General features: G+C 45.3%; 5 protein-coding genes, 2 long non-coding RNA genes and 8 pseudogenes across 30 annotated transcripts, besides 46 other annotated features; 7 read left to right on the top strand and 8 right to left on the bottom strand.

Annotated features, from left to right (window-relative positions):
* Positions 11,391–12,415, top strand: OR7E129P (olfactory receptor family 7 subfamily E member 129 pseudogene; annotated as a pseudogene).
* VPS51P10 (VPS51 pseudogene 10) lies at positions 20,429–20,788 on the top strand (annotated as a pseudogene).
* Positions 30,447–64,717, top strand: LOC124906284 (collagen alpha-1(III) chain-like; annotated as a pseudogene).
* Positions 30,697–30,916: a silencer, noted in NCBI's record as "silent region_14730". NCBI's record gives its function as "represses an Ori minimal core promoter by ATAC-STARR-seq in GM12878 lymphoblastoid cells {active_cell/tissue: GM12878}" and the evidence as "EXISTENCE:reporter gene assay evidence [ECO:0000049][PMID:35858748]".
* Positions 31,476–32,322: an enhancer, noted in NCBI's record as "H3K27ac-H3K4me1 hESC enhancer chr3:129720491-129721337 (GRCh37/hg19 assembly coordinates)". NCBI's record gives its function as "activates a minimal SCP1, AML or CMV promoter by ChIP-STARR-seq in naive H9 embryonic stem cells {active_cell/tissue: H9 hESC(naive)}" and the evidence as "EXISTENCE:reporter gene assay evidence [ECO:0000049][PMID:30033119]".
* Positions 35,034–48,878, bottom strand: RPS17P9 (ribosomal protein S17 pseudogene 9; annotated as a pseudogene).
* Positions 56,035–59,250, bottom strand: TRH (thyrotropin releasing hormone). Its single transcript, NM_007117.5, has 3 exons — positions 59,147–59,250; positions 57,943–58,161; positions 56,035–57,271 (listed from the first exon to the last, which is right to left on the bottom strand). The coding sequence occupies exons 2-3, from the start codon at positions 58,151–58,153 to the stop codon at positions 56,754–56,756; spliced, it is 729 nt and encodes a 242-aa protein (NP_009048.1). The 5' UTR covers positions 58,154–58,161; positions 59,147–59,250; the 3' UTR covers positions 56,035–56,753.
* Positions 64,718–125,057: 60,340 nt separating the features above from the next.
* Positions 125,058–140,099, bottom strand: TMCC1-DT (TMCC1 divergent transcript). The gene is made up of 3 exons (NR_037893.1): positions 140,043–140,099; positions 132,110–132,263; positions 125,058–128,343 (listed from the first exon to the last, which is right to left on the bottom strand). It is a non-coding gene; the product is annotated as a TMCC1 divergent transcript (long non-coding RNA).
* Positions 126,877–127,077: a silencer, noted in NCBI's record as "peak4829 fragment used in MPRA reporter construct". NCBI's record gives its function as "represses an SCP1 promoter by STARR-seq MPRAs in K562 erythroleukemia cells {active_cell/tissue: K562}" and the evidence as "EXISTENCE:reporter gene assay evidence [ECO:0000049][PMID:32103011]".
* Positions 127,187–127,387: a silencer, noted in NCBI's record as "peak4828 fragment used in MPRA reporter construct". NCBI's record gives its function as "represses an SCP1 promoter by STARR-seq MPRAs in K562 erythroleukemia cells {active_cell/tissue: K562}" and the evidence as "EXISTENCE:reporter gene assay evidence [ECO:0000049][PMID:32103011]".
* Positions 140,002–140,731: a silencer, noted in NCBI's record as "silent region_14729". NCBI's record gives its function as "represses an Ori minimal core promoter by ATAC-STARR-seq in GM12878 lymphoblastoid cells {active_cell/tissue: GM12878}" and the evidence as "EXISTENCE:reporter gene assay evidence [ECO:0000049][PMID:35858748]".
* Positions 140,002–140,884: a biological region, named in NCBI's record as "H3K27ac hESC enhancer GRCh37_chr3:129611929-129612720".
* Positions 140,093–140,884: an enhancer, noted in NCBI's record as "H3K27ac hESC enhancer chr3:129611929-129612720 (GRCh37/hg19 assembly coordinates)". NCBI's record gives its function as "activates a minimal SCP1, AML or CMV promoter by ChIP-STARR-seq in naive H9 embryonic stem cells {active_cell/tissue: H9 hESC(naive)}" and the evidence as "EXISTENCE:reporter gene assay evidence [ECO:0000049][PMID:30033119]".
* Positions 140,259–386,178, top strand: TMCC1 (transmembrane and coiled-coil domain family 1). Of its 16 annotated transcripts, none has more exons than NM_001349269.2 (8): positions 140,259–140,476; positions 153,411–153,661; positions 194,910–195,072; positions 201,144–201,196; positions 205,893–206,167; positions 362,706–363,640; positions 378,867–379,002; positions 382,175–386,178. In NM_001349269.2, the coding sequence occupies exons 5-8, from the start codon at positions 205,934–205,936 to the stop codon at positions 382,487–382,489; spliced, it is 1,620 nt and encodes a 539-aa protein (NP_001336198.1). In that variant the 5' UTR covers positions 140,259–140,476; positions 153,411–153,661; positions 194,910–195,072; positions 201,144–201,196; positions 205,893–205,933; the 3' UTR covers positions 382,490–386,178. The 16 variants fall into 16 exon arrangements, with proteins under 16 accessions (NP_001336198.1, NP_001336195.1, NP_001336192.1 ...); NM_001349266.2 differs by having other exon boundaries at positions 205,466–206,167; NM_001349263.2 differs by having other exon boundaries at positions 205,462–206,167.
* Positions 140,885–141,677: an enhancer, noted in NCBI's record as "H3K27ac hESC enhancer chr3:129611136-129611928 (GRCh37/hg19 assembly coordinates)". NCBI's record gives its function as "activates a minimal SCP1, AML or CMV promoter by ChIP-STARR-seq in naive H9 embryonic stem cells {active_cell/tissue: H9 hESC(naive)}" and the evidence as "EXISTENCE:reporter gene assay evidence [ECO:0000049][PMID:30033119]".
* Positions 201,778–201,932: a silencer, noted in NCBI's record as "fragment chr3:129550881-129551035 (GRCh37/hg19 assembly coordinates)". NCBI's record gives its function as "represses an EF-1alpha promoter that drives an FKBP-Casp9 reporter gene in an ReSE screen in phorbol 12-myristate 13-acetate-treated (for megakaryocytic differentiation) K562 erythroleukemia cells {active_cell/tissue: K562(+PMA)}" and the evidence as "EXISTENCE:reporter gene assay evidence [ECO:0000049][PMID:32094911]".
* On the bottom strand, positions 214,094–214,193 carry LOC124906340 (uncharacterized; annotated as a pseudogene).
* On the bottom strand, positions 214,940–215,038 carry RNY3P13 (RNY3 pseudogene 13; annotated as a pseudogene).
* Positions 238,468–239,667: an enhancer, noted in NCBI's record as "CDK7 strongly-dependent group 2 enhancer chr3:129513146-129514345 (GRCh37/hg19 assembly coordinates)". NCBI's record gives its function as "activates an origin of replication core promoter dependent on BRD2, BRD4, P300/CBP, MED14 and CDK7 cofactors, with strong dependence on CDK7, by STARR-seq in HCT116 cells {active_cell/tissue: HCT116}" and the evidence as "EXISTENCE:reporter gene assay evidence [ECO:0000049][PMID:35650434]".
* Positions 298,481–298,981: an enhancer, noted in NCBI's record as "H3K4me1 hESC enhancer chr3:129453832-129454332 (GRCh37/hg19 assembly coordinates)". NCBI's record gives its function as "activates a minimal SCP1, AML or CMV promoter by ChIP-STARR-seq in naive H9 embryonic stem cells {active_cell/tissue: H9 hESC(naive)}" and the evidence as "EXISTENCE:reporter gene assay evidence [ECO:0000049][PMID:30033119]".
* Positions 337,506–338,117: an enhancer, noted in NCBI's record as "NANOG hESC enhancer chr3:129414696-129415307 (GRCh37/hg19 assembly coordinates)". NCBI's record gives its function as "activates a minimal SCP1, AML or CMV promoter by ChIP-STARR-seq in naive H9 embryonic stem cells {active_cell/tissue: H9 hESC(naive)}" and the evidence as "EXISTENCE:reporter gene assay evidence [ECO:0000049][PMID:30033119]".
* Positions 342,370–342,987: an enhancer, noted in NCBI's record as "H3K4me1 hESC enhancer chr3:129409826-129410443 (GRCh37/hg19 assembly coordinates)". NCBI's record gives its function as "activates a minimal SCP1, AML or CMV promoter by ChIP-STARR-seq in naive H9 embryonic stem cells {active_cell/tissue: H9 hESC(naive)}" and the evidence as "EXISTENCE:reporter gene assay evidence [ECO:0000049][PMID:30033119]".
* Positions 343,148–343,668: a transcriptional cis regulatory region, noted in NCBI's record as "genic|chr3:129409145-129409665 region (GRCh37/hg19 assembly coordinates) targeted for CRISPR interference". NCBI's record gives its function as "negatively regulates H1.10 gene expression in K562 cells {active_cell/tissue: K562}" and the evidence as "EXISTENCE:mutant phenotype evidence [ECO:0000015][PMID:31784727]".
* Positions 343,290–343,584: an enhancer, noted in NCBI's record as "tiled region #11052; HepG2 Activating DNase matched - State 8:EnhW, and K562 Activating DNase unmatched - State 9:DNaseU". NCBI's record gives its function as "activates a minimal TATA promoter and a strong SV40 promoter by Sharpr-MPRA in HepG2 and K562 cells {active_cell/tissue: HepG2 | K562}" and the evidence as "EXISTENCE:reporter gene assay evidence [ECO:0000049][PMID:27701403]".
* Positions 375,023–375,850: an enhancer, noted in NCBI's record as "H3K27ac-H3K4me1 hESC enhancer chr3:129376963-129377790 (GRCh37/hg19 assembly coordinates)". NCBI's record gives its function as "activates a minimal SCP1, AML or CMV promoter by ChIP-STARR-seq in primed H9 embryonic stem cells {active_cell/tissue: H9 hESC(primed)}" and the evidence as "EXISTENCE:reporter gene assay evidence [ECO:0000049][PMID:30033119]".
* Positions 382,070–382,364: a silencer, noted in NCBI's record as "tiled region #9069; K562 Repressive non-DNase unmatched - State 13:Ctcf". NCBI's record gives its function as "represses a minimal TATA promoter and a strong SV40 promoter by Sharpr-MPRA in K562 cells {active_cell/tissue: K562}" and the evidence as "EXISTENCE:reporter gene assay evidence [ECO:0000049][PMID:27701403]".
* Positions 392,175–392,784: an enhancer, noted in NCBI's record as "NANOG-H3K27ac hESC enhancer chr3:129360029-129360638 (GRCh37/hg19 assembly coordinates)". NCBI's record gives its function as "activates a minimal SCP1, AML or CMV promoter by ChIP-STARR-seq in naive H9 embryonic stem cells {active_cell/tissue: H9 hESC(naive)}" and the evidence as "EXISTENCE:reporter gene assay evidence [ECO:0000049][PMID:30033119]".
* Positions 393,397–394,006: an enhancer, noted in NCBI's record as "H3K27ac hESC enhancer chr3:129358807-129359416 (GRCh37/hg19 assembly coordinates)". NCBI's record gives its function as "activates a minimal SCP1, AML or CMV promoter by ChIP-STARR-seq in primed H9 embryonic stem cells {active_cell/tissue: H9 hESC(primed)}" and the evidence as "EXISTENCE:reporter gene assay evidence [ECO:0000049][PMID:30033119]".
* Positions 401,478–401,951, top strand: CARMIL2P1 (CARMIL2 pseudogene 1; annotated as a pseudogene).
* Positions 406,073–406,182: an enhancer, noted in NCBI's record as "active region_20518". NCBI's record gives its function as "activates an Ori minimal core promoter by ATAC-STARR-seq in GM12878 lymphoblastoid cells {active_cell/tissue: GM12878}" and the evidence as "EXISTENCE:reporter gene assay evidence [ECO:0000049][PMID:35858748]".
* Positions 406,833–407,162: a silencer, noted in NCBI's record as "silent region_14728". NCBI's record gives its function as "represses an Ori minimal core promoter by ATAC-STARR-seq in GM12878 lymphoblastoid cells {active_cell/tissue: GM12878}" and the evidence as "EXISTENCE:reporter gene assay evidence [ECO:0000049][PMID:35858748]".
* Positions 408,415–409,024: an enhancer, noted in NCBI's record as "H3K4me1 hESC enhancer chr3:129343789-129344398 (GRCh37/hg19 assembly coordinates)". NCBI's record gives its function as "activates a minimal SCP1, AML or CMV promoter by ChIP-STARR-seq in naive H9 embryonic stem cells {active_cell/tissue: H9 hESC(naive)}" and the evidence as "EXISTENCE:reporter gene assay evidence [ECO:0000049][PMID:30033119]".
* Positions 409,677–410,452: an enhancer, noted in NCBI's record as "H3K27ac-H3K4me1 hESC enhancer chr3:129342361-129343136 (GRCh37/hg19 assembly coordinates)". NCBI's record gives its function as "activates a minimal SCP1, AML or CMV promoter by ChIP-STARR-seq in naive H9 embryonic stem cells {active_cell/tissue: H9 hESC(naive)}" and the evidence as "EXISTENCE:reporter gene assay evidence [ECO:0000049][PMID:30033119]".
* Positions 410,090–410,384: an enhancer, noted in NCBI's record as "tiled region #14456; HepG2 Activating DNase unmatched - State 8:EnhW, and K562 Activating non-DNase unmatched - State 23:Low". NCBI's record gives its function as "activates a minimal TATA promoter and a strong SV40 promoter by Sharpr-MPRA in HepG2 and K562 cells {active_cell/tissue: HepG2 | K562}" and the evidence as "EXISTENCE:reporter gene assay evidence [ECO:0000049][PMID:27701403]".
* On the top strand, positions 418,169–424,092 carry LOC124909431 (uncharacterized). The gene is made up of 2 exons (XR_007096079.1): positions 418,169–418,270; positions 423,616–424,092. It is a non-coding gene; the product is annotated as an uncharacterized LOC124909431 (long non-coding RNA).
* Positions 418,750–419,044: an enhancer, noted in NCBI's record as "tiled region #12201; HepG2 Activating non-DNase unmatched - State 3:PromF, and K562 Activating DNase matched - State 5:Enh". NCBI's record gives its function as "activates a minimal TATA promoter and a strong SV40 promoter by Sharpr-MPRA in HepG2 and K562 cells {active_cell/tissue: HepG2 | K562}" and the evidence as "EXISTENCE:reporter gene assay evidence [ECO:0000049][PMID:27701403]".
* Positions 420,356–421,277: an enhancer, noted in NCBI's record as "H3K27ac-H3K4me1 hESC enhancer chr3:129331536-129332457 (GRCh37/hg19 assembly coordinates)". NCBI's record gives its function as "activates a minimal SCP1, AML or CMV promoter by ChIP-STARR-seq in naive H9 embryonic stem cells {active_cell/tissue: H9 hESC(naive)}" and the evidence as "EXISTENCE:reporter gene assay evidence [ECO:0000049][PMID:30033119]".
* Positions 421,278–422,200: an enhancer, noted in NCBI's record as "H3K27ac-H3K4me1 hESC enhancer chr3:129330613-129331535 (GRCh37/hg19 assembly coordinates)". NCBI's record gives its function as "activates a minimal SCP1, AML or CMV promoter by ChIP-STARR-seq in naive H9 embryonic stem cells {active_cell/tissue: H9 hESC(naive)}" and the evidence as "EXISTENCE:reporter gene assay evidence [ECO:0000049][PMID:30033119]".
* Positions 425,082–426,072: an enhancer, noted in NCBI's record as "H3K27ac-H3K4me1 hESC enhancer chr3:129326741-129327731 (GRCh37/hg19 assembly coordinates)". NCBI's record gives its function as "activates a minimal SCP1, AML or CMV promoter by ChIP-STARR-seq in naive H9 embryonic stem cells {active_cell/tissue: H9 hESC(naive)}" and the evidence as "EXISTENCE:reporter gene assay evidence [ECO:0000049][PMID:30033119]".
* Positions 426,073–427,065: an enhancer, noted in NCBI's record as "H3K27ac-H3K4me1 hESC enhancer chr3:129325748-129326740 (GRCh37/hg19 assembly coordinates)". NCBI's record gives its function as "activates a minimal SCP1, AML or CMV promoter by ChIP-STARR-seq in naive H9 embryonic stem cells {active_cell/tissue: H9 hESC(naive)}" and the evidence as "EXISTENCE:reporter gene assay evidence [ECO:0000049][PMID:30033119]".
* Positions 426,073–427,125: a biological region, named in NCBI's record as "H3K27ac-H3K4me1 hESC enhancer GRCh37_chr3:129325748-129326740".
* Positions 426,966–427,125: a silencer, noted in NCBI's record as "silent region_14727". NCBI's record gives its function as "represses an Ori minimal core promoter by ATAC-STARR-seq in GM12878 lymphoblastoid cells {active_cell/tissue: GM12878}" and the evidence as "EXISTENCE:reporter gene assay evidence [ECO:0000049][PMID:35858748]".
* Positions 427,276–427,335: a silencer, noted in NCBI's record as "silent region_14726". NCBI's record gives its function as "represses an Ori minimal core promoter by ATAC-STARR-seq in GM12878 lymphoblastoid cells {active_cell/tissue: GM12878}" and the evidence as "EXISTENCE:reporter gene assay evidence [ECO:0000049][PMID:35858748]".
* PLXND1 (plexin D1) lies at positions 427,294–478,756 on the top strand. 7 transcript variants are annotated; one of them, NM_015103.3, is made up of 36 exons: positions 427,294–428,641; positions 444,443–444,619; positions 447,251–447,382; positions 447,698–447,798; positions 447,889–448,018; positions 449,408–449,585; positions 449,737–449,845; positions 450,301–450,403; positions 455,537–455,641; positions 458,115–458,204; positions 458,408–458,501; positions 459,480–459,634; positions 460,225–460,376; positions 461,029–461,128; positions 461,222–461,361; positions 462,126–462,293; positions 462,371–462,461; positions 462,667–462,930; positions 463,035–463,184; positions 464,013–464,127; positions 466,165–466,272; positions 466,366–466,478; positions 467,339–467,443; positions 467,953–468,083; positions 468,432–468,630; positions 470,730–470,876; positions 471,027–471,183; positions 472,067–472,170; positions 472,261–472,324; positions 473,247–473,281; positions 473,536–473,640; positions 474,187–474,350; positions 475,395–475,542; positions 476,747–476,887; positions 477,279–477,353; positions 477,542–478,756. In NM_015103.3, exons 1-36 carry the CDS (start codon positions 427,331–427,333, stop codon positions 477,656–477,658), a joined length of 5,778 nt encoding a protein of 1,925 aa, NP_055918.3. In that variant the 5' UTR covers positions 427,294–427,330; the 3' UTR covers positions 477,659–478,756. The 7 variants fall into 7 exon arrangements, with proteins under 7 accessions (NP_055918.3, XP_011510890.1, XP_011510891.1 ...); XM_011512588.3 differs by having other exon boundaries at positions 477,500–478,756; XM_011512589.2 differs by lacking the exons at positions 449,408–449,585; positions 449,737–449,845; positions 450,301–450,403.
* Positions 428,058–429,050: an enhancer, noted in NCBI's record as "H3K27ac-H3K4me1 hESC enhancer chr3:129323763-129324755 (GRCh37/hg19 assembly coordinates)". NCBI's record gives its function as "activates a minimal SCP1, AML or CMV promoter by ChIP-STARR-seq in naive H9 embryonic stem cells {active_cell/tissue: H9 hESC(naive)}" and the evidence as "EXISTENCE:reporter gene assay evidence [ECO:0000049][PMID:30033119]".
* Positions 430,043–431,035: an enhancer, noted in NCBI's record as "H3K4me1 hESC enhancer chr3:129321778-129322770 (GRCh37/hg19 assembly coordinates)". NCBI's record gives its function as "activates a minimal SCP1, AML or CMV promoter by ChIP-STARR-seq in naive and primed H9 embryonic stem cells {active_cell/tissue: H9 hESC(naive and primed)}" and the evidence as "EXISTENCE:reporter gene assay evidence [ECO:0000049][PMID:30033119]".
* Positions 430,470–430,764: a silencer, noted in NCBI's record as "tiled region #6157; HepG2 Repressive DNase unmatched - State 2:TssF, and K562 Repressive DNase unmatched - State 8:EnhW". NCBI's record gives its function as "represses a minimal TATA promoter and a strong SV40 promoter by Sharpr-MPRA in HepG2 and K562 cells {active_cell/tissue: HepG2 | K562}" and the evidence as "EXISTENCE:reporter gene assay evidence [ECO:0000049][PMID:27701403]".
* Positions 437,021–437,752: an enhancer, noted in NCBI's record as "H3K27ac-H3K4me1 hESC enhancer chr3:129315061-129315792 (GRCh37/hg19 assembly coordinates)". NCBI's record gives its function as "activates a minimal SCP1, AML or CMV promoter by ChIP-STARR-seq in naive H9 embryonic stem cells {active_cell/tissue: H9 hESC(naive)}" and the evidence as "EXISTENCE:reporter gene assay evidence [ECO:0000049][PMID:30033119]".
* RN7SL752P (RNA, 7SL, cytoplasmic 752, pseudogene) lies at positions 442,392–442,621 on the bottom strand (annotated as a pseudogene).
* Positions 456,557–457,283: an enhancer, noted in NCBI's record as "H3K4me1 hESC enhancer chr3:129295530-129296256 (GRCh37/hg19 assembly coordinates)". NCBI's record gives its function as "activates a minimal SCP1, AML or CMV promoter by ChIP-STARR-seq in naive H9 embryonic stem cells {active_cell/tissue: H9 hESC(naive)}" and the evidence as "EXISTENCE:reporter gene assay evidence [ECO:0000049][PMID:30033119]".
* Positions 460,189–460,914: an enhancer, noted in NCBI's record as "H3K27ac-H3K4me1 hESC enhancer chr3:129291899-129292624 (GRCh37/hg19 assembly coordinates)". NCBI's record gives its function as "activates a minimal SCP1, AML or CMV promoter by ChIP-STARR-seq in primed H9 embryonic stem cells {active_cell/tissue: H9 hESC(primed)}" and the evidence as "EXISTENCE:reporter gene assay evidence [ECO:0000049][PMID:30033119]".
* Positions 474,770–475,659: an enhancer, noted in NCBI's record as "H3K27ac-H3K4me1 hESC enhancer chr3:129277154-129278043 (GRCh37/hg19 assembly coordinates)". NCBI's record gives its function as "activates a minimal SCP1, AML or CMV promoter by ChIP-STARR-seq in naive H9 embryonic stem cells {active_cell/tissue: H9 hESC(naive)}" and the evidence as "EXISTENCE:reporter gene assay evidence [ECO:0000049][PMID:30033119]".
* Positions 474,910–475,204: an enhancer, noted in NCBI's record as "tiled region #1469; HepG2 Activating DNase unmatched - State 14:Gen5', and K562 Activating non-DNase unmatched - State 7:EnhWF". NCBI's record gives its function as "activates a minimal TATA promoter and a strong SV40 promoter by Sharpr-MPRA in HepG2 and K562 cells {active_cell/tissue: HepG2 | K562}" and the evidence as "EXISTENCE:reporter gene assay evidence [ECO:0000049][PMID:27701403]".
* A 3,746-nt stretch (positions 478,757–482,502) lies between the features above and the next one.
* H1-8 (H1.8 linker histone) lies at positions 482,503–490,795 on the bottom strand. Of its 3 annotated transcripts, NM_153833.3 has the most exons (5): positions 490,664–490,795; positions 486,290–486,579; positions 484,606–484,969; positions 483,161–483,225; positions 482,503–482,863 (listed from the first exon to the last, which is right to left on the bottom strand). In NM_153833.3, exons 1-5 carry the CDS (start codon positions 490,749–490,751, stop codon positions 482,630–482,632), a joined length of 1,041 nt encoding a protein of 346 aa, NP_722575.1. In that variant the 5' UTR covers positions 490,752–490,795; the 3' UTR covers positions 482,503–482,629. The 3 variants fall into 3 exon arrangements, with proteins under 3 accessions (NP_722575.1, NP_001295191.1, XP_016861222.1); NM_001308262.2 differs by lacking the exons at positions 486,290–486,579; positions 490,664–490,795 and adding an exon at positions 485,494–485,585; XM_017005733.2 differs by lacking the exons at positions 486,290–486,579; positions 490,664–490,795 and adding an exon at positions 485,494–485,585 and having other exon boundaries at positions 484,606–484,965.
* Positions 487,070–487,364: a silencer, noted in NCBI's record as "tiled region #2951; K562 Repressive non-DNase unmatched - State 23:Low". NCBI's record gives its function as "represses a minimal TATA promoter and a strong SV40 promoter by Sharpr-MPRA in K562 cells {active_cell/tissue: K562}" and the evidence as "EXISTENCE:reporter gene assay evidence [ECO:0000049][PMID:27701403]".
* Positions 490,755–491,256: an enhancer, noted in NCBI's record as "H3K4me1 hESC enhancer chr3:129261557-129262058 (GRCh37/hg19 assembly coordinates)". NCBI's record gives its function as "activates a minimal SCP1, AML or CMV promoter by ChIP-STARR-seq in naive H9 embryonic stem cells {active_cell/tissue: H9 hESC(naive)}" and the evidence as "EXISTENCE:reporter gene assay evidence [ECO:0000049][PMID:30033119]".
* Positions 498,145–498,814: an enhancer, noted in NCBI's record as "H3K27ac hESC enhancer chr3:129253999-129254668 (GRCh37/hg19 assembly coordinates)". NCBI's record gives its function as "activates a minimal SCP1, AML or CMV promoter by ChIP-STARR-seq in naive H9 embryonic stem cells {active_cell/tissue: H9 hESC(naive)}" and the evidence as "EXISTENCE:reporter gene assay evidence [ECO:0000049][PMID:30033119]".
* On the bottom strand, positions 498,626–505,331 carry RHO (rhodopsin). Its single transcript, NM_000539.3, has 5 exons — positions 504,876–505,331; positions 502,926–503,094; positions 501,554–501,719; positions 501,198–501,437; positions 498,626–500,362 (listed from the first exon to the last, which is right to left on the bottom strand). Exons 1-5 carry the CDS (start codon positions 505,234–505,236, stop codon positions 500,252–500,254), a joined length of 1,047 nt encoding a protein of 348 aa, NP_000530.1. The 5' UTR covers positions 505,237–505,331; the 3' UTR covers positions 498,626–500,251.
* Positions 503,929–504,654: an enhancer, noted in NCBI's record as "H3K27ac-H3K4me1 hESC enhancer chr3:129248159-129248884 (GRCh37/hg19 assembly coordinates)". NCBI's record gives its function as "activates a minimal SCP1, AML or CMV promoter by ChIP-STARR-seq in naive H9 embryonic stem cells {active_cell/tissue: H9 hESC(naive)}" and the evidence as "EXISTENCE:reporter gene assay evidence [ECO:0000049][PMID:30033119]".
* Positions 504,655–505,380: an enhancer, noted in NCBI's record as "H3K4me1 hESC enhancer chr3:129247433-129248158 (GRCh37/hg19 assembly coordinates)". NCBI's record gives its function as "activates a minimal SCP1, AML or CMV promoter by ChIP-STARR-seq in primed H9 embryonic stem cells {active_cell/tissue: H9 hESC(primed)}" and the evidence as "EXISTENCE:reporter gene assay evidence [ECO:0000049][PMID:30033119]".
* Positions 507,137–507,162: part of a conserved region, noted in NCBI's record as "conserved region; well-conserved RER sequence with enhancer function for the orthologous bovine sequence", that runs on past the window's edge. NCBI's record gives the evidence for it as "EXISTENCE:sequence alignment evidence [ECO:0000200][PMID:8576239, PMID:24301678]".

Here is a 507,162-nt window from a genome sequence, read left to right as displayed (position 1 = left end):
AGGATATTACAAATAATGACACAGGCGGTTGACACACATGGTGTACATCTCCTGTGCCATCAGGAGTAATATTCCCCTAGGATATTACGAATAATATCACAGCAGGTGTACACATACGGTGTTCCCCACATGTGACATTAGGAGGAACATGCCCCTAGGATATTAGGAATAGGATCACAGGCGTTGAATACGCATGATATACACCCCCGGTGACATTGAAAGTAACATCCCCCTAGGATATTACGAATAATATCACAGGGAGTACACCCCGTGTGACATTAGGAGTAACATCCCCCGAGGATATAACGAATAACATCAGGGGGCGTACATACATTGTGACCTTAGTGGTAACATCCTTTAGGATATTACCAATAATATCACAGGGTGTACACTGACCGTGATATTAGGAGTCCCATTTTCCTAGGATATTATGGATAATATCACAGGAGGTGTTCACACACAATGTGTACACCATGTGTGTACACCCAATGTGATATTTGAAGTCATATGTCCCTAGGATCTTACGAATATTATCAAAGGGTGTACACCCCATGTGACATTAAAAGTAACATCCCTTTTGGATATTCCGAATGCTATCACAGGGTGTGATATTAGGAGTGTGATATTAGGAGTAACGTCTTCCTAGGATAACCCATGTGATATTAGGAGTAACCCCTTCCTAGGATATTACGAACAACATCACAGAGTGTACACCCCTGTGACTTTAAAAGTAACACCCCCCAGAATATTACAACAATATAACAGGGTGTACAACCCCTGTGACATTATGAGTGACATCTCCCTAGGATATTTCGAATGATGTCACTGGGGGCACACCCTCTGTGATATTAGCAGCAACATCTTTCTAGGAGATTACGAATGATATCACAGGGTGCACACTCACTGTGATATTAGAAGGAATATCTCCCTAGGATATAAGCTATCACATCACAGAGTGTACACACATGGTGTACACCCACTGTGTTATTAGAAGCAATATCTCCCTATGATATTATGAAAAATATCACAGGGTGTACCCTCTGTGGGATACTAGAAGTAATGTTTACCATGGATATTACAAATAATATCACAGGACGTACACACATGGGGTACACCCACTGTGATATTAGGAGTTATATCTCCCTCAGATATTACAAATAATATCCCAGTGGGTGTAGCCCATGTGTTTACACCCACTGTGATCATTAAAGTAATATCTCTCTATAAGATTACAAATAATATCGATGGCTGTACACCCCCTGTGACATTAGGAGTAACATCCCCCTACAATATCGGGAGCAATATCACACGGTGTACACCCCTGTAACGTTAGGGGTAACATCCGCACAGAATAGTACTAATAATATCACAAGGTGTACACGCATTGTGACATTAGTAGTAGTATCCAGCTAGCATATTTTCAATAATATCACAGAAGGAACACACCTGTGACATTAAGAGTGACATCCCCCTAGAATAATAAGAATACTATCAGAGGGTGTACACCCCCTGTGATATTAGGAGAATCATCTCATCAGAATATTACGAATAATGTCACAGGGTGTTATCTTCTGTGACATTAGGAGTATAGACCCCTGGGAAATTATGAATACTATCACAGGTGTACACCCCTGTGAAATTAGGAGTAACATCCTTCTAGAATATCATGAATAATCTCAGAATGTGTACACCGCCTGTGTCATTAACAGTACGATTGCCCTAGGATATTATGAAATAGAACACAGGAAGTACACGCCATGTGACATTAGAAGTCACATCCCCCGAGGATATAACGAATAATATCAGAGAATGTACATGCATTGGGACATCAGGAGTCACATCTCTTTAGGATAATACGAACAATATCAAAGGGTGTACACGCATTGTGAAATTAGTAGTGAACTCCCGCTTGGATATTGCGAATTTTATGACAGGGTCTCCACGCCCTGACACATTAGTAGTCACGTTTTCCTAGAATATGACGAAGAATATTAAAGGGTGTACAGGACCTGTGATTTACGAGTAACATTTCTATAGAAGATTCACGTAATATCCCTGTGTGTACACCCTGTGTGACGTTAGGAGTCACATCCCACAAAACTATAACGAAAAATTTCACAAGGTGAGCAACATCTGTGACATTAAAAGCAACATTTCCCTAGAATATGATGATAATATCACAGAGTGTATACCCTCGGTGATATGAGGAGTGATATCTCACAAGGGTAATACGAGTAATTTGAAAAGGCGTACAAACTCTGTGACATAAGGAGTGACATCCCTCCAGGATATTCTGAATCATACCACAGGGAAAATATTCCGTGTGACAATAAAATCAACCTCCCCTTAGGAGATTAAGAATCATAACACAACCTGTACACACATTGTGACATAATTATTAACGTCCCACTAGGGTATTGCGAATAATATCAGAGCGTGTAGAGAATTGTGACATCAGGATTCACATTTCGCTACAATAGCACGAATAATATCACAGGATGTATATCCCCTGGGACTTAAACAGTGACACCTTCCTAGAATATGGAAAATAATGTCCCAGGGTGTAGACCAAGTGTGGCAGTAGAGAAAACATGCTAGGACAAAGGGAGTAATATCACCCCCTCTCCCCACCTGGATATTACGAGCCACATCGCAGGGGGAACAGGGCGCCCCACGTGATGCGGGGAGTAATATCACCCGCCTCTCCACCCCCGGATATTACGATCCAAATGGCAGGCGGGCGAGGCGCCCCTCGCGATGCGGGGAGTAATACCACCCGCCTCTCCCCCCGCAGATATTAAGATCCAAATGGCAGGGGGGCGAGGCGCCCCCCGCGATTCGGGGAGTAATACCACCCGCCTCTCCCCCCGCATATATTAAGATCCAAATGGCAGGGAGGCGAGGCGCCCCCCGCGATGCGGGGAGTAAGAGCCAGCCCCTCTTGCCCCCCTGGCTCTTAGGATCCGCGGTGGACTCACAGCCTGTTTATCATATTGTGAGTAATATCATCTCCCCCTCTGGAGATTATGAACCGTTTCGCAGACCTGTGTACACCCTTTGTGTACAGAGGTTGTACATCCGTCTGTATTGGGAGTCATATCATCCTCTTCCTCCCTGAATATTATGAACAGTATCACAGGGGTGTTTCTGCTCCCTGGGATATCGGGTGTCATGTCCTCCTCTCACACGCTGCAATTAGAAATAATATCATTGGGGACGTGTCCACCTTCTGTGATGTTGAAAGTAACATTATCCTCTTCCTTCCAGGATCATGGGAACGATATCCTTGGGGGTGTCCACTTTCTGCCATACATGTAGTCATATCACCTCCTCGGCCTTGGAATATTTTTAAGGACCATCTCACACGGGGGTATACACTTCCTGTGATGTTGGGAGTAATGGCATTCTCTTCTTCCGTGAATATTAGGAGCAAATTCACCGGGTGGATGCACACTCAGTGCTATATTGGGAGTAACGTCATACTCCACCCCCTGGAGATTATATTCGGATCAATATCACCGGCTGTGTGTACACCTACTGCGATATTGAACGTAGTATCATGCTCTCTCCCTCCCTGGAGATTAGGAGCAATATCACAGGTGGGTGTACACCCCCTGAGGTGTTAGGGCGTAATATTAGTATGAATTATTCCTCATTTTTTATTATCAGGAATATGAATGACCGATATTAATATCAATATTAAGAAATAATTGCTAATAAAAGTTTCCCATTATTAATATTAATATTAATTATTAGGAGCTAATATTACTGTGTTCTAATGAATAAGATCAATATCAGTTATTAATATCAGGCGTCATTAATCATTAATATTAATCATTTATTTTTATCGTTTTTATAACTATTTAATAGTAATTATCATTATTATCGTTATTATCGTTATTGATTTTAAAAATTATATTATGGGTTATTGATATTGATAATTATTAGTGTCAATTAATAATTGAGATTATTAATTGCGGTAAGTCGCATTGCGCCATTCCACCCCTCCCTCGGCAGCTCGTTTACGACCCAAAACGGGGACACAAATGCCCCTGAGAGTGCAGCGTTATACTGGGATAGACGAGGATGGTCACGTGGTGGAGAGGCGTGTTTTTGGGTACCAGCACTTCACCTGCGTCCACCTTCTCAACTGGAAAAACAATACACCGCCCTATACCGAAAAGCCACAAGCACTAATTGATTTGCTCCAAGCTGTTATTCAGACCCACAACCCCACCTGGGCTGATTGGCACCAGTTGCTCATGTTCCTCTTTTAACAGTGAAGAAAGGCGGAGAGTCCTCCAAGCAGGAACTAAGTGGCTAGAGGAACATGCACTAGCTGATTATCAAAACCCCCAAGAATATGGAAGGACCCAGTTGCCAGGAACCGACCCCCAGTTGGACCCACATGAAAGAGAGGAGATGCAAAGGCTAAACCGAGACAGGGAAGCTCTCTTGGAAGGATTAATGAGGGGAGCTCAGAAGGCCACAAACGTTAACAAGCTCTCTGAGGTCATTCAGGGAAAAGAAGAAAGTCCAGCACAATTCTACGAGAGACTGTGTGAGGCCTATCGTATGTATACTCCCTTTGATCCCGATAGCCCTGAAAATCAGCACATGATTCACATGGCTTTAGTCCGTCAAAGCGCAGAAGACATGAGAAGAAAACTGCAGAAACAGGCTGGGCTTGCAGGGATGAATCCATCACAATTACTAGAAATAGCTAGCCAGGTGTTCATAAACAGGGATGCAGTAAGCCCTAAGGAAAATGGCAAAGAGAATGGAGGTCAGGCCTGGGGACACGCCGACCTGTTTGTCAGCTGCAGCAATCAGAGGGCCCCCCACAAAGAGGCAAGGGAAAGGGGGCCCTGGGAAAGAAACTCAGCTTGGCTGTCAGAGTTTGCAGCGCAACCAGTGTGCTCATTGTAAAGAAATAGGACAGTGGAAAAACAAACGCCCTCAGCTCAAAAGAAAACAAGGTGACTCAGAGCAGGAGGCCCTGGACAAGGAGGAAGGGGCCCTGCTCAACCTGGCGGAAGGGTTCTTGGACTGAGGGAGACCGGGCTCAAGCGTCCCCAAAGAGCCTCTGCTCAGAATGACAGTCGGGGGTGGAGACGTTGACTTTCTTGTAGATAGCGGTGCTGAACATTCGCTAGCAAGCGCCCCGGTCGCCCCCTTATCCAAAAAGACTATTGACATCATCGGAGCCACGGGGGTTTCAGCAAAGCAAGCTTTCTGCTTGTCTCAGACTTGTACTGTAGGAGGACATAAAGTCACTCATCAGTTTTGGTACATGCCTGACTGTCCCTTGACCTTTTTGGGAAGGGACTTGCTCAGCAAGCTGAGAGCCACTATGTCTTTGACAGAGCACGGCTCTTTGCTGCTAAAGTTACCCGGAACGGGGGTCATTATGACCCTTATGGTCCCCCGAGAGGAGGAATGGAGACTTTTCTTAACGGAGCCGGGCCAAGAGAGAAGACCAGCTCTGGCTAAGCGGTGGCCAAGAGTACGGGCAGAAGACAACCCTCCGGGATTGGCCAGTTAAGACTGGGGCCCAGCCAGTGAGACAAAAACAGGACCAGGTCCCCAGAGAAGCCCTTCAAGGTATCCAGGTCCGTCTCAAGCACCTGAGAACTTTTGGAATTATTGGTCCTCGTCAGTCTCCATGGAACACTCCCCTCCTGCCTGTTCCCAAGCCACGGACCAAGGACTACCGGCCGGCACAGGATTTGCACTTGCTTCATCAAGCTACACTGACTTTCCATCCAACAGTACCTAACCCGTCCACATTGTTGGGGTTGCTGCCAGCTGAGGACAGCTGGTTCACCTGCTTGGACCTGAAAGACGCTTTCTTTCCTATCAGATTAGCCCTTGAGAGGCAGAAGCTGTTTGCGTTTCAGTGGGAAGATCCGGAGTCAGATGTCACTACTCAGTACACTTGGACCGGGCTTCCCCAAGGGTTCAAGAACTCCCCCACCATCTTCGGGGAGGCGTTGGCTCGAGACCTGCAGAAGTTTCCCAGCAGAGACCTAGGCTGCATGTTGCTCCAGTAGGTTGATGACCTTCTGCTGGGACACCCCACGGCAGTCGGGTGTGCCAAGGGAACAGATGCCCTACACCGGCACCTGGAGGACTGTGGGTAGAAGGTGTCCAAGAAGAAAGCTCAGATCTGCTGATGGCAGGTACGTTACTTTGGATTGACTATCCGACAGGGGTCAGAAAGCAGCCCGGAATCAGAATGAAAGCAGGTCATTTGCAATCTAGCGAAGCCTAAGAGCAGGAGGCAGGTGAGAGAATTCTTAGGAGCTGTGGGGTTTTGTAGACTGTGGATCCCAAACTTTGCAGTATTAACCAAGCCTTTGTATGAGGTCACAAAGGGGGTGGGGACCGGGAACCTTTGGAATGCAGATCCCAACAACAGCAAGTCTTTCATGAGTTAAAGGAAAAACTTCTGGCAGCCCCAGCCCTGGGGCTACCCGATCTGACAAAGCCTTTTCCATTGTATGCATCAGAGAGAGAAAAGATGGCAGCTGGACTTTGAACCCAAACTGTAGGGCCCTGGCCGAGGCCGGTGGCCTACCTCTCTAAACAACTAGATGGGGTTTCTAAAGGATGGCCCCCCTGTTTGAGGGCCTTGGAAGCAACTGCCCTGCTAGTACAAGAAGCAAATAAGCTGACTCTTGGGCAAAACCTGAACATAAAGGCCTCCCGTGCTGTGGTGACTTTAATGAATACTAAAGGACATCATTGGCTAACGGATGCCAGACTCACCAAGTACCAAACTTTGCTCTGTGAAAATCCCCGTATAACCACTGAAGTTTGTAACACCCTACACCCCGCCACCTTGCTCCCGGTATCAGAGAGCCCTGTCGAGCCTGATTGTGTAGAAGTGTTGGACTCAGTTGATTCTAGCAAACCTGACCTCCGGGACCAGGCTTGGGCATCAGTAGACTGGGAACTATACGTGGATGGGAGCAGCTCCTTCAACCCCCAAGGAGAGAGAGGTGCAGGGTATGCAGTGGTAACCCTGGACACTGTTGTTGAAGCCAGATCGTTGCCCCAGGCCACTTCAGCCCAGAAAGCTGAACTCGTTGCTTTCATTCGGGCCTTAGAACTCAGTGAGGTTGAGACTGTCAACATTTACACTGATTCTCGGTATGTCTTTTCAACCCTTCAAGTGCATGGAGCATGATAGAAAGAAAAGGGCCTACTGAACTCTGGGGGAAAAGACAGAAAATAACAACAAGAAATCTTGCAATGATTAGAAACAGTATGGAAACCCCACGAGGTGGCAGTTATGCATTGCAGAGGACACCAGCGAGCTTCCACCTTGCTGGGTTTGGGGAATTCCCGCGCTGACTCAGAGGCTCGAAAAGCAGCATCTGCCCCCTTCTGGGCATCAGTGCTCCCTCAAGCACCTGATCTTGGACCTACTTCTTCTAAAGAAGAAAAGGACCTTCTCCAGGTAGAGGGAAGGACAAGTGATGGAGGAAGGATGGATTCGGTTACCAGATGGGAGACTAGCTGTGCCACAGCTGCTAGGAGCTGCAGTTGTACTGGCTGTGCAAGAAACCACCCATCGAGATCAGGAGTCACTGGAAAAGTTGTTAGGCTGGTATTTCTACATCTCACCTCTGTCAGCCCTTGCCAAAACGGTGAGGCAGTGGTGTGTTACCTGCCAACAGCATGATGCGAGGCAAGGTCCAGCCGTTCCGCCTGGCATACGAGCTTATGGAGCAGCCCCCTTTGAAGGTCTCCAGGTGGACTTCACAGAGATGCCAAAGTGTGGAGGTAACAAGTATGTACTAGTTCTTGGGCGTACCTACTCTGGGTGGGTGGAGGCCTATCCAACACGAACTGAGAAAGCTGGTGAAGAAACCCCTGTGCTTCTTCGAGATCTAATTCCTAGATTTTGACCGCCTTATGGATCGGCTCAGACAACGGGCCTGTGTTTTTGGCTGCCTTGGTACAGAAGACAGCAAAGGTATTGGGGATCACACGGAAACCGCATGCCGCCTCCTGGCCTCAGAGTTCCGGAAAGGTGGAGCGGATGAATCGGGCCATCAAAAATAGTACTATTGTCTTCCCCGCTGGATATTTAAAACAACACCACAAGGGGCGTCAAACCACCTCCTAAATTTGAGGGAATGTTATCCTCTCCCCCGCTCCCCCGGCCCCGGATATTAGAGACAATAACACACGGGTGATGTACACCCACTGCTTTATTGGCAGTAATATCATCCTCTCCCTTCTTGGATATTAGGAACAATATCACACTCTGCGTGTACGCCTGTCACGAAATTCTATGGAATGTCATCCTGCGCCTCCCTGGATATGACGAACAATATCACGGGGGATGTGCAACTTCTGAGATATTGGAAGTGATATCATCCTCTCCCCTCTGGAAGTTAGGGACAATATCACAGGGGTAGTGTACACCCTCTGGGATGTTGGGACTAATATCATCCTCCCGCCTACTGGATATTAAAAACCATATCACAAGGGGCGTGTACACACACTTCGATATTGGTATGAATACCATCCTCTCCCTCTTTGGATATTCGGTGCCATATTTCTGGTGGGGTATACACCACCTGCAATATTGGAGGTAATATGATTTTCTCCCCCCCTGGATATCACAAACAATATCACAGGGGTTGTGAACAACCCCTGCGATACTTGGAGCAATATCATCTTCTCCCCTCACGATTACTAAGAACAATATCGTAGGGGTGGGGGATGTACACCCCCTTTCATATTTGATATCATCCTCTTCCCCCCTGGATATTAGGAGCAATATCAGGAAGGGAGGTACAGACCCTGCGACCTTTGCTGTCATATAATTGTCTCTCCCTTAGATATTAGGAAAAAATGTCACTGGGGATGTGAACAGCCCTGCGATATTGAGAGTAGTATCATCCCCTCCCCCCTTGCATATTGGGAACAACATCACAGGTGGGGTGTACTGCCTCTGTGATATTGGGAGTGAAATTTTCCTCTTTTCCCCTGGACATTAGGAAGGGTATCAGAGGGGAAGGGTGTACATTCCCTGCGATATTCAACGTAACCTTATCCTCTGCCTCCCAGGGTATTCAGAACAATATTACAGGAGGGGTGTACACCCTCTGCGATATTGAGAGTCATGTCATCCTCTTTCACTCTGGATATTAGGAACAATATCACAGGGTTGTGTACACCCCCTGCGATATTGGGAGTGATATCATCCTCTCTCCCTGTGGATATTAGGAAGAGTATCACAGGGCTGTGGAAACCCCCTGCGGTAGTGGGAGTAATACCATCCTCTCTCCCTCCAGAAATAGGAAGATTTTCACAGGTGTGTGTACACCCCCTGCGATATTGGGAGTGAGATCATCCTCTCCACCTAGGAAATGACTAACAAGGTCACGGGGGGATGTACTCCCCCTGCGATATTGGGAGTAATGTCGTCCTCCCCAAACTTGGATGTTAGCAATGAGATCACAGAGGGGGTGTACACACCCTGCGACATTGGAAGTAATATGATCCTCTCCCCACCTGGATACTGGGAAAGATACCACAGCGCGGGTATACGTTTCCTACGTTGTTGGGAGTAATATCATTCTTTTCCTTTCTGGATATTAGGAAGAATATCACAGGGGTGCTGTACAATTACTTCGATATGGGAAGTAATATCATACTCTATTTTCCTGGATATTGGGCGCAAAAACACAAAAGGGTGTACAACCCGTGCGATATTCGGAGTAATAGCATACTCTCCTTCCCTGGATGTCAGAAAACAATATCATCAGGGCTGAACACCCCCCGCGATAATGGGAGTCATGTTTACTCTTTCACAGGCCATTTGGAACAATATCACAGGGGGTGTTTACAAACAGGGGTGGTGTACACCCCCTGTGATATTGGGAGTAACATCATTCTCTCCACCTCTGGATATTAAGAACAATATCCCGGCGGGAGGTGGTACACCCCCAGTGATATTGCGAATAATGTCATCCTCTCCTTCCCTGGATATTAGGAACAATATCACAGGGGGGTGTACACCTTCTGTGATATTGGAAGCAATATCATCCTCTCCCCCGCTGGATATTAGAAAAAAATATCATTCACGGTGTACACCCACTGAGATATGAGGAGTAATATCTTCCTAGGGTACTACGAATAATTTCACAGTCTGTACACACATGGTGTACACTCACTGTGATATTAGGAGTAATATCTACCTAGTAGATAACAAATAACATCGCAGGGTGTACACCCACTTTGATATTAGCTGTAATTTTTTTTAAGTTGTTACAAATAAGATCACAGGGTGTACAAACATGGTGTACACACACTGTGATATCAGGAGTCGTATCTCTGTAATATATTATGAATAATATCACAGGGTGTACACCCACTGTATTATTAGAAGTAATATCTCTGTAGGATATTACAATTAAGATCACAGGGTGTAGAGCCACCGTGATATTAGGAGCAATATCTTTCTAGGATATTACAAATAATATCACAGGGTGTATGGCCACTCTGCTGTCAGGAGCAATATCTCCCTAGGATACCAAAAATCCTATCACAGGGTGTCCAATCTCTGCCTTCCAGGTTCTAAGGGATTCTCCTGCTTCAGCCTCCCGATTAGCTAGGATTACCCGCCACCACGCTCTCCTGATTTTTTTTTTTTTTTCACTGGAGACGGGGTTTCACCACGTTGGCCAGGCTGGTCTGGAACTCCTGACCTCAGGTGACCCATCAGCCTCGGCCGCCCAAAGTGCTCGGATTACAGGTGTGAGCCATGGTGCTGGGCCAAGAGTTCTATATTCAATTCATTTGGAAACACAGCTCCCATCTTTGAGTGAGCATGTACTTTTATGAAGAAACGATGTCAGAAAACCGAAGCATGATAATAAATATGAAAAGTAACAGGCATGTGAAAAGGTCTTCCGATTGAGAACTATAAGGTTCAATGTCGTTTTCAGATAATGGGGTCCTAGCTCTTGTGTCGTCCTTTTACATATTCTACATCCATGCAAGTTGTAGCACAGTGTCAGAATAAAGTAGAGTGTGTTTCACGGCTTCTTAATTTCTTTCAATTAGACTGAGATCTTTTTCTTAAAGAGAGAAGGACATTGTCATTGCGTTGTATTTTTTCTGAAAAGAGTAGGCCATATTTTACTGAGATCACGGATTTGTTATATATGACGTTTTGGTCTTCTAATATTCTTCAGTGGATTTTCTCTAAAGTAGTATGTACAGAAAGCCTTGTACAGCAAAAAAGTAAATCACGTAATAATTCTGAGATTTTTGGAATTGTCACAGCTGAGAAACATTGCTGGCGGTGTATGCTCCGCAAGTGTGAAGATGTTCCTTGTGAATTGCTTGCATCCAGCATTAAGGGCTGGTTTTTATCTTTTATTTTTCCAATCCTCTTTCCTTCTCAAGGTGTCCAAGACACAGAGAGCCACGGAATCTCACAGGTGTCTGAGAATTCCTCCTCCTGGGACTCTCAGAGGATCCAGAACTGCAGCCGTCCTCGCTTTGCTGTCCCTGTCCCTGTCCATGTATCTGGTCACGGTGCTGAGGAACCTGCTCAGCATCCTGGCTGTCCGCTCTGACTCCCCCCTCCACACCCCCATATACTTCTTCCTCTCCAACCTGTGCTGGGCTGACATCGGTTTCACCTCGGCCACAGTTCCCAAGATGATTGTGGACATGCAGTCGCATAGCAGAGTCATCTCTCATGCAGGCTGCCTGACGCAGATGTCTTTCTTGGTCCTTTTTGCATGTATAGAAGGCATGCTCCTGACTGTGATGGCCTATGACTGCTTTGTAGCCATCTGTCACCCTCTGCACTACCCAGTCATCGTGAATCCTCACCTCTGTGTCTTCTTCGTTTTGGTGTCCTTTTTCCTTAGCCTGTTGGATTCCCAGCTGCACAGTTGGATTGTGTTACAATTCACCATCATCAAGAATGTGGAAATCTCTAATTTAGTCTGTGACCCCTCTCAACTTCTCAAATTTGCCTGTTCTGACAGCATCATCAATAGCATATTCATATATTTCCATAGTACTATGTTTGGTTTTCTTCCCATTTCAGGGATCCTTTTGTCTTACTATAAAATCATCCCCTCCATTCTAAGGATTTCATCATCAGATGGGAAGTATAAAGCCTTCTCCACCTGTGGCTCTCACCTAGCAGTTGTTTGCTGATTTTATGGAACAGGCATTGGCATGTACCTGACTTCAGCTGTGTCACCACCCCCCAGGAATGGTGTGGTGGCATCAGTGATGTACGCTGTGGTCACCCCCATGTTGAACCTTTTCATCTACAGCCTGAGAAACAGGGACATACAAAGTGCCCTGTGGGGGCTGCACAGCAGAACAGTCGAATCTCATGATCTGTTCCATCCTTTTTCTTGTGTGGGTGAGAAAGGGCAATCACATTAAATCTCTACATCTGCAAATCCTGCCCCTTAGTCACACTATTTTTGTGGCTTGATGGCTTTTATTCCTTTCCGCATTTCCTTTGTGAATATTGCTCTCTTCGTTATGCCTTTAACTGGAATGGGTGAGGATTCTGGGATCCTTTGTTTAGCAGAAACCTCATGACAGGATCCTCTCTACCTAGGCGGCCTCTTTTAGTTTCTGAGCAATAACCCTGTCATCCAGGTGGAATCACAACCATCTTTTTATATACACAAAGTCCTCACTTCGTTTTGGAATTCCCTGAAAACTGACTTTATGGAAACAATGTACAGGAGGTCCTCCAACACCATTGGTTGTTCAAAGTTGTGGTTATACTCTTGATGAAAAATAAGTGGTTTCACTATACATAATTTTGCTTCAAGGTGAAGTTTCCAAGAGACTTTCAAAGGTGTTAAGTGAGGACGTACTGTACATCAAATTCATATCCTCTTCCAGAGTTCATGTGGAATTTCTTTATAAACTGCTTCTAGAGAATCTATTTAGGCAGGTTATGTGTAGAGATCCATGTCGCCGTTCCTCAGTCTTGGCTTTGAGTCAAATCAGCTGGGGAGCTTACACATGATGAGGCCTGGGTCTCAATACCCGAGATTCTGATTTCCTTGTACCTGTGTGAGTATGTGGATTTTTTTTCTTTTAAAGCACCAGAGGTGGTTCCAATGACAAAGTTTTTAGAGGCATCAAGCTCCAATGAGTAAGAACAGAAATTAATTGTAATATGATTTCTTCAAATATTATCTTCAAATGCATTGTCCATCAACACCATACAAATGTTTATTATGCTGTTTTTTCTTACCATTTCGCATTTTCTATTTCTTTCTTCCTTTTCCTTTTTTTTTTTTTTTGAGTCAGAGTTTCACTCTTGTTGCCCAGGCTGGAGTTCAATGGCACGGTCTCGGCTCACTGCAACCTCTGCCTCCCATATTCAAGCAATTCTCCTGTCTCAGCCTTCCAAGTAGCTGGGATTACAGGCATGCGCTACCATGCCTGGCTAATTTTTTTTTTTTTTTTTTTTTTGTATTGTTAAGAGAGAGACAGTGTTTCTCCATTTTGGTGAGGCTGGTCTTGAACTCCCGACCTCAGGTGATCCGCCCGCTTCCGCCTCCCAAAGTGCTGGGATTACAGGCATGAACGACCGCGCCCAGACACCACTTAGCATTTACATTTTACATTTGTTAAAGTTATAGATTTATACACACATTGATTGCTGCTTTGTTATACACTTGCATATACATAAGATGGGAAATAGAAAAGAATAAAATGGGCACAGTATCCCTGAAGTTTCACATTCTGAGACATTTTAAAAATATTTGCTCTTCAGAAATTTGTTTCAATTAAGAAACTGTGGTATACACACCCGGTGAAGTATGATTCAGCCTAAAAAGGAAGAAACTCCTCTCCGCTGCGGACAAAATGGATGAGATTGCAAGTATGTATATTAAATGAAATAAGCCCAGCACTGAATGACAAATATTTCACATCCTCACTTCTATGTAGAAAGAAAAAAGGAAACCTTGGCCAGGTGTGGTGGCTCAGACCTGTAATCCCAGCACTGTGGGAGGCCGAGTCGCACGGATCACTTGAGTCCAGGAGTTCGAGACCCGCCTGGCCAACATGATGAAACTCCGTCTCTACGGAAAACACAAACAATGAGCCGGGCGTGGTGACGCGTGCCTGTAGTCTCAGCTACTCGGAGAGCTGAGGCCCAAGAAGCGCTTGAACTCGGGAGGCGGAGCTTGCAGTGAGCCCGGATTGTGCCTGTGTACTCCAACCTGGGCAACAGAAAGAGACTCCATCACACACCTACACACAAAAGGAATCTCAGGAAGGTGGAAACTATAAAGGTGATTAGCAGATGCTAGGAAGCAAAGGGGTGGAATCCGGAATGAAGACAAGTGGATAATTGGGTCCCAAAATACTGAAAGATGGAATAAGTGAGTTCTAGTGTTTGATAGTACAGTATGAAAATTTTAGTTCACAAAAATTGCTTGCATATTTCCAGATGCTTTGGTAAGAAGCTTCCTAACTTTCTCATTATACTGGTTTTTAAGCTCTTCTCTTTCTGCTACTGAAATGATGCTGGCTTTTTGATTTTGTTTTTTGTTTTGAGATGGAGTTTCGCTCTTGTTGCCCAGGCTGGAGTGTCACGGTGCAATCTTGGCTCATCGCAACCTCTGCCTCCTGGGTTCAAGCGATTCTCCTGCCTCCACCTCCCGAGTAGCTGGGATTACACGCATGCAGCAGCACGCCCAGCTAATGTTGTATTTCTAGTAGAGACGGGGGTTTCTCCCTGTTGGTCAGGCTGTTCTTCAACTCCTGACCTCAGGTGATCTGCCCGCCTCGGCCTCCCAAAGTGCTGGGATTACAGGCGTGAGTGACCGCGCCCGGCCCATGCTGTATCCTGATCTGTTGTCTCTTGCTGTTTGTTTGTTTTGGAGCCCGGAAATAACTTCTCACCTATATGTTCAAATGGTTTTTCACATGAGTGCTAAGAAAGCTCATTGGTGGAAAGCAGCCTTTTCAAGAAATGGTGTTGGAGAAACTTGATTTCCATAAGCACAAGACTGAAGGTGGACCCTATGTCACACCAGGTGCAAAAATTAACGCAAACTGGATCAAAGACCTCACCCTAAGCGCCAAAAGTATCATACGCCTAAAAGAAAAGATTGGCCACAATTTCATGACATCAGATTGGGCAATGTTCTCTGGGATATGACACCAAAAGCATAGGCAACAAAATTAGATTCCTTGGATTACATCTAAATGACAGACCCTTTTGTGCAGCAAAAAACACTGTGAACTGAGTGAAACGATAACCCAAGGATTAGGAACAATATTTGCAAAGCATATATCTGAAAAGAGGCTGATATCCATCGTATATGAAGAACAGCTAGAACTAAACCACAAGAAACCCAAAGCATCCCATCAACAATGGCCAGAAGACTCGAGTAGATGTGTCCCTAAAGAAGATATAGCAATGGCCAATAAGCATCTAAAATGATGTTCAAAATCACTCATCATAGGGAAGCGCAAATCAAACCAATCATGTGATACCACACATTAGAATGGATATGATAAACAAACAGGCATTGGTGAGACTAGAGGGAAGTAGGAATGCTCAAATGTGATTTGAGGGAATGTAAAACCGTGAAGGAACGGGGAAAATAGTATGGTGTGTGCTTGAAAAATTAGAAACAGAATGATCAGATGTTCCCGCAGTTGCATTTGTGGGTACCTACCAAAAAGAATTAGAAGCCAGGAGTGGAAGACAGATTTGTGTACACCCATATTCATAGCAGCATTATTCACAACAGCCAAAATGTGGAAGCAATTCAAGGGTTCGTGGACAGATGAATGAAAAAGCACACTGCAGTTCCTTCATACAATGGAAGACTATTCAGCCTTAAAAAAGCAGGCACTTCTGGCCGGTGCGGTGGCTCACACCTGTAATCGCAGCGTCTTGGAAGACCGAGGTGGGCGGATCACCTGAGGTCAGGAATTCAAGACCAGCCTGGCCATCTTGGTGAAACCCTGTCTCTACTCAAAATGCAAAAAATGAGACGAGCGTGGTGGCGTGTGCCTATAGTCCCAACTACTCAGGAGGCTGAGGCACAGGAATGGCTGGAACCCGGGAGGCGGAGGTTACAGTGAGCCCAGATTGTGCCACTGCACTCCAGCCTGTGCGACAGAGTGAGATTCCATGGAAACACAAAACAAAACAAAGTCAAACGAACAAAGAAAAAACTAACAAACAAAAAAAAAAAAAACAGAGAGGCACTTCTGACGCAGGCTGCAACATGGATGAACCTTGAAAACATTATCGTCAGTGAAATAAATAAATCCCAAAAGGATAAACACTCCCAGGCTCAGTGGCTCGCACCTGTAACCCCAGCACTTTGGGAGGCTGAGCCAGGCGGATCACTTCAGGTCAGGAGTTCGAGACCAGCCTGGCCAATATGGGCTCTATTAAAAATACAAAAATTAGCTGGGCGTGGTGGCGCACAGCTGTAATCCCAGCTACTCGGGAGACTGAGACACAAGAATCGCTTGAACCCATGATGTGGAGGCTGCAGTGAGGTGACATCACGCCACTGCACTCCAGCCGGGGTGACAGAGAAAGACTCTGTTTCCAAAACAAAAAAATTAAACACGGTATGATTCCACTTATCTATCAAGTGTCTAGAGTAGTTAAATTCATAGAGTTGCAAACTAGAAAGGTGGCCCCTAGGGGCGGGCGAGAGAGAGGAGTGGAGAGCTTGGTGAATGGGTGCAATTTCCATTTTGAAAGATAAAACTGTTCCAGAGACGATGATGGTGATGGTTGCTAAACAATGTGAACGTACTTCATGTCATGAAACTGTAAAGTGAAAAAGCATGGAAACTGTAAAGGTTTATACTGGCCATTCTATATGAACTAATATATATTTATAATTTTTAATATTTATACGAGGTATATTTTCCCATAATAAAAGATGAAAATTAAAGCAGTTGGATGTTTAAAAAGAAAAGAAAGAAGCGAAGAATACACACCAGCTTTCTCCTGATTAGAGGAAGAGCCCCAAAGCTTCTATGGACACTCACTTTTCTCTTCTTCTTCTTGCATTATTATGAGGAAATCCTTAGAGGTTGGGGAAGTTGGGTGACTTTGGCTAATAAGGAGCTCTGTGCCTTGAGCCCCCCAGGCCACAAAATAGTAAATAGTCAGTCTGTGCCTCCAGCCCTGTAGTGTGAGGTTCCAGTCCTGTGGGCTCCACTCCCGTCACCTGTATCAAGAGGCTCACGTCTCACCCTGTCTTCTTGCCAGCCTTGAGGATGGAGTCTGAGCCTCCATGTTGCACCACACAGGGAGGACAGTGGACCTGTTCTCCATGGTCATGGCCCAGCAGAGGGGAAGGGCAGTTCAGTGAGTGTAGGGAAAAGAAAGAGAGATCAGACTCTTACTGTGTCTATGTAGAAAGGAAAGACATAAGAGACTCCATTTTGAGAAAGACCTGTACTTTCAACAATTGCTTTGCTGAGATGTTGTTAATGTGTAGCTTTGCCCCAGCCACTTTGACCCAACCTGAAGCTCACAAAAACATGTGTTGTATGAAATCAAGGTTTAAGGGATCTAGGGCTGTGCAGGACGTGCCTTGTTAACAAGATGTTTCCAAGCAGTATACTTGGTAAAAGTCATCGCCATTGTCTAGTCTCAATAAACCAGGGGCACAATACACTGTGGAAAGCCGCAGAGACCACTTCCCTTGAAAGCGGCATATTGTCCAAGGTTTCTCCCCATGTGATAGTCTGAAAAGTGGCCTCATGGGAGGAGAAAGACCTGACCGTCCCCGAGCCCAACACCAGTAAAGGGTCTGTACTGAGGTGGATTAGTCAAAGAGGAAAGCCTCTTGCAGTTGAGAGAGGAAGGCCGCTGTCTTCTGCCTGCCCCTGGGAACTGAATGTCTCGGTATAAAACCCAATTGTACATTTGTTCAATTCTGAGATGGGGGAAAAACCGCCCTATGGTGGGAGGTGAGACATGTTGGCAGCAATGCTGCCTTGTTATTCTTTAGTCCGCTGAGATGTTTGGGTGGAGAGAAACATAAATCTGGCTTACGTACACGTCCAGTCATAGAACCTTCCCGTGAACTTCATGATGACATAGATTCTATTGCTCACATCTTCGTTGCTGACCTTCTCCTTATTATCACCCTGACTCCTACTACATTCCTTTTTGCTAAAATAATAAAAATAATAATCAATAAAAACTGAGGGAACTCAGAGGCCAGTGCCGGTGCAGGTCCTTGGTATGCTGAGCGCCGGTCCCCTAGGCCCACTGTTGTGTCTCTACACTTTGTCTCTGTGTCTTACTTTTTTTCTCAGTCTCTCATCCCACCTGACTAGAAATACCCACAGGTGTGGAGGGACAGGCCACCCCTTCAAGTGAGTGCTGAGGGACGGTCGGGAACCTTGTTTGTTTCCTCATCCTTAGGACGTACTGGAGACTGCGGTGGGCAGATGTGAGGAGAGCAATATGCAAACTCTGTGCTCAGCATACTGGAATTTCTGTTCTTGGTTGTGGTGGGGGTCTCAGAAATCTTATTCAAAATTTTGCTTTCCTCCCCCACTGGTTGTCCTTTTTATAGACATCTCACCCATGATAGCAGGGAATCAGTCCCTCTAAACTATTCCCTAAGAACAAAAAAGAGATTATGAAGGTGATGAGGATAAAGAGGATGACGACAGACACCATGGCATCATGAACCCTTACTGAGGGCTTACTGAAGGCCTGGCTCTGAGCTCTGTGCTCTATGCAGCTTGTTTCATTTCATCTGCATAGTCTCCATGTTATTAGTTCACATTTCATGATGATTTTACAGACTAGAAAAGGAGCAACGGATTTTCATGTAGCTTGTACCAGATCACGAAGTCAGAAAGGGTGAAGTCCAATTTGAACCAGGCAGTCTAAGTCCAGACACATGGCATTTGGCCAGTCCTCTCCCTGCATCCAACCTGCCCTCTCAAATCCTTGTCACTCAGGCCGATGCCCCTGCTCACTCTGCTCTTCCCTTTGGAGGTTCATTGTAGACCACAGCTAGACCAGTGGGTGCCACAATCACTGTGTCATGTTTAGAAGGGGCAGCTGAGATCACATCGAGGATTCCAGAAGGAATTGGCACAGGATCATTCGGGACGCATATCTCCCTTGTCCCTGTTCCTGGCTTTCCTTACAGTTCTTGACTTCCTCAAAGGAGTCATCAATTCAGCGTTTGGCTTCCATTCCTATTGAGGAATCTGGAAAGTGTTTCAAAAATGCTCCTCCGATGTGCCTGTGGTTAAGACCTCTGAGCTCTGCTTAAATCGTTTGGAAGCTGGGCGCGGTGGCTCACACGTGTAATCCCAGACTTTTGAGAGGCTGAGGCAGGCGAATCACAAGGTCAGGAATTCGAGACCAGCCTGGCCAACATGGTGAAACCCTGTCTCTACTAAAAATACAAAAAAAAGAAGAAAATTAGCCAGGCACGGTGGCGTATGCCTGTAATCCCAGCTACTGGGGAGGCTGAGGCAGGAGACTCCTTTGAAGCCGGGAGACAGAGGTTGCAGTGAACCGAGATCACGCCACTGCACTCCAGCCTGGGCAACACAGCAAGACTCTGTCTTAAAAAAATAAATAAATAAAAATTATGAAACAATGTGCTTGGATGGGCTTGGCAAACTTTAGCCATTAGCTCACGTACCACTTTGGAAGGGCATACCTTCAGTCACTTCGCCCTTTAATCCCTTTGCTCAAGACTAAAGTTCTGAGAGGAAGTCTAATCGGCTGAGTTGTGTCCATGTGGGCAGTGCAGGAAAGGGTGCAGCGGGAGGCGGCTCCAGGGATGTTTTTGGCTTCCATCATGGGGGAGCAGACGCCTGGATTATCCACCCTAACACATCTGGACAAAGGAAAATGAGGTTCTCTGAGGAAGGAGACATAGAGCCCAAGGAGCTAACTAAGAGACAAACAGTCATCCTGTCTTGTCACTTTCTTTTACACACGTGTGTACATTATCTTACACTTATCACTTTGTTTTCTTTCTCTCCTTTAATTGTACCCTGCTGCCAAAAGTTAAAATAAAATGAAAGTATTGAGATAGCTCGGTAACTGACTTTTGGTCAATTGCCTTTTCATATAGTGAACAGCTGCCCAAATCACACTGACAGAGACAGTGATTGTCTCTGTCTCTGTGCAAATTTGCAAGCGTTTGCATGATCACTCCCAATCCCCCAACACAGGGCTGTGTTACAGCACAATTTAGTTCAGTGTTTTGCTCTCTGCAACAGGGAGGTTCTCATCCATTACAGGTTGCAGTAAAAACAGGGGTACCATAAGCAACCACCTCTTTCCTCAACGATATGATGAAAGCAAAAGCCAAGTAGCTCCATGTATCCAACTTAAAAAAAAAAATTACGCCCGTGGGCTGCAGTTAGAGCTATGGCGGCGGCAGCTGTCACTGGGCCTAGCCCGGGGTGTGGACCTGGGGACTCCGCAGAAGGCCCCGGTGGGGAGGTTCACGGAGCGTCGGCGGAAGGCGCACAGGATGCTAAAGCTTTACAACGGCCTCTCAGAATGGGAGGCGGTGGGACTCCCCGCTGGGCCCGACCCCCTGGACCCCACTGATCTGAATGGGGCACACTTCGACCCGGAAGTTTAACTAGACAAGCTGCCTAGAGAGTGCCCTCTGGCCCAGCTGATGGACAGTGAGACGGACATGGTGCAGCAGATCCGGGCTCTAGACAGCGACATGCAAACCCTGGTCTATGAGAACTACGATAAGTTCATCCCAGCCACAGAAATTGACAAACAGCATAAAACTCTATGAGGAACTGCAGGAGACCCAGAATTTCCCAAATAACCTTGTAGAAGAGGAACAAAGTTGGAAGACTCACAAAAAAAAATATACATATATATATAAAGTTGTGTTTTCATTCAGTTGTAAATGTTTAGTAATTTCTATTGTAATTTTTCATTTAACTCATGAAAGGATATTTTTAATTTTCCAAATGTATGCTTGTGTTTAGCTATCTTCTTGCTGTTGACTTCTAATTTTGTTGCATTATGGTCAGGAAAATCTGGTCTGGACAATGTCAATAGTATAGTGGATTTTGTTGAGACTTCTTTATGGCCTAATATGTGGCCAGTTGTTTTTCTTTTTTTGGTTTTTTTTTTTTGTTTTTTTCTTTTTACAAATTTGCCACATGTGGTTAAAAGGAATGTGGATTATTTGTTTTTTTTAGGAGAGTTTTTATTTTTAAATAGATAAGGTTCTCAGTGTAATTGAAATCTAGCTTCAATTAACAATATGCTAGATCTCTCAAAGCTTAGGATGTTAGTCAGTGTAACAATAGACTGCTGCTGAGACGAATAAACCCTGAACTCTCAGTGGGTTGGCACCCATAGCATAGTCTGGTGCAGGGCAGGGGTTCTCCTTGGGGTCCCTTGTCCAACAGTGATTCAGAGATTCTGGAGGTTTCCATCTTTTAATTCTGCCATCTCAGAGTTTTTCACTTGTAGCCATATGGATAGGAAGAGAGGGAACATAGCTCACACTTGCCTTTGATAGCCTTGGCCCAGAAGGGATTTCTTACATTCCTATTCATGGAAATGCAGTCACATGGTTCCAAACTAACTGCAAGTGAGGCTGGGAAATGTAGTCTTTCTGCATGTCCAGGAAGAGGAATGGTGTGAACACAGCATTGTCTTTGACACTCTAAGCATGTGCTAAAGAGTTCTTACTCTTATAGGAGTTTTGTCTGTCCTGTGTAACTTTCTCAGTTTTTGCTTAGATAGTTTCAGGCAATGTTGTTTGGTGCACTCAGCTTGATGATTATTATGTCCTCTTGGCAAAGTAGGCAAGATTCCCACCAGTTTGAATGAAAGTGTTTTACAGATAGGTCAGGAAATGTTAATACTTTAAAAGGCTGTTCTATTCCTCCACTCTACAGATAAGAACAACAGAGTCCTAGAGAGAGGAGGTCATGGGTCTCACTCATGAGTGGCAGAATTGAAACCAACATGGCAGTAACTTTGCCTTTCCCCCATCATGTTTTTCTCCCTCTAACTTCACTCTGCTGATTTCTTCACTTGCTCCATACAGACTTCCTAGTGCCAAGTGTATAAGTGTGTCCGGAATTGGTGGGTTCTTGGTCTCATTGACTTCAAGAATGAAGCCACAGACCCTCCTGGTGAGTGTTACAGTTCTTAAAGGTGGCATGTCTGGAGTTTGTTCCTTCTGATGTTCAGATGTATTCGAAGCTTATTCCTTCTGGTGGGGTTCGTGGTCTCGCTGGCTCAGGAGTGAAGCCGCAGACCTTCACGGTGAGTTTTACAGCTCTTAAGACTGCACGTCTGGAGTTGTTCATTTCTCCCAGTGGGTTCATGGTCTCACTGGCTTCAGGAGTGAAGCTGCAGACCTTCTCAGTGAGTGTTACAGCTCATAAAGGCAGTGTGGACCCAAAGAGTGAGCAGCAACAAGATGTATTGCAAAGAACAAAAGAACAAAGCTTCCACAGTGTGGAAGGGGACCCCAGCAGGTTGCCACTGCTGGCTCGGGCAGCCTGCTTTTATTCTTTTACCTGGCCCCACCCACATCCTGCTGATTGGTCCATTTTACAGAGAGCCTGAGTGGTCTGTTTTGACAGGGTGCTGATTGGTGCATTTACAATCCCTGAGCTAGACACAAAGCCTCCCCACGTCCCCACTAGATTAGCTAGATATAGAGTCTCCACACAAAGGTTCTCCAAGTCCCCACCAGAGTAGCTAGATACAGAGTGTCAATTGTTGCATTCACAAACCCTGAGCTAGACAGAGGGTGCTGATTGGTGTGTTTACAAACCTTGAGCTAGATACAGAGTGCCGATTGGTGTATTTACAATCCCTTAGCCAGACTTAAAGGTTCTCCAAGTCCCCACCAGACTCAGGAGCCCAGCTGGCTTCACCCAGTGGATCCCACACAGGAGCCGCAGGTGGAGCTGCCTGCCAGTCCCTCTTCATGTGCCCGCATTCCTCAGCCCTTGGGTGGTTGATGGGACTGGGCGCTATGGAGCAGGAGGCAGTGCTCGTCGGGGAGGCTCAGGCTGCACAGGAGCCCACGGAGGGGGGAGGCTCAGGCATGGCGGGCTGCAGGTGCCAAGCCCTGCCCCACGGGGAGGCAGCTAAGGCCCAGTGAGAAGTCGAGCACAGCAGCTGCTGGCTCAGGTGCTAAGTCCCTCACTGCCCAGGCCGGCAAGGCCGGCCGGCAGCTCCTAGTGCGGGGCCACCAAGCCCACGCCCACTCGGAACTCCAGCCGGCAGGCAAGCAGCACGCATAGCCCCGGTTCCAGCTCACACCTCTCCCTCCACACCTCCCTTCAAGCTGAGGGAGCCAGCTCTGACCTTGGCCAGCCCAGAAAGGGGCTCCCACCGTGCACCCGCGGGCTGAAGGGCTCCTCAAGTGCCGCCAAAGTGGGAGCCCAGACAGAGGAGGTGCCGAGAGTGAGTGAGGGCTGTGAGGGCTGCCAGCACGCTGTCACCTCTCATAAGGAGTGATTAATCTGAGCTTCTCCAGAAAGTCCATTCCTGGTAGGCACTGGGAATAAGAAATCTCAGAGTATAAAAAAAATCAAGTGGTAGCACTTTTGTGAATGGCTCCCAAATTAGATCCTTTACCTTTTTTCTTTTCATGAAGCACAGTTGCACAAAACACGCTTAGCCTGAGATGAAGCACATATTAGAGAAAGGTTCTCTCTATAGCATTATGTATTACTCGAATGAGCATTAAAAAGAGGAGATGGGACATGCTCTCTCTAGCTATTATTACCTCCACTGTACAGTTGACATACACAAGCTCATTATTGCATTATGTTTTATTCAACAAAATAACTTTAATGTTGAAGTTTAAATTGAATTTGCTAAAACATCTTTGTCTCCAGCATAATGTGCCTCAAGTGTCTTCTTGGTGCCTGAATTTTCTCCAGAATTATAGTGCTGAAGCTATGGAAATGGTGAAATTATATGCAATCTGCAAAATAATGTGGCTATAACGTGGTAATTGGCCTTCTGCATAATTAAAGGAACATTTCCTCATCAGAGCTGTTCCATCAGAGACCCAAAGGCTATCGTTGTACAAATCACCCACTTAGGAAAACCTTTATTCCCAGTAGCCTATAAAAGTCTGGTTATGAAAACAGATTTGCTTATTCAGTAACAGTAATGGCTTCTCATAGTTAAAAAGTCATCAATGTGATTGACCTATAATCTGTTTCCTCTGTGACCAAGTGTCATTTTTATTTTGACAGTTGGGAGCCTTTTGGCTCTTTCACAGCTGGCATGAAGGCACAGGGAGGGAAATCTCAAAAACCAACAACCTGTGTATTCCCAGCCTCTTAATCAATAGAAAATCACTTCAACTGGATTAGGGTCTTGTACCTGGCAGAAAGGCTCTTATGGACATTGGAATTGGATTTTTACACTAGATATGACACCTCCTTGAGTCAGATCACATTGATTTTTGATAGACTCTTGCCGAAAAATTGCTCCAGGGTCTGTGCAGTAGCTAAAGCCTTTTTGTTGTTGTTGATGTTTTAAAAGCAGCATTAGATGTTTTCATGAAGACTTTCCCAGCAGTGATTTCATTGGGAATATGGTCTTTAGCTCTGGTCCTGAATAACTCACACTGAGGAAACCTCTAACAAGTGTTTTATTGGAAGATGTCTGATGGATGGTTGGTTTTAATAACAAATCTCTTCCCTTTTTCAAAATTTGTTTCAAAATAACAAATCTTTCCCTTGTGTTCTATTCTCCTTTCTCTACACATTATTCAGGGAGGATTCACCTATTCCCAAAGTCCTTTCCTCTTTATTTCCATTCCAGAGCTCTCTGTATAACTCCAGGCTGATGAATCCAACTGCCCAGTTGTTATCTCCACTTGGCTGTCTGTCTTGCATTGACCTCATCTTACCTTGCCTCTCCTGATTTCCTCTTCTGCCTGGGCTCACCACATCAGATTCACACCACCATCCACCCAGCTTCCAAAACACCTGGGCCTCATCCTGCATTCCTCCCTCTTTCTCAGTCAAGTTAGTCTACTGTCTCCTCTCCATCCTCACTGCCACAGCCTTGGTCCAGCCAACCATCTTGTCTCACTTGTTGTATTGCAGCCTCCTACCTGGTCTACTCACCTCCCACTCTCCTCCAGCCAGACTGCTCTTTTTATAGCACAAAGTGGATCATTACTCCCCTGCCTAAAAACATCTACTGTCTCCCTTTGTCTACAGGATAAACACGACAAAGAGCCTTTAAGATGTGGCTCCAACTTACCTCTATATTAGTCACTTTTTATAATTATATGAACATCTCTCAGCTCCTCACCCTCTCACGTCTCGATTTTTGCACATGCTCTTCCCTCTGCTGGGAATGATCTTCCACACCTCTCCTATCGACCTGGCTAATTCCTACCATTTTCTAGTCTTCAACTGAGGAGTCCTGTGGTGGAGAAGGATTTCTGACCACCTGATAGAGATTGAATGCCCACCCATCTCCTGGCTTTTTTTTTTTTTTTTTTTTTTTTTTTTTTTTTTTTTTTTGACGGAGTCTCGCTCTGGCCATCCAGGCTGGAGTGCAGTGGCGTGATCTTGGCTCACTGCAATCTCCACCTCCCGGGTTCAAGCAATTCTCCCACCTCAGCCTTCTGAGTATCTGGAATTACAGGTGCCCGCCACCACACCCGGCTAATTTTTTTGTATTTTTAGTAAAGACAGGATTTCACCATGTTGGCCAGGCTGTTTTCAAACTCCTGGCCTCAAGTGATCCACCCACCTTGGCCTCCCAATGTGCTGGGTTTACAGGCATGAACAACTGCACCTGGCCGATTGGGTGCCCCTTCTTTGTGCTCCCACTGCCCCAGGCATACTGTCACCATAACTCTTACCATTCTGAGTTGAAAATGATTTTTTTTTTTGCTTTTTATTTCTCTCATTAAGTGCAAAGCTCATTGAAAAGAGGATGGTGGTTGTTCACTGTTGCACTCCTAACCTTGGACTCAGTGTCCTGAGTTCGGCTCTAGAGCTGTGCACACATGTTCAGACATTGGAGCACATCTTGTCTAGTGCCTCTTTTGAGGTGGCTTGGAGAAAAGTCAGTAGGTACTTCCCCAAGGATGAAACAGAAGCTTCACCTAAATCAGGAGTTCTTCAACTTCAGCCTGCATTAGAATCCTCTGAGAGCTTGTTAAAAATACAGTCTCCTAGAGCCCACTCTTCAAGAGTCAGTGAGTTGCTTCATCATCAAAATGTATACAGAATCCAGCCGGTCTTCAGCACCAGCCTCGTCTGAGCCACTGTGGACTCCCACCTGCAGAATCTCACTGCTGGTCTCCTTGCTTCTGCTCTTACCTTCTTATCATCCATTCAAGTAGCCAGGGTGATCCTTTTTAAAAATTTTTTAAAAATTTTTTGAGATGAAGTCTCACTCTATTACCCAGGCTGGAGTGCAGTGGTGCTATCTCAGTTCACTGCAGTCTCTAACTCCTGGGCTCAAGCCATCCTCCCACCTCAGCCTCCTGGGTAGCTGGGACCACAGGCATACACCACCACACCTGGCTGATTTTTGTATTTTTTTAAAGACAGGGTCTTGCTATGTTGCCCAGGCTAGTCTTGAACTTCTGTGTGCGCCCACCTCAGCCTCCTGCATTTTTAGGAGGCCCCTCTTGTAGGGATTTTGATGCAGATGCCTGGGTGCCTCATGTCTCCTCCCATCTCTCTCTGTCTTTCTGTCTCTGTCTCTGTCTCTCTCTCTTTCTGTTTGCCTTATAGCTGCCCTGGGGACTAGACTCTGCCTTAGGCATCCCTCTGACTCCTGTTTGCTTTTACACTGAAGCTGCTTTAAGTCGCACCTTGATCTGAAGCCTTGGGCTTCTGCTCCTATTGCTTGCTTTTGTTGGAAGGGCCGTGCAGCTTCTTGACAAATTGCAAAGGTGCTCACAAGTTTCCAAGTCCCCAACAACCAAACCAGATGACAAACAAGGATGCAGCCCACAGCTGGGGAGACAGATTTCATGTCCACACAGAGACTCCAAGATGCTGAACTGAAATCCACCCCGAAACCTGTTTTCTCTCTCATTTAAGTTCAATGTCACCTGGGGGCTTGCAGGGTAGGGCTGGTGACCATTCACAGGGGAAAGATGCTTTGAAATGTCAACTGAGAATTGTGTGGTGGTTGACAGATGGCACGTCAGGGCATAGATTAACATGGAAAGAGAAACTCACCCCTTGGGGGGAGTGTGTGAGGCTGGCAGCCACACAGAGGGCTTTTTCTGCGAGCTCTCGCATACATGCAAACAGCCGGGAGGTTTTGCTTTCTGAGCCTGAGTGGAACCATGTTCCTCCCTGCACATTGCCGCTCTGCAGCAAATGTTTATTCCTGTTGCATTGATTAAAAGTGCTTACCAGGCCAGGCGCGGTGGCTCAAGCCTGTAATCCCAGCACTTTGGGAGGCCGAGGTGGGCGGATCACAAGGTCAGGAAATTGAGACCATCCTGGCTAAAACGGTGAAACCCCGTCTCTACTAAAAATACAAAAAATTAGCCGGGCATGGTGGCGGGCACCTGTAGTCCCAGCTACTTGGGAGGCTGAGGCAGGAGAACGGCATGAACCTGGGAGGCGGAGCTTGCAGTGAGCCGAGATTGCACCACCGCACTCCAGCCTGGATGACGGAGCAAGACTCCATCTCAAAAAAAAAAAAATAAAGTGCTTACTGAAAGGGTTTGAGGGGAGTGGTGACAGTGTGAGTTATGGCTCTGCCGGCTGCCAGTGGAGCCAGCCGCTCTGCACAGCTGTGCAAGGGTGTTTTGAAAAGTGGCTCAGCCAGCCAGGAGTGACTGGGTGTAAGTGTTGCTGCCACAACATCTTGTAGCCTGATTAGAGCCGTATTTGCAGAACCCCTAAACCACTACACTTGTTCAGGCTTAAAAATAAGCTTGCTTTTTTGTTTGTTTGTTTGTTTTGGTTTGTTTTATGAGACGGAGTCTTGTTCTGTCGCCGGGTTGGAATGCAGTGGCATGATCTCAGCCCACTGCAACCTCTGCCTCCTGGGTTCAAGTGATTCTCCTGCCTCAGGCTCCCGAGTAGCTGGGACTACAGGCATGTGCCATCACGGCCAGCTAATTTTTGAACTTTTAGTAGAGATGAGGCTTCACCACGTTGGCCAGGATGGTCCAATCTCTTGACCTCGTGATCTGCCCACCTCGGCCTCCCAAAGTCCTGGGATTACAGGTGTGAGCCACCATGCCTGGCCAAACATAAACTTACTTTCTTACCTCTTCTGCTGAACTCTATTTGCTTCTTTTCCCAAACGTCTTTATCCAAAAGAGCTTTTAGCAACAAAGTTACCCAATGCCCTTCCCTAGTCTCTCCTTGCAACTGGCTCTCAGCAGGGCGTAGGAGGAAATCCTTGACAGAACCAATTTACGTGACTGTTTGGAGGACTCTGGCTAGCCCCAGGAGGTGTTTGCATTTTTAAATAGGTTACTAGTGTCAGAATGTTTCATGAGTAAGAGCCCAGCCTCTATGTTGGAGGCCCTGAATTTGAATCTCAGCATTGCCGCTTTGTATATAACCAGAGGATGGATTTGGGGACCCAATGGATCTACCATGACATGAACTTGCACCAACATTCATCTGACCTCCAAAATGCCTATTCTGACTGGTTGACCCTAGTCTCACCCTAGTGCCAGTTCAGAGCCTGTGTCCAGTGATCCTGCACAGGTCTCATTAGTTCCTTTTCCCCTGTTCAGTCATCCTGGTAAAAGGCTGTGTATTCCTTCAGGGGCAGGCTGGGAGAAAAATTGACAGTATAAATTTTTGGCAGTGGAGCAGAGTCCTTTCTGGAGGGGACCTGGCTTCCCATTCAGACAAGGGACTTCGGGTCTGTGAACTGGCTTATGTCTGGGAATTGACTGGGGACTGTGACTGTTTTTATGATTCAGATTAGACTTCTACTCACCTGACCTAGAACTCTTCTGCAAACACAGATCCAGTAAAAGTGTGGCAGGCTTCTTTTCTATTTCACTTCTAGGAATGCCACGATCAGCTGGCACCATAGGTCTCTGAGAGTCAGGCTATTCTGGTTGCAGCTTTGACTCTGCTGTCTTTTATGGTAACTGCGTCCACCTTGCCTTTGGGGATTGAGTGCTCTGATCACTTGGCCCCAGCCCCTGTAGTGTGCCTATGTCACTTCCCCTCTTTATACCTCAGTCTCCTCCTCTGTAAAATGGGCATCCTAATAGCACCCACCCCCAGGGCTGCTGTGAGGTATAGATGGATTAGCATATGGAAAGTAATAGAAGAGGGTCTCAAAGCCCATGTGTGGTTATCAGAATTATTTCATGACAGGGGAGAGCTGGAGGAGAGAGGAAGGTGCTGAGCAGACCCATGTGCTCCCCCACCAGTGTTTCCTGAGCACCTTCTATGTGCTGCCCACTGTGAGAGCTGTTAGGGTTGAAATAGGGAGCACAGCAGGGTAGGGGCTGCCATCAGGAGCTTAATGGAGAGACCATTGTGCAACATGGTTCCAGCGCTTGGGGTGGGGAAGCTCAGGGAGTACAGGGGCCTAGGATCCTGGGCAGAATCATGGGAAGGACACAGCCTCCCCAGCCTCTCCTGCCTCCACTGCCTCCCGGGCCTCCTCTGCTTCCCTGGCCTCTCCTGCCTTCCTCGCTTCCCCTTCTCCCCCGGGCTCCCCAGTCTCCCCTGTCTCTCCTGCTTTTGAGGTAGGCCAGGAGCTGCTGGTGCTCACTTAGCCTGTCCTGGACTCTTGGTGTAGCACCTCAGTGTCCAGAAAATACCCCCGGGTTCAGCTGATCACACAACCAAAGAAGAAGCTCCACACTGACACTAAGGGTGCATCCTGGGCTCATTCATCAGGGCATGCCTCCAAAATATTTCTCCACCTCTCCTCTCTTTGCCCACCTGCATTGTCTCTGTGCCTGAGCCCTGGCTGGGGGCCTGCAAGGATCCCCTATCTCCTCTGTCCCTGCACGGCTGGGTCCCAGGCAATCTGTCTGCCCACCACACCTCTCTCCCCTCGCCCACCACGCTCCAGCCCCACAGTCCTCCTTCTGCTTCTTTCCCAGCCTCTGGGCTTTTGCACACGCTGTTCCCTCTGCCCGAACATGCTCCACTGGGCTGAGAACAACTCTCTGAGAAGTCTCTCAGCTGTTGCTTCCTTTGGAACAGCCGCTGCTGCTGTCCCTCTCCCAGCTCCAAGACCTGCTGAGCCTCCTGTCTTTTTCAGTTCCCATGCACCCAGCACTTCTCCTTGGCCTCCTTTTGCCCAATTGACAATGTCCGTTCTCAATGCCTCCTCACCCAGCGCCGAGCCCCACTGGGTGAAGGCAATGCCTGTCATGTCCACCACAATATCCCCTCCCCCATCACCACGCCCGGTCCACAGAGATGCTCAAAAAAGATCTGTTGGTAGGCAATGCGAAGGTGCATTCATGTCATCCTGCAGGCGGAATTCTCCACGAGTTTTGAGCAGCCTCGGTTTTCCCACCACCTCCAAATCATGGAAGACACAGGGTAAGAGCAAAGACAAGGTGGCTGTGGCCGATGTCCACCCTCTCGGGGCGTCCCTTCTCTTCTCTCCTCCTTGGGCAGGGAGACCATCGGGGTGCAACCTGGCTGGGGCGGGGTGGAGGTGGAGGGCCTGGCCGGAGCGGGCCTGGCTACGGGCAGGGGACAGCGACCGCCTAGGCCAGGGCAGGTGAGGGCGGCGCAGGCCCCGGCCCGGCGTGTCCGCGGTGCGCGTGAGCGGCCAGCAGAGGGCGCCAGAGAGCCGGGAGCGGCCCGCGGAGGAGCCCGCGCCGGCCCCGATGCCCAGCTCCGCGCCGCGCGGACCCACCGAGCCCGCGCTCAGACGCCCCAGCTCCGCCGAGAGGCCGCTCTCGCCGGGTCCTTCCTCTTCCCCAAGTGCAGGCAGAGCCCCCGGAGCCATGGCCAGCCCTTCCGGCAGCTCCGAAGCCACTGGCAAGCCCCGAGGCAGGGATGGCCGGCCCAGGAGGGAGGAGGACGACGTCCCTCCCGGGGAGAAGAGGCTGCGGCTGTTGCTGGAGGGGGGAAGAGCACAGCCCTAGGACTGCGAGGACGGGGAGGACGCGCCGCGGCCGGGCAGGGAGGAGACCGGCACCCAGACAGGTGGCGACGGCAGAGGAGTAAGTGACGCGGACGCGGGGGTCCGGGGGTGCCGGGGACGCGGGGTAGGGGCGGCGGGAGGCTCCGTGGCCGGCCCCGGGTTGAAGTTGGTAACTGAGCGGCAACTCCGGCGGGCGCGGAGTGACAGCTCGTGACGGCCTCCGAGACGCCAGCTGCCCCTTCTCGGCTGTGTGGCTTCGACTTCCTGATTCTCCCACGACGTCCCTGGCCGGGAGACCCGCTGGACTCTGCGGCTAGCCAAAAGGGGAGGGGGAGCCCCGCGTCCTGGGGGCCCCCAGCAGGGGAAGGGGCGGGGGTTGCGCTGGGCATCCTGTCTGGGGCATCTGTCTGGGACTCTGCCAGTGCCTCTCACCTGGCGAGGGGCTTGTGGCGGGGGTAGGGGGGAAGTCCCTGGCGCCAGGCTTGGCCAAGCCCTGCTCTGCTGGGCTGCGGGCTGGCGGCGCTCACCCAGCTCCTCACCTGCCCCGCATCTTCCTGTTTTTCTTCCCTTTCTGGTTGGGCAGCGGGAGTTGAGAGGAGGCAGATGGCTTCCATCCCAGAAATCGCTCTCCTCTTTCCATTCCTACAGAGAGGGACAGAGAGGGAAAGTTCCTTGCATCCCCCGGGGCGCTGTCCCTGTGAGCTCCCGGTGTCCTGCACACGTGGGCCCCTGAGTCACCGGGCCTGTGTGTGTGCGATGGGGTTCCGTGGCCAGCCTGGCCTCCTGGGGTTCACTTTCTGCTTTCCTACCCCAACTCTTCCTGTGTGGCTTTGCTGGCCTTCCACTGGGGAGGCACGTGGGTTTGGAGGGCAGATGAGGGCCCGCTGGAGAGCTGTACCCCTCAGTGAGGGCCGCCACCTTGACGGTTTTTGATGGATAATGCGGTTGACCTCTTTGTTCCTTCCATATGTTTTTATGTTTGACCATTTGCTCAGCTGAGCTTGTCTTAATCATTTGATTCGTGGTGAATGAGCCCCACATGGGAGAGAGGGCGGCCTTCATTCTGAACCCATTTAAGCAGCACAGGCAGCCCTCTTCGCCATGGGCTGCATCAGAGCCCCCCCTGCCCAGTCTTGGGGTTGCTCCCGAATGCTGTCTGGGAGACTTGCTCATGGTGACATCCTCATCTCCCCCTGCACTTTACTGCATTCAGAGCTTGGGTCACCTGGACACTGAACTCAGGTGAATTTTCTCTGAGATCCCGGGAGAAGGAGGACAGTTCTCTGGAAGGTTTTCCAGGGCCGATCACGGAAAGGATGAGAAGGGAGAGGTCCTGGTCGGGACACAATTACGGTGGCAGTGTAACGCCGGGACACTTTATTGCGTGAAGTCCCTCTCACTCCCTCTACCTCCCTCTTTTACGTGGACTCTGCCAAAGACCAGGATACCAGAATGCAGTGGAGTGACCAAGTGTAGTGGGACCTTGGGAACGCGAGTCTGGAGCCAGGCGGCTGGGGTTTGCATCCTGGTTCTGCCCCTCCTTAGCTGGCTGACATGGCACAAGCCACTTACCCTCTCTCAGCCTTACTGTCTTCAGTGGCAAATGGATCGGTCAACAGGCCCCATTGCCTGGGATTGTTACTGCTAAGATTAAGGGAAGCTTGTCCATAGAAGCACTTAGCGTTGTGCCTGGCACATAGTGTATGGTGGATAAATGGGACTTAGGACTGAAACTCATGCCTTGGTGTGTTTTTGCAGTGATGTTTTGTTCTGGGGTGCATCACAAGAGACAAGGTTCTTGGCCGGGCGTGGTGGCTCAAGCCAATAATCCCAGCACTTTGAGAGGCCGAAGGGGGAGGATCGCTTGAGCCCAGGAGTTTAAGACCAGCCTGGGCAACGTGGTGAAGCCTCATATCTACCAAAAAAAAAAGAAAGCCAGGTATGGTGGTGTGTGCCTGTAGTCCCAAGTACTTTGGAGGCTGAGGTGGGAGGATTGCTAGAGCCTAGAAGGTCGGGCTGCAGTGAGCTGGGATCATGCCACTGCACTCCAGTGTAGGTGACAAAGTGAGACCCTGTTTCAAGGAAAAGAGAGAGAGAGAGACAGACCCACAAGTGTTTTAAGCCAGAATCTCCATGTTAAAATGCTTTCTGGAGGCTAAAAGGATGACATATTGATAATGAAATATTTAAAAGGCAGAAACCCCACTGAATTTCTTGGTCCACCGAGGGAAATGGGAATCGCATGACCTGAAGGATGATGCAGGAACTGAACAGAAACCATCCTTGTTTCCTGAATCTGAATGTGGCACCCTCTTTTCACGGTGTCTGTATCTGCTCAGTCTGGCAGCCCCTCGAAAAGAGGGAATCTTGATTTTCAAACTTAAAATTTGTCCCAAAGCCCACTGCTGCCCACAATGCCCGCCACACCCATTCCTCTTCCCTTTTAGTTTCTATGGGAATACTCTCTTTGAAGAACCCAAGAAGCAGTGTCAGGCTGGTGTGAGGACCAGCAGTGATTTCTTTGAGGAGGAGAGCCCGTTTCTTCACTCACAGGCCATGTCTGAGTGGATCAAGAAGAACAGAGTGCCCTTTTATGAGATTTTGTCTGCGTAGACCATTAGCTTGGTAAAAATGTCAAAACCATCCTCGTTCTTTAATAGCAGATTATTTTGGACTTTTCTCTGCAAGAAGCAGCATGGGCATTCAGATGCTTTTAAGGATAAAATGTTCTTTCTCATCACCAGGCCTGGTGCTCTGGATGGCTGAGGTTTTAATGTGACTGGATGTCCCTTGGAGTGGCTCCCAGGCTGTGCTCTTGTGGTTGGGTGGCAAGGGGTGGCTTTATTCGGTGGTGGCTAGAGGATGTTTTAGCAGGTAAATCGGGCCCCCAGGAGCCCCTGAGTGCCAAGTCCTGCTGCAGGGCATGTGTTTATGGTGGGGAGGTTGGGGGGGTGGAGGGTGGAGGGTGGGGGGCATTGATTTCCTGCCAATATCAGAAGTTTCACAGGCTTCTTGTGTATCCACAAACACCCACCCCATTGAGAAGGCCTAGAAAACCTGGCCCTCCCCAAACCTTTATTGACCGCTTGTGAATGATCCCAGGGTGTGTCTGACCCACAGCTCCTCCTGGAGGGAGAGAAAAGTCTCTCCTAGGTATTTGGTTATCAACCTCAACCACTTGCTGAGCCTTCCTCAAGACCAGGCACCTTGGCAGAGATTTCTGGGTTGTCAGGCGGAACCGAGCATTCAAGGGTAATAACTCTTTGGAGTCCCTGAAATCCCTGATGGACGCACCAGGTAAAAGCATCCAGGGTTGAAACCAGATCAGGAAGGTTATTGTCAGCCTGGGGCTCCTGTAGAGGTGCATCCACGTTGCAGGTATTTTCCCTTCTTGCTGAGGAGAAACTTGGGTTTCTCAGCTTTGGCACAGTCACAACACTTGGGGTCAGACCATTCGTGGTGGTGGTGAGCGGGGGGCGTCCTGTGTATTGTAGGATGGTTAGCAGCATCTCTGGTCTCCATCCTCTAGGTGCCATTCTACCCTCCCAGCTATGGCTACCCCAGATGTCTCCAGATGCTTTCAAATGCTGTGGGGCAAGGGAGTGGTACGTGAGCAAAACCACCCCAGTTGAGAGCCATTGGTCTACACTTGTGGAAATGTTTGAGGGTGAGAGTGTTGAGCTTGGGTCCCTGCTGTACCCTTTATGAGCAATGCGGTCTTGGAAAATTAATACAACTCCAGGGGCCTCAGTTTTCTCATCTATAAAATGGAGATAAATGAGATACACTTTCATAGGAAGGTAATTTGAGCCCAAGTAGTCTGATTGTAGAGTCCAAACGATTTAATCTCAATTCTAGACTGCTTCCTTTTTTTTTTTTTCCTGTTGTCCCAGGTTTATTGGAAATTTTAATTATGCCAGAATAGAAATATTCAAACAGCTCCATGAGGCGTTTTGAAATTCATCCCAACTGCAGGCTGAGTGACCTGCAGGTTGGATAGACTGCTGAAGCCCAGAAGCTTCAGCATGTCCTTAGTGTCAGGATCTGCTTCAGTGATCTCTCCACCCAGGCTGAGACCTCACAAACAGAATTCTCTCTTCTTTCTCCCTCCTCCAGCAAACTCATGGAGCTGGCTCTCCCTGGGCCTCTTGAATCTGCTTCATCGGGTACATAGCATAGCCTGCTGTCTGGCTGCAGAGCTTCCTGCCAGGAATGATGGTGATCTCCTTGCACTCATGCTTGTGTGTGTGTGTGGAAGTTGCTGCCCAGGTGAATGTAGTACTTCTTGGTGATGACCAGGATGCCTTCTTCATGGTTTGAGGGCAGACATGGCCTATGTTGGCAGATCCTTGCAAAAGAGGAACTTCAGGTATTTTTTTTGAGTAAAAACTGCTTCAAGCCATTTTTGGAATCAAATAGAGTGGCTACCAGAAATAGGCTGATTTCATAGTTAGGCATAGTGGTGCGTGCCTGTAGTCCCAGCTACTTGGGAGGCTGAGGCAGGAGAATGGCTTGAACCTGAGATTGGCTTGAGCCAAGATCGTGCCAGCCACTCCAGCCTGGGCAACAGAGCAAGAGAAGGAAAAGAAAGAAAGAAAAGAAGGAAGGAGAAAGAAAAAGAGAGAAAGAGAGAGAGAAAAAGAGAGAAAGAAGGAAGGAAAGTCAGAAAGAAAGAGAAAGAAGGAAGGAAGGAAAGTCAGAAAGAAAGAAAAAGAAAGGAAAGAGAAGGAAAGAAAGAAAGGAAGAAAAAGAAAGAAAGAAAGAAAAAGAAAAGAAAGAAAGGGAGAAAGGAGGGAGGGAAGGAAGGAAAGAAGAAGGAAGGAAGGAAGTTGATTTCATTTCAGCCAGGCGTGGTGGCTCACACCTGTAATCCCAGCACTTTGGGAGGCTGAGGCAAGCTATATCACTTGAGGTCAGGAGTTTGTGACCAGCCTGGCCAACAATGGTGAAACCCTGTCTTTACTAAAAATACAAAAATTAAGGCCAGGTGCAGTGGCTCATGCCTGTAATCCCAGCACTTTGGGAGGCCGAGGTGGGTGGATCACCTGAGGTCAGGAGTTCAAGACCAGCCTGACCAACATGGAGAAACCTCGTCTCTACTAAAAATACAAAATTAGCTGGGCATGGTGGCGCATGCCTGTAATCCCAGCTGCTCAAGAGGCTGAGGCAGGAGAATCATTAGAACCCAAAAGGTGGAGGTTGCAGTGAGCCAAGATCACGCCATCACACTCCAGCCTGGGCAACAAGAGCAAAACTCCGTCTCAAAAAAAAAAAAATTAGCCGGGCGTGGTGGGTGCACCTGTAATCCCAGCTACTCGGGAGGCTGAGGCAGGAGAATCGCTTGAACCCAGGAGGTGGAGGCTACGGTGAGCTGAGATCTCACCACTGCACTCCAGCCTGGGTGACAGAGTGAGACTCCACCTCTAAAAAGAAAAAGAAAAAGAAAAAATAGATTGATTTCAAAAAGATTAATCACTGAAAATAGCTGTTGTTGGAAATGGTGTGGAGCAATGAGTTCTCTGAAACCTCACTCACTATGGGTGGGTGTATAAATTGGGAGCGGCTTTCTATGGAGCAGTTGGCAGTATTTGTGAAAATGTTAACTACCCATGCCCATTGTCCTAGCAATTTTGCTTGTAGGTGTTCTATCCCACAGAAACTCGCATGTCTATACAAAGACAGGAGCAAGACTGCTTATGATGGCGTTGTTTATAATCAGGAAGTGCTGAAAATAACCTAAATATCCATCCATAGGGGTGTGCATAAGTGACTTTTGATGCACCCATGCGTCAACCATTATAGTGATTAAAAAGAACAAGGGAAATATCTAACGACTGACATGAGGACAGCTCTAAGATGTGCGGTGGTATCAGAAAAGTCTTGAGACAATAGTGTGCAAATATATGTGCATGTGGCTGTGTACAAATGTAGAGAAAATGATCTGGAAAGTTACAGCCCTGGTCCCTGTTGCCTGGCATGTTCCAGAAACAGCAAGGAGGCTAAGGAGGATGGTGTGAATGAGGGGAGAGTAGGAGGAGCTGGGTCAAAGAAGTCGCAATAGGCAGAGGACATTGTCCCTGCTGGGTGTGCAGGACCCTCCCCCTTGGCCACCACAGTGCAGCTAGATCCACCAGCTCATGCCCAGAGTTTCTGGTTCTTCCCTGTATTAATGATACCTTTCTATCTTCTATGTTTCTGATGCTTTGACATCTGGGGTCTTGGTAACCCTGGAGGGATTGCTCCTCCCAGGGATGGCCAAGAGATAGTAAAGGACTGGCCTGTAAGTGTGCATTTAACATGCAAACTAATCAATGCACAGCCCCCACCCGCACCACCCCCTTTATCTCTGGGCTCTTTCACTCCAGGCCACTATTCTCCTGCCCTAATCACTCCAGGGCCAGGTACCAAGCATCTAGGGTCAGCCGCTATGCCCCAAAGCCTGCTGAAATTATTCAATCTAGCCAATCCTAAGCCTGTTTACCCTGCCTCACCTGGAAACTAAAGTAAAGGATCTTGCCCCATTTGCCCCTCACACCCTCTGCCTCCTGATTGACCCTCATGCCTCTCCTTGTGGCTCTTCCTGGCATGGCATGCCCCCTCCTCTTGGGACCTGTGAGTAACAAACTCTTTTCTGTGGCAGTCGTCTCCTGAGCTGTTGGTCTCACTGTACTTGAGTAATAATAAGACTTACATCCGTATTTGAAACACACCCCACAGGGTGTGGGATGGAAAGACCTCAGAGCCCCCAAAATGACCAAATGATGCCAGAAGTACAAAAGAATTTATCGTTCATTGGCCACAGAACCAAGGTTGACTAATGAGACCCAGGAGACAGGAGGGATCCAGGTAGATAAACCCCCTCTCCTTCCATCTTTCTCTGGACTATCTGAGACTGGATTTCTCCTTGCAGTCCTCCTGGAGGTGTTCTGTGTAAGGTGGGTGTACCTCCAGAGCAGCCACGAGGGTGATTGTGGAGTGATGGCCTCATGGTACCACCCTTCCCATGGCTTCCCTGCTCCCTTTCTCGGCCTGTGATCATCCTGGGCTCATATCTGGGCTTGCACCACCCAAAGGAAGCAGCCACACATTCATCCTTGCCCTGAGCCCCATTTCTAGAGAAAGCAGGCTAACCAACTTCAACTGTGAACTGTGGCAACATCTTCGAGCTGGGAGGTGGGGAGTTATACAAGGAAGCTCTAATTTTGGCTCTACATATCTGTATATTATATATGTTTTAAGGTGATAATGTATTTATTACCTGAGTAAATTTAAAATATTAAAAATGATGATAAGCTTAAGGGTTAAAAAAAGAAGGAAAGAGGGGTGTTAAGAAAATGCGTGTTTTGGCAGCAGGAGCAGGCTAGCACTGTCTTTTGCTGGCTTGTCATTGGTTTTGAAGCTTTGCTCTAATAGAAACCCCAGCCCAGTGACAGAGAAGGGGCCTCTTACTCACAGACCTGTCAGCACTTGTTGCCTTTGACGCCACATCTCTGTCTCCTCTGGTGTGCCCAGCTTCTGTCCGCCTCCTCCTCCTCCTCTCCAGCTGTCTTCAGGAGCTTTTCATCAAAGGAAAAGTGTGGGGCTCATTTGTCTCTGCCTGGCCCTCACTCACACTGAACCTCCAGGAGCTAGATAGAGGCTTCCTACGACAGCTGTGCCCCTCAGATAATTAACACTCAAGGGATAATCTAGGAAGTGATCTTTCAATTATATAATTAGTTCAGCTGGGTTCAATTACTAGTTATGTCATGACACTGCTGTGTGTCCTTAGGCAAATTGCTTAATGTCTCTGAGCTTCAGTTTTCCCCTATGTAAAACAGGGATAAAATAGTATCTACCTCATAAGGTTGTTGGGTGTTTGAACATATCTGAGACACTTAACATAATCCTCAGAGTAAATGTTCACTTTTTTAAAAAGTTTTTAGATACAGGGTCTTGCTCTATCACCCAGGCTGGAGTGCAGTGGCGTGATCATAGCTCACTGCAGCCTTGACCTCCTGGGCTCAAACCATTCCCTCACCTCAGCCTAAATGTTCATTTTCATCAGCAGCACTTGTTATTATTAATCTCCCCATTCATTCATTCACTTATTTTCTAAACTAACATCGAGTGCCTACTGTGTGCCATGTCCTTTGCTAGTTTCCAGATCCGAAAAACAGAGATAAAAATACTTTTCCTCTATATGTGACAGGCTGGTTTGGAGCCAGCAATAGCAAGAAAGAGTTATATTAGACACCAAGAAGAACTTCCAAGTATGACAGGTTAGCAATTCCTAAAGTGGCAAAAGGGGAATTGAGGGAACCTGGACTCTTCTAATGGAAAGAGAACTTGGTTCAGAAACCATTTGAACTACTGAGACCTTTACAACTACAACCCTCTGAACCACACTGGCAGGTTGCTGAGCAGGAGAAGAGGAGAAAAGATGTATTTTTCCAGGTAACATTTGGTGCGTCTGAGATGAGCCCCATGAAATTTACAGCATTTTCCTTAAAAGGCAGATGACCAGTATTTCGATTCTTAAGCACAGCAGGCCCCAGCCTGGCAAGATTGGGATGAAGAGAAGCTGATGAGAAATATATGAAACAGGTGCCAAAATTTCTTCTTTGCCAATAAAAGAAAGTTACGATTTAAAATTGGCCATGTGTCTGTAGGAAGGGGGAGAATGGGATGTGATGGAGAGAACTCTCCTCTGTAACAACTCTGTTAGCTAGAGGCCCCTGGAAGGAGGGTGGCTGGGCACACAGGGGCACCAATAGCCCAGCTGGGGCCTCTTTCTCCTGTAGCAGATGCAGGAGCCCAGACCATGTGGTAGTCGATTTCTTGGGGGCACCACAAATGCAGAACTCCAGCATGGTTGCAAAAGACCGCATTAGACCAGTGGTTCTGAAATTTGGGCATCAGAATTCCCTGGAGGGCTTTGTTACAACACAGATTGCTGTGTCCCACTCCCAGAGTTTCTGATTCAGTAGTTCTGGGGGTGGGACCCAAGAATGTACGTTTCTCACAAGTTTGCAGATGTTGCTGGGCCACACTTGGAGATGCACTGCTTTCAATGAACTTTTAAGGCTCTTTCTAATGCCAGGATTCTAGCACAAAGTCCACTCAGCTCTGGGAGGTGGAAGCCAGGAGGAGGCACCTGAGGCAATGTGGAAAGAGGGAGTAGGAGGTCACGGAAGGCTTCCTGGAGGAGGAAGTACCTGCATTGAGCTTGAAGCAGGGATTCTCCTGGTGATTTTAAAAGACAGGCAGAAAGAATTCCTGGTAAAGGAAACAGAATTGAGTGGGCTGAGGAGAGAAGCGGTTTGATTTGTGACTGGTTGGAATGTGCGGTAGGGGCTGTGGCCAGGGCAATGGGCAGCATCCAGATTACAAAGTGCCTTGAATGGCAGGCCGAGAAACTTGACCTTCATCCTGAGGGCCAGGGAGTGTTGCTGAGGGCTGTGAGCAGGAGGGCGACATAATCAGGTTTGACTTTTAGAACGATTTCTCTGCAAGGCAGGGGAGGAGGGGGTTCAGTTGTGACTATTTATCTGCTTCCTACAGATGAAGAAACTGGAGCTCAGAAAATAGAAACGGCTGGCCCAACACCATGGCTTGAGAGTGGCACGGCCAGGACCCACCCTGGTTTGCCTGATACTAAGTGTGCACTTCTGCCCGCCACTCCGCAAGAGCTTGGAGCAGGGGGACCTGAATCCCAAACCTGGCTCTGCCCAGTCTATTGGGGCCTCAGGGTTCTGACAGGGATCACAGTCTACCCTCTCTTGGCCACTGGGAGGACCAGTGAGTAAAAGGACAGTTTATTACGGATGCAGCTTTAACGCTGGTGCAGTCATAGGAAAGGGGGCTGAGCAATCAAGGGGGCTGGGGGAGGCAGGACAGTGCCAGTCCAGAGGAGCCTGGGCTCTGTCATCAGAGCCGCAGCTTTGTGCTGACAATGATGTCCTCAGAAGTGCAATGTTCCCTGAGTCATCAGGCCTAGACACAAAGGGGCCCTGCCCCTGCCCAGCCCCTGTCAGAGCTGCTGCTTCTCTCTGCTGTAATGAGGGATGTTCTCTGCAGAGGCAACAGCAGCCCCACTTCCTAGCTGTGCTCTCAGCCAGTGCTAATGAGGTATTTGGAGAGCCCTGGAGGTCACAGGGACCCAGGGGCTTGGGAGGGGGAATTCATCACGGGCAAGATCACACCCTGACCCACAGAGGAACACTTACGCGGTACCCCCCAGTGGACGCCACAAAGCCGCTATGTGAGCACTCATGGCAGTGTACTCATCACAGCCAGCAGACCCACTGGGGGCTCCTTTTACTCTCCAAACCAGTGGTTCTTGACCTTCCTGGATCATAGACCCATTGGAGAATTTGGCAAAAGCTCAAAACTCTTCCCCCAACAAAAATTAAATGCAAACCAATAAAGTAATAATCCCAAGAGCTGGCATGTATGAATAATTTGCTACGTGCCAGGCACAAAGTTAAGTAGTTAACATATCTTATCTAATCTTCATCACGCCCTGGTAAGTCAGGTTTACCATCTCTACTTTGCAGGTAGGTGGATTGAGACACAGAAAGGTTGTTAGCACCTAGAGGTGCTGTAGCTCGTTAGTGTAGTAGTCAGACTTAGCTAGTTGAACTCACACCTAGGTCTGTTTAACTCCAAAGCCTGTACTTTTAACAAACTCACTCTGCCACACATATTCATATAGACAGGCATAACTTTGGAGACTGTTTCAGGACATGATAAACCCATGAAAGCCGTGAGCAGCATCCTTCCTGAGTGCCAGGGACATAATTCCCTCTTTTCCTCCTGAAAGATCTCACAGGTCAGTGGGGGACAGACAGGTCCCTTGGTGGTCAGTGCTGTGAAGGAGGAGCTGGAACCACAGAGGAGGGTCATCCATCCCAGCCACGGGTGTCAGGAAGGACTTCCCAGATACAGTAATGTCATTGAGTCGCTGGCTATTAAGGGATAGGTGGGCAAGGGCATTCCTGGCAGGCAGAATGGTGGGGGCAAAGATGTGGGAGCAGGAGAGGGCATGATATGTTTGGGGACAGTGAGAAGCTAAGGAGAGTGACAGTAGATGGTGGGGAGCATGAGAACTGGAAAGTAGCAAATGACGAGGCTGAAAATGTCAGATTCTGTAGCAATCAGGCTGATTTTTTTTTTTTTTCTTTTTTTGAGACGGAGTCTTGCTCTGTCACCCAGGCTGGAGTGCAGCCTCCACGTCCCAGGGTCAATCAATTCTCCTGCCTCAGCCACCTGAGTAGCTGGGACTACAGACGTGTGCCACCACACCTGGCTAATTTTTGTATTTTTAGTAGAGACGGGCTTTCACCATGTTGGCCAGCTTGGTCTCGAACTCCTGACCTCAGGTGATCTGCCCACCTCAGCCTCCCAAAGTGCTGGGATTACAGGTGTAAGCCACCGTGCCCGGCCAATCAGGCTGTTCTGGCCACAAGTAACAGAAACCCCAACCAGCAGTTGTATAAACAATTAGCCGATTTTATTATCCTGTGTAACAGCATGTCCAGACAGTGGGGCGGCCTCAGAGTTGGTGAAGTCTTTGTGGTATGACTCAGTGACATTGTCAAGAACTCATATGTATCCATCTTTCTGCTCTGCCATTCCCTGTCAGTTGACTTCCATCTCAGGCTTGTGCCCTCATGGTCACAAAATAGCTGCCAAAGTGCCAGTCATCACTTAAAACCATGATGACATAAGCAGAAGAAGGGGACTTATTTTTTTTTGGCCATGGTGCCTCTGTTTTATCAGCAAGGAAACCTATTCCCAAAGCCCCCATTGACATCCCATCATATATCACTGAATGACACAAACACCCCTAAACAGAATACCAGAAAAAAAAATTGAATTTCTGTGATTGTTTTAGACCCATCAACATTCACTTCTTCAGAGATGCACAACTGCTTGCTCCGGAGAAGAGAGAAGCATCCAGACTGTTTTTCAAAGTGAGCTTGAGAGTTATTAACACTGATATTAACCCCAGTATCTGACCCTCCCCACACACAGAGTCCTTTATATAGAAGACCTTGAACCCACCAGGAGACTTCATGAGCCACACAAAGAGAAACAGCCTAGTCTTACTGACTGTACCTCTAGAAACTGCTCCCTTGGCTGTAACTCATTAGGAAACTGTCGACACAGTTGTAGCATGTCTTAAAAGTTAAGCACATGGAGTCAAAATGACTGGAATCTTGAGTTTTTGCCTGACCCACTTAATGTCTCTGAGCCTCAGTTTCCTCATCTGTCAAGTGGGATAGCTGTAGTACCTACATTGCAAAGCTGTATGTGAGAATAAAATGAGACAGTGCATATGATGTGCTTAGTGTGGGCACAGGGCATTGCAGGTAATTGATAAATGTAAGCTATTCCTATTATTGGGGTTAATATTAAACCATCAGTCTCTCAGGATGAGCCTCAGTGAGAAGGCGAGTCAGGTCCTCTGCCTGGGTCTTGGTTAACAGCTGGGGCCCTGAGAGGAACAATGGGGCATGAGAAGGAGACCTCTCTCTCCCAGAGGTCATCCTGTGTTTGGGTTGGAGAGGCTCACCCAGGTGCAGGAGCTGGTGCTATGTAGGAGGGATACTACCTCAGCAATGCCAAGTGATAGCAGAGGAGGTTGTCAGAAGGGCAAGGCAGAGACAGAATTGAAATCTCAAGTCGAAATTTGATTCTGGACTCTGCCACACAATCTACAGGGTGGTAGTTAAGAGACTCCAGCTGCTGACTGGCCTGGCTTTGGGGATGTCCTCCATTTGCCCTCCAGACCCATTTTTGGCCCTGTATGTGTCCAGGCGGCAGATCTCTATGGACTGCCCCATGCAGGTTCCCTCTCCTTCAGATTCTGGTGTGGTTTAGAAGATCAGAGAGGAGAGGAAAGTCGGGGCATTTCCACTCCCCTCCCTGTATGACCCTGGCTTTTGGGGTCATACAGAATTAGGTTTCCATCTTGGCTTAGTGTCTTAGTCCATTTAGTGTTGCTATAAAGCAGTATCTGAGGTTGGGTAATTTAGAAAGGAAAATGGTTTATTTGGCTCATGATTCTGATGTCTAGAAAGTTCAAACTGGGCATCTGCATCTGGTAAGAGCCTCAGGCTGCTCCCTCTCATGGTGGAAGGTGAAGGGGAGCCTGTGTGTGCAGAGATCACATGGCCAGAGAGAAAACGACAGCGAGAGCGAGAGAGAGCTAAAGGGAGAGAGAGAGAGAGACAAAGACAGAGCGAGCGAGCACAGAGTGCTGGGCTCTTTTTAACAACCAGCTCTCAAAAGAACTCACAGAGCGAGAACTCACTCACCCCTGAGGGAAGGCATTAATCTGTTCATGGCTGAATCTGTCCCCATGACCCAAACATTGAAGATCAAATTTCAACATGAGGTTTGGAGGGACAGACATCCAAACTATAGCACTTAGCAATTCACTAGCTGTATGATCCTAGGCAAGCAGCTTCCCTTCTCTGAAAGTCAGTATCGTAATCGGGAAAATGAGAATAATAGCAATATTTACCTGTGAAAGTCATTGTGGGTATCAAATGTGATAACATAAATAAGGTTCTTAGTTCAGTGCCCAGGACATAGTGAATGCTCAGAAGATCTCACTGTTATAATAACAATAATAATATTTACCCTTGGTGTTAATGGGCATAAGGAGGCTATTAAAGTCTCCCATAAGGGCCGGGCATGGTGGCTCATGCCTGTAATCCTAGCACTTTAGAAGGCCGAGGCGGGAGGATTGCTTGAGCCCAGAAGTTCAAGACCAGCCTGAGCAACATGGCAAAAACCTGTCTCTATAAAAACAAAAGCAAAAATTAGCTGGATGTGGTGATGCACACCTATAGTCCCAGCTGTCAGGAGACTGAGGTGGGAGGATCACCTGAGCCTGAGAAGGTCAAGGCCGCAGTGAGCCATGCCGTGCAGTGGAGTGCCACTGCACTCCAGCCTGGGCGAGAGAGTGAGACTTTATCTCAAAAAACAAAAAAAGCCTCCCATGATTCTATAAGCCAGAGTGTCCTGTCTTCACTGTATTACTATTTTATGTCTTCTACTAAGGCTGTGTCCACTGGGACCCTGGCAGGAAACCCCCACTGAAAGGGGGCATCTGAGGACAGCTCAGTGATGAGATGGACAGGGTCAGGAGAAGAGCCGGAGACACAGTGGGGAGAAACGAGCACCCTGAGGCCGGGTGGGGCAAGGGAGGGGTGGTGTTGCCGGAACCCCGAGAGAGCTGGAGCCGTCAGGGAGGGCTGCCCGCAGGAGCTGTGGCTGTAGGAGGAAGAATGGAGTGAAACTGCAGCAGGCAGGGAGGGGAGTGGACATGCCTCTTTCCTCTCCTCTCTCCGTTTGATCTGAACCATACCAGAATCTGAAGGAGAGGGAACCCGCATGGGGCAGTCCATAGAGATCCACCGCCCAGACACAGGCAGGGCTGAGAATGGGTCTGGAGGGCAAATGGAAGACATCCCCAAAGCCAAGCCAGTCAGCAGCTGAGGGCACCAAGCAATAAGCCAGGAGTAGAATAGTGCCCTGCACACAGCAGGGTCTTAATAAATGTTTGTTATTGACAAGAGCTATCATGGTTTTGGAGAAATAAGTGGCAGGGAAACTATACTAGACAGTGACTGGAGCCCTCCCCAGCATAGCTCTCTCACCTGGGTAGGGGCCAGGGAGGTGGTCGGCAGGCGGTATGGGTGAGAGAAAGGAAGAAGCACTCCTCTCTCAGAAACATGCTAAAATTAGTTTGATGTTTATAGATTGTATCGGTCAGAACTCGTTTTGTTATATTTGAAAAAAACGCAAATGACTTAAGTAAAAATGAGATTTATTGGCTCATGTAACTGAAAAGGCCAAGGGTATTAGGCGTGGATGGACCCAGGTGCTCAAATAAAATCAGCAGATGTCAGTCTCTCTCCATCTCTTGACTGTCTTCTCTTGGTTGTCTTCATTCTCAATGAATGGGTTTCTTCTTTGCACTGGTAAGACAGCCTCTAGCGGAGCAAGGGTAAATCTCATCAGTTTAGTAACTGAGGGGAAATAGAGGGCCTCTCACCAAATATTCCAGTAAAGGCCCGGGAGTTGACTCTCATTCTGACTTGGCTTCACCCACCCTTGAGCCAATCACTGTGGCTGTGGTTGAGGAGGTGGGAGGTGGGGTGATTGGTCAGATCTGGATCTGGCTCAGAGCTCAGAATTAAGGATCCCCGCACCTGGTTCCTGGCTGTGTGACTTCAGACAAAGTATGCATCTCTCTGTGCAGAAATTTCCTTACCATGGGCAACTTAGGATGATACAATTAAAACAGGCAAATCCTTAGCTCGGTCCAAGTGCTCTCCATAAGTGTAAGCAATGCTGCCTGAGGATGTGGTGTAGAGGTGTGTAAAGGCCCAGACTCTGGAGCCTGCAGGCCTGGGTTCACATTGGGGCTCTGTCATGTCCCAGCCCAGCACAAGACTTAAGCCCAAGGAAACTGTGCCTCAGTTGCCTCATGGGGATAATTGTAAGTGTTACTTCCTGGATGTGAAGATTAAATAAGTCAAAACAGGCTAGGCGTGGTGGCTCACGCCTGTAATCCCAGCACTTTGGGAGGTTGAGGTGGGCAGATCACTTCAGGTGAGGAGTTCAAGACCACCCTGGGCAACATGGCAAAACCCTGTCTCTACAAAAAATACAAAGATCAATCAGACGTGGTGGTGTGCGGCAGGAGGATCGCTTGAACCTGGGAGGTGGAGGATGCAATGAGCCAAGATCGCACCACTGTACTCCAGCCTGGGCAACAGAGTGAGACTCTTCTCAAAAACAAAAACAAACAAATAATAAATAAGTCAAAATACATCATATACTTAGGACAATGCCTAGCACAGATAAATGCCAAGTATTAGCTCTTCTTATTTAGTGTTGCTATAAAGCGATAACTGAGGCTGGGTAATTTATAAAGGAAAAAGGTTTATTTGGCTCATGATTCTGATGGCTGGAAAATTCAAACTAGGCATCTGCATCTGGTGAAGGCCTCAGGCTGCTTCCTCTCATGGTGGAAGGTGAAGGGGAGCCTGTGTGTGCAGCAATCACATGGCCAGAGAGACAGCGAGAGAGAGAGATTCAGACAGCGGGTGCGGGGAGGTGCCAGGCTCTTTTTAACAACCAGCTTTCAAAAGAACTCACAGGCTGGCTGTGGTGGCTCATACCTGTAATCCCAACAATTTGGGAGGCCAAGGCGGGTGGAACATCTGAGATCAGGAGTCTGTGGGACCCTGGCCAACATGGTGAAACCTGTTTCTACTAAAAATACAAAATTAGCCGGGTGTGGTGGCACAGGCCTGTAATTCCAGTTAATCAGGAGGCTGAGGCTGGAGAATCACTTGAACCTGGGAAACTGAGGTTGCAGTGAGCCGAGATCGTGCCATTGCACTCCAGCCTGGGCGACAAAAACAAAAGCTCAGTCTCAAAAAAAACAAAAACAAGACTCACAGAATGATAACTCACTCATCCCTGAGGGAGGGCATTAATTATCAACTGCTGATATATAATATGCTGAATATATCAGTGGTTCACAATCTTTTGGTCTCAAAACTTCTTTATGCTCTTAAATATTATTGAGGACCCCAGGGAACTTTGTATTCTGTGGATTATATCTACTGATATTTCCCATACTACGAATTAAAACGAGAGCTTTAAAAATGCTTATTTACTAATTTTGAAATAGCAATAATAAATCCACTATCTAATGCATTATCTAATTATCTATTAACATAAATAACATATTTTTATGAAAAATAAGCTATTTTCCAAAATGAAAAGACAATTTAATGAGAAGAGTGGCATTGCTTTACATTCTTGCATATTTAAAAAAATATCTGACTTAATAGGTTCTGGCTTCCCTTATCTGCTTCGCATTTAGTCTGTTTTTTTGGTTGAAGTATATGAAGAAAACCTGGCCTCACACAGACATGTAGTTGGGAAAGTGAAGACCGCAAAGATTCCCTGAAAGGATAATGGGACAACTTCAAGAACGGCTGCGATACATCAAGCACGAGAGCCAACATGCTGTTCACCTGTAGCTGTTCAATTCGGAAGCAGACTGACTGGATTTAAATTTCAGATGTGTGGGCAAGTCACCTAAACACCCTGTGCCTCAGTTTCCCCCTAGAGAGGGTCAAATGACTTGTTTTCTGTGGCGAGGCGAGAGCAATGCTTGGCACATACTAAGTGCTCAATAAGTACTGACTGTTAGAATCATTGGCTCTGTGCCTGGCACTAGTAGGGGCTCCCTTTTCTTCCCAGGGCAGGCATCCATCCCCTCAGAGATCATCTTTAACCTGCCAGGAATGGCCTGGGTTCCATGATCTCCAGGGCTGCCCTGAGACCTTGAGCTTCTTCAAGGGAAACCCAGCTAAGCCCAGTGTGTGCCTTGTGCCATCTCTTTGGCCACAGCCCAAAGCAGCCTTGCAGTGTGTGCGTGCCAGCCTCTGGCATGTCGGATGGGGTGTACCTGCGTCGGAGCTGAGACATTTTCCTCCCCAGCAGCTGGCGATTAGGAAGTCACTCTCTATAATGGACGAGGCCTAATCAGCCTGCTGATAATTACCAGGCCCAGAACGTGGCCGCGATTCAGGAAAGATGATCCCCGAAGACAAGAGCCACTTAAATCCTGGCATTGACCACGGGTCCCCTTGGTAACCGATAACTCTCAGCACAATTTAGCCACTGAGCTAATTGATGTTCTCTGAGGCAGTCGGCTCATACCCCGGCAGTCAAAATGGGCTCTAATTGCCGACATCCTTCAGGTAAGAAGCCCCACATGTTCTCATGCCACCCGAGAGGCCCCAAGCAGGAACTGAGTCTCTCATCAAACCAGTCCTGTGATTGCATCCAATTAATCAAACTTAGGTTTGCAGAAATAATTAATTAAAGAACATATCAGAGGAAGTCATGACATTGAGGTGTTTCACAGCAAAGCAGGACAGGCACCTTCCCTGAATGTGAGAGGCGGCTCCTTGAAGAAATGTTCCCCAGCTATCAAAGCTGCCCAGGTGAGGCACAGCAGGTGTAGATGAAAGACCAGTGGACTTGGAGCCTTCCAGAACCAGGCACAGTTCTGGTGAGCCTCGGGCACATCACTTCACCTTGCTGAGCCAGGCCTTTCTCGCCATAAACTGAGGGTATTTATTAATGGTGCTGGAATTTCCTCGTGCAGGGCCTAGCACATGGTGGCTTCTTAGTGACACAGTGCAGAGTGAGAAACTGACAGCCAGTGGAGGGCCATTTGATGTCTTCCAAGGTGTTTTAAAAGGTAGGGTACTTGGACAGATGTTACATTGGGTTGCACATGAGCTCTCAGCTTGGCAGCCATCCTTGGAGCTGGCTTCCCAGGTTATACTAACTGCACAGCACCCCACAGTATTTGGTTTGCCCCACCATCTCCCTCTAGGGCCCTAGAATCTGGCAAGCCTGGTCTCAAATCCCAGCTCTACCTTCATTCATGCAGCCTTCCTTTGCATTTGGCAGATGTTTACTGAGCACTTGCTCTGTGCCAGGCGCTGTCCCAGGTGCTGGTCCTGCAGGAGTATGTGGAGCCTAGAGTTTGATGAGGGAGGAGCCATTGATGAAATGCCACCCAAGAAGACTGCAACAGACGCTGTTGAAGCCTGCAGCAGATGCTGTGGGAACCTCACTCAACCCCTCAGCTCTCACCTTTGAGGTGAATGCCAATGGTATCCTGAGATTCTTCACCTAAGGGCATTCTCGAGGTTGGCACAGAGGGCAAGCTGGAATTTTGAACCTCTCAACCCCCATCCATGGGAACTGGAAGACAAAAATATCCAGCTTCCTTATCTAATCAAGTGGGATAGCTCTGAGGCCTGTTCTACAATCTCCCAAGGACCCCTAACAGGATGGAGCCCCAGCTGCCCACAGCAATAACTGGCTCGCGAATGCACTCCACATCATGCCCTTCCCGTCCCTGAATCACTCCCTCGCTCCCAGACCTGGGCTCACTCTCCAAGTAAACTACTGACACTCAAATCTTTGTCTCAGAGTGTGGTGCTGGGAAACTCAGCCTGAGACAGATGTAATTACAAACTGTGATAGCTGCAAGCAAGGAGAGGGATGCCGGGCCGCATTCTGACAAGGTGTTGTCTGAAATGACAGCTAAGGAAGCATAGGCATTATCTAATGTAGATCGTCAGGATGCAGCACAGCAAACAGAAACCGTTTTAGGAACATTAACAGGAGGCAGGAAGGGTTGACCCAGCAGGGCTGGCTGTCAGCTCCTTGCACTGCTGCTATGGCTTCACAGGTATGTCAAGCCAGAATCTGTCCATCCAGCTGGGGCACATGTACTGATTGGCTAATGCCTGTCTTGGACCGGCTGATGAATGTTTTGAATATTGCTCTGGAATTAGGTGCTTATAAAATTGTTGCCGGGCTTAGAGAGTAGGCTTGCAGAACGCTGTTTTCTCTGTTTCCAATCAGGAAGGTGAGAAATCTGGAGGCCACCATCAGGATTATTAATATTCTAAAACTCATTTATGGTACCCCTTGGTAAGATTACTAAAGAAATCACTAGGCCAGGTGCGGTGGCTCACACCTGTAATCCCAGCACTTTGGGAGGCTGAGGCGGGCAGATCACAAGGTTAGGAGTTCGAGACCAGCCTGACCAACATGGTGAAACCCTACCTCTACTAAAAATACAAAACTTAGCCGGGCGTGGTGGCACGTGCCTATAATCACAGCTGCCCGGGAGGCTGAGGCAGGAGAATCGTTTGAGCCTGGGAGGCGGAGGTTGCAGTGAGCCAAGATTGCACCACTGCACTCCAGCCTGGGCGACAGAGCAAGACTCCGTCTCAAAAAACAAAACAAAAATTATACTAAGTGAAACCAGACACAAAGGTCATATATTATATAATTCAATTTTTATGAAATGTACACAACAAGCAAATTCATAGAGAAAGAAAATCGACTAGTTGTCGGGCTGAGGGAGGACGTGGGAAGATTGGGGGAGAGATAGCTAAAGTGTACAGGGTTTCTTTTGGGGGTGAATAAAATATTTTCAAATTGATTGTAGTGATGGTTGCACAATCTGAGAATTTACTAAAAATGATTGAATTGTACACTTTAGATGGGCGAATTGTACAGTATGTCACATATCTCAGTAAAGCTGTTAGTGTGTGTGTGTGTGCACGTGTGTGTGTGTGCACGTGTGTGTGTATGCATATGTAGCCCAACAAAGTTGTTTAAAAAGAAAAAAAGAACACACCCTGTAGCTGTGAAACTGGACGGGAAGCTGCCATTGAGGACCCTAGAAACCCCAAAGCTGGGGGTTGGACACTGGGAAACTACCGCAGAAACACCACCCGTCACCATCATCTTGCTTTCCAGCACGAATCGTCAAAGAGCCTTCTAAATCTCACATGACAGCATCCACGTGGAGAACTTACTGTGCATCCAAAAAAAAAAAAAATCTAGCTGCACGGGAGCTACAAATGTAGTTTCTGCTTTCCAACCTCCACAGTACAGGAAGACACACTAGGAGGTAAAGCAGAAATAATGAGGAGAAAAGAGGGAATAACAGCACAAAGACCCTGAGGCATGTTCAGGAAACAAAAAGGAGGCAAATTGAGCAGGCCACTTGGCTATGGTCAGGAGGTTGGATTTTTCTCCTAGGTGAAATGGAAGCCACTGGTGGGCTCCAAGCACGCTGGGTGCTGTGATCAGATTTGTACTTCAGAAAGGTCCCTCTGGCTCCTGTGTGGAGAGTAGGTTTGGGAGACCAGAGTAGAAGCCAGAGACCAGCAAGGGGGGGCTCTGCAATCTCACGATGAGGGGTGATGGTGGCCGGGATGGTAGCTGAAGAGTTGGAAGGAAGTAGGTGGACTTGAGACATGTTTAGGAGGTGTAATCTACAGGACATAGAAAGAATTGAATGTGGGTAATAAGGGAAGGAGGGTATAGAGACAACTCCAAGGTTTCAGGCTAATGAACTTAGAAAAGTCACCTCATTTCTCTTTTTCCTTTTCTCTACACTGGAAATGACTATGATGAGTAATTTATTCATTCAACATATATTTACAGATCACCCACTGTATGCTGGGGAGTGGATGCGAAAGTGTTTTTTCCAATGTCTGGCCCCAGAGTAAGGGTTCAGAAAGAAAAAATTATTTTTCTTTTATCCTTCAAAGCTCAACTCAAATACCCTTCCCCCAGGGAGGCTTCCTTCATTCCACCCCAATCCGCACTGCTCTCGCGCTTCTAAGCTGTGGGAATCGGAGTCCCAGTGTGGAGCATGGCCTGAACCAGGAAGCATGGGGAACACGGCTCGCCCCCTTAGAGCTAGGAGATAGGGTAGAAGATTTCAGATGTTAGCAACTCCAAGAATTCGTTATGTCTCCCACCAAGCCCTTTGCTGATCTTCTTTCTTCTGCCTTAAATGTTTTTTTCTCTTATTTATCACTTACTTGGATGTTACCTCTTTCAGGAAGCCTTCTTTCCTCAACCAGACCAAGTTGCTCTCTCATCTCTGTTCTTCTTGCATCCTTTATTCCCCATGGAAAATTAAAAAAAAATCTTAAGCCCCAAAATTGACTGAATGGACTCTCTCTGTTAAGGAGACCCCAGGGTAACCTTAAAAACTGACTTCCTAATGGGAGGTCAGACTGCCCTGTTACATCCCCTCCCTCCATAACTACCACTAGCCTTTCTTCCCTAAGGGTTAAGCAGAGACCAGCCCTTTTGAAAGACTCGTTCCAATGCTGACATCAACCAACTGCCCAATGCTGCCCCTCCATTTCTGTGGTTTTGACACAGCCACTGACAAGCAGTCCTTCCTGATAGAAGACCACCAACCACAGAGTGGTTCTGGCCAGTATACAAAGGCTGGGCACAGAAGGCCTTTGTGTCCTCAGCATCACCTTTTGATGTATAGGGCCTAACTGTAATACATTTAACTGTTGTCTCCACCCCAAAGTGAACATGAGATGTATGTTGCATGCGTGTTAGCCTACTACTATGTCCAGGCCTCCCCTTCATGAATAATCACAGCTCCTCCTATAACCTGTTAACTATCTCGGCATAAATTCCAGTTCCCTTTTCCCCTCCCTCGAAGTGTTTCTGGCTTCTGGCCGGAAGCTGCCCTTCCCAGACTGTCAGAATGGCCTCCTGCAGGTTGCAACCCTTTATAAGAAATAAAAATCTCCTTTCCAAATTTGTGAACCTCATGGTTCTTCAGTTGACACCCCACACTCCTCACACTAAGTTGTCATCATCTGTTTGCCTGTCGGTTTCCCCACTGGATGGAAGCCCCTCAAGGGTAGGGACCCCCTGGAAGTCAGGCTGGGGGACTAAGATAGAAGTGACCTGCAGCTTTCAACATCTATTCAGCAAATATTTGTTGAGCACCTACTTCATGCCATGCCCTGATCTAGGCAGCATTGATGAAAGCAGACACATGTGAGAAGGAAAAGATGGGAAAGATTTCCGTGAGAAGAGAATGGAGTGGGCATCTGTGTTTATCAGAATTGAAATCTCTGTGACTTAACACACACATGTTTGTTTCTTGCACATGAAAAGTCTGATGTCGTGAGTAGTGCCTAACTTCCATCTAGTGAAGCCAGGGCTCAGAATCCATCCATCATGTGCTCTGCCATCTCTACATGTGGGTTTTCATCCACCATGACAGCAAGAAAAAGATGAATGAGGCACACTGGCTCTAACTGCCTAAACTGGAAAGTGTCATCTACTGCTCACAGCCCACTGGCCAGGACTAGTCACTTGACTCCACCCCAACTGCAAGGGAGGCTGGGAAATGTAGAAGTGTACAGAGAGCATCACAGGCACAGCATCCTGGGCAGAGCAGAGGCCGTGTGTGTGTTGGGGAGAAGGGCGAGGAGGAGGAGAGGGGCGTTTGGAGAGCAGCAAGCACACCATTTTGCCCTAATGCCTCGCATGGACTTGTAATAAAGCCCCATCAACTTTTTGTTTTGTTTTTGTTCGCTTTTGTGATTGGAGAATGAAACAAGGGAGGAACAGTTGGTCTCCAAATTTCAGTTTTAAGTCTCTTCTATCCTGGAGCACTAGAACTAAAAATGCCTTTTATCAAGAATCAACTCAGTGCCTAGCACCATGCCAGGAGCTGTACACATACATTTGATCTCAGTTAATCTTAAAACAATCCTGAGGGGAATGGGACTGCCAAGATTATTGTGCCCATATTACAGATGAGAAGACTGAGACTCAAACTGTCTAAAGCATTTGTCCAGGCTGTGGCAAAAGCCCAAACCCTTTTTATTATAGTGCACGGGTATGATCGTTCATAGGGGCAAAGGGGAAAACATTAAAGAGCTGGAGGGAGCGGGCTTCTTACTCTTCAAACGGTCTCATTTCTGAGGAAGAGTCCACACCTCACAAATCAATGAAGTTTGACAGCAGGAGAGGGTGGGATGTATCCCTGGGCTTAATTTCTCCACACTCAGCTGCAACTCAGCTTTCCTCAACTGCAAATTGACATGGCAGCCTGGCCTCCGGGGCAGTCACAAGGAGCCAGTGAGAAAGCGTGTGTGAACACTGAGCACCCAGAGAGCACTCCATGAGCGGCCTCTATTCTCTTTAGAGGGCCTGCCTTCAGAGGCGGTCTATGGTCAGAGGGAATCTTGCCAGGGCCCACTTGCCCTGATGGTGACAGTGAGGTGGTTAAAGGCTTCCAGAAGGCAGCTGAGGGGTGTGGAGAGTCAAGCCCAGGGGGAAGGCCCGATCTACATGCTTGACCTTGGGGCAGGACTCTTGTCTCTGTGTTGGTTCCCTCATCTGAAAAGGAGGAGGTGTTGGTTTCTCATACATCAAATGCTCAGTACGTCAGAGGGCTTTTAAGAGCATTATGGGGAAAATGGTGTGAATGCATCTTGTCAACCCTAGATTTTCCAGTCTCCCCATTCCCCACCCCACCTGAACCATGAGCTCCAAAGGAAGAGGAGCTGGGTCTTGGACGCCCTTCTTGCTCCTGCCTCCCTCTGCCCCAAAAGGTGACCAAAAGCTGTTCGTAGCAAAGTTGAAAAGTCCATCCATCCACCAAACAGAGGATCATCTAACTAACTCAAAGTCTAAGACTAAGGAGATGTGGGGGTTTAGTTTCAGTCAGAGGTTGCAAACTGGCCATGAGTGGGCCAAATTCAACTCAGACAAGTTACTTAACTTTGCTGTACCCTGGCTTCCTCATTAGTAAAATGGGCATATTAATATCTGGAAGCACTGTCAAGGATTAGAATAATTAATATACGGAAAGTGCTGAGGACAGTGTCTGACACATAAAGTGTTGTGTATTTGTGTTATTATTATTAGAGTCACATGACATTTCTTAAAGTTTTTGAATTCAAATGTCTTCACATGACTTCTTCAGTTAACTCTAGTTCACACCACTCCCTCCTGTCCTGCACCGAGCCCCAGAAGACCCCTGGTTTGTGTCTCCTGACTGCAGCCTGGTCCTCTGCCCTCCTTGTTCCTGTTCATTAACAGGCTGTTTGGTGACACAAGCTGTCAACAGAACCATGAAGATTACAGACCTGAGCCAGACTAGTCCTCCCCTCAAACCTCCCCTCTCACCACCACCCCCGCCTCCCAAATCAGGCAAACTCAAGGCAAATCCCTGAGCTGGCCTCTCAGACCCATGGCTCCACCTCAGCCAGCTGTGTGTCTTTGGGCAAGCCCTTCCTTCTCTCCAGGCCTTAGTCTCCCCAGGAGTCAAATGGGCTCCAGAACCCCATCCACCTCCCAAGTGTGTTCTGAAATGGGGACAGTAGAGAGGACTTGTCATCCTCCCAGGGTCCCTGATTCCCTCTGCAGCAGAGCTGAGAACTCTAGTCCCATCCCCTTTTAAATATCCCTCTCAATGCGAAAGAAGAATCCCATGCCAGCTGCGACAGAACAGCAACCACAGAGCTCCGTGATTATCTGGATGCAGGTTTTATTATCATTAGGATGACTGTCATCGACAAGGGATAGGGGCTTAGAGGGTTATATACAAACCACAATTCCTAGGCGATGTTTCAATATTCCCACACACATTTATCCCACAGCCAGACACAGCACAACACCACAGGGTATGCCCCTACATATGCTTCTCCAAGCAGTAACACAGCTGTGGGTCAGGGCTCTGCCCACCCACAAAGGGATGCCCAGAAAGGAGAAGATCCTGGGTCCTGGGGGTGAAGTTTACACATGGAGAATCCTGCCAGGTTGGGGAGGGGATGGAAGCTGGATTTGCACACAACGCTTCAGTCCCACCCCACCCTCACTGGCTGCCCTCCCAGGGGCTCCCTGTCCCACTTGGGGAGTCTTTGCAAGACACAGAAGGACCATCTTAGCCAAGGCTAAGGAAGGAGCAGGCCTGTGGTGGGGGGGGTGAGAGGGGCTCTGGGATCTGCCCCCTTGCCTATGGTGCTAAGTGGAGGAAAGTGGGGTTTAAACTGCTAGGCTGATTTTCTCACATGCCTAAAGGAAGAGGGCAAGGCCAGGGGCTGGGATGTGTGTGAATATGGGGCTGGGAGGGAGGGGCTCAGGCTTATGGTCAGGGATCTAACTAGAGAATACAGAGGTCATGAATGGTGGGGCACACAGGGCTCAAGACATCCTTAGACCACAAACTCGACTTCAGGGAAAACTGGGTTCACTCCTCCAGGGGCTCTCTGACCCAGGCTGCCCGCCGACCAGGGTGCTGCCGCTTTTCCTCAGCTCCCTGGCTCCTACTCAGGTCATCCAGGAGCCCCAGCAGAAGGCCCGCTTGACCATAGGCTCCCTGGGGCCCACAGGGGCCTCCCAGGGCCCTCTTGCCCGGATGCTGGCGTTTTTCAGGCATCAGGTCTTCCTCTCTCTCTTCCTCCTCCTCCTCTTCTTCCCAGCTCCTTTGAGCCTTGGGATCTGCCAGCCTTCTGCCTGGGTGCTGCCGCTTCGGGACAGCATATGCAAGCCAGGGGGAGCGCCGGCCAGGATGCTGCCGCTTGTGCTGGGTTACATCGACTGACCATGAAGCCTCATCTTCTCGTCGGCCAGGGTGCTGCCGTTTGTGGGGTCCCACAGCCCCCCCTTCTTCCTCTTCCTCTTCTTCAACTCCCTCTTCCTCCTCCTCCTCTCTTTTGCCTGGATGCTGACGTTTGGAGAGCCAGTCAGATTGAAAGATCTGGGACGCTGGGGAAGGAAAGAGGTCAGTGAGGGGCCCCTGACCCATGTAATAGGCAGGCGCCTGAGTGCCCACTCCTGCTTTTCTCCCAGGCAGGGTACATTTCCTGCAGCTCCCACTCAGAGGCATGGTCTTGCACCTGCCCCTCAGGCCTCACAGATACACACATTCACACAATAGTCAAAGGCATTGCCTCTGGGTTCCAATCCCAGCTCTGGCGCTCCCTAGTTGTCTGACCATAAGCGACTCAATTGATCTCTGGGAGCCTCAGTTTTCTTCTGTGTAAAATCGTAATAACAGTACCTAACTAAGAGGTTGTTAGGAAGATCAAACAGTGTGATAAGGTGTTTGAAGTGCTTGGAATAGTGTCTGGCACAGAAGTGCCTAGACAGTAGTAATTCAAACTGTCACACACAAAGAAACTCTCTCCCTAGCACACAGAAGCTTCCCCACCCAGGGCCTGCTCTCTGTGAAATATTCCCAGCATTGAGACAGGGGAGGAATCTGACCCCGAGGAATGGTCAACTCCAGATCCCGCCTAGGCGCAGCCAGGGAGGGTTTCTGAGCTTCCGAAAGGCAGAAGGCTAGCTGACCAAGCCTCCCCTCCCCTTTGCCGGCAGGTTTCCACGGCTCTCCCAATAGCCTAGCCCCACAGCCCCCAACAGCCCCATCCACTCACCGGAGTGCTCACCCTGGTCCCCTTGCAGCCGCTGGATGTTTTCCCGGAGGAAGAGGAGGCGCTCCACCTGGCGCAGGAAGTCATCCAGGCCCGGATGCTCCGCGGCCGTCACTGCCTCCTGCTGGGCCGCCTCTGGCTGAGCACGGCCGCCGGGGACACCGGTCAGGTTCAGGGTCAAAGCCAGAGCGAGCAGCAACCAAGGGCCGGGCATCGCGGCGTCTGGGTTAGGGGACAGAGGGAGCCTGAGCGCACCGAATCACAGCACATCCCGCTCCATCTCCCCCGACGCCCGCCAGAAACAAACCACGCACAGTTCAACCGCCCTCCCAGAAGCAGGACCACTGCCCCTCGTGCAGGGGCGGGAGCAGCGGCGGGTTCGCCCCGGCTCTGCGTCCACACCTGTCACCTCTAGGCGTCCTCGCCCCCACGGGTGCCTGTAGTGCCTGCGCCCAGTTCTGCTTGCGCAAGGCAGGAGGCCGTAGGAACCCCATCGCCAGCGCCACCGCCACCCTTCAATGTGACGCGGAACTGGGGAAGCCAACGCTGGGACTGCCTCGCCGGGAGTGCAACCATTGAGATTGCAGCGCCAGGCACAGCCGCGACGCTAACGGTTGCGTCCCCGCCAAGACTCCCCCAAAGGTCCCCATCGCCACGTTCTAACTCCAAGCTCCGTGGCCGACGTCCTCATTCCAACGCGAAGATCCCATTTCTATCGCTAAGATTCAGGTTCTAAAGCTCAAAGTCTATTTGCAAAGCTAAGATTCTATTTCTAATGCTAAGCTTTCATGACTAAGCCAGGAATCTGATTCTAACGCTAAAATCCTAACTTCAACGCTAAAATTCTATTTCTAGCGTTGAGATTGGGATTCGAACTCCCAGGTTCTCAGGCCGACGCCCTGAATACCCAGCTCTGTCCGGCGGCACCCAGGCAGGGGGTGCCGCGGAGCTCCCACCCCGCGCTGCGGACTCTGGCGACCTGAGTGCCCAGCAGCGAGAGCCTCCGATGTGCCCGCGCCGTGCCTCCCGTCGGGTCCCCGGCCTGCGCTCGGGGAGGACCCGGGGGTGCGAGCACAGCGCCCGCCTGTGCACCGGCCCTGTTCTCCAGGAAGCTCTCAGAGAACCGAAGGTGAGGGCGGGCCGAGAGGGCTCCCTTTCCAGTGCTCCCGGACACCGTCTGCGGAAGGAGAGGGGTTGGGGCGGTTACCTGCCAGGAGTGGGCTCCACAGGATGGGTCCGGGATCCGGGGACTCGGGATCCGCAGTCGGCAGGTCAGGAGTCTGCAGCGCTGAGGACCCCGGGCGCCTGCCGAGCCCTCTTCAGATGGGCCGCCGCTTATATCTGCGCCAGGCGGCGGCTCGAGTGAGGTCAGCGGGGAGGGGTCGCGGCCGCCGGGAAGGGGCGCTGACGGCAGCCGGCCCCGCGGGACCCCGCCCGCCTGCTCCTCCGGAAATCTGGGGCGGGGACGGTGGGGACCGGAGCCGGGGCGCGGAGGCACTGGCCGCAGGATGGGGCGCCGGCGCGGGGTCGTTTCTGCACCACCTCTGGAGATCTGTTGACGAGAACACGCGTGTAGGGGGCAAAGGGAGGGACAGAGAGATTGAGAGAAGCGCACGATTAAACACAGGCGCACGAGAGAGCTAGAGGGCGAGACAAAGACCGAGATCCACACGGAGACGACGGAGAAACACAGGGCAGACACACACGAAAGGGACACGGCCGCAGAACCAATGTAGAACGCAGACGGGCGAGAGTAGAGCAAGAGAGAGAGAGAGAGAAAGAGAGAGAGAGAGAGAATGGGGGGCAAGTGGGAGCGGAGCTCTACTTTTTTTTTTTTTTTTTTTAAAGAGATGGGATCTCGCTTTGTCCCCCAGACTGGAGTGCGGTGGCGCGATCACGGCTCACTGCAGCCTTGAACTCCTGGGCTCAAGTCATCCTCCTGCCTCAGACTCCTGCGTCTCTGGGATTACAGGCGTGAGCCACCCCGCAGGCTCCAGGGTGCTAATCTTAACTGTGTCATTCCTGGCTAGTGCCTCCGTTTCTCTGGGCCTCAGTTTTCTCCTCTGTGTAATAGGAGCCAGAGGAAAGCTTTCAGAATTCCAAAAGTGGCGGCCTGTAGGCTACAACCAGTTCATGGACAATTTTGATTGACTTCCACAGTGTTTTGAAAAAAATCTGAATAACCAACATTTTAAAACCAAGATAACTTAGAAAATTTTGGATTTATGGCTTCTCTTGAAAAAGAATGGGCCCCCATTTCCTCCTGTCAACAGCCAGGTGGAGCTGAGCCTGGCTGCTCTCGGCCACCACAGTCTCCACCACTCCCTAATGTCTTCCAATGTGTTGCCCCTGTCACTGAGGAGGGACATTCGAGTCTGCAGCCCCTGCACAGGAATCTATTGGAGTTCACCCAACTCTAGCAAAGGAGGGGAGGGGAAGCAGGGAGGAGAAACACATGGGTGCCAAGGAGCTTGCCCCCCGAGTCAGTTCCCAAAGTCCCAGATGTGGGACTGCCACATCTAGCCCTGGGGACTGCCTCCATCTTGAAACTTTTTTTTTAAAACAGGGTCTCATTCTGTCACCCAGGCTGGAGTGCAGTGGTGCAATCTGACCTCACTGTAGCCTTGACCTCCCCAGTTCAAGGGATCCTCCCACCTCAGCCTCCGAAGTAGCTGGGACTACAGCCAGGCACCATAATTTTTATGGCTATTTTTTATTATTATTTCTTGTAGAGATGGAGTCTTCTTATGCTGCCCAGGCTGGTCTCGAACTCCTAGACTCTAGCAATCCTCCTCCTTGGCCTCCCAAAGTCCTGGGATTACAGGCATGAGCCGCCACACCCGGCCCATCTCTAAACATTTAACAAGCACCCACTATGGTGTCAGACTCCTTGGTAGGTCCTGAAGGCCTAGAAGTGAATGAGGCTCAGCCCCAGCCCTCAAAAAGTTCAGAGGCAGTGAGGGAGACACTGCAAACATGAAACCTCAGGCTTGGTCTCCCAACTAGACTCCAGGATTTGAAGAAATGCCACCCTAGCTAAGATGAAATCAGATAGACCTGTTGTCTTTTGTACACAATGACGAGGGTATAAATTGATCCAATCTTTTGGGTGGCAATCTGAAAATTTAACACATATGTACCTTCCATGAGACAATTCTGTTTTTCAGAATTCATAATACAGATACTCCCACCTATATACATGAGAATGTATACCTCAGGGTATTCAGTGCAGCATGGTTTATACAAGCCAGAATTGGAACCAGCCTGGATGTCTGTCCATCAGGAGGGGGACACTTAAGTCAACTAAGACCCATCTAAAACTGTGGGGTACTATGCAGCCTTTAAAAGAATAAGGCAGTTCCATATGCACTCATGTGGAATAAGCTCCCAGAAGCAGAGTAGAGAACTATGTGTATATGATGCTGCCATTTGTGGAGTGTGAGGAAGATGGGCTGCCAGGCTCTTATGTTCTTTTTGTTTTGTTTTGTTATTGTTTGGAGATGGGGTCTTGCACTGTTGCCCAGGTTGGAGTGCAGCAGCACAATCACTAGCTCACTGCAGCCTCAAACTCCTGGGCTCAAGCAATCCTCTTGCCTCAGCCTCCTAAAGCACTGGGATTACAGGCACGCACCAGTACCACACCAGGCTAGATTTTTGTTTTTGTTTTTGTTTTGTAAAAACAGGGTTTCACTATATTGCCCAGGCTAGTCTCGGACTCCTGGCCTCAAGCAATCCTCCAGCCTTGGCCTCCCAAGTGCTGGGATTACAGACCTGAGCCACCACACATATCCTTCTTATGTTCTTAGACAAGACCCATGAAGAAGGAAACCTAGAAGCCAGGGAAAGAGAGGACAGAGAGGGTTGTGGAGAGGCTTGCTTTTCACTGTCAGCTCTTAGCCCTGTTTGAATTTTCTCTCTGCAGGATTACTGTCCACAAACAAACAAACAGCACCAAAACTCCCAACAATAAGAACAACAGAAATCCCACCTAAGGCACCAAAGGCTTGGTGAGCATGGATGCATGGCAAAACTGCCTCCTGAAGGGTAAGATGGCTGGAACACTGCTCCCTGGTGAGCCCATTAGGTGCCTTTCTATCATCAGGGATTTGAGTGGCCTGTTTGGAGGATAGGTCCTGGTTGGATCGGGAGGAGTCAGGAGAGCTCCCCTGCAGCCCATGGAACCAGAGAGGATGGTAGAGGCCTCTGCGGTGTCCTTAGCAAGCCAACTCCCTCCCTCCCTCCCTCCCTTCCTTCCTTCCCTCCTCCCTCCCTTCCTCCCTTCCATCCTTTCTTCTCTCCCTCACTAAACAAATATTTACTGAGCCCTTCCTAAGTACCAGGACCTGTTCTGGACCTTGGGGATTGTATTTACCATGTGTTTTTTCTGATGCTTTGACATCTGAGGTCTTGCTGACCTTGGAGAGACTTCTAGGGTTAGCCACCTCCCAGAAAGTAAACAACTCTCCTAGGGGCGCCCCTTTCATGTGCAAACCAACCAATCCAGAGCTTTCTCTCCCCACCACCTTCTCTATGGAGTTCTCACACTCAGGGCCACTATCCCCCTCCCTAGTCACCTCAGGGCCACGTACCAGACAACTAGGGGACAGCCCCGATGACCCAGAGCCCATTGAAATTATCCAAACTAGCCAATCGTAAACCTGCTCACACTGTCTCGTCCGTTCCTCCCTGAGGAAGCCAGAAGAAAGGATTTCTCTCCTGTTTTCACCCACTCCCTGTGCCTCCTGACTGACCCCGGTGCTTCCCCCATGGCTCTGCAGATCTTGGTGTGCCCACTCCTCTTGGGAACTGTAAGTAACGAAGATCTGTTGGCCTCGCCATATCTGAATAATAATGACACCTACACTTTAAAGCAGGGGCCCAGCAGGGCAAGAAGTCAGGACCCTGTTCCCTCTCTCACAGAGCTTAGAATCTAGTCAGTGTGTTGCATATATTTTTCTAGCGTGCAATTTTTTTCTCTGATAAGGCAAATGGGCTTGAATCTCAAGACTGTAGTTGCTTATCAGATTAATACAGCTATGCTTTTGAAAATGAATAATGGGATAATTTAATGGTGAGTATGTACACTATTTCTAACTCCCAGTGCCACCCACAATACACACATACACACACACACACTCATACACTCACACATACTCACACACACTCATATACATACATTCACTGTCTCACACACACACACTCACACAGTCTCACGAACTCACACACTGACACACACACTCACACACTCACTCTGACACACGACACTCCTTGTAGGAGGTGTATTGAGTCTCAGGGTAGGTAGGCTCTGATTTCCTAATTCCTGCCTCCGTGAATTCTTTTTCCCTCTCAAAGCCTCTCTGCTCCCTATTCCTATCCATAGATGTCCTGCAGATGGTTAAGAGTCTTTAACAACCCTAAGCTGCAGACAGGCCTAAAGCAGTTTCACTGAGTTTACTTTTGAATTTTGTTTATGGTGGGTTTTTTTAATTTAAACTTTTTTTTTTTTTAAGAGACAGCCTCGCTCTGCCACCCAGGCTGGTGTGCAGTGGCGCAATCTCGGCTCATTGCAACCTCCGCCTCCTGGGTTCAAGCGATTATCCTGCCTCAGCCTCCCAACTAGCTAGAATTACAGGCGTGTAATTTTACCACCATGCGCAGCTAATTTTTTTTTGTATTTTTAGTAAAGACAGGGTTTCACTATATTGGCCAGGCTGGGCTTAAACTCCTGACCTCAGGTGACCCGCCGGCCTTAGCCTCCCGAAGTGCTGGGATTATAGGCGTGAGCCACTGCGCCTGGCCTAATTTAAACTTTTAATTTTGAGACCATTGTAGATTTGCATGCAGTGGTAAGAAATAACACCAAGAGATCATGGGTACAGTTCACCCAGCTCCTCCTAATGGTACAATGTCACAACCTGCACAGTGACATTGACAGAAGCCACTGATCTTACTCAGGTTCCCTCAGTTTTACTTTTGTGTGTGTGTGTGTGTGTGTGTGTGTGTATAGTTAGTTCTATGTAACTTTATCACGTGTAGTTTTGTGTATAGCCTGTATGGTGGCTTTTTAATTATAGTTATGTAGTTATTGTTATATATTCAATTCTTTCCTTTATATTCTGCTTTTGTTGTCAAAATAATGAAGATCTTCTCTTCCCCAGGATCACAAAAATTATCTCAGGAATTCCAGGAAGAAGAGTCCATTTATTGACTCTTTCTGCCTTTTATCCATAGAAATTCCATGTGGAAATCTCTCTAATCCAGATTCCCCCTTACCTTTTCCACTGGAGATTTTTTACCAAATTGAACAATAACTGTTGGTGCTAAATCCACCAGAAATACTTTTCAGTTCTCATTTCATTCACTGATTTCTTTATTCAACAAATATTTCCAGTGTGTGCTTAGGTCTCCGGCATGGTTCTAGGCCTGGGCACGCAGTACGGCAGAGGGAGATGCAAGAGAAAGATGGATGGGATCAGACCTCATGGGAACCTTGCTGGCTGTGCAGAATAAGAAGTTTGGATTTTATTCTCAAGGCAATGGGAAACTAGAAGATTTAAAGGAGGGGAGAGATCCAATCTGATTTCTTTTTTTTTTTTTTTCTGAGATGGGGTCTTGCTCTATTGCCCAGGTTGCAGCCTCAACCTCCTGGGCTCAAGTGATTCTCCCACCTCAGCCTCCCAAGTACCTGGGACCACAGGTGTGCACCACCAAGCCCGGCTAATTAGTTTTTATTTTTGTAGAGACAAAAATAAACTGTGTTGCTCAGGCCAGTCTCAAACTCCTGAGCTTAAGTGATCCTTCTGCCTCGACTTCCCAAAGTGTTGGGATTACAGGTATGAGCCCCCATGCCCAACCTTGATTTATTCTTTCAGATCATCCATCTGGTTGCCTGGTGAATTATAAGTGTACAGTTGCTCCTTTGTGATACTCTCCTGCCTTAGTTTACCCCCTATTCTATTCACTCTCTCCTCTCAGGTTCTGTCTCTCTCTGCTCAGCCAACTTCTGAATTATATGTGCTCCACTGGGCTCAGCTTGTGTCTACTGTCACCCCATACACTTTACCAGGCCTTCTTGCCCACCTCACTGAGCCTGGTCACATGCTAGTACCTCACAAATCAGCTTAGCCAGAGAAAACTACACAGTCATCAGAATACAGAGACCCCTCCCTGAGGTAATCCCCCTTGCCACCTGCAAGTGAGAGAAACTCACCCCAAATTGGCTTAAGCAAAATAAAAGGAGCATGTATTGGTCCATATAACCACAAATATAAAGACTTGAACTAGCTTCAAGCATGGCAGAATCCAGGGGCCCGACTGGTGTTACTATAGGAATCTGTCTCTTTTCTCCACTTGTGATCTCTACTTTCCTCTAGATGGCTTCATTCTCAGGCTTACTGTCCTCAAAGATGGAGAAGTGGTCATAGGCAACCCCAGGATCCCATTTTCCCAGCTGAGTTACCCTGAGAATAAAAGAGTCCTTTCCCAAAAGTCCAGTTCTCATTGTCCCAGCTGAGGTCACATACTCATTACTAAACCAATCATCATGATTCAGATTAGCCAAGCCTGGGGCTGGAGGTTGGAGTCAGCCCCATCTGAGCATGGACTGAGAGGGTTCTCCAAAGCCATACTGGGGTGCACCTTCCAGAAAAGGACGAGTTGAATGCTGAGCAGGTAAAACAACACAGGTCCCCTACAGCCTCATTGCAGGAATGAAGAAACCAAGGCTCCGAGGGGGAGAAAGGCTGCCTGAGTCCCTTAGCGAATTAGCAACAACCTAAGTCCGGTGCTCTACCCTGTGTCTTTCCTTCACACCAGCCAGGTCAGGGTTTGCTCTAAAGGACCTGGAAGTGACCGAACTCCAGTTGCCAGGCTGGGCTCTATCTTCCACTCCACATCCCACCCCCACCCCCTGGATCTCGTTCTGGTCTCATTGGCAGTAAATCACCATTAAGAGAGTATTGTCTTCTGGAGACTTTGGGGAGCTCCATTTCCAAAGCGCCTAATAAATGACTCACTAACAGAGTGATTTCCGACGCTGTGATGGGAAAGGAGTGCTATTTGGATGCCAGGAGGACTCTTGGCAGCTGACCACTCTGACTCCACTTAGACCACCCTTGGTCACTGCCCAGCTGCTGACACAGAACTATCTCAGTCCTTTTCCTCCAGTGCCCTTCAATCCCATATGCATTTATTGATCACCTTCTCCATGTAGGGAATGTGACGGGTGCCAGGGGATGGAGGGGAATGAACCTGTATGGTTCCCTGCTGCTGTTAAGACTGAGTCCATATAGCATACCCTGGCATTCAAGACACTTCATAATTGGGGCACAATCAGGCTCTTCTCCTGCCAATTCTCCCCTCCCTCCATATTCAGGTCTTCTCCACATCAACCAGTGAAACCCATTTGACAAACATGTTGTGCAATTTTACACCTCCATGGTTTTGCCCCTCTCTTTACCTCTGACACCTGCAGGCCAGTTACTTATTCTTCAGAGCCTGCTGCAAATGTCCTTCACTCTTGAGTTTTAGGGACAACAAGAGGATTCGGAGAGAAACACTCTTCTGAAGGTGTTAACAGTCTGGCAGGGGAGACATATGTGTCCACATAAATTACATTATAGCCATGTGCTTAAAGGCCATGAGGAGGGATCACAGATCCAGCCTGAGGGGCCAGGGATGGCTTGTTGGGTGAGTCTTGCAGTGAACTTGGACAAAGGAGCATGCCAGCAAGCCTTCTATGACCTCTTTTGCTGAAATAAATACCCATCACACTCTCTTCCTTCCCAGCCTTTATCACTGGGTGTGATTGGATATTTATTTATTTCCTTTTGCTTTTGCTTATTTTCTGCCTTTCCCACCAGAGCGTCAGCTCTATGAGGACAAAGACTTGGTCTGTCTGTTCCCTGCGGTTTGCCATCTCCTGGCACACAGCTGACACTCATTAAAGATTTGTCAAATGAATGAATGCATGCATGAATGAACTCAGCCTGGAGTGAGTGAGCATAAGCTGCCCAGGCCTGTCTTTTGTGCTGAGAGGGGTACAAGGGCAGCCCCACTTCATGATCTCTGGACAGACACCAGAAAAACGACATATTTGTGTGAGAGAGAAACAACGTGGGGAGCAGACTGGGAGGTGCACAAGGAGACCTGAAGGCCAGAGCAATCAGAGAGGGCTTCTTGAAGGTGGTTGTGGGGGAGTGGGGCTGCAAAAACCAGGCCCTGAAGGATGAGGACAGTTAGGACAAGAGGATGAGGCCAAGTTGTTCGAGTACCTTCCTGAGCAGAGGTGCCTCATCCCTACCTCCGCAGAGCAGCATGGTCCAGTGATGCATAATGTCCAAGGACTGTTGAGGTAGCTTATCACTGTGAGACACTGGGCAGAGTTGGCCCCGTCTGGGCTCAGGGCCCGAGACAGGCTCCCAAACCGAGTCCTGGCCGACAAGTAGAAGCCATGAGCCCCTACCAACGCAGCCCCTGTGCCCCTTATGAGGTCTTACATTCATGTTGAGCAGCCAATTGCAGGTCTATATGAGCCAGGTTTTTTCCAAGGAACAATTTTCTGCCCAGCTGGAGCTTGCTAAGTGGAGCTCATGCTCAGGAAGGGCACTGGGGGCTGTGGGGCTGGCGTGGAGCTGGATGCACAGGAGCGACTTCTGGGAGCATTGTCTGAGGCCTTTAGCTGACACAGAGCATGTACACATCTGTGTGGGTGCCTGTGATTGTGTACGTGTATTTGCACCTTCACATGATGTACCTGTGTGCATGTGTATACACGTGCAGGTCCATGTCTGTATGGTGTGCACATGTACATGTGTCTAGTGTGTGTACATGCATATGTATGTGTATGCACATGCATGGGTCCATGTCTATAAGGAGCACACATGTGCTTGCACACCTATGCTTTGTGTGTGCATGTGCATATGTGTATATGCATGTGTATGGGTTCATGTTTGTTGCACACATGTGCATGTGTGTTTGTGCCTAAGTATACAGGTCATTGCATACATGTGGGCAGATGTATCCATTGCTTAGTTTAAGGCAGGGTTTAGAGGCTGGAGTAGGGTCCAGTTGGTTACTGGTGACCTCATCTGATGAGAGAACATAGCTCTAGATCAAATGTTCTATCCATGAATAGGACAACCTCACTGTTCCCTTCAAAACTACCTGTCAGCACTTCCCTTCTTCATTTTCTGCTAGCTAATCTGGTAAATTAACATGTGTTCACAGAACAGAGGGAATTTCCTGGAAGGCAGGGTCTGTGTTCATCTCCCACAGAGCATAGAGCACAGTGGATGCTGAGGAAATGGTGAATGCTGGAAAGGAGCAACAGGTAAGGTTTGGGAAAACGGGCCCAACACCTGGGTGGCCTGAACACGTTTTCTCATTTAATTCACACAGCCCTGTGAAGTCAGAATTACTCTCCCTGTTTAAAGAAATCAAGGCTTAGAAAGAGCAGCCGGGCGAGGTGGCTCACGCCTGTAATCCCAGCACTCTGGGAGGCCGAGGCGGGCGGATCATCTGAGGTCAGGAGTTCGAGACCAGCCTGGCCAACATGGCAAAACCCCGTCTCTAGTAAAAATACAAAAATTAGCTGGGTGTGGTGGCGTGCACCTGTAATCCCAGCTACTCAGGAGGCTGAGGCAGGAGAATTGCTTGAGCCTGGGAGGCGGAGGTTGCAGTGAGCCGAGGTTGTGCCATTGCATTCCAGCCTGAGCAACAGAGTGAGACTCTGTCTCACAAAAAAAAAAAAAAAAAAAAAAAAAAGGGAATGACTTGTTCAAATTCACAAAGCCAGGAAATAGAGGCGCTCAAATTTGAACTCAAATCTATGTTACAGCAAAGCTTGTCCCACTCTACCCCACTAGATGAAAATAGCTAATGCGTTAGGATGGTGATGAATGTGGGGAATTTTATTTTCCTTTTACAAAATTCTCTTTGGTTAAATCTTCTTCTCACTAAATTATAGAAACTTTTTATTAGAAAGTATTTTGAAGGAATAAATACCCAAAGCCATCCTTTAACCCAGAATCTGATGTCTCAAATGCCCAAGATGGAGAAGGAGTGAGACTCTGACTGTAGAAATATGTATCATGAAGCTTGTCTTTAGATCATCTCGAAAGAATATACGCTAATTCTGATGAGGACGGAAATGGTTTGGTGGACCAGGGTGGTAGTAGGGGTGGGAGTGGGCAATAAATGTCTTGCCGCCAGGAAGCCGACAGATGCGGCGGATCGGACACCTCATCATCCATCAGGCCCGCCAGAGATAACAAGCCCCCACCCCTGCCATCGCTTCTCTTATTACGGGAGAAAAATGAAAACCGACTTCAAATTACGTTGGCAATTTAGGTATATTTATTTTGCTGTCAGCCACAGGCAGGCTCTATCCCAGTGTTCTGGGCTAATTAAGAGCTTGTCCTCAGAATACCTGGAGCCTGCACCCTGAATATTGCAAATGGGGGAGCAAGTATTAATATGCCAGTAACACTGGTCTTGAGTCAGGGTGACAACAGATGGAGGAGGAGGGGCCCAGCGGGTGCTGACGGAGACCTTCGATATGGCCCAACAAGAGGCCTGCATCCCTCTATCTAAGGGTTCTCTTCCACTGCCCCCTGAGAACCCACGTGTGCATCTGGAGTGGACACTGTGGTGCTCTGGTCACCTGTGTTCACCTTTGACTTCCAGGAAGCAGAAGGACAGCTCTTTCCTTCTTTGCCTTTTCCTTCCTCGCATTACATGTAGCCTTGGTAGGATACCCGCCATGCTGTCCAACCTCTCAGGGCCAAGCAGTGGTCCTGTGGCTCCCACTGTTTCCTGGGACCTAGACTCTCCAGCAGAGAGATGGCAGATTTGCTGCAGGGACATTTGCAGCACAGCAGCAGCTGCACAGGAACAAGACGGTTGAGAAGTCCTTGCTGCCCAGCTGGACCCTGCAGGGGCCTCCTTTTGCTCTCAAGCCTGACCTTTTGGTCTTCCTGATGAGCAACAAATCCCCCTTTTCAGCTAAGCTCGCTGGAGTTGGGTTCTGTTGTCACCAATCCTGACTGATAAGGCCTCCTCCTCTGTACTGGGGCCTCAGGGGAGTCATGGACTCAAATCCTGGCTGTGATTTCAGGAAAGAGAGATTGAGACGGGGAAGAGGTTGGAAGAAGGATCTGAGGACGGGGAAGGGCAAGGGGATACAATTGGGTCAAATGAACATCAAGGACGATAAGAAAAAAAAGAGTCCCACTTAGAGGCCCAAAGATGAAAGAAATGCTCTCCACATGATCACAAATAATTCTCACAAGAAATGTGAAAGTCTTATTCCCATTTGTATAGGTAACTATTATTTTTGTCTGTTCAGCCTCCAGGCCCCTTCCTTCTTATAACAGGACCCCGGGTTTCCAAGGGGTCCTTACCTTCCCCTGCTCTCTAGCCTGTTGGTTTATGTGGAGTTAGCACCACCCTGGGATCCTTGTGCCCCAGGCCTAGCCAATCAGAGTGTGAATCTCCCATCTACAGGGACTGGTTCAAGGACAGATGTATGGCCAAGCCAGGCCAATGAAACTCAAACTTGAGATTTTTGCTGAAACGGTGTGGGAAGAGGTGTTCTTTCATGCTTGGGGTGTAGGGGTACAAGCCAAGCACTACTGGGCACTATTTCTGCTACCTCATGGAAAGATTCTGCTTACGAATGATGCCACCACAAAGTTAATTGAACCAGAAAGTGTAACTGGCTTTCCATGACACTGTTTGAACATATCACTGGACTCTTCAGTTACAGAAGCTGATACATTACTTTTTTGTTCTACTCAGTTTGAGCTACCCCTTCTGTCACTTGCAACCTAATGACTAACAGATGAAACTCAAAGATGTGAAGGGATCCCATGGCTGGGCCATGGCTTATTCCATGCCAGGGCAGGAAAAGGGAGCCACATTCCCTGGCCTTAGCCTCTGCCTCAAACTCTGAAGGCCTGTGCTTGAGTACCAGCTCTGCTACTGATTCACTGCAGGCCTTAGGTACATCACTTAACATCTCTAGGGCTCAGTTTTCTCTTCTGTAAAATGAGGATGATAATAATATTTACATACTGGTAATAATAACCTAAAATTTTCAGCAAACACTAATTGGTTACTACATTCTGGTCCTTATGCAAAGTGTTTTACATGTATTATTACATTAAATCTTCATAAAATTGAATGATGTGAGTATTGCAGTTAATCCCATTTTACAGATGAGAAAGCTGAGACCCAGAAGGTTGGGCAACTTGCCCGAGGTCATCAGGTGGAAGACCAAGTCTTTGACTCTAAATCACCATGTTATACACTCTCTCAGATGTTGAAAGTACAGCTGGCAGGGAAGGGGCAGGGTTCAGGGAGCTTTGTCCTGCCTGCTGGCTCACCAAGGCCCAGCTACTTTAAAAAATAATAATAATGGCCGGGAACGGTGGCTCAAGCCTGTAATCCCAGCACTTTGGGAGGCTGAGGCGGGCGGATCTTGAGGTCAGGAGTTTGAGACCAGCCTGGCCAATATGGTGAAACCCTGTCTCTACTAAAAATACAAAAATAGCCGGGCGTGGTGGCAGGCGCCTGTAATCCCAGCTACTCGGGAGGCTGAGGCAGAATTGCTTGAACCCGGGAGGCAGAGGTTGCATTGAGCCAGAGATTGTGCCATTGCACTCCAGCCTGAGTGACAGAGTGAGACTCCGACTCAAAAAATAATAATAATAATAATAATAAATAATAATAATAATAAACCTATTCTGCACCTTACAGAAGGAGCTCCAGTTCTCCCTGAGAAGTGTCCCCATTGGGGAAGTGACCCAAAGTCTCATGTGTCTCTGGGAGATAAATCAAGATCAAGGCTAGGGCCTTGGGACTCAGCCTAGCCCTGTGAACAATATCTCACCTGGACTTTCAAAAGATGGGTAATTTCTCTGGTCTCATTCATATGTGGTCATCAAGGGGAGGCCAAAACACTTTTAAGGATAATACGCTTTAGGTGACTGAGTGGAAGAGTGAGTAGGGAGTGAATAAATGCATGAGTAAATCTATGAATGAGTGAGTGAGTGAGACAGAAGTGAACTGGTTTCCTGCCCCAAGGAGCTCATAGGGAAGCTGCGAGACAAGAAAAACAAACAAACAGACAAACAAAAAACAGCAGAAACAATTAAAGAGCAATTATGTGTCAAGACACATAGCACTGATCATGTGCTATGGGGGAAGCAGTCTCCACGGACAGGAGATGCCCAGTCAAGCCTGAACTATGAGGTGAGGCTAATCAGGAGCCTGGAAGGTGATTAATATTGGAAAGGCCAGCGAAGAGCAGGTAGGGCACTCAGCCAGGAGCACTATGGGCAGGTAGAGGTGTGGGGCTGGCTGAGGGTAAAAGACTCCCTTTTTTTCCTGCAGACCCACCCAGCCCTCACCATTTCTAATACCTTCATCGGCACTTGGCCAAGAGTTACCTGTGGATGTAGATCTAGGTCATGGATACTGTGGGGAGAAATCAGAAGACAGGGCTGTTCTTAGCTCTGGCTCATAGCTAGGGCAGAGAGGTGGGGCAGGAGCCATCTGTCACAAGCATCCTGGGTCTAGACATGCCAAAGGTTGAGGCTGGATGCATCAGCAGGGCTACTCTGAGAGCCCGGCTGGCTACAGCCAGTGGATTTTCTTTTAGTGGTTTTGCAGCCAGGGGGCAATTCAGGATCGTCATGACTGATGCTCAGGCAAGCAAGGGCTTCTGAGGAGGAGCCCAGCACTTGATGGCCCTCCCCATAAACCTGCTCTCAAGCCCTCCTCCTCCACAATCTAGGCCCGGCCAATTGCAATTACAGCCAATGTTGCACAACGCAGAGAGGAATGTGGTCATGACAAAGTTCTGATGAAGGAAAAGCTTGATCGTATCAGGGATTCAGCATGAAGCAGGGACAGGACACTTGGGCACTGTCTGCTCTTGGGGGACAGGCGTGGGCCGGATGTCACACGGCAGTGCTGAGGATGTACCTTACACAGCAGGCATCCCATGATTGATGAGCCACTCAAGCCCAATAGGTAGGGAAATTAAAAGAAATTTAAAAAGGGAAATTAAAAGAAATTAAAAAAAGAAAGCTTAATAAATTCTGGCTGGAGCCATGCAGACAGATCAGCCCTCCACACCCTATTACTGAGAGCTATTTTTTAATGGGTATCCAGAGAAGTCACAGATAGATTCACTGCAGCTGTTGGGATGATGGGAGCTTGGGCTTCGATTGCTCAACAAATTTGTGATACTTTCACCTGGGCTTGGTGTAGAACGCTGAGTGTTGAGCTGTCCTTGCCAGGTCACAGCCACCAGGCTGGTTCATGCTGGAGACAGAGCCCAGGAGGCTGGTGGGGGTGGAGAAGATGTCACTCATTTGGCATCGCAGCTCCTAATACAGGGACTCTGACACATACAAGGGTGCACAGACACAAGACACACAGGACACATAACAAGGATACACATGGACACACAAAGTTACAGATACCAAGAGAAACACCTTTAGAGACACATATGGGGACCCAGACACACATAGGACTTATACAAGGAGACAGTGACACACACACAGACCCACAGGGACACACAATAGACACACACAGTCATTCATACAAAAAGAAACACACAGGGACACGAAGAGAACCCCAGATATGCCCAAATGTACAAAGACACAGCCTCACAGGCACAAGCACAACACACACACACACACACACCCCTCAGGAGAGACTCCAAGCGAAGACAAAGAACCCCTTTGCTGGAACAGGTAGGCACTGTGTGACCTCAGACAAGACTTCAGTCTAACCTCTAAGCTTCAGTGGCCTCATCTAAGAAGTGAGAATCAAGGCCAGTCACAGGGGCTCACACCTGTTATTCCAGCACTTTGAGAGGCTGAGGCAGGAGAATGGCTTGAGCCCAGGAATTTGAGACCAGCCTGGGCACATAGTGAGACCCCATCTCTATACAAAAATGCTTAAAAATTAGCTGGGCATAGTGGCACGTGCCTAAAGTCCCAACTACTCCAGGAGGCTGAGGAAGGAGGATCACTTGAGCCCTGGAGGTCAAGGCTGTAGTGAGCTGTGATTAACCTACTGCACTCCAGCCTGGATGACAGAGCAAGACCCTGTCTCAAAATAAAAAAGCCAGACGTGGTGGCTCACACCGGTAATCCCAGCACTTTGGGAGGCTGAGGTGAGAGGATTGCTTGAATCCAGAAGTTTGAGGCCAGCCTGGACAACATGGTGACACCTTGTCTCTACAAAAAATTAGCTGGGCATGGTGGCATGTGCCTGTTACTCCCAGCTTCCTGGGACGCTGACGAGTGAGGATCACCTGAGCCTGGGCGGTCAAGGCGGCAGTGAGCCATGATCATGCCACTGTACTCCAACTTGGGTGACAGAGTGAGACCCTGTCCAAAAAAGAAAAGGAAAAAAGAAAGAAAGAAAAAAAAAGGAACAGAAAAGAAAAGGGAAGAAGCCAGCCCGGTGGCTCACGCCTTTAATCCCAGCATTTTAGGAGGCTGAGGTGGGAGGGTTGCTTGAGCCTGGGGGTTCAAGACCAGCCTGGGCAGCATACTGAGACCTGTCTCTACGAAAATTTAAAACTTTTTTTGAGATGGAGTCTTGCTCTGTTGCCCAGGCTGGAGTGCAGTAGTGCGATCTCAGCTCACTGCAAGCTCTGCCTCCCGGGTTCACGCCATTCTCCTGCGTCAGCCTCCCGAGTAGCTGGGACTACAGGCGCCCACTACCATGCCAGGCTAATTATTCTTTTTGTATTTTTAGTAGAGACAGGGTTTCACTGTGTTAGCCAGGATGGTCTCGATCTCCTGACCTCGTGATCCACCTGCCTCAGCCTCCCAAAGTGCAAGGATTACAGGCGTGAGCCATCGTGCCTGGCCCTAAAACTTTTTAATTAAAAAAAAAAAAAAGAGGAAGAAATGGGAATCATGATCCCCACCATGTGGGCTGCTGTGAGGGCTGAATGGGACAATGACATCAAGTGCCAAGTGAAGGGTTTCACAGGCAGGGAACCCAACGCCTGTTGGTTCTCTAAAACCAAAAAGAGAAGGAAGTTCATTAACAACATAATGGACTATATTTTACAAATAAGAATGTCTAGCGGTCCAAAAGGGACTATCCCAGAACAAGAAGTCGCTTGTTGCATCACAGCCCATGAAGCAAAGGTCAAGCCCAAATCAGGGCCGCACCTACACTCACTGATCCCACCCCACAGTGCTCTGTCTGGAGGCCCAGCACTCATGGTCTTTTGCGGTCAGGCCCTTCAACCCCATCCTACCTCATATCCACTGCTCCTCTTCCACCTCAGTTCCAATCCTACAGTTTCCTCACTCCCTCAGACGTGCCACGTTGTTCCTGCCACCAGCACCTTTGGACGCATGTCCCTCCCATCTGGGGCGCCTACCTTCTCCATCTGCCTCTCCAAGTCATATCCCTCCTTCCCCAGCTTGACTCCCACTTGTCTAGGAAGCCTGTTCTAATGCCAGTGAACTTTTTCTGTCCTCCTCTACAAAGTCGTGACTTTTCCTTCCTCCACACCTGAGGCTCAGAGAGGTGAGGTGATTTTCTCAGGGTCACACGTCTCAAAAGCAATAGAGCTGGGATTCAAACTCAGGTCTATCTGACTCCACAGTCCAGTCTCCTCTCCCTCTTTCTTTCTTTCTTCTTTCTTTCTTTCATTCTTTCTTTCTCTTTTTATTTCTTTCTTCTCTCTCTTTCTTTTCAGATAGGGTCTCACTCTGTCACCCAGGCTAGAGTGCAGTGGTACAATTATAGCTCACTATAACCTCAAACTCCTGGGCTCAAGTGATCTTCTTGCTTCAGCCTCCCGAGTAGCTGGGACTACAGGTACACATCACCACACTTGGCTAATTTTTTTATTTTTTGCAGAGACAGGTCTTGCTGTGTTGCCCAGGCTGGTCTCAAACTCCTGTCCTCAAGTGATCCTCCTGCCTCAGCCTCCCAAAGTGCTGGGATTACCGGTGTAAGCCACCACGCCAGTCCAAAGCAGTCTCTTTCTATTACATTTTCTAAGATGCTAGAATTTAGGAGTTACATTTCATGCACATTTAAGTTGTATCCATATTTTATTATTATAAGCAATGCTGTAATGAACATCTTCACAGTTTAGTTTATGTTATTAGCATGAATTCCTAGGAGTGGAATTAAGGGTCAAGGTGGAATTAAGGGTCTGAGCATTCATTCAGTCAACAGATATTTCTCATCACTGCCACTGCTGCCAGTCTGGTCCATCCTCACTCACCTGGATGTCTATGGGGGCCTCTTAAGTAGACATACTTCTTCCTCACCTCCTCCTGTGGTATATTGAAAATTAGTCCCAATTCTTCACCTCTTCCTGCAGCCACACCTCTGCCAATGGGATGGATAGATTTCCGTCTCCCTTAACCTTGGCCTTGGCTATTGAATGGCACTGGTCAACAGGATGGAGCATAAGTGGGCCCCCACCTGGGATTTAAGAGCATTTTCACTCGCCCTCTTGTGCTTCTGCCATGGCCACTGGAACATGCCTTGGCTCACCCGCTGCTGCTGGGAGGAGAATCAGATACAGTTGGAGCAGAGCCACTCCAACTTGTCTGCAGGCCTATGAGATGAGATGATCATTGTTTGAAACCACTGGGTTTTGGGGTGGCTTGTTATGTGGCATTATTGTGAAATAGCTGACAGATATGCCCCCCACCTCCAATCTATTCTCCACACACCACAATTATCTCTTTAATATTTTTTAAATAATTTGTGCTTTATGTGCTGTAGAACTTTGCCACTCCATGCCCAAGGACCCTAGGAGCAAGCTGATGAGATACAGGAAGCAGAGGTGGCTGATCAGGCCACAGTACACTCAGATCTCTTCCACATTCATGAGGGTTGACTGAGGCCAAGGTTGCTCACAGAGGAGGTGGAAGAAGCCTGCAACCCTCCCTGGAAGGAGAAAGGGAAGGCCAGTCCCCAACATTTACCAGGGCCTGTTTCATCCTCTCAGGGCCTGTTTCAACCATGGTTCTAACTATCCCCATTCCACCCACAAGAAAACAGGCTCAAAAAAGCAAAGTGGTTTTCCCAGAGTTGCATGATGAGGACATAGCAGTAGTGGGATTGGAACCCTGGCCAGCCTGTTGCCAAGGTATGTCCTGCCCTCCATGCCTTGGCTGGCCTGATCCTAGGGAGTCAGATCAGACCTCTCCCTATGATCACCCCTTCTGCCTCTGGTTATGGCTACTTTCTGGCTGTTTGACCTGAGGCAAGTGATGTCACCTCTCTGGGCCACTAGATTGGAAACTCTGGGAGCAGGGAATTTCTTTTGGTGACTGCTCTATCCCTTCATCTAGAACAGAGCCTACCACTTAATAGATGCTGAAGTAAAGAATGAATGAAAGAATAAATTAATAGTTCTATTTGCCTATCTCTTCATCAAAACCCCAGGATTTCTTCTGTTGAGCACCAGACAAAAGGGTGCTTGAATTTGGAGACTATTTTGATAGCCTCCGAGTGCAGAGAGCCCTGGGAATAAGGCCAGCCTGACTCTAGCCCAACTATTCTCCAGGAGAAGTGACTTATTTGCTCCTCAGTTTCTTCTCTATCAAGTTGACCTCATTGTAGTTCCTACCACAGAGATTGGGTGAGGTTGATTGAGATGTAAGCCACCTGCCACACAATTAGTACCTAATAGACAGGTGGTTGCCATCTGGACTAATGGTAGATGTTTAGGCTAAGTGACCAGCTGAGGATATGACTGGGCAGAACCGTCAAGATGCCCTAGAGGGGAATGTTGAGGTCTCCAGGCAGGAGACCTTAACTATCTCCTGAGAACAGTATGAGCAGTAAGGTCTCTGGCTCTGGGCAGATGGGGGCATGGACAGGAAGGGGGTGAGAGAAGCAGACTCCTGGCTGTTTCATTCCTTCTCTGAATTAGGTCCCCACCAAGCTGTCCTTGGATAGGAGGGACGCGGAGGTGGCAGGCACTTGTAATGAGCAGAGAGCTCGCCCAGGCAAGGCCGGCCATTGATCGCCTGGCTCCTGACTTGTTTCAGCAGCAAGGGAGGAGGGAGAGGGAGTATGTGTGTCCCCAGGAGCAGCATGCAAGTGTCCAGGCATCAGCGTGACCCTGAAGTAGAGATGGCGGGGGGTGGCAAGGGGGATGGCCAGAGGCCCCCAACCCATCTGTGCTCAGCACACATGAGTGTGCCAGGTGAGTTCCAGGTACTTGGCATTCGTGATCTCCTGTAATCCTCACAAAACAATCTCACAAGGAGGAATGCTTACCTTATGGAGATCAGAGCTCGAGAAGCTCAGAAAGGGAAAGTGATTTGCACAAGGTCACATAACAGTCACCTGTGACTTCCAGTCTAAAAGCCAAATATGCAAAAATTGTGACTTTCTAGGTTGGAATTTTGTTTCTACCTCAAGCCCCCTTTCTACCAAGAAGTGGAAACCTAGTCTTGGTCATTTCAGAACCCCCCACTTCAGAATATCCCTGCCCCCCGACCCAGTCAGTCCTAGGCATCCCCATCTGTTCTGATTTTCTATTATTGCATAAGGAATCACCCCAAAATTTACAATTACAAACCATTATTCTCTTAACAGTTCTGGGGTAAACTAGGCTCCGGCAGGTGATTCTTGCTCAGAGTCCCTTGTGCTGTTGCAGTTGGACACTGGCTGAGGCTGGAGCTATCTCAAAGATTTCTCAGTCACACGTCTGACAGCTGATGCTGGCTATTGGTTAGAGCCTTAGTGAGGACTGTGGTGTCTCCCAGTCACCTGGGCTCCCTCACAGCATGGCAGCTGGGGTTCAATAGCAAGCAACCCAAGAGAACCAGACTGAAGTTGTCTCACCTTTTACAACCTAGCCTCAGAAGTCACAGAGAATCTTTGTGCTGTAGGCACATGCCACATTCAAGGGAAGAGAACATAAGTCCCACCTCTCTATGAAAGGAGCAGCAACATCTCAACAGGAGCCCATGGGATGGGAAGCTGTGGCCATCTTGAAAATACAACCTGCTGCACCATCTTTCCCCTGAGCTGGCCTCGTCCCTGACTGCTCTGCAGTCAGCGGTCCACATTCTGCAACCCCTGGGTCCTCACTGCAAGCTCCCCTTGCCTGGGCCTCCTGGGCCGCATCCATGCCTCTTGAAATAAGGGGATTGTTTTGCTGCTTCTCACACCAAACTGGAGAACACAGGGACCTCATGAAACCATCTTAGAATGCTTTCTCCTTTCTTCCCCTTTCTCTCCTTCAGACAGGAAACAGAGGCCAGGGCCTGTAGTAAGTGCTCAGTAACTGTTAGCTGCTGTTTGTATGGTTGTTGTAAGGCACTGTGGGAGTGCAGGGGAGGGAGAGATCCTTGTGCCAGAGGTGTGGAAATAGTCAGGGCAGGTCTCACAGAGGAGGTGACATGGGCTGGAGTTTATTAGGCGGGGAAATGAGAGGAGGGACAGTCAAAGGACAGGGGACAAAAAGTGCCAAGGTGTGGGGAGTGAAGGGCACATGTAACATTCAGGACAGGGAGGGGCCCCACCTGCAGGGCTGGGAAAGGCCCCCCATGCCAAACCATTGTGGGGTATGCATGCTTAAAGCAGAGAAAGGAAGGTGGTTCAGGACTCAGAGAGGCTGGCAAGGCTACCGAAGGGGCTCTCTGTGGAGGTCCACTCTAAAAGCCACAGTTCCAGATCTCCTTCAACCACCACCCCAGCCCTCCCAGGGCAGTATGCCCAGCTTTAGGATCTTGGAGAAATGAAGCAGTTCAAGCTTCCTTCCAGCTTCATAGCCCCTTTCCTTCTGACAGGGTGAAGGTGGACCACACCGGGTGTTCTCAGTGGCTTCCCAGGGCAGCTGCCTCAATTAGAGGATTTGCTAGTACGTAGCAGAGTGTGCAATAAATCTTATTGTTTCATTAGGAGCACTGTGTTTAATTCAGATAACTCTACTGCTTGGCAAGGGAGAAAACTGCAGCCCTAGGGGCTGAGGAGAGACATGTCTATTCTTGACTTCTGACAGAGCCCCTTTATCCAAGTCTTGACAAATCCCCTACCTGTCACCACCTCCTCCCTCTCCCCCAGCACTATCCGTAGACTGGGATCCTCAGACTCCCTGAGATTCTGATTCCGCAGGTCTGGGATGGGGCCCCAGATTATTCTGATGCAGGTGGCCCACAAACATACTTGAGAAACCCTATTGAGGAGGGAGATTAAGTTGAGATCATGAAGCACCTCGAATGTCAGTTAAAGAAGTTCAAACAGCTACCATCTGCTTGCTTTGCACCAGCTGGACATGGGGCAAGATTTTGTTTGAAAGAAGGAGTTTGAGGCAGGTGTCGTGGCGTGTGCCTGTAATCCCAGCCTGAGATAGGAGGATTGTTTCAGCCCATGAGTTCAAGACTAGCTTGTGCAACATAGCAAAATAGAAAGAAAGAAAGAAAGAAAGAAAGAAAGAAAGAAAGAAAGAAAGAAAGAAAGAAAGAAAAAGAAGGGAGGGAGGGAGGGAAGGAGGGAAAGAAAAAGGAAGGAAGGAAGAGAGGGAGGGACAGAAAGAAAAAGAAAGGAAAGCAAAGCAAAGGAAACGAAAGAAAGAAAAAAGTTTGAAACCAGAGCTGGCCAGCACCAGGGTTTGTATTAACAAAAATAATTGGTTCTTCTGACAAATGTTCACCAACACCTGCTCAGGGCCAGGCCTTGTCCTGAGGACCCTGAGGTGGGAAAAGTTAATTTAGTCTGGGTTAGTCTGGTTGCGGGGGCTGAGGGGGGACAGACATGGGAATAATGGCCTGAAATAACTATGTGACCCAGAAGCTGAATTCAGAGCAGTTCACAGTTCTGCCACAGCTCAGGGAATGCAAGGATTAACTCTGCTTCTCAGAGATGGGGGCTTTTGTGTTGGGCCTTGAAGAATGAATAGGAGTTCACCAGGGGAAAAAGTCAGGAGGGTGAGGATGGAGTGGAGAGGGGTGGTTTGAACTTTCTTCTTTTCCCAGAGGGTCCCATTTTCCCAGAGGGCCCTTGTGGCCCTCCTTACGGAGTCTGCTGGTAGTCCACGTGACCCAGGTTGCTCCTGGCTCCCTGGGCTCCCCACCCCCATGTCACCCTGCCACACATCCCAAGGCCTGCTGCCTTGAGTCACCTGGCAGAGTGGGAATCTCAGGGTAACAGCCTTCCTTATTGTGACATAATGAAGAATTCCGGCTACTGCAGGGCCCTTTGAAAGGACTTCTTTTCTTCCTTGGGCTTTACAATATTTTTGGACTCTGGGTCTATTATTCTCACATTTAATTAATGTTCCACTTGACTAATAAGATATAACAGAAGCAGCTGGGATCGCCTGGAGGCTGGGGGCTGGGAGAATTGCATGTCTTGGGAAGAAGAGAGGCTTCAGGGGCTAGCAGCCTTGGGAGGGGGCAGACACGAACTAGGTTAGGCATGTACTGGGGCTCAGCTACACCACTGGCAAGAAATCCAACAAAGCGCCATCCTAGCTCTGTGCTTTGCCCTGACTCTCCTCCTCATGAAGGCTTCAGCCCCTTTGAAGTCCCACCATTTCCATAGTCCCTTCATTCTTCTACCTCCCACCACAGCTTGGGCAGTGGTTCTCAAAATTTAGTGGGAGGCCAGGTGTGGCGGCTTATGCCTGTAATCCCAGCACTTCGGGAGGCTGAGGAGGGTGGATCACTTGAGGTCAGGGGTTTGAGACCAGCTTGGCCAACATGGCGAAACTCTGTCTCTACTAAAAATACAAAAATTAGCAGGGTATGGTGGTGCACGCCGATAATCCCAGCTACTCAGGAGGCTGAGGCATGAGAATCGCTTGAACTGGGGAGATGGAGGTTGCAGTGAGCCGAAACGCGCCACTGCACTCCAGCCTGGGCGAGAGAGTGAGACTCTGTCTCAAAAAAAAAAAAAAAAAAAATTAATGGGGGTCAGAAAATGTGTAGGTAGAAATGGGGCATGTGCATAAAAATGCAGCCTCCTACCTCCGCTCTAGGAAATTGGCAGGTTGAAGCCCAGGAATCTGCATTCTGCATGGCAGGCTCAAGTGTTTCTGATGCAGGTTGAACTGGGACAACTTTGGAAAATCATGATTTCGATAATAAACTCCATTCTCGTCTATAAAAGGAGAAAAATCGTAGGACCGCCTGTGACACCACTGTAAGCATGGGGAAGTAGGTAGGATGGGCCTGGCCACAGTAAGCACTCCATACACATCAACTGCCATGGTCGGGGCGAGGGACTGCATCTGTCTAGTCCCCTGCTGTCCCAGGCTCCAAGGGGGTGATCAATGAGCATTTGGCAAGTGGTTTTCTTTGGACAGTTCCAGGAGACAGTGGGAGGGAGAAAAACCAAAAGTTACTACTTCATCCTCCTATACTGTTTGAATGTTTTAACATGAACACATGTTATCTTCATAATTTTTAAAACTTGTTTAATTTTGAATTAGTTTGTTAAATGACGAAAATCACCTTCTTGATTCTTTGTATTCTCTTTGTAAGACTTTTTAATTAAGAGGAGAGTCGGGCAGAATCTGAATCCATGGGGCCTGTGGAGGCTGTGTATCAGCATCCCCTGGCATGCTTCTTTAAATGCAGGTTCCTAGGCCCCAACCTAGGCCTCCTGAATCAGAATTTCTAGGGCTGGCACCGGCCTTACTAACAAGCACTCCAGGCATCATGCTGCAGGTGGCTTGTGCCCCACCAGTAAGAGGCACTGGGAGAAATGCCGCCTTGGGGATGGAGGCAGGCATCTGACAACCCGAGGGCAGAGACCCCGGCCTCCCCTCCCTCCTTTGTACCTGCCCCAGCCCTCAACTCCAGTCTAGGCACTTAGGAATTCAGAAAGACACACTGGTGGATGAAAAGTGCACTGAGGGGCCGGGCACAGTGGCTCACGCCTGTAATCCCAACACTCTGGGAGGCCGAGACAGGAGGATCACTTGAGCCCAGGAGTTCAAGATCAGCCTGGGCAATATAGTGAAACTCTCATCTCTCTTAAAAATTAAAATTATAAAATAGAGCAAATCTCTACATTAAAAAAAAAGGTGCACTGAAGCCCAGAGATGGGCAGTGACCTCTCGAAGAAGTCAAACAGAAAGAGAATGTGAGGCAGCAGAGGAAGTCGGTTAAGAGCCTAGGCTTTGAGCAGGACCTGCCTGGAGTAAAAAACAAAACAGCTGTTTCCTCAATGAGCTGTGTGGCCTTGAGCAAGTGCCTTCACCCTCCCCCACCAACTGCCCACATGGCTCATTTATAAAATGGGGCTGTTCACCCTTATCTCAGAGCTGGGGTGGAATAAAGTTTGTACGTAGAGGTACATGGTGCTATGCCTGACTCCTGCTAACTCATAGTAAATGGAAGCTGCTATGTTATTGTTGACATCACACTTTTCAACACCACCAACACTGAGGCAGCACAGGGCAGGGGTTGAACACCCAGGCTCTAGAGCCCTTGGCTGCACTTGTTATCTGAGTGACCTTGACCAAGTCACTTCACTCCTCAGAGCCTCGGTTGTCCCACCTGTAAAATGGGGATGAGGATAATAACCATAATACTAACTTCACAGGGCTGCTGTGAGTTAATATTTGTAATGCCTTTAGGATGGCGTTTGGCACACAGTAAGCCCTAAGTGAATGTTGGCTGTTATTATCAGCAGCCTGGACTAGACGCCTGGCTGCACCCTGGGGAGGAAGCGTGCCTGCTTGCTTCACTCCTCATCCCCAGGCCCTCTAGAAGTCCCAATAAAAGCTGACTCTATAATGAATGTACCTCTCAACCAAGCACGGCTGTGGCCCACACAGCTCTGATGAAAACGAGGCCATGGCAGCAGCACCACATCCATACAATTAAGCAGCTCAAAGGTGCTGGGGAGGTGGGTGTCAGCCTCAGGATATCGATTTCCTGGGAGGACCACAGCCTGGGCCAGACAGGGGCCTCTGCTGAGATGGGAGACAGCACAGCAGGACTAGAGCCAGGGTGAGGGACCTGGAGCCAAAACCTCTCAGGCCAGGGTGTCCTGGGAGCTGAAAATGTCCCCTTCCCTCCAGAATGGCCACATATGTGCCCATGCTTCACAATAACATCGGTATGACACAGGAGCTAATACAGAATGAACATTTAGAGAGCATCACGGAATGTTCAACCATAGGTACGATCATGACCCATTTTATACACAAGGAAACTGAGTCCCAGAGAGGCAGAGGTACTGGCCCAAGGTCACTCAGCTGGGATTCAAGCCCCCAAGTCTGTCTGAGTCCAAAGTCTTTCACTTAACCACCACCATATTGCCTGTCATTTATTACTTGAGAAATTCATTGCTTGTCCTCAGTTTTCCCATCTGTGAAATAGTCATGGAGGACTGCGTTCGATGGTCTTGAAGGGCTTGTCTCGTGTTTTTGTTTGTAGTGAATTAACACTTCTCGGGGATGTTTTGGAGTCAGTCAGGAAGGATGAGCAGAGGCCAGACCATGAGCTGAGAATGAATCCTGCTACTTCCCAGAGGGCCTCTCACACCCACCATGGCCCAAATTGTCATTAATAATAGCTAACATTTCCAAGGGCTTACCATGTGTCAGGCACTGTTCTAAGAATATGAATTATTTCCATCCTAACCTATCCCTGAGGCAGCCACTCTACAACTATTTTCCACCTGAAGAAACTGAGGCATAGAGAGGTTAAACAATTTGCCCATCTAGATCCAATGGGTGCTGGGCCCATATCCCCTTTACTTGCTGACACACCCATTCCCCAGCTGCTGTGAGTGTTGGCTGCTGAAGAGCATAGCTGCCCCCTTCTCCTGAGACCTGTCCTTGGCATATGGGTGCCACCTTACCCCAAATGTCTTCCCACAGGGGACAATTCTTGGGCAATGGCTGTCTGAAGTGTGAGTACAAACAACTGGACCATGGCCCCAAGAAACCTGTTACAGGTTGAACTGTGTCCCCCCAACAGAAGATATGTCAAAGTCCTAACTCCTCATATCTCAGAAAGTTACCTTATTAGGGTCATTGCAGTTGTATGTTAAGATGAGGTCATACCTGAGTAGGTATACTCTCATTCCAGTATGACTGGTGTCCTCATAAGAAGAGGAGAAAAGACACAGAGAGATGACCATGTGACAATATAGACAGAGACTGGAGAGATTCATCTACAGGGCAAGGAATGCCAAGGACTGCCAGCCACCACCAGAAGCTAGGAGAGCTTCCAACGGGCTCCAATCTTAGGACTACTGTTGGACCTGCTGGAAACAAGTTTCTTCCCTCCTTTTGAGGTTGCAGAGTGGCCAGCAGTGTGCCTGGAGAAGCTAGTGGCCTTGGCCGGGCATGGTGGCTCACGCCTGTAATCCCAGCACTTTGGGAGGCCGAAGCGGGTGGATCACGAAGTCAGGAGATTGAGACCATCCTGGCTAACACGGTGAAACCCCGTCTCTACTAAAAATACAAAAAATTAGCCGGGCGTGGTGGTGGGCGCCTGTAGTCCCAGCTACTCAGGAGGCAGAGGCAGGAGAATGGCGTGAACCCAGGAGGCAGAGCTTGCACTGAGCCGAGATCGTGCCACTGCACTCCAGCCTGGGCAACAGAGAGAGACTCCGTCTCAAAAAAAAAAAAAAAAAGAAGAAGAAGAAGCTAGTGGCCTCCATACCACAGGGAGAAAGGAAGCGTTGAGTGGCAGAGTCAGGGATTCCTGGTGATGTCCACAGTGGCCGTTTGGAAGCTTAGGCTACCCTCTTCCTCCACCTGCCTTTAGCAGCTCCCCATCTTACCCAGACTAAAAGGCAGGCCCACCCAGTCCACCCCCATTGGTCTGACCTTGTCTCCTCTGCTGTCATCCACACTTGCTCCTCACCAGCATCCGGCCTCCCAGTCCCACCTTGGCACCATTGCACCTGCTATTCCCTCCATCCAGATACTCCCTAGAGAGCTCCATGGCTCGCTCCCTCCGTCCAGCCTCAGCTCAGATTTCACCGCCTTAGAGAGGCCTCCGTTGGCCACCCACACTAAAACAGCAGTTCCTATCACTCACTATCCTCTTACCTAGCTTTATTTTTCGTCACTGCACTTGTCACTACATTGTTTATTGCTGTGGAAAAGACTTCTTGATTCTAGCTCAAATGTTGTCTTCACCCTGAATAGTAAGCATGCATTGAGCACTACTGGATACAAGGTCCCACTGTGGCTAGGGATATAATCAGAATCACAATACTTATGTCCTTGGTTTACTTTCACAACTCCATGGGTGTCCAGCAGCCCACTGGAATACACAGCAGGGGCTTATACGTGTTCTTCATGGAACATGAGACTCCATGTTGCTGTGGTTAGCTGAGTTCCTTCCTCTTCAAAAGTTCTTTTATTTTAGCCATTTCTCTTCACTGTCTGTTTCCCTAAATGAAACGGTAGATACAACAACTGCCAGATAAGTGGATTATGTGAGTTCTGGAAAGTCCTGGAAATGGACAGTCCTGGATTCAATTTCTAACTCTGCCCTTTTTTGGCCATAGTAAAGGAGTGTATTGCTGAGTAACAAATAACCCTGCAATTTACTGGCTAAAAGCAACAGCAGTCATTATAGTCTCCTGGGGGTTGACTGGGTATGGTAACGTGGATCTTGCTTGGAGGTATTTTTATGTAGCCGCAATCCAAGAGCTTGAGTTATTTTAAAGGCTTCCTTACTCACATACCTGGTGGTTGCTGCTGGCTATTTGAAACATCAGCCGAAGGTGTTGGCTGAAAATCTACACCTGGCCTCTCCATGTAGCTTGAGCTTCCTCACAGCATGGCAGCTAGGTTCCAAGAGCAAGTGTCCCGACAGAACCAGGTAGAAACTGTGTTGCCTTACATGACCTAGCCTTGGAAGCCACATAGCATTCTTTGTGCTGTACTCACATATCTGATTCTTGAGGAGAAAACATAGACCCCACCTCTCGATGGGAGGGCTATCAGTGTCACATTGCATGAAGAGTATGTGGAATGGGAGATGTAGTTGTGGCCACCTTGGAAAATACAATCTGCCACAAATGCTTTTAGGGCTAAGCAGTGAACAGATATGTGGGAGCTATCTGGTATTTTTTGAAATATGAGGGGTGGTGGGGTCCCTGTCCTCCTGGAAATGTGTGCCGCTTCTAAAAACATCCAAATTCAGATTAGAGAAGCCACAATGTGAGCCAAATAAAACAAGTCCTTGGCTGGTTGCAACTATGAGTTGCAACTCCTGCCCAGGTAACCAACTGTAGGGAAGGGAATTCTTACTTACTGAGCAACCTCCAAGTGCTGTGGGCTGCACTGGCCCTTCACATGTGCCACAATGATTGTGATGCCTATTTTACGTCTGAGGAAACTGAGGCACCAAATGGTGTTAACCAGTGTAATGCCTACATGATCTAGCTGAATTTCTGCCCTGCCTTAACTCTGCTTATCTTTAAAAAACAGGATGCCAAGGCCAGAAGTTCACCTTTGTGACCAAACTGGCTGAAACTGGTGAGATGCAAGACGGCAGCTCACTTGACCTCCAAAGAACCTCTAACTTCATTATAATATAATTTCCTTGCTAAATGACACTCCCATCAGTGTCATGACAGTTGACATTGCCATGACAATGGCCAGAAGAAACCATAAAGGGACAAAAAGGAAGGTAGTAACTCTGGTTCCAAGGAGTTCTCCCATTTCCAGAAAAGACATGGATATTCCTCCCCTTGCTTTTAATGCCCAACTTTTTCATTAAAGATGAAGCCTGTATCTATGGTTTCCCAGCTCTCAGGAGCTGAGAAGTTGATTTGTGAGCCAAACTCCCACTTCTCAATAAAGGCCGTCGAATAAAGCATGCACTGTTTCATGCTTACTTTTGGGTTCGTGTATTGGCTTCACAGCACAGAACAGGAAAAGGCTCCATCTTCTGGGGGACAGGCTTTGTTGGTAACAAAAGGACTGGCCCAGAGTCAGAGTTAGGAAGTGATAAAGCCAGGTGTCTGCCACAGCTGGTTCTTTCCCCTCAAGGGCCCACCTTCCCGGGCTGTGAAATGGGAGGGTGAATGGTGCTAACTGTAAAGTGCTGAGCACACACTTGGTTGTGATTTAACACTGATACTTAGAAAGAAGTGTTGAGATGGCCAGGAGTGTTTTTGCAGATGGAGAGGTGAAAAGCAGAAATGGGGCTGCAGGGTATAGTAAGGGTGGGAGCCCCACCCTGCAACCCCAGGAGAAGCTTTGGAAAGGCATCACCAGAGAGGAGGGCGTACTGGTGGGCAAGGGTTCTGGAACAACAGGATATGAGCCATAGTGGAGCAGCTCTGAGGAAATGAAGAAAATCCAGAGATGGAGTTGATTATAGGGAAACAAAAAGGTGATGAAGGGATCCGTGAGGATGCGACAGTCACCGAGGAAGTGGCAGAGACTGGGGAGTTGAGACTCCCGGGGCAAAGGCACCTGTCCAAGCCCCTGGAAGGGGGACAGTGATGCCACTATGCTCCTAAAATGCCTCTCACAGAGAACAGGAGTCGGTTTCCTACCCCTGTTCGTCTGCTAGAGGTCTTTGACGGCAGTGCCACTATCTCCCACCTTCAGGCCTCGGCAGCCTCCTCACCAGCTTCCCCACGGGTCTCCCTGTCTCATCTTGCCCCCAACAGTCTATTCCAGAGTGGTCTTCTAAAGGGTACAGCAGATTCTGTCTCTGCTGCAAACCCTCCCACAGTTCCTGGCTGCTCTTTGAATAAAATGCAGACTCCCATCACCCTGTTCTGTTGCTCTAAGTGGCCCTTCTTACCAGCTGGTATTTTCTCCTCTACCTACTTGTTCAGTGGTTCTTGTCTGTCTCTCTTGCCAAGCTCCAAGACAAGGTTGCCATGCTTCTAGGTGTAACCTCGGCACATAGTATGTTCTCAAATATTTGCCGACTGCTTCTGTTGTAATCTTTCTGTCTCTGGAAAAGGCAACTCTAACCTAACAGTTGCTCAGGCAAAAAAACTTTTGGATCATTCTTGATTCCTCTCTTTTTATCATGCCCCACCCCCAACCATCAGCAAATTGTATTGGCTCATCCTGCAAAATACATTTGGAGTTCCACCCACCCGTGCACCTCCAGAGCAGCCACCCTGGTCCAGCCGCCTTCACCGCTCACCCAGACAACTGCAGCAGCCTCCACTCCAGCCGCCCTGCTTGTGCCCTGGCCCCTGTGATCTACTTTCTACACAGCTGCCAGGCAGTTTTCTCAAAACCGAAGTCAGATCACGTCCCTTCACTTCTCAGAACCATCCTAGGGCTCCCTGTTTTGGGGAGAGTAAAAGCCAAAGTCCCTACAGTGGCCCGCAAGGCCCTGCACCACCACCTGCCTCCTGTACTCCTCTGTCCTCCCTCCCGCCACTCTCCCCTTAGCTCAGTGTCAGAGGACTTTTGTTGATACCTGAAAACACCATGCCCATTCCTGCCTCAGGGCCTTCGTACTTGCTGTTCCTTCCACCTGGACTGCTGGGCCCAGATCTTTGCTTGGCTCACTACCCACCTCTTTTGGACCCCTGCTTAAATGTTCCTCCTCCTGGCCATCCTGCACAGGACATCACATATGCATGCATGCACACACACGACACACATGGGTATATGGGCACGCACACATACACACACCTGTGCACATACCGACCAACCTTCTCTTAGTTGTTACCTAACACATTGTGTATTTAATGGTCTCTGTTTTTATCCGTCTCTCCCGCCAGAATGTAAATTCAGGAAGGCAAGGACTTTATCTTTTTTGCTCATTGCAGTGCTCTCGGCTTCCAGCACTGTTCCTGGTACCTGGTAGCTGCCATGAATTACTTTTTAAGTGAGTTCAGGCTGCAGCCATCGAGGCAAGGCACACTGGAAGACACACACATTCACACACACATTCACACACACATTCACCCAGACATACTCACACACATACACACACACACACACTCACACACATTCACATTTAAAAGCTAAACCAACTGGCCGGACATGGTGGTTTATGCCTGTAATCCCAGCACTTTGGGAGGCCAAGGTAGGCAGATCTCTTGAGCCCAGGAGTTTGAGACCAGCCTGGCCAACACGGTAAAACCCCATCTCTACTAAAAATCCAAAAATTAGCTGGGCATGGTGATGTGCGCCTGTGGTCCCAGCTATTCAGGAGGCTAAGGCGGGAGGATCCCTTGAGCCTGGAAGGCGGAGATTGCAGTGAGCTGCGATCGCACCGCTACACTCCAGCCTGGGCGACAGAGTGAGACTCTGTCTCAAAATTAATTAATTAAAAATTAAAAACAAATAAATAAAAGCTAAACAAACAAATGAACAGACAGACAGCTAGAATAAACTCCATGCCCCACTCCGCCCTGCTCCACAGTTACTGACTCATCATTCCTCGGGTGAAAACCTGGTTGGGACCGCTCTTCTTTTTGTCTGCCCAGCACTCACTGTCCCATCTTCTGAGACCACCCTGCCTTTCCTTTGGAGACCACCCCCAACCCCAATATCAGTCCAGGGGCATTGAGTGGACAGATCTATCTGCATACCAGAGGTGGCCTGTGACTGAGACCATATCCATGAGAGTTGCAGCAACTAGCTTCTGGATAGGCATATGACACAGTCTAGGCCAATCAGTGATCCCCAGGATGTCTGTGGAGTCACTGTGAATGAGGTCGTCTCTTGCTGGTGGTGGCTAAGTTGTTTTAGGGAGTCTGCCTGGAGCTGTGGGCAGCCACATTGCCACTGGGAGAAGGAAGGTGGCCTGGAACAGAATCACTACAGAGAGAGGCAGAGCTGAGAGATAAAGAGAGGCAGATGCATGATGACATCATTTGATGGACTTTTTAGTTACATGAGGGAATAACTTTTCATTTTTTCTTTTTTTTCTTTATTGTTTTAACTGTTAGGGCCTCACTCTGCTGCCCAGTCTGGAGTGCAGTGGTGTGATCACAGCTCACTGCAGCCTTGAACTCCCAGGCTCAAGCAATCCCCCGCTCTCAGCCTCCCGAGTAGCTGGAATTACAGGTGCATGCCACCACACCCAGTTAATTTTTTTTTAAAAGTGTTGTACAGATAAGGTGTCACCTTATTGCCCAGGCTGACCTCAAACTCCTGAGCTCAAGTGATCCTCTTGCTTCGGCCTCTCAAAATGTAAGGTTTACAGGCACGGGCCACTGCACCGGGCCCTCTTTTTTTCTTAACTCAATTTGAGGTGGGTTTCTGTTACTTGATCATGACTAAAACAATGTCTTGAGACGTGTTTCAGAATTTCAGACACTGTCACCCTGCCTCAGGCAAGGACACACTTCCCATGAAGCTCATTCCTTCTGCAAACCTTTGCTCAAGCCATGCCTCCCTCCCAGAGGGCCCTCCCGTTTCTATCCAAATCTTGCCAGTCTTTAAGGCCTGTCCTTTTCTTGAAGCCTGCCCTGATTGCACCCACTAGGACCTTTCCCTCCTCTGGCCTCCCTCAGCTGTTGGACACTGGGTCAGGCACAGTCCCCAGCTCCTCCCTCCTCCATCTCCTTTCAGCTTCCCACCACTCCTCAGTTCCAGGCAGCCCCGGGCACTCCTGGCCCCCGAGGTCCTGGCAGAGGAACCCAACCGGACCACTCAGGTCAACTTTGTGGCTCTGCTTCCCCATGGTGGTACAATTCGGAATTGCACTGAACTGTGCGGCCCTCCCTGAAACCCAGCTCCTCAAGTCCCCACCGAGAGCTGCCACACTGAGAGTTCTGTATTTTTACTTGCTTTGTCTGGCAATCTATCCCCTACCTCTTGGAATCCTTTTCATCAACACTTAGTGGGGTTTTGTTTGTTTGTTTATTTGTTTTTTGAGACAGTCTTGTCTCTGTCGCCAAGGCTGGAGTGCAGTGGTGCAATCATAGCTCGCTGCAGCCTCGCCTTCCTGGGCTCAAGCAATCCTTCCATTTCAGCCTCCTGAGTACCTGGGACTACAGGAGCATGCCACTCCATCCGACTTGAAGCTTAGATTTTTTTTTTTTGTGGGGGGGATGTATTCTCCCTCTGTCTCCCAGGCTGAAGTGCAGTGGCACAATCTCGGCTCACTGCAACCTCTGCCTCCTGGGTTCAAGCAGTTCTCCTGCCTCAGCGCCCCAAGTAGCTGGGATTACAGGCGTCCGCCACCACACCTGGTTAATTTTTGTGTCTTTGGTAGAGACGGGGTTTCACCATGTTGGTCAGGCTGGTCTTGAACTCCTGATCTCAGGTGATCCGCCTGCCTCAGCCTCCCAAAGTGCTGTGATTATAGGCATGAGCCACTGTGCCCAGCCAAAGCTTCGATTTTTTAAGACAGGCCTTTGGAGCCCTGTAAAAGGGGCTGCCACAACTTTACCCAGCCAATCGCAGCCATAAGAGAAAAAGGGCTCATTTCTCAAAAGAGGCCAGAAATTTGGGTTTTAGATGAAATTTCTTGATTTTTACAGGTTGGCAACCAATTCAAAGTTTATACATCACTATGTAGGTCAAACAAAACATATCTGGGGGCTGGGCATGGTGGCTCACGCCTATAATCTCAGCACTTTGGGAGGCCGAGGTGAGCAGATCAACTTGAGTCGAGGAGTTTGAGACCAGCCTGACCAACATGGTAAAACCCCATCACTACTAAAAATAGAAAAAATTAGCTGGGTGTGGTGGAGCATGCCTGTAATCCCAGCTACTTAGGAGATGGAGGCACAAGAATCGTTTGAGCCTGGGAGGCGGAGGTTGCAGTGAGCCAAGATCGCACCACTGCACTCCACCCTAGGTGACAGAGTAAGATCCTGTCTCAAACAAACAAACAAAACACATATGGAGGAAATTTGACAGGAAGACAACAATCCGTTTTTTTTATCTTGAGCTAAGTTTCCCATTTTGCAGACAAACTGAGACCCAGAGAGGACAATGAGGCCGTTTGGTCACAAGGCCCGCAGGTGACACTGTAGGACTGAACACCTGGTCTCTCCTTGCTCCTGGTGGTTTGCTGGACTCATGGGTGTTTGGTGGAACAGATCCTTCCCTCACATCCCTTGGAAAGAACCGACTCTGCTGACACCTCGATTTTGAGCTTCTGATCCCAGGTGAAGAGAATACATTTTGCTGCTTCAGGCACTCAGTGTGTGGCACTTTGTTATAGAAGTCCAAGGTGCATAATAGCCTGGAAGCTAGGTAGAAATCTGGGATTACTAGACTCTCGGAAGTTTCACATGTGAGAGTGTGGGGAAAGTCGCCCCAGCTTGCAGCCCACCCGCTTTCTCTTCCTGACCCCAGGCTTCATCCTCTACAGCTAAGGTCTTCACACACTTGCAGATGAACACCCCAACCTGCAGCTGTCCTTGGCCAACCTTCAGATTTAGTAGTACACACGCCAGAGTGATGCAGGTGAACCCCAAAGTTAGGGCTTAGCCTTGGTAGGTTCTTGGCTTCACTCAGGAAAGAATTCAAGAGCCAGCATCAGTGAAAGAAAGCAAGTTTATTAGAGCAGCAGTGTACAGCAAAACGCTGCCCTATAGACAGAGCAGAGCTCTGCCACAGGCAGAGGGGCCCAGAGTAGCACTCGTGCATTGCTGCCTAGCTCTTTTTAGACCCTCTCTTAATTATACGCTAAATAAAGGGTAGGTTATTCATGAACTTTCTGGAAAATGGGTGAGGAGTTCCAGGAATCATATAAGGTAACTTCCTGGGTGTTGCCATGCATTTGAAAACTGTCATGGGGCTGGTGGGAGTATCTTATGCAAATGTATTATAATTAGCATATAATGACTAATGAGGGCAACTAGAGGTTGCTTTCATCACCATCCTGGTCCTAGCTGGTTTGCACCAGTTTCTTTGCTATATCCTGCCTTGATTAGCAGGTCTGTAACTGAGGCTTGGAAAACAAGTCCTGCTGCTCTCCCATCTCGAGAGGATGGTCTGCCCTTAGGAGCGTGGGCTGGGAAAGAGGCCCACACAGGCCCTGGAAATGGGCTTCAGGACACTGGGACATGGGAACAGAGAATCTTCAGGTACTGAATACTCATGGCCTGGTCTAGAAGGGGATGGGGTGTGGTCCAAGAAGGGGTGTCCCCTGGGTCCTGCAAATTCCTTGCCCCATGGGAAGAGAAACAGCTGGAGGGGCTGCCTAAAGCACAGGGGCATTTCTAGGAGCAGGAAAGCAAGAGGTCATCAGGTCAGACTGGCTGAAGGAAGACTGAGGCGGGAGCTGAGAGCAGAGACTTCAACCATGACCATGCCTGGACTCTCCAGATAAAGCACTGGTGAAATCAAAGACCAACAATGTCAAGTATTGGCAAGACTGTGGAGCAACTGGAACTCTCATTCCCTGATGGAGGGAATGCAAAGTACAAGCTATAGCCACTTTTCCTCGTCATTTTACATGAAGGGCAGACATGCACTTAAGGTAGGACCCAGAAATTCTGCTTCTAGGCAGACTTATGTCCACAAAAGGCTGCCACAGGGAAGTTCATGCAGACATCCTCATAATTGCCAAAAGCCAGAAACAGCCCAATAGCCATCAATGGGTGTCTGAATAAACAAATTGTGATCAATTTACACAATGGCGCATCCATACAATAAAAAGAACAAACTACCTGTGCACACCACAGCATAGATGAATCTCAGAATCATTATACTGAGCAAAAAAAAAAAAAAAAAAAAAAAGAGTCCAGACATAAAATTCTACTAACTGGACGATCCTATTCATGTGAAATTCTAGGAGGGGTTTCATTGGTTTGCAGTAATAAAGGTCAGAACCGTGTTGGGGGAGCGGAAGGACAGTGCTCACCGAGAAGGGGCATGAGGGAGCCTGCTGGGAAACTGGAAGTGTTCTACTTCTTGGTGCAGGAGGGTAGATGCTATTTAAAAACCCTGATGTGGGTGGCACAGGAGGGTAGATGCTATACACTTCAGATTTTTACACTTTGACTTATATATACATATTTGATATATATGTTTTTGTATATGTATATGTATATACGTGTGTGTGTGTGTGTGTGTGTGTGTGTGTGTGTGTATAATCCCTCTACCCCAAGGCCGGATCAAGACCTCTGCAGGACCTGAGCTGACCAGATTGTGGAGTGCTCCACCCACTCCCCCAGTTATACCTTAAAGTGAAGCCGCCAACTCAGTGAAGAGACGATGAGAACAGGCACCCAGTGAGATGATGGCCTGAGCCTGGGCAAGGGCCTTGGGAACAGGGCAGGCAGCAGGGGCAGGCTGGGAAATATTGATTTAGGAGACAAGATGTGGGGGTGAGTGAGAGAAGAGGGCTGGGGGTGTCACTGAGATGAGGAGCTCGGAGATTCTGGTTGACAGTAAGGGAGGATGAATTCAGGGTGGAACCTGTTGATTCTGAAAGTCTGGGAGGCCACCCAGGTGGAGGTGCTCAGGAGGCAGCTGGTTAGATGGATGGTCTGAAGCCCAGGAGAGGAGGCAGGGATGGGGAGAAAAATCTGAACACCCTGCACCCACCGTTTGCCACCACCATTTGCCACCACCAGGTGTCCATGGGCCAAACTTGGCACACAGATAGGTATCATTTGGTCCTCAAGATGTTTTATAAACCTACACTAGTTCTCAGTGCTTGAAACATTGGAGAATTTCACTAAAAATCCAGATTTCTGGCTTCTCTTAAATAGTCAATTGGGCAGTAATGACATGCTTTCCCACGAGACAAAAACCAGCTGGAGAGCATTAGCCGGGACTTGAGCTCCCAGTAATCCCCAGTCCCCGTACTCTCTGTTGTCTCACAGCCTGCCCACTCCCAACTGTAGGCATTCATTCATACATTCATTCATTCAACAAATCACTGTCGAGTGTCTACTATGTGCCAGTGAACTGGACAGGGACAATGATCCCTGCCTTCCTAAAGCTCAAATTACGTGAAAGGAGACAAGACAATAAGCAGATAAATAACTAAAATACGCACGTAGCTGAGGGCAGCCAGAGAAAAATCAAGCAGGGGAGGGGCTGGGGTGCCAGGGTGGAGATGAGTATACGGGTTTCAATAGGTGGCCAGGGAAGGCCTCACCAAATAGGGACATTGAGCAAAGGCCTGAAGGAGGGGAGCAGGCGGACTGTGTGGATATTGGGAGGAGAAAGTTCCCAGCAGAGGGAGCAGCCATGCAAGGCCGCAGGGGCACAAGCGCTCACCGGTCAGAGGGGCAGCGAGGAGGCAGCGTCCGTCCGGTGAGTGAGGCCCAGATGAAACTGGGAGGACACATGGGCCAGGTGTTGAGGGGCTTTGAGGGCTACCTGGCCTTTACTCTGAGGGAGTGAGAGACACAGTTCTGAGCAGAGGCTGGAGGTGACAGAGTTTCACAGGACCTCTCTGGCTACTGTGTGGGGAGTGCAGATAGGGAGACCAGGGAGGAGCATTTTCCCCTTGCTTTAAAAAGAAAAAAACTGGCCAGGCGCAGTGGGTCATGCCTATAATCCCAGCACATTGGGAGGCCAAGGCGGGCGGATCACGAGGTCAAGAGATCGAGACCATCATGGCCAACACGGTGAAACCCCGTCTCTACTAAAAATACAAAAATTAGCCAGGCGTGGTGGCATGTGCCTGTAGTCCCAGCTACTCGGGAGGCTGAGGCAGGAGAATCACTTGAACCTGGGAAGCGGAGGTTGCAGTGAGCCGAGATTGTGCCACTGCACTCCAGCCTGGAGACAGAACAAGACTCGTCTCAAAAAAAAAAAAAAAAAAAAGAAAGAAAAAGAAAAAAACTGCAGTAAAACATAGGAGGCAGGAGAATAGAGTCTGCAGGCAGGGAACCTAAGGCAGGCAGCCTTATGCCTCACTCCGACTTCCTTGAACTAACTTGAAAGGAAAATCCTAACTTTCCATGCCTAAGTAAAAAACGACCAGAGGCTACTCCCTTTGCAAACCCCCAGCCTTTTCTGGACAGCAGATGGGAAATTGGCTGTCCACAACCAATCAGACTGATTGCCTGTTGAGTCTTCCTTCGCAACTTTGTAACTTCACTCCAGCCTCTGAATGGTTGCTGTCCACAACCAATCAGACTGATTGCAGCTGAGTCTTCTTTTGCATAGAAGTATAACTTTGTAACTTCACCCTAGCCTCTGATTGGTTGCAAAAACCACCTGACTGATCACGGGCTACCACTTCATTTACATGAGGTAAGCATGAAGTGCCCAGTGGGAAACTTCTAGAGGGTATTTTGACCCAAGAAGATTCTGTATGGCTGGCCCTTGAGCCGCTGCTCTTGCCGCTCCCACGCTGTGGAGTGTACTTTCGTTTTCAATAAATCCCTGCTTTTGTTCTTTTGTTGCTTCATTTTCTCTGCTTTGCTGGGCGTTTTGTTCAATTCTTTGTTCAAAACACCAAGAACCTGGACAATTGGCAGTCACGACCCTTTACCAGTGACACATATATAACATAAAATGTATTGTTTTAGCCATTTTAAGTGTTCAATTCAGCGGCGTTAAGTACATCCACAATGTCATATAGTCATCACTACTCTATATTTCCATAATGTTTCATCACCCCAAACAAAAACTCTGAACCCATTAAGCAATAACGCCCCATTCTCCCTTCCCCCCTGCAGTCCTTGGTAACCTGTAATTTACTTCCTGTACTGATGAATTTGCCTGTTCAAGACGTTTGATATAGGCTGGGCATGGTGGCTCACGCCTGTAATCCCAGCACTTTGGGAGGCTGAGGTGGGCGGATCACTTGAGGTCACGAGTTCGAGACCAGCCTGGCCAACATGGCGAAACCTCGTCTCTACTAAAAATATAAAGATTAGCCGGGCGATTAGCTGGCCATGGTGGCAGGCACCTGTAATCCCAGCTACTCGGGAGGCTGAGGCAGGAGAATCACTTGAACCCGGGAGGCAGAGGTTGCAGTGAGCCAAGATCACGTCATTGCACTCCAGCCTGGGTTGCAAGAGTGAAACTCCACCTCCAAAAAAAAAAAAAAAAAAGATGTTTGATATAAGTGGGATCATGCAACATTTGGCCTTTTGTATCTGGCTTATTCCACTAAACACAATGTTTTCAAGGTTCCTCCATGTTGATGGATGTATCAGTACTCATTCCTTTATTCCTTCTGATGGCTGAATAGTATTTCATTACATAGATATATTGCATTTCATCATCAGGTTCTCATGGTGAACCACTCATCTGTTGATAGCCATTTGGGTTATATCTAACTTTTGACTATTGTGAATACTGATATGAACATGGTTGTATAAGTATGTGTTTGATTCTCTACTTTCAGTTCTTTTGGGTATATACCCAGAAGTAGAATTCCTGGATCATATGGTAATTCTATGTTTAACTTTTCTTTCTTTCTTTTTTTTAGATACAGGGTCTCACTCTGTCACCCAGGCTGGAGTACAGTGGCACAATCACGGCTCACTGCAGCCTCAACCTCACAGGCTCAAGTGATACACTCACCTCAGCCTCCTGAGTAGCTGAGACTGCAGGCATGCACCACCATGCCCAGCTAATTTTTTCAATTTTTTATAGAGGTGGGGCCTCTCCGTGTTGCCCAGGCTGGTCTCAAACTCATAGGCTTAAGTGACCTTCCTGTCTTGGCCTCCTAAAATGCTGGGAATACGGGCATAAGCCGCTGCACCCAGCCTATGTTTAACTTTTTCAGAAATCACCATACTGTTTTCACAGCAGCTGCACCATTTTATCTTCCTACCAACAATGTATAAGCGTTCCAATTTCTCCACATCCTTACCACCACTTGTTATGTTTCATTTTTTAAATAAAAGCTGTGCTAATGGGTGTGAAAGGGTATCTCACTGCAGTTCTGATTCACATGGCCCTAATGACTAATGATGTTGAGCATCTTTTCCTGTGTTTGTTGTCCATTTGTGTATCTTCTTTGGAGAAATGTCTAGGGAGGAATCTTTTCCAATTGAGAGATGATGTTGGCTCACACCAGAGTAAGAGCAGAGAAAGTAGTGTGAAGTGGTCAGGCTCTAGGCATGTCTTTGGAGGATGGAGCAGACAGGGTTTGCTGATGGACTAAACGTAGGGTATAGGATAAATAAAGATGACTCTAGCATTTCAGGACTGAGAAATCACTGAGATGGAAGGCTTCAGGGTAAGCACGCTTGTGGGGAGGAAGAGGAGTTAGGTAGGATTCTGAGACCCCTGCAACTTGAGGATTGGAACCCTAGGAGGAATTTAATGCTTCGAGAAAGTGAACAGTGGGAGAAGAGAGGTTTCCTATCATTTACCACCAAGCTGTCTATGAGAACCTTCTAGGGTCACTTTTTCACTTTAGCAATTCCTGGTCACCTGGAGTCATTGGCCCGGCTAGACTCCCCAGTCTCATTCCTAGTTTGAGACCTTAGAGGTGGGAAATGTTCCTCAGGCTGCAGATCTAATTATGGCCTGCAGGTGGCACTGCAGAGCCAGAAATAACCAGGGCCCTGCGACGGTGGGCTACGGACCCGGGACCAAAAATTGGAGTTGAATTGTAGAAAAGCACAGTTCTCAAATCTTTGCACCAGCGGATTTGAGGACTCAAAGCAGTAAATGTCGAACCCAAGTTTTCAACGGGAAGGTCCCAGCGGGTAGCTGATTCCAAGAGACACATGCACGAGTTCATTTACCGCCGGTGAATAGTTACTGGGTATCTGTCGAGCACCTACTAAGGGCCACGCGGTGTGTTAGGTGCTGTGGATTCAGCCGTGACCAGGAAAGACTCAGTGCCTGCCTCAGAGTTGTATGGAGGCTGAAACAACAAGAAACACACCAACAAACAGATAAAATAATAAGATAACTACAGATTGCATTATAGGGGAAAGAAACGGGATTATGTGATGGAGAATAAGGGAGGAAGGGAATTATGTGAGGAGATGAAGCTTGGGTTGAGACCTGAAAGGTGAGAAGAACCCTGCAGCCTCTCCAGCGGCCCTTGCCAGATAAGTAAACTGGAGTTGAGAGGGAATCTCTCAGTTTCTGTGGTCGCACAGCCAATCACACCCAGCATCACTATTTGAAGTCAGGCCCTGCAGACTCTGAAAGGGGCTTGCTAATGGCTGTCGGGAAGACTGGGTGAAGTAATGAGGGCAAAGCCCTTAGGACAAAGCATGGCAGCTAATCGGTGATTTCTCAAATGGAAGCAGAGTTCTCAAAGAAACCTCCAGAACACACCCAGCCTTTCCTGCCTTTGCTGTGAGGCCAGTGGGAAAAAATGTAATGATGCCAGGTAAGACTTGCACCACTGACATTATAATGATGCAAACGTGTGTGCAAAGGTGAGGTGGAGACTCCTGGCTTCTTCAACTCTGAGAGAAAGACAGGGCCCCAGCCAGGAGACGTGTGCCCGGGAGCTCTGCCCTGACCCCCAGGAGTGGGCTGGGAGCAGGAGGCCAAGGACCCCAAGGGCGCAATCCAGGTGCTGGCCCTGAGCAGGTGAACTTCCCATGTGTGGGGACCTAGTACTCCCTGCCTGGAGGTACCTGACCTCCACATCCCACATTCCAGGGAGAACCAGGGCTTTCTCTCCAGCTGTGGTGGGCCACTCACTTGCCCCACTAAAGCTACAGAGACCCTCCTCACACACACTCACATGCTTACACATAAACACTCATTCACCCCATTTCCATTCACATGTCCACACACTCAGATGTGTGAACTCACACACACATACATGTGCTCATACCTTAATACTCAAACATTTATATCCACATGTTCATACACTCACACTCAGTCACTCACCCACGTACAGTTGCAGATACACTCAAATGTTCACAGGTTCACTCATACACTTAAACCCATGCTCAGTAATACACACATTTGTATAATCATAATTCAAACATATATATTCAATCTGCTCACACACATTTGCTCTCAAGCATTTACCTACAGTTACACACTCTCATGAACTCACACTCATCCACACACATAGTTACACACACAGATTCAAACATTCACAGGCTGATATATTTGTACATGCTGACTCACATCCAATGAACACACGCTCACAGACACTTGGCTATTCACACACATTCACACAACACACACATGCACACACCCACACTTCACTCACTTACTATTTATATTTCACAGTCATACATGTACTCATTTATATGCACATTCACACATGCTTGCAAAGATGTTGACTTACCCACTCAGCCATACCCGTATACACACAACATTCACACCTGCTCATACTCAGATTTGACTTACATACACACACTTATACTCAAGTGCTCAGACATTTACACTGATATACTCACATAGACTCACATATTCACACACATATGAATATTCATGCCCACACACTCAAACATTTACACACATTCACTCATCAGGGAGATGTGCCCAATCGTCTGACCAATCAGTAGCATCAGGAAGGCATTTCCTTTGTGTTCACATCTGCACCCTCTGTGGGTTAGTGTGCTGATTGAATGATGAGAGATTGCCCAAGAAAGGATCCTCGACTCTGCCAGGAGGTTCTTGTAGCATCTCCCCAAGAACACCTTTCTCCTTGGGGAGTAGCCCCTCACTGCTTGCCTTGGGGTCCCTGAGAATAATCGTGGGCTGAGAGTCAATGGAGCAAGGGCCAGGCGTGTGGTCTGAGAGGTAAGAAGGAATGAGAAGAAAGGGAATCACAGCCAGACATCTCAGGAAATCTCAGAACATACTCTATGAAATCATCATTCATTGGCCCCTTCCTCCCCCAAGTGTCAGAACCTTGTAGTACAAATAAATGAATATTTTTAGAGTGCTTACTCTGGGGGCCAAAGACCATAAGTCTAATCATCCACAGACCATCTCAGTCTACAGACCCTTTTCTTTGAGCTGCACATTTTTAAAATTTGAATTTCAAAAAATTAGCCAGGTGCAGTTGTGCACACCTGCGTTCCCAGCTACTTGGGAGGCTGAGATGGGAGAATTGCTTGAGCCCGGGAGTTTGAGACTGCAGTGAGCCATGATGGCACCACTGCACTCCAGTCTGGGGGATAGAGCGAGACCCTGTCTTTAAAAAAAAAAAAAAATGAATTCCAACGTCTTTGGCAGAAGAGAGGGCACTTCTGGAATGATCAAGTCAGGACCTCTGAAAATCCACTCCTCCGTAAGAGCAATGAGAACACTAGCAAAAATTGTCAAAATTGATGTTTTCAGTACTCCGGGAGTTAATCAAAGGCTTACAACAATGCAGGAGCATTTTTTTCAAGACAATCTCAGTAAGAACAGTGAGATTTGTGACATTTTAACTTGTCCTATTTCCATCTCCCTCTCCTAGTTCTGCAGTATTCTTGAAAACTGACAGCCTTACAATAATGATAGCCATGAGAACCAGCACCTTAGCAGCTGCTGGAGGGGAAAGAAGGGTTTGGAGCTTGCTAACAAGTCCCATCCCCAGAAAGTTGTCATCATTTGACCTGTCTGGAAGTTCCTTGGAAGTCCCTACTCTCAGAGCTTGCCTTTATTTGACCTGAGAGTTCAGTCAATGTGAACAGCCTTTACCCTGGGGACATTTGTCAAAAACCATCAACAGCAGTTGTTTAATATTGTAGCTGCCAGAGGCAGTGATAACAGATGGGGCAAACAAGAAGCTGACCAAAAAATTTAAAAGAAAAGTTAGGAATGAGATGTCCATTGGGGGCTTTGAAAAACTCCCACATATTTTTGGGGATCTAGACGGCTGTGCACATGTACAAGACTGTGCACTTTCCCAGGAAATACCTGATAAAACCATAATCCCTCACTGCTGGCTCACCTTGAGGCTCTGCTCAAGCAGGAAGTGAAGACTAAGGTAGTGTGGTAATGCTGGAATGTTGAAAGCATATCCTAACAACACACACAGAGTCCCTTGTCAAAGGCTGGTAGACTTACTGGTCCAGAGCATTCAAAGAAATCTCTGTCTGATATGGTTTGGCTCTGTGTCCCCACCTAAATCACATCTCAAACTATAATCCCCATGTGTCGTGGGAGGGAACTTGTGGGAGGTGATTAGATCATGGGGGCAGTTTTACCCCATGCTGTTCTCATGATAGTGAGTTCTCATGAGATCTGATTTTATGTGACAATTTTTCCTGCTCACACTCTTGCCTGCTGCCATGTAAGACATGCCTGCTTCCCCTTCCACTATGACTGTAAGATTCCTGAGGCCTCCCCAGCCACATGGAACTGTAAGCCGATTAAACTTATTTCCTTCAAAAAATTACCCAGTCTCAGATATTCTTTATAGTAGTGTGAAAACAGACTAATACACTGTCCAATCATTAGCTGACCACTAAGTTAACCAAGCAGAGACTTTAGTAAAACATGGCAAAGAATACAGACTTTACAGAATTAGTCCAGGAAAGACATTAAACAAACAGAGGCAGCAACAACAATGAACAGCAACAACAACAAACCCTGGGGAGGGAGACATCTGATTTCCAGAATTTTCACACTATATTATTCAAAATTTTGAATTTTTAACAACTTTCAAGGCACATAAAGAAACAGAAAAGTATGACCAATACCCAGGGGAAAAAAACAGGCAGTAGAAACTGTTCCTGAGGAAGGCCAGAACTTTGACTTAATAGAAAAATATTTAAATCAGCTATTTTAAATATATTCAAAGAAATTAAGGAAACTATGCCAAAAAAAGTGAAGGAAAGTGTGAGAACAGTGTCTCACCAATCAGAGAATACCAATAAAGAGATGTAAATTACTTTTGTAAAGAACCAAATAGAGGCCAGGCATGGTGGCTCATGCCTCTAATCCCAGCACTTTGGGAAGCCAAGGCGGGCAGATCACGAGGTCAGGAGATCGAGACCATCCTGGCCAACATGGTGAAACCCCTTCTCTACTAAAAATACAAAAAAAAAATTTAGCTGGGTGTCGTGGCGTGTACCTGTAATCCCAGCTGCTTGGGAGGCTGAGGCAGGAGAATCGCTTGAACCCAGGAGGTGGAGATTGCAGTGACCCGAGATCATGCCACTGCACTCCAGCCTGGGCAACAAGAGCAAGACTGTCAAACAAAACAAAACAAAACAAAACGAAAAAAAACAAATAGAAACTTTAAAATTGAAAAATATATAACAAGTTAACAATTCACTGGAGGGTTCAGCAGCAGATTTAAGCTGGCAGAAGAAAGAATCAGCTAATGTGAAGACTGGTCATTTGCAGTGATCTAGCCTGAGCAACAGAAAGAAAAAAAAATGAACAGAGCCTCAGATAACTGTGGGATACCGTAAAGTACACTAAAATACATATAATAGAGGCCTCAGGAGGAAATGAGAGGATAGTGAGAAAAAGGCAGAAGGAATATTTGAGACATGATGGCCAAAGACTTCCTAAATTTGATTTCTTTTCAAAACAGTAATCTACAAAATCAAGAAGCTCAACAGGTCCTCAAGTAGGATACATTCAAAAGATCCACTCCTAGACACATCATAATGAAACTATTGAAAGCCAAAGGCAATGAATGTAGGAAGTAGCAAGACAGAAAAAGACTCATCATATACAAGGGATCCTCAATAAGCTTAACAGCTGATTTCTCATCAGAAACCGTGGAGACAAGAAGGCAAAGGGATGGCATGTTCAAGGTGCTGAAAGACTCACCAAGGCTTGGTGCAGTGCCTCACACCTATAATCCCAGCACCTTAGGAGGCTGAGACAAGAGGATCACCTGAAGCCAGGGATTCAAGACAAGCCTGGGCAACAAAGCAAGATGATGTCTCTACAAAAAAAGTGAAATATTAGCCAGGCATGGTGGCACACACCTGTAGTCTTAGCTGTTTAGGAGGCTGAGGCAGGAGGATCACTTGAAACTGAAAGAAAGACTCAATCAAAAATTCTGTCTCTAGGAAAACTATCTCTCTCTTTTTCTTTCTTTCTTTTTGTGACAGGATTTCACTCTGTTGCCCAGGCTGGAGTGCAGTGGTGTGATCACAGCTCACTGCAACCTCAAACTTCTGAGCTCAGATGATCCTCCCACCTCAGCCTCCTAGGTAGCTGGGACTACAGGCATGTGCCACCATGCCTCACTAATTTTCATATATAATTTTTTTTTTAGAGATGAGGGTTTCACCATGTTGCCCAGGCTGGTCTCTAACTCCTGGGCTCAAGCGATCTGCCCACCTCAGCCTCCCAAAGTGCTGGGATTACAGGCATGAGCCACCACACCCGGCAGGCAGATGGATTTTAATCCAGTTATATACTGTTTACAAGAGATACACTTCAGATTCAAATATTCAAATAGATTGAAAGTAAAAGAATGAAAAAAATATACTATGCAAACAGTAATTAAAATACAGCTAGAGTGGCTATATACGATATCAGACAAAATAGGCTAAGACAAAAATTGTTGCTACAGACAAGGACATTTTATGATGATTAAAGTTTCAGTCCAGCAAGAAGACACAATAATTATTAACATATTATGCACCTAACAACAGAACTCAAAATGCATGAAGCAAAGTCTTGGTGGGGGTGGCGGATGGGCACAAGTTTCTTTATTTTTACTCAACCCCCTAGCTAGGATTGTCAGATAAATACAAGACACCCAATTACATTTAAATTTTTAATAAACAACAAATAATATTTTCAGTGTAAGTATGTCTCACATAGTATTTGTAACCTAATTATACTAGAAATTTATTCGTTGTTTATCTGAAATTTGAATTTAAAAGAGCATCCTGTGTTTTAATTTGCAATACCTGGCAACGCTATACCTATCACATTTCTATTATTTGCCATCCCCTGAAGACATTTGAGTTTGCAACCACCACTGAGGGCACATTTTTAAGCAAAGGACTAGGTCTTCCTTCCTTATGTAATTCAAAGCTGGTCAAATGAGAATTTGGACTCTTGGTCACCAGGGGAAGCGGTTCTTAAATGTACTGATTCTTGTTTTAATGACAAAGGTCTCCCTTCCTCCCTCCTGACTTCTTCCTTCCCTTCCTCCCTCTTTTCCTTTCTTCTCTCTTTTTTTTTCTTCTTCTTCCTCCATTCTTCCTTCTCTCCCTTCCTTCCTTCCACAAGCATTCTTTGAATACCTACTATGTGTGGAGTCCTGCCGTAGTTACCAGAGTGGCACAATGAGGCATAAAGCACATTTCTTTTCTCTCTGGCACTCAAACCTGCACCCCCAGAGACATCAATCTAGAACTCTGCACCAGCATCACCCGGAAGCTTGTTACAACTACAGATCCCAGTCTCACCTTAACCTCATAGCAAATAGAAGACTAGAGGTTTGGCCTAGGAATCTGAATTTTCCACAAATGCCAAATCAGATCTGTATAGTCCACCAGGCTCTGGAGGTGCATCAGAAGACTCTAATCTAGGTGAGCTTCCCACCCATCCTGCGAGTCTCCTCTGTCGTGTCCTGGCGGGCCATCTCCTAGCTCCTGCTCGCACATCTCCAGGGCCATCTCTCCCTCGAGGGACCTAACCATGAGAAAGTGTTCCCCCACGGGAGCTGGAATCCAAGGCTGGGTCACCAGAGCTACCCAGAGTCTTCCTTTTACCCAGAGGTATCCTTTTTCCATACCAGACACCAGTGTCCCTTCAGTTCTTTCTGAAGTTTTCCTCAGGGCAAGCTGTCCAGGTGTCTCACTCTTGAGCTGGGGGAGAGAGACAAACAAGGAGGACAGGTCCCTCATTAAATGAGCAAGCAAGGACATTGGCCCTGTGGGTGGCAGGAGGACATCTTCGGGGTGTGCTGGCTATTTAGGTTGGTCATTCCAGCCAACCCAAGAGCCTGATCACAGCCCTGGCTCCCTGGTCAGTCATCTGAGCTCTATCAGTCACCCACTCCGAAGGAGTCCGGTGGTGGCCAAGACAAACCCAGCTGTCCGCTCCCTTTGCAGAACCCCCATCCCACAGAAGGGATGAGATAGTGTGACTCAGCATCTGCTGCAGGGGAGGAGCTGGCCCCTGGTTGAATTTTAACAGGATTCGAGGGTAGGGAAATAGTTTGAAAGTGTCAGGCCATCTTTCACCATCTTCTATGCTGCACTCCCCTCCTTACTTCTGTTCTCCCTCCCCTACCATTGCCCTCCCAATTCTTTCTTCATTATGCAAAGCAGCCTGGGAGCTCGGGGGAGTGGGGAAAAGGAGGGCACCAAAAGAAGAGAGTCCAGAGCCCGCAGCTTCTACCCGCAAGCCACCTCTCCAGTCTGCTCCCTGTCCAGACACACACAGAGCCCCCCGCCAAATTCAGTGGCACAAACTGTTCCCCATTTTTTTGCACACGTAAATGTGTGTGTGTATGTGCTGGTGTTTATAACAGGGTGTTACACTGGAACTACTAAGTCACCAAGGTGAAATAGATAAGACACCCAGACCAAGATGCAAATGTTCAAAGGAAATAAACAACAGTCGTTTTATTTTTAGACGGACTCTCGCCCTGTCACCCAGGCTGGGGTGCAATGGCGCGATCTCGGCTTACTGCAACCTCTGCCTTCCAGGTTCAAGTGATTCTCCTGCCTCAGCCTCCTAAGTAGCTGAGATTACAGGCGCGTGCCACCACGTCTGGCTAATTTTTTTTCTTTTTTTTGTATTTTTAATAGAGATGGGGATTCACCATGTTGGTCTTAAACTCCTGACCTCGTGATCCGCCCGCCTTGGCTTCCCAAAGTGCTGGGATTACAGGTGTGAGCCACCGCACCTGGCCAACAAAAGCCATTTGTAAGACCCTAAAACATCTCACCTGCATTGAGGTTATATAATGATCTAGTTGTTGGAGATCAGAGGAATTAGTGAGGAGGACTTTGGAGAGCGGGTCTTTCAATCTCCCCACCCCAGCCCTACCCCACCGAGGGGCAGAGCTGAGGATGCCTCTACCTGAGCCAGTTGAGGGCACTGAAGCAGGACCATTGGAAAGCTGCATCTGGGCTCCTTGCAGGATGGAGGAGCTGGGCCTGTCTCTGACTCCCACCTCAGCAAACTGAAAGACAGGAGAAAAAGGAGCCTCGGAGAGGCGGTTGAGCAGGCAGCTTCAGTCCCCTAATGATCTCCAAGGTGATCAGAGCTAGAACATGTGAAGATTTTCTGTAGATCAGATGTGGGCCCCTGCAGGAGCTGGCCTGATCATGCCCCAGGGGACGATCTGGAGCAATGTTCATGCCAACTCGGTGGGAAGGGAAAAAATAGGAGCCGAGAAGAGAGCCACCAGCGGGAGGTGAGTGTGTCCCCCACAGCAAAAGGCAGGATGAGAGGCTCTCAGCTGGGAGTGGGGATGTCTCCAGAATCCATGAAAGCAGCCGGGGAGATTATAAGATGGATCACCTTGACACATAGGTCAGCACAAAACCACCCTGGACCCATATCACTCAAGTAAAAAATCTCCAGCTCGCTGAGAGCTCCTCCCTCCCTTGCCCCCTCCCCGCCCCATGCCAGGGGTTAGAAACTACCTTAGAAAGATTGAGGGCAGGGGAGACTTTATGATGGAGACAGAGAAAAAGAGATCCACCCGTACTCTAGTAAACTTTAAGTTGGAAATTTGGCTGTTCCCAGACTGGACATTCTAAGACTATATTTAAAAACCTAAAATGAATATAAAACTTAAAAAAAAAACCTAGTGAATTAGGGTTCTCTAGAGAAGCAGAATCAATAGGATATGAATATTTAGAGGAAGAGGTTTATTGTGAGAAACTTGTTCATGCAATTATGGTGGCTGGAGACCTAGGAGAGCTGATGGTGTCCTTCCAGTCCAAAGGCCATCTTCTGTAGAACCAGAAGGAGCCAATGTTGCAGGTGAAGTCTGAAGGCCACCTGCTGGAGAATTCTCTCTTGTTAGAGAAGGGGTTGCATAGGCTGGTCTTTTAAGGCCACTCAAGCCTTCAACTGATTTGGTGAGGCTCACTCACATCGTGGTGGGCAATGTGCTTCACTCAAAGTCTGCTGATTTAAATGTTAATCCCATTCAAAAAACACCCACACTGTCCAGGCGTGGTGGCTCATGCCTGTAATCGCAGCACTTTGGGAGGCCAAGGCCGGCAGATCATTTGAGGTCAGAGGTTTGAGACCAGCCTGGCCAACATGGTGAAACCCCATCTCTACTAAAGATACAAAAATTATCTGGGCGTGGTGGTGGACGCCTGTAGTCCCAGCTACTTGGGAAGCTGAGGCAGGAGAATCACTTGAACCCAAGAAGTGGAGGTTGCAGTGAGCCAAGATCGTGCCACTGTGCTCCAGTGTGGGCGACAGAGTGAGACTCTGTCTCAAAAAATAATAATAATAAAAAAGGAGATAGACATGGAAGTCAGGTGTGGCAAGCAAACATGTAGACCTGGGCTGTGGGACCCTCGGAAGGGATGTGGGGCCAAGCTCTTGGAGGGCCTGAGGAATCAGCCCAAGGAGCTCTGGCTTTCAGTAGCTACTCTTGTGTGTAGCAGAGCAGGCTGGAGTAGAGTGAAGGGAGCCTGGGGTAAGGAAATAAATCAGGAGTCAAGAAGTAATGATGCTAATGCTGCTGGCTGGGTGCGGTGGCTCACACATTTAATCCTGGCACTTTGGGAGACTGAGCAGGCGGACCCCTTTGAGTTCAGGAGTTCAAGACCACCCCAGGCAGCATGGTGAAACCTCGTCTCTATAAAAAATTAGCTGGGTGTGGTGGTTCACACCTGTAGTCCTAGCTACTTGGGAGGCTGAGGTGGGAGGATGGTTGGAACCTGGGAAGTGGAGGTTGCAGTGAGCCAAGATTACACCACTGCACTCCAGCCTGGGTGACAGAGCAAGACTCTGTCTTTAAAAAAAAAAAAAAAAAAGCATTTTTCTAAACTCAAATATCTAATAAATCATAATGAAAATTAGATAATACTAATAAATGATTAAAAGTATGCAAATTAAAAATTGTGAGATGCCACACAAAGCATCGAGAGCAATCTGTAGCTTTATTTACATTAGAAAAGCAGAAAAGATGAAAATGAAGCTAATACCCAGCATATGTTAGAAAATATAATGAGAATAAACTCAAATAACATAAATGGAAGGATAAACAGGTAAATGAATGAAACAGAAAATAAAGATAATGATAGAGAGAAGTAACAGAGCTAACAGTTGGTTCTTTGAGAAAAGTATCATATACAAATCTTCAATGAGACTAAGAAAAAAATCATAAAAACTCATATTTGAAATTAACAGGAAGACATAACTATAGAGGTAGAAAATATTTTAAAAGATAATAGTGCATATTGTGAAAAACTGATGCCAATATATTTGAAAATGTGTACCAAGTAGACAATACCCTAAAAATATAACTTTAAGAAATTGATTTATGAGGAAATGGAAATCCTAAGTAGCTCAATAGCTACTATATAAATTTGATCAATAGTTAAGAAGTGCCTCTGTGCCTCTGTCTCTCTGTGTCTCTGACACACATACACACACGCACACACACAAACACACACACACACACACACACACGGCCCTAATGGTATTATTGACTAAATGCCAAACTCATTCTAATTTTTAAGAAATACTCCCATAAAATTGACATAAGGGGCTACTTTGACATAAGGGGCTGTTTTCCAATAAATTCTATGAGAACACTAGGATCTTAATACCAAAACCAAACAAATATTAGGAATAATAAAAATTATAAGCCAGTCTTACACAGGAACACTGATATAAACAATCCTAAGGAATAGCAAGCATTGACCATGCCTCCAAATTGAAGAATTAATACAAACATAACAATTTAGCTCAAGTGCTAAAACAGACCTACTATTTAAAAGTACTGAGTATACACAGAGCCATGGGAGTTGCTGTTGGAGAAATCTTCATGAAGGAAGGAAGGCTGAAACAGTTTTAAAATCCTAGGTTTCTCTCTTTTTTCTTTTTTTGTCTTGGAGAATAGGTACAAATAGGAGTAAAAACAGGAAGCTTGGGGAAGTAAATAAACCTGCATGGATGGATTGTGGGTGCACTGGGGAGAACAGTAACAAATAAGGTTGGGGGGGAAATTGGAGATAAATGCATCATCACAATCAAGAATGATTTGCTGGCGGGGTGCAGTGGCTCACACCTCTAATCCCAGCACTTTGGGAGGCCCAGGCAGGCGGATCACCTGAGGTCAGGAGTTCGAGACCAGCCTGGCCAACATGGCGAAACCCTGTCTCTACTAAAAATACAAAAATTAGCTGGGCGTGGTGGGGTAAACCTGTAATCGCAGCTACTTGGGAGGCTGAGGCAGGAGAATTGCTTGAACCTGAGAGGTGGAGATTGCAGTGAGCCAAGATCGCACCACTGCACTCTATCCTGGGCGACAGAGCAAGACTCCATCTCAAAAAAAAAAAAAAAAAGAATGATTTGCTGAACACTTAGTATATAACTGGGAACAGTGAAGTTATGGAATTGATTGTCAGCTCAGTAGACGGCACTCAAATCCATTAATTGGGGGACAGACCGATGGGCAGGCAGGTGAACGGATACATTTGACAGGAAACAAGTAGAACTGGCTTTTGAGAAGACACATTTTAAAGTTTCATTTGGCCATAAATTGAATTGCTTTTCAAAAGCTGCACTTAGTGACACTGAAAAATCAGGAAACCAAGCTAGACAGAGTTCCCACGTGAAAACCCGATGTAAAGCATCTGTTACCTACTTGCATGGTATCACTGGAAGTCAGAAGCAGAGCTCTTTTGTGATGTTTAAAACCTGCACGATATCCAGTGCACTATTATTTGTGTATCTATTTGTCTGATGATGGAAATTTGGTTTGTCCCTACTTTCCTTTTTTTTTTTTTCTTGAGATGGAGTCTCGCTCTGTCGCCCTGGCTGGAGTTTAGTGGCGCGATCTCGGCTCACTGCAAGCTCCACCTCTGCGCCAGGCCGGTTTGTCCCTACTTTGTATTCTATTAGAAACATTGCTACAGGCTGAGCGCAGTGGCTCACGCTTGTAATCCCAGCACTTTGGGAGGCCAAGGCGGGTGGATCACTTGAGGTCAGGAGTTCGAGACCAGCCTGGCCAATATGGCGAAACTCCATTTCTACAAAAAATACAAAAAATTAGCCGGGCATTGTGGTGGGTGCATGTAATCCCAGCTACTCGGGAGGCTGAGGCAGGAGAATGGCTTGAACCTGGGAGGCAGAGATTGCAGTGAGCCAAGATCCGGCCATTGCACTCCAGCCTGGGTGACAAGAGTGAAACTCCATCTCAAAAAAAAAAAAAAAAAGAGGAACATTGCTATATAGACAATCTGTGCTTATATTTCCTCTAATTGTGCAAGTATTTTACATAACAAACTACTAGAAATGGAGATTCATGAAATATGAAATTTTTATACTAGATAGATACTGCCCAATTCCCTCTGAGAAATTACGCTAATCCATATGCTCACGAAGAGTTTTGGGGAGTGGGTATTACCCCACAGGCTTACATCCTCACTGATGCTGGAAATTATTCATGAAGTTTGAGTACCCCTTATCTATAAAATGATTGACACCATAAGTGTTTTGAATTTTTTTTTTTTTGGAATATTCGTATTATATATAATTACCAGTTGAGCATCCCAAATCTAAATATACAAAATCCCAAATGCTCAAATAGAGCATTTCCTCTGAGTGTTATGTAGGTGCTCAAAAAGTTTTAAATTTTGGCACATTTTGGATTTCACACTTCTCAGATTTAGGATGCTAACCTGTATTTAACATGTATGCCAATCTGAAAGAACCTGTCTCAGCTCACTGCAGCCTCCACCTCCAGGGCTCAAGTGATCCTCCTGTCTCACAGCCTTCTGAGTAGCCAGGACTACAGGCGTGCACCACCACACCCAGCTAATTTTTTGTATTTTTAGTAGAGGCGGGTTTTGCCATGTTACCCAGGCTGATCTTGGACTCTTGGCTCAAGCAATCCTCCTGCCTCGGCCTCCGAGAGCGCTGGGATTACAGGCGTGAGCCACTGCACCCAGCCGTCTTCTCCTTGTTCTGCCATCAGCAGCCACATCCTGTGACTCCCCAGCCCACTCAGCTTCCCTTGTTTTCCATCACATGCAGAATAAAACCCAAAAGCTGGCCCCCAGCCGCTCTCCTAACCTTGTTTCTTATTGCTCTCCCGCTGGCTCCTCCTAGACCAACCTCACTCCTTGCTGACCTGAAACACACCCTGCACTTGGCTGTGGGACGAAAGTGGCCCTCACTGTTCCCAGAGCGCGCCACGGGGCTAACTCCCACGCTTCCTGCAGGGCTCTGCTCCAACACCACCTCCCCAGGAGGACTCATCCAGCACCCGTATGAAGCACCCATTCCGTGAAACACGCTAAATATTTTTATTTTATTATTATTTTTTTTGAGACAGGGTCTCACTCTGTTGTCCAGGCTGGAATGCAGTGGCACTATCTCAGCTCACTGAAACCACCACCTCATGGGTTGAAGCCATTCTCCTGCCTCAGCCTCCCGAGTAGCTGGGACTACAGGCGCATGCTGCTACGCCCAGCTAATTATTTGTATTTTAGTAGAGACGAGGTTTCACCATGTTGCCCAGGCTGGTCTCGAACTCCTGAGCTTAGGCAATCCACCCGTCTCAGCCTCCCAAAATGCTAGGATTACAGATGTGAGCCACCACGCCTGGCTGAAACACACTAAATATTTTCAATCATTTCTGTTTTTAATTTTTCTGGCAGTTATTCAAAACTCTAAATGTGAGTAAGCCCCCTACTTCTAGATTTGTAATTTCATAAAAGTTGAGCAATTAGCTCACTTGTACCATGCCCTGGCTACACTCATTGTAACTGTTTCTCATCTCCTGTAGCAAACTTCATTTAGAGGTCACCTTTATAACTCTGTACCTGTCTTCTCAGCTCTATTTCGGGAGCTATCACGGGGAAATGACATCTGCGTACCACTCCTAAGTCCCATAGCCTCTGACAGCTGTATCCGACAAGATCGGGTGCGTTCAGGCTGGTATGAGCGAAGACCCCGCTGATAACTTTACATGGCCTTTTCCCACCTATTGTCCAAATTCTGTCAACTCTAGCTTGTTTAAATGGTTTTATTTTTATATTTTCTGTAAATACAATTAAGCTTTTCATGCTTTGTGTGCTGATTCAGAAAAGTAAAATAAATAAGAAAAGTAAAATAAATAACTAGCATTTAGGTTAATATGATTACGTAACTTTCCCCCTATGGATCCAAGACATAAAACTGGACACAATGACTCCATACCAGCCCTGCATCAAACTGTTTCCTGTGAAAATGGGTTTTTAGATTTATCATCCATTATATGTTTAAAGTCATGCCTCATCTTAATTGGTCTCATGTTTGGTCTGACTTTCTAGCACAGATCTATTGTACTAGAATATGTAATTGGCTTACTTACATTTTTGACATAACAAGCATATGGATTCCCCCTCATTACTAAGAGTCCTAATTGTAGCCTCTTAGCTTAATTATAACCTGTTTAATACTAAATTCACTTTCTCTGTGAAATCTCTCTTCGTGGCGCTCCCCTTGAATTCTTGTTCTAAGAGAGAGGGAGAGAGAGAAAGAGAAGGAGAGAGAGAGAGAGAGAGAGAAGGAAGGAAGGAGAGAAGGGAGGGAGGGAGGAAGAAAGGAAAGAAAGAAGGAAAGAGAAAGATCAGCTTCTTTTCTGCCTTTCCTCCTTACCCCCTTTCCCTTTTCCTTACCTTCCTTTCCTTCTTTTTCCTTTTCCTTTCTTTTATTTTCTTTCTCTCTCTCTGTTTCTTTCCCTCCCTCCCTCCCACCCTCCGTCCCTCCCTCCTTCCCTCCTTTCCCTCCCTCCCTCTCTCTCTTTCTCTCTTTCTTTCTTTCTTTCTTTTTTTCTTTCTTCTTTCTTCAGTATTCACACCTGGGGGACCCTTAACCCCAAAGTGGATTTTATGGACAACAGCACACTGGGGAGACAAGGAGCCCCACAGCACTCCCACCCTCTCCCCAGGTCACTTCTTGCTTCCTGGTCCTGCTCTTTATTGGGGAAGGAGAATCGTATTTGACCAGTGGAACTCCAGGACAGTCCCTGGCCACCATCAGTAGTGGGCAGGGTCACAGCATGTTCTAGGCTGTGCACACTGAGCCACCGGCCATGCACAAGGGCAGGGCCTTCTGGACCTCCCTCAAACTTCTTAATAACACATGAGGAAGCTCCCTGATGGGAGCCACTCTGACCCCATGCCACTCTAACCCCAGCACAGTCTGGTTCCCAGGACTTCAGGATCCTCCTGGAGACCTCTCAGCATGATTAACACAGTCAGACGAGACCTGAAGGGGCCGCTGGTCCTTCTGAAAATGCTCACTGGGCAGTGTGAGTGTGGGGAGGCCATGCACAATGTGTGGGACTCTGCCTTGCACCTGCTCAGAGCCTCAGCCCTTCAGAGCCACTGGTAATGATTTTCTGTGGGTGGGGTCATCCTGATACTTCTCTGAGGTCTCTTTTCCTTTCAGTTTTTCTGAGTAACTGAGAGGATCACATGACTGCATACTGCCTAAACTAGGGTGTGCACAGCCCCCATTCTGTGCAGGGAGGGCGCAAAGCAGCAGATTGCCTGTGACTCATCTGCCACCTTTCCAATGCTACTACAAAATTTGCAAGAAACGGTAGTGTTATCAGGAATCACCTTTATTTAAAAAGATAAAGCAGGATTGCTGGGCACACGGAAGCGTGAGCATATCGCCCGGCTTCTCTCCACAGCTGTCGCCCGGCTTCTCTCCACAGCTGTTGGCGTCCACTGTCAGGTTTCCATGTTCTTGGACCTCAGGGCCTTCATCCTCTCCAATCTAAATGCAGAGAGACATTTGATACGGACTCTCTCAGTTGTTTTGCAAAATGCAACACACTCTCATTGACTCTGGTCACCCTGCTGTGCGCTAGATGTCAAAACCTCTTCCTCCTGTCCGGACTTTGGTCCTTTAACCGACAACCCTGATGGTCTGCAGGTCAGTGCTGGGTGGGGGATGAAGCAAGGCTTTCTGGAGGCCAGTGTGCTGAGCCCTGCAGTGTGAGGAGAGGTCGCCTAAGTAAGTAGGGACAAGGGCAGGAGGGTAGCCTCTGCAAAAGCTCAGGGATGACCGAGGGTGTCTTGCTGGAGTGATGTGCTAGTCTGAAGGTAGGACTGGGGCCAGGTTGGGAGAGCTCGAGTCCCAGGACAGAAGCTGAGCCTGTATTCTGAGGGCCGTGGGCACTGTGGAATAGTTCTGAGCCCCCTTGCTGGGCCACAGCCTTCAAACCCTGACTCTGCTCCTGACGTGGGAGTGGGCTCAACTGAACTTTACCACCACACCAGCCTCACTGCCTCCAGTCTCCCCCACCCACACCCCTCCATTCAGGCTCCCAAAGGGATCCAAGGGAAAGCCACCTCTGGGCTCCACCACCCAGCTGGTGGCCCTGAGAGCTTCAGAGGGAAGCCCTTCTCCTTGTCCACCAGGGCTCACCTGGGCAGCCCCACAGCCCTGCCTTTCAGACCACCCCATGTGCCCAGGTGGGTCACGTGATTCTTGAAAACAAAATGCTTGTTCCTTGGTGCCACAAGGAAAAATTAGCATTCAGACAAAAAGTTTTCTCAGCAAGGCAATTTTACTTTCTGCAGAAAGGATGCTGCCCATCAGCAATTTTGCCACAAGAGCACGATGAATAAAGAAAGGCAGGAATATTTATCCCTTACACACTGGGTCCTTACTGCTGTGTCCTCTCTTCGTTGCTTGGAGACGGACCTCACAATCTAAGCTAAACTCAATTGGCTAACAACTTAAAACTTTCCTAAATAGGTAAAGGCAATGGAGAACAAAAGGAAAAGAGGAAGTTGCTTGCAAAAGGTCTTAGAAAAGTAATAACATTTCCAAATAAGGAAGGAAGAGGAAGTTAGTCTTTAAAAGAAACTATTACTTTTAACATTTATTATTTATTCTTTAACAAGAAGGGAAACTTTGAAGAGGAACTTTTTATTTTCCACACCGTCATGTTTCCTACACACCGTCCCCACTGCCTAGAGTTCCCCCCTTACTCTCCTGCACTGAGTGACTTCCTGTCCCTTCAGTCCTAGCTGAGATATCCGGTACTCTGGGGAGCATCCCTGAGCCCTGGACACAGAGGAGCCCCTTCTGCCCTGGATCCCAGAACCACTTGTGCTTTCCTCCTATCACAGTGCAGAAACTCCCACCACACACACACACAAACACAAACAGACACACACACACACACACACACACACACACACACAGACACCGGCACACATATTCACACACACTTGCCACCATTTGGGGACATTGATTACTGCCTGCTGGACCACCCCTCTCCCACCCCAGCCTCTCAGGGAGCCCCAGGCAGAGGTGCTGCTATTAATAGTAGGGGCCCTGTAGGTGCATTGGAGGTAGGGAAGGGAAGGGCTCCCCAGGAATACCCCTGCCTGGATGACAGCCACCCCATGGGGGGCACGGCCACCAGGAAACTTAGGTCTTGAATAAGCGGAGGCAGCAGGTACAGGCTGGAAGGATAAGGTGGGGCCAGATTCCCAGGGTCCCTAAATGCCAGGATGAGGTGCTTCTATTGTCTCCTGGGGTGCAAGCTTTGGAAGAGGCGGGGCCCATGGGGGCAGCACTGGGGAGGCCGGCCTGGAGGGACATGGCCACTGAAGGGGTGCACCTGTCCCTGTCCCTGATGGCTCAGCCCTCACTGGCACCAGGAATCCCTTGGTGGGGAATGGGGGGTGTCATGGCCTCCTGCCTGGTGCCTGAATACCCCGACATGTTCCACCCAGGATCCTGCACTTCTTCCTTCTTTTGTTTTTTTTTTTGTTGTTGTTGTTGTTTTCAAGACAGAGTCTCACTCTGTCATGCAGGCTGGAGTGCAATGGTGTGATCTTGGCTCACTGCAACTTCCACTTCCTGGGGCCAAGCTATTCTCCTGCCTCAGACTCCTGAGTAGCTGGAATTACAGGCGTGCACCACCACGCCCAGCTCATTTTTTGTATTTTTAGTAGAGATGGGGTTTCACCATGTTGGCCAGGCTGGTCTCGAACTTTTGACTTCAAGTCATCTGCCTGCCTCAGCCTCCCAAAGTGCTGGGATTACAGGCGTGAGCCACCGCACCCGGCCTGTACTTCCTCCCTCTGCCCTAATGTCCCCCAATGATTGCTGAGTCACTCAGGCTTCCTCCCCTTGAAGTCTCTGCTCCCCTCAAGCTGCTCCCCCTTGCAGACTCCCCCCTTGTTTTTGTCACCCACACTGCACACCTTCTTGTCATTGACTCACCCTTGCTTTCCTTTTTTTTTTTTTTTTTTTTTTGTGAGACAGGATCTTGCTCTGTCACCCAGGCTGGAATGCAGTGGCACGATCATAGCTAACTGCAGCTTCAACCTCCCAGGCTCCAGTGATTCTCCCACCTCAGCCTCCTGAGAAGCTGGGACTACAGGCTCATGCCACCACACCTGGCTAATGTTTTGTATTTTTTATAGAGACAGGGTTTTGCCATGTTGCCCAGGCTGGTCTTAAACCCGTGGGCTCAAGTGATCCTCCCGTCTTGGCCTCCCAAAGTGCTGGGATTCCAGGCGGGAACCACCTACTGACTGTCTTCACATAGGCCATCACCAAATTAACTTCCTCTGGGGCAGGACAGGTGTGAAGTCGGTGAGGGGAAGCAGCAGGGTGTGAGGAACACAGATGGAAGTGCTGTGCTAAACGGACCTGGCCCCTAGGTGCAGTGTCGGGGAGTAACAGGGCATGGTGGAGACTGTGGCAAACGAGTGCACGGGCCAGGTCTAAGGGCAGCCACCATGCACCTCTAGCTGATTTCTGTTGTTGTTTTTAACACACACGTGTGCGCGTGTGTGCGCTCTGTCCCAGGTTTGAGCAACCACTGATCTACTTTGTGTCTTTATGGATTTGGCTGTTCTGAACATCTTATGTAAATGGAATCATACAACGTGTGGTCTTCTGTGATTGGCTCTCTGCACTTCACACGTTTTCCAGTTTCATCCACATTGCAGCTTGTGTCAGTATTTCAGTCCTTTCTATGGCCAAATAGTAATCCATTGTATGGCTATGCCACATTTTGTTCATTCACTCATCATTGTTGGAGATTTAGGTAGTTTTCACCTTTTGACTATTATCAATAATGCTGCTGTGAACATTTGTACACAAGTTTTTGTGTGGACATGTTTTCATTTCGGTTGGGTATATACCCAGGAGTGGAATTGCTGGAGTCATGTGGAAACTCTGTATTTACCTTTTTGAGGAACGGTCAGACTATTTTCCCAAGTAGCCACACCATTTCACATTCCCACCAACAGTGTATGAGCATTCCAATATCATGACATGACAACTCAATGCAGTCATTGATCCTGGCCTGGATCCAGTATTGGAGGGGAAAAAAAAAAAGCTGGAGGGTTGCCAAGACAACTGGCCACATTTGGAATATGAACTGTCAATGAGAAGGTATCATTATCAATAATAAATCTACTGAATTTAATAACTGCACTGCAGTTATGTAAGAGAAAGTCCCTGCTCTTAGGAAATACACTGAACTGTGAAGGGTAAAGGGACATGATATATGCAATGTACTCTCAAATGGCTCAGAAAAAAAAGAGAGAAAGAATGACTAAATAAGTGCGGCAACATGGTAGAAATTGCAGATTCTGGGTTAAGGGTATACAGGAGTTATTTGGCTTACTCCTGAAAATATCCTGTAAATTTAAAATTCTTTTCAAAATAACAAGTAAAAATTTATTTTATTTTATTTTATTTTTTGAGACAGAGTCTTGCTCTGTTGCTAGGCTGGAGTGTAGTGGCAAGATCTCGGCTCACTGCAACCTCCAACTCCCTGGTTCAAGGGGTTCTCTTGCCTCAGCCTCCCGAGTATCTGGGATTACAGGCATGTGCCACCAAGCCCAGCTAATTTTTGTATTTTTAGTAGAGACGGGATTTCACCATGTTGGCCAGGATGGTCTCAATCTCCTGACCTCATGATCTGCCCACCTCAGTCTCCCAAAGTGCTGGGATTACAGGCGTGAGCCACCGCCCCCGGCCAATAACAAGTAAAAATTTTTTAAAAGTTTCTAAAACCACAGAGCTGCTAAGGGTAGAGCTAAGATTGATGAATTGATAGAGTTTTGAGACAGGGTCTCTCTGTTGCCCAGACTGGAGTGCACACTGCAGCCTCAACCTCCTGGGCTCAAATGGTCCTCCCATCTCAGCCTGCTGAGTAGCTGAGACTACAGGTGCACGTCACCATGACTGGCTAATTTTTTGGTATTTTTTGTAGAGGTGGGATTTTGCCATGTTGCCTAGGCTGCTCTCAAACTTTTGGGCTCAAGCCATCCACCCGCCTCGTCCTCCCAAAGTGCTAGGATTACAAGTGTGAGGCACCATGCCAGGCCTAGAGCTGAGATTTAAATCCAAGCTGTTTGGCATTCAGGAACTCAATGTTATCTCTCTAATCAGGTAGCTCAACAGCTCTCATTTTACAGAGGAGGACACTGAGGCCCAGCCTGTTAGTTGTGGCATCAGGACTGGTTTGTGGGGGCCCAGCCTGGTGAGCTTCCACCACTCTCTTGGACTGTCCTGTTGACAGGGCTGAAGGTCCTGGCTTGAGACAGGACCTGATGTTTCTCTGGTGCCCCTCCCACCACTTGCTGAGTTAGTTGGATCTCAAAGGTAGGATCCTGCTGACCTTGTCTCTGGATTACTGGACAACAGGGACTGAGAAAGTTATGTTTAATTAGAAGAGACACAGGCCAGCCTTCATGGACTTAGTTGTATCCCTCTCTGTCCCACCACTGTGACATCTGTGATATTGTCTTCCCTGCCCAGCACCCCCTTTTCTTCTGGGAACAACACCTTCTTTTGGGGACCTGTTCCTTTCTGCTTTCTAATCACTATGTAATTTCAGTGGGTGTTATTGGTCATACGCTCATGGCCACAGTTGATCGGTCTAGGGATGGGCATTGTACTCAAAATGGGCCAATCAGAGCCTTTCCCTCAGATTTGCTGGACTGGACTGACGCAGGATACAGGTTTTCTAGCATGAGGCTCAGGAACTAATGGCAGCCACATCCCCCATTATGGGGAGAAAGCTGATCTGATAAAACTAGGAAAAGCAGAGAGGGGAGAAAGTGTCCAAGGGCCCACTTGTCTCTGAGGCCCTCCCTGCACTTCCCAAGGCTATGTTCCATAAGCACACCAGCATTCTCCCAATAAATGGCTCTGATTTTGCATATGCCTATTTGCTTTGGATTTCTATCACTTGAAGACAAACTAGATCAATAAGCCTGAGATCCCAATCACTAGCAATCCTGACCGTGAGGCCCCGGCAGGGAGGATGTCGGAGTTCTGTTCCCCTGGAGCTGACTGGCTCACTGAGTGGTCTCGAACTCCTGAACTCATGTGATCCACCCACCTCGGGCTCCCAAAGTGCTGGGAGTACAAGCGTGAGCCACCGTGCCCAGCCACAAATCTTAAGAATACATTTCTGGCTGGGTGCGGTGGCTCACGCTTGTACTCCCAGCACTTTGGGAGGCTGAGGTGGGCAGATTACCTGAGGTCACGAGTTCGAGACCAGCCTGGCCAACATGGCGAAACCCTGTATCTACTGAAAATACAAAAATTAGAATTAGCCAGGTATGGTGGCATATGCCTGTAATCCCAGCTCCTTGGGAGGCTAAGGCACGAGAATTGCTTGAATCTTGGAGGCGGAGGTTGCAGTGAGCTGAGATGGTGCCATTGTACTCCAGCCTGTGCAACAGAGCGAGACTCCATCTCAAAAAAAAAAAAAAAAATTTCTGTAGACATACTTACCTGTGTAACCACCACCCAGATCAAGACACAAAACATTTCCAGCACCCAAGAAGACTACTGTGTACTTCCCAGTCAGTGTGCTTGCCCCCGCCCACTACTGTTCTAGCCTACCTCTGTCATCATAGGCTAGTTTTGCCTATCCTTGAACTTCATGTAATGGAAATGCACAGTGTGTGCTGTTTTGTGTCCAGCTTCTTCTACTCAGCACAATATTGGGGATGCCTAATCTGTAATACTGGCCCCTATACTCTTCATCTTCATGCTGCTCCTGGAATGATAGCTAGCATTTGTTAGGTATCTGGCACTGTTCAAGATCTTTACATTATATATTCATTTGCTCCTCATAGTACACCTATGAGGTAAGCACAAACGAAGACACTGGGGCACAAAGAGGTGAGGGAATTTGCCCAAGACACAGATCTGAAGTGGCATAATTAGGATGGGAAGGCAGGCCATCCACCTCCAGTCCATGCTCACACCTAACAGCTAGGGGATCTCATATGCACTTTAAGGACTGAGAGAGACTCTCCAGGTAGAGCTGAGTTTTTGGAGGGTCAAATGGGAAAACAGAAGTAAAAATGTACTAAAAAGAGAAAAGAGTTATACAAATATAAGTCAGGATTATACTTCATTTAATATGACTAGGACCACCATTCACTCATTTGTAAATCTTAATAAATATTAATTAAATAAATATTTAATTAATATTTATCAATATTTATTGATTTAATTAATATTTAATTTAATATTTATTAATTTAATTAATATTTATTGAGCTCCTAAAGATACATGGAGGTCAGTGGGTTCAGAATGACAGAGACAAAGTCCCTGCACTGGTGGAGCTTACAGTCCAGAGAGGAAGGCAGAAATGTAAGGGGAAGTTATGGGTATGTTGAGCTAAGAGGAAATTCAGAGTGTTTTGAGAGAATGTCATAAGAGCAGCTGACTTTGTGGGGTCAGGGAAGGCCACCCTGAGGAAATGACATTCAAGCTGAGACCTGAACCATTTAAGCCAACTCTGTTGGAGAGGAAGGAGTATCAGGAACAGGGAATAGCATAAGCAAAGGCCCTGAAGTAAGAAAAACTAGCACAATCATTAGAAATTTTAAGTCATATCACTTCTTGGCCTTTTGGCTAAGATGAAGTGTCGAAATTTTTTTTTTTTTTTTTTTTTGAGATGGAGTTTGTGGCCCAGGCTGGAGTGCAGTGGCATGATCTCTGCTCACTGCAACCTCCGCCTCCCAGGTTCAAGCGATTCTCGTGCCTCAGCATCCCAAGTAGCTGGGATTACAGGTGCAAACCACCACACCTGGCTAATTTTTCTATTTTTAGTAGAGGCAGGGTTTTACCATGTCGGTCAGGCTGGTCTTGAACTCCTGACCTCAAGTGATATGCCCATCCCGGCCTCCCAAAGTGCTGGGATTACAGGCATGAGCCACTGGGCCCAGCCGAGAAATTCAAAGTCACTAGTATATGATAGTTTTCTATACAACAGTTGTTTGTCTTACTTTCATGGAAATAAAATTCTTTATGGCAGTTTCAATGCTTCCTTGCTCCCACATATGATGATTACTAGATGTAACAGTCTTTTTTGGTCACTCTAGACCTTAATTCGTTTCTACTAACTTTTATTTGGTGAAGCTACATTCTTTCCTGGTTACCCATATTAGCAAAGTGAAATACACACTGAGAGACACAAAGTATTTGGAAATGTGATAAATTATTGCTGCAGGCCTGCTGCAGTGGCTCACACCTATAATCCCAGCATTTTGGAAGGTTGAGGCAGGAGGATTGCTTGAGTCCAGGAGTTTGAGACCAGCCTGGGCAACATAGTAAGACTCTGTCTCTATGAAAATAAATAAATAGGGTGGGCGCGGTGGCTCACGCATGTAATCCCAGCACTTTGGGAGGCCGAGATGGGCGGATCACGAGGTCAGGAGATTGAGACCATCCTGTCTAACGTGGTGAAACTCCGTCTCTACTAAAAATACAAAAAAAAAAAAAATTTAGCCGGGCGTGGTGGCGGGCGCCTGTAGTCCCAGCTACTCAGGAGGCTGAGGCAGGAGAATGGTGTGAACCCAGGAGGTGCAGGTTGCAGTGAGCCGAGATGGCGCCACTGCACTCCAGCCTGGGTGACAGAGAGAGACTCTGTCTCAAAAAAATAAATAAATAAATAAATAAATAAATAAATATACAATTATTGCTGCAAAGACATTGCAATACTTCAGCAGAAGTTACTCCAGATCTTAACAAACAACGTTTTTAGTTTCTCTCTGTTCATTTCCCATCAATATCATCATTAACTGAAATTAGTCAATTTCAGTTATAAATTTTTAATAGCTGTTGAAGTTCATATTTCCTGTAATTCTTCAAGTTACATATGTCATCTAGTCCAGTGATTTTCAAACTGTGATATGCAAATGAATTGCCTGGGGGTCATGTCAAAATGAAGACTCTGACTGAGCTGATCTGGAGTGGGGCTGAGATTCTGCACACCTAAAGAGCTCCCAGGTGATGCTGATGCTGCTGTTCCAGGAGCACATTTTAAATAGTAAGGATCTTGATTAGAAGACTGAAAAGGGCATTATTTTCTTTCAGTATTGTAAACTTTTATTTTTAGGGTGATATTGCACTTTCTGGCCAGGCGCGGTGGCTCACGCCTGTAATCCCAGCACTTTGTGAGGCCAAGGCAGGCGGATCACCTGAGGTCGGGAGTTTGAGACCATCCTGGCTAACATGGTGAAACCCCATCTCTACTAAAAGCACAAAAATTAGCTGGGCGTGGTGGTGGGCCCCTGCAGTCCCAGCGACTCGGGAGGCTGAGGCAGGAGAATTGCTTGAATCTGGGAGGTGGAGGTTGCAGTGAGCCGAGATCACACCACTGTACTCCAGCCTGGGTGACAGAGAGAGACTCCATCCAAAAAAAAAAAAGAAAAAGAAAAAACAATGACATTGCAGTTTCCAATGTAGAATAAAAAAGAAATTGATTTTAAAATTTAGTTTTGGAACATAGATGGGCTGAGGGATTTGCAATTGAAATCCCCTTTTTCTAATATTCTCTATGCAGGAGAAATTGAAAGGAATGTCAAGAGACTCTGCAATTTATTTTAAACTCAGTAATCTATCTTTTTGTAAGCATTATCACTTAGCTTTCCTTTGAAGAATTTCTTAGGCCAGGCGCAATGGCTCATGCCTGTAGTCCCAGCACTTTTAGGAGGACAAGGCAGGAGGATTGCTTGAGGCCAAGAGCTTGAGATCTTGTCCCCAAAAATATATATTTTTTAAGAAAGGTAAAAAATGAATTTCTTAATCCCTCTGAGGTTTTTGAGAGCATTATGTACATTAAAATTTTTTGACATTGCATTTTGATTTTTCTCTGTCATTTTGTTTAAACCATCAGTTTTACTTAAAGCATCATACCAGGTCAGTACTTAGCTAATAAATTTAGACATATGTTTGAAAGTAGAACTTTTGCTGGTATTTTAGAATGTGTATTCTTTATTAACCATCATCACAAAAAAGAGCATTGCATGCTGTTTGTAATTGTGTTTTTACTGGTGAGACACAGTAGAGACAGAGCCTGGCTTTGGTTCACCCCCATTAGAGCATTCCCACACATCACAAAACCCACACCATTACCTCGCTGCTAATAGTCTTTTTACTTAAAGAATTCCAGGAACTGGCTTTAGGAGCTAACCAAGGTTGCAGAGTGTCCCACCTCAGAAAGGAATGCTGCTGGACAATTGATTTATAGTCTTGTTGTCACAGGCCAGACTACCAGGTGGCCCATTACTCAAGATAACCATCACAACTGGATATGCTGACCTGCTACCCTACCCCTCACATTGTTTGCCTTGCCCAGCCTGTGTACACTCTACTTCTGATGTCAGTTCTGTACTTTGCCTAATAAAAAAGTCCTACCTGTTCTTTTATAGGTGGAGTCTGTCAGGGAATACTCTCTCTCTCTCTCTCTCTGTCTCTCTCTATCTCTCTTTCTCTCTCGTTCTGCCTCCCTTATGGCTGGACAAAAGCTCCAGTGAAGCTTTGAGAAAACTCTTTTGGCCTCATGTCAATGTTCTATTGCATTGAGAGCCCAAGAACCCATGGTCAGTTGACACGGGCATGGCAGTCTCAACTCGATTTTCCTGTCACACGTTTAACAGTGGTTTCAAATTTATATCCAGTGTGTTTTCAATATACCCAAACATTTAACTGAAGCTTTTGGTAGATGTATAGTTCTTTTTTTTTTTCTTTCTTTCCCCAAGATGGAGTCTGCTCTGTTGCTCAGGCTGGAGTGTTGCAGTGAGCTGAGATCGTGCCACTTCACTCCAACCTGAGCAACAGAGCAAGATCCTGTCTCAAAAAAAAAAAAAAAAAAAAGCAAGCAAGCAAGCAAGCAAGCTTTAAGGTGGGCATAGTGGTATGTGTCTGTAATCCCAACTACTCAGGAGGCTGAGGAAGGAAGATTGCTTGAGGACAGGGGTTCAAGACCAGCCCAGGCAACATGGTTAGATCTCCCCCTCATCTCAAATAATAATAATGATGCTTTAGAAAAGGAATATAGAATGATACAGAATATACCATTCTATATTTTATGGTGTATATATACATATATATATTTTTTATTCAAGGATTTCCTATTGCACCATGTTGTCATATTTCTAGCTTCTTGAATTATTTTTGTCTGGTTCAGTTTTTGTAAGTAGTTTACTAAAATTTAAAAATAATCTTTCTCCAGTTGTGACAAAAATCTCCCAAAAATGTTCACATATAGAAGTATTTGAGTTTAGAAAATCACAACTCTAACCATAATCATCTGCACTATATGCCTCGCATCAGGTAATGTGTCTAAAATAATAAGTAACATTTAGCATTTCTGACCTTATCCCAAAGTATTTTAATAGTATCTGTTAATGTTTTAATTAATGGGTTTTGTATTGCATCTCCTGGATAACAAAGTAGAGTAGATTTTTGGTGATAACATTTGATTTCTGATAAATATTCTGCATTGATATTACCAAATGTTGCCAAATTAATATTCTGATTTTTATACTGCTGAGACTAGCTCAGTCGTGGAGACCCTAACCCAGCAGCACTAGAGGAATTAAAGAAACACACACACACACACACACACACACACACACACAGAACTATAGAGTGTGGAGTGGGAAATCCAGGGGGCTGACAGCCTTCAGATCTGAGAGCCCCAAACAGAGTTTAACCCACATATTTACTGACAGCAAGCCAGTGATAACCATTGTTTCTATAGATTACAGATTAACTAAAAGCATTCCTTACAGGAAACAAAGGGATGGGCCAAAACAAAAGGATGGGTTGGGCTAGTTATCTGCAGCAGGAACATGTCCTTAATGCATAGATCACTCATGCTATTGTCTGTGGCTTAGGAACGCCTTAAGCAGTTTTCTGCCCTGGGTGGGCCAGGTGTTCCTTGCCCTCATTACAGTAAACCCACAACCTTCAGGGTGGGTGTCATAGCCATCACGAACATGTCACAGTGCTGCAGAGATTTTGTTTATGGTCAGTTTTGGGGCCAGTTTATGGCCAGATTTGGGGGCCTGTTCCCAACATGTTCCCCCTTTTTGTTTTTGCAAGATGATAAATGCAAAGGTGGCTTTATCATGGTGAGCTACTTCTTGCAGGAGTCGGGAGCTGCAGACTATACAAAGACAAACAACACAGATTAAAAGCACCATCATCATTGAAATCACAGAGCTTCCAAGTGTTTTTATCTATTTTAATGGGTTACTACCTGCTAATCTGTCTACACTCCTTCAAGCACTCCTATTTCTGGCATTAAGGTCAGGTGTGCCTGGGATGCTTTAAATATTTGTTCTTTTAATTTTGCAATATCCAAAGACAAGTTTGTAGAGTGTCCTTCTAGATGCTTTTTTACTCTCTCCCAAATTTTGATCTTATTAAGAGCCATTAATAGTTTCCACAAATCCTTATGTTAAGCTCCTAGAGCGGGCCATATCATTTGAGGTTGAGGTGCCACTATACCACCATGTTTTCAAATAATAGGAACTCTTGCCATACTTCTTACCATTTCTACCATTTGACCATTTTGTTCAGACCAGCTGAACATAGTGTGGCTGTGGCACACAGACTGACAGGTGCAATTCAAGCTAAACATCCCCTTAGGGGACCAATCAATAATGATTCCACGGGAATTGTTGCACAGCACCTCTGCCTGTTTTGCAATGCAATCTTCCCAAACAAATACATTCATTATTTCTAGCCAGGTCCAATTCTGTTTACAAATAGGTTTTTGAGGGCAGTATACCTCAATTACAGGAGCAGATTTATTATGGTAAATACGGAGACCAGAAAGCATGTGTAACTGTGTCATAGAGTGATTACATCCAGGCATTATTGCCAGCCAAGATTGATAAATACGCCCAATAAGTATAATTGTCCTCTGTGCCAGCCCTTGTTGAAGGAATACTCATGGCAATGGTGATCACCACTATCATAGCTATCATTAAATTACTCATTGTGACTGGTTGTCCCACTTTCCTTAGGTTTTCTTCTGCCATCTGTGACAGCTTCTTGATCTGTCCCCAGGTAGGTGGCTGCGTTCGATGGGTGTTGCTCGTGACAGTTGGGGTCCCCCTCAGCGTCAGTCTCAACATGGCTGCAACCAGGGGATCCTCGGGATCCTCCCAGAATCTATTCCTCAGCATCAGGCTCATGATAAGGTTTCAGGTGCCTCGATGATATCCAAATTGGCAGTTGATTTGGTCCTGGAGAAACACAAGGATAACCTCTACCCCAAGTTATTATTCTACCCATTTCCCAACTTTTTATCATTGGCTCTCTCCACCAAACCAGTTGTTCTGCTTCTGTCTTTGCAGCTGGTTTCTGTAGATGCTATTCAGCTGCTGATAGCATCTGGCCTTTAGGCAGTCTCAAAAAATTTAAAGTCAATAATACTAGATTCAATTGCATATGGGGTATCCCATAGTCCCTGTTTCCCCCTTTTTGCTTTTGCAACTGCTGTTTCAGGGAGGGATTCATTCTTTCCACTATGGCTTGTCCTTGAGAATTATACGGAATGCCAGTAATGTGTTTAGTATTCCATATAGAGAAAAATGTAGCTAGAGCTTGGCTAGTATAGCCTGGGACGTTATCTGTTTTAATAGAAGCTGGAATGCCCATCACCACAAAACACTGCAAAAGGTGATGTTTAACTCAGGCAGAAGACTCTCCTGATTGGCATGTAGCCCAGACAAAGTGAGAAAAGGTGTCCACACATACATGTACATAAGCTAGTCTCCCAAACGAGGGAACGTGGGTGACATCCATTTGCCAAAGAGAATTACGTTCCAATCCTCGAGGATTAACTCCCCCTGTAAAAGACGAGGAATGCACCATTTGACAAGTTGGGCATCACTGGATAATAGCTTTAGCTTCTGTCCAGGTAATGCTGTATCTGCGTTTGAGACCAGAGGCATTAACATGGGTTAAATTGTGAAAGTGTCTGGCATTAGATATTGCAGTAGCAACTAGGCGATCAGCCATTTGATTCCCTGGAGTCAAAGGTCCTGGAAGAGGTGTATGAGCCCGAATATGAGTAATGTAGAAAGGGTGCATTCTACTCCTAATTGCTGTTTGCAGTTGGGTAAATAAAGTCATCAGTTGTTCATCTGTATGAAATCGTAACTGAGCATTTTCAATTAATTGTGTGGAATGAACCACATATGAAGAATCAGAAATCACATTAATAGGTATATCAAAAGCAGTCAATACCTCAATTATAGCTACAAGCTCTGCTTTTTGAGCCGAAGTATAGGGCGTCTGGAAAACTTTACCTTTCGATCCAGAATAAGAAGCTTTACCATTACTAGACCCATCTGTGAAGACATTTTCAGCACTTTCAATTGGTTTAAATTTAGTTATTTTAGGGAGAATCCAATTAGTTAATTTCAAAAATTGAAATAATTTTGTTTTAGGAAAATGGTTATTGAAAATACCCACAAAGTCAGCTACGTGGGTTTGCCAAGTAAGACTATTTATAAAAGTTGCTGTATTTGTGCCTTTGTAAGAGGAACAATAATTTTTCCAGGATCATATCCATGTAATTTAACAATCCGAGTTCTCCCATTTCCTATCATAGTAGCAATTCGATCCAAATAAGGGGTCAAAGTCTGTGAATTAGCATGTGGAAGAAAAAGCCATTCTACTAAGTCCTGCTCTTGGACAATAACACAGTAGGTGAATACTGAGTTGAAAAAATTAGCAAATCTAGAGTCTTCTCTTGATCTATTCTATTCATTTGAGCTTTACAGACTTGCTTTTCAATCAGCTGTAACTCTGCCTCAGCCTCATTTGTTAATTGCCAAGGGCTAGTGAGACTAGGATCTCCTCTAAGGATAGAAAATAGATTACTCATGGCATAGGTAGGAATGCCTAGAGCAGGTCATATGCAATTAATGTCCCCTAGTAATTTTTTAAAGTCATTTAATGTTTTCAATTGATCCCGACGTATATGGTTACTATATGGTTACTTTCTGTGGCACAATGGTAGTGTCATTTACTAAGTTCCCCAAGTAGGAGTAAGGAGTAGTAGTCTGAATTTTTTAAGTAGCTATAATTAAACTGGCACGAGAAATCGAGTTTTGCAAGTGATCATAACATTGGAGTAATATTTCTCGAGGGGCGGCAGCACAAAGTATATCGTCCACATAATGAATAATGTAACACTGTGAAAATTTTTACAAGTAGGTTCAATTGCTTGCCCTACATAAGTCTGGCAAATTGTTGGACTATTTAACATGCCTTCTGGCAACACTTTCCAATGCAAATGCTTAGCAGGCTGCAGGTTGTTTACTGCAGGAATTGTAAATGCAAACTGTTCACAGTCTTGCTCAGCTAAGGGGATAGTAAAGAAACAGTCTTTTAAATCTATGGCTATTAAAGGCTGATTTTTCAGAATCATAGCAGGAAAAGACAATCCTGGCTGTAATGCCCCTGTAGGTTGTATAACGGAATTAACGGCTCTTAAGTCAGTTAATATTCTCCATTTACCTGATTTTTTCTTAATAATAAAGACTGAAGAATTCCAAGGGGAAAATGTTGGAGCTATGTGTTCTTTTTCTAATTATTCAGTAACTAAGTCCTCTAAAGCCTCCAGTTTCTCTTTATTTAGTGGCCATTATTCTATCCAAATTGGCTTATCTGTCAACCATTTTAAAGGTATAGGTTCTGGAGGCTTAACAATGGCCACGATCAAAAATGATACCCTAAACCTTGGTGGGAACTTTGTCTTCCTGCTTGAAGTGGTTCCTTCAAACATTGCAAATTTTTTCCTAGTCCCATACCAGGGACATACCCCATTCCATGCATCATATGTTGACTTTGAGGGCTATATAATTGTTCTGGAATTAGAACTTGTGCTCCCCATTGTTGTAATAAATCTCTCCTCCATAAATTTATAGGTACAGAAGTTACAATTGGTTGAATAGTCCCAGGTTGTCCATCGGGCCCTTCACAGTGCAAAATATAACTACTTTGATATACTTCAGGGGCTTTACCAACTCCAACTATGTTAAATTGAGCGAGTTGAATTGGCCAGGAGGATGACCAGTGCTGTAGAGAAATAACTGAAATGTCTGCTCCTGTATCTACCAAACCTTTAAATTTCTTTCCCTGAATAGTTATTTCACAGGTAGGACATTTATCAGTAATTTGATTCACCCAATAAGCTGCTTCACCTTGTTTATTTGTGCTTCCAAATCCTCCTGTTCGTTTAATTTCACTTTTCCCCATTTCCACATATGGCACAATCAGGAGCTGTGCTATGCGCTCTCCTGGCTCTGCTTTCCAGGCAACAGAAGTAGATAAAACAATTTGAATTTCCCCATTGTAATCTGAATCAATGACTCCTGTATATACTTGCAGTCCTTTTAAATTTAAACTAGATCTACCTAGAAGTAATCCTATAAGCCCCACTGGCAACATCTGACTGGAGACAGGAACATTCTTTAACAGTCCCATTACAAAAGGATAACCTTGTCCATACTGATTAATAGCTTGTTTAAATTCTTTGAGTAATTTAAAAGGAAAAGGCTCAAATGTAGCTATAATATTTCCCTGTTGATCTGGGGGGTGTATTCCAACAGGGACTGCCAAACCTCTAAATCACCCTCTCTTCTAGCTTGCTGGATTCCTGCTTGAATAGAACTGAGAGCGGTCACTCGAGGCACTGCTCGGTCACTGGGGCAACTACTTTTCACCCAGTGTCCTCTGGAAAAGAAAGATCTGGAGGGTCAGGCTACTCTTTTTCTTCAAAATAATGAGGGGGTGCAGAAGGGTAGGGAGGAACCTCTTCCTCCTTTGCCGCTTTAGCTTTAGCTGGCAAACAAACCTGCTCTGTCATGTCTTCTGTTAGTTCATTATACTTTCCTTCCTCCTCATCATTAGGGTGAAAAGGTTCCAAGGTGGAATGAACCAGAGCCCACACTTGTCCCATTGATACCCTGATGCTTCCGAGCTCCCCTTCTTACTCACCACGGGGATTGCTTAAGAGTACTCAGGTGTCCTCCAGCTTAGTTCCACGTTCTCCAACCGTCGCTCTGGCGACCCTTCAACCCAGGTTCGAGCCCCATGTATGGACACCACTTGCTGAGACCAGCTCGGTTGTGGAGACCCTAACCCAGTGGCACTAGAGGAATTAAAGACACACACACACAGAAATATAGAGTGTGGAGTGGGAAATCAGGGAGCTGACAGCCTTCAGAGCTGAAAGCCCTGAACAGTTTTACCCACATATTTATTGACAGCAAGCCAGTGATAAGCATTGTTTCTATAGATTATAGATTAACTGAAAGTATTCCTTATGGGAAACAAAGGGATGGGCTGAAACAAAGGGATGGGCTCTGGCTAGTTATCTGCAGCAGGAACATGTCCTTAAGACACAGATCGCTCATGCTATTGTTTGTGGTTCAGGAATGCCTTTAAGCGGTTTTCCGCCCTGGGTGGGCCAGGTGCTCCTTGCCCTCATTATGGTAAACCCACAACCTTCAGCGTGGGTGTCATAGCCATCACAAACATGTCACAGTGCTGCAGAAATTTTGTTTATGGCCAGATTTGGGGGCCTGTTCCCAACACTATCCTTTTTTTTTTTTTTTTTTTTTTTGAGACAGAGTCTCACTCTTTTGCCCAGGCTGGAGTGCAGTGGCATGATCTCAGCTCACTGCAACCTCTGCTGCCCAGGTTCAAGCGATTCTCCTGCCTCAGCCTCCCAGGTAGCTGGGATCACAGGTGCCTACCACAGAGCCCAGCTAATTTTTGTAGTTTTTAGTAGAGACAGGGTTTCACCATCTTGGCCAGGCTTGTCTTGAACTTCTGACCTCGTGATCCACCCACCGCAGCCTCCCAAAGTGCTGGGATTACAGGCGTGAGCCACTGCACCTGGCCCTGATTTCTATACTCTTAATATTAATTGGTTAAGTGCCTGAATGCTAGACATTGCCTCACCAAAACCAGAATTATTTATATATATATATATATATATATATATATATTTTTTTTTTTTTTTTTTTTTTTGAGACAGAGTTTCACTCTTTCGCCCAGGCTGGAGTGCAGTGGCATGATCTTGGCTCACTGCAATCTCCACCCTCTGGGTTCGAGTGATTCTCCTGCCTCAGCCTCCCCAGTAGGTGGGATTATAGGTGCGCACCACCACACCCAGCTAATTTTTGTACTTTTAGTAGAGACGGGGTTTCGCCAGGTTGGCCAGTCTGGTCTTGAACTCCTGACCTCAGGTGATCTGCCTGCCTCAGCCTCCCAAAGTGCTAGGATTACAGGCATGAGCCACCACACCCAGCCTTATATAATGTTTTCAGCAACAGCACAGCAGCATTTCTCCCACATTATAGTTTTGCAGCAGTACCTATCACTGTGCCTCCTTTCTCTCTAATGCTCTTTTCTGAGTTTTCTTTCCTTTCTTTTCTTTCTGTACTTTCATCTGAATACTTACTGCTGCCTGTTTTCCCATTCATAAATCCACTATTTTGCTGCTTCTAATCTGCTCTAAATCTCATCTAATGATTTTTTTAATAACAACTTTAGTAGGGTATGCTGTATATCTATTCATACAATCAACTGTACCTATTTAAAATGTACAGTTTGATGAGTTTTAAGTTATGTATACACCCATACAACCACAACCATAACCAAGATGCAGATCATTCTTGTGGTGCCTAATGTCTGTAATTCCAGCACTTTGGAAGGCTGAGGAGGGAGGATCACTTGAGCCCAGGAGTAGTTCAAGACCAGCCTGGGCAACACGGCAAGACCCAACACAAGAAATTTAAAAATTAGTTGGACGTGGTGGCGCATGCCTGTAATTCTAGCTACATAGGAGGCTGAGGTGGGAGGATTGCTTGAACCTGGGAGGTTGAGGCTGCAGTGAGCTGTGATAGTGCCACCACACTCCAGCCTGAGCAACAGAGTGAGACCCTGTTGCAAACAAACCAATAAAAAAACATGCAGACCACTGTTATCATCCCCAGAAGTTTCTTTGTGCCCCTTTTTCTCACATTTCTCCCTCCACATCTGGTCCCAGGCAACCATTGGTTTGCTGTCACTATAGATTAGCTAGCATTTTTCTAGAATGTTATGTAAATGGGATTGCACATTATGTATTCTTTTGTTTTTGGCTTCTGCTGCTATTAGGTTGGTGCAAAAGTAATTTTGGTTTTTGCCAAAGTAATGCAGTGAGTAATGGCAAAAACCGAAATTACTTTTGCACCAACCTAGTATAATGATTTTGAGATTCATGCACTCTACTGAGTGATTGACAGTTCATTTCTTTTCATTGCCAAGTAATATTCATTTAATTGAATATTTTGTTGCTGAGTAAATTGAATGTATTTTGTTCATCTATTCACCTGTTGATGTGTATTTGAGACATTTCAGGTTTTGCGATCCTGTGAATAGATACTGCCAATATTCTTGTACAAATTTTGGTGTACCCAGGCACAGTGGCTCACACCTGTAAACCCAGCACTTAGGGAGGCAAAGGTGGCCAGATAGCTTGAGCTCAGGAATTCAAGACCTGCTTGGGCAACATAGCAAGACTCCTTTCTCAATTACAAAAAAATTTTTTAACTTTATTTTAAAACCCCCCAAATCTTAGTATAGATGTATATTTTCGTTTCTCTTGGGTAAATACGTGATAGCCTTTTTTAGGCATCAACTTGGCTGAACTATAGTCCCCAGTTATTTAATCAAATACAAATCTGAGAGTTGCTATGAAGGTAGTTTTTGTTTTGAAACAGGGTCTCACTTTGTTACCCAGGCTGAATGCAGTGGTGCCAGCATGGCTCACTGAAGCCTCGACCTTGTGGGCTCAAGCAATCCTCCCACCTCAGCCTCCTGAGTATCTGGGATTATAGGCACACCATCATGCCCTGCTAATTTTTAAAAAAACTTTTGTAGAGATGAGGTCTCACTATGTTGCCCAGGCTTGTCCCAAACTCCTGGGCTCAAGTGAACCTCCTGCCTCAGCCTCTCAAAGTGTTGGGATTACAGGCATGAGCCACTATGCTGGGCCTGAAGGTGTTTTTGTGGATATAACTAAAATTCATAAATTGTTTTTAAGTAAGAAAGATTATCCTAGATAATCTGGTTGGTCTGGATTCAATCAGTAGAAAGTCTTTAAAAGCAGAGTTGAAGAAGAAGAAATTCTGAAGAAGAAATTCTGCCTGTGGACTGTGACTTCAGCCCTTGCCTGAAATTTCCAGCCTATTCTCCTGCCTGCATTATAGATTTCCAACTTGCCTAATCAGCCCCCCTCCCCCCACATAAGTCAATTCCTTGAAGTAAATCTCACTGTGTATCTCCTACTGGTTCTGCTTCTCTGTTGGAACCCTGACTGATACCGATTTGGTACTGAAAGTGGCTCTAGAGGAATGGAATCTTGAGGATGAGTTTTCTGAATTTGTTCTGCGTTTTCTTGAATTTCTTGAATTTCATGAATTCTTATATGATTACATTTAAAGGCACTAGTGACTCTATTTCCAGTGGTGAAGAGGGCACTGGGAGTCCATGGCATGATAAAGCATCGAATACGCCTAATGAAACACCTATAGAAAGCAAGGTTATGCGTGACTGTGTATTTGTTACCTTAGAATATTTTAGTTAAACCAAGGAACAGAATGGCATTGGCCATAACTGCACTGAAGAAAGCAGGCAAAGAAAAGGATGAGCTCAGGGTTTCAGATTCCCACCTTTCAGTGTTTAAAGCTTTAAGCTATGCATAGATGACCTGGAAGCTTCCATATCTGTCCTGAAAGGAACCCTTAGGGCCACAATTTCTGAAAACCAACCCAGAGTCTCATTCTGCAAGGGGCTGATACAGATGCTGTTTAGAGCCTTTGGCAGGCCACTGTAGGTGAATCACGCTGCAGACCCTTAAGATTTTGGAGCAAAGCCCTGCAGAAGAGTACTGTCCTCTTGAGAAACAACGTTTGGCTTGCTGGGCCTAAGCAGAGACTGAACAGTTAACCGTGGGTCATCAAGTTACCATGTGACCTGAGCTGCTCATCATGAACTAAGTGTTATCTGATCCACCAAGCTATAAAGTTGTGCACTCACAGCAACACTCCATTATCAAATTGAAGTGGTATATATGAGATTGGGCTCAAATGGGCCCTGAAGGCATAGGTAAGTTGCACGAGGAAGTGGCCCAAATATCCATGGCCCCAACTCCTGCTACATTACCTTCTCTCTCCCAGCCTGCACCTATGGCGCCATGGGGCATTCCTTATGACCAGTTGACTGAAGAAGGGAAAACTCAGTTGTGGTTCATAGCCCAGGTTTATGATGGTTCTGCACAATATGCAGGCACCAGTGAAAATAAAACTAGTGTCCCTTTCTGGGACATCCCTGAAGAATAATGGTGAAAAAAAAATCCCCCAGTTGGCAGAACTTTGAAGAGTGTACTTGGTTGTTCATTTTTCCTGAAAGTAGAAACGTCCAGAGGCTCTTCTGACCAAGAGGTCTTAGTTCCAAAAGAAGGAATGCTTCCACCAGGAGACCCAACAACATTTCCATTGAATTGGGAGTTGAGGTGGTCACCTGGCCACCTTGGGTCTTTCATGCCTCTGAATCAACAGGTAAAGTGGGAAGTTCCTCTACTGGCTGAGGTGACTAATCCTGATTACTAAGCAGGAAATTCGGTTGCTACTACAAGATGGAGACGTATTAATGATAGGTAACTTTATATTGCAGTATTAAGTTATAAGACATCAAAGGTGGAGAAGAAACATCACTCAAGGACTTTGCATCCCCTTGGGAAAAGTGTTGTTATGTTTTCAATAGTATGCAGGATAGTTATATCATGTTAAGTGAAAGTATGACTTTGTTATTGTCTTTAAATTTTTTTTTTTTTTGAGACATAGTCTCACTCTGTCACCCAGGCTTGAATGCAATGGCATGATCTTGGCTCACTGCAACCGCCGCCTCCCAAGTTCAAGCGATTCTCCTGCCTCAGCCTCCTGAGTAGCTGGGATTAGAGGCATACGCTGCCACATCCGGCTAATTTTTGTATTTTTAGTAGAGATGGGGTTTCACCATGTTGGCCAAGCTGGTCTCAAACTCCTGACCTCATGATCTGCCCACATTGGCCTCCCAAAGTGCTGGGATTACAGGCGTGAGCCACTGCGCCCAGCCAAAGACTTTTTTTTTTTAAGAGATATGGTCTTGCTGTGGTACCCAGGCCGGAGTACAGTGGTGCGATCATAGGTCACTGCAACCTTGAACTCCTGGGCTCAAGGGATCCTCCTGCCTCAGGCTCCCCAGTAGCTAGGACTACAGGTGTACACTCCCACACTGGCTAATTAAAAAAAATTTTTTTTGTAGAAATGGGGTCTCATTAGGTTGCCCAGGCTGGTCTTGAACTCCTGGGCTGAAGCGATCCTCTTGCCTTGGCCTCCCAAAGTGCTGGGATTACAGGGTCCCTGGTGTGTTATTGTCAGCCTTTAGAGATCAAGTATGGTTAAGGAGATGTGTAGGAGTGTGATTGCTGGGTCATCGGTCTTAATTTTAGCTATCCTAATGAGAGTGTTGTGGTTTTAAATGGAAAAATCCCTAGTTGACTAAAGATGTTGGTAATCTCTTCATTGCTTATAGGCCATTTTTGTATCTTGTGAACTATCTACAAGATATAAAAAAAGCCTTTGCCCATTGGTTTATTGGGCTGGCTTATTACTCATTTATAACAGTTCTTTATGTATTCTGGATACAAGACTTTTGTCTAATGCTTTCTATTGCAAACTCTCCACCTGTGGCTTGCCTTTTCATTTTCTTAATGTTGTCTCTCAAAGAGTACCAGTTTTTAATTTTGATAGAGTTCAACTTATCAATTGCTTTCTTTTTTTTTTTTTTTTTTTTGAGACAGGGTCTCACCCTGTCACTCAGGCTGGAGTGCAGTGGCGCCATCTCAGCTCACTGCAACCTCCGCCTCCCAGGTTCAAGTGATCCTCCTTCCTCAGCCCCACAAGTTAGCTGAGACTGCAGGTACGTGCCAACAAGCCCAGCTAACTTTTGTATTTTTTGTAGAGATAGCATTTTGCCATGTTGCCCAGGCTGGTCTTGAACTCCTGAGCTCAAGTGATCTGCCTGCCTTGGCCTCCCAAAGTGCTGGGATTACAGGTGTGAGCCAGGCCATGAATCACTTTTTATGGTTCATATTTTTTGTGTCCTAAGAAGTCTTTGCCTATCCCAAGGTCACAAATACTTTTTCTATGTTTTCTTCTAAAATTTTCTTTTATAGGTTTAGCTTTTAAATTTAGGTTTATCATCCATTTTGAGTTACCTCAGGTGGCTCCTTCAGTGCTTCTGAAATCTATAAATGCATCCTCCACCAACCTCAAATCTAAGTAAACCTTGCCACCTCCTTCTCCTTCACTCCTCATTCAATTTATTGCCAAGTCCTGTCCATTTTACCACTACATTAGCACTCTTCTCTGTCACTACCCTCCTACTTTGCCTTGACTATGTGGCCAGTGGCCTCCTAACTGGCTTCCCGGCCCCAGCTTTGAGACTCCCATCAGACCACTCTTCACGTTGCTATCTAAGTAACTTAAAAACAGACATAATGGGCTGGGGGCAAGGTGGCTCACACCTGTAATCCCAGCACTTTGGGAGGCCGAGGTGGGTGGATCATGAAGTCAGGAGATTCAGACCATCCTGGCCAACATGGTGAAACCCCGTTTCTACTAAAAATACTAAAAAAATTAGCTGGGTGCAGTGGCGTGCACCTGTAGTCCCAGGTACTAGGGAGGCTGAGGCAGGAAAATCACTTGAACCCGGGAGGCAGAGATTGCAGGGAGCCGAGATCGCGCCACTGCACTCCAGTCTGCCTCTCAAAAACAAAAAACAGACATAATGATCAAGTTATTTCCCCTGCAACCCTGCTGAAAAAAACCTGAATAGCTTCTACCAAGCACTCAGATTAAAGTCCCAAATCCGGCCGGGTGTGGTGGCTCATGCCTGCAATCCCAGCACTTTGGGAGGCCGAGGCGGGCAGATCACAAGGTCAGGAGTTCCAGACCAGCCTGGCCAAGATGGCGAAACCCCATCTCTACTAAAAATACAAAAATTAGCCAGGTGCGCTGGCGTGCGCTGGTAGTCCAGCTACTCCGGAGGCTGAGACAGGAGAATCGCTTGAACCCAGGAGGCGGAGGTTGCAGTGAGCTGAGATCGAGCCATTGCACTCCAGCCTGGGTGACCTGGGTGACAGAGTGAGACTCTGTCTCAATAAATAAATAAATAAATAGGTCCCCAATCCTCACCTGTTCTCGCCTACCTCTTCCCACACTCGCAGTCTACTCCACATTCAATATTCTTTAGCGCTCCCCATTCTGGCCATGCCAAGACCTCACCCCTTGGAGCAACTAACTCCTCCCAACTCAATTCCTCAGATTCTACCCTCTTCATCCTCAACTAAATCAATTCCCCCATAAAGATTCTCTTAGTACCATATACCTCTCAGAAGATTTTTACTAATTGAAAACTTAATTTTGTCTGATTCTCCCATGAATGTTTTCCTTCTCCACCAGATCTCAAACTTCATGAGACCAGGGACTCCGTTGACCCCATATGGTACTCCCAGCTCCTTGAACACGGAAGAAGCCTCATTACATAAGTAATAAAAATAAAATAAATTAGGAAAATGGGAATTATAAAGGGATGGGCTGGTGGCTGCTTACAATCCCTTCAGTGGTAATACCTGGTGCAAAGTAATGAGTCTCTGCCCTTTTCCAAGCAGCCTGCTAGGTGGAATGAAGGAAGGCCTTGCGACTCAAATAGGGAGAACAAACGTGTGATCCAGAGCGGCGGGCAGAAATCCGACGAAACCCCATATTACTCAGGGGCGTTGCTCCTAGGGCGAGGGTGGCTCGGTTCCTAGAGCTTTTTGAGAGGAGGAGCTTACCTGGAGCAACTCAGCACTACCTGCAGCGGCGCAGCTCAACCAGCCCAGAGACCGCGTGGGAAGGCGGGCTAGGGGAGGGGCCACGCCTTCCAGGGCCCATCCCCGCCCCTGCGGCGTGCGCGCGCCCGTCCGCCCGCTCCCTTGCGCGTGCGCCGCCGGCCGGGGGCGGAGGTTGTGGGCGGTGGCGGCTGTGGCGGGGGCGCGCGCGCGCTCGCTCTCTCGCGCCGGTTCGCCCTCCCGCGCCGGGGCTGAGGCGGCGGCGGCGGTGGCGGTGACTGAGGCGGCGGCGGCTGAGGCGGCGCGGGGGGAGGGTCGGGAGGGGGGGGTGGTTGTGGGGGATGGACCGGGTGCGGCGGCCGCAGTGGAAGGAGCAGGCGCTTGAGCTCGAGCGACGGCGCTGGCGGAGACGCCGGCTGCTCCTCCCCTCCCCGCCGGTGAGTGAGCGCCCCCGCCCCGGACGCTGGCGGCGGTCGCGGCCCCCTCACGGCCCTCCGCGGTGGGTGGGGACAGTCGTGAGGGAGCGTGGCCTGGCGGCGCAGCGGACGCGGGCCTGGCCTCCCGCTCGCGGCCTGTCGGGGCTGGGACCTGCCGTCGCCCCCGTTCGAGGTTGAAGCCCCGGGCCTAGGACTCGACCCCCAGCATCCCACGGGGCCTCTTTCCTTTCCCGGCTCATTCCGCTGTCATTTTGACCTGGGGTTCCCCTCCAGCCCCTCGCCTCGTTCCCTTCCCAGCATCCCAGGGCCGAGGTGAGGGAGGGGCGTGTGAGAAGTCGGGCCGAGGCCCGAGGGACTGTTTAGGAGCCGGTTCCCGTCGGAATCTGGGGTTTTAGGAGCCCTCGATCGCCATGGCGTCCCAGAAGTTAGCCACCAGGACTCAGCCATTTCCACCTGAAACCAGTTTTGCACCTATTGTTTTGATTTTGAACTGTCTTTCGAGGGGAGGAGGGAGCCCGGCGTACTGGGGAGAATATGTAGTGGGAGGTGGGATGTGAGGAGGAGCTGGCTGGGCTTGGTCTCGGCCTCAGGATGCCCCCTGTTAACCCCTGTAGGATAGGGGAAAGAGGTGCAGCGAGTTGCACCTTCCCTAAAGGGCCAGAGATTCGTTTATAGCTTGCGAATCTCTGCTTTTTCAGCCTCGGTAAAGGGGTATCATTTGTGGTTGGTTTGGTTCGTCCCTTAACAACATTCTTGGTGAGGAATCCCCAGGTGAATCTGCCACGGAGTGAAGCAGCCCACTTGAGCTGTTGGCTACCCCCGGCCCCCGCAACGCCCGTTGGCTTTTGTGACACGTTACACGTTAGTGTTGGTAGAGCCTAGCCGTCAGAGGTACCTGTACCATAAGCATCTCTACGAAAGGTGTGAATTCCTAAATTAGCTTATTCTGTTCTTAAAAAAAAAAAATCCAGGGCATAAATATCAGATAGCTGCTTTAAAATAAAACAAAACTTTGATTTGTTCCAGGAGGTAGATACATTTTTTTCTCTGTATATTAGGAGATTGAAACTCAAATTGTGAGTAGGTGGTAGTTTTACTAGTGTCATGTGACAAAACGATGCTTATAGATGGGATTTTAACTTAATAACCCTGTCCTCTACCAACAGAGTTGGCTTGTATTTTTTTGCAATCACCCACTCTCTGGCTAGTGTAGAAAGATTAAAAAGCTGCTTCTGGTCTGTGGGTGGTAACCTTTTAATTTCTGAAGAGTTTTGAGCTGCTTATAGATTGCTGATCAGCAGCATAGGAAAATTTTAGACGTTAAAAATTCATTAGCATGTGATGTAGAACTGTTATAATTATGAGCATTGATTAAGATTTGGTATGGTGTAGGTGCTGTGTACTGTGTATAAGAATGAGATTTCTCAGAGCATTTGCATCTTAAGATAAACAGAAGCACAGACCGCTGACAGTGTTGGGACACCTTGCAGAAGGACTCTTTTATGAGCACAAAAGACCTGTAGTCTACAATTTGATGAAGAACCCCAGTGCCCTAGACTAGTTGGTGACCAACCACCATTACTTTAAACTGGGCCTTCTTGATAGTAGAATATTTCCCCTTTTCTGCAAGACTGCTTATGCCTCTCATAAATGTGCAGAACATATAATGGCTCAGGGCTTAGGTTTAAGCTCCTCAGAGTGGCATTTATGGATCATTCATTAATTCATCAAATGTTTATTGAGCCCTTACTTTGTTCCAGGATGTTTTCTAAGTACTGGGCTACATTGTTGGGACAAAACAGACAAGGCCTCTTCCCTAATTAAGCTTTATTCTGTATGTATGGGAATGAGGAATATACAACAAACAAGCAAATAGGATCATTTCAGATAATGATATAAATCAGTGGTTAGTAAGCTTTTTTTGGTAAAGGACCAGGAAGTACAGTACATACCAGGGTTTTTGGGCCATATGATCTCTTTTGCAACTACTCAATTCTGTTTTAGTACAAAAGCAGCCACAGACAGTACGTGAACAAATATGTTTATATTCCAGTTAAACTTGGGACACTGAAATTTGAATTTCATAAAATTTTCACATGTCACAGAATATTAATGAGTTTTTAAAAATATTTTCCCCTAGCCATTTAAAAATGTAAAACCATTCTTAGCCATATAAAACGGGGCAAGGTGGATTTGGCCTATAGATTATAGTCTGGCCTTTTATAGAAAATGTTTGCTGACCCCTAATATGAATTATGAAGAAAATAAAACAAGCTGATGTGACAAGTGAATGACTGAAAGGTGGGTGGAGGGTTACTTAGTGAGAGGAGGCCTCATTAAGGAGAAGGTATTTGAGTTGTGACCTGAAAAATGGTAGCGCTTTCCTGGTAAATGAAACAGTGAGTGCAAAGGTCTGCAGGTGCAGATGAGCTGCTCTTGTTTTCCAGTGTTGAACTTCCCCACATAACATGTCATTCTTACATTTTATGTAAATACATTTTATGTCTTTGTTAGAATGTTGTTCTTCATGTAATAGGATGGTACCTTTCCGTTTCCTCTTCCTGATCCTGCCTTACAGTACCCATGGAGTAAGACTGCAGTGGAGTTGCACCTCATCCCAGGGTTAGGTCCTCAAGTTAGTGCATGAGGCAAAAATCATGTAAGATGAAAACTCTTCTGGAAAATTCCATAAATTGCTCAAAAAGTATGGTCTGCATGTTTTTGTATGTATAGTTGTATAAAATTCTTACGAATATGAAAGGCTGAGAGCCACAGAGCTTGACTGAGGGAAAGAGCAAGAGGAAATAAATTGTTATATAGGTATCTGGGCCTTCAGACTGTTTGGCTTTTTAAAACTGCTCTGGAGTCCCTATCAGAGAGTGGGGGATGGTATAGAATTTTGACATGTTCCTGTTTCCATGCAGGGTTTAATTCTATTTTTATGTTAAGCCTCTATTACATTAATACATGCTCATAGATGTGTTGCGAATATTAAACAAGATAATGTATTTGAAAGAGCCCGGCACTTAAGATAGTCAGTAAACATTTGCAGAATTAGAATCTGATTTTTACTTCTTTGGGCTCACATACATACTGTCCTTTGAAAAGTTGTAGAGAACTTAGCCACCTGCTTCCTGTCTATCCATATTGGCATTTCCTGTTGTGGCTCCACTGAACAGCTGTCACTCTCTTTGTCCTTGAGCATTGGTCACATTTTGCCAGAGGTTGGCTTGTAAGTTAAATGGGTATAGGTGTAACTCTGTTAGTTCTGCCACATGACCCTTAAAGTGTTTGAGCACTGCTATTATGTCTCCTATTTAAGTCTTCACTTTTCAGAGCTGAATGTTTTTATTTTTCTTTTTTTTAAAGATATTATGGAGAGAGATGGGGTCTCATATGTTGCCTAGGCAAACTCCTGGCCTCAAGTGATCCCCCTTGCCTTGGCCTCCAAAAGTGCTGGGTTTATAAGCATGAGCCACCATGCCCCAGCCATTTTAATTTCTGTTAGCTTTTTCTTATTTCTTCACCCTTCTGGTTGTTGTGAGCTTAGTTTATTCTTTTTTTTTTTTTTTAACTTTGCTACTCTGAAGTATATTTTAAGGTACAAATTCAAGTTTTATCTCCTTGACCAAATCTTTCCTGATAATTCTAGACCTTCTTTATATTCTTAATATAGTTTTATCTTTACTCTTCAATTTAATTTTTTCTTATTTTTGTATTTTATACTAGTTTCATGAGCATTTGTCTTCACTCTGCGACAACAAGCTTCTTGAAGGCAAAGACCATATTTTAAGTATCTTTTGTGTCCTAGATGCACTGAGTAAAATTCCAGGGATGCCGTTGATCATAAATTTGTTATAATTTTTAAAAATAGACTTTAAAATTTAGATTTACAGAAACATTGCAAAGATACTGCAGAGTTCCTGCCTATCCTACACTGTTTCCCATATTATTAACGTCTTACATCCCTGTGATCATTTGTCTGTATTAATAAACCAGTATTGATACATTATCACAGAGACCATACTTTATCAGGTTTCCACAGGTTTTTTCCTTAATGTTCTTTCACTATCCCAGGATCCCATCCACAATACCACATTACATTTAGTAATTATGTCTCCTTAGCTCCTCTTGGTTGTGACAATTTCTCAGACTTTCCCTGTATTTAGTGACCTTGGCAGTTTTGAACATTACTGGTCAGGTTTTGTTTGTTTGTTTTTTTGAGACAGGATCTCCCTCTGTCACCAAGACTGGAGTGCAGTGGAACGATCTCATCTCACTGCAGCCTCAACACTCTGGGGTCAAGTGATCCTCTGACCTCAATGTCCGGAGTAGCTGGGCCCAGAGATGTGTGCCATCATGCTCTGCTAATTTTTGTACTTTTTGTAGAGATGGGGTTTCACCATGGTGCCCAGGCTGGTCTCGAACTCCTAGAACCAAGCAATCCACCCTCCTCAGCTTCCTAAAGTGCTGGGATTACAGGCGTGAGTCACTGTGTCCAGCCGTGGTCAGGTATTTTTATAGAACGTTCTTTGGGATTTATCTGATGTTTTCATTGTGGTTAGGCCAAGAATGTAATATGCTTTTGGAAGGAAGACCACAGGGCTAAAGTGTCATTCTCATCACATATTAGGGATGTATACTACCAGTATGACTTATCAGTGTTGATGTTAACCCTGCTCATCTGGCTTGAGGCAGAGTTTGTTTTCTGCAAAGTTACTCTTTCCTCCTCTCTTTCCTACTGTACTCTGGAAAATTGTCACTATGTACAGCCCACACTTAGTGGTGATGAGTTATGTTCTACCTCCTTAAGGGTGGTGTATCTACTTAAATTTCATTGCTAAATTATTTCAGCTTTGGCCATTGGGAGCTCTTTAAGTTGGCTCCTGTATCCTTTCTCTTTGACATATCTCCATCATTGTGTGTGTACTTTCTTCCTTTCTGGCAACATAAGATGCTCTTAAGGTTCATCTTGTATATTTTCTGCTCCAGTCCTGTAATCAGTCATTTCTCAAGGAGCCCTGGTACCTTTTATTGAAGAATGGTGTTACAAACCAAGATCTGGGTGATAGGTGTGCTTGTTGGTACTGAAGTGTTGTATCTTCTAGGCCCTCTCAAGGGACGGAGGAAGGAGATATATGTGTACATATTAACCTGTGTATATACACATATCTATATATGTTTCTATATGTAACTGTGTCTTTATTAAGCTAAACATGACTTCGTGATGTCTCCAACTCTAATTCATTACCACATGTATCATTCTAACCTTACCTTGCTTATATGTAACCTCCTGCTTCATCAGTGAAAAACCTGCCTCCCACCATCTGCCAGAATTAATTATTCCATTCCAGCATACACGTATAGTGGTTTCAGAACTGTTAATCTGTATACCTGTGGGAAACTAGTTTATCAACTAGAGACTTACAGATAGTTCTTTTTGCCTTTAGTTTTATAGACAGCACTCATTTCTAATGTTTTTTAGGTCAGCAGCTTTCCCTACTTACTTCCTGAAGTCGTCTCGTGTATTTGTGATAGATTTAGATTTTGTCACATTCTGCATTTTTTGCTGAGCTACCTTTATCTCCTAATTACTTAAGAATTTGCACACATTAAAGTTTATTCTTTGTGATATAAATTTCTATGGGTTTTGACAGCTTCTAGTATTTTATGTTTAACATTACAGTATCATACAGATTAGTTCCACAGCTCTAGAAAGTTTGTCTCTCACTGATTTACTTCCCTCACACCAGCCTCTGGCAACCTCACTGATCTTTTAACTGTCTCTATAGTTTTGCCTTTTTTAGAATGTCAATATATTATATTTTAAAAAGTGTTTTTGAGTGGTCTTTTTTTTAATGCTCACAGTATTTTGTTAAGGAGTGGAGGAGATACAGGTACAAGATAAATAACATTTAGAAGTTCTTTTTTGTTGTTTTTTTTTTTTTTTTGAGAGACGGAGTCTTGCTCTGTCGCCAGGTTGGAGTGCAGTGGCGCGATCTTGGCTCACTGCAGCCTCCACCTCCCGGGTTCAAGTGATTCTTCTGCCTCAGCCTCCTGAGTAGCTGGGACTACAGGCTCATGCCACCATGCCCAGCTAATTTTTGTATTTTTAATAGAGACGGGATTCCCCCATGTTGGCCAGGGTGGTCTCGATCTCTTGACCTCATGATCCGCCCTCCTTGGCCTCCCAAAGTGCTGGGATTACAGGCATGAGCCAGTGCACCTAGCCCAGTATTTTTTTTTTTCTTAAGGTAAAATTCCTATAAAATACAATTTATGATTTGAAATATGTAGTTAACCATTTTAAATCTACGGTTAAGTGGCTTTTAGTTCATTCACAGTGTAACATGTGCAGCCACCACCGCTGCCAAACTCTAGAACATTTTCATCACCCCAAAAAGAAACCCCATACCTATTAAGCAGTCCCTCTCTTTGTTCCCTGGCAACCACAGTCTGATTTTTGTCCTATGGGTTTGCCTATTCTAAACATGTCACATAAATGGAATCATAATACCTGGCCTTTTGGGGTTTTTTTTGTTTATTTTATTTTATTTGAGACGGAGTCTCACTCTGTCTCCCAGGCTGGAGTGCAGTGGTGTGATCTCGGCTCACTGCAACCTCCGCCTCCCGGGTTCCAGGGATTCTCCTGCCTCAGCCTCCCGAGTAGCTGGGATTACAGGTGCACACACCACACCTGGCTAATTTTTTTTTTTTTTGTAGAAACGGTTTCACCATGTTGGCCAGGCTGGTCTTGAACTCCTGACCTCAAGTGATTGGTCCGCCTCAGCCTCCCAAAGTGCTGGGATTACAGGTGTGAGCCATTGCACCCGGCTTGCCCTTTTGTTTTTAGCTTCTTTCACTTAACAGTGTTTTTATTCATCCATGTTGTAGCAAGTATCAGTACTTCATTCCTTTCTTATGGCATAGTAATATTCCATTGTATGGATACACCACGTTTTGTGTACCTGTTCATCAGTAGGCTGTTCTGAATAATGCCGCTTTTTTGCTATTATGAATAATGCTGCCTTGAATATTCTTGTATAAGCTTTTGTTTGAACATACATTTTCAGTTCTCTTGAGTATGTAACCACTGTATTTCTTTTGATAAGTTTATTATCATATAAAGTAGAAAGTTTTCCAATGGCTTGACTTTGGATAAAGTGCTGAAAGAATGCTACTTTCTCCTGGAATATGGTATTCCTTAGTGAATACTGAAATCACATAATTTTCTTGTTGTCTTTATAGAATAAAGAATTTTGGTCCAGATAGGGTAACAGTAGGTAGCCTTCCTCTAGAATTCTGTCAGAAGAACATCCTGAGTTATGTGAACCATTCAGTTATCTATCTGAGAGCAGCAAGTGGTCTCTCACTGTGCAGTTGGGTTATGAGGTCTGCTAGTGGTCTCAAGCAGTCTCTGAGTGTATGAATTGCATTTAACATTATGTATTCAAGCCGGGCACAGTGGCTCACGCCTGTAATCCCAGCACTTTGGGAGGCTGAGGTGGGTGGATCATGAGGTCAAGAGATCGAGACCATCCTGGCCAACATGGTGAAACCCTGTCTCTACTAAAAATACAAAAATTAGCTGGGCGTGGTCGTGGGCGCCTGTAATCCCAGCTACTCGGGAGGCTGAGGCAGGAGAATTGCTTGAACCCAGGAGGCGGAGGTTGCAGTGAGCCGAGATTGCGCCACTGCACTCCAACCTGGTGACAGAGTGAGACTCTGTCTCAAAAAACAAACAAACAAAAAAACCTATTATGTATTCAGAGGGATAGTAGGCAGGATTCCCATTCTGTAATCTATTTGGCATCAGTGATGTTACAGAGATTTTATTCTAACCACATTCCCTCAGGTTTGAACTATAATAGAATAGCATCAAATATTGTTTTCCTTTTTTCTATTTTTTGAGATGAAGTCTCTCTGTCTCACCCAAGCTGGAGTGCAGTGGCACGATCTCAGCTCACTGCAACCTCTGCTTCCTGGGTTCAAGCAATTCTCCTGCCTCAGCCTCCCGAGTAGCTGGGATTACAGGCACCCGCCATCATGCCTGGCTAATTTTTGTGTTTTTGTAGAGACGGTTTCACCATGTTGGTCAGGCCGGTCTTGAACTCCTGACCTCAGGTGATCCTTTTTCTACTTCAACACCTGACCCCAAAGCTTTGTTCTGCAGTGATTGCTTTGACACCTTTGCTTTGACAAATTCATTTTCCTCAGGAAGACTTGGCAAAAGTTTTCTTCTTTTGCCAGTTTGGGACAACCTGACCAATTCATTGAAACCTATTGTTGTTTTTCAGATTTCTTGAAAACAAGGAACATTCTTTGCTGTAGCTTATTTATTTACTTATTTATGTAGAAACAGGGTCTCACTTTGTCACCCAGGCTGGAGTGCAGTGGTGCAATCAAAGCTCACTGCAGCCTGGACCTCCCGGGTTCAAGCAATCCTCCTGCCTCAGCTCCCCGAGTAGCTGGGACTGCAGGTGTGTCCCACCGTCTCTGGCTAATTTTTGCATTTTTTGTAGAGATGAGGTTTCACCATGTTGCCCAGGCTGGTTTTGAATCCTGCGCTCAAGCAACCTGCCTGCCTCAGCCTCCCAAAATGCTAGGATTACAGGTATGAGCCACTACGCCCTGCCTGCTGTAGCTCATTTGTAAATGACTTTCGAGTTCCATTGAGACAGTGAAAAAAATCGATAAATTATATATTGACCACCATTTTTTTTTATCTCAAAGAATTTCTCTGTAGGCAAGCCCTTCAAAGATTTTGAAAACCACTGTTTATGTAGTAGAATACTAAGCTGGAAACAAGGAGGTTTTAGTTTTAATTTTATTTCTTCAAAAGACTCTGTTATCAGACAAATAGCTTGTACTTTAGAGCTTCATTTTATAAAGAAGAAATAATATTGACTGTGATTTGTAGGAAAGTGTGATGGGAACTGAGTTCTAATTCTAATAATCAGGGTACTTTGAAGTTTGTGGAAGACAAGCATGTTGGAAGATATGTATAAATTCTTTTTTTATTTTATTTTGTAGAAATGGGGTTGCACTATGTTGCCCAGGCTGGTCTCCAATTCCTGGGCTCAAGTGATCCTCCCGTCTCAGCCTCCCAAAGTACTGGGATTACAGGTGTGAGCCACCATGCCCAGCCTGAAAATTCTTGATATTGCTTTTTTCTTTATTTTAATAATGTAAATGATTCTGCTCATACTATTATAAAAGTCTTTGTCCAGTATGCGTGTATATTTTGTTTATTCATATATTTTACCTTTTTTTGGTGCTCTTTGTTCTTTTGTATAGTTCTAGATTTCTGTGTGGTATGATTTTCCTTCTGATTGAAGGATTTCTAATGTTTCTTGTAGTGCACATTTGCTGACAATGAATCCTTTTAGTATTTGGACATCTGAAGACTTTAATTTGTTTTTAGTTTTCGAAACTGTTTTCACAGGATATGTAATTACTGTTGACGTTTCTTTATGATGCTGTTTCACCATCTTCTGGCCTGCATTGTATCCAATGAGAAATCTGCTTTCATTGGGTTTATTTTTCTGTATGTAATGTGTGGTTGTTTCCTTCTGGCTGCTTTTATTTTTCTTTCAAAAATATATTTTTTCTTTTTTTAATTTAATTTTTTTATTTCTAAAATAAAATAAAATAGACGCGAGGTTTCACCATCTTGTTTCACCATGTTGGTGAAACCAAGTTGGTCAGGCTAGTCTTGAACTCCTGGCCTCAAGTGATTGATCCCTCTTGGCTTCCCAAAGTGTTGGGATTACAAGTGTGAGCCACTGCTCCCAGCCCAAAAAATATATTTTTTTTATTGTGGTAAAATACATATAATTAAAAATTTACCATTTTAACCATTTTTTGTTTGTGTGTTTTTGAGACAGCGTCTCGCTCTGTCACCCAGGGTGGAGTGCAGTGGTGTAAACATGAATTACTGCAGCCTTGACCTCCTAGGTTCAAGTGATCCTTCCACTTCAGCCTCCTGAATAGCTGGGACCACAGGTGCCTGTCACCATTCCTGGCAAATTTTTACAGTTTTTTGTAGAAATGGGGCCTCACCATGTTGCCCGGACTGATCTCAAACTCCTGGGGTCAAATAATCCTCCCATGTTGGTCTCCCAAAGTGCTGGGATTACAGGCATGAGTCAACACACCCGGCCCATTTTAACCTTATTGATTGATTGATTGTCTCGCTCTGTCACCCAGAGTAGAGTGCAGTGGTGCGATCTCAGCTCACTGCAACCTCCGCCTCCCGGGTTCAAGCGATTCTCCTGCCTCAGCCTCCCAAGTAGCTGGGATTACAGGCATGTGCCACCATACCTGGCTAATTTTGTGTGTGTGTGTGTGTGTGTGTGTGTGTTTTTAGTAGAGGCAGGGTTTCACCACGTTGGCCAGGCTGGTCTCGAACTCCTGACCTCAGGTGATCTGCCCACTTTGGCCTCCCAAAGTGCTGGGATTACAGGCATAAACCACCACGCCTGGCTGATTTTAACCATTTTTAAGTGTGGTGTTCAGTAATGTTAAATACATTCATAATGTTGTGCAACCATCACTATCATCCATCTCCATTACTCCTTTCATCTTGCAAACTGAAAGTCTTTTAAACACTAACTCCCCAGACCCCCTCCTCTGGCCTCTGGAAGCCACTATTCTACTGTCTTTGAATTTGACTACCCTAGGTACCTCATATAAGTGGAATCATACAGTACTTGTCTTTTTGTGACTGTCTCCTGTCACTTAATATAATGTCCTGAAGGTTCATCCATGTTGTAGTATTTTTCAGAATGTTCTTTCTTTTTAAGACTGCATAGTATTCCATTGTATATGATATACCACATTTTGCTTATCTATGCATCTGTTCATGGACATATGACACTTGAGTTGCTTCCACTTTTTGGCTATCATGAATAATGCTGCTGTGAACATGACTGTACAGATATCTCTTACAGACCACACTTTAAATCTTTTTTGCTATAAACCCAGAAGTGGAATTGCTGGATCATATGGTAATTCTATTTTCATTTTTTTAGGACTTCCATACTGTTTTCCCCAGTGGCTGTAGCATCGTACATTCCTATCAGCAGTGCACAAGGGTTCCACTTTCTCCATATCCTTGCCAGCACTTGTTGTTTTCTGTTTTTTTTTTTTAATCATAGCTATCCCTAATGGGTATGAGTGGTATCTGATTGTAGTTTTGATTTGCATTTCCCTAATTATTTGTGATATTGAGCATCTTTTTATGTGTTTATCAGCCATTCATGTATCTCCTTCGTAGAAATATCCTTTGCCCATTTTTATCAGGTTGTTTTTGTTTTGAGTTTTAAGAGTTCTCTGTATATTCTGGATGATAGATGATCTGTAAATATTTTCTCTCATTCCATATTCCTCTGGCTCCTTTTAAGATTTTTCTTTATGTCTGGTTTCAAGGAATTTGATTTTGTTGTGCCCTGGTGGAGTATAAGCTTTCTTTTGAGTTTTTTGCTCTTGTTGTTAAGCTTTTGGAGTTTGTGGGTTTATACTTTTCATCAGATTTGGAACATCTTTGGCTATTATTTCTCCAAATAGTCACACATCGCTCCTCGGATTCCAGTTACATATATATTATTAGGTTCTTGAAGTTGTCCCATACCTTACTGATGCTCTGCTCTTTTTCTTTGGTCTTATATTTTGGGTTTCATTTTGGATAGTTTTTATTTCTGTGTCTTTACATTCACTCGTCTTTCCTTCTGCTGTGTCTTGACTGCTGCTAGTTCCATCCAATGTATTTCATTTTATATATTCTATAATTTGTGGTTTGATAGAAATGCAGTGATGTAGCAGGTATCAATAAATACTGCCTTAATTTGTTGCGAAAATATAACAGATTTCTTGTTCTGTATGTTAGCTAAAAAGGTATGCAAACCACCCTGTATGTCATATTAACATTTATGTCCCTTTGTTTTCATGTCAACTTTTAGTTTCTCTGCCAAAACCTACATATGTTTTTTTTATATGATTATTCTACATTTTCTGCTGAGAGTGGACATCTGCATTAGTAGTTCTATGATATTTGTTTTATAAGTTGCCAGAATGGTTGCTCTGTTTGGCAGACTGCAGACAAATATTTATCTATGATTCGTTGCATGATATGACCATGATTTTGCTACAAAAAACTTGAAATAGATTTTAATATTTTCTTTACTATTATCAGAGAGAGAGCTGGATTACCTGCAAAAGTGTACTTTTGCTTATTGCTGTCATTGATAACTCAGTGCCAGCTGGGCGTGGTCACTGGTATTACCTCCATGTGATCACTTTTTGTTCACTAATGTTAATTTAAAAAATTTTAGGCTGGGCGCAGGTGGCTCACACCTGTAATCCCAGCACTTTGGGAGGCCGAGGCAGGGGGATCATGAGGTCAGGAGATCAAGACCAGCCTGGCCAACATGGTGAAACCCAGTCTCTACTGAAAATACAAAAATTAGCCTGGCATGGTGGTAAGCGCCTGTTATGCCAGCTACTTGGGAGGATGAGGCAGGAGAATCGCTTGAACCTGGGAGGTGGAGGTTGCAGTGAGCCAAGATTGCACCATTGCACTCCAGCCTGGGCAACAAGAGCAAAACTCTGTCTCAAAAAAAAAAAAAAAAGAAAAAAAATTTGCAGCCTGAGAACTGATATACTTCAGACCAGAAGTATTTCAGATTTTTTTTAGATTTTGGAATATTTGTATTATACTTATCAGTTGAGCATCCCTAGTTGGAAAGTCTGAACTCTGAAATGCTCCAATGAGTGTGTCTTTTGAGCATCATGTTGGGACTCAAAAGTTTTCAGATTTTGGGGCATTTTGGGTTTTGGCCTTTCAAAGTTGGGATGCTCAGCCTGTCATTGCTTGTCAGACAGTCATTTGCATTCAGTAGTTCTTTCTCCTTTTCTTGCTTCTCTGTCCCAGCAGGTATTAATCTCTGGAGAAGACACATCCACAGTTAGCACTTTCTTCAGATGCTGACGCTCGGTGAACAGTTGCCTTTGGTCACAAGATTTAGAAGACACAGTGTCCATCCTCCCAGATTGGATCTCTTTTTCATATGGATCTTCTGTTTCTATGTCTTTTTAAAAAATAACTTTTTGGGAAACCTTTTGGATTACAACTGTTCATCCTCACCTATGCAAAGAAAGGGAAGCTATTGCTGGGATTTTGAGGAGGTATGTCGTTTTTTCTTCTACTGCAAAATCACATCACCCAGGCACTCAGAACAGTATAAAATAATTATACTTTCCTCTCTATAACTCAGTTCTCATTCATTTACTTGTTCCATCTTCCTTTCTCCCATTTTCTCTTTTTTTCTAGCACCTGTAGCTCAACAAGAACTTTCTTAATGTATATAATGAAACAGCTCATTTCCTACATTCTTCCTGAATGTTATTAGACACGGGATTAGACTTACAAGTAACGGGGAGCAGCTTGAATTTTTTTCTTTTAAATTAAATCTTTATTTTTTATAATAGAGACAGAGTCTTGCTGTATTGCCCAGGCTGGTCTCAAACTCCTGGGCTCAAGTGATCCCCCACCTCAGCTTCCCAAAGTGCTGGGATTACAGGTGTGAGCCACTGTGCCCAGCTGTAGCTTGCATTCTTATTTCTCAAATTGAAATTGTGACTTGGGTAAACTGAATTTGTTCTCATTCTGCATAGACACTGGATGGTTTAGGAAAGCTTAGTAACGTTAGCATAATATTATGGCTGTATGATTTCATAGTCTGGTTCAGTTTCATTGGCAAGAGGAGGTGTGATATTGTAGAGTTTTGAACTAAAAATTGAGACTTCAGTCCCAGGTTTGACATTATTACTTCCATGCTTTGAGAGTTAAAGTATGTTTGTTTTCTCACCTTTAAAATGGGCTTATCATTACTTGCTTTACACAGCTCATGGGGTTATTGAGAATCAGATAAGAAAATTTGCATGAAAGATTTTTATCAATGTAAAGGATTGTTATTGCGTTGTAGACAGTTATAGGTATATCTGTTGTTTTCACTCAAAGACTCAATTTTTCTTTCTGAAAACCTTTTTTTTTAAGACAACGTCTTGTTCTGTTGCCCAGGCTGGAGTGCAAGGGTGCAGTCGTAGCTCACAGCAATCTCACATTCCTGGGCACAAACAGTCCCCTGCATCAGTGTCTCAGGTAGCTGGGACTGCAGGCATATGCCACTGTGATCAGCTAATATTTTTATTTTTTGTAGAGATGAGGGTCTCGCTATGTTGCCCATGCTGGTCTCGAACTCTTGGGCTCAAGTGATCCTTCCACCTCGGCCTCCCAAAATCCAGGGATTACAGGCATGAGCCACCATCCCTGGCCTGAAATAAATAAATAATGCATAAATGTCATTTTTAAATTTATGATGACAAATTCTAAAGAGAAAAGTAAAAGGAAAGCAGGAATAGAATGTATTGAGGGGAAGGGGTTGAGTGTTCACAGATGGCTTCATACAGAAGGTGACATTTGAGTAAGGGCTTGAAAGAAGTGAAGGAGTGAGCCATACACATATATGAGAAGAGCATTCTAGGCATAGTGAATCACAGTGTACATGTCCTGAGACAGAAGCTTGCCTGAGGAATGGTGAGGGTGGGTCCTTATTTTGTGGTGCTTTATGGAAGTGCTTTTCAAACTTCAATGTGCACATGAATTACCTTGGGGGTTTCTATTAAAATTTAGACTCTAATTTCATAGGTCTGGGGTAGGGCCTAATTCTAATAAGCTCCCAGGTGCTGCTGCTGCTGCTGGTCTTTGTAGGACTTCAGCATTTACACTGAGCAAAATAGGAAGTCTTTGGAGCGTTTGGGCAGGGTGACATGATCTGATTTATATTTTGACATTTTCATTTCTTTGGCTGCTGAGTAGATAGTGGTGGATTGGGCAAGGACAAAAGCAGAAATACTAGTTTGGAGCCTATTACTGTAATCAAGGTGAGAGAAAATGTGGTTTGTGCTAGAGAGTAGCAGTGACTGTGGTAACATGATCTGATTCTGGATATATTTTTCAAGTAGAGTCAGCAGGTTTTGCTGATAGATTGGATATGTGCTGTGAAAGAAAGGAAAGAGTTAAGGTTTTTGTATTGAGTTTCTGGAAGAATGCAGTTGTCATTTATTGAGATGGAGAAGACTGAAAGAAAGAGAAACAAGTTTGCAGGAGAAGTAACAGAAGCTCAGTTTTAGACATAAATTAAACATGCCTATTAAGACTTAGAGATGTTGGCCAGGCGCAGTGGCTCACGCCTGTAATCCCAGTGCTTTGGGAGGCCGAGGCGGGCAGATCACCTGAGGTCAGGAGTTCAAGACCAGCCTGGCGAATGTCGTGAAACCCCATCTCTACTAAAAAAAAAAGTAAAAAATTACCTAGGCATGGTGGTAGGCGCCCGTAATCCCAGCTACTTGGGAGGCTGAGGCAGGAGAATCACTTGAACTTGGGAGGTAGAGGTTGCAGTGAGCCGAGATTGCGCCATTATACTCCAGCCTGGGCTAAAAGAGCGAAACTCTGTCTCAAAAAAAAAATAAAAATAAAAATAAAAACATTAAAAAAAAAGCTGGTCACGGTGGCTCACGCCTGTAATCCCAGCACTTTGGGAGGCCGAGGCGGGTGGATCATGAGATCAGGAGATCAGGAGATCAAGATCACCCTGGCTAACATGGTGAAACCGCATGTCTATTAAAAATACAAAAAATTAGTTGTGCGTGGTGGCACATTCCTGTATTTCCAGCTACTTGGGAGGCTGAGGCAGGAAAATTGCTTGAACCTGGGAGGTGGAGGTTGCAATGAGCCAAGATTGCGCCACTGCACTCCAGCCTGGGTCATAGAGTGAGACTCTCTGTCTCAAAAAAAAAAAAAAAAAAAAGACTTAGGGATGTTGAGTAAACAGTTGGGTTTATGAATCTGGAATTCAGGAGAGAAGGATCTGCTGGACATATACCTCTGGGTATTGTTAAAATAGATTATATTTAAATCCAGAAAGCTGGATGAGATCTCCAATTAAGTGAGTAGAGATGGAAGTAAGAAGCAGTTGAAGAACTTAATTTCCAGAGTTTAGAGTTGGGGAAGATGAGAAGGAAACATCAAGGAAGACTTAGTAGCAGTGGCTGGAGAGTTAAGATGAGAACTAGGTTAGAGGGTATCCTGGAGTCTAATGAGGAAAGTGTTTCAAGGAATAGGGAGTGATCAACTGTGTCAAATACTACAATTGAGATGAGGGCTGAGAATTAACTATTTGATTTAACAATGTGGCAGTTATTGGTAACCTTGATAAAGGGTAGTTTTAGTGGAGCGGTTGGAGGTTAAAGACTGATTGGAGATGTTGTCTTTCCAAATGCAAAACATTTCCTAAACCCTGATGAGACTGGGTATTCAGATAAAAATCTGTAACTCTGGGTAGATGTTCTTGGCAGGAGAAGATTTAAGATATGTAAGTAATATTATTAACAACTGTCTTTATTAATTATTCATTTAAAGTAATATTGGAAAATTTACTTTGAGGAGATCTTCAGGGTTTATTTATTTATTTATTTTGAGATGGAGTCTCGCTCTGTTGTCCAGGCTGGAGTGCAGTGGCACGATCTCAGCTCACTGCAAGCTCCGCCTCCCAGTTTCACACCATTCTCCTGCCTCAGCCTCCCGAGTAGCTGGGACTACAGGCGCCTGCCACCATGCTTGGCTAATTTTTTTTTGTATTTTTAGTAGAGACGGAGTTTCACCATGTTAGCCAGGATGGTCTCGATCTCTTGACCTTGTGATCCTCCCGCCTCAGCCTCCAAAAGTGCTGGGATTACAGGCGTGAGCCACCGCGCCCAGCCCTTCAGGGTTTATTTTTTTTAATTTTATTTATTTATTTTTCTGTAGAGATGAGGTCTGCATATGTTGCCCAGGCTGGTCTCAAACTCTTGGCTTCAAGCAATCCTCCTGCCTCAGCCTTCTAAAATGCTGAGATTATAGGCATGAGCCACTGAACCTGGCTCCTTTATTTTTGATTCATGTCTTCAGGATTTTAAAAATTGTCCTTAGCAATTATTATGAAAAAGAAAAAATGTAAGGATTGGCTAGGAGCTAATTGGCTGTCAGCTACTCTTCTTTCTTAGGTTATAGGGCTGAAAGGCACTTTAAATATAGTCTTTGTTCTGTCAGTGGGGCTTGTGAGAACCTCTTCACACTTATATTTATTCTTTTTTTTTTTTTTTTTTTTGAGCCAGGCATTAAACCTGGGTTCAAATCACTAGTGCTTACTTAAGTCATTGTAAAGCAGTTAGCAGGTTGTGTTCAACATAGCAATTATCAAAAGAATGAAGGTATAACTTTAAGGACCAATGATATTTTAAACTTTTTTTTTTTTTTTTTGAGATGAAATCTTGCTCTTGTTCCCCAGGCTGGAGTGCAGTGGTGTGATCTCGGCTCACTGCAACCCCGTCTCCCAGGTTCAAGCAATTCTCCTGCCTCAGCCTCCCAGGTAGCTGGGATTACAGGCATGTGCCATCACACCCAGCTAGTTTTTTGTATTTTTAATAGAGACGGGGTTTCTCCGTGTTGGTCAGGCTGGTTTTAAACTCCCAATCTCAGGTGATCCGCCCGCCTTGGCCTCCCAAAGTGCTGGGATTACGGGCGTGAGCCACGGCACCGGCCCTATTTTATTATTCTTTGGTAAAAGTATCCAGTCTATGTAGCATACTCAGCCAGATGAGCTTATGTAAATAACCAAAGTGGGTGGGTGTGGTTAGACATAACTTATTCTTGGCTTTTATGGAAGACCTCTTTTTCTTCATTTGTTTATTAAAAAAAATATGTATTGCTTACTTTCATATTTGTTGGCCCTGTTGTAGGTGTTGGAGATACAGTGGATAAAAGTTTCTACCCTAATGGAGTTTATGTTTTAGTGGAAATGAAATAACAGATTGGGGCCAAGACTTGTTAGTGGTCTCACACTGGTATGAGTAATCTTTTTTGGGTGTGTTTGTGTTGTTTTTTTTTTTTTTTTTTTTTTTTTTGAGATGGAGTCCTCCTCTGTCCCCTAGGCTGAAGTGCAGTGGTGCGATCTTGGCTGACTGCAACCTCTGCCTCCAGGGTTCAAGCGATTCTCCTGCCTCAGCTGCCAAGTAGCTGGGATTACAGGCGCCGGCTACCTCACCCAGCTAATTCTTTTTCGTATTTTTAGTAGAGACAGGGTTTCGCCATGTTGGCCAGGCTGGTTTCGAACTCCTGACCTTAGGTGATCACCTGCCTCAGCCTCCCACAGTGCTGGGATTACAGGTGTGAGCCACCGCACCTGGCCATTTTTTTTTTTTTTAAATAGCAATGGAATCTTGCTGTATTGCTCAGGCTAGATGAACTACTGGGCTCAAGTGATCCGCCTACCTTAGATCCTGAGTAGCTGCGACTACAGATGTGCCACCATGCCTGCTTCTGGTATTGGTCATCTTAATGCAGTGTGGGCATATGGAAAACCCAGAGAAGGTTGTTATGAGCTGATTTTCCTTTCCGACAACTTAAGACAGTACTCAAATATTGTGGAGAATAAGGAAAACAGAGTTAAGTAATTATCTGACAGACTTTGATTATGAAGAGAAAGGTTCAAATATATGAAGTTTATTTTCTACTTTTCATTTTATTTTATTTATTTTTTTAGAGATAGGGTCTTGCTCTTGCTCAGCTGGAGTGCAGTGGTGCAATCATAGCTCACTGCAACTTCAAACTGCTGGGCTCAAGCCATCCTCCCACCTCACCCTCCCAAGTAGCTAGGACTACAGGTGTGCGCCACCATACCCAGCTAATTTTTGTATTTTTTGTAGAGATGGGGTCTTGCTATGTTGCCCAGGCTGGTCTTGAACTCCTAGTCTCAAGCAGTCATTCCACCTCAGCCTTGCAAAGTGTTGGGATTATGGACATGAGCCACTGCACCTGCCCTGTATGTTTTATTTATTTAATTTGTTTTTTGCAGAGATAGGGTGTTGCTATGTTGACAACGCTGATCTTGAACTCCTGGGCTTAAGCAGTCCTCCCACCTCAGCCTCTCAAAGTGCTGGGATTACAGGTGTGAACCACTGCGCTCAGTTCTAGCCGCTATTTTTTAGATTCTTAGATGCCGTAAGTGGCAGCTTGTGGAATTGATTCCATAGTAAATTGAGTCAGAAGACATTTGAGAATCTATTATAGGCAAGGCATTATGCCAGGTGCTGGTAGGCAAACAATAATTTTTAGGTACTTTGTAGAAATAACAGCTTTGAGTCACTTTGAGAATTCTCTTATGTGTAATATGAGTCTAAAAGAAGTTTTTAACATTTTTATTTCAAACTCATTTTGAATAGGAATATGCAGATGTTGAAACCATAGAAATGAAAGTCTCACTTTAATCCCTGATTCCTGGTCCTTACTTCTCCTCCTTAGTAACAACCATTTTTACCTCTTTTTGTGTCTCCTTCCAGATATTTTATGTACATATTTGTGTATATATGTACATATATATTTATATTACCTTTAAAAAACTCAAATAGAGGTCTACTGTTCAAACAGTTCTATACCTTGCTTTTTTCCCTCATACAATATAGTTTGAGCATCCCAAATTTGAAAATCCAAAATCTGAAATCTTTTGGGTACCAACATAACACTCAAAGAAATGCTGCTTGGATTTGGGATGCTTGCCTGGTAGGTATAATGCAAATATTTCAAAATGTGAAAAAATCTGAAATCTAAAACACTTCTGGTTCCAAGCATTTTGGACCAGGGATTAACCGTATGCTACTTATAGCCCATGTCATTAAAAAACAGTATTTTTAAACTTATTATTTTTATTTTTTAGAGACATGGTGGCACTCTGTCACCTATGCTGGTGTGTAGTGGTGCGTGTGATCGTAGCTAACTGCAGCCTTGACCTCCTGGGCTCAAGGGATCCTCTTGCCTTATCCTCCCGACTAGCTGGGACTAGAGGCGTGCACCACCACGCCTGGGTAGTTTAAAAAATTTTTCGAGACAGGGTCTTGCTATGTTGCCCAGGTTGATCTCAGACTCCTGGCCTTAAGCAATCCTCCCATTTCCACCTCCCAAAGTGCTGGGATTATGAGTGTGAGTCACCACACCTGGCCAACTTGTGTCCGTTTTTTTTTTTTTTCAGCTGCATAGTGTTTCATGTTATGTATTTCCTGTGATTTTTTTTCTTTTGGGTTTTTCGTATGTCCACACTGCATTAAGACAACCAGTGTTAGTCTTGAGACCACTAACAAGTCTTATCCCCAATCTGTGTCATTTCCACTAGAATTAAAGCTCCATTAATTTCCAAGGATAGGCTGGGCGCGGTGGCTCATGCCTGTTATCCCAGCACTTTGGGAGACTGAGGTGGATGGATCACCTGAGATCAGGAGTTTGAGACCAGCCTGGCCAACATGGCAAAACCCCATCTCTACTAAAAATACAAAAACTAGCCAAGCGTGGTGGGGGGTGCCTGTAATCCCAGCTGCTCGGGAGGCTTGAACCCGGGAAGTGGAGGTTGCAGTGAGCCGAGATTGTGCCACTGCACTCCTGCCTGGGCAACAGAGCAAGACTCCGGATCTCAAAAAAAAAAAAAAAAATTCCATGCGTAGACAAAATATATATCATTAGGATACATTCAATTGTAAATAATGGAAGTAATAATTTAAAAAACCCCAGGAAATCTAATAGTGACTTAAGCTGTAAAAATATTTTATTGTCTTATATAAACAGAAGCAACGAGATAGGTAATTCAGCACTAGTTTGGTAGCTCAGCAATATTTAGGACCCACATTTTTCCCCTCACCTTTATTTTCCTCATTATGTTGGCTTTTCAGCCTCCCTGTGTCACCTTTTGGTTGCATCATGGCGCCTCATCTCCAACCAGCACAACCAACTGCATTCAAAAACAGGATATGGAGGGCAAAACATTTTTTTACTGGGAAGATGCTGTCATTTTACATGGGAAGGAAAGAAATTCCCAGAAGTCTCCTAAACAGTGCTTCGTGAACTTTAGTGTGCATAGAATTACATGGGGAGCTTGTTAAAATACAATTCATATTGCATATTTGTGGGATATACTTCCAGAGATTCTGAAATGCATAGGTTTGGAGTAGGGCCTGAGAATTTGTATATCTATTAAGCTCCCATGTAATGCTGATGCTGTGGGGTCAGCAGACCATGCTTTTGAGTGCACTTCCTGTGTAATGTCTCATTACATTTCACTGGGATTTATAGTGCTGCCCCTCACTCCAAGTGTGTCTAGGAAAGAGAATATGATAGCCATATTGCCTGAAACCAGTCATTACTATCTTGAACAAAATGTGAATTCTGGTTAATGAGGAAGAAGGGAGAAATGGCTGTTGGAATAACAACTGTGGCTAGCACTTTTGCTGTTACAAATAATGCTGCGTGAATACTGGTGCTCTGAAGAAAAGGTAGATATAATTAAATTTTTAACAGATATTTTCAAAATTTTCTCTAAAGACCTTAGTTGGAATTATTTTACAATCAGCAGTCTATGAGAGTGCTTGTTTCTCCATTATCTTTACAACTTAGATGTGTTATCAAACATTTTGGTCTTTGCCAATCTGATAGGTAAAAAAAATGGTATCACTTCGTAGATTCATTTGCATTGCTCTCATGCATGAGGTTGAAGAACTTTTCATCTATATGAAAATCATGTATCTTTTTTTGTGAGCTGGCTGTCCATGTTAGACTTTGATTCTTTTTTCATTGATTACACATTTTTTCTTTTTTCAAATTTTAATTCCTGTTTAACAACATCCTAACAGTTTTTTTTCTTATGAATTTGTAGGAGCCGTTTATGTAATGGAATTAGCTTATGTGTTGCAAATTTATTTTCCCAGTTTGTTAGTCATTTGACTTGGTTTGCTTATTTTGATGTAGAGCTTAGTTGTGGTTACACGGGATTGTAAATTCTGTTGCTAAGTTGTGTGGATTGAGATCTCGAATAATGGTATAAGTATGCTTACCAAAAAATTTATAAATGATACTAAAACTGGGAGGTTTATCTAATATGTTGCATCAAAGAAAATCAAGATGATTTAAGTACGTATGAGGTATGAAAGTGTCAAGGTGGGTGTAATAGAAATGTAAGATCCTATTCTTTTTTTTTTTTTTTTTTTTTTGAGACAGCGTCTCACTCTGTTGCCTAGGCCCAGTTTGGAGTGCGGTGGCCATGATCTCTGCTCACTGCAACCTCCACTTCCTGGGTTCAAGCAATTCTCCTGCCTCACCCTCCCAAGTAACTGGGATTACAGGCACATGCCACCACAACTGGCTAATTTTTGCATTTTTGGTAGAGATGGGGTTTTACTATGTTGGCAAGGCTGGTCTCGAACTCCTGACCTCAGGCTCTCCACCTGTCTCAGCTTTCCAAAGTGCTGGGATTACAGGTGTGAGCCACCGCGCCCAGGCAAGATCCTACTCTTAAACAGAAATTATCTGGCTCAAAAGTTTTGTTTTCATTTGATGAGTCCCATAATCTAAGGTAAGTTGTATGATTTGGCTGTTAAAAAAAAAGCTAACATTGGTGAACACTTACAGAGGTACAGTGCTAGATTAAAAGAAGTAATAGTCCCTTTGTTCTTGGACTGTCAGATTATATCTATGTTGTATCCATTCTTGGATGTTACATTTTAAAAGGACAGGGATAATCTAAATTTTCTAGATGAATGAGACCAGAATAGTGAGAGCTTTAGCTACCATATCTTTTTTTTTTTTTTTTTTTTTTTGAGATGGAGTCTTGCTCTGTCGCCCCCCCCCCCCCCCCCCCGCCAACCCGCGGAGTGCAGTGGCACGATCTGGGCTCACTGCAACCTCCGCCTCCTGGGTTCATGCCATTCTCCTGCCTCAGCCTCCTGAGTAGCTGGGACTACAGGCGCCAGCCACCACGCCTGGCTAATTTTTTGTATTTTTAGTGGAGATGGGGTTTCACCATGTTAGCCAGGATGATCTCGATCTCCTGACCTCATGATCTGCCCGCCTCGGCCTCCCAAAGTGCTAGGATTACAGGCGTGAGCTTCCACGCTGTCCAGCCTCATTAGCCACCATATCTAATGAAAAACAATTGAAGAATTAGGATTTTGGTACTGAAGATAATACTTGGAAATATAACTATCCAAATATATTCAGAAGTTGTAAGATTTCCTGATTTCTAGTGACCTCTTTCCTCATTGCTGATATTGGTACTGAAGAGAAAGTAGTGTCTTGATGACTTTAGTTTCTTATTAACTGGAGGAGAAAAAAATGAAATGTTTGTCAGTCAGCAAGAGTATAATGCTGAAAAAGGCAGTTCTTAAAAAAATGTGTAGACAAGTAGAATACTAGATAGGTACATGTGATTTCTTTATATTTTATTTTTATTATTTGAGAGAATTTTTCAAGACTAGTCTTTCAAGAACATATTTTGAGGATGCTGTCCTCAAGGATTGTTAAAGTTTATAATTTTACACTACATGATAAAAAGTAAAGGTTGCTGTAATGTAGAAGTTGGCAGGGATTTATGTGTTAAAACTAGCTTTAGTTCATAACTCTGCTACTTGCTGTGTATAGTGGGACATTTATGAGATTTAATTGTCTCTTCTGCTGTTGAGGACAGTATCTGCATCTCAGAGTTTTGTACACTGCAAATAATTTATGCTGAGCTTAATGCCTGGCATGTAGATGGCATAAAATTAATGCCAGGTATTTTTAGTGGCAACTGTTCTTGACAGCATTGCTTACATTTTTGGGTTTTCTATTTGTACATGTGCATCAAGGTAAGTTGGGAGGTTATATCAACAAATACATTTGTATCATCAAGCTTTACAAATATATCCCAAGAATTACTACCTATGGGGGTTTTTCCATACCACACCTAATTCACCTTCAGTTCTATGACACTGAGTGTTCAACAATTCCATTCAATTCTGACACTGTCTACCTGGAGTTAGTGTCAGATCTCAAGTTAAAGGGCTCAGTCCCAAAAGACTGCTGCTGCTTGAGATGCTAGTCACAAGTCTTGGGCCACCCACACTTCTGTCTGGCTTGGCTGCAAATTCAGGGGTTCTCGTGACCCCTTCCTCAGGTTCGTTAATTCACTGGAAAGACTCATAGAACTCAGGAAAACACTTATGTTTATCAATTTATTATAAAGGGTACAACTCAGGAACAGCTAAATGAAATAAATACATAGGGCAAGCTATGGGGGAGGGGTGTGAGGCTTTCATGTCCTCTCTGGGCACAAAACCCTCCCAGCACCTCCATGTATTCACTACCTGGGAATCTTTCCAAACCCCATCATTTAGTCAGTCCCCAGTTCCTCTCTCTTCCCCAAAGGTTGAGGAGTGGAGGACTAAAAGTTCCAATACTCTAATCGCTTGGTTGGTTCCCCTGGCAACCAGCCCTATCCTGAAGCTATCTAGAGGCCCACCAAGAGTCACCTAATTAGTATAAACTCAGGTGTGGTTGAAAGGAATACATTATGAATAACAAAAAGCGCTTCTGTTATTGAGGAAAACCTAAGGGTTTTAGGAGCTCTGCCAGGAATCAAGGACAAAGACCAAATATGTATGTTTCTTATAGCACACTACTATACATAAAACTAGATTTTGTTTTTAGAACAGAGGGCTGGGTTTCAGAATATCAGTATTGAATTCCTTAGGTCATTGATATATTTCTTTCTGTAGCCATAGGGTCACCAATTTGATTATTGGTAATGTCAGTAACATTTGTTTTGAGATCCTTTGATGAAAGGTTCCATTGAAACAGCTAGGCTGGGCGCAGTGGCTCACGCCTGTAATCCTAGCACTTTGGAAGGCCAAGGTGGGTGGATCACTTGAGGTCAGGAGTCCGAGGACCAGCCTGGCCAACATGGTGAAACCCCGTCACTACTAAAAATACAAAAATTAGCTGGGCATGATGGTGTGCACCTGTGATCCCAGCTCCTTGGGAGACTAAGGCAGGAGAATCACTTGAACCCAGGAGGTGGAGGTTGCAGTGAGCCAAGATTGCGCCACTGCACTCAAGCCTGGGCAACAGAGCAAGACTCTATCTCAAAAAAGAAAAGAAAAGAAACAGCTAAATGCCATATTCCTGAGGAGTCTTTATCAAATTCCAGTATTGTTTCTTTTTTTGCTTAGACATTTATTCTCAGATGGCTCTGCATGTGATGTGACAAAAACAGATAATTTTTTTCTGCCAGGAATAATGTTCATTTTTTCCAAACTGTTGGGTCATGAAATTTGGGTAGAAATGCCTTTTGGTGGTCTTAATCTCTTTATTGGTAAACAATAGTATGCGAATTTTCATAGCCAGAAAAGGAAGAGTAAATTGTTTGGAATTCCAAATTCTTTCCTGCTTGTATGGTTTTTCCCCCCTCTGCCTGCCTGTTTTAATGTATTTGTTAGAGATGTGGGCGTTGTCTTCTTGTAACACAGGGATTTCCTTAGAATGTGAGCCTTAAATTAATATTTTAAATGTTTTAGAACATCTATGGGAAGTATCTTGATGTACAAGAATGGGTACTAGTCTAACGTAGTGCCTAGCAGAGTTCTTGGCACGTATTAGGCACACAATAAATATGTTACTCTTCTAGAAGTTAGAAGCCTCTGTTCTAGCGTTTGTATGCCACAAACTATCTGTGTGACCTAGAGTCTTCATCTGTCGTCATCTTTAGAATCACTTGTCTTGTAGCTCTGACTCAGTGACTCAGTTTATTCTGGTCTTATTTTTTAAAAACTTATTTCTACTATGGCCTTAAAGTCAGTTTCTTGAAAATAAGCCAATGCAGTCACCAGATAGGATGAACTGGGAAGTGTTGTGAAATAAGCCACCTTCTGTGGCTTCAGTTATTTGCTTGGCTATATGTTCTTTCTTTACTCTGGTAGAGTTACATTAGATTTTCTACCCACACCAGGTTAGGACTAGATAATTTTTTAATTTAGAGACAGATTTAAACCTATCACTGAATTAGCATTTATTGAATACTAATGGTATTGTTAAGGAATTTAGATTTGATATGGCACTTCAAGAAGCCAGTGTGGAAAGAGGAAAACAGGAAAACTAGCTATTGAAGGCCATATGGTTTGTATTATGGAAATATAAAGAAGGAAGAGAATAGGTGACTGTTGAAGCGATTACAGGAGGATTTGATCTGTGTTCTCTATTTGTAATGTTGAAGAAGAAGGCTATCATTGCAAGTATGAAAAATAACATGGATGAAAGCATGGAGATACTTGAATCGTACATTTGTGTTTCTGTGTTTGTGAGACTAGCCCGCCCTACCCATTTGCTGACCTTTTGGAGACAAGCTTAGTTTTGAGTAAGGTCATTTTAAGATATGAAGAGTGGACTTTGAGAGGTAGAATTGAAACAAAGGAAATGAAGAAGTGTTTTTTTTTTTTTAACTCATAGGTAGGATGAATTGGACAAGGATGAGACTCGTGTAGGTGAGGACAGTTGGAAGGATCATGATGTCGTAATCTTGGAGTTAGGTGAAACAGGTATCAAAAAATAACTTTTCCTGTCCTATAGTGAGAATAAACATTTATAAAAATATTGTTGATAAAGAATTTGTTTTTCTTTAGTATTTGTTTTTCAAAAGTATTTCATTTGTTTTTCAAAAGTATTTCAAGTTTCAAACAGGAACTTTAAAAAATCTGTAGCATGTGACAAACCATTATTTTGTGATAATTTGCCTGTTTTTAGTGAATAAAACCAGTATATACATTTTGTATCTTTATGGTAAATAATGCCAAATGTATTGAATTTCTTATCTGTCCTGGATCTATGAGCCAAGATTTCTGTCTGTAGCAAATAGTGAAAATATAAAATATGGTCAGAAGTGGTGGCTCACACCTGTAATCCCAGCACTTTGGGAGGCCAAGGTGGGTGGATCACCTGAGGTTGGGAGTTCGAGACCAGCCTGACCAACATGGAAAAACGCTGTCTCTACTAAAAATAAAAAATTAGCCGGGCGTGGTGGCGCATGCCTGTAATCCCAGCTACTCGGGAGGCTGAGGCAGGAGAATTGCTTGAACCCGGGAGGCAGAGGTTGCGGTGAGCTGAGATCGAGCCATTGCACTCCAGCCTGGGCAACAAGAGCGAAACTCTGTCTCAAAAAAAAAAAAAAAACATATATATATATAAAATATATATTATGTATATATAATATATATTATGTATATATGTATATATAATATATGTATATATTATATATTATGTATATATGTATATATATTATATATGTATAATATATATTATATATATGTATGTATGTATATAGCTGTGGGTCTTTGTACACCATTAGGAAACAAATGAGAGATGAAGTCTCTAAAGCATAATGTGTATTTATTTCATAATCGTAAGTTTAGAAATCAGTAGGATAAAGGTCAGATTGGGTGTCAGGGCATCCAGAATAGTGGGTGTATTCCATTTTGATCTGCATATCTTATTCTGTTGTTGATTAAGAGCAGTGAGAGTCCATAAACTATGGTATATGATAGCTGTGATCTCTGATACAAGCTTCATGTAGATGACACTCAAATCTGCACATTCAGCTTGCACTTCCCTACTGCCTGCTGGACATCTGCATTTTGAGATCCCGCTGGTTCCTGAAACCTAGTGTGTCTTCTACCAAAGTCATTGGCATTTTGCAGTGATATTTTTTTGCATTCCCATAAACCTATACCTCCTCTAGTTTTACTTATCTTGATTAATGGCCCATCATTCATTTAGCCAACCAGTCTACAAAACTTGGGGTTTTCTTTAATTTCTTTCTTTTTTACTTCTGAAACATGTCTTCCCTGTTGAACCTTAAGAGTGTTCATTTATTCACTCATTCACTCGTTTATTCTGACATTTATTAAGCATCTATTATGTGCCAGACATTATGCAAGGAATTAAGGATATAGTGGAAAATAAGATCAATTTTCTGCTCTTACAGACCTTATAGTTCAAGCTTTCATCATTTTCTCCCTATCCTCTTTGGGCTATTTTGATAGCCATCCATATTTTTTCTGGTTATAAACATAATACATCCTTATTTTAAGAAGTGCAAGGATGCCAGGAGTGGTGGCTCACGCCTGTAATCCCAGCACTTTGGGAGTCTGAGGCAGGTGGGTCACTTGAGCCCACGAGTTTGAAACAAGCCTGGGCAACATGGCAAAACCCCGTCTCTATAAAAAAAAAAAAAAATGATGTGGTGTCATGTACCTGTACTTCCAGTGGGAGCTGAGGTGGGAAGATCTCTTGAGCCTGGGAGGTGGAGGTTGCAGTGAGCCCGGATTGCGCCTTGCACCACTACAGGGAAAAAAAAATGAATGAGAAGCCTGAGCTTTCTGGAGCAAATCTTACTGTTTGGGAGTGTAAGAGGCTAGTCTGACTTCTTGACCCTCCAGATTAAGATAGATGCTGTTCCTCTGGGCTTCCTCAGCACCCCAGGTTTCCCATCATGGCTCTTACCACTTTGTGGTGTTTCCCTACCTAGAACAAAGTCTCCTGTATCTTTTGTGTTTGTTGGGTCCAATGTAGTGCCTGGACGCCTAGTAGGCATTTCAAAGTTTGCCAAATGGATAAATGACTGTATTAATGTTTTTGGTTGCCAAACATATTCTTTAAAACCATTCACCTCTGTTTGCCTTCAGTTTTTATTTACCAAATAACCTTTTGGCATTAAATCAGTTTACCAAGGGGATTTTACTACAGGAAAAAAAAGAAGGTACTGACCATAACCTAATTGACAGTTAAAATTCTTTTTTGTTTGTTTTGTGAGACAGCATCTGACTCCCATCACCCAGGCTAGAATGCAGGGTGTGATCTCAGCTCTTTGCAGCCTTGATTTCCTGGGCTTAGATGATTCTCCTACAGGCTGATTTTTTGTATTTTCACTAGAGATGGGGTCTTGCCCTGTGGCCCAGGCTAGTCTCGAACCTGGGTTCAAGTGATCTGGCTGCCTCAGCCTCCCAGAGTGCTGGGATTATAGGTATGAGCCACCGTGCCCAGCCAGTAGTTATAATTCTTATAAATTTATTAAAAGACTGATGCTGTGGAACAGATGGGTATGAGAATTTGGATAATATAAACTATTTTTTTCCTGAGTGCAGTTATCACTTTGGATAAGTTACTGTCTAGTTTCTAATTGGGCATAGGTATAAATGTGGTGTGGTGAATAGAAGGCTAGATTCAACTTTGATTTGACTCTGCCACTTGCTAAGCTGTGAGATCTTAGGCAAGTCTCTTAGGATTATTGACTGCTCAGACCTAGTCCAACTTTAAAATTTTATGACTGAAATAAGAGCCATACTTCGTATCAATCTGTTGAGGCCTATGTGGGCTCCCAACCTTCTCTCTACAGATATGTGGACATGTGAAAAAAAGGGAAAATATAGTAAAAAGTATAGTGCCTTAGAACTCTTTTACAGAACTGCACAAGGATGCAAGAGGTGGTAGCACTGTGATGGTTTTTAGAGAGAGCATGAACCCGATAACTTCTTTTGCATTCTTTGCATTATTTCACAACTAGTTCTAGATAAAATAATTTTTTCTTTTGAGAACAAGGACATGGCATTTGGGGGTGTGTTGGGGATGGGGATGGAGAGGATGTTGATTTGGTTCTTACTTTTTTTTTAGCCTTATTCTTTTTTTTTCTTGAGATAAGAGTCTCGCTCTGTCACCCAGGGTGGAGTACAGTGGCACGATCTTGGCTCACTGCAACCTCCACCTCCCGGGTTCAAGCGATTCTCCTGCCTCAGCCTCCTGAGTAGCTGAGATTACAGGTGCGCGCCACCACGCCTGGCTAATTTTTGTATTTTTAGTAGAGACGGGGTTTCACCATGTTGGTTAGGCTGGTCTTGAACTCCTGACCTCAGGTGATCCGTCTGCCTCGGCCTCCCAAAGTGCTGGGATTACAGGCGTGAGCCACTGCGCCTGGCCTCTCTGGGTGACTTATTGAGTGAGGATTGGTTCTGTTCTTTTTCCCCTTATTCTTTTATTCTGCCCTTTTCCCCTTTTTCTTTTCACCTTCTCAGTAGAATCTCAGGATTCAATCTCTGTGAGGCATGAAGTTTAGATTATAGAACAGAGTTGGGAGACTTGTTTTTCTTCTTGATTTTTGAGGTACCAAGGCAAACTGCTTTACTTCTCCATGCCTGATTCCTTTTATTAAAAGAAAACAAAATCTTATTCTTACATCACATGCTTTGGGATAATAAGGTAATTTGTTGGAACACTTAAAAAATTCATTATTTAAAATTGAGGTATAATTTCCAGATCTTTTGATCCACAGATCAAAGATGTATATATAGCTTAATGAATTTTTACGTATGCATACAACAGTGTATGGGTACAGTATAACCAAGAATAAAGTAAAGGTATAGGACATTTTTATCCCCCTAGTAATTCCCTATGTCCCTTTCCAGTCAGTATCTTCTTTTTGAACACTTTGAGTGCTTTATTATTCATATGGAGAAGACAATGAAAACGAATCTTGACATCTTTTAGGTTTCACCTGAATTGAATCTTAAATTCTATGATAATAACATCTTAGCTATAGAAAATAAGGTCTTTAGACTTTTAGAAATGGATATGGCAAAATTGTGTTAAAATGCTTTCCTAATAAAATCCTAATCCAAGGTGCAGAGGGACTAGATTTACATTGATAAAGTGACACTGTTGTTTACCAGCATGTGTATATTTTTCCACGTAGACATTTCTGAAAGTTTTTGGGTTGTGAGAAAGTAAATTTATTTGGAAAGTTTATGTAAGTAAGAAAATGGAAATTGTTTAGTCAGATGAGTGATGAGCTTGTTTCAGGTCTTTGAATTCTATTTTTCCTTCTATCTGTGCTGTGTGTGACCCTGTGGATGAGGCCTAACCTCATTTGTTTCCATCTAATATTTATTCAGCACTTATTTTAAAATCTGAAACACTGTGCGTGAATCTTTTCAAAGTTCTGTGGTGCTATTTGAGCTCATCCCTTACTTTAGCTATTTATTATATGTCTTGTTTCCTAATTTGTATATACACCTTTTATTTTAGAAGTTTCGGATTTACAGGAATATTACAGATAGTACAGAGTATCTGTATGTCATGCACCCATTTCTCCTATTAACATTTTGCTTTACAGCTTTTTTGAGATATATTTTATATACCTTAAACTTCATTTTTCTTAGTGTACTTTTCAGTGGTTTTTAGTATATTCACAGAGCGGTACAACCATCACCACAACCTAATTCCAAAACATTTTCATCACCCCCAAAAGAAACTCTGTACCCATTGAGCAGTCATTCCACATTTCCACCCCACCTGCTCTATCCCTGTATAACTTCTAATCTATGTTCTTTTCCTAAGGATTTGCCTATTCTGGATGCTTCATATAAATGGAATTATACCATATGTGGTCCTTTGTGACTGGCTTCTTTTACTTAGCATAATTTCAACATTTATACATTTTGTTGTAGCATGTATCAGTATTTTGTTCTTTTTTATTGCCAAGTAAGATTCCATGGTATGGAGAATATAGCATGTTTTGTTTATCTTTTCATCAGTTGATGAACATTTACATTGGTTCCATTTTTTGGCCATTTTGAATAATGCTGTTAGGAACGTTTATGTACAAGGTTTTGTGTGAACTATACATATATGCCTAGAAATGGAATTGCTAGGAAATATGGTAACTCTTTTATGTTTAACATTTTGAGGAACCGTAAGGCTGTTTTCCAAAAACAAACTGCTTGGGCCATTTTACATTCCCACCAGCAGTGTATGAGGGTTCTAATTTCTACTTCTCTTTAACACTTGTTATACTTTGATTTTAACCACCCTAGTGGGTGTGAAATGGTACCTCATTGTGGTTTTATTTGTATTTCCTTAATGACTAACAAGGTGAGCATCTTTTAATGTGTCTTTTGGCCATTTGGATATTTTCTTTGGAGAAATGTTTATTTGAATTCTTTCTCTGTTTTTTAATAGGGTTATCTTAATTATATTTAAAGTCTTGTTTTAACAATGAGATTATAAATCACTTGAAAGGTTCTTGCCATAAGTAATAATTCTTTTTTTGTTGTTGTTTTTTTGAGATGGAGTCTTGCTCTGTCGCCAGGCTGGAGTGCAGTGGTGCGATCTCGGCTCACTGAAACCTCTGCCTCCTAGGTTCGAGCGATTCTCCTGCCTCAGCCTCCCAAGTAGCTGGGACTACAGGTGCACGCCACCACACCCAGCTAAATTTTTGTATTTTTAGTAGAGATGGGGTTCCACCATGTTGGCCAGGATGGTCTTGATCTCCTGACCTCATGATCCGCCCGCCTCGGCCTCCCAAAGTGCTGGAATTACAGGTGTGAGCCACTGCGCCCGGCCACCGTAAGTAATAATTCTTTAATAATTATTTTGTGTTTCTGCTTACCTTCACTCCCCTTCCAACTTCTCAGAGCACCAAAGGAATATCATGCAGGTCTTAGTCCCATAGTAACCACATTTGTTTTATTTTGTCCCCCTTATGTTAGTTACTTCATGTGAAAACAAAGATGGTTGGAAGAGCATGCTTGTTCAAATCCTGAATAGTCCACACATTCCTAGGTTAGTGGAGTAAATGTTTTATTGTCTTTGGATTGTAAAAGTGGCTGGGCATGGTGGCTCACGCCTGTAATCCCAGTACTTTGGAAGGTCAAGGTGGGCAGATCACAAAGTCAGGAATCCGAGACCAGGCTGGCCAACGTGGTGAAACGCCATCTCTACTAAAAATACAAGAATTAGCTGGGTGTGGTGGCGGGCACCTGTAATTCCAGCTACTCTGGAGGCTGAGGCAGGAGAATCCTTTGAACAGGGGAGGCAGAGGTAGCAGTGAGCTGAGATCGCACCATTGCACTCCAGCCTGGGTGACAGGGCGAGACTCCATCTCAAAAAAAAAAAAATAATAATGTGTTTGTTATAGAAAATGCTTAGATAAGTATAATTCAGAAAGTTATAATTTCTCTGATAATTTTCAGTGGTAATCAATGTTAACATTTTGATGTACACTGTAGACTCAGGTGCAAACATATACACATATTTGTATCTTGATAGTAATGTATGTACTATTACCCGTTTCCCCCCACCGCATCTCCCCCGTACACGTCATAATATATTGTGGACAAATTTCCACTCACGGGCTGGGCGCAGTGGCTCATGCCTGTAATCCCAGCACTTTGGGAGGCTGAGGTGGGAGGACTGCTGGAGCTCAGGAGTTTGAGACCAGCCTGGGCAATAGAGACCTCATCTCTATTAAAAAAAAAAATTCCACTCACTTAATATTTTATTGAGTTCAATTTTGACACTGAGGTATGAAACATCTATTTTTATATGTAGGTGGTTCTTAGTAAGGAGTAGTTGATTCCTGAGGGTAGAGGGTGGAAAATATTGAACGCTTTAACATATGTATTTTTAAAGTTTTTGAATATTTGTGTTAGATTAAATAAACTATCAGTAATTATTTTCTTCTTTGCTTTATGTCCTGAAACCCTTGCTTTGGTGCCCAAAACAGGTTTTTTCAGTTATCATTGGCGATTGATAGATCAAAAATTATCTGATGTAGTGAGATAAGTTGCCATGTAGCTTCCTAGTCATGGAGGCTGGATTATGGTATGCTAGTGATTAGTGGGAAATTTTTAAGTTTAAACATATATTTATTGAGCACCATGTCAGGCACTATGAAGAGGGAAAAATTAAATTGAGCAGAGTCCTAGATATGTTTATTTTTTAGGCAGAGAACAGAAGGGAAGCAGTATCAAATTAGAACAAAAAAGTCAAAAGGTAAATTTCCTAGACCATGAATTCATGTATATACGTGTGTATGTGTGTGTGTGTGTGTGTGTGTGTGTGTGTGTGTATGTGTGTGTGTTTTGAGACAGGGTTTCTCTCTGTTGCTGAGGCTGGAGTGCAGTGGTGAGATCATGGCTCACTGCAGCCTCGGCTTGCCAGGCTCAAGCAATCCTCCCACCTCAGCCTCCCAAGTACCTGGGACTATAGGGTCATGCCACCATGCCCACCTAATTGTTGTATTCTTCATAGAGATGGGGTCTTGCTATGTTGCCCAGGCTGTTCTCAAACTCCTGGCCTCAAGTGATCCTCCTGCCTCAGCCTCCCAAAACAAAGTGCTGGGATAACGCGTGAGCTATCACACCCAGCCTGAATTCATTTTTTATGGTTTATCTCATACTTAAATCATTTGTTTCTATATTTGCTTCATAGTGACTTACGTGCTTAAATAAGTTTAAGCAATAAAAACCTGTACATATTTAAAAAATGTTTCTATAGTGAAAAGGAATGTGACTTTGAGATACCACCTTTTTCTCCTTGAGTAAGATTTACATGTGGTTATTGGACTAGATTGAGAATTTTGCAATGTTTATGTCAAAATGAAGGAAATTATACTATGAGCAGTCAAAATCTTGAAAATTTTTAGCTATGGCCTACAAGATTCTTTTTGTTCCTTCATGTTATTTTTCTATTAGTTTACCATATACTATGTTTATATTAATTGCTTCAACAGTTTGAGAAGCAATAACAGAAAACACGTTTTGTAGATAATCTAAGGTAATCACTTATTTAAAATGAAAAGTTATTAAAGCTATCAGAAGAAATCTTAAATTTGACCTATGCCTATGAATAAGAAAGTGTTTTTTCCAACAAATATGTTGGGGACCAAGGGGAAGTCAGGCAAAACATATTCAGGTTTTGTATGTTTTAATCCTTTTATTTTCTCAGCTTCTTGATCTTCCTACATGCTTGCAGATGTTAAATGTGAGGACCCTGAAAAAAATTTTTTTTGATCCTGAGTATAGAAAACATTTTATAAGAAAAAATAATGGCCATGTGTGGTGGCTCATGCCTGTAATTCCAGCACTTTGGGAGGCTGAGGTGGGTGGATTGCTTGAGCTCACGAGCTTGAGACCAGCCTGGGCAACCTGACAAAACCCTGTCTCTACCAAAAATACAAAAAATTAGCTGGACGTGGTGGCATGCACCTGTGGTTCTAGCTACTCAGGAGGCTGAGGTGGGAGGATGACTAGAGTCCAGGAGGCAGAGGTTGCAGTGAGCTGAGATTGTGCCAGTGCACTCCAGCCTGAGTGACAGAGTGACACTGTCTCAAAAAAAACCAAAAATGTAAAATGGGAAATTATAGTAGAAATGATCCTTAAGGTTCCTGTAATTCTGTGACTGATTCTAATTTTTTCGTGTGTCTTGAAGCTGTTTAGTAGTGTGCTGCGATATGGAGGATGGTGTTCAGAAAGTTGTGTTAGCATTGTAAAACTTCCCTTCATTTAGAGGGACACATGTGGTAGAATAGTCAAGAGTGTAAGTTCCAGTTTTTCTGCCTGCTGGCTGTGTGACCTTGAGCATGCCATTTAGGCTCATTTTTCTTATCTGTAAAATGTGAAAAGGATGGTGTTCAGAAAGTTGTGTTAGCATTGTAAAACTTCCCTTTGTTTAGAGGGACACCTGTGGTAGAGTAGTCAAGAGTGTAAGTTCCAGCTTTTCTGCCTGCTGGCTGTGTGACCTTCAGCATGCCATTTAGGGTCATTTTTCTCATCTGTAAAATGTGAAATAACATCAAGTACCTCACAGGATTATTGTGAGGATCAATTGAGATAATGTGTTAACAGTTACTTGGACATGGCTGGGCGCAGTGGCTCACGCCTGTAATCCCAGCACTTTGGGAGGCTGAGGCGGGCGGCTCATGACATCAGGAGATCGAGACCATCCTGGCTAACAAGGTGAAACCCTGTCTCTACTAAAAAAATACAAAAAATTAGCCAGGCTTAGTGGCGGGTGCCTGTAGTCCCAGCTACTCAGGAGGCTGAGGCAGGAGAATGGTGTGAACCCGGGAGGCGGAGCTTGCAGTGAGCTGAGATCGCACCACTGCACTCCAGCCTGTGTGACAGAGCGAGACTCCGTCTCAAAAAGAAAAAAAAATATTAAAAAAAAAGTACTTGGACATTACAAAGTACTATACAAATACAAGGTGGTATATAAAAAGAGGTATCTAAATCTATGAAGAACAGTAGTTTCATAGTAGCTTTTCTCTTTAATTATTGATTCTTTCTGCTTCCTGTATGTTTTGTTCACAATTAGGCAGTCCGTTGCCACTGGGCAGTATAGATATGTTGTCCAGCCTGCCATCACTGGACTGTAGTTAAGGTGGATGTCTTGTCCAGTCTGCTGCCACTGGGCTGTATGTAAGGAGGTTCTTCTGTCCACCCCACCGCTACTGGACTCTCTTCCCTGTAGGTAAGCCCCTAATAAAATCCCATGTTTTGTCTGGGCGTGGTGGCTCATGCCTGTAATCCCAGCATTTTGGGAGGCTGAGGTGGGTGGATCACTTGAGGTCAGGAGTTCGAGACCAGCCCGACCAACATAGTGAAATCCCCCCTCTACTAAAAATACAAAAAAAATTAACCGGGTTTGGTGGTGTATGCCTGTAGTCCCAGCTACTTGGGAGGGTGAGGCAGGGGGATTGCCTGAACCTGGGAGGCAGAGGTTGCAGTGAGCTGAGATCATGCCATTACACCCCAGTGTGGGTGAGGGAGCAAGATTACGTCTCAAAAAAAAAAATCCCATGTCTCGTTTGCTGGTTCTGGGTCTCTTCTTTGGCCTCTTGAACCTGGTGCCATCCCTATTGAGGTTAATAGGGGTTAGGCACAACATATTTACTCTTCTTTTTAGACTCCCTAAAAGAATTTCTTGACTTAGAGACAGAAGTACCTCATCTACATGTTTTGCTAATTTAGTGAATCAGCTAGTTGAGGAGGAAAGTTAGATAATTTCACTGGAGATTGGACCAGAGTTAAAACTTGAAAGCCCAAGGCCACTTAATCTTTATTGGAGAAATTCATGACGTTGTATAACATTGTTTTATTTTGAGAACCAATTCTTAACTTTCTTAGCTGTTGTTTTTCGTTGCTCATACATGTTTGAAATACTGTTTGACATTTAATGCATTATTCGTTGATTCATAGTTTTGAATTTGGGACTTAGAAAACCTGAATTGTAGATCCTAGAGCAGTGTTTTTGAAAAAAGAAATACTGATAGTAGATTACCTAGAAGTTGTTGCAATGGAATTCTGACACTACTGGGAGTTAACATAGACTTCATAGGTTAAGGTCACAGTCCCCAGAAGACTATCCTCACTTAAGACACCAGCCACAAATTTGGAGGTCCCTTCGCTACCTGTGCTCCTGACCACTGGCTACCTATCCAGGAGTTCTCACGATCCATTCAGGTTCAGAAATTCACTAGAATGACTCAGTGCTTGGGAAAGTGCCACACGCTACTTAAAATTACAGTTGTATTATCCTGAATATTCCCCACTAATATTTTTTTAAAACTTTATTTTGAAATGATTGTAGATTCACGGAAAGTTGCAAAAATAGCATAGAGTCCCTTGAATCCTTCCCCTAGCTTCCCCCAGTGGTGGCATCTTATGTAACTGTAGTATAATATCGAAACCAGGAAATTGACATTGGTATAGTATTACTAAACTTTCTTGCTGAGTCATTTGGCCATTTTGGAATCTGAAGGACCAGTGTTTTCTTTAACTCTCATTACTTCTCTAGAAATGTTTGTCTTTTCCTAAATCTCTAATTTCTGATACTGCAGCTTCTGTTTAAAACAGGATCTTACATTTTCCATTCATTTACCTTTTTAAAAATGAATTATAATATCTACTATTTTTATGACTTAAGAAAAATTTTTGAAACATCACTGAGAACTGTTTGCTTACCATCGAAATGGGCAATATTCCTAGGCAACCATATCCATACTCAGGCTTTAGAATAGTCACTGTGAAGTCATGTGGGGTTTTTGTTGTTGTTGTTGTTTTTAGGCCAAGGAAGCTATCCAAGAATTTTGTGAATGAGGCTGAGAGTTGACCTTGCCAGAATTCATGGGGAAGATGTGTTTCTTGTTTTGTGTGGTCAAAGAGAGTTTTTCATCCAAACATTGCCCTCATTTCTTCTCCTTTTTCTGCTGAGTTTTTTTTTTCTTTTGATTTTTTAAGTGTCTAGAGACTTTAACTTCTTTAAATGTTATTTTTTGGTAGAGTTTTATTTTCAGTGGTTTATCTTGGGATAAGTTGAGTAAGAGGTTCAGATTTCAAGACAAACAAGGAATGATTTGTCTTTGCTTTGGGACTTGACATGAAGTATTAAGAAAACGAGGTATTAAGAAAAACTCAATGAGGTGTTAAGAAAAACTCAAAAAACTAATTTATAGTTTTGTTATGAAAGCTACAATCAGACATTCTTAGATTGCTTTATTTTATTCAATGGAGTTTGAGTTTTTGATGGTTTCTTCATGTAAATAGGAAGCCACCAGAAGAAGGCCTGTCATAAGTAAACTTCATTATCTTAGCTAAAAGGACCTTGCCAAAGAAAATTTAGTATAGTGAAGATCATGGTGATAGGAGTTTGACCTAGTGGTGAATGTTTTGTGATTGCTGGCAACTGAACTTTGACTTAGGCAGTCTGGACCATATCTCATGATTTTTGAGCATGGTTCATGCATTTGTTCATTCATGCAACACATTTTTATTGGGCCACCTAGGCAACAGGATATTATGTGGGGCAAAAACTGATGTGATACCCTTCCCCCATGGAACTTAGGGTCTGGTGGAGAAGACAGAAATGTCAAATTAAGTGTTTAAATTGCACCTGTGACAGTGGCATAAGAGTAGGTATTGGGTAACACTTACATTAGTGAGATTTGACCAGATTAGAGAAGGCATCCTCAAGAAATGATACTTGTGCTATGATCTGAAGGAGGAGTAGATGTTAACTTGGCAAAGAAAGGATAGATGGGAGATGGTTGTCCAGACAGAAGAAATAGCAAGTGCAGAGGCCCTGTGGTAGAAGGGAGAATGGTGAAATGAAGGACCTAATTAAGGCTAGCATGGCTTGAACAGTGAGAGTTAGAGAGAAAAAGATCATGGTTTGAGGTGAAGAGAGAGGCCTGTCCTTATTAGGTTTTTATAGGTCATGTTAAGAAGTTTTTGCCGTTTTTCTAAGTATACTAAGAGGAGTAAGTAGCCATTAAAGGGTTTTTAAGCAAGAAAGGACATAGTCAGATTTTCTTTTTTTTTTTCTTTTTTTTTTGACACAGAGTCTCACTGTGTTGCCCACGCTGAAGTGTGGTGGCGTGATCTTGCCTCACCCTTCCGCCTCCCAGGTTTGAGCGATTCTGCTGTCTTAGCCTCCTAAGTAGCTGGGATTACAGTTGTGTGCCACGACACCAGGCTAATTTTTGTATTTTGGGTAGAGACAGGGTTTCACCATGTTGGCCAGGCTGGTCTCGAACTCAGGACCTCAAGTGATCCACCTACCTCAGCCTCCCAAAGTGCTGGGATGTGAGCCACCACACCCAGCAGATGTGCTTTTTTGATAAGAACACTCGACTGAAATGCAAAGAATGGCTTGAAGGGGTACCAGAGTGGATGTAGGGGTATTGGTTAGGAATTTAGTTGTCCATGTGATAGGTAATGGTGGCTCATTTAGACAGAGTTGTGCTGGTAAAGAGGATAGAAAGGCATTCATTCAAGAATATTTAGGAGATATAGTCAGCAGAACTTGATGATGGGTAGAATATGAAGTGGAGAAGAGAGGAGTCCTACATTTCTGATTTAACTTAGTGCTCTTCACTGACAAAAGGAATACTGAAGGAAGACAGGTTTTGTTTTGTTTTGTTTTGTTTTTTTGGGGGAAGATCATGATTTAGGTTTTAGATGTATCAATCTTCAGGTATGTTTTGATGACAGCCAAAAAGAGGAGATAATGGATTGCTTAGATTTAGATATATCCTCTTATTTTGTTTAGTTTGATATTATTTTATTGATTTTTTTTTTTTTTTTGAGGTGGGGTGTGCATATTCACTCTGTTGCCCAGGCTGGAATGCAGTGGCTCAATCATAGCTCACTGCAGCCTAGACCTCCTGGGCTCAAGCAATCCTCCTGCCTTAGCCTCCTGAGTAACTAGGACTACAGGTATGTGCCACCATGGCTGGCTAATTTTTTAAGTTTATTTTTTTGTGGAGGCAGGGCCTCACTGTTCCGTAGGCTGGTCTTGAACTCCTGGGCTCAAGCAATCCTCTTGCCTTTACCTTCTAAAGGGCTGGAATTACAGGTATGAGCCATCATCCCCAGCCATTTTATTCTTAAGATACAAGTAAATACATATGTAGGAACTGATTTGTCATAGGGGTATGCTTACAGGTACTATCCCTATCCTTTAGATTTTTGTATTTGTTTATGTACTGCAGTGTATACTACAGTTTTTTGGTGTTTCTTTTTTTTCTTTTCTTTTTTGAGCAACAAGGTCTTGCTCTGTTGCCCAGGCTAGAGTGCAGTGGCACAATCATAGCTCACTATACCCCAGTTTTAACCAAAGAATAGGTACTGAAAAATACTTCATGAATGATTGAATCAGTAGTTGTAGTGCTTCCCAGAAATGCTGTTTCCTTGCCCATGTTTCTTGTGTGTTGGCAAATAATTAAGGATGCATTATTAATTGACACTTGGAGTGGTTAATAATATACTCCTCCTACCCAACAATCTCCTCTCTTCCCATAAGCCTTCTATTTTTATTCTAGAATTTTATAAAATGTTAAGACCAAAATTACCTCACTACTCAGAAATACATCATTTAATAGAGTCAACATCGACAGAAAGTTAAAAATTATAAACAAAATAGGCATTGTTTGGCCTTGAGCTGTATTGTTCTTTATGCTAGCCGGTTTATGATTTTTTAAAAAACTCTTTTCTTCAGTTTTTAAAATTGTGGTAACACGTAACAGAAAATTTACCATCTCAACCATTTTTAAGGGTACGGTTGAATGGTATTAAATACATTCATAATGTGTAACCATCAGGACCAGCCATCTCTATAGCTCTTTTTGTCTTGTAAAACCAAAACTATTTATCTCTTTGTGATTGGCTTATTTTATGTCTGTCCTCAAGGTTCATCTAAAGGTTCATCTTCGTTGTTGTATACTGCAGAATTTTCTTCCTTTTTTTTTTTTTTTTTTTTTTTTTGAGACGGTGTCTCGTTCTGTCACCCAGGCTGGAGTGCAGTGGCATGAGCTTGGCTCACTGCAACCTCTGCCTCCCGGGTTCAAGCAATTCTCCTACCTTGGACTCCTGAGTAGCTGGGATTACAGGCACATGCCACCACATCCAACTAATTTTTGTATTTTGAGTAGAGACAATGTCTCACCATTTAGGCCAGGCTGGTCTCAAATTCCTGACCTCAAATGATCCACCTACCTCAGCCTCCCAAAGTGTTGAGGTTACAGGCATGAGCCACTGCACCTGGTCACCACTTTGTTTTTTCTTTTTTCAGACAGGGTCTCACGCTGTTGCCCAGGTTGGAGTACAGTGGCACAATCAGGGCTCACTGCAGCCTTGACTTTCCAGGTTCAAACAATCCTCCTGCCTCAGCCTCACAAGTAGCTGGGACTACAGGCATGTGCAACCACACCCGGCTAATTTTTTTTGAATTTTTAGTGGAGACAAGGTCTCATTATGTTGCCCAGGCTGGTCTTGAACTCCTTAGCTTAAGCAATCCTCCTGCCTCAGCCTCCCAAAGTGCTGGGATTATGGGCGTGAGCCACCACGCCTGGCAATTTTTTTCCTTTTGAAGGCTGAATAACATTCCATGGTATGTATATGCTGCATTTTGCCTATTCATCTATACTGCTGTGAGGGTGTATAGGTATCTCTTCGAGGCCTTGCTTTGAACTCTTTTGTATATGTACCCAGAAGTAGAATTGCTAGATTAGGTGATAATTCTAATTTTAATTTTCTGGGAACCACCATACTGTTTTCCACAGTGGCTGTACCATTTTACATTCCCATCAACAATGCACAAAGATTCCAATTTCTGCACATCATTACCAACACTAAACTTTCTGCTTTCCTGATAGTAGCCGTCCTAATGTTTGTGGTTTATAATTTGATTAAGATAGCATATCTGAATATTTTCTTATTTTTTCCATCTTTGAAAATTAAAATAGACTGAATTTTTGTTACATTGTCTTTAATAACTAAGTTGCTTGCCTTTTTACTAAGCAGATTTTTTTTGAAGGGATTTATGTGATAGTCTTTGTCTTTTTATCTTGCTGGAAGTTTGATCCACTCAACTGACAGCTTTATTTTTCTTTCCTCAAAAGCTAGAACTAAGCCTACAGGAAGGAAAGGAGTATACACTGGAGCCAAAGGCTGGTGCTACATAGGCCTGTAGGGTGTGCATATTCAGAAGCTTTGCAATTGGTTGGCCTGGATCTGTCAAAACATGTTTGGATGACTCTGGCTGTGTACTGATTTATTTATGTGCTTCTGAGTAGTGATCCTGGGAATGAATGCATTATGACTATTTGTTGGGAATAGGCCCCCCAAAATCTGGCCATAAACTGGCCCCAAAACTGGCCATAAACAAAATCTCTGCAGCACTGTGACATGTTCATGATGGCCATAATGCCCACGCTGGAAGGTTGTGGGTTTACTGGAATGAGGGCAAGGAACACCTGGCCCACCCAAGGCAGAAAACCGCTTAAAGGCATTCTTAAACCACAAACAATAGCATGAGCGATCTGTGTCTTAAGGACATGCTCCTGCTGCAGATAACTAGCCCAACCCATCCCTTTATTTCGGCCCATCCCTTCGTTTCCCATAAGGGATACTTTTAGTTAGTCTAGTATCTGTGGAAACAATGCTAATGACTGGTTTGCTGTTAATAAATACATGGCTAAATCTCTGTTCGGGGCTCTCGGCTCTGAAGGCTGTGAGACCCCTGATTTTCCACTTCACACCTCTCTATTTCTGTGTGTGTGTGTCTTTAATTCCTCTAGCTCCACTGGGTTAGGGTCTCCCCCACCGAGCTGGTCTCGGCAACTATTGTTTGGAAAACTGTTGTATAGCTTGCTTGGGGAGAAAAACTCAGAGAAGCCCCACTGTTGAACAGGTTGTAAATTCACTGGTTTAATCTTCTATGAATGCTTTTCAGAGATTAAGCCTTTGCCTGATCTCAGCAGCAAATTCTAATATTTTGGATGCAAGTTATTTCACAGAAGGGACTCTGATAGGAAGACAGAATGTGAAATTAAACATCTATGTCTTAGGTCTGGCAGAAATAGATACTGTTAACATCAGTGTGTTGGGTATAAAATAATCTCTCTTCTGGTTTCAGGAAAGCATAGAGAAAAAAACTAAGATTCTTTTCTAATTTTTATTGACCCAGCTGAAATAGTATAATGTCTTGCCTTTTTAAGGCACTTAAACATTTGTTTAGTTGAATTGTTTGAAAGGACAGAGGAGAATAGGACATTCCATATTTGAACAGTATAAGTAGAAGAACATGAATTGATGGAGGTGGTAGTATCCTTCCACATTTTTTTTTCTATCAGGAATTAGACTCCTACAGACTTTGTATCTTAAGAAAGAAATGCAGAATGTTGGTAAAATACTAACAGTTTTCAAATGATACCTAATCTAAATGTTAATTGAAATAGAATTCACAACAAATCTGCTCATGTAATCCTGAATCTAAAATAAAAGTTTTTAAAAAATTATGCACAAAAAGTAAAAAAAAAAAGAAATATAATTTATAATCTTGAATTAAATGTAATCCCCTTCAGTGGATGCACACACATACATATATATACATGGGTGTATATATGTATGTGTGTGTGTATGTAGAGATACTTTTTTTATTTTTTATTTTTTTTTGAGATGGAGTCTCGCTCTGTTGCCCAAGCTGTAGTGCGGTGGTGTGATCTTGGCTCACTGCAAGCTCTGCCTCCCAGCTTCGTGCCATTCTCCTGCCTCAGCCTCCTGAGTAGCTGGGACTACAGGTGCCCGCCACCACCCCCGGCTAATTTTTTGTATTTTTTTAGTTGAGAGGGGGTTTCACTGTGTTAGCCAGGATGGTCTCGATCTCCTGACCTCATGATCCTCCCTCCTCAGCCTCCCGAAGTGCTGGGGTTACAGGCGTGAGCCACCGTGCCTGGCCGAGATACTTTTTTTTTTTTTTGAGATGGAGTCTCGCTCTGTTGCCCAGGTTGGAGTGCAGTGGCATGCAATCTCAGCTCACTGCAACATCCGCCTCCTGGGTTCAAGCGATTCTCATGCCTCAGCCTCCCAAGTAGCTGGGATTACAGGCATGAGTCACCAGGCCCAGCTTTTTGTATTTTTAGTAGAGGTGGAGTTTCACCATGTTGGCCAGGCTGGTCTCGAACTCCTGACCTCAGGTGATCTGCCCACCTTGGCCTCCCAAAGTGTTGGGATTACAGGTGTGAGCCTCTGCACCCAGCCGATATAGAGATACTTACAAATAAATGCACTAGTCTAATCCTTATTAAATCTTGCTCTGTTAAATTTATGATCATGATGTGGTACATGTTTAATAGTAGTAGTAGCAGTAAGAAAAAGTTATAGTAGCTCTTAGTATTCTTTTGTGCCAGGCTGTATATTAAGTGTTTTCCATGTGCATATTGTGTCATTTATTCTTTACAATAAGACTGTAGAATGGGCAATATTTTTATCTCCATTTTGGAAATCAAGTAATTTGCTCAAGGACCAACAATTAGTAGAGGAGCGAGCCATAGTAGCAGAATGTTTCAATGATGTAGGAAGTCAGGTCATAAGAGGAATGAAGGTGGGGGAGGGAGTATTAGATTTGAAGAGTTAAGTGTGAAATAGTCCTTCATGAGAATATGGGAGTGAATAGACTAGAGAAACATAGTCAGATTACAGAATAGAATCAAATGCTCATTTGAGGTTAGTGGACATGAATTTAAAGTTTCATTGGTTGGCACGGATTTGTGTATTTTCTTGTACTTTCAACTGCACAGTGTACTTTCAACTATAAGGGTTCAGGTATGGAATCAGAGTTAGATTGGCAGGATTGGGGTTTTGCCAGTTGTTTGAGGAAAGGAGGCCAAGGAAGCTAAGGGTGTGCAAGGGAATGTTTATAATGATGGCTCATATAATCTAAGCTAGGGGACTTATTATAGGAGAAGGGGTTAAATAGAATGGAAGTGGAGTTATTTTTATCCTGTGTATATTCACTCTTTTCAACAGATGGTCCTAGAACAATTGGAGATTCATACGCACACAAAGAACCTCAACCCTTACCTCACACCAGACACAAAAGCTACCTTCAAATAAATCATAGGCCTAACTTGAAGAGCTAAAACCATGCAACTCCAGAAAGTTTTTGTCAGAAAGAAAATACAGGAGAAAATCTTAGTGACCTTGGGGTAGGCAAAGATTTCTTAAGACACAAAAAGCATGAAGTATAAAGGGGAAAAAATCGCTAAATTGGATTTCATCCAAGTTAAAAACTTTTAATCTTTGAAAGATACCTTTAAGAAAATGAAAAAGTACGCCTTGGGCTGGGAGAAAATATTTGCAGAACGTGTGTCTGACAGAGGATGTGTATCTAGAAGATATAAAGAATTGTAACTCAAGAATTGAAAGACAACCCCATAAGAAAAGGGGGAAACAATTTGAATAAAGTTCATCAAAGAATATAAATGGCAAATAAGCACATGAAAAGATGCCCAAAGTCGTAAGTCATTAGGGAAATATAAATTTAAACCATAATGAGATACCACTGCATACTCCCTAGAATGGCTGTAATGAATAGGATTAGTCACATGGTGACAAGAATGGAGGATCATCTGGAACTCTCATACACTGACGATAGGAATGTGAAATGGATCAACTACTTTGGAAGACAATTGGGCAGTTTCTTTCAAAGTAAATGTGAAGATGCCATACGATTCATCCATTCCATTTCTAATTATTCAAGAGAAATGAAACTGTATATCCACAAAAAAGACTTGTACACAAACATTCACAGCAGCTATTATTTATTGGTAATAGCTAAAAACTGTAAACAGCTCCCATATCCATCAAGTGTATGGATAAACAAATTTGGTGTATTTATACAATGGAATACTACTCGGCAATAAAAAGAACAGTTGATACTCTCAACAACCTAGATGGACCTCAAAATAATTCGGTTTAATGAATGAAGCCAAACTTAAGAAGAGTACATTGTATGTACTTGGAGAACTAACTTCTTGCAATAGATTTTTAAGCACTATTAGGAGCATATGACTTAAACAGTTTTTAAAAGTCAGGGAGTAAGTATGCTTAAATAAAATACAATCTGTGAAACAAATCTCTGAATTATTATCACTTCACTGGACACTCTAACTTGACCATATTTCTGACTTTAATGTAACTCACTCTTATTCCGTAGTCACATGTTTGCTTGCTCATTGGTTCACATTACATTTATTCAGCATCTGCTTGAGCCAAGGCACTGTAACTACATGTTTTTTTTAGTTACCTACTTTTGTAAGGTCCTGTTTCTTTGGCTACATCTGATTACAGTAAACATAGGAAGTTTAATAAAACAATTTTCATGACCGAGGAGACAGCATTCTTTTTTCAAAATTATGTATGTATGTATGTATGTATGAATGAATGAATGACAGGATCTTGCTCTGTTACCCAGGATGAGGTACAGTGGTGTGATCATAGCTCACTGCAGGCCAGAACTCCTGGGCTCAAGCAATCCTCCTGCCCTTTTTTTTTTTTTTTTTTTTTTTTTTTAGTAGAGATTGAGGTCTTGCTATGTTGCACAGACTGGTCTTGAACTTCTGGGCTCAAGTGATCCTCCTGCCTCAGCATCCCAAAGTGCTGGGATTATGGGCTTGAGCCACTATGCCTGGCCAGCATTCTTCAAAGTCATAAATGTCTACTGAACTTGATTATATTTTTCTTATTTTTGTTTTAACTCTTGGATTTCCTATTACTGGGTTAGTAATGTGTTATAAAACCAGGAGGTCAAGAGAAAGATTTGTTTTGAGTGTGAATGACTGGTTGGTAAAAGATGTTGCTAAATCACAAATTCCCTTAGTAGGTGGTTGGAAAAATGTTGCTCCTTATAAAATAGAAGCACAAGAAAGAAATAACTTTAAGAATAGAACTGTTGAATAAATTTTCAGTGTAGCAAAGCATAAAGTATGTGTTACCTTCGAAACCATTTCAAATGACCTGCAGTGAAGGAGAAAGCATAAATGGGAGATGTTTTTAAAATCTGAAAAACATGGCTAAGGTTTCACTTCTATAAGTAGTGTGATAATAGCTCCCTGCAGCCTCTATCTCTTGGGTTCAGTGGATCCTCCCACCTCAGCCTCCTGAGAAGCTGGGACTATAGGCATGTGCCACTATGCCCAGCTAAAGTGATCTGCCTGCCTTGGCCTCCCAAAGTGCTGGGATTACAGTAGTGAGTCACCATGCCCAGCCCAAAAGAGAATTTTTCCCCCAACGCCTTTTGGCTGCCAAATACTAAAGTATTTGTGAGACACTGACCTTTTTTTTTTGCCCCCACATATGTCACATGATGTTTGATGTTTTTCTTTTGTTTTTTCTTTTTATTTTTTTGAGACAGAGTCTCACTCTGTTGCCCAGGTTGAAGTGCAGTGATGTGAACACGGCTCACTGCAGCCTGTACCTCTCCAGCTCAAACAATCCTCGCACCTCAGCCTCTTGAGCAGCTGGGACCACAGGTGCATGCCACCACATCTGGCCACTTAAAAATTTTTTTTTGTAGAGACAGGGTCTCCCTGTGTTGCCCAGACTTGTCTCGACATGATATTTTTCTATTGGGGGTGAGATTAGATGGAATTTCAGGGTATTTTACCTGATATTTCATGACTTGCCATCACAGACACTTAGGCTCTTTGGGGACATTCTATTATCAACTCCTGAAGTTGTCACAACCCTTTTCTCAGGTACTTCTACATCAGTGAGGGTTAACTGAATTGTCTAATGCAGTGTGTTTCAGTTTCATGGGGCCTCTTTCCTTCTCGCCAATGGTTATTAACTATTTGTTTTGATAGTATATATCTGATTTATATACTTCAATGATAGTATTTATTTATGTATCTTTATTTCAAAAAGCATTTGAAAATTATAGACTTCTGAGGAAAGCTGGATGCCTTTCCTCACCTTCATTTTGAGATAAGTATACTCATGGGAGTAAAAAAGTAATATTTAGGGTAGTTGGGAATGTCTGTAGACATGGAGATATTTATAGATTATTTGTACTTTTCCCTCAGAATATCTCACCCCTTTCCTCCTTTTTTTCTTCTATTGATTGCTCAGTTGGCTTGCTTATTGGTTCATATTTAAAATCCTCATCTATATTAATTATGAGACTTCAGGCCTGGCCCATTATGGAAGTAGTTCTAGCATTGTGTGTGTGTGTGTGTGTGTGTGTGTGTGAGTGTGACAGGGACTTGCTCTGTTGCCGAGGCCAGAGTGCAGTGGTGTGATCTCAGCCAACTGCAGCTTCCATCGCCTGGGATCTAGTGATCCTCCTCCTCAGCCTCCTGAGTAGCTGGGACTACAGGGATACACCACCACACCCACCTAATTTTTGTGTTTTGTAGAGACAGGGTTTCACCATGTTGCCCTGGCTGAACATTCTTAATAGGCTAGGATTCATAATCTAGATGTGCTTTTCAGACAGATTGTCCTCTAGATATACTGACCCTTATAGACATCCTTTCCCTCTTTCACCTTTTAAATTTTATTTTCAAAAAGGAACAGGATATTTCTTTGGAATAACAAAGGAGTCTAATTTTTGGGTCACAGGTAGCATCAAAGAAGGAAGTATTTTGAGAGTAAAGAGTTTTCATTCTTACTAGTCCAGCAGTTAAGTTAGAAAACTAAAATAAAGGATTCAGTTCTCCATCAGCTGCCTGCCTAGACCAGATTTTGGATTTCAGATGAAAAGATGCAGAAATAGTGTTAGAATCAAGGCAGAATGACCTAGCACCTTTCTTGCGGTTACCGTTCAGGAATGGTGAGAGAAGATGGGAGAGGCAGGGAAGACAAGGCAAAAACTACCAATGCAAACTCTGGATTTAATTTGTACGTTCCTGAAAACAAAGGTAAGAAAAAAAACACCGAATGTTGGGCATTGTTAGAATTTATTCTTGCATATGTATCATATACCTAGGATTTGTAGGTTTCAAACATTTAATTATTTTTCCCAGTTTTACCCAAAAGATCCCTGTCTGTGTGGATGCCAGATGAAGACTAGTCCATACTTTGTATGTTTCTTTCTGTAATTCCATTCACTCCTGAAATCATGGCAGTGTTTTTCCACCTATAATATTATTCCTTCTCGATTTTTTAGCTTTTTATACATTACTAGATTTTGTAGATTTTTGGTAGATATCCTTATTAAACTAAGGGAGTTCCCATCTGTCTTTGTTGGGAGTATTTATCGTAAATAGATATTGGAATAGTCTAATGTGTTTTCTGCGTTTTTTGTTATGATCACATGGTTTTCTTATTTAGTTTCTTAGTATGGTGAACTACATTGATTTTTGAATGTGAACCAGCCCTACATCCCTGGGATAAACCCTACTTAGCCTAGATGCATTGTCTTTTTATATAATGCTGTATTTGATTTGCTAATATTTTGTTAAAGGTTTTTGCATATATGTTCATTAGAGATACTGGTCTGCATGCAGAGTTGTTTTTTTTTTTTTTTGGTAGTGTCTGTTTTGTTTTGGTATTAGAGTAATGTTAGTCTCATAAAATGAGTTGGGAAATGTTCCCTTCTCTTTTTTGCAAGAGAGAGTAGAATTGTTATTATTTCTTATTTAAATGGTTGGTCGAATTAACCATTAAAACCATCTGGGTCTGGAGTTTTCTTTTTTGGGAAGTTTCAAACTACAAATTCACTTTCTTCAATAGAGTTATTTAGGTATCTGTTTTTCCTTCTATATTTTTTGTAGTTCATGTCATATTTCAAGGAATTGGTTTATTTTATCTAAGCTATCAAATTTAGGGTCATAGAGGTGTTCGTAATATCTTTTATTATTCTTTTTTAACATCTATTGGATCAGTATTGATGTCCTTTCTCCTTCATTCCTGATATTGGTAATTTATGTCTTTGTTTATTTCTTGGATAGCCTGGCTATAAGTTTATCAATTTTATCAATCTTTTCAAAGAACCAGCTTTTGCTTTCATTGGTTTTTCTACATTGTGTTTCTTTTGTCAGTTTTGTTGATTTCTGCTCTAATTTTTATTATTTTTTCCTTCTTTTTTTTTTGAGACGGTGTCTTGCTGTGTCTCCTAGGCTGGAGTGCAGTGGTGCGATCTCGGCTCACTGCAAGCTCCGCCTCCCAGGTTCATGGCATTCTCCTGCCTCAGCCTCCTGAGTAGCTGGGACTACAGGCACCTGCCACCACGCCCGGCTAATTTTTTTGTATTTTCAGTACAAATGGGGTTTCACTGTGTTAGCTGGGATGGTCTCGATCTCCTGACCTCGTGATCTGCCCACCTCAGCCTCCCAAAGTGCTGGGATTATAGGCGTGAGCCACCACACCTGGCCTCCTTCTGTTTTAGTTATAATTTGTTCTTTTTTTACTGTGCCAAGGTAGAAGCCTAGGTTGTTGGTTTTAGGTCTTCTTTTATAAGATATAATTAAGACTATACATTTTCCTCTAAGTACTGTTTTAGCTGCATTTCATAAATTTTGATAATGTTGTATTTTTGTTTACTTTGCAAGTATTTTTTAAGGTAGATAAACTTCCCTTCTGTTTCCTGCTATACTTGCAAATATTTTTAAAATTTCCTTATGACTTCATCTTTTAATCATGGGTTATTTAGAAGTGTATTGTTTAATATCCACATATTTGGAGGCACTTTCCTAATATATTTTGTTATTGATTTTAGTTTTATTCTATTATGGTCTGAGAATGTACTTTGTATTTTTATTTATCTTGAAGATTTCTTTTATGGCACAGAATATGGTATATCTTTGTGAATGTCCTATGTGTACTTGAAAAGAATGTATATTCAGCTGTTGTTCAGTGGAGTGCCCTACAAATGTCACTCAGGTCAAATTAGGTGATAGTACTGAACTGTTGAGGTCACATCTATCTGCTTACGTGTGTGTGTGTGTGTGTGTGTGTGTGTTTTGTTTTTTTTTAGACAAAGTCTCGCTGTATCACCCAGGCTGGAATACAGTGGCACGATCTCTGCTCACTGCAACTTCTACCTCCCAAGTTGCAGTGATTCCCGTGCCTCAGTCTCCTGAGTAGCTGGGACTACAGGTGCATGTCACCAAGCCCAGCTAATTTTGGTAGTTTTGGTAGAAACAGGGTTTTGCCATGTAGGCCAGGCTGGTCTTGAACTCCTAGCCTCAAGTGATCTGCCCACCCCAGCCTCCTAAAGTGCTGAGATTACCACGGTGAGCCACTATGCCTGGCCAATCTGCTTACTTGGTTTATCAATTACTAAGGGTTAACTGTTAATAAAAGTCTACTATAATTGTAATTTGTCTTTATTTTCTGTCATACCTATCAGTTTTGCCTCATGTATTTTGAAGCTTTGTTTTAAGGTACATACACATTTAGAATTGTTATGTCTTCTTAGGAACTGACCCTATTATAATACCCCTTGTATTAGTTTGTTTTCACAATGCTATAAAGAACTACCTGAGACTGGGTAATCTATAAAGAAAAGAGGTTTAATTGACTCACAGTGCCGCATGGCTGGGGAGGCCTCAGGAAACTTATAATCATGGCAGAAGGGAAAGTAAGTCACGTCTTACATGGTGGCAGGAGTGGGGGCAGAACTGCCACACACTGTAAAACCATCAGATCTTGTGAGAACTCACTATCACAAGAACAGCAGCTTGAATTTCTCCCCCAGAAAATGGGTTTTTCTTTTCTACTACATGGTAAGGCTGCAAATTTTCCAAACTTTTATGCTCTGCTTCCCTTTTAAACATAAGTTCCAATTTCAGACTATCTCTTTGTGAACACATATGACATACAATGAACATTTTCATTATTATTATTATTATTTTGAGAGGGAGTCTCACTCTGTTGCCCAGGCTGGAGTGCAATGACACGATCTTGGCTCACTGCAACCTCTGCCTCCCAGTTCAAGTGATTCTCCTGCCTCAGCCTCCCAAGCTGGGACTACAGGTGTATGCCACCATGCCCAGCTAATTTTTGTATTTTTAGTGGAAACGGAGTTTCACCATATTGGCCAGATTGGTCTCGAACTTCTGACGTCAGGTGATCCACCTGCCTTGGCCTCCCAAAGTGCCGGGATTACAGGCATGAGCCACTGTCCCCGGCTGACAGTACGCTTTCAGAAAAAGCCAGGTCACATCTTGAATGCTTTGCTGCTTAGAAATTTCTCCTGCCAGATACTCTAAATCATGTCTTTCAAGTTCAAAGTTCCGCAGATCTCTAGGGCAGGGACAAAATGCCACCAGTCTGTTTGCTAAGGCATAGCAAGAGTGACCTTTGCTCCAGTTCACAATAAGTTTCTCATCTCCATCTTGGGCCACTTCAGCCTGGATTCATTGTCCATATCACAATCAGCACTTTGGTAAAAATCTTCTAACAAGTCTCTAGGAAGTTCCAAACTTTCCCACATCTTCCTGCCTTCTTCTGAGCCCTCCAAACTTTTCCAGCCTCTGTCTGTTACCCAGTTCCAAAGTCACTCCACATTTTCTGGTATCTATAGTAGTACCCCATTCCTGGTACCAATTTTCTGGGTTAGTCCATTTTCACACTGCTATAAAAAACTACCTGAGACTGGGTAGTTTATAAAGAAAAGAGGTTTAATTTGACTCTCAGCCCCACATGGCTGGGAAGGCCTCAGGAAACTTAAAATCATCGCAGAAGGTGAAGGGGAAGAAAGGCATGTCTTACATGGCAGCAGGAGTGGGGTGGGGAACTGTCACATACTTTTAAACAATCAGATTTCATGAGAACTCATTATCACAAGAACAGGGGGAAACCACCCCCGTGATCCAGTCGCCTCCCACCAAGTCCCTCCCTTGACATGTGTGGATTACAATTCAAGATGAGATTTGGGTAGGGACACAGAGCCAAACCAGATCACTCCTCTTTATCCTTGACAATCTTTCTTGTTCTGAAATCTACTTTGTCTGCAATTCATTTGGCTACAGTAGCTTTCTTTTGATTAATTAGTGTTTGTATGGTATATTTTTCTCCATTGTTTTATTTTTTTCCTCTTTAAATCTTTGCTTAGCAGGCTTCTTGTGGACCGAATATAGCTTGATCTTGCTTTTTTTTTTTTTTTTTTGAGACAGGTTCTCACTCTGTCACCCTGGTTGGAGTACAGTAGCATGATCATGGCTCATTGCAGCCTTGACCTCCTGGGTTCAATCAATCCTCCCACCTCAATGTCCTAAGTAGCTGGACTTACAGGCATATGCCACCATGCCCAGCTATATTTTGTATTTTTGTAGAGAAAGGGTTTCACCATGTTGCCCAGGGTAGTCTTGGGCTCCTGGGCTCAAGCGATCCTTCTGCCTCAGCCTCCCAAAGTGCTGGGATTACAGGTGTGAGCCATTACACCCGGCCTGGTCTTGCTTTTTTTTTTCTCCCCCAGTCTGACAATCTGTTTTTTAACTGGTAAGACTATTTACATTTAAAGTGATTATTAGTATAATTAGATGAAAACCTACCATCTTGCTAGCTCTTCTCTATTTGTTGCATTTGTTGTTTGTTTCTTTTTTTATTTTTTGAGACAAGGTCTCTCTCTCACCCAGGCTGGAGTACAGTGGCATAATTATGGTTCACTGTAGCCTGGACCTCCTGGGCTCAAGTGATTCTCTCACCTCGGTCTCCCCAGTAGCTGGTACTACAGGTGCACACCACCATGCCTGGTGAATTTTTAAATTTTTCGTAGATATGGGGTCTCACTATGTTGCCCAGGCTGGTCTCAAACTCTTGGGCTCAAGCGATCCTCCTACCTCTTGAGTAGCTGGGACTATAGGTGTGTGCCACCATGCCTAGCTAATTTTTCTATTTTTTTGTAGAGAAGAGGTCTTGCCGTGTTGCCTAGGCTGGTCTTAAACTTCTGAACTGAAATAATTCTGCTGCCTCAGCCTCCTGAGTAGCTGGGACTATAGGCATGCGCCTGTGTGGTTTTTTTCCTACTGCCTTCTTTGGTGTGATTTTTTTTTTAATTCCATTTTACTTTATTGACTTATCACTTAGATTTCTTTAAAAAGGTTTTTAGTGGTTGCTTTTTTGTTTACATTATACATTTTAAAATAACCTGAGTTTTTCAGGTGTTTTGCCACTTCGCATTTAGTTAAAGTATGGTTATAGTGTGTTCCCAGTTCTTCCCTCTTTTCCCTTTTGCCATTGTTGTTAAGCGTTTTACTTTTACCTGTGGGGTACTTATCCAATACATTGTTACTGCTTTAAGCAATTATCTTTTAGAGCAATGAAAAATAAAAAAATTATACTTTACCTTCATTTATTCTTCATTTTGTAGATTCAAGCTTCTCACTTTTATATATTTTTCTACCTGAAGGACTTCTGTTAATATTTCTTATAGGATGGGTCTCCTGGCAGTGAATTCTCTATTTTTGCTTGTCTGGAGGAAAGCCTTTATTTTGTACGTATGAAGGATATTTTCACTGGATGTAGAATACTGGATGGGCAGTTTTCTTTTCAGCACTTTAAAGTTGTCACTCCACTGTCTTACGAAGTTTCTGATGGTAAGTTTATTATAATCTTATATCTTTATTCCTCTGTATGTAACATATTTTCCCCTCTTTGACTGCCTTCAAGAGCCTTTGGCTTTCAGCAGTTTGAATATGATATGCCTAGATATCCTTTTTTTTTTTTTTTTTTTTTTTTTTTGAGACAGAGTCTTGCTCTGTCACCCAGGCTAGAGTGCATTGGCGCGATCTCGGCTCACTGCAACCTCCACCTCCCAGGTTCAAGTGATTCTCCTGCCTCAGCCTCCTGAGTAGCTGGGATTACAGGCACGCACCACCACACCTGGCTAATTTTTGTATTTTTAGTAGAGACGGGGTTTCACCCTGTTGGTCAGGCTGGTCTCAAACTCCTGACCTTGTGATCTGCCCGTCTCGGCCTCCCAAAGTGTTGGATTACAGGCATGAGCCACCGTGCCCAGCCCCCTTTTTTGGTATTGTTTGGCATTTTCAGTTTCTTTTTCTTTTTTTCTTTTTCTTTTATTTTTTGAGACAGGGTCTTGCCCTGTCATCCAGGCTGGAATGCAGTGGGACGCTCACGGCTCTTTGCAGCCTCGACCTCCAGGGCCCAAGCAGTCCTCCCAGGGCCCAGGCTTCTCAAGTAGCTGGGACCACAGGCATGTGCCATCATTCCCGGCTGATTTTTTTGTTTATTTTTAGGGATGAGGTCTCCCTATGCTGCCCAGGCTGGTCTCCTGGGCTCAAGCCATCCTCCCGCCTCAGCCTTCCAAAGTGCTGGGATTATAGGCATGAGGCACCATGCCCAGCCTGTTTTCAGAGTTTCTTATTGTTACTCTGTAGTTTAGTGTCTTATCACTAATTTCGGTAAGTTCTTGGCCATTCAAATGTTTCTTCTCTGTTGTCTCTTCTTCTGGACTTCTGCCACAGCTGTTGTATGTTCTCCAGGTGGGAAAATCTCTTTTCTCTTTATATTTCAGTTTGGGTAGTTTCTACTAGCCTATTTTCAAGTTTACTGATTCTTTTTTCAGCTGTTTCAAGTCTACTTGATAAGCCTCTCAAAGGCATTTGTCATTACTATGTCTTTATTTCTAATTTGGTTTCCACTTGATTTTTTATAATTTTCATTTATCTCTGAAATTACCTGTCTGATCTCATATGTTGTCTACCTCTTTCATTAGAGTTTTTACTGTATTAATCACGTTCTAATTTACTGTCTTGTAGTTCCAAAATTTATGTCATACGTGGGTCTGGCTCTGATAATTGCTTTGTCCCTTTGAGCTGTGTTTTTATTACTGCCTTTGCCATGCTTCATAATTTTTGTTTAAAGCTGAATGTGCTGTATATGACAGGAGATACTGAGGTATATGCTTGATATGCTTACTGAAGACTGCTAGTTTCCTGCAAGTCCTTTAGGGTGGAGATTTGTGTTAATCTGTTCAGGCATTGGGCTGTGTTTGATGTTTATTATTGCAATGGTTACTGGAGTTGACATTTATTGTTGCCATGGGAACTAGAGGCTTCAAATTTTCCCAGTAATACCTTGTTCTTGTCTTCCTGCTTGGCTTTGGGTTTTCCCTTTGTGCTGTTTCTCCGTGAGAGTCTGAGTCTTGCAGCTTTCTCAGGTGTATTCCATTGTTTTTACTCAAAGCCTGTCAGTTAGTGGAGGGTGAGGGGAGTTCTGTGATGTTCTGGTTAAGCCTCAGATTTATGCAGATAGTAGAACCTGGGTCTTGGGGGTGTGGCCTTCAGAAGACTATTCCCTTCTTTTTCCCAACTGCTATGGGGATTCAATAGTATCCTCAAGCTAAGGTTTTTTTCAGCTCTTTCCGCCTGCATTTAAGGCTATTGCTGTTTTAGAGAAACAGTGAAGATGGATAAGGGTGAAAATTGGGTGTCAGCTTCCTTTCCTTCCTCCAGCTGTAGTGGGATTCCACCAGAAATTGCTCCTTGCTGATTAAGCCTTTTGTTCCACAGGGAGATAAGGGAAATAGGCTGGTTTGGTATTGTTGCTTGCTCTTCCCTCATTAGCTCCACGGGGGTGGAGATGGAGGAGCTTTCTCTACTTCCTCTCTGCTTCCCCCTGCATTAGAGAGCCTTTTGAGGTTCCTGGAGGAAAAGCCCACAAGAGGATGGGAACTCTCCTATGATTGCAGCCCTCGAGGACTTCACACTCTGATTCTAACCTACATTCAGTCTTCAGCAGTTTGTCAGAATTTTTGGTTTAATCTTCCTATCTGCACTGGGATTCTTCCATGCTCTTGGGACTGTTTCCTTTGGTCAGAGACAAGGCTTTTAGGTGCCTGTCTAGCCTTAGCTGTTGCTCCATAAATGTTGTATTGCCTGGAGGCTGGGATAGCAGTAAACAAAAAAGGAAAAAGTGATTTCCTCCCAGCTCTTTTTGAACCTCAGGAATCCACATTGTGGTCAGAGAATATACTGTGTATTATTTCAGTTTTTTTAAAATTTGTGAGACTTGCCTTAGGGTTCAACATATGGTCAATTTTTGTAAATGATCTCTTTCTGCTTGAAAGAGTATATTTTGCAATTATTGGATGCTGTGTCATATTAATGTCTTATTTAGGTCCAGTTTGTTCATGCTATTCAAATCTATATTTCTACCCTCTCCCTTTATTTGAGTCATTTGTTCTATCACCTACTGAGAAGAATACAAAATTTATTATGATTATGGATTTTTTCTCCCACTTCTCTTTATAATTCTGCTGTTTTGCTTTATATATTTGGAGGCTATGTTATTACATGCATACAAATTTAAAATTGTTGCATCTTCCTGATAAATTATACCTTTATAGGTATTAATGGCTTTTGTGCATTGAAGTCTACTTTGAATACAATTAATACAGCTAGAGCAGCTGTGTTTCAGTTTGTTAGTATGACTTTTTCCCATACTTTGAACTATTTTCTGTAATTTTAAGTGTGATTCTTGATTAATTTTTTTTTAAAAATTGATTTTTGTCATCTGGTCCAATTACATTTAATGTAATTACTGAGTTATTTGAATTTATGTTTGACATCTTATATTTTGCTGCTTAAATATGTTTTATTTGTTCTGTAATCTTGTTCTCTCTTCTTTTTTGGATTTGAGTATTTTAATTCTTTCTCCTTTCTATTTAGTGTGTTTGTTTTCCCTCTGGAGTAACATTAGTTACCAGTTACCTGTCCACCATTCCAGAATGAAATAGTCTGTGCATATGCAGTATGTACTCACTCCTTTAAAAGTAGTAGCATGATATATACATGGTTCTGCACTTTGGATTTTTTAAATAAATACACTTTTTAAAAACATATTGCAGATTGCTTGCCGCTTTTACACTCTTGGACAGTACAAGAACCTTGGAACCCTGTGACTCCCAAGTATATGCTCTTGATTATGTATTTTTGTTCTTTATAGAAACCTCATCACACGTTATTATTGCTTTAATAATTAAATGTTGTTTGATATATCTCTCTTTCTGGATTCTAAAACAGAGTATCTGTCTCCTTGGTGATGGGTTGCTAGGTGGGGCTGGTTCAGCTAGATAATTAGGAAAAACTAAGCATATGCTAACAGATGGGAAAAGCCTGTCATTAAAATATATATATATATATATGAAAGAGTGAGAGAAACCGTGACTGAATTTTTTTTATGTTTGGAAAAGAAAAACTTATTCACAGCATGAAAACACAGCCATGAATAGGAAACAGTGGTCATAATAAGATCTTCACTAAGGACCTTAGGAAAAAGGATTTCAAGAGGATCAAAGGAAAGAGGGAGAAGCTTTCTTGGGTAGTTAAAACGTTTCCATTTTATTGTGGCATAAATGAGGTGCAAAAGAAAGGAAAACTGAAATTTCATAGTTGTAACATCTTCGGCCAGGGTGGTGAGAGAGTAGAGAAATATTTAAGCAGGTCTAAAGGAATAAGAGACATCTTACCAAGGCTGGATGCAAGGAAATAGCTCTCACAACCGTCTAGAGGGAGCCCATAGGATTTGCTAAAAGGCAATCAATTTCTTTGGGGCTAAATGAAGTATGGATGACATTTAATTGTTGAAATAAGATGCAGGAGGATGAATTGGATGATTGTACTCGTAATACGTTTCCAGCTGAGAACTATAAATACTCATTTTATCAGATGCTTTTTTAGCATCTGTCGCAATGGTATGAGGAATTCCTGTTGACTCTTCAGTACTTTGTGCGCTCATTCCTTTCCATTAACTTTTTTATTCCATTCCCAGCCATACTAATGGGCTCAGCTCTTCCTTGTCATCTTTTTCTAAATTATAAGTTCCTTACCTAATTTCTCTGATTATCATCTTTCCCTCCTCTCATGCATCTTACATGATCATTAGGCCTAAAACATGTCTTATATCCTGGAAATCCTATAGTGGATCTTTATTTTCTGTTATATCAAGTCAAAATTTTAGTCAGTAGACCTGTTTTGGCCTTTAGGTTTTTCAACTGTAAATTGGTTGGTTTCAACAACCCCCTTGTCTTGTGGGTTGTTGTGAGGATTAGAGATAATGTTCACCTAAGTGCAGTTTAATGCAATTTAATATAAATACTCAATAATTACCTAACATTTGAAGCCCTCTTTAACTTCCCAGCCTTACCCATTTAATCTTATTTCCCCTATTCAGAAATGTGTATCCACCAGTATGGTCCATCTGACCTCTTTACAGTATGCCCAAACATACTGTGATTACTGCCTGCTGGCCGAAGGTATTGGCCCACATCTTTCTGCTTATTTATCCATTGTCTCATCCTTCAGAGCTCAGTAAAAGCTGCTGCTTTTTTCATCAGGCTTTCCCAAACAAATCCAATTCTAACTGATCTTCCTGACTTTTAATGGTAATTGCAGTCTTTCTTACACACTTCACCACTTGTTTAGTTTTGTGCTGTTTTCTGTATGTTTCATGTATGGACATCTTATTTTCTGTCCTAGATTAATTCCTCGAGGGCAGGGTCATATGCTTTATTTGGTCTGTATAATGCTAGGTACATGGCAGATGTCTCAAAAATACTTGTCTAATTAAATTGCTTCTCTGGTAATACCCATCAGAAGCAAGTTTTCCAGGAAAAATTTAATTTTGGTGCTTCCAATTCTCAGTTGTACATGGTGGCTCTGGTTTGTAATTTAAAAAAATTTAATGAATACTGAAGATTAGCCAAAAAATAAATAGAAATAATAAAAACATTTTTTTTTGGTAGAGACATGGGGTCTTGCTGTGTTGCCCAAGCTGGTCTTAGAACTCTTGGCCTCAAATGAGCCTTCTTGCCTTGGCCTCCCAAAGTGCTGGGATTACAGGTGTGAGTCACTCCACATTGCCAAGATATGTTTTGTTCTTCTTGTTGTTGTTGTTTTAAAATTGAGACAGGGTCTCGCTTTTGCTCCCAGGCTAGAGGGCAGTGGTGCAGCCATAGCTCGCTGTAATCTCCAGCTCCGGGGCTCAAGACATCCTCTTGCCTCAATCTCCCAAGTAGCTGGGACTACAGGTGTGCACTACCATGCCTGGCTAATCTTTAAAAATTGTTTTAGAGATGGGGTGTCACTGTTGCCCAGGCTGATCTCAAATTCCTGGGCTCAGATGATCTTCCTGCCTCGGAGTGCTGGGATTACAGGCATGAGCCATCATGCCTGGCCTAAGATAGGATTTTTAGAATTGCCTTTGAATAGAGAATGGCAGATACAGATTAGGAAACTACTTGAAAAAAAATTTTACTTATAAAATTGTGGTGTTTTCATGTACCTGTTTTATATTTCATGTTACTTTAAGATTAGAATTAATGGAATATCCATTCCTTATTCAGTATGATAATGTTAAAATATTTATTGCTTCTTAAAATATTTGCCACTTTATCTTTTTCAAGTGCTAAGTTAATATTTTTTCCAGAATACTTTCTTTCTTGATTATAATTATTCTTGATTATACTTTAAAAAATTAGAAAATACTGAAAAGTACTAGAAAAAAACAAACCCTACTTCTACCAGTGAGAGATGAGGGCTATTAACATTTTGTTGGATATACTTTCAGTCGTTTTCTGCATATCTGTAAAAGGTAAGTTTCCCCATCTAAGTTTCTCACCTTGTAATTCTTAATATTTGCTTTTCAGCTTTTCCTAAAAGGATTGTACACCTTAGAAGTGCTTAAGGAAGAGTGATGAAGGCAAGTATCCAACTCTTTGTAGTCAGTGAAATTTAACTTGGTTCATGTCCAAACCAAAAAAGCTTTGGTCACCATATTTATCAAAAAACTAAAAAATTGGAAAGAAAAACTTAAGGGAAAAAAAGACAAAGCAATTTGTATATAATTTGCTGTGATTTTGTGGAATACCCTCCTAAATGGTTGATAGATTTTAAAAACATAATTTTTTCACTTATTTCTGATACTAATTTAGAACAACTTGTTTTCTGAGTGTGAGCTAATGGCATATTAGGTCTTCAGTAAAATTGTGCTAGAAAAGTTAATTGTTGAAAATTCTGAGAACTTACCAAATTATTTGAAATGCCTGACTGGTAGGTGGCTGCGTTTTTTGTCCCCCTTCCTCACCTTTTGCTCCTTCTACCTCTCCCCTTTCACTCCTTCGACCTCTCCCCTTTTTCCTGTGTCCTTTTGCTCCTTTTTCTCTTTCTCCCTCTGGTTTACTTATAATAACTTTACTTTTCAGAGAAGCTGAGTGAATAAAAGAGTAGCCAGCATTTCCTTCTTACCAAAAAGCATTTGATAGGCTTATGCAGTTAAACTCGTTTGTGTTAAACCAGGGATCTAAAATTAGTTAGTTGGGTGGGGCGCGGTGACTCATGCCTATAATCCTAGCACTTTGGGAGGCTGAGGAGGGTGGATCACTTGAGGTCAGGAGTTCGAGACCAGCCTGGTCAACATGGCGAAACCCCATGTTTTTACTAAAAATACAAAAATTAGCCAGCTGTGGTGGTGGGCGCCTGTAATCCCAGCTACTTGAGAGGCAGAGGTAGGAGAATTGCTTGAACCCAGAAGGCAGAGGTTGCAGTGAGCTGAGATTGTGCCACTGCACTCCAGCCTGGGTGGCAGGGGGAGACCCTGTCTCTAAATAAATAAATAGTTAATTGGGGAATTTTATAAACTGAGCAACAGTTGTTCATATTCATTTGAGCCTCTGTAAGACATACAGAAGAAAAGAAGGGTGTCCCTGTACAACTTTGAGACTATTGAATTTCTTTTGTGCTTGCATTCTTACTGTCAGCAATTTTATAGAGTTAATTATTGCAACATCACTATTGTTGGTATTTTTGCCACAGCATTTGACTTTGGTGGCCTTAAAGATTTTCTATTGGCCTACAGAAAATTTTAGTAGCCTTCAAAACCTTAACTAGTTTCTTAGTGCTGCTATTATGCAGATGATAGCTACAAGTGTAAGTACCATATTACGTTTTATAATCAGTACAGTAGATTGTTTTTCAAAATTATTACCTTAAAACTTGATGTTTAAAGCTCAATTTAGGTTTCTTTAGGGCTGCATGCTAAGTGAGGCTATGTGCTGGTATGATTAAGGTAAGTTTTGCCTTTGAAAATCCGATAATTTATTACTGTTTTGTTGCTTATTCTTCGTAGCTGCGAAGATAGTCTTGGCATGGAAATTAACACCTTACTCCCAGCTTTTCCCAGGAAATGCTAACATTTCCTTGTAATCAATCATCATTTTGAATTATTTGAAAATAAATGATTTGGCCGGGTGCAGTGGCTCACACCTGTAATCTCAGCACTTTGGGAGGCTGAGGCGGTTGGATCACTTGAGGTCAGGAATTTGAGACCAGCCTGGCCAACATGGTGAAACCGTATCTCTCTAAAAATACAAAAATTAGCTGTGCATGGTGGCACGTGCCTGTAATCCTAGCTACTCTGGAGGCTGAGGCAGGAGAATTGCCTGAACCCAGGAGGCAGAGGCTGCAGTGAGCTGAGATTGTGCCACTGCGCTCCAGCCTGGGTGAAAGAGCAAGACTCCGTCTCAAAAAAACAAAAACAAAAATAAATTGTTTTACAAATGCTTGTGAAATCTCAAATGAATTTACTGATATTCAAAATGTACCACATTCTCTATTTTTTAAATAGGCAGCAACCAGATGACCAGTTGATTAGTTTATAATAGTGCCCAAATAAGTAGATTTGCTGAGTAATAAATTCCTAGTACCTTTGCATATGAGACAAGTAGAATGATCCTCAGCTAACCTTGACATCATTCCTTTATTCTTGCTGTCTTTTAATCTCATGGGATAAACATATTTTATACATTTTACTTCCAACAACAACAACAAAAATCAGTTGTATTAGCTAATAATGTGCAAATAGAGGAAAAAGTAAACTACTTTTTCAGTACTGTTCTGCTGCTTTCACACCCTCCCATCTTCTCAGGATCTAAATAGCCCAGTGCAAGAAGAGATGAGTTGATACACACTGATAGGGGATTATTTTGGTTACATTAGCCCTTTTCCTCTGAGAAACTCAATTCTTTCAGTAACTATTAGCCAGCAAGACAAACTCATGAGGAATGGTGAGATAATTACTATTTTTTTTAAAAATCAGAGTAACATTGTATTATGTGTTTATTTCATATTTGGTTAGAAGGGGATAATTAAATATATAAACTATTGGCAAAATTTTTGCCCACAAGGAGCACCAGAAAACCACACCAGAGGCCAAGACAGTCATTGATCTAATAAGGGCAAGGGTTTCTTTCTTGGTTCTCCCAAAGGGAAAGATATGAACAAAACCAATGCACAATCAGGAAAAGGGTAACAGGCCATAGTGGGATGGCTAGATTTCAGTGGAGCCACAAAGAATTTGGGTGAAAGGCAATGAAACTTCCATTCTCATGGTTGTTATTCATTTGCCTAATTTAGGAACAAACAATTTTGTGGCATTTAGAAAGTAGGAAGGTACTAGAGAGAGACAAATGTCTTTATCCCTGTCTCCCTGTTTATGCTCCTCTGTTATGAAGAGATTAGGTAATGGAATCACAGGCATGAAAGAATATGGACAGTGGAGCCACAATGACAGTGCCCATAAAATATTTGAAAAAAGTCTTCTGAGAGTAGTCATCAGGAACAAAACTTTAGTGAGTTTGCATTCCTGTTCCACTAAACTCTAGTAGCCTTGAGTTCACAGGGAACTCTTTTATTCAGCTAATTTATGGCTTTCTAGATTGCCACTTGGTGGCAGCAAGTCCACATATTCCCAGAACAGGAGCACCATGGTGCTTCATTGGTAGTGGCTTAAATTGTTGAAGTACTTGGTAGTGTAGGGAGTTTTAAAGTCCTTTAAACAAAAATTTAAAGAAAAATATGGAAATAACCTCCTACATCATATTTTGCATTCTGTAGCAGCTTCTGTGCATGTATATAATTTTGTCTTATATATTTGCACAAATACAGTACAAAAATAAACACTTTCTATTAGGAAAAATCTCATCATCTCCCATCCCCCCCTCCCTTTTTTTTTTTTTTTTTTTTTGCATGTGATTTTAGTAACCATGGCAGTTGCGTTGATTTTACATCTCTTAGTTTCAGCTTCCTTTTAATTTCTTGCATTTAATACTGGTATATGTTTGCTGTTTGACCTTTCTTTTTCTCTACTTTTCTATCCTACCCAGTTACTTTGCTTTTGAGTTTGTATGGATATATGGGAAGCTTCTGTCAGGGATGACACTATAGAGAAAGGGATTTCTTTGAATCTCCTTTCTTGATAGCTGGTACTGAGCAAAGCTCTAGTCTCTGATTCTGATTCTGTCTGAACCATTCACTCATATGGTGCCAGAAAGGTCATTTGTGCTTCAGCAGAGAATTCAACTTACAGGATTTTTATTTCCATTCTCTTCTCAAAAGAGCAAACCTGTCATCTCTAGTTACCAGTGAACTTGATGAATATGAATGGTAACACACTTTTCCATTAAAATCCACATATAGTTAGATTGGGATATCCATTTCTCACTGTTGTTCTTTGATTATACTGAGTTTCAGCCTGTGAATAATTAACTGTGGTTATGAATGAGAGGGATTAAATTGCCTCAGCTAGAGTAAACCTATTGGATGGTCTCTTCTCTTGATTTCCCAAGCAATGGCTGTTCTGTCAACTACCATTATAGTGTCCATTCCAAGATGGCTCCTCTAATATCTAATTCTGTATATATTGAATCTTGTAGGGATTTTTGCTTTTGAACATTGCTGTTTTAATTTCCTATGGACTTGTTCTGGGCTTTTTCTCTCATTCTAAAAAATAATCATTACCCACTATCTAGAAAACTGTCTTTTAATCTTCTGATTAAAGATTGCTTAATGATAGTGCCTATTTGTTTGGCCAGTAGCATGTTTTTCTTTGTTTTAACACTGGAGTTTCTGCATGGATTTATAATATAAGGTTTTTTTTTTGTTTTTTTGTTTTTTTGTTTTTAACATTAGATAGGCATGAAGCCTTCGTCTCACAGCTGCATGCGTAGTCACTGTTGAAGCAAATGCCTACCTAATTTGACACTCTTGGTGTGTTTAAAAAATTTTTTTGAGTTTGCAAATAAGCATATTAAGTCTACTGATGGAGCCTTCGGGCAGTGAACAGTTATTTGAGGACCCTGATCCTGGAGGCAAATCCCAAGATGCAGAGGCCAGAAAGCAGACAGAATCAGAACAAAAATTGTCTAAAATGACCCACAATGCTTTGGAGAACATTAACGTGATTGGCCAAGGCTTGAAGCATCTCTTCCAGCACCAGCGCAGGAGGTCATCAGTGTCTCCACATGATGTGCAGCAAATTCAGGCAGATCCAGAACCTGAAATGGATCTGGAAAGCCAGAACGCATGTGCTGAGATTGATGGTGTCCCCACCCACCCCACAGCTCTGAATCGTGTCCTGCAGCAGATTCGAGTGCCACCCAAGATGAAGAGAGGGACAAGCTTGCATAGTAGGCGGGGCAAGCCAGAGGCCCCAAAGGGAAGTCCCCAAATCAACAGGAAGTCTGGTCAGGAGATGACAGCTGTTATGCAGTCAGGCCGACCCAGGTCTTCATCCACAACTGATGCACCTACCAGCTCTGCTATGATGGAAATAGCTTGTGCTGCTGCTGCTGCTGCTGCTGCATGTCTACCAGGAGAGGAGGGAACTGCGGAGCGGGTAAGTTTGTAAGATTTTGTTTTTCTGTTAACTTACTGTTTTTCATACCTAGGACTCTCCAGACTTTCCTTTGGTAACTAAAAAGATATCTCAGCAAATACCTTAAAGTTGTGGTAAAAGAATTTTTCCCCTTTTCAAATGGGTAAATAATAATTATAGCTAATGAATGAATGCTTAGAATTATATTCCTATTTCCTTCCTAACATAGTGCTATATTTTATTTTATCCTTTCGTTAAAACCTTAAGTATATTTCATGTATTCTTTCTGTATATTTGAGGGTCAGTTTTATGGTAGAGCAATAAAGATGCTTTGTTTCTTATTGTTTTGATTTTGCACATGGAGATGGCTTTCTTACATTAATGAATGTAGTGAATAAAGTTCTAGAATCTGAGTTTGTGCTTACCATGGAAGTACACTAAGTTGGTTATAATTTTCATATACTTTGTAGTACATCAGCAGCATTCATTTTACATTTTGCATGCCACAGTAGAGCATATACATTATTATAGTGTACTATTAATAAACAGATTGTTTTGGGTTTACCCAAAACCAGGCATATTAAATCTAGGAGAAACTTTTTCCATATAACTCTCAGTTATGGTTAGTTGAGGCACATAGAAGAAATAGTCCTGCTAGGGTTTGAAAACTCAGGTACGCGTAGCCATGCAGGTAGTGACAATGAGTGAACTTAGGTGTTATGGAGCTTGGACAAACTGAGGAGTTCCTGCTTTGTTTAACAGAGGCAATGTCTTAGCTTTAGCTGATGGTTGAAATTTAGTACTGTGGGCACAGTCTTGCCAGAGCTTCTGATTTTTTTCAAGAGAAACTGGAAATCTAGATGGGAAATCTCTTGATTTTTAACAGATATGCAAGCCACACTGAACACATTTGTGGGCTAGGTCTGCCTTGTAAGTTACCATTCAACTATCTTTCAGCATTACTTTTGTGTATTCCTTAAGGTTTTTGTTTGATCGTTTTCATTCTGTGTCTGCTTGCGGTACAGTTAGGTTTTTTTTTATTGGATATTAAGTTACCTGGAAATATAAATACTGAGTCTAGTACCTTAAACTTTTCCTAAGGTTTTTTTTTTATTGGATATTAAGTTACCTGGAAATATAAATATTGAGTCTAGAACTTTAAACCTTTCCTACCTAAATATGATATTTAAAACATATAGATAATGGACAGTAAATCACTTTAAACCTGTCAAAATAATGATGTGAATTAAAATTCAAAAAATTTAAATGGGGAAAAGTACCACATATTTATGTGTATATTCATTTTATTTTTTTTGGAGACAGGGTCTTACCCTGTCACCTAGGCTGGGGTGCAGTGGTGTGATCGTGGCTCACTGCAGCCTTAACCTCCCCAGACTCAGGTGATCATCCCACCTCAGCCTCCTGAGTAGCTGGTACTACAGGCGCATGCCAGCATGTCTGGCCAATTTTTTTTTTTTTTTTTTTGTAGAGAGGAGATTTTGCCTTGTTGCCCAGGCCAGTCTCAAACTCCTGAGTTCAAGTGATCCATCCACCTCAGCCTCCCAAAGTGCTGAGGTTACAGGCATGAGCCACCGTGTCCAGCCTATATTAGTTATCTTTGAAATAAAAAGAATATTTGGTCACTGATTACCCAAACTAGTTGGCAGTAAAGATTGACAGTGCAGCTATGTACCTTGTCTTAATCTTCAGCCTTTACCAGAGAACATTAAGGAATTTACAGCTAGTGATTCTGGGATTATAGACTTTTATGTTAAAAAGAAAAAGTGTAAGTAAAGCAGATTTTATTGGAAAACTTCAAGAGAAAGAGGGCAAAGTGAGAACTTTTTTCATAACATTGTTTCTTTAATGCTTTGTCAACTTTATTAGCATATGCTTACAGTAAAATCCACCAGTTTTAAGTGTACATCTTGACTAGTTTTGAAAAATGTGTAGTTTTATAGTAACACAGTCATTATATAGAACATTCCCATTACCCCCAAATAATGATTTCTCATGCCCCTTGGCTGCAGTCAGTCCCTCTTACCCAACCGGTGGCCTCTGGTAGCCGCTGATCTGCTTTCTATTGCTATAGTTTTGCCTTTTCTAGAATTTCCTAAAAAATTAGATCATGCAGTCTTTTGTGTTTGACTTCTTTCATTTAGTGTAATACTTTTCAACTGTTGTTGATTCAACTGTTGTTGAATGTGTTGATAGTTTGTTCCTTTTTATTGCTGCACTCCAGGCTGGGCAACAAAGCAAGACCCTGTCTCAACCCCCTACCACCCACCCCCACCAAAAAAGATAGATGTAAACTTCGGAGCTTCTAAAGGGAAAGTTTGGAAGTTATGGATTCAGGTTCTCTATTAAGGTTAATATCACTTCAGAGCTCACTATATCATCTTCTTATTTATAGCCAGATTTAGGAAAAGCAGTGTATATTAGGCTGCAATGAGGGAAGCTTTTTGGATTACTTATAGGCAGAAGGAAAGGGAAATTTTTGTAATGCCTGGCTGTACCTGGAAGATAGAGAAAAGTGGAAGAAGTTTGAGGGAGATGTATGTGTTCAAATAAAAAGATTTCTAAGTTTGAATTAGTTGAACTGTAAGCAAAACTAGTAATGCAGGTGTACTGTTCTCCCAGTGGGGAAGAAATGAAGCGGGGAAAAGGATAATTCATTTTGTTGACCACCAGGTGGTGCCCTAGGTGAGGATTGGTAGGTGGAAGTGAGGGGATGGATGCCTGACAGGACATTGATTAACCCCGGGGTGATAATTTAATTAGTACAGGAAGTCATTAGGATGTGGGCTAGCTTGAGCACAGTGACTATTAAATAGTGATAGTGCTCTTATAAATATTGAGCTGAATTGATAACTGTGGAAGTGGAATGGACAATAGAAGAACAGGTAGGATTTGATAACAATGTTAGAATAAAAAATTTTAAAATCTGAAGTTTGCTTGGGAGAATCAGAAAATATTTTCCATTTCCACTAAACAGTTGAAAAATTGTATTTTTTAAGGAAAACCATTTAGTTTCAGTTGGGTGGCTGACACCTACTATGAAGAGAATGTCTTATAGGCCTTTAATAATACGGAACTGGAACAGTGGGCATAAGTTAGAAATGAAGATGTATTTTGGCTTTCTCATTGTTCTCCCTTAAAGATACTTTACGTAGCAAAACTTGATTGCCAAAGCAAGTAACTTACAGGTTTATTGACCCTACCTCTGAAAGCCAGAATGTTTATGGCTATGTCCTTTCCCCCAATACTGAGTTTCCTTTAATATAAATATGTATTCATTGGCCCCAAAGATATTTTGATTATCCTTAATGATCTCATGTGGGCATCAAATATAGTTCTTGTAAGAGTAGAAGTGAAGGTACAGATAAGCTAACTGTTCCTAACCTTGGTAAATTTGTTATGCAAAGTGTAATATCATAGGGATGCTTCTTAAAGTTTGTTTCTGTTTGTTTGGTTGGTTGGTTTTTTTTGACACAGAGTCACGCTCTGTCACCCAGGCTGGAGTGCAGCGGCATGATCTCTGCTCACTGCAACCTCCACCTCCCAGTTTCAAGCAATTCTCCTGCCTCAGCCTCCAGAATAGCTGGGATTACAGGCACACACCACCATACCCAGCTAATTTTTGTATTTTTAGTAGAGACAGGGTTTTACCATTTTGGCCACGCTGGTCTCAAACTCCTGACCTCAAGTGATCCACCTGCCTCAGCCTCTCAAAGTGCTGGGATTACAGGCATGAGCCACCGCGCCCAGCCAAAGTTCATTTGTTTGTTTTTTAAGTCTGAGTTACTTTCTTTCTGTTCAGAGCCTTTTATGATGAAGGCTCAACGTAATGGAAAGTAGAGTTCACTCTTTAACCTCTTTTTCCTTTATACAACAAAATGGTCCAGGCTTTAGGGTAATCAGACTCCTAAACATATATAGTATGTGACCTAATTTCTGCTTTTCTCTTTTATTCATCAGAGATTTGGGTACTTTATCAATAGCTTTGAATCTTAGGAGTAGAGGAGGAGAATTTTAGTATCCAAAGTCCACTACTCTTTGGTTTATCCAGAACGCTAATATAAGGTCTTGCTTCCAAAGAGTCATAGATAGATAGACGGAGGGATAGGCCAAGATTGTGTTTTGTGTAAGGTAATTACTATTGCAGACTGTTTTTTTGTTTGTTTGTTTGTTTGTTTTTCAGGGATCTCAGTACAGCATTTTTTCTCAAGAAAGACAACTTTGGCAAGTTAGCCCAATGTTGAACTAAGTCGGTGTTTGTTAAAAATTGACTTATTTTGATGTTATCATAGCCTATGATCCTGTTGGTCAATGTGAGCAGGCTAGATTTTATTTTTGAACTTTTGTACTTCAGGGTCACAATTAATATACATTATGCGTTAATAGGTGTCTCTCACTTTGTATATATATCAACTTTGGGAATATGTTCCTAAACAAAATTTTAAATATATAAAATGTTATTTTTGTTTTGTTTTGTTTGAGATGGAATTTCGCTCTTGTTGCCCAGGCTGGAGTGCGGTGGCGTGATCTCGGCTCACTTCAACCTCCACCTCCTGGGTTCAAGCGATTCTCCTGCCTCAGCCTCCCAAGTAGCTGAGATTACAGGCGCACATCACCACGCCTGTATAATTTTTATATTTTTAGTAGAGATGGGGTTTCACCATGTTTGTCAGGCTGGTCTTGAACTCGTGACCTCAAATGATCCACCTGCCTCAGCCTCTCAAAGTGCTGAGATTACAGGCCTGAGCCACTGCGCTGGCCTAAAATGTTTTATTTTAAAAATTAAAGTTATGGCAAATCTTTTTATTTTGTCATAGTAACATCTTACTGGGATAAGAAACCCTGACTCAGATTTCAAAACTGTAATAATGAGGAAGCTAAGAATTCAAAAGTCTTGAGTTGCAAAATGAGTCCCTTGCACCACAAATGATTTCTAGTCAGAAGATCACTGGCTGCTGCCAAGTGACTACCAGACTCATAGACTGTTAGGCCTATTAAGCTACTTTGATTAATTCTAATCAAACTCCTGATTTTACAGGTCCAGAGATGTTAAAAACCTGCCTGAAGTTATACAGTTAATTATGAGTGATACCAGGACCAGATCCCTGGGTTCCCTCTTGTTTTGTGTTCAGCATTCTTGCCTCTTTACCTGGTTGAGCATGCCAGAGAATTGAAGAATGCCAGAGAATTGAAGAACACCAGTTCTTTCAAGCAGGAAATAAGAAAAGGGGAAAGGAAAGTTTTTCCTTTTTTCAAAGATTGGTTGCTAGATCAGCTTGTTTGAAGGCAGAAATCTAAGAGCAGTGACAAAGACTGATTTCATCACTACCTCTGGTTTCTTATGTTATTATGTATTTTTTGAGATGGGGTTGGGGTCTTGCTCTAATGCCCAGGCTAGAGTGCAGTGGTGCAATCATGGCTCATTGCATCCTCAAACTTCTGGGCTCAAGGGATTTTCCCACCTCAGTCTCTTGAGTAGCTAGGACTATAGGCATGTGCCACCATGCCTGGTTCTTATGTTATTACTTTTAAACAACTTTTGCCATCATTTTCAGACGGGTAACAGTAGATATCAAATACTGAAATGATTCCCTAAAGTTATTTTAATCCCATTCATCATTAAAATATGAACAGTGACATCCTGGATTCTCAGATGTCTAAACAAAATAATAACAAAATAGTTATTTACAATGCCTAAAAAATAAGGCCTCATAAATATATATAAATATATGTATTTATATTTGAGACAGGGTCTCACTCTGTCACCCAGGCTGGAGTGTAGTGGTGTGATCACAGCTAACTGCAGCCTCGACTTCCCAGGCTCAAGTGACCACCCACCTTAGCCTCTTCAAGTAGCTGGGACCACAGGTGAGTGCCACTGCACCCGGCTAATTTTTGTATTTTTTTGTAGAGGAGTTTTGCGGTGTTGCCCAGGCTGGTCTTGAACTCCTGGGCTCAAGTCATCCACCCGCCTCAGCCTCCCAAAGTGCTGGGATTACAGGTGTGAGCCACTGCATGTGGCCACGGACTCTTATATTTAGTGAGATGGCTGGTTAAATAGTCTTCATGGAGTTATTTCTGCATTGTGAGTTTGAGGGTGGGATGGAAAACAGGGCCCATAATTAAAGTTTCTTACTAACCACATAAAATGTTGCAGAGTTATAGTAAGAAAGAGTGATGACGATGAGAATCATCCCTCTGTTATCTTATTGCCTTAAGACACCAAGAAACCTGCCCTGGAAATGCTGAATTTTAATGAACTCATAAAATGAACTTTAATTGGGAATCTTTTCCATGTAGTTGATAGTATTCTTTGCAAGAATTTTGTTGAAGTGAATTTGTTTTTATATCATTATATCAGATCATTCTTAACAAATATTTGAGTGTCTAATGTATGTAAGATCCTTTCCATGTATACTTTGCAGTTTAATTTGCATGTGAGTATTTTGGGGCAGGTCAATACCTTTAAAAAAAAATGAAGTAATTAGTGCTTAGGGAAAATTTTAAAACTTGTCTAAGACCAGAGAGCTAGTTCATGGCTGAGTCTAAGCTCTTTGCACATGTACACATCTACATCTACATCTACACATCTACAGCACAGATGCCTCAATATTGATAGCTTTTATCATGTACTTAGTGTGGGGAGTGTAATATAAAGGCAGAGAATATAGATCTTAGAATGATACAGGCTGTCAAAAAGTCGGTAATCTGCCAAGTAATTTTCCTAAAACACATAAGAAAAAAACTTGAACAGTTGGTCTTAGTTAAAATTGAAGCAAGATTTGAGGCTTCATAATTAACTCTTGAAGTAGAAACTTAGATGAAAGAAAAAAGTAAGTTTCCCACTGCTTTCCTTATGTACTATCAAAAGGCCACAATGAAATTGCTGGAAGTCGCCACCTCTTACTAACCTCTGAACAGTGCTTAAAAGTAGGAAGTGAGAGGTAATTGGCTGGTTTATCTTTGCTTCCATGCAGTTTTACTGGCCTATAATCTGGTGGTTAATAGCATCGATTGTTTTTAATTCTGTTGTTTTTTTCCTGCCAAGTTGCTATAACCATCTGGGAAGGGTAAGATAAGAGTGCTGGAGCATTGTCCTAAGAAAGTTCCACTTCTCCTTTTGAGCCTTTCTTTAACACAAATCTCATATTGGGAGAGATTTCTACAGTCGTTTTCATTTATAGCTCTCTAACATTCTCCCTAAACGGTTGTCTGGCCTCTCAGAATCTCCCAAAGCAGCCTATTCTACTTGTGCCTCTGTTAGACAAATCTAATATATTAATCTGAATCTGGTACCCTGTATTTCTCCAGTTAGGGCCAATCAGAATATGTAATGCCTCTGCAGGCATGAATTGCCTTCACATTGTGTCTCTTCCTGAATAATCCCTTCTCCAGACTAATAATCCTTAGTCCTTGGGATATATATATATATTTTTTTAATTTAACATTTTTTGATCCAGGCATTTTAAGTGTTTGGGATACAGTAGTGAATTCTCACTACAAACAACTGTACTGTGAAGTATTACTATCTCTATTTTTATAAGTGAAGAAACAAGATGAAGTTGGAATGACTTACCATGTTTACACAATTGGTAAGAAGTTTGTAATGGATGTCAGAACCAAGTCTTTTTAGCTCTAGAAGTCATGCTTTTGACCACTGCTCTTTGCTACTGTAGGTCTTGCCAAGAATAATCTAGTAGGCGTCTTCAAGGCCTGAAATAGATAGTTCAAGGAGAAGGCTCATCTAAGGAATGGCATAAACACCTTCTAGATAAGAAATTCTGAGGTTCCTTGGGATATTAAATGAATCCGTAGCCTTCCTGGGTTCCACTGGGAAACTTGACGTCAAGTAGATTCTTAGCTGGGTTTGGTGGCACACACCATTAAATTTGTGGTTTCAACAATTCACTAAGGACCCCAACGTCCATAAAAAATATGGAGTGTTTCACGAGTTTTTGTGTCATCTTCTTCAGAAGCCATGATAATCTTTGTATTCCAATTTTAGTATATGGGTTGCTGAAGCAAGCCCCGGGTTATTCATTCACATCATAATTTTGAGTACTTAGTCATACTGGTCCATCAACTCTAACTGTTCCCGTTCTTCAGTATTCCGCTTAAATTCTAGTCTCCAGAACAGAACACAATGCCCAGATCTGATTACAGTAGTGAATAGACCTTTCCTAATTCTGAAGTATTATATGCTTATGGTCAGCACAACTCCAGTTTGAAATTGTTTTTCCTTTTTGTGATCTGACTTACCTTTCATCTTTAATTTTTATTTGGCAAAAGTTGTAGAGTTTAATTCAGAGTAATTGAAATTTTTACAGGCAGTAAAATAATACAGATGTTTAGTCATTTTGAGACTGTTAGTAAAAAGACTTTTTGTAGAGAACTTAACTTCTAATTTCTAATATATTTACTTTTAAGAATGAGAACCCTTCACACCTGTAATCCCAGCACTTTGGGAGGCCGAGGCGGGCGGATCACCTGAGGTCAGGAGTTCGAGACCAGCCTGGCCAACATGGTGAAACCCTGTCTCTACTAAAAATAAAAAAATTAGCCTGGCATGGTGGTGCACACCTGTAATCCCAGCTACTCAGGAGGCTGAGGCAGGAGAATCACTTGAACCCGGGAGGTGGAGGTTACAGTGAGCCGAGATCGGGCCATTGCACTCCAGCCTGGGTGACAGAGTGAGACTCCGTCTCAAAAGAAAAAAAGAAAGAAAGAAAAAGAATGAGAACCTTTCACATTCTACATTTTATTTCATTTCGTCTTAGGCTAGTCAAGTGAACTGTTTGGCCTGGAGAAGGAACAAAGAAATCTGTAACTGGTTGTGATCAATTAGTTGTAAGCATTACTGCACTTGGACCAGCCTCAACTTCTACCTTTTTAAATTGGTGTTAGAGATTAACCAAATGTCACCTACATCATTTCCCAACACTGATACCATGTGCTTCAGCACCTCATTTTTCTTACTTTGTATTTATAGTATTATTTATTTAATGTATAGCCATATTCTTCAGAATAATTAAGAATTGTGGCATGTTGAAGAATTCAGTCATTTATTAGCCCTTCAGATATCTTTGTTTTTTAAATCAGTGCTCAATTTGTTTTGCAAAAAGTTTTCTTTAAAACTTTTCTTTAAAAGTTTCTTTAAAACTTTTCTTTAAAAGTTTCTTTAAAACTTTTCTTTAAAAGTTTCTTTAAAACTTTTCTTTAAAAGTTTCTTTAAAACTTTTCTTTAAAAGTTTCTTTAAAACTTTTCTTTAAAAGTTTCTTTAAAACTTTTCTTTAAAAGTTTCTTTAAAACTTTTCTTTAAAAGTTTCTTTAAAACTTTTCTTTAAAAGTTTCTTTAAAACTTTTCTTTAAAAGTTTCTTTAAAACTTTTCTTTAAAAGTTTCTTAGAAACTTTTAAAGAAAATTTAAAAAGTTTCTTTGAAACTGTTCTTTAAAAGTTTCTTTAAAACTTTTCTTTAAAAATTTCTTTAAAACTGATGTCTGCTGATCACAGAAATTTAAAGAAGTTTTGTATTTTTCTTTTTTTTCTTAAAAAATAATTCCCAGCCAGGTGCTGGGGCTCATACCTGTGATCCCAGCACTTTGGGATGCTGAGGTGGGTGGATCACTTGAGGTTGGGAGTTCGAGACCAGCTTACCAACATGGTGAAACCCCATCTCCACTAACAATACAAAAAAGGCCTGGCACGGTGGCTCACGACTGTAATCCCAGCACTTTGGGAGGCCGAGGTGGGTGGATCACCTGAGGTCAGGAGTTTGAGACCAGCCTGGCCAACATGGTGAGACCCCGTCTCTACTAAAAATACAAAAATTAACCGGGCGTGGCACATGTCTGTGGTCCCAGCTAGTCCAGTGGCTACAGCAGGAGAATTGCTTGAACTTGGGAGGCAGAGGTTGCAGTGAGCTGAGATCGCGCCATTGCACTCTAGCCTGGGTGACAGACCAAGACTCCATCTCAAAAAAGAAAAAAAAATTAGCTGGGTGTGGTGGTGCACACCTGTAATTCCAGCTCCTTGGGAGGATGAGGCATGAGAATCACTTGAACCCAGGAGGTGGAGGTTGCAGTGAGCAGAGATCTCACCACTGCACTCCAGTCTGGGTGACAGAGTGAGACTCCATCTAAAAAAGAAAAAAAAAATTCCCAGCTTAATAGAAACTTCAGCCACTCTGAAAATCAAAATATGAAGATGTGGGATAGTCTCTAAGGGCCTAGAAGGAAGAAATTCTTGTTAGCAATTTATTTCCCTTTGGATAATAAGATAGTAAATATTCTTTTCTGTCAGATTTTTTGATTTGGTAATTTCATGATCTTAAAGTTCACAGATATTATTAATTGATTAAGACAGGGTCTTTCTTTGTTGCTCAGGCTGGAGTGCAGTAGTTTGATCACGGCTCACTGCAGCCTTGATCTCCTGGGCTCAAGCGATCCTCCCACCTCAGCCTCCCAAAATGCTAGTGTTAGAGACATGGGCCACCACACCCGGCCGACTCTTATGGGTGAAAAACAAAGATTTTTACTTTGGTCAATAAGGTTGTTTTGGTTTTAAATAACAGTTGACACTGTGCCCCAGAAACCTGATTCAAATGTGCTTGCCTTTTTTTTAATTTAAATTTTATCTTTTAAAATTGATATATAATTTACGTATTTTGGGGGTTCATGTGATCATTTAATACATTTATATAACTCATAAACATCAAATCAATGTAACTGGGATATCTATCACCTTAAATATTTGTCTTGTCTTTTTCTTTTTTCTTTTTAGACAGGCTCTCGCTCTGTCACCCAGGTTGGAGTGCAGTGGTACAGTCATAGCTCATTGCCACCTCAAATTCCTGGCTCAAGCAATCCTCCTGCCTCACCCTCCCTAGTAGCTGGGACTACAGGTGTGCACCGTCACACCTGGCTTATTTTTTATTTTTATTTTTTCTAGAAATGGGGTCTTGATATGTTGACCAGGCTGATCTCAAACTCCTGGGCTCAAGTAATCCTCCCATCTCAGCCTCCTAAAGTGTTAGGATTACAAGCATGAGCCATTATGCCTGGCCTTGTCTTTTCTTTATGCTAGAAACATTTGAATTATTATCTTCTATAATCACCCTACTGATCTATCAAACATTAGGTCTTATTTCTTCTATTTCTTCTATCAGACCCCGTTTATTTGTACCCATTAATCAACCTCTCTCCTTCCCTCCCTCTCCCTTGCCTTTCCCAAGCCTCTGGTAACCACTAGTCTACTCTTTATTTTCATGAGATCCACTATTTTTTAGCTCCCACATGTGAGTGATAACATGTGATGTTTATCTTGCTTGGCTTATTTCACTTAACAAAATGAGTTCCATTTCCATCCATGTTGCTGCAAATGAAAGGATTTCATTCTTCTTTATGGCTTTATAATATTTCATTGTGTTTGTATACCACATTTTCTTTATTCATTTGTCCACTGATGGGCAGTTACATTGATCCCATGTTTTGGCTATTGTGAATAGCACTTGCAAATAAACATGGCAATGCAGATGTCTGTTTGATATCTTGATTTCTTTTCTTTTGGCTATATACCCAGTAGTAGAATTCCTGGGTCATATGGTAGTTCTATTTTTAATTTTTAAAGGAACCTCCGTAAAGTTTTCCATAGTGGCTGTACTAATTTACATTTCTACCAACAGTATACATCCCCTTTCTCCACATCCTCCCCAGCATGTTATTCCCTGTCTTTTTGATAAAAGCCATTCTAACTGGGGTGATGTGATGTCTCATTGTGGTTTTGATTTGCATTTCTCTGATGATTAGTGATATTGAGCATTTTTTCATATACTTGTTGGCCATTTGTGTGCCATCTTTTGAGAAATGACTATTCAGATCTTTTGCCCATTATAAAATTGAATTTGTTTTGCTATTGTTTTGAGTTCCTTATGTATTCTGGTTATTAATCCCTTGTCAGATGGATAGTTTGTAAATATTTTCTCCCATTCTGTGGATTGTCTTTTCACTTTGTTGATTGTTTCCTTTGCTGTGCAGAAGCTTTTTAGCATGATGTGATCCCATTTGTCTGTTTTTGCTTTGGTTGCCTGTGCTTTTGAGGTCTTACACTGAAAATCCTTGTCCAGACCAATGTCCTGTAGCATTTCCCCAATGATTTCTTCTAGTAGTTTCATAGTTTCCAGTCTTAGATTTAAGTTGTTAATCCCTTTTGATTTGATTTTTGTATATGTTCAGAGATAGGGGTGTAGTTCCATTCTGCAGGTGGTTGTCCATTTTCCCCAGCACCATTTATTAAAGAGACTGTTCTTACCCCATTGTATGTTCTTGGTGCCTTTGTTGAAAATGGGTTGGCTATAAATGTGTTGATTTATATCTGGGTTTTCCATTCTGTTCCATTGGTCTGTGTGTTTTTATGCCAGTACTGTGCTAATATGTTTACTATTGCTTTATAGTATGTTTTGAAGTCAGGTAGTGTGATACCTCCCATTTTGTTCTTTTTGCTCAGGATTGCTTTGGCTATTCAGTGTCTTCTGTGGTTCCATATAAATTTAAGAGTTTTTCCTGTTGCTGTGAATGTTACTTATTTCTAGCTTTATTCCATTGTGGTCAGAAAAGTTAATATGATTTATTTTTTTTTAATCGTTGAGATTTGTTTAAGATATGGTCTCTTCTGGAGAATGTTCCCTTGTGGTGATGAAAAGAATGAGTATTCTGCAGCAATTGGGTGAAGTGTTCTATAAATGTCAGGTCTATTAAGTATGGTGTCTACTTTAACTTTTGTGTCTCTGTTGATTTTCTGTCTGGATGATCTGTCCATTATTGAGAATGAGGTGCTGACTTTCTCTACTAGTATTGTATTACAGTCTATCAGTCTATCTCTCCCTTTAGATCTACTAATGTTTGCCTCATGTACTTGGGAGCTCTGATGTTGGGTACATAGATACTTATAATTGTTACATCGGCTTCCTGAATTAACCAGTTTATCTTTATATAGTGACCTACTTTGTCTCTTCCTATAGTCTTCGATTTGTAATCTATTTTATATGATGTAAGTATAGCTACTTCTACTCTTTTTTGTTTTCCAGTTGCATAGACTATATTTTCCCCACCCCTTCACTTTCAGTCTATGTGTATCTTTGTAGGAGAAGTGGGTTCCTTGTAGGCAGCATATAGTTGGGTCTTATTTCTTTGTCCATTCAGCCACTTTATGCCTTTTAATTGGAGAATTGAGTCCATTTACATTCAGTGTTATTTTTGATAAGTAAGGGCTTAATACTGCCATTTTATTGCATATTCTGGTTGTTTTGTAACTCCTCTTTTCATCCCTTTTTTACTATTGTCTTTGTGGTTAAGTGATTTTCTCTGGTAGTATGTTAATTCATTGCTTTTTATTTTTAGTGAATCTGTTATAGGTTTTTGTATTTTGGTTACCATGAGGCTTACAACAAACATAACAAGTTATTTTAAAGAGATGGCAACTTATGTTAGATCACAAAGAAAAGATTAGAAACAAAGATTCTGCCACTTTAAATAGGAATTCACAGGATGAATACTTAAAATTAAAACACTGCAGGAAAATTAGCCTGTGAGTGAAGATCTGGTTCAGGAGTACACTGGGAAATTGTCTGGCATCTTATCTAAACCTTACGCTCAGGTCTTCTCCTAATGTCTTTAGAAATTTCATGGTTTCTGATTGTCAAGCCATTTCCACATAGGAAATGCAAGCCTATAACTCAACTCTTTGGGAGAATAAATGTATAAATAGTTATTCCAACAGTGGACTTTTATCACTTACCCTGCTTTATTATACAAAAAAAAAAAATAAGGAAAAAGAACTTAAGGACAAGTTTAGAATGGATGAACAATTAAAGTGTTTATTATCACAGATGACTTAGTAAATACATTTTCAAATTGTTAAATTTCCTTTAACATATATAAGTACTATTTCCTTAAGAATAATCTCTTCTTCAGTAGAAATGGAATAGCTTCATCTTTTTTTTTTTTAACTTTTATTTTAGGTTCAGGAGTGCATGGGTAGGTTTGTTAAATAGGTAAACTGCATGTTGCGGGGGTTTGTTGTACAAATTATTTCATTACCCAGGTAATAAGCATAGTACCCAATAGGTAGTTTTTCGATCCTCACCCTCCTCCCACTCTCCACCCTCAAGTAGGCCCTGGTGTCTGTTGTTCCCTTCTTTGTGTCCATACTAAATGTTTAACTCCCTCTTGTTAAGTGAGAACATGAGGTATATGGTTTTCTGTTCCTGTGTTAGTTTGTGTAGGATAATGGCCTCCAGCTCCGTAAGGACATGATCTCATTATTTTTTTATTGCTGTGTAGTATTCTGTGGTGTACATGTACCACATTTTCTTTATCCAGTCTACCATTGATGGGCATTTAGGATGATTCCATGTCTTTGCTATTGTGAATAGTGCTGCAGTGAACATACATGTGCATGTGTCTTTGTGGAATAATTATTTATATTCCTTTGGGAAAATACATAATAGGATTGCTGGGTTAAATGGTAATTCTGTTTTAAGTTATTTGAGAAATCGCCAGACTGCTTTCCATAATGGCTGGACTAATTTACATTCCTACTGGCAGTGTGTAAGTGTTCTCTTTTCTCCACAACCTCACCAGCATCTGTTATTTTTTGACTTTTTAATAATAGACATTCTGACTGGTGTGAGATGGTATCTTATTGTGGTTTAGATTTGCATTTCTCTAATGATTAGTGATGTTGAGTATTTTTTCATAAGCCTGTTGCTGCATGCATGTTATCTTTTGAAAAGTGTTCGTTCATGTCGTTTGCCCACTTTTTAATGAGGGTTGTCTGATTTAAGTTCCTTATAGATTCTGAATATTAGACCTTTATCTGATGTATAGTTTGCAAGTATTTTCAAGTATTTTCTCCCCTTCTGTAGGCTGTTTACTCTTTGATAGTTTCTTCTGTTGTGCAGAAGCTCTTTAGTTTCATTGGGTCCCATTTGTTTATTTTTGGTTTTGTTGCAATCGCTTTTGGCATCTTTGTTATGAAGTCTTTGCCAGGTCCTATGTCCAGATGGTATTTCCTAGGTTATCTTCAAAGGTTTTTATAGTTTTTCATTTTAGATTTAAGTCTTAAATATGCCTCATCTTTTTAAGCTTAAAATTATCTCACCTTAAAAACAATAACCTTAGTGTCTCTACCTTTTCTTTTTTTGGGGCGAGGTCGGGTATTTGTTTTGTGAAATCCAGCCAGTGAAGATAAACCAGCAATAAATTTATAGCTTCTTCAATAAAATATCTTGAACAGGGGTATTAAAAGTGAAATCTCAGTACCAGAGATTTGATTTGAGTATTGTGGATGTGATTGTAGTCCTACAGAGTACCAGCTTAAGTTTCTTTGTTATAGTTGTGGTGTTCTTCTTTCCTCTTTTACATAATGCCCTGTTTTTTTCTCATTGGCTTTTTTTTTTTTTTTTTTTTTTTGAGACAGAGTCTTGCTCTGTTGCCTAGGCTGGAGTGCAGTGGCGTGATCTCACTGCACCCTCCACCTCCCAGATTCAAGTGATTCTTCTGCCTCAGCTTCCCAAGAAGCTGGGATTACAGGTGCGTGCCACCACATCTAGCTAATTTTTGCATATTTAGCAGAGATGGAGTTTCACTGTGTTGGCCAGGCTGATCTTGATTTCCTGATCTCAGGTGATTTGCCCACCTTGGCCTCCCAAAGTGCTGGGATTATAGGCATGAGCCACCACGCCCAGCCATTTCTCATTGTTAACACAAAGGTAAAAGCCCTTCTGTACTAATGAATCTAAGAGTATTGAATAGTAAGAATCACCAAAACTTGATTTCTTTCTTTCTTTTTTTTTTTTTTAAATTGAGGCAGAGTCTTGCTCTGTCACCCAGGCTGGAGTGCAGTGGCACAACCTGGGCTCACTGCAACCTCCGCCTACTGGGTTCAAGTGATTCTCCTTCCTGAGCCTCCTGAGTAGCTGGGATTACAGGCGCATGCCACCACGCCCAGCTAAGTTTTGTATTTTTAGTAGAGACAGGGTTTCGCCATGTTGGCCAGGCTGGGCTCGAACCCCTGACCTCAGGTGATCTGCCCACCTCAGCCTCCCAAAGTGCTGGGATTACAGGTATGAGCCACTGCACCTGGCCCAAAACTTGATTTCTTTTTTAAAAAAATGCATAGTCTTGCATTTATTGAAGATTTGCTGAGAAAATTCCCATCTCAGGATCACTTTTCTCAAATGGTTGGACACAGTGGCTCATGCCCCTAATCCCAGCACTTTGGGAGGCTGATGTGGGAGGATCACTGGAGCCAGGAGTTCAAGACCAGCCTGGGCAACACAGTGAGACCCCTGTCTCTACAAGAAATTTTAAAAAAAACAGCCAGGTGTGGTGGCACACACCTGTAGTCCAAGCTACTTGGGAGGCTGAGGCAGGAGGATCACTTGAGGCCAAGAGTTGAGGTTACAGGGAGCTGTTGACTGTGCCACTGCAGTCCAGTCTGGGCAACAGAGTGATATCCTATCTCTAAAAAATTAAAAATAATATATAAAATGAATGGCCATGAAAGTGAGCATCCTAATTCTGATCTATTTGTTTCTGAGCATTTCTTTGTAAGCTTAACAATGGAGTAGTGCATCAGAGTAACTGATCAATATAACCTTCCCCATGTGGATGCTCTGAGGAATACGCTTTAGAATTTTAGTGATATAGAAGCTTATTTAGAAGAACATACACAGTCTTAGGGAGCATACTCTTGGTTTATTAATTAAAAAAACTCATATGTTAAGCAGCTGTGCAAATGCACATTTAAATAACCATTTTACCATAGGATAGGACTAGAATACCTTAAACATTGTTTTCTGCCTTAAGCTCACCACAGGCTTTCCAATAACATTAAACTTGTTTCAACAGTTGTAGATGTTCAAGACACAGCTATACATTCTTCTAGGTGAAAGAACAGTATCCAGGTTTTCTGCTCCATAGAATTGTTATTTTCTATAAAAATGCAAAACACCTGAAGGAAACAATTTACCTAATTTTGTTGTTGTAAATGTGATTGCTTATGAATTGAAACATTGCTTTGATAAGCTTCCTTCCATATTCGTTGATGTCATACATTGTCTTTATATTATATAATTTGTGATGAGTTATACCATAGAATCAAGTTCAGTTTAAGCAGATAAATGCTTGTGAGATTAACATATTCTTCTTAGGAATGTTTGCCCATTGAGCCTTAAGATATAGGGTGAACTTGCTTAAGTTTCTGTACATAAAGATAAAATGCAAGCTGTTTTCTATTGTCAGGAGTTTAGCTTTATGAGAATGAGTATAAAGGTTTTGTGATCCGATTATAGTTCAGGAGGATTTAGGCCACAGTATAAATTACCTGTTTTGGTTCTGCGTACTAGTATGTGATATATGTCTCTTGATTTTTGCTTAGTTTTGTTTTGTTTTTTTTGGGAGACAGTGTCTCTCACTCTGTTGCCCAGTGGTGCAATCTTGGCTCACTGCAACCCCTGCCTCCTGGGTTTAAGTGATTCTCCCACCTCAGCCTCCCTAGTAGCTGGGACTACACGTGCCCGCCACCATGCCCAGCTAATTTTTGTATGTTTTTGTAGAAATGGGGTTTTACCATGTTGCCCAGGCTGGTCTTGAACTTGTGAGCTCAAGCCATCCACCCACCTTGGCCTCCCAAAGTGCTGGGATTACAGGTGTGAGCTACCGCATCCAGCCTGATTTTTGCTCATAGTTCTGTATCAGTATCTTTTGTTGCCTTAGGGTGCAGAGATGTGTGGATTAGTACAGAAATTCAAGACAAGTTTGACTTTCACATGTTGTTTTCATTGTTATGAGGATTTGTAGCTCTAATGTTTTTCTACATAAAATCAGTAAAACTAAATAAAATCAGGGTCCTTATTTAGATGAGTAACTTGCTTTGTCACATCAAGATTAAATGTACTGTTTTAGTGGGATTTACCTAAAAAGAGGTAAAAAAAGAATTGGCTACTACTGAAACCGGGAAAATTGTTTGCAAAATGCATTAATGTTCAGTATGGAAAATACCAAAAGCTATTCTTTTTTGCAGGATTTCAGTACTTTAACTAAATGTTTTTCTATAAATACTGTCTTTACCTCTCTCTCTCTTCTTTTGCACCCTGGAGATTTTTTTTTTCTTCCTGTCAGTTTGTATCTCTTATCATTTACTGTCTGTGGCTTCACAATACTGTATTGTTACAGTACCATTTAAAAAATTACAGCTGGAAGCTCTGAAATGCATCCTGACAAAGGAAGGCTGAATTGTGTGGCTTTAGGCCAACAGTAAGCTACAGGAACAAATGAAATTAAGAAGTTAATATTATTTCAGATATGTGTTTGTGTCCTTAGTCTTACAGAGAATTATTAAAACCAGGAATTTAAAAGTCATATCTGCTTTCCAACACTAGGAGTATGAAACATTTTACTTGCTTGTGAATCTTCTATTTTAAATGTTATTTTTTGTGAACAACTTTCTGTAGATTTATTTAATATAATCTTCCAGAATTTTTTTTTTTTTTTTTTTTTGAGATGGAATCTTGGTCTGTCGCCTAGGCTGGAGTGCAGTGGCGCGATCTCAGCTCACTGCAAGCTCCACCTCCTGGGTTCACACCACTCTCCTGCCTCAGCCTCCCAAGTAGCTGGGACTACAGGTGCCTGCCACCACACCCAGCTAACTTTTTGTATTTTTAGTAGAGATGCGGTTTCACTGTGTTAGCCAGGATGGTTAGCCAGGTCAGGATCTCCTGACCTCGTGATCTGGGATTACAGGTGTGAGCCACTGCTCCTGGCCTAATCTTCCAGGTTTGTTAAGCTCTCAGAAACAAGTTTCTTTGTTTTTTTTTTTTTTTTTCCAGCATATCTAACCCAAGTAAAATTTATTTTAACTTTTTGATCTTTTAATTTTTTATTCTGAAATTTATCTAAATATTTTCTAAATAACATGCTTATGCTGCTATTTTTTTTTCTGTTTTGGATATCTTGACTTCCTTTAATGAAAATGATCATGTAGCTTTCTTATTATCTTTTTCCTATCCATATCTTATTAAAATTTTAGTTATATTTCAATATGCTGTTTACATTATGCCAATGTAAATATATTTACAACTTGAGCTTTGTAGTATAATATGATTACACTTCCCTTTTTATACACCTTTTTGCTGTCTCTGGAGTTAATTGCTTTAATTTTTGTTGTTTATAACTGTCATTGGGTTCTCTCCAAATTCTCAAAGAACTGTAAATCTTTCATTATTTTCTTTTTTTTAAATTTTATTATTATTATTATTATTATTTGAGATGGAGTCTTGCTCTGTTGCACAGGCTGGAGTTCAGTGGTGTGATCTTGGCTCATTGCAACCTCCACCTCCTGGGTTCAAGCTATTCTCTTGCCTCAGCCTCCCGAGTAGCTAGGATTACAGGTGCACACCACCATACCCACTAAATTTTGCATTTTTAGTGGAGACGAGGTTTCACCATGTTGGCCAGGCTGGTCTCAAACTCCTGACCTCAGGTGATCTGCCTGCATTGGCCTCCCAAAGTGCTGGGATTACAGGCGTGAGCCATCATGCCCAGCCTTATTTATATATATATTTTTAGACAGGGTCTTGCTCTGTCACCCAGGCTGGAGTGCCATAGCACAGTCGCAGCTCACTACAGCCTTGACCCCCCACCCCCGACCCCAGTTTCAAGCGATCCTCCCAAAATCTCTCAATATTTTCAAAACAGCATTTACTCTTCTCAGTTTCAGCTTTTCTTGGAGATACACTTCTGGAAGCTCTCACTTTTCCTCTAGTCTGAATTGACTACTCTCCAAGAGTGTTGCACATCTTTTGTTCTGGGACTCCTTAATCTATTAATAAATAACATTCTTTGGTTCCTTGATTTCATATCCTCTTTTTGGTTTATTCCTTTCTTTTCTTGAAATGTACACTCTATGAGCCTTATAGAATAAGGGTGCATGGAAGATAATTTTTCAGAAATTATGCCCATTCCAAAATTTATTTTACCTTTATACTTTAATGGTAGTTTGGCTGAGTACTGAATTTTAGGTTGTAAATAAATTGCCCATGTATTCTTGTATTGTTAGCTTTTAGCTTCCAGTATTGACAAAAAATCTGGTGCCATTCTGATTCTTGACCCTCTGGGTATCACCTGTTTTTCTCTCTAGAATTTCAAAAAAAGCTCTTCTCTTTGTCTCTGTTGTCCTGAAGTTGTACAATGATGGGCCTTGGTGTGGGTCATCTTGGCAGCCCAAGGCATAGGACTCAGAAGTACTCAGCAGACTCAGTACTATGCAGCCTTAGGAGTCTTTCAATCTGGAAAATTTATGAGTCCTTTCAATCTGGAAAACTCAAAGACTGGATCTGGAAACACTGGTTTTAAAAAACTTCTTTCAATATTTTTATATTCTGTATTTTATATTTTATTGTGTAATATTTTATTCATATAAAATAAACATATAAGCTATGACACATAGTAATACACTACCTGTGAACCAGCCATACAACATAAGAATGGGAACATTACCATTGCCATGCTTTTGTAACTCTTTACAGTTCTCCTCCTGTCCTAAATTATATATTTCAGTACCTGGACTTCTAAAAGAAGAATTACTACAAATGTTTGTTGACACTAAACAACTATTGTTTAGTTTTGCCTGCTTGGGGGCTTTGTAAAATGATACCATAGCTTATGTAGTCTTTTAGGGCTTGCTTTTTAGGCAAAAATAGGTTTCTAAGATTGATCCATGTTATCACATATAGCTGTATTCATATTATTTATTTAATTTCCTCCTCCACCTATATATATCTTTTTCTTAGCAGTTAGCTCTCCTGACTTACCGTTTAGTGGTTTTTTTTCCTTTGTTCTTTCTTATTTTCTCTCTGTCTTTTGTTCTAATTTCTGGTAGATTTCCTTAAAGTTTATTTTCCAATCCTTTCACTAAATATTTTATTTCTGGTATTATGTTTTTAATTTCCTGAGTGCTTCTTTTTCTTGTCTATGAATGCTTCTTTTTTGTAGCATGCTTTTCTTGTTTTATATATTTGTTTTCTTTTGTCTCTGAGGGTATTTTCTTTTGCTTCTTGTAATATGTCTGTCTTCTGAGTTTCTTCTCCACTAAGTGTTTTAGTTTCTGTCTTTTATGTTAAAGACTTTTCTCAAGTGTCTGGTTAACCATGGCTTCCTTCTCCTATTTGAGAGAGGCATTAAAATGGTATGGGAAACCCTGTGAGGACAGAGACTAGTTTATTGCAAGGCCCTTCAGTTATCAGTATCTATAGGTCTTTTCTCCAGTTTTCCCTGAGAAATTGTTCAAACCTTTGCCTTTGGAAATGGGTGGATGATGGTGGTGGTAATTAGTCTGGGTGCCTGTGTTCCATAAGACGAGGTGGAAGAGGACTGAAATTCTCATCTGTTGGCTTAGTCTATCTGTCCTCAGAATGATGATCTGTTTTTCATCTTTCATAATTTTATTGGAATCTTTTATCTATTGCTGTCTCCTCTCCAGTTCTCTGCCTGTGTAGGTTTATGCCTTTTATTATTCAATTTTAGTAGAGAGCCAAGATAAGTCTGTTCAACCCTCCGCGTTTAATCCATGCTTCCCAAACTTGTATTAGAATAGAACTTCAAGGGGCTTCGATACAGGCTTGCCCACTAAACTCTTCTTTGTCCCTAAATAAATCACTAGGAATCTCACTTCTGTGACACTGTAGGCCAATTAAAAGAAAATGACACTTACATTACTTACGTTTTGTTATTGAGTAAACAGAATTTGAGACAGAAAGTAGCTACCAAAGTGATTTTGCTATATAATTGTTTTTTGTTTTTTTGTTTTTTTTTGAAGAGACAGGGTCTTACTCTGTGGCCCAGGCTGGAGTGCAGTGGTGAGATCATAGCTCACTACAGTCTTAAACTCCTGGGCTCAAGCAGTTCTCACCTCAGCCTCCCAAATGGCTGGGACTACAGGGTGCCACCACACCCAGCTATTATTTTTATTGTTTTTTTGTAGAGATGGAGTCTCGCTATGTGGCCCAGTCTGGTCTCAAACTCCTAACCTCAAGCAATCCTCCTGCCTCAGCCTCCCAAAGTATTGGGATTACAGGAGTGGGCCACCCAGTCCAGCCAGAAATGTTCTTTTAATTGTTATGATTAGAAACAAACGGATTCTAGTCTTTGTCTTCTCTACTTCAAAACAGTAGTTCCCTATATTTCAACAGACTGTGTATGTGCTAGACAAAATGAGTAATCCTGGATTAAAATCTTTCCTTTTCATTGGCCTACAGTGTCATAGACAGAATAATCTTTTAAATGTGACCAGGTGCAATGGCTCACACCTGTAATCCCGGCACTTTAGGAGGCCAAGGTAGGCAGATTATTTGAGCCCAGGAGTTCGAGAACAGCCTGGGCAACAAGGCAAAACCCTATCTCTACAAAAATACAAAACAATAGCCAGGCGTGGTGGCCTGTGCCCACAATCTCAGCTACTTGGGAGGCTGAAGTGGGAGGATTTCCTGAGCCCAGGAGGTTGAGGCTGCAGAGAACTGAGATTGTATCACTGTACTCCAACCTGGGTGACAGAGCAACACCCTGTCTCCAAAATAAATAAATAAATAAATAAATAAAAAGGTGACTTTCGATATTAAGGCTTAGTCTTCTTAATTTTAATATGGTGAAGGAAACCTGGCTTAAGGTATATAACTCCAGCCTGGTTTTTAGCATGTCTTATATTTAAATATTACTTTGAACCATGTGAAATTGCCAATACTGGAGCAGTTTTTGGCTCACAAAAGTGGTGATTTTATATGATGCACCATAATGAAGTACCATAACAGCTTAGTTAAAAGATTCTTCTGTCCAATATAGGAATTCATTCCGTAGCATTCTTGGAAACATTCTGGTAGGAGAAAAGGATGAGGTAAAATGGGGATTTTTCATATCAAGTAAGGGGGAGAGTTGAGGTCCCCATTGAGTACAACTAGTAGGTCCTAGAGCTGCATTAGGGTTCCTGTGGTGTGCTATAAGCTCTATGCTACTGAGGCTGAAGGCTGTAAATTCATTGATGTGACAATTAGATATACCGTGCCCACAAATCTGAATACTACCACATACTCTCCAAATACCTGGCTGACAAGCTATGGACCTGTATAGGATTTCAGCAAATTTCAATTTAGCCAAAATAGTATTACTTAATTTAGTTTACTCTGTGTATAATTTTCCTATGTGTTTCCTTAGGTTAGTAGTTGAACTTCAAAATGATAATAAAACTGTCCTGGGGTTTAAAACATTGTAAAAATAAAATATGCAACAACAATAGCCAAAGGGGTCAGGGGAGGCCTAATGGAGGTAAAAGGCCTTGTATTATTTGGATTTGGCTAAGGTAGACTGTAAGTTAAGAACATATGATATAATTTGCAGGGTAACCACTCAAAGAATAGCACAAAAAAATGTAGCTATGTTATATCATCTTTCTTTTGGTTAGTATTTGCATGGCATTATATTTTCCATCAGGCGAGTTAGACTTTAAGGCAAGAAGTATTACCAAAGATAAAGAATGACATTTTATAAGGCTAAAGTGGTCTCTTAATAGGAAGACTTAACAATTCTAAACAACTTTCCCTTATTGCTTGGTTTGCTAACCATTCATGTGGTCTTTGGGGCTTTTATTTTTACCAGTGTTCTCATTTTTCACTGCTACAGATGTTTTTGTAGTCTATAAGAGAAGAGTTGTTTGTTTCTCTGACTAAGGTAATGTTCATGTTCAACGTGCTCTGGGCATTGCAAACGATTGCAAGGAATACCACCTGAGAACAAAACCTTAGACATATAATTATTTCATTTAGTGTTCTAATTATTTTAATGTAATTATTGTCCTTTTTAAGATGCTAAGTATGAGAGATGGAATTTAGACGAGGACTAAGAAATTGATTATATTTTAAAATAATTATTTTTTTTAATTACACACAATGTATAATCACACATTGTGTGATTATGAGTAATAAGGTATTAAAAAGAAATCAAAAGAGTAGATATTTGTTCATTTATAAGGATTCTTGGCAGTAAGCCTTTTGTGTTTGTGTGTGCTCTGGGTCTTTAAAGCCTTGTATTGAGGTGTCAAAACTTTTCTGGATAAAGTCATCTGTTGAATTCCATGCCTAAAGGCAAGAAAAGGAAAGTGAGGTTTAAGGAAACAAAATTAAAAGTGCTGAATCAAAGGGCATACATGAAAATAGAAATGCAATTAGTATCGCTTTTTTTATTGTGGTAAAAACACATAACAAATGTACCATCTGAACCATATTGAAGTATACAGTGCTGTAGTGTTAAGTGTATTCATATTATTGTGAAACAGATTTCCAAAATTTTTTCATCTTTCAAGCCTGAAACTCTAAACCCATTAAATAGTAACTCTTCCTTTCCTTCTACCCTCCCCTCACTCTCTGTTCTGCTTTCATTTCTTGGAGTTTCACTAGATATCTCATATAAGTGGAATCATAAGGTATTTGTCTTTTTGTGATTGGCTTATTTCATTTAGCATAATGTCCTCAAGGTTCATTCATGTTGTTGCATGTAATAGAATTTCCTTTCTTTTTAAGGGTGAATAATATTTCATTTTGTGTGTTGAGAGGTAGGACCTTTAAAATGATTATGTCATGAGGGCTCTGCCCTCGTGAATGAATTAATGACATTACCATGGGAGTGGGTTCCTGATAAAAGAATTTGGCTCCTTTCTCTCACTCTTGTGCATGCTCTCTTGCCCTTATGTCTTTTGCCATGGGATGTTGGAGCAAGAAGTCCCTCATCAGTGGTGAGCCCATCAACCTTGGATTTCCCAACCTCCAGAACTGTAAATAAATTTCTTTTTAAATTACCCAGTCTTTGGTATTCTGTTATAGCAACACAAAATGGACTAAAACAGAAGATTAGAGAGACTTTCCTCTTTGTACAGTTTTCTCAAATGCCAAGGTGGCATAAATTGGAATAGTGTGTCCTGAATCTCATTAGAGATTCCTCATGGTTGCTCTATGCTATGCCATGTAGGGAGAGAGGGGCACAAACAGGTGTGCGACATGCCACAAGTTTTCCTCCTCCTTTCACAGGAATACTGTCTTGGTTACAATGGCCTAGGTGCTATTGCTTCACAGCTAGTCTCTATAGTTTTGTTTTTTAAGAGATGAGGTTTCACTCTGTCACCCAGGCTGGAGTGCAGTGGCACTATCATAGCTCACTGTAACCCCAAATTTCTGGGATCAAGCGATCCTCCTGCCTCAGCCTTCCAAGTAGCTGGGACTACAGTGGTCTCTGTAGTTCTTACAGTGGTATTGTAGTTTACATATTGTTTTAAACTCAATATCTCTGGGGGAAAGAAGGCCTATGTTTCCTAGTTCACCATCTTGATGATAGTATACTCTCAAGTATCACTTTTTGAAGTATAAATGTTGCCAGGTAATTTATTTCTTTTTGTACAATGTGTAAATAAAAGGGAATCATAGGTGTAATATTTTGGACTTGAGTAAGACATTTGGTTTTGTCCTTTGTGAGGCCCATGTCTACAAACAGAAAAATTCAAAGCATTGATAACCCAACTTTACAGTTTATGCAATCTTATGTTGGAGTGTAGAAATAAGGTAATAGAATAGTTACATATTAATCCCAAGACAAGACTATATAGTGTCTTAAGGTTTTCCTGGCATTCACAAATATTTATTAAATGTCTGCTCTATGTAAGGTAGTGTACAGTTGAGATACATAAAGTATAAGATGCAATCCTTCAAAGTGCTAATTTTTAACTTGAAAGCTCTGATGCCGGAAACACTAAATAACACTATTTGGTACAGGAGCCATATAGAACATATAAATGTACAAGAACTGTCACTGTACATGATCAATTGTCCAGAAACTGTTGTGAGTTAAAAAGTAGAAATGACATGAAGTGGACTGATCTTACTTCTATAGAAAATGAATTTAGGCCGAATCTTGAGTGTAGGATCATATGTTAGCATCTACCCTAGAGAACAACTCACAAATGCAAAAACAGGCATGGGCCGGGCGCGGTGGTTCACGCCTGAAATCCCAGCAACTTTTGGAGGCCGAGGTGGGTGGGTCACAAAGTCAGGAGTTTGAGGCCAGCCTGGCCAACAAAATACAAAAATTAGGCAGGTGTGTTGTGTGCCTGTAATCCCAGCTACTCAGGAGGCTGAAGCAGGAGAATTGCTTTAACCTGGGGGGCAGAGGGTGCAGTGACCCGAGATCGTGCCACTGCATTCCAGCCTGGGTGACAGGACAAGACTCCGTCTCGGGAAAACAAAAACAAACAAACAAAACAAAAACAGGCGTGTATTGGCAGAAATGTGAAAGTAACCTAAATGGTCATCAAGAGAATGGCTAAGTAAATTGTTCTGTTTATACTGTAGAGTACTGTGTGGCAGTTAAAATAATGTAGGATATATGTACTGACAAATTTCTGAGTAAATTGTTGAATTTAAAAAAAAAAGGAGGTCATAGATAATATGGGTAGTATGATACTGGTTGGATTAAAAAAACCAAACTAGGCTGGCCATGGTGGCTCACGCCTGTAATCCTAGCAAGCACTTTGGGAGGCCGAGGCAGGCAGATCAAAAGGTCAGGAGATTGAGACCATCCTGGCTAACATGGTAAAACCCTGTCTCTACTAAAAATACAAAAAATCAGCTGGGCGTGGTGGCGGGCGCCTGTTGTCCCTGCTGCTCCGGAGGCTGAGGCAGGAGAATGGCGTGAACCTGGGAGGCGGAGCTTGCAGTGAGCCAAGATCGCGCCACTGCATTCCAGCCTGGGCAAGCGAGATTCCATCTCAAAAAAAAAAAAAAAAAAAATAGTGTGAGATGTGCAGAGAGGGAAAACGTATCAGCACATGAAATACCTTGTAACTATTTCATTTATATAATTTGCTACGTGTTCTTTGCAACATAGTGAAAAATAATCATGTCTGATGTTTAGTAGGCACATAATAAATAGTAATGGAATGAATGGTTGTATATTTAGAGAGCCATGCTGAAAGGTTAAATAGCAAAATATGACTACTTGGAGAATAATGTTAAATTGTCAAGGAGAGTAGTGTTATATGAATACTCAGATGGATGGATATATAGAAAATGAGAAAAGCGACAGAAGGAACTTAAAGAGATTTTAAAAATAGCTTTGTCTAAAGATTAAAAATTAAAGTTCTAAGTAACTTCCTAGGAAGATATACAAGACCACAATGAGATGCCATGACACCTCTACCAGAATGGATCCAATTAAAAAAAAAAAATCAAGAGTTGGCAAGGATGTAGAGCAACTGGAACTTCCATACATTATTGTAAGAGTGTAAATTAGTACAACCACAGGGAAAACCGTTTAATAATACCTGCTAAAATGTAAATCTTACTCTGTCCTTTAGGATTTCCATTTTTAGGCTACATATACCCAAGAAAAATATGCTATATGAGCTCCAAAACAATCTGATAATTTTATAGCAGATTTATAATAGAGAAAAAATAGATACAGCATAGATTCAAAAGTAGAATGGATAAATTGTGGCATTATTCATACACTGGCATATACTATAAAGTAATAATAAAGAACTGTTACACACAACTGCATGGATGGATTGCAAAGATATGATGAGCAAAAGAAACCACACACAAGATTCCTTTATATGAAATACAAGAACAAGCAAAGTTAATTTATGATAGAAGTCAGTTACAGTTACCTATTGGGGAAACAGCAGTGAAGACATTAGGAACCTTCTGGGGCAGCAAATATTCTATATCTTGATATGGACATAGATGTTTTATATCTTTATATGTTTATGGCTGTGAGTGTGTGTATATATATATAACAGTGAATGTGTTTATGTGCATACATACACATATACACAAAATAAATTTGTGTATAGGTATGATATTTCAAGACATCTTCAAAGGGAATCTAATAGAAAATGTTTCTGAGACAGAGTCTCGCTCTGTCGCCCAGGCTGGAGTGCAGTGGCATGATCTCGGCTCACTGCAAGCTCCGCCTCCCGGGTTCATGCCATTCTCTTGCCTCAGCCTCCCGAGCAGCTGGGACCACAGGTGCCCACCACCACGCCCAGCCAATTTTTTTTGTATTTTTAGTAGAGATGAGGTTTCACCGTTTTAGCCAGGATGGTCTCGATCTCCTGATCTCGTGATCCACCCGCCTCGGCCTCCCAAAGCGCTGGGACTACAAGCGTGAGCCACCGTGCCCGGCCCCAGAAAATGTTTTTAAAGTAAGGACATGTTAGGAAAATTAACATCTCGATCATAACCTTGCTAAGAGAGGATAGAGGAGCATATGGAAATGCCATCTCTGAAAAATACCATTACAGAATAGGCAACAACCTTGAGTTAGTTGGATACAAGGAACTGGGCCAAATAGCCTCTTGAAACTACTTTCTGCTCCTCCCTTCTTACCGTCCTTTCTTCCTTTCATGCATTTACTGCAGGTAACGCATGATACAAGTTTTTTTAGGAGAAAGAAATGTGGAGCCCAAAACATTGCTAATATAGAAGGAATCAGGCTTAATTTAGCATGTTTCAAAGAGCCGTGTCCAAGTCATCCAAATAAAGACCTTATTTGGCAAGGTCAGCTGCCCTTTAAATCAACCCTCACAAGTTAAGGTATTGTATATGGTACTCAAATTTTTGATCACCAACATCTTTTAACTTCTTACTACTTAACAAATTCCTCTACTTTCATGGTTATTTATATTGGCAGTTGCATGGGCTTTTGTAAATAACTACATAAATTACTTAATCTGTTCTTATATAATAAAATATGCTATCTGTATTGTTATTTATTGTGGGATTGCCAAAAGAATCTCATTTAAGGGGCCTAAAATGCCACAGAAAACCCTAAAACTGGCAGCATTGTTGACTAAACATTTTGAAAATAGATTTCTTCACTCCTTGCTTTAAATGTAGACAGTAACTAAAAGAATAATAATTTCTGAAAGAGACTATTACTTTGTTATTTGTTAATGAGCTATTCCCATTTGGGCAGTTTGTAGGAAAATAGTTAACAAGTCTGTGCAATTTAGAATGGAGAAATTACTGAATTTTGTTACTATTTATGTTTCCATTTCATTAGTAGAAAACATTCTGAGCACTTCTTTAGGCTGAAAGCAGGTTGCCTTGTTAGTGAGGGAAATTAAGTTTCACTTACCACTTGTTTCACACCCCTGTCTCCTTTCCTTTTTTTTTTTTTTTTTTTTTTGGATAGGAAGAATCTTTTAGCAATGATTTAGGATTCTAGTTGCTTATATCAATCAGAAACACTGTGTGTTTAAGACAGTGTGTCTTTCTGTAAGGCACTTCATTATTTCCGCATCAGTATTTCATGAATCCTTCTTACATTCCTAGGAGATAATTTCAGAATACTGTTTCACTATCTCTGCGAGAAAAATGGAGGTACTGGTACTCTTACCACTCAAAAACCAGAAAGGCGGCTGGGCATGGTGGCTCATGCCTGTGATCCCAGCACTTTGGGAGGCTGAGCGGGCGGATCACCTGAGGTCAGGAGTTCGAGACCAGCCTGACCAACATGGTGAAACCCCATGTCTACTAAAAATACAAAAATTAGCCGGGCATGGTGGCAGGCGCCTGTAATCCCAGCTACTTGGGAGGCTGAGGCAGGAGAATTGCTTGAACCTGGGAGGCAGAGGTTGCAATGAGCTGAGACCATGCCATTGCACTCCAGCCTGGGGGACAAGAGCGAGACTTCGTCTCAAAAAAAAAAAGAAAAAAAAAAAAAAGGCACACAACTCGGGTGCTCTGTCAACCTACTTTCCACTTGGAATTAAATTTTAAACAGCTTAAATGTTAGGTTATATTGTGTTCTCTGAACCTTGGTATGAAGGAGTCTTTACTTTTGGTTATAGGTGTTCATCTAAAAGCTTTTTAGCTTTGGAAGTTTACAAAAAATACACTTAGATATGTTCAACCTTCTTTCTGCTTAAAGTTTTTAAGAGTAAAAGATTTGTTTGTTTGTTTTGTTTTGAGACAGGGTCTCTCTGTCGCCCAGGCTGGAGTGCAGTGGCATGATCTTGGCTCACTGCAGCTCCCACCTCCCATACTCGAGTGATCCTCCCACTCCAGCCTCCTGAGTAGCTGGGACCACCTACTCATGCCACCATGCCCAGCTAATTTTTTGTGTGTTTTTTGTAGAGATGGTGTTTCACCGTGTTGCCCAGGCTACTCTCGAATTTCTGAGCTCAAGCAATCTGCCTGCCTTGGCCTCCCAAAGTGCAGGGATCACAGGCATAAGCACACATGCCCAGCCTAAACGTTTTATATATACATTTTGGTTAGGTAATTTTTTTTTGGAGACTTGGCAGCCTATTATTTGTTTGAATTTGATGCATCTTCTCTGCTCTTCCCGAGATATTATGAAATACGTGTTTTTTTTTTTTGTTTGAGATGGAGTGTCGCTCTGTCGCCCAGGCTGGAGTGCAGTGGCGTGATCTCGGCTCACTGCAAGCTCCGCTTCCCGGATTCATGCCATTCTCCTGCCTCAGCCTCCTGAGTAGCTGGGACTACAGGTGCCTGCCAGCACACCCAGCTAATTTTTTGTATTTTTAGTAGAGATGGGGTTTACACCGTGTTAGCCAGGATGGTCTCGATCTCCTGACCTCGTGATCCACCTGCCTCAGCCTCCCAAAGTGCTGGGATTACAGGCGTGAGCCACCGCGCCTGGCCTATGTGTGTTATTTTTTAGGTAAAATTTTAGATCCTATTTGGTGATAATTGGATACTGGTAGTATATGATACGAGCATAGTTGAGAATAATCATTGCATAGAAACCTGTCTTTTCAAATTCATTTTTTTGTGTTTCTTACCTGAAGAAAAAAGTTACAAACACTACATGATTTTCTCACAATAATATTGATGTTTTATTTAGTTTTTATTTTTAGAGATAAGGTCTCACTCTGTTGCGCAGACTGGAGCATCATGCCTCACTGCAGCGTCAAATTCCTGAACTCAGGCAATCCTGCCACCTCAGTCTCCCAAGTAGTTAGGACTCCTGAGTAGTAGTTAGGTAGCACATGCTACCAAACCTAGCTAATTTTCTTATTCTTATTTTTTGTAGAGACAGGGTCTAGCTTTGTTGCCTAGGCTGGTCTTGAACTCCTGGTGTCAAGTGATCCTCCTGTCTTAGCCTCCCAAAGCATTGGGATTACAGGTATGAGCCACTGAACCTGGCCATATTGAGGTTTTAGAGCGAGAAATTACTACTTATTTGAAGAGTTGGGATACTACAGTAGTCTTCCCTTATCCACAGGAGATATGTTCCATGACCCCCAGTGGATGCCTGAAACTGAAGATAGTACTGAACCCTATATATACAGTCACGTGTCATTTAACACTGGGATAACTTCTGAGAAATGCATTGTTAGGTGATTTCATCATTGTGAGAACATCGTAGAGTGTCCTTACATAAACCTAGATAGCATAACCTACTACACACCTCGGCTATATGGTATAGCCTGTTGCTCCTAGGCTACAAACCTATATAGCATGTTACTGTACTAAATACTGTAGGCAGTTTTAATACAGTGGTATGTATTAGTGTATCTAAACATAGCTAAACATAGAAAAGGTACAATAAAAATACAGTATTATAATCTTATGGGACCACTGTCATATATGTGGCTAGTTGTTAACTGAAATGTCATGTGGGTTACGACTGTACTGTGTTTTTTCCTATACACATATCTGTGATAAAGTTTAATTCAGAAATTAGGCATAGTAAGATGTTAACAGTAACAATAAAATAGAACAATTATAACAGTAGGCCAGCACCACTCCTCTTGTGCTTTGTGACCATTATTAAGTAAAATAAGGGTTATTTGAATACAACATTACCATACTGCAACAGTCGATCTGATGACCAAATCGCTTACTCAGTGACTAGCGGGTGGGAGCCAGGGCTGGATAGGCTGGACAAAGGGATGATTCACATCCCAGGTAGGATGGCATGAGGTTTTATCATGCTACTCAGAACGGCATGCAGTTTACAACTTCTGAATGGTTTGTTTCTGGAATTTTCCATTTAAATATTTTTGGATTGCAGTTGACTGTGGGAACAAACTGTAGGTAAGGGAGGACTATTGTAATACAAATTTTATAAGGTTGTTTTGATAAATCAATAGGATAATAAATGTGAACTGCCTAACATAGTGACTGCACATAGTAGGTTCATTCCAACAAAGGCTTTAAATGTAGCATATGACATAACTTTGCTCACAGGAAATTGAGAGACACTGGAACAGGGAAAAAAAATATACGAATGAGTTCTGCCCTAAACAGTACTAAATTCATTCAGAAGTAATGAACAATTCCAAGAGGAGCACATAGACTGGAAAGTTTCATTAAATGAAACGTTATCCTCACAGTGGTTGTCTGGAAGCAGACCCAAACAGAGGAAGAGTGGCAAAGATAGGAATATTTTTATCTTTGGAACTGCTCTTACAGTTATTTTTCATACCTCTTTACCTGCATTGATTCACTCTGAGCTGTTCCTTTTGTTTTGTGTGTAGATTTTAAAAAATTACTTCATTCCAACAAGAGAGGGCAATTACCTCAGGAGGCCACTTTAATGTGTTTAACTTTGGCACAAGTTGAAGTCACCGTCGGAGTATGCCTCTCTGCACCTGACATTCCTTCCTGAGGCAGGACCCCTCCCTGTGAATAAGAGGAAAGGCTTGGCCAATTATGCTAGACAAAGCCGCACAGCTGCCGAGCCCAGCTGGGAGGAGTTTCCTTCTTGAGCAGGGAGCTGGTACAGCCAGGGGCTTGCTTTTCACCACCTCCTTTTTTTTCACACTGCCTCACCTTAAAGGATTACCTAAGGTGGAGGTAGAGAAGGGTGCGTTGCTGTCTGCAGTGGACACTCTCTGCTGCTGGGACGGCTGAAGAGGGGAGGAATTGGTGCAGTTGCCTGTCTCCTACTTGGAGCAGATGCTGTCTGACCCCAGCACACCACTCCTCCTCCCACAGAGACCGGAACATCAGGTCTGTCCTCTGGAGTTTCAGGTAGCACCACAGCGGCATCCTCGCCTACTGGTCTGGTGGAAAGGGAAGGGGTGGTCCTTGTGTTTGGACCCCTCACAGCTGACTCACAGGAAGTGCTAGAAGAGCTTGGCACTGGGCACAGCGGCTTCAGGATTACTGCCCCACCCACCCTGCCCTCTCCCACGTAGGTTTTCCAGTATCTCTTGATAGAACAATGAAGGCTTTCCAAGTTTGCTAAGACTCCCAGGGAAATTCTTTGCACTTCTCTGGCAGTCTTCAAAATGTTCTGCCACCGACTTTCCCAAGAAGCTGTTATTTAAAAAACCCTTCGTGGATTGCTTTGTCTGAAGATCCTCTGGGTGATCATGGTTCAGCGCTTTAGCCTCAGGAGGCAGCTATCCAAGGTGGGTTGGTAGTTTTCTATGTTTGTGGAGGGGAAACTCTCACTTGCTTCAGCATGGTTCCTTTTTCTCTGGAACTGTTCTGTCAAGCCTGCCGTCCTCCAGCGCTAAGGAGGGGCTGAGGGAGGAAGCACTGCCTTTTGTTCTTTTATCTGACAGGCACAAAGCTTGAAGGCTGACTGCACTGGCAGCCCCAGATTGTGTTCCCCTAAAACTGCAGCTGTCATCTGAATTTGGGCAAAGTTGTAGTTTGCTCCTGAGATAGAATTTCCAGAAGGGTGTGTGTGAAAGAGATAATTGTGGGTTGAAAGTGTATATTTAATAAGCAATTAATCTGTCAGCTTGTGGACCAAGAGGAGAAAGCCTTCTTCTCTGTGGAATCAGTGCTTTCATACATTTCACTATTAAACTGAGAAAAACTACCACAAAATAGTTTAATGAGCAAGACTGGCATTAAAATGTTAAAATGAGTGGTTGTGTTGAGAAACTTGAATACTTAATGAAGTATATGAAAAGCAGTTACAGAGAGGCTCACAAAGCAGTTTTTACAGAGTTCTGATGAAAAGCAGGTTCCATGTGTGCAGCTTTTGGGGAAAAGTTTTTTTAACCTGAGAAAATCATACTTAAAATAGTAAAAAGGTGAAGCACGCATTTAAGAGGGGATGGTGATTTATGAAATCCACTCTGCCTGTAGCCAGCCCTCCTTGACCCAGTCATTTAGTGCAGAAACTAATATGGAAAGAGGTGTGGTAAGAGTTGAGCTTTATTTCAAAACCCATTGTGTTCTTTAAAAGCTCCATTTAAAAAATGTAGCAGTTGGTGGCTCAGTTGTGTCACAGTTCATTCCCTGAATACAGAAGCTTAAACAAATAGTAAGTCTGTAGGCATTCTTCACTGCCTTGGCTGTTAATCAGAATTGTTAGATCCTGAAATGTATTGTGATCTTAAGGGAAAACCTTTAGTTCCCTCACAGGTGACCCCAGTGTAGAGTGTGTGCACTGATGCAGAAATGAGCAAAGTGCTTGCTTCCATCCCTGTGTCACATATGCATAGTTTTTCTTGGGACTTCTAAGCCTAACGGGATTTTTAGGAGTATTAAAATATATTTAACTTGCTCCCTTCCCCCCTGCTCCATGGTGTGTGTGTGTGTGTGTGTGTGTTTGAAGGCCTCCACATTTCTCTTACACAATAAAAAGAATCATTTTTGTTGCTCTTTCAATGTCCTCCAGTGCTTGTATTTTCATATATATAGTACATTTAAAAAGCAGATGGGTAGATATCAGGGCAGTGACGTTCCTGCACAAGAGTGTCTGATAGTTGAGAGCCAGGTGATAATTTTCTAATTAGAAGGTAACTATATTATGGGTATTTTGCTGCCAGTACTTCTCTCCCAATTATTTTTTAAACTTTACCCTCTTCACTCTATACTATGTATATGACTGATTTACAAAAAGTACACTTTTGAAGGAATGGGATGCATCCTCTCTTTAGGTACATTACATAAAAACACTCAAAGATGTAGCCTTTTTTCATTCCTTTTCCTGGTACCCTTATTGCTCATTTGAATGTGATTTATGGATCCTATAATGGATGATCTAGACCAAAGCTAAGGAAATTTGTTGTCTATCAGATTTACTGTTCTATCAGAGTAATGAACTGAAAAAATATTTTTAATTATTTCAGTCTGTAAGGCACTTAAATATGAAGGAGAAACCGAATAGTTATGTTAGTGAGTTTAAAAAACAAACTCAGCAAATGGATCAGCGTGGCCAACATAGTGAAACCTCATCTCTACTAAAAATATAAAAATAAACCGGGCATGGTGGTGCGTGCCTGTGGTCCCAGCTACTTGGGAGGCTGACGACGCAGGAGAATCGCTTGAACCCAGGAGGCAGAGGCTGCAGTGAGCTGAGATCATGCCACTGCACTCCAGCCTGGGTGACAGAGCGAGACTCCGTCTTAAAAAAAAATATATCAGCAAATGCATCGTGCCTCTATTTGTCTTTTCAGCTAAATCCATAGGTTACCTGAGAGCCAGGGACCTGCCATACCCCAGTTTATGGTATTTCTGGCACATATTGAACACTCAAAATGAAATCGTTTTTTCATAGATATATATATGTGTATATATATATATGTATATATATATATACAGTTGAACAGCAATTTCAGATGTTTCCGACTTCAGTAACAAGCATTTTTGCTAATAAGTAATTTTCCACAGGAGTAGAGTTGTCTTAAGATCTGAGTTTTAAAAACAATTTCCTGTTTTAACAAAAAGAAAGTACTGATGTGACCATCTTTAAATTTCTTTAATTTCTCTTGGAAATTTTCTGAAAGAAGATATAAACGTTTGCAGTAATTTTAAGCCTAATACCCACTTTAGATGCTTTTTATGTTAAGGTTGATAGTCATGCTTACTTACACTGGATATTTTCCTTAAAATATTCAAGTGATTGTTGTAGGCTGGTAGATGTTCACATCTGAGTTAAAAAAGGAAGTAAATTAAGATTTAGGTGAAGTAAAAAACATTCCATTTTAAGAAAGATGCTCACCTGTTCTCTTTGACTGGATCTCAGTTATGTGATTCACAGAAAAGTTCTCAATTTTCCTTGCCATTTTAGATCATTTTCTTCCTTTATAGTTATCTTACATGTGACTTCAAAAATACTTATTAAGGAAACCTTTTTCTTCCTGCCCCATGTCTCCTGCGTGAGCCATCCAAAATAGTCTAGAACCTGTCAATGTGGATATTTCATTTAATTCTTGAGTTAGATAGTATCAGCTTGTTTTTTATCATTAAAAGAAACTGAGTTTCAGAGAAGTTAAGTCATTTGGACAAGATCAATAGGAAGCCGAGTCAAACGTAGGTCTAACAAGCAAACCCATTCTGTTTCCCCATACCAACTGCCTCCCTAAATTTCTGGTGTGTCTGGCCGGGTGCGGTGACTCATATCTGTAATCCCAGCACTTTGGGAGGCCAAGGTGGGTAGATCACGAAGTCAGGAGATCGAGACCATCCTGGCTAACATGGTGAAACCCCATCTCTACTAAAAATACAAAAAATTAGCCGGACGTGGTGGCGGGTGCCTGTAGTCCCACCTACTCAGGAGGCTGAGGCAGGAGAATGGCATGAACCTGGGAGGCGGAGCTTGCAGTGAGCCAAGATTGCACCACTGCACTCCAGCCTGGGCGACAGAGGGAGACTCCGTCTCAAAAAAAAAAAAAAAAAAAAAAATTATGGAGTGTCAATCATTCTCTCTATCATGATCTCTGATGTTTTTCTATGTTTATCTACGATAGAAAACAATAAATAAACTTGTGTAACTTGGGTAACTTCCTTAGAGCAGCCCTTTCCTATAGAGCTGAAGTATGTGTCCAATAGAGTTTGAACTTAGCAGTCAAACTTGATAAAATATTTCCCATAATTAAATTTGTTTTCGTTGGCCAGAGAGGTATTGATTTGAATAAGATCATTGATTTAATAAAGCCATATTAAACATGGAATAATTAGATGTAAGTTGAAACTTACCTACATGCAGTTGTGAAACTTTAAATTGCACTGTCTTTTAAAGAACTTCTATTAAGGAGAAAAATTTACTCTTGAGTTTCTATAATAATGTTTAAGGATGAAATACAGTGAGTTAGACATTCTTTAGAAAGTCCTTCTTAAATTACTCTGGCCTGCACTCTGATCAGAGGAAACTATTTCCCAAAATCTTTTATGGGTAGCAGAAAATCAGTTTTTTCTAAAGTATGATAAAGGGTAGGGGAACTTTGAGAAAAATTGTAAATATTATCTCAGTAAAATATTATACCCTTTTATTTTACTTTTGAATGGTAATTATTTTCACAGTTCAAAATTTTAAATTACATAACTGAAATCTCAGCTTCTGGCTGTGTCATTTCGTGTAGTTCATACCCCTATCTCTGTAGGTAACCAGTTTCTTATTTATCCCACTGTTTGTACATACGTAAACAAATATGAACATTTATTTTCTGACCATTCTAACATGAAAGATAAATGCCATACAGATTGTTCTAAGATAGTAACTCAAACTTTAATTTTCCAGATATGGATCTTTGAATAGTTAGCTCAGTTTGGAGTTCACATTTATTTTCACGTTTTCATGTGAGACTTACTTTAGGGTAGAGGTAGCCTCACAGCAGCCACTTTCTATATTAAAAATCATTGAAATAACAGTAAATCAGTGATGATTCTTTTTCAATCATACCTTATTTTCTTCCTGTTCTATTTGAGAGCTTTCTTTTGCTGTCTTTACATTTTTCATATGGTGAAAAAACATGAAGGTAAAAATCCTACCAATATGTCTTGGGTTGGCCTGTGAAGAGATTAATGGCTGAGAAATAAGTTTGTGGCATCTTTTCCTAGTTCTGTTGATTTTATTGAAATTATTTAATCCAGACTTATAAAGCAGTTGGAAATATTTTAGTCTAAAAATGCTACCCTTGCCATTTCCACATCTCATAGTGTCCTGTCACTTGGTATCAGTTTGTTATCAATAAAAGAAAATTAAGAAGTGGAGAGCCGGGCACGGTGGCTCACGCCTGTAATCCCAGCACTTTGGGAGGCCGAGGTGGGTAGATCATGAGGTCAGGAGATCGAGACCATCCTGGCTAACACGGTGAAACCCCGTCTCTACTAAAAATACAAAAAATTAGCCGGGCATGGTTGCAGGCGCCTGTAGTCCAAGCTACTTGGGAGGCTGAGGCAGGAGAATGGCGTGAACCCAGGAGGCGGAGCTTGCAGTGAGCCGAGATCGCGCCACTGCACTCTAGCCTGGGCGACAGAGCGAGACTCCGTCTCAAAAAAAAAGAAGTGGAGAAATGTTGGTCAGAATTTGAATTTTTAATAAAACCTGTTGTTTTTTTCAGAAGTAGTTTCCTTTGAATTTCTACCTGATTTCTTTTGGGTTTATGGCCTATGATACATGACTGACTTAATCTTTCTGTGATATCTTTTTAAAAGTAAATAGAGATCTCTTATTTCCATCTTGAGTAGGTTAATTAGGGTTGTTTAAAAGTATTTTGATGACTAAAATGGTAAATTTTATGTATATTTTACTACAGTTTTTAAAAGGCATGTTGAACCCTCTTAATGATAAGCACTAGGTGGGTACAGTGAAGTAGTATAATATTATATGTAATTAACAGTCCTGAATGCATAGGTAGAGTCAGTACTGGATGCACGTTTTCAAATAATGGAAGGACATACCTTTCCTTCTTATGCTTTTATGTAATTAATTTTCTCTAAGTTACTCTAGACATTGACAAACTTCATACTTGGAAATGTAATGTTTTGCATTTCTATTTTACTAACAGTTAAATGTAATATCTTCTTGTTAATCATTAACCCACTTCTAGGAGGCTTAAATCAGGTAACATTCTAATTGCTACTATGCATATGTCTATCTGCTTTCTAGAACTTGAATACTCAAATATCCAACATTATAGGAGATCAAACATTTTGGTATTTTACAAAACCAGAATAGGAAGATTGATGATGTTCTTCTGTTACATGAAATAAGACCCCAGTAAGGCCAGGTGTGGTGGCTCACGCCTGTAATCCCAGCACTTTGGAAGGCCAAGACGGGCGGATCACGAGGTCAGGAGATCGAGACCATCCTGGCTAACACGGTGAAACCCCGTCTCTACTAAAAATACAAAAAAAAAAAATTAGCCGGGCGTGGTGGCGGGCGCCTGTAGTCCCAGCTACTGGGGAGGCTGAGGCAGGAGAATGGCGTCAACCCGGGAGGCAGAGCTTGCAGTGAGCAGACATCCTGCCACTGCACTCCACTCTGGGCGACAGAGCAACACTCTGTCTAAAAAAATAAAAAATAAAAAATAAGACCCCAGTAAGATCAATGTCATGTATTGTTGATGTAGTGGGAATGGATAAGGAATAGAGAATGACCTCCCTATAGGAAATAATAGGCTAAAAATAGAGAAACTAATTTAGAAATATGTATAATTCTGAAATGCTTTCATGATATTGATGCCATTTAAATTTAAAAAATAACAACAGTAATAAATTGTTGACCATGTAGACCTGAGAGAGCAAAATATGCTACCCAGAGAAGATAGCATGTCCTTGGAAGTGTGCTAGTTTTTTATTTTTTAAGTACACAGCTATCTGTTGGTTTGATTTGAGTATTATTTTAAAAAGAGATGTGACTGTTCTTTAAAATTACTTTAGAATATATGCACATATACTCTTCCCCTTCCTTTTGTGTATATATAGGTAACAGTGACTGCCTTTGTGAGGAGGAGTTGGAGACATAGGTGGATAGGAGGGAGACTTGCTTTTTAAAACTCTTTACCAGGTACATTCACTTCCTTAAATAGTAGCCCTAGTTCAAATGTGTTACAAGTTCATAATGTGAAAGTAAATTTTAGACTTGTTATTCTTCAATGAAAACCATTGCCAATAGTTTTCTTAAAGTTTAGTAGCTGAAAAATAATCTCCTGGGTTGGAACTTTCTCCCAACCATCTGTGTTAATCACAGGTTGAAGATAAACTTTGTAAGTAACACATAAGTTTGTAGTATAGAATCATTAACACTTTAAAAACTTGTTTAAATGCATCTCTTTTTGGATAAATTAAGCATACTATTCTGAAAGCATATTTTGGGAATCATTGATAAAGGCAGGAACACATTTTACTCATTATGCCAAATTGCTTGTAATAATAATGTGAAATATTCTTTTTTTTATCATTTTGGCTTACATTAGACTATGAAAAGAAGAATTTGTTCTCTTGGACACCCTGAGGTTAGGGCTTAACCTCTGCATTCATTATATACAAGGAATTGTAACAAAATCCTACTGAAAAATATGTTTAATAAGAAGAAAACAATGGACATGCAACTTCCCTTGTGGTAGCACAGGAAATCTCTCTTAAATTTCAGTCTGTTCCATCATATAGGTTGTAAGAAACAGATCACGTTTCCCTTATTTACTGGAAATTTAGTGTGAGAAGAATCCATCTTAAACCCAAAGGTAGCATGTATAATAAAAAAAATTTCATAGCTTTCCTTTTCACTTAATAAAATTTATTCCAAAGGTTTTTGTCATTGAAATTAAGTAAATCATGGCTATGTGACTTTGGTAAGTCATTTCACCTCTCTGAAGGTTTCTCCTTATGTGAAAAGAATTATCTAATATCCCTTTGTGATATAAAACATATGGTGATTTCTTATGTGCTGCCAGAGTATATTTCCAAGAAAAATGACTTTTGATAGCAAATATCTAAGAAAACACCCAATTTTATACCAGGAGGAATCTAATTTTATATAGCTGTTCTTGGCAAAAGTAAATAAATTCAAGACTTTAATGAATGGGCTTAGACTTTAGTTTCTAGCCAGGTCTGGATAATTCCGATTTGAGAATAGCAAGAAAACTCATCGAGTTAATCATAAGCTCACTTGAGAAGATGTAGATTTCTTCTACCTCATACTATTAGGAGAAAATACAAAATTTTGTGAAAACAGACATTCCTTGAAATGGAAATTTACCTCATACAAAACAGATTTCTCTTCATTTTATGATATATTGGAACTCGAGTACCTTTTCTTAGACAAAGCATGCTGCTATGACTCTTATGGGAAAGTTCATCATAACTGGGGAGATAAGACAGTTAAAATGCTAACGTGAGCTTTTAATTTTTGTGAAATTAATGGTGAATAAATATATATTTAGAAGAGGGAAGGAGCTCTTCCTTTGAACCTGAGGTAGACTTGAAAAGTCCCACAGAGGAAATAGGATTTTAGCTGGACCTAGAGGATTTGGATCAGTGGTTCCCAAGACTCCTTCCCCTGTCACCCCCAGCATATCTCAAGAATATGACTTAGGCTCAAAGTAGAGATCATTTGGTAGGGGTTTTGAAAAGCCCCTCACCAGTCTGGTGCATACTCCTGGAGGAATTCCTTCGTATGCAAATCACTGATAATAGATGAAGGACAGGAGGAAAATATTGCAGGAAGGGAGCAACATCACTAGATAATATTTTGTTGAGAGGGAAAGGCATGCCATGTTTAGTATCTGTTCCTTTTAAGGAGTTCTGACATGGCTGGGTACGGCAGCTCACACTTGTAATCCCAGCACTTTGGGAGGCCGAGGCAGGTGAATCACTTGAGGCCAGGAATTCGAGACCAGCCTGGCCAACGTGGCAAAACCCCATCTCTACTAAAAATACAAAAATTAGCCAGGCATGGTGGCACACACCTGTAATGTAATCCCAGCTGTTCAGGTGGTTGTGGCACGAGAATCACTTGAACCTAGAAGGCGAAGATTGCAGTGAGCCAACATCGCGCCACTATACTCCATCCTGGGTGACAAAGCAAGACTCTGTCTTAAAAAAAAAAAAAAAAAAAGGGGGTGAGGGTAAGTTCTAACATGAACGTCCTTTCAAAATCTAATCTTCTAAGAGTAAATTTACATTTTCTCTGGGATATTTAAGGTAATGGGGTTGCTAAACTAAATGTCTTAACTTCTGTGGAGGGAATAGAGGGGTAAATCTAGGAAACTCTCTTCTAAGTAATATATGTAAGTTGCCTAATATTATCAATTAATATATGGAACTGTAGCTGGAAAGCCTTAATAAACTTGTCTGACATTCTTTCACTGTCTTCTAATTATTTGAAGATCATAGATCTACATGGTATAAACAACACCTGAGTGTAACTACTCCTTCTGTGTGTGTGTATGTGTGTGTGTGTGTTTGTGTGTGTGTGTGTGTGTGTGTGTATGTATATTGAGACTTAGGAAACTAGACATAAAGGCTGATCTCAATTAACACATTCTCTTTGGGCACCATTGGAATCTGACCCAGTCTATTCAGTATCTAGTGGTGAATGATTACTTGAGTTTGAGCCTTATGAAATGCTATTGATCACTGTATTTAGATAACACCCAACCTTTGGGACTTCAAGAAATTTTAAAGCATACAATGTAAATTCTATGTATATTCTAACTTGGAGAAAACTTGGAACATGGTAATTGGGGGTCATGAGTTAGGTATAAAGATGAACATTCACTTTGTTTATTACTGTTTTTCACTGACACTACTCTAGCTACATCCAATTTCTTGCTGTATTTCAGACATACCACAGCTCTGCTGCACGTCCTTTGCATGAACATCCTTGTTCATCTTGAAGCCCCAATGGTTGGGTGTTATCTAAATACAGTTATCAACTTGTTCTCTCCTCTACCTGGAAAACTTTTCCTCCAAATATTTGTATTGGATTACTTTCCCACTTTCTTGAGGTCTCAGCTGAAATGTCACCTTTTCTGGAGGCTTACACTGACTGTTTTGTTTTTTTTAAAAGAGATGAGGGTCTCGCTCTGTCACCCAGGCTGGAGTGCAGTGGTGTGATCAGAGCTTACTGCAGCCTCAAACTCCTGGGCTGAAGGGGATTACTAAAGGTTCAGGTGATCTCCCTCAGCCTCTCAAGTAGCTGGGACTACAGGCATGCACCACCATGCCTGGCTAATTTTGAAATTTTCTGTAGAGATAGGATCTCACTATGTTGCCCAGGATGGTCTCAAACTCATGGCCTCAAGTTCCTACCTCATCCTCCCAAAGTGCTGGGATTACAAGTGCGAACCACCGTGTCTAGCTGACTGTCCTTTTTTATTATGAAATAGCGAAACCACTCCCTCCACACACTCTTCTCCCCACCCCCCACCATGTATTTATCATTATCTTACATACTATATATTTTTATAATTTTTTTTTTTTTGAGACGGAGTCTCGCTCTGTCACCCAGGCTGGAGTGCAGTGGCGCGATCTTGGCTCACTGCAAGCTCCGTCTCCCAGGTTCAAGCCATTCTCCTGCCACAGCCTCCCAAGTAGCTGGAACTACAGGCGCCCGCCACTGCACCGGGCTAATTTTTTGTATTTTTAGTAGAGACGGGGTTTCACTGTGGTCTCGATTTCCTGACCTCGTGATCCGCCCGCCTTGGCCTCCCAAAGTGCTGGGATTACAGGCGCGAGCCACCATGCCCAGCCTATTACTTTTTTTTTGCCTGTAACTTACCCCGATATAAACCTTATGACAAGGACTTTTTTCTGTTTTAATTCACTTCTATATCCAGGAACATAGAATAATGTCTGGTACTTGGTAGCTGCTAAAAAAAAAAGTTTCATGAATGAATTTGAGTATAAGGAATAATCAAAACTTTGCTTGTCTTCTTGTCTTCTTTTTCCCATCCCTTCCCATACTACCACTGCCGTCTTCACCCCAGGCTACGTCTAATCCAGTTTTCATTCTACTGCAGAGTGATACCATGTTTGATAAGGCTTGACACATTGAAGATACCAAATATTTGTTGAATCTTCAGAAAGATATGCAAATATTGTAGTCTCTGCCAATATTCTTTCCGAGCTATCAGACAAGTCTGAATATCAGAAATGGCAATAAATTATCAGCCTACTTCTTGAATAATAGGTATCCACATTTCTAACTTCATCTTTTTGGTGTGACGAAAAGATTTCAAGGTAGAGGAGTTCTTCTATTCTAATTTTAGACAGACCATTTAATTTCTCTGTGCTTCAGTTCCTGAATTTTACAATGGCATAATGATTATTTACCCTCCTACCTCATAGAAGCAAATGAAACAATGGATGTGAATATGCTTGGAATGGTATTTAAAATTCCTAAGTATAAAGTAATATTCCAGACCACATTTTGCAACTATCAAATACTTAAAACAGGCCCTGAAGGCAACTTTCAGTCCTTTTTTTTTTCTATTTTGGTGCTTGTTGGAAAATAGATCTCCCTACTTTATTGATGAAAGTCTTTGTCAGGAGGTGATAATCTACCACATTTAATAAGGGGTATATCATGTGGGAAAAAAAATGATCATAAAATAAATGCTAGAGCTGTACTGACTATTGGAAAGTTTTCTGTGTTCTAACTACATGTTTCCTTGACCTTGAGATTTAGGAAATTGTATCTCTATGGATTTTTATCATTTAGACTCCTGCATAAACATCAGTATTTAGAAATACCCTAATGAGATTTCCCGTTTCTATTCAATGAGCAAGTACATTTAGATATTTAGATATATAGAGACTAATAAGGATCTGATACCTTTCTGAATCTAGCTAAAGAGAGTAAAAGGAATCATATGTCATTCATCTGAAGAGAGTAGTGACACAATACTTGAGCTGTCCCTGGGTCTGACATACCTAACCCAACTAACTGTTATAGTAACAATAAAAACATATATCTGTTTGGCTTTGTAAAGTTTTGAATTTATATTTTGTGACTTCAGGAATCACGTTGCCTGTTACTCAAATTAAGTCAAAAGGCTACTGTAAAATAGCTTTTCTTAAGGGATGCAGTCTATATGAAAGTCTCCATTCTGGTTTCTAAATTCGCTGAGTGTTTAAACAATATTTCATCTTCTGCCATTAAAGTTGTCAGAAATAGTACTTTTGCTGATAAATGGAAGATTCTATTAGCTTCCAAATATTTTCTGTGTCTATCTCCAAATAAAACAAAAAAGGAAATAACACACCGCAGTTCATACGGTAATCAAATGGTACTCAGCAACCACCTGAAAAGTCATAGAAAAGATGATGGCACACATTCCCAGGAGATGCCCCTCTCTCTTTCCTCCAACCCCTTCTACTCCAGTAAAAGTAGTTCCCTGTAAGAGTCAAAAAAGGAGTAAGCATTGAGAAAGATTGTTCTATCCGTTAGTACCATTCTAATTCTATAGCTTTGAAGACCGTAAAATATATATTAATATCACTTTGGTTCTGTTGTTGGTCATTTCACCCATACTACTCTCCCAAATATACTTTTGCCAAGGTGTTCAGTATTTCAGAATCCAGTTTTCAATTCTTAGTTCTCATCTTAGTTTTCAGCAACCTTTTACATCTTGATCTTTCCCTCCTCAGTGAAACACTTTATTCACTTGCCTTCCAGGATACTATACACCTCACTATCACTAGTCACTCAATCTCAGTCTCCTTTCCTGGTTCCTCATTATCATCCTGTCCTTTGAATTAATATTGCTGTGGCCTAGGCTCAGTTCAATTTACGGCTTTCTTGGTGATTTTATCCAGTCTGTTGGTGTTAAATACCACCTATATGTGAAAATTCTCAAATGTATATTTCCAGCCGTGATCATTCCCTTGTACTCTGGACCTACAGAACTCAGCTGCCTGTTTGACATCTCAGTTAGAATGTCTGACAGACATTTCAAACTCAAAGTATCCAAAACTAAGCTTTTGGTATCATTTCTCCTCCCTGGTTCTCTTGGTCTTCCCCATCTCAGTTAATGGCACCTTGATCCTTCAACTCCGAGATCTTTGAGTTATCTGCGATGCCTCTTTCTTATTCCCAGTATATCAGCAAATTATCTTGGCTCCACTTTTTAAATATACCTAAAATTTGGGTATTAACTACTCATCTCTGCTACCATCTTTTTTCTTCTGTTTTATTGTATTAACCTCCTAGCTAGTCTCCCAGCATCCGTTCTTGCTTAACACATTTTATTAGCCAAAGTGATACTAATAAAACTTAATCCAAATGACGTTATTCCCGTGATCAAAACCCTCCAGTGCCTTCCTTTCTCACTCACTCTTACATGGTATTTAGGGCCCCACATAGTCTGCTCTCCATTAACTCTTTGACATCATATTCTATTTTCTCTTTACTCATTTTATTCTAGCCACACTGGCCCCCTTGCTGTTCTTTGCTAGCTTCCTTAAGTAGCTTAAATTCTAGTTGGGAAGACAAAGCATGAAAGAAGATAAAACTAAGTTGTATTTAATTGTGTCTAAATGTAGGCTATATACAACCGTTCTGAGAGCTGAAAGAGGGGGAAGGTAACCTAAGAAAGCTTGAAGGAGATGAGGTTTGAAAGGTAGATAGGCAGAGAGCCAGTGCTAGAAGAGGAAAAAAAGAATGTCCAGTACTATTTGCTTTATTCTCTGCAGTATTCCTAGAACCTAGAAATGTCTCCACATAGTTCATTTATTGAGTGAATTAATGTGGTAATGAAAGCATAGTACCCTACATGATCAGTGAAAACAACTTGACCAACAGAGTATTTGTCGGCAAAGAAAATGAATGGAGGTGTTTGATGGGGCCAAATCTGGAGAGTTTGGATGCCAGGAGAAAGATTTTAGACTGGTTTAGATAAGTGTTAGAAAACCAGCCCGTGTTCTTTAATAGAAGAAAACCCATGGTGTAAATAGTGTGGTAAGAGGTTTTGCCTAAGATTACAGAGCCATCCAATAGAACTTTCTGTGAGGATGAAACTGTATCTGTATCTGTGATGGCCAGTGTTATAGTCACTAGCCTCATGTGACTTGAAATGCAGCTTATGTGGTAGAGGAACTAAATTTTTAATTTTGCTTAATTTTTATTTTAATTTAACTAGCAACCTGTAGTTAGTGGCTATCATACTGGACAATGCAAGAGAATACTGAATGTTATGGAAAGTGAAGGGATTAGGTTTGAGAGAACAGGTAGTAGGCTTTTAGAGTAAATGATCCATGAATGATGAAATTTAAAAGAGGAAGATACTAGTTATTTAGAAGGAAGGATTAATAGAATTTAATGAAAATAAGATGTAGGAAGGACATGAAGGAAGACTCAGGGTTTTCATTTTAAGCCAAGACTCTGGGTATTGAGGAATCTAAGGAAATAGGAGATTTGGGGCAAGCTGAGGAGTGATTTGTTGGATTGGGTGTAAATTCAAGTTTGGGTATATTATGTTTTTTGATGAAGGTAGAATGGCTAAGTAAAAAGATTTTGTATTTGGAAGTAGAGAATTTAGAGTTAGGTAATGGTGATATTAACTTAGAGGTAATAGTGGAAAAACGGATGGGTGGAAATAGTGGAAAAATAGAGGGGTGGAGGGGTGGAGGTGGTGCTTAGTGTCAAATGCCAAAGAGAAATTAGAGATGAAGATGAATTTGGTTATACAACTATAGGTTCAGTAGAGGAAGAGACCCTGGAGATCATCATCTAACCTGTTCACTTTACAAATAAGGAAAGTGATGTGCAAAGATGTGAAATGGTATGCTTAAATATACAAATCTTGTAATTATCAAATTGAGGGCTTGAACCTAAATTTCCTGCAGACCCCTTCAGTTTACTGCTTTTCTCATTATGTTGGTAAAGTAGTAAAATTTGAGAAATATAATTTTAGTTTAGTAGGATGGACGTTAGATGACAGGGTGATAAGGTAAAAAGATGGGGAAATGGAGTTAGTATGGGCAGCTTCTTTGAGAAGTTTAACAGTGAAAAAAGGGGATCAGAATGGCTTGTAATGGGATGAGGCAGTAAAGTCAAATGAAAGCTTTTTCAATATCAGAAATATGATTGAATAAACTCTGCTGGCATGGCAGCTAAGGATTAAAGTGACAAAGTGGTGTTATCTGTCTCTTGTACTGCTGCCTAGGAAGATGAAGTAATTGATAACTCAAGATTGAAGAGTATAGCAGTAGTGAAGCCAGAAATAGTCTTTAGATCTGTTGAAACTATTCAGTGACCAAACCTCCTTATTGTGTATATACTGAAAAAGAGTAATGCTTTACTGCACATTGTTCCATTTTCATTTAGGATGTAGATGTTGGCGTGATGGGCAGTTTACTTGGAAAGATATGTCTTCATAATATTTCCTTTTCTTGAGGCCTCTTGATCTGCTAAGGTCTGAAAAGAATTCAAAGAGGTAAATCTTTAGCATAAAGACTCTCAGTATGTTTTTAAAACAACTTTTAATTATATAACTACTGCTTTGAGGATATTTACCCATAATATCAAAGGACTAACTACCACATAAATGTATCACGCATACTTATTTGCATCTCTAAAATTTGATGTCATATTGGAAAGAATTTTTAGTGAAATAGTAAATACAGATGATGAGAATGCCACCTGGAGAAAGAGATAATGTGATTGTTAAGAACTCAAGGATTGTTTTATTATATGGCTGTTATTAGAAAAAATGATCTTAAGAAATTACCTTGGCTTTAGCCTGTGTAGAAAATTAAGTATTAAAATATAAGAGATATTTTAATTTTGCAATGCTGACTAGAAGTAAAATCTAAGAAGAAAATTTAACTTTCCTTGGAAGTTACATTTTAGTGTTTAATTTCTGCTACCAATTCATTTCTGAAAGCACATGACCATTCTTAGCTGATTTGCTGCTGCTAGGAAGTCTCTGTATACTGTATTATGATAGAGAATGTTGTGCTGTAATTCATGGAATTCTGAATGAATTGCCAAATCAAGATACGGTTGTTTGATGTGAGGTTCTGGGAAGAAAAAAAGATCCACAAAAAAAAACAAACTACAAAACAAAACCCCTGTTAGGGTGCAGTTAGGTTACTCCATCTGTATTAGTCTGTTCTCATGCTACTATAAAGAACTGCCCGAGACTGGATAATTTATAAAGGAAAAAGGTTTAATTGACTCACAGATCCACAGGGCTGGGAGGCCTCAGGAAACTTACAATCACGGCAGAAGGGGCAGTAAACACATCCTTCTTCACATGATGGCAGGAAGGAGAAGTGCTGAGCAAAAGGGGGAAAAGCCTCATATAAAACCATCAGATTTTGTGAGAACTCACTATCATGAGAACAGCATGGGGAGACTGCCCCCCCCCCACCATGATCTAATCACCTTCCATGAGGTCCCTCCCCTAACATGTGGGGATTACAATTTGGATGACAATTCAAGATGAGATTGGATTGGGGACACACAGCCAGACCATATCACCATTCTTTCTTCCTTTAAAGGGAGTACATTGCCTTGAGAAAATAGTACACTTTTTGTAATTATTCTGGACTATAGGAATTATGAAATTCAACCTGTGCTGAAAGCAGAAAAGGGAAAAGTATCATTACCCTTATTTCATCAGTGATGGAACAAAGGCACCAGTGAAATTGCATAGTGATAAAATAATAACTAGAATTCCTGTCTTTTCTAATTTCATGCTCTTTTGACCTTAGTGTTGAAAAGAAATACTGCTGTATGCCTAAATTGTTTTTTATTGCAGACCCTTGTCTATTAATATACTCTACTAAATGGATTATGAATATTTAGAATCGTGAATACTGTATTTTGCATTTAGAACATTTCAGCTTAGAAGAATATGTCTTGTTTAAGTTTTGCTTGCTAAGCATGTATGACTGGCAGAAGGTCTTTAGCCCTACTGCCCACGTGGTCTGGACAAAAGAACTAGCAGTCTGTTAGAGAAGAACAAAAGAGAAGCAAGGAAAATAATTTTCCTTTGGCCGGAAGATATCACTGGAGCCTTGATCACTAGAGTTTAGGCAACAACCGAAGCAGAGGGAAATCAATAGAAAGTAGTGTGTGCTTGTAGGAAGGAGGCATTTTGGTTGGGGGTTGGATTGCATGGCATGCAAGATAAGGGTTCCCATTGGCCAGTGGCATTTCACCCTCATGTTCCCCAGTGGAATTTAAGTGAGAAATATTCTGGCATTTTTCGTTTGTTTGTTTAATATTTCTGAGGAATCTGTTTATTCTGCACAGATTGCTTTTGTTCTTTATTTTAAAACAGGCAAACCTCTTGACTCTGGGCATAACCAAAGGGTATAATTAATAAAATAAAAGCACACAAAAGAGAACTAATTGGGCTGTGATACTGTACTTCTAATCTGTCTAGTTTTAGAAAAGTCAAGAGGTCTTGGTCTAGAATAAGATAGGCCTAAGGATTTTGTATTTTGAGGGGTGGGCAAATATGTTGTCTTTCTCTGGGATTGGGAGTCACATTACCTTGCACTGAAGTGAGTCTGGTGATGTACTTTTAAGTCATTTAAATGCTTTTGTGCCTTTGCTGAAATCAAACTGGAATCTTGGAAGAGACCTTGAGATGTTACCTCTAAGTAGTTTTCCCCATAAACAATCCCATTCTTTTGTGAATTTAGTATTCTCCAGAATAGATACGGATTTTCAAATCAGATTATTCCACTAGGATGATTACTCTAAATTGCTCTAGTATGCTTGTGTTTTTATACTGTGTTTTTGATCAGTCAAAGGAAGATTTTCTTTATAGTAGTGGCTGTAATTTATTGACGGCCTATCGTATTGCAGATATTGTATTTAGCACTTTATAAACAAGATCTTGTTTAATCCTCCCAGCACTTGTGATACTTAAGATTCAGATTGAGACTTCTCTCCAAATCACACTTAGAGAAGATTATACCACTCTTTGAACAGTTATTAGATAGTGTTTGGCCTATTTTATTGATTAATTTGATAGCCCAACTCCTGGCATAGTTCCTGGTACATGGCAAACAATACGTTCGTTGAATGTATACCTGACTCGATTGACCACAAGCTTTTCCTTAATGCCAAGCTGCCTTTTTAATGAAGAATACTCAGGTTGGGTACAGTAGCTTATGCCTATAGTCCCAACATTTTAGGAGGCTGAGGTGAGAGGATTGCTTGAGGCCAAGAGTTTGAGACCAGCCTGGGCAATATAGTGAGAACCCATCTCTACAAAAAAATATAAATAAAAATTAGCTAGGCATGGTGACTACTACACCTGTAGTCCCAGCTACTTGGGAGACTGAGGCAGTAGCATCCCTTGAGCCTTAAAGGTTGAGGCCACAGTGACCTGTGATGACACTACCATACTCCAACCTGGGTGATAGAGCGAGACCCTGCCTCCAAAAATAAATAAGTAATAAAGGAATATTCTTGTATACCATCTAGCACTTTGGGAAACTTTTCTGATTTTCCTTTTTTTCTCTGGCCCTTCCTATTTGGGTGCCCCTCTTCTGCTCATCTTTTGAATGTTCACATTCCTCTGGGCTTTGTCTTAGGCCCTCTTTTATTCTCTCTATATACTTCCCATGGGTAATACCTATTTTCTTTGGCATTATTTGTCTTTACATGTGGAAGATGCCCAAATCAATATCTCCAGTTAAGATCTTCCTTCTGAGCTGAGCTTTAGTTTCATACATTTTATTCACTTATTTATTTAATTCAGCAAACATTTATTGAAAACCAACTCTATGCTATTTACATAAAGTGTAGCAGTGAAAAAGATAAACAAGATTTCTCTTCTCATAGAACTTACATGGTAGGGAATAAATAAGTTTACAAATTCTGGTAAGTCCTAGAAAGACAAATCAAGGTAATGTGATAGAAAGTGGTTAGAGAAAGATTCTGTGACGAGGTGATATTTGAGATGAGATCTAAAGGCAAAGAGGCAAGACTGTGTGTCTTGGGAGAGAGGAGGAGTAAAAGGGAAGTGGGGCAGTTCCTTAGTGCAAAGGCCCTAACAACGGGAGAACTTGACCAGTGTAGATGAGGCTTAATGTGAGAGTAATTGATAAAGATGAAGGGTATGTGTCATCCAGGGATTTCTTTGGCTATGATAAGGAGTTTGATTTCATTCTGAAATTCAATAGGAAACCTTTAATGGGTTTAAATAGGGAATCTGATGATCTGATTTATATTTTTAAAAGATCTGTCTGGCTACAGTATGGAGCACATGGAGGGAGATAATGATGCCTTGCATTAGGGTGGTAACAGTATTCCTGAGATGAAGAGAGGTGGATAGATTTCGGCTATATTTTAAAGGTAGATTTGATAGGATTTGGTAATGGATTGAATGTGGGAAATGAGGAAAAGAACCAGTTGCCTACTTGACAGCTTTTCTTAGATATTTCATGTTTATCCAATATTTAACGTGGTTGAACCTGCTCACCTTTCCCTCCTCTTTCTTTTCCCAACCCCAGTTCTTTTCCAGTGTTTATCTTATTAAATGTTACCCACGATGTGTACCCAGTGGCTTAAGACAGAATCCTGGCTATTATGTTTAATTTCTTTTTCTTTTTTTTCGAGACAGGGTCTTGCCCTGTCACCCAGGTTGGAGTGCAGTGGCATGATCATAGCTCACTGCAGCCTTGAACTCTTGGGCTCAGACAGTCCTCCCACCTCAGGCTCCTCCCAAGTAGCTGAAACTGCAGGCATGTACCACCACACCTGGCTAATTAAAACATTTTTGTTGTTGTGGTTAAGATGTGGTGGTGGGGTTGTCATGCTTTGTTGCCCAGGCAGGTCTCGAACTTGCGGGCTCAAGTGATCCTCCTGCCTCAGCCTCCCAAAGTGCTGGAATTACAAATGTGAGCCACCACACCCAGCCTTCAATTTCTTATCTGCATACACCCCCACCAAGCCAGCAAATGTCATTGATTCTACTTTCTAAATATTCTCGAGTAGCAGGTATTGTTCAGTGAGTACTCTTGTCTCTGTCCCCAGCATAGTACCTGGATCCCTGCAGCAGTCTTCTAGTGGTCTCCTTGCCTTCTATATTATCCCCCCTGTCTAATTCATTCTGGATGCTGCAGACAGGTTTAATTATGGCATTTTTCTGCTGAAAATTCTTCATTACCTCCCTTAGGATAAAGTTCAAACTTCCTAACATGATCTGTAGAGATTCTTTATGACCTGGCCTCTGCTCTTCAGCCTCACATTTTACCATTCACACCCTTGCTCCCCACAGCCACACAAAACTACTATTTATTTCTTAGTAGTCTAGCTGTTTTACACTCGTTCCCTTTTCCTGGTCTTCCCATTGCCTATTCTCACTTCCATTTCCCCACAAAACAAGCACACATTAAAAAAGAAACTCCTAAGGTCCCTTGGGTCTTAGCCTAGGTGTCATTTCTCCAAAGAGGTTTCTGATCTGCCAGCTCTAGGTTAGTTGCCCCTCTTTTGTATTCTCTTAGTACCCTGTATTAGTTCCAACCATGATACTGTCTCACTGTTTTGAATTGTGTCTGTTTTCCACTAGACTGAAAGCTTCATGAGGGCAGGGACAGTATCTTCCATGTTCACCATTTTATTTCCAGCTTCTAGATTCTTAACATACATTTATTGAAGGTGAGCTGTGGGAAGAAAGGTAGTATATTAATAGAATATTCATAGCATTTTTTTAGGTATGATAATTTATACAGCCTATTGATACTTTTCTAGAAAGAATATTAAACATATTTAGTTCATAAGGAAACTGATACCTCTGTACTATATAATAAACTGGTCAGTGCCCTAAATATTATTCTCAGAAGTGGCCCATAAGTCTTTTCCACATGACCCAGCAGTGTATATGTAATCACAAAAGCCAAGAAACAAAGGTGTTTCAGCTTGATATCTTTCCTCCTCCAGACCTAGAATTGGCTACATTTCTCCAAGGAGCCCTGGTTTCTTTCAGTGGAAAATAATATTTAGAGACCATTTAAAGCATGAGGTATGCTCATTACTGTTATGTTGTGCCAATATGACAACTGAAAACAGTTAATTTTTTTTGTATTTCATTTGTCTTTAAGGTATACAATATAATAATTTTTTAAATTTTAGTTTTTTTAGAGATAGTGTATCTCTATTGCCCAGGCTGGAGTGCAGTAGCACAATCATGGCTCACTGCCACCTCCAACTCCTGAGCTCAAGTGATCTCCCACCTCAGCCTTCCAAGTAGGTGGGACTACAGGCAAGTGTTACCATGCCTGGCTAATTTTAAATTTTTGGTAGAGACAGGGTCTCACTATATTGCCCTGGCTGGTCTCAAACTCCTGGGCTGAAGTGATTCTCCCATCCCAGACTCCCAAATTGCTGGGATTACAGACATGAGCCACCTCGCCCAGCCGGTAAAAATATTTTTTAAAGTAACTTGAAATAATTCTGTCTGTGTTGTTAATTTATGAACTTGATATTGTTGGGCTTATTTGTTCTCTTTCACTTTTTGCATTTAGGGATTTTTTTTCCATTTTGCTTAAATTTGGCTTTATAAATTAAATAGAGCATTTACATGGCTTCAAATTCAAATCTACAAAACAAAGTACGTTCAGAGAAGTCTAGCTCTTTCCTTGTCCTTCTGGTTTATTTTCTGAATTGACAGCTTTTTTTCCCCCTAGCTTTGCTTTCTATTAAAGAAAAGTACAAACAAATGTGTAAATATATTTATCCTCTACCCCCCTTCGCCTTCCCACACAAACACCCACACATGTGCAAGAATTTTTGAAGAAAAATGGCACTATACTTTTATAGTACACTTGTTTCTTTTTAGCTTGATATATTCTGGAGATCTCACTTTAGCAACATAGAGAAGTAATCCTTATTCCTTTTTAAAGTTGCATGGTATTCCATTGTGGGATTAGACGATAGTTTATTCAACCAGACCCCTCTTTTTGGACATTTGTGTTGTTTCTGGGCTTTTATGTTTACAAATACTATTACAGTGAATAGGCTTGTTTATGTACATTTTTATAGTCTTTGCCAGTATGTCTTTGGGTTAAGTTGCTAGAGTGAGGGTAACTTTGCTGGATTCTAAGATATTTCCATCGAAAGAGGTTATACTATTTTGCATTCCTACCAACAGTTTCTGAGAGTGTTATTTTCTCACTATTTTACCAACAGAGTAGGTTGTAACTTTCACATTTTTGTCAATCGGTTAGGTGAGAAGTGGTATCTCAGTGTAATTTTAATTTATATCTCTCTTATTGTGAGCAATGTCTAGTATCTTTTCATATGTTTAAAGGCCGTTTATTTTTTTTCTGTGAATCAGTTTTTTTTTTTTTTTTTTTTTTGAGGCGGAGTCTTGCTCTGTCACCCAGGCTGGAGTGCAGTGGCACGATCTCGGCTCACTGCAAGCTCTGCCTCCTGGGTTCACCCCATTCTCCTGCCTCAGCCTCCTGAGTAGCTGGGACTACAGGTGCCCGCCACCACACCCAGCTAATTTTTTTGAATTTTTTTTTTTTAGTAGAGACGGGGTTTCACCGTGTTAGCCAGGATGGTCTTGATCTCCTGACCTTGTGATCTGCCTGCCTCAGCTTCCCAAAGTGCTGGGATTACAGGCGTGAGCCACCATGCCTGGTATGAATCAGTTGTTTTAATCTCTATAGCATTATGGATCTTTTTCTTTGTATAGAAAAATATATAAAGAAAAATAATTTTCTTTTCTTTTTTTTGAGACACACTCTCCACTCTATCGCCCAGACTGGAGGGCAGTGGCACGACCTCGACTCACTTCAGCCTCCTGGCTTTAAGCAATCCTCCCACCTCAGCCTGGGACCACAGGCATCCACTACCATGCTCAGTTAACTTTGTTTATTTTTTGTAGAGAAGAGGTCTCTATGTTGCCCAGGATGATCTCAAACTCCTGGGCTTAAGCTATCCTCCCACATTGGCCTTCCAAAGTGGTGGGATTACAGGTGTGGACTGCCACACCTGGCCAAAGTTTTTTATTTTAGTAAATTGCAAATATCTTTTGCATTAACATTTTTGTCTTCTTGTCCTCCACACTTGAGGAGTTCTTCTATTTTGTAATTAAAATGTCTTGTATATCTGTACTTTCTTGCCTGTTTCCATTGCCACTAATGTAATTCAAACCAACATCACTTCCGACAAGACAATTAAGGTAGCTTTCTAACTAGTTTCTCCATCTTCAGCTTTCCCAAATTCCAAATTCGTTTTGCCAGTACACCACATCAATTGTTTTTTCTTCTTCTTCTTTTTTTTTTTTTTTTTTTTTTTTTGAGACAGTGTCTTGCTCTGACGCCCAGGCCGAAGTACAGTGGCATGATCATGGCTCACTGCAGCCTTGACCTCCTGGGGCCAAGTGATCCTCTCACCTTAGCCTCTCTAGTAGCTGGGACCACAGATGCGTGCCACCACACCCAGCTTATTTTTGTATTTTTTGTAGAGACAGGGTCTCACCATGTTGTCCAGGCTGGTCTCAAACTCCTGGACTCAAGCAATCCACCTACCTCCGCCTCCCAGGGTGCTGGGATTACATGTGTGAGCAACCGTGCCCAGCCCACATAAATCTTTCTAAACTGTGTCTGTGATAGTCTTTTCTCCTGCCATACACTTTTTAGTGGTTCTCTTTGTACTCAGAATGTAATTCATATATTTGAACTTACAAGCCCCTTCAAAACTTAGCACCATTTAGCCCAACTTTGCAACCTTATTTTTCAAATATGGGCCAAATATTCAGCCAAACTGAATTGTTCATTGTTTCTTTTTGCTCCTCATTTGTTCACTTTGTTTTTCACTCAGGTTTTCCTTTAAGCCAGGATCATTTTATTCTTCTTTTCCCTTCCCAGCCCATCCCCAATCTCCTTATCCAAATTGTACCCACTCTTTATGCCAAGACCAGATGCTACCAAATCTCACTAGGGTCACATTGATTTCTGAGAGTATTCTAGCTGGGGACCATTAGAAATAAGGAAGTATTAGAGGGATAGCTGTCAGGGATTCAGGGATTTTGATGCTTAATTGGATTCTGGTGGTATCACATTGACAGAAAAATATTAACACGTATTTTCTTAATTGATTTGACCAGTCTCTCGAGATATTTCTGTTGTCCACATCTCTTCAATTTTTATTAGAATTTTAATTATGACTGTTTAGGGAACCAGAAATTTAATTTCATTTTAACCTAACTGTACTCAGTCTTTTTCTTCAGTTGTACGAATTGCATTTGCAAATGTAAATTTGTGCAGTATCCCTGAATCCAAAGTCAGATTATGCATCCTATGGGTATGAGGAAATTTCCACACTCTCCAGATTCTCTAAATGGATGATGTTTTAGAATTAAAATCTATGGTTTAGGAGTGTTTTTGTAGTCTTCCAAGTGCTAATCATTTTATCTATTTTATTTTATTTTATTTTATTTCATTTCATTTCATTTCATTTCATTTCATTTATTTTATTTTATTTTATTTTATCTTAAGACAGGGTCTTGCTCTGTCACCCAGGCTGGAGTACAGTGGTGTGATCACAGCTCACTGCAGCCTCCGCCTCCTAGGCTCAAGCAATCCTCCTGTCTCAGACTCCTGAGTAACTGGGACTGCAACCTCTACCTCCTGGGCTCAAGCAATCTTCCTATCTCAGCCTCCTGAGTAACTGGGACTACAGGTGTGCAACACCATGCCCAGCTAATTTTTGTATTTTTGGTAGAGATGGGGTCTCACTATGTTGGCCAGGCTGCTCTCCAGCTCCTGGCCTGAAGTGATCCTCCTGCCTCAGCCTCCCAAAGTGCTGGGATTACAGGTGTGAGCCACTGCATCCAGCTGAAACATTTTTTCTTAATGCCTCAATAAATACGTATAGTTAGAATTTTTTTGCTCTTTAATTGGACCTGAGATAAATACAAGATCCCTTGAAGCCCCAGATAGTTATCAACCTTAGAGTTGCTTCCCAAGGACAGTGTTCTCCTTTAATAACATATAAGAAACAAAAGTTCAATTTTGCTTCAGAAATGCAAGGTAGGCCATTTGAATTTGTGACACGTGACAAAATGAGTTAACAGTATGGTGGCTGAAATAATCCTTTGGTAATCATCACTTTATAGAAATATCTTTAATTGCTAAAGGAAAGGGTAGACAAATTCTTCTCCGTTGCTTTTGGTCCAAGTAGGGCTTCTGATTAATACTGAAGAGCATTTAAAAAGTACTTTTGCCGTTTCGCTCTTTAAATCAGTATAGCTTATGTCCCCTGAGGAGTGTGGTTTAATTATTCTTGGTTCATTTTTACCCCAGGCCAAAAGTAGAAATGTAAAACATACAAGTTTTATGTTATTTCCAGATGTTAGTGTAAGAACATTAAGTGGATGGGGTCTAATGTGGATTTGCTTTAGATTAGGGGTGTCCAATCTTTTGACTTCCCTACACCACATTGGAAGAAGAAGAATTGTCTTGGGCCACATATAAAATACACTAACGATAGCTAATGAGCTTGAAAAAAAATTGCAAAAAAAAAAAAAAAAATCTCATAATGGGCTGGGCGCAGGGGCTCACGCTTGTAATCCCAGCACTTTAGGAGGCTGAGGCAGGCAGATCACCTGAGGTCATGAGTTCGAGACCAGCCTGGCCAACATGGTGAAACCCCGTCTCTACTAAAAATACAAAAATTAGCCAGGTGTGGTGTCGTGCCCCTGTAATCCCAGCTATTCAGGAGGCCGAGGCATGAGAATCGCTTGAACCCGAGAGGCAGAGGTTGCAGTGAGCCGAGTTCGCACCACTGCACTCCAGTCTGGGTGACAGAGCGAGACTCCGTCTCAAAACAAACAAAATCCTATAATGTTTTAAGAAACTTTATGAATTTGTGTTTGGCTGCATTCAAAGCCATCCTGGGCCACGTGCGGCCCGCTGGCAATGGGTTGGACAAGCTTGCTTTAGATGATCAGATTTGGCAGGGAGGTGTGAAGGGCTTGAAAGAAGAAATTATAAAGTTCCTGTTACTCCCTTACCTTCTCCTGGCTCTGTATCTAAAGTATGCTGTCAAGTTCTTTACCCCTCACTTTCTTCCCTTACGATATTGTGAACTCTGTGAGGTCAGGGTTGAGGCTGATTTATCTGCCTATCTCCAGTGAGTGCAGGGATAAATCAGGAGCCTAACCCTAGTCATTGTTGACAAGCTTCTGTTTAGCCTTAGGGAGGTCATACTACAGCTCTTTTTGTCTGTTTTCAAAAGGATTAAATAGAAAAATCATAGTTTCTAGAGACAGAGGAGACCTTGAAGATTACATAATCCACCTTTATTTTACAGATGAAGAAACTGTGCCTGTCTGGCTCTTCTAAATATAAGAATACATATACTTTGAATTAAATAAATAGCAGTGTTATATTTTATCCTCATTTTCTCTTGTGGGATGTATTTCATTCGGGACTATGTGCACAGTCCTAAACCAGATCCATGTTTTTCTTTGCAATTTAGTGCTCAAACTGTATTCATGAGAAAAAGAATGGATGGTTTAAGTTTCTCAGGGCAGAGGACAATAGAGAGGGGAACAAACAGAATCTAATCAGTGGGACTTACAATAAATGAAAACAGGATACCTTAGATCTAGTTGCTTAAATCAGTTCTCACTAGGTACTTCTCACTAAACTTGTTTTTGTATAAACTTGCAGACATATTAAGATCTTTATTTCTAAATATATGGGCATTTAAAAAATGATTTTCAGAAGTTGTTTGGATTTAGGGACTCCTTAAATTTTATTTTGTAATGAAACATCTTCATACTCGATTGTGAGGGATACCTATGTCCTGGCATCTATTATAACATACCGAAAGCAAACTGAAATATGTTTTTTGTTTGTTTGTTGAGACGATATTGCTCTGTCACTCATGCTGGAGTACAGTGGTGCAGTCATACAGTGGTGCAGTCATGGCTCACTGCAGCCTCCACCTCCCGGGCTCAGGCAATCCTCCCACCTCAGCCTTGCAAGTAACTGAGACTACAGATGCATACCACCATGCCCAGCTATTTGCATTTTTTTGTAGAGATGAGGTTTCACCATGTTGACCAGGCTGGTCTCAAACTCCTGGGCTCAGGTGATCCTCTGGCCTCAACCTTCCAAAGTGCTAAGATTACAGGCGTGAGCCTCTGGGCCTGGCCTGAAATATGTATTTATTTTTTAAGTTGGGGGTGATTATTTACTTTGCAAAAGAATGTTTCCCTTTAGTAAAGCATTCAAATGAAGTACCGATACATGCTATAACAAGGATGAACTTTAAAAACATAAGTGAAAGAATCCAGACACAGAAAGTCACATATTGTAAAATTACATTTTCATGAAATATCCAGAATAGGCAAATCTAGAGAGACAGAAAGTAGATTATTGGTTGTTTAGGGCCAGGGGAATGGAGGAATAAGAGGATGATTGCCAAGGATCAAAAGGTTTCTTTGAGGGGATGTAAATATTCTAAAATTAACCGTAGCCTGGGCAGTATAGAAAGATCCTGTCTCTACAAAAAAATTTAAAAATTAGCAAAGTGTGGTGATGTGCACCTGTAGTCCTAGCTACTCAAGAGGGTGAGGCAAGAGCTTTGCTTGAACCCTGGAGTTCAAAACTGCAGCAAGCTATCACTGCACTACTGCACTCCAACCTGGGCAACAGAGCAATACCGTCTCCAATTTAAAAAAAAAAAATTGACTGTGGTAATGGTTGCACACTTCTGTGAATGTGCTGAAAGTTGTTGAATTGTATACTTTAAATGGATAAATTATACAATGCATGCCTTGTATCTTTTTTTTTTTTTTTTTTAAAGACAGCGTCTCACTGTCGCCCAGGCTGGAGTACAATGGCACCATCTCGGCTCAGTGCAACCTGTGCCTCCCGGGTTCAAGCGATTCTGTTGCCTCAGCCTCCTGAGGAGCTGGGATTACAGGCCCCAACCATTATGCCCTGCTAATCTTTGTATTTTTGTAGAGACAGGGTTTCACCTTGTTGGGCAGTCTGTTCTCGAACTCCTGGCCTCAGGTGATCTGCCCACCTCGGCCTCCCAAAGTGCTGGGATTACAGGTATAAGCCACTGTGCCCGGCCATGAATTGTATCTCAGTAAAGCTATTTTAGAAACAATTTATCATAAGATTTATTTAAATAGCGCTGGGCACGGTGGCTCACACCTGTAATCCCAGCACTTTGGGAGGCTAAGGCGGGCAGATCACTTGAACCCAGGAGTTTGAGACCAGCCTGGGCAACATGGCAAAACCTTATCTCCACTAAAAATACAAAAATTAGCCAGGTGTGGTGTTGCACGCCTGTAGTCCCAGCTACTAGAGAGGCTGAGGTGGGAGGATCACTTGAGCCCAGGGGGTAGGCTGCAGTGAGCGGAGATTGTGCTGCTACACTCCAGCCTGGGCGATAGAGTGAGGCCCTGTCTCAATAAAAAACAAAAAAACAAAACAAAACCCATAAGATTTGTTTAAATAGTGAGCATTGTCATACAATCTAAATAACCATTTGATTTTTAATAATAGCTAACATTTGTTAATTGCTTATCATGTGCTAGGCATTGTGCTAAATACTTTAAAGCCTACATTTGCTTGCATTAGGGTTTAGTTTATATACAGCAATGTTTCAGCAACACAGTCATCTTTGTATTCTCTGTGCATGCTAGCTCAGAGCCTTACAAATGCAATAAACTCAAAATGTTTGCATGAGTGAAAGAATGAATGAATGAATGAATGAATGAAATGCTCAGAAACAGATGTCCTGGCATGGCATCTCAACACATCAGGGCGTTGCTGTCTCCTTATCTTTGTGTCAGTCTTCTCTCAGGCCTACTAAACAATTCTGGCTCATACAGGGATTAGGGGAGAAATTATTCTGACTTGCTTTTGCCATTTACACACAAGTTAGGAAAGACGAAGGGATTATTGCATTGCCTTCTTTTCCTTTGCTCCTTATTTCAAGTAATCAGCACAACCCATCTTTAGGTTTCAACCTTTGCATTTTATTCTTGGTAGTAGTTTAATCTTTCTACAGATCTTCTCAGGAGAACACAGTCCCAAACAAATTGGGCTTCGAGTATATCCAAATCAGAGTCTGAGAAAATTTCTCCCAAAATATTGTATGTAGGTGATCTATCTTCCTCCCTCCTTCACTCCCTGTGTACCTCCCTCCCTCCCTCCGCCACCCTCCTCTTCCCAGTTTTAGAGTAGAAATAAGAAATCTTCAAACTCTTAAAGTGAGGGTCTGATTTCTTATTTTTAGACAATAGAATTAGGATAATTAGTTGGATACTGACTAAAGTCAGGAAGAATATAGTTGAGCTCCATAACCCAGAACCCCCTGGAATCCTGATGACCATGACCTGTGTAGAGGTTGCTCTACCACTGAGACCATCTATTTTCCTTCAAATTCTGGGTAAGCTAGGAGATACTTCTCTTATATCTGTGTTGCTAATTACTAAATTATAAGAAATTAGTTTTATCTACCACTCATAGTTAATCCAAATTTGCCAGTCCTTTTATACATAATTTATAAAAGTGATTAGAGTCAAATTAAGCTGCTTTTTCTATAATTCTAATAAGCTTGGAAACTATGGTAAAGACTATAAAGCTACCTCTCTTCAGGGCCCTGATTATTATTGTTATGAGTATATTTACTGATAAATAATGGATGTTATATTTAAAAATATCAATATTAAAAGCATTTTTCTACTCATTCTGTCTTTTTCTATTTTTTAGGGTTTTAAAGACAGCTATTTTTCATAACAGGGTCATAGCCATTTCCTCTACTATTACCAAATTTGTGCCTGTTTTCTTAAGTTACTAATTAATGGAATTCTTAAAACCCTTGCTCAATATCATATATATAATTTTTCTCTGAAAATTTCTCTGTTTTTAAGTATGGGGCAGGTGACTTTTGGGGTTTTTTTTTGAGTATTTGAAACTTTGGAATAGAATCAATAATACAAGCTAGGTGCAGTGGCTCATGCCTGTAATCCCAATGCTTTGGGAGGTGGAGGAGGGAGGATCGCTTTTGGCCAGGAGTTCAAGACTAGCCTGGGCAATATAGTAAGACCCTCTTTCTACAAAAACATTAAAAATTAGCTGGGTATGGTGGCGTGTGCCTGTGGTCCCAGCTACTTGGGAGGCTGAGGAAGGAGGATCACTTGAGCCCAGGAATTTGAGGGCTGCATTAGCTATTATTGCACCACTACACTCTAGCCTGGGTGACAGAGTGAGACCCCATCTCAAAAAAAAAAAAAAAAAAAAAAAAAAAAAATATATATATATATATATATATATATATATATACACACACACACACACACACACACAATATTATAGGATGTAGCTTAACCATTTTGGCTTTCACCTAAAACAGACCAAACCAACGAGATGATTTGACAGTTAGGAATATCTGAAAAGGGTGATTTTCTTTGCCCAGGTGTTGATGAATGCTTTATCATTTCATTTAAATAAAGTTTTCACACTCACCATATTGATTACAGTTCTGCTTGACAGGAACTGCATCAGCCTTCTTTCTCTGTAGCATCTAATGTATTGCCATTATTATTATTAGGATGTGAGAAGTTCTTGTTATCCTAACCAAACCAAAGGGAAGCACTTAACCTTGTGATAGCAGTGGAGAAATTGTTATGGCCTTGTATGGACTATCAATGAATGGCTAAAGGGAAACTTTGATTTCCATTGAATTTACTGTGGCAGAGTGTCCTGTTTAAAGTCTGAAAATAGCAAGCATGTTCTCTAATTTTTATCTTGAGGCCTAGTAAATCATTAAGTCTTCTTGCTATCCACTGATCATTAGTAGAGGCTGAATAATGCTGCTGTCCTTCTATGTATGGCAAAACAGTGGAGACAGTAAACATTACAAAAGAGAGAAAAACATTCCAGTTTTGAAAGAATTAATTTTTTAATTTGTGAGATGAGATCAGTAGCTCATCATATTTTACTTTTAATTTTGTCTACCAGGAAGATTTTGGTTTAAACTTTAGATCCAATTTCAGTAAGCACTGTAATATCTATAGTCTTAAGTTTATGAATTATTTCTCTACTTCATATTACATAATACATATATTCTTACCCTTGTTTTAATGGTCTTATTTTTATGTCTTCCTGTAAACCATCTTTAAAACTTTTTTTTTTTTTAAGTAAGTAGACTGGTTAATATTAAATAAAAACTAAGACAGGTATTTTGTTTTGTTTATTTATTTATTTATTTATTTGAGACAGAGTCTCACTCTGTCTCCCAGGCTGGAGTGCTGTGACACTATCTTAGCTCACTACAACCCCTGCCTCCTGGGTTCAAGCGATTCTCCTTACTTAGAGGTAGCCATAGCTAAAATGGGAGAATTCCAGGGATGGTTATGAACAATAAATTAAATCTGTAACTGGTACCTACCACAGTATCTGGCTTTTATTAAGTTCTGAATATAATTTGTTAAATATTAAATAATCAGGGTAAGTATAATTTTTTCTTTTTCTTTTTTTTTTTTTTTTTTTTTTTTTGAGACAGGGTCTCACTCTGTCATCCAGGCTGGAGTGCAGTGGTGTGATCTTAGCTCACTGCAACCACCTCCTGGGTTCAGGCGATTCTCCCACCTCAGCCTCCCAAGTAGTTGGGACTACAGGTGCAGTCCACCACACCTGGCTAATTTTTTTTATTTTTTTAGTAGAGACAGGGTTTTACCATGTTGCCCAGACTGGTCTCAAACTCCTGAGCTCAAGTGATCCGTCCCCTTCGGCTCCCCAAAGTACAGGAATTACTGGCCTGAGCTCCACACCTGGCTATATAATGATATTTATTTATTTATTTATTTATTTATTTATTTATTTATTTATTTTTTATTTTTTGAGACAGAGTCTTGCTCTGTCACCCAGGCTGGAGTGCAGTGGCGCGATCTCGGCTCACTGCAAGCTCCGCCTCCCGGGTTCACGCCATTCTCCTGCCTCAGCCTCCCAAGTAGCTGGGACTACAGGCACCTGCTACTACGCCCGGCTAATTTTTTGTATTTTTAGTAGAGACGGGGTTTCACCATGTTAGCCAGGGTGGTCTCGATCTCCTGACCTCATGATCCACCCACCTCAGCCTCCCAAAGTGCTGGGATTACAGGCGTGAGCCACCGCGCCCGGCCTATAATGGTATTTTTATAAACATGTTTCTGAGTGTTTCAGGTTGAGCACTTGAACCCACTCAGAATGTGGACATCATGCTCTTTAACAAAACATTTTTTATATTTCTAATATATTTATATTTAGAAACTTTTTTTGAGACATAGCCTTACTCTGTCACCCAGGGTGCAAAGCAGTGGTATGATCATGACTCACAGCAACCTCTAACTCCCAGACTCAAGAGATCTTCCCACCTCAGACTCCCAAGTAGCTGGGACCATAGGTGTGCACCACCAAGCCCAGCTAATTTTTTTTGGAGAGATGACGTTTCAATATGTTGCTTAGGCTGGTCTTGAACTCCTGGCCTCAAGCAGTTCTCCCGCCTTGACCTACCAAAGTGCTGGGATTACAGGCATGAGCCATCATGGCCAGCCTAGATATTTTTTTGTCAGAGAAAAAGTGAGAAGAGGAAATAACCAAAAGAATGCACTAGCTGACTAGTCAAGTACAGGGTTCATGTGATCAGGCAGTATCATTAAATCCTTGAATGTATTAGTTGATGAGGTTGGGGTAGTCACATAAAAACATTTGTCTATATATGGCCAGGCAAAATAGCTCACACCTGTACCCCCAGCACTTTGGGAAACCGAGGCGGGTAGATTGATTGAGCCCAGGAGTTCAAGACCAGCCTGGGCAACATGATGAAACCCTGTCTCTACAAAAAATTATAACAAACTAGCTGAGTGTAGTGGTGCACACCTGCAGTCCCAGCTACTCGGGACACTGAAGTGGGAGGATCTCTTGAGCCCCAAGTGACAGAGGCTGCAGTGAGCCAAGATCACACCACTATACTTTAGCCTGGGTGACAGAGCAAGACTCTGTCTCAAAAAAAAAAAAAAAAGTTAGAAATCTAATCTCATTCTACTAGTACTTTTTTTTTTTTTTTTTTGAGACAGAGTCTTGCTCTGTCACCCAGGCTGGAGTGCAATGGCACGATCTCGGCTTACTGCAACCTCTGCCTCCCAGGTTCAAGAGATTCTCCTGCCTCAGCCGCCCAAGTAGCTGGGATTACAGACACACACCATCATGCCTAGCTAATTTTTGTATTTTTAGTAGAGATGGGGTTTCACCACGTTGGCGAGGCTGCTCTCAAACTCCTGACCTCAGATGATCCGCCTGCCTCAGCGTCCCAAAGTGCAGGGATTACAGGTGTGAGCCACTGCATCCAGCTCTGCTAGTACTCTTTTCCCATTTCTATTCTTGGAGTCTCTTGTTAATCTAAGAATAAAGTAATGAAATTCAGTGGGAAATAGGAAGCACAGGGATTTTATCTCTGAAGTCCTCAAGGTACATTAGGGCTGACCCAAAAAGACAAGAAATTATAACATCTGCAGAAATTGTTGGGAAAGTATACTAATTTTAAAACTAAATCGAGCCCAGAAAGTTGAGGCTGCAGTGAGCTGTGATTGCATCAGTGCACTCCAGCCTGGGCGACAAGGCAAGACCCTGTGTGAGGGGAGAAAAAAATCAGGGTTGACATGGCTTAGCAGGGAAGAGGAGGAGGGATCAACAGGTGAAGCACAGGGGATTTTTTTTTTTTTTTTTTTTTTTTGAGACGGAGTCTCGCTCTGTCGCCCAGGCTGGAGTGCAGTGGCGCCATCTCGGCTCACTGCAAGCTCCGCCTCCCAGGTTCACGCCATTCTCCCGCCTCACCCTCCCGAGTAGCTGGGACCACAGGCGCCTGCCACTACGCCCGGCCAATTTTCTTTTGTATTTTTAGTAGAGACGGGGTTTCACCGTGTTAGCCAGGATGGTCTCGATCCCCCGACCTCGTGATCCGCCCGCCTCGACCTCCCAAAGTGCTGGGATTACAGGCGTGAGCCACCGCGCCCGGCCAGCACAGGGGATTTTTAGGGCAGTGGAAGTATTCTGTCTGATACATGGATGCGTGTGCATGCATCAAAACCCGTAGAACTGTACAACACAAAGAATGAACTCTAAAGTATGAATTTAGTAAATAGTAACGTGGGCTGGGTGCAGTGGCTCACACCTGTAATTCTAGCACTTTGGGAGGCTGAGGTGGGTAGACTGCTTGAGCCCAGGAGTTCAAGACCAGCCTGGGCAACATGGCGAAACCCCTTCTCTACAAAAAATACAAAAATTAGCCGGGTGCGGTGGCTCACACCTGTAATCCCAGCACTTTGGAAGCCCGAGGCGGGCAGATCACAAGGTCAGGAGATCGAGACCATCCTGGCTAACACGGTGAAACCCCGTCTCTACTAAAAATACAAAAAATTAGCCGGGCATGGTGGCGGGCGCCTGTAGTCCCAGCTACTTAGGAGGCTGAGGCAGGAGAATGGCGTGAACCCGGGAGGCGGAGCTTGTAGTGAGCGGAGATCGCGCCACTACTCCAGCCTGGGCAACAGAGCGAGACTGTCTCAAAAACACACACACACACACACACACACACACACACACACACACAGAGCGAGACTGTCTCAAAAACACACACACACACACACACACACACACACACACTAGCCTGGCGTGGTAGCACGCTGCTGTGTTCCCAGCTGTTCAGGAGGCTGAGGTGGGAGGATTGCTTGAGCTGAGGAAGTGAGAGGATGGCTTGAGCCCAGAAGCTCGAGGCTGCGGTAAGCTGTGATTATGCCACTGCACTGAAGCCTGGGCGACAGAACAAGACCCTGTCTCAAAAAAAGAAAAAACAAAGAATTAATATGTCAGTTTTGATTTATCTCTTGTAACAAATGTACCACACCATTGGAAGATGTTAATGATATTAGGAAACAGTGCAGGGAAGAGGGGTTATAAGGGAACTCTGCATTATCTCTCCAGTTTTTCTGTAAACCTTAAACTATTCTAAAAAATAAAATCTATTAATTAAAAAAAATTTTTTTGGGCCGGGTGCGGTGGCTCACTCCTGTAATCCTAGCACTTTGGGAGGCCGAGGCGGGTGGATCACGAGGTCAGGAGATCGAGACCATCCTGGCTAACATGGTGAAACCCCGTCTCTACTAAAAATACAAAAAATTAGCCGGGCGTGGTGGCGGGCGCCTATAGTCCCAGCTACTCAGGAGGCTGAGGCAGGAGAATGGCGTGAACCCGGGAGGCGGAGCTTGCAGTGAGCCGAGATGGCGCCACTGCACTCCAGCCTGGGTGACAGAACGACACTCCGTCTCAAAAAAAAAAAAAAAAAAAAAAAAAAAAAGTTTGGCTGGCTGCAGTGGCTCATGCCTGTAGACGGGGGGCTTTGGGAGGCTGAGGCAGGAGGATCACTTGAGGCCAGGAGTTTGAGACCAGCCTGGGCAACATGTCTCTTAAAAAAAAAAAAAACTCTCAAAAATGGTCATAGGCCTGGCATGGTGGCTCATGCCTATAATCCTAGTACTTGGGGAGGCTCAGGTAGGTGGATCATCTGAGGTAAGGAGTTCGAGACCAGCCTGGCTAACATGGTGAAACCCCATCTCTACTAAAAACACAAAAATTAGCTGGACGTTGTGACACATGCCTGTAGTCCCAGCTGCTTGGGAGGATGAGGCAGGAGAATCGCTTGAAACCAGGAGGCCCAGGTTGCAGTGAGCCGAGATTGTGCCACTGCACTCCAGCCTGGGCAACAGAGCAAGGCTCTGTCTCAAAAAAAAAAAAAAAAAGTCATGAATTACACAAGTGTAAGAATTAAAGTAGTGGTTGATATGTAAGGTCACTTGGAGTTTGGAGGCAGTTATGGAAGAATAGTAGGGCTTGCTTTGAGATATCTGGTGGTTTATCTAACCACTTAAAACCCACAAACCTTCCATGTTCACACTAGCACTAATCACAATAGCTGACAGGTGGAAGCCATCCAGATATCTGCTGGTAGACAAATGGATAAACAAAATGTGGTCCGTACATACAATGGACTATTACTCAGCCTTAAAAAGGAAGGAAGTTTTGACACATGCTACATACATACTGCAATATAGATGGACCTTGAAGACATGCTAAATGAAATAGTCACAAAAAGATACCATATGATTTCACTTGTATAAGCAGTCAAATTCATAGAAAAATAAAGTAGAATGGTGGTTGCCAGGGGCTGGGAAGAGAGGGAAATGGGGAATTGTTTATTGGGTATAGAGTTTCAGTTTTGTAAGATGAGAAAATTCCAGAACTCTGTTTGCACAATGTGAATATATTTGACACTACTGAACTATATACTTAGAAACGGTTAGGATGGTAAATTCTAACCACAATTCAAAAAGCACTTATACAAAAACCCATACAAATCTGTTCATTTGGGAAGACATAAAAGGAAATAATTTGGAAACTAACTTTATGATACTAACATAAAGATACTCCAGACTCATCTTGTATTTTCCCTGCCCCAGCCCTACAATCAGCTATTTCTCAAAGGAGTCTTGGTTCCTTTTATTGGATTTAGCAACCAAGATTTGGGTTCTGGATTTAGCAACCAAGATTGCTACGGGAGTGTCATTGCTTCTTTTAGCTTACAGAACTAGAAAATGTATGTATGTAGGTATACCAACTCACATATGCGCACATCTGTAATTATGTATCCACCTGTACAATTATTAACCTAAACATGAATTCCATTAGATATCTGTTAGATGTCTCCAACTGTAATCTAGTACCACAAAGTTCATTCTTGCCTTTTCTTTTTGCTTATCTGTAAATTCCCTCACCAACAGTAAGACATCTGATCCACCACCCATCATCCATTTACTTATTGTTTATCCACAGTATACATGTAAAGCAGTTTCAGGACTGTGGATCTGGGAGAAACAAATTTACCAACTAGCATACAGTGTTTATGTATAGTTCCTTTTGTTTTCAGTCTTACAGTTTCCAGCCAAAACACTATTTTCCAATGTTATATCAGGTATTTGTATTAAAGGTAGATTCATTTTTCACAATCTTTATCTCATTCAGAGATCCCCATTGCATGGTTGATTTTTTTTTCCATTTTCTAAGTTCACATACATCAAAGTTTACTCTTTGTGATGTCCAGTTGTGGGTTTGGACAAATGCATGGAGTCATGTTGTGATTTTGAGTGTTATGATTTCTTTTTTTTTTAATTTATTTATTTTTAAGATGGAATTTCTCTCTGTCACCCAGGCTGGACTGCAGTGGCACAATCTGGGTTTACTGCAACCTTCAACCTCCTGGGTTCAAGCGATTCTCGTGCCTCAGCCTCCCAAGTAGCTGGGACTACAGGGGTGCACCACCACACCTGGCTAATTTTTTTGTTTGTTTGTTTTTAGTAGAGACGGGGTTTCAACATGTTGGCCAGGCTGGTCTCAAACTCCAGACCTCAAATGATCCCCCCACCTTGGCCTCCCAAAGTGCTGGGATTACAGGCATGAGCAACCATGCCCAGCCGATTCCTTTTTATTTTGGTCTTTGTCTTTCTGTTGAGAGGGGTCATAAGCCAGGATAGCCACTCTTTAGGAGAGCCCTGGTTGGCAGGGAAGGGTTATATTCAGGTGTGTCAGGTGAGACACAGTAAGAAAGTTAAACCAAAATGCATGAGAGAGAAGAAATTTGTAATTTGCAGAGTGCAGAAAGGTTGCTGAGGGGTGGCAGTGGGAAGACTGGAGGTGGCAGGGAGCTCAACCAGAGGATAGGGGAGTAAGAGAGAAGGAAAGAAAAAGGGAGGAAGGACCTGTGGGACTGTGCCTTTATTAAGGTTCATGGGCATTATCTTTCCCTTGGGGGTTGTAGATTGTAGATTGGCTAAGTTAAAGAAAACAGGAGTGAAAGGGGAAACTTATTTGTATGACTCTGGTGTTGACTGTTAGGTTTTATTATGATCTGCAGTTTGGAATGTTGTGGGCTTTGGGTCAATGAGATGAGGAAGAAGCAGGCCATATGGCAAACAGCCACACAGCAAGGAGAAGTTTTAACTATGCCAAGGGTGAGAGGCATTTCAGAAACTTATGTCAAGCCTAAGGATGAATGCTGAGGCAGCAACTATATTAAACAAATTTATGACACATGTATCCTATAGTACCATACACAACAACTCCTTTACCCTAAAAATTTCGCTTTGCTTCCACTTTATAATCAACAACTCCCCTCACTACCAACTGCTGGCAATCTAATCATTTTCCATCACTATAGTTTTGCCATTTCCAGAAGTCATGTGAATGGAATCATACAACATGTAACACTTTGAGTCTGGCTTTTTTCACTTAACAGAATGCATTAAGATTCATCCATCTGGCCGGGTGCGGTGGCTCACGCCTGTAATCCCAGCACTTTGGGAGGCCGAGGTGGGTGGATCACGATGTCAAGAGATCGAGACCATCTGGCCAACATGGTGAAACCCCGTCTCTACTAAAAGATACAAAAATCAGCCAGGCTTGGTGGTGGGCGCCTGTAGTCCCAGCTACTCGGGAGGCTGAGGCAGGAGAATCTCTTGAACCTGGGAGGCGAAGGTTGCAACCACTGCACTCCAGCCTGGCAACAGAGCGAAATTCTGTCTCAAAAAAAAAGCAAAACAAATAAAGATTCATCTGTCTTGTTGAATCAATAGAAACAATAGCATTTTCCTTTTTATTGCTAAGTAGTATTCCATTGTATGAATGTAATTACAGTTCAGTTACCTATTCTGTCATTCAAGGATATCTTGATTGCTTCCAGTATTTAGTGATGATGAAGAAAGCTACTATAAACATTCACATACAGGTTTTTCAGTTCACTTGGATAAATATATAGGAGCTTGATGGCTAGATCATATGATAAATCTATGTTTAACTTTGGAAGACAGTATGTCAGTTTCTTTTTTCTTTCTTTTTTTTTCTTTTTTTTTTTTTTTCTTGAGATGGAGTCTTGCTCTGTGGCCCAGGCTGGAGTGCAGTGGCATGATCTGGGCTCACTGCAACCTCTGCCTCCCATGTTCAAGCAATTCTCCTGCATCAGCCTCCTGCGTAGCAGGGATTAAAGGTGCCCACCACCACGCCCAGCTGAGTTTTGTATTTTTAGGAGAGACAGGGTTTCACCATGCCAGGTGGTCTCAAACTCTTGACCTCAAGGGATCCACTCACCTCAGCCTCCCAAAGTGTTGAGATTACGGGCGTGAGCCACCGCCCCAGCCTTGGCAGTTTCTTATAAACTGAATGTGCCATTTTGTATTCCCACTAGTAACAAATGAGATTTCTTGTTCCACATTACCAGGATTTGTTGTCTGTTTCTGGATTTTGGGTATTCTAATGTGTGTGTAATGCTATCTAGGGGTTTTAATTTCCACTTTCCTGTTAGTTTTGATGATGAATATCTTTTCACGTGTTTGTTCGCCATCTGTATATCTACTATGACGAAGTGTCTTCAGATCTTTTGCCCATTTTAAATTATATTGTTTTCTCATTATTGAGGTTTTAGAGTTCTTTACATATTCTGGATTAGATCTTTTATCAGAATTTCTGATTTGCAAATATTTTCTCCCACACAAATATTTATGGCTTATCTTTTCATTCTCTTAGCACTTTCTCCTTTCTCTTACAAATCAATAGTTTTCACTTTTAATGAAATCTAACTCACCAATTTTTTTCTTTTTTAAATAATTTCAACTTTTATTTTAGATTCAGGGTACATGTACAATTTATTACTTGGGTATATTGCATGATGCTGAGGTTTGGGGTATGATTGATACTGTCACCCAGGTAATGAGCATAGTACCCAATAATTACTTTTTCAACCCTTATTCCCCTCCCCCCTCTATCTTCTACTAGTCCCCAGTGTCTATTGTTGACATCTTTCTGTCATTTTTTTCTTTATCATATGTTTTTGGTGCTATATCTAAAACCTTATTGCCAAACCCAAGGTCAGGTAGACTTTTTTTTAGACAGAGTCTCACTCTGTCGCCCTAGCTGGAGTGCAGTGGTGCGATCTCGGCTCACTGCAACCTCCGCCTCCCGGGTTCAAGTGATTCTCCTGCCTCAGCCTCCCGAGTAGCTGGGATTGCAGGCGCCCGCCACCACACCTGGCTAATTTTGGTATTTTTAGTAGAGACGAGGTTTCACCATGTTGGCCAGGCTGGTCTCAAACTCCTGACCTCAGGTGATCCACCCACCTCAGCCTCCCAAAGTGCTGGGATTACAGGTGTGAGCCACTGCACCCAGCCTTTTTTCTGTTTTTTAAAAGATTTTTTATAATGTTGCATTTAATGTTTAGGCTTATGGGCTATTTTAAATTAATTATTTTGTATAAGTTGTAATAAGATGTAAATATGCTGAGATTCCTTTTTGGCAGGGATACATATTGACATACAAATTTTCCATCACCATTTGCTTAAAAGACTATCTTTTCTCCATTGAATTACCTTTGCACCTTTGTAAAAATGCAGTTGGCTATATTTGTGAAGGTCTTTTTTAAGACTCTCTATTGTATTCCATTGATCTGTGGACCGTATCCTTCCTCCGGTATTACCCTGTATTGATTGTTGTAGTAAGTCTTAAAATCAGGTCATATGACTCCCCTAATTTTGTTCTTCTTTTCCAGAATGGTTTGTCTATTCTAATTCCTTGTCTTTTCATGTAAATTTTAGAATAACTTTATATATGTATAAAAAGACCTGGCTAGCATTTTGATTGGGATTATGTTGATCAAACTGGGGAGAATTGAGTCTTAGCAATATTGAGTCTTCCAGTAAATGACATGGTGTCCCTTTCCATTTATTTGACTCTTCTTTGGTTTCTTTTATCAGTGTTTTGTAGTTTTTCACATACAGATCCTGCATATATTTTGTCACGTTTATAGCTAAGTGCTCCTTTAATGGGAGGGGGCTGTGATAAATGGTATTGCTTTTTAATTTGGGATTTCAGTTGCTCATTGCTGGTACATAGGAATACCATTGACTTTTGTATATTGACCTTGTGTCCTGTGACCTTACTGAAGCAACTTATTTTTTAGTTCAAGAAGGTTGAGTTTTTTTGTTAGTGGGTCTTTTGTTTGGGGGATTTTTTTTTTTTTGTAGATTCTTAGCATTTTCTAGACAGTTATATTACTTATGAATAGAGTTTTATTTCTTTCTTTGTCATCTGTATGCTTTCTATTTATTTTTCCTGCCTTATTGCACCAGTTAGTACTTCGTGTTGTTAAATAGGGCTTGTGAGAAAATATATCCTTACTTTGTTCCAGATCTCAAGGGAAAGCATTCATTCTCTCACCATTAAATGTGATGTCAGCTATAGGTTTTTCATAGATACCCTTCGTTAGTTTAAGGAAGTTTCCTTCTATTCTTACTTTGAGAGTCTTTATCATGAATGAATGTTTCATTTTAGTAAAAACTTTCTCTGCATCTATTGATATAACATCTGGTTTTTAAAAAATTTATTTAGACTTTTGATATGGTAAAATACACTGATTTTCACATGTGTAACTAGTCTAGCATTCCTAGGATGAATCCCACTTGGTTGTGATGTATTAATTATCCGTTTTATATATTGCTAAATTTGATTTGCTAATGACTTTTTGCATTTATGTATTGCTTTTTAAAAGGAAAAACAATACATAATTAACTTGCTGAATATTACGATGTCGAGTGTGAAAAACATCTGCTTTGGAAAGCTTGATTTCTTTATTACTGCCTTCCTAAAATTCACTCTTTTTCCACATTTCATACTCTGGAAGATTGGATATATATAAAGTTAGGACTTCAGATAAAAATCTGAGTCATTTGGAAAATTGTACATTTTTAGGTAAACATTGGACAAAAAATGTGAGATGATTCTCTATTCAGACATATATTTGGCTACTTATTTTATATGTGTGTTTTAGATCCTGATGTGGTTTGGCTCTGTGTCCCCACCTAAATCTCATGTCACATTCCCAGAGTTGGAGGAAGGGCCTAGTAGGAGGTGACTGAATCAAGGGGGCAGACTTTCCCTTTGCTGTTTTCATAATAGAGTTCTCATGAGATCCAGTTGTTTCAAAGTGTGTGGCACCTCCCCCTTCTCTCTTTCTGTCTCTCTCCCGCTGGCCATGTGAAGATGTGCCTGCTTCCCCTTTTGTGTTCTGCCATGATTGTAAGTTTTCTAAGGCCTCCCCAGCCATGCTTCCTGTACAGCCTGCAGAACTGTGAGTCAATTTAAACCTCTTTTCTTCGTAAATTACTGAGTCTCAGGTGTGTCTTTATAGCAGTGTGAGAACGGGCTAATACAGGTGCCTTATTCTTTGAAATTGATTTTTTTTATCATTTAGACATTTGGTACTTACTGTTTTAATGTATTAGTTTTTGTGTGTGTGTGTGTGTGTGTGACAGTCTTGCTCTGTCACCAAGGCTAGAGTGCAGTGGCGTGATCTTGGCTCACTGCAACCTCTGCCTCCCAGGTTCAAGCGATTCTTCTGCCTCAGCCTCCCTAGTAGCTGGGATTACAGGTGCCCACCACCACACCTGGCTAAATTAGATTATTTAATATACCTTTTGATCATTCATTAGTCATTTTCAAGTGGCTGGGGAATTGGGATATATTTAATCCAGAATAGAAGCTTTAAAGAATGACCTCCCAGGGTGAGTATAGTTCTGGTTTTGATTCTGATGATGACTATTTAGATTTTGGTTTTTTTAAAATCCCCTGCAGGGATACATGTAATCAATCATCAAAAATTCCGTTCTAGTGAATATATGGATGTTAATATCATGAGTGATAGGTTTAACCCAGATCCATAAAGGGAAGAGATAAGGTCACAGCTCGCTCATTCAGAGAGTGAGGGAAAACATTCTGCTGATGCCATTTCTCCTTCCAGAATGCTACCTAGAGAACTGTTGTAAGTTTATGCTGACAGCTGGGTAATAGAGGATTGCTGTGTTGGGAGGTCAGGATTAAGGTGGTCCTTTCATAGTATAAGCATTCACTTCTATCTAAGTTAGTGCAAACTTTTAGATTATGCATAAATTAAATAAATATCTTCTAACCCATCCCATACATTTAAAGCAATTAGGTTCCAGGAACAAGGGGTTCTAAGGCCTCACCATCCTAACAGTAAATAGAAGATAGGCAGCTTGAAGTCCTACAGATAATTCAGTATGAATGTTGAAGATAGAAAAGATATTATAGTGTGCTGGGCATGGTGGCTCACACCCATAATCCCAGCACTTTGGGAGGCTGAGGTGAGCGGATTATGAGGTCAGGAGTTTGAGACCAGCCTGGCCAACATGGTGAAACCCTGTGTCTCCTAAAAATACAAAAATTAGCTGGGCGTAGTGGCATGCACCTGTAATCCCAGCTACTCAGGAGGCTGAGGCAGGACAATCACTTGAACACAGGGCCGGAGGTTGCAGGAGCCAAGATTGCACCACTGCACTCCAGCCTGGGTGACAGAGCAAGACTCTGTCTCGGAGGGGAAAAAAAGATACTATTGTGTTTAGGGTTGGTTGGTTGGTTTGAAGAGACAGGGTCTTGCTCTGTCAGAAAGGCTGGAGTGCAGTGGTGCAATCATGGCTCACTGCAGCCTCAAACTCCTGGGCTCAAGGGATCCTCCCATCTCAGCCTCCCAAGTAGCTGGGACTAGAGGCACTTGCCACCATGCCCAGCTAATTTTTAAATTTTTTTTAGAGATGAGGTCTTACTATGTTGCCCAGGCTTGTCCTGAATTCCTGGCCTCAGGTGGTCCTCCTGCCTCAGCCACTCAAAGTGCTGGGATTATAGATGTGAGTCACTGTACCCAGCCTGGAGTTTTGTCTTTTTTTTCCCGAATTTTTGTTTTGTTTTGTTTTTTGAGACAGGTCTCCCTCTGTCACTCAGGCTGGAGTGCAGTGGCAGGATCTCAGCTCACTGCAACCTGCACCTCCTGGGTCCGAGTGATCCTCTCACCTCAGCTTCCTGAGTAGCTGAGACTACAGGCGTGTGCCACCACATCTGGCTAATTTTTGTATTTTTTTGTAAAGATGGAGTTTTACCATGTTGCCCACACTGGTCTCGAACTCTTGGGCTCAAGCGATCTGCCTGCCTCGGCCTCCCAAAGTGCTGGGATTACAGGTGTGAGCCACTGTGCCAGACCTTTTTTCTTAATTCTTATGTAAAATTTAAAAATATTTAGATCTGGCTGGGCGCAGTGGCTCACACCTGTAATCCCAGCACTTTGGGAGGCTGTGGCGGGTGGATCACAAGGTCAGGAGATCGAGACCAGCCTGGCTAACATAGTGAAACCCCATCTCTACTAAAAATACAAAAAAATTAGCCGGGCATGGTGGCAGGCCCCTGTAGTCCCAGCTACTCGGGAGGCTGAGGCAGGAGAATGGCGTGAACCCGGGAGGTGGAGTTTGCAGTGAGCCGAGATTGCACCACTGCACTCCAACCTGGGTGACAGACAAGACTCTGTCTCAAAAAAAAAAAAAAAAAAAAAAATTTAGATCTATTTCCGTAGGATAGCCTCTGAAAAGTGGACTCTGATTCAAAGGATATGAATATATTTAAAGATTTTGAAGGCTGAGCACGGTGGCTCATGCCCGTAATCCCAGCACTTTGGGAGGGTGAGGCAGGTGGATTGCCTGAGGTCAGGAGTTCAAGACCAGCCTGGCCAACATGGTGAAACCCCATCTCTACTAAAAATAGAAAAAATTAGCCAGGCGTGGTGGCAGATGCCTGTAATCCCAGCTACTCAGGAGGCTGAGGCAGGAGAATTGCTTGAACCCAGGAGGCAGAGGTTGCAGTGAACCAAGATCACGCCACTGCACTCCAGCCTGGGCAACAAGAGCAAAACTTTGTCTCAAAATAAGTAAATAAATAAATAATAATAAAATAAAGATTTTGAGACAAGATTTTGAAACATTCTTTTACCTAAGAGAAACAACTCCTTTATGTTAATGATGACTTATCCAAGAAACACTATTACTGTGAATGAAACTATAATTTGGAACAAAGTGTATTTTCTTAAAAATGCATAATAATGCATCATATGCATATAATTTCATTATAATGCAGTACATGTGTTCTGCTGAAGGTGTAAATTGACAGAGAAGAACTTAACCATTTAGAGGTCTACTGCAAGATTCAAAACAGGAGCCCAGTAGGTACTCAGGATATTTGAGTCATAGATTCAATTTGAATCATAGATTCAAATATTGGAAAGCTGAGACAGGTCTCAACAGGATTCAGTCTGTCCCCATATTTAGATTTCTGTATTTGTGTGTTTCTGGAACATTGATTTGCCTCACAATAAAGTATTTTATGTATAAAGAGAAACATGGTTCATGCTGCATATTAAATATTCCCTTTTCCTATTATCCTGTTTTATCTAGAATCTAGATATCAAACTTTTATAATGATAGTTATAACTTAGTCTTGGCAAATCAAATTCAGAATTAACCAAAATTCCTTTTTGACCTGAAATCAAAAACAAATTAGTTTACTAATTTGTAAAAACATCTTTGTTTTTACTTCTCTGAAACAAATGAAGATAGCTGGATTTTTTTTTCTTTTAAGAGATCAAAGCAAGATTAAGCATCTCATACCTATCTTAAGCTGCTCAGAACCCCATATCTTTTCTTTCCATTTTGTTTCCTCTGTTAACATTTGGCAAGAAGGATTTTATAAGTTTAATATGTATACATGACTACAGTCATTTATTCTCATTAATATCACTAGCTATAAGTAGTGGACTGGTTCTGTGGGAGTTTTTTATATGATATCAGAGTTTAAATGATTCGTAATTGGTATCTGAGAATCTCATTCCATAGGTCTTTTACTCGTGTACAGTGTTGTCAGATTGGGGATATTTGCTTGATTTTTACCCAGATTCCTTACTAATATATTTTAAACAAGTAGGGTAATTATTATTATTATTTTTTTTGGTGGGGGGTGGTTGAGGGGGCGGTAACTTTTGTCAAGTATTTGTTTCCTTATTGACAACTCATTGGGTTGTTGTGGAAATTCAATTTTTAATTATTTTTTTTTAGCGGAGTCTCACTCTGTCACTCAGGCTGGTGTGCAGTGGTGCAATCTCATCTCACTGTAACCTCCACATCCCAGCTTCAAAGGATTCTTGTGCCTCCTTCTCCCGGGTTCAAGCACTTAGCCTCCTGAGTAGCTGGGATTACAGGTATAAGTCACCAGGCCCAGCTAATTTTTGTAGTTTTAGTAGAGACAGTGTTTTGCCACGTTGGCCAGGCTGGTCTTCAACTCCCGGGCTTAAGAGATCTGTCCGCCTCAGCCTCCCAAAGTGCTGGGATTACAGACGTGAGCTACCCCAGCTGGCCCGAAATTGAAATTAAGTAGCACCTAGTACAGATCTTGGGTATGTAGTAGCTACTATAATGATTTATGAAACATTTTATGAAGTTGTACCTAAAAGTTAATTAGCTTCCTGGTTGGCACTTTAAAAAACAACAAGGCCAAGCGCAGTGGCTCACACCTGTAATCCCAGCACTTTGGGAGGCTGAGGCAGGTGGATTGCCTGAGGTCAGGAGTTCGAGACCAGCCTGGCCAACATGGTAAAACCCTGTCTCTCCTAAAAATACAAAAATTAGCCGGGCATGATGGCAGGCGCCTGTAATCCCCGCTACTTGGGAGGCTGAGCCAGGAGAATCGCTTGAGCCTGGGAGGCAGAGGTTGCAGTGAGCCGAGATTATGCCACTCCAGCCTTGGCTACAGAGCGAGACTCCCTCTCAAAACAACAACAACAACAAAAACCCAAATCTCATCCATTTACCCATATGTAGCAGGCAAGAACTGAATGGCAAGATACCAGGGAAGTGGCATGATGACATGGCTGTTTATTTCAATACAGTTTTGAGACACAGGAAGTGTTGAACCTGGCTTTGGGTTTGCCACAGAATACTGAGTCTCTATAGATAATATGGGTAAAATTTCTTTAGGTGTATGTAACATGACCTACTTGCTCAGCTAAGAGTGCTGATTAAGTCCATGTTTTCCTAGTTATTCAAAATAATATATTTCTAAGTCTTATCCTGTGTGAAAATGGTTTAAAGTTCTTTTTTCTTCAAGTTCTCTTCATAGATATTTCCAAGGAGTTTCCTGGATTGTATTCAGTTTACAGGGTTCTTTCTTAGTTATTACTATAGGAGAAAAGTGTGTTTCTGCTACTGCAGGACATGGGTGGGAAGGAGTGAGTACGGACAGGTGACACATCAGAGCCCAGGGGATGTGAGGGGGAAGGAATGGGTCTGTGCAGCTGTACAGCGTGATGATAAGGGGTCGGATTCATGTTGGGTGAGAAGGGAATCCATGGTGCAGTGAAGTTCCTTAGTGTGGAGTTTCAGAGCCCAAGTGGGATGAGGTTGACATCTACACCAGGGAGGTGGTAGCTGCAGAGATAGAAGATTGGTTACATATGGAAGGAGAGGGATTGATAAATACAGTGAGGGTGATGAGAGCAGGTTTCTCATAGTAATAAGAGAGTTCCAAATATGGAAAGGAAGAAAACTACAATAAACCTTGTGGTATTAGATAGGAATATTGTGGTTGTTTCAATTTTAAAATATTTTAAATTATCGAAGTAATTTATAAATAATTTTGAAACAATATAGCTTAAAATGAAGGTATATAAGTTTATAAATGGAGCCAAATATTATGTATATACTCCTGAAGTGTTGCCAGACTTTGCTGAGCTTTGAAAAGAACCATATGGTCCATGGATTTCCTCGGATTATATGTAAATTTGCATGTGTGTGAATTTTTTTTCGGGAGAAAGAATGCATAGTTTTCATTAAATTCTCAGAGGGGTTTGTGATGCAAAAAATGTTGAACTTTTTTTTATATATATGTAACTGAGGGGACTCTGAGTTTATTTTTAGAAATCCTCCTGCAGCTTACGTTAATAGAGCATGTGTGGCCTAATTAAATGTAGGTTTTAAATCAGTCTTCATATATATGAGGAATTAACATTTTATTGAATACCTTTTAATGCCTAGAAGAAAAAGTACTATTATACATTGATTCATTTTCACAGCAATGATTTATTCTCCCAACAATGATACAAAGTAATTATTATCCTGTTGTGCTGATGAGGAAACTGAGATTGGGATTAAAAAGGTTGCCCAATGTTAAAAAACTAGCAAGAGGCCAAGTAAGGTAGTAGGTGTTCTTTCTGCTCCTCCACACTCTTATCTCCAGTGGAGTGCCTGCTGTGTTCAGGGCATTGCACAGGGTGCTGGTGATGTAATACTGAACACAACAGACTCTTACCCCAACCTTGTAAAGAATATAGGGGAATTAGGTATAGGGAATTTTAAACTATTGAGAATGCATTTATTTCAGATATTCCTTATATTGCTCCATTTGCTCTTTTAAGAATGCTAGCAATGTTTATTGTATTTCCTTAAGCCACCCAATACCTTTAGGGGAAAACACCTATTATTCAAATGCACAAGTGAGGCAGAGTATAAATGTGACTTGGCTCATTATCACCAAGTTTACTTGCAGGATCAAATTTAGAACCATGGTTTGTAATACTTTATATTACACAGTAGTCATCAGTCTGCATAGTTAAAAAAAACTAAACCTGTAATCCTAGCACTTTGGGAGGCCGAGGCGGGCGGATCACGAGGTCAAGAGATCAAGACCATCCTGGCCAACATGGTGAAACCCCGTCTGTACTTAAAAAAAAAAAAAATACAAAAATGAATTGGGCGTGGTGGCGCACGCCTGTAGTCCCAACTACTCAGGAGGCTGAGGCAGGAGAATCACTTGAAGCTGGGGGGTGGAGGTTGCAGTGAGCTGAGATCACGCCACTGCACTCCAGCCTGGGCAACAAGAGCAGGACTCCATCTCAGGAAAAAAAAAATTAAACCAGTTTTTAAAGCTATATGCATATTTATTAATTTCTCTCTAAGGGTACTTAGTTGTTTTTTTTACCCCCCTCCTTGCAAGGATTTAAAAAGAGAAAAAGGAAAGAGGTTCAGGGCTGGGTGCAGTGGCTCATGTCTGTAATCCCAGCACTTTGGGAGGCTGAGGCGGGAGGATCACTTAAGGCCAGGTGTTTGAGACCAGCGTGGGCAACAAAGAAAGACCCCATCTGGCTTTTTTTCTTTCCTTTTTTTTTTTTAGGGAGAGTCTCACTGTGTTGCCCAGGCTGGAGTGCAGTGGCACAATCTCGGCTCCCGAGTAGCTGGGATTATATGCAGGTGCCACCACACTCAGCTAATTTTTTTATATTTTTAGTAGAGACGGGGTTTTACCATGTTGGCCAGGCTGGTCTCGAACTCCTGACTTCAGGTGATCCACCCGCCTCGGCCTCCCAAAGTGCTGGGATTTACAGGTGTGAGCCACCATGCCTGGTCCCATCTTACTTTTTTAAAATGAGAAAAGATTCAGCTGTGTCTATTTAAAGGCTTCTCTCTCTCTCTCCTTTGGGAAGGACATGCTTTGTGCAGCTAAAATGGAGAAAGAGTGGCTAAGATCCTTAGGATCCAGAATGTCTGGCAACAAGCCCTAGTGGCTGCAATCACAACTATAAACATACAGCATTTCCCATCAGGGCATTTGCTCTGAAGAGGAGGATTCTTGTGGAAACAAGTAGGCTTAGAGAAATGCAAAACTACTCTTGGCACAGGCTGAGCTGCGGAGTGAAGCGCTCAGTTTAGCACTGTGGCTGAGAAGCTGTTGGTGTTATTCTCTGTGCTCACAAGAGAAGGTGTACAGTTGGTGTAGGATATGACAACAAAATGTTTTATAATCTCATCATACAAGCCCAAGAGAAGAGTGAATTTCAAGAAGTGTGAGTGCATGTTTAAAATTGTAACGAAGTTTTTTTCTCTTTGTTTTTGTACTTTTGAATAAAAATCTTCCTAGTAGATAGCAGTGCCTCCAGAAATGGTAGCTGATACCTTGAAATCTAGTTTAATTTCATTTAGCACATGACAGTGCAGTGCATGTCTTACAAGAAATTTTTATTCTCTCCATTATTACTCAATATGTCTACATCTCCCCTTGAAATTGCTCTATTATTGTGTGATAATGGAGAAATCTCTTAAACTTTCTGAACTGTGAATTTTTCCTTCTGTGGAGCAGTGAGGAAGATTCTTGATGTACTCTAAATGATTAACAAAAAGCATCATAATAGTTCAAGGCACAGATAGGCTTTGTAAGCTGAAAACCGTGGATTTGAAATCCTTCTTTATTACCTCTCAGCTTTGTTACCTTGAGTAAGTTTCTCATCCTCTCAGTTTCATCTTTGAGTGAAGGGTGGTAGTAATTATAACTGCCTCCTGGAGCTGTTCTGAGGATTATATCAAATATATGTGAAACTCTTTGTATATCATACCATACTAACATTATATATTAAATATGTATGATTGGAAACCTTGGTGATGATAAGGAAGGTGATATATGTGTGTGTATGCATGCTATTTTCTTTAGAAAGTGGTGACGTTATGCTGGGCACAGGTGTGTGTGCTTGTAGTTCCAGCTGCTTGAGAGGCTGAGGTGGGAGGATCACTTGAGCCTAGGAGTTTGAGACCAGCCTGGGCAACATAGCAAGACCTCATCTCTTAAAAAATAATAAAGAGGCTGGGTGCGGTGCCTCACGCCTGTAATCCCAGTGCTTTCGGACGCTGAGTTAGGAGGATTGCTTGAGCCCAGGAGTTCAAGACCAGCCTGGGCAACATAGTGAGACCCTGTCTGTTTATATTAAAAATAAAACTAGAAAAGGAAAAAGAAAGTGGTGAAGTTAAATGGGTTGTATTGAGGTTTCTAAAAACTACGACAACCAATCTTTTTGACATCCTCCTGTGTCCTCCCTTGAAATTGCTACCAGAGCTCCTTGACCTCTAACTTGGTGCCAGTATTAAAGTTAAAAGGTGAAATTGTAAGGTTCAGATATCTTATCAGCTATGTAAGCATCTATTTTGCATCTAACTTGGTACATGGAACACAATATCAGTCAGAATTAATCCAGAAACTTACATAATTTCAAAGAAAGTATTTTAAAATCATACTCTTAGGTGTCACTGAAATTAAAGAGGCTTTTCACTGTGGACAGCTTCATTAGATACTATTATGACTGTACTCTTTTTTTTTTTTTTAAACAAGTGCACTTGGCAAATGACACCTACCAGAATGAAAAGAAATCTGATTTTTTTAAAAAACAGTGAAGTTATTTTTAAAAACTTGATTGGAAAATGAGTTAATAAATATCAAGCACGTTGTGACTTCAGTTAACTTTATTTTTGAAGTTCTGGGTCAAGAATTTTTTCTTTAGCAGGAATGGGCATTTTGCAGATAGGTTAGCTTATTTGCCAGCTATCGTAGCCTTTTTAGTAAAATAAGTCATAAATTGTTTAGAATGAAGAGACTTTTTTTAATCCAAAAGAATCCATGGTTCATTGTAATATAACAATTTTATCAGTATTTCTAATTCTGGTATCAGTCATGCATATTCCATGGTGCCATTTGTATAATGTTACTACAACCCTATCTTGTCACTTTGTGATTTAATTTTTTGCTCTGAATACTTCACATAAACATATAGAGGGGTAGCTGCTTAATTCCACAGATTTACCATAGGCGATACCATGGAGTACAGATGACACTTTTCTACAAAAGTAGTCTTTTATGGAATGTTTAATTCCTTCCTTATCCCAATCCCTCTAGAATTCTTAGTTGATCATTAAGTTCAGATGTACAAACTACAAGCAAATCATCCTCAGAGACTTGGTTCAACCAAGAATTTTTTCTTAAGAAGCTTCAAAGATGAGGAAACTGACAAGTGAGACTCGTCTGTGGAAATATTTCATGGAGGAGTGACTTTTTAGAAAGAGCTTTTTGAAATATAATTCTTATACCATACACCTCACCCATTGAAAGTATACAGTCCATGGCTTTTAGTAGATTCACAGAGTGCAACCATTACTACAATTTTAGAACATTTTTATTATCTCAAAAGGAAGCCCCATACCTCTTAGGCATCACTGCCCAATCTCCCCATTCTCCCCCGGCACTAGGCAATTACTAATCTATTTTCTATCCCTATAGATTTGCCTATTCTGGACATCTTCTATAAAGGGAATCATACAATATGTCGTCCTTTGGGGCTGGCTTCTTTCCAGAAACATGTAATACATGGTCCTTCAGATCTGGCTACTTTTATTTAGCACATTGTTTTGAAGGTTTATCCATGTCATAATGCATTTCTTACTGCAAAATCATATTCTATTATGTGGATATGTCACATTTTATCCATTTATCAGTTGATGGACATTTATGTTGTTTCTACTTTTTGGACAGTATGAATAACGCTGCTGTGAATATCTGTGGAAACATTTATTCATTTCTCCTGGGTGTATACATGTAGGAGTAGATTAATCATTTAGGGAATTGCCAGACTATTTTCCAAACATGCCATACCTTTTACCACTAGCAATATATGAGGGTTTCAATTTCTGCACATTCTTACCAATTGTTATTATTATCTGTCTTTATAGCCATCCTAGTGGGTATGAAGTAGTATCACATTTTTATTTACACTTCCTTGGTGGTTAATGATGAGCTGAGCATCTTTTTATGTGCTTATTGGCCATTTGTAATCATCTTGGAAGAACTGTCTGTTCAGGTCCTCTGTCCATTTTGTAATTGGATTGTCTTTTCAATTTTGACTTATAATTTTTTATATATTCTGTGTACAAGTTCCTTATCAGATGTATGATTTGCAAGATTCTTTCCTCTGTGGTTTTTATCTTTTCACTTTGTTAATGGTGTCCTTTGAAGCATAACAGTTTTTAATTTTGATCATATCTATTTTTTTTCTTTTGTTGTTTATGTTTTTGGTGTCATATCTGAGAAACCACTGCCTATCCTAAATCAAGGACCAGGAAAAAAACACAAACAGACTCATTGACTATTCAAGGTCACAAAGATTTACATCCATGTTTTCTTACGAGAGTTTTAGATTTAGGTCTTTCATCCAAAAGATCAAGACTATTCATCTTTTCCCTGTGAGTTATCTTGACAGAGGAAATGATTCTTCAGCATTGTCTTTAAAGGAGGAATTTAAATAGCAGAAATGATAGCATTCCAGTCTGGTTTCTAGATAAATTATGTGAATTATATGAGATTAAGATAAGATATTTGAATCAGAGAGGTGTTTGCCTGTGTTGTATATAAGTAAGAGTTAAAATACGGAATTAGAGAATGAAGTTGTAGTGGTAGAAGTCTGTTAAGATATAACTGATGATCTCAACCTCTTCTGTTTAATAAGTTGTGGAATCTTCAGTGATTATAATAAGTGTGTGGAGAAATGGAGACAAGTTTAAGTATATGAGAGCTGCTCTAAATTTATAAGATAAAGCCAACAGAAAGCAGTTAAAGCAGAGATCGAGCATAAAAAATGTAATTTATAATTTTATTTCCTTCAAATAAATATAGCAGCACAGAATTAGAGACAATTAACTCAGTGGCAAAGTAGTAGAAAGATTGTTAGTGAAGAGTCAGAAGTCCTTAGTTCTAATTATAATCTATATTAGGTGTGTGACCTTGAATAAATCATGGCCTTCTGAATGGTAGCTTGCCTTTACTGAGGCTCTAACATATGCAGGACTTTTGCAAGCCTCAATCTTCTCTTTTATAAAATGGAGATAATGTCAAATTACTTTGGAAACTTTTTAAACAGCCATACAGGTAGAAGGGATTATTATATTTGAAATTTGGAAATTATTCAGTGCAGTACTACTAGTAGCAGCTGATAGTACATGTGTCTTTATTCAAAACAATTATGTAAGGGATGCTGTATCCTCCTTTTGATGATGAAGAAACCAGTTTTCAGTAATTATGAAAGTTATACTGTCATAGTCAACACAGCAGTGATTCTAATCCAGTTCTTCCTGATTTCTTTATATCACCATGATTTTTGCTTGAAAGATAATAGATCCTGGTGGGTGGGTATGGAAAGGGAATAGGATACTAGCAATGAGACTAAAATTATTAGACATATTAGACATATGAAAGCTTAAGGTATAATTCCAAAGGGGCAATGAGTCCTGAGATTGGTGATCTCAGATGTGAAGTGGAAGAGTGCCATATGTTAATAAGGTTAAAGGTATATGCTATCTGATTAACTTATAAGTACCAGAACTAGATGTTGTAAAGCCCAGTCAAATAATAGTTTATCTGTACGTGTGCTAGAATCTTTGAAATTTTTGTTCAGGAGTCAAAGAAAGAAGACCAGTGAGGTAATGAAGTCACAATGGGGAACAGTGGTAAGTACAAGAGGCCAAAATAAATTACAGCTTGTAGAGATAGGTAGACTTTGCTTTGAACTATGAAAAAATCATTTCTTAGAATTGGTTCTCATATTTATACTCTTCTCACCCCACCGATAAAGGGCCTGTGGTTACTTTCCCAATGTCATGGAACTAAGCATCTCTTGAGTACTTTATAGCTCTGATCTCAGCTTTTTGCATACTTCTCACCCTTCCCGTGGTTGAGTTGAGAACTCCCATGAGTTAGGAAACATTATTTGGGAATATATTAAGAGTCATACCAGAAAGGAAGTACAGAAAAGAGCAGAACAATTTTTATTCCTTGATTTATCCTATGCCATTGCCTTTTTAATGACGAGTACAAAGTTTAAGCTTTACTTGTGCTACTAAGTTATCAAGCAGTGGACATGCTTCTCTTGGATAGAACTGAGGTGTGGAGATGTCATCAGCTGGCACAGGGGAAGCAAAGAACTTTGAACTCTAATTCTGACTAGCAGACTTGCAATTTCTGCATAGAAATTCATAGTGATTGGTATCTAGGAGAATACATCTGAGATGGAAGTATGGAACAGGAAAGGTAACTAGTATATATTGGGCCCAGGCTCCATGCAAGGCAGTCTGAAACACGTGCAGACTAGGACGTCTTCAGAGATTGCAAAGACCTGAGCTGTTCTCACTTACACCGCTCTGTTTCTCTGAAATGGCAGGACTGGGATTCAGAAGGAACAATTGAGTTGAGAAACATTATTTGAGAGAAAACTAATGCTGTATGCTAACCTTGCACGTAAGTGCTTGTGTGCTTAATAAATGACGAGGAATAGCAAAAGAGGGAACCAAAAGTAAGAATCTTAAATCTAGTTTACCCTTTTCCTATGTAGTATTTAAGATCAGGGAATCTGAAATCAGACTCCTCAGGTTTTCGCAATATTTCTTTCTTCCATTAACTTATGCAACAGGACATTGAACCTGTTTGGTGTAAAGGAAACTAATAGTGGGGAAAAAAATTTTTAGGCTGTTTTACTTGGAGATTATATGCTAATTGCCAGACTGCTTGCCAGTGAGTTCAGTCTTCTGTGCTGACCAACTTGTGACAAAAATGGAGATTAGATACTTAATATTTGGTAATAATATGCTAAGGGACCTGTTCCTTACTAGACTATCTCTCTTCCAGTATCAAGTCAGGTTACCAGAAAGCTACAGACTTAAACTGTGTTCCTTCAGCTCATGTAGAAACTCATTCACTGAACTATGATCTTATAAGCCCTTGGTTATTGTTGTAGATGGTTATAAGAATCATCTGTGGGCCAGGCGCAGTGGCTCACGCAATCTCAGCACTTTGGGAGGCCGAGGCGGGTGGATCACTTGAGGTCAGGAGTTTGAGACAGCCTGGCCAACATGGTAGAATTCCGTCTCTACTGAAAATACAAAAATTAGCCAGGTGTGTTGGTGCATGCCTGTAATCCCAGCTAGTCAGGAGGCTGAGGCATGAGAATTTCTTGAATCTGGGAGGCAGAGGCTGCAGTGAGCCCAGATGGTGCCACTGCACTCCAGCCTGGGAGACAGAGTGAGATTCTGTCTCAAAAAAAGAATCATCTGTGAAGGATATCTTTTAATCTTTAAAAAAGATAATTCTTAAAGATTTTAGTTAGGCTGGGCATGGTGGCTCCTGCCTTTAATCCCAGCAGTTTGGGAGACCAAGGTAGGTGTGTCTCTTGAGCCCAGGAGTTTGAGACCAGCCTGGGCAACATGGCAAAACCCCATCTCTACAAAAAATACAAAAATTAGCTGGGCGTGGTGGCGCGTGCCTGTAGTCCCAGGTAGTCAGGAGGCTGAGGTGGGAGGATCACTTACCCAGGTGGCGGAGGTTGCTGGGAGCTGAGATTTCACCATTGCACTCCAGGCTGGGTGACAGAGTGAGACCCTGTCTCAAACAAAAACAAAAAAAAGATTTTAATTATTAGTTCTTCTTATATAAAAGTCCATGTGTAAATTTCTCCTCCAGTTAAGTGGAGATAAATTCTATTCTTAAACACTTTTTTTAATCGCCAATGAAAAAAATTACAATGAAACCACGCTATCTCCATTTTTGCTTTGGTTGCTAGAAAACTCAAAAGTGTTCACTTGCAGTAGCTAGCCTTGGTTTATGTTTCTAGTTCAATTGTCTGCTTCCCTGTCTCCTATTATAACTTTTATTCTTTAATTGTAGTTTTTATTGAAACAGTAGTTGTTATTAAAAGTTTTTTAAAAACAAATAAATTTTACAAGTCATTTTAAATTCCTGTTTGGAAGTAAAGTAGGTTATGGATTAGTAACTGGTACTGCAACAGAATTGTGTAATATATGAAGATCTATTCCAGGAATACTGCTTCCTAATTAACGTGACGCCTGAGTAGAGTGCCTTTTGAAACATACAGTGTTAGAACTGAAAAGCCAAAAGTGAAAATTGAAAGCTCTCTTTCTTTTTTCTTCTTCTCTTTTTTTTTTTTTTTTTGTTTAGGCGGAGTCTCACTCTGTTGCCCAGGCCGGAGTACAATGGCACAATCTCGGCTCACTGCAACCTCTGCCTCCCAGGTTCAAGTGATTACCCTGCCTCAGCTTCCTGAGTAGCTGGGGTTACAGGTGCCCACCACCACGCTTGGCTAATTTTTGTATTTTTAGTAGAGATGGGGTTTTGCCGTGTTGGCCAGGCTGGTCTTGAACTCCTGATCTCAGGTGGTCTGCCCACGTCAGCCTCCCAAAGTGCTGGGATTACAGGCGTGAAACACTGCGCCTGGCTGAGCTCTCTTTCTTTTAAGAAAGAAGTATAGTTCTGGAGTTTATATATATTATTTCTGCCCTAAGACATGTGACTCATAGGCCAATGGTTTCTAGCCTGTGCACTTAGATCCTTGGTTACAGTGGAACTATTTTAAGTGGTCAACTTTTTAATATCATTGAATATTAGATGATATCAAGAAATTATGGTAAATTTAGTAGGTGTGAGAATGGCATTGTAGTTATTTAGGAGAATGGCTTTAAATTTTGGAGATATGTGCTGAAGTATTTTGGGGTGTGTGTCTTAGTTTGTAGGGCTACTATAACAAAATGCGCTAGACTGGGTAGTTTAAAAACAACAGAAATTTATTTCTCACAGTTCTGGAAACTGGGAAGTCCAAGTTCAAGGTGCCAGCAGATTTGGTGTCTGGTGAAGGCCTATTTCTCATAGATAGATGTCACCTTCTTGCTGCATCATCACATGGTGAAAGGGGCAAGAGAATTCCGTCAAGCCTCTTTTTTTTTTTTTCTGAGATGGAGGCTTGCTGTGTTGCCCAGGCTGGAGTGCAGCGGCGTGATCTCGGCTCACTACAACCTCCGCTTCCTGGGTTCAAGCAATTCTCTGTTTCAGTCTCCTGAGTAGCTGCGATTACAGGTGTGTGCCACCACGCCCAGCTAATCTTTGTATTTTTTTCGTAGAGATGGGGTTTTGCCATGTTGGCCAGACCAGACTGGTCTCTGGTCTTGAACTCCTGACCTCAGGTGATTCGCCCACCTCAGCCTCCCAAAGTGCTGGGATTACAGGTGTGAGCCACCACGCCCGGCCCCCCTCTAGCCTCTTTTATAAGGCAGCAGTCACATTCATGAGGGTGAAGCCCTTATGACTTAATCACTTTCCAAAAGCCCCACCTTTTAACACTATCACATTGGGTATTAGGTTCCAACATATGAATTTTGGGGAGACATGCAGATCATAGCAGTGTGGAGGATCATATGTAATTTACTTTAAGTGGTTTAGGTTTGCATATGTGTGAAAGTGAAGCAAATATGGCAAAAGGTTAACAGTTGTTGAGTATGGGTGGTAGGTATATGGCTGTTTATTATAACATCTTTTCTGGTTTTTTTTCCAGTATATTTGAAATTTTTTATAATTAAAAGTTAGAGAAAGGGTACTCATACTTGAATAATTGCGGCCGGGCGCAGTGGCTCACGCTTGTAATCCCAGCACTTTGGGAGGCTGAGCCAGGTGGATCATGAGGTCAGGAGTTCGAGACCAGCCTGACCAACACAGTGAAACCCTGTCTCTACTAAAATTACAAAAATTAGCTGGGCGTGGTGGCGGGCGCCTGTGATCCCAGCTACTCAGGAGGCTGAGACAGGAGAATCACTTGAACCTGGGAGGTGGGGGTGGCAGTGAGCCGAGATTGTGCCATTGCATTCCAGCCTGGGCAGCAGAGCTAGACTCCATCTCAAAAAAAAAAAAAAAGAAAAGAAAATAATAATTGTCATTACTAGTCCAGCCTTCATTTTTTTAAAGGAGAAGTTTCATCACAATTATTAAATGGCCTAGACTTGTTTTTGCCTAACATTGTACAACTAACATAAAGGGATAAGTAACTAAAGTATTAAACAATTGTGTGATAAAATTATTGCCACAGTTTTCACTATCCTGAGTGACTCTACAGTGTAGCATTCTGGCAGGCTCTGCACGGGATACAGGTATGTCCTGCCAGTTGCAGATGCAGATGAGTCAGTAGAATTGATAGTTTGGCATTTGTGCCAGTAGATACCAAGTGAACATGGTGATCACTTGCTCATCCTCCTCACAATCCCTGCACGAGATCCACAGCCTTAACTCAGGTGACCCAGCAGATTTTTGGGTCATTTGTAAGATCAAAAAAACAAATTCTCTACTTTCTTACCCAGCAAGTCATATGAGAGCCAGAAGAGGGTATAGAATGAGTAAAACTCCCCTTTCTACTCTGGCCAAAGTACATTACTTAAGGTCTACAGATAAGAGCAGGTCTTTCGGCTCTACTCCATGTAGACTTTTCTTTCTCTGATGTTCCAGGAGTCCCCCCAGAAGGTCAGCAGGCTTCTACCATGTTCGCAGCTTTGAACGAAATCACTGCCAGGCTGCAAGATGTGCCAAATAACCTGCTGTACTGTATTGTAGCAGATGATGGTGGGGAAAGCAAGAGAGCTCATAGAGGCTGCTCCTCTCCTTACTGTCTTGAGTCATGAGACCTTTACTTAGGATATAACAGAAGCTAACCTGTTTTTCACTTGCTCTCTTACATGCACTTTTGAAACGTATTAAATCTTCATAATCCCTGGTTCTCTTTGCTTTTTTTTTTTTTTTTAAGAGAGTCTTGGCTCTGTCGCCCAGGCTGGAGTGCAGTGGCACAATCATAGTTCACAGCAGCCTTGAACTCCTGGGCTCAAGAGATCCTCCCGCCTCAGCCTCCCAAGTAGCTAGGACTACAGGTGCGTGCCACAACACCTGGCTATTTTTTTCTTTTTCCTTTTTTGTGGAGACAGGATCTCACTGTGTTGCCAAGGCTGGTCTCAAACTCTTGCCTCAAGCAATCCTCCTGCCTCAGCTCCCAAAGTGCTGGGATTACAGGAGTGAGCCATCACACCTGGCCCCTTTTAGCTTGCTTAAACACACTTTTTTGGCGAAGTGTGTTTAGCTAACATATTGTTAGAATATTCTTTCATTAAACATTTGAATGTTAACAATGTAATGTATATATGTTCTCATAGTTTTTTTCTTTCTGATTTTTGTGTTATAAAATATTTCAAACAGAGGCTGGGTGCAGTGGCTCACGCCTGTAATCCCAACACTTTGGGAGGCCAAGGCGGGCGGGTCATGAGGTCAGGAGATAGAGACCAGCCTGGCTAACACAGTGAAACCCCATCTCTGCTAAAAATGTAAAAAATTAGCCGGGCGTGGTGGCGGGCGCCTGTAGTCCCAGCTGCTTGGGAGGCTGAGGCAGGAGAACAGCATGAACCCGGAGACGGAGCTTGCAGTGAGCCGAGATCACGCCACTGCACTCCAGCCTGGGTGACAGGGCGAGACTCCATCTCAAAAAAAAAAAAAAAATTTCGAACAGAAAAATAAAGAGATTAATGGGTGGCTGTATGCAAGAAAAATGAAAAAGAGAATAACAACAAACACTCAAGCACAATTACCAAGCTTTTCAAACTTGGTACTTTCATTTTTTTGTGTACCATTCCTCAATCCATTCCGCTTCTTCAGAGACAAGTACTATCCTGAATTTAGTGTTTTTCATTAACATATGTGTTTTATTCTTTTGTGTTTTTTGAGACAGAATCTCCCTCTGTCACCCATGCTGGAGTGCAGTGATGCAATCACAGCTCACTGCAGCCTCTGCCTTCTGGGCTCAAGCAATCCTCCCACCTCAGCCTCAAGTAGCTGGGACTACAGGCACCAGCACCAAGCCCAGCTAATTTTTATATTGTTTGTAGTGACGGGGTTTCTCCATGTTGCCCAGGCTGATGTCAAACTCCTGAGCTTAAGCAGTCTGCCCACCTCAGCCTCTCAAATAACAAATATGTCTATGTACTTGTATTGCATGTACATCTGTCCATAAAAAAACATATAGTTTTGTTTTACATGATTTTAAATTTTATGTAAATGATTCTCTTCTACATGTTATGCAAGTCTGTATACGCAAAATTTCTTTACTCTTTTCACTTGATATCATGCTTTTGAAATTATTTACACTGATAACATATAGTTCTGATCTACTTGTTGTATAGTATTCTGTTTTATGAATATACCAGTTTGTAAGTTGATTCTCCTGTTAATGGACATACAGTTTTCAATATTTCATTGTTTCATAAACAGTGCTACAGTGAATACTCTTGAACATGTCTTCTTATGCAAATATATGGAGTTTCTCTAGTATATACTAATTTATCTAGTAATTCCTAGGAATGGATTTACTGGGTTATACAGTATATTCATCTTCTGTTTAACTAGATATTGCTAAATTGCTATCCAGAGTGATTATGCTAACTTATTCCTATCAGTAGTGTGTGAAAGTTCCCATTGACCTGCATCTTCACAAACACTTAAAATTTTTGCCTGTTCGTGGATGTGAAATGGTGCTATCTACACAGTTTCTTTCTGTGTAGTGATTTGTTTATGTTGGGCAAAGCTTATGATAGCTAGTGGAGCTGATTGACATCCTAGATATTTTAATTCAGGAAATATTAGTGCTTAATTATACAAACAGGTTGGTAGGCTATTCTGAATGAAATGCTGCTTGCTGGTGAAATACTCTGTTTTCAAGACCGCAAAACTAAAACCTTGTTTTAGGAATTCTATACAAGAATAACTTTGGGGAAAATTTTTTCCCTTAGGGCATTTCCACTTTCCAAATTTTTCCTCGTTGTTCCCTTTTCCTCCAATGATTCTCTTAATTCTGACTGATACCAGTCAGGGCATGAAAGAATGAAATGTCCAAACCCTTACTGACAAATTATACCTGACAGCAGAATAAACCCACATCTACTAAGAGGCTTCCATGGTTTTTACTGCTATCACTTTGATTACTCCAATAATGAAACTATTGAATCTGTTTCTTAGAAGCCAAGGTAAGAAAGCAGAGAATAGTCTGCCATTGAACTGATAGCATCTGTTTTATAATTATCTGGTGACTTTTCTAGAGAAGATGCATAAAGGCTGTGTTGTTTCATGTACACCACACTTGAATGATTGCTTCTTGAGTTGGATTGTACTCCAGTTATCTATTTCTGTGTAACAGTTCACCTCAGAACTTCGTGGCTTAAGATGCCTGTTATGGGTAAGATGGAGCAAACACATTTCACCTGTCTTTTCTACTGAACTCAGCTAAAACACCTGGCCTAGAGCAACTATTTGAGGACTCCAAAAGACGTATCTTAAAAGTTGCACTAAGAAGGAGCAGATTTTGAAGTACTGTTGAACCAGGGTTTAATTTATCATTCTCACCTCTCTCATATCCTCAGGCTTCAAATCAACACAGCCTAAAACCCCTAAGTGGACATTAATGTGGATAAGAGAACTCTAGGAGAAGCCTTCAGTTCTGGTTCAAAGAATGGGAAGGCGATATTGTAATACTAATAGAAAGTACAGAAACTTTTTCTTTTTTCCTTTTTCTTTCCTCTGTTCTCTTGCACCATGAACCTCAAGCAGTCCTGCAGTGACAGCAGATTGGGGTCTAGCAAGAGCTTAAAACTCTGATTTTAGGGAACCATTCTCAGATCAGTGGAGCTGTGGTTACAAGAGGGTGGAATGAGTCTCAATTGCTTTTTTTCTCTCTCCTTCATCTGCTTGCTTCCAAACAAAGGCACTATTATGGAAATTGTATGGCTGAGCAGAGTAAATAACATACCAGCTTTCTGACTAGGTAATGAGAAAGGGGAATCCCATTGACCTAGAAAGTACTGGGAGATTATAAGATATTTGAAAATAAACTCTTTAAATTTTATTATGAATTTTTGAGCTTATTCATGCAGTCTGCATGCAGAAATCTGACCCCAAACAGTATACCTAGACTTTGAGAAATGAAGTAGGGGTTAGACCATTGCCAAGTCCCAGACTGGCAACAGGGTGGGTGGTGCATCTGTGGGACAGATCCAAAAAGCACTGCAAAGACTTTGAAAACTTAACTGACATTGGAGTTCTGGCTGGGGAACAGTGCAAGGATGTCCTCTCTGGCAATTTCTATTGGTATTGAAGTTCTCGCCAGTAAAATAAATCAAGAAAAGGAAATAAAAGACATACAAATTGGAAAGAAAGAAGTAAAACAATTTCTATTCACTGGCTACATCACTGTATATGTAGAAAACCAAGGAATCCACAGAATACTCCTAGAACTAAGTGAGGTTAGCAAGGTTGCAACATACTATGCCAGTCTACACAAAATATTTAGAAAAAAAATTTCAAAAAGTTCCAAAAAGCAAAATTTGAATTTGCCACACATGAAATACTATGTTGAATCCATGTGAATGAAGTGATGTGTAGGCATTGCATTGGGTATTATAAATCTAGAGATTCTTTAAAACATATGGGAAGCCAGGCACAGTGGCTCACACCTGTAATCCCAGACCTTTGGGAGGCTGAGGCAGGTGAATCGTTTAAGCTCAGGAGTTCAAGACCAGCCTGGGCAGCATGGCAAAACCCTGTCTCTACCAAAAAAAATACGAAAAACTAGCCGGGCTTGGGGGCTGACACCTGTAGTCTCAGCTCCTTGGGAGGCTGAGGTGGGAGGATGGCTTGAGCCAGTAAGTATGAAATTAGCTGCTGTGTAAAAAAATTTTGGGCCAGGCACGGTGGCTCACGCCTGTTTAAAAAAAAAAAAATGATGAAGTTCCCCTCTATTCCTAATTTGCTAAGAGTTCTTATTTATTTATTTATTTAGAGACGGAGTCTCACTCTGTCACCCAGACTGGAGTGCAGTGGCACGATGTCGGTTAACTGCAACCTCTGCCTCCTGGGTTCAAGTGATTCTTGTGCCTCAGTCTCCCAAGTAGCTGGGATTACAGGCATGCATCACGATGTCTAGCTAATTTTTGTATTTTTAGTAGAGACAGGGTTTCACCATGTTGGCTAGACTGGTCTCAAACTCCTGGCCTCATGTGATCTCTCCACCTTGGCCTCCCAAAGTGCTGAGATTACAGGTGTGAGCCACCGCGTCCAGCCTAATTGGCTAAGAGTTTAATAATGAGTGGCTGTTGACTTTTCTCAAATGCTTTTCCTGTATAAATTGATATCATGTGGTTTTGCTTCTCTGGGCTAATGTTGCTTACCTTGCTTGGTTTTCAAATATTGAACCAGCATTGCATTCCTGATACAAACCCTGCTTGGTTATGGTATATTATTCTTCATATACATTGCTAGGTTTGATTTGCTAGTATGAGGGCTATTGGTCTGCTGTCTTGTTTTGTTTTAACAGATCTTCTCCGGGTTTAATTCCTGGATAATGCTGGCTTCATAAAATGAGTTCCTCCTTCTGCTTTCTGGAACAGATTGTATAGAATTGATTTATTTGTAATGAATGTTTGGTAGAATTTAGTGAAACCACAGGGAGATTTCTTTTTCAGAATATGTTTAATTACAAAATTTCATTTTAAAAACTGTTATATAACCATTCAGTTTATCTATTTCATCTTAGGTGATTCTGGTAGTTTGTTGTTTGAGAATTTGGTCCGCTTCATGTAAACTGTTGATTTATGTACACACAGTTCTTTGTAGGCATTCCCTATTATCCTTTTAACACAATTCCAATCAGAAATCTCAGCAGGACCTTTTTGTAGAGATAGACAAGCTTATTCTTAAATATATATCGAAAGGCAAAAGAACTAGAAGAGTCAACCATACTGGAAAAGAAAAATAAAGTTACGTGAATTATTCTGCCCAGCTTTCAGACTTACCATAAAGCTACAGTAACCAAGATGAGGCCATATTAGTAAAAGGGTACACATGTAGATTAATGGAATAGAATAGAAAGTTCAGAAATAGACCCACGTAAATATTGCCAGTTCATATTTCACAAAAATACAAAGGCAATTCAATGGAGAAAGGATAGTGTTTTCAAAAAGAGGTGTTGGAAAAAGTAGAAATCTGTAGGCAAAAACTTGAACTTCTCACACCTTATATAAAAATTAACACAAAATAAATCATAAATTAATATATAAAATAAACTATGAAACTTTTAGAACAACACAGGAAATTTTTAATCTGTGAAAGATGCTATCGAGAGAATTAAAGGGCATGCTGCATATTGGGAGAAAAATTTGTAAATCACATATCTGACAAAGGACTTATATTCAGAATACAGATGGTTCCTGACTTAAAATGGTTCAACTTAACAATTTTTTTGACTTTACAATGGTGCAAAAGCAATATATGTCTAGCAGAAACCATATTTCGAGTACCTGTACAACTATTCTGTTATTCACTATCAGTACAATAGTCAATAAATTATTTTTCTATTTTTTTATTTTATTTATTTAAAAATTTTTTTAAAAGCAGAGACAAGGTCTCACTCGTTGGCCAGGCTGGTCTTGAACTCCTGGGCTCAATTATTCCTCCCATCTCCGCTCAATATTCCTCCCATCTCAGCCTCCTAAAGTGCTGGGATTACAGGCATGAGCCACTGTGCCTGGCCTCATTCCTTTTTATGAAATAGGCTTTGCGTTAGGTGATTTTGCCAACTGTGGGCTAATGTAAGCGTTCTGAGCAATTTAAGGTAGGTTAGGCTAAGCCATGATGTTCAGTAAGTTAGGTATATTAAATACACTTTCAACTTGCAATATTTTCATTTTATTATTTTTTTACGATGGGATTCTTGCTGTGTTGACTAGACTGGTCTCAACCTCCTGGCCTCAAGTGACCTCCCATCTTGGCCTCCCAAAGTGCTGGGATTATACATGTGAGCTACTGTGCCTGGCCAATATTTTCATCTCACAGTTCATTTATTGAGACAAAAGTCAAGGAACAGCTGTATATAAAAAATTGTCAAAGCTCAATAGTTTTATTTTTAAACCCTATATAATACATGGTCAAATGTCTTAAACAGATTCTTTACAAAAGATTCTTTAATGTCTTAAACAGATTCTTTAAAACAGACAACAAAAGTTGTCATATACAATGACAACTAAATACATAAAAAGATATTTAGCCTTAGTATCCATTAAGAAAATGCATTTAAAATCTTGATGAGGTACCACTCTTAAAATGACTAAAATAAAAAACTGACAGTTGCAAATGCTGACAAGGATGCAGAGAACAATTGGAACTCTCATACACTGCTGGTAGGAAAGGAAAATGGCAAAACTACTCTGGAAAAATTTGGTGATTTTTTTTTTTAAGTTAAACATACTCTGAACATGTGACCCAGTAAATCCATGCCTAGGTATTTAACCTAGAAACATGAAAACTTACATTTCTATGAAATCCTCTACACTGATGTTTATGGCATCTCTACTCACAATTGCTAAAAAATGGAAACCATCCAAATGTCCTTCAACAGGTGAATGGATAAACTGTGGTATATACATACAATGAACTACTACTCAGCAATGAAAAGGAATGAACTATGATACATGCATCATCCTTTATGCATCTCAAAGACATTGTGTTGATAAATCAGTCTCAGAAAGTTATATACTGTATGATTCTGTTTATGTGACACTCTCAGAAAGATAGGACTATAGTGAAAAAGAATAAGTTAAGGGTTAGTGGTGGGGTTAGGTGTGACTATATAAGGAAGTCTTTTGGAACTTCTCTGTATCCTGATTATACTGCTGGTGGTTTCATGAGTCTATGCATGTTTTAAAATTCATAGAACTGTACACATACGTAAAAAGTAAATTCTGTGGTGTTAAGAAATTTTTTAAAAACTTTGTAGCTTGCTGGGCACGGTGGCTCACACCTGTAATCCCAGTGCTTTGGGAGGCCGAGATGGGCAGATCACAAGGTCAGGAGTTCAAAACCAGCCTGGCCAACATGGTGAAACCCCATCTCTACTAAAATTACAAAAATTAGCTGGGCGTGGTGGCCGGCGCCTGTAATCCCAGCTACTTGGGAGACTGAGGCACAAGAATCGCTTGAACCCTGGAGGCGGAGGTTGCAGTGAGTCAAGATCGCACCATTGCACTCCAGTCTAGGCGACAGAGCAAGACTCCATCTCAGAACAACAACAACAAAAAAAACTTTGTAGCTTAAAGTGACAATTTATTTGTCTTGATTCTGTGGGTTGAACAGGCACTTCTGGTTTGTATCAAGTTCCCTATATTAATAAACTTTGCTTTAGGTTAAACCTGTTTATCTTACTCATTTTTATATCCCTAAATGTCCCATATAGTGTGCCTGTCACATAATAAGAATTATTCAATAAATTAGTACAGAGCCCTTCTGCTTTAGGTCAAAGCAAAGTTTATTAAGTTTGCTGAGGTATTGGGATGATCAGAAAGTCCAAATAGCCTCACTCACATGCTAGCTGTTTATGTTAGCTGCTGACTCTGAGTTCAGCTGTGGCTTTTGGCCAGGGACCTTGATTACACTAGTTGGGCTTTTTTGTAGCATGGCAGCTGAGTTCGAATAATCCCCAATTTGCAAGAACTTAACAAGTCTCTGTTTGCATAGTTGTTGATAGTATGCCATTTGCTATAGCTAGTCACAGCTAGTCACCAAGCCCAAAGTCAGTATGGGAAGAAGACTACGTGGGGCATCAGTACCAAGAGGGCTGGCTCATTAGGGACCTCCAAATTACTGTCAGTTGCAGATAGTGAGGGCTTTTGTTTTATTTTTGTTGTAACAGCTTTCTCAGCTTTCCTTCAGACCTTCAGGACTACCTATATTACTTTAGCAAGAAACATTAAGAGACTCCATTATCTAAGAAGGAATAATTGAAGATTGCCTGTTATTTATAAAGATGTAAAATGTGATTATTTTAAACATGTTGAAAATGTATTATTTTTCTGTAAGCTTTGATGATTATAGACTTACATCTTTATAAAGATTTAAAATTCATATTTATAAAAATGAAGCCCACCAACTTCATTCTTTGTGTACCTAATCAGTTTTCCCCAGAATTTTTCTACCATTTATTGATCCTCAGTAAGGTTCCAAAAAACCTCACATAGCACTATAGACAATCTCAGAATTAATTCTGGGGCTAGAAAGGAACCTTCATTGATCATGCAGTCAAACAGCATTCCAAAGAAATAATTTGTCCAAAAAAAGCCTCCACAGAGGATTTATATAGTGAAGCTATAAGGCAGGAATACCAAACCATGAACATCTCTGCAAAGTGAGTACATTGCAGAAATTGAAGAGTTTTTGTTTTTTGTTCATTTGTTTGTTCCATTGTTTTCATACAATGGTGACATAAAAAAACAGATTGGTATGACAGTGCATGAAGTAGGAACAAGATTGTAGGAGGGTACACCATGGTTTAGTAGAAAGAACAGAAATGGAGAATCAGTACATGTGGATTCTAGATCTGATAGGGCCACAACTACATCATTCAATTCTCCTTTCAAAGACTAGGGTTTTGTACTACAGAATAAGATGTTTGGTTTGAACAGTGGTTCTTTTTTTTTTTTTTTTTTTTTTTTTTTTTTGAGACAGAGTCTTGCTCTGTTACCCAGGCTGAAGTGCAGTGGCACCATCTCAGCTCACTGCAACCTCTGGGTTCAAGCAGTTCTGCCTCAGCCTCCCAAGTAGCCGAGATTACAGGTGTGCGCCACCTCACCCAGCTAATTTTTGTATTTTTAATAGAGACAGGGTTTTACCATGTTGGCCAGGCTGGTCTCGAACTCTTGACCTCAGGTGATCCTCCCACCTCGCCTTCCTAAAGTGCTGGGATTACAGGTGTGAGCCATCATGCCCGGCCTTCACATCCCTAGGAGACTTGAGATATTAGAATCTCTAATGGAGAGGTATACTTTTTAAAAAGTAGAGTCCGTATAATTCTTGTTTTAAAACTATAAACTACAGATAGTAAAGCACAATAAAATAATCCAGAGTGGCAGGAATGCATAGCTAGACTGTAGAGCGAGACCGTATTGTAGAGGATGTAAAGTTTTTATTTGTTTGTTTTGTTTTAATGTTGAGAAATAGTAGCCTAGAGAACACAGATGATCTCAAAAGTCAGTAGAGGGCAAGAACCTGTTCATCTTATTCATTTTTGTATCCCTAAATGTCCCATATAGTGTGCCTGGCACATAGTAAGAATTATTGAATAAATACGAAGCCCTTCTAGTTAGAAAATTTTGTCTCCGACATTGAGGATAGTAATTTAGAGCTGCAAAAGTTTCACTCTGTTGTTAGTCCTACTTCTCCTCTACAGATAAGGTATGACTGACTCTTTTTGTTCCATATTAATGCCTATTCCCTTTTGGCCCAAAGTCTGTACCTGTACATACAGGTAGATACAGGTACCTGTCTGTACCTATACAGATTTACATAATTTATCAGATGTTCCCTTCTATTCCTATCCTGGTTCATAGAATGATTATCTTTAGGTTTTTGGGTACAAATGTAGAAATCAAAACATTAGTTGTATCTCCTACCTTTGGCAGTAGACTAAAACCCATACTCCAAAGGACTGTTTACTGCTTTCCCAGACTTTTCTCTTGGCCTTGTGTTAAGATATTGCTAAGAAAGAAGCTCAGAACTAAAAAATTTAGTACGGTTGTTTCTTTTCAATTGGTAATAACCACCATTCTGGGCACTGTTTCTTGTGCATCTTAAAACTAGGGAATCAAAATTTCCTTTGATAGTGTAAGTATAACAAAAAAAAAAATCAATGTTCAAAGTAGATTACTCTTTCAGAGGTTCTTATAAAATGACCTAAAGAAAAGTTTATTAATACAGGAAACTTGCCTATCCAGTCTTTCAAAATTACCTGCTTTGAAACAATCCAGTAATGATTTTTTTCTATTTTCTTTTTTCTATTTCTATAATGACTTTTTTCTATTTCTTTTTTCTATTTACTTAAAAAAATAAGATGCTATGTTTCGTTTTTATTGAAGTAAAATTCTTAAAGAATGAAAAAATTATATTAGAAATTGTACGATTAGGCCGCGCACAGTGGCTCACATCTGTAATCCCAACACTCTAGGAGGCCAAGGCAGGAGGATCACTTGTCAGGAGTTTGAGACCAGCCTGGCCAACATGGTGAAACCCCATCTCTACTAAAAATACAAAATTAGTGGGTGTGGTGGCACATACTTGTAATTCCAGCTACCTGGGAGGCTGAGGCAGGAGAATCACCTGAGCCCAGGAGGCGGAGGTTGCGGTGAGCTGAAATCACACCATTGCACTTCAGCCTGGATGGCAGAGCAAGACCCTGTCTCAAAAAGAAAAAGAAAATGAAATTGTATGATTATCTTTAGGTTTTTGGGTACAAATGTAGATCCTCAAAAACTTTATCAGAAATTTGGAAATCTGTAAATAAGTTATATGTATCTCCTTTTAAAATCCAATATTAGTAAGCTATATGTATAAAAACAAAGCTAGTGTATCTTGAAAAGTTTTTATTTCTTTATTCCTTATCCCTCCTTATCCCACTGAACTATTGAAGAACTTCTTATAGATTTACCTTCCCATTAGTGCTGTAGTACAGTTTTCTTTTATCTCCATTGTCTTGTGTTTCCTGGCTAAATTTTACTTGTTATAAAACTATTGGGTCACTTTTGGTCTAGAATAGAACTTTCATAGTATAAGGGACACCATAAAATGTAAAGGAATGTCTGCATTGCCCTGTTTTCTCTTGGTAGAAAATTCATGTTCTGGCTCCTTTTTTAGTGCCCCTCTTCTTTGGAGGAAGAATTTCTAAAGGCACACATTCTTGAACTAAAAAGAAATGATGATGTATATTAGGTTTGCCTTTTGGGCACATATGAAAAATGAGGTTATTCACACCTTCAGTTCTGGCATATATCCATTACCAAAAATGTATTTCCAGAATATTCTCCCTGTTCCATAGTAAAGTCACAGAGGTGGTTTGGGGTTCTTCAGCTAGGTCGTAGTGCCCAGGAACAGATCAGATCAGAATCAGTATGTTGTTTATGATACAGATCAAATTAACTAATGATTCTTCCAGTTTTCTTCTTCCTGATTATTTCCTCCAGACACAAAATAGGGTCAAGGAGAAAAGTTCTTTTCTACCATTAAACTTTTGAGCTGCCTGTGTTTGGGATTCAAAGTATTTTGGGTGCTTATTGCTTAACTGGGCTGAAGATTATCTCATGTGACACCATAGATCTCTTGTTTTGGAATTGCCATTACTTTCTAGAACAGGCATTCTGTACAGCTGCCAACATGCCCTGAATCCTCTTGCTTCATATTACAGTGATACTGCTTTGTCAGGGTAGAATTCAGCCTCACAGGGCTGGAGTAAGTCTCTGCTGACCTCATGCCACAGTACAACATGTTCAAATCTGGGAGAAACCTGAGGGTTATTCGGCATATTCCTCCTCCTCCTCTCTCACAAGCATGGAGCCCTCACTCTCCTCGGAAACCGTATGTTGTATATGTGTGTGTATCTGTCTTTTAAAAAAAAAAAAAAAAAAATCTCATCCTGAATCCTATAGTTAGTTAGTCCTGCAGCTTTAAGTGGGGGCTGGTTGAATAGACAGACAAAGGAAATAGCCTGAGCTGCTGAAACTTAGCGTTTTTCAGCAGTAGATCTCAGCCAGGGGCATTTGCTATTTTAGGACTGACTTGTGTAAGGTTGTAATAATGGAGAAGCATAATATGTGTTTCCTAGTTGTTCATTTTACCCAAAGCTATTTGGACAGAATGTAGAGGGTGCTCTGTAGCTGTATGGACATGCTCAGATCATCCTGGAGTGTCCCGTCTCTTGTGTGTAATGGGCTGCTTCATTGCAGAGTAAGTGTCATCCTCACTTTCTCAAGCGAAATAGTTACTGGAAAATCAGTGTTTCTTTCAATGAACAAGAGTTTCATTTGCCTTGGACTGCTTGGGAAAAACATGGGTTAAATTCGAAGATGCCAGGCATGCATAACAAATAGGAATTTGATTTAGAGCCACCTGGAATACTTATTAAATTAAAAAAAAAAAATTCTTGATGGATCTAGGTGGCCAAAAAAAAAAAAAAAAAAAGAAAAAGATTTCTTAGTGCTCAGCTACTTATTTTCAAAGTATTTTTCCCAAGGACTTGGAAATTTTCTGAATTGTAAAGCAATATACACATATCTCAGTGTGAAACTTGTATCTCCAGATCAGCAGAACAAATCTCTGAGATAAAACTGGATTGGAGGATGATCCAGCTTTATTCAACACAACCACCATTTTCACATTTCATCCATAGTCCTGAGTACAAACTTAGCCTATAGTTTGATTTTACCATTTTTTTTAGTTGACCTTGCCATTTTTTAGTTGATCTTATAAATGATACATATTTTCTAAGAGATAAATACTAAAGCAAAGGAGATTCTTTATAGTTTTGCCTGATTCTGAAGTTAATGTACATTCATATTGTTTGCTATTGAGCAGTTGGATTTAAGATCCAAACAGATTTTTCACTGTGAAGTTTGATATTGAATTACCCTCTTATGCCTTATGGTTGATAATTTAAATGCCAACTTTTTAAGCAGATTTGTGCCTCTGGTCTGTACCCTCTTTTTCTGTTGTTTGCTATATATCTTGGATTCAAAACCCCTGACACATCTCTGTTTGTTCTGAGGTTATAAAAGGTCAGTTTACTTATCTATTTTATTAAGAATGCTAGCCCAGGGTGAGTGGGGTGATCAGAAGGAAAGGATTCATAGGAGAGCCCTAAAGGAATAGTGGGTGGAGACTAACAGTAAAAGAGAAGTTAACTCCTTTTTTTCCATTATTGATAGTCAGGTGGGGGAGGGCATAAAACATAATTTAAATATTTTTAATTGATTTTATTTGCTGATTGCATTAACTTATAAGAGTAGAGACAGTATGATCAAAACAATATAGTTAGTACCTGAGTGAGTGAGTGTAGATTAAACCAGCAGTCCCCAACCTTTTTGGCACCAGGGACCGGTTTTGTGGAAGACAATTTTTCCACAGATGGGGTCGGGGTGTCTGTGGGCAAGGTTGGAGTGGGATGGTTTGGGGATGAAACTGTTCACCTCAGGTCATCAGGCATTAGTTAGATTATCATAAGGAGCATGCAACCTAGATCCCTCGCAAGCGCAGTTCATAATAGGGTTTGTGCTCCTATGAGAAGCTGATGCCACCACTGATCTGACAGGAGGTGGAGCTCAGGTGGTAATACTCGCTTGCTGCTCACCTCCTACTGTGTGGCCTGGTTCCTAACAGGCCACTGACCTGTACTGGTCTGCGGCCCAGGGGTTGGGGATCCCTGGATTAAACTATTTCCTTGCTTCCCTACCTTTGTCTCTCTCTTACCTGAACTATTTATTGATTGGTAAACTAAAATATTCTCATTGAAACAATGATTAAAATGTTCACAAATGAGGTACTTGCCCCTAGTATCTAAAACTTTTAATATAACAATCTAGATACATAAAACTGCTATAGATAGGGTTTCATATATGACCTCCTTGCATGAGATTGCACACGCTTTGTGTTTTTTGTTTGTTTGTTTTTGAGACGGAGTCTCGCTCTGTCGCCCAGGCTGGAGTGCAGTGGCGCCATCTCGGCTCACTGCAAGCTCTGCCTCCTGGGTTCACGCGATTCTCCTGCCTCAGCCTCACGAGTAGCTGGGACTACAGGTGCCTGCCACCACGCCCAGCTAATTTTTTTTTTTTTTTTTTTTTTGTATTTTTAGTAGAGTTGGGGTTTCACGGTGTTAGCCAGGATAGTCCCAATCTCCTGACCTCGTGATCTGCCTGCCTCGGCCTCCCAAAGTGCTGGGATTATAGACATGAGCCACTACACCCGGCCTGCACATGCTTTGTGAAGAGTTCATTCCAAATTACAGAATGAACATTTTGAAGGCAGGATTTGAGAAGAAAAAATGTAGCTGACTCTGTGGTCCCAGCTACTTGGAAGGCTGAAATGGGAGGATCACTTGAATCCCGGGGCAGGGTAGGGCAGTGGAGGTTGCAGTGAGCTAAATTACCACTGCGCTCCAGCCTGGGTGACAGAGCAAGATCCTTTCTCAAAATAAATAAATACAATAAAGCAGGGTAAGAGGAATTGGAAGTGCTGGACATTGAGGGTAGACTGCCATTTTTAATAGAACAGTAAGCATAAGCTTCATTTAAAACAAGACATTTGAAGGAAGGCTTGAAAGAGGAGAGCAGGTTAGCCGTTCAGCTGAGGAATGAGCATTCCAGGCAGGGGTACAGCCAGAATAACTGCAGGAGTTTTCACAGTGTTTACAAGGAATTAAAAAGAGGTTAGTTGGTATGATTAGAGCAATAATTAAGAGAGGGAAGAGTGGCAGGAATTGGGAGTGTGAGAGATTTAATACAGTGTATCAGTTATCTATTGCTGTGTAACACCCCACCTTAAAACTTAGTGGCTTAGCCAGGCACAGTGGCTTGCACCTGTAATCCCAGGTACTCAGGAGGCTGAGGCAAGAGGATCACTTGAGGTCAGGAGTTCAAGACCAGCGTGAGCAACATAGTGAGAGCTTGTCTTTAAAAAAAATAAAAATTAGCCAGGCATGGTGGTGTGTGCCTGTAGTCCCAGCTACTCAGGAGGTTGAGGTGAGAGAATCGCTTGAGCCCAGGAGTTTGGGACTGCAGTGAGCTATGATCAGGCTACTGCACTGCAGCCTGGGTGACAGAGTGAGACTGTCTTAAAAAAATAATAAAAATATTAGCTTAATATAACTGTTTTATTTGCTCACAATTTTGAGTCAGCCATTTGGGCTGGGCTCCACTAGGTGGTTCTTAGGCTGGTCTTGCCTCGTGTCATTATAGTTGTTGGGGGGCTCAGGTGGACCTAGATGGTCTAAGATGGCCTCCCTTCCTCATGTGTCTGGTAGTAGGTACTGGCTGTTGGCTGGACCTCTCAAGGTTTTATTTTATTTTTTCTTTTTAACACTCATCCACGTAGACAACCTACAAGGATTTTAGCCTGAATAGCTATTATAAGGATGAGGTTGTCAATAACTGAGATGTAAAGTGTGCTGGAGATCTCAGTGCAACAAGAAAGGACAGACTCCAATGCACAAATACTTTTTAAGCCTCTGCTTGTGTCACATTTGCTAACATTTCACTGTTCATGTCACATTTGCTGACACTTCACTTGGCCAAAGCAAGACCATGACCAAACCCAGTTTCACTGGATGGAGAAATACATTCCATCTCTTTTTTTTTTTTTTTTTTTTTGAGACAGGGTCTTACTCTGTTGCCCAGGCTAGAGTGCACTGGCACAAACACAGGTCACTGCAGCCTGGATCTCCTGGGCTCAAGCCATCCTCCTGGCTCAGCCTCCTGAGTAGCTGGGACCACAAAAATGTGCCACCACGCTTTGCTAATTTATTTCTTTTTTGTAGAGGTAGGGTCTCACCATGTTGCTGAGGCTTGGTCTCAAACTCCTGGGCTCAAGTGATCCTCCTGCCTTTTGGCCTCCCAAAATGTTGAGATTACAGGCATGAGACACCGTGCCTGGCCAGAAGCCACCTCTTGACAGGAGTGGGAAATCCAAATTATAAAGGGAAGGGTATACGAGATTGGATGAATGTGGCTATTAATCTACCATAAAGAAGGCCAAATCAGATGTGCCTTTGAAGGCCATTTGAGTGTAAAGGAAATTGAGTGGATAAAACATACTCAGTTTCTCCCACTATCCTCTCAACAACACAATTCTGATGCCAGGTCTGTGGAGATTTCTTCCCACCAGCAAGCAATTCTGCAGCAGACACCAGCTGGGTATCCTTTAATTCAATTCAATTCTGACTCTGTCTACCTGGAGATAGTATTAGATTACACTAGTTGAGGACTGGGTCCCACAAGACTGCATCCCATTTCCAATGCCCATTGAAAGCCCCAGGTTATTTTGCTTGTGCTTCTGACCAACTGGCTGTAAATTGGGGTTTCCACAGCCCCCTCCTTGGATTCAGTTAATTTGCTAGAGTGGCTTACAGAATTCAAGAAAACGTGTATACTGGCCTATTATAAAGGATGCAGATGAAAAGATGCATAGGCAAGGCATATGGGAAGGGATGCAGTGCTTCCATTAAGCCCCCACCCTCCAGGAAACTCCACATGTTCAGCTATCCAGAAGCTCCCTAACCCTGTCCTTTTGGGTTTTTATGGAAACTTCATTATGTGGGTGTGATTGATTAAATTGCTTGCCATTGGTGATCATTTAACCTTCACTCTCCTTCCTTTACCCTCCCAGAGGTTGGGGGGTGGGGCTGAAATGCCAATTCTCTAATTATGCCTTGGTCTTTCTGATGACCAGCCTCACCCTGAAGCTGCCAACCATCAGCCGTCTTATTAGCATACAAAAAGACACATCACTTTGGAGATTCCAAGGATTTTAGTAGTTGTATGCCAGGAAAAGGAGAAGACGACCAAATACAGTTAACTCTTGATCAAAGTGGGGATTAGGGGTGCTGGACCCTCACACACAATCAAAGATCCGTGTATAACTTCTGACTCCCCCAAAGCTTAACTAACAGTCTATTGCTGACCAGAGCCTTATCAATAACATAAACTGTTAACACATATTTTATATATTATATGTATTATATACTCTATTCTTACAATACAGTAAGCTAGAGAAAATAAAATGTTAAGAAAATCATAAGGAAAATGTTATTTTAATTTTAAAATGTTACTAAAATCATAAGGAAGAGAAAATACATTTACAGTACTGTATTTACATATGTTTACAAGACAAATCATCTGTATGAAATGGCAGGCAACCGCAGCAGCAGACCTTAACCTATGGTACATATCAAGCAATCAACTTTTTCTTGTAATGTCATGACATTTTCTCTGCTTCTTGGGAGCACTTCAGTGTCACTAGTCTCACTTCTTACGCATCTCATGGTATTATTCGAGGTTTACAGTATTGTACTAAACACAGTGAAAAATAATAGAGAAGTCTCAAGAGATCGCTTTTTACTGAGATATGCAGTTTACTGGAGAGAGGAACTGGTCACTCAGGTGATTAGTGTCACATGCACTTTAAGTGGATACTTGCAATACTTCACTCACTGCTAGCAACTGGAGGTGGCTGTGAAAATTGTACAGTAGCACAGTATATACTACAGTTAATTTTATGCAGTTTATGCAGTTACGATTTAATACTGCATCTTTGTTTACATTTCTCTTGACTGCAAATGGCACCATGTAAGTGTTTGTATAAATTTTGATAGAATTAACTTCAGATTTGTACATACTTTATGGTGTTAAATGATAAAATAAACTTAGTGTCTGCATATGTTTTATGCATTCATTCACGAATCTTAATTTTTTGGTATTCCTAGGTTATGCAATTTGCCATTTTTTCCCAAATTGTTTCAAATCTCCAAAATATTTTCCAATATATTGGAAAAAATATGCATATAAGTGGATCCATGTAGTTCAGACCTTTGTTGTTCAAGGGTCAACTATGTATTTCATAGTATCACAGGAATTCATTGAAGAATTTTAAGCAGAGGACTGATGTGATTTGACTTAGGTTTTTAAAGGATCATTCTGGTTGTAGTATTAAGAACAGATATGTGGGCAAGATAGACCAGTTGGGAAATCATTTTAGTAACTCAGACAATATATGATCATGGTTCAGACTAAAGTACAAGTGAAGATTATAAGATGTAGTTGGATTTTAGATGTATTTTGAAGGCGATGCTAACAGAATTTTCTGGCAGGTTGGATGTAAGGTATGAAAGAAATCAGTAACTATGAGGATTTTAACCTAAACAGCTGGAAGAATAGATTTGTCATTAACTGAGATGTAAATGCTGCTGGAGGGCAGGTTTTGTGGGAAAGTGCTGGAGTTCAGTTTCAGGTGTCCATCAGCCATCTAAGTGGGAATGTTGAATAGGTAAGTGACATTTTTGAGTCTAGAGACTCTTAGAGTCATAGGATACTAAGGAGAAAGTTCTAGGCAGAAAATGTAATTAGGGAGAAGAAGAAAAGGAAGAAGATTGACCTATGAGAGAAGAGGAAAATCTAGAGAGGATGGTGTACTGGAAAACCAAGTATGGAAATTCTTCATAGGAGAAAGGAAACATCAAGTATGTCAAATGCTGCAGATAGGTCAATAAGAAGAGGACTAAGAACTTCTCTTTGGATTTAGTAATTTGGAGATGATTGGTCACCTCAACAGAAACTTTTTAGTAGACCGATGAGATAAAAGCCAGTTGAGTGGGTTTGTGAATGGGAAGAAAATAATTTGTAGACAGTGAGTTTGAATAATCTTTATGAGTTACACTGCAGTAGGAAGAAGTAACTGGGGAAGTAACTGGTGAAGGGAATGGAGTCAAGAAGTTTATTTAAGACAGGAGAAATAAGATTTACATGCTGAAGGGGAAAATTCATTAGAAAAAATTTGTCAGTTTCTTATTTAATAAATAGCATTTGTTATGTGCCAGCACTATTCGAAATGTCACTGAAACACAGACTCAGCCACTCACCACTTGTAGAGTCCGATAACAATAGTGAGGTCTGGTATAAAGAGAGTGACTTTTTATTCCAAAGCTAGCTTTGGGGAAGAAATACAGGCCTCCTGCCTTAAGGGTACCACTTCAGCTTTGGAGCAGAAAGCAGCTGCTTTTAAAAGGGAGCTTGGCATGAATGGCACGCAGTGGAGAAAGCAAACAGGTGAGGGTGCTTTATCTGCCGGGCAGTTGAGGTGGCAATCACTGGCACCTTCATGGGCAGAACTAGGTTGTAAAAGTGGCTGAGGCCAGGCACAGTGGCTCATGCCTGTAATCCCAGCACTTTGGGAGGCCGAGGCGGGCAGATCACCTGAGGTAGGGAGTTTGAGACCAGCCTGACCAACATGGAGAAACCCTGTCTCTACTAAAAGTACAAAAAAAAAAAAAAAAAAATTAGCTGGGTGTGGTGGCAGGCACCTGTAGTCCCAGCTACTCGGGAGGCTGAGGCAGGAGAATGGCGTGAACCTGGGAGACAGAGCTTGCAGTGAGCTGAGATCGCGCCACTGCACTCCAGCCTGAGTGACAGAGCGAGACTCCAACTCAAAAAAAAAAAAAAAAAAAAAAATTTGCCAGGTGTAGTGGTTCATGCTTATAATCCCAGCTACTCAGGAGGCTGAGGCAGGAGACTCGCTTGAACCCGGGAGGCAGAGGTTACAGTTAGCCGAGATTGTGCCATTGCACTCCAACCTGGGCAACAAAAGCTAAACTCCATCTCAAAAAAAAAAAAACAAAGAAAAAAGAAAAAAAGTGGCTGAAACTCTCCAGGTCAGAGAGAGTTTCATTGCCAGTGTCCTTTTTGTTGTAAATAGACTGTTGTCTCTCGAGGCAGTCTCCTGGTGGGAGAGTTCCACTCTGGAGCTTCTAAGCACATGTCTGGTGAAGGGGAGGTAGCAGGTTATAATTGCATTTCTAAAGAGCTAAGTAGGAAGTGGGGTATAGGGGAAAAGGAGGAATGAGAAGAGAGAAAAAATAATTTAAAAATAACTCATTCTGTCTCTTAGATGGAGGTACTCAGTTACAGAAACACTTTATAAATATAAACTCATTTAATATAATAAGAATGAAACAGTGACTGGCCACTCAATATAAAGTAATATGGTGGGTGCTGTAAGGAGTTCAAGAATGTATAAGATATAAGACACAGTCTCAGACTTAAGCACTCACAATGTCAAGTAAAAAATATATATATACCATAAAAATTAGAAAGTTTAGAAGTACAGAGAACTAGAAGGAGATTACTTTTAACAGGAAAATAAGGAATGTCAATATAAAGGTAGGCTTACTTGGACTTAAATTTATGTACGTTTCACTTCAAGCACAGAGCAGATAGAGAGTGTTTGTTTGTTTGTTTGTTTGAGATGGAGTCTCTGTTGCCCAGGCTAGAGTGCAATGGCACAACTTCTGCCTCCCAGGTTCAAGCGATTCTCCTGCCTCAGCCTCCCAAGTAGCTGGGACTGCAGGTGCACAACACCACACCCAGCCAGTGTTTTTTGTATTTTTAGTAGAGACAGGGTTTTGCCATGTTGACCAGGCTGGTCGTGAACACCTGACCTCATGATTCCCCTGCCTCGGCCTCCCAAAGTGCTGGGATTACAGGCGTGAGCCACCGCGCCTGGCCAGAGAGTGCATTTTAAGGTAGGATGGGGACAGGGTTGGATATAGAAAGGAAAACATTTGTCTTCAGAAAAGACAAAGAACTTCAGAGATACTTTCTCTGTTACTGTAATTGTCATCTTCATGTTTGTAGTCCTAGCTCCTGTGTAAGAGTGAGAAAAAAAAGGAAGAGTGGGAGGGTGGGTGTGTATGTGTTAACTGTATGTGTGCATCTTCAATACCTAAAATACAGGGAGTCCTCTACTGGGCAGATATACTTAGGACCCTATCTCTGATTTAAAATCAGTTTGCTGAGCCATCCAGTATTATTTTTCAGATAAGTAAAATGGAAAATTTTGAGCTCTGTAAGCCCAGGAAATAGGATTACAGTGTGCCCTTTAATTCTCATTTCCTCTTAATGAAATGTGAACTGGTTGTTTGAAGTCTAAGGATATGTGGAGAATACAGACTGTTTAGATTGATAGATGGGTGGAAGAATGTATTTTATGTTCAGTGGAAACTTGTGAAGAAAAGTTTATAGGGAATCATTTCTAAGGAGTGTAGAAGCCTAATTAAAGTTGGCTTTTTTATCCCCATTGGTGCCTCATGCACATTATCTGTTTGAAAAATCTAGGTATCTTTTTAATTATACCCTGATTGCAACTTCAAGGAAAAGATCTTTTCTGGGCTCCAAAAGTTCTAACAGAAAAGGGAATATGTGTGGGTTGTTACATATGTATGTATGGTTGTCATATTATATACCAAATGGGCCTACCTTTATATTGGCATTCCTTATTGTCCAGTTAAAAGTTCGAGTTTCCAGGTGGTCAAGTTTACCCATAATCAAAAAAATACAAATGATAAGTGAAAATATGATCTCATTTTAATTATCAGATTAATCAAAATACAAAAGTTTGATACCTGGAGCTGGCACAGTCATTCACCTACACTGTTGGCAGTAGTGTAAATTGCTGCAGTCTTTCAGGAAAGCAATGTGTAATCTCTATCAAAGTGCAAAATATATACACTGATAAACTGCTAGGAATTTACACTATCAGTCTACCCAAAGAAGTTCACCAAGATACATACAAATATGTTTGTAATTTTAAAATGGAAAGAATTTGTTTTCATGCCCAGTTGAAGTTTAATGACAAATATCTTTGACGTTCCCTCACCCCCTCCCCAAAGGTGATGTCGCTTTCTTCCTTATTGAAGAACTGTATCCCATATTGTCCTATTTTACAATTATCAGTTGGGTTTACAGTAAGTTTTTTTTTCCCTAGAAACAGGGGCTTTTCATTTATTCTGTTAATAGTTGTCACTAGAGATGAGGTGTTCAGAATGAAAGATCGAGTATTCTGAGATGATTCTCACACAAGAGCTATTAGGAACATAATGGGCAACAGTAGGAATCTGTTAATTAAAAACAAATCTTTAAGAAGTAAGGACTGTTAAGAATTAGTATGTGAGAATGAAATGGGGGAAGTAGGTGGTCTAGAAGAAGCTTATTGTAACTGCATCTTGAGATAATTCTTTTAATTTCTAGAAACTCCATTTTCTTTTCCTTTTTTTTTTCTTTTTTTTTTTTTTGAGATGGGGGTCTCACTGTGTTGTCAGTGGCTATTTAAAGGCACAATCATAGTTCATTACAGCCTTGAACTCCTGGGCTCAAGCTGTTCTCCTCCAGCCTTCCAAGTATCTGGGATTACAGGATTGTGCTATTGTGCTTCCATTTTCATCTTTGAAGAATAGAACCAGGTCACAGAATTTGAGAGAGCAGCAGAGGAAGACAACTTTTATTACATATTTCCTAAACGAATGCTGCCTTTCCATTTTATATCATTGCATTTACATTTATCATTTATATGTTTTATCATACATATTTTACCAAATGTCATAGGTTATTTAATGAAACAGTTCCAGTTTTTGCCTGTTAATCTTCTGTTTTCTCTAGTGCAAGAGGTGGCAAATTGCTGGCATCATTTGACTCAATACTGTTATCCACTAAATTAATTATATGCCAGATTACCTACGAGTTTTAGAGTTGGATGGAGGAAAAAAGCCCAGGCTAAAGTGCAGTGGCATGATCACTGCTCACTACAGCCTCCTTCTCCTGAGTTCAAGCCATCCTCCCACCTTGGCCTCCTGAGGAGCTGGGACTGCAGGTGTGCACCGCTACAACTAGCAATTTTTTTTATTTTTTGTAGAGTCAGGGTCTCACTATGTTGCCCAGTCTGCTCTCGAACTCCTGGGCTCAAGCAATCCTCCCGCCTTGGCACCCCAAAGTGCTGGGATTACTGGTGTGAGCCACCACGCCCAGCCTTCAGTTGTCTCTTAAATGAAGATTCATATTGGAGAGAGTTGAACCTCGAGAGGCTCTAGTTTCAGTCCTACACAATTAGATATGTTCAGTTAACCTACCAGAGGTTTTATTTCTCATCTATAAAACAAGAATGTTTTGCTTGAGATAACCTCTCAAGATTTTTAGATTTCACAATACTCAGATGATACCCATACAGACATATAAAGATTGGTTTTAAAAATAAAATGGCCAGGCGTGGTGGCTCACACCTGTAACCCCAGCATTTTGAGAGGCTAAGGTGGGAGGATCACTTGAGCCCAGGGGTTCAAGACCAGCCTGGGCCACAGAGTGAGTCTCTGTCTCTACAAAAAAAAAATTTTTTTAATTAGCTGGGCATGGTAGTATGTGCCTGTAGTTCCAGCTCCTCGGGAGGCTGAGGTGGGAGGATTGCTTGAGCCCAGAGGGTCGAAGCTGCAATGAGTGGTGATTGTGCCACTGCACTTCAGCCTGGGCAACAAACCAAGACCCTGTCTCAAAAATAATAATAAAATAATGTTTTCTTTCAGAAAGAGACTTGCGTCTTTAACTCCTCATGCATTACTCATTTGTAGTCAGTTATATTTGATTTTAAAAGCAATTTCTTATCTGATTATAATTCATAAATTACAAACTACAGACAGTAAATGAGGGATTTTGCATAAACTGGAACAGCTCATGTATTGCAAAATCTAAATTTAAACAAAAGCCTTATAACTTTGGGTAGAGTGATTATTTGTTTTCAAATGCATTCGATCTAGGATTTCTTTATTTATTTGTTTATTTTGAGAAAGAGTCTCGCTCTGTTGCACAGCCTGGAGTGCAGTGGTGTGATCTTGACTCACTGCATCCTTCACCTCCCGGGTTCAAGTGATTCTCCTGCCTCAGCCTCCTGAGTAGCTGGGATTACAGGTGTCTGCCACCATCCCTGGCTAATTTTTTTTTTTTTTTTTTTTTTTTTTGAGACAGAGTCTCACTCTGTCGCCCAGGCTGGAATGCAGTGGCACCATCTCGGCTCACTACAACCTCTGCCTCCTGGATTCAAGCGATTCTCCTGCCTCAGCCTCCTTAGTAGCTGGGATTATAGATGTGTGCCACCATGCCCAGCTGATTTTTGTATTTTTTTTTTTTTTTTTTAGTAGAGACGGGGTTTCACCATGTTGGTCAGGCTGGTCTCGAACTCCTGACCTCGTGATCCGCCCGCCTCACCCTCCCAAAGTGCTGGGATTACAGGTGTGAGCCACCGCACCTGGCCTAATTTTTTATTATTATTATCTTATTAGTAGAGTTAGGGTTTCATCATGTTGGCCAGGCTGGTCTCAAACTCCTGACCTGAAGTAATCCACCCACCTCGGCCTTCCAAAGTGTTGGGATTACAGGCGTGAGCCACTGCACGTGGCCTAGGATTTCTTTAAATGACTATTTTCAAGTCCAATGTAATAAGTATTATTTCATATGTAAGTTATTAATTTGCATATTATTTTACAGAAACAAAATCTTCCTTAAGTGGGAGTAGCATATCTTATTACATGATATTAATCTCTGGTTGTACTAATTAGTAAGTTGTAATATGAAATTAATAAAAATTTATAGTGAAATTGGTGTTACCATATGATGTATATGTATACTTTTAAATGATGATGTTCACATAGACTGTATCTGTCAAAACTGATTATTTTCTTACAGACATGAGAATTAAATAAACTTTGGACATAGACTGAATGCTTATTAAGCGGCAAGTGATTCTGGAGTGCATCAGTCTGCATTCATGAAACTAAGCATGGATATAAAATTGAACATGGCTTGGTGCAGTGGCTCACACCTGTAATCCTAGTACTTTGGGAGGCTGAGGCGGGCGGATCACCTGAGGTGAGGAGTTCAAGACCAGCCTGGCCAACATGGTAAAACGTTGTCTCTACTAAAAATACAAAAATTAGCCGGGCATGGTGGCAGGCGCCTGTAATCCCAGCTACTCTGGAGGCTGAGGCAGGAGAATCGCTTGAACTGGGAGGCGGAGGTTGCAGTGAGCTGAGATTGTGCCACTGCACTCCAGCCTGGGCAACAGAGCGAGACTCCATCTCAAGAAAATAAAATAAAATGGAACATGGCTGAGAATATAGATTTCTTGAAATTTTGGTGGGAGAAAGACTTGGGCCACAAATATCCTGGACTTAGTGTCTTTTACAGAGAGAGTTTCCCATTAGATTCAATATCTTCTTTCTGTAGTTGCTGACCTGTATATAATTGCTGCCTCTGTAAAGCCTGTTACTTTTAAGTAGAGTTGTTTTTTGCGTTTAGCATAAATAGGCTGAGAGTTGTTACTGTTGACTGACCACTTAGGATTGGCCATGGGAGAAGACATAGTATAGTCATAAAAACCGTGAACTTGGATTTAGAATATCTGAGCTCCAGATTTAGCTTAACTTCTCACTAGTCCTCAGTCTTTAAAGAATTCCAACTTCTCATGAGCCTCACTTTCCTCGTATTTAAAATGGAATGATAGCTGGGCACACTTGCTTGCACCTGTAGTCCCAGGTACTTGGGAGTCCGAGGCAGAATCACTTGAGCCCAGGAGTTCAAGACTAGCCTGGCCAACATAATGAGACCGTCCCTATTCCCCCATCTCAAAAAACTTAAAAATTTGGAAAAATAAAATGGAATAATTGCTGCCTTACAAACCTCACAAGATAGTTCAAAAGCAGAGACCTTTAACCTGGAAGCAGATCTTTTTAGTACTTACACAGTTTTTGTTTGTTTGTTTGTTTGTTTGTTTGTTTTGAGATGGAATCTCGCTCTGTCGCCCAGGCTGGAAAGCAGTGGCGCGATCTCAGCCCACCACAACCTCCACCTCCCGGGTTCAAGAGATTCTCCTGCCTCAGCCTCCCGAGTAGCTGGGACTACAGGCACATGCCACCATGCCCAGCTAATTTTTTGTATTTTTAGTAGAGACGGAGTTTCACCATGTTAGCCAGGATGGTCTCCATTTCCTGACCTTGTGATCTGCCTGCCTCAGCCCCCCAAAGTGCTGGGATTACAGGTGTGAGCCACCGCGCCTGGCTACTGACACAGTTTTTTAATATCCACTGGGAATTTTGGTCACCATGAAAGCCTATTGCTAGATAGACATCGTCCTCAATTCTGACTCTCTGCCATTATCAGTGTGCATTATTGTTCTTATGCTGCTTTGTCCTCCCACTTGAGAGTGTCAGTCTTCTGAGGATAAAGAGCCTGAAGCCCAAAAATACAAGCAGAAGTCAGTATGTATTCGTTGACACTTCAGATGGTATCTAAACAGAATGTTCTTCATTTCTAGTTATTTTTATTTTACCTACCTAGTATAGATTTATGGTGTAAAATAAATTTTTATTGTGTAGCAACAAAAAACTTGGACCTCAGGATCATGGACTAACCAGAGAAAAGTAAATGGTGTTAGCCTTGATGATTTAAAGTTTCTCTCTCTCTCTCTTTTTTTTTTTTTTTTTTTTTTTTGAGGCAAGTCTCGCTCTGTCGCTCAGGCTGGAGTACAGTGGCACAATCTCAGCTCACCACAGCCTGGGCCTCCTGGGCTCAGGTGATCCTCCCACCTCAGCCTCCCAAGTAGGTGGGACTGTAGGCATACAAGCCCACCATGCCATGCCCAGCTATTTTTTTTCTTTAAGTTTTTGTAGAGATGGGGTCTCACCATGTTGCCCAGGCTAGTCTCAAACTCCTGGGCTCAAGCATTCTGCCCACCTCAGCCTTCCAAAGTGCTAGGATTGCAGGCATGAGCCACTACACCGGACAATCTAAAGTTTATTAAAACATCACGAGTCTTATGGTAAAACTGTAATGCTCAAGTTTAGTTATTTAATCTTAAAATTAGATATGCAAAGGTATTTTCTGAGTACTCTTAATTATTTGAAAAATAGACAAATTTCAGCCTCCTTAGCATTTAGTTATTACCAGTAAAGACCAGTGGTTAAGAGTACATAAATAAGTACTTTATTATAAAAGAAGCCCTAATTACTAGGATATTAAACAGATTTTCTAAATTTAAATTATCCGAGATTAAACCCATTTCCTTTTTTGATAGGATTACTGTAGTAGTAGGTTAGAGATGCTCTGAAGACATAGGGTATGCCGGATTTCAGCAGTCATTTAACAGAGACTTTTGTGATATCTTTGGGGGAAAGTAATAAGTGATTATTTGTAACTGAATAAGTGAATGAATGAGTGAAGATTACTAATTTAGATAAATGTCAGCCTGGAACAAGGTCTCTAATGGCTTGCTTCAGGATACTCCCTGTCCAGTTCAACCTCTTCATTAATTCCTGGGCTAAAAATATTGACATGCTTAGTCAGTTGAAGATGTCAAACAGCTGAAAAGAATAATTAAAATTTTGAGCAACAGAGTTGGAATCTAGATAAATGAAAAGCAGAGGTCATCACATTATGTGATTCAGCTGTACCACATTTATGTGATTTATGGAAAGGGCAATTATTTTTAACAGTTTTCAGTTAAAGAAAAAGCAAACAGGATGCAAACTACATGCAACTAGGTTCACTAGCAAATCTGAGTTAGATACAAAAAAATCTTAGATTTTAATCTAAATCAGACAAAGCTCTTGTTACATTGCAGTACATTTTAAGAATTAGGATGTCTTAGGCATTCTTTGAAATTAAAATTCAAGGAAGGAAGCATTAATATTACCCTATATTAGAATATTATATCAGAAATGTTAATATAATTACAACATAAAACACCCCAAGAGGAAACAAAGCTCCTAATAGTTGGAAAGAATGAATGAAATTCCTGATAATATCCCAATGTTTGTTTTGTTTATAAAAAGATACTAAAGAACATTTGTTATCAATTAATCATGAATAGTTTTGTCTTACTAAAATTTTCCTCTCAACGTGCAAGACAAAGCACTAAATTACTAGTAATTTTAATTAGGACTTTTTTTTTCTCATCCTCTACCTTAGTGCTTTACAAATTCTATAATATCCTGTAAAGCTTTAGCAGTCGTCTCAATTTTAACTTTTTTTTTTTTGAGACTGAGTCTTGCTCTGTCGCCAGGCTGGAGTGCAGTGGTGTGATCTCGGCTCGCTGCAACCTCCGTCTCCTGGGTTCAAGCAGTTCTCCTGCCTCAGCCTCCCGAGTAGCTGGGATTACAGGCACATGCCACCACGCCCAGCTAATTTTTGTATTTTTAGTAGAGACGGGGTTTCACCGTGTTAGCCAGGATGGTCTCGATCTCCTGACCTCACGATCCGCCCGCCTCGGCCTCCCAAAGTGCTGGGATTACAGGCGTGAGCCACCACGTCTGACCAATTTTAACTTTAAAATGTTTGCAATAAAATTTTAATCAAATTATAAGAAAGTAAAAGTAATTTTGTTGGAATATATTAATGGAAAGATGGACAATGTTTATTTCCCAAGTGACTGCCAAAGTCAGTAGCAAACTAAAGACTATTCCATGTTGATTTTCTAAATAATGGCTTGAAAACAGAGGTCTTCCACATTTATTGCTTCTTAGTCGTATGTGATAAATTTGTCTCCTAATTTTAATTTTGAATGATTTTTCCCCTTTGACATTTCTAATAAATTTAACCATGGGTAGACCATCTTTTAAGGTCCCTTTCAATTCTCATTTGGGATTTTGAATTTTTTAAATATATCTCCACTTTTTAATATAAGCATGTATTTGAGGTGATATGATTTATGCTTTTATTTCTTACTCATCCAACAGATATTTATTGAGCCCATACTGTCCACCTATTACTGGAGAACTAGAAGTGAATATAGGGCCATGAGCTCCCTGAAGGAGTTCACTGTCTAGTAGGGGAGCTGAGATGTAAACAGATGGCAACAGTATATGAGGGGTATTTTCTCATCACCAACTTCTAAATCTGGTTTTGCCCTATTTCTACGCTGCCCAGTCATTCATATCTATCCCCCTCAAACACTGCCTTTTTTTTTTCCCCTCCAGTTAAAAATGACTTTGTCTTGCTAGGTGTGGTGTCTTGTGCCAGTAATCCCAGCCACTCAAGAGGCTGAGGCAGGAGGATTGCTTGAGCCCAGGAGTTTGAGGCTGCAGTGAGCTATGATCACACCTGTGAATAGCCATTGCACTCCAGCCTGTGCAACAGTGCAAGACCTCGTCTCTAAAAAAATAATGAAATAAATGAAATAAAAACAAGGAAATGACTTTGTCTTGTATAGACTTTAGGAAGCCTTATTTTATGAACAATTTCAATCATTGTTGACCATTAAATAGGTGGTTGAACTGTGGCTCTTGGTCCTAATTTCACTTCTAAAAGTTTAGGAGTTTCCTGTGTTAATGTATCCACTTGAATGCTAGTAGGAAGTCTGTACTCAGATGGAGTACAGAAAGCTCAGTACAGGGTTTCTTCTCTTCCTTTTTGGAGTGAGTCACTTTATTGTTATATTTTTTATTTTTTAATAAAATGTTTCAAGCCAAGTGCAGTGGCTCACACCTGTAATCCCAGCACTTTGGGAGGCTGAGGTGGGAGCATCACCTGAGGTCAAGAGTTCCAGACCAGCCTGGCCAACATGGTGAAACCCTGTCTCTACTAAAAATACAAAAATTAGCAGGGCATGGTGGTGCACGTTTGTAGTCCCAGCTACTCAGGAGGCTGAGGCAGGCGAATCACTTGAGAACCCAGGAGGCGGAGGTTGCAGTAAGCCGAGATCGCGCACTGCACTCCAATTTGGGTGACAGAGCAAGACTCCATCTCAAAAAATAAAAATAAAAAATAAAAAAGTGTTTTGGCCAGGCGCGGTGGCTCACGCCTGTATCCCAATACTTTGGGAGGCCGAGGTGGGTGGATCACTTGAGGTCAAGAGTTCAAGACCAGCCTGGCCAACATGGTGAAACCCCGTCTCTACTAAAAATGCAAAAATTAGCCAGGCATGGTGGCGCACGCTTGTAATCCCAGCTACTTGGGAGGCTGAGGCAGGAGAATCGCTTGAACCTGGGAGGCAAAGGTGGCAGTGAGCTGAGATGGTGCCACTGCACTCCAGCCTGGGTGACAGAGTGAGACTTTGTCTCAAAAAAAAAGAAAAAAAGGCCGGGCGCGGTGGCTCACACCTGTAATCCCAGCACTTTGGGAGGCTGAGGCAGGCAGATCATGAGGTCAGGAGATCGAGACCATCCTGGCTAAAATGGTGAAACCCCGTCTCTACTAAAAATACAAAAAATTAGGTGGGCGTGGTGGCGGGCGCCTGTAGTCCCAGCTACTCAAGAGGAGAATGGCGTGAACCCAGGAGGCGGAGCTTGCAGTGAGCCGAGATGGCGCCACTGCACAGCCTGGGTGACGGAGCAAGACTCCATCTCAAAAAAAAAAAAAAAAAAGTGTTTCAAATAGGTTAAGTATAAAGAAGTCAGGCCAATGAGCATGACATCTGTTGTCAAATTCTGATAAATAAAATCAAGATTTGAAGGCTTACAGGTATTCAAAGAATGAGTCATGTTTTGTGAAAACTCTTGAATCATAAAATGCAGTCAGCAGCACTTCAGATCTCCAGGAAATTATCAACTCCTCTTCCTCCCCACACTACTCCCCTGCCTCACCCCCAGACCCCTACTGGTTTTGGAAATATAAGAGAACATTATTTGTCACAAAGACTTGAGAGGAGGATGCTGGAACCCATGGATGCCATAGTGGCCAAAATGTCAAGAGTAACTGGTTAAGACCAGAGTCTCCAGGCATATTCCACCTCTCTCTGCTCTTTCCTCTCCTCCTTTTCGTTCCTCACTAGAGAGTGAGAACCCCAGCTGTATAGATATCAAGGGTAGGAATAATGCCTCTAGTACCCTGATGCCATTTGCACAGCACTCGTTTGATCCCATTCTTTTATAGCTTGGAATTTTTTTAAGTAGACATTGACATCTAAATTAGGATCTAAAGGGACATTAATTTTCTGTACTTTCTCTATTAGAATTGTCTGTTGACCCCAGTAGAAGGTATTATGTCTTCTTCCTTTTCCCCTTTGTGATTAGAATAATTACTGTCCCTGGTATATGCCTATTGTGTATACATTGAATCAGCTCAATCAAGGTCTGGGAATAAGTTGTCTTCTGGCTCCAACTTGTGACAGTGAACATCTGCTTGTGCTAATTTTCAGGTCAGTACAGATTCTTATTCAGCTGTTGTGATTAATATAAGCCTGATATGAGGTTGGAGTCCTTAAAAGCTGTTTTGGCCTCAGCAGAATTGTTCCCTTAAAAATGTTCTGCCCGGGCCGAGTGTAGTGGCTCACACCTGTAATCCAGCACTTTGGGAGGCCGAGGTGGGAGGATCACCTGAGGTCAGGAGTTCAAGACCAGCCTGGCCAACATGGTGAAACCCCATCTCTACTAAAAATACAAAAATTAGCCGGGCGTCGTGGCATGTGCCTGTAATCCCAGCTACTCAGGAGGCTGAGGCAGGAGAATCACTTGAACCTGGGAGGCGGAGGTTGCAGTGAGCTGAGATTACACCACTGCACTCCAGCCTGGGCAATAGAGTGAGACTCTGTCTCAAAAAATAAACAAATAAAAAATGCTCTTCCCATCTGATGTAGACACAAGCACTGGGCCAAAGAGCATATGAATACTGTATATGGCTTCATATTTGTCATCTTATGTTAAGTGTTGATACCAGGTTATAGAACTGTCTCTGGAAGATCCTTTTCTTTGGATCAAAATTCCAGCTTCTTTCCAATCATTCCTAAGTGACTGTTTTCCCCTTACTGCAGTTCAAAATATCTAAATTCGAAATCATAATTTTCTTTCCCAAAACAAAGCTGTTTTTCATCTTCCCTGTTTGAATTGCATCATCATTCTCTTAGGATGGAAACATAGGCCTTATCTTTCATTCATTCTTCTCCATCTCCAGTGTACAATCAACAAATCTTACTGGTTTCTCCTTCAGAAGTACTGCTAAGCCTTTTCTTTTACATTTCTTCTGCCACTACTCTACTTCTCCCTATCATGTTTTAGTAATCTCCCCTCTGGTCTCACGTCTCTTCTTTAAGCCTTTGACCTCTCAGGTTAAAACTACCAAAGAAGGCAAAATGCCTTAAAACATAATGTCTCAGGAAGAAATGAAAGGCAAGTTAATAGCAACTATGAGATCATCTAATCTACAGCAGAGTAAAATGTCTTTATCATTTTCTTTACCCTAAACTTCAGCTAATTCCCCAAATTCTCCTCCTCATTTATTCATTCACTCATTCAACAGTATTTTTAAGTATATGCTCTATACTGGTGTTAATAGCCGAATATTATTATTATTTCACTATCCTTTGGCAATTCTTCTTGTCTCTTCAGCTATCGTAGTTACGCTTTCTCTAGTTTTTCATCTCCAGCCTCAACCTTGCAAACTCAATTCCTATTTATTAGGTACTAAATCTTGATTCATTTTAAGCCCCATAAATCATACAAGTCCCACAGCTGATGACTGGCAGAGCAATGACTCAAGTCTGTCTCCTGTGCAGACTAGCACTCTCCCAACCCCATCTTACTGTACTTACTTATAAGGCCTGTTGTCTGAGCTTAATGATGTCAAACAGCAGAATACTGTAGTTGTAGTTGTATTTTAAGAGAAAAGGTATAGCAATGAGAAATTGGCCATTTGGATGCTTTTTGTTAACACATTTTAAGAAGCTTGGAAAGAGTTGGATTTCCGTAAGTAGCCAGTTAATATCTATCATATCTGTTTTCACCTTCCTATTCTTTCTTGGTTACATCTCTTCGAGTCAGATGGCTATTCTTAAACAATTTTTGGAACCACAAGCTCTATGCAATTTAGTGGAAAATTAAGTAACAAAGAATGAAGCCTTTGTATGTGGGTTTTTGTATGTGGGTTTATCCCCGCTCCCAAGCCATCTATGGCTAGTAATACTGTGAAAAGAACAAATTGAGATAAATCCTTGTGGTTTTTCTTTTATTTTGTTTTTTTGAGACAAAGTCTCGCTCTGTTGCTCAGGCTGGAGTGCAGCGATGCAATCTCGGCCCACTGCAACCTCAACCTCCCGGGTTCAAGCGATTCTCCTGCCTCAGCCTTCCAAGTAGCTGAGATTACAGGCGCACGCTATCACGCCCAGCTAATTTTTGTATTTTTAGTGGAGACGGGGTTTCACCATGTTAGCCAGGCGGGTGTCGAACTCCTGATATCCAGTGATCTACCCGCCTCAAATCCTTGTTTTTACATGGACTTGAAATAGCCCATCAAATGCCATTTTTCTTTTTTAACAATCTTCATATTTTCTGATAATATAGAAAATGTTTATTTTTCATAACTGAGACAACATACTTGGTATGTTGTTCACCTGGGATTTGGAAATGATAAAAGAGCTATCAACTAAGGATTTCAAGAAATGGTTTATGTACCTCTGACATTCATGGCATTCAGCCTGAAATAGCTCTTCACTATGGTAAACAGCATTTTTAAAAGCAACATGGTTTACCTATATATTACTTTCAAGTGGTAGTTTTCCAGCAATACAGAACTGAATTGTGATGCTTGGGGAAATTTTAATGATTTACTTTACACTTTTGAAATTTCTCAATATATATTTTTTAAGATTGAAGGTATGGCCTCACTTGGAAAATAAAACTTAAATCAACTGGTCCCCACCAGAGATTCTTTTTTTCTTTCTCATAAACCTATTATTATGAAAATGTTACAGCAACATGTATTATTTTCTCTTAAAAAAAAAAAAAAACAATTGGGGACCAGTAGTCAGTTGGCATTTCTAAACGGCACTGGTAGAATGATACCACCTGGAGAAGTTATAATTCCGGACAAAGTTACATATTATTTAAATCTGCCTATCCAACTTTATTAAAGGTAAACATACATTTTCTGTTGGGCCTTTGCAAATCCTGAAAACAATTGATTCTTTATGGACCTCAGGTTTGGAGACCACTATTCTATACTATTTCTCAGGACATTGAAAATATTATTTTATTATACCATTTTATTTTTAAAAAATTTTTTTCTATTTTTTAAAAAACAAGAATCAGGTGAATCATTTTATTTTATGAAATAAGTTTTGGTGTGCCTGTCCAGTTGCTTTGTAAGTAGTACTTGGAAATTACCTGGCCCATCTTTGAGTCTGGAGGTGGTACTACCATCATGGCTTTATATGATGTTTTGCAATTTCAAAACAGCTCTCTGCAGCACCTTTGAGTCCCCTGGGTGGTACATGATTCCATTGAGGTAGGCAGTACCTAAATAAGCAGTCTTTGTTACTTACTGTATTTCTTGGAAAGCAAGACATAATTTAGTGTCTGAAGGTCAGTGCCTGTATTCTTTCCTGAAATTTCATAATTCTGGCACTAAACAAAAGCCTCTCTTGCCCTCCTTTCTGAACTAATTGGTTCTAAGCAATGAAATAAAGTACTTGCCTTATTTATATATTCATATGACCACAGTAATTTCAAAAGATTTTAAACTTCTTTCCATTTCCTTGCTTTCTCATTTTTCCGTTCCTCCACCCACTGGCTGGTTATGGGGGTTCGCTTTTACATAAAGAGAGCTGCTGAAGTCAAACAAAATCTACCTCTTACTGAATCCCAGCAGGAGGTTAATGCAATTAGGGACTTTCTAGCTGAAGTGTGATTGCCAGGTGAGAGAGAACAGAAGAGACTTCTTGAGTAATGCACAGCCAACTGATTTGCCACATTTTATTCTTAATGCCTTCTTTGTAGATCTGTTCTCTGTTTTCAGTGACTGCGGATGTTAATTGATTATTAGATTTATCTTTTTTCCTTGACTCAACTTTTATTTTCCCATCTTTTGCCACTTTCGGAAAAACTTATTCACTCAGTCATCAGATATCAGCATCAAGAAAGCCAGTCTGTGGGAACAGATAAAATTCCCTGGCCTTTGGACAGTTTTCCCCACTGGATCCTTCATGAATAAAATAGAGTGGAAAGAGAAGTAAGGAGAGCATTAGAGCATTAAGAATTTTATCCAGAAAGTAAAGTCATATTGATGACATCTGACAGTAGAGGTAGATTTTAATGATATGAAAGCCTCTGGAACTAGTATTGGCTTTTATTAAGAACATCTTTTGTCAAGGATTTGCTTCCGAATAATGGGGGAGGGTATACCATTGTATGGGCCATGAGTTAATCAAAGCTGCTTTTCCAGTGTTTAAAATGTGGTATAATAAAGAGATTTTTTTTTTTTTTTGGCTGGGCGCAGTGGCTCACGCCTGTAATCCCAGCACTTTGAGAGGCTGAGGCAGGCAGATCACGAGGTCAGGAGTTCGAGACCAGCCTGACCAACCTGATGAAACCCCATCTCTACTAAAAGTACAAAAATTAGCCAGGCATGGTGGCGTGCACCTGCAATCCCAGCTACTCCGGAGGATGAGGCAAGAGAAGCACTTGAACCCAGGAGGTAGAGGTTGCAGTGAGCCGAGATTGCACCATTGCACTCCAGCCTGGCAACAGAGCGAGACTCCGTCTCAAAAAAAAAAGATTTTTAAAAGACATCTTTTTCCCAGAAATTTTGGAAGGGTAAAATCTATTTCCCTGTGAAATTTTCAGCATCTCCCAATATTCAACAGTGTCTAACACAGTAAAGATGACTAGTATTAGGTTTGTATTACTGAGGAAAAAATATTTTGACAGAGATGATTTTGAACTTAATAGGTTTTTTTGTCTTTTTTATTACCCAGATTTATTTAGCAATATGCCGATTTATTTAATACATTAGATTTTTTTTTTAATTTTCTTTTTAAAAAATAAAGATTAGAGACAAGGTCTCACTATGTTCCTAAGCTAGTCTGGAACTCCTGAGCTCAAGTGATCATCCTGCCTCAGCCTCCCAAAGTGCTAGGATTACAGGCATGAGCCACAGTACCCGACCATAAATTAGATTCCAATGAAATTTGTGTTCAGTTTTGTTTTTGTCTTAAGGGTATATTAAGTAAACTTCCATCAATGATGAGAAGTGTGAAAATACTCAGTGAAAAAAATAGTAATGGACAGCTCCTTTATAAAGTAATACCTAAGGTTTTTTTGTTTTGTTTCATTTATTTGTTTTAGGGACAGGATTTCACTCTGTCTCCCAGGCTGGAGTGCAGTTGCAGTCTCAACCTCCTGGGCCCAAGCTGTTTTTCTACCTTAAGCCTCCCCAAGTAGCTGAGACTACAAGGCATGCCCCACACCATACCCTGCTAATTTTTGCTGTTGTTAGTTTTGATAGAGATGGATTCTCTTTATGTTGCCCAGCCTGGTCTGGAAGTCCTGGCTTCAAGCAGTCCTCTGGTTACCCAGGAAAGGGGTCCCAATCCAGACCCCAAGAGAGGGTTCTTGCATCTTGTCAGGAAAGAGTTCAAGGCGAATCCATAAAGTGAAAGCAAGTTTATTAAGAAAGTAAAGGAATAAAAGAATAGCCGCTCCATAGACAGCAGTGGCTTGAGCTATTCAACTAAGGATATGTATTGTTACTTCTTGATTATATGTGAAACAAGGGGTGGAATACTAATGAGTTTTCTGAGAAAGGGGTGGGCAATTCCCTGAACTCAAGGTTCCTCCCACTTTTAGACCATATAGGGTAACTTCTGGACGTTGCCATGGCATTTGTAAACTGTCATGGCACTTGTGGAAGTGTCTGTTAGCATGCTAATGCATTGTAATTAGCATATAATGAACTTTTCGCTGGCGTCTTTACTGCAGCCTATTTTATCAGCAAGGTCTTGATGACCTGTATCTTGTTCTGACCTCCTATCTCATCCTGTGACTTAAAATGCCTAACTTTCTGGAAGTGCAGCCCAGTAAGTCTCAGTGTTATTTTACCCAGCCCCTATTCAAAAGCCTCTGATACTCTGCCTTGGCCTCCCAAAATGCTGCAGTTACAGACATGAGCCGTTGTGCCTGGCCTAAAAGTTTCTTTCCTTTTTTTCAAAGGAAATCTTCCATGTAATCAAATAAAATATCCCTGCTACATATCTGGATAGTTTTTTAGTTAAAGAACAGATTTTCTCAGTCTGGGTCCTAACTTGACTTTGCTACTGAAATGTTGATTTAATTCTCACCTTCTTCTATATTGTCAAGTTGATTGCTTATATTAAAATAAAGCAGGGATTTGCAGATAACTTGTTTTATAAAGGGCCAGATACTAGATATCTTAAGCTTTGAGGCCCTTGTATGTTCTCTGTAATGTATTCTTTATTGTTGTTTACAACTCCTTAAAAACGTAAAAATATTTTGTAGCTCTTTTGTACAGGCCTTAAGAAAATAGGCAGAGGGCTTTAGCTTGCTAACTCTAACTAAACAATTACTTTTTAATTAGTTGCTTTAAAAAAGAAAAAGTACAGACCCAAATGTGAAAGGTTATTTTCTTAAGGTAAAATTATAACTCATGTACAAATTGAGCACACAGAGAATTTTAGCTCACTAATTAATGAAAGAACCAATAAAATGTTAAAATCAGTCCAAATGAGAATTGGACTCAAAGAGATTTATATTCTCTCCCAGACAGAATTCATTTACATTGTGATATGGTTTGGCTATGTCCCCACCCAAATCTCATCTTGAATTGTAGTTCCCATAATCCCCATGTGTCGTGGGACCCAGTGGGAAGTAATTTAATCATGAGGGAGTTACCCTCATGCTGTTCCCATGATAGTGAGTTCTCATGAGATCTGATGGTTTTATAAAGAGCAGTTCCCCTGTACATGCTGTCTTGCCTGCCGCCAAGTAAGACGTGCCTTTGCTCCTCCTTCGCCTTCCACCATGATTGTGAGGCCTCCCCAGCCATGTGGAACTATGAGTCCATTAAACCTCTTTTTCTTTATAAATGACCCAGTCTTGGGTATTTCTTCATAGCAGTATGAAAATTGACTAATATAGTAAATTGGTACCAGTAGAGTGGGGTACTGCTATTAAGATACCCAAAAATGTGGAAGCAGTTTTGAAACTGGGTAACAGAGGTTGGAACAGTTTGGAGGGCTCAGAAGAAGATAGGAAAATGTGGAAAAGTTTGGAACTTCCTAGAGACTTGGAGGGCTCAGGAGACAGGAAGATGCAGGAAAGTTTGGAACTTCCTAGAGTCTTGTTGAATGGCTTTGACCAAAATGCTGATAGTGATATGGACAATAAAGTCCGGGCTGCGATGGTCTCAGATGAAGATGAGGAACTTGTTGACAACGAGAGCAAAGGTGACTCTTGTTATGTGTTAGCAAAGAGACTGGCGGCACTTTGCCCCTGCCCTAAGGATCTGTGGAACTTTGAACTTGAGAGAGATTATTTACAGTATCTGGCAGAAGAAATTTCTAAGTGGCAAAGTGTTTGAGAGGAAGCAGAGCATAAAAGTTTGGAAAATTTGCAGCCTGGTGATGCAGAAGAAAAGAAAAACCTGTTTTCTGCTGAGAAATTGAAGCCTGCTGCAGAAATTTGCATAAGTAACAAGGAACTGAATGTTAATCACCAAGACAATGGGGAAAATGTCTCCAGGGCATGTCACAGACCTTTGCAACAGCCCCTCCCATCACAGGCCTAGAGGTCTAGGAGGAGAAAATGGCTTCGTGGGCCAGGCCGAGGACCCCCCTGCTGTGTACAGCCCACAGGTTTGGTGGTCTGCATCCCAGCTGCTCCACCCTTAACTAAAAAGGGCCAAGATACAGTTCAGGCCATGGCTTTGGAGGGTGAAGGCCCTATACCTTGGTAGCTTCCATGTGGTGTTGAGCCTGTAGGTACACAAAAGTCAAGAATTGAGGTTTGGGAACCTCCACCTAGATTTCAAAGGATGTATGGAAACGCCTGGATGTCCAGGCAAAAGTTTGCTGCAGGGGCAGAGCCCTCATGGAGAACCTCTGCTAGGGCAGTGCGGAAGGAAAATGTGGGGTTGGAGCCCCCACACAGAGTCCCCACTGGGGCACTGCATAGTGGAGCTGCTAGAAGAGGGCCACCATTCTCCAGACCCCAGGATGGTAGATCCACTGACAGCTTCCACTGTGCACCTGGAAAAGCTGCAGACACCTAACGCCACCCCATGAAAGCACCCAGGAGCAGGGCTGTACCCTGCAAAGCCACAGGGGTAGAGCTGCCCAAGGCCATGGGAGCTCACCTTTTGCATCAGTGTGACCTGGATGTGAGACATAGAGTCAAAGGAGATCATTTTGGAGCTTTAAGATTTGACTGCCCTGCTGGATTTTTGGACTTGTATGGGGCCTGTAGCCCCTTCATTTTAGCCAGTTTCTCCCATGTGGAATGGGTGTATTTACCCAATGCCTGTACCCCCATTGTATCTAGGAAGTAACTAACTTGCTTTTTATTTTACAGGCTCATAGGCGGAAAAGACTTTGCCTTGTCTCACATGAGACTTTGGACTATGGACTTTTGAGTTAATGCTGAAATGAGCTAAGACTTTCGGGGACTGTTGGGAAGGTGTCAACAAAAAGAGTCATACTTTGTAAAATATTTGAATAGATTTATTCTGAGCCAAATATGAGTGACCATGGCCCATGACACAGCCCTCAGGAGGTTTTGAGAACATGTGCCCAAGATAGTTGGGTTGTAGCTTGGTTTTGTACATTTTAGGGAAGCATGAGACATCAATCAAATACATTTGAGAAATACATTGGTTTGGTCCACAAAGACGGGAGAGTTCGAAGCAGGGGCTTCCAGGCTATAGGCAGATTTAAACATTTTCTGGTTTACAATTGGTTGAGTTTGTCTAAAGACCTGGGATTAATAGAAAGGAAATGTTCAGGTTAAGATAAAAGATGGTGGAGACCAAGGTTCTTTTGAAGTCTCATAGTAGCTGCCCTTAGAGACAATAGGTGACAAATGTTTCCTATTCAGACCTCTAAAAGGTGCTAGACTCTCAGTTAATCTCTTCAGGATTGGGAGGGCCTGGAAGAAAAAGATCTAGCTGTTTAATAGAGATTCTTTACAGATGCAGATTTTACCCCTACAAAGCATGGCCTTGCAAGGCCATTTCAAAATATGGCAGAGAAATATGTTTTGGGGTAAAATATTTTGATTTTCTTCTTTGTCACATAACGTTATGCCAGAGTCAGATTGGAAAGTAAGTCATGATACATAGGGTTAAATAAAACCCAGCTGATGAGAATTTATGGTTTGTAGGGCATGACTCCTGAAACTCCTTAGATAGGAATTTGGGCAAGATTTACAAAAATCAGAGCTTAGTCCTCAAAGGCATGATTGGTTTTGAAATGTGAGGACATGAGATTTGGGAGGGGTCAGGGGCAGAATGATATGATTTGGCTGTGTCCCTACCCAAATCTCGAATTGTAGTTCCCATAATCCCCATGTGTTGTTGGAGGGACCTGGTGGGAGGTAATTTAATCACGGGGCCAGTTACCCTCATGCTGTTCTCATGCTAGTGAGTTCTCATGAGATCTGATAGTTTTAAAAGGGGCTTTCCCCCTTTTGCTTGGCACTTCTTGTTGCCACCATGTGAGAAATGATGTGTTTGCTTCCCCTTCCGCCATGATTGTAAGTTTCCCAAGGCTTCCCCAGCCCTGTGGAACTGTGAGTCAGTTAAACCTCTTTCCTTTATAAATTACCCAGTCTTCGGTATGTCTTTATTAGCAGCATGAGAACAGACTAATACACATTGCATCACAAACACTGTCCATGAGGCAATTTCTGTCTCTAAAGACTTGGAAAACAACCTAGCCAAAGACAAAGATTCACATCTTTATTCAATCAGATAACTTCAAAGGGTCCAATAGACAACACCCAGCATTCCCTTGAAAGGACATTCAAAATCTTTTACCATTTTGGTCTTCCATAAATTTTGCTGACAGTCTCCCATCTCTCTTGTGATCAAGAATAATTTTCAAAGGTTATTATTAATTATGATTTTTTTTTTTTTTTTTTTTTTTTTTTTTTGAGACAGAGTCTCGCTCTGTCGCCCAGGCTGGAGTGCAGTGGTACAATCACAACTCAAAGCAAATTTCAACTCCTGGGCTTAAGTGATTCTCCCATCTCAGCCTCCCAAATATCTCCAAATGTTATTCTTGATCACAAAATAGTTAGTCTTGTTACCAGAAAGCCATCCCAATCCAAACCCCAAGAGAGGGTTCTTGGATCTCGCACAAGAAATAATTCAGGGCGAGTCCATAGAGTAAAGTAAAAACAAGTTTATTAGGAAAGTAAAAGAATAAAAGAATGGCCTCCATAGGCAGAGCAGCCCCAGGGGCTGCCCATTCTTATGGTTATTTCTTGATTATATGCTAAACAAGGGGTAGATTATTCATGCCTCCCCTTTTTAGACCAATATAGGGTAACTTCCTGACATTGCCTTGGCATTTGTACACTGCCTTGGAGCTAATGGTGGGAGTGTAGCAGTGGGGAGGAACAGAGGTCACTCTCATCGCCATCTTGGTTTCAGTGGGTTTTAGCTGGCTTCTTTACTGCAACCTGTTTTATCAGCAAGGTCTTTATGACCTGTATCTCATGGTGACCTCCTATCTCATCTTGTGACTAAGAATACCTGAAGTTGCTGGGAATGCAGCCTAGCAGGTCTTAACCTGACTTTACCTAGCCCATAGGCACGCTGAAGTTACTCAGGTGTAAACGTTTCTGACAGTCTCATTAGGTTTGGCCTGATTATTCACATAGGTGTAGCCACAGTGCTAGTTAGTCATACAGGGGCATCCTTGAACTATCTTTGCAAATCCAGAGCCATACAGTTTTGAGCAATTACTAAGACAACACAGTTAACTTCTGTGTGGACGTTTTCGTAAGGATTCAGATTGGACTTTTAAACACTCTTTATTATTTACTATACTAAGGTTAGGAAAATACACCTGAGAAACTCTCTCACCAGATTTCACCTGTGGTACCTATAAATTTGGGTGAATTAATCTCATCTTCAAGTCCCCAGTATTTTCTAAGGCTTGCCAGGAAGTGACTTTCCTTACCACCTCAGGAATCAGGCCAGTGTTCCTGGGAGTACTTTCTTTTAGGCATTGGCTCCCTATATCAAGTCAACTATTGTTTCTTAAAGTAGTTTGTCAATGAGAATTATTCTCAAATGTGATGTTCTCATTTATGAGATTCCAGTATATACAGTTACAAAATCCAATTATATCTTGATAAAAAGGAGATGAGATTGGTATTGATCCTATGCAAATAACAGTATTGCCATAAGTTAAGGAAAACTCAGTATGTTTCTGAATGCTCAGTATTCCATGAAAATCAGATACTACTTAATGTTTTATTCAGATCACAGAGGCAGAATCAATCTACTAAAATGTGGGTTAGAAGTAGTTTAAGGAGAAAGTGAAAGGGCTTCCTCATATAGCCACAAAAAATAGAACAATAAGATAACATGGGATGGGCACAGTGTTTCATGCCTATAATCCCAGCACTTTGGGAGACTGAGGTGGGAGGATCACTTGAGCCCGGAAGGTTGAGGCACTGCACTCCAGCCTAGATGACACAGAGAGACCCTGTCTCAAAAAAAAAAAAAAAAAAAAATTCAATCTTGGGGAAGGCAAGATCAAAAGAGTTAACAAAGGACATTTGGGCCCCTGATTAAGATAGTATCATGGATAAGAAACAATACTTGATTATTTAATCAAAATGAGAATAAAAGATAAGGTACTACAATTGTAAAGAACCTAAGCTCTTTCACAAGTAAAGAACCTTTGTTCTTTCCGGTTTGGTTTGTTTTGTATTTAATCATCTAGAACATAATCCAACATAAAGCCAGAGAATTATTGTGCTCTCTAAGAAAATTATACACAAATAAGAATCATCTTTCATATTATAGATGAAGGCATTAATCAGTAAACCAAAGACGCAAACCCATCAAAGCTGATTAAATGTTGCCAAAATTTTAACATGTTTCATGGCTTCTTTTCACATCCCAGTAGTATATTTTACAAGGCAAATCAAATTCACTTTTTAAGATTTGTCTTTCTAGCCTGGGAAACATGCTGAAACCCCATCTCCACAAAAAAATACAAAAATTAGCTGGGCATGGTGGTGTGCACCTGCAGTCCCAGTTACTTGAGAGGCTGAGGTAGGAGGATCACTTGAGCCCGGGAGATGGACATTGCAGTCAGCCGAGATGGTACCTCTGCACTCCAGCCTGGGCAACAGAGCAAGACCCCATCTTAAATAAATAAATAAATAAATAAATGATTTGTCTTTTACATTCTTTAACAAACTGTTACTTTAGTTTGGGACAAAAAAATGCTCCTTTTCCTTTAAAAACAAAAAGACTTACACCTTATATTTCTCTGTTACTATTGTTCCTAGTGTAGTTATAACCACCTGTATCAATTATGACTTCTGTTTCAGAGAGAAAACTGGGTAGAGAGAATGGATAATAAGAACTACGTCATACACAAGCATCTTAGCAGACTAGTAAAGCTCACAAATACACATAGCAGACTTTCTATAGTCACACACATCTCTTTAACACCTTCTTAACAAGGCAAAAATGAAGCCATTTGTTAACATTACTCAAAGATATAACCACTCTAATAGCATATACAAAACAAGCAAAAGTATGTAAGCTTAAAACTATGTTTAAACAATGTTTTACTCTTCTAATTAGAAATTCATCTGGGCATCCAAAAATTACTATTAATTAGCTCCATTTAACATTAGTCTGTGATTTTTAAATTACCATAAGATCCTGGAGATATTTAAGCTGACACATAATTGCTATTGATATAAAAAGCTTGTCAGCATTGTGATTCAATTTAGATTAACACAAACTTTCGTTTTTAAAATACTAAACATTACAAAAGAAGAGTAATATTAATTTTATCACTAAACCTGTATAAGTAAGTTTACAAAGTTCAGATTAAATTTTTTCTACATGAAAAAACAAACCCCAAGTGAAATAAACTGTATATAGTATTATAGTTAACTCTGATACTAGCCTCAGTTTGCCAAATATTTACCTTAAGTATGTGAATTTGGATTCTTAAAATGTTTCCAAACTGATAGAATCTGTAAGAAGAATCTTTTGTTCTTTGTCTAGCATATTTAAAGTGTCAGATGTTCACTTTTTTCTTTTCTTAGATTTGTAGGGATGTTTGACATATATATATGTGCTTATTTAGCTCTGTAAAACGAATGAGATCCGAGGTCCTTTAATTTAGGAGACATTATAATCTAATTTATTAATACTCTCTAAAGGTAGGAAAATGTTTTATACTTACAAACAAGAGGCCATGGTCTTTCTGTTTTGTTTTTTAAAGATAGAGTCTCACTCAAACCCAGGCTGAAATCATAGCTCACTGCAGCTCAAACTCCTAGGCTCAAATGATCCCTTTACCTCAGCCTTCCAAGTAGCTGGGACTACAGGCATGTACCACCATGCCCGGCTAATTTTATTTATCATTTTTGTAGAGACAGGGTCTTGTTATGTTGCCCAGGCTGGTCTCAAACTCCTGGCCTTAAGTGATCCTCCCACCTCAGCCTCCCAAAATGTTGGGATTACAGGCATGAGCCACCACGCCTGGCTGTTGTGGTGTTTCTGAATTACAGGACACATAAAGACCTATGGCTTTAGTTCTACAACTTTTTAGCCACGGGTCAAAAGTAAACACAGAATCACAAAACCTCACTGGTCCAGATCTCAAAGAGCTGTTCCCTTTCATTGCCCAGGCTGGTCTCAATCTCCTGGCTTCAAGTGATCTGCCCACCTCAGCCTTCCTAAAGTGCTGGGATTATAAGTATGAGCCACCACGCAGAGCCAGAATTCTTAATTGAATTACACTCGACATAGACAAATGGACAGAAAAGTCTGACAAGCTGGATAATGTTTTGATATCTCATTCAACAGAGAATAGATATCTATCACTCTTCTGTAGAGACCTCAAATGGTCAAACCATAAAACCAAATTATCAATTAGTGCTGCCATCAGTGAGGAGTAACTTACTGACCATGCATAAACCAGAAACAAAAAGTCAGCAAGAGAAGAAACAAATGAGAACAAGGAAATCAGCAAAACTAAAGTCCTACTGCCACTTAGGATTTCCTTTGGGAGCTAAGAAGAGATGTACCCAGGCTAAAACAGTCAATGAGGAGGTACATTTATCTAGTAACTCAGTTTACTTGGTTCTGTCAGATAAATTCATTGCCATCTTGGCGGAACCTCTAAAAATGTGAAAAGGTAATTTTTTTCAAAAAGATAAAATCATTACTTTTATATAATGATTTAAAAGCAGACACAAAGTCTGCTTTAGGCCCAGACAACTCTCCAGGGCAGCTGTCCTCCATTTAGTGGTTTATCCAATCAAAGCAGATTTGATCCATGGCACCATGTCTCAACATATGCTTCAGTGATCTCAGTGGTAGGGTAAGAGAGGATAAAAGAGCTTCACATTAGCAATTAAATGCTTTGACTTAGGTTACACACTCACTTCCTTTTTTTCACAACCCATTGGTCAGAACTAGTCACATGGCCTTGCAAAGGGAACTGGGAAATGTAGTCTTCCATGTGTGTTCAGAAAGAGAAGCAGCACTGGAAATATCAGTGAGTGCCAACAATTGTACTTAAAATTATACAATTGTAACAAACATTAATCTTACAAAAGATTAAATACTGTACCTACCCAGGGAAGAATATGCAGTCCCCAACATTCAGCTGTATAATTGTGAAGAAAATAATAACTTACTAGATTTTATTTTAGACTGCACACAATCTAGTAGCTCGGTATATTTAAAAGCCCACATCAGATATATTACTATGGGAATACAGTTACAATAAGTGATTTTTGAGAGAAGGAAGGCAAAAAATATGGATTCTCTTATAGAGTCCTTCAAATTGAAATCACAACTGATTTGAAATAACAAAATACTTGTACATATATTTTTTTAAAACTGAAGGGATGGAAATCACAGTGGTAATAGCGGTTTGTTTGGTCTTCTAAGTGGTGAGATTACAGATAGTTTTTGCTTTCTTTTCTGCTCATTTGTGGTTTTCTACAATAAGGATGATTGTCTTAGAAGATACTGAAAATGCTAGTAAACAGAATTAAGCAAACAGCAGCTAGTGTTGATGCTAGTGGTACAGGATTAGGGTTTTTGTTGTTTTTGTAGAAACGTATTTACTCAGTTGAAACCTTACCACCTAATTTTTAAGTGAAAACAAAACTTCTATTAAATCAAATTCTTTATTAATTTGTTGTGGAAAGTCAGGGTCAGAGTTCTGTGTCTCTAGAGATGGAAAAGGAATTTCTGGAGCCATGGTTTCAACCCAGCATTTTCTTTATATTCATTCAAGGTGCTTTGGATTCCGTTCAGAGGGCTTTGTATGGTTTAAGTGAAAGATGTTAAACGCAGCTGGTGAATACTGATAGACCTTCTTTGACCTGTTAGTACTGTGCTGGCCTGAGCTTCCAGACCCATACTTAACTAGAAGTAAAGAAATTATCACACCTCCAGGCTCATAGAAAGGCTCATATCACACCCCCAGGCTCATAGGCTTTACTGTATTAAATTGTCTTCATGTCTGATTCCTTTCTGCATGTTAACCTCAGAGAAATATTAGTAGATATACTTTATACATGCCACACTATATTTTGTAATCATTTAAATTCCTCCTATGTGTGTTCCCCACAACTGCTTTTACAAATAAAGGAATAAGGTTCAGATCTGATAACTTGCCTAAATCCCAAAGTGACTTTTTCAAGTCAGAAACAGTCTTAATAAGATATTCAGTTCTGTCACGTAGTGTCTTGGGTGTTCAGTAAATAGTGTGTGTGATGATACAGGGGCTGAGCCTGGGCTTATGATTGTGATGTTTTAATCTCTTGCTTAGATTTCAGAGTGTTTTTCTCTCTGTCCATAGTGAATACGATTTTAGAGTGTCGTGCTCAGTTTTCTTTTTCTAGTTGTTCTCTCACTCATGTTCTATTTTCATTTTAAATGATTTTGCCAACCTAAAATGAAAAATAAGAGAAGAAACATTACAAAAGCATGGAAATCTGTTCTGGCAGTCTTCTGGGCCTTTATTGAAACATAGGTAGATTGCTTTTTCTTTGTATTTATTGAACCAAGCTACCTAAACAGTGTTATTTTATTTAGAATGTTTTTAATCTTCTTTAAGCGATTCTTTCAACCTTATCTGATTTAAATGAGAAGACAAATGTGAATGTTGAATTAATACCCTGTAGCTTTAAATCCAACCAGTGTGGTGCTTTTGTCTTTTATAAAAGATGCTCACAGCTGGAGAAGAGAGGCAGATACTGTCTGTGATCTCCATTCTCAGAGTCAAACTATTCATTTGCATTAGCTGCTCTAGCAAACTGCGTGCGCGCGCACACACACGGATGCTTGTTTGGCAGAAGCTTTCTGTTTATTCAGCACAGAGTTCTCCTAGGCTCCCAGATATAGAAAGCTCTAAGAGTTGCTACAGGAGATAGAATTGAAACTATACATAGGCTGAGGTGGGCACTGCGGAGGATTGGCTATGCGAGGGTATTAATGTGGTGCGGCTGTACCTGCCTGTTTTGTGAAAGTCACTTCTCTGAGACTGTGAAGGTGAGAAGCCCAGGGATCCACTAGAAGCTTCACTGCGGCTCTTTGGTGGGGGAAAGCATTCCCAGTGGTAGCTGTCCTCATTTGCAGCGTTATTCTCGGAAACCAAGTATGTGCAGCAGTGACAGACTATGCCACAGCTCCTCTGCAGTTTGGAAGCTGGAACAAATGGAAAGAGCTTATAGCCAAGAGAGGTTGTGATTTTTTTTTTTTTACCATCCAAGCTTTCTCTGGCAGTGCACAAATGAAGGATGAGCTTTGTGGCAAGCAAAATCAGCAGACTGCCTGACAGGGGGTTTTGGTAAGATAAATGTGTTGTGATTTTTTTCTTATTTTTTGACTTTTCTATATCAGCTGTATGGAATTGCTTCTTAGCAATAACTAAAACATTTTGCAAAATCATGTTTGATGGAAAAGGATGACCAAGGGAACCAGAAGGAGAAACATAACTTGTGGTCATTCAGTTGTGACCTTCAGAGATAATCCAAGTTTTCTCATGTGTCTCTCAACAGACAGAAGCCAGAAATTTCCAGAGCAAAGAATGCAGACTAACAAACCTCTTTTCTTTTCTTTGAATAGTCATAATTATGCTTTTTTTTCCCTGCTTTTTCTATAGTCTGAAGCGGGAGAAGGAAAAATAAAGCCTTCCTCCTGTTATAGAGTTGTTGCCACTGGAACAGTAATAGGCTGAGAACATAAGTATGGAGGTGGAGGAAGGCAGGATAAGGAGTCTGCTATTTTCATAGCTGTGCGTTGGTGGGTATTTGTCTTGGGTTCATTGTCATTGCTGTTTGATATCAAGTGGTTGTGAATGCTGTATCTCTTTGCCTCTACTATGACTGAATCTCTTTTATGTTCTCTTTTGTATATTTTCTTTGCCAGACTCAATTCTATTGATATGAAGCCTTTTTCTGTTACTGTTTATACATATTAGCCGTTATTAGAGAAAAAATAGTTGTAGAGAGTAGCCCTCCAATATTTATGGACCTCAAAAAAGATAAGGATGTTGTTTTTCTCTTTAAAATGTATGTTTTACTTTTAGCAGATTTTGGAGTCTTGCTTCTGGATTCTTTAATAAGTGTTTTATTACAAATTAGAGAAATGAGTTGCATTAGATTTGCAAAATCCTACCAGAATCACCTTGCTTTAAGTTGGATCTTATTTCTTATGTTTTTTTTCTAAACATTAAAGTTTACTTTTCCTCATCCTAACTTAGGCAGGTGTTACTGGAAGGTATATTCCTATCTCGGAGAGCCAAGTTTCCTAGCTGCTTAGAGTGGCCACAGAAGAGATCCATTGACACCTGACTTTTTGCTGACTCATTGGTTATGTAAGCCTTGTAAATACAACTCTCCATATACTCCATTAGGTTACTGGCAGGTGCCCTCCTCCCTGTTTACTGACCTTTTCCTCTCAGCATCCTTCTGTTCCTTCCGTAAGCCTTTTTGGTAAGATGATCAAAACCTTTCAACCAAGTCAATTCTAAGAAGCAGTGAATAGATAAATCCTTTTTATTTTTCTCTTTTTGAATTGCTACTTTCTTTAACTCTGTTTTCATCTCAATTATGATAAAATTCCAAATTCTCTATTTTCTTGGCATGTGAAACCTACTGTAATAGTGCTTTTCCTCATTTATGGCCTGATTAAAGTAGCAATCTCCTTTTCTATCTTTGAGGACTCAGTTCAAATGTGTTCTTGTTAAAAGAAGCTTTCTGTGACCTCCCAGACTAAAATAGATTTTCCTCCCTTACACTATTCCTTTTCTCATAATATTCTGTTCTTTTTCTTTGTAGCACTTTACACAATTTATATTGTTTGGTTACTGGTTTTTCTCTCTCTACCACTTTTCCCCACTCAGCCATAAACCTCCTGAAAGCAGACACTGTTTGTTCATCATTACATACCCAGCATTTAGCAAAATGGCAGGCTGAGAGTTGAAGAAAGGCAGCTAAGTAGGCAATATTGCAAATGCACTATGGTGAGAAAAAATAGGATAAGCACTGGGCACTGAAACAAGGCCAGTGTGACTAGAGTGGGGTACGTGGGAAAGGAAACATACTGTAAAATGAAGATCTAGGTCAGGCATGGTGGCTCACACCTGTAATCCCAGCACTTTGGGAGGCCGAGGCGGGCGAATCACCTGAGATTGGGAGTTCGAGACCAGCCTGACCAACATGGAGAAACCCCATCTCTACTAAAAAATGCAAATATTTTGTATTTGTATCTAGAGAGGTAGATCCAGGGCCTAACCACATAGGACTTTATAGACTGTTCAGATTCTTGTTTATTCTAAAATTGTAGGAAGCTACTAAAAGAATTTAAGTATTGAGTGATTTAGGCCTTTTAAAAAAAATAATTTCTTCAGCTTAAATGAGAACCTACGTGAATGCAGGTAGATCAATCAGGATGAGTGGTCCAGGAGAGAGATGATAAGAGTTCATCATAAGGTGGTAGCAGTAGAGGTAGATGGAGAGTGTTGTGTATTATGATGGAAATTTGGAAAGTAAAATTGATTGGCCTTATTGTTGGATCGGATATAGGTAGAAGGCAGAAGATGTCAAGAATGGCTCCTAGGCTTTGATTTGGTTTGGTTTTGGCTTGTGTAGCTTGATAGACAGATGCTTTTCCTGAGATATGGAACAGTGTAAGAAGATCTGATTTAGAAGAGGATTATGATGTTTGGTTTTGGACATGTAGATTTTGATATAGTCAAGTAGCCTTTTGGCTCTATAAGTCTAAATCCCAAAGGAGATCGTACTGCTCTTATCATTGGGAAACCTTTAGTGATATCCTTGGCATAAAATTTAGAACAGTAGTTTAGACCTACCTTGGCAGCCCATTTCTCACTACAGCCCTCTCCTGTGCCATTATTTTACAGCCTCGTCAGCCATTCAGTTATCATGAAGGTGCTATTACACTTTCTTCTTCTGGACTGTTCTGCATACTAGGCTGTTAACCTGAAATGCTTTTCCTTACCCTTTCTGTATCAGATACTAATTTCTTCAAGGCTCATTTTTATTGTTACCTCCTCCAATGAGCCTTATCTGTCCCCTTCTCATCTTTTTTTTTTTTTTAAATTTAATTTTTAAGTTTCTTTTAGAGACAGGGTCTCACTCTGTTGCGCAGGCTGGAGTGCCGTGGCATGATCATAGTTCAGTGCAGCCTTAGACTCCTGGGCTTAAGTGATTTTCTCACTTAGCCTCCTGAGTAGCTGGGACTACAGACTCACCCCACCAAACCTGGCTAATTTTTTTCTTTTTTGTAAAGACATGGTCTTTCTGTGTTAACCAGGCTGGTCTTAAACTCCTGTCCTCAAGCTAATCCTCCTGTGTCTGCCTTCCAAAGTGCTGGGATTACAGGTGTGAGCCACTGCACCCAGCTAGCCCCTTTCCCTTCTTTTAATACATGCTTCCCTCCTGTGTTCAAAGAGTACTTTGCTGTCATACCTGTGTCATTTATTTAATTGGACCTGCATTTCAGTTGATCATTTCCATGTTTCACCAACTAGATTGTGTGTTCCTTGAGAGCAGGGATTCCACCTTTATTCAGTGTTTTACATAAAGAAAAAATAATTGCAAAATGAATTAAATTGTAAAGCCTCAGTCTTTTTCACAACCTGTATCCATAATCTCATAGCACCATAATGTGCTTTCCCCATCTATCTGCTCCTAATTTTCTCTAAGCTATCCTACCCCGCAGATACCTAGATACAAAGCAGAAAATGTTTTTCCTTTCATATGCAGAATTCCTGAATCCGTCCCTTTTATCATATACTTTTCTACTTTACTTTATTTGTAATTTATCAGAAAAACTGAAATCTTTCCATTGCTCATCACATGTGAAAGAATTGGCCAAGGCAGGAAAGGACATCCACAACTCGCCTTGTTCTCTGTGTCTCCTCTTTTCCCATTCTTCTGGAGTAAGTCCAGAATCCATCTAGTATTTTTCAGTGAGGTCATTGTTGGCATTTAAGATCAGGTAATTTTTGAGACTACACTGCAGGAGAAATGCCCCCAGGCCTAGTGCCACCTGGAGGGATGGTACTGCCCGTAGTCTCTCCCACTCTCCCCGACTCCTACATCAACAGAGTATAGAAATGCATAAACAAATTATGAAAATTGGATCCTTACCATTTAAGTAATTCCCTCACAGAGGCTTAAGCATTCAATTTGCCTTTTCAGAAGTCTTTGAATAGCTGAATGTTCTTCTTATCTCAGTTAACACTGGTGTGCATTGATTCTCAGTCTTTTGGAATCCAAGTTTTATTGATTTATTAGCCCTTTTAGGAGTTACAGATACCTCTATTTAAAAACCTGGAACAACTAGACAAGTCTCTGAAGTCCATACCATTTACATATTTAAGCAATTTTTTACAATTTGTCATAGATATCCTTAATTTATTTCCAGGATCTTTAAACATTGATGACATTCTTAAGACGTTAGAGACAGTATATACAGCAGGCATTTACACCAACTTTATCAGTGTATCTGCTTTATTCTGTTGTACAAAAAGCAACTGTGTTCTCAAAATTAAGTACAGATTTTAGGAAAGATAACACCCTGGAGTATCCCTTGCCGAAGATTTTATATTTTTTAAAGGACAGAAACTTGATCTGTTGAGATTGTATCAGGAGTCTGAACAATAAGCTGTCCTGTCTGTTTAAATAAATTTCTCTTAAAATAATTTTTATTCAGGGCAGTAATAGACACTGGGGACTCCAAAAGGTAGGAGGATGGATGGTGGTGGGGCGGTGGGGGTTGAAAAATTAACTATTGGGCACAATGTTCACTATTCAGGTGATAGGTATACTAAAAGCCCAGAGTTCACCTCTGTACAATATGTCCATGTAACAAAACTGCATTTGTACCCCCTAAATCTATGAAAAACAAAACAAAGAATTAAAAACCTATTGACATGTAGAAAAATAATTTTTATTCGGTTACAGGTAACCAAGTAATGCTAGAACTACAGTCTGTCAAAGATCAGACATGGGTGTACTATACAACAGAGAGCTCACAATTTGGAATCAAAGGCTTGAGTTAGCCTCTGAGCCAGATTTTTCATGTAGAAAATTAGAATAGTGCCTGCCTCACTGGATTAATAAGATAATACGGTTGGGTGCCAAACATGCCCAGCTACTAGACACTAGGGAAAGCAAGTTAGAAAAAGATAAATCTAGTCTTGGAATACTCATAGACCAGTGGTGTACAAGGTAGAATGGAAAAAAGGAGACTGTTTAAATAATACTCTGATCACCTATGGTTGGCATGAAAAGGATTGGCATGCAGTGTTATAAAAGCAAAAACAGTAGAACTTAGAAGCTGCTTAAAAACTTTGGCAAGGGCCGGGCGTAGTGGCTCATGCCTGTAATCCCAGCACTTTGGGAGGCCAAGGCGGGCGGATCACCTGAGGTCCAGAGTTCGAGACCAGCCTGACCAACGTAGAGAAACCCTGTCTCTACTAAAAATACAAAATTAGCCGGGCATGGTGGCGCATGCCTGTAATCCCAGCTACTCAGGAGTCTGAGGCAGGAGAATCAGTTGAACCCGGGAGGCGGAGATTGCGGTGAGCCGAGATCGCGCCATTGCACTCCAGTCTAGGCAACAAGAGCGAAACTCTGTCTCAAAAATAAAAATAAAAAAACTTTGGCAAGAAGGGGAAAAGATCAGAAACATGCTTTTACTCTTGATTACTGGAAAAAGGATGAAAACAGGTTTATAAGGAGACAGGTATTTTTGAAAGAGAGGCGAGGACATTGAATGCTTAGTTTGAGACAGATTTTGATTTGTCAGGGGAAACACAGAAGGATATTCATGTAGAAATAGCCATTAGGCAATTGAGAATTTAAACCTAGAGACAGAGAGAGTCATCTATGTAGCAGAGAGTCTGAAGCTTGGAGAGGGTATCACAGTTAAATCTACAGAACTGCTATATCCAGCAGGCACTGTAGGCTCAGGGAGGCAGGGGACTGAGCTTTTTAAGGGCCTACAGAAACCCTATTATCTAAAATATAAACAGGAGAAGTTTTAAATCTTAATAAATATTTAATGACAGTTGCAAAATGCAACTGTCAGTTTTAATTGTTATATTTAACATTATTTGAGTATTTCATTTGAAAACAATTTGTAGTTTATATTTTCTTCTTCATGATACGTGTCAAGAATATTTAAAGTTATTTGTAGCTGGGCATAGTGACGTGGGTCTGTAGTCCCACCTACTCTGGAGGCTGATGTGGGAGACTTGCTTGAGGCCAGGAGTTTGAATCTACAGTGCACAATGATCACGCCCATGAATAGCCACTGCACTTGAGCCTTGGCAACATAGCAAGACCCTATCTCTAAAAATAAGGTAGTTGTTTCCAGATAATTTGTCAGATAATTTCAGTGCAAAATAACAGAAAAACTTAAGTTTTCAGTTAAAAATTATATTTAATATGAGGATATTTTATGTGTTTTATATGTGCATGGAACCTCTAAAAGTAGGAACACTTAGGGCTTTTCTGGCCTCTCCCTTTCTCATTTCTTTATTTTTATTTTATTTATTTTTTAATTAAAAATTTTTTTTTTTTTTTGAGACGAAGTCTCACTGTTGTCCAGGCTGGAGTGCAGTGGTATGATCTCAGCTCACTACACCCTCCACCTCCCAGGTTCAAGCGATCCTCCTGCCTCAGCCTCCCAAGTAGCTGGGATTACAGGTGTGCACCACCATGCCTGGCTAATTTTTGTATTTTTAGTAAAGACGGGGTTTTACCATGTTGGCCAGGCTGGTCTCAAACTCCTGACCTCAGGTGATCCGCTTGTCTCGGCCTCCCAAAGTTCTGGGATTACAGACGTGAGCCACTGCACCTGGTCTCCTCTTCCTCATTTCTATTGGCACTGTGTTCTAGTGGCTTATGATTATTATAGCTTCCTACCTGGCCTCCTACCCACCAGCCTCTGTATACTCTATTTCATTTACTCATGGATACCAGATTAAGCTTCTAAGTACATAGCTCTGGTAATGTTAGTTCCCTACTGAAAAAAAAAAACGTTGACTACTTATCATTCTTTACCTCCTAGCGAGTTAGATAGTAAAGGAAGGTTATTTAAATTAAAATAAATTCAAACCGTGAGTATTCCTATACTTTCCCTAAATATTGACCAAACTATATTATTTACTGCTTTATAAAATATGTAGAATTTTTCTGCCCTCTTGGAAATGACCCTTTTTATAAGTCTGTCAGAATTCCATTTTGAAGTGCAGCAAAAATACCATCTGCTTTGTAAAACTTCTTAGTCACCCCATCTCAAACCAGGTATTTCTTTTTTCTGAATCCCCATAGATGTTTGGAAAATGCCATAAATATTATAATATACACATTTTACATATTAAAACAAATTATTTGACCTTCTGTCTCCACCCCCCATCATATAAGCTGCTTTTGAACAGTGCCGTATCACTACCATCATCATATCTCCTATAGCACCTTGCTTCATACTTTGCATATACATAGTTAATAAATTTTAGGAGAAAGGATGTAATCACATATGTGGGATTCCCATTCAGAGTCTAACTTTTTCTTCCTTTTTTTTTTTTTTGAGACAGAGTCTTGCTCTATCACCCAGGCTGGAGTGCAGTGGTTCCATCTCAGCTCACTGCAACCTCCACCCCCCGGTTCAAGCAATTCTCATGCCTCAGTCTCCCAAGTAGCTCGGATTACAGGCGTGCACCACCATGCCTGGCTAGTTTTTGTATTTTTAGTAGAGACAGGGTTTCGCCATGTTGGCCAGGCTGGTCTCGAACTCCTGACCTCAAATGATCCACTCGCCTCAGCCTCCCAAAGTGCTGGGATTAGAGGCGTGAGCCACCAGGCCTGGCCCAGAGTCTAACTTTGTAAAAATCATCAGTGCCTCCCTATTCTGCTGCTCAAGTGGTAGTGGTTATGACTTATGACAAGCGACGCAGTGAATAGCAAGGACTCTAAAGCCAAGTCCTCTGAGTTCAAATCCTGACTCTGCTGCTTATTGGCTATGTGACCTTCGACAAGTCACCTAACTTCTCCTGATTCAATTTCTTCGGCTATAAAATGGAGATTAAAATAGTATATATCTCCTAGGTTTGTTTTGAGGATTAACCAAGTTAATATAAGCAAAGCATTTAGATTTGTACCAGGTTCATAGTAAGCACTCAGTTACTACTATTACCTTTGCTACTATCATCTTCGTATTTACACATAAACCAGATTGAGTCTTCCACTTTCGTAGTCTCAGAAAATGTCTGTCTATCTAAGGAGTAGAAATATTCATGTAGTTCACAAAGAAGAAAAATAATTTTGGGCATTTAACACATGTTTTTAATAAAACGAGAATACTAAAGTATTTTAGGGCAATTCATGCAAGAGTATAAATGAACTCTAAGCTTTTTAAAAAATTATAAAATGTCTGATTTTAATGTATGAAGATAAGGTACTTTGGGAAGCTTTTAAAAGTCAATCTCTGATGCAATAAGATCCTGTTATAACACAGATGAAGAAGTTATAAATAAGCTTGTTAAGATTTCTTGGTGATACAATAAATGGAAACACTTCAGATTCTAATGAAAGAGTGGAACATAGCACACCCAAAAAATACTCTGAATAAATAAGAGAATAGGAAATTGTATTCATTCAACAAATATTTGAGCAGCTGCTAAGTGCCATGCACAATTTTAGTTGTTAGAGAAACAAAAGTGGACAAAACACAAAAATATCTACCTTCATGGGCCTTATATTCTAGTTTTTTATGAAATATAAAAATACATGTCAAAAGGTAAAGAGTTCTATGTAGAAAAATGAAGTCAAGAAAGAAAATAGGAAGTTCATAATGGAACCAAAATTTGCAATTTTAAATAAGGCAGGCCAGGCGTGATGGCTCATACCTGTAATCCCAGCACTTTGGGAGGCCAAGGTGGGCGGATCACGAGGTCAGGAGTTCAAGACCATCCTGGCCAATATGGGGAAACCCCATCTCTACTAAAAATAGAAAAATTAGCCAGGCGTGGTGGTGCGCACCTGTAGTCCCAGCTACTCGGAAGGCTGAGGCAGAAGAATCACTTAAACCCTGGAGGCGGAGGTTGCAGTGAGCCGAGATTGTGCCACTGCACTCCAGCCTGGATGACAGAGCACGACTCCATCAATAAATAAATAAATAAATAAATAAGGCAGTCAGAGAAGTCCTCGCTGCTAAGGTGACATTGAAGCAAAGACTTAAAGGAGGTGACGGAGCAAGCCGTGCAGGTGTCTGAGGGAAGAGCACTCCAGAAAGAAGGAACACTCACTGCGTGAAAAGCCCTGACATGGGTGCCTGTCTCTCATGTTCCAGGAACAACAGGGGAGGCCACTGTAGCTGATGCCAGTGGAGTAAAGGGATGACTAGTAAGAGATGAAGTCACGGAGTTTATGGGATGTAGTGGTGCAGGTGTAGATCATGGCCATTGTAAGAACTTTGGCTTTTACCCTGACTGACCTAGAGAGCCACTGGAAAGTTACAGGTATAAAAAGAGTGTCGTAATCTGACTTATGTTTTAAAAGAACTACTCTGGCTGCTCTGCAGATAATTATAAAAATATTATTGCAGTTATAGGAGACTGTTGCATTGCTAGGACAATATGGTGTATACATAGTGGTTAATAACACATACTCTGTAGCTAGACTATCTGGGTTCAGACATTGAGTCTGGTACTTCTTTAATTTGTGATCTTGAACAACTTAAATTCCCTATGCTTTGGTTTTCTTAGCCATAAAATTAGGATAAATAATAATACCCATTCCATAGTGTTACTATAAAGAATTAAACAATGAGGCCGGGCACGGTGGCTCACACCTGTAATCCCAGCACTTTGGGAGGCTGAGGCGGGTGGATCATGAGGTCGGGAGTTTAAGACCAGCCTGGCCAAGATGGTGAAACTCCGTCTCTACTAAAAATACAAAAAATTAGCCGGGCATGGTGGCACACGCCTGTAATCCCAGCTACTCGGGAGGCTGAGGCAGAAGAATTGCTTGAACTCAGAGGGTGGAGGTTGCAGTGAGCCGAGATTATGCCACTGCACTCCAGCCTGGGCAACAGAGTGAGACGCCATCTCAAAAAAAAAAAAAAAAAAAGAATTAAACAATGTACATGCCAAGGGTTTAGAACAGTGCTTAGCACATAGCAAGTATACTATATGTATTAGCAACTATGATTATTAATGTTGTTATTAAGTGGATATGGATATAAGGTATATGAGAAAAAAAAAAGAATTGGCCAGGCGTGGTGGCTCATGCCTGTAATCCCAGCACTTTGGGAGTCCAAGGAGGGTGGATCACTTGAGGCCAGGAGTTCGAGACCAGCCTGGCCAACATGGCAAAACCCCGCCTCCACTAAAAATTAGCCAGGTGTGGTGGCATACACCTATAATCCCATGTAATTTGGGAGGCTGAGGCATGAGAATCGCTTGAACCCAGGAGGCAGAGGTTGCAGTGAGCCAAGATCATGCTACTGCACCCCAGCCTGGGCGACAGAGCGAGACTCTGTCTCAAAAACAAATAAAAAATGAACCGACTGTTGGACATGCAAGTAGAGATACTAAGTAGGTAGTTGGATATCTGAGTCTAGTATTAAGGGAAGTGTGAGCTAGTGGTGTACATTTAGAATTCATCAGCAAATAAATGATTTTTAAGAGTAAGAAGAGTAATTAGTCCTAACGTGGGATTAGGGGTATATCATTCGAACAGCTCTTCCTTGGACCCTCTACTCTTCACAAGCTTCCTAACAAGCCATGACAACCAGCTCAGGGAGAGCCAGATTATCATAGACCCTATTGAGCATTTTGGATCCCTTCATTACTTTAGAATTTCATCTTATCACAATTGCTTGAAATAAATAGAATTAAGCTAAGGCTGAGAAATATTCTGTTTTAATGACACTGTATCATTGAAGTATTTGTAGCAGGAATTAACTTGTAAAGGAGAACTTATTGAGCAGTTCTATAGTCACATTGGCTTGTCTGCACATGAATATTATATGTATTTTTTAATTCTCAGTAATAAAAGCACCTTTTTTGTTACCGTCTCCTTTTCCTGGTTAGCACATGCTCAGAAAATAGAAAATTTTTAACATTTTCCCACATTAACAGACTTCAGACTAATTGTATATAATATACTTCATTCTAAAGTCTTGTGAGAATGATTCTTGAATATTATAGCCTGAGTCACTATTCTTTTTTGGGGGACCCTGTCACCCAGGCTGGAATGCAGTGACACAATCTCAGCTCACTGAAGCCTTGACCTTCCAGGCTCAAGCAATCCCCCCACCTCAGCCTCCTGAGTAGCTGGGACTACAGACGTGTGCCACCATACCCGGCCAAATTTTTTTTTTTTTTTTAGAGACAGGGTTTCGGCATGTTGCCCAGGCTAGTCTTGAACTCCTGAGCGCAAGTGATCTGCCCATCTCGGCCTCCCAAAGTGCTGGGATTAGAGGCATGAGCCACCACACCTGGTCAATTTATTAATTTTTTCTAGTTACAAATAGGTATTTGGATTTTGATTAATGAACGTACAGGCCAGGTTAAGTGATGGAAGAAGGTAACTAATTAGTTTACCATGTTTGGCAGGCATCATCTGACTTAATACATCTTTAACATTTTTTCAAAAAATCTCATTAGAAAATGATAACCCTGTTGTATAGATGAGAAAACTAAGGTTGAAAGAGAACAAGTAGGTGACCCAAAACCACACAGCTAGTAAGGTGATAAAGCTAGGTTTGAACCTAGGTCTTCTTATTCTTGCCCTTTCCACCACATTGCCTTTACACGTGATTATTCTCAAAGCTGGGTGCTATTGTGTTCTGACACTTTCATCTACTTAGAGAAAGTAGACAGAGCTAAGTAACAAAGCTAAGTTAAATGCTGCGCTCTAAATGGCACCACTCTGCCCTGATTATGTTGAGGTGTTGCTGTTTAGATTTTCTCTTGGGTTGTTTTCTGTCAATTAATTCAGATCAGTTAATAGATAAATTTAAGTCTGACAAACTATCTCTTAATATTAAGAGATACAATGCAGACAAAGCAGCATAGTCTGTTACAGCAACAGATCAGAATTGTGGCTTCTGACCATATCCCTAGCTTTTTAGCGCATTGCCTTGCATATAATAAACAGTCAAAATATATTTAACTGACTGATTTTTACCTTTTTCTATACAAATTAATTACAAATTCTAATATCAGCTGTGAATGGGCAGTATTTGCTGCACTGATGCTCTGGACTCTGACAGGAGAGTACAAAAGCCCCTCAGGATATGGTCAGAAAAAGACACCCTGTTGAGTAGCTGGGACTGCTGCTGCTTTCCTCATCCTGCCTTGTAATAACTGGTGGTGGGAGGCAATCAAGTCATTTGTAAATTAGTGATAACAACATCTGTAATTTTTTTTTTTTTTTTTTTTTTTTTGAGACAGAGTCTCGCTCTGTCGCCCAGGCTGGAGTGCAGTGGCGCGATCTCGGCTCACTGCAAGCTGTGCCTCCCAGGTTCACGCCATTCTCCTGCCTCAGCCTCCTGAGTAGCTGGGACTACAGGCACCCGCCACCACGCCCAGCTAATTTTTTGTATTTTTAGTAGAGATGGGGTTTCACCGTGTTAGCCAGGATGGTCTCGATCTCCTGACCTCGTGATCCGCCTGCCTCGGCCTCTCAAAGTGCTGAGATTACAGGCGTGAGCCACTGCGCCTAGCCTGTAATGTTGTTTTTAAGATTGGAAGGTTAGCTAGCCAAGTGTATAGCCACGAGGCCAACTATATCTAGCATAGGTGACTATATTACTTTTATTGTAATGTTGAATTACATTATTCCTTTGGTTCACTCTTTACGTATCTCTTGTTCATGCCTGAAATGTGGAAAGATCTTGGACGGGAATATATTCTAGGAACTCTTAACATTTAAATTTTTTAAAAGAACCACTTTCATGGTACAAAAACAGTGCTAACAACTTACTCAGTGCCAGGTATTGTTCTAAGCCCTTTTATATTTGTTGACCCATTTCATCCTCATAATTGTCTTCTAAAGTGAGCATTAGTACAGTTGATGAAATGGATGCGGAGGTTAAGTAACTTGTCTAAATAACTTGCTAGTAGCAAAGCCAGATTTGAACCCAAGCCATTTATGCCAGAATCCATGCTTCACTACTGTACTATATGGAGCCAGACTCAATCTTGTTTGTTGGATTTGTGCCTTTCCTTGTATATTTAAGAAAAGCCTTCCTTATTTTGCAGTGCTGCCTTTGAAAGGTTTTTAAATTTTGCCTTTTACATTTGGGATTTAATTGTCTATCTGGAGTGAGTTAGAAACCTAATTTTATGGCCGGGCACAGTGGCTCACGCCTATAATCCCAGCACTTTGGGAGGCGGGCAGATCACTGGGGGTCAGGAATTCAAGACCAGCCTGGGCAACATGGTGAAACCCCGTCTCTACTAAAAATGCAAAAAAAATAGCTGGGTGTGGTGGCGTGCGCCTGTAATCCCAGCTACTCAGGAAGAGGCAGGAGAATCGCTTGAAGCCAGGAGGCAGAGGTTGCAGTGAGCTGACGTCGCGCCTTTGCACTTCAGCCTGGGCAACAAAAGCAAAACTCTGTCTCAAAAAAAAAAGAAGAGAAATCTAATTTTATGTTGTTGTATATGAACAGCCTAATATGCCAGCAAAGGCTGTTGAAAAAGGGAACCACTTTTCAGTTGGTGCCTTCAAAACTCATAGCTAAGTGCTAAGTATTAATGCCTAGAGCATGGAATTCCCCTTTAAGGACTTTGTTCCTAACTCAGAGTATATCACGACTGTTTTCCTCCCCTGTCCTGTGATTCTGTAGTCCAATGTAACTTTCTCTTTCTTTCCTCCTTTACTCTCCCTCTGCACCCCACTCTTCTTCTTCCTCTCCTCTGGTTTTTTCCTCTCTCCTTCCCTTTCTTTCACTCCATCATTCTCCTCTCTTCCCCTCCCCTTATTTCCCATTTTCTCCCTCCTTTAAAAAAATTGTTTCTGCTAGAATTGGGAGGAGTTCCAGTAGTCCAGTGATTCATGGTTTCAGGTGTTAAACTACCTTACTGCTGAAGCTATGGGTTAGTTTTTTTAGAGGCTGAAGACGTTGGGTTCTATCAGCTATACTCTTGCAGGCATGTTGATGATTCTGAGTAGGAGCCAGGACACACTATGGCTCCAAACAGCCCAAGTAGGACGGAAGTCAGATTAAAGACAGCCTAGTTTATTTCTTCAGTTACTACATAAGGAAATAAAATCACATCTAAAATGTGATCACTTGTAAATATGGGGATACATTCTGAGGAATGCATTTAGGGAGTTTTGTCAAAGTGCAAACATCGCTGAGTGTGCTTACACAAACCTAGATGGTATAACGCCTGGGCTATGTGGTATAGCCTATTGTTTCTAGGCTACAAACCTGTACAGCAGGTTACTGTACTGAATACTGTAGGCAGTGTACCACAGTAGTGTTTGCATATCTAAACATAGCTAAACAGAAAAGGTACAGTAAAAATCTGGTATTATAGTCTTATGGAACCACTGTTGTATATGCAGTCCATCATTGACCGAAATGTCATTATGCAGCATATGACTGTATGTTGAAAGTTTAGTGTAGAGATTTTTTTTTTTTTTCATTTTAGAGATATAATCAAATACAATCATGGCTCACTGCAACCTCTGCTTCCCAGGTTCAAGCTATCCTCCCACCTCAGCCTCCTGAGCAGCTGGGACTCCAGGCATGTGCCACCATGCCCAGCTAATTTTTAATTTTTCTGTAGAGATGGGGTTTCCCCATGTTGCCCAGGCTGTTCCCAAACTCCTGGGCTCAAGCGATCCTCCCGCCTTGGCCTCCCAAAGTGCTGAGATTACAGGTGTGAGCCACTGTGCCTGGCCATAGCTACACTTCTTTAGTCTACAGATTGCATGTAAATATTCATATTAATATCAGAGAACCTAAGAGAGAGATAACTAGAGCATGCAGAAGCTTAGAGTCTTGGATCTAGTGACATTCTTATATTTGCTTTCCTTTATATTGTGGTATATTTTGAGCTTAATTATTAAACATAAATACTCATCAAGGTCAAGGATCTGAAATCTCATTCAGAAAGAAAATGCAACAATTGGAACCCTGTGCAACCTAGAAGACATTGGGCACTGAATAAAGTGGATTTCCAGGAGCTCTTGTTGCAACTCTTGGCACCTTGCTTATCTGGAACTCTGGCTGCTCCTCCCTTGTGCTGCGTCTGTCCATTCCACTGCTTGTTAGCATGCACCAAAAGATGAATTGGGCAGAAGGAGGAAGTGACACAAAACAGTTATTGTGCTAGTAACTATTCCAGATATTCTCTTTTATTCACTAGTGGTGCATAACGTTATTTTGTCATTAATTTCAGTATTAAATTCTCTTTTGATTTTATTTAAATGCACAGTATTTCTCATTTGTTCATCTAGAAAGAAGGTAGTGTTTTTATTCACATCAATGGTAATATATTGAATTCAATAATGAACTAAATGTGTTTTATGGCTCAGAGATCAGCATAGCTCCTGCTCAGATGGCAAACTGAGGTAATACATCCCAGATGAAAAAAAGAAGATGTTATCCCTAGGTTAATTATTGGCGTTTCATAAATATTTCAAACTTGGTGCATTATTGTCATGAAAATATGAGGAAGAAGGTGATCTTGTATATAGTTCTTTCTAGCAAATTGTTACCTGGTACAGATTAAGATGGGAACCAAGAAAAGGATTGTAATTTGGCACTTATACTGGGGATTTTTATTACCCTAAGAAGGTTATTTTATTACTCATTACTCATTACTCTGTTACTGCTTAACAGAGAGCAGGTTTGTTTTTTTATTTTTAGAGACAGGGTCTCGCTCTGTCACTCAGACTGGAGTGCAGTGGTGCAGTCATAGCTCACTGCAGCCTGGAACTACTGGGCTCAAGTGATCCTCCCACCTCAGCTTCCCTACTAGCTGGAACTATGGGTGTGTGCCACCATAACTGTGTAATTTAAAAAAAAAATGTGTAGAGAGGGGGTCTCACTATGTTGCCCAGGGTGGTCTTAAACTCTTGGCCTCAAGTGATCCTTCTCCTTTGACCTCCCAAAGCACTGGGAATATAGACGTGAGCCACTGTGCCTGGCCAAGAACAGTTTCTAGAGCCTTCTTCTTTGGGACCTATTCAAATTCACCACCACAAGCCACACCCAGGGATGACCTACTGAAGGATTTTTTTGTCCTGAATTTGGGAAACTTGACCTCCCCAAATTTAGCTAACTATGTTGAAGAGTGAACATTTATGCTTTTAAATCTGAGTATCTTGTCTTTTTCTTCAACTCCTTTGAATGGTTCTCACCCACATGAAAGGATTAAGTATACGTGCTTTGGAGTCCCTTGCCTAACAAAAACCTTTTACTGGATAAAGGTCACAAAATATGGGCTCCGAAAGACCTGATCCTTGTCCCTGACTTGTTAACTTAGCTCTTACTGTTCCTGTCCCTGAGTTTTCAAGTTTTCTTGCTCAAGGTTATCACCTTTGATTTGGTAACATTCATCTTTGCCACTTTCAGCAGTTACTTTCCCATCTTGCCTCCAACCATCTCCAGCTGCCACTTAAATATCCTTAGAATATATAGAATGATCCATCACCCTTGACATGATTTGGATAAAAATCATTATGATAAAAATTGCATTTTTATATCTAGCCAGTAACATACCTATTCTTGCCGACACATTTAGGTGACCATAATCTATAAGTGTGGATCAGAATTACAGTGATGTCTGAACACCAAAAGGGTTTTCATATAATTATATTGAAATGCAGATGCAACTTGTTTTACATAGATGTTCTTCTGAATAAAAATTATGTGTAAAGAAAGTGAATTAATTCATACTTTAAACCCACTAAGGGAGTGTTATTGTGTGAAGAAACACTGAAAAATCCTCTAGCAAAGGAAGAATCCCCCAGCTTATATCTTGTGCAGATCTTTTTTCATATATCTGTTTTGCTTAAAGTATACTTGTATGAGGGCAGTATGTAAGAGGGAGACAGGGCTGGCATAGGACAAGGGGGAATTATAGGTCAGTTATCTACTGAGATTTGAGAGTAGACACATTTCCAATACATTTTGGCCCATTGATTTTGAAGACGTAGTCCTCTTGGGCTTCTAACATGTACCTCTTGTTTTTACACTAGATCGAACGGTTGGAAGTAAGCAGCCTTGCCCAAACATCCAGTGCAGTGGCCTCCAGTACCGATGGCAGCATCCACACAGACTCTGTGGATGGAACACCAGACCCTCAGCGCACAAAGGCTGCCATTGCTCACCTGCAGCAGAAGATCCTGAAGCTCACAGAACAAATCAAGATTGCACAAACAGCCCGGGACGACAACGTTGCTGAATACTTGAAGCTTGCCAACAGTGCAGACAAACAGCAGGCTGCCCGCATCAAGCAAGTCTTTGAGAAGAAGAACCAGAAATCTGCCCAAACTATCCTCCAGCTGCAAAAGAAACTTGAGCACTACCACAGGAAGCTCAGAGAGGTAGAGCAGAATGGGATCCCCCGGCAGCCAAAGGATGTCTTCAGGGACATGCACCAGGGTCTGAAGGATGTAGGAGCAAAGGTGACTGGCTTCAGTGAAGGTGTGGTGGATAGTGTCAAAGGTGGGTTTTCCAGCTTCTCCCAGGCCACCCATTCAGCAGCAGGCGCTGTAGTCTCAAAGCCCAGAGAGATTGCCTCACTCATTCGGAACAAATTTGGCAGTGCAGACAACATCCCCAACCTGAAGGACTCTTTAGAGGAAGGGCAAGTGGATGATGCGGGGAAGGCTTTGGGAGTGATTTCAAACTTTCAGTCTAGCCCAAAATATGGTAGTGAAGAAGATTGTTCTAGTGCCACTTCAGGCTCAGTGGGAGCCAACAGCACCACAGGGGGCATCGCTGTAGGAGCATCCAGCTCCAAAACAAACACCCTGGACATGCAGAGCTCAGGATTTGATGCACTACTACATGAGATCCAGGAGATCCGGGAAACCCAGGCCAGACTAGAGGAATCCTTTGAGACTCTCAAGGAACATTATCAGAGGGACTATTCCTTAATAATGCAGACCTTACAGGAGGAGCGATATAGGTAAGTCACATGGAATTAATATCTGAAATTATTTGTGTAGGGTTCCCCTCCCTTTAGATATGGGGAAATGGCTTTTAAAAGTCTTTATCTTTCTCTAGAGTGTCCAGAGCACTTTCGGTATGTCATAAGACATCCACATGAGTTCCTGATGAAGCATTGCTGTAACTCTCCAGTCTTTCGTGCCAGTTTAGAACTTTAAAATGAAGTCCAAGCTTTCTAAAGTATTTCACCTATTTATTTATAATTATAAAACTACACAGTCATTGCAGCCTGTAACTGTACTACATTGAATTCAAAAGATCTGTAATTCTTAGAACTGTGTAGATATCAAAGATATCACCCAAGCAAAATGTAGTGACTTCTATAGGTATTTGGCCTTAAACACACATATCTGGGCAACTTGGTATAGAAAGATTAGACTGCAAACAAATCCAAATAAGAATGTTACCTTTATTATGAATTGACAAGTGTTTGAATGAGAGTGGACTTAAACATGAAATGGTTCTACAAGAGTTAGAAAATTCTCAAAGGGTTAAGTGCTTTGAATCATAGTCTCTGTTAAGGGTAGAAGCTGGTCTCGTTTTTGTGTTTAATATTACACTACATATTCATATTAGACCACTCTTGGCTATACTCTGAATATGTGTCCTTTCTCCTTGTTACCTTCACACGCAGAGAGAAATAATATTCTCGTCTGGAGAAATCCCATCTCTACTAAAAATACAAAATTAGCCGGGTGTGGTGGTGCATGCCTGTAATCCCAGCTACTCAGGAGGCTGAGGCAGGAGAGTCGCTTGAACCCAGGAGGTGGAGGTTGCGGTGAGCCGAGATCTCACCATTGTGTTCCAGCCTCGGCAACAAGAGCGAAACTCCGTCTCAAAAAAAAAAAAAAATTTTTTTCTAAGGATACATCCAAACTTTGTTAGCCAGAGACAGGCCACCTAATGCTGCAAATTGAGGACTAGTCTTATGGGAGCTACAGGTCAAGTTAGGCCTTGAAGGACCTGGGTTCTGGCCCTGTCCCGATTATTAACTAGAGAAAATCCTCAGTACTTCTACTGTAACATCAGGAGTTGAACAGATAATCTTTTAATATCCTTTTCACCTTTTAAAAATGTGTTTTTAAAAGTTTGCTTTTATAAGGTAATCTTAGGGTCTGAAACAAATTGTTCACATGTATAAATTATCTCTAAGAAGAGTTACAGCAGCAAGTTCGTTTCAGATGGTGAAAACTCTAATCAGTAATTCAGCCTGCCTCTTTTCTTACTCTTCTGTTCTTCAATTCTAACTTAAGACTTCAAGGGAGAAGACCAGAGAAGTGAGTGTGGGAGGGAGAAATAAAGTTCTAAAAGCAGATACTGTACATTACTATTTTTATTTAAGTGTTTTATAAATTCTTTAGTATGGCTGGGCACAGTGGCTCACGCCTGTAATCCCAGCAGTTTGGGAAGCTGAGGTGGGTGGACCACCCAAGGTCAGAAGCTTGAGACCAGCCTGACCAACATGGAGAAACCTTGTCTCTACTAAAAATACAAAATTAGCTGGGCATGGTGGCGCATGCCTGTAATCCCAGCTACTCAGGAGTCTGAGACAGGAGAATCACTTGAACCCAGGAGGCAGAGGTTGCAGTGAGCCGAGATCGTGCCATCACACTCCAGCCTGGGCAACAAGAGCAAAACTCCGTGTCAAATGAAAATAAAAATAAATTCTTAAGTATACTGAGAAGACAGTATCTTATTCAATAAGTGATATAACAGATATTCAAATGAACTCTAAAAGTAAAACACCTGTGTCTTTGTACCATATTAAACCTAACTCCCAAGTTCAAATTCCAGTTCTTCCCCTTACTAACCTTGAAAACCTGGGCAAGTTTCTTCAGTTCTCTTAAGTCTTGGTTTCCACATCCCTAACATAGAAATAGTAATAGTTCTTTATAAGATTATTGTGATATTTAAGTGAAATTATTTGGTTAAAGCACATAGCTCAGTGCCTGGCCCCATAGTGCTCTACTGATGTTAGGGGAACAGATGCTGTTAACCCCACTTAGAACATGAAGACATTCCACAGTCAGTTAAAAAAATTTTTAAAACCACACAAAACTGCCTACTTTGACTCCTCTATTTTTTGTTTTACATTGGTTTTGAGACAGAGTCTCACTTTATTGCCCATGCTGGAGTGCAGTGGTGCGATCTTGGCTCACTGCAGCCTCGACCTCCTGGGCTCAAGTGATCCTCCCATCTCAACCTCCTGAGTAGCTGGGACTACAGGTGTGCACCACCACGCTTGGCTCGTTTTTTAATTCTTTTGTAGAGACAAGGTCTCACTATATTGCCCAGGCTGGTCTTGAACTTCTGGGCTCCAGTGATCTGCCCTCCTTGGCCTCCCAAAGTGCTGGGATTACAGGTATGAGTCACCATACCCCGTCAACTCCTCTATTTTGAATGGATACCTTGTAGTTTTTAAATTGCCCCAGAGCTTAAAATTCATATAGAGCTTGTTATGTCTTCATGTCAAGATGTAGAAAGTCAAGATATGAGAAAATCAGAAACAGGTCTCTCAGGAGCCACCTTTGAATCCATTTAGTGTAAGTCGGAGACATAATAGGACAGAACGTTAGCTGCTCATTAACACCTCATTAGAAGAATTAAGTTCAAGCCATTTAGGAGGTAATGAGCAGTGCATTTCTTTCATTGCACTTTGGGTTCTTTCTAGTAGGTAAATGACTAGTTTTATGGAATGAAGACAGAACGAAGAAAACTTGAATTTTCAAAAAGAGAGTTAAAACCAGGAGGCAAGGAGAAGACATACTACGTAATCTGACTTGTTTTGTTTTCCCATTTCAGTTTTAGAATGACTTTTCCTTAAAACACAATCTTGAAGAAAGAAAGCCCTTTTTTTCCCCAAAAAAGGGAGTGGAAAAGTCACAACTATTGTACTTTATTTTTGTTGTTCCAATAATTCCCTGTATAAAGCAGATAGAGATTTCCCCTCCATTATATATGGCTTTATACAGTAAACATATTCATCTAATTTTGTTGATCTTTGAATGCTTTCACATAAATAAAATTTTTCTACAAATTGAAGTCTTTTTTTTTTTTTTTTTTTTTTTAAGAGTCAGGGTCTTGCTGGCCAGGCGCAGTGGCTCACGCCTGTAATCGTAGCACTTTGGGAGGCTGAGGTGGGTGGATCACAAGGTCAGAAGATTGAGACCATCCTGGCTAACATGGTGAAACCCCATCTCTACTAAAAATACAAAAAAAATTAGCCAGGCATGGTGGCATGCGCCTGTAGTCCCAGTTACGGGGGAGGCTGAGGCAGGAGAATTGCTTGAATCTGAGAGGTGGAGGTTGCAGTGAGCTGAGATCATGCCACTGCACTCCAGCCTGGGTGACAGAGTGAGACTCCGTCTCAAAAAAAAAATTAAAAAATAAAGAGTCAGGGTCTTGCTATGTTGCCTTGCTGGTCTTGAACTCCTGGGCTCAAGCAGTGCTTCCACCTCAGCCTCCTGAGTAGCTGGGACTGCAGGTGCATGCCACCATGCCTGGCTTTGAAATATATTTTCTTTTTGTTTTTTTGTTCTTTGTTTTTGGAGACAGAGTTTCACTCTTGTTGCCCAGGCTGGAGTGCAGTGGTGCGATCTTGACTTGCTGCAACCTCCGCCTCCTGGGTTCAAGTGATTCTCCTGCCTTAGCCTCCCCAGTAGCTGGGATTACAGGTGTCTGCCACCACGCCCAGCTACTTTTTTGTATTTTTAAGAGAGGCGGGGTTTTACCATGTTAGCCAGGCTGGTCTCGAACTCCTGACCTCAGGTGATCCACCCACCTCAGCCTCCCACAATGCTGGGATTACAGACATGAGCCACCATGCCCGGCCAGAAACCTATTTTAAGCACTGAAACTTTTCACATTTTAAGCATTTTGGGGAAATTTCTCTGCCTTCTTTTACAAAGTACACTGAATCTAACTTAATGGAAAGAGCTTAGATATGGTAGTATTCAGCTTAGAGTGATACTCTCAGGTTAGTGAAGCTGTCCATTTATGTGCCTCTACAGTAAATGGCCCTAGGCTTTTTTCAGTTTGTCTGCTTTTTTTATAGTTTTTTCTCCTTTCCATTTCTTCTCCACACTGTTAGTGAGCTACCCGCAGCAGCCTCTCTTTACTAATTCTACTTCTACTCTGTTGTAGGCTTTGCTTTTTGTGTAGGAAGAAAGTAGGCTGTGGATGGACTTCACAGATCCTTCTGTGACCAAGAACCAGTTAATGCATGCGTGGATGCTCAGGATACATTTTTTTTCTACGCTTTAGTTTATTTTACTAGTATCTGAGTTGATGAGAGGGAGGCCATGCACAGTGTTGCTGTTTGTTATTTGATGATGATGGTGACAAGGCCACTACCACGAACAGTGTTAAACTCCTGTGATGTGCCTAGTGCTAGATGTTTTACGTACATTTGCCAATCCTCACAGTAGGCCCTACAGGTAAATTGTATTATTCCCATTTTAAAGATGAGGAAATTGAAGCTCAGTGGGGTTTTAAAAGTTGCCAGAGGTCACTCAGTAAGTGGTAAAGCCAGGATTCAAAACCCAGTTTTGTCTGACTTCAAATTCAGTGTTATTTTCATACCAGGATGATTTTTTTCAAAGCTCAATCCCGAAATCTATATGGTTGAAAGCCTAGCTCTCTGAAGCATTAGATGCATTGGCAGTGGGTATTAGGCCTATCCCAAGTTGAAGTAAATGTTTACTAAAAGTTGAGTCACTGTTTTTAACATATTTTATAAAAATGCTATGAATATGCAAGCTCTGGAAAGTTTCCTAGGCCAGTACAGCAGTGTAAATAAATAGGTGAAACCTTCTTAAGGAAATCCCTACTTCGGTCATTATTTCCCCTTCTCAGAATCCCTTCTCAATAATGTCCTTCGCTTAATGTGTTTCCATTGCTGTCTACCCAAGTGAGTAGCTCCAAGTGAAGATAGTTGCCCAAGACCATCTGCCTAACTCTGGAATAATCAGAAGCATTCCAAAGCCTATAGAGCACAGTCTCTCTCTCTTCACCCACATAATTGTACCATGACTGACACATTATTTTTTCATTGCCCACATGCACTTAGCCCAGGAAGCCATTGTAGCAGAGCTTGGATCTGAACTCCACCTCAGCCTTTGACTAGTGACTAGGTATTGAGTTTTACCATTGTGCATTCAGCTATGAGTGAGATCATGTATTTGGGGAAGGCAGGAGACAAGGTTTAGAAATTTTTTTAAGTGATGAGACCTGTGCCAACTTCAGATTCTTGTCCAGTTAGTTTCTTCATCCCATGTTTTGTTAGTGGCAGCTGGGTTCACAGTACTTCAGAAGTAGAAGGGACCCTTAGATATCTAGATTAATCTTATTTACAGTTGAGAACACTGAAGCTCAGAAAGATAAAGTGACTTTTGCCAGGTCACACAGTAAAATGGTTTTACATATATTTAATTTGCTGCTAGAAACTGAGGATTAGTTTTGTTCCTGTAGTGAGTGTAAATATATTAATAGGCTACCAAAAGGAAAAGTTCAGCTGTGGCAAAATGTACTGAAAATAAGAGAGAGCTAGGAAAACATTAATTGAGAATTTTGCTGGTTTCTTTGGTAGTTTTTTTCTTAGGGGATCTGGCCTGGAATCCTACTGAGCTACTGTAGCCTGTATAAAGCAGTGTCATGTAGGGCAGGCTAAAAACCCCCCAGGTGTTGATGAGCATTAATGCCATTTTGAAAGCTTGTATTTGAAGGGGATTACTGTCCATTGGAAATCGGCTTCTGAGAAAGTTTGTATTAAACCCGGGGATATTTTAAATTGCACTGAGTCATAAGAGCAAAAATACAGGAGACAGTCACCCTGAGCAGTTGTCACATGCAGTAGAACAGTTAGTAACTAGGCTGACCCAATTAGGCACAGGCTGTTAGAGTTCTAACTAAACAAATGGTTGTTTAAATATAATTTTAGTTGATTTGACCATCATTGGACATAACCCAATGATGTATGCTCAGATGTATGCTCAGAGGTACCTGTTTTAGCCCCTTTATTCTATGTGTGAGACCTGTCAACTGAAAAGTGATCTGAGAATCTCCAGACGATATGTAGGCTAGATTTGGACAATAAGTTTGAAATAGAAACTGAGGGTACTGAATCAAATTAGCCCTTCATTTATGAGAGAAGCAAAATCCCAATTAGGAAATATGACGTATACAATCTTCCATAAAAGAGATTTATGGGTGAGCTCATCCCAGTTTAGCGTTTAGCCGCTAAAGAGGAATGGAGGGGATTAATTAATTAACCCTTATTCCTTGGAGTGGACAAACTTGAATTTGCTTGCCAGCTCTGAGTAGATTACATAACTCATCTGAGCCTCAGTTTCTCCCTCTGTAAAAATGTAATGATATTTATTGTACATGGTTGTTGAAGTTATTAAAGGAGATAACATATATGGAAGTACCTAGTGTGATGTTTGGTTTAGAGTAGGAGCTCAACAAATGCTCCCTCCTCCTCCATTTTTTCTAGGGGAATACAAAGATCTGGGTTGTGCCAGAATGTTAGAAAGCTGTCATTACCAAGTCTGCAAGTTGCCCAGAAAGCCCCTCTAGTTTTTATTTATTTCCTGTATTATTTAGATATTTACTGTTTTCTTGTCATTAAGATAATTCATTGCCTACCCTTGAAATATTGTGGGGGACTGATATCTTTTTCCCTTTTCAGCTGAAGGCTAGTTCAGTGTTTTTTAGCTTCTTTTCAGGCTTCAACACAAAAAAGGTAACAAAAGGTAAGGAGAAAAAAATCCACTCTCCCCAATTCAGCTAGGAACCTATTCAAACTCCCACCGCAAGTCATACTCCCTACCCCAACTGTGTCTCTCTACTCTGGTCAAACACTGGCAGAAGCTATTTTGGGTCTCTGGTATGCATTTGGGAAATAGTCCATTCTTCTCCCATAGTTGCCTGTGGGTGTTTTTCCTGGGACCTAGTTCTTCCTGTTTCTCTCAATACCTGCTCCACAAGTTTCTTCAGCTATCCTGTGCTAGTGACCTATTGCCGAACTAGGGAAGCACCATTGGTTCTCAGAGATGGCTCCAAACTTTTGAGCCACACCCAAAGAGGAATGCTTCAGGTCAAAGCATTCCCAGGCTGTGTACTCACCCAGGCTCCCATTCATCAGTAATTTGACACAAAAGGCCCCTGGCTCATCTCTGATCTAGGAAGTTGACTACTGTGTTGACCTAGTGACCAAAACACTTTCAAGTTTAGTATTTATTTATGAATTATTTACCTACGACAAAATCTTGATGTGTTTAATACTTTGTAGATAGAACAGGTTTTGCTTCCAGTGGGGGATGAATTTCATCTACCAAAATATGATACTTGCTTTTAGAAAAAATAATCTTACAGTGCAAAGGCTTTCTGTTTGCTGATAGTTAAGCTCATGCCATATTTAAGTGTCCAGGTTCTCTTTGGGTTGTAACAATTTAGGAAGGACCTTGAGTAAAAATCCTTAAAATAAGATTATTAATCTCATGCTACTTGTAATCCAAGCGGAGGTGCGTGAACATCATTTGCCAGCCAAAATCACACATAGTCATGTGCTGAATAATGACATTTTGATCAACAACATATAAGACAGTTGTTTCATAAGTTTATAATGCTGTTTTTGTTTTGTTTTGTTTTTTTGAGATGGAGTCTCACTCTTGCCCAGGCTGGAGTGCAGTGGTACAGTCTCGGCTCACTGAAACCTCTGCCTCACGGTTTCAAGCAATTGTCGTGCCTCAGCTTCCAAGCAGCTGGGATTACAGGCATGCACTACCAAGCCTGTAATGCCATATTTTTAGTGTGCCTTTTCTATGTTTAGATATGTCTAGATACACAAACACTATTGTATTACAGCTGTCTGCAGTTGCCTATGGTACAGTAACTTGCTGTACAGCTTTGTAGCCTAGGAACAATTGACTGTACCATACAGCCTAAGTGTATCATAGGCTGTACTATCTAGATTTGTGTAAGTACACTGTATGGTGTTCACATAGTGATAAAATAACGTAACAACTCATTTCTCAAGATGTGTCCCCATCATTAAGTGAGGCATGACTGTTCTTGTATGATTAAGAACCTCCCACCCACCCACCATCTCCTCTGCCCCGATTTGTGTCTGGAGAGTTCTATTTAGCATCCTGTAAAGGGGTTAAAATTCCTTAAAGCAGAGTTCTAGGTTTAAAAAAAACCCAAGACTTTCACATATGAAAGTCTATAAAACATGTATCTTCCCTTTTTCTCCCCTACTGTTTGGCTTGGTGTTAATATTTAATGAGAAGATAGAGGTATTTGTACCTGGTTTCTCCATTTTAGAATTTAGACAGGAAGTAAACACTAGAAAATAAAGTGTGCTAAGAAGATTATAATATTAGTAATGGGGATAGTGGGAAGTCAGTGGGAACTAGAATACAGGTTTTTTTTTCCTTTCGTTATTTGCATTTCATTAACAATACAGAATTTTTTTGTCTTCTCTTTGAGACAAGGTCTTACTCTGTCACCCAGGCTGGAGTGCAGTGGCACAGTCTCAGCTCACTGCACCTCTGCCTTCCATGCTGAAGCAGTCCTCTCACCTCAGCCTCCCAAGTAGCTGGGATTACAGGCACATGCCACCACACCAACCTGATTTTTTTTGTATTTTTAGTAGAGACAGGGTTTCACCATGTTGCCCAAGCTGGTCTGAAACTCCTGGGGTCAAGCAATTTGCCCAGTCAAAAAGTTTTTAAAAAGACAATAATCTAATAACAGGCACAAGCCAATTGGTTCAGATCCTTATTAAACCTCACTACTAACTAGGGAGTCACTGCATCCTTCTGGGACTCCTGTTTTTGTTTGTGGGTTTTTCTGTTTGTTTGAGACAGGTTCTTGCTCTGTCACCCAGACTGGAGGGTAGTGACACAGTCTCGGCTCACTGCAGCCTTGACCTCTCGGGCTCAAGTGATCCTCCCACCTCAGCCTCCTGAGTAGCTGGGACTGCAGGTGCATGCCACTATGCCCAGCTAATTTTTGTATTTTTTGTAAAGACAGGGTTTTGCTATTTTGCCCAGATTGGTCTCCATGTTTGTCTGTTTCATCTGCTGAGATCATTCTACTTACCCAAATGCTGCTTTGCTATTTAGCTGCTTGCTAACAAAGCATTATCTCTGTGAACAATAGTTACATTTTCTTATTTGGGAAGACTCAGCTTGAGAAGAACTTGCTGTTAATTTCCCATGTAACTGTGAATAAATTGTTCAACCTCTAAAGGACTTTATTTTCTGTAAGAGCATGGTGAGGATTAGCAGTTTCTATATAACTCTTTTTGGAGATTTGAAAAAATTAGATAAAATTTACTTGAGCTGGGCACAATGGCACAGGTCTGTAGTCCCAGCTACTCAGGAGGCTGAGATGGGAGGATCACTTGAGCCCAGGAGTTTGAGGCTGCAGTGCACCATGATTATGCCTCTGAATAACCACTGTACTCCAGCATGGACAACATAGTGAGACTCTGTCTCTAAAATAAAAAAATAAAAATTACTTGAGACACCTTTCCTCACACACATACATAGGTAGATAGTTTCACCAGTACAAAGGAAAGTTTGGAAATGGCCAGTGCATGGAACTATTTGAATTATCTGGCAAACTTGAGCCAGGGAAATGGCAGGAACCTAGATGTATGAAATAAGAAGTAAAAGAGGCTTGTATCTAGGATTGAGGAGGATGGAGTGTGTGCCCAGTAAACCCATTTCTGTGATGTCATAGGAAAAACATCATAAATATACTGAAAACAGTGAAAATGTCAAAATATATAAAATTGGGAAAGTGGACATAAAGAAATGAAGACTTAAGGCCATGGACAGTGGCTCATGCCTGTAATCCCAGCACTTTGGGAGGCCAAGGCAGGAAGATCACTTCAATCCAGGAATTCAAGACCAGCCTGGGTAACATGGCGAAACCCCGTCTCTACAGAAAATACAAAAACAAAATTAACCGGGCGTGGTGGCACATGCCTGTAGTCCCAGCTGCTTGGGAGGCTGAGGTGGAAGGGTCACTAGAGCCTAGGAGATTGAGACCACAATGAGCCACGATCACGCCACTGCACTCCAACCTGGGCGACAGAGAAAACCCTGTCTCAAACAAACAACAACAACAAAGGCTTAGAGAAAAAAGTCAGAAGTGGGAATCAGTGAACAGTGGAGTAAGACTATGTGGCAGTCAACAAGCAATCTTTTTGAACTACCTCGCTAGGGATTGTTGGGGAGAACTAGGAGACTCACAAAAGAGAAAAATGAAACCAAATGTATATTTGTGATATATCTGTCTCACAGAGCACCTCTTGTGTGCCAGGTATTTGATGTCTGTCTTCTCCTTTAATCTTTGCAATTGCCCTTTGGAGTAGGTAGATTTCCTCTTTATAGAGGATGAAAAGGATCACCCAAGCTAGCGAGTTGCAGAGCTGGGATTTTAATCCAAAACCTGGACTGAGCACATGCATTAGCTGGTACAAACTGCATTATGAAAACATTTCTAGGTGCAAAATGGCAGGAGTGAAGATGGAGCACCTCTAGACATAATATGGGATGAACCAAAATCTAGTTTGAAAATGACTTCCAGAACCTTTGACAGGTTTGCAACCTTCTTATGATAAACATTGGTTTATTGTAAGGTTCAAAAGTGTTGGGAATAAGTGCTGAGGACTTTTGCAAGTATTCTCTGATTCATATATATTCCTCACCACCTCACATACCAAGTGAATCCCAATATTTCACACCTGATTTTACATAGTTCTTAAATTACCACTATTTTGTGTACCTCCTTGCCCCCCTTTATTGTTGTTAAAATCAATACGTTGTGAAGGCAAATATACCACAAAATTTAAAGTATCTATAGTTTGAAAGATGAAAATAGCCAGGTGTGGTGCCCCACACCTGTAGTCTCAGCACTTTGGGAAGCTGAGGCAGGAGGATTGCTTGAGCTCAGGAGTTCAAGACCAGCCTGGGCAACATAGTGAGACCCTGTCTCTGAAAAAAAAAAATAGCCAGGCTTGGTGGTGCATGTCAGTAGTCCCAGCTACTCAGAAGGCTGAGGTGGGAGGATCCCTTGAGCTCTGGAATTTGAGGCTGCAGTGAGCCATGATTGCACCACTGCACTCCACCCTGGGTGACAGAGCAAGACCCCATCTCTTTAAAAAAAAAAAAAAAAAAAAGAAAGAAAGAAAAAGGAAAACAGGTTCCCTGACTACAAAGAATCAAACTCTAGGTGTTAGAAAAGATCTCAGAGGTCTAGTTAAATCTCTTTCAATAGAGGATTTATTTCTGCAACATCCCTGACAAGCAGCCTCTCCTTGAATATCTCTGGTAGCAGGGTCTCATTTTCTAAGATAGTTTTTTTCATTGTTAGACATAGCTATTAGAAAGTTCTTTCTAAAATTGAACTAAAGACCAAACTATTTGTAAGACTTACTCCTTAGTTCTGTGGAGTTACAAAGAACAAGCTACCCCCTCATTACATGAGCTCTTGATACCTGAATTCAGCAGTAGGAAGTAGTTCCCTATTTCTATAGAATTAATCCCTGGTAAAGTCTTGGCTGCACTTGAATCTGTCAATATCATTTTGAATTCAGTCTGCTGTTTCACCTCTTTCTTGCCTCATGTTATTTGTAAAGATAAGCATGCCTTGTATTTTGCTGTCTTCATACTGGGTCTGAACAAAAAAGGCCAGGCAGGTAAGGTCAAAGCCGAGTCAGAGCCCACAGGCTGCTGCTAGAGAATATCTCAGGCCCCAGTCCTGGGAATTATTCTTGCTAGAGTGACATACATGTTGTTGTACAGACAGTCCCTGGCTAACAATGGTTTGATTTAAGCCCATCATAAATGGGAAATATTGTTTTCAGGAAGTAACCCCATCGTAAGTCAAAGAGTGTCTGTATATTATGAAAGGTCAGGTGAGAAGATGAGGAAAGGATAACAACAGCCTTCCTGCTCCTGTGAACTGTTTCTGCAGTAGGAAGGAAGTCCATGTTGTGGGAGTGAAGGCATAAGTCAGCCTATTTTGTAGTTTTGCCTAGGGCTCGGGATCTTCATATGCATACATGTAGTGAAAAGCAAAACTGTGTTCACATTTGTGTTTTATGTTCTAATGTTTCTGTGAGCATCCATCGATTGAAGGAGAAAGGAAGAAAGTGAACAGAAACTTGCCAGGTGGCAAATGACAAGCAGATTAGGATACAAAATATTGATACTTGACTTGTGAACAGCCAAGATGATATATTGTTGTACAGTGAACACTCGTATACATATGGGTTGTTTATACTTTTTGGCAATGATGATTAATGCTGGTGTGAACATTCATGTACAAGCTTTTGTATAGAAGAAATAAGTTTTCATTTCTTTTCAGTTATATCTGGGGTAGAATTGCTGAGTCATAAGGTAACTGTTAACTTTTTGAGGAGGTGCCAAACTGTTTTGCAGAGCAATTGTACCATTTTCCATTCCCAACAGCAGTATATGAGGGTTTAGATTTCTCCATGCCCTCACCAACTCTTATCTTTTTAATTGTAGGTTCATAATTTTTTATTATACTCCTCCTTCTCCCATCAACTCCACTTTGACATCAGACTCCAAACCATCACATCAGTGTAGCTCTTTCCAGCTCACTTTTGCTAAGTGATTTGGATCGCTAGCACTCTGACTCTGATTTCTTACTTATGAGGAGAGTTAGTTGATCTGGGTTTGTAGAGTTTCAAAATGGCATCACATTGTAAAGTTTAAGAACTTGGATTTTAAAGTCAAAACTGGATTCAAATCCTTGCTGCCCTACTTAATATTTTTGTGCCCTTGGGCAATTCACTTTAGAACTTCTCTGAGCTTCTGTTTCCTCATCTATAAAATGCAGATAATACCTTCTACCCTCTTGGGGTTGTTGAAATGAATTTGCATAGTAGGCACTGATTAAACTGTTGCTGTGGCTGCTATTTTTTAATCTGTTCTACTGGTATGTATGAGCCATGTTTAATATCAAATAAGATTCCTAAGAAGCCTGAAATTTGTAGGCTAAGAGGTTGTGTGGTAGCCTGTGGGACACATGCAGAGATCCCACATGTGTCTGCTTTTATCAAGATGTAGGCTGGTGACCACCACCCTGCTCCCCTCCCTGCCACCCAACAGTCCTTAGTTGAGGAGAGTAATTTCCTGCCAGATATAACCTTTCCCTTAAATCCCAAGAGACCAGCACTTTGGAATGCGGCTTTAAAAAAGTCTCTGGCCCCTCTCTGGTAAAGAGAGAGAATGATGAAACTATCAAACACCGAAAACACCACAGAAGAGTGGGCTAACATAGGACAGTCACGAAAAGACATTATGTTAACATTATCTTATGGCATTTTGTGAACTTAAATTTTGGTGGAAAATCAATTCTAGGGATGGGACCTGTTCCTGATCACGTACTCTGGGCAGCAGATGAAAGGAAAAGGCAGAGTCACAGAGAACTTTGACCCTAGTTATCCATCAAAAGTAGGACTGCTTTCTCATTAGCCTGTTCAGTCACTTCAATAACAGGAAGAGTTTCAGCATAAAAGAAGGCAGTATAGAGACTCCTATCAAGGATAAAGAAGAACTAAATAGAGTTTAGTAACATCGTAAAAAGGGTAAGACAATGCCTTTTAAAAAAATCCTTGTTTCTTAGAAAAGCAGTGGAGTTTAGGATATAATTATTTATTGCATAATTATTGGAAGGGAGAATGTTTATGATGCTGCAACATAAAAATTACCTTAAACACAGAAATTCATTATATTCTTTAAAAGTTTGTTTACATATTATAGATGTGATTAAAAAGAAGAAAGAAAGGAGATAGTTTTAGATGTGTGAGTTTGTTCTGGCATTTTTATTCTTTTAGTATGAAGTCCCTTGAGACTCACATGCTGGTGTTAATGTTAAATGTATGCTACCTGAGTGATAGTACATTCCCTGTTGGGATGAGAGCTACCCATCTGCCCTCTGCCTGACAGAGAGGTTTCCATTCTAGGCACCAGAAGCTAGACATATGTTTATTCTTCCCTTTTCTAGTGTTTTTTAAATGTGGAGTCTTCAACCTTTCTCCTATCTACTTAGCTCTTTAGTTCCTGGGACTCCACATACAACCTACCTCAGTCGGTCTTCTTCACCACTATGAGAAGACTCGTTTTCCTAAAAACACATATTCATCATGTGACTCCTCTGCTCAGTAGTCTTCTTTGGGCTCATTTAATATCAATTCTAGAATCCCAACTCTTCGGATCTTCCAGATTTCCCATTTTTTCCTCCAACATAGATGCACTATTCTAGTTATTCTGTACATTTATCATCCATTTCTCTCCAGCCCTTTACTCACATTCATTTTTCCACCTAGAATCTCTGATCTCATCCTTTAAACCTTTTCTAGGCTGGGCATGGTGGCTCACGCCTGTAATCCCAGCACTTTGGGAGACCAAGGCAGGCGATCACCGGCACTCTGTCTTATACCTCTACTGATCTTCTTTGTTTTACTTCTCCATATGGGAAATCATCTTGCCTCCCCCACTCCTTAGAGTACAAACTCCTGAGGGCAGGCACTCTGTCTTGCTTACCACAATATTCCCAGTACTTTGAACATGCCTGGTACATAGCAGGCTCTCAGTAAATATTTGTTGACAGAAGTGTCCCAGACACTTGTGTTTGGCCATGGGGATGATGGACCCCTCTGGCTCTGGCATTCTAGGGCTCTGAATCGCAAACATCCGGGTGAGTGAGCTGGCCAGTTCTGGAATAAGCTACTGGTGACTGCCAGAAGGTTGGTTTCCATTGGTGTGTTATCTTTTCATGAGGCTTGCTTAATTGTACCCTAGTTTTTGCCTCTCCCATATGTTGTTCAGAGGAGCCTAATGACTGTCTTAATATTATGGTTATGCTCAAAGCTAATCAGGGCTGCTGGCATCGCTGCAAATACTGTGTATTGAAAAGATTATGGAACAGCCATGTTGCCACGTGATTTGGCCTTGAGACAAGCTATCTTTTCCAGAGACTAAGAGCTATACCCACTGGCACACCCTGTTAACCCAGGCCACTCAATTTCTTTGTGCTTCTATTCCTTTGTAGAATGTGTTTTGGGAGTTGGATGTAAATAATGCCAGGAAAGATATTCACAGAATTCATAAAATTCTAAACTTTTTTTTTCTCCTTAGATGTGAACGATTGGAAGAACAGCTAAATGACCTAACAGAGCTCCACCAGAATGAAATCTTGAACTTGAAGCAGGAACTGGCAAGCATGGAAGAAAAAATCGCGTATCAGTCCTATGAACGGGCCCGGGACATCCAGGTTAGTATGAAGGAAAAGGTGTAAATGCAAAATACAGTAGGGTTAGAAAGAAAAAAGGAAAACAGCGGAAGGAAAAAAGATGAGAAGGTAGAGAACAAAGAAAAGCTTATACCAACTGTGTAAGAGTATACCTACTCTTAAAATGATTGAGATGCATTTCTCAAAAGTTTATACCATTTTGGGTTGGTATGTCTGCTTGGTACTTGGGAAATGTTTCTTAGGATCACAGTAATCTCAGTGTATGGAAAACCACATGAATCCTATTTGTCCATTACTGCTTCAAAAGCAGCTCTGACAAGTATTTGGGCCATTTTGTCCTTGTCTTCTCCTTCTGTGGGAAAGGGGGCTTTTATTCCAGCTGCCAAATCCAAATCTCATATAGGCACATTGCCTGACAGTTTGCAAGAATAACCCGTGAGGCAGTAATGTTTAATTAAGGCTAATAGCCCATCTATTTTATTCTGTGAGGAAGTAGAATATTTAATTTTTTCTTATTTCTATATGGAGGTATTTAGGGAATAGTTCTTAGTGGTTTCATATGAAAGCATTTTGAAAGACACTAGTCTCAGAGAAGGGAAGTGGGCCAGAAAACTTGTATTACAACAGCCTAAAAGAATCAAGGGAATGTCTAGATCATTTACCCAGATGCCATCTTCTTCAGGCCCTGCTTATGTTTTAATTATTTTTTCCTAAGATCCTTCTGGACTGGACAGCATCCATTGTCTGTCTATAGTTGGCGTCAGTCTGAAGTTGCCCAAGCCTTACCTCAAATCCCAGGAAACCAGGACCAGAAAAACTCAAGGCTCAGACCAACTTTGGAGGATATCTGACCATAGCTAGGGAAATAGGTTCTATCCCTTGAATACTTTGGAATTAATTTAAACTCATGAGTGAAGGCTATGACCTTGAGGAGAACAGACACTTTTTTTGGGGGGGTTGGGGGGAGGTGTGGGAATTAGGCGTATGTTAAATGGAAGCTTTTTTCTAATTGCATATGTTATAAGACAAGTTGTTATTAGTTACTGGTAATTCTAAACATTAGACTCATTAATGTATTAGCACTTTATGTCACTAATGCATTACTAATGTTTCATTAATGTATTAGTATTTTACACTATTTTCAAGTTTTTTTAGTAATTGAGCGATACAGAATATACAATCAGGTCTTGGTAATATAGACTTTTAAATTAAATAATATAAAGTTAAAAAATAGCAAGAACAGGCCGGGCATGGTGGCGCACGCCTGTAATCCCAGGGGATTTGGGATTTTGGGAGGCCGAGGCGGGCGGATCACAAGGTCAGGAGATCAAGACCATCCTAACACGGTGAAACCCCATCTCTACTAAAAATACAAAAATTAGCCGGGCATGTTGGCGGGCACCTGTAGTCCCAGCTACTCAGGAGGCTGAGGCAGAAGAATGGCCTGAACCTGGGAGGTGGAGCTGGCAGTGAGCTGAGATCGCGCCGCTGCACTCTAGCCTGGGTGACAGAGCGAGACTCCGTCTCAAAAAAATAGCAAGAATAGACACTTTTAATGTTTGGTCTAGTGTGTGGGCATAGTGTCCTCTTTACAGAGGATCAAACTAAAGGAGAGTGTGCCCTTCTTAAGAAGGCAGATCAGAGATCCCTTTCCACTGATGTCAGGGATTGACTTGACTTAGAAAACACCAGGTAGTGTGTATAAGGAAGCATGTTCAAAGAATGTTCACTGCATCATTGTTATAGTGGAAAAGTTGAAAACAACCTAAAAATCCCCAAGGGGGAACTAGCTGCATATATTATAACATAGCCTAGCCATACTATAAAATGCCAGGCAGCAGTTAAAAAAAAATGAGGTAGATTCTGTGTATTGACATGGAGAGATCACCAAGACCCACTGTTGAATGAAAAAAAAAGCAAGTTGTGAATCGATTCCTATAGTGTGATACTATTCCATGTTTGGAAAAGCCAAACCCTGTAAAATATTTTAAAGAGGTTTATTCTGAGCCAATACAAGTAACCATGGCCTGGGGAACACAGTCTGAAGAGGTCCTGAGAAAATATGCCTGAAGCAGTTGGGTTACAGTTTGGCTTTATACATTTCAGGGAGACAGGAATTGTAGGTAAAATCCTAAATCAACACATGGAAAGTATACATTGGTTTGGCCCAAAAAGGTGGGCCATCTCTAAGTAGGGGCTAACAAGTCATAGTGGGCTTTAGGAATTTTTTAGCTGGCAGTCGGTTGAAAGAGTTAAGCTTTGTGTAAAGACTTGAAGCCAGTACAAAAATGCCTAAGTTAACGGAGTCTGTTGTCTGTCATGTGATGCTATACCTGAGTCAGGTTGGAAAGAAAGCCACATTAACACCAGTTAATTTTTTTAAAAACTGATGAGATTTTATGGTTTATAGGGTGAGATTTAACCTTGTCTGGCATGGCCTTAGGTCTTGTTTATAATTTGATGTCTTACTGCCACAAAGAGTCCATTCTGTCAGTCTTATGATCTCTATTTTCACATTAATGCTGGTCATTTGTGCCACAACTCAAAAAGGGAGGGGATATAATAAGGCATGTCCAGCCTCTTTCCCATCATTGCCAAGAACTCACTTTTTCAGGTTTCTTTGGGGTCCACTTTGGCCAAGAGGGAGTCCGTTCATTTGGCTGGGGGTCTTAGGATTTTATTTTTAGTTTACAGATAGGAAATAAAAATAATAATTCCGTATATTTTCCTTGACACATATATGCATACACTTACACACATAAAAGGGTGAACACAAACAGTACTGCCTCAGGGACAGGGATTGGAATTGAAGGAAATGTCAAGAGAGACTATCCTATTTGAAATTTTTTATGTTGAACAAATATATTCTGTGCAACTTAGATTAATTTTCAATGAAAAAAGAGCATATATTTGTGGTCTTGTCATTAAAATGTTCTAGACTAAATAAATGTTAAGTGTGGCCACTGCTTCCTGTGACTCATCCCACTGGAATGCAGTGGAGGGCAATTTGGGGGAATAATAATCACTTGAATAGTGAGTTATACATCTAGCCTTTTACATTCATTCAAGGCTCCAGCATATTTATAAAATCATTGGCATTGCTCAAGATGCATCTGGCTTGCCCAGGGGGCATGTCAGCATCTCAGAATACTTGTGAGCAGAAGGCTTAACTCTTCCCTGTTCTGGCCCACAGGAGGCCCTGGAGGCATGCCAGACGCGCATCTCCAAGATGGAGCTGCAGCAGCAGCAGCAGCAGGTGGTGCAGCTAGAAGGGCTGGAGAATGCCACTGCCCGGAACCTTCTGGGCAAACTCATCAACATCCTCCTGGCTGTCATGGCAGTCCTTTTGGTCTTTGTCTCCACTGTAGCCAACTGTGTGGTCCCCCTCATGAAGACTCGCAACAGGACGTTCAGCACTTTATTCCTTGTGGTTTTTATTGCCTTTCTCTGGAAGCACTGGGACGCCCTCTTCAGCTATGTGGAACGGTTCTTTTCATCCCCTAGATGATGCTGGCACAGAAGGCATTGTTCCCTACCCTCTGGCGAGTGCATGCAGCAGAGAGTTAGACAGCAACTTACCTACTCTGAAGTTTTCTACAACAAAAAAAGAGTTGAGTGAATCTGTTTACATTTAGAATAATGTTTTTTTCTTCAAGAGACGCAATTGCAATAGTATTTTTTAGATTTTATCCAAGAAGTTTTTTGGGCGAAAATCTTGGATCATTTTTATGTAGCATGATTTTCCTTGGGATGCAAATCTTAAAACAGTCCTTTAATATGAACCAACAATCTGGAGCACACCGAAGGGCAATCTAAATTGTGGCTTGAAGGACTGCACTAAAACCCACTAAAAAGATGCGAAAACCTGATGAGGGCAAACCAGTTAAACCTAACACCCTGCCTTGTCTGGGCTCATCACCTCTCCCTATCCCAGACTAACTTTACTGTGAAATCCTACCACATTCCATGTCTGAATTTTTGGATTCGGGGTGGATTTTCGTTGTCCGTGGAAGAACACATGGATCTCTCTGGCTTTCTCACCCAAGTTGGCCACTTACGCTAATCCTGGAAGTATGATCACTTTTGAACCTGCCCCTTAACCTTGACGAGGATACAAAAGTGAAAGCATCATCCCCCAAAGGATCACTGCACAGTCCTACTACAGTATTTTTAAGTAGCCCTCTAAATACTTAATTTTAAGCAAAATCCCTTGGCCGCACTTTTAAGGTTTTTTTATATGTGTATAGTTACCAACCTAAAAATAAAAAATCCGAACAGCATACTTGAAGAATGTAATACTCAAACTCTCAGTGCTTCCTTATGGTTTCTAATAGGATTTTTTATTATTGTTATTATTATTATTGGGTTTTTTTGGACAGGGTTGGGAGGGTCTTTTATTTTTCCTTTGAAATAAAGAAGTGATGTTTTTAAATGAAGAAATGTGTGGATATTTAAGTGTGCTGCTCCCTCTTGTCTTGAAACAGTTTGAGTAAGAAAGTCTTGCTGTAAATGCTGCCCTCTGCCGCCTTTGTTTTGAGATGCAGTTTAAACTCCCTCTGGCTGCTGCTGCTGCTTTTTGGTGTCCCGACATACCTACGCCCCCGTTTTATGGGTTTGGCTTAGTTGAAGAGGAAAGGGTTGTGCAAGGAGAGCAGGAGGCTGTTTCCAAAAACCAGTGTAGTAGGATAGGGATTTTTTTTTTTTTTTTTTGCCCCAAGAAAACGTTCACCCAGTGATCTTGGGCTGGGGTTGTCTTTAGGAAAAGTTGAGACTATAAGAGTCATAAATAAGTCCTTGTGTTTCCTTAATTTATTTTGTTAACACCCCTAATTACAACCAAAGTGATGATGTGGAGTCTTCTGTCTTCATTTTGGCCCCAGCATTCTTAATTTCAAAGCTTTATTCTGTCTGCCTAAGAGAATCAACCAAAGGTGATTCTCCTAAAGAGCAGTGAAGGAAATGTCAGGTTAGCAGGACCCAAGTTTTGGGTGTGAAATGTTGCCAGCTTCCTATAATGTAAACGGACTTGTTAACCTAACCTAATTATGCTCAGTGGACTTCTATAGATGGTTTTGAAAAATGAACTGAGCTGCCTTCCCCCGTCGCATAACCAGTTCCATCATCCTGGTGGAACTTGAACATTTAGAGTTTATCTAGAGAGCTTGGTTAATCTTTCCATATTATTTGTAGTATTGGTCACAAATGCTGTTCCCTCTTAGCCTCATTCTGTGCAACCAAGTGCATATAAGATGCCCTGAAAAGAGTAACAAAGTATGCTTTGCCTGTTTCCACTTACCAGGAAATTCCTTCAGAACTAGATTAGCATTGCCCTGCCTGTCTGAAAGGACAGTTTACCTAATGGTGCCAGCCTCCTTTTGCTTTGGCAAGCTGGATTTCTCAGAGCCAGCATGTTGTTTCCATAACTACTTTGATATTTTAACTCAGGTACTCCAGTCTTCACCCCAACCTCAGCTGATTGTAGTACACCTGCTAGCTCTGTTGCCCCCTCAAAACTGCACCCAGAGCAGGGCCACAAGGGTGCTTTTTTTCTTTAAAAAAAAAAAAATTAGAACCAATTCATGTTCATGCCAAAAACAAATTGTCCCCAAGCCTATATGTATTAAAATGTTAACTTTGCCTAAAAATATTGCAGTGACTTTTTAGGCAGGAGTGCCAAAGGACACTATGAACTTTTTGAACTGACAGTTTCTCCTAACTTTCTGCTTTAGCGTAATTGCTCAGAGTAGAGAGCCCCCACAAAGTTATTTAAAAGATGCCCTAGCAGCAATCCACCAGTTTTTCTAAGCTAGAACCTTTGAGTCCCCCAAACTGCCTGAAGACTTAAGTTTTGTGGGCACTGGAAGTCACTTTGATAGATGGATTGAAACTGTTCCTATTTGCCCTGGGACGGTTTCTATCTATCAAAGGAAGGTTTTCACCTGTAGAAAGCCCCCTGCCTCCAGCCAAATAGTCCCATGCTGACTTTCTATCTTCCTTTCTCAAACTGTCTTAGGAAGGACCTTCAGTGCAGATCAGGTGCAGTAATGGCTTTCTTGTCCCTTAATTATTCACCAGACCCAGAAGTTGTACGCATTTAATGCTGTTTGTAACCATGCATCTGTTTTCATTCTTTGCTGTACCTTTTGCTGCCCATCCTGTTACTTTTGAGTTTCTTTCATTGTGGTTGTTCTTGGGTTCTTTTGTCTTGTCAGAGCTCTTCTATAACCTCGCTCTAATGGCTTAACAGTTGTTCTGGGTGGAAACGTCCCCTCATTTGAATGCTCCTCTAAAAAAAAAAGAAAAGAAAACTGTATTCATTCCCTTTAAAATGAAACATTCCTGGTTTATTTGTCCATGCCTCTAGCCTGGGTGAGTGAAGCTGGCTGTGTTGGCCTGGGTGATTGTTCAGGTTGTAGAATGCGCATTTTACATTGTTTATGATAATTGAAGGGTACTTCTGTCTGCTCCAATTTCCATTCCTTGGTATACTCAGTATGTCCTAGTAAGGAAGGCTTTCCACTCTACTGGCTCCTTAAGAAGCAAAAGTAGGTTAAATTTTATACTTCACTGACTAGGGTCTTCTCTCTCCCCTGTTCTGAATGGAGTAAAAGTCTGATGCCAAGACAAATATTGGGAGCGAGCCTTCCTCACTAGCCATGTCCAAATAATGAGCGTATTTTCATGTGGTCTTCACTGCATTTGGTTTTGTTTCTGATTTCATGTTCCTTTGAGGTACAGTCAGATGAAAATGCTGAGTTCTGAGAGAGTTCCAATGAGGAGCTGCCTTTCAGCTTTGGAAAATATGCAACTAAAACAAAACCAAACATTATTGTAATCTGACACAGGCAAAATTATGGTTCCCACACCCCAACCCCAAATGAAACCTGGGATTTTGAATGTGGCTCTAAGAGTTAACATTGCTGTCTGTATGTCGTGTATGCTAGGTGATATCCTCAGTAGGGATTGACTACTAGACTGTGTGTTTTATCAAAGTGTGTAAGAATAAAAACTCACTTGCACGAATTGAAACGTAAAGAAATGACACTTGTGAACGTGTGAACGTTAACACTGTAGTTGATAGATCTTAAGCTGCTAATTGTTGAGAGAGATTTAAATTTATGTTCTGTCTGGTCGCTGCAGATTCTCAGCAGCACTTTTACTGTATATAGAAATTGAAATAAAGACCTCAGCTATTAACCTGGTGGTCAGACTCATGTTTGTTTTGCTTTTTATTTTTGAAACATTTAACATATGTAGTTCTACATGCATGTAATGCATTATTATCCAGCCTAGTGCCACCTGTAGTTTTGTTATAAAAGTAGTAATTTCTATTAGGACTTTTTCCTGATGATCTCTGGGAGGCCTCTGGAAATCCTGAAGTCCTAAACTTGCCTTTGACCTGGTACCAAGCAGAGACATGATGATTCGGTCCTTCACAGCTCCAGTCTGAATGTCGAGAGCTTTAGTCCCACTTCTGGCTTGCTAGCTGTGTGCCTCTTACCCCATGTATAAACTAGTGATACCACACCACCCAACTTGATCCTACAGGTGGATGTTGTGAGAGCAAGGGATACATCTTGTGAAATCTTTGAAAATTCCCCTTAAAATATGGGCCAGGCTGCCATGTACAGATATGCAGGTTGTATATTGCCCAACCCTGCGGGGGCTTCATAAGTCTGATAAACTGTGAACAACATCCAGGAGTTGTGTAGTGCATACGGGACACATAGAGCTGCCATGATAATGGGCGATACATAATTTCAAAACCTGCTTTATTTTTATCCTTTAAAAACCTTGGAGACTTACTGAATGCCAGTAAAAACTGGGTGTGGTGGCTCTCACACCTGTAATCCCAAAACTTTGGGAGGACAAGGTTGGAGGATTACTTGAGGCCAGGAGTTTGATACCAACCTGGGCAACATAGTGAGACCCCTATCTCTACAAAAAATAAATTTAGCTAGGTGTGGTGGCAGGCACCTGTAGTCCCAGCTACTCAGGAGGCTGAGGTGATAGCATCACTCGAGCCCAGGAGTTTGAGATTACAGTGAGCTATGATTACACCACTGCACTCTAGGCTAGGTGGCAGAGCGAGACCCTGTCTCAAAAAAAGAAAACTTCAGAGAGTGGAAGGCAGATGACATAAATTTGAGAAGCTGTGGTGTAGAAAACAGATTGGGGAGGCAGAGGAAGGTATGGTCAACTAGAAATGCATGCTTCACCTGAAGGGTTCAAATATACTTAAATCCTATGGTCCAAACTAAACATTTAGCTGACTTGTAGCCCCAAGTCTATAGTGAAGAATAGCTAACGTTTATTGAGTATTTACTGAGTGCCAGACATCATTCAGTTTTATCAGTCAATTCTCCCCCACAGTCTTATGCAGGAGATATCCTCATTGTTTAGGTAAGAACTCTGAAGCTTGGGTTAAATGGCTTGCCCAAAATTAATGTTAGGAAATGGTAAATTAATGCAATGGAAAATAGGTCTATGCGACATATATAACAAAAAATGAGCGTCCACAATATTTAAGACTACAAATCAATAATCATCTTTCCTATTGGTAACAGCTCAATAGAAAAGACAGGCAATAGTTATAAACAGAGAGCTTATAGAAAAATGACCAATAAGCGGCTGGGCGCGGTGGCTCACGCCTGTAATCCCAGCACTTTGGGAGGCTGAGGCGGGTGGATCACGAGGTCAGGAGATCGAGACCATCCTGGCTAACATGGTGAAACCCCGTCTCTACTAAAAAGACAAAAAAATTAGCCGGGCATGGTGGTAGGCGCCTGTAGTCCCAGCTACTCGGGAGGCTGAGGCAGGAGAATGGCGTGAACCCAGGAAGCGGAGCTTGCAGTGAGCCGAGATGGTGTCGCTGCACTCCAGCAGCCAGGGCGACAGAGCGAGACTCTGTCTCAAAAAAAAAAAAAGAAAAGAAAAATGACCAATAAGCATACCAGAAAATTGTTCAGCCTCCTGTATAATCAGTGCATTAAGATTTAAAAAGCCAACTGTGGAACAATATATTGTCTCCCATTTATGTTGAGAATATGTATATTTGTGTAAATATATGCATGTGGATGTGTAAAAACTTTGCATTAAACTTTCCCGTTATTTTGGGAAGGGAGAGGGAGGAACAGTGGTTAAGCAGCACTTTCATGCTTGGCTTCTATAAAGTATGAATCTCTTTGAAGAAAATGTATTTGTGTATTTTTTAAATTAAATATATCAAAAACTTAAAAATAGGTCCAGTGAGAAGTGAAAAAAGAATTGATAGTGTTCCTAATGACAGATCATACTAGACCATCTTTTGCCTCCAGATTGCCTTAGAGGGGGCTCTAGACCAAGTTTGGGCCACCCCTTGAGCTTTCTTCCAGCCCTGGATTTCTAGGCTTGGGGGTCACATAGATGTCCCGCTGCCAGAAGCCCTGCGGGCTGAGAAGGAGGAGCACGTGCAGAGGTGACAGCAGCAGCTGGTACCTCCTATTTAGCCAGCAGCACTTAAGAGCCACTCTATACAAGACTGGGCTGTGGAAAAAGGAACTTAGTAGAATGAAATACATGTGGTAAAGAGGCAGAAGACGTGTGGGAGCAAAGAGGAGGAAGCAATTCTAACAGAGCAATAGGGAAAGGCTCAACGGAGGAGGCCATGGTATCTGGACTGAAAGATGGTGGCTTTATGATGAGCAGAAATAGGTGAGGGGGCATTTCTATTGGAGGTATTAGCAAAACCACAGAGGTGAAAACGGCCTAGGTGAGCAGTTCAAGCAATGGATAAGGAGCCTTAAGTGACTGGTAGGGTGCCTGAAAGAATGTGTGAGAATCATATGTGGGGGCCAAGTTGCAAGAAATCTTGAATACCACGCTAAAGGTTTACCTTGTGACTACAAGAGAAGCCATTACAGGTGTTGAAAGGTGACCCAGCCTTCTGTTTAATTACAGCCCTTTGAGAAGAAACCAGAAACCTGTTTTTCAGGTCATCCCAATCAGTTGGGTGTTTGAGGAATGGTGTCCAAGGTATTTGGTCTTTTGCCTATTGATCCTGTAAGTAGAGGCTCTTCACAGTTTTTTGATAAGTGGAAAAAGGGTGTAGGCAACTCAGAGTTCAGTTCTTTTAAAAAAAAAAAATCCCTGGGCCAGGCGCTGTGGCTCACGCCTGTAATCCCAGCACTTTGGGAGGCCGAGGCAGGCGGATCACGAGGTCAAGAGATGGAGACCATTCTGGCCAACATGGTGAAACCCCGTCACTACTAAAAGTACAAAAATTAGCTGGGCGTGGTGGCACTCACCTGTAGTCCCAGCTACTTGGGAGGCTGAGGCAGGAGAATTGCTTGAACCTGGGAGGCGGAGGTTGCAGTGAGCCGAGATCACGCCACTGCACTCCAGCCTAGCGACAGAGCAAGACTCCATCTCAAAAAAAAAAAAAAAATCCCTGTCACCTTTGGTATTACAATCCTTAAATCCCAGAGCAAGAGTACTTGACAAAATTTATTCATGCTTCTGTCTTACTGAATGTTTAAGCTGTTCAAGAGAATATTCTTTATCTGTTGAAAGAATTCAGTTCAATAGTTTTCGAGACTGTATTAAAAGGTGCAACAAATCATGATGAAAATGAATTATGTTAAATTTTGCCTAAAGCTGCTTCTGTACATATCTTAAGTTTGGCCTAAAGGTTTCTCCATACATAGGGAACTGTAACCTAGCCAGGCATAAGCAGATTGGAACCTACTCTTGTAACGAGTAGCCAAGTCTCCGCCAATCACAGCAGCCGAACTTCAGTCAACCACAGGCAGCCAACTGTTGAAATAAGGTACAAGCCCAGAATAAGTTTAACAAGAATAAGTGAGGTCTGCATACCTCACTTCAATTTTTTATACACCACTTGCCTTTTTCTGTCCATAAATGTTACTTAGCCATATGGCAGCCCCAGACTCTCACTGACCTGTCCTGGTCTTAGGGGCTGCCCAATTCATGAATCATTCTTTGTTAAATTTAACTTGTCTAAAGTTTTTATTTTAAGTATTTTATTTTATTTTATTTCATCTCATTTTATTTTGACAGAGTCTTGCTCTGTCGCCCAGGCTGGAGTGCAGTGGCACGATCTTGGCTCACTGCAACCTCCATCTCCCAGGTTCAAGTGATTCTCCTGCCTCAGCCTCCCAAGTAGCTGGGATTATAGGCCTGTGCCACCACACCGAGCTAATTTTTTGTATTTTTTAGTAGAGACGGGGTTTCACCATGTTGGCCAGGCTGGTCGCTGGTCTCGAACTCCTGACCTCAGGTGATCCACCCACCTCAGCCTCCCAAAGTGCTGGGATTATAGGCATGAACCACCGCGCCTGGCCTCTTTTAAGAATTTTAATAACCACTTTACCTTAACAGAAGGTTGTGAAGGTTATGAGGATTAAATGAAAATTGTACAGAGCCTAGCCCAGCATCTGGCAAGAGAAAGTGCTATACCATGATCTTGATTATTAGTAGACTGAGAATTCCTAGAGGACAGGCACCTGTGTCACTCATCTAACTCTCTTCAGAATATAGCACATCTCCCATTCTTACCAACGAAGAGCCCAGTAGCCAGAATTTGGGCTATCCTCAGCCAGCCCTGGCTCTTAAGTTGGTTTGGGGAACCAAAAAATCAGTATGTGTCAGAGAATGGGCTGGCCATGGGGACAAGAAAAGAATATCGTGTCCATAAGAACAAAAACTCGCAAATGGGGCCAGGCACAGTGGCTCACGCCTGTAATCTCAACACTTTGGGAGGCCAAGGCAGGTGGATTGGTTGAGGCCCAGAGTTCAAGACTAGCCTGGGCAACATAGACTCTATCTCAAAAACAAAACAAAACGAAACAAAAAAGCCTTTGCGAGTGAATACACATATAATTGGCTGATAATCTATTTTACTTATAATTTCTTAACCAGCACAGTGACAGGGACGTTGTCAGTTTGTGGCTATGTCCTAAGTGCCTGAAACAATGCCTGGCCCAGAATTGGTGCTCATTAAAAAGTGGAACTTAAAAAATTGCTATTAATTGAGTCCCTATTCTGTGCCAGGCACAGTGCCACTTGTTATGCTTCTGATTGTTTCAACCGTTCTAAAGAGGAGGTGGTATAACTTCCATTTTTCAGATGAAACCAAAAGCTTGGGAAGGTTGTTTGCATTTTATCTTGTGGACAAGCTGTTTCACTAGTAAATGGCAAAGTCAGGATTTGAACTTGGTTGAGTTTGATTCTAAAGCCCATGCAATTTCTGCTATTCCATTTTGTTGGGCAAGGAATCAAGAATTGTGGATTTCAGACTTTGTGTAATCTTGAGAAGGCAAGGATCTGACTTCTTCTGGATCTCTGTGTCCCTGCTGTAAAGTCACCTTAGTTCTCCTCCAGCAATCAAATAATAAAACAATTATTTGGTGCCGAGCTCACGATCTCCCTATGAGCATTGGCCATGGCCACCGAAAGGGTTAAACATCAGGACAGGACAAGGTGGGAATTTATAGCTGAAATCTAGGCATGACCATAACAGGATTGTGTGTGTGGCAGAGGGGAGGGGGAGCAGGGGATGGATTTGAGGCAAATGTACAAAATGTCTGCATGGTGGTGGGTACCAGTATTCTTACTGTATGAAGTATTTCAGAATCTAAAAGAGAAAATAAAATATAAGGAATCTGGAGGGCGGAAGGAGGGAGAGAAGCAGGAAAATAATAACTAATGGATGAAATAATCTGGGTGATGAAATAATCTGTACAACCAATCCCCATGACACACGTTTACCTATGTAACAAACCTGCACATCCTGCACATGTACCCCTGAACCTAAAAGTAAAAAATAAAAATAAGGAGTCATGGTATTGACATATAGCACATTAATGGGAGCAAATGATGGTAATTGGGCATATTCACATTCTTCATGAAATCTGTGAGTTTTGCTCTGTGGGGAAAAGCAAGAGAGATCAGATTGTTACTGTGTCTGTGTAGAAAGAAGTAGACATGGGAGACTCCATTTTGTTCTGTACTAAGAAAAATTCTTCTGCCTTGAGATTCTGTTAATCTATAACCTTACCCCCAACCCCGTGCTCTCTGAAACATGTGCTGTGTCAACTCAGAGTTAAATGGATTAAGGGCGGTGCAAGATGTGCTTTGTTAAACAGATGCTTGAAGGCAGCACGCTCCTTAAGAGTCATCACCACTCCCTAATCTCAAGTACCCAGGGACACAAAAGCTGCGGAAGGTCGCAGGGACCTCTGCCTAGGAAAGCCAGGTATTGTCCAAGGTTTCTCCCCATGTGATAGTCTGAAATATGGCCTCGTGGGAAGGGAAAGACCTGACCGTCCCCCAGCCCGACACCCGTAAAGGGTCTGTGCTGAAGAGGATTAGTATAAGAGGAAGGCATGCCTCTTGCAGTTGAGACAAGAGGAAGGCATCTGTCTCCTGCCCGTCCCTGGGCAATGGAATGTCTCGGTATAAAACCCGATTGTATGTTCCATCTACTGAGATAGGGAAAAACCGCCTTAGGGCTGGAGGTGGGACATGCGGGCAGCAATACTGCTTTGTAAAGCATTGAGATGTTTATGTGTATGCATATCTAAAAGCACAGCACTTAATCCTTTACCTTGTCTATGATGCAAAGACCTTTGTTCACGTGTTTGTCTGCTGACCCTCTCCCCACAATTGTCTTGTGACCCTGACACATCCACCTTACGAGAAACACCCACAGGTGTGGAGGGGCAACCCACCCCTACATTGCTCAACTGGTCAGAATTCTTTTTGTTTTGTTTGGTTTGGTTTTGTTTTTGAGACAGAGTCTCTGACGCCCAGGCTAGAGTGCAATGGTGCAATCTCGGCTCACTGAAACCTCCTCCTCCTGCGTTCAAGCAATTCTCCTGCCTCAGCCTCCTGAGTAGCTGGAATTACAGGCACCCACCACCACACCCGACTAATTTTTGTATTTTTAGTAGAGAAGGAGTTTCACCATGTTGGCCAGGCTGGACTCGAACTCCTGACCTCAGGTGATCCGCCCGCCTCAGCCTCCCAAAGTGCTGGGATTACAGGCATGAGCCACTGCGCCCAGCCAACTGGTCAGAATTCTTATAGAGCACATCAAGATGTCTCTGGTATTTCAAAAACCAGTGTTCAAAAGAAAAATATAGTATCGGTTCTATCCCACTTAGTTTTGCATTTACTGTAGTGATTAAAGGCTCATACATACCATGGGACATCTGAGAGAAGTAACTGCAAGCAGCTTAAAACTTTCTCGGCCGGGCGCGGTGGCTCACGCCTGTAATCCCAGCACTTTGGGAGGCTGAGACGGGCGGATCACGAGGTCAGGATATCGAGACCATCCTGGCTAACATGGTGAAACCCCGTCTCTACTAAAAATACAAAAAATTAGCCAGGCATGGTGGCGGGCGCCTGTAGTCCCAGCTACTCGGGAGGCTGAGGCAGAAGAACCGCTTGAACCCGGGAGGCGGAGGTTGCAGTGAGCCGAGATCACGCCACTGCACTCCAGCGTGGGGGACAGAGCGAGACTCCATCTCAAAAAAAAAAAAAAAACAAAAAAACTTTCTCATCATGTCCTTTACAAGCAAAACATAAGAATTGTTTTAACAGTTGATTTTGCTTTCTTTTTTTTTCTTTTTTTTTTTTTTTTTGAGAAGGCGTCTCACTCCGTCGCCCAGGCTGGAGTGCAGTGGCGCAATCTCGGCTCACTGCAACCTCGGACTCCTGGGTTCAAGCGATTCTCCTGCCTCAGCCTCCCAAGTAGCTGGGACTACAGGTGCCTGCCACCACACCCGGCTAATTTTTTGTATTTTTAGTAGAGACAGGGTTTCACCATGTTAGCCAGGATGGTCTTGATCTCCTGACCTCATGATCCACCTGCCTCAGCCTCCCAAAGTGCTGGGATTACAGGCTTGAGCCACCGTGCCCAGCCAATAGTTGATTTTTCAAACACAAAATTTAAGAATTTCAAACATCAGGCCACACAGTTTTCATCTTTTTTTTTTTTTTTTTTTTGAGATAGAGTCTTGCTCTGTCACCCAGGCTGGAGTGCAGTGGTGCAATCTTGGCTCACTGCAACCTCTGCCTCCCAGGTTCAAGCGATTCTCCTGCCTCAACCTCCCGAGTAGCTGGGATTACAGGGGCATCCCACCACGCCTGGCTAATTTTTTGTATTATATTTTTGCATTTTAGTAGAGAGGGGGGTTTCACCATGTTGGCCAGGCTGGTCTCTAACTCCTGGCCTCAAGTGATCCACCCGCCTCAGGAGTGGAATTTCTGGGTCATATGGGAACTCTGTGTTTAACCTGTTGAGAAACTACCAGACTGTTTCCAAAGTGGCTGCACTATTGTACATTCCCACCAGCAGTATATGAGGGTTCCAGTTTCTTCATATCCTCACCAGCACTTGTTACCTGACTTTTTTTTTTTTTTTTTTTTTTTGAGATGGAGTCTCGCTCTGTCGCCCAGGCTGAAGTGCAGTGGCACGATCTTGGGTCACTGCAAGCTCCGCCTCCCAGGTTCATGCCATTCTCCCGCCTCAGCCTCCCGAGTAGCTGGGACTACAGGCGCCTGCCATGCCCGGCTAATTTTGTTTTCATATTTTTAGTAGAGATGGGGTTTCACCATGTGAGCCAGGATGATCTCGATCTCCTGACCTCACGATCTGCCCACCTCAGCCTCCCCAAGTGCTGGGATTACAAGAGTGAACCACTATGCCCGGCCTTTTTTTTTTTTTTTTTTTTTTTTTTTGAGACGGAGTCTTACTTGGTCGCCCAGGCTGGAGTGCAGTGGCTCAGGCTCACTGCAACCTCTGCCTTCCGGGTTCTAAGCAATTCTCCTGCCTTAGCCTCCCAAGTAACTGGGATTACAGGCATGCACCACCATGCCTGGCTAATTTTCATGTTTTTAGTAGAGGAGGGGTTTCACCATGTTGGTCAGGCTGATCTCGAACTCCTGACCTCAAGTGGTCCACCCATCTCCGCCTCCCAAAGTGCTGGGATTACAGGCATGAGCCACCATGCCCGGTCCTGACTTTTTTATTCCAGCCATCCTAATGGGTGTAAAGTGGTACCTCACTGTGGTTTTGATTTGCATGTCCTTTATGACTAAGTATTTTTATTCTAATATCTCTTTTCATTAGCTTTCCTATTTCCTCCCAGCCCAAGCTGTGACTATCACATTTCATTATTGCCAGTGTGCCTGCCCTGAAAGCCCTTCATTTCCCCCCAACAACTGCCTTTCACTTACTGTGAGCTGGGAATCCATATAACCCAACTTGTCAGAACTTTGTCCAAAGTCAGATTAAATGGATTCTGAACAAGCCCCACAAATAAGATACGTGCTTGGATTTTGTGACTGCTTATCTGGCAGTTTTGAGACTATTTCTGCTTAAAACCAGATTTTATTTGAAAAAAAAAAGACGGAAGGAAGGGAGGAAGGGCAGGAGGGAAGGCGAGAAGGAGGGAGTGAACCAATGCAGCATAGCCTAGTAAAAGTTACTCTGGCCTGGGCTCTGATTCCAGCTCAGCTTCCCACTAGTTGTGTAACCTTGGACAAGGTCCCCTAACTTCTCTGAACCTCCATTTCCATGTATGGTGAGGGTTTGAGCTAGATGATCTTTTAGTATTTCTAGCTCTGCTAGTCGGCCTACAACCTCATGCAGGCATCCCATCTCTGCCCACATTGTGCCTCGTGCTGCTTCACTCCTCTGCACGTTTGCACACTCCACTCCCTCTTCTTGTAATGAGCACCCTCCCACACCATTTGTCTACCTGGCAAACTCCTATTTATTCTTCTTTATTCCTCTAGCTTCATTGAGTTATGATTGACAAATAAAAATTGTGTGTGTGTATATATATATATGTATATGCATAATATATATGTTTTTTTAAAGACAGGGTCTTGCTCTGTCGCACAGGCTGGTGTACTGTGAGGCTCGCAACAGCCTCAGCCTTCCAGGCTCAAGTGATCCTCCCACCTGAGCTTCCAGAGTAGCTAGGATTACAGGTGCACACCACCACACCTGGCTAATTTTAAAAATGTTTTTAGAGACAGGGTTTCGCCATGCTGCCCAGGCCAGGCTGGTTTCCAATTCCTGGGGCTGAAGTGATCATCCCACCTCAGCCTCCCAAAGTGCTGGGAGTACAGGTGTGAGCCACTGCAGAGTGGATAATTGTATTTTGCAATATGAGAAGGACATGAGATTCAGGGGGCCAGGGATGGAATGATATGGTTTGAGTGTTTGTCCCCTCCAAATCTCATGTTGAAATGTAATCTCCAATGTTGAAGGTGGAACCTGGTGGGAAGTGATTGGATCATGGGGGTAGATCCCTTATGAATGGCTTAGCGCCATCCCCTTGGTAATGAGTGAGTTTTTGCTCAGTTCATGTGAGATTTGGATGTGAGATTTGGTTGTTTAAAAGAGTGTGGAACCAGGGGGAGATGCCTCTCTCTCTCTTGCTGCTGCCTCTCTGCCATGTGATGCCCTGGCTCCCCCTTCACCTTCCACCATGATTGTGAGTGTCCTGGGACCCTCACCAGAAGCCAATGCTGGCACTATGCTTCGTGTACAACCTGCAGAACAGTGAGCCAAAATTAAACTTCTTTTCATTATAAATTACCCAGCCTCAGTTATGTCTTTACAACAATGCAAGAATGGGCTAACATAGCACCCAAATAGCCGAAGCAATCTTGAGAAAGAAGAACAAAGCTGGAAGCATCATATGTCCTGATTTCAAACTATACTACAAAGCCATAATAATAAAAACATTATTAACTTGGCAAAAATTAACTTGGCAAATAAAACTGGCTTCTAGAAGAAAATATAAGAAAAAGGCTCTTTGCCATTGGTCTTGGCAACAGTTTTTGGGATATGACTCTTACTTATTCTTTTATTTAACTTTTTACAATGAAATTTCCCAAAAATCTACAAAAAGAGAAGAATATAATGAACTACAATCAACAATTACCAACTTCTTTTTTTGTGAGATAGAGTCTCGCTCTGTCACCCAGGCGGGAGTGCAATGGCACGATCTTGGTTCACTGCAACCTCCATCTCCCAGGTTCAAGGGATTCTCCCACCTCAGCCTCCCAAGTAGCTGGGACTACAGGCACATGCCACCACACCCAGCTAATTTTTGTATTTTTTGGTAGAGATGGGGTTTCACCATGTTGGCCAGGCTGGTCTCAAACTCCTGACCTCAGGTGGTCCAACTGCCTTAGCCTCCCAAAGTGCTGGGATTACAGCCATGGGCCACCATGCCCAGCCAACAGTTACTAACTTCTGGTGAACCCTGCTTCATCTATACCTGCCCTCCACTTCCCACGTCACTTCAATCTGAATCATTTTGAAGCAAATACCACATAAGATACATCATTTGTCTTTTTTTGGGGGGGAGGGGTGACGTGTTATTGTTTTGTTTTGTTAGGTGAAACTCAAATTAACCATTTTAAAGTGAAAAACTGCATGGCATTTAGTGTATTCACAATATTGTGCAACCATTACCTCTATCTAATTTGAAAACATTTTCATCACCCCAAAAGGAAATCCCATACCCATTAAGTAGTTGCTCCCCATTCTCCCCTTCTACTCACCCCGGGTAGCCACCAGTATGCTTTCTGTCCACGTGGATTGACCTATTCTGGATGTTTCACACAAGTGGAATCATACAGTATGTGATCGTTTGTGCCTGGCTTCTTTCACTTAGCACAGTTTCAAGGTTCACCCATGTTGTAGAGTATGTCAAGACTTCATTCCTTTTTATGGCTGAATGATATTTCACTGTATGGATAGACCACACTTTGTTTATCATTAGTTGATGGACACCTGTTTTCATCTGTTGGCTATTGTGAATAGTGCTGCTGTGCACTTGGGTGTACATGCACTTGTTTGAGTCCCTGTTTTCAATTCCTTTGGATATATACCTAGGAGTGGCATTGCTGGGTCATGTCGTGATTCTAGATGTAACTTTTTGAGGACTTAGGGAGCCTCTCCTTTGTGAAGCCTGTTCTGATGTCCTCACATACATGCAGTTGAGCTCTCCACCTCTGTCACACTCTCTGTAGTAGCACCTATCCATAGGTGTAGCCGCTGCACTTCTGGATTATCAGCCTCCTCTGCTATCAGCCATCCACTGAGCAAAGGGCAGACAGGCAGGAACTGGGGCTCTTCTTCAAGACTTTCCTCTTCCATCTCCCTTCTGTCGTCCACACACACGATCCAAAGATCAAGGCCTGAATTGCTGAATTGGTACTATTGGTTAATTTGAGGTTTTACTGTACTGAATCCTTCTTCTGGTAAACTTTCTCACCCATCCTCATTCTTGTGAACAAATGTGAACCTGAAAGAGCTAATCCTTCAGGACGGATCCTTAGTGGCTAACTGGGCCTAAATTTAAAACAGAGCCAAGGGGCCATTTGCTGACTAGAGGTCACACACATACTGAGTTCCCTGAAAATCCACACCTCTCTCTTCAATTTTGGGGTGTTCAGAGCTCACTTGCACCAGCCACTCACAGCTCAGTTATGTCAACCAATCTCAGCTCAGCTGTATCAACCAATCAGGGCTCAGCTGTGTTGACTAATTAAAACTAAGCAAATTTGAATCCTTCATTTGCATAAATAGACCTGATTGGGAACCTGGGCAGGGACTTTCCCTATAAAACCTGAACCCTCCCTTTGTTCTCTGGAATGCACCTTCATTTTATACCAAAGGCTGCATCTCCCTGGTTTGCAAACTGTTCACTGGAATGAAGTCTATTTCCTGGCCAGGCATGGTGACTCACACCTGTAATCCTAGCACTGTGGGAGGCCAAAGCTGGAGAATCGCTTGAGCTCAGGAGTTCGAGACCAGCCTGGGCAACATAGTCTCTATAAAAATTTAAAAATTAGCCAGGCATTGGCTGGGCACGGTGGCTCACGCCTGTAATCCCAGCACTTTGGGAGGCCGAGGAGGGTGGATCACTTGAGGTCAGGAGTTCAAGACCAGCCTGGCCAACATGGTGAAACTCCGTCTCTACCAAAAATACAAAAATTTAGCTGGGTGTGGTGGCGCATGCCTGTAATCCCAGCTACTCAGGAGGCTGAGGCAGGAGAATTGCTTGAACCTGGGAGCCGGAAGTTGCAGTGAGCTGAGATCATGCCACTGCACTCCAGCCTGGATGACAGAGTGAGACTCCATCTCAAAAAAAAAAAAAAAAAGAAAAGAAAAGAAAAGAAAAAAAGAAAGAAAAATTAGCCAGCCATGGTGGTGTGCACCTATACTCCCAGCTCCTCAAGTGGCTGAGGTGGGAGGATCACTTGAGTCCAGGAAGTTGAGGCTTCAGTGAGGCATGATCGTGCCACTGCACCCCAGCCTGGGCAATAGAGCAAGGGCCTGTCTCAAGAAAATAATAATAAAGTTTCTTTTCTCCAAATCCCTTTTCAGAGAACTTTTGTTCACACTCCCCGTAGTTCACATGAAACTAATTCCCACCTGACCTCTGGCTCAAGGGATGGACACGTGATCTAAGTCAGGCCAACTGGAGTCGATCCTGGGACTCCTGATGGCTACATTCAGAGAGGAGCTCTACTCCCTAAACTCACCGCCTACAAGGACCCTGTGTAGCCAGGGCTGCCAGAGCACAGTCTGGATAGACCTGAGCATGAAGTCACAAGGGAGGCAGGCAAAGCCCAGACACAGAGGCCAGAGTTGAGTTTCTGGTAAAACCAGTCTAGCCCCTGGATGCAGTCCCACCTGAAGCCACCTTCATCTCTTGAACCTCCCTTGTCATGAGCCAGTAAGTTCTCTTTATTGCTGAAGCTAGTTTGAGTGGGTTTTGCCACCTGCAGCCCAGTGACACGTGGTGGTGGACCTGTAAGGCACTGCCTGCCAGCGCCTCCCCTCATGACCACACCTCCCTCCAGCCATGCAGTCTTCATGGGAGCCACCACATTCTCAGTGTGGGGCTTTGGAGCTTGGGACCAGAGGGAGGCAGTGCCGGTTCTTGGGCCCTAGGGGCAGGTCATTGTGAAAGGCTGCAGGCAGGCAGGGGAGGTGAGAGACAGCACCCACCACAGCCCCCAGGGCGGGGCCCAGCCTCCCGCGACCACAGTACACTCACCCTCCGCGTGGCTTGGCTGCTCAGCCTGTCTTTTGATCATGTAAGAGATGCCAGTCTACTTTGCACTGATCCCCTTTCTGGCCTAATCTAGTTTGGGATGTGTTTCAGTAAGCTGCATATCCATGTGGCTCCCACAAGCTCCTTAAGGCACAAACCTCTTCTTATTCACTTCTGCATCTGTCACCCTTGCAGAGCGCCCTAATGGTCCCTGACTTAATGCCAGCTAGGACCCAGCACTTGCCTTTCTGTGAAGTGCATGCCTGTGCCAGGGACTGTGCTAAGTCACTATGTGTAACATCATGCTCAGGCCTCCCAGTATCGCCACTGGATACTATTAGGTTGACCCATGTGTTTTTTCCAAAATCCAACTGGTTTTGGATCTACAGAAGCAGTAACTTCATATGGCCCAAACTAATATGAATTTTTTGCTGATGAAGCCAGAGAGATGGGGTCTCGCCCAAGGTAAACCAGCTAGAAAACAATGATTTGCGCTGATAGGAAAGGTGAGGACTTGATCTCTGGATGGCATGAGTAGGCAACCAAAGGGAGGATGAAAGAGGAAAGTCTCGAAGCAGAGCCCCGTCCCTGCCCCTCTGCCCTTTGCTCAGTGGATGGCTGACAGCAGAGGAGGCTGAGAATCCGGAAGTGCAGCGGCCACACCAGGCCGCTTCAGCACTGCCCTGATGTGGGGCCACAGTGTGTCCAGGAGGCAGGCCACCCACTGTTTCCCACAGGGCCCAGCCCTGCCCCGCCACAAGTGGGTCACAGCATCTTTGCCACCCCTGGAAGCCCGAACCGCAGTCCCAGAGCAGCAGAGCACTCTCAGGGCCGGGCTTGTTCTGCAGAGCCCTGGTGGTCAGGTGCCCCTGGGGCCTCTGGGGCAACATGTCTGTGAGGCATACCCGAAGTGGGCAGAGCAGGTATTCTGGAGCCTTCTGCCCAAGCCTGGTGACCTCAGGCAATCCACTTCACTTCTGGCTGCCTCTTTAATGCAGCTAAAAAATTGACATAATGCAGCACTGGTCCCATGAAGTTACTATGAGGATTTCATGAGTTAATCCACGCAAAGTCTCTAGGACAGCCTGTGACCAGTGCTTCTCCCTCCCCCACACAGGCCCTCTAGGACGTCTTCGCTCTCCCCTGCATATCCACGCCAGTGTCGGCTATGCTACACTTCGCACCCGCTCCATGGTGAGCTGTGCTGTGTGTCCACACTTCTGTCCACCCAGCTGGATGATAAGCAGGCTCAGGGGCTGGGCTTCCCTCCTCAGGGACCTCCCAGTCCCTCAATGGATGGGCGCGTGACTGTGACCCCGAGATATAAATCCCCTGAGGGCGCTTCAAGATGCCCCCAGCTTTAGAAAGGGAGAGACCAAGTGTGAAGCAACCAATGACTGAGACAGAAATCTCAGTTGCAAGCCCGAGGCTGCAACCTGGAAGACAGTGGGGCAGCAGTTGAATGCAGAGCTCAGGAGCCATGGTTGGGGCCAACAGGATGGCCCAGGCCCTCCTTCCCCTGGTCAAAGCCCAAGGCCCTGCAGAGCCGGCCCCTCCCCAGGCAGCCTGGGCCTCCTGGAGGACCCTTGTTTCAGCCCCAGGAATGAAGATGGCCAGCTGAGGCTGCAGCCTCTCTCGGCAGGGCCGTGAGCGGTGTCTGTGCTTGAGGACCAGCTCCAGGCCCCTGCTGAACAGCCCCTGCGACTGCAGCGCTTCCCCGTCTTCAAATGCAGGCCGAAGTTCAAGGCACCTCCATCCCCAAGGCTAGGATCCAGCCTTGGAACCAAGCCTCTGCCCCCATAGCCCACAGAGCCCTCCAGCCCTGAGCGGAGCCCACCCTCCCCAGCCACAGACCATAGAGGCAGCGGCCCCAATCCCTGACCCTGTCCTCTCCTGATGCATGAGATTATTTTATTAAAAAAACTCAAAGAAAAAAAAAATAGAACAGGTACCTAGAGGAACTGGAGTCTGCTGGAGGGCAGCCTATGGCGGGCTCCCACACCTCAGGGGGCAGCTCCTAGGCACTGCCCAGCCAGGAACCGCAAACTGTGTTACCGGTGGGTCCCCCAAAAGAATATGGAAACACCTTATACCCTCTCACACGTTTAAAAATTCATATTTACAACATTAAACTGGAAGCAAAGGATGTGATTTCCTGGATATGGTAAATATTGAGTTTTTATTCACTTATTTTAAATGTTTTTTAACTTTTCTTATTTATTTATTCATTTTAGAGACAAGGTCTCACTCTATCTCCCAGGCTGGAGTGCAACGGCACCATCACAGCTCACTTGCAGCCTTGAACTTGCAGCCCAGCCTTGAACTGGGCTCAAGCCATCCAAGAAGCTCGGACAACAGGGTGTTCCATCATGGCCAGCTAATTTCTTCTTTGTTGGTAGAGATGGGATTTTGCTATGTTGCCCAGGCTGGTCTTAAACTCAAATGATCCTCCTGCCTTGGCTTACTCCTCCCAAAGTGCTTACGGGCGTGAGCCACTGCGCTAGGCCAACACTGACGTTAAATGAGCTGTTTCATCACTTGTATAATGCATCCAGCGGCTTCTAAAAGCCCATAGTTGCTGGATGCCCACCACTACCCATGTAAAAGTACATGAACAAGCTCTTTTTTTTTTGAGATGGAGTTTCGCTCTTGTTGCCCAGTGCAATTAAGCAATCTCGGCTCACTGCAACCTCCACCTCCTGGGTTCAAGTGATTCTCTTGCCTCAGCCTCCCAGTAGCTGGGATTACAGGTGCGTGCCACCACACCCAGCTAATTTTTTGTATTGTTAGTAGAGATGGCATTTCACCATGTTGGCCAGGCTGGTCTCGAACTCCTGACCTCAGGTGATCCACCCTCCTCAGCCTCCCAAAGTGCTGGGATTACAGGCGTGAGCCACCGCGCCTGGCCTTTTTTTTTTTTTTTTTTTGAGACGGAGTCTCGCTCTGTGGCCCAGGCTGGAGTGCAGTGGCGCGATCTCGGCTCACTGCAAGCTCCGCCTCCCGGGTTCACGCCATTCTCCTGCCTCAGCCTCCCGAGTAGCTGGGACTACAGGCGCCCGCTACCACGCCCGGCTAATTTTTTGTATTTTTAGTAGAGACGGGGTTTCACCGTGTTAGCCAGGATGGTCTCGATCTCCTGACCTCGTGATTCTCCCGCCTCGGCCTCCCGAAGTGCTGGGATTACAGGCGTGAGCCACAGAGCCCGGCCCTGGCCTTTTTTTAAATGAAGTTTTTACATCAGTTTATTTCTCTTAGAAACTCGTATTCAATTCCACTGCCCCCACAAACTTTGAGCCTACAATGATGTATTCTCATGCCTGAAAGTATCTTATTGGTCACACCATCCTACTTCTCCATAGTAGAAACTATGCGTGTAAACCAAAATGGAAAAACACACATTTTCTGTGACTACAATCACTAAACGTTTCAAAGAAATTGCCAAGCATGGCAGCTTGCACCTGTAGTCCCTGTGACATGGGAGGATAGTTTGAGGCCAGGGGTTTGAGGCTGCAGTGGGCCATTACTGCACCACTGCACCCCAGCCTGGGTGACAGTGAGACCCCCATCTCTTAAAAAAAATTCTGGTAAGTTATTACAAATAACATTAGCATACAATTCATCAAAACATAAATTTATTACAATTATTTTTGAGACAAGGTCTCGCTCTGTTGCCCCAGCTGGAGTGCAATGGCACTATCACAGCTCACTGCATCCTTGACCTCCCAGTCTCAAGTGATCCTCCTGCCTCAGCCTCTCCAGTAGCTGGGACTTCAGACACGCGCCACTATGCCCGGCTAATTTTTTGTAGAGATGGGGTTTCACCATGTTGCTGAGGCTGGTCTCTACTCCTAAGCTCAAGTGATCCTCCTGCCTTGGCCTTCTGAAGTGCTGGGATTACAGGGGTGAGCCACTGCACCCGGCCTACAAGTGTTGATAGATACTTATTAAACAAAGTAAAATGTTGTTAGCAATGTATTTCTTATACATTGATTGTTGCGCTACTACCCAAACCTCATTTAGTGCACCAGTGGATAAACATTCTTTATTTCTGTGATGAGTCAATGGTCGGCATCGTCTCTTCCAATTTCTCATTTTTATAGAGGTAAGCACTGAGAAGTCTTGTCACATAAATAAGCAAAGGGAAAGGAGGGAGTACTGGAGCAATGCAACACAATTATTCCTTTGAATTTTCTGCCCAAAATCCATAGTAATCCATCATTAAGAATTATTTTTGTTACCACTGGGTAATGGGTAAGTAAAGGTTCATTGTAGAGGTCTCTCTACTTTTGCCTGTGTTTACATTTTCCATAGTAAAAGTTAAAGAAATTATTTTTAACCTCTATTAGTTGACAAGTTGGTTGGATTATCCCCCAATTTTATTGCAAATATAAAATGAAAACCTCCTGACTCTCAGAAGGGTTTATCTCCAGTCTCCGGAGTCCTTCAAGCTCCTCTTCCTTTCCAGACCTAAAGCAATTCTTCTAACTGGCCTTTTGTCTGTCTCAGGATGGGGAGTATGTTCCCCAAAGCTGCCTTCTCAAGGAGTTGGTGCCTTTTGGGGAGTCTTGGATGCCCCATTCGAAGACTGTGGTGGGTGAATCAGGAGGTACCCCTTCGCCAAGAGCCTGGGGAAATGGGCCAGGCCAGGGAGGACGGAAGAATGGCTCCATCTCAGAATGCAAGTGCATCCTCTGCCCGCTCCAGCTCCTCCATGTGCCCTGCCCAGATCCTGGCACTTCTCACTGGAGAGGACTCGGGCCCTGCCCGGGGTCATGCAGTTATGAAGGATGAGGCTAGAACCCTTTGCACCCATCTTTTTCAAATTACTTCAGCCAAAGTAAGCTTGGTGAATAAGTTGCAATTAAAATAAAGGTGAACAAGCCTGGTGTGTTGGCATGCATAGTCCCAGCTACTCTGCAGACTGAGGGGAGAGGATCCCTTGAGCCCAAAAATTCAAGGCTGCAGTGAGCCATGCTGGTGCCACTGCACTCCAGCCTGGATGACACAGCAAGCCCCTGTCTCAAAACAAACAAACGAAATAAAATAACAAAATGAAAAAGGTGAACAACTAAATGTGATCCTGGCCGGTCGCAGTGGCTCACGCCTGTAATCCCAGCACTTTGGGAGGCCGAGGCGGGCGGATCACGAGGTCAGGAGATCGAGACCAGACTGGCTAACACGGTGAAACCCTGTCTCTACTAAAAATACAAAAAATTAGCCGGGCGCGGTGGCAGGCGCCTGTAGTCCCAGCTACTCGGGAGGCTGAGGCAGGAGAATGGCGTGAACCCGGGAGGCGGAGCTTGCAGTGAGCCGAGATCGCGCCACTGCACTCCAGCCTGGGCGACAGAGCGAGACTCGTCTTAAATAATAATAATTAAATTTACAAATGTGATCCTGGCGTGGCTCCTGGATGGGGATGGGAAGGGGATGTGCTATAAAAGACCTCGTTGCGACATTTGGTGATATTTGAGTAAGGTTGTGCAGATTAAATTATTGTATTATGGTTAAATCACTCGATCTTGAAAACCACTGGGGTTGTGCAATAGAATGTCCTTGTTCTTGGGCAATACACATTGGAGGACTTAGGGTTCAAGGGCCATCGCGCCTGCAACTTACTCTCCGATGCTTGCAATGGGGGCTTGAATATGCAAGGGCTGGGGAGCAGAATGTTAAAGCTTGGTGAATCTGCATTAATAAGGGAGGCAGTTCTCGGAACTATTCTCACGGCTTTTCTGTTACTTTGAAATTATTTCAAAACAAAACGTAAGCCTGGTCTCTGTCACCGCTTTGTGGCTGCTTCGAGGAGCGCACCCTCTGTGTCCAAGACCTTAAACTCCCTGCCTGGGGTCTGGGCTCCCGACGTTCCTGCCTACGCCGGTTTGATTGCCCTTCAAGCTTAGGTCCCTCTGCCTCTGCGAACCGCTGCAGGCCCATTTCTTGCACAACCAAAATGAAGTCATACTAATCTTGGCTTGAGAGGAGCCAGAATTTCAGAGCCTCCAACCCTGATGCTTTCTACAACCTGGGAAGCTGAGGCCCGGAGACGGAAGTGACCAAGCGCGACTAGATCTAAAGCCTTCCCGACTTCCATTTTTCTCAGTAGGCAAGTGGTCCAAGCCCCACCGTTTCCTTCTTGGATTTGAGTCTCAACTCCAGCCACTCCCCTCAAGTCTGGTCTCCCACTCTCACGCCCCTCCAGCCACTGGCCTCAAAACCACCGAGCACATCCACGCGGCCCTCGCCGACTCCCGCAGGGCTGCCTCCACCCCGCTGCTTCTTGCCGGCGCATAGCCTCCCAGAGCCTCCAATGACCGCCCAAGCGACTGCCCTCCCTCCCTCCCTCCCTCCTTCGCCTCCCCATCTGTGCAATTGAACATTCATTCATTGCCGCGGACTCGAGGCTGCCCAGTCCTCTTCCGGACAGGGCCCTGAGGACAGGACCTGGCTATCCGGCTTCGCGGTGTGTCCTCAGTGCCTGGCCCAGAGCGGCCAATTTGGCGAGAGCAGGAATCTCTGTCCCTGGTTCCTTTAGTCCCCAGCTTTGCTCCCAAGTGACCATCCGCGAGGCAGCGTCCCCTCCTTGGCATCTGCGGCTTCTAAGACGCTCAAGGGCCCAAGGGGGTGAATGAGGTGTGGGCGACTAACTGTAGCCCTGTCCTCTGGGGGCAGCATGCTGCGCAAGTGATGCCCGGCCAGGGAACGGGGTGCTGGGGCCGCAGTCACCGCAACTTCTGGGTGGAGCAGCGAGGGCCCGGGGGGCTCGGGAAGCTGGGGGTGTACCCGCAGCCGGGGAAGCGGAGGCACAGGACCTGGGCCCAGGGCTCGGAGCCCTTGCTCCCTCCAAGCGAGGCGGGACGAGCACGGGCTGCGGGACCTCCGCCCCGTGCCCCCGCCCCCCTAGGCCGGCTGGGAGCTGGCCAGGGGCTCAGAGGTCGCACCTCTGGCCGCGGGAGGACGAGGCGGAGCCGGAACGGAAGCGCGGACAATGGGCCCTCCGGGGCCGCTTCCGGCCTCTCTCTGCGGGGCGGGAGCACGGGAGAGCCTGGGGCCTGGCCTGGGCGGGGCTCGGGCGCCCTCCCTGGGTTGCCTTCGCAGCACCCCAGCCTGGGCCCCTCCCACCCCTGCCGGTCAGAAAGCAGGGACCCGCCCCGCCCCAGCTCTGTCCCCAGGCTAAGAACCTGGCACAGGCTGGCGAGTATGGAACTGGGTTGTTTTTAAAAACTTTTATTCATTGAGTTATAATTTACATCAGGAGAAGTGGCCTCAGATCTCAAATGTGAAGTCTGGTAAACTTTGCACGTTTATACCCTGTAAATGCTCTGAACAAGACATGGAACATTCCCAGCAACCAGAAAATTCCCTGGTGGCCCTTCCCAGTCAGTCCCTCCCCCCAGCCCCAGCCCTAGCCCTGGCAACTACCCATCTGTGTCCCGTCCTGTGGCCTGGCCTTTTCCAAACAGCATGTACATGGGATCCTGCAGCGTGGAGCCTTTCCAGCCTGGCTTGGAGATGCATCCTTGTGTCGGAGTATCAAGAGGCTGTTCCTTTTCGTTCCATTGTATGGAGGCCTCCATGTGTTTACCTCTTCACCAGCCCAGGGACACTTGGCTTGTTTCCAGATTGCAGAAATTATCAATGGAGCTGTGACAAGCATCTGTACAGGTTTTTATGGACCTGTGTTTTAATTTTATTCCAATATCTAGACGTGGGATTGCCAGGATGCACGTGTCTACATTTGACTTTTTTTTTTTTTTTTTTTTTTGAGACAGTCTCACTCTGTCTGTCCCAGGAGTGCAGTGGCGCAATCTCGGCTCACTGCAAGCTCCGCCTCCCGGGTTCATGCCATTCTCCTGCCTCAGCCTCCTGAGTAGCTGGGATTACAGGCGCCTGCCACCGCGCCCGGCTAATTTTTTTTGTATTTTTAGTAGACACAGGGTTTCACCGTGTTAGCCAGGCTGGTCTCTATCTCCTGACCTCGTGATCCGCCCGCCTCGGCCTCCCAAAGTGCTGGGATTACAGGCGTGAGCCACCGCGTCCAGCCACATTTGACTTTTTTTGAAGAAACTAGCAAAAGGTTTTACAGAGTGGCTGCACCATTTCACATTTCACCCCTGCCCCTGTGGCTCCACATCCTCACCCACACTTGGTGGTGTCAGTCTTTTCTGTCTCAGCCTTTCAAGTGGGAGTAGGGCTGTCTCAAGACAGGGTTGACTGAGCAAAGAGCGAACTCCCACCCAGCGCCTCCCAGTGGTTTCCTGCCCTTCCCTCATCCTGCTCCCAGATGGAGGTGCAGGCAGTGGTCCCAGCCCCAGCTCTACCCCACGAGTCCCCAGGTGAATGCTCCACCCCACGAGTCCCAGGACTGAGCAGGCACGCACCTTCCTATGCTCAAGTCCTCCTCAGACACTGGAGCAGGGAGGCACTGGCAGAGTCCCCAAGTCCAAAGTGATGGGCTGTGTTTCCACCTGGTCCTACCTGCTTAGCCATCTAGCCTTCTTCCCAAACAAGCAGCCTCTGGAGGAATCACTGGAAGACAGATGGGGAAGGGGGCGGTGAACACAGGTGCTGCGTGGGAAGCCGAGGGGATGGGTGGCTGCAGCCTGTGCCCCCAGCAGGTAGGCAGTCCTCATGGTTGGACCACCCACATCCACGGGCCCCCCTGGAGGCCCTGCTCTGCCTCTGAGACCCTGTGACCCTGTGTTTTGGGAGATGGGGTGGCAGTACCAAGGTGAGCCTGACTGCCTTCAGCAAACCTTTACTGTGCACCTACTGTGTGCCGGGCCCTGCTGTGGCCCTGGAGACATATCCCCTGCCCTGGTGAAGGTCCATCCAGTGAGAGAGATGGATACTAGCCCTGATTGGCACTTTGGTCAGGGAGGGCCTCTTTGGAGGGGGATATTTGAGCAGAAACCTGAGGGATAAGAAGGCGGCAGCCCTGGGGAGATCTGGAAAGGGCATGACAGGCAGAAGGCACAGCAAAAGCACCGTCCTGGACCAAGCTCAGTGAGGAGGCCAGTGCTGCTGGAGCGGAGAGCCAAAGGGAAGCCTCGATGGTGCCTCTGCCAGGGGTCCCAGCTACTCAGGAGGCTGAGGTTGGAGGATGGCTTGAGCCTAGGAAGTCGAGGCTGCAGTGAGCTGAGATCGCAACACTGCACTCCAGCCTGGGTGACAGAGTCAGACCCTGTCTCAAAAAAAAAAAAATAAAGAAGTGGAGCTGAGGATTCAGATATGCAGGAAGTGAGGGAAGATCATGTGAGGACACAGCCAGAAGGCACCATCTGCAAGCCAAGGAGAGAGGCTGCAGCAGACACCAACCCTGCAGACTCCTTGGTCTTGGACTTGGCCTTGCAGCCTCCAGAACAGCGGGAGAGGTCACGGGGCCAGGGGGAGGTTTGCTTGCTAGGCTGCCGTAACAAGAGGCCACAGACTGGATCGCTCAACAACAGAAACCTATTTCCTCTCAGTTCTGGAGGGTGCAAGTGGTACAGCCACAGCTCACTGCAGCCTTGACCTCCTGGGCTCAAGCCATCTTCCCACCTCGGTCCTCTAAGTAGCTGAGACTACGGGCAGCAGCCTCCATGCCCAGCTAACTTTTTGTAGAGATGGCGGGGCGGGTGGGGGGGGTCTCACTGTGTTGCCTAGGCTGGTCTCGAACTCCTGGGCTCAAGCGATCCTCCTGCATCAGCCTCCCAAAGTGCTAGGATCACAGGCGTGAGCCACCGCACCTGGCCCTAATCTCCTCATACCATCTCATTTTAACTTAATGAACTCTTTAAAGGCTGTCTCCAGATACAGTCTCATCCTGAGGTATTGGGGGTTTCAACATTTGAATTTGTCGGGGGCACACAGTTTGGACTAAGACAGAAGGAAGAGGAGGCCAGGGCGATTGGGATTGGGGCCTGAGCCCCGGCTGAGTGAAGGAGAGGAGAGCACCACATCTCCTTCCTCAGCCACTGAGCGCCTACTGTGTGCAGCCCAGCCTCTGGGGGTGAGGAAGGCAAGGCTGGAGGTGAGAACCTGGCTGGGAGAGCTGACTCGGGCCTCCTGCTCCTCCGGCCTTTCCTCCTTCCTCCTTCCTCCCGGTGGGGGAGCCTGACCCCCTTGGACAAACATCTTGCGGCTGTTTCCGCCTCGCCAGCCCGGAGCCCCAGCCCAGCCTGAACAAACACTCGGGACTCGTGCTTCCGGCCTTGGCTCTGGGAAAAGCCCAACCAGGAGCTGCTGAGGTCAACCCTGGAGGGAAGTGGAAGGGGGAGGCACCCAGTCCCTACGTAGGGGTCAGCCGGACCTGGCCTGGGGACCCCTTGCTGCTTTTGGAGCCACCAGCACAGTGCTGGGGCTCTAGTGTGCCCCATCTGTAAAATGGGCCTAATTACACCCTCTGGAGGACTGTGGGGCAATGGAAAGCCCTGCCTGGGCCTGGCACCAAGGACGGGTGATATGGCCCACAGGGCTGTGAGGGGCTTTGGGGAGTAAGGTTATCTGAGGTCCAGTAGGCACCCCAAGGGACTGTCCCCAGGGCACCTTAGTGCTGGAAGGGGCCAGACTACTCCTTCCCTCCTGTGGCCGTCCTGTTCTCCTTCCCCTTCTCCCTCCTGTCTTCACAGTCCCCATAGTGCTGTCGGCAGAGCCAGCAGATGAGGTGGCGCCATTTTGGGTGCAGTGCTGGGTTATGGCAGGCCCTCGCATCACACCGAGTCTCCTTCGTGGATACTGATCTCAGATGGGGATGTGTCGGGTCCCAAGCCCAGGCCAAGGGAGCCAGCACTGGGCAAGGACAGGAGGAGGGTGGGGCATTGATGGGGGCCACCGTGGGAATGGCTGGCTCCGGGGCATGTGGTTAGCACACAGATGCCTTCATCCCCACCCAGGCTGAGCAGGAGCCGGAAGCTTCTTTCTAGGAAAGGCTGAGGTTGTGGGGCTCATATGTTCCATGGTCTTCACCTCCAGTCCTGCCCCACCATTCTAGAGCCTCCTGGTCTCCCGGTCAGTGATTAGGAACCTGGCCGGGGTGGGGGTGGGAGTGGACATTTCCAGCAAGGGGACATATGTGTGAGGCTGACGGTGAGGAGTGAGCTCCCTGTCCCTGGAAGTGTGAGCAGACGTAGCTGCATGTGTGGGGCGGGGGAAGGAGTGGCCCTGCCTGACCCTGCCTGTGTTTCCTCTTCATTAACTGCCCCTAGAGCCCTGTGCACTGTGGCATGAGCCCAGCAAGCTAGTGGGCTCTGGGGCCAGAAAACCCCAGGTTCACATCCCAGCTCTGCTGTGTGACTGAGGACTCCTGACCAGGCACACCCTTTGATGCCTGTGAAGGGGTAACACCCTGCCTCCAGGGCTGGCAGGGAACTAACTGAAGTTATTAGGGAAGAGCGCCCACACACAGCATGGTCAGCACCGCTGTCCCACCCCAGCAGCAGCAGCGACCGCCCAGCACCTGCTGAGCTAGGAGGTGGGAGCATGCAGGGATTTGGCAGGAGCATGGAGGGATTGCCCACTCCACCACCCAGGGAAACCAGGCCTGCTTTCTCCACCGCCCACGGGGGTCCGGGCCTGTGTCCACCGTTCAATCCCCCTCCTTGAAAGCCTCGCCAGATAGCCAGATAAAACCTCCCCAGCTGGGGTTTGATTTTTGTTTTTGTTTTTCAGGCAGGATCTGGGAGTGGAGACAATGAAATTAATGTTATTTTTTTTTCCTTCCAAGCAGTTTCTCTTCATTGAGAGCTGTGGGACTGGATTCCACCTCGCCTTCCGGTCTGCAGAGGAGCCGGCAGGAGAGGATGGGTGTGGGTGGGGGAGGTCAGGGAGGGCACGGATGGGGAGGGGAGGGGTCAGGCAAGGCAGGGCCAGCAGTAGCGAAAGACTGATGTGCCGTGCTCCTTCCTGCCTCTGGGTCTTTGCACATGCTGTTTCCTCCTCTCCCTGCCTGAACTACTGCATCCATTGGCAGCTCCGGTGCCTCTTTGAGGTTAGGCATCACCTCCTCCAGGAAGCCCTCTCTGACCTCCCTGCACCGAGGCTAAACTGCTGGTGGCCTCTTCTTGCTCTCATGAAGTTGCATTCCATCTTCCCCTGTGCACTGGGCATACTGGCTTATGGCCCCCTCCTCTGCTGAGCCAGCACCCAGCACCGGGCTGAAGACGGCCCTTAGTGGACAGCTGAGCCGAGCATGGAAAGGGACGCTAGTGTGATGACCCCTCCGCAGTCCTCACTGCCTGCTCAGGAGTCTCCATCTGGGGGTGGGAGGTGCAGATGCGGAGAAAGCAGAGGGGAGAGTCAAACTTACACAGGAGGGCCAGGGGGTGGGGGACAGTGGCACAGAAGGAGTGTGGGTGGGACAGCCCACAGGGCTGGACTCGGATGATTCTGGCTGTGTGGCCTTGGGCAGTGAGTTTGCTTGTCAGCCTCAATTTCCTTCTCTGATACATGGGGATAACAGCAACGCCCGGCAAAACTGACCCGGCCAGTCCCGGCGTGAGGCCTGGCGGGCCTTTGCTTAGCAAGGGCAGGAACTGGGGTTGGTGCTGGGCGGGTGGGGTCTCGTGGCTGGGAGGGTCTAGGGCACAGGAGCACAAGCAGACCCACAGATTGCATCAATCATCCCCCACCATTCAACTCCCGGTGCTGAAAATAGCGCCACCCCCAACTCTTGCCTTCTCCCAGCATCCTCCCCAAGGGGCCTGGGGTCACACAAATGGAAGTGAATTATGGGCAGTGGGGATTCAGACCTGCTGTAAATTACACGTGGCTGCAACTGCTAAGAGCCTTTTCCGGGGCTTATCATTTAACCTCTCAGCTCCTCCCCAGTCACACTGGGCCTAGCATTGGGTGGGCACGAGAAGGTCCCAAGGGTCAGGGCTCCGTCCTGGGCTTCCTATGCCCAAGCCCCATGCATGGCCTTGAGGTCTGGTGAGGAGACTGGGGCTAGAGTGGGTGAGAGGAGGCAGGCGGAGGCAGCTCCTGCTTCAGCACCTGCACGCTTCTGTCTGGATGGGGATAAGCACCTTGCACTGTGGAGGGTAACTCGCAGATGGGGACACTAACCAGGGTATTCCCTTCCCCTACCTTCCCCATCATTCTGCAGCATGTGCTGACACTAACACCAATGTCCATCAGATAGTGGCCAGAGTTTCCCGGGGTCACAGCTGTACCTCCCTGTAAAAATCCAGGTCCCCCAACCCATCGCTTTCCCCTCTGCTTTTTGTTTTGGAGACAGGGTCCCGCTCTGTCACACAGGCTGGAGTGCAGTGGTGCGATCATAGCTCATTGAACTGTGGACCTTCTGGGCTCAAGCAATCCTCCCACCTCAGCCTCCTGAGTAGCTGGGACCACAGGCATGTGCCACCTCGTTCTGCCTCCATGTTTTTTTTAACAGAAATAATACATATTCTTTGAGGAAAACTTAGAAAATTCAGACACAAAAAAAGAAAAACTTCAAAACTGGCTGGGTGCAGTGGCTCACGCCTATAATCCCAGCACCTTGAGAGGCCAAGGATGGGGATCACTTGAGGCCAGGAGTTTAAAACCAGCCTGGGCAACATCACGAGACCCCCGTCTCTACATAAAATTTTTAAAAATTTAAAAACAAACTCTACCACCCCCCAGCCGCCCTACCCTAGACTAGAGGTCATAACCCAACAATGCTCCTGTGGGTCTGTCCTGTGTGGTCCTGCCTCTCCTTGGCCCCATGTCCTGGGTCTGCCCACCCTCGGTGGCCAGGCCTCAGGGTGCCCATCTAGTTGCACAGCCCATCCAAGCCCAGATCCTTTTGAGGCAGAGGTTTCCCAGCTCTGGCACCAAAAGGGAAGTGAGAATGGAGAGGCAGCAGTGGTGGTGACATGGGTCCAGCTGAGGATGTGAAGGTGCCCCTGAGCTGGGCTGCCCGTGGCTGGCCTGCACCGCCTCTTTTCTGGGATGGAGGCTCCCTGGGTGCTGCTCCCCTGCTGCCCGGCCAATTCTATCCTTGGGGTCCCTGGAGCCCCGGGTTGTGATGCAGGGAAGAAGAGGGACCCTGGTCCCCAGAGACTCCCCTGAGCCCCCTGCCCAGGCAGCCCCTGGCTTTGACTCAGTCTGCCCAGCCAAGCCTCTCGAGTGAGGATGGGGAAATTGAGGCCTGGCGGGGAAGGGGAACCTGGCTGGCCCTGTTTTCAGATAGAGACTGAGCCAGGACTAGAACCTTGGCCTGGCAGGTCTGTGCCCCCTTCCCTGAGCCTGCTCCAGACTTGGTGGTGGCTGCCTCTGGAGCAGTTTTGGAGTCCCCTGGGCCTCCTGTACCCCCTGAGGCTTAGAAGCCAGAGAGATCTCCATGACCACACAGAGCTGGGTTCAAGGCCTCTCTTTGGCCTTCTGGAAAACGGGGCCAGGGAGAGCCTCTGCTCATGTGCTCATGTGGACAGTGAATGAGATCACAGCAGGCCCGGCCTGTGCAGTGGCCCAGGACGGGTGTCCACTGGGTTGGAGGGTTTGGGCTGGAGGCTGTTCCTGGTGGGCCCCAGGTGTGGCAGGACAATGGGCCTGGTGGCTGCATCTGTGCTGACGAAACCGGCTTCCGCAGGGGCCCCACAGGGCTGCCTGTTTTGCTGGGGAGAGGGTCTTCCCTCCTATCCTCTTCCTCTAGGCCTCCTTCCTGCCACCCTGGGTGGTGGTCCAGCCTTCTGTGCAGGTCTCAGCCGTCTCGCCCATAGTGCCGGCGGCCGCCTGCCCCTGTTCTGACTCACTTCCTACTTCTGGGAGCTGGAAATAGCCTCCCCTGGATGGTGGGACAGGCCGGGGGCTCTACCCCCACCCTGTGCTCACAGGTGGAGGAGCATCCGCCTGCAGTGTCTGGCCCTCAGGTCCCAGCGGTGGACGGGACAGAGGAGGACCCTGCCCTGTGCCATCTGCAGACGTTAATCAAACGACACAGCTGCCGTGCAGAGCACATGAGGACGGCTGAGCCACCGGGGCAGGCGGGGTGCAGCCCTCAGCCGGAGGACCCTTGAGCTGAGCCGGATGCATGGGGTGTTTATGGGCTGGGGGGAAGTACAGGTGGTCGCAGGCGAGGGGGACGGTAATGACGAAGGCCTGGTGGGAGGCAGTAGGAGCGCAGGTATGACTGGAGTGGGTGGGGCCGCCATGGAGATGGGAACCTGGGCTAAGGGACCTGGCTTTACCCTGAGAGCGTTTGCAGGACTTGAAGTTGGAGAAAAACAACACAACCAGATTTGCAGCTTGAAAATGTCCCACAGGAAAAGTGATTTGAGGAGAGGAAGGGAGGAGGGCAGCAGAGAGAGGAAGTGGGAGGGGAGGTCCAGGCGGGAGGTGACGGCTCAGACGGGTACAGTAGTCTTGGGGCTAAAAGGGACAAACTGACTAGGGGACTCGGGGACTTCTGGGCCTTTAGTACTCAGAGTCTAAGCAGGGGTGATTGGGAAGCAACCTCTGGACAGGTGGGAGGAAGGGACGGGGCATCCAGGTGCCTCCCGGGTTCTGCCTTGGGCAGCTGGGTGGGGTGGTGGACTGGGGACATGCAGGGTGGGACTGTGGGGGATCTCAGCCTCGGTTTAGGACACTTACTTGCATTTGAGCCTCTAGCCCTGCCACTGCCACAGCCCCCCATTCACATTTTGGGGGACACACATTGGGGTGGGCGGCAGGCCGCGGGTGACAGAACACCATCTACAACTTACAAGGGATCGAGGAAGACACTGACGTGGGCTCAGAAGGCCCCAGGAGCTGCCACCCCCAAGGCCGCAGGACTTGTTGGTGAAAGGATGCCCTCCTCTGCCTGACCACCCTCATGGTTGTCTCACCTGCCTTCCCTGGGGTCTCCTGCCTCTGCCTCCCCCTCCCACAGCATCTCCCGCCATGTGCTGAGACAACAGCTCCCAGCCCAGCACCCTCCTCGGCCCCCATCTCACTGAGGGTGCCTGTCAGGGTCCTCACAGTGGCCTCAGGAAGCATTAGCTGCATTGACTCCAAAAGTATGTTTCCACCTCAGACCTCGTAGTCTTGATTCAGCCATGCCCTGGGGGCTGTGCCAGGGATGACTGGGCTCCTGTGAGCCGCCAAGGTGCAGCCTCACCCCAGACTTGCAGATGGGAAAAAGGCTCTGTCCAAGGTCCCACCGTGCAGAGGGGCAAAGCTGGATTTGAACCCAGATCCTTCTGGCTCCACAGCCTCCTATGTTGCATGGGGACCCCAAAGTGCCTCCTCCTGCCCGCCAGGGGCTGTGAGCTGGGGGAATGGAGGTGAGACTGGCATGACTGTCCTGTACATCTCATCCCAGCTAAGTCACGTCCTCCCTGGAAAACCTGTATTTTAGAGACACAAACCCTTCTCGGGCCAGGGTGTGGGTAGCCACCTTCCCTGACAGGTGGGTGAGTGGCAGGTGGGGATACCGCAGGAGGCCAGGGGAGAAGGTCAAAGCTGCCTCCCCGTTGGCTGCCCTGGAGGCTACACAGGAGTGGGCACCAGCCCAGAAGATGTTGGGAGGACGTTCATTCATCTCCTCTCTCATTTGTTCCTTCATGTGTTCATTCACTCTCGTGAGCCTGCTTAGAGTTTAACCTTCTGCCTAGTGATGGGGGGACATAGGTATGTTCCCAAAAGACTTAGCTCTTCAGATGCCTCCTGGTTGGCAGAGGAGCCAGAGCAACAGAGACAGCATCACCTGGTGTGGGTGCTTGGATGGTGGGAGTCCAGGGTACTGTGGGGGTAGAGGAGGAGGAAGCCTAACCCAGCCTGTGAGAGCTGAGAAGGCTGCCTGGAAGAGGAGCAGCCAGATCCAAATCTTGGAGACACCAGGAGACTTATCCAGGGGGAGAAGGCAGGAGGGAAGTTCAGGGGCCTGGTAGGACTGAATCCCACACTGACAAGGGGACTCGGGGACTTCTGGGCCTTCAGGACTCAGAGTCTAAGTAGGAGTGGGGAAGTCACAGGGGAAGCCACAGGGGAAAGAGGGTGGCTCATCCCGAGATACCCAGCTGTCGTTCTCGTAAGGCTGCTCTTGAGTAAGGAGGGATGATGTCACCCAAAACTCCCTAAAGAACTGGTCCCAAGTTCCTCCGCAGAGAGGACTCTGGCCAGGGAAATCCAGAGTGAGTGTTACTCACAGGCTGGGCTGCCCTAGCTTAAGGGCTGATCCCCCCAAGGCCAGAAGCTGGACCACTCAAGGTTGGAGGCTAGACCACCTCAGATCAGAGACTGGATCATCCAGGGCCACCCAAGGTCAGGCCGAGGCCTCCAAAGCAGAGATCTGGCTCTTGGAGATTGACTATAAAATCGCATGTTTCATGAAGAAGCCCTCATTCAGCCACAGGGCATCAGGACCTGTCAGAGGCCCTGACAGAAAAGGTCCCGATAGCCTCCAAGGCCCAAATCCCCAGCGTGAACCACAGACCCTGGGCCCCGGCAGGCCTTGGCTCCCAGCCACAGCCCTCGTGCAAGTCCACTCCATCAGCCTGTTGCCCATGCAGACCTTGGCTTGTACAGCCACCTCCACCACATACCAGGAATTCCCATGTGTGTGCATGTGACCCCAATATGCACCCCATGCACACGAACACACATTATACCCCTCCTCACATGCACGGCACCCCATCTTTGCACAGACCACCCCCTCATGCCCACATGCACACACACAATGGGGTATCCCTGAGACAGGGGCTTTCACAGGCTGGTACAGGCTGTGCAAGAAGCTCACTACAGGGCGGGACCCCTAATGCCTCTCTCTTGGTGGCTGGGAGCTGGGCCAGTGTGCTGCGGCCCATGTGCTGTGGCCCCTGCCCTTCCTGGACAGCTCTGGGAAGGTTCTTCCCCCTTCAGAGCCATCAGCCTGGGGTGGCAGCTTCCACTTCTGTGAGCGTGCACAGATAAACAATCCCTGTGGTGGCTGCCAAGGGGAACCCGCACCCAGTGGAGCCCCTGTGCCCAGAGGCTGGGCTGGTGGTTGGGACCCTCTCAAAGTTAACACCCCCAAGAACGAGCCCTGGATCCTCCACCAGCCTGCTGCTGGCCTCTCACCCTCCTCTGCTCGCCTCTCACCCTCCTCTGCTCTGCCCACACGGGCCTCTGTCCTCCAGGGCTCCGCCCTTGCTGTGCCCTGCCTGGAAGGCTCTCTTCACCCTCCTGACTCTGCTGCATCCTGCAGATCTCAGCCCCAGGGGCCCGAGGAAGATGGGCTGGAGTCCCCTTGGGAGAAACTTTTCCAGAACCACCTGGTATGGCTCCTTTGTAAGATGGGTGGCTCTTTGTGGTTGTGTAATTATTTGAGTTATTTGGTTAAAGATTATTTGCCCCCTGGGGTAGGGCTGAAGACAAGGACCATGCTTGTGGGCTCACTATGATATCCCAGTGCCTGGCACATAGTAGGTGCTTAGTTAAGGGTTCTTTCTGAAGGAAGGAGAAAGGAAGGAAGAAGGGAGGGAGGGAGGGAGGGAGGGAGAAGAATGACCCTCAGTGTTCTATTCCGCCCAGGGTTTTGCTTGTGTGTCATGAGATGAGGGACAGGACCCTCAGAACTCCACCAGGAATCAGGTGTGAACGGTCACCTTGAGGGCCAGTGGGTGTCCCAGATGAGGCAGGAGGTGCAGGAGGGCTGATGTGGCCTGCTCTTATGAGGGGCAGTCAGTAGGGCCAATGGACAGTGGGGACAGGGAGGTCGCTTTGGCAGCATCTGCCTGGCACTGCCCAGGGAGGGGGTCTCCAGCAGCCAACATGACCATCCTGCCTGCTGGGGGGGCATGTCCTGGGGTGGTGCTGGCAGCCATCTGCCCAGCCCAACATTTATTAGTAGTGATCGTGTGTTCCACCCTGGAAGCGCTCCCAGTGCACTGGGGAAGTCACGTGCCCTCGCACTGGGTGATATGAGGTTTGATAGGAGGAGCTCTAAGTGGGTGGAGGAACTCCTAATACTGCTTTGAGGCTCAAGGAAGTCTTCTCAGAAGGTCTTTAGACTAGGTCTTGAGGGAGGCCTAGGAGTTCACTAGGAAAGACTTTCCAGAGAAGGTGAAATTGGGTTGGGTCTTGAGGGATACAAAAAGTTCACTCAGAAAACAAGAGAGGAAACACCTTTTCTGGACACTGGGTTCTCTCTAGGGGCTCATGTAGGCCATCAGACCAGTAAGACCACAGTATTCCGGGACCCTGCTCACCCATGCCAGCCTCTCCTGTACGCCCTGTGTGTGACCGTATGGGTGAGGGCCCCTCCACTGCCCCATCCTAGAGCGGTTGGGATTGTGCCAGTGTGGAGTGTGCTCGGCACACAGCAAGTGCTTGGTCGGAGTGGGCTCTCAGAATCGTGCAGCTGGTCCGAGGTGGGGCCATGTCTAGGGTCTGCAGCTTGCATACTCGTGACAGGCACTCACCCTGCTGCAGGCAGCCCTTCCTTCTCCAGACCCAGCAGCAGTTTCAAAAGATGAGTGGGGCCTTGTCAGTCCCCACTGAGTTGGCTGGAACCAAGTGGTGAGGTTGGGGCCACTGGAAGGGAAAGGCCTGGTCGGGAAGCAGGCTCACCTGGATTTTAGCTCACACCTGCCCGGCCTCCCTGAGGCTTCCAAGGATGGCTTCATTCCCAGCCAGGTCTCTCAGGAAGCATGGAAGGTGAGAAAACAGTTCTCAGAAGTTTACTGGGGCATAAAGGGAGCCAGGAAGCCTTACAGGGTGGAAACGGGTCTGAAGTGGGGTGTATGTGCCAGCCCAAGACTTAAGAGAACCCCTTGGGGCCCATTGGCACTGGGGCCTGGGGCCATGGAGACTCAAGTTCATTAAGAACAGGACTCAGGCCGGGTGCGGTGGCTCACACCTGTAATCCCAGCACTTTGGGAGGCCGAGGCAGGCAGATCACGAGGTCAGGAGTTCGAAACCAGCCTGACCAACATGGCAAAACCCTGTCTCTACTAAAAATACAAAAATTAGTCGGGCGTGGTGGTGTGTGCCTGTAATCCCAGCTACTCGGGAGGCTGAGGCAGGAGAATCGCTTGCACCCAGGAGGCAGAGGTTGCAGAGCTGAGATCGCACCACTTAACTCCAGCCTGGGCGACAGAGTAAGACCCCGTCTCAAAAAAAAAAAAAAAAAAAAAGAACAAGGAATCTGGAATCCAGGTTCTACCACGTACTAGCTGGTGACCTCAGGCAAGTCACCTCACCTCCTGCCTCAGTTTCCCTACCTGTAAATAGGTATGTTCACGGTAGGGTTATTGTGAGGTTTAAATACATTAATATATGCAAGGTGTTTAGAACTGGGCCTAGCCCATAGAAGGGCACTAGAAGTGTCCGTTGTTTTGGTACCTGCTATGAAGCATAAGCTCATGCACTTGCTCTGCAGGGGTGGGGGTCGGGGGGCACTGAGGAGGCTGAGGTACCTGGGGGAGCACCCACTAAGTGACAGACTCCAGGGAGCCACTGAGGAAAGACCCAGCCCCTGCTGTCAGCAAAGACCAAACTTGATCAGCCAACTCTATTGGAAGCCAGAGGCCTCATCTCATTTTGCAGAAGAGGAAATTGAGGTCCAGAGGAGGGTGCAGGTCTGGAGGGGGCAGGAAGGGTCTTGATGTGAAGCCCTGACGGGGGCGGGGGCAGAAGAGCTGGCCTGTGTGCATCTGATAAAACACGAGCCAGGCCTGCTCCGTCCATCCCGAGGGCAGGGCAGGGAAGCACTGGGAAGTCAGAGCTGGGGGATAGTGGGAGCAGCAACGCCTCCCCCTCCAATGATTGGAAGCAAATGTCACTGACTATTTGCCATGAGTCAGGGGCTGGCTAAATGTCCTACAGGGATGACCTCATTTCATCCCCACAGTCTGCAGAGGCAGTGGCTGTCATACCCATTACACAGGTGTGGGAATGGAGGCCTGGAGTGGGGAAGAGACTCACCTGTCACACAGGCAGCACGAGGCTGGGATCTGAACCCAGATCCAGGGCCACAGGATGATGACTCCACAGCCTCGACTGGGGTGCCACCTGCCCCTCACTGGGCTCCACCCCTGGAGAACAGGGAACAGCCAGACCTCAGTGAAAATCCCAGCTCCAACTTGGGCGGCTCGGTGGCCCCAGGCAAGTTGCTTCCTGTGGGGCCTCAGTCCCCTCCTCTGTAGGTGGGCCTCACAGTCCCTCCCTTGTGAAGACGGCCTTCATCCTGGATTCTCAGTGACGTTGTACACGGCCATAAGCCCGCCCCATGTGCTCCTGCTGGCCTGGCTGTCTGATCTGCCCCTGTGTATTCCCTCAGCCCTCCTGCCACGGGGTGTGGTCACTGTTGTGTCCCTAAGGCAAACAGTAGGTTCTCACTCAACATCCACTGGATTAGTCATGGTCAGACAGACACCGGTTCAAATCCAGGACCAGGGCCTCATCTCCTGAGCCTCAATTTATGCACCTATCAAATGGGGTCAGCAGCACAGCTGTTTGATGGCTTTTATAAGGACTGGCTGGCAAATGTTTAACACACAGAAGGTGCTCAACCCACACAACGCCCAGTCCTCATCAGCCCTCGGCTTTCCCTGCTCCTTGTAGCTCCTGTCATTGGGGATGTGGTCATTAAGCACCTACTGTCTGTGCAGGGAGCGCCTGCCTCCCAGCCCACTCAGGCGGTTGTCGCCTGGAGATGGCAGCCAGGGAATGTGGGTGGGGGCCCCCGCGGCGGCCCTGCCCCTCTGAGGCTTCTGCTGGACAGAGGCCTCAGTGTGGAGCTGCCCGGGTCCTTTCACGGGCCCAGACCCATGACTGGACGTCTGAGAATGCCGCCCATTATCCAACTCACAGAGCACAAAGGGGCCATGCGGGGGCTCGGCAGGCCAGGCGCCCCCAGTGAGCACACGGGGCTCCGGGTCCCCACCCCGGCCCATGAGTCCCCTGAGCACAGAGGGCAAGGACCTGCCCAGAGTCGGGAGAGGGCGTCGTTCACATGCAGGAATGAGAACCATTTCCTCCAGCCCCACGGGGACACAGAGATGAGAGGAACCACCCTGGGGGCTGGGTTTGAGGGCCAGGGCAGGCCATCGCTCCTGGGCCCGGAAACCAGACCTGGAAGGTCGCCTCCTCCTCCAGAAGAGGCAGAGAGGGAACACTTCAGGGGCCAGGAGGGGCCCCTAGAATGTGAAGGGTGGCAAAGCCTCGAGGTTTCCCCAGTGGCATCCACAGTGGAGAAGCCACAGCACTGCTGTCTGGAAACACGGTCAAGAGGGGTACTGTCTCCTGTCGGTGCCACCACTGGAGGGTCAGCCCGCCCCTCCCGAGCCACACTAGTGGGGCACGATGGCAAAGACAGGAGATGCAGTGTGGAGGGGCAGCGGGGCAGGGCTCACTTTGCCACCTGTTTGCTGTGTGACCTCGGGTGGGCCTCTAGGCCTCTCTGAGCCTTAAGTGTCTGTGCTCAGGAGGAGAGGGGAAGGAATGATCACGCAGGCCCTCGAGACCCTTGGGTGGGTGATTAAAGGAGGTGATCTCCCTGATAATCATCATCTGGGTGGAGGGAGCCCTCCTGAGGGGTTCAGAGGATAGGCTGGAGAAGCCCACATGGGAGCTGAGGCTCTAGGGCAGGAAGTCAGCAGACTTCACACTTCATGATGACACACACATGCCCCATCCTCACAGCGGCCCACGGAGGCAGATCATGCTCCTCTTTCCAGATACGGAAACTGAGGACCAAGAAGCAGTGGCGCCGCCGTGGTCATGCAGATGGTTAGGGTCAGGCCTCTCAGCCCCAAGCAAGGGGCGCAGGGATGCAGCGGCTGAGAGCAGGGCCTGGACGCCTGGAGGCTGTGCAGCTGCAGGCCAGTGGCACACCACTCTGACCTTAAGTGTCCCCATCTGCAAAAGTGGGTTGATCAAAGGTCCATCAATGATAGACTGGATTAAGAAAATGTGGCACATATACACCATGGAATACTATGCAGCCATAAAAAAGGATGAGTTCATGTCCTTTGTAGGGACATGGATGAAGCTGGAAACCATCATTCTGAGCAAACTATCGCAAGGACAGAAAACCAACACTGCATGTTCTCACTCATAGGTGGGAACTGAACAATGAGAACACTTGGACACAGGATGGGGAATATCACACACTGGGGCCTGTCGTGGGGTGGGGGGAGGGGGAGGGATAGCATTAGGAGATATACCTAATGTAAATGACGAGTTAATAGGTGCGGCACACCAACATGGCACCTGTATACAAACGTAACAAACCTGCACGTTGTGCACATGTACCCTAGAACTTAAAGTATAATTTAAAAAAAAGGGGGGTTGCTAAGACCCCCCCCGCAGGGTTGCTCCCACGGGGAAATGAGACGGGTCCAGCCCCCGAGAAGCAGCAGTGATGGCTCCCGGCACCACCTAGGCCCATGGCTGGATTGCCAAGCCGTCCCTAGGACTCTTGTTTCCAGCACCTTCCTGTGGCTGAGGCGGTGCTCTAAAGCATTAACCTTGCAGGGGCATTTCCTGCAAGGAAACGTTCTCAGAGGCCAGGCCCAAGGGACGGGAGGGCAGGAGCCCCCTCCTCCCAGCGCAACCCTGGCCCCACTGTTATTTTTTCCAATTGAAGAAGAAAAACATTTCCTCTGTCTCCTCACAGCTCTGCCCTGGGCAGTCAGAGGTGAGAATGGACAGGACAGGGTGGGAAGCCCACCCAGTGGGGTGGAAGGCCCAGGCCCGCCTTCTCCGAGCCAGCATAGCCGTTGACCACCGTGCCCCAAGCAAGACTGCCCTGACTCGGCCACCAGGTCCTCGTCTTCAAAGGCACTGCTGGACATTTCCCAAATTTCAGGCATTTTGGTGGCATCTGGATTATCACCTATTTCACATTTGTCTTTAACTCACTTTTAAAGGACTTCAATCAATGCATTTATCAAGGAAGCTTTACATCATTACTGTACATGGAAAACCAGTAGCACTTGCCAAAACCAGAAAGTAACGGCAAGTACAAAGAAAACAAAGCGCTATCAGTACATTCTAGCACGCTGATGTCAACAGCCCTGAGTTTGAGACCTTCTCTCTATTAAAAAGAGACAGTGACAAATGTTACAGTCATTAAAGACATGTTAGCCTCAAACCAAGACCTTTTCCTTGATATAATCAGACTTGAACAAAAACTGAAAAAGGCCCAAATTGCAGTGTGAATAACCAACTAGGTCTGGCTATTCTGGGTTAGTTCATTCCAAGTTAGTTATTGCTGGGTCCCACCTAATCCCCACTCCTGAGTACCTTTCATCTCCCCTTGGTTCCCTCCAAAATTCCCTCTGGAAGAACACCTCATTGCATCTTAGTAAGGCCAGGGAAGGTGTGGTTTGTTCCTTCCTTTATTCATTCATTCAGCCAGTAATTGTCAGCACCTCCTCTGCCCAGCCAGGGGTATAGGGGCTGCCACCATGAGCCATCCTGGCCTGATGGTGCTCCCAGCTAATGGGTAGAAGGGAGAAATCATAAGATGTGGAGCCAGATCTGGGTTTCAATCCTTACCTTGCTAATGCCCCTCAGTTTCCCCATCTGTGAAATGGGTTTGCTGACCACAGCCTAGTCAGCTGGCTGCAAGGATGGTGTAAGATCTGGTAGGGCAGTGCTGGGCACAGGATTCACTCTCACCGTCTGGTGGCTCTGCTAGCCACATTGGGGCTCAGGACAGGAGGTGGAGCCCTGGTCTTTAGTTGCAATGCCCCCCACCCCAACTCCTGGCTCTAACATGGGCTTCAGGGGTCATGGTTCACTGCCACAAGGCGGGGAGAAACTGGTGTTTGCTAAGAGCCTTGTTGTGCTTGACACCTGTTATGTTATATTCTCCATCTCACACCCTCCCAGGGGCAGGTGTTCTGCTACGATTGTCCTCATTTTACAGTTGAGGAAACTGAGGCTCAGAGAGGGTGAGTGCCTTGCACAAGACCACACAGCACTTCTCACCTCCAGTTGATGTGAGGATACTCAGACCCGAATACCCTTCACCTAGAGAGCTCCTAAACCCCACTGCTCAGCTTGGCAGGGAGCTTGTGTCCCAAGTGCCCAGGATCATCACCACAGGCTGGTCTAAGACAACACTGAGCATTATCCTCACGGCTCAGTGGGGGGAGCTGCAGGATGCAGCAAGATGAACCAGATGAGCGGGAGACAGGAAGGAAGAGAGGAGGGGCTGGAGAGGGAGTGGGGGTGAGGGATAGGGAGGGAGACAGAGAGAGAGACAGAGATAGAGACACAGAGAGACAGATGAAGAGTGGAAAGGGAAGGGGGCAAGACACTGAGAGAAGGAGAGACAAAGAGAGTGAACGGGAGGAGCAAGACAGATAGGAACAGAGATGGGTGGGGGCAGGAGAGAGAGAGATAAGACAGAGAGACCAGCGGATGGACTGGGGTGGGGGCACTGAGGATGTGAGTGAGGAGGAGGGGCATGGAGGCAGGCCCCATGCACCCCTGCTGGGCTCTGCAGTTGGCCCCCACGGGTGGCACGATGTGCGCCTTCTCCATCCAGAGAGGAAGACAGGGACACAGTCCCACGGGCAGTCCCCTGAGTGGCTCTTGGTGGGTGGATGGGCCTGGGAGGGGGCCTCCAATTTCCTGCAGCTCAACACTCCCGGCCATCAAAGCAGTGGCCAGACCAGGGCTGAGGGGTCTGGAACAAGGCGGGCAGGATGGCAGGAAGGCGAGGGTGTTGAGGGAAGTGGGGGGCGGCTGCAGGCCCAGCCTTTCCTGCCGGCCCCATGGTGCACAGACACCCCTGCCCTTCCTTCCTGGTTGGGTGGGAAAGAGGAAAATGAGGTCCCGCTACTCTCAGAGTGAGGCCCACCGGGCACCCTGTGGAAGCTGGGGGTCTGATGGGAGGCCCCGTTCTGAGAGGTCGGAGCTGAAGGGCTTTTGCTTTCAAACACTGTAGCTCTGCTCCTCATGAGCTGTGCATCTTGGGCCAGTCCCTTCCCCTCAGCCTTGGTTTCCATATCTGGAAGATGGGTTACCAATAGCGCTCGCCTCGGGGGAATCTGTGAGGAAAAAGAGAGCCCGTACATGGCAAGTGCTTGGCACAGTGTCTGGCACGGGCTAGCCCTGTGTGAGCACCCCCGCAAAACAGCCACGGCGCATGGTCCTCACAGGGCTGTGACCTTGGAACCAGGCTGCCTGCCCCTAACGCTGCTTTTGAGATCAAGAACCCTGCCCAGTGCCGGCTTTTGTGGGACTAATCTTCCACTAAGCCTGGGAGGATGTCAGGGAAAGTGCCTGGCGGGGGTGCCAGGGGTGGGGGTGCGGCTGGGTCTCCACAGGAGGCAACTGTGGGCTCCAGGACCAAGGCCTTGCTCTGGCTATCGGTTGTGGGCCACTGGCTGGAACTATTTCCTCTCTCCATGTTTTCCTCATTTATATATCTGACCCTGAGCACTGGTCCCTCTGGCCCTGCCACTTGTAAATCCCTTTTATGGGTCTGGGGTTTGGGGGACAGATTATGGGGTCTGGGGGGCCCGACTGGCCGGCACCGGGGGAGCGAAGGCCTGGACAGTGCCTGAGAAAGGTGGTGGAGGGAGGCTGAGTGTGGAGGGGAGACACAGGGTTCGGGAAGGCAGAGGGAGAAGGAAAGGGGAGCTCAGAGGGACCGAGAGAGGGACGGAGGGTCCGAGGGGGAGGCAGAGGGAGCCACGGAGAGAGGGAGCGAGCGTCAGGGACGGAAAAACGGAGCAGGAGAGAGAAGGAGACTAGAAAGGGCCGGGGGCGGGGCTGCCAGGGACTGGAGAGCGAAGCGGAGTCGGAGGGAGAAGGAGAAGCAGAGGCAGAACCCGGAGAAGCGCCACACGCGCGGAGTTTGGGGTGGGGACAGAGACGGAGAGACGCAGAGACCGAGAGACGCAGAGAGAGGGAGAGACGGGGTGGGGGAGAGGGCGGAAAAGAGAAAACAGGCGCGAGCGAGGCAGGCCAAGCGGCCAAGTGGGAGGAAAGAGCGAGGAGAGCGAGCGACGGCGGCGGCGGCTACGGGGAGGGACCCTGGGGCCGCGGGCGGGTCCTGGAGGGCGCGGGCGGCGGGACCCGCGGACGGCGGGGCGTGGCCCAGGGCGGCCAGGGGCAGGCGGGGGTCCCGGGGGCGGGCGGGGCCGGGGCGGGGAGTGAGGGCGTGTCCGCAGCGGAGCCGCCCCCGCCCCGCCCCCGGGCTGCGCGGCGAGGCTGACCCGGGCCCGGGCGCCGGGGTCGGGGGCGGCTGGCGCGGGCAGGAAGCGCATCGCGGCCCGGGCCCGCCCCCCGCCTCCCGCCGCCTCCGGGCTCCCGGCTCCCGGCCGCGCCTCGCCCCATGCACTCGCCGCGCCGCGCAGCCCGCGCACGCCCGGATGGCTCCTCGCGCCGCGGGCGGCGCACCCCTTAGCGCCCGGGCCGCCGCCGCCAGCCCCCCGCCGTTCCAGACGCCGCCGCGGTGCCCGGTGCCGCTGCTGTTGCTGCTGCTCCTGGGGGCGGCGCGGGCCGGCGCCCTGGAGATCCAGCGTCGGTTCCCCTCGCCCACGCCCACCAACAACTTCGCCCTGGACGGCGCGGCGGGGACCGTGTACCTGGCGGCCGTCAACCGCCTCTATCAGCTGTCGGGCGCCAACCTGAGCCTGGAGGCCGAGGCGGCCGTGGGCCCGGTGCCCGACAGCCCGCTGTGTCACGCTCCGCAGCTGCCGCAGGCCTCGTGCGAGCACCCGCGGCGCCTCACGGACAACTACAACAAGATCCTGCAGCTGGACCCCGGCCAGGGCCTGGTAGTCGTGTGCGGGTCCATCTACCAGGGCTTCTGCCAGCTGCGGCGCCGGGGCAACATCTCGGCCGTGGCCGTGCGCTTCCCGCCCGCCGCGCCGCCCGCCGAGCCCGTCACGGTGTTCCCCAGCATGCTGAACGTGGCGGCCAACCACCCGAACGCGTCCACCGTGGGGCTAGTTCTGCCTCCCGCCGCGGGCGCGGGGGGCAGCCGCCTGCTCGTGGGCGCCACGTACACCGGTTACGGCAGCTCCTTCTTCCCGCGCAACCGCAGCCTGGAGGACCACCGCTTCGAGAACACGCCCGAGATCGCCATCCGCTCCCTGGACACGCGCGGCGACCTGGCCAAGCTCTTCACCTTCGACCTCAACCCCTCCGACGACAACATCCTCAAGATCAAGCAGGGCGCCAAGGAGCAGCACAAGCTGGGCTTCGTGAGCGCCTTCCTGCACCCGTCCGACCCGCCGCCGGGTGCACAGTCCTACGCGTACCTGGCGCTCAACAGCGAGGCGCGCGCGGGCGACAAGGAGAGCCAGGCGCGGAGCCTGCTGGCGCGCATCTGCCTGCCCCACGGCGCCGGCGGCGACGCCAAGAAGCTCACCGAGTCCTACATCCAGTTGGGCTTGCAGTGCGCGGGCGGCGCGGGCCGCGGCGACCTCTACAGCCGCCTGGTGTCGGTCTTCCCAGCCCGGGAGCGGCTCTTTGCTGTCTTCGAGCGGCCCCAGGGGTCCCCCGCGGCCCGCGCTGCTCCGGCCGCACTCTGCGCCTTCCGCTTCGCCGACGTGCGAGCCGCCATCCGAGCTGCGCGCACCGCCTGCTTCGTGGAACCGGCGCCCGACGTGGTGGCGGTGCTCGACAGCGTGGTGCAGGGCACGGGACCGGCCTGTGAGCGCAAGCTCAACATCCAGGTACACCCGGGCGGTGGCGGCGGCGGCGGCGGCGGCGGCGGCGGGGGCGGGGGCGGGGGCGGGCGGGAACCGAGCGGGTCGTGAGCTGAGTGGGTCACAGGTGGGAGCGCGCAGAGATCCAGATGTACGTGGAACCCAGGTGTGCACGCGAGAATACAGGTGTCCCCCGAGGGGTACTACTGGCGCCTGTATGGCCCAGGTGGGCATGTGCAGGGACTCAAGTGAGTGCCGGCTCATGGGCGCGCATACCTAGGCGTACTGGGAGGGGTCCAAGTTGCCACAGGTACCCAGGTGCGCATAAAGCCCAGGTATGCACGTGAGGGTCACAGGTGCATGCTGAGGGCGCAGTAAGTGACTGCATGCCTGACCAAAGTTGTGTTCTGGGGCCACTGCGTGAGCCTGTCAGAGTTACCATTGCACGTTGGTGATGGGTGCATGGGTGTGGCAGGTGTGCAAGGAGGCACACAGGTGTGCACCAGGGCCCTGCAGATGTCTGCATGGACTTGTGTGCCAGCAAGCTGGGGCCTGAAGACGCACAGGGCAGACAGGTGTACTGCACAGACACTGGTACAACGGGACAGGGCTAGGTGTGCAGTGGGATGTGCGTGGCAGGGGACGCAGGTATTTGGGCATGAGTCGGTACTCTGAGGAGGCTGCATGGTTGGCAAACAGGTGTGTGCCTGAGGCCAACTTTTATTCACCTATTCTGCAAATATTTCCTGAGCACCTAGTATGTACCAGGTGTGGGAGTCTGGGGTAAACAATAGCACTTGTGGAGTGCCAGCTAGGGGCATCACATGTCACAATTCCCAGTTCTCAGAACAACCCTCTCAGGTAGCCTCTATTCTCATCACATTTTACAGATGAAGAAACAGGCACAGAGAGGTTAAGCAACTTGCTGAGGATCACACAGTTGGGCACTAGCAGAGGTGGATTTGAATCCAGCCTGTCTGGCCTCAGCATCTGTGTTTTTAATGCCCAGCCTTTGCTGCCTTCTGGACTTGGATCTCAGAGTGCGTGTGTTTTGGGGGCGTCCCAGGCAGCTGGGGTGGGCAGATGCCAGGGCCAGGAGAATGGAGGGATGTGAACAGGGGTGTTTTGGGGGCAGGAGAGGGCCGTGGGGCTCAGTGGGGAATGAGGAGGAGTACAGGCAGGCATGGGGCCCAGGTGTCTGAGGCTGGGTTGGGCAGTAGCAAGGGGGGCCAGGTTGACGGAATCAGCATGTGTGTTGACATGACAAGGGTGCGGGAGGGGACTTGGTGTGGTTCCCTGAAAGGAAGTTCATGGCAAGGGATTGCTCCTCACACTGGCTTTGGGAGCTGGGTCTGTTGATCCCCATAGTTCACCCTGAGGAATGAGGCCCCAGAATGACACTGGGGCCTTTCCCACACCCTCCACCCATCTGAGTCTGGCGAGCCCACTTCAGCTCCACTGCCTGCCATTCCCTTAGGAAGCTGCATCTCCATCAGCAAAATGCAGAACTCAGCCTTCTTGTGGTGACCCAAGCCTTCCTTGGGGCCCCACCCTGTCCCTTCTCCATGGCTGTGACAAGAATTTCATGAGATTAACCATTCCTCTGTGGGCGGGCCCAACACTGGGGCTTTGAGAAAATGCAGATTCCTTCTCCCAAGGTCGAGGTCGGTCTCCCACGACTGCCCACCATCTGGCCGGCCACCCTGAAAGTAAAGGTCACGGTGGGTGAGCAGGGCAGACAGTCCAAAGGGTGGTGGGGCTGCTTGCCCTGTGCCATGGTTGGTTCATCCACCATCTCCACCCCAGAGCTTCATCTCGCAGGCAACTGTGTTTGGCACTGGGGGTCTCAGTGGGGAGTCGCTGAATGGAGAGAAGTGTCCTGTGGACTGAGGGCCTTCCTCCAGTAGTTTCAGGCCCTGTGTCTCGGCCCTTTGGTGTAAGCTGATCTGTGGGATTCCTTAGGCCAGCCCAGGGTTCCCTCCCCCTCTGGCAAGAACCATTCTGGTTCCCACGGTCCGCTCCCTCGGTGCAGTGACTCACCCAGCTGAGGGGGGCTGGAGCTTCTCTACCTAAGGGGACAGGGCCTCTCCAGGGACACAGCCCCAGGACAGAGTGGCGAAGGGCCTCTTCCCCACCCCAAGGCCACAGATTCCGGCTGCGGCCTTCCTTGGTCACCCTCCCTGTGTTTTCCACACCCTTCTCCTCTTCGCCGTGCCCGCTGTGGGCACAGGCCAGTGCCACTTGGCAGTATCTCCCAGAGGTGCTCAAGGTCCCCGGTCTGGGCCTCTAGCATGGGCAGGGGTGGGGGAGGGATCATTATTCTTGCTCCAGGCTGTTGCCAGCTATGCAGCGACAGATTCAGAACCTAGACTTTGCATCAGGCTGCTTGGGTTCAAGTCCCACTTTGTCACTTCCCAGCTGTGTGACCTTGGCCAAGGAACTTAACCTCTCTGGGCCTCAGTTTCTTCATCTGTGAAGTGGGGACAGTAAAAGCAATCCTTATCCCAAAGCATTGTTTTAAGGACTAGATGAATCGATAAATGCAGCTCAGTGTACCCAGTACACAGTAAGCACCAAGCAGATGGCAGTTCTTCTTGTTATTACTCTAAGGGACATTATTAGCACAGGTCTCTGCTTGGTCCTGGAGAGCAGTTGCCTAATCTGGCTTGTTCTGCAGCTGTAAACACCCCACCATCTCCTACTTCTAGCCCCAGATGACACCTCCATAGACATTTACTAAGTCCCTATTGTGAGCCCAGTCCCATGCTGTGCCCTGGGGAGCCAATGGCAACTCACTTTGTTTCTACTCTTGTGGGCTGGGCAGGTGAGCCGAGGACGGATGTGTGACCAGGCCCTTATACACAGGGCAATGCGTGCCGCAAAGGGAGAATGAGGGTGGAGGGAGCCCAGCGGAGGGGGCGGAGGAGCAGGAGGAAGCCAGGTGAGGCCGGAGAAGAGGAAAGGCATCCAGGCAAAGGGAGCAGCCTGTGCGAAGGCTGTGAGCAGGCTCGAGGGGGTCTGCGTGGCCAGGCGAGTAGAGTGGGAAGCACATGACACAAGGGCCAGGGAGGCCTGGGGAGACCGTCCTTGGGAGTCTGGACTTTATCCTGGGGTCCTGGGAGCCATGAAGGGTTTTAGCCAGAGAAGTGGAGTGGTCTCAGCAGGCACCTGAGTCTCCCCGCTGCAGAAGGGGAATGCTCGTGAATACCTGCCTCTTAGGGCTGTTGGGGGTATTAAATGAGATCATTTATGTACCTGGCGCCTGTTTGCAATGACTACAATTCTTCTACCTATTATTTTAGAAAGCCCCTAGGTAGCTGGTGAGAAGGAGCAATGGAGGAGGGAGAGTGGCTGAGAGGCTGAGGCCGCCTCCCGGGAATAGATTCCTTCACTCAGTCGCAAATATATCTTGAGCACTTACTGTGTGCCAGGCTCTGTGGTGGGTGCCAGATGGCAGTGGGGAGATGGGGCCGGCCTTGTTCTCTGGAGACATGGCTGGCCTGGTCTGCAGCAGTGCTGAGGGCTTGGAGGGTGGCAGGTGGGCTCTGGACAGATTTGGGGGCTGGGATGCAGCCCCAGTGGTGGGGAGTGATGGGATGGAGGAGCAGAAAGCTGCCCAGAGTCAGGCTCAGCAACAGGATAGATGTTGGTACCCATGGGGTGGGGCATGTGATGGGGTACCTCTGGGGAAGAGGATGAGTTTGGTCTGGGGAGAACCAGGAGCCTAGAATCCTTTTTTCTCCTGGTCCCATCTGGCTGGATTTCTCTGTCACTGGCACTGGGTGGCCTGGGTGGGGCTGCACATGGGGCAGGACCCCAGGGCCGAATGACCTGCAAGTGGGGCAGCTCAGCCAGGCCTTTGGAAACCCAGCCTCTCGCTCCTGCTTGAGGGTCTCACGAAGAACCCTGGGCCCTGGCAGGAATCCCTTGAGCCGCCCACAACTCCAGAGCCTGGGTCAGGATGGCCTCCCGACATTCCGGGTTCCCAGCTGACAGGACTTGCCCTCTGCCCTCCACCTTCTTCCCGAGAACCCAAAGGGAGAAGCTGCTGAAGTGTGAGGCCAGAGGCAGAGAACCTCGGTCCCCGCAGCCCTCAGAAGTCCCCAAATTTGTCCCTGATTGTTTTCAACGTATTTGGGGCAGTTAAGATATTTTGAGAGAAACTGAGTGAAGAAATTAGCCTCCATTGCATGTAGCTTGGATCCCTTTCCTCAAATCACAACCTGTTTGGAGTGCAAGCCAGTTGGGAAGTTGTTGAGTGCCACTGATGGGGGAAACTGAGGCACAGCATCACCCAACAAGGTGGGGCAGACTGAGTCTACCTTCCTTCCCCAAGTCTTTCTCCCCAACCTATGAATGACCATAATATTTGTATTTTTAAAACAAAAGGAATACCGACAGGCCAATGTCAGTGCAGCATTTTCAAGGTGTCTTTTTATAGTAAAGGTGGAAAAAAAACCATCAGGCAGTTTTAAACTGGCATGCAGTGGGTGGGTGCACGTCGTCAAGAAGACATTTTTTTGCACCAATTTAGGGGCTGAGATGCCAGGTGGGGGCGGAGGGAGAGAGAGCTTCCAAGATGGGCTTTACATTTGGGTTTGGGCTGGGGGCTGGGAGTGATCTCCCAGTGACGAAGGGTGCAAGCAGAGACACTTGGCAGGATTTAGGAGAGGGGGTTCTAGGAGGATTGGCTGAGATGACCCTCTGGCCTGGAGAAACAGATAGGGCTTGGACCAGGAGACATCCCTCCCAGCCCTGAGAATGTCTCGACCCCCAGGTACATGGGCATACAGTCCATAAGCTGTGTGTCCCAGGGCCAGTCATTTACCCTCTCTGGGCCTCATTCTTTCTCATTATAAAACAGGTCTTATGCCTCCCTCCTAGGATGTGGGTAGATTAAAATCTCAGGGGTGTCTCTCTCAGCCTACTCTGGCTTAGGGGGCTGCCCATAATAAAAAATAAATACATAAAATAAAACCTCACATGCAGTGCCCAGGAAATGGCAGGCACAGGTATTAGTATCAAGAGGGAGAAAAGACACCAGAAAAAACTGGCCTCAGTGGACAGGGGATGCTCAGAGGAGGGAGGGTCAGGGCCTTGGAGGAGATGAGATCAAATAGGGCCTGAAGGCAGGCAGGGGTGGGTGAGACGCCTGGGTGCAGCAAGGGTGTGTTGGGTGCTGTCCCAGCCCCAGCACAGAGACTGAGATGGAGAGAATGGTCTCTAGTGCCCGGGCTGAGGAGTCCAGGGCAGCACTGTCTTGAAGGCAAGAGGCCTGTGGGCTCCTTGGAGTGAATAAAAACCGTCGCCGAGCTCGCGCTCTGCAGGCCTTTTATAAGCACCTACATGGTTGACCTCATGGCTGCCCCTCCCCTGGTCAGGCAGACAGTGCGTCATCATCATCCCCAGCTTACAGAAGGGGAAACTGAGGCCAAGAGAGGGGAAGTGACTTGCCCTGGCTCACACAGCTGGGGAGTGAGGGTCTGGATCCGCAGATAGAAGCAGGAGTCCTCTTCCTGGTGGCTGGTGAGCTGTGAGCTCTCCGTGGTGGGGAATTCTGCAGTTCCCCCTCTGGCTGGGCCATAGAGATTCAGGCAGGGCCCATTGTGATAGCAGTGACTCAGGCGGGCTGGGGCATCTGCAGAGGCCAGGCCACATGCTGGGGGATGGGGGCTGACCCAGCTTCCTGAGGAAGTCAGGGGAGGCAAGGAACTTCTAGTTGCATTTGTCTGAAAATGCGATCATCAGCCTCTGGAAGGAGTGAGCCCATGGCCCTTTGGGTGTGCAAATGAGAGATGTGGGTTCAATGGTCAGTGTGAATGATGGTCCACCCAGGAGGGTGAGTGGGGGATCTGTCAGCGCCCTGGATACGCCCACAGTGAGGCCTTCCACAGCCAGGCAGGCGCACATCGCTAGGTGAGTGCAGGACCCTGGGGCCAACTTCCCAGATTCAAATCCTGCCTCTGCCCCTTCCTAGCTGTGGAAAGTCCCATCCGTTCTTGGAGCCTCCATTTTCCCATCTATAAAGTGGGCTGAGCGCAGGGAAGACTGGAGTGGCCTGGCGGCATTCAGCAAGGGCCACGCGCATCGGGCCCGGCAGAAACGCCCTCTGCAAAGTCCGATTCACCCGCCTGTGACTCCCGGTCTCCATGGAGATTAAGGAAACCAGCTGGGTTCCATGTCCTGGTTGCTGCCGTGAACAAAGACGCGTGGCGTGTACTGGGACAGGAGCGGGAGGGCAGGAGCCCCGGGAGAGAGTGGTGCCTTCCCCTACCTGGGCCTCCGTTCTCCGACCCTGGAGTTGGCCCATGGAGTGGCAAGGAAGCCTTCCCTCTGACACCAGAACTGCCCCATCATGTCATAATTACTGTGGTTGTTGCTTGAGAACTTTCTCTGTGTTAGCCCTTTGCAGAGCACTTTACATATCTTTTAATCTCCCCAGAACCTGAATGACATGACTGTTATCCCCAGTCTATGGAAGGGGAAACAGAGGTCCAGAAGGGTTAAGCATCTTGCCTGAGGTCACACCGTGGTGTGTGACTGTGGTGCTCCAGGTGGAGCAGGCTTCTGGCTGTAGCGCCTGTGACCCCTCATTCCTCCAAAATCTTTGACCGAAGGGGTGTGAGCCAGAGGGTGTCGGAAGGGGTGAATGGGCCCATTTTAAAGGTGAGGAAACTGAGACCCAGGGAACTTCTGCGTCCGCCGAGGCCCCTGTGAGAAGCAGTGAGGGCCTTTCAGGGTGGCCTGCAGAGCTGCCCAGCCCCAGCGCCCATCATGGTCGCGGGCTGGGGTTAGGATGACCCCCTGGTGTGGACTCCTGCTACCGGGCCTGTAGCTGTCTCCACCCACACATACCAGAGGCCAGCACCTCCTTGGTAACATCGCATGCCCGTCCAAGCTCTGGGTGGGGAGCTCTCTAGAGTATGTGAGTATGGGAGGAGGCTCAGCTTGCTACAGGACAGCCCCCAAGAGAGACAAATTGGACCCTCTCCAGGAGCCCCCAGAATGGTGAGGGAGGAGGTCATGACATCAGACAGATGCCACACACTAACCAGCTCATCAGAGGAGTGCGGGAGGGCTTCCTGGAGGAGGGGAGGTTGGAGCAGCACTTGACAGATGGGGCTGGGGAAGGCATTCCAGGCAGAGCACACGATAGGGGCAAAGGCTCAGAGATGTTGGAATGTGGCTTGGGTAGCAGGCCGAGGGGAAGCTGAGAGTGTGCTGGGCCTTGCCTGCAGGCTAAAGACTTGGATGCTGTCATGTGGGCTGCGGGGAGCCAGCAGGGCTTTGGGGAAAGGAGAGACATGGCTGATCTGGTTCCGGAAGGGACCCTGTGGCTGCTGGTCTGTATTGGCCCTGCCAGGTGCTGGCAGGATCCAGGGGCGGAGGCGCTCACCCGGAGCCCCCACTGTGGCTGGACCAGGTAACTCCCGAGGGCCTCTCCAGCTCTGACAGCCATGTGGGGATTGCCATGGAAACCAGCCGGTTCCCGAGTGGGGACAAGCCCAGAAAGTCTCTGAGTGCCAGCCACGTGGACTTGGATCCTCACTGCCCCCCAAGTACAGCCGTTTTCTTCTTTCCAAAGGCCATGTCTGAGCCAGGGCCGAACCAAACAGACCGCCCAGACAGGCATCCAGTGGCAGGGGCCCTGCTCCACCCTGCTCGGCTGATACTCGATGCAGTCAAGATCTGGGGGCCAGCGCCAGCGGGGGCCCTCCCCGCCTAGTCCACCGTCCTTTACCCTGAAACTTGATAAATCATGCGCTGGAGGGGGAGGGAAGCTCGCAGCTCCATTACGAGTCCCGGCAAGGCCCCAGTGGGGCGTTAATCATGTAGCACTTTATGCTCTGATCGGTAAATAATGGGGGGGGGCCCGCAGGCAGAGGCCTTGGAGTGGAGGCCAGGCCCAGGAAAGTGGCCAAACCCCCTTGCCTGTGCCCTTCTCCAGCCTCTGCCCGCTATCTTTGTTTGAGGTGACTGAGCTCTCTAGAAGCAGCCATCACCTTGATGGGCCTCAGTTTCCCCAGCTCAAAACCCAGGGTTTTTCCAGCTCCAAGCGGCTGATTTCCTGGCAACCATTGGTGGCTCCCAGCAGAGCGGCGGGTGGGGAGGCTGTGGTTAAGGGCGGGGATCTGGAGCCCGCAGGCCTGCGCTGGAGGCTTGGATCTAGCCATTCCGGCTGTGTGCCCCTGGGCAAATCACTTCAACTCTCTGTGCCTCAGTTTCCTTTACTGTAAAGCAGCATCAACTCTTTCAGGGTGTGGTGAGGGTTGAATGAGATAATACAGAAAGAGGTCTCAGCACAAAGCAGACTGCACACAGCTGCTTGCTACTGTCACTCTACCGAACTGTTACTATGAGAAAGCTGCCCCTCCCCATCCTGGGGCTGGGCCTCTGAGCTCGGATGTGGGCAGCTGGAGAGAGGGCCCCGTTGTCACCTCTGTGTCCCCAGCTCATGGAATCCAGCCCGGAGATGTTTGCGCAAGGCTCCAAGCAGCCCTGTCTTCTTGGCTGTGTCCACAGCGGTCGTGCGATGACTCTGGGACCAGCGGTAGAGTCCTGCTGCAGAGCACAGCCTGCGGCCAGGCATATGGGCTGGACCCCGAGGAGACCAGGGGCTGGGGAGGAGGGTGTGAGATCGAACCTCCAAGTCCCCCCAGCCCCAGGAGGGAACTGCCAGTGTTCCCTGGAGAGGCAACTATTTCTCGGCTCCTGGCCTGGAGTCCCTTCAGGGGAGGAAGCTGGGAGGGAAACTGTTCCAGGGCTTGGAAAGACTGGCTTCGTGCTCTGCCCCTCCTGCTGGGGGGAGGGAAGCCTTTTCCCTGGGCCAGGGAAGAGCCGCTGGCTGCCCATCCCACACTGTGCTCCTCTGGGACCCAGGGGGAGGGGAGCTGGAAATGGGGCCAGGCCGGGCCGGAATGAGAAACAGCTTCATGAAGGGGGAGCTGGGTGTCTAGGGGCTGCGTCCAGCTAACTAAACAATGGCTGCTTGAGTCAGCGACTGTGGCGGTGGTTCCCAGGCGCCAGGGCAGAGCAGGCCGAGGCCAGAGCTCCCACTACTGTGTCCTTGGTGAGGGCGGTGTAGCCCATCCAGCCTCGGATGCTTTGACTTCAGGAAGCGGTGGAGTGGCTTGTCCCTGTCCTCGGGAGCTCCCGAGCCTCTGCTCCGTGGTCTGCATAGCTAATTGGGAACATTTATTGAGCACCTACAGTGCTTAGCACTGAAGGCTCCTATGAGCTCAGTCCTTCCATAAGCCCTAGGTGGTGGGTGCTATTGCTGTCTTATTTTACAGATGTGGAGTCCGAGGTTCAGAGGGGATGGTGCCTCCCATAGTGAGGTAAGAGCTGTGAGACTTAGGAGTCAGGAGCCTCAGCTTTCTCATCTGTAAAATGGGTACGCAGCAAGAGTGTGTGTGTGTGTGTGTGTGTGTGTGCGTGCGTGCACCCCCAGGGCTGTAAGGTGCCCCCAGTAGCTGTAGTGTCACACAGTAGGTCCTTAATCCAGCCAGGCTTGTGACCTAAGCCTGGGGCTTGTCCTTCCAGGCCATGCCTGTTTGGGGTGGGTGGGCAGATCATGCCCAGTCTGTGTGTTGGCCCTCAGGGCGGCCTGGCTGGCTGGCTTCAGCCCTTCCAGATGGTGTCCAGCTGGTCTGGATAACCTCAAAGCCCTGGAGCTGGGTGACCCGCCTCTTCCAGAGGGGTCAGGGAAACCAAGGCAGGCCTCCCCGAAGGGTCTGCCAGAGCTGCTGTGTCCTTTGCCGTTTGTCTGAAGCCTCTGCTCTTCTCTGTGCCTTGGTTTCTCCAACGTGCTCCTCCAGGCTGCTTTTCCTCTGTGGCTAAGGCCAGGCTTCCTGACCATGGTGCTAGGCCTGGTTGGCCATCTTCTCCCTACAGCCCCTCCAGGAAGCCTCTTGGTCACCCCTGAAGGCGCTGGTATTTACTTTCTCAGCAGCAGGTGGTCTCCTCCCTGGCATGGGGGCTGCTGCCAGAGGCCACCCAGGACCGAGTCCGTCCTGCCCCCTCCCAGGGCTGGCACACAGTGTGCCCATGGCTCATTCCTTGCCTCAGTTTACTCTCAGCAGAGGTGTCAGCTTGCACAGTGTTCTGAGAGGCAGTGCATGCTGAAGTGGAAGGAGCTGGGGTCTGGGAGTCACAGGTGTGGCTTCATACCCTGGCCTGGCTGTGTGCGGCTGGGCTGCTGGACTGAGACTGGACACAGTCCACAGGCCACCACTGAGCCCGTGCCACATGGGCTCCACTCAGGGGAGCCCAGGAGGACTGGCCCTACCTACCTGGGCTGTCCAAGCTGAGGGAGGAGTTGGCGGGGACGGGGGCTGAGAGAGGCCACAGAGGTCAGGGCCAGATTGAGTGGGGCTTCAAGGGCCCAGGAGCAAAGTTTGGGTTTGTGTTGACAGCACTAGGGAACCATGGGAAGCTGTTGAGCTGCACAGGAGATGTGACCTGCTTTGCGGGGTTTTTTTTTTTTACAAAATAAACTTTTTACTTTGGAATAATTTTAGATTTTCAGGAAAGTTACAAAGATAGTACAGACAGTTCCTGTATACCCGTCCCCTAGTTTCTCCCATTGCTAACATCTTACCGTTACCGTGGTACATTTGTCAAAACTAAGAAGCCAACATTTGTTCTTTACTCCCAACTAAACTCCAGACTGCACTCCACAAACGTCTGCTTTCTTTTCCAGGAGCCCATGTTGCATTAAGCGCTTTGCAGTTTTAAAAGCTCTCTTTGGCTCCCGTGAAGGATGAATGGGAAGGAGCCCAGCTTTGGGAGGAGCTGGGGGGTCCAGACAGCCCAGTCCCCGGCCAGGATGTAGTGAGCTGCGGTCACCTTGCAGTTTTTTTATTTTTATTTTTTCGAGACAGGGTCTCTGTCACCCAGACTGGAGTGCGGTGGTGAAATTATAGCTCACTGCAGCCTTGACCTCCAGGCTTCAGGCGATCCTTCCACGTCCACCTCCCAAAGCGCTGGGATTACAGGCGTGAGCCATGGTGCGAACGGCCCACCCTGCAGTCTTAATACCCCAAAGTGATCATGTGCTTTCAGCTCTGTGGCAAATTTCAGCTCTGTGGCAAGGAAACCTGACTTTCCCAGGATCATAAACAATCAAACACTTCAGGCAGGAAGGTGCCCTCACTTCTCAAGTGCAAAGCCTCCGCAGCCGGTGTGGTAGCCATGCAGTCTGTACCTGTGACGGAACCGCTGGATTTTGCAACCTGCCGCAGCGCCCACTGTTAATGCCGCATCCTTTTCATAGTGCCACCTGCGGTGGGTCTGCGGCAGGATGTGAGGCCTGAGAAGCCGGGCTCTTGAAGCGCTCCTTCCAACTGGCTTCCTGGGGAGAGAAAGTCAACACAATTACAGCTGGTAGTAAAATCAATATGTCAGAGTTTTAATGGGAGAGTGGGCAGAGCTGAGCTTTGGCCCCAGGAGGGAGCCAGCTGGAGGGGGAGGGGGCATCCTGCTCTCAAAACGGGGCCGAAACCAGCGGCGGTTGCTCATCCCATGTGAGAGAGGGATAAAGTGAGGTTTTTACAGGAACTGAAGCTAGCAGCCAGTGTTGCCTGGGCCTGAATACCCGCCTCCCTTTGTTGCCACACGCAGAGTAGGCATACGTTTCCCTCAGTTCTCCAGCACCCAGCATGGCCGTGTTGCTCTCAGTCACTCGACTTAGAGAGAAAGCAGCTGACCACAGTCGTTCACACTTTAGTCAAAATTAGGTTCCTTTCTTTTGTAAACATTCCCTCCAGAGCACAGGCTCCATGCTGGAGAACGTCATGCATGTGCTGCCATGGGAAATGTGTGACCAGCACAGTGCCATCACAGGAGTTGGGGGGCTGAGCCACATCTTGAAAACTTGCCGTCTGGGCATGCCTGGAGAGGGAACAGCATGGGTCCAGACACCGGGGGCGCTGAAGTGCCAAGGGGAGTACGAATGCCTCAGAGGCATGGGATGGGCATTGGCTGCTGAAGGGACATTTACAATGGTACAAGAGCCCCGGGTATGAGGTGTGGGCACATTCCAGGACCTGTGGAGACTGATGTGGTGGGCGCAGCGGGTGGGGCAGAGGGAGGAGGGAGACTGGAGGCCTGGGAGCTGGCAGGAGCTGGGGCACGAAGGCCTTGAATGCGAGGCTGGACTGCTGGGGCTTGATCCCGAGGACAGCCAGGAGCTGGGTTGTAGGTAGGGAGGGTCTGACCAGCTTTGTGTGAGAGAAAGATGGCCCTGTGACTTGGAGGGCGCTGCGGGGATAGCCGAGCCTTCCCTGCTCTCAGGAGAACTTGAGTTTTGAAAGACTCATGCTCATTAGCCTTTAAGGAGGACGGTGCTGGGGTCAGGGGGTATTTTGGGCCTGTGAGGCTAACTGTCCCTGGAGACCAAGTTCAGCCGAGGCCAGCATGCTCAGGACGTCTAGTCCCCGAGTCCCGTGTCCCCCTCCCCCAGCCTGCATCCCCCTCCCCCAGCAGGGGCGGCACTTCCCGCCACGCTGGGCTTCCGTGTTTGAGCCGGTTTGCCTTGTGATTTCCCCTGGCAGCTGGGGAATCAGCTTCCCCCTCGGAACACAGATCATTCGGAGCAGCCGACGGCTTACTTCTTTAAAAAAATTTTTTAAAATTTTATTTTAGGATAAGGGGAAAAAACGCTGGGGGAAAGGCCTTTTAGAAAATTCCTTCGGTGCAGAATTAATGGCTTGTGAAAGTCAGCGCGGGGTGGGGGAGGGGGGAGCGGGCTCCCAGCGAGCTCCCCTCCCTCCTGCTCCCCTCCTCCCTGCTGCCCTAGCCCACAGATCACCCCGAGCTGGGCGCCTGGTCCGCCTTTTCCCAGGACCCCACCCTGGCTGGATGTCAGGGTATGCCCAAAGGTGTCATCTGGGGCCTCCCAGGTGTCCCCTTCCAGAACTTATGTTCCCTTGGTGGGAGGGATTCACAATTTTAATTTTAAACAACTTATTTTTAAATGATGCAAGTAATTCATATTCAGTGAAAAAAGTTACTTAGTTACCTAGCCCCTAGGAAAATCATCCCTCGCAGTGGTGAGGATCCCACCTCACCTCTTCCCTGCAGCTGCAGGATTGCTGAGGGGTGGGACCCCGCCTGGTTGGGGCAGCTGGGGAGACCGCTCAGCACCCACCTTCCAGGGCTGTCCCCAACTGTAACACACACAGGATGGAGTCGGGTAGGTCAGGGCTGGCACTGAGAGGAGGTGCCAATGATGCAGCTCTCGGGTGGGGGGGAATGGCTTCCTGGGCAGAGGGAGCGGCCAGGCCAGAGGTCCTGAGGCAGGAACGAGCTTGTGATATTTGAGGCACAGAAATGAGGCCAGTGTGGCTGGGGTGAAGGAGCAAGGGCAAGGGAGGTGTGAAATGGAGTTAGAAGATGAGGGGACCCACGGGAGGATTTAGGATTCAGGATTTATTCTGAGTGTCCTGGAAACCATGGGAGGGCTTGAATCGGGGGAGACCTGCTTTACATTTTTAAAGGGCTCATTTGGCAGCTGTGTTAGCAGATAGGAAATGTCAGTGTAGGGGGCAAGAGTGGTCTTGGAAAATGAAGAGGGCTGGGAGGGCTGTCCAGGTGAGAGGATGGCTGCTCAAAAGCTTTAAGGTAGGCATGATTTGCCCTGAATTTTCTTTCTTTCTTTTTTGATCAGCAGTTGAACATGGGTAACTTTTACTTCATAATAATAACATAAGCAGCAGTCATGTCTGAAACACAATAGTATCGGCTAACACTTCCTGGACACTTACTGTGGGCCAGGTACTGTATGAACACTTTAACCTGCTCCGTTTCCGACCTGGGCCAGTTCACCCCTCCTTAGGCAACCTGGTGGTCCCCCGCTCCCGGGAGGTCACCATATTGATGCTGAACTTAGTGTGGACACCCGATCAGCATAGCACACTACAGCCTAGAACTCCTGGACTCAAGTGATCCTCCAGCCTCAGCCTCCCAAGTAGCTGGGAACTACAGGCACGTGCCACCACGCCCGGCGTTTGGGAACACTTTAAAACAAATGATTCATCCCAGCCTCTATGCGGAAAACACTATGGATATACCCATTTTATAGTTGAGTAAAATGAGGCTCAGAGGCGAAGTGCCTTGCCTGGGTCACCCGCCGTCATCCTCCGGAAGACCATTCCCTCCTGTATGTTGGTCCAGGGCATCCCCAGCCCATCACACCTCTGGGCTCAGGGCTTGGCCCCCAGGGACATGCTGGAAACAGCCCCAGCCTAGAAGCCCATCCGGCCGTAACTGTGTTTATTTGCCCAAGCACAGAAGGACCCACTATTTATTGCTTTCTTTTGAAAACTAGCTGAGCCTGTGCAAAAACCAGGCAGGCACATCATCAGTGGCTTAAGCTTGCAAAAAGCACAGACAAGAAATTTAAAAAGAAAAATCTTTAAAGCTTTGCCCTAAAGATGGTTCCAATGCTGCCTTCCGGTGACCTCCCTGAGTCCTGCTCTGAGCCTCTGATGTCCAAATGCAGCTGAGGCATGGGCTCAAGTCTGCTACCTGGGTCAGCCCTGGGGGCGTGACATTGTAGTTAGCCATTTTCCCCTCTGAGCCTCAGTTTCCCCATCTGTGAGATAGGACCCCTAGGGCTGCCAGGATTCTGGGAGTCAGTGCACTGGCCTGGTACAGTGTCAGTTCCCAGTAAATGTGGCCTGTTATTATGTTTACTGTTGTGACTATTTATTGTTTATGCACCAGTTTTACCAAAATGGGCCCATGACATCCTGTGACTTTTCTTGTAATCAGTGTGGGCTTATGGCGTCACTGCGGGATGGGGGCTGCTCTCCTGGATGATAAGCCATGATGGACGCACTCAGTCCCATCCGACACATGTGTGTGTCCCCTTTTCACTCCTCTGCACCACCCTTGTGCCTGCGTCTTTGCGGAGTTGCACAGTTATTGTCTCAGGGTCACTTCCTGGAGGCCTGTTTTCTATTTTTGTGCAAATTGCACCAGGAACCTTTGAACATACCAAGACCCAGGAGAAGGGAGGGAAGGTAGGAGCAAGTTCAGGGAACAGCCCGGACATGGGATCACCTCTCACAGCTGCCCTGTGAGCCGCAGCTGATTTGCTGCTGGAGGGCATGGGTGATGCTGGGCTGTTGTGGACATGGGACTGTGCATTCAGACACACCCAGCCTGTTTGTCCCCCTGTAATGTGGGCAGATGAGGGGATAGGTGCTTGGGGAGGGAAAGAAAGGCTGCGGTTTAGGGAGGCCTCCACCTGGAGTCTTGCAAGCTGCTGGGGCTTTGGGGTGGTGGTCCTAGGGTCAGAGCAGACACCCGGCAGGAGGAAAGCCCATGGTTGCTGTGGAGACGCAGAGCCAGCCGGGGCTGTAGGAAAACAGCCGAGGCAAGAGGGACACCTCTTGGGTGCCAGCGGGTTAAGCTGAGGCTGACGGTGGCCTCCGGTCATCTGGTGTGGACTCCTCTGCTCTTCCCAGCTGTGCCCAGCCAGGAGGGGCAGCCCCAAGGGGGTGCGGGTGTAGCTCTCACCCTGGCCGGCCTCCCTGGACTCTTTAAAATCAAACCTGACCTTGTTCCCTCGCCTGCTGGTTCCCGTGTACCTTGAACATCATCTCCTTGGAACAGCTCTGTAACCAACACTGAGGTCAGGGCAGGCCTGGGCTTGGGGATGGGGTCCCGTTTGTGTTTGGGCCTCAGCTGAGCACTGAGGATATAAAGTAGGAACAAGACTTGAAAGCTCTGATGCCAGGGCCTGAGATCCCAGCCAGCTGTGCGGGCGGGGAGCCGGAGAAGGTTCTGGAGCTGGGATCTGACGTGCCGTTCCTCTTCCAGCTCCAGCCAGAGCAGCTGGACTGTGGAGCTGCTCACCTGCAGCACCCGCTGTCCATCCTGCAGCCCCTGAAGGCCACGCCCGTGTTCCGCGCCCCGGGCCTCACCTCCGTGGCCGTGGCCAGCGTCAACAACTACACAGCGGTCTTCCTGGGCACGGTCAACGGGAGGCTTCTCAAGGTAGGTATGGTTGGGGATGTGGGGAGGGGGTGGGGGTGGGAGGCTCCCCTGGGAGTTGGCTGAGGGGGTCAGTCTGTACACAGGGCTGCTACAGGTCCAGCCTGACCCTTTGTTTTCTCCCATTCGCCTAGCACTTTACAGTTTACAAAGTATTTTGCAAGTCTGTTTTTGCCACTATTGCTCATAATATAGGTGGCGTCCATACAGAGGAGGGAAACCAGGGCTCAGAGAGGGTGATTCTCTCAGAGGCTCTAGGACTGGGGCTTTGAAACTGTATGGCTCTGAGTTCAAATGTCTGGGCTCTGCCATTTGCTGGCCCTTTGACCTTGGGCAACACATATTCTCTCTCCAGGCCTCAGTTTCCCTGTCAAGGGCTGTAAGCTGTTGTGGGGCTTTGGCAGGGTAAGGCCATGGCCTGGTGAGCAGGAATGCTCATTCATTTCTCCTCCCCAGCCCTGCCAGCCACCCCGTCCCAGGGTGACTGGTGTCTAGAGTTAACTGTACCCCAGCCCGTGGCCCCGAGATTCCTGGAGCTGGGAGGAGATGCGCAGAATCCAGTTTCCCTGCTCTGGGGCAGGACAGACATGGCGGAGCCTGGGCCAGACCCCCAGGTGCAGCCCTGGACCTGCCCCCAACCCAGCCATCTCTCCTGCTCCCTCTTGGGAGACTAAGCTAAGCGCCACCACTCTATTCATGCACCAGGCCCGGCCTAACTGCTCAGATCTGATCACCCAAGTCCCCCCCAACCCACTGCCTGGGCAGACGCTGTGGGCTGGGTGGGCGTGGGGAGTGGAGTCCCAGGACCCCACCGCTGTGGCTGGGGAGAGGAAAAATGTGGGGCTCGTCAATGGGGCTCGTGGTTTGGGGTCAGATACTCACATTCGGAGTCTGGCTCTGCTGCTTCCAGCTTGGTGACTTGGGGCCAGTTTCTTCTCCCCTGCGAGCCTCAGTGTCCTGGCTTGGGAACATGAGCCAGGCCCCTCCCCCACCCCCGACACCCATGAGGCTGCAGTTGTTAGGCGCCTACTGTCTACCCAGAGCCTAAAGGGCATCCTCTCACTTAATTCTCACACCCCTGCAAGGGAGGCAGAGGCACGATTCTCATGCCACAGATGAGAACGTTGAGGCTCTGAGAGGGGAAATGATTGCCCCAGAGTCGCACAGCAGGAGCTGGCCCATAGCCCACACCCCGCCACAGCCTGGAGCCCCTCACCTACCACCCTGCACAGTGTGGCCTCTGTCTCCAGCCAACCCTGCCCTGCTCGGGCCTTAAATCGCCACACCCAGCACAGGCCCTGGGGCACAGTAGTTGCTCAATAAATGATTGAAGGAGTGGAAATGACTTGAGTGTCCACTGGACGCCTGGACATAGGGGTGGGTGCGGGCAGTGGCCTGAGCCCCTGCAAGGCTCCGCCAAGAGGCCACGTGGGACAGGAGTGTCTCAGGCTGGGACAAAGCCCATGGAAGCCTGGGGAGAAGGTAATTTTGAGTTGGTGTGTAGAGGCTTCTGGGCCTCATGTGTGCATTGGTAGAAGGGGAACAGGAAGGAATATTCCAGAGGAGAGCACAGCATAGGCAAATGCCTGGAGGCTGGAATGTGTGAGCAGGGTTGAGGGGGTGGAGATAAAGCTGGGGTTGTCCGGGTTAGATCACCAGGACCTTGAGTGCCAGAACAGGTTCATTCCATAAGCAGAAGGGAGCCATGAAGGGTTTGGGAGCCCCAGGAGGAAGGCTGGGGCAGAAACTGGCCTGGGAGGTGTCCGGACCACTGGCCCCATCTCAAAATGCCCAGCCTGGGGCCTGGCAGGGCCCAGACAAGACAACACACTGGGAACAGGCAGGGCCAGGCAAAAAAGAGCAGAGTTTGGTGGGGCTCTGACCGGTATTGTCATCCTCAGGAGGACACGCAGAGGGTCCCTCAGAGCCAGAGAAGCTTCCAGGCCCCAGATAATCCTGGTCTTCCTCCTCCCTGCACCTTGGTTCCACACCCCTAGCCTTAAGCCTTGGACTGTGGGGTCAGGCAGGCCTGGTATTGCATTGTAGCCTTGTGATCTCTTCACTTTGTGCCTCTTGCCAACTCCCTCGGCCGCTCCCAGCCTCAGATTCCTCTTCGGTGAAATGGGCGTCGGGGGGAGGAATGAGACGTGCAGCCTAGCAGCTTCCCCGGGCCTGACCCCATCAGCCTGGCCTGTGTCTTATTTAATGCTCATGGCCCGCCTGCCCCATTAGCTCAGGAAACAGGCTCAGAGAGGGGAGGCAGCTTGTACAACTTACACATTGTAGAGCTCCTCAGTGTCAAAGCCAGAATCCAAACCCAAGCCCCTGCCCTTAGCCATGGTGCCTAACAGCCTCCCAGAGCACGTTTCGTAAACTACAAAGCCTGCACACGTTCACAGGGCGGGATGCCTTGGAGACGAGCCCAGAAGGAGCTCCTGGTGGGGGCACAGCAGAGGCAGAAGCATCAAGGCCCGGCCCTGTGCCCTCCCCTGCACGCCCGTGACTTCCCACCCCTCCTGAAGGGTCCAAGACAGGATGGGGAGGCAGAGCCCCCAGACCCGGGCTCAGGTTGTCCCCTGGGTTTGGCCTCCCCTGCTATGGGCTCCAGCACCCTGATGCCCACTACCCCCACAGATCAACCTGAACGAGAGCATGCAGGTGGTGAGCAGGCGGGTGGTGACTGTGGCCTATGGGGAGCCCGTGCACCATGTCATGCAGTTTGACCCAGCAGACTCCGGTTACCTTTACCTGATGACGTCCCACCAGGTGAGGCCAGAGCCCCAGCCCAACGCCATCCCAGCACCAGCCGAGCCCTCTTGCTTGCCTGGCCTTTACACACGCTGTTCCTCTGCTGGGAGCACCCTCCTCCTCCATCTCCCTTATCTGCTAACTCCACCTTGTCCTGCGCCTCCCAACACCGACCTTGCCTCTGCAGGGAAGCCTTGTCTCCCATGTTCCCCCATTAGAGTGTTGACCCTCAGTTTCCCCAGCCTCTCATGGCCCGCACCATGCTGACCGTACCACCTCCCCAAGGGAGAGGCTGGCAGTCCCATTGAGCTGGGCCCCCACCTCTGCCCCCAGATGGCCAGGGTGAAGGTCGCCGCCTGCAACGTGCACTCCACCTGTGGGGACTGCGTGGGTGCGGCGGACGCCTACTGCGGCTGGTGTGCCCTGGAGACGCGGTGAGGCTGGACACCAGCAACAGCTGGACCAGGAGGGCTGTGGGGGTGGGAGGAGCTGACCTGGGTCCTGACCCTGCGGTGCCACCCCAGGTGCACCTTGCAGCAGGACTGCACCAATTCCAGCCAGCAGCATTTCTGGACCAGTGCCAGCGAGGGCCCCAGCCGCTGTCCTGCCATGACCGTCCTGCCTTCCGAGATCGATGTGCGCCAGGAGTACCCAGTGAGTCCTGGGGGAGGCAAGACCCAGCTCGGGACACAGGGGAGCCTCCCTTCACCCAGCACCCAGGCCCCGAGAGGTGGAGACTCCCACCCATGGTGCCCCAAGGACCTGAAGACAAATAATGAGAACAGTGACAATGACTGGGCTTTCCTGACCAACTAGTAAGTGCCAGGCACGTGCTCTGTGCTTGACGTCCACCTCCGTTAGGCCTTACACACCCTATGAAGCAGATGCTTTTGACATCCTCATTTTACAGATGGGGAAACTGAGGCACCAAGTGGTGAAACGACTTGCTGCAGGTCGCACAGCTAGGGAGTGGTAGAGCTGGAATCTAAACTCAAGAGGCGGGTTCTAGAGACCCAGGAGGGAGGGTACAAGTTGGAGGCTTGGAGGACAGTGAGTTCCACCCACCTTTTCCCAGAACAGGGGATGGAGGGAGGGACCACCAGGTGCCAGACTGAAATTTCTCCTTCTCAGAAACAGATAAACCTGCAATGCAGGGGGCTGGGTCTCCCCCGGCTTGTGCCAGGAGGGCTCTGGCAGGCAGCCTTGGCGGTGGGGGATTCTGGGCCCCGGCAAGGGGTGGGAGCCGAGGGTCAGACAGGCCTGGGGTTCATGCATCTGGCTCTCAGTGACTTCTCTGAGGATGAGGGTCCTCTTCTCTCACCCTGGGGGGCTCTGACAGCCCGGCTCTGGCCTGTAGCTGCTCAGCATCTGGGGCTCCTCTGCCCTGCCCTGCCGTTATCACACATCACAGAGTCCTTCCCTCATTCATTCAGTCATTTCATTTATTGGACAAATATTATGGAACACGTACTATGTGCCAAGCACAGTTCTGGACTCTGGGGACACATCAGTAATCAAGACAGACCCCTGGCCCCAGGCTCATGGGGGAGGAGAATAGGCAAGATAAAACCTGAAGGTGATGCTAAGTACTGTGGAGAAAATGAAAGCAGAACAGGGGTGGGGAGCGGGTTGTGGGTGCAGACATCTCAGGCCAGGTCAGGTAAGATATGCAGGAGGGGAGCCAGGGTGAGCATCTGGAAAGAGCGTCTGGGTGGAGGGAACTGCCAGTGCAAAGGCCCTGAGGTAGAAACAAGATCAGCTGTTTCGGAGAGTATTAGGGGATGGGGTCAGAGGTCACAGGGGCCAGATCATGCAGAGCCTTCTTGACCACTGTAAGATGATGTTTCATTTTGCAGCTGGGGAAACTGAGGCTCAGAGGGTCACATGTAGGGCATAGCCCTCTGGCCCTGAGTCCTGGCCACCACTACCCCTTCCCCCAGGGGACATTCAGGCAGTGCCAGACCTTGGGTTGGTGCACAGCCCTGGGGCAGGCTGTGAGGAGCATAGCCTGGACCCCCAGAGCTGAGGGCTCCTTGCCCCCAGGGCATGATCCTGCAGATCTCGGGCAGCCTGCCCAGCCTCAGTGGCATGGAGATGGCCTGTGACTATGGGAACAACATCCGCACTGTGGCTCGGGTCCCAGGCCCTGCCTTTGGTCACCAGATTGCCTACTGCAACCTCCTGCCGAGGGACCAGTTTCCGCCCTTCCCCCCCAACCAGGGTAAGCACGCTGTGCTGTTGGCACAGCCCCAGAGGGGCAGAACGGTGGACTGTCAGGCATGGGGATGGCAGGGGGCCAGAGGTCACAGCTTCTGATGTTGGTGGCAATCCCCTGCCCCCATGTCCTCCCCTGGCTCCCCCATCCATTCCAGACCACGTGACTGTTGAGATGTCTGTGAGGGTCAATGGGCGGAACATCGTCAAGGCCAATTTCACCATCTACGACTGCAGCCGCACTGCACAAGTGTACCCCCACACAGCGTGAGTGGCTTGGGTGGCTTGCCTCCAGTTGGTGGAGGGAGGAACGCATCCCCGGGAAGGGTCTTTGCTTTCAGGGGGCCCTGAGAAGAAAAATCATAGCATCGTAGAGGTAGACAGGCCCTTCAGTTGTTCATTCACCAGCACATTTATTCATTCTACAATAAATGCATACTGCCTGATGCCTGGCCTCTGTGGACAGCCAGGTGGGACGGGGCAAAGTGCTTTGATTATACTCAGTTTAGTCTTCTAAAGGCCCTGTCTCTTTTAACTCCTATTTGTATACCTCTTGTTAGCAGGCAGCTCACTACCTTAAAGACCCAATCTTTCCCAGGCAGCCCCGATGATGAGAAAGACCTTTCCCTGTGCTGGGATCTGCCTTTTGGGTTCTAGTTCCTGGGACAGGGATGAGTTGAGGGGTGGGGAACCAGGAGTTGAGGGGCCTCCTTGTCTTCCAGCTGTACCAGCTGCCTGTCGGCACAGTGGCCCTGTTTCTGGTGCAGCCAGCAGCACTCCTGTGTTTCCAACCAGTCTCGGTGCGAGGCCTCACCAAACCCCACGGTAAGCCAGGCTAGGGGGCCCCTCCGCCTCTGCTGTTTCATTACCTTTTTTAAAAAATTCACATGTTGAGAATGTTTCAATGCCTTTGCATATTCCGCCTTAGCTTTGGCTTTGACAGCTATATGGGGCTCATCACATACCACGGTGCGTTTAACCCATGCCCTATAGTTGGACATACTAATTATTTCCTCTTTTTTGCATTTTGATATAGCCAGGGCACTATGCATATCCTTGATGATTCCCTGAAGACCGCTTCTTAGAAATGACCTGTTGGGCTGGTAGTGTGGCCATAGTTCTACACCTTGAGCTCAGCTGCCTTCCAGAAAGCCTGAGCCAGTTTATACCCCCACTGCAGTAGGAAGACCATTTCAACAACCCTAGGTGTTCAGGGCATTTGTCCTCAAGGCCTGTGGAGGTGATTCGCTTAAGGTCATCGACTCAGGCAGTACCAGACTTGGGCCTTAACCCAAGTCCCTCTGCCCCTGGAGCCCATATTCTCCCCTCCTGTGAAAATCAGGAACTGGGTGGAAAGGGCCCTGCCTGGGTTTCTGCACGAGCAGTGGCGTCCCAAGGGTGGGTGGTGCTGCAGCTGTCCCTGGACAGGGAGGATGGGCTGGCCTCAGAAACCACACGCTCCCAGGTCCTCATGTCAGTCCCTAGGACCCTGCAGTCTGACTCCATGCTTGTCAGGGGCCAGGCCTGCCCCAGCACTGCATGGTGGTTGGGTTTAATCAACTAAATGGGGTGGGAGCAAGAGGAGGAAATGTAAAAATGGATCAATCTAGGCTTTTTAGTGTAAAGATAAAGTAAAAATGGACATGCCACATACCTCGCCCCTGGTTGGTTTCTGAGACTTGTTCACTTTCCAGGTGGCCTCTCACCTTTGCCCAGGAAGCCTCTAAGGCCACCGCAGCCCGTGCCAGGATGGCCAAATGGGATGCCTGGGACCTTGGCTGGGGTGATAAGGCCTAGCCAGGTGGGATGTGCCAGGGTCCTGAGATCACAGCTCGTCCCCTCTCAGACCTGGCGCGTATCAGGGCTGTGGGTGGCTGGGGTAGGGCACCAGCCTTCCTGCAGCTCATCTCTCCAGGCAAAGGCTGGTCCTGCCCATATTCCAGATGGCACAACTGAGATAACCAGCATGGCACCTGGTGCCCTGGCTCCCTGCAGAAGGTCACTGGGGCCCCTTTCTGGGCACACATCCCGGGGAAGCAGCCCCAGCGCCCAGAGCCTCTGCAGCCCCAGCCTTTTTGCACTGAGCTCAGAGAATCTTCTCAGGAATCCCTGAAGCCCTGTCTACCCCGGCAGTTGCTAAGGAGGGGGCCCCATGGCCTCAGCCTGGAATCCCCTGCTCGCTCGCAGTGCGCAGCACCTCCCACCTGAGCCCCATAACTGCTTTGAAGAAGAGCCTGGCAGGGGCCATGCTTAATTCTATTCGAAGAGGGGCTTGGCAGCAGGGGGCTTCCAGCACTGGAGGAGAGCCCAGTGGAGTCGGTGCAGTGAAACCATACGGGAGCCCTGAGCTGCTCCTGGACCCCCAGATTCCACAGTTGGGACCCCACTAGGACTCCTGCTCCTGTCTGGGGACCCCATCTCAATCACGTCTCTTCCTTCCAGCTCCCAGCCCAGGGTTGTGTACACAGCAGGGGCTCGGTTATGGTGGTGGGAAGCATCACACTGGGCAGCAGCCTGCTTCTTGTGCGCTAACCTAGGGGATGCGAGGAGGACCCAGCCTCGTCACAGTCCGTTCAGCATTTATTGAGTGCCTGCTGTATGCCTTAGTCAGTACTGGGCCCTGGGAAAGAACCGAGTTGGACTAGTCCTGCCATCACGAGCCAAGAGCCTCAGGTGTGAGCTGTGGCTGTATGATCTTAGGGAAGCTACTGAATCTCTCTGTGCCTCTGTTTCCCCATCTATAAAATGGGACCTGCCTGAAGGGTTTGGTGGGGATCTGGAATTATGCCCGTAAGATACCAACTCTATACTTGGCACATAGTAGATGCTCACTACAAAGCCACCATGCACCTTGGGAACTGATGGCCACTCTCTGTGGGTGGGCCAGAGTGAGGATTTCAGAGAGAGGATTTCAGAGAGAGGATTTCTCTTGAGAGGGGACCTTCGTGCTGGGTCTTGAGAGATGCATAGGAGCTCACCAGCTGGGAGGGAGTTCCATGGCAGCGTCCTGTCAGATGGCTGTCCCCCAGGTCTGCAGTTCTTCAGGCCAGGAGCTGGGGTGGAGGCACAGAGGAAGCCTGTCTGAGAATTACAGTAACTAGCCGAAGAGGCAGCTCTGCCCCGGGCGTGCAGGAGGCTCTGAACTGATGTTTAATTTGGCATTTAATGAAGTGCCAGTTAGTCGTAGTGGTGCCGTGGTCTCTGTGTGAACAGCAGGCAGCAGGCAGCGGGATCTGCACACCACGTGGCCCCTCGGGAGCCGGGAGAAGTGTCCCTGGGAAGGGAGGTGCTAGGGCCTGAGTCTCCTGTCACGTTCCCATTGTCCCTCATGGTCCCCGCGTGAAAGATGTGCAAAGTGGAGGATGCTGGAAGGAGGGCTTCAGCTTTAGGGGAGGCTGGGAGGAAGGTGGATGTGTGCCCCGTTTGCAGGTGCCTGAGGGATGAGGTAGCTTCCCTGGGGGTGGCTTCCCAAGGACCACTCATAGGTGTAGGTGGTCACTACGGGCCAGTGGAGAGAGTGGGGTGGTAGGAACATGGGGGCAATTGTGGGGGTCCCTGGGGGTACAGAGACGTAGGGAGGGACCAGGTGGATTCAGGGTCCCTGGGTTGTTGAGTGCCTTGATGGTTTGGGACACCAGTTCTTCCCCTGGAGTTTAGGAGAGGCCCTGTGAGAGCCACGAGGACTCCTCCAGCCTCGGTTCTCTAGAATGGGGGTGAGCATCCACCTGGCCACAGGTTACAAGTGGCTAAGGGGAGTGGGGTGGCCCTCGGGGATGGTCACACATCATTCACTGTGGGGGCCCTCTTGTGAGAGCGCCTCCTGCCCTGACTCTCACACCTCAGCCCCACATCAACACCTACCCACCGGGTGGGCTGGGGCCAGGAGGACAGAGGCTGGGCCCCAGCCAGCCGCAAAGCAGACCTGGCAGTGGCTTCGAGGCCTGAGTGGAAACATGGATTCCATGCCCTCGGATTCCGTGGGGTTTACACACAGCACAGGATGGCAGCCTGCGGTCTGCAGGGGGCCCGCCGCTGACTCCGTCTGGGCCCCTCCTTGGTAGGAACACGGAGGCCCGGAGAGGGTCAGTGGCTCGTGTATTCTGGCACAGGGAGCCAGCAGCACCCGGGCCTGGCTATGCTGCTTCTCTTGCCAAGCCCCTGAGGTCTGCACCAGACCCTGTCCCTAGGGGAACTCACCACTCTGGTCTCGTGGTCAGCAAATGGTCTGGACAACTGGAGCCTTCCTGTGTTGCTCATTCCACTGTAGGCAAACTGCTTTGCTTCTGTGTGCCTCAGTTTCCTATTCTGTAAAGTGGGTGTAATGATAGTATCTACCTCCTAGGGTTGTTGGGAGTAGAATTTGGTAAATTAAAAGAGTGCAAAGTGCTCAGAACGGTCCCAGCAGAGGGAGGGCTAGATGAGCTGGTGACTGCCACTGTTATTAGCATTATCGTCATCAGTTCTTGTTGTTGGCATTGGCATCCCCTCGAGGTCCGGTTTTGGGCTGGGGTCCCTGAGGGGAATCAGTCCCTGTCCTGCTCTCATCTGGTGTAGAATAAAGAAGCGTCTCATATTTTGTCCCAAGGCCTTTGGCCTGGCTGGGTGACCTCACGTGGACACACGTGGCCCATGGACGCTTTTGCTTTCTGGCCTGATTCTAACCCAGATCCTTCTGCAACCAGCCTTGGGAAGGAGGGCAGAGTAGGAAGTCCCTGAGCTGAAGGGTGGTTGTAGTCCCCTTGGCATGGGTGTGGCTGCTCCAAGGTCCCCAGTCCTGCCCTGCTCATGGTCCCAGCAGGTCAGATTCGGGAGCAGGAGGAGGCAGGAATGGCTCACTGGGGCCACCAAAGCTGGAGAACACAGGGCAGGTTGGGGGGTCCATACCTCCCAGCTCAGAGCGATCACTAAGGTGGACATGGCGGGAACAGCCCTGCCTCTGGTCTCTGCCCCTCCCCCAGGCCTCAGTTTCTTATTCTGTACAGTGGAGCATGGATCCCAGGAGCCTGGAGACAGCAGTTCCCAACCAGGCCTTGAATCCCTGCAGCGGGGCTAGACCTCTGCATCTTAACACGCGCCCCAGCTCGGAGGACCCCAGAGTCAAGACACCTGGGGCTTCAGGGGCCAGCCCTGTCCTCCGCCCTCAGGCAGCTCACTGCTCTTGGAGGCTCAATCTCCCCTCCCTCCCTTCCATCCTTCATCCCTCCTTCCTTCTTTCCTTCCCTCCCTCCTCCCTCCTTCTTTCGTTCCATGAAGCAGCTGCTCTGCCAGGCCTCAGTGACTCCACCACCAAACAAGAGCCAACCATGTGCTGTCCCCCCATGAGCCCGGGGCCCTTCCTGGGAGTATCTGGGGCTGGCACCTTCACCTAGAGGCTGTGACTTATACCCGGGCTGTGGGGAGGGGTGTCCCCTGGAGACCGGTGGTATCTGGCCCTCTGAAATGTCCTCCTGGTATTCAGAGCCCTCCCTGTGCCTTTCCTATGGGCTGTTTGGAAGCCCAAGGTTTCTCTTTTCTGAATCGCTTAACACGGGTCAGTCAGGAAGCTGGAGTTTCAGCCCTGGGGGCATCTCAGGGAGTGGGTGCAGCCCCCCTGTTCTACTATTGGGAAAGGTGAGGCCCAGAGACAGGGAGGAGCTGGGCCTGGAGTTCAGCCTCCCAGCCTCGTCTGAGGCCAGGGAGCACTCATGGAGGAAATTGGCCCCACCACTGGGCGGGTTATGCCATCTGCCTGTGCCCACCTTCCTCATCTTTAAACAGGGCCAATGCGACCTGCCCATAGGATGGAGGGTGGTGGCGAGTGGGAGGCACGGGGTGGGGCTGGTGGCCGTTAGGACTGAATGACTAGTGTTTTCTCCTCAGGAAGGCAGGACTGAACCAGGCAGGCTGGGGTGCAGTGAGTCCTCCTGCCTCTTCTCTGAAATGCCCCTGTGTCACCCTCTCCTTCTGTTTCCTCTGCAGAGCCCTCAGGACTGCCCCCGGACCCTGCTCTCACCCCTGGCACCCGTGCCTACGGGTGGCTCCCAGAACATCCTGGTGCCTCTGGCCAACACTGCCTTTTTCCAGGTAAGTAGAAGCCAGGCCAGCGCCGGGTGGGGCCAGGAGGAGGCCGGGGAGCACGCAGGCCACTAACTGCCCCCATGTCCTGGTGTGACCCCTGCTCTGGGCCCACTGCAGTGCTTTCGCACCTGTGTGGGCTTTGCTTTTCTTTCTCTGAGTTTCCACCTTCTGCATGAGGAAGCCCCACTCTGACTGCACGGGGCTGCAAGAAGAGGAAGTGGTGAGGGCCAGGCCAAGGGGGACAGCTGGGGGCCAACAGCTGCCAAGGGAAAGCCAGTGCCCCCAGGCTCTCCTGCCCCGTGCCACAGCCGGAGGGTGGACGCTGCCCTATCCTGTCCTCCCTTAGCCTGAGCTGTGACCCTGGACACACCCACCCACCGCCGAGCCCACTGCCCCGTGGGTGGCTTCCATGTCTTCCCTGCAGAATGACCAGAGAACCCCTTGGCCACCCCATTCCCCATTGTCCAGATGGGGAAGATGAGGCCCAGGAAGGAAAAGTAGATGACGCCAGATCACACAACACAGGGCTGGACTTGTGCTTAGCTCTGGACTCCCCAACCAGTGCTCGTCTTTGCAACTAGCCCCGCCCCCACCATCTGGGCTGGGGGTTGGGGACGCAGCTCCTTTCTGGACCCCTCCTGGAGGCGCGTCCTGGGTGGGAAGCGTTGACGAGTCCTGGAGGCGTGCCAGCCACCCCCCTCCCCACCTCCCTGGAACTCGCCATCTGTTACTTCCATGGAGGAGCTGAGGCCCGTGAGAGCTGTCACACGTGGTGGCCACGTGCCGGGCATCTGGGATGTGTCGGGAAGCCTCGTGGCAGGGGCTGGAGCTCTGGGAGGGCTAGGGTGGGGCCTGCCCTCAGCCCTCAAGCCCCACCCTGCAGGAGTTGGGGCAAGCGCCTCCAGGATCAGCCAGGGGGCTGGGTGGGTGGGCAGGATGGCTCTGCCCCTGGGCCGTGGGCGCCTGGGATGGGGAGGTGTGAGCCTGACTTGAGTCCTGCCGATTCTTCCCAGCTGTGTGGTGGGGCAGCCTCCACTCTGACCGAGCTGCAGGGGCGCCTGCCCTCCTGCTCCCCAGGGCCTGCTCCTAGAACACTGAAGTCAGGCCCAGCGGTGGGGGCCTGTTTGCTGAGCCTACACCCTGGGGAGCTCTGGGACGGGCCGGGTGTGCTGTTCTGAGGTGGCTGAGGACTAAGAGGAGGGACCCATCTCCAGCTCAGCATGGCAGGGGACAAAACGGGCTTTTGGCCCCGTCAGCAGCCACTTTCCTGTGTTAGCTTCCGGGCTGGGACCCCAGAAGCAGGGAGGTTGACCTGCATTCTCCTCAGGGTGTCACATCTGCCAGCCACAGGGACATAAACAGGAAGCTCTGCCACGCAGCTGGCTGGGTGCTTGGCGTAATACACAAAACCTGAGTCTGTTTACTCAGCAAATATGTATTGGTGCTGCTCCTGAGAAGGCCAGATGAGCCTGGGGAACTGAGCCTCATGACACAAACATTATTGGATACCTCCTGCATACTAATGATAGCAAGCACATATTAGGCCCCTACCGTGTGCGGCCCCTTGAGGTACACAATCTCCAGTTTTCCCAGCAACCCTATTCCCATTGTCCAGGTAGGAAAACCAAGCCTCAGAGAAGGGGTCAACTTGCATGAGGTCACATAGCTGGGACATGCAGAGGTGGGGTTTGAACCCAGGCCAGGGCTCTTCCAGCTGCTTTCTGCTGCCCTTGGGGGTGGTGTCAGAGCGGCCGAGCCCTGACCGTCCCCGGTTGGCGAGGGGACAGGTAAGCAGCCAGGCAAGAGGCTAAGGGTGATGCCTGGCACACAGGGATGGGGGCAGCTCTAGGAGCTTCGTAGTGCCCCAGCAGACACCTGAATAGTTGCTGCTGAGGGAATGAATGAGGATCAAGTGAGGCACACCCCTTTGATTTGAGGGCAGCATCTGGGAAGGCTTCAGAACAGGGGGCTTTTAAGCTGGATCCTGAAGGCTGTGTTGAGCTTTGCTGGGTGGTAGAAAGGAAGACAGGTGTTCAGGCGAGGGGAGGGCTCAGGCAAAGGCCGGGGCAGGAGAGTCTGGCCGTGTTGGGCGTTGGGGCACGTCTGAGCAGGGCCTGGTAGGGCAGGATGGGAGGTGGGAAGGCTCGAAGAGCAGGGGAACCCCGCTGGGAGTGGAGCCTTAGGAGCTGAATACAAGGCCCCTGGGTTAGATCACTGGGGATGCTGGAGAGGCTTTTAGTGGTGCTGAGCGCATGAGGCCAAAGTTCTTGGCATTCCTGCACTGCTTGCCTCCCTCAAACATTGGACGTGATGGCCAGGAAGGGGATTTTGGGGGACGGGACAGCCCATGCAAAGGCCTGACAGTTCGACCAAGCCCACCTTTCCCAGCAGGAGCCCGTGGTGTCCTGCTGGAGTTAGAGGGCAATGCATGCTGGCTTGGTTCTCCTCAAACCCGCCTCCCACTCCCTGTTTCCCACAGGGTGCAGCCCTGGAGTGTAGTTTTGGGCTGGAGGAGATCTTCGAGGCTGTGTGGGTGAATGAGTCTGTTGTACGCTGTGACCAGGTGGTGGTGAGTGGGGTGACTCCAGCATGGGCGGAGGGCGGGCCTGCGTTAAGTCCAGATGCTGTACCCCTCACCCCACCCTGCCTCTCTCTACCTTCTGGTTCCCCCATCCCCAGCAGCCCCAACTTCATCTGCCTCCATGACACCCATCCCCAGCAGAGCCCCAGGCATTGCCCATGCCCCCTATGCTCTTTTCTGCCCTTTTGCAGCTGCACACGACCCGGAAGAGCCAGGTGTTCCCGCTCAGCCTCCAACTAAAGGGGCGGCCAGCCCGATTCCTGGACAGCCCTGAGCCCATGACAGGTGGGCACCCCCACCCGCCCCACATGGCCTCGGGGCCTCAGTGCAGTGGGTGGGGCTCAGCCTTGTGCGACTCATTCCAGTGGTTGCCCCAAAGCCGCAGATGTCCCACCCCATTGTTCTCCAGCACACACACAGCCTCATATCCCAGCCCTGCCATGCCATGCCAGGCTCCAGGCCTTGGGGTCTCCGTGCATAGTTTCCCCTGCCTTCCTGGGCCTGATCGTCCCCATAGGAAACAGGACACAGTCCCTCTGCAGAGCTTGTAAGGACCTGATGAGCCAGGGCTCGCCCAACCTTGAGCGTGGCATCTGGGGTGTGGTCAGCTCCCCTCGCGTGGCAGCTGTGCAGTTGCTGTGACTGTCTGTGTTGGGTCCACTCTCCAGGGGCTCCTCTGTTCATGGGGAGTCTCAGGCATCCCTGGTGGACGTGGTGCCCTCCAGATTCCCACCATGAAGGTCCCAGAACGGCCCTGCATACCCAAGGTCCTGGAGAACCCTCCCTGCCCTCCTCTTTGGGCTACTTGGAGGGTTTGAAGCCCCAAAGTACTCATAGTCCACATTACTCAGGGATCCCCAGCATCCTAGGGCCCCGCCGGGGTTGATCAGACCCACTGAGGTCTGGGTGGGATCTGGCTTTACCACCCACAGGCCTCGTGAGCTCAGGCGAGTCCCTCCTGTCTGAGCGTCAGCCTCTTCTCTGTAAAGTGAGGCTGACCTGAGGCTCCCAGCTGGAGTCTCTGTGAGGGGAAGGAAATCAATGAAGCAGGGGCTGCACTGTGCTCAGCACAGGCCCCAGGGGTTTGGGGAAGGGGCTAAGAACCTCAGGGGATCCTGACCCCCAGAATCAGGACTTCCTCTGGGTGGGGCACCACAATGATGGGGCGCAGACCTCTTGACAGTTGTTGTGTGTGGAGGGCACAGCGGTGTTGGGGCATGCACCGCAGAGCGGGGCTGACCGAGCTGCCCCGTGTCTCCCCAGTCATGGTCTATAACTGTGCCATGGGCAGCCCCGACTGTTCCCAGTGCCTGGGCCGCGAAGACCTGGGTCACCTGTGCATGTGGAGTGATGGCTGCCGCCTGCGGGGGCCTCTGCAGCCCATGGCTGGCACCTGCCCCGCCCCCGAGATCCACGCGGTAAGCATGCCCAGTGGAGGCACGTGGCACCCGCACTCCGGCACGGCGCATGCGCAGTGCCCTCGAGGGTCCCACTTCTTGGGGACCCAAACGGCACATACACCGACACATGGGTGCAGTATCACCTGTGAACAAAAGGAAGTGCTCTGCCTCACAGAGCTGATGTTTCAGTGGGGGAGGTGGACAGTAATAAATAAGGAAATGAATAAATTATAGAAGGCATTGGAAGTGTGGCGTGGAGGAGACACCGAGGGCTGAATGTTGTTAGTTTCAGGGGATACCATGATCACTAAAGCCACCAATGACATGGCCAAACATTGCTCCTGGAAGCTGACCTCAGCATCCTCCAGGAGACCCCCTAAGTAGCGTCCCCAGGCCCACGTGGGCTCAGTAATGCACACCCACATCCTCCTTGCCAGCACAGTGACCTGCCAAGTGGCCACAGTCCCAGCCCCACCTGAGCCTCCAGACCTTCCTCTAAGCAGTGGGTCTGCACGGCTGTGCCCTGCTGGGTGCCTGTGACTGTGGGCAGAAGCCTGCTGGCCTGCAGCCTCAGATCCCATTCGCCCCTCTCTCGGGTCACCTGGCAGATTGAGCCCCTGAGTGGCCCGTTGGACGGTGGGACCCTGCTGACCATCCGAGGAAGGAACCTGGGCCGGCGGCTCAGTGACGTGGCCCACGGCGTGTGGATTGGTGGTGTGGCCTGTGAGCCACTGCCTGACAGATACACGGTGTCGGAGGAGTGAGTAGCCACGGTGCCCCCACCTACCTTCTCCAGCAGTGCCAGCCTCTGCTCTGTCCTCCTCACTCCTCCCTCCCCATCCTCTGTCCTCACTCTGCTGCTTTCTGGAAGACTGTTGCTTCGTGGCCTCCAGGCCTGTGCCGAAGCCATTCCCACCACACATCCTGCCGTTTCTGCTTGGGGCATCTGCTTTATCCCTCCAGCTCTGGCTCTGATGCCCACTCCTCTGGGAAGCCCTCACAGGCTGCCCTAGCACAGCCCTTCTTCCACCTAAGCCTTGCTCTGAGGAAAATCATTTGCAATTAAAAAGGCTGGGGCTACTGGCATGGTTTAGAGATCTGTGACTGGCCCAGAGGGGCCGTAGGAAATACGCGTGAGCAGAGACTGAACTGGCTTTCCTTTTGGGAGGCCGTGCATCAGGCGTGTGGAAGAGCCGTCATCTACCAGCCCAGCAGACGTTCTCATGATCAGAGACCCTTTTGTCCCACCCCCGTGTCTTATAGTTGCAGAACTGTGGGAAACTGATGGGGTAAATTATACATAGAAGGCATTGGAAGTGTGGCATGGCGTGGAATGGGGCGATCCCTGAGCCTGGCTCTAGGGTGGCCGTGGGGGCCAAGGACCGCTGGCTGACCACAGCACCTCCCCTCAGGATCGTGTGTGTCACAGGGCCAGCCCCAGGACCACTCTCAGGTGTGGTGACCGTGAACGCCTCTAAGGAGGGCAAGTCCCGGGACCGCTTCTCCTACGTGGTAAGGGGGGGCTGCAGCCCACTGTCCGGCCCGCCCAGCACGCACACTCCCGGGGGCTGGCCCGAGGCCCAAACGCCTGCCTTCCTCCCACAGCTGCCCCTGGTCCACTCCCTGGAGCCTACCATGGGCCCCAAGGCCGGGGGCACCAGGATCACCATCCATGGGAATGACCTCCATGTAGGCTCCGAGCTCCAGGTCCTGGTGAACGACACAGACCCCTGCACGGAGCTGATGTAAGCCTCTGGGCCTGGCCCATCCCTTCCAGCCCAGAGAAATCAATGGGCTTGGGGGCTGGCGGGCTGGAGGTGACATCCTTGAGCCAAGCCTCTCTTGGGTCTTCATTGGCTGTGTCCCCTAAGCCAAGCCCCTTCTCCTCTCTGAGCCTCAGTTTCCTCAGCTGGTAAGAATAGTACCAGTAATTGGAAGAAGGGCTTTGTGCCAGGTATACAGTAGTTGCTCCATAAGTGATAGCTGTAATGAGAATGGTGTTGATTGCACACACACAGATCTTCTGGCTGGCCCAGGGGTGTGGTGAGTGGCAGGGGTGTGGTTGGAGTCTGTTGGCGAAACACCTTTGTCTTTATTATGCACTTATTGTGTACCAGACCCCACTAATGGGCATTGCTGGGACACCAAGAGGAGCACAACATAGACCTCAAGGGAAGGGCAGACATACCCACGGGAAGTAGGAACATCCAGTGGGGCTAGGATTGGGAGAAAAGTCAGTGCCTTCAGGGATCTGGGGAGAGAGACTTCACCAGGGTTGGAGGCGGGAGAGAAGACCTGGGAAGGCTTCCTGGAGGAGGTGGGATGGGGCGGAATTTGGAAGTGTAAGGAAACAGCTGGGCACTAACTGGGCAGAAGATGAGTTGGGACCAGTCAAGGAGGCCTTGAACCCCAGGCCAAGTGCGTGGACTTGTGCCCCAGGTCTCAGGGGCATTGGCGGTGGGTGAGCAGCAGAAGGCAGGCCCTGCTGATAACCTGCTGCTCCCCCCAGGCGCACAGATACCAGCATCGCCTGCACCATGCCTGAGGGGGCCCTGCCGGCTCCGGTGCCTGTGTGTGTGCGCTTCGAGCGTCGGGGCTGCGTGCACGGCAACCTCACCTTCTGGTACATGCAGAACCCGGTCATCACGGCCATCAGTCCCCGCCGCAGCCCTGTCAGGTGAGACTGGCACCCCGCCCTTCCCCCAGGCTCTCTGGGGCTGCAGGTGCACTGATAGGTTTTGCTGTCCCCCGCAGTGGCGGCAGGACCATCACAGTGGCTGGTGAGCGTTTCCACATGGTGCAGAATGTGTCCATGGCCGTCCACCACATTGGCCGGGAGCCCACGGTGAGGCATTCGGGGGCCTGATGGGTGGGAGGGGGTGGCCCAGGCACAGCCAGGGCCCTAACTGACCAGGCCTCCTCCCACTGCATCTCTGTCCCCTCTTCCTCCCTCTGCCTCTGTGTCTCCTCAAACCCCACTCCCCACCGTTTCTCCATGCCCATCTGTCCATCCTGCATCCCGGCCTGGGCCCCTGGCTCTCCTGCACCAGCTCTGCAAGGTTCTCAACTCCACCCTCATCACCTGCCCGTCCCCCGGGGCCCTGAGCAACGCATCAGCGCCAGTGGACTTCTTCATCAATGGGCGGGCCTACGCAGACGAGGTGGCTGTGGCTGAGGAGCTACTGGACCCCGAGGAGGCACAGCGGGGCAGCAGGTTCCGCCTGGACTACCTCCCCAACCCACAGTTCTCTACGGCCAAGAGGGAGAAGTGGATCAAGCACCACCCCGGGGAGCCTCTCACCCTCGTTATCCACGTGAGCACCAAAGGGGCCGGGGTAGGCGGGGGCAAGCGAGCCAGCCTCAGCTGTGGGCCTCGGGAGCACTTCCCCATGAGCATCCTCCCCCTTTGCACCCACAGAAGGAGCAGGACAGCCTGGGGCTCCAGAGTCACGAGTACCGGGTCAAGATAGGCCAAGTAAGCTGCGACATCCAGATTGTCTCTGACAGAATCATCCACTGCTCGGTCAACGAGTCCCTGGGCGCGGCCGTGGGGCAGCTGCCCATCACAGTGAGTGGATGGGGCGCCGGAGCAGGGCAGACCTGGCCCCACCCCTGGCCCATCTGCCAAGCATCTGCCCCTCACCCAGCACCTGAATTCACTGAGCGTTTTCACGCTCAACAGCTCAGTCCAGCAAAGCAGAGCTTTACATCCCCACTTGACATATGAGGAAACTGAGGCCCAAGAACTTAGTGACTTGCTTGAGGTCAGTGATGGGCCCCATCTGGACCTGGACCATCAGAAACCATAAGAAATTGTCCCTGTCCCCCTTGGCGTCTATCCTAGAGCCTGGGCTGCCAGGCACCATGTAGAGGCAGGGGAGCAGGAGGAGCAGAGAGGGGCCAGAACACTATCTCCTTGCATGTCTCCTGGGATGGGGAGCTCACTCTCTCCCAAGCAGCGTGTGCCACCCCAGGATGGCTCTGACTGGGAAAGCTTTCTTTCACCTGCACCTCAGTCCCAGTCCTGCACTCTGAGTCCTCATACCTCACCTACCCCCTGGTCCCAGGGCAGCCTTGCAGATACTTGGGGACAGCAGCCAGGCCCCGTGAACTGCTTCCTCTTGCTCACTCACTACTCCTCCCAGGCTGTAATGATAATCACAGCCCCCTGCATTGAGCCACCTCTGTGCCAGGCCCAGGACCAAGGGCTTGACAAGCCCTCATTTAGCCTTCCCAGTGTCCCCAGGAGGTGGACATTGTTATCTCTATGTTATCAGTGTGGCACCTGAGGCTCAGAGAGGTTAGGTAATTTACCCAGGGCCACACAGCAAGTGAGGAGCAGAACTAGAGTATAAGTCCAGGAAAGCTACAACCCCCTTCCCCAACCTCTGCACAGATCCAGGTAGGGAACTTCAACCAGACCATCGCCACACTGCAGCTGGGGGGCAGCGAGACGGCCATCATCGTGTCCATCGTCATCTGCAGCGTCCTGCTGCTGCTCTCCGTGGTGGGTAAGGAGCCCCACCCTCAGGACACCTTGGAGGGCAGGCTTGCCACCTTGCCCCAGCCCCTCTGAAGATTGGCAGATGGGAGAAGGCAGGATGGGATGGGGCACAGCTTGAACAAAGGCTTGGCCATGGGAACAGGTTAGGCACCCAGAGGTTGGGGGAGGTGTGCCCTGGCTCCAGCACCAATGGGTAGAAGATGTTAGGTGGCCAGGGGATATGCTAGGCCCACGCCCAGGTCCCTGAATCTCAAGCAGAGAAATTTGGAACCATGTTCTCCAGTCAATAGAGAGCTACTGAAGGTACTTAAGAGAGGATTACTCAGGAAAAATTAACCTACATGTCTGGTGGGCTATACCACTGTTAAAATAATGGTCAATAAAGTAATAGACTCGATGTAGCAGAGAAACTGGAGCCATCATACGCTACTAGAGGGAATACAAAAAAGCGCAGCTGCTTTGGAAAACATTTTGGAAGTTTCTTAGGATGTGAAACATAGAATTACCCTATGACCTATGACCCAGCAATTCCACCCCTAGCTATCTGCTCAAGAGAAATGAAAACGTAGCCACACAAAAACTTGTACACACGTTTATAGCAACATTATTTATAATAACCAGGAAGTCAAAACAACCCAAATGTCCATCAACCAATAAATGAATAAATGAAATATGATCTATTCATACAATGGAAAATTATTTATCCGTAAGAAGGAGTGGAGTACTGATCCATGCCACCATGGGCAGGCACCTTGACAATATTACACTAACCAAAAGAAGACTCACCAAAGGCATATTGTATGATGCCATTTATATGAAATGTTTAGAATAGGGAAATTCATAGAGACAGAAAGCTGAATGGTGATTGCCAGGGACTAGGGAGAACACGAATGGGGAGTGACTGCTGCATGGGTATGGGTCTTCTTGGGGCAGCAAAAATGCTCTAAAATTAGTGGTGATGGTTGCACAACTCTGTGAATATACTAGAAACCATTGAATTAGGCCAGGCTCAGTGGCTTATGCCTGTAGTCCCAGCACTTTGGGAGGCCAAGGTGGGTGGCTCACTTGAGCCCAGGAGTTCAAGACCAGCTTGGGCAACATGGCAAAACTTTATCTCTACAAAAAATACAAAAATTACCTGGGCATGGTGGCATGAGTCTGTAGTCCCAGCTACTCAGGAGGCTGAGGTGGGAGGATCACCTGAGCCTGGGAGGTGGAGGCTGCAGTGAGATGTGATCGCGCCACTGTACTTCAGCCTGGGTGCCAGAGTAAGACTGTCTCAAAAGAAAAAAAGAAAGAAAAGAAACCATTGAAGTATACACTTTAAATCACTGGATTATATGGTATGTACGTTATTTCACAATAAAGCTGTTTTATTTTTAAAGTGAGTATATTCAATGCAGAAAATTTTTGGAAAAACTGAAAGATGATAAAAGGAAAAAATACCCATCATTAATACCCTGTGTATTTTTGTATCTTCCCTCCCAGTCTCTTTTCTGAAAATACTATATATTAATAGATATTTTAATACATTATGTATATATTCCTCCCCACCCCAGGAAAGGTTATAATGTAATATTGCTTTGTAATCTGCTTTTAAAAGTTTCTTAATTTACAAGTAACACCTGGTCATTGTAGAAGGAATAGAAAATGCTCAAAAGCAGAAAGTAAACCGAAGTCACCCAGAATCCTCCCACCCAGGAAAGCCACTGTTAACCACTATTTCACACACACGTATTCCTGTTTCTTTTTTTTTTTAACGGGGCTAGACAAATTCTAACAGAGCTGTAACACTACACACTTCTTTTTCTAAGGACGGGTCATCAGGCATTGCTTTGCTGGCCATTCCCCAAGCCCTCTGTCCACGGGAGAGCTCCCCGCAACTCCCCACCCCCCACCCCAACCCTGCCCAGGAGGGAGGACTGCAGGGCCTCCTCCCACACCCTGCCCAGAGGAGCTGGAGCGGAGGCCAGAATACAGCAGGCGCCAATAAAGGCTTTCCAAAGGGCACCAGAGGCCTGACCTGCCTCTCCACTGCCCGCAGCCCTGTTCGTCTTCTGTACCAAGAGCCGACGTGCTGAGCGTTACTGGCAGAAGACGCTGCTGCAGATGGAGGAGATGGAATCTCAGATCCGAGAGGAAATCCGCAAAGGTAGTGGGCGGGGACCCTGCAGGGCTGGGCCTCAACTTTCCCTCCTAGGGGATGGGTTCTCGGGCCGCTCACGGCTGTCCGTGTGTCCGCCAGGCTTCGCTGAGCTGCAGACAGACATGACAGATCTCACCAAGGAGCTGAACCGCAGCCAGGGCATCCCCTTCCTGGAGTATAAGCACTTCGTGACCCGCACCTTCTTCCCCAAGGTCAGCCCGAGCCTGAGCCTGCCCTGAACCTGTGCCAGCCACCTCAAGGCAACTCGACCTCTCTGAGCCCTGCCAGCCTATAGGGTCCCTTGAGCAGTGCCAAACCTGCACAGCTGTCCGCAGCCGTCCTGGCCACTTGCCCTGGCCTGCCACGGGGAGAAGGGTTGGAGGCAGATTCTCCACTGTCATTCTCTGCTCACTTGATGTTTAACAGTCCATATGGAAGCCAGCTGCAGCCCCGCTGTCCTGGCCAGCTGGGCCTGCCTCTCCCCTTTTCAAGGTGGGGCAGAAGCGGCCAGGGCTGTCCCAGGCCAGCCTCTCTCCTTCCTGTGCCTCTTCCCAGCCAGGCTTCCCTTGGTCTCTACACTCCCTCCTCCTGTCCACTGGACTCCTGCCCCATCCCTTCCATGCCTCTCATGCCTCCCCTTGCCCTTCCAGGGTCCACTACCCTCACTCTACCTCCTAGTGGTACCACCCTCTCTCCCCTGTCCACACCATTCCCCACACAGTGGCCAAAGCAAGCCCATGTTTGACTACATCATTTTTCACGAAACCCTCCAGTAGCTTTTCCCAGCCTCAGGCTAAAGCTCAGACTCCCAGCCTTTCTGCCTCAGTTTCCCCCATTGCACATGGAGCTGCTTTTGCTTCCCCTTAAGTCTTGTGCTGTCTTGTGTGGCCACACCCCTGGAATTCCACAGCCCCCAGGCTTGGCCCACTGCCTCTTAGTCCTTTATGGGGAGCTAATTCCGTGCCAGTTTCCCCCAGCAGCCCAAGCCAGTGCCCCTTTCTGTGTGAGTGACCTTTCCATGCCAGCAGGGGGTGTCCAGCCCCGCTGAGATGCTGGGGGTCTGCCTCTGCAGTGTTCCTCCCTTTATGAAGAGCGTTACGTGCTGCCCTCCCAGACCCTCAACTCCCAGGGCAGCTCCCAGGCACAGGAAACCCACCCACTGCTGGGAGAGTGGAAGGTGAGTACCCCACGACCCACACACAGTGGGCTGCTTCAGGGCAACCCTGCTCCCCCCTGGGTCCCCTTTCCAGTTCATCTAATGCATTGATCCCTGTCATGCGGAGTTGGGAGGCATCTGCCATTGTAAGGTACTGAGCCCTCCATCCCAGGAGGCATTCAGGCAGCCATTCAGGGTATTATAAGTGCTGCCCCCGCAGGCCAGGTAGAGCAGACAGAGGATTGGGCCCCCCTGTACACCCCACTCAACCTGCTTAGAAAATGGAAGGTGAGAGTCCTCCACACTGGGATGCCAGGTTACCTCCAGGCACCCTTACCCTTCTCTGAGCCCCACTTTTCAATTCAACCAAGCTATTGTTCCCTGTCACAAAGGTTAGGAGGCATCCACCGTGGAAGGTAATGAGCTCCCCATCCCAGGAGGCATACAAGCAGCCGTCGTAAGCACTGGCTGTTAGGCTAGGCAGGGACACTGGGCCCCTCTGGACACCCCATCACCAGTTGCTTCCACAGATTCCTGAGAGCTGCCGGCCCAACATGGAAGAGGGAATTAGCTTGTTCTCCTCACTACTCAACAACAAGCACTTCCTCATCGTCTTTGTCCACGCGCTGGAGCAGCAGAAGGACTTTGCGGTGCGCGACAGGTCAGGCTGTGACAGACTGGGGTGGGGTAGGGAAGAGGAGCCTGTCCAAGGCCACACAGCATCAGGTCCTGGGTCCTGGGGCTCTGGGGCTCTTGACACCCCCATATTCCAGCCCTTCCTGGGCCGGGATGCCCAAGACCTTGGCTCACGGGGCACGATGGTTGCTGTGGACGTAGAAGAAGGTGGCTGTTTCTCCAGGAGGATTCTAGCCCCACTCACCCCTCGCAGGACCCACCCACACAGGCACTCCTGGGATCGATGGGCCCGGGGATGAGGCGGCACTGAGACCCTGGGACCCACAGCTCCTAGGGCCTCAAGGTGCAGTTGACACCTGCCTCCCGCTCACAGGTGCAGCCTGGCCTCGCTGCTGACCATCGCGCTGCACGGCAAGCTGGAGTACTACACCAGCATCATGAAGGAGCTGCTGGTGGACCTCATTGACGCCTCGGCCGCCAAGAACCCCAAGCTCATGCTGCGGCGCACAGAGTCTGTGGTGGAGAAGATGCTCACCAACTGGATGTCCATCTGCATGTACAGCTGTCTGCGGGTGAGGCTGCCTGGGGACAGACAGAGCCCAGGCGGGGGACGTGGCAGGGACTCAGCGGCAGTGACCCCACGGCCTCCCAGGCCTTCCCTGGCACCCTCAGGCCAGCTCTGCCAGGAGGGAGTGTTGCATGAGACAGGCCAGGCCCGTAGGACCTGTTATGCAGAGAGGGGAGCCATGGCCCCGGGGAAGCCTGGCTGGCTTGCTGCAAGGGCTCAACGGATGCTTGGGGCATAACAGAGGTTGTGTCAGGGGCCTTGTCCCATCTGTGGTTTTCTCAGTCATCCACCCTTCCCTGCTCTGGATTCAGGAGATGAAATCAGCCCCTGGCTGGCCCTTGAGGCTCTCCCAGCCCTAGGCTAGGCGAGACGTGGAAACAAAATACAGGGTGGCCAGTGCCTCGCAGCAGAGCTCAGCTCACGAGGCCTCCCTCTGTCTGAAGGCTTCAAGGTGGCTTCCTGGAGCAGGCAACCCTGTGCTGAGACCTAAGAGAGTGAGCCAGGCGAGGAGTGGTGGGGAGGGTGCTCCAGGCATCGGGTACAGCACAAGGGCAGAGGCCGGGAGGAGGGGATGTTCGTGGAAGGAATAGAAGGAAGGCCAAAGAATCTTCTGGATGAGAGCGGAGGCTGGGAAGAGGGTGGGCCCGGTAACCAGGGCCTCCTGCACTCTGCCAGAAGGACCCCCATAAGCTCTCTTCGCAGAGCAAGGGTTGCTTAGCCTCTTGTCCTGTCCCACTGTCCAGCTGCCCTATGGTGGCAGAGGCTAGAGGGCTGCCTGGAGGATTGTGGGAGAAAGGCAAAGGCCTGCCTGGAGCCCAGAACCGGGGCCTCGGATGTTCTGTTTTTTGTTATTAATTTTTGAAGAGATGGGGGTCTTGCTTTGTTGCACAGGCTGGTCCCAAACTCCTGAGCTCAAGCAATCCTCCCGCTTTGGCCTCCCAAAGTGCTGGGATTACAGGGGTGAGCCACTGCACCCAGCCAAGATGTCCTGGGCTTGAGTCCAATCTTTGGCACAGCCCAGCTGTGTGACTCTGGGCTACTCATTGCCCTCTGTGGGCCTTGGTTTCCTTCTGTCAAATGGGGCCTCTGCCCCTGAGCCTGGGGCTTGAGGGCCAAGTAGCCTGGGGGAGCCCCACGGCTCCTCCTGGGGGAAGGGGGTAGTGGGGTGGAGCAGAGGCAGGGCCTGGGAGGGGCCATTGGGGTGCCTCCGCCTTCTGCGGGCTGCCTCACTGTGGGCCATCAGGAACCACAAGGGCCACTGTGGACCCTGGACCTCACTCCCCTGGCTTCTTTCTGTGGCCTCAGCCAGGCCTTCCCCTATGAGCCTGTTTCCTCCTCTAGGAAGCAGGGAATCAGTGCCTCCCACGCCCCAGACCTGGAGAATTGGACCAGGACTTGGGCTGGCAGGCTGCCTTCGTAATCTTTGCCAAATCTGCCTAATACTATTATGTACTTAATTTTTCTTTAAATCAATTTTTGTGGATAGTTAAGTAAAACTATCCCAGTGGAACACCTGGGTCCCTTGCTGGGCAATGGCCTTGAGAATCAGCTCATGGCTGTGGGTCCAGCAGAGCCACTGCCTGGAGGGCCACCCTTGGAGATGGGCAAGAGCAGGGACATTGAGCCCCATTCCTCCTGAGACTCCATAGTCATCAGCCTGCAAGTGGGGTCGAGGCCACATCGGTGTTTCGGGTCCACCTAAACTCACACTTGGGGGCCCCCCACTTAGTAGAAAGTCACAGGCTTGGGAGTCAGCCGAGCCAGGTCCGATTCCTGCCCTGCCGCTTCCCAGCTGGGTGATCTTGGGCAGGTCACTTGCCCTCTCTGAGCCTCGGCACTGTTGGCTGCACAGTAAGAATGATACTCCGTATCCGGAAGGGTTGCCGGGATGATGCAATGAATGCACCCACCCACAGCTGGTGGTGTTTAATGAACACGAGCTTAGGGTCCGTGGAGACACCCTGGAGAGGAGAGTGTTGACACCAGGATCCAAAAGGAGACTGTTGGAGGGGTTGGGGGACGGGGGCGTGAAGGTGTTTGGCCCAAAGCATGGGGGCTGGAATACAGAGGGGGCCTTGGCCCTGATACCCCCGTGCCCCTCAGGAGACGGTGGGGGAGCCATTCTTCCTGCTGCTGTGTGCCATCAAGCAGCAAATCAACAAGGGCTCCATCGACGCCATCACAGGCAAGGCCCGCTACACACTCAGTGAGGAGTGGCTGCTGCGGGAGAACATCGAGGCCAAGCCCCGGGTAAGTCGGCAGGGCGGGGAGGGTCCCAGGGCTGCTGTGTCGCCGCCAACGGCATTGACCCAGCCTTCCTCTGCAGGGCCTTGCTGCCTGGGCACTGACATAGTGATGGCAGCAACTCACTGACCTTTCTCTCCCACTCTCCCCCTGCAGAACCTGAACGTGTCCTTCCAGGGCTGTGGCATGGACTCGCTGAGCGTGCGGGCCATGGACACCGACACGCTGACACAGGTCAAGGAGAAGATCCTGGAGGCCTTCTGCAAGAATGTGCCCTACTCCCAGTGGCCGCGTGCAGAGGACGTCGACCTTGGTGGGTGGGAATGGGGGCAGAGACCCCGTGTCAGGCGCTTCAGCCGGGGCTGGCCCCTGCCTTGACGGGAAACACTCCTTTCACCTGGCATGGGTGCATGAATGTGGGGACACTGAGAGGATCCAATGAGGCCCCCTCAGCAAGAAGCTCTTACTCTGTAGGAGACAAGTCCTGCAGTGTGAGTGAACTACGGACAACAGCAAAAAGCCTTCAGGAAAGGCTTCCTAATTCCTAAAGGAGGGATGCTGGAGTAGGGTTGGTTTGTTTGTTTGTTTTTGAGACGGGATCTCATTCTGTCACCCAGGCTGGAGTGCAGTGGCGCAATCTCAGCTCACTGCAGCCTCGACCTCCTGGGCTCAAGTGATCCCCTCATTTCAGCCTCCTGAGTAGCTGGGACTACAGGAGTGCACCACCACATCCAGCTAATTTTACTTTTTGTAAAGATAGTGTCATGCTGTGCTGCCCAGGCTGGTCTTGAACTCCTGGGCTCAAGCGATCCTCCTGCCTCATCCTCCCAAAGTGCTGGGATTACAGGTGTGAGCCACCGCGCGGGGCCTGGAGTGGGTTTTATAGGAGTCTTGGTTAGGCCAAGGGTTTCATCAGCAATTGTAACATGAACAGCCTTGCAGACAAGGCCATTTCCAGAGCTCCTCCTCTGTGCCCTCCACCCTGGCACCTTCTCTTTGTACCCTCACACTCTCCCCCAGCTCTTTCCTGCCCTCCCCATTTTACAGATGGGAAAATGGAGGCTCAGAGAGAGGTATGGCTTGCCTCAGTTTACATGGAGAGAGCGAGAGGCCTCTCCCTATGTGGCTGGGCCGGTACCTACCCCTCAGGCCCAGCTCCCTGCCCGGACCCTGATGGCCTGTCCCTTGTCCCCCAGAGTGGTTCGCCTCCAGCACACAGAGCTACATCCTTCGGGACCTGGACGACACCTCAGTGGTGGAAGACGGCCGCAAGAAGCTTAACACGCTGGCCCATTACAAGGTGCAGCCCTGCCCCCCGCCCCCATTTCCCCACCCTCATGCCCCCACCCCAACCTCCGGCCTCTGACCTCGGCCTCTCCCCTCCCATCAGATCCCTGAAGGTGCCTCCCTGGCCATGAGTCTCATAGACAAGAAGGACAACACACTGGGCCGAGGTAGTGCGGGTGCACGTGGGAAGGGAGCCCAGGCTGCGTGTGGACAGGGGCTTCCATCCCATGCCCCAGTGGGGAAGCTGAGGCTCCGAGAGGCAGGGCTGGCCTGGGCTGAGGCCTCCTTGGTGGGGGCTGGGCGGGGCCAGCCTCCTCTGACCCAGTACTGCTGGGGCAGGGCCCACACCAGGCCTCCTCAAGCTGATTTCCTGCGGCAGCTGGAGAGAGGCCCCGGGAGGGCGGGATGCAGTTCCAGGAGGTCTGGGCAGCAGCCAGGCCAGAAGGGGGGCCAGCATGCCCGTCTCAGCCTTGGGCCATGTCCCTGCCTCAAGTGCCCCCTCCACACCCTCAGACGCCCCAGGCACAGCCTCCTGGCTGCCAGGCCTGCGAGCCCGGGATCCTCTGGGTCTCGGGGTCCCCTTCTAAGGTTGAGAGCAGAGTCTCAGTCTCTCCCAGCAGCCTGGGAATCTGGGCTGGCAGGAGCTCTGGGCTCAGGGGTGGGGTGGGCAAAGGCACCCACCCCCGCCTGCCTGGGGCCCCTCCTCCCCCGTGGCTGCATCTTCCTGTTTCTCTCCACCGCTGTCCCTCCTTCCAAGTCCCTCCATCCCGGGTCACTGTGTGTGTGTCTTTCTCTCTCTGCCTCACTCTGTCTCGCTCGCTGTGTGTCTCTGGATCTCACTTATCTCTCTCTCCGTCTCTCCCAGACTCAGTCTCCCCATGCGTCTCTGCATCTCTGTCTCATTCTCTCTGACTGTCTCTTTGGATCTCTGTCTCCGTTTCTGTTTCTCTCTCCATCTTTCTGTCTCTGCTTCTGTTTCTCTCCCCATCTTTCTGTCTTGTTTCTGTTTCTCACTCCATCTTTCTGTCTTCATTTCTGTTTCTCTCCTCTCCTCTCCCGTGTTTATTTATTGTGTTTTTCCTCTCACAGTGAAAGACTTGGACACAGAGAAGTATTTCCATTTGGTGAGTGCCCAACCTCGGCCCCGGGGGATCCAGCCCCTCAGTGGGTGTGGCCTTGGCTTTCTGTGGCCCTGGGCCTCTTGGGAAAAGTGCTCCCAGCCCTGCGAAAGGCTGGGGGGTGGGGGAGTAGGGATGGGGCCCAGAATCAGGAGGGAACCACAGCCCTTGTGTGCTAAGAAGCATGGCAGAGCCAGACCTCCCACAGGCGGCCGAGGATGGGGCCTGGTGCGGACACTGACCACTGCCCGGCCTCCCAGGTGCTGCCTACGGACGAGCTGGCGGAGCCCAAGAAGTCTCACCGGCAGAGCCATCGCAAGAAGGTGCTCCCGGAAATCTACCTGACCCGCCTGCTCTCCACCAAGGTGAGTCCGGCCTCAGTCTCCCCTCTGTGCAGTGGGTACAAGGCTCCAGCCCCAGCTCCAGAGGGTCATTGCTCAGGGCCAGCTGTGCACCCGCGGCTGGGAGAGGGGTGTGAGTTCTTCCTGTTTCCCCTGTGGGGCTGGAGGGGCAAGAGGCTGAAGGCTTAGGGTCCCACTTGAGGAGGCATTTCTCACAGCCAGGAAAAATGCCTGACAGAGACTTCTATGTTAGCCCACGTAACAGGGTACAGCAGAGGCCCAGAGGGATCAGTGATGTCCCCAAGGCCACGTGGCTCAGTGGCAGCGCCGGCACCCCACAGCCCATACTCTGGCACTTCCAGTTCTCGACTCCATGTGCCAGTGCCTCGATTAGTCCTTTCAACGCCTCTGGGAGGCAAGTGAGCCAGAGAGGCTCGGTGACCAGCCTGATGCCATGTGGCTTCCTCATTCAGCAGCCTGGCATTTCAAGCTCCGCAGAGCCACCAAGGGTGCCCACTAGCCCTCTGCACGTGGCCCGGGGCTGACGGCGGCCACCCCACTCCCCCGCAGGGCACGTTGCAGAAGTTTCTGGATGACCTGTTCAAGGCCATTCTGAGTATCCGTGAAGACAAGCCCCCACTGGCTGTCAAGTACTTTTTCGACTTCCTGGAGGAGCAGGCTGAGAAGAGGGGAATCTCCGACCCCGACACCCTACACATCTGGAAGACCAACAGGTGGCGGGTGGGGGGGCCGTGTGGACTTCACTGTGCCACTGGGGCCCCTGTGGCAGGGGGTTCAGAGTCTAGTCTTCTGGCCTCGCCTGCTTGGGGTCAAGCCCTCCTCTGCCATTTCCCAGCTGTGTGTTCTCGGATGAGTGACTTAGCCTCTCTGTGCTTCAGTTTCCCCTCCACTGTAAAATGCGACCCATGTTAATGGTGGGAATTAACTAGAAGAGTGCCCAGAAGCATGGTCTAGGTGTTGCCCTTACTATCATTCTCCCGCACCCCTCTCAGGTGGGCACCATCAGCTCCACTTCACAGATAAGCACACTGAGGCTCGGAGAAGCAGCACCTGCTCAAGACCACACAGCCTGGGACAGTAGAGCCAGGCTCGGCCCTACATTATCTGAATCTCTTACCCAGTTGGTAGCCCTCCTTTGAGGCACCTCTTAGCTTGTCGGGGTCATGCACCCCCACAAGAAGTTGCTGGAAACCCAGCCTGACCCTCAGGAAGAATACCACCAGCCCAGGCGCCTCTGTGCAGGGCAGCAGCTTCCTAGAGCTCTGGGGGTACACATGCCCAGGCTGCTGAGTCACTGGGTGGCCTGAGGTGGGGGTGGGGGTGTTGCTCACCCTCTCTGGCCTCTTGAGGACAAGGCCAGAGCTCCAGGCCCTGCCCCCCACAGCCCTGCCACAGCTGCTCTGCTAATGTCGGACTTCCTGCTGCCTGCAAGGGTTCAGGGAGGAGCCAGGGGTGCCCGGGGGCCGGCACCTGGTTCTAATGAGAACCAGGACCTGACTGGAGGCTCAGGAGGGGGTTGGGGGGTACAGCTAAGCCCTGTAGCTCCTGCCTTGCTCCAGCAGGAAACCGGGCTCTCAGCCCCACTGCACCCCAGCTGGCCAGGGATAGGCAAACTAAGGTTCCCAAAGGTCACATCTTGTGACAAGGCTCCAACCTCAGGCCCTTGAGGGACAAAGCCAGCTCTCTCCTCCACAACTGTCCCTCGACTGCTTCCTACCCCACCCTACCCTCACTGTCTTTGTCACCCTACCCCACAGCCTTCCTCTCCGGTTCTGGGTGAACATCCTGAAGAACCCCCAGTTTGTCTTTGACATCGACAAGACAGACCACATCGACGCCTGCCTTTCAGTCATCGCGCAGGCCTTCATCGACGCCTGCTCCATCTCTGACCTGCAGCTGGGCAAGGTCAGCTGTTCCCAGGACCAGGCCAGGCCCATGCACAGGGCCAGAGTGGGGTGCCGACCATGGGTAGCCTCCTCGACTCTCTGAGGCTGAGCTCAGAGATCTTCCTGGGAGGGGAACCAAAAGATCTCAGGTCTAGGGGATGTGGGATGAGTGACTCATTCAGACAGGGAGACACCTAGAAGCCAGTACCTTCCATCAGAAACTCTGTATCGCTGCAGACCAACTGCACATGCTGCAGCTGTGCCTGGCACTGGCTTTGAACACAGGCCTGAGAACCCGGTGTGGGAAAGCCAGTATGAGCTTGGACAACCTGCTTGGTCAGGCACAACATCATCTGAAAACCGGGCCAGGCTCTGGGCAGTAGCCCCTGAAAGTCAAAAGCCATTCAAGCGAGCATTCAGTGAAGGGGTGGGCAGAGGGGTGATGGGTGGCTAGGAGCTCTGAGATTCATGCGGTGTGTTGGGGGCACACAAGGCTGTGTCTGGCTTTAGAGGTTGAAGATGAAAGAGGATGGCCTTCCAGGCAGAGAGAACGGCGCAGGCAAAGACAGGGAGGCAGGAAAGCAGCCGGTTGCTGTGAGCAGGGATGAGATTGTATCATTAAAGCTGGCACTGCAGGATTGGTCCAGGTCGTGTGTGACCCTGCATTTAGCCCACGCATTTCAGAGACGGACCACGGGAAGGAGAAAATGCCATCGCTCCACTACTACTCACGTACTGCCTCCGAAGGCAGGGTGCCCGTGACTGACAAAGAACTGGGAGTGTTCTTGGCACTTCTTTCAGGCGTTAGGAGCATGTGGTGGGAAATATTCCACTGAGCCAGCACTCAGGCTTCCAGGAATCCTAGCCACCAAGACCTATCACCCTGAGAAGGACACATCCTTGTTACGTGGAATGGGCTGCGTGCAGTGAAGAGCTGGCATGCCCGTGCACTTTTCCCCTGAAAGAAGTAGGGCCCCTCCCCACCCACATCATTGTCCTAACAGTCCTGGGGAAAGTAGGCGGGGCAGACAGAGCACAGTGAGGAGCCCCTGGTCTGGGGCCGGCTGAGTGCGGGGACGTTCAGTGACCGGGTGAGACTCTTTGGGCCTCGGGGGCCTGCTAAGGTCACTTATGTGGCAGGAGGGATGAGGGCTCATCCAGAAAACGACCAGATCCGTCCTTTCTCCAGCAGCCATCTAACACCCTCGCTCTTCTCTGCCCAGGATTCGCCAACCAACAAGCTCCTCTACGCCAAGGAGATTCCTGAGTACCGGAAGATCGTGCAGCGCTACTACAAGCAGATCCAGGACATGACGCCGCTCAGCGAGCAAGAGATGAATGCCCATCTGGCCGAGGAGTCGAGGGTGCGGTGGCTCGGCGGCGGGGGATGGGGGCCTGAAGAGCTGAGGGATCGGGGGTCGGGGGCTGGGCCTCAATGCCTCCACTGGAGTAAGGGCAGGGAGCGCAGAGGGCATTTCAGAAGTGGCTGTGGCCTCTTGCTGGCCTGCAAATTCGTCATGCATTTTCCCAGAGTTTGAGGAGCGGGGGCAGGAGAGCACCCTCTGGATGGAGAGGAGATTGGACTTCAGGGTCCGGGAAGCCGTCTTCGTCCATGGGACTTGAGGGGCCTCATCGCTGAACTGTTCTGTGGGGGCCGTGGGGAGTTGGGGATTGTGTGCAAGCAGCTGGCTTTGCTGGGACTAGGCTCAGCTTTGACCGCTGGGCTAACCTCCTCCCCATCCTGCCTCCTTATAGAAATACCAGAATGAGTTCAACACCAATGTGGCCATGGCAGAGATTTATAAGTACGCCAAGAGGTATCGGCCGCAGGTGAGTGCCCCAGGGTGAGGCACCTGCCCTCGGGGTAGGTGAGCTTCCTACTCAAGGACACACATCTCAGGGTGCTTGCCCCTAATGGACGGATGTCACTCGTGGTAGACGTTCAGGGGTGTGTTCTCTCCCACGAACTGAGGCAGGGCTACCGGCCATGGCCCGGCTGACTCCGCTGCTCCCCTCAGATCATGGCCGCGCTGGAGGCCAACCCCACGGCCCGGAGGACACAACTGCAGCACAAGTTTGAGCAGGTGGTGGCTTTGATGGAGGACAACATCTACGAGTGCTACAGTGAGGCCTGAGACACATGGAGAGTTGGTCAGGCTGCTGCTGGGAGAAATGGACGCCCACTGGGCCTCAACTTGATCTTCTACCCCGTGCCTGTGACTCAGACTGGGAAATACTGAGCAGAGACGGCTGGGGCGGGGGCAGGAGGAGGGGCTGCTCTCTGAGACAGGGGCGCCCCCGCCTTGACCCCTGGGCACCTCCATCCCCTCCCACCTGTCCCCAGATCAGTCTCTGGGATGGAGGCCAGAGAGCTGGTCAGGCTCCCCCATCTGCCCAGCACGGCCTGCACTGTGCCCACCCACTTGCTCCACAACGTCCAGTTGGTCCTGCTGCCAAGAGCCCCGTGCATCCAGGCGGCCAAGCACAAACTGGGGGAGAGGAGGCCGCCAGCCCGGAGGCTGCAGCCCAGAAACTCTACCTCATCCACACTGGTGCAGGGAGCCCTCCTTGAACTGACCTTTGATTGGTTTCTGCTTCAACTACCAAAATGTTATCTCCACTTCCCCCTCACCCGTAGAGGATCCTGGCCACAGACAGTTTCAAGTAGTGTCAGATTTTTGTTGCTTGGGCGGCTGTTGGTAGAGTGGGCAGTGCCCGCGCCATGGGGTGCTCTGTGGGCTTCTCCAGGAGCAGGGAGGGTGGAGGGGAGGGATGGGGGGCACAGGAGCTGGGAGCCCCGTCTCCAGGAAAAGGAGAGGGGTTAAGATGCACCGAGGCTGTAGCTGGGCTACTTGATCTTGCTGAAAGTGTTTCTAAAGATAGCACCACTTTTTTTTTTAAAGCTTTTATATATTAAAAAACGTATCATGCACCAACTGTGAATAGCTGCCGCTTGCGCAGAGGACCCGGGGAGGGGTCCCGAGAGGCTCCCCATGCAACACTGGAAATGACTGTTCCAGAGAGCGGGCAGACCTGGCAGAGCGCCCCTGGCGCCTGAGACTACCACCCACTCCGTTCCTGCCAGAAACGACCCTCTGTGGCCGATGGGCCATGCGGGCCCCTCGCAGCCAACTCAGCCAGTGTTGGGACTGGCTCAGAGCCCATGGGGGCTGGAGGGGGGCAGCTGGGACTCTGGAATCTTCTTTATAATAAAAGCCTTACGGACAAACCTACTGTGGGCTCCAGCCTTTGTCCTGAGATAGCCAAGCGGGAGAATGGGCAGTTTCTTTACCAGTTTGTGAGAGAGAGGAGGGAGGGAGCCTGCCGTCCCTCCTGTCTCAGCTGCACTCTTGAGGTTTGGGCAGACACCTGACTAGCTTCTGAGAAGGCAGTCAGAGGCCAGGAGATGAAACGAGACGGTGCAGGCTGCATGCATGCTGTGGGCCCGGCCCAGAGCTGCCATTCCTTAAGCTCTGAGGACACCCCGGGACCTCCAGGAAGATTTCACAGCTGCTGTGTGCTGCCTGCAACTGGGTGGGCCCTGCTCCTAACCTCATCTCTAACAAGCCCGTCAGGAATGTGCTAGCATCCCTGTATGACAGACGCAGCAACTTGAGGCTCAGCACAGCTGAAGCAATTCTCAAGGTCACACAACCAGGAAGGGACAGAATAAGGACCAGGTCCCATGGTCCTTCCGGGCCAGAGTCTCCACAGTGGTCCCCAAAATGGGCGGGGAGGCCAAAGGTGACCACCCTGGAAAGGGAACTGACACTTAACTTACCCCGAATTTCTCATCAAGCTTAAAAAATACGTAGCATTAAGCTCATTTCTCAGACAAGGAAGCAGGCAGTTTAACCCCCAAGCCCAGTTTAACCCTAAACGCTGTTCCCCACAAGTACAGGCTGTTCCTCACCCCTGCCCACAAGAACAATGAACCTGATGCAGACACCCCTTTCCAGCCCTGCTGGCTCCTCTCCAACCCCAGGGAAAGATCTCGAGAGCCAGCTCCAAAGGTACAGCAACTCCACTTAATTTCTTGCTTTTTTGAAGGAAAAATAGTTACACATGTATTTATCAAGAGTAAGAACTAGGACAAAAGATTCATAAAATTTAAACAAAATCCCACAAATACCAGTTCTAAAATTAATGAGAACAGAAAAGTGAGAACAGTAAACAACCTTTTGCTTTAAAAATAGCTTTTTCCTACAGTGGCTTCTGTGTGGAGAGATAGTCTTTATCTTTCACATTTTCTATTCTGAGCATTGATTCCTTCTTATTAAGCAGCAGATTTTCTAATTTAAGTTATCAGCACATTTGATAGCATTTTGAGGGTGAGGGGGGTGGGTGTGATTCTGGAATGAATACACGGTTCCCAGAGAAATGTAGGAAGCACAAAAAGCGTGAAGAAAATAAAAGCTGCCCTAACCGTTTGTGGCGAGCGTCTCTGAGAACGCCAGCCGCACGGGGCGCTTGGATGGGGCGGGGCCGAGGAGTGAACTCAGGATCAGGGTGTGCACACCATTTTGCAACCTGATTTTCCCCCATGCGACAATATGTCAGTAACATCTTTCTATGTCATTAAATATTCCACAGCCTGTCTTAATGTCTGATTAACATTCAGTTCCTCCTTGACGTTTAGAAATGTATTTGCAAATGGAGGAAATCTCTAGTTTCCAGAGTCGTTTCTCAGCGCAGAAGGTGGCCACCTTCCATGAACCAATTATAATCCTTATCTGGGGCTCTGAGGACCTGGCAGCTGTGGGCAGGAGGGAGGTTCCTACCCTTTGAGGGTCATAGGAGGCTAGGGACCCCTGATGTAGCATCCTTAAACTAAACTCCTTTGAAAAGGAAAGAAACCATTGCAGCTAAGGGAGGTAACTTGCCCAAGGTTTCATGGATGCTAGACACCCCCCACCCCTGTCCCCAGCTCATGGACGTGAGATGCCCACTGATGCCCCCCGCACTGCAGGCTGCCTGGGGGTGCCACAGCACTGGGCCAAGCCGTGAATGAGCAGTGGCAGGAGCAGACCCCTCCTCAGGAAGCACCAGCCCGGCCCCATCCCACCATCTGCTCTGGGTGCCCTTCTGGGTCCTGCTGGCAGCCACATTACAGACACCCCAGGGGGGCTGTCAGCACATCTAGGCAAAGCCGGGATTCCAGGAGGAGAGGGTGGGGTGGTGGAGCAGGGGCAGGAAGGGAGCAGCTGATGCCCCATGCTGAGCAGCCTGCTTCCCTTTGTGCCCCGTCTGCCCCCTTCTCAAGTCCTGTGCAGTTTGCCTCTGACTCCCTTTAGTCCACCCCTTCCTTCTCTCTGTCCTCCGTGGCTAGGCTGCCACCTCTCATCAGGACCATATCTCGGCAGCCTCCTGGCACGTGCCAAGTCCTCACCTCAGGAAATGGTCACCCAGCAGTCACTTAGCTATCTAGACCCCAAATTGTGGACTGACTCATCAGTGACCCTTCCTACATCCAATCCATCAGCAGAGCCCGTTCACACCATCTTCAACAGCGATCCAGAAGCTACCACTTCTAACCCTCCCTCTGTGAGCATGTCCTGGCTGGTCACCACCCCCTTCATCTGGGTTGTGGCAGGAGCCTCCTCACAGGCCTGTCTGCCCGCCCACATCCCTGCAGAGACTCTGTTGCTTGCCGTCCTCTAATGGTTCCTTATGACAAAGCCCACCGTGCTTGCCCTTGGCTTACAAGGCCCTGCGTGATCCAGCCGCCATCTACCCTGCAGCCCTTGTTCCAGTGAAAGGAAGGGGATCTGTTTAGAAAGATATATTGCTATGGGACACACCACCCCAGTACCTAGTGGCTTAAAATAACAGCAGTCACTTATTTTGCCCACGAATCTGCAATCAGGGCAGGGCTTGGCAGGAAAGGCTTGTCCCTGTTCCACCAGGTTTCTGCTGGGCCAGCTCAATTAGGGCTGGAAGATGCAGTTCCAACACGCATTCAGATGGTGGCACGTGGTACCAGCTGGTCAGAGAGTTCAGCAGGAGCTGAAAAATGGAGTCCTCAGTTCCTCTCCACAAGCTGCATGGGCTTTCCCATAGAGTGGTGGCCAAGTTTGAAGAGTGAGTATCACAAAACAAAAAGTGTCCTCAAACACAAGAAGTAGAAGCTGCCTTAAGGTGGGGCCCAGAAATTATCACAGCGTCATTGTCACCAAATTCTACTGGTCAAGTAATCATGGAGCCCAGAGTCAAGAGGTAGGGACACAGAGCCTGTCTCTCCGTGTGAGGAGTGCCGCAGATGTTTTTAAAGCACCTTGGACCTCGTCTCCCATCCCTGTGCTCCTCTTTACTGGGCTCTAGCCACACAGACCTTCCTGCAGCTCCCAGCGTGAGGAGCATGTTCCCACCCCAGGGCCTTTGCATTCACTCTTCCTTCTGCTGAAATGGTACCCCCTCCAGACAGAGATCCTTGCTCAGACAGCCCGTCCAACCCTGTCTAAACTAGCAGCCAGCCCTACCCACCCCGCTGGAGGCCCAGCCCCACCTCTTCTTCAGAGCACAGGCGCTGGCTGCAGAGTAGGACACCTGTCAGCCTGTCGCAGTGCCTGGCCCAGGAGCACTCGGGAACCAGTGGCTGAAAGGTCTCCCTGTCTTCTCAGCTACTCTAATCCTTCCTTTCCACTGCCAGAGGGTTCTTTCTAAACAGATCCCCTCCTTTCATCCCACCCCTCAGATGGCATCCTCTGCCTCATCTGCCTGACAACAGCTACCCATCCTTTAGGATCAAAAGCCATCTCATCCTGGAAGCCTGATCGCAGGGCCAGGTTAATCTCCCTCCATCAGCCCCTTTGCATCCCGATATCTGTGCTGCAGCCCCATATAGCACACAGTCTGTATCCCTGAGGCAGGACCTCCTATCTGAGCCCCAGCATTGGCCAGGTAAACAGCAGGTGCTCAGCGGATGTTCATGAAGGACCGAATGGCCAAATCCTTGAACCTCAGCCTCTACCCACACCAATTGTGAGGAAAAAGAAACAAAAGTCTTTATTGATAAATAGCTTACAATGAAATAAATAGAGCAGTGGTTAGTTGAAGAATAAAAACTAGGGCAGAGGCTCGGTCTCTCTCCGCCCCTGCCTCTGGCCCTAAGCTTCAGCCCTCTGGCTGGACACTTTGGATGATGAGGCCTTGATGGGCAGCCCAGCCTTTCTAGGGCCCTTGGGGGCCTCTGTCTTCCTGGACAAATGTGCAGGTACCACCTTGGACCCACTGCCCTTAGCAGGAGCAGCAGCCTTGGTGTTTGGCCCCTGCCCAGCTTTAGGGGCCTTGGCCTTGGCCACCACCTTCTTTTTGGTCGGGGAAGCAGCACCATTCTTGACCTATACGAAAGCAAACCAGGAGCAAAGAGACAGCTGGGAAGGGCTGAAATCCCAGCTCTGGGTGGCTCTGGGTACACAACATCGCCCTTCTAAGCCTTAGTCTCTTATCTGTAAGATGGGGATGGCAACACCCCCAGGGTGCCAGGGGACCAGAGAGAAGGTGGTGGACTGTGCTTTGTAGGAAAAGAAATTGAGCCCCATCCCTGGATGACCCTTCCGGGGGCTGAGTGTGGGATGCCCAAGCTCTGGCCTGTTCAGGGCAGGCAGCCAGGCCAGGAAATTCATGCAGGCACCTACCTTGCTGGCCGTGGGTTTTGAACTCTTACTCTCAGCTTTGGTTTTCCTGTAGGCCTCAGCATCTCCTGGAATTTGATGGAGGAGGTTTTATAGGGGAAGAAGGAGGAACTGCTGGTGGGGCAGGAAGTTTCAGGGGCTCTAGAACCCCCATTCCTCCTGGGTCCTAGGTCTTCACTCAGTTATGTGACATGGGGCAAATCATTTAGCCACTCTGAGCCTCAGTGACCTAGTTTGAAGACTGGGAATAATAGCATGCCCCTCACAGAGTGGCTGGAGGGTTAACGGAAGCACTTGCTCTAGGCAAAGCACTAGTGCTCCAAGCCCACCAAAGCCAACGTCTAACGGGCCTGTCAGCTCGAGCCTTTAGTTTGTCTTCCACCTGGCAGCCAGGATACTTTTTTTTACTTTTAAGACAGGGTCTCGCTCTGTCACTGTGCTGGAGTGTGGTGGGGCGATCTCAGTTTACTGCAGCCTTGACCTCCCAGGCTCAAGCGATCCTCCTGCCTCAGCCTCCCAAGTAGCTGGGGCAACAGGTATGCAACACCATGCCAGCTAATATTTTTATTTTTTGCAGAGATGGGATCCTAGTATCTTGCCCAGATTGGTCTCTAATTCCTGGGCTCAGCACTCACCTGTGTGACAGAGCAAGAGCCTGTCTCTAAAAGAGAGAGAGGAAAAAAAATAATAACTCTAGCCCTAGCTGCTTCCTGTCAGAATCCTTCCACAGCTCTGCATTGTCCTCCAGATAAAGCCCTGATTCCAGCTGCCCTTCACAGCTTCTCCTTGCCAAAACTGTAGGTAGACTGAATTACATGCAGTTCCTCAAATACTCCACCTTCTTTTTGTGTTTTGTTTTGAGACTGAGTGTCACTCTGTCACCCACGCTGGAGTACAGTGGTGCGATCTCGGCTCACTGTAACATCTGCCTCCTGGGTTCAAGTGATTTTCCTGCCTCAGCCACCCAAGTACCTGGGATTATAGGTGTACACCACCATGCCCAGCTAATTTTTGTATTTTTAGCAGAGACGGGGGTTCACCATGTTGACCAGGTTGGTCTCAAACTCCTGACCTCAAGGGATCCGCCCGCCTTGGCCTCCCAAAGTGTTAGGCTTACAGGCATGAGCCACCATGCCCGGCCTAAAAACTCCACCTTCTTTATGCCTCCAGGCCTTTACACAGGCCCTTCCCCTGCTTGAGACACCTTCCTCCACTGCCTCAAGAATGAGTCAGTCTCCTGGTCTCTGCTTCCCCCTTCATAACCCTTGAAATGTCTGCCTCCTTCCCCCAACCAGCTACCATGAGTTCTCTCTCTCCAGGTCAAGCCCAGCACTCAGGACACATGCACTAGATAAGGAAACCCCTCTCCAGAGCTGGCTCCCCGCCCCCGCTCCAGTGGCTGTCAAGACCCCCATCCCCACACCACCCCCTACAAGTCACACAACTACCTTGGCTGCTCCTGCTGCCTTTGGCCTTTGCCTTCCTGCTGAGCCCACCAGCACTGGAAGGTGCCCGCATGGCCTTGTCTGGCTTGGGGGGCACCTTCCTAGCCTCTCCCGACTGTGCCCTGGTGTCCTTGGCCGCGCCGCCTTGCTTGCGAGCCTTCTCTGTGGCTGCGCCTGGCTTGGGAGGAGGCTTCTGCACCTTTGCTGGCCTCTTGGCTGCCTTTTTCACCTTGCCCACGTTGGGAGGGTCCTCCTTGGCCTCACTTGGTTTCTTGGGGCCCTTCCCCTTGGCCTCACCCGCTCTCCTGGGAGCCGTCGCGGGGGCCATCTTCCTGGGCTGGATTTTCTTCTTGTGCTTGGGAACTAACTGGAGAAGGACACGGGGTGGGGCTGAAAGCAGAGCCTCAGGTGCCTCACGCCCCCCACCCCCCGTAAGACTCCGAATGGGAGGCCTCGTTCCAAACAGGGGGGCTCCACAGGCAGTGAGAGGCAGGGAGAAGGCACGAAGCCACTGTCCTTGGAGGCACTGTCTACTATGATTCTAGGATCTCAGGATCTCTCAACCACCTGCCCTAGGCCTGCCACTTTCCCACAGATTGTGCCTCTGGACTCCTCCTCCCCCACTACCCTGAAGCGCTGCCCTGCCTCATGCCCCATGCCCCCACCACCTCGCCCCTTGACGCTCAGCAGAACATGGGCTGAGGTCAGATGGCTCTGGGCTCACAGCTTCCTCCGCCCTCCTCCAGCCGTGTACCACAGCCACGTCTTCTCATCTTTACAGCAGGACAATCACCAAGGCTGTGAGCGGCAGGGAAGGGAGGGCTCCTGGCAAGCTGTTTCTTTCCTGTCCCCCAACCCTCAGGGCTCCCCATCACCAAGACTAGAAACTACCTTCACCCCTCAACTGCCAGCACACCGCATCAGACACCTGACGCCCCTCTGGCTCTTCTCCCTGCTTAGCCGCCTGGTCCTGCTGTGACGCAAGTCCAGGCTCTGACCCACGCCCAGGAGTTCTACCAGGGTGGGACTTTCTGTGATCTGTCACCAGGTAACCACAGGGACCGGCTTGGGGTAGGCTGAGAATGTTCCCCAGCATTCCATGGCAACTGTCATGGCAGCTGCTACATGCAGGAAGTTAGGCAAGATGCAGGGGACCCAGCAATGACAAGTCAGGCCGTGGGTCTGGTCCCTGAGGTATTCCTGGTGGCTGATGACAGTCCTGATGTTGGGGTGCAGTTTTGTCCCAGACCTGCCTCAGCTCTGAGTGACCTGGCATGGGTCCCCTTTTGGAGCCTCCTTATAAAGATGAAACTCTCCCCTTTGAAACGGAGGACATGGCTGCTCAGGGAGGTGCCAGCAGAGGGAAAACCCTTTGCTGTGGTGAGGAATTCCAGGAAGGGGCTACGTGCCCAGGACCCAGAAGTTAGCACAGCTGACACAGGCCCTGGGATCCCAAACATGCAACAGTTCACCTGTCCTGGACACCAACAGGGTGACTCTTGCAGTGGGAGCTCAGAGAGGGCACACTACCTGCCTTCCTAGAGGAGAGGGCATCTCGGCTGAGACCACAGGAGGAACAAGGACAGGGGACCGGAGGGGAAAGGCCTTCCAGTAGAGGCCGCAGCACTCACAGAGGCCAGGACCATTGCTCCAACCCTGGGCTATGTCCTCCCTCAGGGGCGCTTACTTTGAAGCTGCCAGTGGCCCCCCTGGCTTTGGAGTTGAGGGGCCTGGCGAGGAGGCCACGGCGCATGCCAGTGGCCAGCGCCTGCTTCAGCAGGTACTTGAAGCGGAGGACGTCCACTGTTGGGTACTTGTGCAGGATGTAGAGCTTGATAGCTGCCACCGACGTGCCCCGGCGCTGCTCCCCAGCCTGCAGCGCCTCCAGCACCATGCGTAGCACCGGGGGGTGGCGGCGTCCCACCGGGAGGCTGCTGTGGCTCGGGCCTCCTGGTGGGACACCGCCGTGGCTCGGGCCTGAGGAGAGATGGCAGGCCATCACCCGGGGCCCAGTCACAACTCAGTGGCAGGCATCAGCTGGCCCGTGGGGGGTGGGTGAGGGTCCAGCAAGGATCAGATGCCCCCCTCTCCCCAAGACACTGACCGCTGGCATGGGAGCTCCCGGATGGTCTCCCCTCAAGGCTCACTGAGTCTCTCTCTCTTTTTTTCTTTGAGACACTGTCTCTCTATGTCCCCAGGCTGGAGTGCAATGGCGTGATCTCAGCTCACTGCAACCTCCACCTCCTGGGTTCAAGCAGTTCTCCTGCCTCAGCCTCCCAAGTAGCTGGGATTACAGGCGCTGCCACCATACCTGGCTGATTTTTGTATTTTTAGTAGAGACAAGGTTTCACCATGTTGGCCAGGCTGGTCTTGAACTCCTGACCTCATGACCCACCCGCCTCGGCCTCCCAAAGTGCTGGGATTACAGGCTTGAGCCACCGTGCCCAGCCAAATCTCTCTTTTTAAAGAATGGAGTATTCCTTTAGAAAAACAATCTAAATTGGGTGAATTTCGTAACTGTGGGTTTACAGGACCTCCGGGGGCTATGTGCACATTCTCAGAGGCACCCAGACTGAGAGACTCTCCAGGGCACACAGCCGGGTTTCTTCCACAAATAAGGGGGGAAAGAAAAAGTGGGAGGGGCACCCTATGGACTAAAGGTCCTTAGGAAACCTCTCAACCAAATGCTCATTCCCAGAGCAGGATTTGAACAATCCAACTGGAAAAAGAAAGGCAACAGATAAATGTGAGCACTGGAAGGAAATATCGGATATTAGGGATAATATTGTTTCAAGTGTGCTAATGGTATTACAATTGCTTTTTAAAAGGCTCTTATCTGTTAAAGGTAAATATTATAAAAGATATTTACAGATGAAATGATACATAAATCCAGCATTTGCTTTGAAATAACCCAGCAGATGAAACAAGAGTGTCCACAAGATGGTGACTGTTGGAGCTGGGTGACGGGTACAGTGGAAGGGAGTTACAGACCATTTGGTAGTCTACTTTTGTATCCATTTGAAAGTTTTTTGTTTTGTTTTATGGAGACAGGGTCTCAATCTGTCACCCAAGCTGGAGTGCAGTGCCACAATCATGGCTCACTGCAGCCTTGACCTCTCCAGCTCAAGTGATCCTCTTGCCTCAGTCTCCGAAGTAGCTGGGACCACAGGCACACACCACCACGCCTGGCTAATGTTTGTATTATTATCATTATTATTATTATTATTATTATTATTATTATTATTGTTATTGTTATTTGACACAGGTCTCACTACATTGCTCAGTTTAGTCTCAAACTCCTGAGTTCAAGCTATCTTCCCACCTCAGTCTCCCAAAGTGCTAGGATTACAAGCATGAGCCACCATGCTCGGCCCTGAAAGTTTTCATAATAAAAAGTTACCAAAAAATTCCACTCTTCGGTATATACCTGAGGGAAATGAAAACGCATGTCCACACAAAAATGTACACATGAATGTTCATAGCAGCACTATTCATGTCGGCCCAAAGATGGAACCAGCCCAAACATCCATGATGAATGATTGACAGATGGATGAACAAAATGTGGTCGCTACCCATCCCGTGGAATATTATCCAGCCATACAAAGGAGTGAAGCCCTGGCTACGACATGGAGGAGCCCTGAAACATGCAAAGTGAAAAAAGGCAGTCAGAAAAAGCCACATACTGTCTGATTCCATTTATATGAAATGTCCAGAATAAGAAGTCCATAGATGCAGAAAGCAGATTGGTGGTTGCCAGGGCTGGGGAGTGGGGGTGGAGAGTGACTGCTAATGGGTACTGGTTTTCTTGAAGTGATGAAAATATTCTAAAATTGATTATAGAGATGGATACACAACTCTGAGTATACCAAAAGCCATTGTACACTTTAAAGGGTGAATTGTATTGTATGGGAATTATTTCTCAATAAGGTGTTATAAAATAGTTGCAAATGAAGTGGGATCAAGGGTGGGGGAAGCATGAGAAGTTGTCAGTCACCATGAAATGCATAAAAGGGATTTAAATATGAAACCGGATTTAAATGTGGTGAATGGAAATGTTGATTTCTGATCAATCTGCAGAATTTAAAGACTTAAATTCTGGGCAATATCGTGAGACCTCGACTCTACGAAAATCTTTAAAAATGAGCAGAGTGTGGTGGTGTGTGCCTATAGGCCTAGCTACTTGGGAGGCTGAGGTGGGAAGATTGCTTGAGCCTGGGAAGTGGAGACTGCAGTGAGCTGAGATCACACCACTGCACTCCAGCCTGGGTGACAAAGCAAGACCCTGTCTCAAAAAAAAAAAAAAAATTGGCTATATTAAAATTTTTTTTCAATAGAAAAAAAAAACCATGAAACTCTAGATCTAGAGCAAAATTATAAAGAGACCTAATCACTTCGACCCCTGTTGGGTCCTGGCCATGACGAGCCCAGTGTGGGAATATTCATTTGGGGGCCAAAGGCGTTGAGCTGGTGTAGTCCTGGGTCACTCCCGGGTTCTCGGGAGTTTCATTCTTCCCTCTAGGCCTCAGTCTTCCCATCCGTACAGTGGGGACGGGGGCCTCTAAGGAGGTCTGAGCCCTCCCAGCTGCAGTGCTACAGGGCTTCCCAAGGGTCTTCGCTTGGCCTGACTTCACGAGCAGCTCCAACCCCTCCTCTGCTTCCCCCAGACCATGTCTGTCCCAGAGAGCCACCCCCAGGAGTCCTCCCTCAGGTCTGTTCCCTCTCATCCCAGCCCCTCATTCGGCAGCTATTCCATGCCTGCTGTATACCAGGATGTCCAGAACAGAGCTCAGCCCCCCAAATCTGCCCCTCCTCTCTCTTCCAGGAATGCCCCATGCCCCCACTGCCCATACCTACCCAACATCCAAGCAAGAACTGGGGGCATTCTGGGCCCTTTCCTCCTCACCACACCCACTCGAGGCCTCCCCATAGGCTTTTCTCTCCATATTCTGGCCTCTCCTCTCCAACTCCCCAGCCCCAGCCTCCTCCCCACTGCCTCTTCCCCACCGCATGCATTCTCCTCGCTGTATCTCACACCCCTCACCTCCCTGCTTGAAACCGTCCATGGCTCCCTGTTCAAGATAAAAGTTGACCTAACTGAAGACCGCCTTGGAGGCCCTCCCACTGCTCCCCTAGCACTGCCCCAGCACTTCCCTCCTTCCCAGAAGGAAGATGCAGCTTCCGAGACAAGCTGCTGGTGCGCTGGCCTCTGGGCCTTAGCCCATGCCGTTTCCTCTGCCTGGGCTGCCTCTCTCCTCCCGGTCATGCAGGCTGCTCTCACTCATCCTTCAAGGCTCAAAATGCACCTTGGTTTGGACACCTCTGACTTCCCAGTTAACTCTGCCCTTTTACTTCTCGGCACCTGGACCCCCTCCCTATCTCCCTAGGTGTCTTGGCAAATAGAACACTTCCCCCGGCTGAGGCACACCCATCCTTCAGGGTCACCTCTTCTAGGAAGCTTTCCCTGACCTCCCAGAGTGGGTTAGAGGACTCCTCTGGGCTCCTCCAGCTCTGGATTACCGCCACTGAAGCACACATCACATTAGCAAACAGCAACAAGCCATGGGCCAGGCTTCCCCATCAGACCGGGAGGTCCTCGAGGGAGTGAACTGGGCCTGGTTTGCCTCGGTGCACCCTCATGTCCAGATAAACCCTGAGGTGTTTTTTGGTTGAAAATCGGAATGCCTAGCCCTGCATAAAATGCTCCTGCCCCAGTCCCTCCAACTAGCTGCCCACAGCTGCAGCCTGGCTACGGGCTACGGTCCCAGCAGGAAACGGGCTCCAGCTGGAAGGCCCTGTGGCTCTTCCCTGAGCGAGGCCGGCCCCAGCCCCCAGGCCCTACCTGGCCTTGCTACCTGTAGATCAGCTCTTCAGCCAAAAGGCAGTTGAGCTCAGCAGCTTGGTGCTGGGTGGGTGCTGGGTGAGTGCTGGGTGAGTGCTGGGTGGGTGCTGGGTAGGTGCTGGGGCCAGGCTGGGAAAGAACGAGAAGCAGGGGTGGAGCATCAAAGGCAACCCAGGGAGTGGGCTCGCAGGGATGAGGGAGGAGCTGCCTCCTCTTGCTCACCTGGCTTTTCAGATTCAGGAGACCTGGATGATCCTGCTGTGGAAGTCGAGGAGGGTGAGATGTCGCTGGTGACGCTCCCAGGAGCCATGAGACCGACAGGTGCAGCCAGCAGACCCCTCACCCGGGTGTGAGGCTGCTGGGCCTGCCCACTAGGCTTATATACCAGCAGCCCACCCCCACCACTCCAATCAGCCCTGATTGGGCTGGGAGTGCTCCAAGCTGCTGACTGGGGCTGGAGGTGTGGAATGGGGCACAGCATCCTGCCTTCTGTAGGGAGCCCCAGCTGGACTACCCACTCCTGTGTAAGCTTGGGGGTGTCGCTTGACTTCTCTGGGTCTCAGTCCCCATGGTGCAATGTTGGGAGCTGAGATGCTTGATCTCGCCTGTGCCCTCTGCCCACCAGGGGCTGGAGATGCTGATGAGGAATTGGGGTCACCTGTGTTGTCAGGGAGGCCGCTGAGGCGGCCCTCTAATCCTACCAGGTGGGCAATGGGCTGCCCCACGCCACTGCTGGCCTCAATTTCTCAAAAAGTAGCAGTTGGAGGCAGCCCAACTGCTACTTTTGCCCAGAGCACATGCCCCTCAATCAGAGTAGCCCCTTCTGAGGCCAGCCAGGCTCTCTGGGCCTATGCCCTCCTTTGGTTTTGTTTTTAAAGAAATAAATCAATAACGGAGGATGCTTCACAAAAGTCTTCATAGATAAGGACAACATCCACTGGGACAATGGACAAAGAATATAAACAGGCAATTCACCAGCCTAAAGGGTGAGGAACAGAAACAGGAAAATGGACACTCAACTTCCTTGGCATTTGAGAAAATTCAAATTGAAACAATGGTGAAATACTACTTTTTCCCATCAAATTGACAGACAAAAAAAAAAAACTTTCCAAGCAAACACCCAAGGCCTGGCTAAATCACACCCTTTCTGCAGAATATTCTGCAGCCATCTAAAATGACAAGGTGGGCTGGTGCGGTGGCTCAGGCCTGTAATCCTAGCACTTTGGGAGGCTGAGGTGGGCGGATCACCTGAGGTCAGGAGTTTGAGACCAGCCTGGCCAACATGGTAAAACTTCATCTCTACTAAAAATACAAAATTAGCTGGGCGTGGTGGTGTGCACCTGTAGTCCCAGCTACTTGGGAGGCTGAGGCAGGAGAATCACTTGAACCTGGGAGCTGGAGACTGCAGTGAACCAGGATCGAGCCATTGCACTCCAGCCTGGGCAACAAGAGCGAAACTGTGTCTCAAAAATAAGTAAATAAAAATAAAATAAAATAATATAATATAATATAAAATGACAAGATGGATTAAAACAAGGATGAGAGGCCAGGCATGGTGGCTCATACCTGTAATCCCAGAACTTCGGGAGGCTGAGGCAGGAGGATCGCTTGAGCCCAGGAGTTCAAGACCAGCCTAGGCAAAAAAGTGAAATCCTGTCTCTACCAAAAAATACAAAAATTAGCTGGGCATGGTGGTGTGCACCTGTAGTCCCAGCTACCTGGGAGGCCGAGGCAGGAGGATTGCTTGAGCCTGGGAGGTCAAGGCTGCAGGGAGCTGTGATCACACCCCTGCACTCCAGCCTGGGCTACAGAGTAAGACCCTGCCCCCCCCAAAAAAAAGGGGGAGGGAAAGAAAAGAAAACAAACAAGAATGAGGCTGTATTTCACACTCAGCAAAATGACAAAGATGTAAGTGTCTATCAATAGTGAGTGACTAGGATTCAAGGAAAGTATAGCTGCTGGGGGGTGGGGAGTGAGCTGGTAGCCGCCTTAGAAAGCAATTCAGCGATGTTTCATACAACTAAGGAGGGACTCACTCCACAACCCACCTATTCCACTCTAGGCGTAGATCTGAGACAAACATATACACTTACGTGCAAAGATGTTTATTTCAATCTTAGCAGAAATTCAAAACAACATAAATGCCCATCAGGTGGAGAGTGAACAAGTAAACTGTGGCCTATTCGCACAGTGGAGTAGTATGCAGTAGTGAAAAGGAGTGAACCAGAATGTATCGGAGAGTACACCCCAACTACTGAGAAGACAAAACTTGCGTGTGTGTGTGTGTGTGTGTGTGTGTGTGTGAAGGCACAATAGTTCTTTTTAATTTTTAAAAAATTTTTTTGTTTTTTTATCTTACCAGTCACAAGCAGTAGAAAAAAGTTCTGAATGGATTCATACCAAGGTAATAGTAGAAGTGGTTACCTCTGAGGAAGGGATGGGTTTTAAACAGCATACATTCTTCTCTAGGTAGTCTCTTTATTGTGGAATTTTCCCAGAGGGCTCTCCATCACCAGAGATCTGGACTCGGGGAGGCTGTGGTCATCAAAGTGTTCTAAAGTGAAGTCAGATTTCACTCCCCCGCTTAGCATCCTGCATGGCTCCCCACTGCCCGTGGGTGAAAGTTCATGCTCTTCAGTCTGACTTAAGGAGCCTCCTCCCCGCTTGAATCCCACAATTCACCCACACTGCGGCTCCTGGAATGGGCCATGTGCTGATATCGGGCCCCTTTTGTCTCCTCTGTGTGTGTTGAATTGATGCAGAACTGCCCCCAATTTTTCACTCCTGCCCATTTGCAATGTAACTTTGCAACCCCTCTCACATTTCTTGTTTGTTTGTTTGTTTTTTGAGACAGGGTTCCACTCTGTCGCCCAGGCTGGAGTGCAGTGGTGCAATCATAGCTCACTGCAGCCTCGACCTTCTGGGCTCAAGTGATCTCCTACTTCAGTCTTCCAAGTGGCTAGGACTCAGGCACATGCCACTATGCCTGGCTAATTAAAAAAAAAATATATATATATATATATATATATATATATATATATATATATATATATATATATACACACACACATACATATATATATGTGTATATATATGTATGTATATATATTAGAAATGGAGTCTTGCCATGTTGCCCAGGCTGGTCTTGAACTCCTGGCCTCAAGTGACCTCCCACCTGGCCTCCCAAAGTGTAGGGATTACAGGCATGAGCCACTGCACCTGGCCCCTCCCACATTTCTTAAGTCTGAGTGGATTCCTTAAATCTTATGACTTGCTTTGACCAATAGCAGAAATGATGGTATGCCAGTCCCATTGCCATGTTAACTAGCTCCTAGCTAGCCTGCCAGATGCTGAGGCCTATGGCCATCACCCCTGTTACCCAGCCATCTGAGGGTCAACCAGCCAGTCCCCAGCCAACCCTCCAGTTGACCACAGATGCTTGAATGAACCCAGCCGAAATTGACCAAGCTTGGTTCAGATCAGCAGATCTGCCTGGCTGATCCAGAGTCATGAATGATATGCAGCTTGTTGTTTTAAGCCATGAAGTGTTGGGGTTGTCTGTCTTGCCGTACAAGTCAATTGATACACTTGGCCTTAGAAAGCCCCTCTGTATGCACTGCCCCCCCTTCTCTGGACTCTTTCCCACTCATCTTTTGGCCTCAGAGTAGATGCCGCATCTTCAGAAAAGCCTTCCCTGGCCTCTAGAAGGTTAGGGGCCCCTCCTCTGGGCTCTGCCAGGCCCCAGCCTTGCTCCTGGAGAGCCTCAAGCGCTCTGAATCGCAGCTCTGCTTCCGTGTCTCCAGCCTTTGCGCTCTGGTTGAGGAGCAGGGCTGTATCTGTCTTGTTCCTGGTGGTATCCCTGGTGCCCAGCACAGCACCTGGCACACGGTCGGTGCTCAGTACCCATTACTGTGATACCTGGAGGTCCCAGTGCTGGAGGCCTGAAAACCCTCTTCCGGGACTATGCTGGAGCAGAAGACGAAGCAAAGAGGCAAATGGAAGTTGGCACAAGTGGGGGCAGCAATTTTGATCACATTTATGGGACACTTCCAAGAACTGAGAAGTAGAGCAACACTCAGTGATAGAAACATTCCCACGAGCTTCTTCCGAAACCATGCTCCCGGCTGTGCCAGGATCAAGTTTCGCATTTGAAGGGAAGAAGCTCTAAAATGTGCTGCATGATCTAAAAATTCCTCTAGAGGATTGCCTTTTTACAGGGAAATGGTAATTCTGAGCATCAGACTGCAGGGACAACGGGCCGCTTGGTGAGCTTCTGTGATTTTTTACTGAGGCCTGTATGAAATGTAACTTCTGCTGAGAACTAGTTATGAAACACTGAATGGGGTCAGCCTACATGTGAACTGCCCTACAGTTCTGAAGATCACAGTTCTGAACTTTTGGAAGCAGTTTTAGGGTGTCTGCTTTGTGTAACTCCAGCCCCTGTAACATCAGGACATTTGTGACTTTTCTTTCCTGACTTTTAGTCAATAAATATATAAAGGGCGGGGTAGAAATAGTAATGGCTGCCACATTCGACATCCATGTAAATATTTTATATTCACTATTTTATTTATACATGGAGAAGCTGAAGTTCAGAGAGGACCTGCACTTCGATCTTCCTGAGTTCCTGGGCTGCAGCCTGGAAGCCCTTTGTTTTAGTAAAGAAATTGGCTATAGGCCAGGCGTGGTGGCTCATGCCTGTAATCTCAGCACTTTGGGAGGCTGAGGCAGGCGGATTACTTGAGCTCAGGAGTTCAAGATCAGCCTGGGCAACATGGCAAAACCCCGTCTCTACTAAAAATACAAAAAATTAGCCAGGCAAGGTGGTGCGTGCCTGTAATCCCAGCTACTCGGGAGGCTGAGGCAGGAGAATTGCTTGAACCCAGGAGGTAGAGGTTGTAGTGAGCCAAGATTATGCCACTGCACTCCAGCCTGGGCAATAGAGCAAGACTCTGTCTCAGAAAAGAAAGAAGGAAAGGAAGGAAGGAAGGAAGGAAGGAAGGGAGGGAGGGAGGGAGGGAGGGAGGGAGGGAAAGGAAGGAAGGAAAAGAAATTGGCTATAACTCCAAAATCACAAGTGACTTAAACAAGAAACCATGAAACTCTTCCCTCTTGAAACTCTTTAAGCATAAGTTGGCCAGGGCTGTTAAGGCAGCATGGGGGAACCATGGTGAGACACACCAGAGAACACTTTGCCATTCTCTGTCCTCAGATTCTATCTCATGATCTAATATGGGTGCGGAAGCTCCAGTCATCATGACTGCTTTCCAGCCAGCAGGAAGAAAAGATGAGAGGAAAAGGAGGGCACTTCCATTCTCCAAAATGCACAACCTAGAGACTGCACACATCATTTCTGAGTACCCTACAATGACTGGACCTTAATATCCTGCCACCACAGGTGCAAAAGAAGCCGAAAGATGCTGTCTTGTGTTGAGCAACCAGGTGCCCAGCTAGAACCTAGGATGATATTGTTAATAGAAGGAAAGGGAATGAATACTGGGGGCAGTTAGCACTTGCTTCCCCACTTTTGCAAGACCCCCCTCTCTGTGTTAATCTCCTTACAAGTCAATTTCCCACCACACAAGCGGCTGCCTCCTCTGAACTTAGTTCATGTCTCTGGGAAGGGAATTCACATTTATTGAATGTCTACTGTGCACAGCACCCTTTACACCATTAATCTTATTAGTCCCTATAGACAATTCTACCAAGTGGGATAATTCTCTCCTTTATAGCTGAGGGGCCTGAGTCTTGGAGTAATTCAAGGACTTGCCCAAACCAAGTGCTGTGGCTCATGCCTGTAGTCGCAGCACTTTGAGAGGCCAAGGCAGGAGGATCGTTTGAGGCTGGAAGTTCAAAACCAGCCTGGGCAACATAGGGAGACTCCATCTCCACAAAAAATAAAAAATAAGTTGGGTGTGGTGGGGTGTGCCTGTGGTCCTGGCTACTTGAGAGGCTGAGACAGAAGGATTGCTTGAAACTGAGAAGTCGAGGCTACAGTGAGCTATGAGGGCACCACTGTACTCCAGTCTGGGTGACAAAGTGAGACCCCATCTCAAAAAAAAAAAAGAAAAGAAAAAGAAGAAAGAAAGAAAGAAGCAAGGAAGGAAGGAAGGAGCAAAGAAAGAAAGAAAGAAAGAAAGAAAGAAAGAAAGAAAGAAAGAAAGAAAGAAAGAAAGAAAGAAAGAAAGAAAGAAAGAAAGAGAAAGAAAGAAAAAGAAAGAAAGAGAACTTGCCCTGAAGCTACATAGTTGGGAAGGGCACCCACTCTCTCCTTATGGGGCACCTCAGGCTTTCAGGGGTGCATCTCTCCCTTGGCGTGACAGAGCTCTGTGGCCGTGAGGCAGCCCAGGTCATAGCCTAGAGACTTGGTCTCTAGGCTCCAATTCATCTCCGAGTCCCCAGTGCATTCTGGCATGGGGTCAGCTTGCTCAGGTTTGGTTGAATGGAGCTGCCATTGTACCCAAGAGGCACTCTGTACATCTGCTGGCTGCCTGGAGATGAGGTGGGGCCAAACTTGCTGCAACTTAAGGCAGCAGCTCCTTCTCTTTATGTATGCAAGTGCCCACGAAGCAGCTGTCAAGTCATTTGTAAATTAAGGAGGTGGAGGCTTTCTTGTCTATCAGGACAAACCAGAGAATGTTCTGGTGTTAGAGTAAAATTTTCCTCTGGACATGAGGCTGGGGCAAATGTACCATTTCTCAGAAAAAGTGGGCTGGGTTGGGGTTGGGGCGGGGAGCTGGAATGGGCTGCCTGCAAGTCAGGGCAGCTAAGATGCCACTGTCCCACCCACTGCCACCCTGGCCCAACACAGCATCCAAAACAAAGGGTGAGACCTTCGGGACCACCCATAGGAATCTTCTCCCTCATGTCCCTGAGATGATGAGGGAGGGAGGCCTGGTCCAGCCACGTGCCCAGAAAACACCAACTTAGATTCCATTCCCTCTGGGTTGATGTTGGCTCTGCTCACCCTGCCTCCTGCCCTCCTACTTCAGGTAACAGCACCTGGGCTTTCCTTTGTGAAACCTACCTCTCCCCATTCAGCCTGCTTGGGCTGCAGGGTGAGCATGTGACCTAGGTCTGACCAATCAGAGGATGAATCCCCATTCCAGCCATGGTGATGCAGTTAGACCTGCGTATGCCTAGTATTCCATTATTGGAACGCTAAGCATGTGGGAGTTATTTATATCCTACTGCTCAAGGTCATCGCCAAGGTCTGATTGCAAAAATCCAAAAAATTGCAACCTCAGGCATAAATGAGTTACGTATGATCAGGTGACCTAGACTTGGCCAATCACAGAATTAATCCCCATCTCAGTCATGGTGATACCCTGTGCCTGAAGCCCCGGGCTTTTTGTTCATGTGAGCCAACAATGTGTCCCTTTTGCTTCAGCCCAAATGAGTTGGATTTCCTATCACTTGTGACCAAAAGTATCCTGACTGATATTATCTAGTGAGTCACAGTAAAGAGGGACAATGATAGAGATCCCAGCATGATTTGCCCCAGCCTCACCAAGGCACCGAGGATCGGCTATCTCATGCTCCTGCCCTCCTTTCTCACCTCGGAGGAGGGGGTGACTCTCGGGAGCTTTAGCTCCATCCTTTTCCCCTTTGGGACAGGGTCTCTAGTAAGGCCAGCTCTGAGCTGAAGCCCAGTATTGCCATAGTCTCATCTGCTGCATGCCAGGCAGTAGGCTGGCCACTTAAAGTCCACAGTCGCATCTAATCCCCTTAGGATCAAGTGGTTTTTTTGTTGTTGTTTTTTGTTTGTTTGTTTGTTTGTTTGTTTGTTTTGTTTTGTTTGGAGACAGACTGTCCCTCTGTTGCTCAGGCTGGAGTGCAGTGGCGCAATCTCGGCTCACTGCAACCTCCACCTCCCAGGTTCAAGCGATTCTCCTGCCTCAGCCCACTGAATAGCTGGGATTACAGGCACGCGCCACCATGCCCAGCTGATTTTTGTATTTTTAGTAGAGACAGGGTTTCACCGTGTTGGTCAGGCTGGTCTCAAACTCCTGACCTCGTGATCTGCCCACCTTGGCCTCCCAAAGTGCTGGGATTAGAGGTGTGAGCCACTGTGCCCAGCCAAGGTCAGTTTTAAGATTCTTTTTTGCAGATAAGGAAGCTCTGAGAGGTGACAAAGCTTGTTTGCAGTTTTATGGGTTACCTGTGCCTCTATGACCCCAAAGTTGGGGTTTTTCCCATTCCCAGGACTGCCTCCTCCACCTCTAGCCCCAGGGGACTCTGTGCTGCTTGGCTCTGCTCATTGCTCAATCCAGCCATCCCAGGGTCAGGGATCAGGTGGAAGCTGGCAGTTTCAATCTATCCTGTGGATAGAGTGTGAAAGCAACAAAACCCACCACCGTTAATACCAACATAGGAGCTGAGCTTTTAATGGCCCAATTTGCCTTAGTCTCCAGGCAGAGCTGGGTAAAGCTAGAGCTTCTGGCTTTGCTTATATGGAGAAGGGGGAGCAGTTACTGAGGCAGCTTAATTCTGACACCTCAGAGATGTGGCCAGCTTTTTGGAGCAGATTCTCCAGAATGGAGAATGGACTAGCAACTGCTGAAGATGGGCTTGTCTGGCAAGGGAAACTGGAAACTGGGGCCCATGAACATCCCCAAGGAAGGTAGGCCCAGTGGAATTTCCCACTCTTTGTTTCTAAGCTCTTCGAGATAAGGATGACATCAGGGACTCAGCTGTTAATTAAATGTGGGCGGGTGAGCATGGCTTCTAGAGGCTCCATGCTCTAGATGCTGGGACCCAGGTGCTAGAGCAAAAGAGCAGGTGGCTTCCAGAGGCTGAGAGAAAGGCCTGTCTCTCCATAGGCCACATTGGGAAGGGGAGGCACGGGACCTGGGGCCCCACACTAGGGGTGAGACCCCAGGCCCAATCTCACCCTCATTGGGAACTTGGCCTTCACCGTCCCCCTCCCCCAGTGTTGTTTTTTCAGGTCTGATGACTGCATTCTGCATTCCTGTGACTGTCCCTGCCTACAGCCCAACCCCCAGCCCTGGTCTGGCCTTGATGCCTAGCTAATTTTTAAAAACCTGCCCCAAGGTTGGGTGAAACCCCATCATCTGAATGCCCAATCTCAAAATGTTCACTATCAGGAGGTGATAATCATAGTAATTAACTAGTTACATTAATTGATGTTATTCACAACATTAACTAGAATCTGTACAGCTTCTTGCTATTTACAAAGTGCTGAAACACACACATAGACACACACACACCTCTTTTGGTCTTCTCAGTAGCTGCGTGTCGGCAGGACCAGGGATCTGGGATTTCCATTTTATAGGAGAAGAAAGTGAGGCCCAGGGAGGGAAAAACAACTGCTCCATATCATTAGCCAAGTATGAGTTGCTGCTGCTGCGAGGGTCTGAGAGGATAGATATGTTCTCCCTTCCCATTCATTCCTCCATTCCTTCCTGCATCCATCCAGCATTTATTAAGCACCTACTGTGTGCCCCATTCTGTGCTAGACACTTATCCCTAAGCTGGGACACTTTTCCAGAAAGCAAGAATCCTCGTGTTCCTGAAAGATGAGTTGGGAGGAGGAGGGGCACACATCCCGCTGGCCTTGGGGAACGTGGGACTCCAGATCAGTAGGTCTTGGTGGATGTCCCTTCTCAGGCTGTCCCAGGTGAGTGAGGAGCCTCATTAATTATTTCTTAAAAAAAAAAAAAAAATTAAGGAGCCTATGTGACTTCGTTCATTCTGCACAGGCGCTGCTCCTGGTGGGATGGCTGTGGCTGGGGGAAGGTGTAGGGGATGGGAGACGCCTATAGTCGGCCACAGAGTCCTAGGCAGGTCTTAGGCCGGGGCCACCTGGCTCGTCTCCGTCTTGGACACGGTAGCAGAGGCCTCATCGTCACCCAGTGGGTTCTTGCCGCAGCAGATGGTGGTGAGCATGCAGTTCCGGAACTGGAAGGCAAGAGGCTTGAGTCAGGGCCAGGGCTGCCCACAGTGTGCTTGGAACTGGCACGTTAGTGAGGTTCGCCCCGACCCTTTGCCTGCTTCTGCCCCTCACGATTCCAGCGCCCCATCCACTCAAATCCAGCTTCCTGGAGGGAACCTGCTAGGCAGACGCTCCTCACCCCTAGAGATGCCAGGGACTGAGCACAAGGGGGCTGTGTCACCCGTGACATTTCATGGTGCCCTCTGTGTGCCAAGGGTGTTCTGTAAATTATCTCTTGTAATCCAAGAGTTTGGTGTTTTGCCCTTTCTACCTTTCTATGGATGAGGAAACCAAAGCACAGAGAAGGAAATTGACTTGCCCAGGGCCATACAGCTAGAAAATGGCAGAGCTGACTTCAGAGACTGTTTACCCAACTGTTTACCCCTCGGAGGTACCTCTCCGAGGAACCCTTTACCCCTTTACCCCTCAGAATAAGACTTTTTAGCTCCTTATTCAGCTTTATGGAGACTGGCCCATCCCATTCCCGACTTGGGTCCTTCTGACTTTGACATTGGGCTTCCAGAACTAGCTGACTGGAGCTTCTCCCACCTGAGTGAGCATCTGAGCCACCTGTGGAGGGCTTGCTGGAAATGCAGGTTCCTGGGCCCACCCTGAGATTCAGCAGTTCTGAGTGGGGCCAGGAATCTGCATTTCTCACACACTCCCCATTGGGACTGCTGACCCAAGACTGCTGCCAGTAACCCTGATGGAGCCCCCTCCCCTGCCCTGGGAAGTAGCTTGTCCTTGGCAGGCAGCGCCTGTGGCCTGGGGCACTGGGGCCCTCCCACCCGCAGTAGGCACCTGCTTGTTCATCATGATATAGATGACAGGGTTGTAGATGGCGGCGCTCTTGGCAAAGAACGCTGGGATGGTCATGAAGATGGGACCGAAGTTGGAGCCCTGGTGGGTGAAGATGTAGAATGCCACGCTGGCGTAGGGCACCCAGCAGATCAGGAAAGCGATGACCATGATGATGACCATGCGGGTGACCTCCTTCTCTGCCTTCTGTGTGGTGGCTGACTCCTGCTGCTGGGCAGCGGCCTGCAGGACACGGGACCCGGGTCCAGACCATGGCTCCTCCAGGGAGCAGGAGCCGCAGATGCATGCTGGGGGCTGGACCCTCAGAGCCGTGAGGCCGCCCACCCCCCGGCCCGTACCTCCTTGACGGTGAAGACGAGCTGCCCATAGCAGAAAAAGATGATAATCATGGGGATGGTGAAGTGGACCACGAACATGTAGATGACAAAAGACTCGTTGTTGACCTCCGGCTTGAGCGTGTAGTAGTCGATTCCACACGAGCACTGCAGGCCCTCGGGGATGTACCTGAGGACAGGCAGGTAGGGAGACCCTGCCTGTGAGGGACTTGGGAACAGCCAAGGTGGCTGCCGAGCGCTGGCCCTTTCTGGGGCTTCACATTCCCTCCCTGGAAAAGGGGATCATAAACGTCTGCATGGCTGGGTGACAGGATGGAATGGATCAGATGGGGATGCAGATGCACCTTGTGGAATCAGTGTCGCTTCATTGTTTGGTGGCTGCGTTACCAGATGACACCACCCAGCCTCTCCCTGCATGCCCAGCCCCAGCATCCACTGCCCGCTGAGGCTAGGGCTATGCCACGCAGAGGGTTGGTGAGGAGGTGGGGAGAGCCCTCAGGCTCTGCATTTGAGGAAGTTTGTACAAACCGAGGTCTTCCTAGCCCCAGGGTGAGAGTATTTTCCAGGCCAAAGATGGACACACAGAGTATCTAAGGGATCTTTGTGCAGCTTCTGGAAACTAGAGGCTTCCAGCGCACGTCATTAGGACGTGGCAATGGTTCCTGATATTGGTGACAGTGGACGGGCCTCAGGAAACCCAGAGCGTCCAGCGGCTCTGCTTCCAGAGGATAGAACTAGGCCAGATTGGAGAAGATGGGGAAAAAGTCCAGGGGGTGGGCTCAAATTCAGCAAGGGGTAAGAAATGGACCCTAGCAAGACTGAGGAGGAAAGGGAAGTGAGAGTGGGAATTTTCTGGAGACAGAGGGACATGAGGCCTCTGGGGACCAGAGTCACCAGTCCTATTGTCCAAACCACTGTCCCCACTGTGTCTCATCTCAGCCCCATTAGGAGACAATCGCCTAGAGGCTGAGTGGGACCCAGTTCCAAGGGGCCACAATATGGCCACCTGCACTAGGAAGGTGTGGCCTCCCCTGCTGCTGAGGCCCAAGGTTAGAGGGGGCTGCCCCCGGGGTACTAGACCAAAGAGGATTGGAATTTGCGCCTAGCTTAGTTGAGGATTAGGGGCACAGCCAAGGTGAAGGGTTGGGATGTCTTGGATTCTGTTTGACATGGGGCTCAGGAGATGGGACCAGCCCTTGTAGCAACATTAGAGTCTGTTTCTTCTTCTGCCCTACACCCCTACCCTGAGTGGGCATTTGGGCCAGGAGACATACAAGGTCAGTGCCTGGAACCAGACACTACTGGGTTTGAGTCCTGACTGGAGGACCCTACAAAGAGCCCCCGGAGCTTCTTCCCTTCTGCTCAGTGCCATTACCTGGACCAGCCGGCGAGTGGGGGTGCGGCGCAGGCCAGCGCCATGACCCAGGTGAAGGCAACGCCCATGATGGCATGGTTCTCCCCGAAGCGGAAGTTGCTCATGGGCTTACACACCACCACGTACCGCTCGATGGCCAGGACCACCAAGGACCACAGGGCAATTTCACCTGCAAGGCAGTCAGCAGGCGGTCAGCACAGACCCCACTGCCTAAGGAGGGTGCACTCCCCCCTAGACAGGGAGAGGGTAGCTAGGAAGGCAACCAGGAGTGGGAGAGGGATTTGAGGAGGCCTTGGGGAAGGAGAGAGCTTGGTGCTGGGAGGAGGGGGAAGGGGCAGAGGGACCACACGCTGAGGAGAGCTGGGCAAAGAAATTCCAGGGAATGGGGGAAGTTATTTGCTTAGCGCTCTGGGCCCATAAGGGACACGAATCAGATCAGGGGGTCAGGATTGAACTGGGAACCCGGTAGGGAGTTTTGTGTGTGTGTGTGTGTGTGTGTGTGTGTGTGTGTTGTGTGTGTGTGTGTGTGTGTGTGTGTTTAGCAGAAGAATGCATCCTAATGTGGGGCAGAGTTCCTTGTTGGGAAGGAATGCAGAGGTGGTGGAAACCCAGAATTGGCAGTCCTTCCTCCCTCTCCCTTCTCGGGAAATGAAATAACCCGGACATGTGGGGGCCTCTCCTAGGAGCCATGAAGCAATGTGCAATGTTTTGCCCAGAGGAAGAAGAAGGAAATGATGGAATTCAGACATCTGTCCTGCTCACCACCCCATGAAGTTCCATAGGGAGAGTGGCCATATAGTTAATCAACCAAACTGGGACATTCCTAACAGTGAAAGGGACAATATTTGTAAACTGGGACTGACCCTGCAGAGAACAACCACCCGTAAGTGGCACACCCACCTTCTGGCCAGAACTGAGTGATCTGTGATTATTGAATGCAACAAACACCCAACAATGGCCAGAGATTCCCTGAGAATGGGACCGAGGCAGCAGCCTGGACATGGGGGAGACAGGGCAAGGCTGGCAGAGAGACGCTTGTGGCTGGCGGTAAGCTCTCCCCGTCACCCAGCTTTGCAATGGCTGCTTCTAGCGTCTCCTCCTGCATCTCAGCAGAGATATTCCTGGATCACAGCCAGGAGACCTAGGCTCTTGTTGCTGCCTGGCCACATCCCTAAATGAGTCTCTTCCCCTCTCCCTGCCTCAGTTTTCCTCTCTGTTAAGTGGGATCTGTTATCCCTGCAGCACCCCATCTGTTTTCCTGTTAAATGCAAGACATTATTCTAAAGCAAAAAGGAACTGCTTCAGAGCGGCTGCTTGCGGTTCTCAACACCAGGAGACTTGGAACGCGGCAGGGAGGCTGGAGGGGCACCTGAGGACAGGGGCTGAGAGGGGAGGCAGAGGATGCCAGAGGGGACCGAGCCCATTGCCCAGCACAGGGAAGACCCAATGACTGGAGAATGGAAAATCCACTTCCCACCCTGAGCTTGGGCCCCCAGAGAGGAGGGGTCTGGCTTGCCCAGCTCTCCCTCAGTGCCCAGCCTGGGTCTGACTCAGCACAGCTGCTCCAAGGGAAACAGAGGCTTGGTGCTGCAAACATGGCCCGAGATAGATGCGGGCTTCCAACTCAACTCTGCACCCGTCCCTGTGTGACGCCCCAGCAGGGCGCTTGACTTCTTTGAGCCTCAGCTCAGTTTTCTTGCTGTGAAATTAGACAAGCGCATATTGCTCCAAATAAGATCAAGGCAGTGTTCAGTGCCAGCCCTGCACAAACAGCAGCCCGGCTATCACCATGAATGGTGTTTGTTGACTGAATATATGAGGGCTTTGGATAACATTGACAGGACAGGAGAAGGGAGAAGGCCTCTCAGCCACCACCGCCAAGCCCGGGACTCTCCCAGACCCCTCCATGCTCCCGGGCTCCTGCACACCCCACCCACACCCGGCTCATACCGCCCAGGGTGGCAAAGAAGCCCTCCAAATTGCATCCTGTGGGCCCGAAGACGAAGTATCCATGCAGAGAGGTGTAGAGGGTGCTGGTGAAGCCACCTAGGACCATGAAGAGGTCAGCCACGGCTAGGTTGAGCAGGATGTAGTTGAGAGGCGTGCGCAGCTTCTTGTGCTGGACGGTGACGTAGAGCGTGAGGAAGTTGATGGGGAAGCCCAGCACGATCAGCAGAAACATGTAGGCGGCCAGCATGGAGAACTGCCATGGCTCAGCCAGGTAGTACTGTGGGTACTCGAAGGGGCTGCGTACCACACCCGTCGCATTGGAGAAGGGCACGTAGAAGTTAGGGCCTTCTGTGCCATTCATGGCTGTGGCCCTTGTGGCTGACCCGTGGCTGCTCCCACCCAAGAATGCTGCGAAGGCCTGAGCTCAGCCACTCAGGGCTCCAGCTGGATGACTCTGGGTTCTGACCCCCCCAGACCCTTATAAAGTGACCTCCCCCTCCTAAGCTCCTGGCTGAATCAGCATCTGGGAGATTGGGGGTGTTCATAATCATATTAATCCCCGCTGCAGAAACTGAGGGCCTAATTGGCTTCTAAGAGGGGCCAAGGTGACACTAGGAGGAAGCCTGAGGTCAGGGAGGAGAGGTACTCAGGATCCAGGAAAAGGGAGGAGAAGGTCCCCTAACTTCTGCATGACTTGTCTGTCCCAAGGTCCCAGCTCAGTCTGGTGGCCTGGGTTTGAAATAGGGACCATGGGCCTCTGTGCTATGTCCTCTGGACAGCTAGAGACTTTCTGGTTTATTCTCCCAGTCTCTCATCTCGTCACACAGCCCCTTACCTGTTCGTTCCCCCACAAGTTACCTCTGGAGTCATCCAGTCCCCACACTCCTCTGACAGGAGGAGCTCCATGAGGGCAGGGGCTGCAACCTGCAGCTTCCGTTTCTGGTGCCAGACACATAGCCTAGGGCCCAGGAGCCCAATCCTTGTTGCATGGAATTGGAATTCACTCTCTTGTTCGTTCATTAAACATTTATTTGCAGGCCCCTGGGAATACAAAGATGGAAAGAAACAGCCCTGCCCAGAGGAGCTCAGGGGCTGAGGAGGACTCAAATGTGGGAAGAAGCAGATTCCGTCCAGGGTGGCTGTGAGGTTGTGGAGACAGGGCCTGACTGCCTGGGGGTTGCAGTCTGGGAGGCCATGTTTGGGCCTTTGAGAGAAGGAGCAGTTTGCCAGGTGGCTAGGTGGGGAAGATCTGGGCTGGGGGCAGTTGTAATGGGTCTTGAACGCTAGGCCGGGGAACCTGGCTTTATCCAGAGGAAAGTGAGCAGTGGCTTGGGCAGATCACTGGTGTAGAAAGGTGACTCAAATGCCCCCAAAGATGGAGTGGAGGGAGGGAGGATGGAGGGGGCTACCAGAGCAGGGGAGGGGCAGAACCCTTCAGGGGACTCCAGTCTGAAGGGGAGGCTGGCCCTGGAGGCAGCAGACAGGGCACTGTTGGGGGAGGCCTAATCAGCCACGAGGGCCTCAAATGCCATGTACCAGGTGGCCCCACGAGGGCCGATTCCAGAATAGCAGGATGTACCGTGAGAAAGAAAGTAGTCAGAGCCTTGGGGGCAGATGACTGGGGGAAAATGGAGGCCAACACTGGCAGGTCCCCCTCTCCCCGTCGTCCAAGCAACATGATGACACCTCCCAGGAATGAAGTGGGGTGTCTGGGGCGGCCTGTGCAAGTGCTGAGAGTGCCCGACGTGCGGCCGCTCAGTGACCACTGTCCAGCCAACATGTGTATTGAGCACCTACTGTGGCCCAGACAAGGTGCTTGGTCCTTGGGGACACACAGGGTACACGAAAGAGCAAGCTCCTGCTCACAAGAAGCCAGTGTTTTTGTGGGGTGAGGGGGCACAGGGACCACAAACAAATAGAAGAGCGAATAACAGTAGGGACAGTTCAGTCGCAGCCACTCCCAACACAGGAGGCTTCTCTGAGAAGCTGGAGCTTGAGCTGAGAACGGAACAACAGGAGGAAGCTTCAGGGGAAGGACATCCAGGCGGAAGGACCCCTGAGAGTGCAAAGCCCTGATGCCTGGGAAATATCCCTTAATCTCTCTCTCACTGTCTCTCTTCCCACCCAGGATTCCCAGATCTGTCTGCTCAGAAGAGTGCCCCCTTCCCTGCAGCCCACCTGGGCTCCAGCCCCCTACCTGGCCTGGGTGGTGTTGGGTCTAACAGCGTTTGGCACACGTGGCAGGGCTAAGGCAGGGCGGGTGGGATGGGGCCTCTCGTAGTTTAAG

The sequence above is a fragment of the Homo sapiens genome, chromosome 3 (assembly GCF_000001405.40).
Source record: "Homo sapiens chromosome 3, GRCh38.p14 Primary Assembly".
NCBI classification, from domain to species: domain Eukaryota; kingdom Metazoa; phylum Chordata; class Mammalia; order Primates; family Hominidae; genus Homo; species Homo sapiens.
This window is presented reverse-complemented; position numbering and strand designations above follow the sequence as displayed.

Bases quoted from the DNA above. Each gene is read 5' to 3' on its own strand.
- TRH (NM_007117.5), bottom strand. From the start codon at position 58,153: ATGCCCGGCCCTTGGTTGCTGCTCGCTCTGGCTTTGACCCTGAACCTG. The intron at 57,272-57,942 runs GTGAGTGGATGG...TTCCTTCCCCAG, and splicing joins GGACCAGGGTGAGCACTCCG to CGTCCCAGATCTTTCAATCT.
- RHO (NM_000539.3), bottom strand. From the start codon at position 505,236: ATGAATGGCACAGAAGGCCCTAACTTCTACGTGCCCTTCTCCAATGCG. The intron at 503,095-504,875 runs GTATGAGCCGGG...ACTGCCTTGCAG, and splicing joins CTTCTTTGCCACCCTGGGCG to GTGAAATTGCCCTGTGGTCC. The intron at 501,720-502,925 runs GTAATGGCACTG...GCCTGTCCTCAG, and splicing joins CCACTCGCCGGCTGGTCCAG to GTACATCCCCGAGGGCCTGC.
- H1-8 (NM_153833.3), bottom strand. From the start codon at position 490,751: ATGGCTCCTGGGAGCGTCACCAGCGACATCTCACCCTCCTCGACTTCC. The intron at 486,580-490,663 runs GTGAGCAAGAGG...ATCTCTCCTCAG, and splicing joins TCCTGAATCTGAAAAGCCAG to GCCCGAGCCACGGCGGTGTC. The intron at 483,226-484,605 runs GTAGTTGTGTGA...ATCAAATTCCAG, and splicing joins AGGCAGCAGGAGCAGCCAAG to GAGATGCTGAGGCCTACAGG.
- PLXND1 (NM_015103.3), top strand. From the start codon at position 427,331: ATGGCTCCTCGCGCCGCGGGCGGCGCACCCCTTAGCGCCCGGGCCGCC. The intron at 467,444-467,952 runs GTGAGTACCCCA...TTGCTTCCACAG, and splicing joins CACTGCTGGGAGAGTGGAAG to ATTCCTGAGAGCTGCCGGCC. The intron at 473,282-473,535 runs GTGAGTGCCCAA...CCGGCCTCCCAG, and splicing joins CAGAGAAGTATTTCCATTTG to GTGCTGCCTACGGACGAGCT.
- TMCC1 (NM_001349268.2), top strand. From the start codon at position 205,592: ATGGAGCCTTCGGGCAGTGAACAGTTATTTGAGGACCCTGATCCTGGA. The intron at 363,641-378,866 runs GTAAGTCACATG...TTTTCTCCTTAG, and splicing joins TTACAGGAGGAGCGATATAG to ATGTGAACGATTGGAAGAAC. The intron at 379,003-382,174 runs GTTAGTATGAAG...TCTGGCCCACAG, and splicing joins AACGGGCCCGGGACATCCAG to GAGGCCCTGGAGGCATGCCA.